We start from the raw sequence: 529,713 nt of genomic DNA, 5'->3' as shown, positions 1-529,713 counted from the left end.
GAAGATGCTCAGATTCTCATTAGGAGTAACCAGGATGGACAGGGTTAGAAATGGGTTTATCAGACGGACAGCTCAGGTTGAGCAGTTTGGAGAAAAGGGTTGACAGGCCAGGCTGAGATGGCTTGGACATGTGCAGAGGAGGTTATGGTGCATATATTGGACAATGGATGATGAAGATTGAGCTGATAAGCAAGTGGAAAAGAGAAAGAGGACAGAGAAAATTCATGAATGTAGTGAAGAAGAACATGAAGAGGATTGGTGTGGCAAAGGAGGATGCAGAGAATAGGTTGCGTTGATCTGGTGTGGTGAGCCGTAAAAGGAGCAGCTGGAGGAAGAAAAAGAAGAAGCTGCAAACAGCTGATCTGACTGGTGTTAAGGTTTACTTTGACCTGCTTGAACTAATGCTTGATTTATGGACAATTTTGAATAAATCCAACGTTCAAACTGAAAGTTATTAAATTAGACAATTAATTAGGTTAAGCTTTGGATCTGTAGGCTGAGAGATGAGCGTCCTGATTGCCATCTGATTCCAGTTTGTTGCATGCATGTAAACAGCCTGTGTGGCAAAAGAAAAAGGAATTGCATTTGCTGAGATACAGTCACAAAAACATCAGCTATTGTATCACAGTGAATAAGCTTTTTTTGTACATTTTCTTTTTAAATCAATATGCATTTGGAAAAAAAAAAAGACAGATTTTGGTACAGATAGCTGCATGAGAAGGTCTGAAAATTGCCTGTTATCAACAGGAGTCATTATACTAGCTCATTCATTCCCAGATTGACCTGGTGGTGGTAGCGATTTGCTACCATGCTTTGTGGCTGTTAGTCAATTTAACCAAATTTTAAAGAGACATTTTCCGTTATGTGGGACTCGCTGTACTGTTTTGGCATATGTCCTGCAACTCTCTTTTACTGGTGCAAGCAGCAGATGAAGCAAAGAAAGATGCAACAATACAGTATTTTTTATGTGTGTATTATTAAACTAAATTAAGTGAGAGAAGTTCCGCTGGCCATTGTCATATTTTTGTAATCAAAGACAGCCGAACCAAATTCTGATAGAGTCACAAATTTAGGGTGGCTATGATTCCCTGACATACCATGGGAACAAATCAGGGACTCAGCAGGTACTCAGTCGAGTAGTCTACATGCAAACTAGATGCCCAAGTTTATAAAATCTGTGTCACTTGGCTTGCAATGTCAAAATGATCTTGGTCCTCTGAGCCTCACGATTTCCTTTAGATGCCGTGCTTCTCCTCCTGCTTGCAGTTACGTATGTAAAGTAGATATACAACAGTCACCGGAAGACACGGAATGACTATTGATTTTTCGAGATCATAAGGATGGAAGTTTATCAGCAATAGACACTGCTGCAAAGAGTGAGCTGTCTCGTTGTCTGGTTCAGGGGGTTAGAAAAATGTGACCCTCACTGATTAAATTACCAGTCACTGATGAAACAACATTTGGAAGTCAGGATGATATAAGTCTGAGCTGTTAGACACAACAGCGTTCCCATCTACAGCCAGATAACATGTTGCACAGCTAAAGAAATCTGGCATCTTGACAGAGTACGCATGTCCATGTCTATGGTGTGTCTTAACGGAATTAAAGAAAACTTTCACCTACATGTTAAAAGGACCAACACACAAGCTGATGGAAGTCTTCTACTTCTACTCTCTGTATTAGGTCACTCTTGTTTTTCTTACCTTACCTTTAAGTTAAGGTATTTTAACTTAATTGTAGTGTAGGCCGAGATCATCAAGCTTTCCTTAACGTTACCACTGTATTTACAAATTTACCATTTGTAAATACAGTGCAGTGAAAAAGTATTTGCCCTCTTCTTGATTTCGTGGTTGTTGTTTTTTTTCCCTTTCTTTCTTTGTGGGGGGTGTTTTTATATTATATTAGACAAAGATAATCAGAATGAATAAAAATGTGGTTTTTGAAAAAACATTTTATTTATAGAGGAAATAGCAACTTGAAAAAGTAACCTGCCCCATTTTTAAAATCATAAATTAACCGTGATTAACCTTTTTTTTTTTTTCTTTTTTTTTATCTGAGTTCAGTTTCACCAGTCACGCCCAGGCCTGATTTAAACCTGTTGAATCAAGAAATCACTTCAGTCGGACCTGCCTGACAAAATGAAGTCGGTTAATGTCATGCGCCGTGGTGCGCGGGCACGAAAGGATCCAGGCGCAGACTCCGAGCTAACAAAAAGACACTTTAATAAAACAACGAAAGGCGACCCGGGGAAAGTAGAGAGCAAAACAGAAACTAAAAATCCGGGGAAACAATGACACGAGGAAGCCGGGATCGGGACGGCGGGGGGCTGCAATAGAAAGGGGAGATGATTACTAGGGAGCCAGGAAGCGGGGAGAACATATCAGGACTGAGTTAGAGTAGGGGCTTACGATAGAACGGAACCGTGGGAGCTCGGGAGGGAAGTGTGGCAGTCCGTGGGGGCAGGAAGTCCGTGGAATGGCGAGTGGGCCAGGTGAGCACCGCGAGATCCAGTTGAGCCGGAGGACAGGCAGGTAGCAGACGCCGAGTAGAAACCTGGACAGAAGTAGGCAGGTTAAACAAAGTTCCAAGCAGAAGAGAATGCACACTTTTCGTGGAAGTCTGGTTACCACTGTGGGGATGACTACGGACTGGCGTGGAGCATCCGTCAGCGCCGGATTAAGTGGATCTCCGTGTAATCACCGGGATGGAGAGCAGGTGTGCTGGTGATGCCCCAGCCCGGGGGTGTGGCTACCCGAGCATCACGCATTCCACAGACACAGGACCACGGACCATGACAGGTTAAAAGATCTCAAAAAGCAACACATCATGTCACAATCGGAAGAATAGCTGAGAAGTCATTGAAATCTGCCAGTCTTGAAAGGGTTACAAAGGTATCTCTGAGGTTTCAGGACTTCTAAGGCTTTGGGACCGTGTGGTTCTCCCAGCAAACCACAGAGAGAGCCATTATACACAAATCCTCCACAGAAAGGTTGGAACAATGACTCATCCAAGAGGCTGCAGAAGAACCAAGAAGAACAACATCTAAAGAACTGCAGGCCTCACATGTCACAGTTAAGGTGAGTGTTCATGCAATAAGAAAAAGACTGAGCAAAAATGTCTTCCATGGGAGAGTTCAGAGGAAAACCATTTGTGACTAAAGAGAACACACAAGGCACATCTCACATTTGCCAAAAACATTTTGATCATTCCCAAGACCTTTGGAAAAATAGTTTGTAAACAGACAAGAGATAGTGATCAAACCCCGACAGCAATCCATCTCTGAATGGCTCAAAAAGAAAAAAGAACAAAAACCCAAAATGAAGGTTTTGGAGTGACCTAGTCAACGTCTGATTGAGATGCTTTGGCATGACCTTAAACAGGCTGTTCATGTCTGAAAACCCTCCAGTACTGCTATATTAAAACAATTCTGCAGAGCGCTTTCGGCCAAAATTCCTCCACTGTGATATAAAAGACTCATTGCGGTTATCTCAAACACTTTATCACAGTTCTTGCTTTCAAGGGTGGCACAGGGAACAATTACTTTTACACACAGGATAGGTTTGGATAGCTTTATGTCTTAAAACCTGAAATCATTATTTAAAAACTAGATTTTGTATTTACACAGGTTATCTCTGGACAGTATTAACATTTGTTTGATGACCTAAATCATGTTAGTGTGACAAGTCAGGAAGGGAGGAAATCATTTTTATAGCACTGTAGATGTAGTGTAAATAAAGAAATTCCACACATATACATGTAGGTATTGATTGTATATGAGAAAATACGATATAAACTGGCTATAGTTAGATAATAATCATGTATCTTTCACTGCCTGTTGTGCCCAAGAAAAAAGAAATAACTGTGTATATCAAATATGTCGATCTAAGAACAGCATCTGGGGGGGACTACGGATGGGTGAGTTGGGTGACTTTAGCACACATCGTTATCCCTCCAGAATTCATACCTCCCCCTTCATCACTCGGCGTTATCACTGCGATGATCACGAGAGCAGGAAGAAGAAGAGAGGCAAGAGGGAGCATCGGGGATGCAGGGTGGGAGGAAGAGGAAGGTTCTCAGAAGTCAGATAAGAGAGCCCAGACGAACCCTCTGCTCATCCCACTTGTTTTTAATATCAGGAGGGAATATATCATATGCTGTGTTGTCTTGGCTACGGCAGCGATGGTCTTTGAGTTAGCAGCATCTCATACGAGGCAACTGTGTTCATTTGCAAGCTGGGAGGAGTTGAAGGGGAAAAGAGGAGGAGTGAGTGCTCATCTGACGCCATTGTTTCAACACTGACTAGTGTTTGTTTTTTATGGGAGTGCAGGGTCCATGTGCAGAATCTGCAGACATATGTTGTGTCAGTGAGCGGCCGGGTAGCAAAGGAGAGGTAGAAAGAGAATTGTATGGATGTTATGAAACAAAACCAAGAGAATGTGCTTTGATATTCATGTCTCTGTGGGTCTGGTGGTGATATAACGCATGTTCTGAATTTTTTATACCAGATGAAACGCAGTATGTAGGCTACATACCACAGTATTGAAGCAGCATTACTTTGAAAACAGTAATGCTAGGTCTGTACTTGGGGAAAAAAATGAGACTGCTTGACATGAGCTTGTTTCCATGGCAAAATCTCCTCTTTTTTTTTTTTTTGTTCCTTGATGCCGTCCTTTCTCACATTTCGATGTTACATAAACCAACATTCTTTGTTTGGCTTTTATTTAGCTTTTCTGCACGGTCCTTTAGATTGAGAGGCATTTAAAGGCAGTTGAGGTTATTGATTTAGAGCCGTAACTGGCAGCAAATAGTGATGGCGGTGTTGCGTGGGTAGAAATTATGAAAAAAGACTAAAACAGTAACTTTAAAAGCAAGGACAGAGTCATTGTTACTCCACACTGGAAAGTTTGACCTACAGAATTGTTGAAATGAAACATCATTTGAATGGCAAATAAATAAACTATAGATTTTATATTATAGTTGATAGAAATATATTCTAACAGTGATGCTTGCAGGTCTGTGATTGGATGCAAACCTCCAGCTCATGCCAAAGTTATGTTTAGATGTCAGAAGTTCTACACACCCATCCTTACTTTCTACCTTAGAAAACAGGGGCACATTGCTTATTCCTAACAATGAATGCTGGCATTCAAGCTAAACTATAATGAGTCTCAAAGTTTCTGGAGAAATGCTGTTATTAAACTAACTTTTTAGCTGTTTGGGAAAAGCCTTTTTGAATGTTTTCATAAAACTACTGAGTGATATAAGGTATTTGCCATAATAGCAAAGACCCTAACCCCTAATGACCAGTTGTTTTTATAATATAAAATAAGTTTTTCAGGAGCTGGAGCTTAGGAGCAGGCGACTGCGAAACAGTTAAGTCTCTTTTCAGGAACGCTGCCAGACTGGAGAAAACGAGTAATGAATTCTTTCCATCAGTTTGCAGGTAACGGTGACGACGAGCAACAGGTGAGTTTTATCCACAAACAGGAACGTCTGGAGGTTAGAAGATCCTTTAGTTGTTTCCCAGGTGAGAAAAGCAATGTCAAAAGCTGACAGGAAGGTACAAGGAGCAAACTTTAACGAGCCCGATTACCACCACGACTGGTCACAGCGATCTTGTGGAGAATGGAGTGTCAAGCCGTTCCTTGTATACAGCGAGGTGCCTCCTGTGACTGAAGCCTGCCCTTCTCACCACCTGACGAGAGAAAGAAGAAGGACGAGTGGGAGAGAGTGAAAAGGAAAGAAAAGGAGAAGAACCAGGCCTTCTTTTTATGAGTTTGGTATGTTAAACTCACTGCCCTCCACAGAGCCAAGATCCAAAAGGTGATTTTTAGGCATCGTTTAATCACGCCAGAATTTTATCTTACCACCCTAAAAATAATTATTATTTTTAACCATAATTATTGTTATTGGAGCCATAATGAGACTTCGGTTCAGACACTCTGGATACTCTTAAGCTTAATGTTTTCAGGGTTAATGTTGTGACCTGGCATATTTTAATCCAAACCTTGATTTTCTACAAAACTACACAACAAGTGAAAACAAATTGAAAATAACTGCAACATAAAGAATAAACCAGCTGTTGTCTCTGTGTTTAGAGAGTTATGATTGTTTGTTAACTTTTTATTCTAAGACCTCCCTTCGTAACCCCATGATTAATGTTACAACACTATGAACTAGGGGTAATTCCCAATGGCAAAGTCTCCAGAAATATGTGAATAAAGAGAAAAGATGCCCGTGAAAGATCGCAACGCACTTGATGATTGTGAAACAGCTTTAAGTCCTCATGGACTCACTAAGTGGACCCATGAGCAGAGAGACCGGAGCTGGGCGAGTGTGTTACCGTAGACTAATAGGTGTTTTTCCCAATGGCTGCATAATTCCAGTCTGAAAGTCTGGAGCAATAAGTCAGAACTGTTACCTTCCCTCCACATCTCTTCAGGTTTAAGTGTGTTGACTTTCTGTCCAGAAAAAGTTACAGTATGACTTACTTAAAAGGTAATACAAGCGTGTAACACTAAAGATTAAATTGTATTAATAATTCAGGTGGACTATTTTAAACAAGCAACCAACATTTAGCTTCAAAGAATATTATGAGATTAGAATTTGAATATAAAACATCATAAATAATTTTTAAAAGGCTTACCCAGCCTAAAAACTGCACTTGTAGGCTGTAATATATTATATATGCATGTACATGTAGTCTCAGTGGTTGTGATATTTCTTGATATTCAAAATAACTATACAGAGAAACGTATGGTACATTGTTTTTTAAAAGTTGCATGCTCATAACAAAAGTGTCCATTCAATAGATAGATAGATAGATAGATAGATAGATAGATAGATAGATAGATAGATAGATAGATAGATAGATATCACTAACTGAACATTTTCTCTAAGATAAAAAAATGTCCATTAGCATCTATAGACTGTAAATAAAAGATAGACATGGCCACTGTGTTGTCACCCTTTTGGTACCTGAGGTCCAGGCTTCCAGTCTGTCCCTGCCATCTCGCTGCTACACAAATCACGCAAATCTATGTATCTGCATATCATTTCACATCATATCAAGTTCAAGTTCAAATTTTATTCGCCACATGCAGTGGCAGGTTGCCCTGCAGTGGAATGAACCCGCCCCCCGATCTTACACACACAACACAGACATCACATGGGGATACAAGTCAGAGAACGGTTGCATTACAGAAAAAAACACTGAAATGTACACTACAATGGGAAAGTACAAGAGGAAAAAAAGAGACCTCTACTCATGCTGGGCTATAGGAGGACAGCATGAGAACAGGAAACAAAAAAACTCCTCTGCACAGAAAGCACATAAATGTCCACAGCACAACATTATAGAGCACGTGACCAGCAACAGGGTTGGGTAGGGGGTGAGGAGTAATCCCAGGCAACACAGCAGCCATCCTGCCACTGTGCCGTCTCTCCAGCGCGGGCCCAGACCCGCCTCGTGTTCCCAGGAGGCAACAAGCATCGAAGGCATTGGAAGGGGAGGGGGGGATGTGTGAGTGCTTATCAGTGTAAGTGTATGTGTGTGCGTGTCCATAGTTCAGCTGAGACAGTGTCCTTCGCCCTATCAGGCTAAGTTATCAGGGAGTTTTTGTTCGGCTCCAGCCTTGAGCCCACAGCTGGCACCGAGGGGATATCCGCATTATGATGTTGATGTTGTTGATGTTGATTTTTCTTTTATGCGAGCAGCTCATGAGAATTTCAAAACTGTTCTTTAACACTCCAACACTGGTCTCTCAATCTCCCGTTGGAGAGCCGCGAGCTTCTTTTTGATGGTATCAAACTTGCGCTCCGTGGTCTTGTCATTCTTGTGTTCAGAGAGCCGATTCTGAGAACTCACGACTGCAGTGAGCTGTTCCGCGATGTAATCCAACTTTCGCTCAGAGGTCTTATTCTGAGTTTTCACGGCAGCCGTAGGCTTCTCCAAGGTCTTAACCATGCTGCACTCAGTGAGCCCATTCTAAGAAGTCGCGCCTCGTCCCATCGTTTCAATCTCAGCGGGCAGCCTCGGGGGGGTTTGAACAGCCGGTTCCACTTTCTTAATTCTCCGATAAGCCAGGGCCAAGCCAGCTCCGATCAGCAAGAACCCTGTTATCATGGTTCCGAATAGGTAGATAAAAAAAACCTCTCATAGTCTATGCAACCACATTTCTGTTTTCAACGCTTCAAGCAATTACCCAGCTGGTTTCACTTGTCAGTGCGGAAAGCTAAGTTCATCTTTTGTAAACAGGCAACACACACAACAATAGACCCCCTGAAGAACGAATTAGGTTGTTTCTGAAGGTAACATTGTGTTTCTACTTGATAGCAAGGTTTGCCAAAAGAAAAGGAAAAATCAGCCTATTTAATTTTTTATTTTGTTAAGGTACATTTTTCTATTATTGCTGTAAATACTATAGAGAAAAATACTATTATCATCGTCCCCATTAATGAAAAAATGGTCTTGTATAGAGGGCAAATCTCTATACAGCCAAGTTCTGACTGCCTGTATTAAAGCCCTCACAGAAAAGTGGAGGCTTTTAAAGCAGCGGGCACGCGGCCACGGTGAGTCAATAGTATGATATGAATGTAATATCTTATGTGTTTACATACATTTGGCCATAGAGTGTATTTATAAAGGTAGTGGACCTTGTATTGTAACTTTTGTCAGCGTTGCTGGGTTCAAAACAAACTGCTGTAGTCAACAAGTATTGAGAGTTTGCAGCGTGTGCCCTACAAGACACCCTATCTGCGCGATATAGCGCCTTTAGCCCTCTGTCATGACACAATCTTCTCTTGCTTGTAAATTCAGAAATTGGATTTATCACTTTGTGAGTGTGGAGCAGATGTAGTGAAAAGCCTAAAGGCGGCATTGGCATCCAAAGCTTTGTGTCTATCACAGCTCTAAGTGTTTTTATACCAGTGGTATTTTGCATGAGGAGAAGAGAGAGGTTTTTTGTTGTTGTTAAGGTTTATTGAATTTTTTAAGGCTGAATGCAGATTTATTAATATTACTCTGCCTCATTATTTGCATAAGTTACTGGGTGTACTGCAAGAAAAAAACATTTATATATATATATATATATATATATATATATATATTATTGGTCTGATGACTGTGGCTGTTTTTCCCAGCTTCTCTCGATTTTGCCGTCCTGCTGTTCTGTTGTTTCAGTTCTGTTGTGTCACCTCACTTCATGCTTTCTATTATTTATTGCCTAATCCATTTTCATTGTTCCTCCTTCTTTCATTTTATTTTGACAACGTGTTGGGCTGCAACTCTGCACTTTTTTGGGGGGAATATTTCTGCTTGTATTTATCGCTGTCTTATATGGTCCCTCAGAGTGGTGTTGTTTTTTTCCCATTACTGCGTGAACGTTATTCTTTATCCCCTCCCATTCCCACTCAAGAGAAAAATCTCTCTCCTCCAAGGTTATGCTTGTAAATAAGAGTTTCTTTTTCATCGACCTACATGCATAAACAAATTGAGTTTTTGTGAGTCTCCATGCTGCCAAAGGAATCTTTCAGTTGTCCTTGGGATTCAAAGCTGGCAAAGACAAGAACCATATCATCCTTGGTTAAAAAATTAATTAATAAACAATAATAATATGACTGAAAAATAAAAATGTGCAGGAATAAATTATCATACATATTTTTTATGAATAAAGCTCAAATGGTGGTGCTAAACACTGAAGTCAAGGGGTCCTTTGTGTTACTGTACCGGTTAAAACCCCGGAGAGGTGTTCCAGTAGAAGAGAGCCATATGTTTCCAGTGGCACTTTGAATTCACAGATGACGATGAAAATCCCAGGAGACTAAGAGCTTGTTTGCTTGTGTGTATTTTTTTGAGGGAAAGAGAGTCGGATATTGAGGGAAACTGCTCGGGAGTGTGTGGCAGAGGTTCACCACAGCTGCAGCGGTTACCCAAGTCGGCACAGAGCAGGGTCACCAAAAGCAGAACAGAGCGTAAGCCAATGTGCCACAGCTGAGGCCATCTGCACGGTGAACTGGCCTTCTCTCTGGGAACAAGAGAGTGTGCTCTCGAACCACATATGGGATGTCACATATCTGTGTCAATCATTCATGACTGCATTTTGTGTCTTGGATTAGGAACACAAGTGGGCGCTAAGGGTCTCTTGACTTGGGTCTATAGTTTTCTAATTTTAGACAAACCCTTAAAAAGGTAAAATCCAATCCTTTGGTAATTCATCTCTGTCTCAAGTCCATTTTGAATGCACTTAACCTCTAAATATAGGTCACCTTGGAGAGCTGGATGCCAAATGGCTGCAGCGCATGCCGTAATACCCTCTGATTCCATGTCAGTGAAGGACCTGTGGTGCCTTTCACACCCCCTCTGCCTCTGACCTTACATTTCAGTATCTGAAACAATAAATCAAAACATATTTCAGTATCAGTATTTTTTTTGTAAAAAGATATGTACTAAAGTAGCTGGAAACCCAAGTCTGCTGCAAAACATGCTTAAGCAAGAGTAAATCTAAAAACTAAAGGGGTCTATTTTCAGTTACTGTTTGGTAAACTAGTCTGTAGTTGTGGCAGTGTAGCCTTTATGAATTGATAGACTGTGTAGTGTCAACAATGCAGTCGTGGGACTGCTTGCAAAAACTGGCTTTATTTTCTGTAAGATGTAGCAGCAAAATCAGTGAACACACACAGCAGTGGGCCACTCTTCCATCCTAGTGCGGAGTCCATGCAACTCTCGTTCACAATTTATAACAACATAAAAGTATAAAAACAATGATGAGGTTTCCCTCGACTGCCACTTCAAAATCAAATGTAACAGCGGGATAAAACTGAGATGAGTATGAAGCCAGGTATGCTTAAAAATAAACCGAACTGATAACCACTTATAATATTTAAATCCCCACTACGAGAGATAAATTATCAATTACAAAACACGTATTCTTACAAAAGTGCATTTTCCATCCCTGTTTACCAAGTGAAAACACATTCATGTGTGGTATAACTGATAAAAAGGCAGCTTAAATTACTCTTTTGCTTGTTCAAAGTAATCAAAACCATGATTTGGACCTTTAACCTTATGAATGAATACGTAGCAAAGCAAAATATAATATATTAAAACATATAATTCAGCACAGGGAAAAGAGCTATAGAGGAATGGGCCTTACTAGTGTGGAGTCCATGCAACATGCTCGCTAGTGGTGTCCCACTGATTATTGCTCCACTAAAACAGTGACATATAGGACCTTAGTATTACAGAAATTCAATTTAACCTCCTAGGACCTGGCGTCCACATATGTCGACATCACATTTAGGGTTGTCTAGACGAAAATACTAAATTTTGCTCTACAGGGGCCTGATATACTGCCACTGTGGATGTGTGGATCTCATTTCTGTCAGAAACAAAAAACAGGTAAAAAAAAAAAGAAATCTGGCAATTCTTTGTTTTTACATTCATCAGGTCCCAATATGCCCAAATATCAAAGAGAAGTTAAAAATGCATGCCATTGGAAGAGTTCAGGTCTTAGGAGGTTAATGAAAAAATAAATAAATAAATGCAATGCAGTTTTGAGAAAGTTTACTGCAACTCACTCAATGCGTTACATCTCAGCTACAGCAGTAAGGTGGTTAAATAAAGAAAAAAGATACCCGTGTCCATTGGTAATAAAAGAATATGTCTGCAAGCGTAACAGTGGTGCATATGATGTATATTTTTTCAATAGCTGGAGCTGTATTGTGCTTCACTACATATTATTTTCATTCTATCCTTGTGCTTAAAATATACTCATCTTTGAGAACAAAGCTGAATAGGGGGTGGGGGTTATGTAATATATGTTCTTAATGTGAACTGATTCACCTATTCACATGGGTCACGTGGCTTTATGCTTAATTTCATGCTTAGGAAAAAGCCAGGCTCTAGTTTAGACTTTCAGGTGAAGATCAGGCCTGAATTTCTATGCATTGCACACTTCTTCCCTGGGTACTTTATATGTTAGCCAGTCTTCGCACTCCATGATTGCAAATGAGTGAAGTCTAACATAACCCAGCTATGATCTAGCGTGAGACATGTTGTGCTGGAGGATTCGAGTGTGAGAAGAAGAGAAATCGCCTCCGGAGAGTAAGCATCCCACTAAATTTCCTGTGCAAGCAAGAAAGAGAGCACGGGAAAGAAAGAGGGCATGAAATATAGGGAGACAAAAAGAGGATAATTTGCTCTGACATTTTAGAGTTAATACAACGTGTGTCAGAACAGTTCTGCATCGTTGTGACTTTACAGGAGGTGACCTCCACTACTATTCATGGACTAAATCTACTTCCACAAGTACAGTTTGCAGAGTCAGGGACATCTGCAGCAATACTGTACTTTACAGTATGTTGAGGTTTGTGTGTTTTTTATCATATAAAAGCTGGTCTGACCCTGCCTGTCGCTGTGAATGTGAAAAAACGACTCATTACACAGTTAGACATCAGCAGATCTCCACTTTCTTCCTGCTGCCTACATGCATTTCCTGCTTTGCATACTTGACGCAGCTTGTGTTTGAAAGCTCAAGTATGTGTGACGTATATATCAAAGTATAACTCCATGCATCCAGGCATAACCTTGCCCTACCTATATGTACTCCTTTAATTGAAGCCTGTTACATTACATCATAAAACACTTCCTGCATTAGCTTCTCATCCTGACGAGGCAAATGATCTCTTTATCCCATCTGCTGGCTGACATGCATGCAGAAGCTTCCCAAGTCCATCAGTCTAACTGCCTAAAGTCATTATCTGCATGATCAAGGGCTAGACGGAATAAAGGCCACATGCAATTCTCACTTGAAAGTGTAAAATGGCAGAAGGGCCCACTGTGGTGGGTGCAATGAAGGAATGTCAAGGTTAGGTCAAGGTTAGGGCTGCGGGCTAGCATGTTTAAGTGCCGGTTGGAACTTCCATTTAGCCTCATTTGGCCTTTGCCCATATGAGAAAAATACATTAATTCAGCAGCAAATTCACTATAACCTTGGTGAATTTCATATCTTCCTGCTAATTTCCCACTAAAATACTGACATTTTATATCTCTAAGTGCACAGACTGGAAAAATCAGGAGAACTAAGCCTTTAAGTCTTGGTTCATTTCAAGTCCAACTAACAGAGGTTTGAAATGTTCTAAAAATATGCTATTTATCAAAAAGAACATTAGAGCGACCTTAGTTTTCCTGTGTGCTCCACATGTGTATCATATTCATGTGTTGCAATTAGGAACATTCTTCTTGGTGGTGCATTGAAGGACACTCCTTTAATCCAAGGTTGGGAAGCTTTTAAAACCACCGTCATTAGAAAAGGAAATTAGAAAAGCAAAGGCAGATATTCTTTATTTAAGCAGGAAAATATTTTTCTTTAGACTAAAAATCTCATCTGCAAATGTTCCCTGTCCAAAACAAGCATTTCAATCAGCAGTGGTTACATAGATAAGCAAAAAGGCTAAGTCTAAATACAAATAGACGTAGCAACATAGGATTTGGCAATTAAATCTGTTACTGTTCAAATCATTTAATTTTGGTACCTGGAGAGTTTGCCTATTGCCTATTATTGCCTATTATTGCTTTTATTCTGTCTTTTTGTAAATCTGTTTAGGACAATTTATCTTAAATTCATAGTGACAAGGCCGACTGTGTGGCAGAGGAGGACTCAAAAGCAGCTTTATTGCTGAGAACATACAAAATAACGTAATATAAGCCAGGAGAAAATACTCCAATTAACAGTATTTTATGGGAGAAAGAGGAGCTGGGACACACAGTTTGACGGAGAACACAGCAAAGGGGAAGGAAAGACAATGGGTGCATTTCAAAAGTACCTCCTATGTCCTAGTCCTATTCCTTGACCTTGATGAAAACATCATCGGTGTGTGAAAAGTGGGTAGGAGGATTGCTAAAAACTTAGGAAAAGAAAAGAGCTGCACACTGAGAATTGGAACCGCAATTATTATGGCCGCCACACAGATATTTCTGGGTCATGTCTTTCAGATGGGAACCTTCCTATCCTTCCTAAACAAAATAGACTATTGGAACACACCCTATGTATACACACTCAGGATGATGGCGGAACAAGTGGGAACAAGGCTGACACTAATGACAAGACAGATGAAACTGAGCTAGACATGACACACAAGAGACCAAAGACCACCAAACTAAAACAGGAAGTATTGAATGACCCTCTCAGGACATGCAAACTTGATGGAGAGAGAGCATATAAACATAGAGATGAGAGGAACACAATGGGAAATAGAAAAGGGGATTAACAAGTTTTCAACTAAAACAGAGAACCAAAGGCATGAAATACAACAAAAGGAACTCATTTAAAATATTGAAATAAACCGATAACCACTAAGAAGTAACAGAGAGATAAATACCAAACCAAGCCAAGTAATCAACCCCCAAAGTCAAAACCTGACAGATACTGAGGCGCCTATATACGTCTTGATCTATGCAATGTTTTTGAACTTTCACCAACACATGAATGGGAAAGAAAATGCAGAACCTCTGTTCAGTGCATAGTTTCAGCTGAGGCTCACATTCATCTCTGGTAGTTTCCCTGCTGAGCTGTGACAGAAGGATGCTCTGTAGAAGTCATGTTCAGGTTTGGAAAACATGATTAGGATAAGATTATGATGTTTTGATTGATGCACAGACTTTCAGCTTCAATTATTCAATGGGTTTAACAGCTGTTACAATTACAATCATTCTTTAAATCTGTTTTCATTATGAAACACTGTCCAATTAGTTTTGCAGAATTTGGATGAATCTGAGCAGATAGTGTGGCCCTGTACACGTCACAATTCATCCTGCTCATGAGCAACGAGCCATTTCTCTCTCTCTCTCTCTCTCTCTCTCTCTCCATACTTTCCTCCTCCAATCATTCTAGTCAGGGTTGATCCAAAGATTTGTTTTTCAGATCTGTGGTGGCTCTTTTAGATGTTTTCTGACTAAATCTGATCTGGCATTCTTGTTCTTTGAGTGTAACCAGTGGCTTGCACCTTGTTGTAAAGGCTTGGTAGCTGTATTTACAGTCATGAACAAGTCTCACAGTGGTACACCGATCTTCTCAAGAGTGCTCTTGACTTTGAACAGATGTTGTGAAATTGTTTTTCTTAACAGCTGAAATAATTCAGAATTTCAGATCATCCAATTTAGATGTTTTCTTTGGTTTTTAAGAACATAATATATATAAGTTTTTGCCGTCTCTCTGATAGGATTTCTTTTAGGTTTTTCAACCTTAGTCACTTGCATCCACATCTCTTTGAACATCATATTGAGATTTCCAGTGAAAAGCTGCCAAATGCATCTTCAGCGCTTGCTTAAATTGTCACTGAGTGATGAAGGAGCAAGTCTCACGTGCGGATAATGTAAATGTTTGTTAAACCCCTTGAATTGAGGCTGAAAGTCTGCACTTCAATCACGTTGATTGATTTAAATGCACAGCAGTGCCGTACAGAAGCCAAACTACAAAAACCGGGTCATTGTCCAAATACTTATGGACCCGATCGTATATGCACTGACACTGTAGTCACACAAGCATGTCACGCAGGGTAATTGATTTCTCACACCTGCCATTGTTTCAGCCACAATTAGCTATGCTTTGTTTGTGCTAAACACGTTTTCCTGACATTTTCAATTAGGAAGAAAAACAGCACAAAAAATAAGTCATTAGGGGATGAAGATGAAGAGAACGTGGCTTTATCACAGCAACCTAATGGGTGTCATTTAGTCTAGTTTGTGTCATATTGCTTACAGTTTAAAAAAAATAGATTAATTGTGTTATTACCCCATCAGGTTTCAATACTGTGTGTTGGCAGAATTACTTTATTATACGTTTAATAACCCAGTGCTTAATGTATACAATGGCTTCAGGCTGCCACTGCTTTTATTCTCTTACTTTTGTAGCATTTTATTTAAGGAGTCTGTTTTCCTCATACTGAAAATGCTCTAACTCAGGCCTCCCTGAGTTATGCCTCTGAGGCATCTGTGTACTCTGATACTGCAATTACTCCACTAGCTTCGTAGACGGATGACATAAATATTCACGTGAGACATATGTACAGATAAATATTCACGATTTGTTTGATTGTACCAACCCCGCCTCCGCCGCCCTGTGAGCAGCAAAGTCGCCCCACAAACTCAATGAGCAATTGGAATTGCGCAATGTTGGGGCTTCACCTCTTTCTACTTGTTACCACAGGCCATCCTCTGAAGCATGTGGAGTTCAGGGCTGGCCAATTTAGATCCAAGCAGCAGAGACATCTTCTGACCACGGTTTCACCCAGCATAGATGCACTGTGTGCCAGAGGAGGAGCGCGTGGGAGGGGAGCGTGTATGTGCTGCTCTCTGGGTATTTCACAGACATGTGGAGGAAGAGAGAGAGTGACGCGCGTGAAGCCCCTGAGAGACATGAGCAGAATGCCAGGAGTAAGAATAGTGACAGCAAAAATTAAAATATGTCAGCCTGAAAAGTGCGCTTACGCCTGCGTGTGCATGCAAACTGCAGAGCGTAACTGAGCGTATGCAGAAGAGTGGAAAAATCCAGATTCACGCTGTGCAAGATAGTAGGATTACTAATGGATTTTCCTCATTGAGAACCAGCCGCTAATGAGGAAGCAGGGAGAGAGAGGGCAAGCAGCGGGTCGGCGGAGTAGGTCACAGGCAGAGATGATTGCTATGCAGGTTGCAGGTACGAGGGCCAGGATTACCACACTGGATTTGACGATTCGGAGGCAATCTAATTAGCTATGCTCTGTACATAATTTCACTTAAATTCATGATGGCAGAGAACTCTAGTAGAAGGGATCACTTTACATGCATAAAGACAAAGATGGAACAAGAGGGGGAAACAGGAGGAAAGCTGGATGGGCGCAAGGATTTTAGTGGTAATCACTATGCCTACAAGGTGGGTTTTTAATACGGTTCACCCTCAGATTTCATCTTTTTCATAGAAGCAATGTAGCCCCTGAAAAATATGTTCTGCATTGATTATACACCTCAGAGTTATTGTTGTCTTGACATCCAGATAGTGCACACTGTAGCGGAAAGACACTGCAGAAGAGTGAGCTTCTGAGCAAAAGGATTTTATTACAGAGGAGCAAGGCATGAGCTATCAGGAAGACAAAACTGAAGACTGGAGGCATACTGGAGGCATAAATACCCAAACCGATCTGACTGTTTTGACCAAATGAACCACGTCCAGTAGAATTTCCCTCAGATCATGTTATCCTGAGTATGCATTCTCAGTAGTCAGTGCAACATGTTGATACTGCTTTATCATTTTAGCTGAGGTCAAGATGACCAGGCTGAGCAGCAGTTCTCTTCCTAACCATATAAGGAAGGAATATAATTGATAAATGACATTTTTATGTCATTATTAAGTAAAGAGGCCTTAAAAATAATTTTTTCCTTAAAAATACAGCCATTTTTTAGGATATTTATAGAAAAAAGAAATATCGATTAGTGTGTAATTACATCTTCCAACAAACTGATGCATTCGCATTAATTTAGAAGGAATCCATTAAAAGTACACAGCAGTGGGCACTTTTAGTTTAAATTTAAAGATCACAAAAAAGAACTTTCCAACTATATATGAACATTTAAAATTTGTCCATGTATATTTTCATCATCTCCTTCTCATGATATTTTTCTCGTCCTCCACCACTGCTCTCTTTCCTCCCTGATTTCCACTTTATCCTCTTCCTCCTCACCTCAAGCCTCATTTCCTGAACTAAAGTCAGGGTTCTAACATACGAAAACCTCAACAAACATGGCTAAAAACAGTTTAATTACATTCTCACTTCAGAGAAAGTTTCACCAATGCCAGCTAACAGGAGCCCAGAAATGTTCAACACCACACCTCAGTGTCGCTGTCATCAGACATGTGGTTCACTAACGCATCAACTTGTACTGGACTCCTTTTGCAAAGTTTTAAAGCCTCCTCTGAAGTAAAGAGATATGGACACCTGGCATATTGACAGCTGAGGTAAACAACATCTTTTTTAATGCTAAGTGTTGATATTATTCAAATATCTTAAAATATAGTGTGTACAAAAAATATTTTATACACAGACAGTAGTAGCACTGCTGCCAGCTACAGTCATTATGGTAATAGTCTAAAATTCAATTTCCTCTCTCTTGACTGAATAAAAAGTATTTATCCTACAAAAGCTAACAAGGCTAGGTGGCTATGCACTTGAATCAAAAGAGGTAAGAAAACAGAATTTAGTTGACTAAAATCTGTAATCTACTAACATCTAGCAGTGAGATTTTACACACAGTTCCTTTTAACTCCAACTCAGTACCTCCAGTACCTCCATTCATGTTTTATACAACACCCTTTACAAAGAAAGTCAGACTATTTAGCATTTGCAAATTAGTTCAACGTGATATTTAATTGACAACTTCATAAAGGCAAGATATCAAAACCTAAAATAATATTGTTTCTGCTTGTGTAATTGTTTTTGCTATTTAAATATGTAATCATCTTGAATTTTAAGCCAGCAACAAATTTTGTAAAAGCTGGGACAGGGTCATGTTTCCTAATGAGGTGCATTGCGTGATTCTTACCATCCCTTTGGAGTGTTTGGGAACTTTGCTGTAGTTTCAAAGCAAAATGTTTTCTCTTCTCTTCTGCTGCGCCACACTTTGGGGTTCTTCTTCATGTTTTTTGGGGTTTTTCAGAAACAGTGGGAAGCTAATGCACATGGAAGGTTGACAGCTGCTTCAATATTGAAGCAATGTACACACAGGCAGTTATTCACTCGTTGTGCATCACTATGGAGCTGCCAGCTGGTTGCTTGCGGACATTTTGGACTCCAGTTTTCTCGGTGCTAATGTCATTATCTTGCTGAAATGAGAAAAACCCTATATGAAAAAGATAACCATGTATTAATGGGGGCCTATGTTGTTCTCAAACCTTTTGCATTAATCAGCATTACTGGTGGCTTCAACAAGCTAAAAACAGCGTCAGTTATTTCCAAAAGGAATTTCAAATTTTAAATCATCTGACTACAGGACCGAAAGGTGGTTATATTTCTTTGTAAGGTAGAGTTTTACTTGTATTTGTAGATGCAGCCACTAAACACCTTCACTAGTCATGGTTTTCAGAAGCCCATGCCATGCTTACCACTTTTTGGGGGGGTTGTTTATTCTTCTAATACAATCCTGCCTAAGAACTTAAAGAACACGCCCATTACATATTGATTGTCAGCCTTGTCCTTTGAGATTTATCTGTAATTTTGCAAATTTTTACTACCCCTAGTTGCTGTTTTTGCTGCTCTTTTTACACATAATTATTTACTGAACTGTTGCCAACTTACCTAACCTGAGGTGCCAGATGGTTTGATACACAGGGCCATCTGGAAGGCTGTCTCTGTAAAGTGTTTGGAAAAGGCCAGCACATTAAAAAAAATAAAGAAATACTTACCAGGTGATTGGATAAACCATCTGTCTATCACTGCCTATAGCGGGCTAACTTTAGCCAATCAGTAACTGTCAGACATAAAGCTTGCCGATGATTTTAAAAAGAAAGGTACACAGCCTGACGACCTTTGCAACCTGGCAAGCAGTCAGTATAATTAGCTTTGTAGTTAACATTTGGTTAACATTTGATTTTTCTTTCATCTCTGCAGGAATCATTTGTGCAATTGCGCGTTGTCAAAAAAACAGCAACCAACATTTTTTTTAGATAGCTGGCAGGTGATACAGTGTACCAATCCATTAATCAAAGTCAGTGCTTTGAGCTTTTAATCTATTGGTCAGTATTTTCTCATGGGACAACCTGACATTCAGACAAGCTGAGATTCAGATTTTCTGACTTACCTAACTTAGAGTCACCAGAACCTACCCCAACTAACATAGGACACAAGGCAGGATACAACCTGTACAGGTCGCCAAACACACAATCACACACACATGGACACCTAGGAGCAATCGCCAATTAGCCTAACAGGCATGACTCCACACAGCCACAGGGAGAACATGTGAACTGCACACACAAAGGCCCCAATCAACCAGGAGCTTTGAACGCAGAGTCTTTTTGCTGTGAAGTGACAGCAACTAACTACTGCACCAGCACGTCACCCACAACTCGGGATGTCTTGGGGAATAATAAGATAGTCGACTGTCATAACTCAAAAATATGCGTCAGCACGGCTCTTTGGCTTAATCGTCTTATTTCTGTGTGGTATGGCAGAGCATATGGGTAATGTCTTTGTAAGGAAGACGGCTGTAAAACTGATGAGGATTCAGACTTCTGGCTCCCTATGACAACTCTTGTGATCTGATCCATTCTTAACAGCTTGCGGTAATGCTTCCTGGGGCGAGGCACAATGAAAAGTCAAACATTATGTTCTCCTCTTTACTTTCTCAACTTTTTGCAAAGTTTTTCAGTGGGGCCATTTGGTCACTTTCCAGGTCAAGGGTCATAGGTTTGAAAGTTGAGGCAGAAATTCACATTTCTAGACACGCCTCACTTAACTGTGGGAAGAGGGCCAAAGTTTCCATAAGCTGTTATTTTGTTATTTTTAAGTCTTGAACAAGATGGTCTATTTAGCATGTTTGAAGTAAGACTGCACAGGACCCCAGCCGAGATTGAGCAATAGAAGCAGGTTTCTAACAGCAGGCAAAAAGCAGCATGTAGCCTGGAGACCTTGTTAGCCTCTCCCCTCTGATCAATGAAGAATGACAATGCCAGGGGCTAGGCACAGTCCCATGGGTGCCGCAGTCAGCCGACACATGCCAAAAGCACTACCCACCCAAAACGGATACGGCGTCAAAGACCAGCAGAAAACATGAGAGCTGCTCAGACCTTCATGTTAAATCTTTAAGATGTCATGTTTTATGTCTTACTGATCCTCAGTGGGTTTCTGAGAATGTAAGCCAGACAATGAGACATCAGCATGAGGGCTCGGATAAACTGAAGGCTGCACATGCTCATTATAAGAAAATAGAGGAGAAAAATGTCATCCTGTACCTTTATTGCACTACAGTAATGTGCAGGGCATCTTCATGCTGACCATCAGCCATTTTAATAACGTATGATGTTCATACATTAACATGCCAGCCCTCAGTACCACCAATGAAAGCCGAGTTTTTTAACCTTCATCCCAGGGAGGCATTCAGTGAGATCGTTTTCTATGCTAGCTTGCCCCCTAGCTGCAATCTTAGGAAAATGTGAGCAGTTTAAGTAATTAATATAATGTCTTGTTTGTTTGTTTCTTGCCTTAGAAATTACAAAAACACATCTAGGATAGTTGGGTGTTAAATTATTTTTGACTGGGTAGAACAAGGACTCAGAAGGTGCTGTTATTTCTGCAATCAAGCTCAACTTTGATTTTGAGCTGATATTTATTTTTATACTTTCCTGTTTATGAATGTGCACTGCTATGAGAAAGGCTAAGGTCAAGAACTAAAAGCAGATTTGGAAGAAGAGCGGGTGCTTGATCCGCAAGTAGTGTGAAAGCGGCATAGAAAACAAGAATGTATCCCTATGTTCAGGAACAAACGCCAACAAACTGCTTGATGTTTTGTTTGTTTGTGTTTTATATATAGATTTTGTTCATAAAGCACATGACAAGATTGTGCATTATGCAGAAAAATGTTGTAACAGTCATCATTTGAAGCAAGGTTAAATATAACTTTAAAGCCACTTTACATTTAAACCTAAACAGATTTTGAAGAGTTCAGCTCTGATCAGCTATCTAAGCCTGTGTTGTAGATACGCCGTCACATTTACAACCCTTTACAATAACCATTAAGTGGGGAAAAAACAAAAGCATTGCACACTTTTCGTGTTTATAATAATGAACTCTGCCAATTTTACCACTAGATGAGATTTAACTGCTTTGGACAAGGTCAGGATACTGGGGTCAGTGGAGAATCAAGTCGTCATTATGACAAGCTGGGCTGTAACAGTCTAAGAGACACAGGTTAATTAGTGGGATTCCTTGCTACTGTTGCCCTGCACCAGTGACTAATTTAATGGCTTTATTACTGTGGCTTTCTGCCTAATTAAATTGCTCTAATCTTATTTGCAAGGTATTGAAAGGTGCAAGTTCAAGGTGCTCCCATGAGCTTCGGGCTTGTCACAGTGGTAAGACATGCACACTCACAATCTACACATATGCAAGCTTGTATTCAATGTCAAACATAATCATTCTGCCAGGTGGGACGTCTTTATAAAACGGGAGAGCTAAACTCTACATAAAGTCCAGATGACACTTGCGTGAGAGACAACAACCAAGAGATCACTTCAGACGCTCTAACAGTTCAATAACAGCAAGTGAGTGCTTGTGAAATAGTGGACTATAATCAAGTGGTTCAGCTGACAAATGCTACAATAGACAGAGTAAAATTAAAAAAAAAACACTAGTGACAGTATTTATCCCTCTGGCAACAGACAGAACTCCTCAGTTGCTGAGAGACTGTTCAGTTCGCTGACTCCTCCTGCATGTGGTGACAGACGCCCCTGTCAGACAGACCATCACTCACTGTAATGGTGTCACCAGCTGAACAGTGCTGCTGTTTGGAGCTCAGGAAGCATAGCTGCATTACATGCCCAAGAGATCTGAATGCACAGAAGAAACAAACATCACAGACACAGGCTGTCATACTGACTTGCTTTTCCTCAGTGCAGTTGATTAGCATAACTGCTATAGGATGCTCTGTTTTCTCCACCATTTGAATTTGCCTGGGAAGGCAGAGTGAGCATTTAGAGCAACATGTGACTTTTTTTTAGGTTTTATGCACTCGGGGTGCTTGCAGTTTCATAACAGTCCTGCGTTTGTCTCCACAGAGCCAATGTCTGACATCTTTGATAGGGGTCGCCAGGCTGAGACTAGTACTTACACTATGATAAAACTAATATACTGTATATTAATTTGGTCACTCATTAGAATCATTTTCTTATGTGGGCGTGGTTGCCACAGGCCGTTAACTGAATGGCTGTGCTGTTAAATATATATCCATGAGAGAATATGCACAATCTGGCCACTAAAAGCAAAGTCATATTCATATAGCTCTGTATTCTATACACTTTACCTCACTCCATGGCCAGTACTGAATCACTAATTAACCTAACATGTGTATCCTTGGATTGTGACTGGAAACTAGAGTACCTGGCGGAGACATATACACAACTGCAGGGGGAACATGAAAACATCTCTATATTATCAGTGTTGGTACATTATATTTGAAGAGTATTCACTTGCCTATTCAAATGATTGAATTCAGGTGTTCTAATAACTTCCATGGCTATAGGTGTATAAAATCAAGCATTTGTGAATGAATAAGTCACTCTCAGCAGCTCAGTGAATTCCTGTGTGGTACCATGACAGGATGTCACCTGTGGATCAAGTCCTGTTGTGAAATTTTTATTAGGTCACACAAAATCATAGAGTGGGGTCAGAGGATGCTGAGGCTCATAGTGTGCAGAGGTCACTAATTTTCTGCAGAGTTTATCCCTACAGACCAATTTAATGTAGTCTTAGCTCAAGAACAATGTGTAGACAGCTTCATGGAATGAATTTACGTAACCAAGCAGCTGCATCCAATCCAAGTACAGTCCTGATCAAAAGTTTAAGACCATTTGAAAAACATTTTTTGCACGGTTGGCTCTTAACAAGGTTCCAAGTAGAGCTTTAACATGCAACAAGAAGAAATGGGAGTAAGGCAAAACAGGAGCATGCAATTTATTGAAATGGTAAATGGCCTGTATTTGTATAGCGCTTTTCTAGTCCCTAAGGACCCCAAAGCGCTTTACACAACCTGTCATCCACCCATTCACACACACATTCACACACTGGTGATGGCAAGCTACAATGTAGCCACAGCCACCCTGGGGCGCACTGACAGAGGCGAGGCTGCCGGACACTGGCGCCACCGGGCCCTCTGACCACCAGTAGGCAACGGGTGAAGTGTCTTGCCCAAGGACACAACGACCAAGACTGTCCAAGCCGGGGCTCGAACCGGCAACCTTCCGATTACAAGGCGAACTCCCAACTCTTGAGCCACGATCGCCCCATTGAAAACAAACCTTAAACTGAAACAGGCTGTTTTACAGCTGATCAAAGTTTAGGACCCCGTGCCTTTAAAAGGCCAAATCTGTGCAAAAATGTGGATTCATTTTCATCTTCTGTCCTGTCACTGTCATGATGTTCTGGTGGCAAAGGCCAAACAACGTTCCATTTTTGTTGGTCGGGTCGTTGAACTGCATAAGCGGGATCTCTTGCAGTGCGCCATTGTTGTTGAAATGGTCCTGACGGTTATGGAACAAAAAAGGCAAGTGGAAGACCCAAAAAAAATGTAATCAGCACTGAGCTGGAGGATCCAGTTGGCTGTCTGTTAAGACACTGGACAATCCTCGACCCAAATTAAGGCCCTTCCTGGTGCCCACTGCAGCCCCATAACCATCAGACGGCATCTGATACTGAAGGGCTTCAAAAACAAAATACGTCTTCAAAGGCCTCGTTTCCATGAACACCACAGAAGTGACCGTTTGGCAGGAGAGCACCAAACATGGGACACTAAAAGGTAGAAGAAAGTTTTATTCTCTGATGAGAAAAAATTTTGCTTTGATGGTGCTGATGGTTTCCAACATTACTGTCATGACAAGCACATCCCACTTGAGATGTTTTCTACACACCACAGTGGAAGAGGCGCCATGATGGTCTGAGGTACTTTTTCCTTCAGTGGAACAATGGAGCTTCAGGAGGTGCAGCCGCTGGCAGTGTCCAGATTTTGCTAAGAGAATCTATCATGACTGAGGGACCTTGTCTGTGTGGTAACGACTGGGTTTTTCAACAGGACAACACTACAGTACAGGACAGGGGACTTGTCCCATGATCTAAATCCACATGAGAACCTTTGGGGGTGGATGGCAAAGAAAGTTTATAAAAATCGACAACAGTTTCTGACAGTAGATGCACTTCGTGCATCCGTCTTCACTTGGAGAAATGTTCCCACTCACTTGCATCAACTATGCCGCAACATATTTTTTAAAGTGATCAACAATAATCACTTTAAAAAATCTCCCATTTCTTCTTGTTGTATCTTAAAGCTATACTTGGAACCTTGTTAAGAGACAACCATGCAAAATAGGATTTTTTGCCCTTTTTTAAGTGGTCTTAACCTTTTGATCAGGACTGTATATCATCACATCACCAAGTACAATGAAAAGCACTGGATGCAGTGGTGGAAAGCATGCCGCCACTGGAATTTAAAGCAGTGGTGATGTATTCTCTGGAGTAACGAGTCATTATTGTCAATCTGGTAATCTGATGGATGAGTTTGGGTTTGGCAGTTACCAGGAGAACAGTACTTTTCTGACTGCATTGTGTCAAGTAAACTTTGGTGGCAGAAGGAATGTGTTGTGGGGTTGTTTTTCAGGGGTTGGGCTCAACCTTTTCATTCCAGTGAAACGAACTCTTAATGCTTCAGAACAGTTTTGGCAATGCAGCTACAGTATGTGCATTAGGGCATGCACATCCAATCACTCTACTTCTAACAGTATTTTTTGCACCCACACCGCTACTCCACCGCTGGTTTTCCACCATGTGCTTGTACTTTAGTTTTAGATTATATGTCTTAATGTGTAGAGTTTATTTAATCTATGTATATATTTATTTTTTGATATATTGCAATAATTTCTTCCAAGCAACATGAAACATATGCAGCCATACAGTTTTGATACATCAGTAGCAAAACAATAAAAAATAGATATGAACTAAATTTTGTTTAGTTTTTTTTGCTAATGCATATGTGTGTTAAAGGAATGGGACAAAGTCCATGTAGAGGTGCCTATAGACTTATAGGAGTTAGATGAGCCAAGTAATTCTATTCTAGTGCATAACAAGTAAGCTGCTACGCTCATGACGCCAGGTAGTTAGCTTAATTTAGCTTAGCATTAAGATAGCAAGTAAGTATTTCTGCTATGGTCTAAGTTCACAAACTAACCTACTAACCTTTATAGTTCAACTGAATCTGTGTATTACGACTATTTCTGGTTATTTTAAATTTCTAAAAGGATCTATCTATTTTTCAACAGAGCAGTGTAAGTCTAAGTAAACTTTTGGCTCACAAACATATTTAGCATGAGCAGTATGTCTTTGTCACAGTCAGCAGTACCGTTTTCATGATGATTAGTGTGATTAGCATGTTTCAGCTCAAACTATATTCTGATTATCTTTATATCTTTGTCTCTGTAGTGCTTTCAGTGGGTTTAAGTTGTCTCCAGGGCAGACATATATACAGAGTATTTACAGAGATAACTAATAGGGGTCATCAGAGTTATATATCTTTAAATGCACAGTCATTTTTGAAATATCTGCTAGTCACTTTGTTTATCACTTTGTTTACCAATTAGCAGTTACTGGTCTCTTTTTTCTATTCGTTCTCTCAGAGTAATCTGTCATTAGCTTCCACTCGCCTTTGTATTACAAGCATTTATGCAACCTGTTTGTTGCTATTGTTCCACAACCTTCAGTCACATTTTCTTTGTCCTCCAATGCAGACGGCTTTACTACAAAAGAAGACTGATTTGGTTTGAGTATTTGCCAATGTCAACTTGGCACCAGAGTCGGTCGGCTGGACAGTTACAAAATAGAAAGCAACTTGTCAGAAACAGCGCTCACTGTTGTTACCGCCGTAATTTATTGTTCGGCTGTACCGAAGCTTTGCCTTGCCCTTCTGGGGACATTGCCATTCACACTGATAGGATTGGCAACAAACTGCGACAGGTCTCATTGCTGACAGATTGAAACACTTGAGACACCCGTAACGGCGTCAAGTCACCTAGATCCTATTTACTTTGAGGCGTTCTCCTTTTCACATGAACAAATAGCATGTGCGTAGCTAGTTGAGCAGACACACAAAAAGGTTTGCACTGACAACTTAAGATACATAGGTTTGCAAGTTTATGTAACGCTTCATTTAAATGATCTCGCTCTGTGTACCTGATGCTAATGGATAGAAAACACAAACAAGCACGTATATGAGCTGGTATGACCAGGAATCAGTGGTTGTAAATCCACTATAATTCTTATTGTGAAAGTTTAGACATCACCATTTCCGTTTGCTGACTTCACGAATCCTGGCAGCCGTTTTAAGCTTGTATCTTTACTCTCTGTTTTGCACATTACATAGCCAAACTTTAATTTTAAATACCATGCAAAGTGTGAAAATACTGTGAATACTTTGGTTCACAAAATGAAGGAGACAACTGCACATCACCACTCTGAGAACTACAGAACTCTGTGAATTTGAGAACTGATTTAAGCCAAGAAGAGATCTATTTTGGAACGATGGCCCATATCCTCATGTTTGGCTTATTGCATTTTCATCCATAGCCTATTCTTTGTGCCTATAATAACCAGTTCTCCCTGTCAGGAATCAATAAAGTTAATCTTACTTTAGCACTCCACCCCCTGCTTCCCCTCCCTACTGGCACCACAACCCTACACCTCTTCCACTCACACACTCAGCAGACTTTTTATTGATGTCCACATCAATACTATTGAGACAGACGGACGTGAGCACACGTACTCACACACACACACAGAAAAAAAGACGCCAACACATCCCGTAGACGAGCACATGTCTTATCCTGCTAAACAAAAACGCACACAGACACACAACCCACTCTTTTAAAGACAGAAGAGAAGCCTCTTAAGTTCCAGCACATTGCATTTGCGACGAGACCAGCGGGCAATCATCGCCCATATCCACCAGTGAAATGAGCCCAAAATTGTGAAGAAAAGAAGGCCGTTTTGACAGGCAGGGTACAAATACGAGGCGATAGAATCTCAATGAGGCCTGAAAGAGGGAATGCATAAATAGATTAGATTGAAGGGACTGGTGCCACACAGAAAGCAAATCTAATTATGAGGCGGCTCTGTCTCCTGATTTTAGAATAGGGGGGGAAGCTCATCTCTACCAAGCAGAACCTGCTGGATCCCACTCGGACAACAGACGCCGCTCAATGGAGCAGGAGAGACGGAGCAGAGTGAGAGATGCAGACAGAGTGATGCATTTTTCATCATCTAACAGGAAAGAATGTCATGCGGAGCAACAAGACCCAGGTGCCAGTGTCATTTTAAAACAGAAACAGGCAGCCAGCTGTAAAAAGGAAAAGAAGAGTGTGGCACATGTTCAGGTTGCTGTGACACCCACAATATTCTCAGCAAGGTCTACATGGTGAGAAACAACCTGTCCAATTAGAGCTGCCCTAAAACTGCTAGCTGATGTTGCCGTAACAAAAGATTAAGAACCTCATATTAACATTCACATCCACACGCTGTACAGTGTGACTTCACCCCTCTGATGAGATTTCCACTGGGCTTGATTCTGCCTCTGTAAAGTGGGTTAATAGAGCACTTACTGTCTTCCTGATTTCCCTTAACAAAATCATCTAGATGGACTCCCGTTTTCTTCATTTAGCCAGATATAGTCTGACTGCAATGCTTCGATTCCAAATGAAAAGTCACCTCAGTGCGGGGAGCAGAAAATGTATGCCAATTTATTTTAAGATTGGATATAACAATTGGAATTCATTTTACAGTAATTATACAGAATCAAATTAAACACGGGGCTGTTCCTCCAAGGAAAGTATAATGCATGTAATTGAAATATTCCAGCATCGCAATGGCTTACACAATTAAGAATGCATTAGCAGAGCAGAATCCCTATCAGTCAAGAGAAGTGTATTTCACTGTCAGTAGCCACAGCTGCATCACAGGAGCTTGTTTTGGGGGCTGAAATGAAAATGAGTTTTACCTACTGCTTTTAGGTACTGTCCAGCGTAGTGCTTTTCCTAATTACAGATGCAAATGCTCGTGAGCTGATACAAAAACATTCAAATGCCACGGTAAGTGCAGCGAGTAACTCTATTAGCTGTCCTAATTGTTATTCATGTTGGGTCCATCAGTGATTCTATTGCAACGGGGAGCAAAACGAGGCAAAAATTAGGCATTTCCAGCTCTACCTCTTTCGCAGATAAGCATAAGCAGCCGAGTAAAAAGCCGCCACTAACAGCTCAATCAAAGGCCAAATTGAATTAAAGACAAAAAATGCAGGTTAACTCAATTTGTTTAGAAGAACATCGTTCAAGCTGCTCATTAACTTGTACCTGTCCTCACAAACTGAAAGATCAGTCTCCTGGTGTGGTGTGGTGCCACGTGACTCACCTCACCCCTGCAGTGACAAACTTCCTTTTCAGCAATTTGAATAATGAGAAAAGAAACAAACATGCAACAAAAAAACTTATCACAGTGCATCCAGTGTACTTATATCAACTCCTGCTTAGTGTTCCAAGGATATTATATGTAATACACTCAGAACAGAAGTGGGGAAAATGAAAAATTGATTTGCAGAGTGTACTGTAGTAGAAGGTTTTTCTTTTTTCATCATCTCCTCTCAAAAACACATCTGCCCTTTTCTTTGTTTCAGTGACGGGCCGGGTGAAGAAGGGAAACTGGAATGGGATTTTAATTAGACAGCTTGCAGCTCCAACTGTTGTCTGCTCAGTTTAATAGTATGAGATAAATATAAACATATGTGTTTGTACATGTGTGTGTTCTGCATGGACATCCATGGCAGAAGTGCTTTGAGTGCTCTGGGAGAATAGAAAAGTGCTATGTAAGAATGATTTCCTCCACCATGCTACGTCTTTGGTAGCACCAAAGGATCCCGTCTCACATGCAGTCAGTCATTCACAATGTCTACATGACCTTTGACTTCAATGCTTCCCCCGGCTTCAGCCCCCAGATGGAACATTTGGGTCGTGCACTCTAGTACGACCTCCAACGTGCCCTCTCCATACGCTCCTGTGAGCACTGTCTTTGGTGATAGAGTGGCTTGTTGGGCGGTGTAGTCCAGTCAACCTGGGTGTGACCATCCGCCACTTGGGTGAGTGATAGGTAGCCCACAGGTCTGTCAGGCAGCAGGTGGAGTCGGTGGCTCTGTTGCTCGGTCAGCACGGCAGCGCTGACCTTCAAACCTGCGCCATCCTTCAATCTTGTTTCCAACCACTGGGCTCATAAACACCTTCTAATGTTGTCAGTGCTGTTTCAGGATTAGTTAGATGCTAAAAATATAAACTTTCGAGCCTTAGCAGCTCCCAAAACTTTATCAGAGTCATTAAAGATTAGGAAAAAACGTCTTTGCTGCTCAGCGTTTTTCGACATATTTCTCTTTTGTTGCCCTTTGGGCCGCTGAGCACCATTATAACATGGCATGAGATACGTCACATTAGGTCCCAGAGCTTTACTGAACCCAATATACTTTGCTTCTAACTCCATCAGCTACCCCACTGAAAATGACAAGTATTTCTGACAGTTGAAATGTATATTTATCAAAGTATCCATCAATACAAGCTCCACGGTGTTGTTTTTGTTTACCGGAATAGCTTGCATGTTCCTATCTCATGTAATTACTTTGATAACTAAGAGCCCACACATAAATACTTTTGGACTTATTATGCCTCACTGGAGCAATGTTTCACCTTAAAAATGGTAGATATTTTTCCCCACACACATTCTGTTTCTCAGGGTGAGACCATACTATTCAAACAAACTTCTTAGTGATGATTTTGCAGTAGATGCGAATGAAATGGATGAGAAATTCAGGGTTGGGAAATGATAAAGCAGCACTTTCCTAATAAGCGCTCAAAGATGTGTCTGACTCTGTTAATGCTTATGACTTTGACCATTCTGTTTTCCTGTTCTGTGTTGATATGTATGCTGTTTGGAGCCTGGCACTGCTGGAAAAAAGAGCATGCATGGTCAGCAAACCATCCCCAGATACATTTTTTTTAAAAAGAGTGAGAGAGAGAAAGACCGTTACCCTGGATCAAGGCTAAGTCAAAGCCGCCTGTTCCCCTCCTACACAGCCTGATGCTTAAATCCAACACCAGCTCGCCAAGTAAGCCTTGAGCCTGAGTGCTATTTCCCTGAGCTGTAGACCTTGACCCTGCATGCTACAGGCCCAAACACACTCGCTCTGCCCTCGTATCATGACTGCTGCTGTGGAGGCCTGGGCAGATAAGACATGATGAATGCAGATTGTTTGCAGTGTGACAGACTCATTCGTTTACAGTGGGATGGTGCCTTCAGGAGGGGCAAAGCTGCTCAACCCTTAGTCTGAGAGGGACTGGAAGAGAAAGGGGAAGAAAAAGAAAGGGAAGAAAGTGTGGACAGAGTGCCGATGAAACGGAGAGGAGATGAGAAACGGAGTTAAAGACAAGCGTGTGGAAATAATGTTCACACTCGAGGATGCAGTGTCACAGGAGAGAAAAATGATGAAGAGTCCGTTTACCCCTTTAGGCAGGAATGAGAGGAGCGAGAACGGACAAAAAAGAAAAACCAACAACACCGTAAGCAAAGAACAAAGAAGAGATAGAGACAGAAAGATGCATCCAGCACATTCCCGTGTAACTAATCTAGCAGCTTTTATCGGTGGGCTGTGAGATTTATGCTTCTCCCTGACACACAGACAAAGCCCCGTCTGATACTCTCCATGGCAACTGCATGTGGTGACTAATTTTAGGGTTGCGGTTTGGATAACACTTCAGTTATTAAATACCCGTCCGACAGCTTCCGTGCTGTGCCTTTCCTGAACAGGAAAGAGGTTGTTTGACATACTGTGACATAATTCTTTCACCACGAGCGCATCATTTGTTCTGGGATTTTTTTTATGTAAATGCATTAGACAACAACAACAACAACAACAAACCTGGACAAATCAAAATTCCTTATATCTTTCATATGGAAGATGTTGTGTAATGGGAAAGATGAAAGCCCATGCATCTCTTTTCCTTAGGTCTGTGGAGCTGTTCTAAGGGGGGACTTTTTTTCATAATTCACAGCTATCTTTGGTAGAGATGGCACGATACCACTTTTTTATGTCCGATACCGATACCGATATCATAAATTTGGATATCTGCCGATACCGATATGAATCCGATATAATGTTTTTTAATCAACAAAACTGTTTTTTAAAATATCTTGCTGCATTTTGCAAGTCTGCAAGTTCATACTCAAGTTTAAAACAACAACTACACTAAAGCTATTCTGTTATACCTGTATTTTTTTTTTTTTTTTTTTTTTTCTAAATGACATCAGAAACAGCAGTATGCGACATTACGTGATGGCAGAGCTTCAGTTCATCCTTTGTCTTTTTTTTTTTATTTTTATTTTTTTAATAAATAGGACAGGGGGAATGAATGAGAGAGAGAGGGGGAGAGAAAGAAAGAAAACCAAAGGGGAGAAGAGACGGTGAGAAGGGGGGGGAAGAGAGAGAAAAAAAAAAGAACTCCTGGGTCACCTGTATGGAGAAAAAAAAACAAAAAAAAAACAGGGGAGACAGCAAACAACAAAGAGCAACATAATAATAGAGAAAACAAAGCACCATCACAATAAACTAGCTAGTCATAGATATCAGTATTTACTAAGTAATAAACGATATTGTGCAGCACGCAAGATAGACAGCGCACAGTGTGCTTTGAGGCAGCAGCCAAGAAAGCTTTAGTCCGCGTCTGTGAATACCCATGTGTGCATACCTGTGTGGATCAGCATGCTTGCATTCCAAAGGTTTCTCCATGTAATGATCTGCTAGGGAGTGTGGGGGGGCCACAGCCCCGTCCTCCAGGGTGTGAAGCGGGTATGGAGGAGATCAAAACTCCAGACATCCAGAGGCCCCCAGAACACAAGAGACCATGGAAGACCAACAGAGGGGCAGCCGCGCCACTGTCCCAGTAAGAGCTGAGGAGAGTCCCAGATGAGGGCTCGCCCAGCAGCCGCGGAGCAGAAGTCAGGGGGAGTTGCAGTGACGCGCCCGTGAGCTCCGCCGGCCCCCAGCTGTGCCTGAGTGACCGAGCCCTAGGCCGAGAGGCCGGGGGCACCCCACCTCCAAAGGGGCCCGAGCGAGCCCCAGGCCCCAGGCCCCGACAAGCGGCCGCCAAGGAGTGAGCCGGTGTGTACCCGGACGCCCACCCCCAGACACAAAGAACCACCAACACACCGACACCTGAGGGAGTCCGCCACCGGCAGGGGAAGTGGTGGTGGGTGGAGATAGGCCTCCAAACCTTGGAGGGCCTGAGGTGTCCCCAGAGAGGTGGCGTCTGATACCCAACCTGACATATAGACACAGACATACAGGCACACACAGACACAAACATCCATTCCCACCCTCATGCTCTCATATGCACTCACTCCACACTCAACCAACGTGGAGACAGACATAAAGAGACGCTGTACACACAATCACACTCCCCAAGCGTACTCTACAAACCGGGTCTAGGTACCCTTGCCCCTGGAGGGGGGAATTGCACCCAGACCCAGGTGGGGAATAATATTCAAATGTCTCACCACTCGGTGTATACATCTTGACCTCCTAAACAGTATGGATACAGACTCCTTCCTCATGGCCCTCCAACGATTCATTTCTCGACGAGGAACACCCCTGGAAATTATATGTGATCAAGGAACTAACTTCAAAGGAGGAGATAAGGAACTACGGGCAGCTTTTAACAACCTTGCTCCGACTCTACAGCCGGTCCTGATGACTAAAAGAATCCATTTCAAATTCAATCCCCCGCATGCACCCCATTTCGGTGGAGCCTGGGAGAGGGAGATACGTTCTGTGAAGAATGCTCTGAAGAGAACCATTGGTGCACAGATGGTCACTGAAGAGGTCTTAAGAACAGTCCTAATTGAGATTGAAGGCATTCTTAACTCAAAACCCCTAGGCTATGTATCCTCAGACATTGCGGATATTGATCCCATAACCCCAAACCTTCTCCTTATGGGCCGACATGATTCATCACTCCCCCTGGTATCCTATTCTGATTCTGACCTCCTAGGCCGACGACGATGGAGACATGCACAAATATTGGCAGATCACTTCTGGCGACACTTCATAAGAGACTATCTACCATCCCTCCAAAGAAGACCCAAATGGCAGAAGGAAAAACCAGATCTCACATTGAACTCTGTCGTCATGATTATGGATTCACACCTTCCACGAGCCCTTTGGCCTGTAGGAAGAGTGACGCACTTGCTGAAAAGCCCAGATGACCACATCAGAACTGTGGAGGTCTTAGTACAGGATAAAACCTATATCCGCCCTGTCTCCTGTCTGATCCCCCTGCCCTCGCTTCCTGACGAAGACTGATCCTGATCATATCAACATATTTCTCACTAGAAATATGGGGGCGGCTGTTGTAGAGACCCACCTTTTAGCACATCCCAGCACACCCACTCACTTCACCAGATGCACCTTGTTTAGTTCTCTCACCTTTGATTGGGTGTGGTGCTTGTCCTTGATTGCACTCACCTGTCACACATTATATGTCACACAGTATATAAGGACTGCATTCACTTTTGGCTCACTCTTTCCGCACTTCCACACGGGGCGGCAGCTGAGGTGAGGTTCTGTTTGGGTTTTTATTTTATGTATTGTTTAAGGTACTGAGTAACTTAAATCTCTGTTTTCTTTCAGCATTGGCAGTCCATGTGTGTCTTTGTTTCCTTCCTTTTTTGCCTTATTTATTTGAGAATAAAAGGAGAACACTGAGAATAATATTTACGCTAAGTACTCTTTAAAATACCAGAATAGTGAGGATGGTGTAGGTTTAAGTTTATTAGATTGATCAGTATTGCTGAACTATGAAATATTTTTTTTGTATACAGGTATAACAGAATAGCTTTAGTGTAGTTGTTGTTTTAAACTTGAGTATGAACTTGCAGACTTGCAAAATGCAGCAAGATATTTTAAAAAACAGTTTTGTTGATTAAAAAACATTATATCGGATTCATATCGGTATCGGCAGATATCCAAATTTATGATATCGGTATCGGTATCGGACATAAAAAAGTGGTATCGTGCCATCTCTACTTTAAACCTTGATTCTTGGTCCAGTTCCCTCGATTGCAAACAAAAGTCAGATTGTAGTATTAGTCAGATTGGAGCCCTATAAACATTCTTGATGAGTTTGAATCAGCTTGATTTTTATTAGTATAAGATGCACATGAGTGTGAGTCATTCATTTTTTAAATCATGGCCTCAGTTACATTAAAATGAAGGATTAATGAGTTTTCACCAGGCTTCAGGCTCACGTTGTGATTTACAAATCACTATCCTTTAAGTATTTAGTGTCCTAAGTTTCACCAACAACTCCACCCTGTGCCATTCATGTCTGCCCTTCAGTAAATATTGATTGACTTGTTTCAAACAATGTTTGAATACTGTTGGAGAGTCTGTACTATAATTTCTATATATATGATGCCGTGTGCACATTTAAACATCCAGAAGGCCCCAAAGTTTTTAACAATGACAGTTACTGATGATTTTGCAGACTTAATGGGGGGATGGATGGATTGATGGATGATTTTCTTTCTATACATCCATATATAAGAACTAAACAAAAAGATTAATCAAAGTAAATCACAGTACTGTTGTGGTACTGAAAGGATTCAATGAATTGGAATAATCCTTATTGTAGGATCACGAATGCGTCCACAATTTTATTACTTCTATTTTCTTTAAAGACAATAATACAAGGATCAAGTGTAGCACAAAATATACACTTAAATGAGGAAGTATTCCTTTACATTGTATCCTAATCAGTCAATTAAAGTTTAAACAGTCTTTTTAACATGCAAGGTGGTACTCCTGGGTGTGTCCAACAGATTGGCAGGTGACAGGATATGATGTATGCTGATGTAGTGAAGTTGGAAAGGGTTTAAAAGTTGTGATTGTACTGTTAGCCCTTCCTCAGTTAGCAAAACAAATGGAACTGTGCCGTCCTACTTCTGTGTGTGTCATCATTGCACTTTATAACTCACTTGTATGCTTGTACTGTGTAATGGGACAATTAAGTTAAGCACATTCAAAGTCCTCATAGTCCTTATGAGGCCCTTGCAAACAATCTCAGCATGCAAAACACAATGTGGTAGAAATACAGTGTAAATGCAGATATACAAAAATGGTATAAATATGTTTTAAATTTAAAAACGGGATGCCTAATAACATTATACACAAGGACCATCTAAATAAACAGCCAATCAGCTGTTATACTTGAATGTAAAGAAATATGCATTTGCTTTTTTTATTATGAGGATCATTATGGAAACTGGACTACTGTTGAATGTGGAAAAGGCATCACCTCTGGGCATTTACCTCATAGCCATGATGAAGTTTTGTGGCTATTTTTAGCAATGTCTCTGTCACAAGAAAATATGGGGACTTCTTTTAGTTTTGCGAGATATATTTGGTGTATTATCTAAGGCCTGTTTGTCATGATCTGAATAACACTCACAGCTCTATTCACCCTATAAGAAGCTATCTATCTGATGGCTGCTCATTTTGATGAGAGTATTTATGTCTGTGCTTGGGTAAATGCACAGCAGCCCACTGGTCCACTCAGACATCGTTGACTGCATAGTTGATGTGTGAGGCTTGTGCTTGTGTGCAGTTTCTGGTAATGGACATCCAATTGCTTTGCATCCAGTGGGGAAAAAAGCAACAACACAACAAACCCAGCTGTCACACAGATCCTATAATACATGTTGCTGCTCTACTGGTTTTGAGACTTGAGCGAAAACATGACCAATCTCCAAACAAACTGGTGAACCACACACACACACATGCGCATACATCTATGTGACCGTCCTTACGCACATCCAAATCTGAGTGGGTAGAAACTGCTGCTCAGAGTTGTTTGAGTTTGCCAAGTGACTCTAGAGATACAAATTCCTTCCCAACAGCAAAGTAATTGTGCATATCAGACAATCCGGTATGAAAGAGTAAACATAAATTGTACATTTTGTCTCTATTGTTTCAAAGAAATTAAAGTGATTCCTCACAGTCTGGGAGACTTTTTGCATTAGCTTTAAGAGAAATGCTCAGCAAACAGCTGTTGGATGAGTTTTGTTAGCTCACACTGCTCCATTTTTATTTTTCTGCAATATTTTTGTCTTGAATATGGTCATTTAACATATAAAGGCGACTCCCACTGCCATCCAGTTGTAATTTACATCTTAAATCCCCAACTTTTCTTGGAGGTTTCTGTGCCGCGAGGCTGCTGTCTGGCTGCTAGCCGCATAATTAGTTTAAGAAATCTTGTCATTTGCTTCTACCTTTAAATTATTTTTCCTCCCCTTGAGTTTCTTCAAGGCCTTATGAATAATGAGATAAATCTCAGTTCAGTGGAGATTGGACATTTTTCCATATAGCACTTTGTTCAAAGCCCAACTTAAGGCAAAACCCCCTTTGACAAATGTAGAATCATTGCACAGCCTAAGTGAGAAATGATTGACTGCTTAATTGATACTCCCCTTTGCCTATATGTGGTCTGTTATCCCAGCAACCCACAATTATTGATGAATTACCATATCATCTATATTTAAGTAACCTCATGCTGGGTAACCAAAAAAAGGAAGAATATAATGGGCTGTAATTGGTAAAATATTCACAGACGGGATCTCTTGGACCAGCTCCATCTATGATGAGGGCGTGATCGTTCCTTAGCAGTGGGGTCTTTTTCTCCCATTACCAGGAGGGTAGCCATCCCTGCTGGCTCAGGATCAACAGGGGAGTCAGACGTTGTGAAGGACAATTGGCAACTTGTGAAACTTTAATCAGGGCCATGAATTAATCAATAAAAGGAGGAGGATAAATGAAGCAACCGTTTGCACCTAAATGATGGCGAGGGGAGGCCCCCGATGGCCTGCTGCTATACACTTACTTCCTGAATAAATCATTTTCTGTGAAGGGCTGGAGTGTCCTGCAGAGGAACCACTCCCAATCTTTTCCCTCCTGAATCTTTCCATCTCAAGGCCATGACAGAGGAGCAGGGACACCTCGCCAAAAGATTCACTCGAATATTTATCACACATAGCTCCAGTTATTTTCTGCTGGGAGCCAATTTGAAGGAAGCGTTGCATGTCAATGTCGTGCAATTAAGCCTTGTAGTGTATCTGATTGCTATGTACTGTAGCGTGTTGGGATTTAATTGTTAAGGCCTAAGCACACAATGGAAGTGTTTTTATATTTTCCTCTGTCCATAGGCACCTCTTTTTTTAGTCTATGTGCCTTCACTATAATTATACCTCTATTTAATACATTGGCATGGATCCACAGGAGGCTGATGGGTTTTAACAGTCGGCTGTTGGTGTAATTATGCAGTTTGAGGGACTTGATTACTACCTTGCACCACGGAGACTGTTACAGTTTTGAGCACTGCTAGTAAAAGCAAATATCATTTCGCACCCTGTCACGAATGTTGATGGCAAAACCTTGTGTAATACAAACAAGCTGCACATCTGGCCATTCAAAAACCATGTCAGCTTTGCCAAGTGGACCTGTGAACTTTGTTCCTGTGTTTTGAGGTCACGCTGCTCCCCGATGGCCGCACAAAGGCTCTACATGGCGGCACGTGGTAGACGCATCATCCCGCCATTAGTTTGCAGGGTGTATTCGCACATATTTGGGGTCAATTGTCTTTCTAAGTGATTGTAAAACCGAAAACATGAAAGCAGCTGGCGCAGTAATCAGTAACTCGAAACGTGTAAGAACAAAAACAGTGAGAATGGTGTATTTGTATATTATATAGGCATATACAAACAGATTTAGCCATTTGGTTAGTCAGTAGTCAAATAGAAAGCAAGAGACAATGAGAGAGATGTGACAAGAGATAAGAAAAAGAAGCTACCGTGGGGTGAAAATCAAGTGTGGAAGAGACGGAGCAAGAGAGAGAAGCAAAGACGGAGACAGTTAAACTGCTAACGCCAACCTCAGCTTCCCGTTGGCACCGTTGTGCACTTGGAGCTAGGTACGACTCTAGGTAACCATCTATAACAGTATGGTGTCTCTTGGGCACTGTTCTCTTCTATCTCATCCTCAGTACTCAGTGGAGCGCGGCAATCGCTCCTCTCCACACCCTTCCACAGATCTGCACCCGTGATTACACCCCAAATCAAATGAGTCTGGGACTGAGAGATCGGGTGGGGGCGAGCTGGGTTAGAACGGGGATGGGGAGAGAGGTGGAGGGGAGACACTGATGGTTTGGCAAATGTGCATACAGATTTATCATGCCAGAGAGAAAGTGAAAAATAGAGCACATACAGTGATTTAGAATTCATATAAAGCCTGTTGGTTTAGAAAGGGCAGTCATGCAGAGAAATGGCTCGAGCGTTTTTTTTTATCGCAGAGATTCGAAATGAACAATAGCGCATGTATGACAGATGTGTCCTTTGAAGCTGAAGCAACAATTTTTGTGCTGTTTTTTTCATGCAAATGCCATGCTGAGCTCCACATTTCAACTGTTTTATGATGGCACACCAGTCTGGCAGTGAAAATGGTGACCGCAACAGCAGAACAGACGGAGTTGGAGGGAAAAGAGTTTAGCCATTTACTACCACCTCCACTGCAGATTTCCAAACTGCATTGCTAATTTAGAACTGAACTCCAATAATACTGCTGAACTCATGACTGACTAAAGCTGCTAGCCTCACACAGAGCTAAGAAGAAAGATATAGAATTCTAGTAATCTCAGTTATTTCTACACTCTGCAGATCCTTTTTTCATTTTCATTGTCAGACCCTCAGTCTCAGCTAGAACTGACCCGAGTGCCCTCACATGAAGCAGCTTCACACAGATGATTCTGGAGCCAAAAAAGGCTATTAAATAGACTGTGGTGTGTAAAATCTGTGCAATCCCCCTTTAAATTGATTGTCCTTCTCCCACCCTTCTCTACTCTGTAAAGCTGCACTGATTTATTTTTATAATGATATTAGATCAAATGACTTTGTGTAATGTGAAGGGGTCATTCTTAGTGACAAACCAGCTGAGAGCTATCACCAGCTCTGCAGTTCCCTTCAGGCTGACAAAGTGTCTTAACGTCGCTTAGCTTACATTGAGAAAAGACAGCTGTTCTCATTGTAAAAGTTCTGATAATCCTGCTTATATGCTGCTGAACATGGATTAGCTTTTAGTTGCTAAAGAGAAATGTTTACTTTAGGATTTACTGAATATGGAACTTCATTGTGCTTCTCAGTATCTGCAAAATGAGTATGTAGGAAACTTTGAAGCAGGTTCAGTGCAGCATTACTTTGCCTGAGTGACTAAAGTAACATGCTTCATCTAAGATATCAACTGCTAGCTGGACAGATAGATGATATAAGAAGTTAAATGTCTTGAGTATCAGTTAATGCACCATTAATCAGTGTTTCTATTCTCAAAATATCAGTTATTGCTGATTTTGGTTGCACCAATTGAACAACTTTCTGGGTAAGGCTTTATAATATGCTAGAGTTACTCCACCATCTAGCGAGTGCTAAAAGCTGAAGGAACATTTCTGAAGTGGCAGATAATTTCAGATGCAATGTTTCAAACAGCTCCGCATACACAATCTGTCTCCTAGATAAAAACAGCACTGCAGTACTTCCCAGTGAACAAAAAAAAAATGTTAATGTGACAAGTTCACTCAGAGATGGAGAAAGATGTTTGAGAGGACAGAAGAGGAAGATTTCATGATTATTTTTCAAAGGTAAGGACTGCTGAGTGAGATTTAAGCTTAACTATAATGTCTTAATTCGTGTTAGTTTTCTTTTCTTTTTTTAAATAAGTCTGTCCATGATGTGCTGACTTCAGATTGCGAATAATGATCGTGATTTTGTGTTATTAAAGTTTCAAACAGCTCCACAATCAGCTTTGCACTAAAGGACCGTGTTGCATCGATGCAGCACAGACTGTGGTATCCACGGTTACTGCTAGTTTATGTCCTGGATGGCAGCAGAGACATTATGAGAGTGAGACAAGTCACTCAAAGAATTCTGAGTTGGAATTTATCTGAGAAATAGAGTTCTAGTGGAATAACATCCAGGAGGAAAAAGAAAAAGCAACAAAATAAAATCAAAAGCTTTTTGAAACTTTATTTGTGAGCAAAAAAAGTTTTGAAACTTTATTTATTTGTGAGCAGGCACGGTGGTTAGCACTGTTGCCGCACAGCAAGAAGGTCCTGAGTTCAATTCCACCATCAGGCCGGGGTCTTTCTGTGTGGAGTTTGCATGTTCTCCCCGTGTTTGCGTGGGTTCTCTCCGGGTACTCCGGCTTCCTCCCACCGTCCAAAGACATGCAGCTTGTGGGGATAGGTTAATTGGATAATCCAAATTGCCACTAGGTGTGAATGTGCGAGTGAATGTGAGTGTGAATGGTTGTCTGTCCCTGTGTGTTGGCCCTGCGACAGACTGGCGACCTGTCCAGGGTGTACCCCGCCTTTCGCCCTATGACAGCTGGGATAGGCTCCAGCGCCCCCCGCGACCCTGAAAAGGATAAGCGGAAGCGAATGGATGGATGGATGGATATTTGTGAGCAATAATTTTGGTGATTTGCAGCAGATTTGATCATGTTATACACGTATACTATTTAGATAATTTATTAATATAAGTCTTCCAAATATGTTTCAGCATGTAACTGCTGAGTTACAGGATTTGCTTCAAGAAGGAAATGTCACTTAGAGTGATGGAGAGTGACGCTTTTTTTCACCCAGTTTTCACCATCATACCAGCTTTATACTGGTCAGACACCAGAGAACAGTCATAGTGGTCATGTAATATCTGCTTTTATACTGTAGGTCAGGGGTGTCAAACACAAGACCTGGGGGCCAGAATTGGCCCAGCAAAGACCCTAATCGAGCCCACTGGAGAGTTTTGGAAAATGTGAAAGATGGCATAGATTTGGATTTTTCATAGGTCTTTTTTTTTTTTTTGGAAGTGACATCAGAAACAGCAGCATGTGACATCGTGTGATGGCGGAGCTTCAGTTCATCCTTTGTCGTCCTTTTTTTTTTTTTTTTTTTTAATAGGACAGGGGGAAAGAATGAAAGAAAGAGGGGGAGAGGAAGAAAGAAAACCAAAGGGGAGAAGAGACGGTGAGAAGGGGGGGGAAGAGAGAAAAAAAAAAAAAAAACTCCTGGGTCACCTGTATTGAGAGAAAGAAAAACAAAAAAAACAGGGGAGACAGCAAACAACAAAGAGCAACATAATAATAAAAAAAAAAAAAAGCACCATCACAATAAACTAGCTAGTCATAGATATCAATAGTTACTAAATAATAAACGATATTGTGCAGCACGCAAGATAGACAGCGCACAGTGTGCTTTGAGGCAGCAGCCAAGAAAGCTGTAGTCCGCATCTGTGAATACCCATGTGTACACCTGTGTGCATACCTGTGTGGATCAGCATGCTTGCATTCCAAAGGTTTCTCCATGTAATGATCTGCTAGAGAGTGTGGGGAGCCACAGCCCTGTCCTCTATGGTATCAAGCAGGTATGGAGGAGATCAAAACTCCAGACATCCAGAGGCACCCAGAACACAAGAGACCATGGAAGACCCACAGAGGGGCAGCCGCGCCACTGTCCCAGTAAGAGCTAAGGAGAGTCCCAGATGAGAGCTCATTCAGCAGCCGCGGAGCAGAAGCCAGGGGGAGTTGCAGTGACGCGCCCGTGAGCTCCGCCGGCAGCCAGCTGTGCCTGAGTGACCCCACCTCCAAAGTGGCCCGAGCGAGCCCCAATAAGCGGCCGCCAAGGAGTGAGCCGGTGTGTACCTGGACACCCACCCCCAGATACAAAGAACCACCAACGCACCGATACCTGAGGGAGTCCGCCACCGGCAGGGGAAGTGGTGGTGGGTGGAGATAGGCCTCCAAACCTTGGAGGGCCCGAGATGTCCCCAGAGAGGTGGCGTCTGATACCCAACCTGACATATAGACACAGACATACAGGCACACACAGACACAAACATCCATTCCCACCCTCATGCTCTCATATGTACTTCACACTCAACCGACGTGGAGACAGACATAAAGGGACGCTGTATACACGATCACACTCCCCAAGCGTACTCTACTAACCGGGTCTAGGTACCCTTGCCCCTGGAGGGGGGAACTGCACCCAGACCCAGGTGGTGTTACCCTTTTCCCTGCGGTGGGGAGAGGCAGCAGGGAGGCCCCAGACCGCAGTCGGATGGCCCACTCCTCCTAGCCCCCCCACTCCAGTAGGCCGCAGAGAATGGGGGTGAGAGAAGACTCCAAACCTCCCTCCACCCGCTCATTGTAGTGTTGATGCATGTGTGTTCTAAGGTGCAATTAAAACCCAGGAGGGCATAGAGCTACCTGCCAGAGAGCAGCAGGTAAGCGCATAGTCCCTCCTGCTAGCCCTCAATGTCTACATGTATTTAAAATTGAGAGGTGGGCAACGACGCCAGGGGTGAGGCGTACACCCTGATGGTAACTTGGACTCCGTGTATCGTGCCCACCCCCAAGATCCTATATGTATGTGTAATGAGGGTGTGAGTAATGTGAATGTCTAAGTTGTGGGATAAAATTGAGGCAGAGGCAGCCAGAAGGGGACAGAGGGGGGGGTAGCCTCCTCTGCATCCTGGTGACATACCCCTACTCCAAGGCCCTGCATGTGTGGGTGGTTGTGGTGGAGCAGGAGGAGGGAGGCAGCTGGAGATGGGGAGGGAAGGAAGGGAGGGGCAGGTGACCCCTCCCTGGGGCCAGCTCCCCCGCTGACCCCAGTAGGCACTCCCACACTCCGCGACCCGCCAGGGAAAGGGGGGCCCAGGCCCATCCAGACCGGGGCCCAGCGCAGCAGCGCCCCCCGGCCCCACAGAGCCCGGGACAGTCCACCCAACCCCACCACAGAGAAAACTGCACCCACCCCACCATCCACTCGTCTTCCAGACTACATGAGACAATAGACGCCCAGGCTGAGATCTTCCTCCACCTCTCCTGTATCTCCCCCTCCTGCAGAGAGTTCCTGAGGGGAAGAAAGCTCCTGCAAGGTGTAACAATCTCCCCCACCGGTTGAAGAGCCCCACAGGCGACTCGACACGCCGGCGGCACCCTGCGCCAGGGATGGGCCCCCCCACACCAATCACAACATTGAAGGCGGGACCAAACTATGACCCCCCACCCCCACTAGGTGATGGAGCCGATCAAAGGAGCCCAGAGCAATTGATCTGATGTGGTGGCCGAGGCTGTATCAAAACTAATGTAATCTAATAGATAATTTCTATATTGGTTAGAATTAAGATTGTTTTTATTTTTCCAGTTCATGAGGACAGTTTTCTTGGCTATGCATAGGGCAGTGAAAACCATATGGGCTAAATTGTTTTCTGAGGTGACATTATCTAAGCTGCCCAACAAACACACTAAGGGGGAAGTTGGAATGTTACATTTCAGACACTTTGATAAGTCTTCACATATCTCGTGCCAAAACTTCTGCACTGGTGGACAGAACCAAAGAGCGTGAATGTAATTGTCTGGTGTATTGTTTTGACAGTGTGAGCAGTTGTTGGAAGATGTAAAGCCCATCTTGAACATCCGATGACCTGTATAGTGCACTCTATGTAGTATTTTGTATTGTATTAATTGCAGACTGGGATTTTTAATCAATTTAAAAGTTTTTAAGCATACCTGAGACCAGAAGTTTTGGTCTAAACTGACTGATAAATCTGCTTCCCACTTTGCAATAGGAAGGGATATTGATTCATCTAATTTAGAGAATGTTCTATATATTTTAGATAATAATTTGGGGGATTTAAGAGTAAGGAAATGTGCCGCACTTGGTGGTATTTGTAATTCAACTTGACTGAGGTTAAATTTCTTTTTTATTATGGATTTAATTTGTTGATATTCTAAAAAAATTTTCTTGTTGATCCCATATTGTGCAACTAGTCTGTCGAATGGGATCAATTCTGTTCCCTCCAATATATGTTCTAAGTATTTAATTCCTTTACAACTCCATTCTGGGAAGTTAATCATATTATTGTTTTGTAATATGTCAGGGTTATTCCAGATAGGAGTACGTTTGCATGGGATTAGTGAAGACTCCGTTATTTTTAGATACTCCCACCATGCTGTCAGAGAGAAGCTGATGTTGATACTTTTAAAGCATTCATGTTTTTTGATGTTTGAGCTAATAAATGGTAGGTCTGAAATCTCTAGATCCTTGCATAGTGCCTGTTCAACATCTAGCCAAGGTTCATCTAGGAAGGTATGTTTTAACCATTCTGAGATGAACTGAAGCCTGTTGGCTAAGAAGTATTGGTGAAAATTAGGCAGATCTAATCCTCCTCTATCCTTGGTTCTTTGTAGCGTTTTTAAGCTGATACGCGGGGGTTTATCTTTCCAAAGGAATTTGGAAATATATGAATCCAGAGATCTGAACCAATCTTGTGATGGTTTGTTAGGGATCATCAAAAATAAGTCATTTATTTTTGGCAAGATCATCATTTTTATAGTGGCGACCCTTCCCATGAGTGATATGGGTAAAGATTTCCATCTAGTCAGATCGCCTTCTACTTTCTTTAGAAGTGGGATGTGATTTAATTTAGTTAAGTCTGAAAGCTTAGGAGAAACATTAATACCTAAATATTTAATATTTCCGGATTGCAGTGGGGCAGAGGAAGAATTATGGAAGGAGCAGTTAATGGGGAGAACTGTAGATTTTGGCCAGTTAATTGAATAATCTGAAACTCTTGAAAACCAGTTTATTAGAGTAATTACCTCAGAGAGGTTGGTTTGTGTGTTTTGCAGAAAAAGCAACACATCATCCGCATAGAGACTGATTTTATGTTCTATGTTCTTACATTTTATGCCCTTAATTGTTGTAGCCTGTCTAAATGCTGCTGCTAGAGGTTCGATAAAAATTGCAAAAAGTGAAGGGGAGAGTGGGCATCCCTGTCTGGTGCCCCTCAGGAGACAGAAGCTGGGGGATGTCTGGTCATTTGTTCTGATACGAGCCGTTGGGGAATTGTATAATATTCTTATCCAGTTTATAAAAGAGTTTCCGAAACCAAATTTGTGTAAAGTTGCGAATAAAAATTTCCAGTTAACTCTGTCAAATGCTTTTTCTGCATCTAGGGATAATATTATGGCTTCGATGTTTTTATCGTATGAGTAGTCTATTAAATTAAGTAATCTACGAGTGTTTGTTGAGGAGTGCCGACCTTTTATGAAACCAGTTTGGTCAGGGTGAATTAAGAGGGGGGTTATTTTCTCTAATCTCTTTGAGAGAGCTTTGCAGATTATTTTAAGGTCTACATTTAAAAGAGAAATTGGACGATAGCTTGAGGGAAATAAAGGGTCTTTGCCTGGTTTTAGCAGGAGACTAATGTTGGCAGAGTTCATATTTGGTGGTAATCTGCCCTTTTCCTCGATTTCCTGCAACATGTCGTGGAATACTGGTGCCAGAATTGTCCAGAATTCTTTGTAGAATTCTGCAGGGAAGCCGTCTGGACCTGGAGCCTTATTATTGGGCATACTTATCAGGGCTTCCTGGAACTCACTTGGCGTCAGTGGCGAATCCAATTCCATTGCTTGACTGTCTAGTAATTTTGGGAGATTTACGTTGTCAAGAAACCGATCAATTTCATTTTTAGATGGGTTTATTTGTGGTGAGTATAAAGTTTCATAGAAATCCCTAAAAATGTTGTTTATTCTTCCAGGGTCATATATTGTGTTCCCTGATAAATCTTTAGCAGCACATATAGTTGTTTTTTCTTTATTTATTTTTAACTGGCTAGCTAGAAATCGACCTGATTTGTTACTGTGTTCAAAATTCTGCAAGCGAAGTCTTTGTATAAGGAATTGTGTTTTTTTTATTAATAGTTTCATTTAATTCTAGTTTTGTTTTGCATATTTTGTTCAATGTTTCCTGATCTTGGTCGCACGCGTAGGCTTCTTCTAGTGATTTGATGGTTTTTTCTAATTCCTGAATGTTTTTGTTTTCTTCTTTCTTTTTGTGTGATGAGAAAGAAATTATTTTACCTCTCATCACAGCTTTTCCTGCTTCCCATAGAACAGACGCAGATATTCCGGGAGTGTCATTAAAGTCTAAATATGAAGTCCATTCCTTTTTAAAGTATTTAATAAAGTCTTCATCTTTAAGTAGTGATATATTAAATCTCCAGTTTTTACTTGGCGTAGTATTATTCTTGTGCATTAGTGTTAAAGATACAGGAGCATGATCACTGACAGCTATAGGATGAATCTCAGTGTCTGAAATGTCACTCAGCAGTGAGCTGCTGACCAAAAAATAATCCAGACGAGAATAGGAGTGATGAACATGCGAGAAAAAAGTATATTCCTTACTGTTGGGGTGAAGGGAGCGCCATGCATCGCGAAGGCCAAAGTCGCTCATATACTGTTTGATTATATTTGTGGACTGCCAATTGCACTGAGTTCCTGCTGTGTTGAGCCTATCCATTTCTTCATTTAGTCCAAGGTTGAGGTCACCGCCAAGAATGAGTGTGCAATCAAGGTGTTCAGAGAGTGCACTAAAAAAACCGTGGAAGAATGAGGGTTCATCAACATTTGGACCATATATACTTACAATACATAGTTTTTTGTTCAATATTGATAGTTTAATAATTAGAAATCTACCCTCTGGATCTATAACTGTATCGAGTACTGTAAAATTAACATTTTTATGTATTAAAATTGCTACTCCCCGTTGTCTAGAATTATAACAGGCTGCAAACACGTTAGGAAACTCAGGTGTTTTAAGTTCGTTTAAACCTGTGACAGGTTTGTGAGTTTCTTGTAATAAAACAACATCTGCCTGTAGTTTTTTAAGCTGGTTAAATATCTTTAACCTCTTTCCTCTGGTGCCAGCTCCATTTATATTCCATGTGACAAGCCTCAGAATGCCCATAATTGTGTGTGTATGTCTAATGATGTACGCTGGGTGTTTCGTTTAGACAGGTGGAGAGAGTGTGGAAACATCCCTTGTTTGTAAATAGAAAGAGAGAGAGAGGAAAAAGAAAGTGTGGTGAGAGGCTCCATAAGTCTGACTATGTGTGAATATTCACTAATATGAACAAGCGTGGCTGGTTTATGTGTCCTGCAAGTCTGTGCGTGCTGTGAGGCTGTTGTGAATGTGCTGCCGTTGAGCGGATGTGTTTGCGTGATCGTGGTGTGAAAATATGGAGAAATAGAGGGTGTTTGTTTGTAGGTGAGTGGGGAAGTGGGTGATTACAGCAGTGAAAGACAAGAAAAAGAAAGAAACCACATGAACTGTGAGCAACAACAACAAAAAAGAAACGAAACGGAAACATTCCAATTAAAGCAATGACGGAGGGTGACGGTGTTATATCTGCTATGACATCATATTGATATTACTAGGTTAAACACATTTTAAAGGAGAAAGTGTGAATGAATAAGAAAAGAGTGTAGCGGGTTCTTATCTGGAGTGCAGTCAGTATAACCACGGTGTGGTGCCGGGGTCGCGGTACAGCTGTCCGTCCACGTAGAGCCGGTCCACAGCGATGACAGCACGGGAGCCTTTCTGGATAAAGCTACGTCGAACTGGGAACAGGACCTTGCGTCGTTCCAGGATCTCTTTGGGGAACTGGTCGTTCACGCTGAAGTCCGTTCCTTTCAGCTCTCTGCCGCGACTCTTCACCTGTTCCTTTTGTTTGAATTGGCTGAATTTGGCCACGATAGGCCGTGGTCTCCCAGTCCGCGACCGAACGCCCCCCAAGCGATGTACTCTATCGAAGTCGATGTTCTTTACGGTGTCCTCCGGCAGCTTCAGGTGGATTTTGATGAAGCTTTTCACCGTTGCCTCCGCATCCTCTCCGGTAGATTCTGGAATACCAGAGAACACAAGATTATCTCTCATGCTACGGGCTTGTAGATCGATAACGGACTCTTTTATTTTTTTATTTTCAATGTTTAGCTGGGTCACGTTATCGGTGAGAGATTTGACCGACTCCCGTAGCGTGGTATTTTCAGCGGCAAGCGTTTCCACCTGCTGCTGGCTGAATTCCAGGGATTCTCTCAGAGATTTAAATTCCCGGTGTAAAATCTCCACCAGGGCCAGCCTCGCATCGAAACTGGACAATCGCTTGTCGATTGACTCCAGGATGTCTGCGATGTCTTTGCCGGCAGGCGATGTTGTACCGGGGGATTCTGCCGGGCGAGATCTCTTCGATGACGGCGTCTCAATTTTGGTCGGGGAGAATGTACTCTGGGCCTTCTTCATGACTAAATCTTGAAAACAGCGGTCGATGTAATCTTGGAGAGCGTCTAAACTCTCCCCGTTGTCCTCCAGGGTGTTAGAGATGATAGAACAGATGTTGTTAGTTATATGACAATCGATTAGTATATTTGGTAATATTGAAGCTTGAAAAACCTTTGTTAAACTCTAAGCTACCATTTGCTTTTTTTTTTTCCGCCAATTCTCCGGCGTCTGACGTCACCTACAACATGGGTCGCTTACCTTACTCGTCACTTCCGTCACTTACCGTCCTCCCGTCCAGCCCCATGTACGGGCTGTTGTTGCGATTTTTCATAGGTCTAATGTGTTTCTGTCAGGTTTTCTGGATCATTGAGAGAATGCCCCAAGAAAACATACAGTGTTTTCAGTCTCTACTGTGTCACTGTTTATTTTCCCTGTGTTTCCTGTTTTATTTTGTTAGACTTTTGGTTCTGTGCATTATGTTCAGTTCTATTTCCCATGTCTCATTATTTAGATTTAGTTCAGCTGTGTTCTCACTTGTTTCTAACATCTTCATTATCTAGTGTATTTAAACCCTCAGTTTCCCTCAGTTCCTTGTCTTCTCATCATAAATCAGTCCAGTGTTTTCAGTCCAGTTCAATTCAGCCATTCATTAAGTCAGTTTTTCATATTCTGTTCATTCAGTCTTAATAATAAACACCATCCACATCCTCAATAAACCCATGAGACCTGCGCTTGGGTCCTCTCTTCTCTGTGTGTTTGTAGGAACAGCCACTGTGACAGGTTCCTACAAATGTTACACCAAAGTAATTAACACAGAGAAAGTGTCCCTGATTTAAAGCTCATCAGAAGAATTGGTCCTGCAGAGACATTTCAATAAACATAATACAAAAGGCTAGTAATAAAGAAAAGAGTACTCCCATCTTTCCTTTGCTCTTCTTGTTAACATCACATGTACAGACACTACAGTTATTCCCTAAAATTAGACTCTCAGGTACCCAGTAACGACATTTATGCACTTTAGGGCCTAGTGAAGAAAATTCCTCCTCAAATGAGGAGAAACAGCGAATGCATGGGGATGGAGCTCTTGTACCAGAAATCACTGCCTCTTAAAAGCAGACAGGTAAAAGCTGAAATTGTCCCAGCCTGCCAAATCAGCCATTAAGTGTCAGCACCGGCACTCTCATTGTGAGGAAAAAAAGAAAAAGGTGAGGTTTGTCTTGTAGAGCCCAATGACAGAAATTAGGGAAATTGCAACATTTGTCTAATATTGGGCTGCAGGTTGTTTCTTCTCACTTTGTCAGTTTAAAGCCTGCCTCATCAAGATAGGTAGTTTGTGTGGGGAGATACGCACACAAGGTAATCAAATAATTACAATAAGTGCACCTGTCACTCAAATGACTTGCGCATTCTGAAAGAGGGCACTTACATGGCAAAGAATTCAGAGGAGGAACCTGTTAACACAGATGGGATTTTGTCTGTATATTCGGTGGCGCCTCGGCTTGTCACTGTTCCTCTCAAAGGGAACCCTGAAAAACAGCTTCAGAGTGATCATCAGACTGTGAATGGTAGAGAGGATCAGAGGTGATGTGCTGAATGTTGCCAATTTTATGTGCAAACAGCGCTGTGAAGCTCTTCTAGTTGAATGACATGATGTGCCTTCACCATTTTTCTACCTCTTGCTGTTTTGTAGAAGCTGCCGCTGTCTCTCCAGCACGTGGTTCAACAGGGAACACTTTTAATAGCCACTGTGATTTAAAATTTCTTTTGAACAATGTTGTCAAAGGCAGTGATATTTAAGATGATGAAAAAGAGAGATCATTGTATCCAGCAAACCCAGGAAATTAACTTTGGATATTCCAGTTCGGGCAATTTAATATTACTTAATGTTGTTCCTACAACATCACAATGAGTGTTGCTCCAATTCTTTGACTGTAACTGACTAGCAATGGTTTTGTGAGGTCATAGCTTCTAGTAATATTTATAAGCTTGTGTTCTGGTGTATGGTTTTATTGTTATCTGAGTATGCTACATTTTATTTTTCTTGTGTTGTCTGAGTTCTGTTTTTTATGGAGTTTTGCATTCCTGTTAAGATGGCTAGTGTTTTGAATTCCTGATTCATATTGAGCTTCAGTGTCTTTACGTTGCTTCCCTAATTTGACTTCATGTAAGGTATTTATAGTCATATTCTAATTATAACATAGTAATAATAATATATTATAATATCTCTTGTTTATTTCTTGTTTTATTGTAAAGGTAAATGTAAAGGTAATGTTCTGTTATGTTTCCCCATGTGTGATCCTCCATGGTCTCCTGTGGGTTCTTTTTTAGATTCTTGTTTATTTTACATTTTTGTCATTGCCAAACAAAATATCTCCACATTCAATCTTGACATGTTTACATTATGATATTCCCCTTATTCAGGATCTCGTCATGCCTGGGCCCTATACTAGCAAGTTCAGCATCTTTCCATTATCTCGATTCACTTACCTTAATGTCTTCAATCAGGAAAAGCGATCGCACAAAGCTCCCCATCAACTCGAAAAGCTAACCCAGGGTTTCCCCTGCTCATTCAGCAAGAAGTGGCTTTGGCAGCATCTGAACAATCACAAATATTTGCAAGTGTACTGGCAGCAGAGGAGAAATAAAATATAAAGGAATTGAAAACTATACTAGTAAAAAAAAATGAAGCGGTTAAACAAATATTACAGGCTGAAAGCAAAACAGCTACGGCAGATAAAGCAGCGCTGTGTGTGTGAGAGAGAGGAAAAGCACTGTACAGCAGTTCAGTATTAAAAGCTCTGTATGGACGTGTGTGCACTTTAAACGCTTTAGTCAGTAAGACTAGAAAAGTATATTAATAATGTTTAGCTTATTTCACGTTCAAAGAACAGTTTCAGTTTTTATTCTTTCAGCTGCAACCCTGGTGTTGTTTAAGGGTAAGAGAGGGAGCAAGGAACAAATAGAAAAGTAGATTTCAAACGAAGGCTTAGCGTATGTACACATTTCAAATTGGGCGTCTCCTTTTTTACGATTAATTCTAGTAATGCTTATGAAATAAAATTGCTGTCAAATTGTTTGGATATTCCAAGAGTCTTGATATATACATGCTGATTTCATACCTGTTGATCTCTAATCCATACCCTATCCTGCTCCAGGATAGGTATGTTACCATGGTGATTTACCCCAATAAGAAGGCCCGTACGACAAAGCAGGATTTTGTCTTATCCAGGTAACTTCAGAGTTAATCTTTGGTTTTCTGTACTATGCAGAGGACCGCTTCTTAGTGAGTGAAATCACCAGAGTAACTTATGCTGCCGACCTAACCTGCTCTGGAACAAGTTATTTTCCAGATTATAGATTATCCACCTAATGACCAAACAATTCTCAAAAAAACTGAATCTGCACTCAATTTCCCTCAGACTTCTGTGCATAGATACAGCATAGATATAGCATCTAATGCCTTTGTGATTACCTGATGAACATCAGTGATAAATATAGGCTCTTAAATGCAACTTTATTCATTGATTTATTTTTTTTTCCTCTTGGCTGCAAGGAATTAATAGCAAAGCATTAATATATCGTACTGAAAAATACACCCATTTCTACCAGCTGACCTTATATCATGTCAAAGCCTTGTTTAAATTGTGAGTTCACATTTGGTTCGTCTTTACGGACTCTCAGACCCTTCAACACCAAGTCTGCAGCTGAACCAATAAAAGCTAAAACTGTCTTTTAATTACTAATTTAATAAAATACTCGATCATAATCTTTTAGAGTCTCCTCTGTCTTAATGATAAAGTTATGATATTGATAACCCTCTTAACTTACACAGTCAGCCTTTTTCCGGTTTCAAGTAGACTTAATTAACATAGTAGCTTTTTCTTCTTTTGTAAAATCAGTCGCTCCGTTGCCATTACACACTATTTGGTCTGATGCTTCCTGTGCGTCACCTTTCGTGTCAACACACAAGGGTTAGCTTTTCAAGTTTGTGTGACCGCTTATCTAGATTGTCAGTGTATGTGAATCCAGATAACTGAAAGATACCATGGGTATGTTGACCTCACTTCATAGTACAGGCCTAAGATGATGCTAATCATCAGACTCAGCTTCCATTTCTATCTCGGTTACACTTCTGTAAAGTTCCATGACCGAATGGTTAAACGGCCATGATGCTAAGTTGAATAAAAACATGTTAAAGACAACAACAAAAACAGCAGTTCAAATGGGATTTGTCAGGGGAGCGAATCCAAAGAAACAGACCACCGAGGAGACTCACTTTGAAATACATCCAAGGATTGATTCAGACAGTGAGGTCCGGGACCGTTTTCTTTGTGCGTACGCCATGTGATCAGCTGACCTGTGCTACTTCTGAGTGGAGTTTTCCAGCTGTGTTCTACAACACATGACACACACTCTATCATATACAGCTTTCCAACTATCGAGCCACAGTATGCTATGAAAGTGAAATTTGGTATACTGAAAATCATGATCTTAAACTCAGACTGATGACTGCTGTCCCTAACCTTGAGGCAGACCAATACCACAAGCTTTCCTGCTCCATAGCCTGCAATTGTTTCAACCTTCTATAAATGTTTCCAGCTGTTTAGCACAAAAAATAAGGTTATTTTATCACAGTTAAAGACAGTTTAAATGATGAATTATTCATATAACTTCAAAGACACGTCATGTCTTCTTCTTTTTTTTTTTAAATACATAATATGATGCCTGCAAGCTTTAAACATCTTCTGGTTTATCAAATGTCATTTACACTTAAAAATAATCTGTCTTCTTCCTCGTCTGCCGTCTGCTAACTGGGAAATGTAGCTACAAAGGAAAAACAGTAGAGGTGCACACCAAAAACAGACCTCAAACCTCACAAGCATCTGAAGTTCACATAAGTTTTCATGCATCTTTCAGCTCAGCTGCCGCTAATAAAATAATATATGTACATTTTAATGTGTAAAACGTGCACACTCAATATTTGTCAAAACCACATCAGCTCAGAGGAATATCAGATTTCTTCTTTTAGACCTGAGTTTAATACATCCTCACCTTCAAGCGTTCCTGTGTGATTTTTCATATCATGCGGTATGACTGCTACATTGCATAAGTATGTTGGGTTTAAAAAAAAACTTTTTTAAAAAACTTTTTTTTATTGCTGTGCACATGCACATTTCATTGCATTTTTCCCCATTGAGTACTTAAACAGAATTCAGACTTATTTCCGTGGACATGCAGTCAGGGAGGATAAACACCACCTCGTGAATGACTCAGTGCAGAAATGAAGTAGACAACAGGGTGACTGGCCCATTGCACTTGAGAAGAGACAGAAAACAGAGAGCGTCTTTTTCTTCTTTTTTTTTTCTCCCACCAATTTCCTCCAGAGAGGAGAAAAGAGGGCAGAAGGTGTGTTATTCTGTGTGAGTGAGACAGAATGAAGAGATGGGTAGTGAAGGGAGATAAGGTTCATTAGAGGAGGTGCGCGGGAACAAAGCGTAATCTCCATTTTAACCTTACCTTTAGAGGAAGGCCGCAGTTACCGCTGTGATAAAGGACTAGTGCAGCCCTAAGCTATGCACAGAATACTGATTAATCCCTTACTATTGTTATCAGGAGGTGTCAGCTAATGCTGTGATGGTGAATCGCGCCGCCGCTGCTGCTGCTGCTGTGGCTGAGGAAATGTTTCTCTCTATCTCTCCCCTCTCGGTTTCTTGCTCTCTTGCCCCATTCTCTCTGCCTATCCATCTCCCTCTCTTCATGAGTGCAGAATAGGTGCCTGGGGCCTTTGATGGCGTCAGGGGGTGGGGGGGAAGGGGGGGTTAGTGTTTTGATAAGTATTGATATCAATCTTATAAATCTGAATTTAATGACCTGATGTGCCTGGACTGCAGACATTTGTCATGCATTCCTCATATGAGGAATCAAGCTAAATAGGTTCCCTGAATTCGCATTGACTCATTCTGACAGGAGATTGTTTGCTTGTGCATTATAAACTATGACTATGACAGCCCCGTGTACTTGTGTTATTGACTTACCCTGCACCCAAGTCTGCCAAATAAAGGAAGGGCGCTTTTTGCTTGTGCCAAAGCAGGAAAGAGCAAGGAGTGATATGAGAGATGTGAAAGGTTTAAAACGGAAGAACGAGAGGGAAAAACACACAATTATGCATGCACGCACACACACACACACACACACACAAAGGAGACATCCTACATGGGAATAGTACTCAGCATAAGTACTTACCGTCCTTCCCTTTTTCCCTCCACCTCCTCCTCCACTCTTTCAGGCTGTCTCTCTTGATGGATTAGCCCATCAGTTAGAAATAATTAGGATGAGCTGTAGTCTTGTCTTGCTGAATGCAGTATTACAAGCGAGCAGGGTCAAGCCTTAAAAGCAGAACTCCAACCAGCTTTTACTTTATATTCCTAAGTGTGGTGGTGGTGGTGGGGGGTACGTGCATTCAATTGTGTCACTCTACTTTATTTCTCTGATACCTCTGCGCAGGCGAAGACAAGCAGTTCAAGTCAAAAACCTGCTTTTAACCTGCTTCTGCTTCACGGAAACTGTATTAAGCAGTCATTTCCAGCTAAATTGGCGTTCAGCCATTATCTTGATCAAACACAACACCACAGAAAATCCACACAATATATAACACCTGTCACCGTGTTCAGTTTTAAGCCCGAAGGCGTCATAACATACACATTTTCACCTTCCCTCCGCTTCCCTCTTTCATTCATTTTGCGGAGAATCGCTCACTCATCGGCAGATGCTCTTGTCCACTGGAGGCCAGCACTCAATTCTGCAGATTGCTGATTAAATCCATTTCCATACTTATATCCCTCAAGCGTTCGCTGTTTATTAAAGTCCAACATACCTGTGTGGCTCACGAACAAGAGGCACAGAGCGCCGAAAGAAAACTTAAAGGGGCGAAGCTGGTTTAAAGGAGCTCTGCTGAGTCACTATTATATTTATTTATTTTGTAACTACCCAGTAGTGTTTTCTGGAAAGAAAGAAAACACCAAAGAAGAAAAAATGGCTGAATTTTTCCTAAGCACAAGTATAATTCAGTACTTTTAAAGTTACTTAAAGTTTGCAAATGGGTTATATACCATTAAACACACTTCGCTGTTGCTTCAGTCAAAGATTTTAAGGGCCAACGTCTGACAGGACTTATTTAATAGTATGGTCCCACTCAGTGTCGGAAAACAGGATGCCAGATAGCACTCCCGGCTCCTAATGACATTTATTTCCACCTGTGTGGGTTATTATTACCATCCTTGGCTGCCTTGCTGTGCCTACTGTATCTGCTGTCTGCAGCCTCCCTCTGTCCTTTACAATTATGAGCCCAAAACCCCAGTGGACCACCTCACCCTTCCCGATAATGGCTTTTTTTTTGTCAGAACAGAATCTGACCTTCTGCTCATGCAGGAGAACAATGCTGTAATATCACAGTCATCATCGTCATCATCATTATCATTACTCCCATCTCTTTATTTAGCATCACATCAGCATCGGGAGGACATAAATAGTGTGTTTTTTAGGTTTGTGCTGTGTTTCGTTTTTTGATTCGGACTCTACCTCGTCCTTGTTTCAGCGAAGTATTTTCTAAGATGGACATTTTAAGCTATCCCTGACAGGCGCTGATCCCATGGTCACTGCCTGCAAAAAGAATAATCTTACTTTAAAAAAAAAAAAAAAAAGATCGAGAGAGACACCAAGACTGAAGTTCATTCCCAGCACAGATTCATTATTCAAACATGACCTTTCTTCTTCCTCTTCCTCTTCAAAAGTGGTACCTGCATGAATTTTGTCAGACAGGCAGTCTGGTTGGCACCTTCAGCAAAAAAAAAAAAAAAAAAGAAGGGGGGAGTTGGTAGAGGTACCACAGACAATCCTAGTGCTGGCACTTTTCCTCTTCTCCATTATTGAGATGAATTGAATTCTTAGAGCAGAGAAGGAGTGCGGAGTGGGAGGGAGCTGCGGCGTGCGGATTTTGTTAGTTTTTGTGTTTCGAGCCCTTTTTTTGGACAAAATGGAGCGTACATGACAGACAGACATAAAAGAACAAGTGCATTGTGAATGAGTGCGTGTGTGAGAGAGAGACAGAGAGAGTGCCTGGGTGTTTGCATAGCCTTTCATGTTCACTGCGTGGTGCCTTGTCCATGTCAGGCTCCACATACTGATCAAACTCTGAGCCTGAGTGGCTCAGCTGGCTGCAGGGACAGAGCAGGAAAGCTGCACATAAAAAAAAGACTGGTCACCGCTTTTATTGCTTTTGTGCTTTAATGTCCTTTTTTTTCTGCTGCAGGTGCAAACCCTGACCATGCGGTGGATTTGGCATACAGCACTTCATATGTCACATGCCCTTTCTGCCCCACATCGTCTTATCTTCCTCCAAGTGTGCTGGAGCCCGTGGATGGAAGCGTGAGGTTAAAAAAAAAAACAGAAAGAAGAGGTGATGTTCGAAGGACCGAGCCGCCCGTGGAGGGTAGTGATTTTATTTGCAAACACTGTAATAGCTTTTGTCTCATGTTCACCCATCTTTCCTATTTATGCTCGGTCCTAAAAGAGAAAAGATCAGCCTCGGAAAATAACCCATAGGAGGTGTTTCATACATACTAAGCGCTGGAAACGTGTTCTCTATCAGTAAGTCGTCTCGTCTCCACAGGCATGATGCATTTTACATGGCAGGCGCAGTGAGACCTGCTTCGTCCTGGTGATGGAGCTGAAAGGAGGAAGATGGAATTCCATCTACTGAACGCAAACCCATTTTCAATTACACACAAAAAAACCTCAGTGTGTGTCTGTGTGTGTCTGTAAGTGTGTTCGCATTAAAAGAAAGGGATTGTTCTAAAATGCAATCCAATCTTTGAACAAATGAGAAAAAGAAGTTGCTGCATCCCAAGTTTGGGAGCACAATCCACTTAGTAAGTCGAGTAAAATCGCTGTGTGTTTTACTCGACGTCGTGATAAGGAAAGGTATACCATCTGTTTTTAAAACAGAGAGTGGGAAAATATATATTTTGTTCGAACGTTATCTCAAGGTTTGAATGTTTTATGAGTGCAACAGGAGGTTAGCGCCAGGCCAAGCTGAGTACCCGCGCATGGATTTAATAGAGGCTGATACAGGCAGTGAATCACTTTTGGACAAACACCTCTAGAACAAACCGGGTGTTGCCAATGAGTCGGTCTCTATCTTTAAAAATATAGTTAGCCACATAACTGTTATTGAAAATCAGGCAATGATTTCAGTGTTGTGACTCACTGTGATGAATGGTGCTCCTCATTTCATGTTTCCTGAAATTAAAAGCCAGAAAAAACAAAACAAAACAAAAACCAGCCGCTTTCATGATGCGCACACGTCACACTGAAATTGAATTAAGCTGTGGAAAATAAAGCTTATCATGCAAACCCCACGGTCTTGACATATGCCTTTCACTGTCACTTAGTTCTGCTTCTGACTCAAAATCCTTCTGCAATCAGCATTCCCTTCACCATCACGATCCATCGAACGTCTCCACTGTGTGGATTTGTATTGAGAATTTCAGCATGAAACGCACACACAGGCTACGTACCTCATCTCAAGGTTGGTAAATAGATATTAAAGCTCTGTTTATTGATGGGTGTTTAGGGCAAAGGCGGAGAGACTGGATGATGTGTGTCTGGATAAGACAGGTCCTTGATGTCAGGCTTTTTCACCCAGCTGAGTGAAAAAGCAAAACCCCGTGATAAACATGATGGTGTGTTTAATGTACACTGCTCAAAAAAACTTAAAAGGATACTTTTTAATCAGAGTATATATGGAGTATTACTTCTGAGATATTGATCTGGTCAGTTAAGTATCAGAGGGGGTTGTTAATCCGTTTTAGCTGCTTTGGTGTTAATGAAATTAACAACAGGTGCAGTATGAGGCAAGCCCCAAAACAGGAAGGGTTAGGATAGGGTCAAAATCACTACCGGTAGCACTTCAGGACGGCACAGCAGTACATGCCATTGCCAGAAGGTTGGCTGTTTCTTCCAGCACAGTCTCAAAAGCATGGAGGAGATCCAGGAAACAGTTATGCTAGGAGAGCTGGACAGGGTCATAGAAGGTCCTTAGCGCATCAGCAGGACCGGTATCTCCTCCTTTGTGCAAGGATGAGCAGAATGAATGCTACTAGATGATAAATAGACTGATTCTTATATAGTGCTTTTCTCCTTCCCCAGAGCACTCAAAGCGCTTTATACAACATCCCACATTCACCCTTTCACACAAGTGCTTTCTTCTATGCTTAAGTGCTTTCTGTCTACTGATCACACACATTCATACTCCAATAGCTGCACCCGACCACAACTTGGGGTTAGTATCTTACCCAAGGGTATTTGGCATGCAGACTGGAGCAGCCAGGGATCAAACCACAGGACACAGAGGCCTCTGCAGCTTAGGCAACTGCACTCTGTCTGCCATTAGGAATCTGGATGAAATCCTTGGATTCTCAGACCCTGCACTGGTGCAGTGAGTTCTGGGCTCCTGCGAGTGTACAACAAAGCTCGGCTGCATGTGATGAATGTCTGCAGGCAGGATAGAAGATGAAGATTGAAGACACTCACCTGGCCTAAAATCATTTTCAGTTGCTGCCATGAAATGTTGGCAAAGATTCAGCCCCTAAACGTTGTGGCATCATTTCCTTCCTAACACATTACCCAGTCCACATCAGTATAAATATCCAGCCTAATTTTTCCCCATTAAGATCTGATGCATTTCCAAAGTGTTCCTTTAATTTTTCGAGCAGTGTATTTGTTATCATGAGAGCAGGGGGCTTGTTTGAATTGGATGGAAACATAGTTTCAAATGTAAGTTTGTGCGCTTATATTATGTTGGGATGTGCAGGTACAGGTATTCCCTGTATTTTTCTTTTCCTTTTGTCAAGCGAGTGTTTATCTACACTGGCAAAATGACTGGAAATACACAAAGAGCACAACACAGACCTGTTTCACAGCAGGCATTTTTACTGCAGGCATTTTGAAAGCAGGAACGGTGGACCCACAGAGCAACGAATGTTTGGTGCACATCTGCAGTTCTCCTCGACTACATCTCCAAGTGAGTCCTGCCGCTCCAGCTCGGCCACAGGTCCACCTAATCAGTCAGTCGTGGGCCACATCTGGCCCACACAACATTTATCAGTGCTGTAGGTACCAACAACGCAAGATGGGATTCTGGAAATAACAACAAAACTGATTAGAATTGTCAATAACCCCACCTGCATGTCTTTGGGCTGTTGGAATATCAGCCAGAGTACCCAGAGGAAACCAACTCAGGAAATCCACACAGAAAGGCCACAAATAACCAGAACCTCCTGGTTGTGAGACCACACTGCCAACCACAGAACCCCTGTGCTGCCTTTTTGCAAACTAAAACTATAAAAGTGTGATTTTGTAGAGGGTAGAGTTTAATAGCTCCATCGTGCAAGTGTTCGTCTAAAGCTGGACAAAAAGAGGGGGGAAAAAATGTCACGGCCAACCTTCCACTTACACAGCAGTTATAATAAACCCCATTTCTTGAGATGCAAAAAGGGAAAGTATGAGCCTCGTGTTGTCCCAGAAACGCAGTGTTTTTAATGGCAGAATTTGCACCGAGCATGCAGGCATGAATCTCTTTGTTTCGATGCAAACGCACAGCGTGAGAGTAATGTGAGGAGACAAGAGTTGTCGGGAGACCATGTGGCTCAGAAGTCTGTCCCTTTAAGCCCGGTGTGATATCATACCGGGATGGGTTCCAACTAAAACTTCAAATCCATCTTTTCTCTTTGGTTTCTAATTAGCGGAAGAACAGATGATGCATCCCGGAGACAGAAGGGAGAGCACGCGCTGTGGCGTGCACCAAAGCTTCTGGTGACTGCTATCAACCTCTTATGCCACCCGGTTCTTGTGATTTGGGGGGATTGTTTTTAGGTGAGTGATCCTCCCCCTCACCCCCCACCCCCTCCCTTTCTTTTTGCATGGCTCAGATCAGGGTTGGGCTAATCTCAGTTAAACTCTTAATAAGACCCATTTCACGGCATGCGGCCAAGAGATTAGATCTGACAGGGCAGGCGTGGGTTAGTCCTGAGACTACAGATATGCAGCCTAAGCTCTGGATTGGAAATGTTCCAAAGCATGGAGCAGCCAGTTGAATGGAGAGCTCTCTGTTGCATGATGATACCAGGAGCATGACTAGGAGAAAGCCCTTATACTTTTTTACTCATCTCCCAAGAGATGCAGTTATTGTTTTTAGAGGGGTTTTTTCTGTTTGTTTGTTTTACTGGTTCAACTTTCTCGCCACCAGATGTTGGTGGAAGTTTTGACTGCTAACCTAGAGCACCCCAGAGGAGCACCGCCGACCTCACAAGCACTGCGAGCTGCAGCAGCAGGAGCAGCATATGAATCATGTTCTATATGAAGCTTAAAGACATGCTCTCGCAGTCCTGAGTGAGGCAGGTGAACTCAGCTCGCCATATGGCTTAGAGGGAGCTTATTAGGCTCTGAGGCAAAAAACACATTATCCACAGTGGACCAAGGCCACCTAGGGATGATTTCCATTACGAAAGCCTTTAATTCTGTTGGTATAAGTAGGAGAAAAGGGGGGGAGAGAAAAGTAATACTTTAGCAGAGGAGCTGCACTCTGGCCGCTTGGCTCGTGCAGGGATGGATGACTGGCAGCGAAGGTGAAGTGTGATTAATTATCTGAGCGCACTTATGTAAGTTATTACACTGTAGATACAAACAAATGACTCCCTGCTCGACCTAACTCCTCTCGTCTCTCTCTCATCGCATTATTACTGAAAGAAATTCCACATATTAAACTGACCCCGTGATAAAACAAAAACAAGCAAAACATCAACATCAGGCATTTAGAACACAAACAGAGAATGAACACCATCCAGCCAGACAGTGATTTGTTGACCCTGTTGCACTGTTTTCCCCTCACTATGTTACTTATTTACACTTTTTTATGGCACTTATTATTGTTGTGCTTTTCAACTGGCTGAATCGTTTTCCCTCCTGCCAAGACTCATTATAAACCTTATATCCAGAAACTACCTTTTTATTTATTTATTTTTTGTAAATGTGGAGATAAATCTGCCTCGCCATATCAACACTATGCCCATAGTGACCCCTTGAGGTTCAATGCTGGAACTACAGTCAGACTGAACCGTTAGACAGATTTGGTGTTTTGCATCTTGTCCTAGCAGATAAGATACATGTGTCACCCATCCATTTAAGTGTCTCTGTGGCCAAAGAGTTAACGTAACTCTGCTATAATTGTATTTAAAATTTGAACCTACAATATGTCTGAATCTCTTTACTTTTTAAAATGCCTTCAAACTCCTGGGCTCTCTGTCATATGTAATAATTTTGGTAAATGGGCTGGTTCTTATATAGCTTTACTACTCTGCTTGAGCAATTCAATCAATTTAGTTCAGTTTTATTCATATAGTCCCAAATTACATCAATAGTACCCTCAAGCAAGCACTTGGCAACAGTGGGAAGGAAAAACTCCCTTTTTTAATAGGAAGAAACCTGCAGCAGAACCAGGCTCAAGGAATGGTGGCCATCTGCCACAAGCAGTTGGGGGTGAGGGAAGGACAGAGGATACACTGTGAAAGAGAGCCAGGGATTAGTAATAACTAACAAGCACTCTAAGCACTTTATACAAGCTTTCTATCTAACATTCACACTCCAGTGAATGCTTAGGGAGCGACTCAGGGTTCACCACCATGACCAAAGATGTTTTGGGAGTGCATACTAGAGCAGCCAGTGATCAAACCACCAAACTTTTAATTAGCAGATGACCCGCTGTACCTCTCTCTTCCCCTATAGTAGCTAGGACAGGCTCCAGCCCTCAAGTGACCCTGAATTATATGAGTGGAAGATAATGGACGGACAGGCTGCTCCACCTCCTGACCCACAGCTGCCCCCAAAACAATCCAAAACTGTACCTTTATTTGCAAAATAAAGGTACAGTTTTGGATTGTTTGACTAATAACTCAACACTCTGGCTCTCATTCCACTTTTGGAAACTCTTGCAACTCCAAGTAAGCCTGCAGTCTTAGAGTGAAGTGCTCTGTTGGCATAATAGATTTTTTGTGTTAACTAATGTGAAAGAAAGCATCCCATGTGACATCCTTTTAAAAAAAATTACGAGAGCTGAAAACTGGTCTGATGAAAGAAGCAAAAATTCTGCTGCAGTCTTTATGGTTTGGGTTGTACTCTCAATAAAACCAACAAAAAAGGAACTTCCTTCTAAAACTCGTCAGAATGTACTTGTTCCCAGAAACAAAGGCTTTTCTCTGTAGGAAACTGTCAAAAAAGGGAAAGAAATTCACGCAATAGTGTGTTCTACTCCCTCTAGGAGAACAAGTGTAAACTTGCTCCAGTTCAGACTCAAACGGAAAATGTTAGACCCTGGAACGAAACCTGAGCAGGAGGACAAGCATATATTAATCTCTAGCTTAGGAAACAGACATCTCACAGGTCCCCAGCTGTCACCTTTATTAAATAACACCTGTACGAGCCGGTTCGCGCTGTTCTGTAAGGGAATATAACGCACAGTTGAATGACATCTTCCATTTTTCAGCAATTTCCAGCATCGAAAAGCTTTTATTTCTTAAAACAAGAACACTTGACAAGTTCAGAAAAAAAAGCATGTTTTTTTAGGATATAACTGGGCTCACAAAGGCTTCACTGAGTAGTGCACCTTGTAACGTGACTAACTGGCATTGCACACCATGCCACTGCTGTGTAGCCATTACAGGATGGTAGTGGATCCTGAAAATGGGCCTTTAAGCTTATGTAGCTCTTACATTCAAAATCATGAAAATAATTAATTAATCAATCATTGTTGGCAGCATTTCTAATCAATTTCATGTCATAATAGACAAAAGAAAATAGAAAAGAAAAGAGGCGACATTCAAAGATAAAGCTGTTCCAAATCTGACAGAACAAGTGTTAGAGGGAGTTTAACTAAGGACACACTTCTGCAAATATTACTGCAGGATTATATTGTTTGTAATCTCCGTGCTGAGGGGCACATCTAAGAGAATGTGTATCGCTTGTCTCTATAACCTGTAGATGTGAAGAGCTCTCAGGAGCTGCATCAAATTAAATTCCTCCCTCACTTGATATGTGAGCTCATTTAAGCTTCTCGGCTTTGCTTGTGCAAAAAAAATGAAATAAATAAATAATTTAAAAAACTTTATCGCAAAGCAACGCGCCAGACGTGAACCTCAGGTGTTTTTTCTTTCTTTTTTTTCTCCCCAAACTTCCTGCAATAAAAGTTTCATCCACACACTTCTGAACTCTTAGAGAAAAGATTACTGAATAAAAAATAAACCGTATCTGAAGATGAAAAACCGAGAGTGGCCAAGTGAGACGTGCACATGACAGATTCAGGATGTCACCTGTAAAATGAAATAAAAATGTATTTATTTTTTAAACACACAGTATCAGGAGGCAAGTAAGCTCAATTTATTCTGGATTTTCCCCCTTTTTTACAGATTTCCTTTCTTTTTCTTTATGCCAACTTATCTCTGCAGTTTGCACTATTGTAACAATCCTTCCCTCCCGGGCAATAAAGGAGAAGGAATGAGACCTGAGAGATTTCCTCTAAAGAGATAATTATCCCTCTCCTCTTCCTTGTGAGCTTTTCATCCAGTGTCCCTCTTGTTGCCAGGAAACCAACCAGGGTAAAGACTCTTCGCAACCCTGCTCTCCAGCTGAATGTAGCGGTGGAAAATCGTTATCATCTCGCTGCTTTTCGAGGCTGTTGATAAATAGGAGATAGCGAGGACAGTCACGGGACACGTGTGAGGCCTTTTGAAGCTGCGCTCTCACTGTCGGTGAAGGTGATTTCGAGGCGTACGGACAGGGTGTAATAGATGAGGTCGGCGTGTTCGCTCTGAGAGAGACATCACAAACGCGAGAGGGGGGTCTTTGCTGTAAGTCATCCACATCTAAGTCCTTATGTGGGATAACCCTGTGACTGATTGGGAAGTGTGTAGTTAGACCGAGAGCACCTACAAGATAAAGACCATAACCAGAACATATCAAATGTTCTTTACTTGTGGCTACTTGTCTATATTGCTGCACTCGTCTTAATTACATTGGTTTAACCTGTGAAACGTGAACACATAAGATAAGGAGCACCAGTCTTCCAAAAAACAGAACACTCCTCTTTTGATGTTTTCATGGCGAAGCAGAGTGCTGTCCAACCATGGATGACCACAGTATGAAATATACATCATTTTCATACTTATCAAACTGGTCATCCTGAAATGAAAGAACACTTCCATCATTAGAGGATAACAGGGACCATTCAGAACAACTTTACATTGACTTGTAGTGGCCATTCTCTCTACAGGGACAGGTGACCTGAACCATGCCGGTAAAATGCTCCCAGGAGCATAACACTGTAATGAGACAGCAGGAAGAGCAGTTGTTGTCTTTAAAGTAGCCAATATGGAGACAGATAAACAGATAAAGGAAACCTGTTTCCCACAAGCCTACATTTAGTGGCTCCGGCTATTCGGGGGGAGCTACTTTGAAAATGGAAGCAAATGACATCAATCCCCCTGAAAAATACGGAGGAAGAAGAGTCCCAATGCACAGGAAGTTTAAGTGGGGTATTCAATAGATGTGTTGCTCTGTAGACTGTGTTGCATCTCTTCCACTGCAGACGGTCAAAAGATTTAAAAAAGAAATGCTTAACACGCCCAAATGAACTATGCATGCAGGAAGTGATCTGTGTGCATTCTCTTGTTAATGTTATTGTGTGGAGGAGACACAGTTTGTTCTCGGTGTAACTGGATATATTAGATAAGTGCTTTAGTTATCTTGATAGAAGTCACGTGTGTAACTGCTGTCATATCTATTGGACAGTTAGTTGTCCACTAGACGGCGGTATACACATCAGGCAGTTATTTCAATATTGCGCTATATAATATATCCATCCATCCATCCATTCGCTTCCGCTTCTCCTTTTCAGGGTCGCGGGGGGCGCTGGAGCCTATCCCAGCTGTCACAGGGCGAGAGGCTATATAATATATATATTAATATATATGATGATAATATAAGCAATACAAATGTATCTTATATTTCTTCATTAAACTTTTATTCCGCGTTTCACGGCAAAATGTGCAGAAACGCATTTCTTATCGTGCACTCGCAATAAAGGTCATCCGGGAAAAAATAAAAATACATTTAAAAATAGAATTAAAATTTTTTCATTGTAATTTGGTGTGAAAACGTTAAAACGCGGTTTTATATTGCGCACGGAGGTCAAAGTTCACTAGTTCGCCTCTCAAAATGGCGGCTGAGCCCACACGGGAATGGAGCGATGAGCAGCTCAAAAGTGATGATTTGTCCAAAAAAGACATAATAAAGTTCCTGCAGGACAATGCGGCCCACTCGGTATGTTTCTCCCTTTAGTCTCCTCGGGATTCCGGTTGGGATATCTGCAGGTTACCGGTTTGAATTCTCACTGTGAAGTGCAGCATGCAGCACGGCTAGCTCCGATGGGATGCTTTGCTTCAGCACAGCAGAGCACAATGTTCAGCACTATCTGCACATTAATACGAATGCAAACAGCTTCTCTTAGGCTTTGACCTGCGCAGCTCCTCGTGGCTTGAGCGCAAACGAGTTAAACTTTCTCCTTCTGTTCGTTTGTTGTTATTTCAGTTCCTCAACGAGCACAAGCTGCTCGGAAACATCAAAAATGTTGCCAAAACTGCAAAGAAAGAGCAACTGATTATCGCCTACGATCAGCTCTTCGAGAGCAAAGTAAGTCACGATTGTCATCCGCCTCGATGATGAACCTTGATAACGAACATAAAATGTGTAAACGTGTGATTTGCAGAGGTTTAAAGGCACAGAAGCAGTGGAAGAAGTGACGGAGAAGGTTAAAGCTGTGAAAGTCGAAGAAAAACCCAAAGATGTCAAGACAGAAGTTGTGGATGAGGTACTGATCCACACCATCAAATATCAACTTTTTAATATCATCATTTATATAAAGAAGGAGACCTATAATATGTTGTAATTTCTTTTGTCCATTCGCATATCCCACATGGGGATAAGTGTATTATAACCACGTGCATGATACTGATGCTCAATGTTGGTTAATGGGGGGGCGTGCAGATTTTGGTTGTGTAGATTATGGTTACTGGAGTGAAAAATTCAGGTGTACTCATGAAGACTCAAAAATGCTGTAATAATAATGTGAATTGGGAAATATTTTTTCATTGTATGCTAAAGTACAAAAGGCCGATTCTGGTGAGCACTCAGCGATTATTCACATTTATTGACTACTGCTTCATTACTTCTCTCAGGGTCCTCCAAAGTACACCAAATCAGTGCTGAAAAAAGGCGACAAGACAAACTTCCCAAAGAAGGGCGACACTGTGAGCTGCTGGTACACCGGAACCTTAGAGGATGGGACTGTCTTTGACACCAATGTTCCCACAGGTATGACCGCATCGCACTCGTAAGGTGATGCTCTGTCGCTAGTCGTGCTTTTGCATTATTGAAAATGTTAAACTAAGTAATTTGTACTTTTTAGTTATGTAGATCAAATCTCTATGTAGCGATGAAGAATCTGTCCTTGTTGTCTTTGATCTGCAGGGGCGAAAAAGAAGAAACAGGCCAAACCACTCAGCTTCAAAGTCGGCTTGGGCAAAGTCATCAGAGGAGTAAGTTGCTCTGCTGTTGTCATTTAGTTTTCTGAACTTTTATTTCTATGTCTAATGTCTGTAATCATCACAGTGGGATGAGGCCCTACTGACAATGAGCAAGGGTGAAACTGCTCGATTGGAGATTGACCCTGAATGGGCTTATGGAAAGAAGGGCGTCCCTGAGTCCAAGTATCCTTTTTTCCCTCCCCTCTTTGGTATTTTGTACCCTGCGTGCATGTTTCATAAATATCGAAATATTTCTAAAGGGATGTGATGAAACTACACGAGCTGTCTGCACGTAAGGTCAGAGCTCAGCTTGTAATGTGGCTTGATTCTTGCTTATAACTGTCCTCCTTTATTGTTTTACACTAACATAATTAAATGAAAGCCAATTTTCCTTAACTCTACCTCTCCCAGAATTCCACCCAACGCAAAGCTGATTTTCGAGGTCGAGCTGGTGTCTGTGGATTAGCCCAAAGCATGCACTACATTTCAAGAATTCCCACCTAATTAAAGGCCTTGAGGTAGAGGGGGATATCAGCATGCGTCTTGGATTGCAATATTCCTGGGATGCCTGTGCTTTAGCATAGCATTACACATATACCAATTGGATTTAAAAAAAAAAAGTTTGATTTGGACAACATGGAATGGCTTGTTAATAATGTACATATAAGAGACTGTGAAATGTTATCTTTTTGTTCTTTTGCATGTACAATGTCAGAAATAAATCATTTTCCCCAAATTTGTTCATTTCAGTTAACCGGTCACTGTACAGATTGCACCTGTCTACATCGTGTTCTTTAGCCTGAAGTCAACTGTATTAAGAGAACTAGTTTGTGTGGTGTACGAAGTACTAAAACCTCCCAGTAGTTTTATGCCAACTACTAATTGTTGTTCCTGGAAGATTTTAATAAGTTGTAAATACAAGACTTTGTGTCGCACCCATAAGGTGCGAGACCATTCTAAATATGTAAACTAAGGCATTCCATGTACAGTGATGCACGTCTTTAGGGTCTAAGCATCCAGTGTCTGAAGTTTAGCTTCAAAGCTAAATTTGCCAATTTTAGCTAGCATTAATTCCTAGAGACAGATGAACTTTGGCTCAAATACAGGACAATTGTCTTTATTAAGAAACCGCAAAGATTATTTGCTAAAGATCTAGATTTACATTGCAGGACAAATCACTCATCTAGACCAAGTCAAAATTGTTTTTATTTTGTACAGGATGACATTTAACTTGGTAAAAACTGACAGGTGATGATGCGGTTTCTCCTTTGGGGCAGTGAACCACTTAAGAGTTGGCATTGGGTCCCTTCTTTTTTCCGAAGGTGGGAACGACATTCACAAAGCGCCTGTTGTACTGGATGCGGCGCTTAGCACGGCCAGTCTTCTTCTTCTTCTTCTCCTGCTTATCAACCTGAAGAAAAATAAGTGGATTGGCATCATTGTAAAAGTGAAGTAAAAGCAGATGTAGTCTGTAGTATAGCTGAAGGCAGAGTCCCCCCAGAATTTTTTTTTTGAAGAAGAAGAGGTGAGGTTACACTTACTTTGGGAGTCTGTCCCCGCACTTTTCCGGCACGGGCCAGAGAGCCGTGAACCTTACCTGGTAAAGTGAAAGAGAGAAACAAAGATCATGCTATCAAGGTGGTTTTGTTAAGACAAACTATATTGGTGCCATCCTCGGTGTGCCAAGTTTTGAAGTCCCGAAGAAAACAAACATTCAAATATGTGAATAGCTACATGTCATGCACACATACCTCCCAGAAGTCTGCCAGCTACCTCCAGGGTGCAGTGCTCGGAGACACCGCAAGACACCAGAGAGGCATCATTCTCCAGAGGGCACCCAGCAAGCAGCAGCACCTGATCCTCAACCAGGAGACCTTCCAGAGCCTGGACATGAGCCTGGGACACAAACAGGTTTTCTCATAATAATCCTTTATTCAATATTGCCATTAATAAGGTACAATTTTTACACTGGTACAAGTTTTACCTTGATCTGGCCGACAGTCTCCTCTCCAGTCACCTCAAGGGTGTGAGTGTTCTGGCCACGTAAGAAAAGCTGCATCTTGATGCTGGGGGAAAAAAAGAAAAAAAAGGTAGAGCCAAGCATCTTTAGTCATGGATAAAACTTTTATTAGTTTTCATATAAAAGCATAACTGTAACGTCCAACTACCAACATAGCTATTTTATGTTTACTGGACTTGACTATATAACAAGGACTTTGACATCAATTACAATAACTGCTAATTAGGACATCTGATAAAACGCTGGCATCCCTTGAAAATGCTGTGTGCTTTACTTGGTGTGACAAGTAAAAATGTCTACCGTGACGATCATCGCGGAAACATACTTGCGGCATTAAAATTTATTATAACAAATCCCGACTACCAAACCTTCACTTTGCCTTCATACTTCATACTCATAGAATATGAAACCCACATATGATCCTCAAAGTAAATATCTCCGGTGGTAACCTGAAACTTATTAAAACTGTGGAGAAATAATGCACTACCAGCCGCCGGGAGCTGAACTGAAGCTTCTCCCGGGTCCTAGCCAAAGCTATGCTAACTTAGCTAGCCACATGGGGCACGCGTATGGTAAAAGTCCAGTAAAAACATATGAAATACACCTTCACTCGTCAATAAAAAGCCAAACTTATGGTTACGGATGACATATGTGCATCAATCGCAAGATAAAACATGTGACGACAAAGCCAAACTGGGAAATTTTTATTAAAAGTGCACAGCTCTCACCTCGTTTGATGCTAGTCGTGCAACGCTAGGCATAAAAAGGACTGTTTAAGGGTCTACACAGCGCATGTGCGGATTTTACGTAACGCTCGTCGGACGCGGTGGCCACGCCTCTTGTACTTTGGTAGTGTCGCAGATTTATCTGTTCTAGTATAGCAGTTATATTTACGGGTTCATGTGATCTTCATAGGTTGTATTTATCTATTTTCTTTGATGTTTTGCAGAAATGCCTGCTCTACTGATATTTGTATTTTATTTTATTAAATTTTGTTTGTTTATTCTCACGGTGTCCTGTTTGTTAAGGTTTTGTTAAGTTTTGTTCTTGAAATTAACATTAACAAATATGGGGGAGAGGGGGGGGTAAGTTTTTAAAACTGTTTGACTCATTAATATAATTAATATACACTAAATTATTCACGAAATCCTGGTCCTTGTGGTTTATACCAATGTCCCACAACCAACATCAAATTATGTCTTATGTATTATGTTTCATTTAATTATTTTTTTTCTCCTACACTTCAGTATTACTGACTGCACATGGAGAGGGTTATATACTCGTCATATTCTTGTGTTTATTTCTTTACAAAAAATACTAAAAAGTTTGTTTGAATATGAGTGGATAATAGTCCTGGGGTGGCATGTCAGCATGTGACTCCCATGGCAATAACAATATTCTGTTACCTTCAGCAATGATTTCAGTGGTTTAAGTGTGGCTCATTTTCACATAAGGATCAAAACGATAGTTCATTTGTATAATTTCAGCCAACTGCTAAACAGTGATATACTTTTTGAGAAGGTTTTGGGGTTTTTTGTTTTTTGCTGTGAAGCAGCACCAGTACAGAGCTCATGTGATGCTGAGATTAGAGCTTCATTTTTACAGAAACACAAAAGTGGCATGAGAACATCTCATTTATCTTTGAGCTCATATTTACCACAAAAGATTCTTCATCCTACTACATTGTAACTGTTCTACATGTTAACTTTGTCATATATCTAGATGTAATGTGTATTTATCTTTGAGAAAATCTATTATGCTTACTTTGTATGTTCATATCAAACCTCAAAACCCCTGAACTTTATTTTTGTCTTCTATGACAGTTTTTGCCTGAAACACAGCTGGAAAAAAAGTTTAATTTCAATCCTTCAAAAACCACTCGAGCTTCAGCTTGACTAGCAATGCTTTTTGCACATTATTGGGGTATGTTGTGGGTGAAAATGTTTTCATATAAAATGTACTCATAATTATTGTCGTAAAGTGTAATTATTGAATGAGTTGCCAATGAACAACAAAATGTAAATTAAGGTTTTTTTGTTGTTTTTAAAGGCAGTTACCGTGTATACTGTTATATTCAGTTACCGTGGCTCAGTGCAGCATCTAGAAATGCTTGTCAGGGATTTCAGCTTTTGTGGAAACCCATTATTCAAATATATTTCATATTTTAATTACATTCCTGCCTATTGAATATTGGAAAGGAAAAGTTGTTTTACTTTGAATGACAGTAAAAGTGTAAACTAAACAGCTAATGACAATATTCATTCTAGCCCTTTGTGAATTATTTAAAACAAAACAAAAAACATTTAAGGATATCAATCTCTTTATTATGAAATCAAGTCAAAATAAAAAACAAGGAACTCTTTGTTGCTCTTTAGGGAAACATAACCATGAGTTATTACAAATCTTTGTGATTGGGGGGGGGAAGAATGATGACAGATACATTAATGAAAGCTTCCCCTTACAAGTTCTTTAACACAAAGACAGAGAGCAAACTAAGTCATCTGGCCTAGAAATTTCAAAAAGAAAAAGCCTTTGTCACACAGGGAAAAAATAAATCTGCCTTAACAAATAACATGCATTCAAGAACCCCAAAAAGAAGCCAGTGCTGGAGAGAATGACTGTAGCAATTAAAGAACTGATAACTGCTAAAGAGGGCCAAATATACTTCTATCAAGAGCTACAATATGTGGTAAAGTTGATTAGCACACTGTGAACCAGAGAAAAGGGGAAGAAATAAAACAAAAGAACAAAGCTTTTTGAAATCTCCATGACGTCTTGGTAAGAAGCCCCGTCCCAAGATGTAAGAAGGTCAAATGGATGGTCAGGCCACTATGTTGTCCATCATGTAGAAGGAGGGGGGTAGTACTGGTTATACTGGGCATACTGGTTGTATTGCCCCCAGGAGTTTTGTCCCCAACCACCGTACTGTTGCTAAAGAGAAAAGTGGGGGGGAGGGGGTTAGAAGGGCTGTAACTGACCACACATACTTCTTGTGACAAACTAATTTCTAAGTGCTGTAAATGTAACTGATCTGTAACCCACCTGGTACCAGTTATAGTTGTAGGCAGAGGCATTTGCCTGCATGTCAGTCATGTTTGCTACAGCACCAGAGCCGTCATCCACACGCTGCCTCTTAGCATCAGGTTCCTGAGAGCTGGAGAGGTAAAGTTTAAATTAGTAAGATCCAGCTTATAGCTGACAAATGAAACAGCAGTTACAGCCAAGTTTGTTGTTTTTACTGTTGTTCTAACCAATTTGTAGATTTTCAATATGTAGAATATGCATCTGCCCTTCACTGAGATATCAAGAAATACAAGACACTCTAGAAAATAGACTAGTAGTAGTCGTCACATGTGTCTTTCTAACACCTTGTTAGAAGGGGGTGTGAAAATTTTCTGAAAGTGTTTGTGGGGATGTGATGGACGCTGCGTTTCATTAACCACCTGTCATACCCGTTCTCGGCCTTCCTCTTTGTCGATTCATTTTCTTTTTGTAGTTTCTGTTGTTCTTCATAGGCAGCAACAAGGCTGAAAGATGTAAAAGAATAAACATGACTCTTTACAAAAAAAAACAAACAAAACAAAGAATGAATGTATTCATTTCTCCCTTTACCACTAAAAACAACTTACGCATTAATATCGCTGCCAAAGTCTTCAAGAAACTCGACTTTGCGCTGGGCAAAGAGGAGTCGTGATTCAAGAGGCATTGGGCTATTCAGGGCTCGGTCAAAACAAGCCAAGATCTCTGCCTCATTCTGGGTCACATCTCGATTGTATTCCAGCTCAAGCAGGTTTAGATACAGTTTTGGACTCGTCTACAAAAACCACAAAACACACAATTTAGTTGACAACTAGTGCAACACAGTTATATTTATCATGTGAACAGAATTCATTGCAAGAGAAACACAACCAATGCTATAATGTGTTGACCATCTGATATAGTCAACCCTCTCTCACCTGGTCTTTTTCAATAGCATCCAGAAGCACCTTCCTCGCCTTGCCCAGACTCCTCTGCACCTTCATCAGCTGCCTGGCCAGCTTCACAGCATAGAACGATGTCTCAGTAGCATTCTTCGCAGACTCCATCGCCTCCCTCAACAGCGCCTCAGCTTCCTCCAAGTTTCCGTGGCGACGCTCCAGGCTGACCCTCCGAAGGCGCACCATGGCGAGACCTGGGATCGATGCCTCCAGGGACTTCAGGATGCTCTGAGCCTCCTCTATGCTGCCTGGGTTAAAAAAGAAGAAAAAAGAAAGAGGAATGTCAGCTGAGCAGTTTTCCACATTTGTTTCTTATTCATGATCTCCATGCTTTATGTTGCTTTTGCATTTAATTTGCATGCTGCTTTGACTGACTAAGGTACTCACCCTGCTGCTCCTCAAAGGCTGCCCACAGCAGGTGGATGGCTGGTTTCTTGGGCAGATGGACGGTACACGCCTTCTTGTAGACATGTCTCACACCCTCAGTGCTGTATCCCTCTAGATATTTTGCATACTTCAGAGTGAAAAAGAGAAAGCAAGTTGGAAGAAAGCCAGGAGAGGACAGAGGGAAAAAAAAAAAAAAAAGAAAGAAAGAAAGAAAGGCAAAAGAGACAAGACATTTTTAAACTACATTTTGAGTTCACAGACAGGCAATTTCTTCATTGACAAGATCGTTTTTAGAAATTTTCTGTGTAAACCCATCAGCACCTTCATGGAACCAATTAGATAAGTTTCTGTAAGGTAGTGGGAGACGAAGAAGATGCAACGTAGTAGTTGGCATATGCTGCAGTCAAATCTTGTGTGGCAAGCTGGCCATCCCCTAATACAACAGATACAGTCACATATCAACGTTACACGCAAAGAGTGCAGGACTGTGTCGATGTGATATCATCGTTGATGGGGGAAGTGCAGGGAGGTAGCAGGAGTGTCGGAAAGGCTCAAGGTCACTTTACCTTGATCCAAAACTCCTCATAGAGAGCGCAGGCGATGAGGCATCTTTCGAAGAGAACCACCACACGCTCCGGAGTCCCATTCTCAATTTCGAACTCCAAGTACTCCTTCCAGTTGTTCAGTTGAGTCTTCTCCAAGGCTTTGACGTGGAAGTACGGTCTCTTAATCTAAAGAAACACAAATTGATTAGTTTGATAGTAATGAGGGGGGGACTGAAAGAATAAAACATCAGTAAGGGAAAAAAAAACAAGACCCACCCCTTCTTCAAAGGCCCAGCGCTTGCTGACTTCGTGTTCATTGTGGTTGAAAACTTCCTGCCGCACCTCAATCACCTTGTGGCGCATGTTCTCAATCTCCGTCACTCTCTACATACAAACACACAGACAAAAACAAGGTTAGCACCCTTATTTGTGCTTCTCCGTATCACATTCTCCACTTGATGTAAAAACTTCTATTCCTGCAGCCAACGATTTACATCACCAGAGATAAGAAGCCTGCAGAGGGGAGAAGTATTTATGCACCCTGCATATCAGCCACTGGGTATAGGTGCTGGGATCAACGGGCCCCGGGTGATCCTGTAAGTTTTAGGGCGAGTCCCTGACTGGATACCAACGTGAATCCCACCTGGCATTGATTGGCCTGGCTGCTGACATAAAGACACCTCTTCAAACCTAGGCAAATTATCTTTTCCCTTTCATCATGGATAACATCCAAGCTCCTGCTAACCCTGCAAGCAGCAATTTTATAAATTTTTTTCCCCTACGGGATTGGCAGAGAAGGTTTTACCTTAGCAGGATCCGCAAGATCCTCTGTACCAGGTGGAAGCTCCTCCTGAGCAACTTGTGACTCTCCACTGTCACCAACCATTCCCGACAGGCTGGCTTTAGAGAGCTCGAGCCTTAGCTGGACAAACTCCTCTTCTGACAAGAAGTGCCTGGGGTGATTAGTCTGCACATGGTCTTTGAACCTGCAGAGAGAAAAGAAAATGTCAGTGCACAGCTCTTTCATACAATGACGTTATAATTTTCAAAATGATTTGCACCATGACTATTTATTCCTTTACCAAAGCATGAAATCAACTTTCAGTTAAGCTGTTCAAGATGGAAGATTAAGCAAAACCAACCAAGCAGACCATGGGCAGAGGTAGAAACTATTATTTGTGCAGTTCCAAAACAAACATTTCAAGACTGCAGAACAGGATATGTCCATCACTGGGTTTGGGGCTTTGTAATTTTAAAAACTTTATAATTTTAAAAACTTTATATTTGCCTTTTATGATGATTTTAATAACACACTCCTCAAGTGAATGCAAACTTTCAAACAAATCTGGAAACTGTTCTTTTACTGTACCTCTGGAAGTGCTGGGAATACAGCTGGGTTGGAATGCCCAAGATGCGGTCATAGATGGCGGTGACGTTACCCAACTTCTGCTGCTCTGTCTCCCAGTTTATGAAGGATTCCCACAAACGGTCTGAGCGAAAGTCAGTGCCTGCTGCAAGCACTGCATGCTCATAGGAGCTAATAGGAAAACAAAAAAGGAAAAAAGATTCATGAAATGTCTCATTAACTCATTAACATTTGAGAAGAAAGTAAAACAGTAGAGTGTGTGTGTGTGTGTCTATATATATATATATAAATAAAGACTTTACTCACGCTCGAATGCGCCCCTCAGTCTCTGGGTCATTAGGATCAGAATTCTCTTTGATGAAGGTCAAATAGTGGATCCACAGGTCGACACTGAGAGGGATGACCTGCAAACCTCTTCTGTACACCTTGGAAAAAAATAAATAAAATGAGTTTGTTCATAAAAGTCTGAGTTTTTATGCCCCAAATTTTGGTTCTTAACAGATTATTCTAGCTGGTCAGTTATTGATGACACAGAAAAGCAGGTACACCAAGTTAAAAAAAAAAAAAAAAAAAAAAAAAAAGCAACACGTGTACAAAAGTACAAGAGGCATACTTACTTCTTCTGCAACTTGTACATTGCCATGCTTTTTCTCAATATCTGCATACTTCTTCCAGTAGCCATAGCAGTAGGGGTAACGTAGGAAAAACACATCAAATGCCTTCCTCACTGCTGTAAGGACATTCTGTAAAGAAGCAGAAAGACCAAATTGCAACAATTTAACCACCTCTTTTTAGCATTACAAGTAATTTCTGTTCAAATTTATTGGACAAGAATATATTTTCACTCAGTTTTGTAAATGTGTGTGCCTTCTGTTTACCTCTTGTTCTACATACTGCAGCAGATAGACCCACGCATTGAAATCTTCTGGGTTTTCCTCAACTCCCTTAAAAAGCTTTTCAAACTCTGAGGGCAGTTCAGGATCTGTAGGAACAGCTGCTTCTTCTGTTGTTTCTTTGGATGGGTCTTCTAGCTCCATGCCATCCTCTGCCACCTGTGTAGCCTCTGTCCCATCTAGAGAAGTTGACAAGGAATCATCAAGTGAGTTTAACTACAAAATTACAGTTTATGATTTGTGCATAATGTGTCATTTGTTGACAGTTTTCTTTTCAATAAATTAGTTACTGTAAGCACCGACAGAAAAAAATAGAGAGAGACACTATGCTGATTCTACACAGTACCTTTCTTGGTTGCTTGTTGAAAACTAGCTAAATCTTACGACGTTACACTAACAATTGGACCAGAGTCAACTTCATGACTAAGCATTTATTATTAAATCAATTGAGCCAACTGAAAAACAAGTTTTAAGTTACCTTGACTGTCAGTCTGGCCAATGGATTCAGACTCAATATTCATGTCCTGGCTGCAAGGCTCAGACCCTACAGGTTCTGTTGCTTGCTGTGCATCTTCTGTGGGCTGTGGAGGGGGAGGAGGTGGCGGTGGTGGAGGTGGGTGTTCTTGGAAGAGCTGAGCATTGGCAAGTTGAAATTGTTCCACAGCCTTCTCCACAGATCCCAGATCTGTGGAATTCATTTGCTGACCCGGTTGTTGCTCTTGTCCCATGGCATCCTGAGACACATCTGAATCCTCAGGCAAGACATTGGAGAGAGGCTCTGGAGCAACCTGGTCTACTGACCAGTCAGTCGCTTGGCCTACGACAGGAAGGTCTGGAAGAAAGGCATCCCCATTGCTCTCCATGGCAGGGGACTCAGTATCCAGCATTCCAGGAAATGTACCCTCTGAGATTTTCAGGTCTGTTGGGACAGAAAAAAAGTAAAGACAAACTCAGGAAAAAGAAAATAGATTTTTCCACACACCGAATACTATTACAGTTTACTGAAATATTAATGGTTTGTACAACTTAACAAAAAAAAAAAACTAAGAAAACTAGCTCTGAAATAAGCTAAAGTATTCCCACCATTTAAATAAATCAATAAATAAAAACATCCACTGAGTTTCCAATCATTTCTTTAAAAATACGCACTTAATGATACTAGTCAGGACAGCACAAAAACAATGTCAAGTACAATTATAATAAGGAACTTGGTGCCTAAAATAAACAAGTAAGAAATATCCAAGTGTGAACTGCAGTTATAGGTAAAATATCTACAAACAAGAAATTACTTTCAACTCACAATTTAAGCCAGTTTAGTTCTGACAAAGAATTTTCCACAACTATTGACAACGTGCTGCATTTTAAACTTGCCAAGAACCTTCACTACTTAAAATTATACTTATAAATCTGACGCAACACGACGCATGTTTTTCGTTTCAAACTATTTTTTTTTATTTTACTTCCTTTACGCCTAAAGGGGTCAACCCTAGTAAAAACAGCCGCTAAAGCAACAGGATACTTCCTTGTTCTAACATTAAACCAGTGCCAGTTTAAGCTTCAGCCCTAATTTAACTACTAAAAATAATTCCGCGTACTCGGTTGCTTACTCTTAGCTTCTCGCTTAGCTACCTTAATACTAAAGTTGTTTTCTTTTTTAATTTTACTTTGGGGATTTTTTTTTTGTTTTTTAAATGCAATATTTCCTTTAAAAAACGAGTAGCTTTAGCTTTGTTTGCTCCTCGAGGCCTTGTTGTTGCCGGGAGGTCTTTTCCATGATCAAAGTTCAATCAGAAGTTAGGCCTGGCGCCCGTCTATCTCAAATAAGTATAATAGTAGAGGTCGAGGCATGTTTCGTGTACGCGCTTGCTTAGTACGGTCCAACACAAACTATTCGTCTTTAATTAAGTATCTACATTTTTCATCGATTCTTTACGTTGATAGCAACGTTTACAGAATAGCGAATAGGAAACTGTTACATACATCGTAACTAGGACATTTACATGTACAGCCTTTGCTTAGGCCTCCAGGAAATAGTCGGTAGCAGTTAGCTAACAGCAGCACGTTAGCTAACAGGCTAATGTTACCCATTTCGCCACTAGCGATTGTTAAATTCGTTACTAACCAGATAAAACCAAATCAACAAATAAAAATACGTTTAAGAATCTTATCCGTATCTGTTGCGTCAATTTACTTACCCCCGTGGACTTGAGTGCAGCTTTTGAATTCACTTTATCTACACTATTGCGACCGGCCGCGTTTCGCATACCATTCTTAAGTTGGAGGAAGATGAGAGGGACAGTGTACGCATGCCCAGTCGAACTACCACCCACCAGCGACGGCGCGCTATTCGTTGTTCTTGATGTCTTGCCAATTTACATTTTATGATGAAATTAAAATGCAGAAACAATATTTTGAAGTTAGCCCATAGCTTTTGTGAATTCCTCCAGAAGTAATGAAATAAATAAATACATTTCCTGCAGTTGCAGTGTTTGTTAAAAGTGCTGCATATAAACCCTACATATTTTAGTGTACACACACTGACACAAGAATTCAACCGCTTTTAAACCGCATGACGCAATATTAAACGTGAGCTCTAAATCTTCTGTGGCTTTTGTACAATACGTTACACTGCATTGAATTTTTTTGAAAGTAACACTCTTTACTTTTATTAATAAAAAAACAAACATTTACAATCAACCAAGCTTTATACCACTTTATACTTCCATACAATAAATCCCCCAAACAACTTCTCTAGGTATAGAATTACATTTTGTATTTCACTTTTATTATATTTATTAAAGCATTTCGTTTTATTAAACAAACCACTATTGATCTAATTAATCACTTGGGACTCAGCAAGCTGCAGCAAGCAGGTAAAGTCAGGTAGGTCTGGTACTGTTGTGTGGGAGCTTTCTAGTTAACCTAACCCAGCTATGTGCCAGTAAAGGTGTTATTAGTTTTATTACTATATTTTCATTTAGACTTTGTCCCTAGTCAGCATCACTTCGTCACAATCCTGACATTTCTCCACCATATCGACTTCAAGAACTTGTTTACTTGCTTCCTAATATATTCCACACTTTGTTGAGTGCTACTGTTACAATACAATATTACCAATTTAATATCTCAGTGGTTATATTACTGTGGCAGATCAACATGTGTTGCAAGTTTATGCACCACACTGGCATGTTTGTTATTCAGCTGCCTCGCCTCAGTTGCAAGTAGACAACAATTTCAGAGATCCTTATCATGAATGTTTGTGCCTGAAAATGTGGAGCGGTATTTGAGATCCTAGATTTGACTAAATCTATGAAAATTATGTCTTTTTGCTTTTATAAAGTCATTGACAACTTTTTTTACTTTAAGAAACTTCTAAGAACAGTAATAATAGTTAGATGTTAAACTGGCAGGCACAACAGAATGAAAAACAGGGTGAGGCCCCTTTGTAAAATCTCACATTTAAACCCATTTCAAAAGTAAAGTTGGGACGGTTATTCTCATAGCCTTATTTTTGAACAAGGCTTATGAGTGCATGACTGTTTTATGATATTAGAATCACCTCTCATAATTTATTATGGCAATAAACACGAGTTCACTTATATTTATACTGACCGTGTCTTTCTTTAGGCAGCCTAAATTAATAAGCTGGTGTCAGGTAATGCTTTCACCAATGAAATACTGTAGTTCCTCCCGCCCTATTCACTCACATTCTCCACGTCACAGACTAATAATACAGGAACTGTTTGAATGGATGATAAGACATGCCAGAAAGACCCGAAAGTAAACCGTCTCCTGAGACCACCGGGCCAACTAAATCATGGCATGTGTTTCATGTGTGCGGTCTTGTGTGTTTTCATTGCGGTACGTTAAACCAGAGGCGATTACATCCATAATGAACGCCCAAATGGCGTCAGCAATAGTGCCTAATGGACCGGTCTGCAGTTCTTTTTTTCTGGGCGCGCATGCGAAATGGCGTGCAGTGCGTTTAGGGGCAGTCGCGTTTTTTAAAATCTAAATGAAGGGTGTGTTTTCCCAACGTCCACGGTGGTTTCTACGGAGCGTGGATTTTGAAACAATTACAACGTCAGTGCATAACTTTATTAAATCAATAATCTGGTGCAGATTTAAACGATTGTTTATTTCGTTGAACGATTTGATTTTGGGCTGTCTAATAAATCGAATTAAAGATTATTTGAGTGTTAATTACCTAATTTACTAATTCTCTAGCTGTTATGTTTAAGGAGGAATACGGACATGAAGATTGATTTGTAGAGAGTTCCTGTGCACCATCCTTCTAGTCTTTTGTTTTCAATGTAGCCAAATTTCTGAGCTCCGAGGTAGCCCCTGAATGTATCAGTAGTGTGTGTGAGCGGTATAGAGGAAGTGGCGGCTGATCTGGGTCCGCACCTTTTCCGGTAACACAGCACCGCCACCGCTGTGACTGAACGGCTGGAGAGAGAGAGAGAGGGAGGAAGAGAGACAGAGAGCGGCAAGAGCGGGGAGAAACGGTCCGGGGACAGGGGGATGATTGCCGCAGACGTAAGTATTTACCGCGGTCTTCGTTTTATCTGTACCGTGTTGCTTTTCTGTGTGTGAAAAGAGTATTTTTTTCGGATCCAAAGTTGTCCTCTGTACTAACACCCCTCCCTTCTCTGGACCGCTCCTGTGTCACAGGGGGAAGAGAAGAAAGTCGGATGAATCAATGACCTTTTGAGCGCTCTTCCTCTGGATGTCCCGGCGCAGAAACGGACCGGAGAGGTTTAATTTAGGCTTTTTAACAAGAAAATTACCGAGCTTTGAAAATTCACCGACTGGAATTAGCTAAGGCCAATTGTGGATACCCGGCAGCCAAGGAGGAAGTGGGAACCCCCGGGCTTGAACTGGGCCTGATTTTTGTATAGTCCGCTTCTGGTGAGAAGGCACTACTTTGTGTCAGTTTCCAGCTCCGCTGAGAGCAACAGGATTTCGAACGGAAAAAAAACTTGAAATGTGGCTTTTGACGGAAGTCAGTGCTCATAGGCGACTTTGAAACATATCGGGCTTTTTTCTTCTTCTTACTTCGGAATCCATTGGATCATGAAAACAGACCCCCACTCAAGTCTGTGAGGGCTCCATACACACTGCTTCTACTGAATGCTCAGGTCAGATCACCACAGACCAGCTAACTGTACTGTACAAACTTGCAAGCCACCACCTTTTGAACATTGACACTTGTGTCAGCCCACCGCTGCCATCACGTGGAGGACTTTCAGTAGCAACACAGTGAAACTGTAACTTCTCAGTGATATATCTCCCCCTATTTTCTTCTCATTGGAGAAGCTTCATTATATCTTCTAAAGAAGTATTTATGAACAGAAAACAAGATGGGGAAAATGCTTTCAAAGATCTTTGGCAACAAGGAGATGAGAATATTGATGCTTGGACTTGATGCTGCTGGGAAAACTACCATCCTGTACAAGCTGAAGCTGGGACAGTCAGTCACCACCATCCCCACTGTTGGTTTCAATGTGGAGACTGTCACCTATAAGAATGTGAAGTTCAATGTGTGGGACGTGGGGGGACAAGATAAGATCAGGCCGCTCTGGAGACATTACTACACGGGCACCCAGGGGCTCATTTTTGTGGTGGACTGTGCCGACAGGGATAGGATCGACGAGGCGAGGCAGGAGCTCCACCGCATCATCAACGACCGGGAGATGCGGGACGCCATCATCCTCATCTTCGCCAACAAGCAGGACCTCCCAGATGCCATGAAACCACACGAGATCCAGGAGAAGCTGGGCCTGACGCGGATCAGAGATAGGAATTGGTACGTTCAGCCTTCGTGTGCGACGACAGGGGACGGACTCTACGAGGGCCTGACCTGGCTTACCTCAAATTATAAGTCTTAATGTTTCCCTCCCTCCCTCCTCCTTTCTCACCAGCCTGGACACTTGGAGGCAAAAGAAGTAGCTGAGAATGAAAAATAATAAGTAAAAAGAAAAAAAGATGCAATCTGAAGCAATTAATACCACGACCCCTCTGCTGAGTGTGTATCAAAGAGGGTAGCATTTACTTCTAGTTTTCTTTCTTTCTCTTTTTTTGGATAATGTTGACATCACTATAATCACAGATTTCATTTAAGCAAAAAACCAACATATTTCTTGGCTTTTTTTTTTCTTTGTAGCTTGCTTTGGTTCACACTCTGTATAACCAGCACTGTTTAAATATACAGTACGCTTTCTTTTACAGCAAATTCTTTATTTTTTTAACTCCCCGTTTTTTGTTTTTTTGTGTAATTTTTTTTTTCAGGGGACTATGGGGGACACGTTTATATTTCCACCCCATGCTTAACCCTCATTCAGTATTCTCAGTCATCACCCAGCTACATATCCAAAGGATGGGGAAAGTCCAAAAAGACAAAAAACAAATGAAAAAAAAAAAAGCCCATTGCCTAGCACAACCGCATATCACCTTCACTGGTCGAAGTTGCCGCTGTAATTTGTTAGAATGCGTGTTTATGAATATGTTAGGACCTTCCTTTTGTATTCGATTGTACTGGGATGAATGAGGACGTGTTAGTTATTTCATGTGCAGTGATTCCATCCATAATGTCTACTGTGGCGGTTTGTTCGAAAGACACTATGTGGACGCTTGATATTCTGACACACACACGTACACACTGTGATATGGATATATCTATACATTTTGTTGTTTCAGGGTTTGAATCTGTTACAACCAGTCTTATCGTTTCCTCTCGAGCTTCCGTTACTGTTGAGTGTTTGTAGTTTCGGCTGCCTTAAGAGGGACCTGAGTTACAGGTGTCCCCACACCCCCCTCCCCAAAATCAAGACAGCAGAAGGTATTCTTAGTCGCTGAGTTTGCACTGCAGGACAGAGCGAGGGAGGGAGGGAGAGGGGTTGGTTAGCAACAAGGTGGCTGTGCACATTTTTACTCTCTGTGACTGACTTTTGGACCCCAGCAAATGTTAACCAAATACCCAACCCTCCCCATTCACCACCACCACCTCCTCCACCTCCAATGCAGGTGCTCCAGTGACTTCAACCCCCTTCTCTTTTCTTTAATTATTATTATTTTTAAAATCATCAGCCTGTATGGTCCTGCAAACACCAAACCGGCTATTCTGTTAACGCTTTATAGATGCCGCTGTTTTATTTCTTCTCTTTTTCTTTTTTTTTCTTTTGCTATTGCTGATAAAATAATAAAAAAAATTATATATCCAGATCAGTACGGAAGTGATGCCTTTTCAATGAGCAGCTGCTACCGTAGCAAAAGTCATATTTCACAAAAAGTTCCCAAAAGAGGAAACGAGAGCTTCAGGGCGTTATAATGACTGAAAGAAACTCGAACGAACACGAAGTGAAGTGAGCCTCAGCCTGTTTCCTTTCTGCTGTTGAGTGTGTGTGTGTGTGTCTGAGTCATTTGCTGTGAATAAATGATGAGATCTCTAGTTTCAGAGAAGTGATTGTCAGGTAAACTACTTTGCCTCAAGTCTTAAAGTTTCACTCTGGTGATCAGAGTGCCGGATTCTTAAAGAAAGCAAGTTTTGCTAATCTGTAAGCCATGGTAGGTTAAAAGCCAGAGGGAACAGGACCGTAATTCACTGTCTTGGTAATGGTGAGTAATACTGAGCCTGAATCATAACTTTAATGAGGAAATTACACATTTTTCTGCTGAAGATTCTGCCTAAAATACAAGTACAATGAATTTATTCTCTTTTGAGTAATTGGGCAGTGCCTTTCTTTGCCTTTGCGCAACATCTGAGGTTAGTCAGCATCACAAAAGATCTTTACCGCCCTGGCATTTTGCCCTGAGTAAGCGAGCTGCCCCGAAGCACACATTTGAGATCAGGCCACCGTTTCAAAGCCATGCTTTCACCTCCGCGCCGCGCAGAGCAGCACAGACCTTCGTGTGTGTTTCCACTGCATAACAAAAGTAGGGACATGGCTGCGTTTGGAAGGTCAGGTTCCTCTCTCTGTACCAAAAAGAGGAGGGTGTGAATTGCGGGGAGTGACATCACTGTGTAGTCAGGAAATGCTTTGAAGGAAGAAGATAGTTGTCATGGAAATTGGTGGTTGAGGAGTGAATGCCTGAATGAAAACAGGTTGAACTACATCAACAGACAGGTGAAGTCCTGGCGCTTTTGACACTTTCTAAACTTAAGGAGGAAAGAGCTTCCTTAAAAGCTGACATAGCTGAAGGTATGACAGTGTCCCCAGCTATGTTAATGTAAAAATATTCAGAGGAGTCAGTCCAGGAATTCCTGCGCAGGAATTCTTGCTGTTTATCTCTGCATTTGCTCCGTTTGCTCGCGAGCTGTTTGCTCTGTGAGTGTGTGTCGGTTTGAAGTTTGACCTGTTGCTGTGTGGAAAGCACACATGTGACGAAGGACACTGAGATAGACACACAAATGAGACGGGCTATCTCTCCTGAAACCGCCGCTGTGCTCTGGATTTTTCTCTCGTACTGAAACCACTTTAACAGAACGTCCGAGGGGCCGTGCCCCGGCGCTCTCAGGCGTGATCTTGTTTGCTTATGACTTTCCATTCATGACTCTCATTGTGGATGCAATCAAAGTGAAACCCACAGAATGCCTTTCTCAAGAGGGTTCAATGAGAGGAAATGTGGCAAGGGAGAGCATTTTGAAACCGTTCCTGATGTTACATCAGCGCCGAGCCAGTTCATTGTGCTGCACATGTCGTTGGCCTTTTGTACAGCTGTCACTGCGTTCGGCAGCAGATGCACTGCACATATTGGCTGGTGTCAAATGCTGTCAGGCTCACCTGTGGCCCTCACTTAAAGGGCAGGATTTAAGACTGTTATTTTAATAGATTATATAATTTCATGTTTTTATTAGGAAATACCTGTGTCAGTGAGAACAGCTGCACTCACACAGCCTTCCTACACTCAACCCTGTTTCATTTTTATATGCATTCAGTATTTTTTTTTTTTTTTTTCATCTGAAGCACTGCCATTGTATGTCTCAGGGTGGGGGTTGACTTAGACCATTGTACGCCTGAGAAGGGGGTGGTTTCAAACAATACTTTAAAACCGAGCTCATTGGCAGTTCCTCCGTCCTCGTTTTGTTTATTCAGGCGTTCCTCTTTGATTTCAGTCTGTCTTCAGTTCTTCATTCAGCAGGGCAGGAAACCATTCTCGTGCACGTGTCATCAATAACAGGTCTGTAGCTCGTGAACTTGCACAATCAACGAAGCGTCTCGCGCTTTCTAAGAAGCATTCACCTGCTTGTTCAGCGCTGATTCGGCATTCTGTGTTTTACGTGCCGCTGTAATCCTTGCTCTGCTTCCTAACTGCAGCACCGGCTGGGGTTATGTTTAAGTTAACTTCATGTGACACACACACACTCAGCGGCTACGCAAGCCGACACGTTGCCTCTCACACCTCAGGCACTTGCTGTCTGAATCCTCCCACAGCCGTTTCCACAGAGTGTGCTCACTTTGCTGAAAGAGTCAGAGGCCAAGTAAAGAACTCCACCGTTTTCTCCTCATGTTCATACAAATATGTTTAGGTGGTGCTTTGCTGGTGTGGGAATAGATTTGAAAGTAGGGTGTAAAGGAGGTAATTATACTTTAATGTATGTAAACAAAACAAATAAAAATCAGGTTTTACATTAAAAAACAATATGATGCATCTTTTCAATTCACTGCTGCAACAGTCCTACCCTTTGAGGCTTGAGCTTTCAGCCTTAAGCTTCCCTCTTAAACAAGGACATTATATTCAGTCATGTCCCCATGTCTCTTCGACTTTACCACCCAGTGATTGTTAGCGTGTCAGGGATAAGTATCAAGCTCGGATACTTGTCTTCTTTGTCTTCTGATTGAATCCTTACCTGCACTTCTATTTAGCAGAACACTCCTGACACACCAAGCTGCATCAGCCAGAGATCCAGCTCAGAAGGTTACAGTGTCTTGGTTGTCATGGGGCCTGTTTCAATAGCCCCGTTAAAGCAGCATGCAGAGTGACATTCAGCTTCCAGGCAGTTGTAAGCTCTTCAGAGTCTGTTGCACATTGCATTTCCCTCCTCCTTGGACAATGTGCTAATAATTATAGGGAGCCCAGGGCCTGTGTTTGCATTTGGCAAAGAAGCTTTGCAGTGGGAGGGATGTGAGCTGCTACAAACCCCACGCTGCAGCAAAGATTCAGGCTCAAATATGTAATTAATGGAGGCTTTTTTTTTTCTAACTGAAGCCTGTAAACGAGAGAAAAATTATTGTTTTTTACAAATTTTACTTTTAATTACTTAATGAAATTATTTTAATTACTTTAATTTAATTTTACTACTATTTTTTACTAAAACTATGAAATGCCAAAGCCTAACTAACCAACTCTGAGGTCTTTTTTTAAAATAAATTTAAGAAAAAAACTGTCACTGTTGGAATTGTGCTCAAAGTCTTTTCTACGTCAGTGAAAATCTGATAACTAAACGATTAGCACAAAGAGAATTATGACCTCTTGTCTTTTGTCAGCAGAAGAAACTTTATCAAATACATAACAGGAAGCGAGACGATTTTCTAATTACAGAGAGAGAGAGAGAACAAACGTTTCCTTTATAGATTAAGACAGACAAACTGATGGGTAAAAGCAATGTTGCACTTTCGTTTGTGACAGGAACTGACATATGCTGCAACCTTCCTGTGTGACACATGGCACACCACAGCAGCATATGGACAAATTCAGATAACCAAAAGAAGATTAGCAGAATAGTGTGGAGACAATAACAATAGCAGAGTCAAATTATTGTTATTATGGACTAAATGATGTGTCTGCTAAACAGCACTGTAATTACCTTGACTGTCTTGCTGCTGTGTTTTCTATTGTGAAACCCTGATTGTTCTGAATATGGGTTTGGACACTGAAACGTAACCAACATATGTTAGTTTCCCTCTGACTCAAATCTCCCCTGCTTTTTTTCTGCTAAAACAGTCAACAAGTGTTACTATGCCTTCACACGTCCTCTAAAAACTGTGCTAATAAAACATAATAATCATAGGTTACAGGCTGCCATTTACACTGTCGCACTCTGAAGGGGGAGACAATTAAGCTAAATGTCCCCCTCTCTCTCTCTGGGGACTGTTGTCAACCTCCCACTTACACAAACACAGAAGCAGAGTCACCAATACAATGTTCATCCCTAAATAACACACAGCACTAAATCCCAAAATAAACTCACCACACACAGCCTCCCCACTGGCTCTTACTAATGTCCAATTTGGCGAGCCACCTTCTTTTATGTAGGACACAGAGCATATAGCTTCACACACCAGCAGCTGTGTGTTTAGTCTGTGTACTCGGGTCATGTACATTAGGGCTGCCACAAACGATTATTTTGATAGTCGACTAGTCACCGATTATTTTTGCGATTAGTCGACTAATCAGATCATCATCCATTAGACGTAAAACTACAGCTTATTGCACCAGCAGCATCTGCTCTTATATAACTATCATTAGCTTACAGCTTTAAGTGTTTAAGGTCTGTGCTAACTAAAAATAAAGACAAGATGATAGTTTATTAAATTTTAATGAAATTTGCAGATTGTTTCGGTGAAGTTTAATAAACTCCTTGCTATCTAAAATATAACAGGACACTGGAGTATATTCTGGAGCATCTCACACTTCTGATAATCAGCTGTCTGCTTGAAGTTTATTCAGCTGTGTAAAAACTATAACTTTAATCTCAGACAAACTGATTTACTCAGGAACAAATAAAATACTAAAAAAAAAAAAAGCCAAACAATAACATTTTAAGTTATCTAAGTGACTCATATATATTTAACCTGAGTAGCGAAAGACGGCGGTGGGTTTGAAAACGATTTGCGGGGAGTCCGGTGTTCTCAGGGCGCTAGTGAGCCTAGCCCCCGGCTCGCTAACGAGCTAGTGGGTAAAAGATGTCTCCGAAAACGTCGGAGCGCTTTTGAAAATATGTGGTGTCCTGATAAACTGAGCAGATATTTGAGGTTTACACAGCTACATTCTCGCCTGAAAATATGTTAAACGTTTATTTTGTGACCCAGAAAGAATAATAAGAGTAACATTAAAACTAACTAGCTGCCGCCATTGTTGGAAACTGCGCTGGGCCGCGCTATGAATTCTGGGACACAGCTGCTTCTTCTTCGGGGTTTAACGGTAGCTGACATCCTTGTACATGCAATGCTGCCATCTTCTGTTTCAGTCCGTTATTACACTCTTAAATCCTGCCACTTATTCCTGCGTCTTTTGTGATCGTACAAAGTTTCAAACGACGCCTCGACTATTAAATCAGTCGTCGACGAGTTTGATAGTCGACGTAATCGTGACTAGTCGACAAATCGTGGCAGCCCTAATGTACATGTATGGCAGGTTGCTGAGAGGTGTTGGTGAGACGCTGTGCGAAAGGCTGCTGTCTCAGCTCACCTGTCAGTGTTTAAGCTGGAGCACAAGTGCATTGTCATAGATCCTTGACACACTGAGTGTGCACACTGATCAGCCACGACATTAAAACCGCTTACAGGTAAGTGAGCGCCATTGATCACTGTCAGATGGGTATGACCATGCATCTAAACAAGGTGGTGGCCAAAGCGCACCCCACATAGCAATATCACTGCAAATGGTAAATGGACTGATTCTTATATAGCACTTTTTTTTACTCTAACTGAGCACTGAAAGCGCTTTACACAGGTTTAGATATACCTTCTTGCATCTAAACCTTCTAGATCAACCATGCATGCAATGTGCACACTAGGCCATGACGTACAACCTGCAAAGAACTGTTGCAAATGTCCTACAGACAGGCAACACAAGGTAACTCCAAAGGTTTAGGTCCGACACTGGCAGGTGAGCTTCCATTTGTGTCAAAATTCCTGTTCACATGCCCGCTGTGTCTGTTGGCACAACACGTGACCAGATGTTATCTCTGCTTTTTTAGTCAAATGAAACATCTGGACCACATACTCAAATGAGAGGAAGTGCAACAAGACAATCGCGGTGAAGTTGGAAGGACACATCAGGTGTCGGATTAGCACCTGATACAGTTGGTTTCCCAAAATAGTTTTGTTGCAACTGAAGTACAATTCAGAGTTAAAAAGAGCTATGCAAATATTTTACTGTCGACGGTTTAGACACAAATTGAACCAGAAACAACAGATCGGTGAGGGACACGGGGTCTCACGCAATATTAGGCAGTGGTTTGATTGTTGTGGCTGACTGTGCAATTTGCATGTGTACAACTGCTCTGTTCACTTAGGTTAACCTTATGGTTTTTCTCGAAAATGTTGCATTTATTTAATCCCTTTTGCACGTTGGGATTTAATACAGTTCTCAGACTAAAATGCTGAAGTGCAGATTGCCTAACCCACTGATTTCAAAGGTTAATCCTGTCACATGCACAGCAGGTTTATTTGGTCCATCTATGATTTGTTTCTGTGAGATCTTCAGTGACTTCCTTATCTCTTGTTAATCACATGATCCTATATAATCTTTCTTTGTCTTGCTTTGAACCAGCTGGCCTAAAAAAAAAAGCATTTGTAAACAAACTGTACGACTATATAACAGCTTGTTAAAGCTATTTCATACACAGTATATCACACTTTATAATTACGTTAGTTTTTAGTATTTTGCAACAAACCTGCTTGTGTGTGCAATTAGTCCAGCTCCGGGGGGGGGGGGAACAAAATCACCAGCCCTGCCTGGTGTGTATTTGTCCTGTCATACAGAATAAGAATATGCTGAGCCATCTGCAATATCGTGTCAGCCCTGTGCTGAAGATGGCCTCCTCATCAAGTAAAGGGAGTGCAGTCTCTCTCTCTCACACACACAGATACACGCTGGGTATCAGCAGGTATGTGTGCACTTGTGCATCACAGGTAGGTGACTGTTCCAAAGGACACACAGCACACATGAATGCATTTAACAGCTTACGAACTAAATCATGTACTGTAATTGTATTAAACATTAGGATCATTGTGTTTAGTGTGCATTATTCCCAAATGCTTAGGGCTCTGCTTCACCAATTCACAAGTTCTTACGACACACAGCGAAGACAGGGTCGCTTAATGACAGAAATACCTTTTCTTTGTTTGCTCACATCACTATGGCAACATTGACAAAGACTTGGCAGCAGATGGCTGGAACACATCTAAGTGGTCCAAATTGATTGTCTTGAATCCCATCTCTTACTTACCATTCTTCTACTTACATGTTTACTTTTTAGATCAGCACAAACTGAATGCAGATTGTTGAAATCAGAACACGACTCTGGCTATAAATCATGGAAACATAAGTCACATTCTGAGCTATGAGAGTTAGGCTCCTAATTCGAAACACCGACAGCGGTGTCAGTATCAGGTGTTCTATTGGATTGAGCTCTGTTGACTTTAGAGGTATATGCGTATAACAGGAGAGTCACTGATATTTGGAACACAGTAACGTAGAGCTATTCCAAAATGGTTCATGCTGGTGTGTCTTCTATTCAAACATCCACTTCTAAAATATTCAGCTACCACCCCATTTCTATTTTTTGCTTTACTTGAAAATACAGCCTGCCAAAAGCTGAAGAATGATAGCAGAAGTAATGCACTTCACATGTTCACAATTAGGCTGACCTGAAATTTGCTTACCAAATATGGTGTCTGGATAACTTGCCCACTAACCCTGTTACGCACGTGATACAGATAAATAGCCCCAATGTAGGTGACACAAACGATTTTGTAATATTGACTTCTAATGTACATTTTCTATGCTGTGAATATAAAAAAGACTGCATACTGTGATAAGCCCATGGCAATGTGTTTGACTGACAATGCAAAGTGGCTGCCAATCAAAGTGCCACGTCCAATCTGTCAAACGAGTTCAGTTTGTCTTCGGCGAATATGACGGGGCTATGAGGTCATGGAAACATGGCCTCTGCTGTTTCCTCTTCTATTTGTGGCAGCAGGATGATGCTGTGAATGAGACACTTTACTAATAGAGTGCCTTTTCAGCTCTCTACGTGACAACAAACATCTATTCTGCGGTATCCTTTAAAACGCAGATGAATCCCTCCTACTGTTCTGTTGCTGCAATCGTTCAGCGACGTCAGTAAAAATGATAAAACACTCAGATGGGGATTACTACATGATCATTAAACATAGTCAGCCAATTACCAGACATGGAGTGGGGTTGTATTCATTCAGAACATTCCTTAAATTCCTGGTTAGACATGACAGGTAAATAATCCCGACAGCGAAAACTGGATCCTTGTCCTGCTGATGGATTATTATGGCCACAAACTATGTAAATTAAAAGGAACAGTGAGGATTAGTACAAAAATATTTTCTAGTTTAATACTGAAACTGAAGCCGAACAAGGACAGGCAGACAAAAATAAAGAAGCAGAAGGAAAAAAGCAGGGAATATGGGAGAGATGGCAGGAGAGACTGAGGAGGGTGTGACCTTAATCTCACAGTGGAAAAGGAAGAAACTCACACTGAAACATGCACAAACACAAACACACAGAGAAGCATGCACATCTGGTCCATCCAGTTTCTACTTTGTATCTCAGAAGAAAAGTATGTTGGAGGTTAACCTTCTGATATCCAGTATACAAAAGATTACTTAGTGCTCACGCTGGTTGATCAGTTACTCTGTGACTGCTGTGGGCTGTCAATTATGAAATAAGGGTGTGGCTGTTTGCTTTGGTTAATTCTGAAGCTGATTCATGAGTCATTACCCACATACAGTGTCATCACTGCTCTGTAGCACTGCAAATGTGTTACTGAGGGCACAGTCATTACCTTTTGAAACTATTATCATAGCAATTAGGTTAACATCTGTAAATTTGCACATGCAAATGTTTTACTGCTGTCCCATATATCCAGTAAAAAGAGGCCCGACACTGCCACACACTGCAGAGTCATGCAGAGTGCTATACCGTTTCGCCTTGCAACTCTATCTGCAAGCTACTACATGTTACACCAGTAAGCCAAACATGAAAAAGGGGACTGCTCCACATGAAGACAACGATGCTGATCAGTGTGTCTCTGGCTTCTGTTCAAAACCCCTGCAGCAAAGGTTTTGCTTTCATGTGTTGGTGTGGGGTGGAGGTGTCATATCTAAGCTTAGCTGTTCATTCGTTTATATTACTGGACAGTGCGTGTAAATAGAAGTGATATTTAAACTGGAAAATTAGTCACAAAAAAAACCATTCAGACTTTACTGGCTGGAAAGTTGTACTTAGCAAGTGCACTGCCCTCATGCGGTCACAACATGATGCCTTACTACAGTGTGAGAGAAAAGAGCGAGAGAGGGATGCACGCGTGGGTTCCAGCCGTCCTATATCCGTCTCCCGACTCCCACATGAAATCCAGGGAGCGGGGGGGAAGGTGTAGTCTGGGGCGCAGTGGTGACCCACATCTTAGCTCCACCACCACACCCCCCGGAGCTCCTCCTTACGTCAGACTGAATAATGGCCCGTTAGATCAGCATCACTTATGACCATACCAATAAATAAATAAAAAAATCCAGTGAGGTAGTATTTTACTTTAAATATAGTAGAATCCCTCGGTATGGCAGGGGGATGCGGGTACTTCCTGTGGATTTCGAAATGGCTCATTTTATTCTATCGGGGGGAGCCAGCTTCACATCACGGATGCATCCATTCGTATTCCGCGGGTGGATACGTTCATGGCGCTTTTACGTTCTAAATGCTGAACTGCATTTATTTATCTAATAATCGCACGTGAAGTTTTTATCAGCATTTTCAATCGAGAAGTTGCACGTTTTTCCCAACGGGCGTAAATTTTATCAAATTTTTCGACATATGCTGTGAATGGCATCCTCTTCCCCCAATTTATGGTACAGCCCACTCCCTACCGTTAGCCGTTGTTGTATCCCCTGCTACTGAACAGATTTGTCGCGATACAAACTAGCTACACACTGGCATTAAAGCCACGAAAAGATGCTCCTTCACCGGATTAAAACAATGAAAAAAACACCTAGAAGTCTGGAAAAACTTTGCCCAACAGTGCCCAAACTTTGGTAGACTACAACCAAAACCACTTCCCTACAGTTTCGAGTGTGTTAGCATTGTTTTATCTCACCACTATTGCAATTGGACGCGTTTTTTGCCCCATCTGGACCAGTCCAGTCTGATGAATTCACCGAAAAAAGACGGAGATGATGATGTGCCCGTTAAAGACCCGGTAAAATACGGCGAATTGGTCATTTTGGGGTAAGTCTTTTAAAACCTTAAGCTAGAGTGAAATTATATCGTTTGGTGAACAGCTCCAGTGGCAAATTAACCTTTAAATATGTAGCGGTTTCACCAGCACAAATAACCCAGCAAATGACGTTCGAGTTCAGCTTTAATCCACTGCTCTTACAAAATATATCGCGCTTACGGTTGTTTTAGGGTTATTAAATCAATCGTAGTAAGGGATTCTAGCTTATTTCTCATTTATGTTACATTGTCGTCGTTTTCCCTCACCGGTGTAGCTGTGTAGTAATGTTAAAAAGTAAGTTTTTAAGGCATTTTATCTCAAACTACAGCCCAGCATAGTTTCTCCATCATGTTTAAGTGTAAAGGTGCAACATCTGCCTTGGCCATAGTACATAAGGCTACTACGGATGTAGCCGGTTTTTCATCAATGGTTGTAGTGGCAGCGCTGGATTGCTCAGACCTGAAAATCCCAATGATGTCATACTTTGCTGGATCGGTGCTCGCTAAAAGTAGCAGGGAGGAGAACAGCGTCGTCTGAAAAATGCGTTTTGCTTATATTCATAGTCATAGTCGCGCTCTCGTTTGGTATTACTAATTAATAAAACGTCTCAGCCAGATGACCGTCCATGCCAGGGCGGGAGGGAGGGAGGGAGTGAGGGAGGAAGGAGGAGGAGGCGGAGGAGGAGAAAAGCCCTTCTACATCACCAGCGCACGCAAGTACAGGAGTGGGCAGGATGTGCTGATGACAGCCACCAGCTTCCACAGCACTTCCAGCCCTGCAGCTCCACTCTATGCACAGTTTGCAAGGACCAGGAAATTACAACACACATATACACATACACAATCATATACACAGCCTTACACAGGCCTCCCTTTTGCCCTGCAGAGCTTCCTGTGTATGCCAAAGATAACTGACCTAATGGCCTATCTCTTCCCCTCCAGCTGAACACAGAGTGAGGAGGCTGTAGCCCGCCTGCATTAGAATACTGATTAACGTCCGTTTGAACACAGCAGCCCTTTACACGCTCACATCAGAGTAAGGATGTGAGAACTGAATGCCTATTTTGAGAATTTTTTTCCTTTTTTTGGCTGTGGAACTTGAACACCAGTGTGCTCTGCAGTGTGTGCCGAAATGCGCCTCCTCGATGGCTAAAAAAATGCATTTTGTACAACCTCACTTTCAAAGCTGTGGTGATTGAGAGTCGGTTTTGATTGTGCCCTGCCAGACTGGTAACCTGTCTGTGGTTTTGAAAAAGAGCTGACAGACAAGGATAAAGAGATAAAGCTGATTAACTATCTTCCAGTGCCACAGCCTGGTTGTAGTAGTACACGGTACAGTAATATTGTGAATAATTGTTTTATTATATGGGTGATCACAGGTATATTACATTTGGATTTGTGGAATTTATTGCTCTCAAACATACAGCAGGTAATTTTGCCTGGAGGCAGGCAGTGTAAGAACAGATTGTATCTTTTACTGCTTCCTGTCAGATTTCATAATTTTCTGGCCATGTTTTATGCAACTGTGGTTTGGCTTTGCATCTGTCAGCTTTGATGATCCCATGCCCCTTGTGGTCAATGTCTACTTCACTGCTGGCCATGTGATCTTTGCAGAGGCTGCTTGCCTGCTATCTCTCGTCACCTTAGTTATTCTGGACACCATGTACCACCACCATGCCCCGTCCAGCAACCCCCTCTATTCGCTATGCGAACACCCTCTTGTCTTCTCACACCTTTCTATTCTCCTCCATAACTTATCTCAATATGGTCTCTGTCTCATTCCTCTGTCTATCACCCAGCCCTTTCTCTAGCCGACCATTCAGTGTTTTGCTGAGTGCTGACTTTCACAGAGGCAGGCCTCCTTGGTGACTTGCCCTCAACGAAAATAAACCTTGTGTTGAGGGGCAGAAGGAGTGAATATTTCATATAGTGCCTTATGATGTGTGCACATTTGTGATGCAGGCTGAACTGCCCACAAACGCATCTTAAAGAGCTGCTGTCCTTCTGGCCTTTCCCCCTCAATCCTCTGCTTTGCGTGATCTTTCAGTCCCTGTTCTCCATCTCCCGTCCTTCATTTTATTCACTTATTTCTCTAAAACTTGTGATAGCTTCTGACTGTTTTTCTGCCTCCATTTCGACCAACCTGCTACCCTTTTCTCTATCTCCTGCAGCCTCTTATCCTTTGCCCTATTTTATGTGCTCTGACTTTTGGCCAAAGCCCTGAAAGCTCTGTGCTTGCGTGTCCGTGATTCCTGCACCAGTCTTTTCCTTGTTAGTCACAGTTTAGTTTGAACTGTCAGAGCAGGCCAGGAAGGGTACAGGTTTGCATTGAGTCATGCTCTTTAATTGGATTTCACATAAAAAAAAATCAAAGTTGAATGTGCCCTGTTTGTAGTATTTCCAGGTGACATACTTGATCTGTTCAGCATCATCATCCCACCTTCCTTTCCCGCTCTATCCTGAGGATTGTCAACCACAGAAAATCTATGTTCTGAGATTCATGGAATTGAAATGCACAATATCAACTTGCTCTTAGACAAGCTCACAGATTGAACCATCAAAGACAGTTTACATTTTTTCATGAATACAAATTTATTGAAGTGTTAGTATTAAATAGTAAAAGAATAAATAAAAACAGGCCTGGGGTAAATGCAGTGAAAAACTATGAAAAATATGCTAAAGTTGTTCATCTAATTTATTTTCAGAGAGCTCATGTCAAAGTGATATTAGAGTGATTCAAGTGAGCGACATTAGGTTGCTGGAAACTGCTGTTATTAACAGTTTTCCCTTTTCATCCTCTCACACAGCTGTGAGCTGTCAGGAGAGGTCACGTTACCATAAGTATAATAGAAGATTACCAACAGGTGTAACACTAAACCAGTGTCCTTCTAGCTTCTTAGATATGGTCGGTGACAGAATATAATGAGAGTGAAAGTAAACTAGTGAAGGAAGAGACAGAAAGCATCTTCATTGTCAGGTGTTGTCAGTCATGTCACCTTGAGCCCAGTTTGCAGCAAAAAAAACAACAACAACTTTGCAAATTTAGAGACCGAAGCTGTTGCAATGCCTCCAAACTGCTGACATTCTGGTGTTTGCTCGCTCCATGCTACATTAGCTCTGCTGCTAGCTGCTGCTGTCTATTGAGGAAGTAAACACAGAACCATAGTGAACTGAAATGAATGTATCAGACCACAGATCAGTTCAGTATAACCAATATCCAGACCAGTAACCAGACCAGTTTTTTTGTTTGTTTGCTTTGTTTTTTTTTGGGGGGGGGGGGGGGGGGGGGGCTGTCAGACTAATATCTGATCTTAATATTGGATCGGTGCATTCCGATTTCAAGGAAGCAGTTTGAGATGATTTTACCTTTCTAGCATAGTTTATGTTATCCTGCTGGAAGCAGCCATCAGAAAATAGGTACACTGTATTATAAAGGGATGGACATGGTCAGCTGCAATATTCTGGTATATTGTGGCATTTTAACAGGGATACTGATCGGTCAAGAACGTATCCCTCACATCATTATACCACCACCAACCTGAACCATCGATACAAGGCAGGATGGATCCATTACCAACATGTTAATGGCAGATTCTGACCCTATCATCTAATTGTCGCTGTAAAATTGAGACTCCAGTCTTCTGTTTTCCACTTTCAGTGAGCTTGTGGACATTATAGACTCAGTTTTCCATTCTTACGTGTTAATTATACTTATACGTCAGATTTATGTTGTAACTTACGCCATAACTGGAACCTTGTTATAACCCTACGCACCGACCTGATGTGTACCTCTGAGAAATGTGCCTACACATTGGGTTGATGGATACAAAAGACTTAAATGGCGTGAAAGGTTGTGGTGTAGGGGTGAAATGAGTTTCCAATTATTACGTAAGTTAGGACATACATTTCTAGCAGAGGTCTAAATAAAGCTTTAGCTCACATGAGTGGCACCCAATGTGGTCTTCCAACTGCTTCAAGTTTAATATGTTGTGCATTCAGAGATGCTCTTCTGCATACCTTGGTTGTATTGAGTGCTTATTTGAATTACTGTTACCGACTCAGTCTGAATGCATCTATGCCATACTCCTGTGAGTGGTATCAATAAGGCATTGTTCATCCCAGAGAACTGCCCCTCATCAGATATTTCCCTTTTTTGGACCACTCTCAGTTAAACTTAGAGATGGCTGTGTGGGAACATCCAAGCAGATCAACAGTTTCTGAAATACTCAGACCACCCGTCTAGAACATGCCACTTGCAAAGTCACTTAAATCATCTTTCTTCATTCCTTTTGTAAATTCATCGCAGTGTCAGAGCTACACTTTACTGACACTCAAAAAGTAGGCAGTGCTTCCTTTTGTACTCAAATCAAGACCAAAAGTCAGAAGAAAACCAGACCAGATGGCTTTTCATCCCATCAACTGTGGGGAGCAGTGAAGATGGTTATTGTCAAAATTGTGAGTCTTGCCTGCAGGACTTCCTCTGAATGCTTTTAATAAGAAACATGTCCTGCTCATTAGTCACAAGCCTTACATACTGCCTTTTTTGTGAACTCAAGCTGTGAAAGAAATTACATTGACCCAGCTACAGAAAACATTGAGGACAAATTCAATATCTTAGTTAAGGTGTCAGAAGGATTTTCATTTAAAAGCCTTATATTGAGTTATAAAACAGTAATGGGCTGGACTATGTTATTTACCACCCTCTGAAAGAACCTATCATATCTGCTTGCTATTAATGAACACAAAGCTTCAAAGTATTATTCAGTATCCTCTCCAGACCACTTACTCAACTCTTTATGGTTAATGTAATTGGGCAATGGTGTGATGAAAATAAATCTGTCTTGCTGAAGATGCTTTATATTGTAAGAGGTTAGATGAAGAGCGAGCTCTTCTTTAGTGAACGTGGGCCTTAAGGACAAGCCGAGTGAGTCAGATCAAGTGCAGGTTGTCTTTCTCATTGAGGTTCAGCAGTTTAACATGAATCACGAGTGGCCTGAATGTGCTGCTCTAATTCATTTCAAACGAGCGAGCAGCGGTATTGCTGTAAAGATGCACATAATTAATTGAGCTTGCACTTTAATTGCCGTTATTTTCCTGACATCTTGGCAGCTTCAGTGTCATTTAAGTGATGACTTATGATAAGTATGCAAACAAGATAACTGTGTTTTTAACACAATTAGGCTTTCTCAATAAAGCTAGATGTCGCCTGTATTCCAGCCCAAATTAGATTACTTAAACATCATTTGTTGGTTTCAGTAGATATTTTTCGTCATGTTCTTGTGTTTGTTTATCTTCCTCCAGCTACAATGGCTCCCTTCCAAACGGAGACCGTGGGCGCAGAAAGAGCCGCTTTGCTCTGTACCGAAGGGCCAAGGCCAACGGTGTCAAGCCCAGTGCTGTGCACATCCTCAATACACCACAGGACAGCAAGGTACGTGTCCATGCGCATGTGTGTGTGTGTGCTATAGTTTTCATCATTGTGTAACATGAGTTTCCTTCCTGTAACCCCTGTTGTGTGCCAGAGGAAGGATGACTAATCATGAAGACAGGTTTATGTGGTCTGTCTGTGTGTGTGTGTGTCATCCTACATAAGGCTGTTTGATGTACTGAAAGATGCTGCATGTAAAAAACTTGAGCTGAATTAAGATTTTAATCTGGAGATGACTGATACTGATTACTGCTTGGATACTGTTTTTAGCTAGTACAAAATTCAGGTATCAATAAATCGGCCAACATTTATATTATTTTGGATGGATATTTTTTTTCCCACACAGAGACTTTGCTTGGCTGGTCTTTCAAGTATATGAACAATAACCAACAGTATTGTTTATTTATTTATTTAATTTAAGATAACAGTACCACCTATGATCAGAATACCAGTTGAAAAGCCACTTACTTTTATTTTGAAAGTTCAGTCACTGTTAAGGTCCCATTATAACGTCTGTGCAGTACCTGACAAAAAGCACTGTATGACAAATTATTAACATTAAACTTCAGATTCGTAGCTGCAGTTGCTGCAGCTTAATTGAAGAGACAAGTGTAAGATTGTGTTGGTTGTACCGCCATTTTTATCATACATTAGCACAGAAGCTCAGAGATTCACAGAGTTTACAGAGGAAGAAGTTGCAACAATCTGAAATGGTAAATGGCCTGTATTTGTATAGTGCTTTACTAGTCCCTAAGGACCCCAAAGCGCTTTACACAACCAGTCATCCATCCATTCACACACTGGTGATGGCAGCTACATTGTAGCCACAGCCACCCTGGGGCGCACTGACAGAGGCGAGGCTGTCGGACACTGGCGCCACCGGGCCCTCTGACCACCACCAGTAGGCAACGGGTAAAGTGTCTTGCCCAAAGACACAACGACCAAGACTGTCCAAGCCGGGGCTCGAGCAAGGCGAACTCCCAACTCTTGAGCCACGAAAAGATGAGACCTCGTGGAGAAAAACTTGGCTGTTCTTTGGTTCTTGGTTCTTGTTTTGACTTCTTCTCCTCCTATATGAGGTTTTGTCTGAATGGTGACACCTGTTGTTCAGGAGAATATTGCAGCAGGTATCTGCACTGTAACAGGGACCATAAATGGAAGAGGCTGTGTGATAATGTTACCAACAGTGCACCAATGTGGCGAGTATACTGGGGCCAAAACCATGTGGCAGGGCCAACCTGGCTCACTGGCAGAGTTGGTTTTTTGGCTCTCCTTGACACCATTCAGCTGTCCACCAGAAAGTTCCTGGCCCAGCAGTCTTAGACTGCCACTGAAAGCAGTATTCCTTGCTGTTTTTTGGAAGTCTGCTATAAGCCGCAGAGCCACACTAAATAATATCCCCATGGAGCGAGGCAAACATTCAGGACCACCTAAAAGTAATGCTGTCATGTTCATCACCACCACCTAATGTGATCTGAAAAAACATAGAACTATCTCAAAACCTGGGAATTTTTGACAGTGTCAAATTTGTGTCAGAGCTGTCGTATTATATTTGATTTCAGTGGTGTACTTAATGAAGCTGAACATGAGAGTGATCAGATTTGTGGGATTGTATTACACAAACTGGTTAACAACTTACCATGAAACCCACACCACACCACCATCTGTTCTGCTGTGTTGTTACATGTGCTTTGCTGAGAGCTGACTCTGTAAGAGAATCTGTGTGATGACACCATGTCTAGACTCTTCCAAGCATCTTATTCAGCAATTTCCAACACAACAAAGAAAGGCTTTTATATCAGCAGACACGTCATCCAGTATCTATATTAGATCAACATCCACCGGCTGATCTGTTTGTCTGGCGCTTAGTAGAAGACCAGCACGTCATTGCTAAATGCTGCTCTTAATGTTGGATGATGGTACCGTGGTTAGCACTTTGGCTTCACAACAAGGTTCCCGAATCATGGTGAGGTGGAGTTTGCGTGTTCTTCCTGGGTCTGCGAGAGTTCTCTGACTTTTACCCACAATCCAAAGACATAAGTTAGGTTGTATGATTATATGGGTAAATGTGGCTTGTAGTCTAAAATGCAGTCCCCAACCTTTTTTGTGCCACGACCGGTTTATGTCCAACAATATTTTCACTGACCGGCCTTTAAGGTGCCGCAACAAAATAAAACCAGTACCGGTAGCAAAAAAAGAAGATTTATTCATAACACATGGGGAAAAGACCCAGGAAAACCGAGTTGACGATAAAAACCCTAAAACCGATCAATTTCACAACTCTCACGGCCCGGTTCCAATGACTCACGGCCAGTACCGGTCCGTGGCCCGGGGGTTGGGGACTGTTGGTTTAAAATGCTTGGAGTGGTAAGACTGGAAAAGTGTTGTATAAATGCCAGTCCCTTTGCACAAACTGTTTGAATTTAAAGGCGCCTTTAAAAACAAAAATGTAGATATACTTTATTTGCTTATAACTGTGTGTTTTACTTAAGAATATGGGTGGTTAAATGAAAAGAAAGAAGCTTCCAGAAAATGACAAGTTGTTGCTGTTGTTGTTGTTGCAGGCGGTGCACAGCAGGGGGCAGCACAGCATCTCTTTCACCCTGTCCCGAAACCAGACCGTGGTGGTGGAGTACTGCCATGACAACAACACAGACATGTTCCAGGTAACACAGCAAGCAAACAAAGTCAACTTTTATTTTCTTTTGAGTGATGAGAGGATTCACAGCAAAATGTACTCCAAGAAGTGCGATCATGTGCAAGTTTCCAACTGTTATGTAATCCCATCAAAGTCATTTCTACAGGAGGGTAGATTATTTTGGTTCAGAACTGGGACCATTAAGTGTTAAAAATAAAGAGATTTACGTCATAGCTCCAAGAAAGTCTATTTTTATGCACACGCTTGTGCTTTTCTATTGCTCTTACAGATCTTTTTAAACATAAAAATGAACCATCTTGCCCAGATAGCTCAAAGCCATAAAATTATGAGCACTGATGCTTTAAAAGAAATAGCTCTGCTTACCAATAACATTTTAATGAGACATTTGTTTCAGTTAATAAATAGTATTTTTCTGTGCTGTCCCCTGCAGATTGGACGCTCCACAGAGAGTCCTATTGACTTTGTGGTAACAGACACCTCTGGAGGAAAGGAAGGCGAAGATCCTTCCATTGCTCCCAGCACCATTTCCCGTTTTGCCTGCAGAATAGTGTGCGAGCGCAACCCGCCTTACACTGCACGCATCTATGCTGCAGGCTTTGACTCCTCCAAAAATATTTTCTTAGGGGTGAGTAGACTCATACTCCAGCAACAGGTTTCTAATAACAGAATATTTTAGATTTTAAGTTATTGAAAAATCTAACTGAGTCCCAGTTTCTTGTCTACTGTACACATCCTGATGATTTAAGAGAGCTTAACTTTCCATGAAACGATCTGATAAAAATTGCAGTGTTTGACTAGCTTTCACTCATTTTCAGTCCATTCCTTGTACCTGACCATTTTGAGAGTGTTGCTTTGTATGTTACGCCACTTAACACTGACCTATGAATCATTCAAGCATAGAAAAGCACCTGCCTGCAAGGGATGGGTGCGTTGTCCATGTGTTTCCATGTGTATTTGCACATCTCAATAAATTGCTGTACCCATTTTCCTTGCAAAATGGTGCGGTGGCCAAAGACTTTTGCACAGTGCTGTGGGACTTCTGTTGTAGAAAGTGATGCACTGAAGATCTAACTGCAAAGTCTTTTTTCCCTGTGTTTTTGGACTGCCTGTATTTGAAAGTAAGACGAGAGCAGCACTCTTCATGCTGGGAATAACAGTATGATTGACACAATAAAAATACTTTCTGAAACATATCAATATTATGTTTTAATGTCTTTGCTGCCACAGGAGAAAGCAACCAAATGGAAAAATCCTGATGGGCATATGGATGGCCTCACCACTAATGGGGTGCTAGTGATGCACCCACAGGGCTTCCCAGAGGATCCCAAGCAAGGCCTGTGGAGGGAGATCTCCGTCTGTGGAGATGTTTATGCGCTGCGGGAGACACGGTCTGGACCCAGCAGGGGGACGCTGGTGAGTTGCCGCAGGTTTGGTTACCATATCTACATTTCTTCAGTGAACTTTCGGGGTCTGTGTTTGCCTTTTATTGTACACAAATATCTGTTTGTGCGTCACTTCAGGCGGAGGGGGAGAGCAGCGCACTACGTGACGGGTCGCTCGTCGATCTCTGTGGTGCTACTCTGCTGTGGCGCACCGGTGAGGGGCTCATGCGCTCTCCCACTCTGCGTCACCTGGAGGCGCTTCGTCAGGAGCTTAACGCATCCCGGCCCCAGTGTCCCGTCGGCCTCAGCACACTGGCGTTCCCCAGCCTTCCACGCAGTCATAGGTCAGGGCCACACTGATGGTTAAATTAAGGTCTTGTTATTTATTTAAAAATGGATTATTTCCAATTACTAATTTTAGGAGAAAATTCTTCACAGGTTTTTCTATTTTGTTACACACGCATGCATTAAAAAATTTTCTTTAAAATATCGGTACACTTTATTTAACTTCAGCCTTGAAGAGCGTCAACCCTGGGTCTACCTCGCCTGTGGCCACGTCCACGGACGCCACGATTGGGGCCAGAGATCGGAGAGAGAGGAAGATCCAGGAGAGGGTGAAGGCTCCACCACCCGGCGAGAATGTCCCCTGTGCAGGAGCGTGGGTCCCTACGTGCCGCTGTGGCTGGGCTGTGAGCCTGCGGTGTATGTGGATGCCGGAGCCCCCACTCACGGTTTTGTGCCATGTGGCCACGTCTGCTCAGAGAGGACAGCCAAGTACTGGGCTGAGACTCCTCTGCCCCATGGGACGCATGCCTTCAGACCTGTCTGCCCCTTCTGCTCCACTGCCCTGAGCTCCCCCGGCTGGACACGGCTCATCTTCCAGGGCCCCATCGACTAATCACCACTTCTCAGCAACAACCACAATAGCAGGAAGCTACCTGAGCTGCGTTCATGCGTTCAAATGTTGATCAGTATGATAAGCGTGTGTGTTCTGTACAATAACACTCTCTGTTACTGAATGTAGCTCAGTGCTGACAAATCCTTCCCTTTGTTTATCCTTTAGGGCTTGCTGATTAGTGTAAGATCAAGAAAATAGGACAGAATTATCATTGCTGTCAATTCAAAGTGTTTTCTAAATTTTAAACCATTTCCCGCCCCCCTCGTGCAGGAGTCAGAGGGTTTTAATTCCAGCTGAACACAGTGGCAGTTGATTTCAGTCATTACTCGTCTTTCAGCGAGACACAGCTCTCAGAAGTGATGCTGCACGTTCACAGCTTAAACTATGATGCTGCATTTTAACTATATTATCAAATGATAGCCACATGACTTTCGTGAGTCTTCAACACCATGCATTGTATAAAATGCAAGTAACTTTTGCACTTATTCATCTTCTACCCTTTCACATGAAGCGTAACCACTTCTGCTGCTGTGGAATATATATATATATATATATATATATATATATATATATATATATATATATATACTTTTTTTTTTTTATTAGTTCATTGGCTGCGGCAGGACTTTCATCACAAAGAAACTTAATGCTTCTGGCATCAACTTCCATAAAAAAATATCTTATCTGACATCAGCATTATAATTAATGGTTTTCCTTTCTGAACTAGCAACCGTTTTATATTTCTAGCTGTGTTCTCAGTGGGCTTTGTTAACTGCGGATGGTTGATGATTATAATGTGGGATCAGTGGCTCGTGCTTCCATACAGCATTTAACACTCTTCCTGATCCATGAAGGAAAACTTCACAACTATTTCTGAAGTTAAGGAATTAGAAGCATATGTTGTTGGAGTCCTTTACATATCACTGTAGAGTAAGATCTATGCACAGACTGCCCATTAATGACAGACCCCTATGTGTTGTAATTCTTTGGACAGTAACCTGCAGATTGTTTGATTAGCTCTGAAGGGCCAGAGGGAACACTGCAGTACTTTTACAGCAGATCTTTTCCTAATTATGAAGCAGGGTAAGGATAAACAAAGGCTTGGAATGAAAACCGGGTATGAACTCCACTTCCCAACTCTGAAGCAATAATAGCACTCCCATAGATAAGCTAGATGTTATGCTATGTTTAGCCAAGTGTTAGGTCAGCAGTCCAATTCAAATGTGGCTGAAATGGTTTCCAGGTAAAGGGCTCAACCAGAGGCGTGTTCAATCCCGTGACTTATTTCCAAATTGGGGGTCATAGACCAGAGAATATGAGTGATACCACAAGCTGCAGATTTGAAAGACTTAATGCCTGATCCATATTTAATTACTAATTCTATCATTTCTTTACTGTGCTGGTAATGCTGCAAAACTATCCAGCTTGTTCTTTGTTAATTTGAACACACTTCTGGTTTCTGAATTATGTTAAACAGGGTGTATGGTAGTGTGATGGAGTGTCAGTAGGCTTGACCTTGTGTAACCTCAAAACATTTTTTTTGGGTTATTGTTTCAAAGAAAACTATTTTGTTAGGAAACGGGGAGGGTTTTATTTGGGGAAGTGGGAGGAATTCTTTTAGATGTTCAGTGTTTAAAAAAATTATACAGCAACTATTTTTCTATCTGACAATTGGTTTTAGTTAACTGTTGTTACTCAGTGTACGTACGCAAGTTGTGTATGTTACGAGATATAATCGTGCGGTAGATGTAGGGGAGCTTGTGAGTGAGAAAACATTGCCAACACTGTGTCTAACGAACACACACACTTTCACACACACTCTGCTACCGTAAAACATTGCCCAGACAATGAATGTAGCCAAAATACTTTGGGCTATATTTAGCCTTCCCTGGTGCTCATATTGAATGGTCTATATTGTGATACTATTTTTGTAACTGAATATTAGGTGTAGCTTGGTGAACTAGCTCAACAAGTAAATTCAATAATAGCCTCAAGTATGAAAGACATAACTGATTTAAAAAACAGAAAAAAAAGAAAGAAATACACTCACGTGAAAAAATTGTGTCTAGCTTGCATGTGCTGAACGTACACATACAGTATGTACACTACACGTACACGTACTCGAAAACTTTGCACGGTGGAGCGCCAACTTGCAATTCATGCTGAGAACGTTTGAGCTGTCTTCCGAGTCCTTCGTTGGTTAAAAACTGCAGCATTTCTGTTTTGTTTTTGTTGTTTTTTGGGGGAGGTGGGCTTTAAAGCAAGAGGAAAAAAGAACGAGCGCCTAAATAGATCCTCATACGTGATAGATCCACGATCTTTGTGAATGAGACCTCTTGAATCCCACTTTGTACTACTATGCTAATATTTTCCACCAAACCAATTCATCACAGAAAGACATTCACATCGATACTTGTTTACATTTTGTATTTGGACCCGTCATGGAGCATTTAAAGCTAATGAAAGACAGCATGTTTTCCATTTGAAGGGGACCTCTTATGCTTCTTCAGTAGCTTTGCATGGTTCACAGTTCAGAATAATCCTTATTTACCTTGACAGCCCACTCAGTTCATTTATTGTGTGAATAAAAGCCATTTTGGCTCCCCGCCCACGCTTTTAACTTTATTCTGATTGGCTGCCCCTCACTCAAAGACTGTTTAAACAGAGGGTGGGTGGGGCTCCTGGTCTCATTGTTAGAGCTGAATTCCTGAGATGACCGTAATCATATGGGCGCAGATGTAGAAGAAAACAGAGCCTTTTGGGTCGTTTGAAGCTTTACCTCGTTATTTGAAAGGTCGACCATTATTAATATCAACATCCACTTTTGTATAAGCATGTGTATGACAGAACAAGAGGAAAGGCATAATAGGTCTCCTTTAAAGTCTAAATATAAGATTTGTAGTGTGGTGGATGAGGGTTGTGTTACTGTTGCTCAGGATTAAGGATTTTAGAGTCACAGCTGAAAGATGCCTGATAAAAGGCACTTTGAGTGAAAAAAAGTTCCAGATTAAGGCGTTCGATGTGAGAGCAGCCACATCTTATGTCCAAATTCTAGAGGGCAAACAGTCGGGTAGATCACCACAGGTCAACCACTTACGGGTCTCATGAAACAGGCAATGAAATCATGTGTATTAGCTGGCCTTCGCAAATCACACCAAATCCAGTGAATCTTGCTTTTGACAAAATATATATAGAGAGAGAGATATGCATATATACAGTACAACATGTAACACCATTGGCATGTGGATGGAGAACAGTTGCAGCACCCCCACTGGGTTCTAGTTTATGAGCTAACGTACAATATTTGTTTGAGTTTTCTTTTTGTTTTATTCTATGACTCACTTTGGGTTATGGACATCCATATGTAACTTTTTTTGAGTTTTAGATTTTAGTATTAGTTAAAAAATTAGAGACTAAGTATTTTAGCTCAGCATCAGGTTGTTTGATACCACCAGTAACATCATCAGCTCTTCCCTAACTTCGTTTGTTATCATATCTATTAATTGACCTTCATAACCAGATGGCCAAACCTCAACTTCCTCAACTTATGAGCTCGTCTCATCGTAGGCGAGTGAGTAGCTGATATGTATAATACAGCATAAAACCTCACAGTTAACAATGCATTCCTTTAACTATAATCTGTGTTGTGTACAGCTATTTTGTATTATTTTATAACATATTCTTCTGTAATCGTCCGGTGCACAGACAATCGCTATACACATGTCAATAAACCAGTTCAAAGTTTGCCGTGCTGTCCTTTCTGTTTAACAAGGGAAACAAGAAGGCGCCAGCAGAGGGCGCCCTCTACCAGCTCCGAGGTTTCCACACCATGAGCAGGGTTGCTTTGAGTTGCATCACCTGTTTTAAATAATCATCTGTTTTATGAGCACTTTTGGCAGTCGAGTACGGTACATCACCGCGCAAATGTGATAACGAGCTGCAAATGCCGGCAAAATTACAGGCGGCTTGATTTCAAGCAGAAATATAAAAGACTTTGCAAAGAATTCAGGGTGCCTGGTGAAAGGCTCCCGAAGCCCTGCGTGGAGTGGTGTTATTCAGGAGTTTGTACAGAAATTATGTCACTTCAACCATGAGGAGGAGGCTTTCTGCTTTTGAATAAGCGTTTTTCACGGGTGTCGTGCCGACACGCTACATTTAAAGTCTTTCAAAGCAGGAAAAGAGAAAACCCAAAGACTGCTAAAACTCGAGAGACGGTATGCACAGTTTTAATTTGGGTGCATGCACTACAATTTTCATCTCATGAGCGGCAATATGTTCTTAATTTTAATCATAGGCACATTTTTTAGAAGAAAATTTCCGTACACTCAAAAACGCCAACTTTGCAGAAAGAGAAAATTCACTACCAGTTCTCTTTGTCCATTGGTTTGAGTGCAGTTCACTTTAGAACATCAATGTGATGCATTTAATGTTCGATGCTTGCACCAGATGCACTGTAATGACATAAAAAATAGTCAAAGTAAGAGATGTGCTTGAGGGATCTGGCATCTAGATGATATCCCAGCCTAAGACACATCAGATGACCCATTCAGCAGGCTGGTTGCTGCTATTACTGTATAACCAGTAAGTAATCCACTCTACAGCCTCATTTGGAAGTTTTTATCCAAACAGTAACCACCGATGAAAAGAAAACAAGCCAAACTATGTGTAAGACCTCTGGTGGTCATGTGACAAAAAGCATATAAAATCATTAAACGATGGACGTTACCTTTGGGTCTGAAAAGTGATCTGTGCATAAGAACCTGTAACCTGGATTCTTTTTTGCAACCACCAGGGGGCGATACACGTGGTTGCAAAAAGACTGTAACGCATATAGAAACTGCCCTCTGACCCGCCACTATCGTATATGGCTTCAAAAACATCAAGATGGTGATGGTGAAAATGCTCAACTCTCGTCTGAGACCAGAACTTCACAAACCAATGGGTGACATCACAGGAGCTGCATCTATCTTTTGCACTATGACTGGTAAATGTGGTAAGCTGTAAAAAGGAGCTACATAACATGTGCTTCAAGTTGTCAAACGGCGCCTTTTAAACCAAACATGATCCTATGAATGTAGCCAAGATTTATTTATCCTTTCATTTTTTTTAATTTTTTTTGATTAACCATAACTTAGTGCTTAACAAATAGTAAGCAAAATATTTCATATTGGAAAGTTGGGACCTGAATTTGTGACCTGATCACTGTGAAGGTCCCAGCATACTACTGCATGGTAGTATGTATGTTCTGCATGTAGGTGCTAATATGTTATCTAGCTGTCTAGTACCACTTTGGGGGCACTATCAAAAATATGTGAAACAGCTACAGATTTTATATAAAAGATACACAAACATACAGTCTGTCAGTATGCATACATATAGCTTGCAGATCCTTTCATGTAGCTAACTTTTCAACCAGCAAGTATCCTAAACATAGCATCGTTATCACTGGGCAGTGCACTGATGGCTTCCTAGAATGCACTCACATGCATCCTCCTAAGCCTCTGCAGAATTCCCATAATGCTTTTCTCTCCATAGTTAAGTCTACTGTCCCTTATTTTTGCTCAACTACAACCTTTGAATACATTAAATGCGTACTGAGCTGGCTATTAGGTGGAGAAAGCTGTTTGCTGGTAATGTGTATGGTACAGGTTAAACTTGTAATGGATTTGAATAAGTTTAAAACAGCTGAACAAGGAAGGATAGGGACAGCGAAAGGGTGCCCAACAGCTTGTTTTTACCCCTGGCCCACTAACAGGGATATCTGGCTGTATTCTGTATGTGGTTGTGTGTCAGGGGATGTGGCATAAATGATGGAGGTATAGTTTAGGCGAACAGAGGAATTCTCAGTGGGGGGATTTGTAGGTTTTGATCCCAGCTAATTAATGTGAATCCCTCAATGGGAGTAATGATATCTGTGACTAGGAAGTTTGAAGGGGACTCTCCGGTCTCTGTGTATTTATATATATATATATGTGTGTGTGTGTGTGTGTGTGTGTGTGTGTGTGTTTTCATGCATGTGTACATATGTGTGTGTGGAGGATGTGTGATAATCAAAGGCTCTGAAGTACGTCTCTGTGGACTCAGCTCTCTGCTCTCGAGGAGGCAGGGGGCGTTCAAGCCATTGTTCCATCAATCTCCCCATTAACTACAAACACTGGGAAACTTTAATTAATCTGGAGCCACAGATGATTAATTAACTTTAAGACTTTCCCCTTTTTTTTCCTTTCCTGCTACACATTTCACTAAATCCCCAAGCAGCAAAAAGTGCTAATTTAGCCACATAATTTACAAATCCAATTAAAGCCAATATTAAGGCATCACAATATGCTGTCCTGTGTTCTCTGGTCTTATAAGACTATTCTCTTTTGTGGCTCGACTAGTGGTGAATACCAACACACGTAAGCTGAGCTGACTGTATTAAACAGGGGTTAAGAGTTGTAATAAGTTTGATTATTTTATGGAGTTTATTATGCGGTGTTATCCTGTTAGGGAGGTGACGCTGTGGCAGTGGATTGGTAATCCACACAGTTTTAGTCTCACCAAGCGGTCTCCCGCTCTACCACCACGGACGCAATCCTCACACATCCCAGTTTGAGAGAGGGAGGCCCAGACTGGATGTGGGTGGATGAACGTGTTGACATATGACAGAGAAAGGAACCTAAACGAAATGTGTCGTGACACTAGCTTTTTTCATCTTTTAGTTTCTGTTCTGCTCAGTTTGCTGTTGAATCTTTTTTGTATTTTATGTTATGTTGTTTTTTTAAATGTGTAACGCCTTCCCTCTGATGCTAAATGAATATAGGCCAAACATTTCTGTTTTCAAATATTCCCAAAGTTCCTTCTCTTCCTCCCTGATACAGGCTGCGTGACCAATAACAGCCCTGAGGAGGCATCTCCGTAATTCCCTGTAAATGACAACTAATGAAGATGGTACGTACTCTCATTGCTTTGTGTCTTTGAGGGGGAAGGGTTGTTCGGTTCAGTTAATGCAAACATATGCATCAGTTTTGTTTTATTCAGTCGCCTCATGGCTGGGGAAACTGGGGAAAACTAAATGCTCCTTTTCTCATTTTCTTCTCCTCAGCGACGTCAGCGGTCAGAGACGAGCGCTCTCCTTTTTGGCTGTATCAAGCACATGCTCAATTAGCGTCGCATGGTAGGTGAGAGCCATTTCGAAAACATTTCTCATTACACCTTATCGCAGGGGCACAGAGGGGGGCAACATGAAGCAAATTAGAGGGGTGAATGAGAGTTGGAGAACGAAGGAAGAAGGGAGGGCTGGAGACATCAAAGTGTTCCCACTCTATTTAAATTGAGTGATCTTGTGTGAAAGATCCCCACTACATAAAGATTAACCCCATCCTCCCTCCCACACACACACACACGGGGCTAATATCTCACACCCACATACCCTTGGATTTATGTGTCAAGGGTTAATAACTACGGGGATGAGGACACTGGGGGGTATGTGTGGGGCGTTCCTGCAGATGCACGTGTGTGTTCACTTATATGTGGAATCTGCATTTGTATGAATTATTGGAGCAGGGGAGACGGGACAAGAAGCGGGCAGCAGAGGTGGGGATCGCACAGTGAGTGCGAGAGAGGCTCAGTTTCATCTTAGACCAAGAGACTGACGTGCTACAAATCCCACCAGTAGCACCACCAAACAGACCTGCCAGCACTCCTCAGGAAACCACTGACACACACACACACACACACACACACACACACACACACACACACAAACACACGCAGAGGCGGAGAACTGATGTGTTGCTTGTTTTCTTCCAGTTTCATCATGTACGTCAGCTTTTCATTACCCCGTTAAATATAAGTTCCAGGGACGTGTAAAGTGAGTGCAGAGACTCACTGAAGCTCCTCTGGTGTTGCATTTGCAGCACAAATGTTTTAATGTCTGTTTTTCCTTTTGTTTGCCACACGCCTGCACGTGTGTGGGTTTTTTAGTGTTTGTGCATGCATGTGTGTGGATTTGTTCCTCTACCTGTTTGTGCCTGGTGTCTTTTAGTATATAAAAAAATGTGTGTGTGAGAATCCTGTCTTCCCCACGCTGTGTATGTGCGTGTGTGTGTGTCTGCTCAATCCCACCCAGTGGATTAGTGACGTCAGAGGAGCTCACCCTCTCCCTCTGATAAGGGGCGTGCGCCGCTGCCGCCCGCTCCCTGCTCCCCGTGCTCAATTTCAGATAGTGCTAATGGAATCTGTCCCGCGCGATTGTAATGCGAGTGAGACTCATTTTCCACGGAGCTTGGAGCTGTCAGCTTGGCAGGACAGTGAAGAGGAGGGGATGTTGGGAAGGAGGAAGGGAGAACCAAGGAAGTGAGAGGGCTGATGGGAGGATGAGGAAGGAGAGGATGATGAGGAGAGTGTGTGTGTGTGTGTGTGTGTGTGTGTGTGTGTGGCTGACATGTGTTTTGGTAGGCCTCTTCCTTCTTGTCAAAAAGCTGTTGTCTAGCTTCCCCCACGCTACTCATTATGGTGCATGCCTATACACACAAAGACACACATTTCCAGATTAACGTCTTGTGATTTAGGTGTTTTTTGGTTAAATTGCAAGTTGCTAAAATGGGTGTTCACTTAATGCTTTTCTAGCATTATGGAACACCAAAAATGGGATCCCGGGAAAGTGGAGAAATTTTAGAGACATTACTTTGCTGTAAGTATTTCCCATGAAAAGTATTCACAGAGACGTCTTTGGAGAGTATTACACTAGATTATGTACTGCAAACTAACCTGTTTATCCTGGACAAAACTACCCAGTACTTTCATGCAACACTTGAATAACACAAAGTTGATATACTTAGTTTGTTTTGCAGGATGTTTCACAAAATGGAAATACATAATTTATCAAAACACATCGTGTACAAATCCAATATGTCATATGATGACATTTCATGTAACCTTTAAATCTGCAGTTTATCAGGTGTCGCTGAGCAGTCCTTAAATTTAATTATAACCTGTCTTCTTTCTCTCCTGTCTCGTCTGCCTTCCTACAGCTTAAAGAAGCAAGTCTGAAAATGTAAGGAATAGAAAGTACAGATATTTGTTTAAGTAAAAAGTTATCAGAAGAAAAAACTGAAAATTCTACCTAAGTACAGTAACAAAGTATTTATACTTAATTACTTTCCACTTCTGTTGCTTTCCATGTGAACCAGTTACTTGCACGCTAATCTTACTTAGCACTCAAAGTGCTTTTAGACTACAAACAACCCCCATATTCAGCAATTCATACACATGTTAAATAAATTCAGTCACATGTCCATGCAGTGGTTTGTTCTATGCCTTTTAAAGTTATAGCGTATAACATCTCACTACTAGCTGCCAGTCCACTGTTATTACGTGTCCCCATCTATTGACTCTGGAGGAGATTTGTGAAAAGAGTCTGACTTGATAGTGAGGTGGGTTGTTGAGGATATCCTGAATTTTTCTCTCAGTAAGCTTTGCCGTTTTTGCTGCTGTTAGCTTCCGTTAGCCACTCCTAGCCTCGATTAGCTGATGTTAACCAGTATTAGTAAGAGTGTCTTTGAAATGGATCTGACAGTGTTGGACACACACTTAGTGAATAAGCTCTCATATGATGTGAGAATGTAATCTAACTATGTATCAGAGACACTCAAGCCAACATTAGCTAGCATAATGTTGGCTTATAACCCGCTGTTGTAGTTGGTTCTTGCCAGCTGTCTGGAGACAGGACGGTTGCATGTCTAATCTGCAGACAATAAGTAATAAGTAAACTGTACCTCCAAAAGTTGATTCTGTTCATCTGGACGTAGCGTTTTGTGGGAGAAACGTTTTGTCACTCATCCAAGCGACGTCTTCAGTCTCAGCTGACTGCAGGTTTCCCCAAATCTTATAAACACTACATTTGCATAATGACTGAAACGAGCCCACTGAAGGAACAATGGGCTGGGAGGTCAGTTCCTTAATCGTAATTATGCAAATTCTCATGACCACTGATCAACAACCGCTGACCAAAACCCACTGATCAAAGACCACTGATCAATGGCCATGAGTCCCATTCACAGAGAGTTGGGGAATGGCTGCAATCACAGCATTGTAAGATGGCGAAAGATATACCCTTAGGCCCCCTCCTCGATTCAGAGATGGTCTTTCCCTTTTCACGTAAATGGCCTCCTTGACTCTCCCCTCAAACCAGCGTTCCTCCCTGTCCAGGATGTATACATCCTCATCCTTGAAAGAGTGTCCACTGGCCTGTAGGTGTAAATAGACTGCCGAGTCCTGGCCTGACGAGGTAGCTCTTCTGTGTTGTGCCATCCGCTTCGCCAGAGGTTGTTTGGTTTCCCCGATGTATAAATCCTGGCAATCCTCCTGGCACAGCGTACACTATGTTGCTCTGTTTGTGTCGGGGGACCCGATCCTTGGGGTGGACCAATTTTTGGCGCAGCGTGTTTTGGGGTTTAAAAGCCACAGAGACCCGGTGTTTAGAAAAAATGCATCTCAACTGCTCCGATACTCCTGACACATATGGGATCACTAGAGGTTTTCGCTTGGGCAGCGGTTGTCCTTCTCTCCCGGATTGGCTGGAGCTTTCTTTAGGTGCCTTTCCAGCTTTGACAAACGTCCAGCTGGGATAACCACATTTACTCAGGGCCTTCTTGATGTGCTGTTCTTCTGCCTCCCTGGCCGCTGTGTCAGTGGGGATGGTGTTCGCTCTGTGTTGTAGCGTCCTGATGACACCCAGTTTGTGCTCCAGTGGATGATGAGAGTCAAACCTTAAATACTGATCCGTATGTGTAGGTTTATGGCACACGTCAGCTTTTAGATGTCCCCCATACTGATGGAAATCTCACAGTCTAAGAAGGCTAACCTGCCACTTTTCATATCCTCCCTGGTGACGTCCAGATGAACAGAATCAACTTTTGGAGATTTACTTTCCTGGATGATTGAGAATACATCAAGAAGTAAACTGTACCTTCAAACACTATAATGTTCAATGACACACACACTCAAACTCTGCCCTTGTACTCCATATGTTGCCCAAGGACACTTTGACTAGGATAAATGGAATCAAACCTGTGACCTCTCCATTAGTATACAACCCACTCTACCTCTCTTAGGAATGAAAAAGCTTCTGTAGCCAAAGCTCTTGCCCCTTTCATACAGATCAAAATTCACTTCAAAAGAAATTCCACTCATTGCACTGCAGGAAGCAGAAATTTCAGATAAATGCAGCCCAAACTGAAACCTGATCTCTCTGAATGGTTAAACACTGTGAGAGATGAGCGAGAAAATACGTTTGAACTGGCTACTGAGTGTGGGTTGGCTTCATTATACACACTTTGAAAATAAGAAAAAAAATGGCAATGTTTACGAGCAGCATGGTTTTAAAAAATAGTACCTGGGGAAAAAATCTATAGTAAGATTTTTTTTTAAATTATTTGTTCATTTATTTATTTATAAAAAAGAAAAAAAATGACACAGAATTATTCATTATTAGTTTTATTCTTGACCACAAATTTCCCAGCTGTCATGGTCCCTGTGCCTCTCTGGCTTGCTCATGTTGGCCACAAGTTTGTTCTGTTTTTTCTCCTGCTTGCCTGGGTGGAGCTCATTGTGGGCTCTCACCCTTGGCCCACGCGCCAGCAGTGATTACAACACCTGTTGCTGATCAGGCAGCGTCCCTCTGGCCTATTTAACGCTGCGGCACAGAGTAGTCGGCGCTGGAACGTTGAACCTCCCGTGTTCGTGCTCTCAGCTCTCTTTCTGAAAGAAACTCTCTCGGTGCTGTGTGGTGTTTTGATCTAATCGGTCTCTCTGGAACTTGTGGCGGACCCAGACCTGTGATCCCCGTGTGTGTGTGTGTTAACATAAGTGGAAATTTGAGCGAGAGTGGCCTTGGAGAAGCGAGCGAGCGTGAGGAGTTTGGGCTGAGTGGAGAGCGAGTGTGGATTCCCTCCCCTGGAGCCCTGAACCCCTGCCTCATTCACTGAATATACACATCACTGTGGTTTTCCTTCTGTGTTAAAAAATTGTCAACCTTTTGCTTACCAGCACGCAGTCTGCACTTGGATCCATCTGTTAGCCGTGACACCAGCAGTGGATATTTTGATTGATACCACAGATGTCCAAGAATTATCGAAATCTCGATGTGCTTCAAACAACAGCCTGCAGATGGCAGCGTTTGCCTGATGAACTGTCCAGTGCACACTGACCAGTTCTCATCTCTGGCTGCAATTCGGGTGATGCTTCTCACTTTTCTGCCTCACCATATCATTTACTAAAACATCTCTCTCATGTTCATTTTGGCTTCCAGTTTCAAAATATTTGTTTTCTGATGTTCGGATGTGCTGCTCTCTTCCCTCGTCTCTGCTCTGTCGGAGTTACATTACTCACTTTTCTGATGAAGTGCGCCAACTGAAGCGAGGCCTGAAATTAAGGCAAAGAAATTAATTAGATTAAGTTAGAGTTCATTCGGTCCAGGCCATGCACGTCATGCTGTGATGCTCACTCTCAGTGTTGGTATGTTCAGTGAAGGGGAGGGAAGGAAAGGAAATACCAATTTGACAGCATTTCAGGGATTACAGCGGTGGAGGGCATCTTTAATCTGGGACAGACTGTAGCATTTGTCTGCACTTAAAACTGCCATCAGTCCAGTCTTCATCTATTGGCCTGTCACCCAGTCCCATGCAGTTTAAAAACACACTCTCACACACACACTGCTGGAGCTGATTAGACTCTGTAAAATAAATAAGCAGCAACCTAAATCTCACAGCCAGAGCTTTACACAGCGAGGGCCCCCATTACTGAAACTCTGGCCTAAGAGTTTAGTGCCAGCAGACTCTCCTTCTCCAGTGATGGAAGACCGTTTCAGTTCTATGAAATGTCCAGTGCATATTTAGATTATTTTGAGCCAAACACTTTTCAGACCTTTGCAGTTTTTCCTCATGCGACTGCAAAGCTAAAAATGTCTAATGGACTCCAGTAGAGAGTCGCACAAAGAGCACAACAGGACATATATGCTTCTGCACATACACAAGCATTGTTGCACGCATGCAAAAGAGCATATGCTTAATCACCACTAGCGTTTCCCAGGAAATAAAAAAAAAAAGAAGAAGCCTTGGCGGATTAAATCCTTTTCGAGCCGAACATTAGAGAAGTGCAAAGTTCAGCTCTCAGAGAAAAAAGGCAAATCATTATCTGCCAGAGCGAGAGAGGGAGAATCAGAGGTTGAAGGCGGCAAACTGTGATACTGAGGAAGAAAGGCGTCACGTTGAGAGGAAGACAGACTGATAAAAGAACGGAGCCATCGGCAGAGGAAGAGAGAAAGGGCCCCACAAATTGGCAAAGGGAAGTCAGGGTCTCTCTCTGCTTTGCATTTCATTTACATGGCTGGCCGTATCGACCAATCGGATTGGGAGAAGAGCCCGAGGCTTAGGAAGGCGAATAAAGACTCCAAATGCCTTCACTGCTCTCATCCCTCTCTCTCATAATACCCTGTCTGCCCTTCTTTTCTCTCGCTCCCTCTCTTTTCTCTCCTCACTGTCATAATACCCTTTCTCTCCCTATTCTCTTCTCTCTGGCTGGTACTATAAGTAGACCCTGCCTGATGTGATAGTGGGGTGAGGATGGAGAGGAGAGGTGAGGAGGAGAAAGGGAGGGCTGGAGAAATTACTTTTTCTGCCACCCACTGAAAGTAAAAAGCAATACTGTGTAAGTGTGTTCTTGCCTTTACGGATGTATTTGCAGGGACACGTGCACACGTGGAGCGTTTTTGTTCTTCCAAATACAAACCACACTCAAGCCGGAGATTACGTTTTGGTTTTTTTTTGTTGTTGTTCTTTTTGATTGTTGGGGTTTTGTGTGTGTGTGTGTGTGTGTGTGTGTGTGTGTGTGTGTGTGTGTGTGTGTGTGTGTGTGTGTGTGTGTGTGTGTGTGTGTGTGTGGTTGTCCTGTGGAACTCGCAAGCACAATGTAATGCCAGCAGAGCATGCAAGGGCACGCTCTCAGTACATGTTAATTGATTAATACGTGCTCTATAATTATTGGGAATAATATGGTGTAATTGCACGCTAAACATCAATGATAATTAGTGTAATACTGATAAGCAGACATGCGACTTTTTTGATGTGCATTTGATGTTTCATACATGCACAGACACACACACACATACACAAGCACATTATAATGATATACGTCTCATTTAACTCATTTCAATAATGGCATGTAGACAGCCACATTAGAGAAATGCACAAATGGCCCAGGACTCATGCAACCATGTAACACACACACACACACACACGCACACACATAATCCTTGAGGGTACAATTTTATGATGGATTATGACTTGAATAGTATACCACCCATCTGTGCACGACCGAGCCTCCATCCCTTAGTCAAATGAAGAATTTGGGGAAAGAGTTGGAGGATGAGACGGGAACTTTTTCACCTCTTATGCAGATAACAACTATATCCACCACTTTATTGCAGCAAATTCAGATGCTCACTTTATGAAGTGGTGAAACAGCATTGTGATGTATTTGGGCAGAAGCTGCGATTCCTCACTGTAAATATCCACAAGTAACCAGTCAGAATCATTGTAGCAGAAGTAAAGGAATATTCACAATTGTCTGCTTATTGTATACAATTTAACCAAATAGTCAGCACATGAAGACATGATTGTAATAGAACTGATCAAATTAAAAATGTAGCTCAATGTAGAAAAAAGTCTTCTTGTAATTTCCAGATCAATTGCATGAACGATGTTATGAAAGAAACACGTGAACATCCTCACCTTTTCACTACGCCCTCTTTCATGTTTCCAAAACGACCCTGTGAGCTGGATTGGAGTCTTTGCTTGGCTTATTATGGTCCCCGCACTTTATGTTTGATACCCCTGATTAATTGAGTTTGTATCCGGGAATGGTAAATGAGGAAAGATATTACCTGGCTCAATAAGGCTAGAAAAAAACAAAAGAAAACTAGGAGCGGCCTTATGTCTCCTGTCTTTAATCTGCTGGAACACCTTACCAGTTTTCTAAAGAGGAAGTCAGAGAAACAAAAATCTGTAATGCAAACGATCATCTGAGAAGAATGGGACAACCTGTTTGCAAATACTGGTATGCTTGCAAGCACGGTCAAGCAAAATTATAAGTAGAAAAATACATTATTATAATGGAATCTAACCAGTGAAGGGGAACCAACTTTTATTGCAGTTGGTTCTTAAAAATGGAGCTTTTATGATAGTTTTAATTAGTCAGACATCGTTAATTTTCACATTAATTGGCTCCATTCTTTGTGGGCTTTGGCTGAAATAAATGAAATTCCAGAGAATGACAGCATTTTATAACATTTAGGTAAAAATAGATCAGGTTACACCCCTAGTGAATATTGCTGTTCATAGTGTCGGTCCTCGGGAAATCACCAGAATAGGTCTCGTGAGTTTGGGGGATTTTTTTCTCGGAAAAATATGAACTTGAATTGAATTTCAGCATAGCTATGGCCTTTTTTTTTAACCATTTTTTTTTTTTAATTTTATAGAACAATCTGCAGTGTCATCAAAGTGCATTTTCCCATTCTTGAAAATAACGTAGACGCATACTAGAGCTACTAGTCACTGTCAAACATCAGCAGGACCCCACATTAACACATGTGTTTTGCCTATCTTCTTACCATTTCCAAAGAAAAACAGTAGTGAATCAGTTATGCCAACAAGACCCCTTCAAAAAAATATTGCATATCTTGAAAATATTAATTGTTTCATAATGTGGTTGAAAATTAGTTAAATTTCATTGGTTGTATGTTCGTTACACATAAAATGAAATTTTGCTTTATTTTTGATGATAATAGGTGAAAATCATAAATCCAGTATCTCTTATTATTAGGATATTTCTTTAGAACAATTTTTAAAAGGATTTACATTACAGAAACATTTCACTTCTCAAAGTATGGCCATTTATGTGCTCAGTATTTGGCTGGTGATCCTTTAGAATGAATTACTGCATCAGTGCAGTGTGGCATGAAGCCAGTCAGGTTGTGGCTCTGCTGAGGTGTTACTGAAGCCCTGGATGCTGCGATAAAGGCGTTAGGGTTGCTGTATTTTGGGGTTGGGTGTTTCTCATCCTCCTCTTAACAATAACATAAAAGAATGGTGGGCCAACCACTATCAACGCAAGCAGATAACATAGCATCACAAATCATCACAGACTGCAGAAATGTCACACTTCACACCCTCCAGACTCCAGGATGTTGATTTCTGAAAGAAATAAACAAATTTACTTAAATCTAAAAAACCTCGGACCACTGAGCAACAGCTCACTTCTTTTTCTCATTAGCCTAAGTAAGACACTTCGGTTCAGGAGTGGCTTCACATTAGGACTGTGATAGTTAGTAACCCCTTTCCTGTGCATGGTGGCACAATGCACTCGGTTGTCAGTGCATTAAATGCACTCGGTCCACTCCTTGAATCTAGTTTTCTACTTAAGGCTGCGGCCCTTCCTGCTGTTTGCGCATGATGTTCTGTGCCTTAGCCTCCTTGTGAAGGTTGACGATGATCGTCATTTGGACAACAGTCAAGCCAGCAGTCTTCTCCCAGGAGTGTGGTTTCTTGTGCTGAAGTAGACTAAACCATATTTATGCTGTATGAACAGCAGTCTGCTTTCAAACCGCTGTTTGAAGTTTGAAGTAAAATGCTTCATCACTGCCACCTCCCTAATCTGTAGTAAAACCTCGAGTCATAATCATTCATCATCTACATCATCTTCTTTCTTCTTCTCTTTCTCTCTGTCACGGACACACACACACACTTCCCCTTCATTGCCGTTAATCATTAATAACAATACCTTATTTGTCGGGGAGAAATGTTTACAATGAGATCCCCTCCTCCGGCACCCCAGTATGTCAGTGTGCCACCAATTACTGAGCACAAACTGAATGAGGTCATAACAGGATGGGGTCATTAGCAAAACAAACCAGCCACCCCCATGGGGGAAACAAGAGGCAAGGCAGAGAGGGAAGACAGTGGAAGAGCACCCCCCCCTTCAATCCCACCGTGATTGAATTTGCACACAAGCACGAGCCCAGTGGCGCTTTAATAGCCCGCCTCTTCTTTTTTACCGCCATAAAAAAAAGAGCGACAAGGTCAATTTTGTTAAATGTCCTTGAGCGCTCGGGGTACCGATAATTTTTGCGCAGTTCATCTTTTTGGCTGCATGTCAGGATCTTGGCATCCATTTACATCACCTTCCAGTAATTTGTGTGATAGGTTTAGTCCACACATGTCATTAAAATATACTTAAATGCCACTAAAGCAGTGAATTACATCATGCATACAAAAGCAAGTGATGGCAGTTGAATTTACATGCAAGCAACTGATGGCCACTTCTGGGCTTCTGGCTGATTTTTGCAGTTTGGTTTCTCTTTATTACGTCACTAGTGACAGTTTTTCATTCATGTGCATGTTTTTCTAAATCATAACGCTGAAAGTACCTTAACACCAACCACCTTTAATAAGCCATCATAATATGTCTGTCATGATGCAATAAAGCTCAAACTTTTTTGAGATTCTGTCTTCGTTACTGGGCAAGTTGTTGGTTATTTTATGTTGCACTTGCATGGTATTGCAGGACTCAGATTTGACAGAACGTTTAAATTTGATACAGCAGAGGTTTAGCTATTCTAAGGTTGCTGACAAAACTTTAGAGAGACCCGAGACACACTGCCAACAGATTCCTTTGGTCTCGTTAAGCACTGAAGATGTGAAAGAGCTGGTAGTGAACGCATCAGGCTACAACTAAAAAGGCATTGTTCATATGGGAAAAGGCCTTCTGAGTAAACTTTCAGTGGCTTTTTTGATGTATGCGGTCCTCAGACAACACGGATAAACTGCTTATGGTGCTTATGTGTTGTTATTCACAGTGATGTTGTGTTTGGGCACTTTTCTTGGCTGGGATTGTCTGATGGTTTCTCCTTGTTGACCCTGCAAAGAAAAGCAGGACAGTCGATATACTGTGGGTCATAACAGATGTGGTAAAACATTGTTAAAAGCCACCAAAGTTCAGCAGTTGGCGCCATAAGCCTCCAACAGACACATAGAATAAATGAATCAGTAGGCATCAGTCAACGTATTCATGCTGTAAATGTTATCTTCCATATCACGTTCAGCATTACCATACCACAAACGATGAAAATATTGAAGTTGCTGAAAGCAATTAGCAGTGATACTGTCTGGTGTGTGTGTGTGTGTGTGTCCTTTGTTAGCTGGAGGCATATTTGTGTTTGCGTATCTCCATTGTGACGCATGTAATCCGAATGCTCTCAAATCCAGAGCAGGTGGCCAGGCGTTTGGCGGCCGTGGGGGCACGCAGGGGGCACGCTCCTCCTGCTCTCTCTCACACACACAAACACACACACGAACGATCCACAAACGTAACACATATACAGTCGCTCTGTACTGTGTGCTTTTTATATCACCTCAGGGTAGAGGAAACCTATAGAAACACACCTGCATCGGTCACCTTATACCTAGTGGCCACAAATACATCCACACACACACACACACCCCATTGGATGTTTTTTAAGGGGTGAGAGACCTCTGTGGGAAAGCACGTGCCAGCATTTCCTGTCGAGCCCTCCCTGGCCACCTCCTGCTTGTGTAGGGAGAACAGACACGCTCATCTCCAGGAGCTCTCTTGACGCCCTGAACAGGTGAGCCGAGTCAGGGCGGGGCAGGGAGTGAGGCATCTGTCAGCAAACTGTGCATCCTTCCTCCTTTACTGTCATAGTGTGCCACTTTGTTGAGATGACTTTTACTGATATCAGCAGGACCTTTTTTTTATTTATTTGTCAAATGAAGTTTGTCTTAAACGGTTTGTTTAAATAAGTTGGTTCATTCATCACCTCATGTTTAACTGTTGTATTTTTAACTGGTAACATGAAATCTCTTTGAGGTGTATTTCAGTCACAAGTTTACTTTAAACTAATTTATTCGAGTTAACTGATATAATCAAAATGATGTGCATTCATAAATGGAATACTGCAAAGGACTGGTAAACATATCATGGTATACCAGTATATGACAGCCTCCCCACAACCCCAAATTGGGAATGCAGTTAGGAAGATGGATGGATGGATGGATGGATGGATGGATGGATGCCAGTTTCCATCGAACTTTTTGCGTATGCACTCACCTGGCCTCCTCTTCACTGGCATTTCCGTGTGCTCTACAGTAACTTCCTTGACGGAGCTTCATTCATTCATCTGTTTGCATCAAACGCTTTTAGCTGCAGCTCATGGATGTAAATTTGTCCATTAAATGCATATAATCTGTCATTAAAACATCTCTTTTTTCCTCTTATAAGGAGATTTATGTTTTTTTCCAGCTAATGGTCTGTGTCCATGAGCGCAGAAGTGCTTTGTTGGCTGGATGTCCACGGTGGACATAATCCATGGTGGTGTGTGCTAAAGCCACATGGATGCTTTGAAAACAAACAAACAAAAAAAAGAAAGAAAGAACGAAATATTAGCTCGGCATTACTTTAATGTATAGCACTAAATCTCTAATGGCAATTCATTCCTTTACATATGCTGGATTTTCTTTAAACCTGTAATCAGCTTTGTGTTTTATGTGTGTTTTTATGGTGCTGTGTTTCATGGAATGACATGTCGCAGCGTTATGAATGTTTCTGGCTCACATGTGTAACACTGGCCATATGGTGGAGACTCCCAGCTCAGGCCAAATGCCAACACTACATATTTTGCTAACATTTTTTTGCATTTTGTATCAGACTCAGGTCTCGAAAATCAGTTAATTCTGCATAAATTGAGTTATCATAGGGTCAGATTGATGTACAGATGTATCTGATAGATTTCTGTTTTTTATTTATTTATTTTACAGGATTCCTTTAAAATGAGTTTCTTACTCTGGATGGTTTGAAAAGATGAAAAAAATCATCAAAAAAAAAAGCCTGTTTGCATGCAGAAATACATAGATTTCAGTATGACAGTGGACAACACCGCTGCTCACAAAGCAGTGAAAATAAATGCTTGTTTGTAAAAGTAATTCAAGGAGACGGCGTCAAATTAGAAACCTGCACAGAGAGGGCCCCGATTAAAATACCAAAACAGCATCAACAGAAGGTGAAAGCAGCTATTAATATTAGAACGACACTCAGGAGGTCCGGTAGGCGTGCATTTTATCCAGCAAATTTTGTCATAAACTGGAAAAAAGCCAAATAAGCATACTGATTATGAGGGAGGGCACTTATGCGTAGGTGGGCAGCAGTGTGTTATTGGCAGCATCTGCTCGTGTCCCTGTTAACTGTGAGGAACATGAATGGCATCTTCAGAAAACGTATAGAAAAATGTGTTAAGTAAACTAAAATAGGGCAAAAACAAGGATGTTACACCAATGTGAAATCCACTGAATGTATTTAAATAAAGTTGCTTGATGTGAAGTTGCTGACGAATTCCATTTAAGGCTGCTTTGTGCTTCTACTTCAGCCTTTTTTAAGGGGGAGCTGTCAAACCGTATTATATTTATTTAACAGCTATGGTTACAAGTTACTTTTAAGATTAAGATTTTAAACTAAAAAAAATACAGTGAGTGCATTAAACACCTTTTTGGCTTTCAGCTGACAACCATTGTCAAACTTATGATACCTTTAAGAGCAGCCTTTCTCCTTTTTCTTCTTCTGTGGTTTTATAGGCAGCTTAAAGAGTTAAAAACTGTCCAGTTTTATTTTTCTCTGACCCTTAAATCGCTTCTTGGATTTATTCTAGATTAAATCTAAACTGTATATATATAGTGTGCTGTAACCTATCTCTACTTTAGCCCTCTATAGTGTTAAACAGCAGTATTAACTGTCTAATCATGGTAAATTAACAATCATAGAGGTCACATTCTGCAGAACAAGCTCACATTTTGCTCAAAACACTTATAATGTTCTTTAACGCTCTTCTGGTAAAGTCTTTTTATTGTTGTGGCAGTATGATGGCTGAAGTGCAGAGTCAAAGCACCACTGCTGAGCTTTTTTCTAGCAGGAACAACAGCGGCATTTACAGTTAAAGCAGCTCATGAGACAGTAGCAGCGAGCATTTACACCAGAATGACACGAGGTGCAAATGAAAGCAAATTTAAAACGAGGTCTGCTTTAAAGTGAGCTCCTAGTTGAGTGTTCTGCCACGCTTTAAGTCCCATTAAAGCAACACATGGCGACATTTAGCGTGTGTGCATCCGATAGAATTTAGTCTAATCTTATCAAATTGTGTAATCCATGAGATGAAATCACTCTAAACGTTACATGGATTAACGTGGATAGAAAAGGTCATGAAGTGTTAACACTCTTTTAGTACTTTTTGAACCATTTAGCATATTTCTCAACCGCCAGTCTGACGACAGCACAGAGACACTATTGTTTCATTCATTTAAATGAGATTCCATGAGTGCTGTTGTTGCGGATGAATTATGTATGTGTTGCTGTGCTGATATGTGATAGACATTGCCTCCCTGGGAATGTAGGACACATACTTATGCATAACAATAGTTTTCGGTTATGTTCTCACCGACTGGCCATTCATCTCGAAAAATATTCTTTTCTTTTTACGAGAAAGTCTGTTCAGTTCATCGTGTGCTTACATTATTTGTCGTAGAAGGAAGCAGGTCCATATCTCAAAACAGACGGTTACTGTATTCAAATGTAGAGGAGGGTCGCCCCAATATCTTTACTGGCTACTTTATTGTTGTATGTCATACGTCTGCCAGGAACACCCTGCAGCTGCACTGGAGGTTTAAAATCAATCAGACAGGCCACTTTTGATAAACTGAACATCGTTTTTTAATATTTAGTGTTATAATATTTCTCTTTACAGTCTGCAAGGGGCATTTAGGTCTGTTACCAAGAGGGGTCAATCAAAATAGCACATCTTTTTTATGCATGTGCTAATGAACTGATACAGACTCTGTCATGACCAGATGGATACATAGATAGACCACCTTTATATCATCATCATCATCATCATCATCATCATCATCGGTGTCTTCTTTCTTTTTTTTACAGTGTGTGTAATTACACTGTTATAATAAAATAATATCCACTCTGCTCTTTACTTAACCTAAAGTAAACTGATATAGTACCAAATAGGCTACGTTATTGGTCAATTAAAAAAATAAATAAAAGTCTGTAATGACGTCAGTGTCTCAGAAAGCTAATGAAATTGGAACTTTTTTCCTCTCATGTGAAATTTATGTGATATCCTGTTAAATAAGCCCGTATTCCTAAAAGTGTGTTGTGGCACTTCAGGCTACTTTTGTGTCCTTCTCTCGTTACGTTTTGTCACCATCAACAGGAGTTAATTGTTGTTTGTGTGCCCGCTCCGTCGCCGCTGTGAAGTAGGATCGAGACGCACGTCCACTCGGATCTTCTCTTCGCCGGCGGGGAAACCCGGAAATCCCTGGCCGAGAGGAAGTGGTGCCGCTTGGGGAAAGCCCTGCCTCGGGGCGAGGGTCGACAAAATGTGCGGGCTTCTCAGCCAAGAAGAGGCTCTTTTTATTATTATTATTCTTGAACATCCTCAAATGCGATGAGAGGATTAATGAAGCGCGTCTGCCTGGCCCATACGTCCTCTTTAGTGCCGTTTGTGCGTAATTAAAACCGAATGGATACTCTGCCCCCCCTCCCGGTTGCCCCCCTCGCTGCAGGAAGACCGACTTACTGCTTTTTTGCTAACATTTATTATAAAACCTGTTGGAGTTTTGACACTGTTGTGACCGATAAAAATAAAAATCCAGACTGCAATTTATTAGGAACAGGTTTTTGCACTGATTTGTATTGTTTGTTTGTTTTTATCCGAGAACTGATCAGGAGCTCAACTCTTTATAGATACGTGGATTGAATTATATTGAGACCTCAGTTTCGGGTTTTTTCTCCATCAATTATAGTCAACATTTCTCATATTATGATTTGTCCCTATTCATATAAATAATTTTATTCTTCCTCAACTCATCATTTCCCAGCTGTTCTACATTTTTAATAATATCTATTATTTATCTTACGAATGTCGTCTGCATTTAGGTTTTAGAGCCTGTGCTAATTTCAAGCCTTTTCTCTTTACAAACGATCTGATTAAAACACAGAAGCTTTAAAGTGTTACAGGTATTTAAAATAAATAGATAAGAGCGCTCAAAAGGCTGCAGTCACATTTGTTCCTCTGCGGAAGCATAATTGCGCATCAATTAGTGCTAATTGGGGGTCAACTGAATAATACAAAACCCTTCAGTGGCAGCAAAAAGCCACAGATTTCAATGAACGTTCTGACATCTCATGTCACATCCTAATTAGAGGAGTGACATCAGCCTTCCTATGATTTAATCCACGCACGGGCTCTCTCTTCCTTAAACCCCAAAGCGGCTGGCCATAGGTTTAAGACCACTATACACAAACCCATATGTCAGCAACTGCACATGATGCTGGCTGTGATAACACCGTACTGAGAGTGAATACTTCATCAGGGACCAAGGAAAGCATAAAAGCGTTTGTGGGTAAATATGATTTTCGAAATGAGTCATGTGTGCTCTCTAAATAGTCTTTAAAGAAAAGCCTCCAGAGTTTGGGCCTACAACATATTCAATTAGAGAAAACTACTTTTCCCCTTTTTCTTCATTTCTAAGGAAGGGGAGCGTTTTATTGTGTTATTTGTTTTTGCACTGGCGTTTCAGCGGATGATCACACACACACCCTCCGAACCAAACTGATGTTTAACGGAACATTTTGCGCACAACCTGTCTTTAAGCTCGTGTTTGCCCCTGGACTCTTGAGCAAGCACAGCCGTGTCACATTTCTCCGTGTGAACGGGCCAGTGGCGCGCGTGAATGAAAATGTTGGGATTACCCGCTTTCACGAGACGGGATTAACATAGCTCTGTCATAATTCAAATTCCTCCTTGCCCGGGTAGTTGTGACAGACACGGTGAACTGTGTAGGCAGCTGTGATCAGCAGTAAGAAACCACAATTCAGATAATTAACCGCAAACGATGGCATTCATGTCTGAACTGAATAAACGGAGGCGATAGAATACTGTGTTTTTCCCCCGATGAAACACGTGATAAAAGAAGAAAGAAACACAAGAAATGGATCAGATGGATGCACAAGTGCAGCCGAGGTGGATCAGTTGAAGTTGTTTTTATTGGGATTTTAGTGTGTTCGTTTGTTGCCCCCCACCCCACCCCCCGCCCTTTACAGCTCGAGTGAAATTCCTCACTGCTTGCTTCATTCATCGTGCACTCCCTATTTTAACTAATATCTCCTTATAATAATTTATCAACAACACCCGAGACATTAAAAAAACTATCAAATTCACAGCTGGCTCGTGGCACACGGGTTTTGCGCAAAGCGCAATTGCATACAGGTTGTACAAAAAAAATAGACACAAGGGCAAAATAAACACATCAGGGATTTTATGCTCACACGCACATGGACTGATTGTCTCGTAACTTCCACATATTTTCTCATAAATTAAATAGTGCATCCAGGTTTATGTTCAGAGCTGCTCTCACTCACTCACAGCGCAAGCACACGTTCTCCTGCGCAGCGTTTTCATCAAAGGGGCTCTTCAGCGATCCAGCAAAATTAATAATAAAAACAAAACAAAAAAAAGACAAGAAGGGAGTCTTTAAGTAGCTAAGGAGAAAACATGACCATGTCCCTCAAACTCAACCAAGTTAGGATTCGGATCTTTCGATCTCTTGATCCTTTTCCTCACTTTTGGTTAACAAATTTGTTCCGTTCCCTTGATCAAAGTTAAGAAGTCAGTGTATTTTTAATAAGTTAGCCCAACACGCGAGACAGCCGCCCGCCAGTCCTCGTCTATGCTTTGCCCCGAGGTAGAAGTTAGGGCCTGTGGTCGTGGTGGTGTGTGAGGGGGGGAAACGCCACACTTGCCTCTCCAAACCTTGGGCTTTAATTTGCCTGTACAGTCTGCAGTTAACGACAGCTGTCCATTTATTTCGTACCCCTCACAACACTTGGAATTTCCACGCTGATTGGTCTTTGTAATCCAGACAGTCCGCGTTGAAATTGAGCTTCCACGAGGAGGCTGTTTGGTCCTTGTAGTCCAGGCAGTCTGCAGAGCCACTGAACCCGAGCCCCGCTGGTCCATACGCCGAGGAGGAGAGGGACGACGCCGGGCTCAGGTGGCTAGACACCCCGTTGCTGCTCATGGGGCTCATGGCAGAGCCTGCGGCGGAGAGCTGGTGGTGCATGGGCGAAAGGTAGGAGCTGCAGTCCATCCCCGTGAAGTAGGACGAGGAGCCCGTGTAACCCTGGTTGTAGCCCGTCGCCTGGGTGTAAGTCATGGGGTACGAGCGCTGCATGCAGGAGGAGGAGGAGGTAGACAGTGGGTCTGAGAGCGGGGAGATGGAAGCAGGGCTCCAGATGGACACGGGAGCAGCACTGCTGCTCACAGCCGGGACTGATGTGCTCGAAGGCGGCGTGAACTGGCCGCTGGCTCCGCTCTCTGAGCTGGCCTCTCGGACTGGCGAGCCTTTCTTTTTCACCGGCCTGCTGACAGCCTTGTTCTGCACGCCAGTCTGGGTTTGCTGGGCCTGCTGGCGATGTTTGGCCCGTCGGTTTTTAAACCACACCTGAGAGAGAATTACTGGGATTATTATAGGTATCATTTTCTTTTAAATGCAATAATGAAAAATAATGTTAAAATAAATAAAGAATTCACACATTAAAATATTGAACACGTAACCGCAGTGGGGTAAATACAAAAATTAGCTGTTTTTCTCATCATCTCACTTCCCTGTAGGAGTAGTATGGGCCATAATTAAATAGAAATGCGAGGAAAAAAATATAGCCTATTTTAGAATTACAAGTGAGCACATTCCCAATGGGAATAAATGAGGAAGTAACAATACAGTCTCAGAGGTGTTGTTGTCAACCTCTCCTGTGAATGGGGAGCCTCTCTCACCTCTCACTGACACAATTACCAAATATCGACCTCCTTCGGCAGGCTCGCGCTATCAGTTATGCTCACGACTTACTTGCACTCTGGATTCAGGCAGGTTGATCTTTAAGGCCACCTCCTCTCTCATGAAGATGTCCGGGTACCGAGTCTTGGCGAACAGATTCTCCAGCACGTCGAGCTGGGCCCGAGTGAAGGTCGTCCTCTCCCTTCTCTGTTTGCGGGGGGTTGCTGATAAGAAATGGGGAGAAAAACAGCGATTATTGGCACATCCTGACTTTTAGCACGATTTGAATCCAGCAACTTCTCACCTAGAAATGTTGCCTGTTCCGTATCCTCACCTGAGCATTAAATACAACTATCAGCGTTTTCAGCTGAGATAACTCAGCATTCCGTTAAATGTTTTAAACCTGCTGGACACCTTAAGAGACAGTTTTTTTTTTCTATCGTGAAGTGGTTGCGGGCTTACAGGGTATATTACCTTGGTATCCCACGGAAGGATGCAGCAGGTCCACTCCTGAGGTAGATAAGCTCAGTCCGTTCATCGTGTAGGGCGGTTGCTTCAAATAGGACATCATGCTGAGTGTCGGTCAAAGGAGCACCAATGGAAAGAAATAAGAAAAATATCTCAGAAGAGAGGGTTGTTTTTATTTTTTAAAAATCCGGTCGCGTCTCTGTTTACTGAGTCAAGTCGTCCAGGCGAATCTGAAGTGAGACATAACCATTTTTCGCCCTCTTTCTTTCTTTTTAAAGTGAGTTCTTGAAATCAGTCCGCTAATTTTTACGCGCTCCGTGCGCAGAGCTCCGGGTTTAAAGAAGTGGGCGTCCTCTTAAACTGGCAGTGCTCTTAAAGCCAAGTGGAGACCCCCAGCTGTCCGTACCAGACTGAAGATGCTCTGTCTGGCTGACAGGCGTTTACGCCATCAACCCCCCCCCATACACAGTGCCTCCCCTCTCCTCACACACACACACACTGCTACTATAGCCCCGCCCCACACACCTCCCTCCAACTCCCCACCCCTGAAACACACTCCGCTCCTCCTCTACTAGTACCCACCGAAAACAAAACATTGTCGTTAAAATGCGCGCACACACTGGGCCCCAACCGGGCTCACAATTAGCATAGACCCACAGGTTGGGCGAAGCTAAATAGACAGCTGATTGGGGGACATTTGCAGAGACAAAGCCCAGTGTTGACCGATAAGTAATGCTGATAACAAAAGCCTTCAGGGAACAAACAAAAGAAGCCAGCGCTGCAAACTGAGCAGCTCATTCAAACACAACCGAGCACCTTTACTTCTTTATACCGGCCCTTTGTTTGTTTCCATTAAAAACCTCCCTGAGCATTCAAATGTAACGACATTAAAATACGAAGAACAGATAATTTGAAACACGGAGACATTTACCCCAAAGTGAAGGTTGAAACTCCTCCTTGAAGTATGGACACGCACACACACACACCCTCTTTCCTTAATGAATTAGATTTGGAAAGGTGAGACTATCGAAACGTGTTGATTAGAGAGGAGGACTTAATCTAAACAAACAAAGAGATAGCCTTCTCTGTTGATGGTCAATCATTTTAGAGGAGGTCAATTTTACGAGCAAAACAACAACAACAACAACAACCCCCCCCCCCCCCCCAAAAAAAAAATAGCATTTTAATTTCAACCTCACGTGGAAGCTATTTTTTAAAAAAAATTTAGGCATTCAAAAACAAACTCTTAAATTGCACAAATAAATACAAACATAAAAATACATTAAATTAAAAATCGAATAAAGAAAAAAAAGAAAAAACATTTTGCATTATGTGACAGTTTTACTTCGAGGGTCCTGTTAAAGACATACTTACTCTTTGATCAGATGATAAGCACACCTTAATATTTTATTAATTGCTAATATATTGGGCTAACTTCCGCAGACATCTGCAGCCGGTCCGAGGCCTCTCGTTTCCACTTACACCTACCTGTAGAATAAGTTTTACAAGTTTTACAAGGACTCGGGGCGCTCCGAGCCGGACCCCTCGTTTTTATACAGCCAACATAACGGCCACTCCTGTGCTCAATCTGTCGCTTTATTTCAACCCCGTTCAATAATAAATACCCTGCCTGGATATTTAATTATTATTGGCTGGTATATTTTTTTCCTCCCCTTTTTCTTCCTTCTGTAAGAAATTAACGAGATAATCCGGACGGCACGCGCTGGCCTGATTACAGGACGCCAGCCACGACTCCGCATTCAGGCTTCCTTAATTTTCTGCGTCACGAAAATAAAACAAAGACTGGCATTGTATTTATCAGACCAGCTGACTGCCAGACACCCCCCCCCCCCCCCCCATTACCCCCAAGCCCCATCACAACCAGCCGCACAACTCACTTTCCCAAACTGACAAACGCTCATGTGGGCCTCTGTTATTATTATTATTATTATTATTATTATTATTGTTATTAAACAAAGTTTTTTAATGCACTGCTATCACATTTAAAAAAACAAATCAGGCAGGTTGTAATTAAAGCTGTATTATATTATTATTATTATTGTTGTTGTTGTTGTTGTTGTTGTTATTATTATAAATAATCTGAGGGGCTTTCCCCCTGAATAAGATACAAAAAACGAACTGATTTCGATGTGTTTAAGCTTAATTCTATCCAAGGCTTCTACTGAAACGTCCACAAGTTGCGGACTGCTCCACAGTCCCGCTATTCCTCGGCTCACTGCGTCTTTGCTTCAGGCGTGCAGCCCGGCAGAGGCAAGACAGGGAAAAAAGTTTCCCCCTGAGCACGCCTCCTCAATTATCTCCCTGTAGGCTAGCTTCATGGCAAGCAGCTCCCAGTGGCTTTCATTGTCAATTAAAAAATAATAATAATAATAATAATTTAAAAAAAATAGAGTCAATCTAAATTAACGGCGGAAGTTAAATGGGCCACTTACTTCAGTTGTTAGGCGCTCGGTTTTTGGTCATGGGCCTGTGAAGGATTTATGTGCCTGCGGTAAACCTTTGGATGTGGATAATACCGAGAGATGCTCGGTATTTATGCTGAAAGAACGTGTGTGAGAGGAGAGAGAGAGGAAGGAAGGAAGGAAGGAAGGAAGAGATGGAGGGGGCGAAGAATTTTAGCAGCCAATGGAAATGAGACAAAATATGATGGGCAGGGGGGTATCAAAAGATGCAGTTGGAGAAAAGTGGCCTATTGCTGGCTCCGAAGCATCGCTGATGCCCAGCAAAGGGAATTAAAAAATAATGTAATTACATATACGTTGATATATTTTGACACAGGTAAAATATGGCATGGTATTTATGGGCTAAGGTGTGTTGCCATCAGTGCTGTGACCATCAAATATTACAATAAACCAGCTGTGCTATTATGACATAATTATAGTAGATGGATTGACATGGAGGCTGAAGACAAAATATTAAAAAATAAGAAAAATAATAATAATAATAATAATAATAATAATAATAATAATAATAATAATAATAATTTCGGAGAGATCTGTTGTGGTTTGATTCTGTGTAACTCCATGAAGAACATATGAAGAAAAAATAAATGTAAATGTTGGTTGAAACTTTGCGCCCCCACTCCCTACAGTCAAATCCTGAGCAATGTGTGTGCTTAAAAAAATTCTGTGGTTGTAGGAAGGAGGTGCAGGTTGCATTTCGGGATTAGATTACCACTAAAGCTAATCCCTCTATGCTCTTTTCTTTTCGCTCATCTGTTGTGCTCGGGCTTAATCCTGGATCCCAGGTCGGTTTGGATTTTAAAAAAAATCATCAGTTTCCGACAAAACTTTGGCCTCCTCATCCCTAAATGAAGGCTTTGATTGATGCTCCCAAACAAACAGCAGGTTAGACAACTAATTAGGAGTCTATGTGCCAGATGAACAGACTGCGAGGCTGCTGGGTTGTTAGACAAGCCTGAAATCAATAAGGCCTGCACTCTGTGTGCTGCTACAGCAAATCTCAGCACCATTCGTGTCAATTCCTTGCATAAAGGCTTTAAAATCAATCAATAAATAAATAAATAAAACTGTGATTTTACCCTTATTTTTTCTTCTTCTTTTTTTTAAAAAGTGCCTACTTTGGTCATTTCTGGATCTTTCCAAATCTCTATAGGCCTATAGCCTTTACAGTTTCACTGCAGGCCGTGGAGTTTTCCCATTTTCTGCCTTCATGGATGCACGCTAAAACAAACAGCCTCACCGGGCTTAAATATCTGGTCTCCTTGTTGTCCCACAGCGATGTTCTTGGCTCACGCAGAGTCCTTTCATCTTCAGCTCTGATATATAATTCATCGGAAAATATCTAACAGCCCTGGGGAGCGTTTCAGCTAAACGGAGCCGTGGTTGTTAAAAGGTGAAGTCGCTTGTTAATGTCTGTGGCAATATGCCCTCCCCCTGTCTCCCGGCGAATCGACGCAGTCACGGTTTCTCCTGCTGTTAGGGAGACGAATTGAAGGCTAAGAATCGTGGGACTGCAACGCTGCTCTCTCTCAGAGTGTACTGGATAATGCTGGCATGAGGGAAGTATGTTGAGCTGCTGCCACTTCTCTTTTCCAGCACCCATTTGTTTGTTCCTTGTACATCAGGGTGACAGACTTTAAATATTAAACATTTGTTTAAAGATATCATAATCACAATCTAATGAAAGAGTTTGTTCTCTTAATTCATGGGGTATAAATGGGGGTAAATGTAACATTTACATGATGTAAACACAATATACCAAATTGTATCGCTTCATGGATTAATATTCTTAATCTTTATTTCCTCTGACTACCTCTCACTTCAGTGGTCTAGGCCTAAATCAAGGTCAAATCAATGACTTGGCCCACTCTGTCAATCCCATCTGTTACACGCTGATGGGGGGGAAACTATATTGGACATTATCGTGATTTTTTTTTTCTTTTGCCATCTGCACCTGACAATGATAACTTTATTGATAGACATTGTGGAAGAAGCCATACATGTATTGATGATTACAAGAAGACAAACCGAGCGTCCCTCGATATTTAACTATTGTACTAACAGAAGGCTCTGGGCAGCAGCTGAACAACGGAGACAAAAACCTTCTTATCCTGTGAGGGGGAGCTGTTTTCCAGCAACTCAAATGTGAAGTCACACTGGCAAAAAAAAGTGTATAGAGCTTTTTGTGTCTTATTGGTTGGGAGAGAAAAATGTTTGCTCCCCAACTGGTTGGTAAATAGTTGCTAGAGGTTGCTGGCTGTTGCCAGGTAAAATTGGCACCAAAGATGGTGCTACATCAAAAACCTCCTTATGATTGCTTTGCTGAGGTCACTCGTAGTTTGCATGGAAGATGCTGGGTTGTCTGCAAACATTGGCCAACTGCTAGCCGAGTGGTTGTACGACTTACAGGATGCAAACCAGAGACAAACTTTACTACTGCTCAGCTAGTAGTTAGCAAAAAATTTGCAGAGTGACTACAGCTAGGTACTAGTGACCAAAGGAATTGCAATTAGACATTTGCCCCCCCAGTAAGAGAATACACATAGCCACTGATCAGACCATAGGCCTTTGGGACTGTGTTTTAGGCAGCTGATTTCCCAGAAACTACCATCAACCTCTAACAAGCACTTGCCAGCTTGTCAGGGAGCACACATTTTTCCCTAGCAAACAGTGGTTGATAGATGGTAGAGAACCAGTCTCCAGGCCTGTGTGGCTGGGGACTTATTGCCATGCTCAGATTTACATGACAAAATCCAATTATTGCAACAACACATTAAATAAAATAGCAAATTTTAACACCTTTAAATGCTAGCGTGGTTCGGCTACATGTACTTTTCCGGTGAAATGACATTTTGGAGATTCTTCTTTGATAGTTTGGTGTCAGTGCTGTACTTCATATTGCACCTGCAGCACAGTATTACAATTTTCCCATTATAGTCCACTGCCTCATGGCTGTCATAGCTAATAGCACATCATATTCATGCCCTTCATTGAGATACATCCACCACTTGTGGTTTCCCCATGGGAGAGTTGAATGCCTAGTGCCTGCTGGTACCTCGTTAACCTCCCACGGCCTGTGGCTATAGTGTTAGCCAAACTGAGAGGCCTCATACCTGGGTATTGGTCAGCAGGGACTGGCCCCAGGAGCCCAGGACCCCCCACCAGTTGAGGGGAGGGAGGCAGGCGGGACAGAGGAGGGCCAAACAAAAACACAACCTGGCATCCCCACGGCAAACAGCCCACCTACTGACAGCCAGCATCTGGGGCACAGCACACAGCCTTCTCTATTCACATTCTGATGATGGCAAATAGTGAGCAGCAAACACACAATGCAGCCTAACACACAAATTCAAGCCTTTAGCAGAATGAAACTGGTGCTGGTAATTGGGTTTAGCTCCTGGCTATGGTTTTGGTTTGTTTTGCTTCTATAATTGGTAAACTGTTACATCATCTTTAGCTATGACACGTGAAGTTTTCCTGTAAGATTGTCCCAGAAATATACAGGTGAAGCTCTTTATGAGGTCAACTAAATGCTTTGAAAGCATGCATTCAAAAGATTAAAGTGCATGTGGAGAGCAAAGTTCGGAAACTGCTCGATAGAAAGAGACTGGGGAGAGAGAGTGGCAGAGAGAAATGAGGAGGAGGAGTGTAAAGTTAATCCAGTCTGAATTGATGGGCCCGGCTGCGGGAGTGACACTGAAAACAGTTTTTCTTTTCTTTCTTTTCTCTGCAAATTTGCTCTCCCCTCTCCCTCTTTCTTTGCTTCCTCCCGTGCCTCTCGCTATTTTTCTGCCTTCTTATCCTTTTTAATTAGAGGGGCTATTCTGCTGCACAGAGGACCTTAATCCCCAACTGACCAACAATGTAAAAAGCCAGCCTTTGAACAGCCGACCTGCACCCCTCTCTGTCCCCAAATTCCCCACCACCACCACCACTGCCGCCGTCACCACCAATCATTGCACTACCGCTGCCACTCCACTGCTGCCACTGTTGGGAAAAAAAGCAGCCTTCCCCCCTCACCACCATCTCCAGCTTTTCCAACATCTTGGACAAAGCTCTTGAGGAGCCACTGCAAAGAGAACTTGTCTGAAAGAGCATTTCAATATCCGCCAAGGTTTTCAAAGAGCGCTGGTTGGGACAAAAACCAAGGTCAAATGGCAGGTGACTTTCTTTGAATGAGTTATCAAAATAACCAAGCACAATTTGAAGTGCGCAGAAAAGAGCTCGAGGTTCCCAAGGAAGCTGTGTTTAGCTAGTTTACGGATACAATATGACAAAGCACATACACGCACGCTTACAAAACGCATTTTCCTCGCCATGTTGAGGTTTAATTGGAGAAAATATTTTGAAAATAAGCCGTTAGATGGCACAGAAGCTGGAAGTGGGTCCTGCAAATTCCCCCACTGGGTCTCATTTCCATATGTATATGGGTCTCTAGATGGAGTCCATTAACAAACCCCTGTTGTCTTGTTAGATGATTATGTGTGGCCATTATCAGCAAACTACTTAGTGAATGAGATAATAAATCAGAGGGTCACAAGGGGGAGAACTTAATAAAGGCCTCGGGTGAATTAATCATTGGCGATAACAACACTTTACCTGAACACGATTAATCATGTGTATCAACCTGGTGCCCTCCCACTCCCAAACCCCACCTCTTTATTAACTGAATGTAGTCCAAATATTTAAACCTTATAATGTCATTGTCACAGCAAAACACCAACTTAGCCTAAAAGTAATTGAAATAACTTCTCTGTAATTTTGCTCAAGCTGATTTTCTGTCAACTTATTGCCAACATAGCAGTCTGACAAATTGCCACTGGAGCACAATAACAGTCCTCCTGCTTTCAACCCTGCTCCGCATGCGAGTGATGGGAAAAATGAATTTCCTTTCACCGCTGACTACCGCACTTTTCTATTTTTTAAATTTTTTTTGCATCGGGCATGCTGGCTCGACACTGTTTCACACAGAGACAGGCCAGCCAAACCTTCTGCCTGGCTAATCACAGGCCCAATATTTCCATAGCAGGCAATTAGCATCTTGCTTTTATGTGTGAAATGGCTGAGGCGACGAAGGAGTGAGTCGGGGAGAGAGGCACAGTAAAAAACAGAGAAAGAATAAAAGAGCAATTAAGATGTTGGGTGAGCGGAGGACAGAGACAGGCAGTCTGCTGCCGTGTGATTTGAGGCTTGCAGGCCTGGTAATTAGCCCTTCATTGTGAGATAATGGACTTGGCCAATCTTCCCGGTTCCTCGAGCTGCCCGGCTCGACTCGACCCACGGAAGGTCAAAGGGCACAATGTGCAGCTTGGCTCCTATATCTTTGTGTCTAGCCTGTACTTGTGTGTATGTTGTGCGCGTGTGCTACTGGTGCTCGCATCGTCTAAGATGATAAAGTTCAAGCAAGACGAACGAAGCACAAAAGAAAAGTGTTTGCATTCACATAAATTAATAATCTCTCCAAATCTGCAAAGCATTCTGGATAAGCAGCCTTCTGGGGAAAAGTGTGCCAGTGAAAGGCAGGGGCCAGCTTGGAGGCACTGGAGTCATCACTCTCCCAGCCTATCGCGCCTTTCTCCAGCCATCTTTAGAAAAGCGGTAATCTGTGAACCCTGAATCATAAGCTTTGGGTAAATCTATGTAATACGGGTAATTCGATGAAGCAGTATTTTTCCTGGTGAGAGGCAAAATCCTGTTGACTATTCAAGGATTGAATCATCCAACAGTAATGCCATTAGACCAGAGCAGCGGATTCCTCAGAAAATGCTGTTTAATTGCCAGTAACCAGCCATTGTTTGATGATGGGTAAACACTAGCCGGGGGTGTTGGGAGGAAAGGGGGGGCTTTGGGGTTGGTGTGGTGGCGAGGGATGAAGCGTGTGAAAAAGATGGCCCCTTCGCCTTCAGCCAATCGCCACCGAGAGACAGGTTTACTTGGGCCCGATGAAGCCCGGGCTGCAAAAGTGGCAGCGGCACTGGCTTAACTAAAGTCTTCAAGAGTCTAAACGCAGAGTAACCCTTTCCTTTTAATACCGGATTTGCTCAACAATACCATTTAAGGGGGTGTCTATTCAAGACAGACATTTTTTTTTGAGTGGCGAGGTTTTTAAGGATCAGACCTTGCTGCTCACGTTTATTAGCACAGGACTCCGCAGCTCAGGGATTGTTGGTGGTTGTAATCGTCGTTGCGGTTTATCCATGTTTGTGTTTGGCTTTTACGTATATACACCGTGACACTAAGACCCCGTTCTTGCTCGGAAAATCTTTAAGAACAATACCCCTACCTACACCCAGACATTTATCCTAAGCCCCACTTATTCTAGCTTTTTAACAATAAAAACTGATATTAACTGTCCAAGTCAGCATGAACTGATCTAAAGCTACCAGAGTGCTTTTTTTTCCTTCTTTCTTTTACTAGCTAATCCAATTCTCACCACATAGGCACTTTTTTTATGAGAATTTGAACATTTGAGGTGCATTGTTGTCCCTCCCCGCTTTCAGGCCTGTCCTGGAGGAGGCAGATTGGAAGTGAGAGGTGTGGCGGCCCAGGCTCTCCTCCATTGTGAGCTGGTGCCTGGGAGACAAGCAGCACTGCCAGACCAGACACTGATTGGGTTTGACACTGCATCCAGGAGGCAAGAAGAGGCTTTTCTTTTGCTCTTTTTCCCTATAAGTAAAAAAAAAAAGAAACCCCTTTTTGTAAGAAATGCCCCTCCTCTCCTCTTACTCCCCCTGGTTCTGTTGTGCTGCTTGCCCTCCTCCTCAGCCTTTTTCTCTTTTCATTTCTATGACTCCCTCATTTCTTTCTTTTTCTTTTCGTTTTTTTTATTCTCAGATTAAAACCCATGGACTTCTGTTTCTTTTGTCTTTCTCTTTTATGTTCCTCTCACTTGGTCGTTGACCAGTAAATTGGATACTCTGCATCACAACATCACAGAATTACTTTTGTCCTTCATCCCCAAAGCAGACGAAACAGTAATTGTAAGTGCAAACAAGGAGGGCACCGTGCCACAAACTGAGCCCAGTAGTACGTCCTTGGGTGGACTCTTTGACATCTAAGCTTTCCTAATCGCCATGCCTCAGGCTATGATCGCACTGTGCTCAACACTGGGCCTTTACACAGGATTTATCCTTTGACTTATTTAGCTCGGGATACTTTTTTTATTCGCAGAGGACCCAAATGATATATTGCACCTGGGATTTATGTCCAGCGATTTAATTTGGAATCAATAGCTTTGACATTTTGGAAGCCAGCTTAGCTCAGAAAAAAGACTGGAAATGTGTATTAATCTGACAGCATGTGTAGACATTTTGGGATTTGTTACCATTAAGTTGCTGAACATTGTACTGTTAATTTAAAGTTAAGGCATTGTTATAAGACACAGCTGATCATCACTTTATGCTGTATTTGTTCCATCTGTAGAAAAACTGAAGCATAGAAATGACCTGTTGAGGTACTAACAGCGCAGAAAATTTTTTAGACTGAAGTTTTTGTGCAGATTTAAGAAATAAGATGTAAGTACCAGTAAAAGACATTCATGACGCACTTCAATCGCTACTCTGACGTCATATGAACGACAGCATGATGTTCATTTTGTATATTACGATCTCCGTGAGTCTCCAGAAGGGCAACAATAATAAACTTTCACTGTGATCAAGAAGCGGCTAATATATGAGCATGCTGTCAGATTAGATCCATCCCATGCTGGAGATCTGGTTTCAAAAAGCGGCAATCAGGATGGGGCAAACCACGTGACCTGGCTATGCCCACTGTTTATATACACTCTGTGGATTTAATACATTACTGACTGAGCTTTATAAGTGTGTTAATATGAATGTTATGTTCATCTGGAGCCTGGCTGGCTGTTTACCTATGATTCCAGTCTGTGTCCCAAGCTAAGCATGAAAGTGAGCAAAAAAGTAATAAAAACAACAGATAGAGAATAGTCCCAGCTCTGAGGATTATGGGTAACGTAACTAAAATATTGCCACATAAATGCCAAGAGCATTAAAATAGGAAACTGTGAAAAGGTGGGCTTTTCTTAGAATTGATTAATCTTCCACGCAGATCACCAAAAGAGAGCGCACTATCTCGATCCGCTTAATAGAGCCACTAATGACGGGCTCCATTAGTTTAATATATGCTTTTATCACTGTGTCCTTAGATGACTGTAGCATTTCATTAGACATGTCTGCCTCATATCTCACTTTGCACCCAGAGGAAATTGTGAAGGGATTAATTTTATGACGGACCCCCTGCCTCTTCCTCCCTCCCTTCCTCCTTCCCTTCACTCCATCACTTCTTCCCTCCCACCCTCCTCTCCTTTCCTTAGCTCCCAGCCACAGCCAGGGGACCCAGGAGGAATAGTGTCTTTGTCGCCCTGCCGTTTTCCAGAGTTGAGGAACAAGAGGAGTTTAATCCTTATTGTCCAGGAGACTGCAGAGGGTGAAGGGGGGGTCCTCCGGCTGTAAAATGATCCAACCGGCCTCAGCTAATCCCCTCCTAACCCCCACTCCCGGGCCTGACCCCCCTCCTGGCCTTAATTCACCCCCCTATATCTACCAGGGTATCACACTATAAATGCACAGATCCATGCATATAAAACTGGGATTGATTCACTTGAAGGAAATCAAACAAACATCAGGTAAATGAGGACAGAATTAATTTTTTAAACCAGTGTTGGGATCTTCCCGACCAATGGAGGTGATGTTCACGGGGACACAGCTCCCCCCACGCATTTTTGCACATTAATATAAGCGAATTGCAGATTTGTTTGAAATGGCAAGAAGCCCTGCTTCGTGATTAGAACTTTACAACGTGACAAATGTGAATATGCACATGCTGCCAGTGACAGAAAACAAACAAACATCCTGTCATCATTAGCGTGATGAGGAGTGATGTGAGTCGATGCGTCTCACAGTGTGATATATGTGTGCGTGTGGGACGTGTAGGCTGGCGAGAAAGAAAACACTTTTATTGTTCCTCTTATTAACTGAAGGATTATTCGAGATCAGACGGGACGGGGCTGGACATCTAGTTGACGTTAAGTCTTTCTCTAACAAGACGGGTGCTCTCCACTCCGCACAAATCTTCTCCTTTCATTTTTCCTACCTTGCGCAGACACCTCCCTCCCTCCCTCCTTCTTCTCCATCTCTCTCCTGTCCCGTCTTTATTTCTCTTCTGTTTCTCTCTCTCCCCTCCTTTCTTTCCTTTTCTGCACTCCTCCCTGAGTGACAGCTCAATACCCAGCTCTCCCAGGCTTATCTAGCCTCAGCAGATGGTTGACTTGGATCACTGTTCATACGCCACGATCTGGGCTGGTGATAAAGACTGTTACAGAGGGAATATATGCTATCTCTGTCAGGCTCGCTCTTTCTTCCTTTTACTTCTCCTCTTGATCTGCGCTGTCATTCTCCCCCTCTCCATCCAATTCTTTTTAGCTTGTTTGCTCTGCGCTCCTTCGATTTCTACCTGGACTCTTCCCACTCATCTCCTTGTCGTGTCCTCCACCTTTCTCAGCTGTCCTCTTTGTCCCGCTCCCCCTTCAATCTACCCCTCTGTGACTCCTCATCTCTCTCCCATCCCTCAATCTCTGTGCATTGAATCTGGTGCTGCGTGATTGTCTCTGCTTCCCTGCTGGGCTGGCGCCTGTCTAAAGGGCCCCAGGACCCTCACACACTGAGGGGCTCCAGCCATGCCAGAGATCCCTCTCCTCTCGTTTCTCCTCTCCTTCCCTTTCAAAAAAGTCGAATGGTGTCTTTCTTTTACTTTTGCAATGTATGAGTTGCATACAGCATGTGTGAGTTTCAAACAGTGTGCCAAAAAGAACAGTTAGTAAACAGGTGAGATGAAAGCGCAGCAGTCTATACTCACATCCACACTGCTGTCTTTATGCGTTTAATTTATGTGATCACTTCACTCGGGCCACTGATGTACACTTCAAAGGCTGCTGCTGCCCATTTTATGTATGCTTCACTTGCTTGGTTTGGTCATTTGATGTCCTCCTCACATATTTTTCTTCTAATTCCACGCAAGCCAAAGGAGCAGGGTATAGCTGGCACTGCTGGGGGGAAAAAAGGGTTGGGGGTGGGGGGCACATGGTGGCGGGCAGTGATATGAATGAGAACATACAACAGACTGGCGAGGACATCATTTGCACGCGCCATACATTGGACCAACTCTGTGATGAATGCCGGCGTGGCACACGCGTAGAAATGATGCTGAAATTCATATAAACAAGAACGGTGATGCTGCCGTGGGTACATATGGAGCCCACCGTCCCGTGTGAGGTGGAAAACCTCCCCTCCTTGCGATTTACTAGTGGCTCGCCTGCTCTCCAATACTCCAGACAATTCAAGGCCATCTTAATCTGAACGGTGGAATCTGGCAACCACTCCTGAGCACCTGCATCCGTCCAGCCTGACCCGCTTTTGTTCTGGTCCGACCCCCTAACTTTAGCCCCTAATTAACCCAACAGAAACTAATTAAATACAGCTCTAGTGGACCAGACGCCAGACAAAAAGAGAAGGGAAAAAAAATCGAAGGAGGAGGAGAAGAAGAAGAAGGAGGACACAGGGAAGTGAGCAGAGTGAGGGGAGCAAGCCAATGTGACAGGCAGGAGCATGAGAGAGGAAGAGAGGAGGGGGTCCAAAGTTTGGCCTCAAGCCCCTGAGAGCGGTTCAGACAGACAGGAAGACAGGCGGAGAGATTTGAAAGAGGAGGGAATTCGGGTTTCAGTGTCAACCCTGAGTTGTCTTTACCGTGTTCTCGCTCTACGCTGATCTCCATACTGACCTTATGCTTCTTTTACATGCTGTCATTTTTTTCTCCAGATATTTTGGGTTCTTCCTCATAGATTAGCACGTCTGCCAACTGCTGTAATCACAAGCGCACCAGTCACATGACGCAACTGACACCCTGGAGATATTTGGAATAGGGGAGAGCCACGGAAAGACAAGAGCAGCGTGCAATGAAAGCAAGGCAAGGAGGGAAGAAAGGTGGCGGTGGCTGCGGCGGTTGTGGTGGTGGTGCGGGGAGAAGGTGTGGGACAGGCTTGTGAGAAAGAAGATAGGCCTATAAAAATATGGGTTCAAACCAGCCAAATGTCTCTGGCAGAGACGCTGCTGCTCCTCGTCCCAGCCACGGCTCGCCTAAGTGATAGAGAAAGTAATTAAGAGAAGCCTGTTCAAGTAGATAGGCCTGCAAAGGAGATTTGAAGAGGGGAACTGATTGTGCATGTCTGATTCCAGCTCTTCAGAGAGTTCTCAGCCCCAAGGCTTAGCTTTAAAAGAGACGTCTCTCTCTCTCCCTCCTATCTCGGCCTCTTTCTCTGTAATGTATATTTATACGTAAAATATGACTCCCTTTCAAAACTCGCGTATGTTCATGGCAGCTGTGTAGGACGGACAACGACTGAAAGATCAATCCGTGTTAGCATGAAAGAGCAAAGTCAGGCTCTCTAGCATCTAGCGCTCCCACTTAGACCTTTTGTGTCATGGTCTGGTTGTGGCAGGCCGACTGGACTCAACTGTGTCTTTGTGAGAAAGCGATCCACTTCAGAGTACCTGGAGCTACAGCTGGAGGGCGCTACAGAGCGATACTGCTAGACGATTTTCAAATCCTTGCCTCGTTTTGGTAAAACTGTCCACAGTTTGAGCAAATATTAGTCGGGCACGTCTTTGTGAACAAAATGTGCAGTATAGTTTAAATTGTGTTCTGTGGCCACAGGTGCAAGCCAATAATTTTAATTTTGGAAAACATATTTATGGAAGTTGAGAGGAACAAGAGTAAGGATATATGGATGCAGAGGAAAGACACCTATATGTGTCTTGTGGAAACTATTTAGTCATCAACACAGAAGCTGAATTTTGATGCGTGATTTAAAGGGTTTTTGGAAAGGTACGGCAGGTCACAGTGTTTTTGCTGCAGATTTGAATTCATTTGAAATTCCCTCCACTTAAGATGAGTATAAATGTTGCAAGAAATCTGCCAGAAAAACGGAGAAAAAGCTGGAGTATCTGTCAAGGTCTACCCTGAGGTAAGGAAGAGACGTAGAGCAAGAAGAAACATCCAAAATGTTGACCATCGATTACAGAAAAAGCAGGACTTTAACCCTGGAGAAACCATGGGGTCAAATTTGACCCCATGGTTTCCCTAGAAAACCATTGGGGTCGGCTCTGACCCCATGGGTTCTCCAGGGTTAAGGAAAAGAAAGCAAACTTTCGTGCTGGCAGGCAAGACAAATATGATGCTGAAGATGGAGCTGCCAGGCAGAAGGAAAAGAGGAAGACCACAGAGGAGGCTCATGGATGTAGTGAAGGAAGACATGCAGAGGGTTGGTGTTACAGAGGAGTGTGGTAGGGATATGGTGAGTTGGAGGAAGATGATCTGCTGTGGCGACCCCTAAAAAGTAGCAGCCAAAGGATGAAGATGTAACACATACACTGATGGTTGATTTCACCCATTTTGTCTGTTTTGAGATTAAAAGACACATCTCATTTATCTTGTTAAAGAACACCTTGTGAAAAGGATAAGCTTTATGTCTTTGACAAGAGCTAAGCATTACAGTTTTTACAGCTCTTAGAATGAACTCACCCAAAACCTTTGATTCAAATAAATAAGTCATCACCACCAAAAACAACCTTACAGATAAGGGGAGTCAACATATATAAATATTTGGTCAGAATCTGTGTGGATACTAGAAATGCATAATTTATCTTCTCGTTTCCTGAAGTTCTTGTCCTATGAATTCCTGCTGACACTGAATAATTAGAGCACTGTACTGCTATTTTAAAAATATCAAAGTTAATACTCTGTAATGTCATGCTGATTTCAGGCTTACCTAAATGTGTGTGTTTTGTGAGGGGAAAAGCACGTGGTGACACAAAGATGTGTAACACAGTTACCAGGGCATGAGGAGCATCGATACTCAGAAACAGGTACTGTGGTAATAAAACATGGCCCATTGTGTGCAACAGAATAGTACAGTAACAACATTTTTCAGAATCACTTGACTTCCTGTCGCTACATTTGAGTTTCAGTGACCTCACACTTTGTGTTCACCCTCACAGTGTAACAGGGGAAGGACCCCTGTGCAGTCTTCTGCGTTGTTGTCTTCTCCTTCCTATGCTGGCACACAATCTCTCTCCTCTCGCTCTCCACAGGCAGGCTGCTGCCTCCTGTAAAATTTTTGTTTTTGGTTGTTATTTTCTGGGGGGGGTTCTTGGCACATGATATCACAAACTCTGTTCCAATACTCAAACTCATGACTTGTGCACCTGGCAAATTTTATCTGGAGATTATTCCTCTAATGTGAGCCTAGACTATTTTGATTACAAAGACAAATGTATATAGGTTTTGTGGTTGAGCAGGTGATCCGTATGCCAAAGGCTGCTACTGAGGCTTGCCCCAGACCATTTCCTGCATGTCATTCCCTCCACTCTTTCCATGCTTCTCTGTCAGCTCTCTGTACTTTTGTGTCTAATAAAGGTTAAGGAAAAATGAAACCTTAAAAGGAAATAAACGTAATAAAAGTGAAAGAAGAATATGAATATGTTCCTTAGTAGACTAAGGGAAATGGTTAAATGTAAATATAAACAGAAAACAAATTATTTTGTATTATTATCATGTTGAGTGTAATATGAACCGCTGCAGAGTTGTGGTTTTCCTGCTTCACAGCATCCTGGGAATGATGAATTAACAGCAACCTACAGTATGCTTCTGGAAAGGACAGTAGGCCATGATTGGATACTACTGGACATACACGCACAAACTTGCACCATCTTTGCAGGATGAAGCGACAAACTGGTCGAATGGCGACATCTTGTGGAGAAAATGCAGTGTTGCTGTTGTTGCGCTTACAAAACTATTCCATATGCTAAAGCTTCGGTTTGGCGCCCTCTGCTGGTAAGGAATGATATGTTCTTGGGTTTAACGGGGCAGCAAAAGGACTTCTTCAGTCACCTTTGACTTATCCAGTGTTGAAGAGGTCTGCATTACCACAATGTTGTGAGTACAGTGTGGCAATGCAGGGTACGACACAAACATATGTATTATTTAAAGCAGACAGAACATAAAGGCGAACAGAAGGAGGTAAATATCAATATTGACTGGTTAGATAAATTTGACAAACAATATAAAAAGTTTCACAAGGATGACCAAAAAGAGGCTCGGGGGGCAGGGGGCAATGGAAGTGGGGAAAAACCGTACAACAGCCATGCTTTACACTACTGTCGTAAAACGTGTATGAATGCCGTTGCAATGGCGTTTGCTGCGACGGCACTTTGCGGCAGCAGGGAAATCGAGGAGAAAGCAGCGACAACCATCGCCAGCGGAAACGTTATCGCCCCAGAAAACCCTGGATTTATGCAATATTCGATGAACTAGCTCGTACATTGGTTGTATATGCCTTCGCCTTGTGGATGAAATTGTGTTCAACGTTTTCCAAGTGTCAATCACCACCTTAATGCAGTGGGATGGCCACAGTGCCGCCTGGGCCTAGTAGCGCACTGCCTGCATCCCCGGCTGAAATTCCTCTTTTCCCCGCGGCTGGGAGCGCGGAACCGGCGGTGGAAGACGGCGTGCCGGCGTGCCACGGGGAGCAGTGTGTGCCTGCCGGTACAGGGACGAAGTCTCAGTCGGTAAACGAAGTCAAAAGGTCGGTCAAGAAGAAGCAGAAAAACATGCTAGCGCGAGCTAGCCCGGCGGCGCTTCACCTCAAAATGCAAGCCCGAGAGCAGCAGCAGTTGAACGGCTTGGCAAGCCCCTCAGAGGACCCTGACAGTCACCAGCACGTAGGAAACCGGCCTGACAATCCCAGATCGTCCGTAGACAACTGTGACAACAGCATTGGCAGCAACGAGGAGGCTCCTGCCGCTAGGAACAATAGTGAGCACTGCCAACACGAAGGCCACAGCCCCTGTTCCAAAAACGGCAGTCACTCTCCTCATGGTAACAATAGCGTGAACGGGATGCCGGGTTTCACTACAGCTGAGGCGGCCTGCGAAGCGGGAAAAGAGTTGGACCACACGCCGCCCTCTAGACCTTCGAGTGACGAGCAGCCGGACGCTGCTGGGCCCGGCGGTGAGGAGAGCCAGGCTGACCTGCAGCAGCCGCCGGCCGAGGAGCTCGCCCGGCTCGACTTGAGCGATTCCCCCGGGGATAACCACGGCATCCGCTATGTCCGCTACGAGTCTGAACTTCAGATGCCGTGGATCATGAGACTGATCACCAAGGACTTATCTGAGCCTTATTCAATTTACACGTACAGGTACTTCATCCACAACTGGCCGCAGCTCTGCTTTCTGGTAAGTAGTAGATTGAACGCACCGCTCACAGTTATGAAGTCTGACTGGTTACTCTGAGTTGCAGGAGCATTATAGGAGTTGGGTGTGACAGCTTTGTTTTTCACATCCAAGCCTGTCACAGCTGACCTCCACTGAAGCTAAAGCACACACATGTCAATAACATTTCAGATCATAAGCTTTGTTTCTATTTTACTGCTGGCAGGCAGTAAACAACCTGTCTTCTGCTGTTACAGATCCAACATTGATTCAGTTTTTTAGGTTATTAATGAATCAAGAAATGTGCCAGCCCACTCATATGTACAGATTTGTAACATAAAGCAATTATAAAATCCTAATCGTCAGTATTAGCAGAGAGTAATGTGCCTTAGGTTTCCTTCTGCATGTGCTGTGTCATGGTAGAATTTTCTGCTTTGAAAACACTGGCCTGCCTTCTTTTCATTCTGTGGCCATCAAGGTCCAAAACATCCCATTTCCAGTTTTGGCTGGATCACCACATGTGACAGAAGAGGAAGTGCTATTTAAAAAAAAAAAAAGAAAAAAAAAGGTCAGAGGTCAGCACGTGGAGCCAGCTGAACTGGCAGGATGACAGGAACTTCAGAGGAACGGTTGCTAGGCTGTCAGTGGCCACCCCAGTGGACACTCGTAACCACTGAGCGTGTATTTTTTGCTCTGTGTGTGCATTTCTCGCAGGCCATGGTGGAGCAGGAGTGTGTCGGAGCCATTGTATGTAAGCTTGACATGCATAAGAAGATGTTTCGTCGAGGCTACATTGCCATGCTGGCCGTGGATTCGAAACACAGAAGGAAAAGCATCGGTGAGATCTCGGCGCTCCTCTTCAGAATATTCAGTCTCTCCCTTCACCGTCTTCTCTGCTGTCCCGGGCAACCAAATCTCTTTATGCAAATGCACCGTTTAGATAGACTCTGCACTCAGAGTGATGAGTAACATTATACTTTAATATATTGGAGATGGAGGCCATACATGGGTTTAGCTTCTTACTTAGAGTCCACTGTTTTGTTTCAGGTACTAATCTGGTGAAAAAGGCCATCTATGCCATGGTGGAGGGCGACTGCGACGAGGTAAGCGAGCTAGACCCAGTGGCGCTGTTTATGAACCAAACTTTAACACATTTGCACACATTACATAAGAGCCGTTATTCAAGCCAGAGTGCCAGCATATTCAGTCATACTGTGAAAATATGCATCCTACATAAAATCAATAGTATAAGCACATGTTACACTGTTGGCATTCCATTCTAAGTTGTAGGTTTTCTGAAAGGAACACAAACCGAAAGAGAGAACATTTATAGCTGTTTAAAGCCGTTTTTATTTCAAGGTCCAGTTCTCCTGGGCTGTCCTTCACTTATCTAAACTAGCTGGTAACCTTGATCCTCTACCATAAACTATTTCATATGCTCTGCCTCTCCCTGAAAAGCCAAACATGCACGCTGCTTCCTTTGCAGACTTTGAATTCCTCTAGAAGATGAAACGTGATACAGCGTTACGATTTCTTCAGTCTCTTTGCTGGTTGAGACCAAAGAGCTGACACTCTGATACAACCCAGCAATATCCAGTGCTTTGAATGTGTACACACAAACGGTACATGTTTTTATAGGATATGTTTTTACTTATTTAAAAAAAGAAAAAGAACAAGCAAATGTGTGGGTGGGTCTTTAGTGTCCTGTGCTCGTGCTTTCTATCCAAATATCTTCTCTTATAAAAGCAGTGATTTGCAATAGCAACTTAAATATTGCACCTACAGCTTGTTAGCTACCAAGATATAACACACAAGTAAGGTAGGTTTAGAGTTTGAGTATTTATTGGTCACAGTTGCAGTTGAAGGTTTCTAAGGTGAGGAAACGCTGTCACTATATACTGTACAAGTGCATATTGATGTCTAAAGTGTTTGCTGTCCCCTGAAAATATTTCAGCTGTTAATTTCATTTCATTTGTATAACGTTAAATCACAGCAAGAGTCACCTCAGAGACCCCGCGATAATGCAGAAAATACTCCAACAGCCTCTTATGAGCAAGCACTTGGTGACAGTGGGAAAGAAAAACTCCCCTTTAACAGGAAGAAACCCTAACTATATATGCTTTATCAAGAAGGAAATGTTAAACTTAAAAGTAGAGACTGTCTCCTGAATCCAAATTGGGAGCTGGTTTCACAGAAGAGGGGCTGAGAGCTGAAGGCTCTGCCTCCCATTCTACTTTTAAATATTTTAAATATCCTAGGAACCACAAGTAAGCCTGAGAGCGAAGTGAAGTGCTCTGTTGAGAGTCTTTAAGATAAGATGGGGCCTGATTTTTCAAGACCTTGTATGTGAGGAGATGGATTTGAAATTTAATTCTGGATTTGACAGGGGCCCAATAAAGAGAAGCCAATATGGGAGAAAAATGCTCTTTGCAATGTTTATAGGAGTCTTATCCTGTGGATTTGCTGGACCTCCACTGTCTTGGACTGGGCTGTTTCTCAAATTAGTAGCAGATGTACCAGCTTTTCATCTGTTCTGGTTAGAGTGGCTAATATTGAGGACCACCACAGTGGTGACTGAACAGCCCTCCTGTCTAGAAAAGGCCTGGAGCTAGCAGGTTAGGAGCAAGGGAGTGAGGTTTGTTTAACAGAAAATCAGTCTCGAATGGCTGAAAAATGGGGACAAGTAAAGGCAGTGTATGGTGAAAAAGAGAGGAAATTTATGTTGATCCCATGATGGCAAACGAGTTCATTTTCAGTATTGTTAACTTTTTTTTTTTTTATTCTTCAGGTAAAGAGTTCAAGTCCAAACAATCACGAACGACCAAATAACGAGTACAGGCTCCAAAATTCAGTCAGCTCACTCACGCACTCATTTGTGTGTTCCCAGGTTGTTTTGGAGACTGAGATCACCAACAAATCAGCCCTGAAGCTCTACGAAAACTTGGGTTTTGTCAGAGACAAGCGGCTCTTCAGATACTACCTGAACGGAGTGGACGCGCTGCGGCTCAAACTGTGGCTCCGCTAGCAGAAAACAGAAGGGATGGGAGGAGGACGGGACAGCAGGTGCTGTTCACCTCGAACACTTATCAGCTTGACGGCCTCAGCTCTGCCCTGGTCATTTCACTCTTATAGTCACACATACAGACACCCACACACACTTACACATATACCTGTGTCCAAGGAGTATGCACATAAGTATGCATAAAACAAGCAGACACACCCTCCTTTTATCCTTGACCTCTGAACAAGCGTTTAGGCAGAAATGGACTGAAATCCCACCAGGTGTTACACGACGGGGGGGTCTCCCGCTGCCTTCTGTGACAAGGGCGGGGCGAGTGAGGGTGACCTCATTGAATGGGGGACATTGCAACCTTGGAAGCTCGGGGGCGCCTGTTCGACCAGGTGTGAGGCAGCTCAAGTGAGGATGTGCATCCAGACTCCACCCCCTACAAAAAAATAACAAAACAAAAAGGACAAGGCACCACACCAAAATCCTGCAGAACCTGGGACAAAGCAGACTTTTAAAAAACACAAGGAAAAAACTTTAAAAAAAAAAAAAAATCATCACCACATGAAACAAGGAAGTGGAGCGGTAAACACAGACTGGGAAGATATTTGTGGAGTTCATTTTTGTTTTGTTTTCTCTTTTTTAACCTTATATGTTGGGCAGGGGGACAGAAAAAGCTATAGTTTGTGTGTTTGTACCGCCTGGTGTTTTTCAGAAAGCAAGTGGCTTTTGTTTTTTGTTTTTGTCATTTGCCGTTGGTTTCACTGTGAGCGAGTGAAGAACACGTTTGTATGACTGCGCGTGCTTGGTATGTTTTTGTCTCCCCATCCTGTCCAGCAGGTGCAGCACCCCCTCCCCCGTTGCTGCTGCTGCTGCCGCTGCTTCCATCACCTGCCTCAGCCCCCAGGACTGAAGCCTGTAAAGATATGCATGCTTTTTGTTTCAATGTGAGTGCGGGAATAAGAGCTTGTCGACTAACTCAGACTGAGGCCAATCCCCAACTCCCTCTCCAAGAAGCCCATCCTGTGTTTGTGTACGCATGTTGGCGCAGAGCAGCTGATTGGAACAAATCACTCCATTAGCACCTCAAGCTTTGCCCGACTCGTGGACCGTTTTAAGCTTCGGTGTCTTCATCGTCAAACCTAGACAGGACGTGGGTGAGGAGTTTTTTTCCTGTTTGCTTGTTTTTTTGCAGATCATAACTTATTTTTTCTCCCCAAATGCACTGACAGCTACTGGAAAATCCCCCCCCTCTCAAAACAAAAAGGAGAATACAGCATGTTTAAAAGAGACTCCTCACCAATGATGGTGTGGTCCGACCTCTCCTCTCCTACTAATTTGCAATATTAGCCTGAATCTCCTCGTCGTGAGTGCCACTCAAACCTATCAGCGCCGACAGCCGCGGCCACAGCGATCTGCCCGCTGAGTGGGCAAACCTCTGCAGCCGCTTCCGGTCCACCAAAGCGCGAGATCCGAGACAAAGTGTTACGTATGCTGGATTCCTGGATGAGTGTGCTGTGTGCGTGCAATTTAAATTAAAAAAAAAAAAAAAAAAAAAAGCGAAAAATTGAGAAGTATTCTTACCAGATTATATTTTATTCTTTTGTTCACTTTAACTTTGTTTCCATTTGTCTACTTGACACCTGTATAACCTCATGCCGCTCTCAAGCGGCCGAGTCCACAATGCACTTCCCGGGCGCGTTAACCCGACGCACCGCCAACCTCGCTATAACATTCTAAGATCTCCTTTCCTGCGAACGGATGCGCCCGGGCAGTCCGACGACACACTAAAGCGGCAAAGAAAGCTCGCTTGAACAAAGGTCAGATGCACTTCTTTGGAAATTTGCTGCAGTGTGTATGCGTGAGTATGAATGTGTGTCTCCTGCTGTTTTTGACAATGGTATGGATCATGTTCTGTTAGACCTTTACATCTCTACTTTCAGAGTCCCCCACCCCACCCTGTCCCTGCCCCGTACAGGAAAATCGAGCCTCTAAAAGGTGCTGCCATTTTGTTCTGGCCTTATAAGGACAACAAGAACTCCTTGTTAGATACAGGAAGGAACAAAAAAAAGTGGACCTTTATTTTTCAGGAGTAGGGTTAGTGCTTGGTGTTGTAGCGAAGGCAGAAAGACGGATTGCAGTGGTTGTTGATGGGCGAAAAAACCTCTTTTTTTCACAGGTTGCAAATGCAAGAACAAATTATGCAATTGGGCATCTGTGTGCTTTTTCTCCACAATATTGAAAGTAGAAAGCACCACAGCGGGCTGCCATGTGGCACTATTTCAATTCTTTCTTTCTTTTAAAATCTGCTGCACCAGAACAGACACATGCTTTCAGCAAACATTCACAGGGAGTTTTAATGTATTAGGGTTTATTCCCCCTTTTTCAACCACTGAGCTGAGCTGGTACACCCCCAGGAGCCGAGGACTGGAAGGGAGAGTAGATGTTTACAGAGTCGCCACCCACATAATGGTCTGTCTATGTAAGTTTGTGTCTGTATGCATTTGGAACAATGGACAACTTTTGTTTTTTCAGATTTGTATACGAGTGTTCTTTACGTTGAATATATTGAAAGCATGTTTTTTTTTTGTTTTTTGGTCATCTGTTGGGTTTGGGGCGAATTGTGTTGATTTATCAGATTTGATTTTTATCTTTAATTTCTGTGCTACTTTAACCCCATCCAGAGATGATGTGAAAGTACAAAAACAATCTATAGATCCCCGAACGCCAACTATTACCTTTGCTGCTCATCAGACACTGTTTAGATTTTTATCAAACTACTTGTGGTTTACTCTGGAGGTCCCACCCATCTTCCTCATTCAAACAGAGGTGTTTTCAGTTTTGAAGGAACTGGGTCTCTTTGCCTCAGTCATGCCAAACTGTCGCGGTTCCATTAGGGTATATATGGGCATTACAGCCTGCCACAGTGGCTGTGTTCAGATCACGCTCACAGACCGAAGGGCTTCGTCATCAATAATCAGTTTGGAGCTGTGCCTTGTGGCGTTGCATCCATTACCCAGTTTTCTCTCAGAGACTCAGTTTTGCCCTGAAATGACATCAGAAACAGTTGTTTTTTTTCCCCCTCCCCTCATCCTGATCATCCACTGTGCTGTCATGACCTCGGGTGACTGAAATCCTAAATTTATAACCCTTAATTTCTCAGTTGATGTAAGTTCATTGATCAGATAATTATTATTAGCATTTGTTTTGGCAGTCGATGTGTGACACAAAACCACACAAGCGAGCAGCTGGTCCACAGGGGCTTTCTGCAGCCTTTCTACCATCTACGAAGTGTGAAAAGAGGAGAGCAAAAGTTTTGTTTTCCTTTTCTTTGCATGTCTGTTTTTCTCTGTTCCTCTTCCTGTCCCCTCTTGATTTATTTTTGATCCGGAAATGTCCAATAGCTTTTATTTAATGTGGGAAAAGAACACAGAAATAAATTATTAGATTTTTTTTCTTTTCTTTTTTTAATGCTGTAAAACTGGGTTGTCTTGTCTGCTGTCTGAAGCGGCTGTATCTGTGTGTCAAAAAAAAGAAGTCACAATCAGACATCAAAAAGAGCTGTTTATTTGATCACATCCACATCAAGAGGGGGGAAAAGAGTCTACCATTTTACATCACACATACCCTAAAACAGTATTATATTGTATAAACAGGCATTTGTTCATTAAGCATGTCAGATGGTTCATGAAGTTACAGAAAATGTTTTTTTTTTCCCAAACAAAAGACACTTTATTAACATTGGGATAACAAATGTGCATCAAATACCTAGAACTGCTTTGTGCCTCTTTTCTGTCTGGACTGCAGCAGAGAAGTTTCTTGAATTTATCTTTCAAAAACGAGATTTTAAACTTAACCTGACTTCTGCTCATTTTATCCAAGCAAGGTACAATTCTGGTTCGAGAGCGTCCGACAAAACCCTTCACGTCAGCAGCAGATCAGCACACACGGAAATATGAATCTGCTTTCTTGTCTCGTGTTTGTGCTCTTCCAGCCAATAGGAACACTTAATTTATGGGAAATCTCTGCAGCAAGTCGGCGTATGTATCGACTGAAGCTCAGTCATGCACTTAGGGACAAAAATGGAGTTGTAAGTGGCAGTGAGTTCATATCGCATTATGCTACATACTTTTATAGGATGGTGGTATTTTGCACGTGTTTCTCACAGTAACTAATATGAACAGATGCCTTTCAATAAAACGTTTGCATTTGCACAAATTTCACACTTTAAACCAAGCAAATGTGACAGGTTCTATCGGGAATAGTTTGACATTTTGGGAGAAAATGCTTATTTACTTCCTTAACCTTCTAAGACCCAAACTCTTCCACAGCATGCATCTTTAATTCCTCTTTGATATTTGGGCATATCGGGGCCCGATGAATGTAAAAACAAAGAAATACCAGATTTTTTTTTTGTGGGGGGGGGGGGGGGGTTACCTGATTTTTGTTTCTAAGAAAAATGAGGGCCACAAATGAGGATATTCATTTAAAATTTCGACAGAACAGTAGCAGTATAATGTCCTCGTAAGTGGATATCAGGCCCTTGTAGAGCAAAATTGAGTATTTGGGTCTAAATAACCAAAAATGTGATGTCCACATATGTGGATGCCAGGTCCTAGGAGGTTAAGAAGAGTTGGAAAAGAGTTTAATACTACTATGATGTCTGTCAAGTGTGTGTGAAGATAATATAGATGGTAGAGACTTCTAGTACTTTGCAAAGCTCTTGAGCTGCGCTTCATTTCTTTGTCTGGCTGCTTGGAAATAAATACAGACAGACTTTATTTTTTTAGAGGTGTAACTTCAAAAGTTCTCCAGGCTTTTCTTTGGCATGAAATTGGCTGCTTTTTCACTTAATTTCAGTCCAGTCCTTCTACCTGACCATTTTCAGAGGAATGTTCATTTTGTAATACTGACCTATGAATCATTCAAGAATAAAAAAGGCACCTAACTCAAGAGATTAACCAGTGTAATAGACAACTTGGTGAAGAACCAATTTAAATTGTACCTTTAGGCAGTTTGTTAATAGCAGCCTGTCACTTGATTTGTTTCCATTTCCAGTTTGACAGATATGAAACCGTATTTTTAGACCAACAAGGTGACTCCTAAAGAGCTATTAGCAAAAAATACTGGCATGTCTTGGCATGGTGTTCAGTGTGGCCTTAAAATATTTGAGGAAAAAAGAAGTGGCAGACGTAAAACTACAGCAGATGAACAGTATTTGAAAGTCCTGTCCTTAAGAAATTGGAAAAATCCAGCAAAGACCTGGCCCTTCAGTTGATCCGTCTTCACTGAAGCCTCATCAGAAATGATCTTAGTGCTCTCTGTAGCTATCGAGAAGCTATTTTTAAGGAAGGGGGGAAATGGAGAAAAGACCGAGGTATGCAAGAGCTGGACTGAAAATCATTGGCAAGAGGTCTTACGGAGTGATGAATGAAAATCTTCAGATTTTGGTTAATTATCAATAAATACCATGGAGGTCAGAAGAAAGATGCAAAAATAAGTGTCCAACAATCACTTAACTGCGTTCTGTCATGGTTTGAGGCAGCGTTTCAGCCAGTAGTTTTGGGGATCTTGTCAAAATTGATGGAATGCCAAAGTACTGTCAGAGCCACAGCTTAATTATTATTTTTTTTTAGCAATGCAGTAAAAGCATACCTGACAGAGTAATACTATCAGTTGTGGATTGGGCTTCTCACAGCCTGGACGTCAACATTATTGAAGCAGCATTATTGAACAGAACAAAAGGCAGCCAACATCCAAAGAAGAGTGTTGAATGTCCTTCAAGAAGCCTGGAGAACTGTTCCTGAAAACTTAAATAACAAGAAAGCTGCTTAAGAGAGTTCAAGCTGTTTGCAGCTTTAAATAAAACACTACCTGTTTACCAAATTAATTGCAAAATAGTAAGAAATGCAGGGCGTATCAAGACTTTTGCACAGTCCTGTAGCTTTTTTTTAGCTCAGTAGCTTTTAGCTTACCTTTGCCTGAAGCTTGCCTAACTCTGTCTGATGGTTAGAAAATAATTAAGAGGACACTAATACTTTAAATTTCTTCTATTGTTTTTTTTAAAGATTGATTTCGTAGTGAGTTCTGGAAATGTTAGCCAACATGTTTGTTATCGTTGGACCAAGCTAGGCTAGCTGTTAGTTTCAGTTTACAGACAGATATGCTTCCAGTGATCTAATCCAGCTTCCTGTAAATTAGCAGTTTTCCCAAAATTATTGAAGTCTAGGAATACATAAGACTTTATTTACACTAACACAACTGACCCCCAGTCAGCTACATGTACTACATGTAATGTATTTACATTATTTGTGTCACGTCACTTTTCATTCAATGTATAACTTGACGGAAAACATGCTGGCTTTCACATCCCCCCCTTTTAATTTGCCAGCAACACTTCCATCCTACGAATACCGCTCCCTCAATGCATTATTATTTTTATTTATTTAGTTATTTTTGTTGTCAAAAAAGGTGGAAAACACCAATCCTACCACACTCTTAGACTCAGCAGCATCTGACAACATTTAGACAAGTGCTCAGATAATTTCAGAAAGGGAGGTGGGTGCCTGGTTGACCTGTGCGCCACCTATGCAAATACTGCCCTATGCTCAGTCCCTTTCAGTGGATCAGAGGAGTCATACCCAAACAGCCCCAGGGTAAGTGGAGATGCAGTAGCGATGGGGGTGTTTGCTAAACATCCAGTTTAGGAGCAATAGCGGCTGGTCACCAACAAAAGAGGCCCAAAAGGTTCTCATCAGAATTCGTCCTCAGAGCTGTCGGCCAGCAGCATGGCTTGGTCCTGACGGCTGGTGCCGGGTTCTCGGGGTTGCTGGAGAGGGAAAAATCATTTTAAGGTTGAGCTTATGCATTTAAGATCCACAGAGACCTGCTCCATGTGACTGGTCAACAATAACGAGTGAAAACAAGAAAGTAAGTTATTGACCTCCTGCTGTCTGACCTTCCTCCTCTGGTGTTTAAAGCTGTTCCTCCTCTTGCGGTGAATCATCCTGATGCTGTAGAGGGCGCCAACAATTAGCAGGGCCCCTGTGATACCGATACCCACAGGGGCCAACATCCCGGACACGTAACCCGCCTGTAGAGGGTGATGGCATAGAGGTCAAACCCAAACCTATCCATCCATCATCTTTCACCATCTTCCACTTATCCGGGGCTGGTTCATGGGGGCAGCATTCTCAGCAGAGAAGGCCAGACCTCCCTCTCCCCAGCCGCCACCTCCCGCTTATCCACCCCCAACCCTATACAGATTAGCTAACATACTGTAGTTGATTATGAAAAATGACCTAAGCATTCTTTATTAAGTATACCTGGCACGAATCTATATTTTGATCGTCATCAAACTATTTTAACTGTGCAACCCACTGAAAACTATGAACATGTAACAAATATTTACACTATGCACCTTAAAGAAAACCCTGGCAGCTCAAAAGAAAAAGATATATCAGTGAGTCATCCGTCGCCTCAAGGCAAGGTAAAAGAAAAATTGACCTTTTTTACAGACAGCAGAGGGTAGGCTTACCTTTTCTCTGATTAGCTCCACCCAGCTACGCACTGGGAGAAAAGAGACATTCGTTTATCAGAGCAACAGATCTGAAAATTGATAAGCTGAAAATTTCTTTATTTTTGTAGGTCTTTTATAAGAGGGCAACACATGTTTGCAGAAGTGCTAATACTAAAAGTTATGTCCCACTGCTGATTAAAAATATGGGTTAGAAATTGTGTTCTCATACTCAGCCCCTGGTTGCGTTGAACCCAGACGGGAGGTGGTGGGATGAGACTGTATGGAGGCTGCGTCGAGGATGTTTTAGATGTTTCTGTTTGGTCTTCTTCACTGTCTTCTTCCACCGATTCCTCAGAGTTCTCAAAGTCATCTTCCAGGTCCTCTGTGGAGAATAATGAAAAATCATCCAGGAGCGTTGGAGGATGTACAGAGGGACACGTGTTATGACTGAACATGAACATTTTCGCAAATGGAGTGGCTTGTAGGTGGCATTTAAAAAACTGTCCTACCCTCAGAGTCCATCTCCTCTGATGTGGATTTGTGTGCTGGCTGATGGGTTGTCATGGTTACCATTGTCATTGCTTGCTGGAAAGATGAGAGGGAGGGGCCGGCCGAGGACACGTTGTCTTCCAGGTTTAGTGTCCTCGCAGAGACTACGTTTGCTAAATGAAAAACAGAATAAGAGGACAGCAGGAGCAGTGTGAGCACAGCTGTACGTGTTTGCAAGAGCGCAACTTCAAAAGCCATGCACAGTATACAATACTGCTGTCTCTGCAGCTGTTGGGTCAATTCATGCCACAATGAAGTGGTAGTGATGAAAGATTCAACCACTTTGTCAGTGTCAGACGGAGTCTGGCAAGAAGCAAACTTAGAAAAGGTAAATGTAAACGTGAAACCTACCAATAAAGGCCAAAAAACTTCACCTCCACCCACCGAGGCGACTTCACACAGAGAAAATGTTCAGTGTTGTTGAACAGTTAAAATTTCTGATCCCTATTATAGTTCTACTTTGGCACCACCGTGAAATACTTTTAATTTGTAGGAAATTGACTAAATCTTGAAAAAAAACTGAATGGCAATGTTGATTTTATTTATATGACACATTTACACATTACACACAGACTATATGTATGATTTTATATCATGATTCCATATGATCTAATATCCACATTCGGGTCGTGCCACATCATCTGTCTCACCTTTCACCGAATGGTCGTCCGGCTCAGTTCTGACTTGCTGCTGAGAAGCAGATGGACCCGAGGAACTGAATGGCTCTAGGAGCTCGCTGCCAGATGTCTGCCAAGGTGACGTCCAGTCTGGAATAAGGACGGGTGAGGCATGTGATGGACCGTCTCTGTCACTCTCTACGGTGACCAGCTGGTCCAGACCTGCCTCTGACCGAGGAAGCCCTCTGGGCCGGCTGCTGCCTGACACGTGGGTGACCGCTGCTGCTGCCGCCGTCGCACTCTCAGATGTGATGTCTTCAAAAGGCTCAAAGATGAGAGGGAGAGCCTCCGATGACATTGTGGCCTCTGTGGATTCATCCTGGGGCATTGGGAGGGCAGTTTCCGCTGCAGGTGGTGCCAAGACAAGCTCAGAGTCACATGGAAAATCACTGTGTGTAGCATCACAATCTAATTGAAACGTTTCCGATCAGCTGGCTTTTATTTATTGACTGAACGAAGACAAATGACGATGAGACAGGCGTCTCGCTGTCTCTCTACACACATTTCAGCTGACTGCTAAAATTAAAAATGTATGTTTTCTACAGAGAAGCAGCAGCTGTATTCAGCACATACTGTAGCTTATGTAGTATTTATGACAGAAAGCGGCCCTTTGAAACAGCTTCTTTGCTCACACAGCTTTCTCATTATAAACTGCTTCAAAACAATGCAGCAAAGGCACAATGAAAAGAAGATGGTTTGGAAAAAAATGTTCTTTTGAGATAAGAGGCTAGCACACAGGAAGGGGGGCTGTCACAAGAGAAACTGTTACTACCTTTAGTCCAAAGCATTCTGAAGGAGGTGGAAAAATGCTTCTGAACGCTGCAATCCTTTTACATAAGACTATTTTGGGAGTTGAGTTTCCTTTGCCATTGGGAGAAAGTCTCATCAAACAGACAATCCTCACATGGACGCACACTGGCTCAGACAGACGTCTTTAATCCAATTCCCTGTCCTGACTCACTGAATAATAACCAGCTTGGCCCTTTCACAATAGCCTGAATGGAGAGTATGAAGGGTGAGAAGGAGTGAGAGGACATTCGGGGCTAAACATATATATACATATATATTTATATATATGTATATATATATATATAGAGAGAGAGAGAGAGAGAGAGAGGAGGGGGCTGACTCCTCCACGGAGCTGTATAACGTACCTTGCCACCAGCCTTTTCCAGGCTTGTGTGTGTGTGTGTTCTTTTTTTTCAGACTCGAGTCAAGAATAGAAAGTAATTAGACTGCCATGGGTCCCAGCTGGGGTTCAAAGTGGAGTCTGCAAAAGGAGGCGCCTTCTTTGCCAATCATCAAAGGCAAAATCCGCTGCTGGATATGCCATTCCTATTTCTGCCATACTTTTTAATGAAGCCCTATGAAACCCTGCGAAATCTAGCAAGCTGGAATGTTGTTGGAACGAATTCTTACTGGGGTGACGATTACTGTGGAGCAATACCTCGCACACTTTGAAGGCATACTGTGACTTTTTAGTGTGCACATGTGCAACTGATGAACAATCAGGGAGTAGAGGGAGTGCCACCCCAATAAAATGAAACTGTGCATGCCTATTTTATGCTAACATTAATTGCATAACTGTCCTGCCTTACCTCCGCCGAGTCTTGCTGCTTCAGTCCACAGACTTTCCGGGCCATCCTCTCTGGGTATCAGGCTTGGTCCGATTTCAGGTAAAAATGGGTCTGGTAGTGAGGACATAGTTGTGCTGTCATGGCCCCAAATTCCCAAAGGTGAAGAGGTCTGATGGGTAAAAACATGAGGGGTGGGACTGTGGGAGGTCTGGGTCCAGAGGGAAACAGAAGGATTTGGAGGTTCTGGCAAACTTCTTTCTGTGTCTTTATCCCAGTGAGAATCAAAGCTTTTTGTCCCATATGCTCCAGCGGGGTTACTCTTTTGGCTGTACGAAGTCTGCAGGTGTGATGGTGCTGAAGTGGAGGTCAGTAATCTACTTGGAGTCCGTTTTCGGGTACTGGTGTCCATTTCCGACTGCTCTGTCCCACCTGTTGGAATTAAATGCTCACCGTGAACTGGTGCATCCTCCTTTTTGCTCTCTGAATCCACAGACTCTGACTGCTTTTCAGAGTCTCTCATCTCAGATGTGCTCCCGATCTTCTCTATCTCGGCGCTTTGGCTCCATGCCTCTCCACCAGCCTCACTCAGCCTAGATCTTCCATCAAGACTGTCCCCATTTTCTGTCTGCGTCACTGCATCAGTCCCCCTGGGTCGTTCATGTGGGCCAGTCCCTCCTCCTCCACCTACATTCACTGTCAGGTCACTCTCATGTCTGGAATCTGATGGTGTAGGTTTTAAATCTGTAGCATGTGTTGACCCGGTGGTTGTTATCGAGCTGGCACACAGTCCTTCACAGGAGCCGGCGTGCGTAGGGCTGAAGTGTGGGAGATTTAACGGGGCTCCGTAGACACAGAGACACGTCCCAGTCAGTAGGAGGTGATGGAGCATCCCAAGCATCAGCATCTCTGGCTCTTCTCAGTGCCTGCTGACAGTGAACAGAAATGACACATGCTAACAGGCTTAACAGAGGTGTAACCAATCCCTACCTACAACTTCTACGCCTTGTCTCCCAGCTGACATATACAGACATGGACAAAGCAACGGTGGCGGTGCTTGAGAATGGAGACGGACACCCAGCAGGGCCAAGTTAGAAAGTTTTTCAACTATAGATTAAAGGGTCAGAATGCAAACTGTGTTTAATTTGAGATCGCCATTGATAACCACAGAGAAGAGGATTAACAGAGCATTTCTGCCTCCCTCTGCTTTGATGTTGCGGCTTGCATTTTTTTTCTTTTCTTAATGCGGATGAAATTCCCTTTCATCTCTGACTCTTTTGTTCGTTTTTGTATAAACAGAAGGAGCTGCTCAGTGGGAGAGAGAAGCAGAGAGAGAAAGAGAGGGAACCTGACACAGCAATCCTCAGCACCCCTCCACACTTCACCTATAAATAGCACCAGGTTTTCTATCCTCTAGGATCCTCTTCAGATGGCTCCATGAAGAATTTGTACATTTCCACTCAACTGCATCCAGCTCAAAACAGAGCGTTCCTCAGAAAGGATGTGTGTGTGCTCACGGTCCAATTGCACACTGGATTTAAAGACATTTAAAGAAAATCACGTACCATGTTTGCTGCTTCATTTGATGTGATAACAAAGGCCAACTAATGATCAATCACTGCTGTCAAAATGAGAGAGATGGCTAGTGCATGCAGGGTTGACACCCTTCTTATTGCCTGAGTCAGACGAGCGTCTGAGTGAAATTCTTTCAGCAGTGATGATGCACAGAACTGCATGTTACAGGATAAACCACTATCCTGCCTTCCACGGAATCAATACAGTTGATACACTCAGCCGGTACGCTCATGCAGTCCCCCACATGACAACACGATCACCCGAGAATTTGGGTTGTAAACAAAATTCACACTGCGGTGTTGAATCATACTTCTCGAGTCTGCACAGAAAGGAGCGATGCACAGGCTCACGGGCACCGATGCATTCCCCCAAGGCGCATCACCCATCACATTCGGGTGTCGAAAGCGAGATTTTGCATTAGGCAAGAATTAAAGTCGCGCAGAGCTAAAAATAGAGTGTTACCTTGTGGAGTTCATGACGGGTTTCTTTGCTCGGAGGACGCGGAGCTTCTCTCGCAGTGCGCGAAGAAAAACGAGAGTCGGACACGCACACAAATTCAGCGCTGTGGAAGGCAAGATGTTGGAGAGGCTTGTTGTTGTGCAGCTCAGCGTCACTGACTCAAAGTCAGCCTACGTACCTCCGCCTGCTTCTGAAGTGCTGCCACCAAATGCTCCAAAGCTGCAAGATTTATCATGAACTGACAGCCAGTGCTCTGATTCAAATGTTCAGATGCTTCTGTCACTTCTTTCTTTTTTTTCTGTTTCGTCTCTAATGCAGACTTGTGCAGTTGTTCCCAAAGGGTCACTTCATGCTGGTGGTGGTGCTGAATAGACAGCTCCCCCCACTTAAAACTGCTCGGCTGCTCCTCTGTGTGAAAAGAGGAGAGTGGACAAGTTCTCGAGTTCTTAATAAAAATATTTATGAATTCACTTTAATTGTCACAGAAGCCAGATGCATTGGGCTACATTAGATTAAAAGCAGCACTTATGGGCCTGTACTTATGGGGTGGTCCATTTTTTTGGCGCAGCGTGTTTAGAAAAAATGCGTCTCAGCTGTTCCGATACTCCTGACATATAAGTTGATCACTAAAGGTTTTTCTCTTAGTAGAAGAAGATATCCTTATTGTGATCATTTGAGATGTTCGATCCAAATATCTATAGTATCACCAATACCAATTCCAACACTGGAATTGGATCGATACTAGCCTCATACGATCGGTACTTCGGTGTGTTTTGTTGGGTTAACTAATTATTGTAAAGAATAAAAAATGACAGTGATTGGGTGATCATTAAGATGTGTTCAGAATTTTCAAATTGATTATGTCTCATTTCATAAATCATGACAGACTGCTCTTCCCTACAATGTGCCTTTATAGGGTAAAAGTCTCAGGTTCAGCAGTCGTGGCCCTGTATTTACTTGCTATTGGATCTATGGCACGGATCTAGTGATCATTTCAGTCACATACCTCTGGCTGTGAGTACAGAGGTATGTGCGATCGTGGGCGATCGTGGCTCAAGAGTTGGGAGTTCGTCTTGTAATCGGAAGGTTGCCGGTTCGAGCCCCGGCTTGGACAGTCTCGGTCGTTGTGTCCTTGGGCAAGACACTTCACCCGTTGCCTACTGGTGGTGGTCAGAGGGCCCGGTGGCGCCAGTGTCCGGCAGCCTCGCCTCTGTCAGTGCGCCCCAGGGTGGCTGTGGCTACAATGTAGCTTGCCATCACCAGTGTGTGTGTGTGAATGGGTGGATGACTGGATATGTAAAGCGCTTTGGGGTCCTTAGGGACTAGTAAGGCGCTATATAAATACAGGCCATTTACCATTTACCATTTACAGAAGCACATCTCACCTGTTGCTCAAAACTTGTGTTTGCAAGGAGCAGCCAATCAGAATAATGTGGTTTAAAGGTGAAGATATAGAGAACTAAAACGGCTTATTTCAGACATGAATGAACTGAGATGTCGTACCAATTATGCCTAGTATGTGGTAAATTTTATTCAAAACAAAACAAAAAACACCCAGCATGCCCCTGCGGGCGGTTTATCCTTCAAGCTCGGGTCCTCTACCAGAGGCCTGGGAGCTTGAGGGTCCTGCGCAGTATCTTAGCTGTTCCCAGGACTGCGCTCTTCTGGACAGAGATCTCCGATGTTATTCCCGGGATCTGCTGGAGCCACTCGCCTAGCTTGGGAGTCACCGCACCTAGTGCTCCGATTACCACGGGGACCACCGTTACCTTCACCCTCCACATCCTCTCGAGCTCTTCTCTGAGCCCTTGGTATTTCTCCAGCTTCTCGTGTTCCTTCTTCCTGATATTGCTGTCATTGGGAACCGCTACATCGATCACTACGGCCGTCTTCTTCTGTTTGTCTACCACCACTATGTCCGGTTGGTTAGCCACCACCATTTTGTCCGTCTGTATCTGGAAGTCCCACAGGATCTTAGCTCGGTCATTCTCCACCACCCTTGGGGGCATCTCCCATTTTGACCTCGGGACTTCCAGGTTATACTCGGCACAGATGTTCCTGTACACTATGCCGGCCACTTGGTTATGGCGTTCCATGTATGCCTTGCCTGCTAGCATCTTGCACCCTGCTGTTAAGATTATAAATTATAGGAAGTGTGCATAAAGAAAAAGAAAAACCAGAGTGCGTGTGGTGATGTGATGTGTGTGAGAGTCCAGTCTTATAGTGATGTGTGTGGGAGAGTCCAGTCCTACACCTGGTTCAGGGCCCGAATAGCCTGGGGGAAGAAGCTCCTCCTCATTCTCTCTGTTTTGGCCTTAAGGGAGCGGAAGCGCTTCCCAGACCTCAACAGTGAGAAGAGTCCATAGTTGGGATGGGAGAGGTCCATCATAATCTTCCTAGCTTTGATCTTGCACCGCTTGGTGTAGATGGACAGCAGGTCAGGGAGCTCTGATTGAATGACGCGTTCGGCCGAGCGCACCACTCTTTGCAGATCTCGTCTGTCCTGCTTGGTGCTGTTCCCAAACCAGGTGCAGATGTTTGCCGTCAGGACGCTCTCGATGGTGCAGGAGTAAAAAGGAGTTACAACTGATTTTGACAGTTTCGGGAGTAGATTTAGTTGCAAGAAGTCTGCTTTCTCTCTGCATGTTCCTCTTACAGGCTACCTCCACCTAAACAGAGTTTATTTCAAATTATTTTTATCAAATAGTTTTTTTTATTGTATTTTATTTCATTTTATCGCTACACTTGAGTCTCACAGAATTTAAAAAAATCGTGTTTAATTTTCTTAAAATCGAATGTACATCAATTTTAACACTGGTTTCAATAAGTGCTCTGCAAGCAAAACATTATTTTGGCGTTATTCTTAAATTTTACTGAGTTAAGCGCATTTTAATCAGGCACCCTCCTCGCGTGATGTCACTACTTTCTGAAGGCCCCGCCCAGTCCAACAGGAAGACAACAGACCTGTAGTGGGATGCTAATTTGAGGCTGCTGGCGCTAATTATACGTACAGTTTTCGTCCAAAGCCGACGCAGCTTTTAAAATGCCATTATTTGATGGGCTCGGAAGCGGAGGAGAGAAGACTGCGATTGTTATTGACTTAGGAGCAGCATACACAAAGTGAGTATTAACCGTTAGCCCGCCCTGCTAATAGAGCCACTCAGCTAGCAAAATATGCTAAAATGCATCTTTGTTTTCTGAAATAACTCGCCCGCCTCTCAACTATAGGTTTATTTTAGGGAACTGAAGACTTAAAGTCTAACACATCGTTAAATTTGACCCCAAAAAACCTACTACAGTTTTGGTAGTGAATGCTGATGTGGGCTAGCTTGTTAGCCACGTAGCCAATGCTAGGCTAGGTTAAGTAACTGTCAGCATTCAGCTAGCATTTTTTTAAGTTAATGCCAAGTGCTATCAATGCTAATTTAATAATTTTAAAAGCTCTCTCATTAGACCTTAAACATTCTTCTTTCGGCTGCTTCTTTTAGAGCTCACCAAAGCAGATCACCTGCCGTCTCTCATACCCTATTTCTAGGACTGCCTATCGCTGTCACACCAACTCTCTGCGTGTCCTCCTTCACTACATCTTCCCTGGCAGCTCCATTATCAACATCCTTTGTCCACCATCCCTCCTCTGCATATGTCTAAACAATCTAAACGTTGCCTCTGTAACTTCACAGTCACAGTCCTCACATGTGTTGTATATTAACGGGTATTTATAGTGAGCAAATGGATCTTTATTTACTGAAAGCATTTCAGTGTCATTTTTGTTATATTTTGCTGGAAGGCAAACAGACATTAAGTCATGTGAAGATCAAGAGGACTGTTATTATCTTCTCAAATACTGTCGTCTTTGTTTGCAGTTACTGCCACAGAACATCCAACACAAATATGCACTGTTGTTTTATTTACAACTAAACTGTGGTGCTTTTGCCCTTTTTATTAAATGACTGTGTCTTTTAGAAATACGTTTTTGGTTTTCATAAAGTTCGAGGGAACTAAAATTATAGTATTTAAAACAGTTACTGGTAATGATTATTATATAAATATTTATATTTTCAGCATCTCCTATTATGCTAGCTGACAGCTTCCTTTTCTCACAGATGTGGCTTTGCAGGGGAAACGGGGCCCAGGTTCATAATTCCGAGCGAGATCCGCAAACCGGGACAGCAGCAGGTGAGTCTGCCGTGTTCTGCAGTGGAATTATGTAGAATTATTTGTGGAAATGGAATAAACAAAAATATTTGGTATTTGATTTCTCATATTCAGGCAGTCAAAGTGGTTCAGTACAACATCAATACAGAAGAGCTTTATGTCATTCTCAAAGAGTTTATCCACATACTGTACTTCAGGTGAGATTCTTCTCCAATAAATGACTAGGTTATTGAAGTTCTTTTTTTCTTGCGGCTACATCACATCAGAGTTTGTTTTCCCATTTGCCTCATTAGGCACCTTCTGGTGAACCCTCGCGACAGAAGAGTGGTCATCATCGAGTCCATCCTCTGCCCATCCCACTTCAGGGAGACACTCACAAAGGTTTTCTTCAAACAGTTTGAGGTACGAAAGCAGAGACACGTGCTGGGATCAGACCAGTTAATATAAAGTATCTGTTTGCAACTCTGTGCACAAAAAACAAAAACCCAACACGACAGAGCACCATCAACTCTAAACAACAAGTCAGGAAAGATTTCTTTTCTCAGTTTGGTGCACAGCTGTCATGGAAGCATAAGCTTTGAGGTTGTGATGTGTGTCATCAAGTTCTTGGCACACGAGTGCACAAAAGTTGATTAGCAGAGAACAGCAGGTGTCCCCGTCATTCTACCTGCCCTAGTTCCCTGAACTGCTGCGCTTCTTCTCTCCTCCTGCAGCTGAGCTAAAACCACACTTGATGATCACAGTGTAATCCACTTAAAATTAGCTCTTGTGTAAATCCCTCCTTATATTTAATTAATTTGACCTGATTTAGAAGAGGTAACTAATGCATTTATTATGATAACTACTGTTACTTGATGCAGACAAATTATTTTGCCTATGGGTGCCTCATATTTAAGTTTTGTTTGTTTGTTTGTTTGTTTTTTGTAGTTCATGCTCAAGGTTGTGTATGAAAGTCATGGCATCATTGAGTATGCTCTATGTAATGGATAATAGGAAATAATAGTCAGTGTAATTAGATGCCTGACTCATAAATGACTGTTATCAGTGGCAATTGCATTGTCAGATGGGTAATAGATAGTAGCCTAATCTACATATCATGTTCAACACTTTAACAACCTGTTATTCAAATTTTACATGATTTCCACCTAAACTTTATAATAAACTAGAACAATCTAATAACTGATAAACAAAATGATTATGTTAACAAGGAAATTTTAGTTAGTAGAGGAATTTCTAAAGTTTTACTCCATGAATGATTTCATTTTCTAGGTGCCATCTGTGCTATTTGCTCCCAGTCACCTCATGGCCATCATGACTTTAGGCATCAACTCTGCACTTGTGATGGACTGTGGTTACACAGAGACGCTGGTGCTGCCCGTATCCTTTTCCCATCATGAGCGTGGTCTCTAGAACAGTGAACAATATGGTCTGCTATATACATGCTATATGTTTTAATTGATGCATCTTACACAAATTTAATATTTGGCAGGCATTATTGTACTGTTAGCTTCAGGTCTAGGACATTTATGATGCTGATCTTAACTCTGGAAATCAGGTTTGTGAGTGTACTCCTATTTTGCCAGCCTGGGAAGCTTTGCCTCTGGGAGGAAAAGGCATCCATAAGTAAGTACTAAAGGTTCTAACAGCATCAGTGTAGTGATTTGTACACATTTAACTGAGAAAATAATCCATCTGAGTCTCTCTTTCCTGCATCATGATTGAAAATCTCTGACTGTTGAATTGAATCATTTCAATCTCTTGTTTCGTTGCATAAAATGCATGTGTTTGTTTATTGTAGGGAGTTAGACAGCTTTCTCGTGGAACAGTGCACCGTGGACACAGACACAACCACAGGGCAGAGCGTACAAGCCGCCATTGGTAAATACAGAAAGTCAGCACATACCGTCTGTCCTCTTCTTTTAAATGGGGACACTTGTGAAGGCATAACTCTGTTATGGACTGCTGATTGGTTTTTACAGTGCCAAGAATAGAAGAATTTAATGGCTGTGACCCATTATGTAGCATTTACTATTCATAGGAAGAACTTGTTTCTGTGTGACATTTGAGTGAATCGCTTTTTCAGTTTGTGAATTATGCATTATGCATACAGTCTATTTTAGAGATTCTCTCCACACTTTTTGTTGATGGAGGGAACCAGACTGAGTATATTGAGTTGAGCTGTGAGATCTGCAGCAGAATGAGAAAAGAAAAAAAAAAAAAAAAAAAAAAAAAAAAATATATATATATATATATATATATATATATATATATATATATATATATATATATATATATATATATATAAAAATTTAAAAAGACAACGGGGTGTCTGTCTAGATGGGTCATAAAACATCTCTGCAGTGAGCACAAAGCCACTAAGATCTCTGTAATTAACTCTCTACCACTGACTTTGAAACTGTATTTCCCCAAAACTGTGTAATGATAGTAGTGCCAAACACCAAAAAAGTCTCTGTTTCAGCAGTGGTGGCTTTTCCTGAAGTTTTTCATAGCTGGATTCGTTTCAGACCCAGCAGTCACACTTGTCCTCTGCTGCAGTATCGGCTTCTCTAAGTGCTGATTCAGCATCATAAATCAAACGGGAAAGAGAAATAGGAAAATTGGCTGATTGATGCATAAGTAAATTCAAGGAACTGAATGTTCATTTCTTATATTCCATTTTTAATCTCTTAACCAGGGACTATCCCAGAAGAAACAGTGGAAGACATCAAGGGTAGGTTTGACTGACATTCCTTATTTATGCCATCCTTGAGCACCATGGACAGTCTATACACAAACAAATCTGTCTGTCCATCCTTCATCCCCTGGAATATTCTTGCAGCGAGGTTGACCTACATTTTCTAATCAACAGAATTCCTTGTTTTTACTCTGAGAACAGTTTGAGACCTGTCTGTGTTTCTAGGATGTGGAGGCTACAGCCTTTTTGTTGATAGACAAAAGTGTGTCTTTAAATTTTTTTACAAGTAAAAAATTCCTTTGCCTTTTGTGTGGCTTTTTTCTGGAACAATGAACGATTAAGAATAGGCGAAACACCCATCCACTTATTTTTATAATGATGCAAAAGTATAATTTACTGAGACTGTGCTGCAAAATGGGGTTGTCAGCTATGTAATAAATGTTTCATTTAGGCTTATTTGGGTCTTTATGTCTTTTTAATTCATTGTAAGTCATGAACAAAAACCACAGTTATGGAAGGAGTGAAAGGAAAATACTTCAACTCCTTATGCTTGGTCGCAAACATTCTTGTCTACAAGTTTGGTTATGTGACCGCCAGTGCTGTTTTGTTTCCTGCAGTGAGAACTTGCTTTGTCAGTGACCTGCAAAGAGGCCTCAAAATCCAAGAAGCCAAATTTAACTTGGATGGCACAGCAGAGGTAAGTCAGCTCTTTGTATGCTGCTTACCACAACTGCCCAAACATTTGTGCTGAGTAAATGACAAATGCTGCACTTTTTAATGAAACACTTTTAAATGTGTTCATAGCGGCCCGCCCCTCCTCCAGATGTCGATTACCCGCTTGATGGAGAGAAAATCCTGCATATCAAAGGATCCATCAGGTATGCTGTCATAGTCTGCTTAAAGAAAGAGTTGGACAGAGAGAGCCTTCTATTTTCCTGTAACGTTATACAGCTTCAGGTATTTCCACGTGTTCTTATAATTAAAATGACTGTGTAATCACCCTCAGCTTGCTGTTATAATTATCATAAAGCCATTTTCTCCTTTTTTCCAGGGACTCAGTGATGGAGATTCTGTTTGAACAGGACAACGAGGAGAAGAGTGTGGCCACTCTGATACTCGATACTCTGGTTAAGGTAAAGACAAGTTTCTCATTTAGTCATAGTAATGTGTATCGTTAATATGTTATCTGTGCTGATACTTACTGAAAGTACTATTTATACCTTGGTATAAATATATGTTATATGGTTTTTGGCTACTTTTGAGACATTGGCAAGCTATTGTGGTCATGAGGACCACTAACAGCAGAGATCATACTAGCTTGGGCTAGTCGTTTTAAGAAAAGCTTTCACTCCACATGTTTTGATGCATGATCAATCATCCAGGTAAGGCAATCTTTGAAAGTTGTTTCTGGACGTAGCCTCTACTGAAAAACATCCATCCTGGACAGGGAGGAACGCTGGTTTGAGCGTGGAGTCAAGGAGGCCATTTACATGAAAAGGGAAAGACCATCTGTGAATCGAGGAGGAGGCCTAAGGGTCCATCTTTCACCATCTTAGAATGCTGTGATTGCAACCGTTGCCCATCTGTCTGGAAATGGTACTCATGAACATTGATCAATGGTCTTTGATCAGTGGTTGTTGATCAATGGTCATGACAATTTGCATATTAATGATCAAGGAACTGACCTCCCAGCCCATTGTTAGTGGTGCTGGTTTCAGTCATTTTGCAAATGTAGTGTTTATAAGTTTGGGGAAACTTGCAGTCAGGTGAGACTGAAGAAGTCATTTGGATGAGTGACGAAACGTTTCTCCCATTGAAAACGCTTCATCCAGATGAACAGAATCAACCTTTTGGGATTTTGGACATAGTGTTCTCAGTTGGATAAACTCGGGGTTGGGGGAAAATCAATACAGCACAGTGTCGTGATATTTTGTGTGGTGATATTGTATCGATACAGAGGGTCAGAATGTAGACATTTTATTTAATAAATTAAAATACTCTGGGAATACTACAAACAAGACAGCTAACTCGCATTAAATTCCCTCTACTGAACAAAACATCCAACACTGGACACATTTACCACCTAAAATTCAGAACAAGCTAATGGCTCAGTCACACACTAAAACCCCTTGCATTTAAAAATAAATAAATGAATTGGTGGTTGCTTCCAGATTTTACTACATTTTTTTTTTCCCCCCCCACAACTTGTGGTGACTACACGGTTTTGTAAACTTGACAGTGTCGCACACTCACAACCACTTTACATCACAAATCTATTTTACAGTTCTCACTAAGTCTTTATCAGTGACCACATCTCGAGGGAACTCAACTCAACTCAGCTGGCTTTCAGCTGGTTGCATTCTTGTTATTCCTGAAGAGCACAAAGGTTACTAAGGAAAAATTTATATTTTAAAAGTGAACTGCTGTTAAATGTGATTTCTGCGTATGTAGGCAGCAACAGATGTAATTGGTGTATTATCAGAAACAGATTGCATGTAATTGCCAACTTGACCCCTTTCAATTGTAGACGAATAGCAAACCTACTCTGTCTTATGGCAACATTTATGGCAGGTTTTACTCTGTGTTGGTGTGCTTTACAGTCGCATTATGCAGCAAGACATAACCTAAGTGAGCTAACATTATCTTATTGGATAAAACGGATACTGGGAAGTTAAACGTGGAGGAAATAATTTGCAGTTGAAAAAGATGATGGTGTCACTGAATTACTCAGCTTATTGCGAAATGTTAAAAATTGCGGCAATATATTATCACGGGTGAAGTATTGTGTTAATGTTGTATCGTCAGCTGTCTGGTGATTTCCATCTCTAGGGGAAGCAGTTTTTCACTCATCCAAGTGACTCCTTCAGTCTCAGCTGTCTGCAGGTTTCTCCAACTTTATAAACAGTATATTTGCATAATGAGTGAAACCAGCACCACTATCAATGAGCTCAGTTTCATGATCGTCAATATGCAAATTATCATAACCACTGATCAGTCTCCAAGAGTGCCATTCACTCTTGGAGAGTTGGGGAGTGACTGTAATCACAGCATTGTAAGATATTGAATAATGTACCCTAGGCGCCCTCCTCGGTTCAGAGATGGTCTTTCCCTTTTCACCTAAAAGGCTTCCTTGATTCCCTGTTTAGTAACAAGAACCACTGGCCTGTAGGTGTAAACACAGCTCCAAATACTCTTTGCACACAAGTACTCACATTGTCCAGCACTGAAATCTTTTCCCCAGTGAACTTGGTGAAAGTCATGTCATGCTTGTTTTGTCCTGTATCACTTTCCCTTGTCTACCATTCGTGAACAGGTTTTCTTTAAGTGTGTTTAGTGCAGTCCTCTAACAACCCGTGGCAGCCGTTTGTCACTTACTGGAGAACAGAAACTAATGCTGTTCCAACTTGATGACTACAGACGTGTTTTAAAAATGATAATTGTGTGGATGCTTTAAGCAAGACTTAAGGCTTGTCCCGATATATCTTCAGACACTCCTGATGCTCACAATTCAAGAATTTTTTTCTCACCTATTACCGTTCTGAGATGAGTTAGACTTGTTTGAGGGTAGGAAATTTGTCCCCCGCTCAGATTTCTTCAGATTTCAAACTCTGGAAATGAGGCACTTTTTTTCTCTTGTCATATCTTTTTGATGGATTTCCACAGATCCCTGAAAATTTCCATGACTATTCACCAAAGCCTGCTGTTTCTTACGGTGAAAGAATGATTTTGATGCTCCATATAGATTTAGAGTTACCAAAGGTTGTTTGAGAGCAAGTCAAGGCAGTTTTTGGTTCGCCTCTACTCAGTTACAGTGTATTACAAGTCATATATCTTTAATAATTTATATTTTATCTCTGAATTATGAAGACCTGAAGATTCCCCCATCTCTTCTGAACAAAACAATACCTGAATGACCGTTCTAGCCTCTACGGTTAGGAAATTATGGCCATTTGTTCAAGGGGAATCCTGAATGTCAGTTACTGTAATCTGATTACTTTTTCAAGTAACTAGTAAAGTAAGGGATTACTATTGCAAAAACGGTAATTAGATTACCGTTACTTTCCCGTAGGAACGCTGCGTTACTAAAACCGTGATTTTTTTTTTTTGCGAGAATGTCTCACGACAGTGACGTAAGCGAGTGCGCCGTTAGTGACAACAGCTGTGTGCAGATCAACAATGGATCACATATCGATTGTGGGAGAGAGTATGAGCGTGCAGCGTTTAAAGCGTGGAAGTACTGACCTTACTTTGATTTTGATTCCATAAAAAGTGACAAAAACATTAGCGTCCATCGTGCGTGGGAAGAAAACTTCTTTTTACAGTGAAAAAACCCCTAAACTTCCGAGCAAGCACCGAGTGCGCTACGACGTAATGGGAAATTCACAGAGAAACTCGCGGATTCTTCCACTGACCGCGGCACACCTGCACCAGGGTAAACCTCCGCCTACCGCAGTCCTGCTTTACAGGTGAAAATAGAGCAACAGGACCGCTGAGTCTTTGACTTTATTTATTTTCTGCTGTGTTTTACTTGCATTTATTTGAAAGACTGAGTGTAAACACAAAAAATATTTTATTTTATGTGCTGGAATGTGCAGAAAATAGGTTTAAATGTTAAACTAATTTATTCAAGTCAGAGAATGTTGCATATAATTAAATTTTTGCTTGATGCATAAAGTTAAAATATTAAAACTGATAAAGCAAGTTAAAAAAAGAGACTTTTCCATTTGATTACATTTTGTATGATGGATTATGTAGAAAAAGTAGAATTGGGCTGAAAGATCTATCGCTTTATCACCTCTTCAGGTTGTAAATCGTGTTTTTAAAAAGTAACTATGTAATTAATTACTTTGAAAATAAGTAATCAGTAAAGTAACGGGATTACTTTTTGGGGGAAGTAATCAGTAATTAGTTACAGATTACTTTTTTCAAGTAACTTGACCAACACTGCTCCTCAATCATAGTATTTCTGCTAAAGCACAGTACTTCTGCTACATCATAGTATTTCTGCTAAATCATAGTATTTTTGCTAAAATAATGGTATTTGTGCAAAATCATGGTTTTGGGGCCAAATCATAATATTTCCGTTATGTTATAGTATTACTACTAAGTGGAGGAATTTCTGTTATGTTATAGTATATGTGCTGAATATATTATATGTGCCAAATCATAGTATTTATCCCAAATTATAGTATTTATGCCAAATTACAGTATTTCTGCTAAAAAGCAGAAATAGTACCTTTTAGCAGGAATTTCTGCCAAAAGATAGTATTTCTGCTAAATCAGAGTATTCCTGCCAAATCATAGTATTTGTACTGAAACATAGAACTTCTGCCCAATCATAGTATTTGTACTAAATGATAGTACTTGTGCCAAATCATAGTATTTGTGCCAAAGCATCGTATTTGTATGGAGTCATAGTATTTCTTCTAAATCATAGTATTTCAATCAAATCTCAGTAGTTGTTGTTAAAACGCAGTATTATTGCCAAATCATAGTATCTGTACCCAATCATAGTATTTCTGCTAAATCATAGCATTTGTGCCAAATCATGGTATTTGTGCAAAAATATTGCATTTCTGCTAAATCATAGTATTTCTGTAATCTTATAGTACTTGTACTCAATTATAGTATTTGTGACAAAGTTTAGTATTTGTACCAAAACATAGTATTACTGGTAAATCATAGTATTTGTGCTAAAACATAGTATTTCTTCCAAATCACAGTATAATTGCACAATAAAGGTTCTTGAGCCACTACTCGCCTCTGTCAGTGCGCCCCAGGGCAGCTGTGGCTACAATGTAGCTTGCCATCGCCAGTGTGTGAATGTGTGTGTGAATGGGTGAATGACTGAATGTAGTGTAAAGCGCTTTGGGGTCCTATGGATTAGAAAAGCGCTATACAAATGCAGGCCATTTACCATTTACCATTTACATCAGTGTTTGTGCTAAAACAGTATTTGTGCCAAATCTTAGTATTTCTTCTAAATCCTAGTAATTCTGCTCAATGATAGAATTTCTGCTGTGCTGTAGTACTTTTTTGCTAGATTGTAGTACTTCTGCTAAGTCAAAGTATTTCATGTAAATCATAGTATTTCTACCAACTCCCAGTGTTTCTGCTAAATCATAAATAATGTTTTAGCACAAATTGTATGATTTGGCTCAAATACTATGATTTGGCAGAATTTTCTGTGTTTCAGCACAAATGCTATGATTTGGCAGGAAAAAAATATTATTTAGTATAAATACTAAGTTTTAGCAGAAATACTATGTTTAAACTTTAAAAAATTCTGCTATTTCTGCTAATGTGTGTTATTGAAATGAATGGAACACATTATCAATGTGGTCACTGATTTTGCATGCCGGGTTGAGCTGTGTTTTAGCTCAGTGAGATGAGCTTCCGTTCTCAGACTGGGAGGCCCGGGTTCAAATCCCGCTTATGGCAACATTTCTTTCGGTTAACAGTTAAACTTTTTTAACTCTTTTCAGCAGAAATTCTGCTTTTTCAACTCTTTTCAGCAAAATTTTCAGCCTTTTCACCTCTTTTTAGCACAAATCTCAGCTGTTTTCAGAAAAAAAACCTCTTTTCAGCAGAAATTCTGCTTTTTCAACTCTTTTCTGCAAAGTTTTAGCCTTTTCACCTCTTATCACCACAATTCTCTGCAGCTTCTGCTCATTTCAGCAGAATTATCAGTCTCTCCACCTCTTCTTTGTGTGAGAGAGTTTGGCGCAGTGAGATGAGTAGCTGCCTTGAGACCAGAAGGGCCAGGTTCGAATCCTGCTCAGGGCAACGTTTTTTGTTTTTTTTTTCCAACTTTTTCAGCTTTTTTCAGCAGACATCTTCAGCGTTAAGGCATCCACACAGCATTTTCGCAGGAAATGTATATTTTTCTAGTGATAATTGACTTGAAGTGGAAACGGTGGCATTTTTTGTTTTGTAAAACCCATCCGCACTGGAAACTCCCACCAAAGCAAAATACTCATACTTGCTGCACTGCTCCTGTAAAACAAAAGGGGAAAAAAGGCGTTGATAAGCTTTCCAGAGGTTGCCGGTGTCACTACTTACACAACGCTGCCTTATTACATCTAATGTTTTGGATTTGGATGCATTTGCATTAAACACATTAAAGTGAGCCAACACTTTTAAAGATCCTGCTCTATGAGCCATGACTGGAGTGCACTGACTGTAAACACGGGGCAACTTAAAATGTGTTTGCTTGCCCCTGCTAGCCTTGTTTTTATAAGAGGAAGGTTCTGTCAGCTCTCTCAGATTGAATTTTTCCTAAATACGAGGAGCATCGCAGTTTGTCCAGGCATTTACTGATTCTGAGCCTGTTAGCAAATCCCATTTAATTCCAGACCCCTGTACCATCACTGTCAGCTCTGTATCATAGCATGATGCCATTCTCACTCTCCTTCTTACTTGGGGAACATGAGTACCTAGTTTGGCTGAGCGTTTGACCTTGACCTTCAGTGTTAGGGCAAGGTCAAACAGCATGGAGCATTTTGAAATCTCAAGTGTTTACAGCTTTTTGAATCATTTGGGTAAAAATCATAAAAAATACCATTTTAGGTTGTTACTCGAGGTTGTCAGGCAGAGGTCATACATCAGCATGTGGTTACAAAAAGCAAGCTTTTATAAAAGTTTTAAAAGTATGTTGTGATAGAGGCATTATCAGACATCAAAGTTTGGGGGAGTTGCACTCTGCGTGCTCTTGTTATTACTAGTAACTCATTTGATATAGTTTAAAATTGAGTTAAACTGAGTATTAGCACCACCCGTGACCAACATGACCAGATTTTGATAGAACTTCTGTTAGATTGGGAATAGTGAAGGTGGGAGTGATCTCTGTCAGCCTAATCTAATGCATACAGTCCCGCCCGTCGATTCTACAACGTTTGTTCACACTATTTGGTGTGCTTCAGCTCAGTGTGTTATGTACTATAATGCAGGCTTCATAATTCCTTTGATTTTTGCTTCATTGATCTTTCCTAGTGGTGGATTTCAGTTTGTTCCTTGCTCTCCTTTACTGAACCTTTAGCATCTCTGGCTGGAGGAAGTTAGCAACCCCCGCAGCGTCGTTCTGCACATTATCCAGCAGTTAAACGGGCTGTGCAGTTTGACTTTGTTTGGCTGCTGTGATGCAACCATTCAATGCAACTAAAAGCATTGTTGCTCTTCACTACGGGGATCCAGTCAGTCCAGAACAGCCTATTTAAACTCATAAACCCAAACAGCCGACTTCACACAACTTCACACTTTTACTGTAATGATGTAAACGTTTAAGTCGGATGTTACACAATAGTGAACTGCTCATAATGTTCTGATGTATTGCAGCTCCCCTGAGACCACTCACAATAACGTCACAGTCCCTGTTATGTATCATGTTGTTTTAGCCCATTTTACCAGAATCCTTCTGTAATGCTGGGATGACTCCCACCTCCTGCCTCTTTTTCCCCATAGCAGCAGTCGGATAGTGAAGAACAGATGTTTTCCACCGTTGTTGTTTTTTTTTTGTTTGTTTTTTTTTGTTTGTTTTTTTTTGTTTTTTTTCCCAAAATATCTGTTTGTGTTTGTTTTAGTGCCCCATCGACACCCGTAAAGTGCTCTCTGAGAACCTGGTGGTGATCGGAGGCACCGCCATGCTGCCCGGCTTCCTGCACCGCCTGCTGGCAGAGATTCGCCTCCTGGTGGAGAAACCCAAATACAGTAACGTGCTGGCCAGCAAGAGCTTCCGTATTCATTCTCCCCCTGCAAAGCCCAACTGCACTGCGTGGCTTGGAGGTCAGATATGAAATTAAATTGAATATTCATGCTGAAGTGAAGGCTTGTGGATTAAAAAATCCATCACAATCATCACTTCTGATAAAACACACTGCCAGCATTTTTCTACTTTTAAGTAAGAAGAAAAAAAAGTTTGTGGCTCCTCTTGTAACATTTGTAAACTCCTCACCAGGTGCCATCTTTGGAGCCCTTCAGGACATCCTAGGCAGCAGGTCTGTGTCACGGGACTACTACAACCAGATGGGGCGAATCCCAGACTGGTGCTGCTTGAGCTCCCCTCCTCCCGAGTCTTTGTATGAAGCAGGAAAGACCCCTCCTCCACTGATGAAGAGAGCCTTCTCTACAGAGAAGTAGAATATATTAATTCCAACATTTCAGTAATCTGTAACATAACATCACAACACTTGAAGTTCACTCTTAACGACACAAACAGCTCAACGTGTTTTTAATGTCAGGTCATCAACCTTACAGTTATTGTATGTGTTTTTATTTTGACTGTTTGATCAGGCAAGCAGAGTTTTGGAAAGAATATCAAAAGAAAAGAGCAGATGTTTGGATTTTTCAGCATTTGGAATATTTTTGCACATGAATTCTCGCTCTATTAAATCTGGAATATTGTCTGAGCTCCACGAAGCTGCGTCTTCTGTTAAAGCCTCATTTAGCGAGATGCTAAATCTGTATGTACTTCTCTCACTCTGATCCACACCTCCTGTTTTATTTTTTTTTTGGTTGGTTTTTTTGTTTTGTTTTTTATTTTCCTGTACTGTTTTTGCACTTAAAGTGAGTCGCACAATCCACTGAAAAGTTTCTAGTCACTACCAAGGTAAACTTAGTCATTGATTTGTCAGCAGACTTACAGAAAATGCTGCTGTGTAAGTCATTTATTTTGGTCACAAGCTACGCTTCCTGCTTCTATTTAGTGGGTCAGCGTGATGCAAAGTGTTTGCCCACACGTACGCAATATTGATGAAGTGTAATCAGGCTGAGTAACTGAGAAGATTTGTGTGTGTGTGTGTGGTGTTTTATCGTGTTGTTCTGTAGTCCTCAAACCCTGTGGAAATACACAGTCAAACATGCTTTCAGTGATTTTTCTCCCATGAAAAGTGGTAACTGTAATGTTTTATAAATAAATATCCAGACTGACAGGAGGATGTTTGTGTAGTTCTGGGATTAAAAAAGAAAAATGAAGAAATTGAGTTCTATCCACTGCCTCTGCACTCGTGCTGCACTGTGTTTAGATGACGGTGTAGGTTATGTTCTTATTCAGCCCTGCCCCGACACACTGTTAATGCCTGCATGTCCTGGAACCGAGTCACATCTGTTTGGCCTTTTGGGTCACATTAATCACTCAGTGCTGCTCTGTCTGACGGCTTGGGAACCAGTAGCATTTACCCACAATGCACCTGTATATCAAGACTGGCAAACAAAATTGTGGGAAATCAAATGTTTGGATTTCAGTGACAGGAATAAACACTGAGTGATGCAGATGAAACGAAGGTGTGCATTTGTTTCTTTTTCATTTTCTTTAGTGACGGCAGTAAGCCGTCATTTCAATTTGGAGTGTAAAGTGAAAGCTTTGGTGAATGCTCAGGCACAGGCAGAAGTTTGATCGTACATGAATGATCCTTTACTGAACATCAACTAAAAACAGACTTGCCCACATCTGCACATACAGAGCAGCGCTGTCCCACCTGCTCCCTCTGCTGCAGCTGAGGGAAACCCCACGTTCCCCTGAATAGAAGTGGGACTGGAGTATCAGCGTGGTTCCCAGAGACAGGAAACAGCAGCTGTCCGTCTCTCTGTCTGACCTCTTGTCTATCTGATTTGGAAGCCTAGGTGGGAACTTGGAAAAGGGACTCCCCAGATATTGGTTCAGCCCTTCCTTTTAGATTGCAATAAGCGGTCATTACACAAAATCTTTATTTGATCAAAAAGGATCAGTTATGACTTTTTATAATTTTAACCATATGAATTCACCATATGTGCAAGTAATGTGAGCCAAAAGCTCAGGCTTCACTTTTTTCTATACTCAAAATCTTTGACGTTAATGAGATCAGACAGCCCTTATGCAGTCATTTTAGCCATAGAGCTGTGGCTGTCAGCATGGAAGCCATTCAAACCTTCTGTTTGTAAGAGGCAGCCAGTCAAAAGAAAGTTGGTTTAAAAGGTAAGGAAGGGAAACTACACTAAAACAGCCTATTTCATACAGTGGATGAATTGAAGGGCTTCAAAAGGACTTGGTATAAGAGACAAATAAGAAGTCGTGCAAAGCTGCCTTGAAGAATCCACAAATATATGAAGTTGGAACTTGCATTGTAGGCCTGTGCTAGGCTTGGTGAGTACACTATATTTGCTTTCTTTTTAAAATAAGATTATCATTGTTCATTTAAGATTTAAGATTTGAATGTAATTTTTCTCTGAAGAGCACCAAACAAGACCAACATCAGTTTTGTGGTGAGAGGGAACACATCCTCCGTCTTTGGTATCGCCTCCACAGAGGCTATTTTTCAGAACGCACCAGACTAAGTATCCCATAAATCACAGTGGCTGTGAAAGCACATCTGAGCCCGCCTTATAAATGTAAGGCCATGCCCTGCAGAATCCGAGAACAAGAAGTGTGATTTGGCTAGCTCGCAGCACTTGCGGACATGCATGTAATCAGGAAATCAACGTCAACTGTAAGTAGGAGGATCAGCAAACTGCAAGAGAGCAGGTGTTGTGTAAAGTAAAACGAGACATTTATATATCAGCTAAAGTAGACGTCCTGATAACAGCCACACATGAGTGCACATACACGTGGCGAAAGGGTAGCTCTGAGACATTCTGCTCATTCCTGTCACATCAGTTCTGATAACCTGAGGTCTGCTGCATGTGTGCCGAGACTAAACACGCAACACTCGAAGGCCCCGAGTGCAAAAACAATGTTTGGGAGCCATAAACTTCTCAAACTAACAACCAGATCCAGAAGTGGAGCCACATCAGTAGAGATGCACCTTGTGCTCCCTGTGCTGTGCCAGTTAGTATTTCAGTATTGTAATCGAGCCTGAATAAAGCATTAGATCTCTTTATTTTAGCTCTTTAACATCAAATCACAGGAATGTCATGCTTGGAAATCCATCCAGTTTGTATTTCAATGTTCCAGAAATCTGGAACATTGAAATAAAAACTATTGTAAAACTAATATAACTGTTGTACTTTGGCGCTATATAAATGAAACTGACATGAATTTATTTTCATTGAGCATTTAATCCACTACACAAGGCAGCATCAAGTCTGAGTTCTTGGTTTAAAATATATGTAATGTGAAAAATCTATTAACAGATTTGTTCTCTGCAGACGTCATTGTAGTTGTCACTCAAAGTAAATTGCATAACTGCATTATTCGGTTGTTGCCATCAAAATGTTGCAGCAGAAACGGATCACGCAATCAATGCCCAGGCTTTTTTGGCCTAATTTTGTTGAGCCTTTCCTGTTCTTAGCTTGTATTGGTCTTCTGCTGCTGTAGCTCGTCTGCTTCAAAGCTCAACGTGCTGTGCATTCAGATATGCTCTTCTCCTTGTATGCAGATGGCAAGAAGTGGTTATTTGAGTTACTGTTAGCTTTCTAACAGCTCAAACACTGTTAATTCCCCTCAGACCTCGACAAGACCTTTCACTCAGAAAACAAATGCTGTATTTTTTTTTATTTTCGCCTCATTCTCTGTAAACCCTAGATTTGGTTGTGTGGGAAAATCAAAAAAATATCATCAGTTTTTCAAATACTCACCAGAACCAGTCTGGCATCAGCAACTGACTCATTCACTTTCCTTCCTCATTCTGAAGCAAGGTTTGAACTTCTGTAGATTTTCATTGAAATCTGTAAATTTCATTGAACCGCTGACATGACTGAGTGTATTCCTCTGTTGTTATTGATGGCTGCCTACTAACATAAAAAAAATCTGTTGACACAGCACATGCTGTGATCGGGGACCATTCTTAATTTCGTTGTTCTCGTGACAATGACAATAAAGTTTCTGATTCTGACATGTATTTTTATTTTATTTTATTAAACACAGCATATAAAGCGCTGCTTATATGATGCTATGAACTCTGGGTGATTAACTTCAATATTTGTTGTGGTCAGCAGCTGAAACAGCTTTGGGATATCTGAAGAATTTATCATAATTTACAGATGACACTTCACTGACTTTTATTTGCTTTCATAATTAAATAAAATATGCTTGTGTGTTCTGATGTAGGCTGATAAATTGCATAAGATGATTATTATTTTTGTATGTACAATACTATGCAAAAGTTGAGTCACCCCTCATTTGTTTAGATGTTGCTCCTCAAAAAGGTAATGGATGCAGTGATTTTATTAAAACATGTGCAAACATACAATGAAAAATATAAAACAGAAACGGAGTTTATGCAATTTAGGTGCACCCCGCCTCTAGCCCTGCGACAGCCTACATCAAAATACACAAGCATATTTTATTTAATTATGAAAGCAAAGGATAAGCGAAAGAGAATTAATGGATTTCTAAAAGAAACTAGAAATATTTATACAATAAATACGAAAGAGCCTAAGGATACAATTTAAAGCTGGTTCTTTATCAAGTTGTTTATTTTTTTTATTTTTTATGGTTTAATGATTCACAGGTCAGCGTTAAGTGGTTTAACAAACAACCAAAACTTTCCACTGAAAATGGTCAGGTGCAAGAACTGGACTGAAAACGAGTGAAAAAGCAGCCAGAATGGAGAAAAAAGTTTGGAACAAAATATAAAGAAATGAGAGAAGGTTGGAAACTTGTATAAATGTATTCGACTGACTTCTGAAACGTTAAGCTCAGGTTTAGACAGTCACGAGGCTTCATTAGGATCATTTCCCCAGGGACTGGTGTTGGTGTACGTGAGCGACAGGACGGACTGATTTTACATCACCACTTCCCTTGAATTCTTTTCTGCAACAGTCACCGGTTAATGGTAAGCGTATATAGTATACATTCAGCCATGCTGGCGCGCGCTTTTCATCGCAGCCTTCCTCGCCCAGCGGGACTGTGCTCGTTATAAAAGCTCCAGCCGCTTCTCCGCTCTCCCTTCAACATTTTCATTTCTTTCTGGCCGACTAGGGGATAGCAGGAACTCATTCCCGGCAGCAGCAGCATGCAAACTTTCCTCGGAATCCTGCTGCTTCTGCTGGTCCTTCAGCGGGTACCTGCGCAGGTAACTCCACCACCAATTGGATTTTCTCTTTTTTTTTCTTTTCATTTTCCTTTTAAGGTAAGGGTTTAAGACCCATCACTGCATTACTTATCAAAGTTAAAGCGGGCTAAACTTAAGACTGAATCTCTCTGGCTGGAGTTTAGTGAAGTTAAAGAGAATTAACCTTGTCCTTTTCCCCGACTTTTCACTTGATTCCACGCGTGACAGCATAAAACAGCTGTACCTCCACAGTGAATGCGCTATCTGCATTCATAGTGGGTTACCAATAATCTGTGTAGACGTAACTATAGCGTCAGATGTGTGTTGCTCATGCACACAGAGATTTAACGGGCCCCAGAGCTCAGCTAGAGGCTGTAATGTGGCTGAAACCGCGCTCACAAGCTGTAATTTTGCATGCGATTTGCATGTTTCCTGGCTGTTATGAGGGAGATCGTGACATTTTCTGCGTGATTTTCCCTTGGGTGCTTCTTCTTGGTGTGCAGCTTCATACCCGAGGCCACACAGGCACATTTAGTATCACCCAGCAGGGCGCTAAGCGTACAACGAGTATCGGTTACAGTGATAAGGTGTAGGGTTTGTTGGTTTTTTTAACACACTGCAGAATAGTTTTAGTATCCATTCCCAAAAGCTTCTGGGATATGTGAGTTGAAGAAGACTTTAGAGTCACCTTCAAAAATATTGCATTAGACTAACGAAGATCTCCTTTGTGCTATGCAGACTGCGTGAGACAGAACCACTGGTTAGTACCATTATTATGAATTTCCACTATGGGTCACAGATTTAGTCTGACCGGAGGCCATTTATGAATCTGCCCCCCTTCCTTTCCTCATAAATTACAAACCTAATCAATGCACTGTGTTGTTCACAGCACGTCATGGCTGAATACAGCTGTTGTATGCAGCTGGTCCAACTGGTGGATGCTGCGGCACATTTAACAACTCTTGGCAGAAGCCAACTCGTTAAATTATGCTCTTTTATACTGCCTGAGCTATAGAAGCAGTGTCTGTGTGTGAGATTAGGAAGCCTCCGTTCCCATCCGTGTTCGCAGGGTTATGAGGCCAAGAGAGAATTTTAAAAAAGAGAAAGAGATCTCTTACATTCAAAAGGCAGAAGAGAGCCAAGATCAACTGTGCACGCCCCAATTTGTGGTTCAAAAAAATCGGGAACTTTGCCAGTCCTGAGTCTGCAGGCCGGGCTGTGAGAACTTCAGAAAATTCATGCTGTGTCACATTTTACTTTTCACTTTTTCAGCATCGCTTTTACTTTGGCTGTGGTTAGTGTGTAACAGTCCCATGAGAGAATGCTCAGCTATTCGCAGCAGCTATTCTTCACTGTTATTCTTTGCATGTTTTCAAGGCTTTTTGACCGCGTGATAATAAACCAATTGAGAAATCAGAAGCACTGCTGTTGTTTGCTGGCTCATTTTACAGCTTTTTTTCCCCTGCCGCTTTTCAGCCGCACAGCAGTGCGCTCCTCACACCATATTGCGTCATCCTTTTTTATTATCTCATCAATGTGCCTGCACTAGTTTTATTTTTACACCAGAGGGTGCTCCGTAGCTGCAATGAAAACCATTTCCACCATGCCTGGTTCCCCCCCCCCCCCCCCCCCCAAGATGTTTTAATTTAACACAATTCAGTGGGCTACATACTGACATTCATAGATAGATAGATAGATGGTATAGGTATTATTATAGGTGTTATCAGTGTCTGTATTGATCTACCAACTTCTAGGCTCCTGGCTATTTGCTGGTCCTGTATTATCTCCAACAATGTTTGGCTCTTTTTAAAAAAACAAAACAAACAAATTGAATTATTTTTATTATTTGCAGATATCAGATGAAGGGGGTCCCAATACAGGTAAGAGTGATGCCCTTTATCATGGCCCACTGAAAAGGCTCTCCTACCTGCTGCAAATGACTTAAAGATTAAGATCCAACCTCTTATGTAGTAATTCAGTTGTCTGAGGTGATGGCAAAGTGCTCGTGTCAGGTCATGGACCAGCTGGTGTATGTGTACGATGAGTACCCCCAGTCGGTGGAGAACAACTACATACCTCATTGTGTGGTGGTTCGCCGATGCTCTGGTTACTGTTCGGGTGAGGAATTCAAGTGCCTTCCTACCCTCGAACGCAACGCCACTCTGCAGGTGAATCAAGTTCTGTTCACATCAATTGTATTTATGTAACACTACAACAACAGTCGCCTCAAAGCACTTTATTGTTAGAAAAAGACCCGACAATATTAGCAAGAAAACCCCAACATTCAGACGACCCCCTGTGAGCAAACAATTGGTGACAGTGGGAGGGAAAAAATCCCTTTTAACAGAAAGAAACCTCTGCCAAACCAGGCTCAGGGAGGGTTAGCCATCTGCTGTGATCGGTTGTGTGACCATGTAGCAGAGAGTCAGAGATTAAAAACAAGTAATGATGATATGCAGAGCAGTGTATAATAGTCAAAAAAGGTGAGTGACAAAGAAAAACTGAATCATGGGAAGCCCCAGCTGATTAGACCTATTGCAACATAACTAAGGGAGGGTTAAGGATCACCTGATCCAGCCCAAACTATAAGGTTTATCAAAAAGGAAAGTTTTAAGCTTAATATTAAAAATAGAGAGGGTGTTTGTCTCCTGCCTCCAAACTGGTTCTACAGAGTGGCCTGAAAGCTGAAGGCTCTGCGTCCCATTCTACTTTAAACCCTAGAAACCTTAAGTAAGCCAGCAGTGTGAGAGTGAAGTGTTCTGTTGGGGTTGATATGGTATGATGAGGTCTTCAAGATATGATAGCGATATTATTCAAGACCTTGAGAAAGAGTTTAAATTTGATTCCAGATTTAATGGGAATCCAATGAAGTGAAGCCAGTATTGGAGAAATATTTTCTGTTTAGATTCAGTGTTTACCTTCATGTAGAGTTTCAGCTTCTTCTTTTTTATTTTCTCAGCTGAAGATTTCTTCCCAAGAACAGCCCGTGGAGCTCACATTTCTAGAACATCAGCAGTGTCAATGCAGGTCCTTTACTGAAAACCTCATCTTTCTATTAAACACTAGATCCAAGATTATTAGTTATGCCACAGCTGACATCTAAATGTGTCTGTGGTTTGTTTCTTCTCTTAGAGACCCTGAGAATCTTCCGTACTATGAAAGATCAGTAATTAAGTCAGTAAGTAACACAGTGAGTAATGAGTGTTTTGTCTATCAGAGTTGAAAACATCAATATTTCTGATGTCTTTCTCCTGCAGCAGCAGCAGCAGCAAGTCCACTGAGAGCAGACCTCGGAGGAGGAAACATACCAAGAAATGGCTGTAGAAAGTAAGAGACTGATTGCTCCCCTGTGGCACTCACACACACTTTTCTTTTTAAATGATGTTTGGGCATTTACAGCTACATTCATCAGTGTTTCCTCCCCTTTGCCAGACCACCAAGGGCAGCAAAGCTAAGCAATATCATAATAGTCTGGGTGCTGCTGTGTTGCTCTTCCCTTTGATGACCCTGGATAAATTCAACAAGTACTTCTGATGAGTCTGTGCTTCTGTAAGGTCGCGAAGTATTTGCAATAGTCCAGGGTTACTGATAGTCTGAAGGTTAAGTTTAAAAATCTTTTATCGGAGAGAAAAAAACATCATGCATGAGGAAGCGCCGAGGCTTCTATATCTACATTCTTAGTTACAGCAGGCAGCCGAGCCTCTGAGCGCACAACTCTTCACTATGTTTGCACTAACTCATAGGTTTATTTTTTTTTCTGGCATTTGGGGATAACGGTTCCACTCTGACTTTGAAATCGCATCTGACAACATGTTCAAATCTAACCTCTACGCAGGGGAAGATACATTTTATTTATCAGGATTTCAATAAATCCAAGCAGTTCAGTCCCAGAGCAACAGCAGAGCCATCATTTTACAGACAGATCAGAGACACTACCAGCTCTCTCTCTCTCTAATGTGCTTTTTTTCTTTTATTATTGATTTTTTTTACAAGGGGAATTATTATGTAATGAGCAGTAAATTAATGCACAATTACAACTTTGCCTCAAAGAGTGAAATGGGTACATTGTAACCAACAGCATCAGGTGGCACCTTATGAAGTTGCTCTGCATAATGGCCTCCTCATACATTCAGATTTTTCAAAAATGTGCCTCCGAACATGAGCTTGATGCTTCAAATTTATAACAGAAAACCTTGGTTGCTAATGGCCGGTGTGAGATTTGGAAAGAAGTCTGTGTCTGTACTGCAGGTAAACAAAAGAAACGATGCCACTAAGTAGCTCTCTGCAACTGTTGCACGCAGAAATCGCTCCCATAATAGGCTCGTCTTTTCATCACCTCCTGAAAGGAACTCTTATTATCAAATAAATTCATGCAGTGAAAGATGAAATCCACAGTCTTTTTTTTTTCTTTTTAGGGCAAAATTGCATTGGGTGAAACTAACATAAGAGGTGAGGTGTGCAAATGTAGTCTGAGCAGTCTCCGCTGGGTGAATCACTTGGATGTCTTCCAAAGTCACAGCCTCCTTAGTAAAGGAGAAATTCATTTCGTCACTGTCTGAACTGTGGTAACACAAGAAGGGAATTTCAATTTAGAAGCCTCAAGAGGATATGAGTTTTTAAACTTGATACTAGCTTCAGCTGAGCACGGTGATCATATCATCAGAGCCAGTAGGATCTGCAGTGACTGAGTTGGGTCTTTTAAGTACTGGCTTGAAAATAACTTAGGTTGTTTCGGGGTTTTTTAAGTTTGAAGTTGTGGTTTCCTGGTCTTACCATTACCAAAATTCCCCTACTAAACCACCCTTTGGACTTCAGTTTGTCTGCTTGGTGGTGGTCTGCAGGTTTTTCAAACAAAAGCAGCCGAGGAACACGTGTGGTCTCGGTGTTCTGCCTGTTCTGGTCATGATTTGTACGCCGTAACTCAGGCCTGGAGAGCTGCTGTCTCGCAACCCACTGTTTAGTGGTCCGGGGACCACACAGTTGCAGCACAGCTTTAATTTTTTCCATCAGATTCAGAAGGCTGAACTATATTTGCAACTTGAGGGACATAAATATTCTCTTTGATGTCGTCATGTGAACGTTTAGCGAACGTTTGAGTGTTGACTTTGTTTGTCCAGGAGGATGATTTACCTTTAATTTCTAAGAAACTTCACTTTAGACCGTGGCGCTGTCTGACCTCGCAGGCGCTGTCGGCTTGTTTTGTAATCAATCGTAAAATATCAGAACTGCCAACTTAGTGGTGATGTGCAGGGCTGAGATTGAATTTAGCACATCAGTGGGTATCATAGCATTCAAATCCCATTTGAAATTTGAGGATTAGTTTGGGATGTGACATTAAAAAAACACTCAACCTCATAGACATCTAACTATATAGGAGGGAATGGCTCTACATATGCTCAAGTTATCTTGAAAGGGGCAAGCATTGGATGCAGTGTTTGGGTGGTTTCTGCTTTTTAATGTTAACTAAACACCTGTAAAACTTCAGGACTATTTTTCTTCACAAGTGGACACAAAACAAGGTGCAAACCTTCCATTTTGTCATCTGAGGAAGCTTTTTATACTCTCCAGTCTCATATTGACTTTAACGTCCAGAGTTTTATAGATAGAGCGGGATTGGACACAAGCAATTCGGAACATCTTTATTTAAAATAATAATTTAACCCCTTCATTCGTATGTTTCTGTCTTTTTAGGTGCCAGTTCCAGACAAGAAGATCACTCTTCGCTGATTTGCACCTGGTGAATATGGAGTGGTGAACATCACATATCTCCATCCATTCCCATATATTTTATAACTTATATACTGTTTTGTTTTGGGGTTTTTTGCTGAGTAATCACCAAAGCAACCCTAACCCTGGATGTGTACAGTTCCTTTGGCCATGGCCTCCATTTTTCCGTTTTCATCTATTTATCTTTTCACTTTAAGCTTGCTGCTGTGTTACGTTTTCAAAACAGACACAGTATACAGAACACATACAGAATAGGATCAGAGATAATGGCTGGAATGCTTTGAGCTTTTCAACCAGGTTTAAAGCCTAAATCCATCCCTTAAGTGTTTATTAACTTGTCAGATTAATGGCATGTGGTGTCTTTGTGATTTTTATTCTGCTGTCTGCATTTTTGTGCCATTTGTATATAAAAGAATATTTATATATGTATCTATTTTGTTCACAATGACTAAAAATAAAAATAAATATATAAAAAGTGAGAACCCCCCCCAGCCAAGTCATTATTATTATTATTATTTTAATCCTATATCATGTTTTTATCATGGAAAATGATCTTTTTCTGATCGGAGTCTATCCCAGCGGTGATAGGAGGAAAGGTGGGGAACACTCTGGATAGGTCGCATGTTTATCCCTCTGTGGCGTGGTGTTAACCTCAAACAACAAACCAGAATTTTTTGGGTTATTGCAGTGTCCATTTAATTTAATGACTGAAGGCAACCTATTGTTCAGTAAAATGAGGAGGAGATGAGGGACTGACCTTTGACCTGGTGGCGAAGCACTCTTGTCAGGAACAAAATCCACATTGGATGTGGTGCCAGCTACTGCCAAGACTAATATTATTTTTACAAGTTTAAATTAAAACCTATGAGCATGTACACAAATATATAAAGAAGTATATTTGGTTGTTTGTAAATAGATTTTGATATAATTAGTTTCCTAAAACAGCATTTTTTTAGGGGTTTCTTACCTCAGGGAAACATTATGCAGTTAGATCACTTTTCTTGGGGCAAAAACTAAAGCAGAGGTTCTGTTGTTATGGAAACTGATTGCTTTAGGCGCCACCCTGCTACCATTGATCCGATGATTGTCTTGCTAACAAGCTGTTACAGCATATAATACCCAGGTGATCTTTTGAATCAGGCGTGTTGGAACAGGAACTGGAGTCCTCATGAGAACCTCTGTGTTAATGTTTCGAGAGCACTGGGTGGTGGTGTGTATACATAGTCAAACCAACCACTAATATGAACTTATACTAACTTCGGATCAATTCAGTTTTACTTATATAACACCAAATCACAACAGCAGCCACTTCAACATGCTTTATATTGTGAGGTAAAGACCCTACAAAAAATAGAGAAAATCCCAAACATCAGACGAATCTTTATGAGCAAGCGCTTGGAGACAGTGGGAAGGAAAAACTCCATTTTAAAAGGAGAACCAGACTCAGGTAGGGGTGACCTGCTGGAGGGGAGGGGAGGGGACGAAAGACACATTCTGGAAGACAGACAGATTTGAATAAATAAGGATTAAATGCAGAGTGGTGTATAAACTGCTCTGCACAGAGAGTGAAAAGAGGGGAGTTCCTGTCAGTGCTGTCACTGGGCACAAGAACTGTGATTGGACAGTTAGGGTTATTCTCTCAGTGAGGACAGTGAACTTACCCAGAGTGAGAGCGAGTAAAAGTCCCCAGCATCAGGTTTTAGGAACAGTTTTGAGGAACAGATTCAGAAAGTTCCACATAGTATATATAATGTCAGACACAAACAAACACACTGGCCAACAGACTAACCCATGCTGAATGAACGCACACAAACACACAGTTTGGCTGTTGGATGAAGTGTTTGTATGAAAATTAACTTGTTGTTTGCTCAGAATAAAAAATTGAATAAATCGCTTGTTTAAAAACCATTCTGTATCGTGAATTGTTTTGTAAATTTAACAATAACTGACAGTAACATCATCAGGCTAAGATTTCAGGGAATATAAAATAAAACATATTTGCTGGGATGAAAAAGACATAATTCATGTGTTGGAGAAGCTAGGCAAACCAAAAAATCAAAAATGATGCTTGTTTTCTTTTCGTATAGTGTATTGCATGTTTAAAAAAGAAATATTGCACACGTCTGTGTGTGCATGCTGCACCTCTAGGCAATTTAGGAAGTTGTATTAGGCTGTCAAAGACGAAATTACTGCTGTGCCTGACTGACTGGTAAATGCTCACTGCAACATGCCGGTGAGTTTCATCACTTAAAGAATAGGATAGAAGTCTTTTCCAGTCCCCAGTTTTCAGGCACGAAATTGTAATGTGTAGGTCCGACTGATGGTTCCCAGGGATCCACGAATCTCTGGGTTGCACGGTGGGACTTCAGTGACACAGGCTTGATCAGTCCATCTGGTAGGTATTCCACAAGATTGGATCTAAAGAGTTTAAACATGGGGGAAATTCTTCGTATCTTTTATAATATTTTTTGTGTGCATTTCTTGAACCAATCCCATGAAAATTATGTTTTTGGAGTGAAACTGCGAGGCATGTGATTGCCATGTACCTAAGTGGTTCCTGGAAAAGTCCAATACTCAAAGTTTCCACTAAAATAAGACAATCAGTATTAGCTACTTTTCATGTCTTCTTCACCTGGTGGTTTTAATGTTGTTTCCGGTTAGTGTAGAATGTATTAGTACATTAGCACGTAGTCATTTTTTTAAAGTACTGATTTTCTAGTTATTCTCTGACCAAAATCAACCATGCAGGGACAGAAAATGCACAAAATGGCTAAGAATCACAAGAAAACTATTGCATAATTTAACAAAGAGTCAGCAAACTTAGGATAATTCTTTACATGCAGTATTTTTGGTTTTTTGTCATGAACACCGAATACACGAATGGTGGTTTACTGTGAAACATAGTAAGGTCATGAAATAAAACCCACTCCAATTCTTAAAAAAAAACAACCTGAACCCCCTCTCTGTTATCTAGATTTGCAGACGATTAGGGTCTGTAATGTGAGGACACTATAAGATCTTTATCTGCAGCAAACAGTGTGCAAAGAACAGGCGAGTACTGTCCATCCATTCGCTTATCCTTCTCAGGGGGCGCTGGAGCCTATCCCAGCTGTCCTAGGGCAAGAGGCAGGGTACACCCTGCACAGGTTGCCAGTCTGTCGCAGAGCTAACACACACAGAAAGACAACCATTCACACCTATGGGCAATTTGCATTAATCAATTAACCTATCCCTACTAAGTGCATGTCTTTGGACGGTGGGAGGAAGCTAGAGTACCCAGAGGGAACCCACGCAAACACGGGGAGAACATGCAAACTCCACACAGAAAGACCCCGGCCTGATGGCGGAATTGAACTCAGGACCTCCTTGCTGTGCGGCAACAGTGCTAACCACCATGCCACCGTACTGTTATTCACTTATTTGTATTGCATACAGGGCCTTTCAGGTTCATGTGAGATAAGAGTGTGGTTGAAAGCAACGCTTCCTTATATAGTATTTCACAAATGTGGATTATCAAGCTCACTAGACAAGGAGCAAGCATTTAATGAATTGAATCAGTCATCACTGAATTCTGAATTCATAGATGAGACATAAGTACCATGTATTACTCTCTTTATGCCCCCCCCCCAAAAAACAAACAAACAACAACAACAACAAAAAACAAACAAACAAAAATTTAGAAGTTTCAAAAATGTTTCTGAATTATGTTTAAATGCATTTTAAGCAAATATTGAAACAGAATGTGTAGTGTCACATTCAGTGTCACAAGTCCCCAAACGAAAAGTTATTAAAACATGTTAACATAGGACTAACAGGACATCACCTGGAGTGAGCACTCAACCCTTTTCTGGATCTAATTCTCCTCCCAGCTGCTTCACATTTGGCTGCAACCTGCCTCCGTGTGAGCTGAAGGTTTCTGCACATTTAAGCCAACAGAATCACATCATCTGCAAAAAGCAGAGATGACATTCTGACAACACCTTCCATGCCTTGGCCGTACATTGAAATTCTGTCCATAAACAGAAATGGTGTCAAATGGCAGCCAGTGTTGTGCAGTCCCACATCCACAGAGAAAAACTCTGACTCATGACTGGTAATGTGACCCAAGCTCTCACCAGAGTTATACATGGAACAGATAACCAGAATATATAAAATCATTCCTGGTACCCCATACTTTTTACAGAACATGCAGGGGGATGCAGCTGAATCCCTTCCCCAAGTCTACCCCATGTAGACTGAGCAAACTCCCACGCACCTTTGAATATCCTTCAGAGGACAAAGAGCTGGTCCAGTATTCCACGACAAGAACAAAAACCACATCTTTCCTCCTTCCTCCTTCCAAGCAAAGCTAAGAAGGGTGATCCCCAAAGGTTGGAACACATGTACCAGCCCCCTTTCGTAATGAGAAGAACGTCTGCAAGAACCACCACCCCAATCTGCTAGTTCAGTGTGACGGCTCCTGACGTCCACCTAATGTCAACAACTCCACAATATTTACAGCCTTGAGAAACTCAGGGTGAATCTCATCCACCCTGTAAACCCTGCCATTAAGGAGTTGTTTAACTATGTCAGTGACCTCAGCCACAGGGATGTGGGAAGTTGTCCTCTTTGTCCTCAGTCTCAGCTTCCACTGCAGGTGTGTCAGTTGAATTGAGGAGATCTTCGAAGTACTCCACGACCTGGCTATTGAGGTATTGAAGACATGTGACCGTGGCAATATCTTATCCGCCACTTTGTGACAACCATGGTGACGATATGGGACCAAGTGAATAAGTCCCCAGCTACACAGGCCTAAAGACTGGTGGTTGTCAAATATGATGGACAACACTTGAGCAATGTCTGGATGATGCCATGTGTAGTCAGCAGCACAGTATACAATGTACATGGGAAGCCTCTTTGTCCTCTGAATGAAAATCCAGCTCCATGGTCTCACTGAACTCCTTCCACACCCAGGTTTTTCTTCAGCCACTCCCATGAATGTACTCTGCTTGGCTTGCTGGTACTTGTCAGCTCCCTCCCAAGTCTCCGCTGCCTCCTAAGCTATACCAAGTTTCATAGGATTCATTCTTCAGCTTGACTGCCCCCTTTTCTTTCTGGGGTCACGTGCAATGCAAACAAGCACCTTATAGCCATTACTCTACACAAATTGTATTCAAATTAAGATTATAAAAGTAGTTTTAACTTTTCATGTTATCCTTTTGGTCACAATTGTACGCAAGAATAAACCACGTTTTGTTTTTGGCTGTTGTTTTACATGTTTTTCTATTAAATTATTTTAAACGAAATAGGTACTGATTATTTTAAATGTTTACACATGAGCATTTTCCTTCTCTTATGAGATTGTGTGGCTTTGTCTACTCATATACGGCACACTTGAGGCCTCTAGTTCGTTCCGAGGTTCTCGTCTTTTGTTTATTTCTTCAGACATGCTGCAGAGGAGACTTGAGCTCCTTGGGTTAGCTGCAGGCCAGCCACGATATTATGTAATATAGCCTAACAGATCACTCTCACGTCACTGGATTCCCCAACGGTGCATTTGAGATGCCTACGCTGTACAGTACACCTCTAACTGCACAGCGAACACAATGTCCTCTAACTTGCCACACATTTGGCAGCGGTCACGTTTTTCAGCTGCTGGCGCCACTGTCCAATCAGAGGCAGGAGAAGTCTAGGTGGGCGGGCACTGTAGCTAAGAGAACGTGACGTAGCTGACACTCCAGACAAGGGCACGCCTTTAACTACCAAATATGGCACAGTGGCTCTAACGAATATACCGTCCTTTGCATTTCGACGTATTTGAACAATGGCTGCTATATGAGGTGACCAGAAACTCATCCACCATCGGTTACCAGCTTTTGACTTTGAACCTCAAAGGGGATAATTAAACCTATCTGCTATAGGCGGCTGCCACCGTGCTCCACATGTGACCGAGCAGACAGGGCAGGGAGGGGCGGTCTGTCTCGTGTACGGTACCGTGGACCAGCGAGTTCTAGTCAACGTATCTGGGCAGCAGCACCAGCGACCCCACCGAAGAGAAGTTGTTGAGTTGCAGCTATAGCCTCTACCCGGATATACGGTCGTATACGTCGGCTTTAAGGACTACGACGTTTAAGCAGCACCAAGGACGAAGTAGGTGTATTCGAAGTTTTAAACGTTTTGCGTTTTTTTGTGTGTGTATACTGTCACTACTAATAGTGACAGTATAGTACTAGTGCGAGTTGACGCTCTGACGTTAGCTTGGCTATCAACCTTTGGTTAGCGTAAACAATGGTTAGCTAGTTGGTTAGCTTAACGTAGCTAATCCTGACTGTAATAATGAGGTCGTCTATTTTGCGTTTCACAAGTGTTCTTTGTCTTATTGTAAGTTACTTTAAACGGTAGTTATTTATCCCAAAGAACTACCCTTCATCGCATGCACTGTAATAGCTTTATTTAGTGACTGTATTTATCTATGTAGATTGGGTACAGCTGAATAATTTGACATTTATATTTTATGCAGGCGAAGTTTTCTTGTATTTCCATTTAGTTACGTTAATCACACACGTTTTGGGTGAAATATAAATAAAAGATGACCCAATGGCTAATATTGTGGGTTTGTGTTCTTATAAATTCAGCTGGAATTGTTTAATGAGGTCAAATGAATCTAAAGCACCCACACCAAGAAGAGGGAGTTGTTTATTACAGTCTTAAAAAACTTTATGTCTATGTAACTGGTCACGTCAGCTAAAAAGATGACCAACAGTGTCTATTTCTGACTTTACAACTTTATGTCCTGCCATTGCTATGTAAAGAGGGCCTACTTAGTGTTGTCTCAGCTTTCGCCTTTGATGTGCTGATGTAGTTTTGTGAAAGCTTCCGGAGAGCTGGACCTTGTCAGTGCTGCGGGAAGAGCGATGACCACAAAGAGGAAGGCAGAGAATCACACCAGGGCAGGAAACCTTCCTGTCATCATGAAGCCTGGACGCTCCCAAGCTGATTCAGAGAGAGACTCTGGCTTTTCAGGTTTAGTTACACTCCTTCATATCAAAATATTGAAGTGTTTCTGAAGATGACATTTAATTTGAATTGAACCCCAATTAACCCCTTTCATCTGATCTATAGATGCGAGCTCAGAGCACATGAGCACGATGGACACCACAGATTCTGAGGATTCACCACACCCTGTTGTACAGCAGGGACCACGGACCACTGGCTCAGGGACCCACCCTTCTGGACTTGCAGTGGTGGGTGGGCTCTCTCCCATGATCATCATGAACAATGTCCTGCTCAAGCAGGTAATTTGGGGAAAGACTTCATTATAAAACCACAATATTCCAACGAGAAAAAAAAACCCAAACAAAAAACCCCCAAAATAAATAATCTCTTGAATTCCATTCACAGTATCAAACCAAGAACTACGTTGTCTTAATTATGCCTTTTTTTTCTTATGGCATCTGAAGAATTTCATTAGGAATAGTGGTGTTGCTCTTAATTGTGTTTCGGTGATACCAACATGGTGTTTTGATAAAGTACAGCTTTCAAGGATTTGTCTTCATAAAATGTAACTGTGTGCATCTCAAGCTTATTTTTTTTGCCTTGTTTTTCCAGTTTATTTTAGCAGAAATAATAAATTCGGGTGCACTGATTGGGTCACACTTGTTTTTCTCCTAAGGAATGAGCCACATGTCAGGGCCTGACATTAAAGTCAGAAATTGGTGGGCCAGGCCATCTATATTGACAAGGAAGTTGATTTAGCGATATTTGTGTGCAAAAGATTTATTTCAGTGCCCCCAGAGATGGCAAGTAACTGGATGTGTGAAAATGTGTGACAGAGAATATGGGGGAGCTACTGAGAAAAGCGAAACGAAAACCTTATTTGCTAACTGTAATTCTGTGGTTTCTAAAACCATTTTCACACATGTTCTGTAGCTTTGAGCTTTTCTAGACATTAGCAGACGGGGACACATGTGAGAACACAAAGTCAGAAGTGGTCAGGTCAAACATTAAATGATTGGTAACCTAGTAGAGCACTGTGTGATGCTTGATTGTGCACAGGTATTTGCATGGTGTAACCTCAGCGAGTGGGTGTCATGTGTATTAGCTCCGGCGCCTACACCTATAACACTGTATCATTGTATTTCCTGTAATGAGAGCACATCTGAAATGGACTTGGGTCTGTATGTGTTGTATGAGAAAGGGTAACTTAGGATGATGTTTTGACCTGATTCTTCCAACATTGTCCCAAGGTTGTGTGTGAAAACTGCTTAAACCCACTGAAGACTGGAGATTCTGCTAGTGATGGCAAGTGGAGAATGACAGCTGTCTCATAAATATGTCCTTTTTGGGTTAAAGTGTGGTATGTAGACTTGTACTGTGTGGGTACTCTTCAGAAAGAAATGAGATGATCACACAACAACTGGTTGCTATGTGAGCACCCAGGAGCTCCTTAAGGAACTGTATGAGCTGTGATGCTGACCTGATTTTCAGAGCTTTCAATATCCCTCTTGTTGTTTGCAGCCTGGAGAGAATCCTCCTGCTCTGAAGCCCTGGGGGTTTAGTCCAACTGTGGAGGTGGTTCAGCAGCCTCAGGTGGTCTTTATCCAGCCTGTGGTTTCTCGTCAAGCTTCCTCAGGCACCAAAGAGGCCAACTCTAAACACAGACGCCCTAAGAAGTATTTTCCAATCCTAAAATCCTACCCAAAGATTGCCCCACATCCCGGGGACAGCTCTAGCTCCTCAGGAAGAGGAACTGCCCCCTCAACTTACTCCTCCTCTTCTTCTTCAGGGTCAGAGAAATGTAGTACTTTGACCTCCATCACTCGGGAACACTGTCAGCGAGAGAAGCCACAGAGAAGTTTATGTAATAGTGCTGGTAACTCTGGCCCAACCACTCCTGGTCTTCCTGCAACCCCCACCACAATGTCTCCTTTGCTCCAGAGCAGATCATGTCTCTTAACAGGAGAAACCAACACCACTCCTGTGAGGGAGACGCCTTCATCGGCTGTCAGCCAGGCAGACTGTACGACTTTGCTGTCTTTCAGTCATGCTACTGGATCCAAAAACTTTACACTCCCTGTTTCCCCAGCGGTCGTCTCACTGAGTGAAGGTAACGACAGTGACGGTGATGCTGACACAAGAAGGAAGCGCTTCTGCAACACTTACAACATCCTGAGCAATTCTGGCCTGCTAGACATCACACTCCGTACCAAGGAGCTCCTCAAGCAGAACCAGCGCACGCAGAACGACATAGACCGGCTGAAAAAACAAACAGACCTCTTTCTTCAGGCTCTGCGGAGCGGAGACACCAGCATCTGTGTTAAACTGCAGGCCACTCTTTTGGAAGAAGACAGAGAATGAGAAAGAGCGATCTGTTCAGTCCAGTTTAAAAGCAGATTAGACCTGAACTAGGCCTTCATAGTAATCCTATAGACTTGAGATGGGAAGGAAGACAAGGATTGGTGGTTGGTTGCATACAGAGACAGATGGACCGAAAGTAATGCGTGCCCCACAATACACACCCACCCCCCGGACTCTCAGATAGGCAGCATGCTGTGGCCTACATTTAGGCTGCCGGCTGCCTTAGGGCCCTGACACACCAAGCTAACCTAAAAAAAAAAGTTGGTGTTGACTTTTTATTGTCTCTCATTTAAGAGTCGCACTCATTGTAACATTATAGGAGGCGGCCAGCTGGCCACCAACGTGCACATGTGTTGTGCACCTGTATGAGGGGAAATATTTATTGAAAGAAGCAGTCGGTGTGCTAAGATTATAAATTGAAAATACAAAAACACCCTTATAAATTTTTCGGTGGACATTGTACACTTTGCTGTCAGCCTGTAGTTTCTGGGGTTTTTTTTTTAGAAATCTTTAAAAAAAAAGGTGAACAACGCAATGTATGGGTCAACAGCCTGTCTGCAAAGGACACGCTGCAAAAATGACAGCTTTGGACAGCCACATACTTCAAGTGCTGACTGCTGGACTACTATTGGCTTGTTGTGTTGGGGACCAAATGAGGCAGACGCAGCTCAATGTTCTTCCTCACTGAGCCGGACTAGATCTCTTCCACTGAAGCTGTGTCCGTGCTGGTGACAATTTTAGCAATCAAAACTCAGAAGCTCTAAGAATTTCTTCTCTCAGTGTAGTTGTAGTACAACAAAGCTTAATTTAAATCCTGACACTGGTCATTTAAATCTGGATACAACATGAGAAGGTGTTTGAAAAGAGAATCTATGTATAAATCAGTCTGATCATATGTCTTGTTGCAAAAATTACTTGCATCATTCATGGTAGTTGTCTTTTGCGTTGCTTGACAGACACGAAGTTGACAGTGAAATTCAAGTCCAATTGAGTTCATGCAGCAGTTACAGTTGCAACAAAAACTCTGACGGTTTCTTGTGTCACACTGAATGTGTTCAGGGCTTCTTCGCCTGTCAGCGTAGTCAGACTTACATGTGCCTACACAGTGTCTTTTGTTGAAGCTCAATTTGGAAAATGTGAGTTGAAAGTTATGGTGTGGCCAGTTGACAGTTAAACTTTGTCTTTCCCATCATGTTGATGGCAGATGTTCCTGTGTGAACTGTCTTCATGGCCATTTAAATGCTTCCCTGACATCCCTTTGTAAATGTTTTTGTTTTTGGCTTTTTCCACTTGTAGTTAAGGCCTGTTTGAGTGTAAACAACACATGGCCGTAATATTAATATTTCAATATTGACTGCCTTCAAGAGCAGAGTTTTTCCTGTATGTTTACATGTGTTTATAGAGCTACTTTTTTCCAACTTTTTATTGTAATTTTTTTTTAGTCCACTAATAAAAACCCCATCTTTTAGAACTCTTGATGAAGACCAGTCGTTGTGCATAAATGGCCTTTCAAAATCCAGATATTTTTAATGTACAGTTAAGTTTAAGTTTCTCTTTTGTAATCATGGCCTTAAAATCCAAACCCAGTGTATGTCAGATAACTTTGCATTTGCACTAAGAAATGTAAAAGTAGCTCTGAAGCAATTTCTGGACAGAAATTAATGGCAGCTATGATACTGTAGCTTTTTTTTGTTTTGTTTTGTTTTTTACATGAAGTGTATTACAACACATAAGCACACTACTAATCTATACATATGACTTATGTAGTATAACAATAAATAACATTTTCATCTTTTCTATTACTGATAGTTTCTGCAGTGTTAAGTGTTTTTGTACATTGTGCATGTGATTGTGTAATATTTGATGTGACGGTTCTGTTCCTACAGTGCTTACGTTGACTTAAAATGGTCTCTTAGTGCAGAGGGATACTTTTATATACCTTCTGTTTAAACTTGCCATCTAAGCATGAATACGGTTTATTTAAAATGTTACCATAAAACGTGGAGGTGTCTGTCACACAAACAAAAACTCAGAGGTTTGGTTTCTTTCTTGAATGAATTGTTGGTACTCTGCAAAACAAAAAAACATGACGTCTGTATTGTTGCGCATTTGTCATGTATTTGCTTATTTGGAGTGCTCTCAGCCTACATCTTGTGTTTTATCAGTAGGCAAACATGTAAACACTTCTGTCCTCAACTCTCAACATCGCAAATATTTTGACTCTGGGGGAAGTGCCAGCTGCAGATTACAAGTTTCTAAAGTGAACACAGTAAATTCTTTGATTTGCTTCCTTCTTAAGCTACTCCCAAACCAAATTTATAATGTGAGTTTAGGGAGGTTGCGCTATCTGACATCCAGCCTTTTAGGTTGCACTCAAGACTTTGAGGTCATCCAACTTACTCCACCCACTTTCTTACTGCAGTGCACCAATTTCACTGTCAGCAACACAGATACAGATGCATCTGCATCAACAATCTTGGAAGGATTTAGTGGCTTAGCGTCTCTCCTACTGAGAGTGCTGTGGTTATTGTGGCTGGATAAATGACTGCTTGACCCTCAGAAATCATATTTTCCATATAATCTGCAACAAAGTTCAGATGAGTTTTGAAACTCTTCAGCTCATGGCCTTGTAAAACAATTTGTAAAAGTCGACTTTGTAATACATAACACAGCTTCCCACCCCACTCCCTCTGATCCTTCTGCGATTGTTTGTGACCTTATCGTCCAGCATGCAACAGTTTGGAGTATTTTCCTGACCTTTGAGTCTGCTCTTTCAGATCCTTTGTACTCGAGACAGCTGTATTGAGAATAAGTTGTTTCGAAGTCGCTTTGGCTCTAAATGAAATTCCTGACTTGTAATCAGTTATTTACTCCCACTTTATCTCAAATAAGCTCCATGTGTCGCCTTGTTTGATGCATTTGGCTCATATAAGTTTCCACTGACTTTCTGCAATAACCACAGACGAGATGTCGAGGCAGTGTCACAGTGACATTCTAAACTTTTCTACAATAACAAGCTAAATATGATGACTGGATTATATGGTCTAAAATCAGTAGATGTTAACAGACCCACCATTCAGTTATGAATTCATTTTTTTAATAAATGGAAGAAAACTAAATTCTTCCACGCCGTAGCCTATATATCTAACTTTTCATATGGCTTTGTAATGCTAGATGAGTAATTTGTCTACCCTATGTTCTTGGTGAAAGCCTTATTGAGATACTCGAGCAGCAGGATGGCCGCTACGATTTTGCTCTTTGTTTTTTTAACTCCCCTCAGCCAACAGCAAATACTATCATTTTACAACTGTCTCACTTTCTTCTGTACTTTCAGGTGCTGTCTTTGCAGAATTCCCTTTATTTTTCCTTGGACCAGGTTTCCACCTCGCACTTTTACCCGAGTTTATGAAATTGTTTAAAACACTCTTGACCGATTTGTCCTCGGCTGTAAATGATTCTAGGATAAATTTTGAGTTTGTTTTCTTAACGGTTCACTGCACAGTTCAAAAACAAGAAAGAAAAAAATCTTAAAAATGTCGGGACGGCCTTCTTCTGAAGTTCTAGCTGTTTTGAGGCTGGTTCACTGCCAGTGGAATAAATCACGTATGAAAAGGTCACTGAACTTTCGACTGAAAATAGCACAAAAACGCTCTGTGCTTTCTTTACATGTACTTGTTGCTACCTGCTCGTGCGTAATCGTTGCCATTATCATGTCGCTGTCCAGGTTTCTTTGTGTGGATGAAGTTCCTTTTTGTGCAGATGTGCTTATGTAATGGACTATTTATGTTTCTGATGATACTAGTGTGTATGCCACATGCTGTGTTCCTGATCATGTTGTGTGACTGCAGTTTTTTTTCTTTGTTAAACGGTCAGCTTGTAGAGCAGTACAGTTTGGTAACACTGGATTTTGAGTTGAGTACTGGCAGCTTTGGTTCCTCAGTGCATTTCAGTCTGCCTTGTCACTTTAAAGATGCTGGTTTCAGTTTCAGTAGTACACCAGCAACAACGATGGACAAAAATATATTTAAATATCAGCTCAAATATATATTTTTAGGATCATGCAGACTGAATGTAATGTGCCTAGCTCGCTGTCTTTTTTTTCCTTTATAAAATGTAAATAGAGGAAGTTGTTGAAGTCCTCATGATACTTTCCAAAGTGGGAAATTTTTGAGTTTTACGTCTTAAAACCTCTGAGGACATGAGACTTGTTATAAGTAACTTGTTATAAAACACTTCAGCTATATCATTCAAAGATCTTATAAACTAAGACTGAAAAGGTTTGATGTTACATGCTTTAGGGCTCTTTTTTTGTACATTTTAAGTTAGAGACTCATTGTTTGTGTAATAAATGTCTTTCCAAAGAAGCTGCTGTGGTTTCTTTCTTTTTTTCCTTTCTACAATTAAACATGTCCATTTGAATGGTAGTGCTGCTTGGTTGACATTTAAAACAGCACTCAGAGGTCACATAGTGAGGAAAACATTGAATTGTATAATCTCAGCTGGAAACAAGATTAGAAACAATGAAACGTGTTGCGTTTCTTTCAGCACACCTCTCTCATCACAAGAGCTGAGTGTGGAAAAAGGAAGTGGTTAAAAATAAATCTCTGCTTTCATGACATAAAAATAAGACACGAACAGAGGGTAGCTGTAGTTTCTTTAATTTTAGTTGGAACTCAGGCTTTACACCTACTTCTTTTAAAGGTGGCCTTTTTACTTGATATGTAATGAACATGAACACTGTTTTTAAATGTTAATAATCCAGTGCCAAACAAATGTGATCAGTATATCCCAGTAAAACAGTCACTTTTTTTCAAGCTTTAGATCCTGTAGACCCTGTTGCCATTAATACTTGCTCCACGGTAGTCTAAAACTAACTGTATGCTAATATCTTATTTATTTTTATGTAAAATGTACTGCATGTCACCACCAGGGAATCTTCGTCATTCAGCTGCAGTCTTCACGGGTCAACATTCTCCATCTCACCCTATCCCTATAGCATCCTGCTCTATCACACCATACCTCTCCATGTCTTCCTTCACTACTTGATCTTCCTCTTTTCCTCTTGCCTGGCAGCTCTATCTTCAACATCCTTTGTCCAGCATACCCAGTATTCTTCCTCTGCACATATCCACGGCCCTCTAACTTTTACTCCAAACCGTTCAACTTAAGCTTTTTACCTCTGATATATTTATTTGTAAAAGGGAACAAGGAAGCCAATAAGCTATTGAACTGACTGAGAGGTCAGTTTTTACATTCAATTACACATCTCTACCGCTAGATGGCGTCGATGACACAGAATGGTTCTTACTGAAAACGCGGAAGTGTCTTAAAATTGATGTATCTGAGCCTCCGTAGCCCAAACCTGCTCTTTGGAGATAAATATACATTAAGTTACTCTTACGCTGTGTCCTGCATACACATCTATTGCAAGGTAAACTGTTTAATATCACCGGAGAATTAACGGAATTGTATAGCTGTCTAGTGTGTCGTCAGCGGGGATCCATCATTTGGGAAAATAGCTCCGGTGGCTAGGTGCTAGCTATGCTAGCTAGGTAAACAGGCAGTGTGCCATATGCCTGTTTTTATCCAGAACAGTTTAGATGGATTTTATTGAGGTTTGGCTACACTTAGCTGCAGTTGCCGAGCATACAGTGGCTCTTTGTGTTTACCAAAAACCTCCGGAGGTTTACCTGACAGCTTTGTCTTGTTGTTGACCGCAGAGCTCGTACCATGGATTTGACTGGAAGATGACCTGCAGCCCGAGCTTATGACTGACAGATTCTGCCGTTCACCAGGTCACATTTGAGGTGTGTATTATTGTCATTGTGCTCGAGCCACTTATACTGACGAGTATTTTTCGTTTATTAGCTCAGTGGTGTTATTTCGCCCTGCAGGTTCCACACAGGGTGACCCATGCTTTCTGATGAGCTTGACTCCAAACCAGAGGTAAGCTTGCCATCATTTTCGCCCTCCGAAGGGAGACCACTTTGTGGTGCAGGGATCTGTTAAGTAACACACGAGGTTCATCTTTTTTTCCATGCTGTGCCTCTTCTCCTTCCCCATCACTCAGCTGCTGGTGCAGTTTGTGCAGAACGCGTCCATCCCATTGGTGCAGGGTCTGGAGGACTCGGAGTCCAAACACTGCTGCCTGCCTCTGCTGGCCCCTGCTGAGAGCTCCCTGTGCACCCCGCTGGAGCTCACAGGTGAGCACATGCTCACTTCTGTTGTCTTGTCCACTATTGGGCAGAGTAGTGATATTCGTGCCACATCTTTCATTACTACATCCAATCGTTTTGGGTTTTTTTTCATTGTCTAGTAATATTACTACCAGAGCCGTACCTTGTTATGGAGACAGGCGTTTACTCTAGGAAAGCTGGACAGGCGTAGAAGGTCCCTAACCCATCAGCAGGATTGGTATCTGCTCCTTTGTGGAAGGAACAGGATGAGTACTGCCAGAGCTACAAATTGACCTCCAGCAGGCCACTGGTGTGAATGTCTCTGACCAGACAATCAGAAACAGACTTCATGAGGGTGGCCTGAGGGCCTGATGTGCTCTAGTAGGCCCTGTGCTCACTGCCTGGCACCATTGATATATCATTAACATGTCTCTGGAAGGACACACAGACCTCTAGAGCTTAGCCAATGACACCCTGACTGCCATTAGGTATTGGGATGAAATCATTGGATTTTCAGACCCTATGCTAGTGCAGTGGGTCCTGAGATCCTCCTGGTGCACAACAATGCCTGGCTTTATGTGGTGAAGATATGCAGGCAGTCTCATTCCTTTAACTGGACCAAAATCCAATAGAATACCTCTGGTTTCACCTCAGACTGTCCTAAAGCTCAGTGATGCCCTGGTCCTAAACTGGGAGGAGGTCTCCCCCAAGACACATCCTGTCATCTCATTGGGAGCATACCCCAACGTTGTCAGGCATACATACAAGCACATAATAATAACAATAATGATAATGATAATAATAATAATAATGTATACTTTATTGATCCCTGTGGGGAAATTACTCTCTCTGCATTTAACCATTCACTCAGTGAAGCAGTGGTGAGCCACTGATCAGGCGCCCGGGGAGCAGTGTGTGGGGACGGTACCTCAGGGTAGCTGTTCAGTGGATTCAAATTCCCGACCTTCCGATCATGGGGTGACCCTGCTACCTACTGAGCTATCCCTGCACTAAAAAAAAATAGCTGACCATTGTCGACAGGATTCGAACCTGTGCAGGGAGATCCCAATGGATTTTTAGTCCATCGCCTTGACCGCTTGACACATTACCCAGTCAACACCAGTATAGATATCCAGCATTTTTTTTCCCTCCACTGATGTGTTTTCCAAGTGTTATTTTGTTTTTATATTATGTTTTTTTAGCAGTGTATATTCACACCAACATTGATACATGTACCTGCACAATTTCTGTTAAACTGATACACCAATCACAGCTTTAATCATAGATTCTTGTTCTTTAATAGAAGATGATGATGATGATAATGATGAAGAAGAATAGAAGACAAAAGATACCTAACCAACAATCTCTGCCATTTCCTGTCTGTGTCATTTAGAAAGAAAATGTAGGTGTAATTATCTGTAGTGAGTGATGGTTGCGGCGCTGAGCACTGACTGAATCATATACGAGTGTATATGAGTGGCACTAGCTACAGCCGGCCTTTGTGTGTGGAATAGTCACATAAATACGTGTGCCACATTGTTAAATTCAAATGCACTAGTTTGTGAGAAAACATGAAATTTGTTGTCTGTGAAGGTTCTCAGTCATCCAGGTCATCGTAGTCAAAGGAGCTTGCAAAGAAAAGCGTCTGGACTTCTTTAAGTTGCTTGAAGACGTTTCACCTCTCATCCGAGAAGCTTCTTCAGTTCTAAGGTCAAATGGTGGAGAGTCCCAGATATAAACCTAGTGGGAGTGACCCCCCACAGAGGGACAAAAGGACCCCCTGATGATCCTCTAATTGCCTGAGCCAAGGTGTGAAACTGGGCGTGGGTCCCAATCAGCCAGAGTTTCGGGTGTGTTCATTGTGAAACCTGGCCCCACCTTATCATGCGAATTCCTGAGGTCAGATGGCCCAGGATGTGAGTGGGCGTTAAGGCGTCTGGGAAGGGATCTCAAAACTGGATTATAGATGGCAGAGAGTTGGTGTCGTAAACCCCCGCCTCTGTTCAAAGATGGTCGCTCACAGTGGACATAGATGGCTTCTTTCACTCCTCTTTCAAACCATCTGTCCTCTCTGTCCAAAATGTGAACATTGGCATCCTCGAAAGAGTGTCCTTTATCCTTAAGATGCAGATGGACTGCTGAGTCTTGTCCTGTGGAGGTGGCTCTTCTGTGTTGTGCCATGCGCTTGTGAAGTGGCTGTTTGTGTCTCTCCAATGTAGAGGTCTGAGCATTCCTCGCTGCACTGTACAGCATACACCACATTGTTAAGTTTGTGTTTTGGCGTTTTGTCTTTCGGGTGAACCAGTTTCTGTCTGAGCGTGTTGCTGGGTCTGAAATACATGAAATACATGAAATTTGTTGCTAATTAAAATTTTTGTCACATGAAAATAAGCATTTAGAAGACCCTTGGCAATAAGAACAGTTCTTCACAGCATTCTGATTGTTTTCATAATATCTCTATCCCTTCAGATTTGCACTGGTGCATTTAACCGTCTATATTTGAAACCTGGAAAGCCTTCCACGGCTGTTGAAAAAGACGGTAAATCATCTCTACGAAAAGAAAGAAAAGCGCTTGCTAGAGATGCTTCAATTTGGAAGGACAGATATTCTTTGTGACACAATGTGTCTACGATTTATTTCTATTTTTTATTAATCTACTTTGAATAAGAGGGGCAGATCTAAAAGAGCAGACAGCACTGATTGTAAATGAAGGCTATATTTGCATTCAGTGTTGCTTATCAAGTTCTATTTTGTGCCTTCTTGAAGTCTCATACACACACTGAATACATTTAGTTATTTTAAATCAGTATTTGAGTTGTGCCTTTTTTATAGTATGTTCATGTCTGCTAGTTTATATTCGTGCTATTAAATCAGTACAGTGCACTTGTCATATCTGCGTAAACAGCTCACTGATTATTTACTGTTTGATATTACTTTACAGTAAATGTGTTTTCAATTTGACACAATAACTGATTTCCTCCCCCAGATGGAGGCCTAAGCCACGAGCCTGAGAGTTCCCCCTCCCTGACAGAGTTTGGAGGCGTGTCAGAGCAAAGCTCATTAGTAGTCCAGACGCACTCTCACCCACGGGCTTCAAGCCCCCCGCCCATCCTCCATGACTTACAGCAGTCAGACAACACTTCCTATGTCCTGCTGAACCTTGCAAAAGGTAAACGAACATTAAAGGGACGTCGTTTGTCTCTGCCAAAGTCTGAATTATGTTTTTGCCACACTTGGCATCCATGTTCTTTAGTTCAAATGCTTGAATTTATTTTTGTGACTCACGATTTCTTCCTTTGCAGGCCAGCAAAGTAACGTTAATCCTTTGGTTCTACACTTACTGGCCACTTTGTTAGGAACACCTGTTCTACTGCTTGTTAACACAAATATTTAATCATCCAATCACATGGCAGTACCTCAGTGCATTTGGGCATGTGGACATGATCAAGACGACCTGCTGATGTTCAAACAGAGCAACAGAATGGAGAAGAAAGGATAAGCGACTTTGAATGTGGCATGGTTGTTAGTGCCAGCCAGGCTGATCTCAGTATTTCAGAACCTGCTGATTTGCTGGGATTTTTCCCACAAAACCTTCTCTAGTGTGTATTGAGATCGACAGACTACGTGACTTTCGCGCGTTGCATTGTAGGTACGAGTGGCAGCAAAATCAAAACACTGCATCAAACACTAGCATTTCCAGCACCGGTAACCATTAATTCTGCATTAATCCATACTTGCATTTTATTTGCCCCAAAAACAGTTATGTACAAAACGAGAACACGGCAGGTCCGTACAAAGACAGACTTGACGAAAAGGCAAAAAAAAAAAGCACAAGCAAAAAATCAAAGGAGTGAAAGCGTCAGACCCATACGAGCATACAGAGTAGAGATGGCACGATACCACTTTTTTATGTCCGATACCGATACCGATATCATAAATTTGGATATCTGCCGATACCGATATGAATCCGATAGTGTTTTTTAATCAACAAAACTGTTTTTTAAATATCTTGCTGCATTTTGTATAAGTTCATACTCAAGTTTAAAACAACAACTACACTAAAGCTATTCTGTTATACCTGTATGCAAAAAAAAATATTTCATAGTTCAGCAATACTGATCAATCTAATAAACTTAAACCTACACCATCCTCCCTATTCTGGTATTTTAAAGAGTACTTAGCATAAATATTAAGCAACCTAACTAATAGGGTTCAAACTCCCAGCAACAACAAAAATAAATAAATAAAAAATAGGGAACCACCCCTCACGCTCCACCTCATGATGCTTAATCGACGTAATCAACCTTAATTTGATGCAGTGTGAAAAAAAAATGCACAGAAATCAATTATTTTTCAAGAAATATTAAATAGATTCAACATCTTTCTTCAACAAAATTGCAGACTGCACAGATGGTACCTTCCCAAAGGAAAAAGTACTATAGCTTACTAGGGTATATATATTAGACTTAATAGTTACTATATACAGTAATGGACTTCTATTCATTTTACATCAAATTAAAACTTTGGGTGTCAGATAATTATTTATTAAAAGCTCGACATTTTAAATGAGAATAAGAAAGAAAAGTATGTCTTTCTGCCCCCTTTTCCCTGTTAATGCCCTATCAGCCCCCCTGGCTAAACTTTGCTAGATCCACCCCTGCACAGTTACCAGCGTCAGCTACGTAGAAAAAGATCCTCGAGTAGAAAGTAATATTAAATACATTCTAACAACAGCTGATCAAGCTTAAACGTGCTGCTGTTGTTCAGCCGCTGGTTTCCTCTTTCTGGTGCAAAGTGGGCCAAAAGCAAACTAGAGACACGGACTCGTGACAGAAAAGCCGATCAGCTGATCGTTAAGCAGTTTCATGATTGAAGTAGCAGCAAGAAGAGGCAGTCGCTCCATATATCGTTTGTTAAGCTTAACGCAGGAATGCTTTACAAACATTCAGAGATGGACTTACACACTTGCTTTACTTCTCTCGGGATAACTTTGTCGGAGATGAAATGCCGGGTTGCTAGCGAAGCTCCAAATGCTATCCAGACCACCACAGGTCCCGCATGCCACAGCCGCTCTATCACGTGATGCATACTGCTCCGACGTGCTAACGTTCTGAGGTGAGTTACAGCGTGTTGCAAGTTTTGTGAGGTGCTTTCGTGATATTTAATGGATCGGATTACATTTTTTATTTTTCTCCGATATCCGATCCAGTAATTTAGGTCAGTATCGGACCGATACCGATACGTAATATCGGATCAGTCCATCTCTAATACAGAGTGGACTAAAGACGTTAGCGTGCTGCCCAACTTTCATCATGCACATATTTATAATTATATGGTCCTAAGTGTGAGTGCAACACTCACAAAATGTTTAGTAACTTCAGATCCCTGCAACAAGCCCAGGTCCAGTTTACTTTTACTGTTGTAATTTTGTTTTTTCTTTATCTCCTGTACAGGCCAACGCAATCTATTTGTCATTTCACAACATTTTCAGATCCAATAGATACAAAACAAGTGTTTCTTAATTCATTCAATTGATTGTCTTTATTTATAACTGGCATTATTGTTTCATTCTATTATAGAGTCTTATAAGAAAGAGGCAAAATTGTATTCCATCGTGCTTTATTAGCTGCTTCAGTGAAAAACAAATCAACAATGCAAAAAAAATAATAAAAAATAACCAGATCAAAACAACATACTGGAAAACAGTTATTCATCACTTGATTCCTTCAATACAACACTTGGACACATATATGCAGACTTTTCGTGGCTGTTTTGATCTCGCTCTCTCTCTCTTAACCGATCAAATCTCGCTGTGGTAGCAGCTTTACACTCGGTCTGACCCAGGTTGATAGAGGGGGCCCAGTCTGGATCACATTCCAGCATTTTGTAGGCTGGTTTTCCTACAAAGCACAACAAACATTAGCCCGCAAAGCCACAGTGAACAAAGCAGCATAGCACAACAAATTAAATTCAAATCAATATAGACTTATTTGTAACCTACATCAACAATTATGTTACGATAAATTACGTAATAACTGCAACAGAAGACTTGCCTTTGTGTAAATGCTTGGAGCAGACTAACATGTGAGCTGCAGTGTTCTGAAACGTCATATTTGGTCTTCGAATGGCTGCAATCCAGGCCATCCGTTGGCTCTTTGTTACTTCGGAAACATGGCTTGAACAATTTTTCTTCCACTACAGAATCCGATAAAAAACGATCTCTTTACCCGTCGGCTTCCCGTGGCTGTCATGTGACCGGCTATTGCAGTTAATAATACAACAGCTTCTTGCCATTCTTTGTTTCTTTTTATTGCTGTGTGACTGTTTTCTTGTGAAAGCCTGCGTGCGCTAGTACCGCTTGCCACTCGTACCTACAATCCTTTGCGGTTTTGACGTAACATTTTCGATCTCTATAGAGAATGGTCTGAAAATATCCAGCAAGCAGGAATTCTCTGGGTGAAAATGCCTTGTTGATGCCAAAGGTCAGAGAAGAATGTCCAGACTGCTTCAAGCAGATAGGAAGGTATCAATAGCTTAAATAACCACTCGCTGCAGCCAAGAGCAGAAGAGCATCTCTGAAAGCAAAACCTGTTGAACCTTGAATCAGATGGGCTACAGCAGCAGAAGACCGCACTAGGTATCACGCTTGTCAGCTAAGAACAGGAAAACAAGTTTGCAGTTCACACAGCCTTACCAAAATTAGACAATAGAAGATTAGAAAAGTGTTGCTTGGTCATATGAGTCTTGATTTCTGCAGCGACATTCAAATGGTAGGGTGAGAATTTGGAGAAAATAACATGAAAGCATGTGTCCATCCTGCCTTGTAACAGTGGTTCAGGCTAGTAGCGCTGGTGTAATGGAGTGGGGGATATTTTCTTGGCGCACTTTTAGCCCCTTAGTACTATTTAAGTATCATTTAAGCTCCACAGCCCGCCTGAGTATTGTTGCTAATCATGTCCATCCCTTTATGACCACAGTGTAGCCATCATCTGATTCCAGGAGGATAACGCACCGTGTCACAAAGCTCAGATCATCTCAAACAGCTTTCTTGAACCTGACGATGAGTTCACTGTACTCGAATGACCTCCACAGTCACCATCTCTCAAACCAGCAGAGCATCGCTGGGATGTGGTCGAACAGGAGAATTGTAATCTGCAGAAGCTGTGCGATGCTGTCATGTCAATATGGACCAAAATCTCTGAGGAACGTTTCCAACGATTTAATGAATCTGTGCCATGAAGAATTAAGACAGATCTGAATCAAAAAGTTGGTCCAACAAGGTGTACCTAATAAAGTGTCCAATCAGTGTGTATCTTCTAACATTTGCTTTCTATATAAAAAAAAAAGTAATATTACTGACAAGCAAAGTTTCATATAAAAAGTCTAAATCCCGTCTTGTGTCTGCACTTTCTGTCTTCCAAATTCCACACACAGCGCCAAAAAGAAATGGGGTGACACATTTCCATTCAAAAAAGAAAAAATATTTTGGCTTGAAGAAATGAGCCTTGGCAAGCACATTCTCTTGGTTCATCAGGCCTTGGCAAGAGAGTCAAAAAATTAATTTTGGTCTCCTCACATACACCTTTTGTGCAGCGCGCTGTGTTCTGTCTGTGATTCAGTGAGACGTGATGGAGAGACGTTTCACTGGACAGAATTACTTGTTTATTAAATGTACTCAGTCCCTGAAGAAAGGATTGTCATGTTTTCTTATATTTCTATTTGGGTGTCTGTTGAAAACTTCCTCCCGCTTGCTTAGAATAGAGCAGCATTGGAAGAACAATAATAAATAAATAGAAGTGACCTAGAGCGCCTCAGAGATATACTGCAGCTGTCTTCTATTTCAGTTACTCTCATCCTGACCTTTTTCTTTTTCCCCCCCCGTCAGGCATTACAGCCTCCTCAGAGTCCCTGATCTTCGCCGCAGATGGCGCCGGGGATGATGAAGATGAGGGGGTCCCATCGGGGGACTACGGAATAGATGGCAGCGCTCCCTGGTATCTGCGGGTACAAGAGCTGGCACATGACAGCTTGATCGCCGCCACACGGGCTCAGCTAGCGAAGGATGCCAAGGCCAGCCAGGACGCCAGAGCTGCAAGTGTCACGAACGGTAAAGAATTCTTCCAGGGATCTTATACACCTTAAAGTTATGTCAAATATGCTCTTTTTGAAACAATATTAAAACAACACTCATTGGATGTGAGCGCTGCTAGTGGTGTGTGCTCTGTAGGCAGCTATTTGGGATTTAATATCAAGTTTGAGAATAAAACTGGGGGGAAAAAACCAAGAAGTAACGGCTGTGTAGAGGAAGCGGCGTATATTTTGGTAGCAGGCATCAAAGACAGAAGAGAAATGAGGTCAGTGAAGAGATGAAAACGTGGTGTAATCAGCTCTGACTAAAACTGGGTCCCAAAATTCTCGTCTCGAGTCTCCCAATCAAAAGGAATTTGTAGCTTTGTCTTTGACTGATGTACAAGTGCGACGGCAGATATTTAGTAGAGCTGTAAATGTCACAATATAACGAAGCAGTGATCAGAATCCAGCTCCCGTGGTTATGTTATGTCGCTGATGATTTAGTAAAAATGTGGGGTGGCAGGAGGTCAGGCCTGGGGACACACATGCGATCAAGCCATTAGGAAGATGTTATATTGCAGAAAATAAAATTAGCTGATGGTTCTGAAATATTGTGTTTGCTTTATTGCCAAGAGTTATATAAGTAAATCAATATCACTCATGTCTGCACAGTAAATATAAGCGAAGAACAGGAGCCACTTAGATGTGCACAAAGAGAAGAAGTGGGAGGGACAGAGGCTCGATGCTTCACAGATTATATCTTATTTGTTGAACCTTGTTCAGAAACCAAAGTGTAAATCTGCCAGCAAGTGCGGTTATAGCCAGGAAATTGTTTAATAGCTGTTAACCAAAACCTGTTACTGTATATTCATCAACTCCTTTTCAATACAGCATTCATTAAGCTGTAATAAAAAAAGGCTGTGGTGGCCTTTGAGTCTCAGCGGTCACAGAATCCAGTGTGACAACAGCTGCTGGCTGTAGCCTCATGTTTCCCCTCTTCTTTTCAACTTTCTACCATCTATTTGAAAGTAATGCCGACGCTACACTTAGAAAAATCTCTAAATGGCTATTAAACGCTCGCCCGGGTCTCGCAAACTCAAACTCCTTTGATCGTCGACTTGTTTACCGTCCTCTCCCGCATTGCGTCTCGACCTGTTGCTTATTTAGCGGCGTCTGTCCACACGTTTATCTTATCTTACTGTAAAGCCTCTGCTCTGATCTGAAACAGACGCTCCACAGTGCTGCTGACCCGCACCAGGAGTCAGGACTACATCGCAAACCATTTTAAGTTGCCTCCACAGGCTGCCTGTTAGATAAAGCATTTACCCATGACATTTAAGGCTCCATGACTCCTAGCTACATCTCTGATCTTTGAACCCCCCACTTCTGAGTCGAATTGCAGCTGGAGGTCCATGTTGAAAAGTGATATGGGAGTGTAAGAAGTTTACTTCATATCTCTGCCCAGCCCTGGGTTTGTTTCCTCCCATCTTGACCTGACTGGGATTTATTTGACATGTTTGTGATGATGTGCACAAACAAATCAAGTGGTAACTAGAAGGCATTATTGTTTGTGCTGTTTTTTTTGTGTGTGTTGAAAATAGATTTTCAGGTAAAATGGAAAAGCTGTCAAGTGTCTTAAAATCTGCAATTTGTCTCTTAAAAGTGGTTATGTTACTCTGTGCATTCTTCTTTACTTACAGGTTTTCACATAGTCCAGTTTAGGTTCAGATACACTCTTTTAATACAGCTGATATTTTTCAGCACAGTTATCTTTGACTTTGTTGTATTTGTATCAAGAGCAGCTAGAGCAGCTAGTAATTCAGCCGTGTGAAACAAGCCCTTCAAGGCCACCCTCCCCTTCTTTGGATTGACAGATCCTCAGCAAGATTAATTGCTTTGGCACCTTCATCACCTAATGCCAGGGTCTTTAAGCTGCTAATTGATCAGTACAGGAAGCAGGCAGCGTGTTGCACAGCACTGGTTTCTTCTTCTGCTTCAGATTCTGGCTGTAAATGTGACTCAGGATCAGGGACAGCTGGCTAGCGCATGTCCTCGGATCTTTGAGGCTGATAGCAACAGGAGTTTCTCCAGCTGTCTCCTGGGCAGAAGTCAAAGTCAAGCGGGGGGTTTATCAGACATATGGGGGTAGTTTGATCCACAGTACTCACTTGGGAGGGGAGAAGTGCAAAATCACTGAGTGTAGTGGAGGTTTGTGATGCAGGAAGGCAGCACAGGGGCTCTGAACCTACTGCATCTAAATCTAACTTCCATCAGATTAGATTAGTTTCTTTCAGCAGCAGGATATCAGTTACAGGTGCTTTACAGCAGACACCAGCACAAACTAAACTGTAGCAGATAAGCGTGGAGTGTGGTCGGGTTAAATGGGACTGATTTCATTCATCTCTGAGTTTTGTTTTGGTTGCAAGTCTCAGTCAGTAACCAGTGATTAGCTTTTATAGAGGTATGCTCCAGAGGCCGGGGACACTCTCGCTGCTGGATTGTTTACTGCATCACCTCGCTCACTTTCCTCTTCCGGTTGCCTAGGTGACCACACACACAGTCTGATAGCAGACGGAGACAAACGAGACCTTTCTGCCAGAACGAGCCGCCCCCTCTCCAAGCAGATGCGCTGCTCGTTTGAGGGCTGCTGCAAGACGTTCACCTGGCCCGCTCATTTCAAATATCACCTCAAAACACACAGGTAACGCATCGCACAGACAGCACGGGGGGATTGTGCCTTGTCCAGCAGTGGTTCAAGCATAGGGGATGTTGCTCAAGTGTGCAAATTCTGATAATGTGGACGCATTTTTCAAATTAGAAAATAATACAGCGTTGTTGATGTACACATTTCATTACACACAGGAACGCGTGCACCAACTGTGAAATGTGTTAATAGAAAATTACATGCCTGTAATGTCTGTAAAGTATAGATACAAGTCAGACAAAAAGATTCAAGCAGCTAATGTAGACACCACAAAGTCATACTCTGTAAGCTAGAGCCCAATATGCAACAAAAGTGCAGAAAAGAACAAATTTGTGTGTATCATGGTATCTTGGTTATTTGTTGAGCTGTGTAATGCCAGAAATTAGTGTCATTTTTAAGTTGTAATGGTGAGCAATCAAGTCCTCCTGAATGTCTTTGGTTCCTGCAACTTTAATCTTCATGTTCTAGTATAAGATTTGGTGTAAGATGTGTAACAGGCTGCTCTCCAGACACGTTCTGCCCTCCTGAAGTACCCTCAAGGGCAGGGTGAGCTCGATCTTCAAGCTATTCTGTGTGATGTTTTTCAAGTACAAAAGGCACTAGGTTTGTTCAGCAGTTGTAAAATGTAAGCTGGAGGTGTTGGCTTTAAACTGCACAGGTGTTTTACAGCCACAATGAAAGGAGTAATGGCAGCTCAGGAAAAGGTTCCTGCTTTATTTGTTGGGGAGGCAGAAAGACTGTGCAGGGAGCAGAAAGCACTGCTGTGCAACAGGAGTTTCTCCAGCTGTATGGCAGGAGCTCTGTTAATACCAGCGTAGCAGATCTGTTTGAGGCTACCCCGTCTGACCTCGTGGCGGGCTTTAACCAACGAAGCATGTGCACGAGAGACGTCGAGGTTTGTTTGTCATCTTATCTCGGCTCGCAGGAATGACCGGATGTTCAGGTGCAGCGCAGAAGGCTGCGGGAAGAGTTTCTATGTGCTGCAGAGGCTGCAGGTTCACATGAGGACTCACAACGGCGAGAAGCCCTTCATTTGCAAGGAGACGAACTGTGGCAAGAGGTTCACCACTGCTGGAAACTTGAAGAACCACAGACGCACACACACAGGTGGGGAAAGCAGGACGGACCCCTGCATTTAAAAGCCCAAATGTCCTGGAAGCAATAACTAACTAAGGCCATTTGACTCTGCTCATTTAATGCTTCCTTGGCAGAGTTAATGCTGGAGATTTGAAGAGTCAGCAGCACTGGCCCCTCCATTTTACTGCTGCAATCAGTAACACTACTCTGTCATATTTTATTTAGGGTGGCATTAAGGTTTCTGATGGCGTGCTCCACAGTCAGTTAGGTGACCTGTGCTTAGTTTCCGCCTGTATATCTGGAAGAATGAGCCGTAGCTGACTTATCTGGGTTATTTTGGTCATCGCGGCTTTCAGAAACGACAACAACAAAGCTGCAGTTTATTGTAATTTCCAGTGCGTCGGGGCCATTCAACGCATCCCTTTGAACGCATCCGCATCTGATACTTTCTGCAAAAATAAGAGTTTAATTGGGGCTTTGTAACGCGGAGGTAAACAATATGTATATTTGTGGTGGGTGGCTGCTTTCAGGAGAGAAGCCTTTTCTGTGTGAAGCAGATGGCTGTGGGCGATCCTTTGCAGAGTATTCCAGTCTACGAAAACACATGCTCGTGCATTCTGGTGAGTGGGACAAGTTCACAGCTGCGCAGCAGTGCGCTCCTTTGTAATTAGTAAGCTACAGATAAAGTGTAAAGTAGTGCGCCTTGTAGACGGCGTCCTGTAGCAGTTCAGAAGAAGAATAAAGTTTTGCTTGGTGTCTGTGTGCGTACTTCCCAGGTGAGAAGCCTCATGTGTGTGGGATCTGTGGGAAGACTTTTTCTCAGTCGGGCAGCAGAAACGTCCACATGAGGAAGAGACACGGAGAGGAGGGACTCAGTAGTGAAAGCAGAGAAACAGGTCTTTCTCCCTTTGTCTGTCTTACTCACTCACACACACACACACACCCACCCACCCACCCAGTGTGGTGGGTGGATATGCTAATCCTTGGATTATGTAGCTTCAAGCTGCCCATACATTTTAAAGTCTGCATAGAGATGGTGTTGCTTTAATTTACATTTAGGAACATTTCTTGAATTGTTAATGACTTCTAGCACTTAAAAATGTATCATTCACATTTTTATTCTTCAGGCTGAATTGTTTTAGAATGCACATAGCTTCAAAAAAGAAAAAGCAGAGACAGCAAAACGCTGCTGCAGGGGAAAAAAAAAACGAAGCCTGTTGGGCTTTTTGTGATGGGGTCAGATCCTCTAAGAAGTCTTTAATCACCAAGTTAAAATAACATCATCTTGCTTTATTGAAATGCATTCACCTGCTGAGATAATTGAGTGAATATATACGGTTAATCTTCCAATACAGCTGAGGCAAATTTACACAGTCACTCCTGTCTCTATTCTCGGTATCATTTTCAGTACCTTTCAGATTAAAAGGATCGTTCATTGAGCTTTTCACATTCCAGCATCTGGAACAATTGAACAAAATAAGCTTAAATTCATTTTTAGCATGAAACAATGACAGCAGACAGCACATTTGCCTCCTTGTCACATCTCTGTAGCAGCAGGGAAGCACAGCAGCTGAATCACCGCAGAGGAAACGCTGCCAAAGCTCTAATTATAAACAGCAGATTTATTCGGGTCAGCCTCCCCAAAGAGGCCAGTCTTTTGTAAAAGCAGTGCAAAGGAAGATGCAGTTGCACAACAGCCTGGTAGTTTCTGTTATTTATACATGACAAGAGGTACTGGATTAATTATTAAATTGATTGTGAATAACTAGAATAAGCAAACAAAAATCAACATTTATACAGAACGCATTCTAGAAATCTAGATTCCAGTTTTTATCAATTATTTTTTAACTTCAGAGCATCATTTTCTAACCAGCACTGGCCTGTGGTGATCACACCGAGGCTGCAGGTTGAGTCCTGGTTTCTATAAAGATGACGGATTACTCTAAATGTGCTCTCTCTTGTGTTGAGGTTTGGGAAAAACAAAAAGTTTGATGTCTGTGTGCAACTGACAGGAGAGGCTCTGACACAAAGCAGCCTGCTGGAGGCAGACGGTGAGAATGGAGACAATATGGTCACCATGACAACAACTGTGGAACCCATGAATCTCCACCATGCCATGCTGAGATCACCAGGTAGGCGTTTGAACAAGTATGACAGGAAAAAAAGGCAGTTCATAAAGAGTGGATTTAAAAAACACCTAACACATCTGACAATGCTGTAGCCCTGCAGTAAACTCTCATTTGGTGAAGCTCATAATGTTCTGTTAATGTCAGGGATGCTGAGTCAACTTGTGGTGTCACTAATGTCCCATTAAGTGTTTTTCAGGGAATGAGTCTTTTGATAACGGCGGCTACACTCAGGCTGTGTAGACTTGTGTTTGCTCGAGTTTTCATGTCTCTGAAATTTCACATTTAGGCTGTTTCCAGCAGTTCAGCTGGCACTCTTTGCATTGTACCTGTTAAATAAATAAGATTAAAAACAAATTTGTAAATAACATTGATAACCTCATGCTGGTAATAATAAATTCACTAGTGTAGCACTGCTGCTTGCATATTATTTTTGTTTTGAGTGTTCGCCCACCTCTCAAGGTTTTGTTTTTTTAACCAATCAGCCATAAAATGCTGATGCGGTATTGTCATCACCCCGCAGCACAGGTGGGCGATGTGGACACGATTACTCAAGAACAAGGCGACATGGGATTCTAAAATTCATACCATGGGTGCATCTACCACAACTCTTGGACGAGTATGAAGTTTAATGACCTTGACCTCAAGATCAAGGTCAGAGGTTAAGCTTTCAGAAAATCATCTGAGCGCGATAACTCAAGCAGTTATTGCACTGGTGGCTGCCAGTATTTTTTTTTTACTTGGTAAACAAGAAAAGACTGCGATTCAAGCGCCTGTGTAAATGGTTATGGGACTGTGTTGATGACATAGTTCACATAAGCAATGACCAAAGTGTCAGTGCCAACCATAACTTTCAACTGTTTATCCAAAATATAAGAGCTTGTTCCATCCTTCTGTGGAAGGAGCTTGAATTTATGAGACAGACAGACTCTCTGCTTTAAAGATCAAACTTAACACTATTTTTGATAAACCTTATAGTTACGTCTGGATCAGGTGACCTTTGCAATAGGTCGAGGCTCCTGGGGGCTTCACATAATGCACTGTTTCTTTTTCACTCTATGTTTATACACATCCTACATTTAATCATTAGTTCTTATTCATCTCTGGATCTCTTTATTTGTCCGGTCTCTCTCCCCTGATCCCCAGCCAGTCACAACAGATGACTCCCCCCTCCCTGAGTCTGGTTCTACTTGTGGGGTTGTTTGTTTGTTTTTTACTCTCTTTACTAAAAGGGAGTTTTCCATTCTCACGGTCTGATTTTTGGGTTTTTCTATTACTGAAGGCTCTTTATCTTACTATATAACGTGCCTTGAGGTGACTGTTGTTGTGATTTGGTGCGATATAAATAAAATTAAAATTATTTGAACACTGAAGAGCCAGGTGATGTAGTTCAGACGTGTGGCTGGGAAGCCTGGAAACATCCCAGCTGCATACAACTTGTATGTATTGCAGAAATTCAAGAACGGCTTCATCAGCACAAAGGCTGAAAGTGCTTGGTTTGATTTTACAATGTCTGCACCTTCATGTTATTTTAAATACATACAGGGTGAATAACATCCTCTTTGAACTTTCCTTTGTGTTTGTGTAGGCTCTGCAGACTCTGTGGTAGTTCTCTCTCAACCGCATGAACTGGTGACCATGACAACGGAGGGCCATGCATATGGAGAAGATGTAGTTGCTCTGCTGTAGTCCACCTTCACAACAAACATCGCACACTGCGTGTTGCAGCAGCACTGGGCTGACTGCCACAGTGGACTACATATAGATATGTATCTGTAAAAAGATGACTTTCAGACCTGTAGACCCTTGTAGATATTTGTAATTAGCAACCAGTGATGATTTTATTTTAATAAGCGTGAAATGGCAAAGTTTGTACAAACATTTTTTTTTTCCTCGTGTTTTTGAGAACAAAGACTCCCAAAGAAATACTGAGACGGGTTTTGCTAGTTTATGAAACTATAATGACCAGGAATGCTTATGTGCTTCATCATTGTAGACACTGAAATGCAGTGATGGTTGTTAATGAAAAACAAGTACCCCAAAACCTCAACGGCTGATAAGTTAAATTTAAATGTACCAGACACCCATTATAGCCATTATTCTTTTGACTAATAACGAAACACTTAACATTAAAAACCACTCAAGCAGTTAATCAAATGCTGCATGTAAATGCTGGTATTACATGACTTAACAAGCCAGGCCTCTCTGTTTATCAGACTTAGTAAAATAGAAAACATCTATCTCGAATAAATTCTATATCCACTAATCCCCAGAGGTGCATTAACAGAGTGTGTTATTGGTAAAATGTTTCATTCAGCCTCTTGTGCTTCACTTGTTCTCCGAGTGGGGCAATGCATTGCTCATATATAGCTCAATATATTAACACTTGAGAATAATTGCTTTTTAAAAGAAATTAAGAATTACTCATGAGGTTAGTTCTGCCCTTATAAAACCAACACCAGCTGTCTGCTGCTCTTAGATAAGGTAGTGCACATTACTTGAGTGTGGTTAGTGAGCGCCACCTAAAATCAGCTTCTCGTTGTCAGTGTACGCTCCTCACTTCTCAGTGAATCTTCAGGTAGTGGAAGTGATCCAATGTAGCACCCAGTGCCCAGCTAGCCTCCACGTTATTCACTTTCTTGGTTAGCTAAGGATGGAAAAAAAAACAACAAACCACCAAATCACTCAAAGGATTTTTGTATTTACTGAAATAAAAAAGGTAATGGAATTTTTTGTGTAAAAGTGCCTCTTTTCCTTTGTTTTATTAAAAGAGAATTGACACAGACAAGTTTCTACTCAAAGTACTCCCAACTTTTTACAATTTTTTCTTTCCAAGGAGTCCACAGATCCCTTCAAATCATCGGTTGCTTGTGTTTCCTCTGCAGTCTAAAGGCCCTCAGAGACTGGGAAGGTTATCCCGCTGACAGATATAAAAGCAACCACTGTTTTTACAACCTGCAGGTTACACTGGCTTCCTCTGTGCGTCAGAGCTGAAGGTCTTTTATCTCATTTCCACTGATGCAATACTAGTGCAGAGACACTTTTCTTTTGGTGTTACATCTGATAGCATTATATAGTGAAAGTTGGGTAAATAAGAAAATGATCAAAGCAGACAGAATCTTATTGGTCAGTTTCTTACAGCAGCCCAATCATTTTTGATGCCATTTCTGGACCCAGTAGTTTTCTTGAAAAGGTCTGGCCTATAGCTGGTGCCCCAAGCAAGATTAAGCCTGCAGTTTTTACCTCTCAGCCGAAAAAGGCAGATTGAATATTGTTATCACTCTGCTGACGGGTACCACTGGCTGCAACCAGTGTTTCTTATATCCGCACTAAATCTGTCTGTGCTTCATTTTTCCTGCATGGCTGTGTGGAGGTGTTGGGTGTTAATATATGCTTTAGAATGTAAGTGCCATGAAACTATCAGAAAATAACATTTTTGGCCCAGTTCCCTACTGTGGAAATGCACAGAGCCCCTCCAAAGGTTCCCAGTCCCTGGGGAGGGTTTCTGAAATGCAACTCACCCTGCAATTTCTGGTAGCACACTTATCTGCTGTTTTCAGTGTACATAGTGAATTTTCAAACATAAAAAGGTAGGATGAGATATTACCATCTCTTCTTTGACTAATGTGTCAGGGCCTCTTTGAAGAAGGCCTGTGAAAATGCTATGAAGTGTGAGGAGCTATTTTAAACCTTTTCATTTGAAACATTGCTTGTGTCTTTTGATAGGTTTCCATCTTATGATTCATCTGCAAGTTTGAACTAAACAGCTCGAAACATAAATAGCTGAATTCATAAAGCCGCGCAGCCTTGTGAAAAATTGTTGCGTTGGGTGTACTGCTTCGTTTGCATTCTTATAACCAAGGCCAGAACCCTGTTAATTTTATTACACAATGCTGCCTCACCTGCAAAACTGTGTTCTCTTTAAAGCCAAACCCATCCTTCAGTAGACAAGTGATGTAAGTCATGTCCATACACAGGAAAGGGTGGATGGGAGGGTACTTGGTCATCTTATTGCACACTAAGCAGAGAAAAGGATAAATAAGGGCTGTTAGGTGTTAGGAATAATCAGTCATCTGTATTCTGCTGTGGATGAGGGCAAGATTTCAGATAGAAATGAGCTCCATTGAGATGCACACTGTGTCTCAAGTACAGGGAGCTGCAGATCTGTCATAGTAATGATGCATTCCTTCGCCCATCTCACCCTCCTTGGCTCTCTTCTTGAAGTCTCTGACCTCCAGCATCCCTCCGTGGACCTCATCTGCAACGGAGGTGACTGAGGTCATCTTACTCACATTTAAAAATGCTACACCATTCATTACAAGAACAGGTCTACATGTACATTTCCATAATACTAGTAATAGAGCTTGTGGCCTTTCAGCTTGGACTGGCAAAGAATAGCAATTTTTTTAATACCTACACACCTATAGCTCATCAAATCCCCTGAGACAGGTGCAAGTGACTCACATTTCCCTGCCTATGTCTAGTGCTGGAATGGGTAATGACACCCTACTGGGTCTGTATAATTATATAAGGTGTGTACAAGGGGGTGTGTGTGTGTGTTCACTAACCGATAAGGCCCGCATCCACAGCTCTGTCAAAGTAATAGGAGAATGCATAAAAAACAATGGAGTCTTCAAGCTCGTACGGCTGATGAATAATCCCCTTCACCACCTTAAGTACTTCCTGATAACAAAGCTTGTATCCTGTGTAACCTGGAGGGGAAAGAAAAACAGAGACGGCAGAATAAAGTCAGCATCTTATGTTCATTCAAGTAATCCAAGTATGCCCTCATATTTTTGCTCATATTGCTGCTAATATTTAAATTTCGTATCATGCATTTTGCTCGCATCTGGTAACAGATAAGATTTTTTGTAAAACCCAAGAAAAAAAAAAAATCAATGGACATTTTTTGAGTTCTTCCTTGCAAACCTTAGCTTTGGGTTTCATCTGCTTACAGCTTGTTATAAGTAAATGGGATCATACCATCTGGGTCCCCGCTCACTTGATAGGTTAGACCTCCAAAGCTCCATTCATCCCTGAACTTCTTTGGCAGACAGGAACTTTTAAAAACCTGCCACTCCAACCCTGTGACAGCGCAGACACCACTTGTTTAAACTCGTGACTGGTTCAACAGCTTCACACAAGGTCATAGAATGACTCAAAAAAAAAAAAAAAAAAAAAAAACTCAGGCAGTCACTAACACAATTTTCTCTGAAGCACTTCAGTGATTCATCTCAGTGTATCTCAGGGCTAGAATCATTTATAACAGAAAACTACATCTCACAAAAATATCTTTCTTTACTTTTCCTTCTCGAGATTTGGAAAATCTAAAAAAGAAACCATTTGAACTGACCCACCTTCTTCTCAGTATCCATCAGTGACGTGCAATGATGACACTGACATGAATAATGGCAAAGAAACACATTTAGTTCATGTACAGCACAGTACCTTCTGCACCCAGAGCTCCCAGTGTGGCCAACCGTGCCGCCATCAGTCCATTTCCAAGATAGCTGCATGAAGTTGAAGAATTGTTACACACTTAGAAAACCAAGCAGAAACAGACTGTGCATGTGACAAATAAGTAATCCTCAAAAGAAGGCAAACAAGTGGTGTTTGCCTATAATACACATCCTCAGTGCAGCATTTGATACAGTTGACCACAACATATTACTCAAACGACTGGAGAACTGGACAGGTCTTTCAGGAACTGTACTAAACTGGTTCAAAACATACGTAGAAAACAGGAAATACTTTGTATCAATAGGTAACTTCACATCTGAGCAGACAAGTATCACATGTGGAGTTCCCCAAGGTTCCATCTTGGGACCCCTTCTGTTTAACATCTACATGCTCCCACTGGCACAGATTATAAACAACAACAAAATAAACTATCACAGCTATGCAGATGACACACAAATATATATCACAATGTCACCAGGAGACCGAGGCCCTGTACAGGCTCTTGGTAAATGCATTGAGGAAATTAATGACTGGTTGTGCCACAATTTTCTCCAGCTAAACAAAAACAAAACTGAGGTAATAGTTTTTGGCGCCAAAGAAAAACGATTACAGGTCACCAGAGAACTTCAATCTATACATCTAAAAACCACAAACCAGGCGAGAAATTTGGGTGTAGTGATGGATGCAGACCTAAACTTAGAAAAACACATTAAGACTATAACAAAGTCAGCTTACTATCACCTCAAGAATATATCAAGGATAAAAGATCTGATGTCTCAACAGGACCTGGAAAAACTAGTCCATGCATTCATCTTTAGTAGGCTTGATTACTGTAACAGCATCTTTACAGGTCTACCTAAAAAAATCAGTCAGACAACTACAGCTCATTCAGAACTCTGCTGCTCGAGTCCTCACTAAGACCAAAAAAGTGGACCACATCAGTCCAGCTCTGAGGTCCTTACACTGGCTGCCTGTCCGTCAGAGGATAGACTTTAAAGTTCTGATGCTGGCCTATAAAGCTCTGAATGGTTTAGGACCAAAATACATCAATGACGACCTGACCCAGTATGAACCATCCAGATCCCTCAGGTCATCTGGATCCGGTCTTTTATCAGTTCCCAGAGTCAGAACCAGACACGGAGAAGCTGCATTCAGCTTTTATGCTCCTTATATCTGGAACAAACTCCCAGAAAGCCTCAGATCAGCTGAAACACTCAGTTTATTTAAATCCAGGTTGAAGACTCACCTGTTCTCAGCTGCATTTGAATAAAGCACCAAATCCACACTTTAAGCTTAAATTTCAAAACTTACATTTAACTACTGATTTTATCTACTGTTCTGATTTTATCTGTTTTGATTTTATATACTGTTGTTTGTTTGTTTGTTTGTTTGTTTGTTAATTAGTTTATTTGCTTGTTTTATTCAATTTTAAATCATGCTTTTTATTTGTTCCTGTTTCTAATGTCTCTGTAAAGCACTTTGAATCACCTTGTTGTTGAATTGTGCTATACAAATAAACTTGCCTTGCCTAAACAGATACTAGACGTTTTCCTAATTAAACACAGATCCGAGTGAAGTCACAGAGTCAGTGTCAGAACTTGAGGCTAATTTTAAATGTGAAAAAGGAAAATATGGAAATGATCTTGATGTGAAATCAAGAAGCAATTTCTTATTCATTCACACTGAATTAAAATGGACTGTATTATGTCTCATGAAGCATACAGTCGTTTCTGAAACAGTTACCTATGAGTGTACAATTCAAATGTTGAGTTTAAGACATCAAACTTAGCAGTGTAGTCAGCAGCAGGAGCACTTTCAGTGGTTTTCTACAGTGGAATACAGAGAGCACAGAGGGTTACTATCACCAAAGGTTAGAGATCAGACAGATTTCTCTCAAGTGTTCAAACAACTGACCCTCAGTTTGGGCAGGAAAGTGATTTGCGTTGATCCTCCTCCCAGATCCAATATTCCCACTGTCTTCTTGCTTCGCACTTTCAGGTGACCTAAAAAAAAAGTCACACTTTAATCCAGAAACCACAACACAAAGGACCGAATCAGTTACACCTGCGATGTTATCTTCAAAAGGCCTATTTGGCAAACATGTACAAGCCAAAGTATAAAATCGCTGGATCCTATCTGATAAAGATCAGAGCACTCCTGTAGGCAGGAAATTCATAGTCGGACACATTTAGCCTCTATTTGTGAACATGAGGTGTGATAACGCGACGGCACCTTTAGATACAAAGTTAAACCTGGATATAAAGTACGAAAAAGAGGTACAAATATTTTACTGTTTAATGCAGTGTACTTGCCTGTTAGAAAGTTCAGCGATATCCAAGCCAGGAGTCCTACATTTACAAAATTAGCACAAAAGAAAAGCAAGAAAACAGAAACCTGTCATTTCAGGTGAAAACAAAGACCATTTAAGAAACTAATTTTGCATATATAAAAGGCATGTAGTCCTATAAACGAGGCTGAAACGCTGACTAATCAATTACACAACGGCACAACAGACAATAGTATTTTTGCACCGCATAATTACTGACTCATCTTTGTGGTAATATGCCATTTCGTTTTCTTAAGTGTCATCACAAAACACTGCTGTAATCTTCAGCAATTTAGGTTCATGCCTGCAGTAAACAACGATTCTTTACAGAAACTGCACAGCACGCTAAAAGCGGGCAGACAGATCACTGATGCCACCTGCAAAACACCTCAGAGAGGACAACAGCTGCCGTGATATCTGACGGATGTGTTGCTTGTCGGGGCAGAGGGTGGGCAGACGTTACCTTCGTTTCTGCCGTTCATTATGCTGACGCCGTCGTCTGACACCAAAAAAGGAGATTCGTCAAACACGTGTTGAACCTGAGGAAAAGAGGGAGAGACGGGCGAGAGAAAGGGAGATTTAAGTGCAACTAGGAGCAAAGGAAAGCAACAGTGAGATGGCCTTAATGTTATCTAGTGTAATGGTAGCTCATCCAGAGGTGCCCTCCGCTTGAAGGGATTAATTATTTCCCTTGGGGGGGATTAATAAAGTATCATTTATCATTCAAGGTGCCCCAGGGCTATCCATTACTATCTTATCCCCTCCACAAGAGCCTTCCACACTAATCTCCTGCTCTCTGATAACAATACTTCCCCTCCTGTCTCTGTAATACCTGCCACAGCACTTTCCTTTTCTCCCTGCTGCTTTGTTGGATAATAGGTTGTGGGGTTGTTTTTTTTTTTCACGATGGTGTCAGACATTGTAGCGCCAAACAACTCCCATATGATAAAGAACTGCACTCTACACAATGCTTGTATTGTGTAATTGCCGTCTCAGGCCTCTCAATAAGGTCTCAGTACGAGACAGTGCACTCTTACCTGGTCCAGAAGAGCCTGAGCTTTCTGTGTGGGCAGCAGCCGAAGTCCAGCCGTGGCTCTGAGGACCAAAGGAGTTCTCTTCCACTCCACACGAGGCACCGTCCTCTTGGCTACCTTTAACAGCATCCTCACTGTTTGTCCAGCCTTTTAAACAGAAACAACAATCACCGCAGAGCAGCCGAAAAGTCTACTGAGTGACTGCTGAGAGCTGAGATGACACTTAGTGTTATGTCAGCTGGGCCTGACTTGTTTGTCATTTTGCATTTCTCACTTTCATTTCTGGCAGCAGGAATGTCTGAATGAGTGCACCCTCCAACTCAATGCAACTGATCAGAGGAAACGCTGAACTCACCGTTTCAGGGACGTCGACATATGCCGACAAGCCAGGCTTTATGGAATGAAACATCTCATTGTCCAACATGGGGAGCTGCTCTGAAAGACACAAGAGCCACCCACGTCACATATAGAACCTCTTAAATTAATTTAGGGAGGTATAAATCTGCTTAGTGTACATATAGCCATGTTTAAGATGAGACACTCCGACTTAAATCTGACCAAAAAGGATTATTAATGGAATTACCTACGCACCTTGAAGTGAGCATTTATGGATTTAAAAGAACTGCAAGTATAGATATTCACTTCAGTTCACCTGAAGCGTGCTACTTAAGCTGCACAGCACTTCAGTTTTTTTTGTACAGCACCAGAGGTCTCCCTGCTACTCTTTACATTGTGAGAAAAACCCTTAGAATATTTATGCTAGGCTTTCTGCAGGCAGCCTGCATTCATTACATGTCACTGTTTCTGTATTGAGCACATAACGCCGCTAACCTAAGGAAATAAGTAAATATAGGGAAGAGAACAGGCTTAAAGAGACACCTCTGGCCTGTATTACCTGAGTCGCTCTGGATGAAGGTGTAGACATGAATGCGTGTCCCCGTGCTCCCTGCATCAAACATCACCGCGTAGAAGATGCGGCTGTGGTTCGCCGGCCGACTGAGACTGGGAAGGATCCAGGAGAAATCCAGGAAAGAGTTCCCGAGTTGGGCTTGGCTCAGCCCTGTGACAGCGAGCAGGGCCAGGAGGAGAAGTGGCACGGCAGGCTTCATCTTCATTCTGGAGGATGAAAAACAAACAGAGCTTAAATTGTTTTGAAGTGCTCCAGAACTGCTCCTGGCTAGTACTGGGAGATGTTAAATTACAGCGTGACAAGCTACAGAGTGGTAGGAAGCAATTAAGTGATTTACACCTACTGTGTTTGACCACACCCCATCATACCTTTCAACCAACCCCAGAGATAATATATCTCAACTTCCTTACCTGCTTAGTCAACTCCAGCAGAACATTTAAGAAACATAAAAATTTCACCCTGTTGAACTTAAATTGGTTGACTTTGATCTTGATGTTCAATCGATACATGCCTGGCAACTGGAGCAAGTCTCAACATCTTTTTACAGAAGTGCACAATTATGAAACCTTAAAAACTCAAGTCAAGTGCTCCTATTAGAAACACTGCTGAGACAATGTCGCAATGATTGCAAAGAAATTTAACAGATATTTAACATCAGAAATGTTCTTCTAAATGCAAATTTCACTTTTTAATTTCAGCGATTGTACATGTGCTATGATTTGGAGCAAGTTACCAAAATGAACACAGTAAAAAGAAATGCTCGTCTGTGAGTCTTTCAAAAAAAACAGGGTGAGGCAATTTTTATTTGTAGTCTCAATATCTGCTCTGAACATGGGGGAAAAAAAAATCAGACCAATCTGCATAGATTAAACATCACAACCAGTGTGCTTGCAAATTTGGTGTAATCATTTGCAATCACAACTTGGTTTTTGATGTTACACTTCAATGGGAATAAAGGCTAAAAAATAATCCAAAACTCATTTTTGTTTTAAAGTTGCCCTGAAATTGTGATAAAAAATAAAACAGGAAAGACAAATGTATAGAATGTTATATGCAATTTCAGATTGTAAGAGGAGCATACAAATGAATGTGTGTGTGTCTGTCTGTCTGTCTACTGGTATTTTCCCATATGATCATATTTAAGAGTTACAGAGAATGATCCGAATAAGAGGAAATATCCAATGAATGGCAGTTCTCCGGACAAAAATGTCAGAGAATTGCCAAACTGCTTGGAGCTGATAGGAAGGCAACAGTCAACTCAAATGCCCACTCGTTACAACTCATCAAACCTTCAAGCAGACGGGCAACAGCAGGAGAAGACCACACCAGATGCCACTCCTGTCAGTCAAGAGTGGAAAACTGAAGCAACATCTCACACAGACTCACCAAGAATCAGACATGAAACAACCAAAGAATGGTGTGGGGGCACCTTTGCACCAAACCAGCATCATTTAAACACCACAGCCTACCTTAGTATTGTCACTGACCAAACCCACCCCTTTGTGACCACAGTGTACTCATCTGGTTTCTTGAACATGCCAAGACAGTGAGTTCCCTGTACTCAAACGGCTTTCACACTCACCAGACTTCAATTTAATAAAGCACATTTAGGATGTGGTGGAACAGGAACCGCAACAGTGGGATGATGTCATGTCAATATGGACAAACATCTATTAGCAATGTTTCCAGCACCTTGATGAATCCACGCCATGAAGAATTAAGGCAGATTTAAAGACAAAAGGGAGTCCAATCCGGTACTAGTAAGTGAAGTGGCCGGTAAGTGTATATAGTCCATATTAATATTTACTGGCTTGCTACACACAGCACATCAGTGTTTCAAGAAATCAAATTCAATTTGGAAGGGTATCAATTAGGCTGGTTAAGCTAGCAAACAAAAGTAATAACGTGCATGTGTGATGGCCGCTAATGTTTTAAATAGCCTGCATTAACATTTACTGTCTTTCGTTTGAACATGTAGCGATAACGTTATCCCAACTTTCCAGTTTTCTTATCTTACTTGTTAACACTACCCTGCGTACGACTGATAACTGAAGTTAGGCTGAAAGTTAACCGCGCTGACTCTTATTTAACATCCCTGTTGTATTAGTTTTCGCCAGCTATCGGATAACTCGCATGACTGAAGTGTTGCAGAAAGCTAGCCAGTGAAGTTTGAGAACAAGCTAATGCCAAGCAGACGGCACTGCGGAATCATAAAATAATATTAAAACTTGAACAGGGAATTCTTAAAAAAACACATGACAGCTAATTACACCACAGAGAATTAGCAGCTGCCCTAATTATGCCTTACTAAACGCGAAAACACCACAGAGGCTCACCATGATGTCCGGCTAGCAGCACGCTGCTCACAGCTGACTCCCAGTGACGTCAGCGGCAGTGTTTTTGGTCTCGTGCTGAGCTCGCATAACACACTGGTGTCAAGAACAATAAACAGCTTGTTTGCTCAGTCCTGTGAATGGGAGGACGCCCGGTGCTTAATTTTGTGCTTGTGGAAGCATCCTCTCTAATGCTAACCTTTGACAGGGATTCAAAACAACAGGATCGCATTGAGTGGCAAAATTACCGCAAGTTCAAAGTTGCAACCTGCTTTTCATCTTCGGAGCTCATTATTAGTATTATTATTATCATTATATGAATACATGAACAAAAACGGAATTATTTCAACAGAAATCACACCACAACTGAGTCCTGTTATAGTGGCTTTATTCAGTCAAGTAGCCACACTAACTGCAGCACAGTTTCATACTATAAATGCCATCATAATGGTTAATAAAGAATATATTTGACATGAAATATATTTAACCCATGACCAATACTATGACAGTACAGTATAAAACTGTGAACTTTAATTTGACACACACACTAATCTCCACATTGGACAGTATACAGCAGGGTACACTGATCATGTAAAAAAGCAAGTGCTGCAACCATTATGTCAGTTTCACTGAAGTGAGGAAATGTCTGTGTCCATGTTCTCATGTAGGCTTTTGCCTATTCACATATTGAACCGATGAAGCTAATGAAACACACAGGGGATAACAGTGGAAGACATTTGCTGTAACTACTCGGCGTCAGAATCGCTGATCTTTGTGCTTTCACGGCACTCAACGGATCATGAAAAAGGACTAGCCACTATGAAGTCATGATCCCACTGCTCTGTACAGGAAGTGAGGAGAAAAATGGGTTCAAAAAAATACGCAATAAACCAATGTACAGATTCACAGCATCACTGATTAAGTCCATTTTTTATCTTCACTTCTAAAGATGTAAATTGTGACCGGTATTTGTTTTAACTTTGTAAATCCTGACATTCGTTTTCTTTGCTGCCCAGTCACTAAGTAATCATCCTCAGTATGAACATTTGACCAATCAAAAGATATCGTAACCACTTCCAATCCCTCGTTGGGCTTCTTAAGGCATGTAAGAAGTCTCTGAAGGTTAGATGCACTGTCAGTTTAGCTTAGCGTCCCATGGTTGGCATTGTGACAGCCGGGCTTGTCAGAGTGGCATCCTCAGCCTTCCACTGCGACGTAATAGTCTTGATCTGAGTGTAGAATTGGATGCCCTAGTGGTAAAGTGATAACAGATATGTCAGTGAGCTATCTAGCACATGACAAAGTGTCTGCATTGTGCTCTTTCAATACTTCAGTGGAGGGAACAGCAATGATCTGAGGGGATAATAAACTACTTCTGCTATTTACCTGCTTGCCATAGAAGTTGGTATCTCCCCTGAATGAACCTCTGGAACCAGTGAAGGAGAACATGGGGAGTGGGACGGGGATGGGCACATTCACACCAATCTATAAAAACGCATGTGTGGATTATGAAAACACAAATCTATTGCAGGCTAGAAATACAACAATGATCAAAGCATAATTTGTTTAATTTGGCCAGCTTACAAAGGGAGTAAGGCCTGGTGTTTAAAATCCAAGATCAACATACAGTTTCAATAAAAACAGACCCGTGAATATACATTTAAGGAGCCTATCAGCACCACTGGACCAGCATTCAATTATCAGCCAGTCCAAAAATGAACTACAACTTGGCTCCTGCTGCACTAATCCACACATTTGGGATTCGTCCATGTTTTAATGCATTGGCAGGTAATATATGACATAGTTTCAGCTGGCAGTGTAAAACCAGCTTCACTCCAATAAAAACATTCCCACTTCACATGTCTGCTTTACTTTTTCAGAAATAAAGCGCCTCCCACGCAAACCCGCTTACTCATCCAAGGCTCAAACAGGTGACTCACCGTGGCCTGAAATACCACAAAGGTGGCCGGTTAACACGCTTGTTTGAAACTATATCTTCAGCAAACAAAGAGCTTCATGTTTTAAAGTCTCTCACCTGGCCGACGTCCACCTCGTGTGTGTATTTGCGAGCTGTGGCTCCATTGGTGGTAAAGATGGCCGTGCCGTTACCGTAAGGGTTTCGGTTGATTAAAGAAATGGCTTCGTCCAGGCTGTCGGCCTCCAGGACAACAAGGACCGGTCCAAAGATCTCTTCTTTGTAACATTTCATGTTGGGCTGAAAAGAACAGCAGAGGGAAAACGATCAGGACTTCAAACTCTACAAAGGAATTCTTAACAGAACAAAGCACGAGCAGGTTTGTGTCGGGGAAGAAAGGTGAAAAACTGCTTTAAATGCATTTCACAGCACTTACAGCTACTTTCTATTTTAAGGTCAGCTTTGTGTGACACTCAACACTTATAACCAGAAACCAGAACGGATCGGGGGGGGACTCTCATGCTGAGAGGGCTGCTTGTTGAAGATTCAAACGTTCAGGCTTACGAATAAAAGCATTTTTAAATCTACTTTTAAAGCCAAAAATCTGAATTTTCACAGAGGTCTGTTCTAAAGATGTGCTCAGCAGGAGGGGAAAATCAAAATCTGTGGTCACATTCAAGGAGATGAGGACTGATTTTGTTTCATTTCCAACAACCCTAATCAAAGACACTGAACTGATTGAAGCGATCATTTATTTTTGCCTCAGATAATTACAGCACCTACCAAAAACAAAAAAATGTTATTACATTAAAACATTCTAGACAGTTTAGTTTAACATTACTTTAATAGCATCTGACCCAAATTAAAAGTTCTCAGCTCACCATAACACCAGCTAAGATGGTAGGTCCTACAAAGTTTCCATTTTCATATCCTTTGACTTTAACATTTCTCCCGTCCAGCAGCAGCTTGGCACCTTCATCAACCCCACTCTGGATCAGAGACTCTACCCTGGCTTTGGCTTCTGGGGTGATCAAGGGACCCACATCTGCCCCAGGCTGATCACCTAAAACACACATTTTGACGTGTAAGAAAAACGGCAGTATGCATGCCAACTGACGTAATTTATTTATTTATTTTTCATGGCGATACGGTTACACAACAAGTTACCTGAGTTTACGCGGAGCGATTTAGAGCGCTGCACCAGCTCTGGGAGCCATTCACGAGACTCCCCAACAAAAATAGCAGTGGAGAGAGCCATGCAGCGCTGGCCAGCTGCTCCAAAAGCAGCGCCCACTAGCTGGTTGATGGTGTTCTCTTTGTTGGCATCAGGCATCACCACACCATGGTTCTTGGCACCCTAAATGCAATATGTAGGATACAAAATCTGTATGATTTCACTCCAAAAGAGTGCAGAACATCAAACAGAGACATAAGAGCGCTAATCACATATGCTACAAATCCCAGTGACTGACAGCAGAGGATTTAATCACTGTCTTGGTAACAGCAACAGGAAATAGACCACTACCCATTTTCATTCATATTAGTAATAACAATTTTTAAAAATAGTCTAAAAAATAAATGAATAAATAAAACTAAGTTCCATCAGGATTTCCCAGACACGGACTTACTATAGATGAGATCTGGCAGGTATGTTTCCCAGCTCAAGACCAACATACCTGCAATCCACCCGACTATTTCTTTATTTTTGCAAATAATTGTTAATTTTTCTTCCCAGATAGCACAACAGACTTACTATTAGGTGCGCTTTTTGCTCTTATTTTGCTGCTCTTGTGTCAGTCAAGGACTTGATTCACAGGCGTCGCTCTACATACTCAAGCGCCACTCTAACCAGCACAAGAAGCTGGTTTGTATCTTGTTACACCAAAGTCACCCAGCTTCAGAGCAGGACAAGGACTACAGCTGCCAGCTGCTGTCCAAAGCAATTAAGAGTTGGACTTCAACCAAGGACAAAGACCTGACTGGAGAGGCAGCTGATTCTTGCCCCATTATTTACTGTCACCATGTGCCATCTAAACACTGCCAGTGTAAGAAGAGCATATTCGGTCTGTGAATACCATGTTGGACTGCACTCTCTTGCCATTCTTTGAGCCCCGCTCGTAGATGTACTCTCCAGCCTGGTTGGAGCCCACAAAACTGATGGCTTTGATGGCCGGGTGGTCACAGATGAAGTTTACCGCTGCACAAACAAGGAAAAAAGTCAATATTTTCTGTTCTTCTGTGTCACACCCTCAGGGCACAATATACGAGCACTGATACGGAGATTCAAATTCTCCTGCTTCAACAATGCCTGTAGATTACTTACAGATATAGGCTGCACAGTTTATGGAAATATCTTATCTACATATTGCCAGAAGGGTATATGATTAATGTTTGACTCATCCTTGGACCTTTCTCTATTGTTTATGACACACACAGACTGTGAGCTCCTCAATGAGCAGGGAATTACGCACTCACCTGCATGCTGTCCGTGGATTATGTTGAGTGTACCATCTGGTGCTCCGGCATCCTGGAGCATTTTGGCCAAAAGCATGGTGCAGCCTGGGACTCGCTCAGAGGGCTTCATCAGGTAGGTGTTGCCGCACACCATCCCGACAGGGAACATCCACAGAGGAATCATGGCGGGGAAGTTGAAAGGGGCGATGCCGGCACACACTCCGATGGGCAGGCGGTAGGTGTAGGTGTCCATGTCCTTGGTGATGGAGGGTAAGGTTTCCCCCAGCATGAGGGATGTAATGCTGCAGGCGTGTTCAACCACCTCTGAGGAATGAGCAAGAAAAGGATTTAGGAAGTCAGCCAATAACAAAGTGCCTAGATAAGCAATCTGAAATAACACATACACAGTTAACTGATGAGTCCATTATTGAAATTTACACATTTGCCTCTTAAGATTAAAAAAAGAAAAGCCTTGCCAGCTCCATTTCCCATGAAAAAACTGTAATAAAACTTGTAAGTATTTCAAGCACCATTAGCCCCGGTACTTGCAGCGCACCTGCACATGTAGCCTGTCTTTCAGCTGATAATAGAAAAGTTAGCCTGCCAGAATAATTTAGGCATCCTGAAACTGGGATCAACACCAAGAACAAAAAAAGGAAACAAAAAAAAATTACTTGGCAGCTGCGTGTTGTAATAAACAAAAATTAATTCCTTCGTCTGCAACCGCACACAGCCCTTAATTTCCAAACATGATTCCCGTTGATGCAAGGCTGCCAGAATGAACGAGTGCACCTCAGCAAAGGAAGCTGCGTAATTATCTTTAAATAGAGTGCAGCTAAAAGCATAGTGTGAAAAGTGTTTTACAGAAGACAGGAACACACTTTAACATCAGGAGTTATTATTGTACTGCTGCAAAAGCATTGCAGCCTTTTTCTTCTTGGAACTAAAGCCTTATTAAAAGCGGTTAAAGCCTCTAATATGGCCCAACTATTACTACTGTCCACTTTTAAATTAAAGCTCAATGTCCCTTTTTGCATAGAGTGTTGACTGTTGTATAAACTGCTTCACTTGAGGAATTTGATCTTATCTATATCTACAGCAGGACTAATCTAATCAGGACGCCAAAGACTAAAAGGAAGACTAAAAGTCGAGTCAATGCGTTACTTACGCAGTCCTCTAAATACGTCTCCCTCTGCATCAGCCAGAGTTTTGCCCTGTTCCAAAGTGATGATCTTAGCCAGCTCTTTCTGAAATGTTAGAAGAAGAATTTAGAGAGAATTATTTCAACAAAATCAATAAATTATTTTGACATATATGTGACCCATCTCCCTACAATGTTGTCCTTGATGAGCTGTTGGTAGCGCAGGAAGATCTGCTGCCGGCTGAGGATGGAGGTCTCGGACCAGGAGCGAAAGGCTCTGGAGCAGGAGTCCACAGCTGCCAGCATCTCCTCCTGTGTAGCTTTAGGAACACGTCCCACCACTTCATTAGTGGCCTGCAGAACAGGACACGGTCCATAAAGACAATCAGACAAGCAAACTGAGAGCAGGGGAAGTCATTATTTGCATGTGCATCATTTCATTAATATTAATAACAAAAAACATTTATTTTTATCCTTATGCGGTGGAAGTAGATGAATATCTTTTCATGCTACAATCGCTCATCACTGTTTTGCAAGAGGCTAGTATCTGACAAGCTATGCACTAGTCTCGTCTCTTGGAGGATATAAAGCATGACGGGTTGTGTAGACTGGGCTCAGATTTCTGTCGTTTTACATATTAGGCAATTAAAATTTGACAAATCAGGACTTATTTATTCCATCCAATATTCACAAGTTACTACAACAAATTTTATACTGTATACTTGCAGCCAGATCGCATTACTCCAGCCTCTGTGCAGGTTGGGCACAGTTCATCTATGAATACTTACAGGGTTGTGGATGTCAAGCCACTCAGACGTGTTGGACTCGACAAACTTGCCATCGATGAACAGCTTGGTGGTGGGCTAGAAGATCAAAGAAGCATATGATTCAATCTGGATGCATCAGTCGCCATCGCATCCATTCATCACCACAACATATGCAGTTATTTTCCAAGGCATTTTGCTCTACTTCACTTTGCATGCACTCAGCTGTGTTACAGGTTCATTTTGAATTGTTTAATTTAAGTTTGCCTCAGACATTTCCAAGCAAAGCTGTACATCTTCCATGCTACATTACCCGTGTTCCAATCCCATTCCTCCTCCTAACTCAAGATAGATTTTTAGTATACAGTGCGTATGCACTGGAAAAGTCAAGGTCTATATCCATTAGCACTGCAGCAGTCGACTGACAGAAAAATAGACAGCTTCAGTTTGAGAAAAAAAAAGAAAAAATAACACCGGGAATCTATTAAACTTTAACATATATAAAATGTGCAAGAGTCCTGAGCCACTTTTCTTTATATTTTGCTACCGAAGAGACATATTTATTTATTTATTCATTTTATTGGATTTTTTTAGAATAGTCTTGAGAAATAGTTCTCCAGGCTTTTTGAAACTCTTACAAAGTTTTTCTTTATACACTGGCTACAGTCCAGTCCTTCCAGAAGAATGTTACTCGTAGCAAAAACACATCATTTGTTCCTACTTCTGTAGTTGAGTGTCACAGTCTGGCGAGGGCAGACTGTATGAATTGAGAAAAGGACCCAAAACGCAGACTCCAAGGAACAGGGAACAGAACTTGAAATGTTAACAAAGGCGAGCCGTTTAATATGGCTGGTAGAAAAGGTACAAACAAAGGGCAAGGCAAACTGAAGCAAAATTAACACAAACCTAAACTGGGGAATCTAAACAAACAATAAGAAAAACCTAGACAAGGAAATTGGAAGCATGGCATGGCATCGGAAACATGGCGTGGACAACAGACGACCTGACAATCACACACTGAAAACAGAGGACTTAAATACACAGAAGGTGATTAGGGGAAGTGGAGACACATGAGGAAACAGCTGGCACACATGAACATAATGACGTCACAGTGGGAGAGTAAAACTGAACATGATGAACACAGAACACCAGACCTCTTCACAATAAAACAGGAAACATAATGAGACATAGACATGACAACCCGAACTTGACAACGTAAGACACAGACATGAAACGCATGAAGAGCAGGGGAGATTTAACATGGTTGGAAACACGAGGGGAAAATAATAACTAGAAACACTTAGGCATAATAATACAAACTTGATAACATAAGACACGCAGCATGAAACACGAAGGGTGAGGGGAAGCTTAAATACAGGGGAAGAAAACACAAGGAGTCTAATAACCAAATGAACTTAGATAACCTAATGAACAAAATAAACTCAAACTTAAAACGCTGGGTCAAAAGACCCAGGACCATGACAGTTGAGTCAATGAAAAAATGCTAAAAACTGGCATCAAATAGTAGTTTTGCACCTACAAGGTGATTCTTAAAGAGCCATTAGCCCAAAACGTCTCATATCTTGGCATGTTGTGCACTGTTCCCTTGAAAAAATTAGAGGAAACTCAACAACTGAAAGACAAAAGAATAAGTGGCAGGCCTAAACATTATCTACAGCAGTAGATGAACAGTATCTGAAAGTCATGTCCTTAAGAAACAGGAAAAGTACCATCAGGGTTTGTTCCACTATTCAACACTGGAAAGCTTTGGATTGGCAAAAGCCTGTTGGACAACGTCTCCCACCCCATGCAGCAGACTGTGACAGCACTGAGCAGCTCCTTCAGTGGGAGACTGCGGCACCCACGGTGTGGGACGGAGAGATTTCGCAGGTCTTTCCTCCCCACTGCTGTCAGACTCCACAACAAAGACTTTAACTGAACAAACACACACATCCACACATGTGCAATAACACTAAGTGCAATAATCTTTTCTGGCATCGTTGTATTTTTACTCAGTTGTATATAGCATTCGTATTCTATTTTTATCTTATTGTATATTTTTATTCTATTTTATTCTACTGTATATAGTATATTATTTTATTCTATTCTGTACAGCTGTGTACTGTATTTATTCTTATTGTATTCTAATTTTTGCGTCATAACTTTTGCACTGTCCACTTCCTGCTGTGACAAAACAAATTTCCCACGTGTGGGACTAATAAAGGTTATCTTATCTTATCTTATCTTAATATTCAAAGCTGCAGTGCAAACAACTGTAAAAATTGATGTCTCTGACTGGATGTGATGGATATACTTTTGACTGAGATTTCAAACACTAGCCAAAAAAATATTGAAAACATGCACAATAAACATAATCAAAGAAATTAATGTTGTAATGAGCAAAGAAATTGCCTCTTTTGAGGTTTTGGTGGAAGGCTTCGGAATTTAGTCTGACATCCTGTGCTTTCTTAGCCAAGACTCACTTCGAAGTGATAAATAAAATCATTTAGAAATTATGCTAATTCAAAAACTTAACCAAAATACACACACACATATATGTTTTTCCAATAACGCAAATATTACTCTGTTATAAACAAATGTCATGCTGTAACACAATCTGACAAAAGTAAACAAGCATACTCTTCTGACAATCAGAAGAGACGGCCCTTAGCGCATAACACGGCACCACTACTAAGCTATAAAAGGTCCTGAGTGATGGCTCTTACCACTGAGGAGGATGAGTAGCACATACGACCCAGCTGGAGGGGGGCCTGTGAGAAATGACATATCAGACCATTATTTAGAGCTTTTAAATCACTGTCTGTGCAAGGTCTCAAGAGGCACGTCTGAATGATCCACTGACGTATCATATCTGTCCACGTGATGTAAATAAAGCCTGTTGTTAGCTGACCAATCACTTAATATATTGTCATGTACTTGCAAAAAGGAGGATTGGACTGTGTACAACGTGTGACTTTGCTAGCTAACAGCGCAGGTTGTTAGCCGAGTTTGGTGCATAAACACTGAACCAAACAAACAGTTGTATATTGCACGTTCATTATCTTACTCTACCTTCTTATTTAAAAGGGATCGGAGAATTGCCGCCATTGTGGAGAGTGCAGTGCTTTTTTTCCTGCTCCGAAGCCCTTCAACCGACCCAGGAGACGTTGGAGTGCAAAGAGAACTTGAGCTTGAGAAAGGTTCCAGAGGGCAGAGCGGTGAATACGAAGCTGCGCTTTTCGCCGATCTACAACCTGTCCCTGGTGTGGATGTGAACGAGGAGAACCAATGCGGATAATGTGTGGATCAACGAAAACTGCGCACGCAACCATTCGTTGATTCCTTTCAGTGTGGGCGGGATATACTTAACTTAAAAGCCAATCGTTCTGCGCGGTATACCAGCCACCCTAAATGACGAGACACTGATTGGCTGTGGCGAGGAAAACAAAGCCATAGCAGTTGAGTCGTCGGTGACACTTGATTGATCCTGGAAAAAAAAGGATAAGGAAAAAACTGTTTTCAAACTTCTGTGTTAAAGATGTCCCTTGCCGTAAATACAAGGCCCGGTACTTTCTTAGGACAAAATAAAAATAAAAGTGATTTTATAAAAACGTTTCGAAGTAAACGCTTATTAACGCCTAAAGCCAGGTAACAGTTTCCATGGTAACATGCTTAAAGGCAACATGGAGTTCCTACAGTGGGATTGTCATGATGTTGCGAGATGGATTGAGTCTTTAGGATTTCCACAATATAAAGTAAGTTAAACCTGACCTGACCTTAGGTGACAACATTGACAAAGTGAAAAAAGAAGCTAGTTAGCCTCCATTGAATCAGTTCACTCCTTAAACTTCTCACTTTATTACGTCTTTCTGTCGCAGGCATGTTTCACGGACAACCTCATAAGTGGAAGAAAGCTTATTTACGTGAATTGCATCTACTTGCCAAGACTGGGAGTCACAGATTTTAAACACATGCAGGTATTAAAAAGAGGCATTAGTTCTAGTTGTTGGCTAGAACTTGCCAAGTAAGTAATATGAGATGCTAAATAAGCAACACCATTTTTATCACCTTGCCCTATTTATATATAAAAATTTTGATGTATGGCTTAATAGAGTCAGGTTATGCATTTAAAAACACAAAGGGTTGGTGACACATCACTTAAAGGGGATCTGTCATGCTAAGTTAACGCTCCATAATTTTATTGTTAGATACTTCGAAAGCATTCGCGGATTACGCAAATTCGTATTTATCTTATACTGCGTATTAGTACAGTCTTTAAGGTCACCCTCTCTCTGAAACAGCCATCTTTCTTCTGAATGGCTGGCACTTGTAAACAAATGGTATGAGCAGCAGGTGGTTAGGGCTGCCTAGCTCGGAAGCCAGATCTGTTTGCCTAAGACTTAAATTTCAGTTTTCTGTTGTCCTATTCTGGTAATCCCATGGGAATTGTAGCCTCAGTTTACTGGTCCTAGCTGACAGGAGTGGCACCTGGTGCGGTCTTCTGCTGCTGTAACCAGTCTACTTCAAGGTTCAACATGGTGTGCATTTAGAGATGCTCTTCTGCAGCCTATTGTAATGAGTTTGGTATTACTGTTACCTTCATAGCTTCATAGTAGCCTGGCCCTTCTCCTCTGACCTCTTATATCAGCAAAACATTTTCGTCCATATTTTCTCTTTTTTGAACCATTCTCTGGTTGTCCAGGAAAAAACCCATTAGATCAGCAGTTTCTGAAAAAGTTAGACCAACCTCTTCTGGCACCAACAACTTCTGCAGGTCATCTTTACCATGTCTATATGCCTAAAATGCATTAAATTGCTGCCACTTAATTGGCTGATTGATTGAGTGTAGATAGTATCAAAGATTGAGACAGCTTCTGAGTCTAAAAAGTGAACTATTTAATGCAATTAATCTTATATATTTTAATGACCAGCTAATGACCAGTAAAAGGGGGCAGCTTCAAAAAAGGTTTTAGTTGTATAGAAGTCTATGGGAAAATAGAATGTAGCAGTTCTTTCCTGATGAGTTTTAGGACGCAGTCCCTTGTTTCAGATCATTTTGAATAAACCATGACATCCAGTTTGTAAAAAAGATTCTGTGTAAAAGTAAGAAAGGAGGATTTTCGAGGAAGTTGCCTGACAAATTGTCAGTGATAAATTGGTTTCTCAGTCAAACAAATCCCTCTCCAGTCACAGCTGGCTTCAAAACACCAACATGATGAGGCTGAAAATGTTCTAGTTGACATCACAGTGACTGCATCCATCTTTCCTATCATCTAAGGCCTCGGATGGCCATACTGAGAACATCCTGTCCCACTGTCATTGTACAGAGCCAAGAGCAGAAAAAGTCTAGAGCACTCTAAAGGTTCATAGGGATTACTCATACATATATTATCCCCTTTATAAAGGTCAAAACATGGGTAAAGGTGTAATTGATCCCCCTTAAGATGTGGTGGGAGGTTATAAAGGCGTTATATCTTTCTTTGACGATATAACACATAAAAAGCCAGAAAACAGTGTTAAAAATAACTGTTATAACCACCTTCAGTTGTGTTAGAAGTCTCTGCAGTATGCACTACTACAAGTTGACTGGAAGCACCACAAAATAACAGCACATGTTTGGCTTTCTTTCTTTTTTTTTCTCAGAGCAGCGCGACATCCAATTAAAGCGTGTGTTGTAAACATCACTGCCAGAAAACACACTCAGATCAGCTCTATCCAATATAGGCTGTTTACAGTTACAGTGACTGTTTTTTCTAATCTGTATTTCTGGGGTCATAACTAAATTGGCTAAATGTGCCATTCAACTCTGCTAAACTCCCAGGAAGCATAAACTGTGGTATGAGTGGTATGGAGAAAAACAGTCTCAGCAAAGAAGCGTGTACACGCTGTTAAGTCATAATTATTTTTTGGTTTAACCTGTAAGTCATTTGATACATCAGTTTTTATGAGTGTAACCCTGTAACCTTTCTCCCTGTTATCTTTTGAGACAATAAAGTCATAGTGTGACATGTTTTCATACATGTACAGTTCGTGCACAAAAAGCTCATGCCCTTCCAGTTCTGGATAACAGTGAATGCTTAAACCACTTAGGCTATTCATATTGATCTCAAGTGGGTGTGTTGTAACTGGATGGAGTTATTGATCTAGAGTAGAGATCCTCAGGGTAATTCTTTTGGATGACAACAAACACCTATTTCAAAGTGCTGTAAGGCCCTGGGGTGGTATAGGTCATTGTTGTTACAGGAGCAAAAAAAACAACAAAAAAACCCAGCAAGTCCAAGAAAACTACAGTGCTGCTGCACTTGAATACACTTGTGCACATATAGGCTACTTTGCCAACTTGCACAAAAGGCCATAGGATCATTGCATCAGATAGGGATGGGTCCAGCGCCAAGCAGACCCACGGGGGAGCCGGGCCTTTCTCTTTCAGCCAACTCAACACTTTCTTGCCAATAATCTATGTAATACATGCAGCATTGTTCAGCTATAGCCTATTTTTGGCGTTCACCCACTAGAAGCACCTGCAGCAGCAGAGGTTTGATCCAAGAGAATGGATGGATTTTTCAATACCAGTCTTGCTTAAGCCTACGGGCTGCTTGTTGTTGCCTGGCTTTCTTAGCCTTCATGTCCTGCATGTCTGAATCTGCATCAGCATCTCAGCCCCATATTTTTTTTCTTCTTCATTTAATCAAATTGAATTCTTAGAGAATATCATAAGCTCAATCTACTCAACGTTCGTGCAGCAGAGTTCAGTCTCCATGAATAAATGATGATGCCTGCCTGTGAGATAGGCTGGGAGGCACTGCATCTGTCTGTGCACACAAATGGTCTCTGTGCAGCTCAGAGCGCACCGATTACCATTCCGAGCACAACACCTCTGGTCAGAAATGGAGCCGGGTCGGTGGTTGACAGTAGTCCGGGGGCAGTAAGGAGGGGAAGGGGAAGGGGAGGGGATATATTACGGCAGCAACCCTTCAGTCAATCTGGATTAACTCACACTGAACCCTGCGTCGCCAGCGAAAGCCCGTGAAAGCGATACGAACATCTGGCCGGATTGAGCACAGTAGCGGCAGCAGCAGCGGAAGCAGCAGTCGCTCACAGCGCTGCTGTAGATGTTAAAGCTGCCCGTCGCTACAAAGCTACAGAGGCGTTTTCTCTTCTGGAGCTGCATCCAGGCGGATGCGCAGTAGAGACGATCCCTATACAGCTGCAGCTTCAGAGCCACGCCGGGACCCTTCAGTTTGTGTGTGGTTTTTTTTCCTGTTTGTTTGGGGGGTTGCCTGTTGTCTAGTCCTTTTTTTCGATAGGGGGAATTAGAGTAACATTTTACCGCTCACACAGGATCGCAAAGGAGCCGTCCTTTATCTGCTGGTTATGGATTTCTTGAAGGGCATCGCTGGTTTCGCAGGCCGTCACATGCTGTAGGAACCAAGACGCGTGTTTCGGGACACCTGAATTATCTCCAGGCAGCACATTTCTTTTTTAGGCAAGCCACTCTCGGTATGCCGCCAGCCCCCTTGGGAGGAAATAAGCTCAAACCCACCCTCCTGTGACTTGGCTCCATGTTTCAGCTACAAGGTAAAATAATAAAAAAAATCAGTATTTTACAGGCTGCCTTTGGTATGAATTGGAGCGTGTGAACTCTTTTGCGGAGTCTGTCTTTCAAGAAGCGAAATATTGACTTGAAGTAGTTCTCTTAGGACCCGTCTGAATGCGCTCAGATTTTCCCTTGTGACATGGGTTGTGGCTGTAACCCCACCAGCCCAGGACCTGTACCGCAAGGTCAAAAAAAATCTCACACGCCAAGGAACATTTTTTTTTAAATTTATTTTTAGTATCCATTTGTATGTGTTTGGTGCTGCTTTTTTCCTCCCCCCTGATATAGGTGAAACTGAGAATAATGGCCGTGGTGGCTGTGATTCATGTGCAGGAAAAGGCTGATTTATTGCATGTGTTTTGTGTTTTCTTGTGTGTTTTAGAGAGATTTGTCTCTGGTGTGTTCTGGTCAAACCCATAACTGATATGCAAATTCCTCATCAGTAATTAAGCTGTGATGAAGTCTAAATGAGCCTAAACTGATAACAGGATTGTAAGTCTGTGGGATGAGGAGGAGGTGGTATGGGGGAAATGGTCCTAGTGATTTTTTTTAATTTTTATAAAGGATGAGGTATAATGGTCCTGTCTGAGGAGTGTTAGTTATCACGTATCTTATTATTCATGAGTGCCCGAGGCATGATTGTAACTGCTACACCAGTGAAACAAGGCCCACGCCTCATTTTGCTGCTTCTATTTGCTCTCTGTGCTCTGTGAATGCACTCAAATGTTGGTGCTTATGTGCTGCTTCCTTTCACTGACGGAGGAGGAGTGATGTGTGGCTCCTCAGCACCCGGGCTTTTCTGCAGACCAGCTCCACACTCGCTGACCCAAATTTGTCTCCCCACAAATTAGGTTTTGTGTAGCTTTTTTCCCCCACTGGAGAAGTGCTTGCATCCAGATCTGAAACTGAGATATGGCTCACACAAACTTGCACACCTGCTTCACACGTGTAGTATGTGAGAGATGCCTTATGGTTACACAACTTAATAAGGTAAAGGAGATTTATGCATTATTAAGCTTTTTTTTTAAAAAAAAGACAATTTGGCTAGTGCTGCTACATGAGGTAGAAATCCAGTATCCTGGGGGTCTTTGAAAGAAGGAAAATGAGTCAGAAGGTGCGGAGATCTCATTATGGCTGATGGCTGCCCCCCTTCCCCTCACACACATGTAAATGATAACATGAGGGAGTCGTGCTGTCACCAATAGAAGTGTTTTTGCACTTCCTTTACCCGAAATTCACTTTGGAACTGACAGATGTGAGTATCTGCACACCTGCTGGTATGTATCATGCAGAATATTCAACTTGAGGAGGCCACATTGATATTCAGACTTAGTGTTTGAGGATTCTGTGTTCCCTTTCTACCAGAAGACAATCCCAGGTCATAAGCCCATCACTTCAGGGCACGTCGCAACGGTGCAAGAATTAAGATCACAAATCGGTGATCAGAATTTAAAATCTGTCACCTGCTTCAGTGAAATGCTCAAAGAAGAATATGCAAAGTGCTTATACGCCCCCGGTCACGAGGTGTCTAGTGTATCAAGGTGAATTTCTTGTGATGAAGGGGGAAAAATTACAAGAAGGCGATGTAAATGCTGATGAACTGCACTTCTGTTGATGCAGCTGGGTCTGCTTAGTATGCCGTCCGTCTGGCACGCATGTGGATGGGTAGACATGCACTCACGGGCTGAGAAATCATTTAATCTGCATCAGATTTCCCCATCAAGTCATTTTTGGTTTTAATACGTGCAAGACTGGGAAAAAAAATCCAATTCAATCCAGAATTAGCTGAGTGCACAATCTCCTCATCAGAAATGCTACAGTGGGTCTGCTCTGGCCTTCGAGCAAAAGAGTTGTCAAGGTCCTTTTCCTTCAGAGAGGACTCTTTGTTCTAAATAATATTAGGTTATCTGAAGAAGAAAAAAAATCAGCCACTGATTACATCTCACCCTAAAACTGACGTTTGCGGTGTTGCCATGGCATCAAGGCTGTCACCCAAAGAGCTATCACGTTCTAACATTTACAGACTTTGTAAGAAGAAAAAAGAAAAACGAAAGGAAGCCAGGGTGTCACAGCATATGGCCACATTCACATGTGTTAGTGAGTTGGATGGTGCTTCACAGCATCGATGTTTGGTCTGCTGCTCTTACCTACACAAGCGTTTACCCGACAACATAGAATTTCTACCAGCTCAGTCAAAATATGATCCACTTCAGCAGATGCTGCGGCTCCATTTGCTCTCATAAAAGCAGGCAGGATGAGGAGCTGTTTCACTGTTTTGTCGATACCGTTTTACCGTCACGTTGCAGCATCAGTTTACCTCCTTGACACAACACAGCTTATATATATATATATATGTATATATATATATATATATATATATATATATATATATATATATATATATATATATATATGGCAGTGTAGCAAATGTCCGGCCTCTCCACCCTCCACCACCTCCCACCGGCCAACTCAGGTGAGACGCAAACCGAGATGCCACCGCTGCCGTTGTGCCGACCTGCGTGGAGACGCTGGCAGGCTTCATCTCATTATCTTCCCCTCCTCGCAGGGATGCTTTCCCTGATTTCCTGCCCAGACGCGGATTGCAGAGGCTTTCTCACATGAGCTCCAGCATAAGTTAGACCATCTGAAAACATATCCCCCATGACCTCACCGGCCGGATTGGCATGCAGCATGCTGCATAAGGTTTTTCTTGGCCAATGCCACCCCAGGGAGGCTATAGATACCCTCTCCTACTGTTAACTGCTACTGCTGCTGCTGCTGCTGCACATGAATGTGTCTCTGTAGCTGGGGATGAGGAAGGGGGGTTGTTGTGTAGTGATCTGGCTCTATTAGGCACAAATCCCCACCCACTGGTGTGTGTGCTTATGTGTGGGAGTGTGCTGTCAGTCTGTTCTTTTCTCCGAGGGTGAAAAGACCTGCTCGGAGGTAGTAAACGAACACTTGATTGACTAAGAAGGAGAGTATGGTTAATGCATCATTATCTGTTTTCTTGTTTATTTGTGGCCCTCCCAAGTCGCTCCACTATAATGAACAGGCCGACCTAGTGGATAATGATTTTCTGTGAGGTTTTGGGGGGGAGGTTGACATTTGAAGATGAAGTGTGTGATTGATGAATACATTGATTGATCATCTACTTATTTGTTCATGTACCTGATGAGTGCAACCTGTTATGCAAATCTCTGTGGAAGACCAGTAATTAAATGCAAATTGAGGGACAGTAAGAGATATTTCCTGGCCCATCTAAGCAGCGAGCGGCTGTCCTTTTGTCCTCACAGAACAAATTTTGTAGAGATTACTGTTGCAACCATTCTCTTCACGTTTGGCTGAGTTTTCAGCCATGAAAAAAAAAATAGAAAGAAGAAGCCTCATCTCCACAGAGTGAATCAATATCGTGTCTTCAGCGCCATTCGAGTCTGGAAGTAGCAGGTCCTCTCTGCCTCATTGCACAACCAGAGGCCGTACCATTCAGAGTCAGAGCAGAAGGTGGTTGGCACACCAACGTGAACACACTTAGGCAGGCTGTCCTCTCACGCTTTGTGCGCGCACATAAAAAGTCGATAGTTTGCACGCATACTTGGAAAGCACTACACACGGCTTTGCAGCACTGCTTCACGGTGAAGTCATCTGCTCTCTTTAAAGAGAGTCATGACAACATTAAATAATGATCCCACGGTCCATTTCTCGCCAGCTCAGATCGGTGCACCACGGCTCCCCGCACACATCTTGTGGGATTTGGTAACGTTGTCCCGTGTAAAAATGGGTCAGAAAAAGACATTTATTCTCCGCTGCTTCATCAGCAGCGTTCATGAAAATGTCATACCCAGCGTGCTCTCTCTCTCTCTCTGTCTCCAACAATATCATTCCTCCCCTTCCTATTATGGCCCATTTTAAAAGGAATGGTTCCTGCCTCCTCGTTAGGGCTGTAATACGTTTTACCCAGCTGTCAGCGAATGGCACCGCATGCCCTCGCATGGCAGGGTATCACACCTGTCCTGTCTGCTGTTTTCTTTACTCTATGATATTTTCTTCATTCTCACTCTATCAAGGTTATTACACCGGGAGTTGTGTGTCACCGCTCCAGTGCAACAGAATCTTTTGAAACATGAAGGCACTCAGTTGACAGGCCTCTCTGCTAAGGCTGGATTTTTTTTAACTGTTTTTTTTTCTTCTGCACACTCTTAGAGTCCCAACACGGACAATAGAGGCATTACCGGCAAACCACAGGAAGCTGTAATCATAAATCAGCCGTTCTCGTCTGTATTTAAAGGTCAGCCTTTGGATTTTCACCCAGGTTGTGGGATTGGATCTCCTGTTCTCTGTGTTTGATTTGATTGGTGTCCTTTTCTGTGTGCTGTAATTGGACACCCAGAGGGCTGAATATTGCATGTTCAACCAAAAAAAGGAGAAAGAAAAAGAGTAAATATAATCTCGACTTCTGTCACTCTTGCTCTGGTACATCTGATCTCCAAAGTCTTACTTTTATGAGATGCTATATCCCTGACAATGTCTCAGGATGCATCAAATGGATCCCTCCTTATTCCCCCCACATCTCAGCTGTGTCATAAGTAAGAGCAGCATCAGGGAGAGAAGAGAGAAAATCAATAACAAGGCATAGCACATCTTCGCTGAGGCACAGGGCCCAATCATCCCTTCCTATTGGCGATATGATCCTGGGAGATATCAGGATAATTCTGATGAGACCCTGGACTGCCAGTCTAGACTTTCATCCTTCTGTACACAAACATAAAAGGACTGGCATGATCATATATTTAAAAAAGTATGATCAGAGGAGTAGGGGCTTAGAAGGAGAGCTGTCACAAAAACCTTACAAGACTACCAGGGATGTTTCACTCTCAAGTCGGCAGGTGACTAATTAGTTTCATGTCTAATGGTGCAGCATTTATTGTTTGTTCAGGCATCGATTTGCTTAGCTTCTTGCTCAGACTTTGCGCTATAAAAACGAGAGCTGTGAGCTGACAGTAATAGTGTTTGCAGCCTAGTGGAAAATCTTTAACTTTGCAGAGCAGAATTGCCCATTTTTCTTTCCTTTTTTAAATGTGACTTTGCCCAGCTTGAATTATAGATCTCAGGGTTTGCACTTGTTGCCATTTTCACAAACAGCTTGATCATCTCTGTCTCTCATTCGTTTATTTTTTAGGCGCATCAACCTGATGACAAGCCAAATGGAGTCTCTCCTGGTGTATCTGATCATCCTCGGTGTGGCTGTGAAGGCCCACAAAGTTCAAATCTGTCCCAAACGCTGCGTCTGCCAGGTGCTTAACCCTAATTTGGCCACACTGTGTGACAAAAAGGGGCTTCTGTTTGTGCCCCCTAACATTGACAGGCACACGGTGGAGATGCGTCTTGGGGATAACTTTGTAACCAGCATCAAACGCAAAGACTTTGCAAACATGACCAAGCTGGTGGATCTGACTCTGTCTCGGAACACTATTGGCTCCATCGCGCCTCACGCGTTCAGAGATCTGGAGAACCTACGAGCTCTTCACCTCGACAGCAACCGGCTTACCCGCATCAACAACGACACCTTCAGCGGCATGTCCAAGCTGCACCACCTCATCCTCAACAACAACCAGCTCACCCACATCCAAAGCGGGGCCTTTAATGACCTGACAGCACTGGAGGAGCTGGACCTGTCTTACAACAACTTGGAAAGCGCCCCCTGGGTGGCCATTCAGAGGATGTCCAATCTCCATACGCTCAATTTGGATCACAACATGCTCAGCTACATCCCAGAGGGCACCTTCTCTGGGTTGCAGAAGCTTAAGCGATTGGATGTGACCTCCAACAAGCTCCAGAAGCTTCCTCCTGATCCTATTTTCCAGAGAGCTGGGGTCCTGGCAACATCTGGGAAAATGGGGCCTACATCGTTCGCACTGAGCTTTGGGGGCAACCCACTGAGGTGTAACTGTGAGCTTCTTTGGCTGCGGAGGTTGCAGAGGGAGGATGATCTGGAGACCTGTGCTTCACCGCAACACCTCGCCGGACGCTATTTCTGGACTGTTTCGGAAGAGGAGTTCCTGTGCGAGCCTCCTCTCATCACCAGGTACTCTCAGGTACGTCTTCGAGTTAAGCTGTGGACCGTTAAGACGCAATATTCTGTACTGCTTCACTCTGAGCCACACATCGGATTTTGCCTTAGTTAATCCAAGGTTGCACTATTTGCTGCCTTTGACTGTCACACCAAATATTAGCTTTGTGATTCAGAGAACTCTTACAAGAGTTGTGGGACTCATCTGGGCCACTCAGCTCGCAAATCATAAAAAATAAAGTGCTTGAAAAATGAAATCAAACTGCAGCACCTGATGGTGTTTTTAGAGGAGTTCTTTGGTCAAATTTTCAGTTTTAATAAAGCTATTTGCAGTTTAGCGATGGAACCGCAGTGCAGCTCTCAATACACAGTGGAAGCTCGGACTGATTCTATCCTTGCATCCAAACAAAATTATCTGATCAAATCCTTGCCAAAGAACTACAGATATATCATCTCATTTACATTCAGCAGACCTATTTTGCATAATTGCAGAGAAAATGAACTTATATTTGGACTCAAGCGTATGAACTGCGATGTACTGTCTCATTGATGATCTTCCCGTTATAATAATGCTAATTCAGTAACGTGACAATGATCAATTGCTGATTACATTCACAGGGAATGAGATTGTGAAACGCAACATCATCAGTAACGGCATTAATAATAATATCTAAGCCACACCGTGCAGCACAAAAGTACTTCTGTGTGTAATTTGTGTTTTTCAGTTTTGATCAGGGTCTTTATCTAATTGGTGTTAAAAGAAGCTCTCGCTCTGATTGCCTGTTCCTCCCTTTGCCTCAGGAGCTGCGAGCTTTGGAGGGTCAGAGTGTGACTCTGCGCTGCAAGGCTAGGGGCGACCCTGACCCCATTATCCACTGGATTGCACCTGATGGACGCCTTATGTCCAACTCCTCCAGGGCTGTAGTCCACACCGACGGCACGCTGGACATCCTAATCAGCACTGTCAAGGACTCCGGTCTGTTTACACTGCACTGACTGGGCTTTTATGTTGTTGATGGAGCGGAATTAGTTGTTTGCTTGCACATAAGCATGGAAGGCTGTAGTATTTACCTACACCGGGTGATAAAGTTTTGAGTGTGGAGACGTGCCTGTGTGCTTATTCGTGGCAAAGTTCCTGTCATATGCATCTGTTTGCAAAGAAATGTGTTTTGACACTTTTACTTGTTAACAATTAACATTTTAGATACCTGAAATTTTCCAGAAACAGTGTCTAACATCTTGAAACACATTCGTATTCACTATCGCCAGCAGCCGAAGCTAAAGGTCCTTTTTAAGCTCCTTGTGCCGGTGTAAGTACTGTTTCTGCTTTAGCTTTGAAGGAAGTTGGAGTGACGGGACGTGCTGTGTGAATAGTCTAGATGTAAGTGTTGACTGATCAAACACACAAGCAAAACTATCAAAAGCTACTGCCATTATAAGCTCCAGCTGGTGAAACATTTGGCAGGAAACACAGACCTCCCCATGCTAGCCTTTAAAATGGCACGAAAGCTCAGAGAGGTGAACTGATAGTGGACTCCAGGCTGTATTGAGCTTATGTGCAACACAAGCTACATGATGTGATTTGGACTCATCAAAGCGAAATGTTAAAAAAATCTTCACTAGCAATGTTCATCAGTTTGATACGAGGTGTCGACCACAGTGAAGCTATGTGGACAGAACGTGCAGAGACCGAAACAGGATTAGAAAGAAAAATAAAAGACCACAGCAAGAGGTGATGCTGTATTACCAGCCGCTGGCTGACTATTACATCATTTTAGAGTTTCTGTTAGTGCTGCTTAGGTAAAAAACTTGGAATTTGATATCTAGTTGCTCAGGACTTCCACAGTGGGTACTTATCCCGAGGTAGTCCTTAGAACTGTCCTGATTCAAAGCAGAAGCTTTTCAAGTACAACACTAGAAAGATTAGATATTTTGTATTAATTAGTCCATAAGTGCTGGAAGGCTGAGCTTGTTTTCCTTTGGAGAGAGCTAGGTGATGTTTTTCCAATGTTTCCAGTCTGAAGCCAGAAGTGACCATAAATAAGAGGGGAGGGGGGTGCTAAGTAAAAGCTACTGTTGAAAGAACAGACTGGATGGGTGTTTTGCACAGATCGCATATCTGGTAATTAGTGCTAAGTAACATAAAAATGAAATACCAGAATTTGACTCGCAGAGCACAGACTTCTTGGACGATCTGTTAGTCCAATTAGGCACACAGAAAGCACTTTTATTTGTCAGATATTTGCATTAAGAGTGCAGTGAAAAGCACCAACACCATAAACATCAAGTCTGGTCCAGTTCACTCATTTAAATTGTTTACGGTGAAGCCTCGTAGAGAGCTACTGGCTATATCCGCCTGTCTTGGCAACCATCTGTCTGCACAGAATGACCCCTAAAAATGCACAATTTGAAAACTGCACAGTTGTCATGAATGGGGAAATCAGCTAGAAGGACTGAAACTGTTTTTGTAACCTTTGGGGGTTTTTTTAAATTCAATTTATTTGATGTGTTTTTGCTGGAAATAGTCGCATTTCAGCATGGGAGTTTATCACTGACTAGCCTTTTGGAGTCAGCCTCAGGGGACCATTTGAAAAACTGCAGTTTTTGCCTTGTATCCAAAGAAATTTTCACACAAAGTCAGTAAAAACAAATGTAGTCAAGCATAAATTTGTACAGGATGGAAAGAACGGACAAAAAAGCAGGTGAAAAATATCCCACTACCTCCATTTCAGTTCATTTCAGTTTATTCTGGTGTTATAATTCACATCAGCAGAGCCGGAGGATCCTCTAAGGTCAGAGTAATGTATAATTCAGAAACACAGAGAGTATGCATGGCTCTGTGCTTTGTTTGTAACCACTCTGATTTGTCTGCACAACCGTTACACCAAGCAGACGAGGAAGTTGTACAATGATCACAGTGCACAAGAGAATATACAGTACTGTGCAAATGTCTTGAGCCACTCCTCATTTCTTTATATTTGGTTAGGAAAATTGGAAACAGGTGCAGTGACTTAGTGAAGCAAGTGTAATTATATATGGAAATACAGACTATGAGGAACAAATAGAGTTTTTACAATTGTAACAAAGTTGAAAGCCAATGTTTGATATGGTCACCTTTATTCTTCAACACAGCCTGAACTCTCTTAGGCGACTTCTTGTCATTTCTTCAAGTAGTCTTCATGAATAGTTCTCTGGGCTTCTTGAAGGACATTCAAAGCTCTTCTTTGGATGTTTTTCCCTTTTATTCTGTTCTCTGTCAAGATTATCTCACACTGCTTCAGTAATGTTGAGGTCCTTGCTCCAGAGAGGTCAATCCATGACTGATAGTGTTCTATTGTGTGTATTTCTCTGTTTAGCTATGCTTTTACTGCACCGGCTCATGTATTGCATGATGGATCAAAATGTTAGGGTACCTTTCTGCATTTATATATCCACACATGTTTAGAAGATCCACAAAAGTGGCTAAATGCAGAGCCTCCACCATGTTTTAGAGATGTTTTATAGATGGCTGTAGACGGTTACTGTTGTACTTCTCTCCTGACCTCCTCTATATTGTCAAAAATTTGAGCCAAATTTTTCAAATTTGGATTTGGCACTCCATAAGACCTGTTGCCACTGACTTTCAGTCCGGTTCTTGTGTAATTTGGCATACCTCAGACTTTTCTCCCTGTTTCCCTTCCTTAAGAAGGGCTTATTGACAGTCACATTTCCACTGAAGTGTATCAGAAATGGCTTGGACAGTAAATGGATTAGCTGAACATCCAGATGCATCTAACAGGTCTTTGCTGATTTTTTTTCCTGTTATTTCTTAAGGTTATGACTTTCAGAAACTGTTCATCTTCTGTAGATGTTGTTGTTGCACAAATAAGTATCATCTTTGGCATTTTCTGATAGATTCAGCGGAAGAAATTGGAACTAATAATATATATAATTGGTTCTTTGCCAAGCTCTCTATTACACATTTCTGACCCACAGGGCTTATTTGTACATTGTGATGAATTTAAGGCAGGAGAAAGTTAATCTGTTTGGTTTTTGTTTCAGGTTCCTTTACCTGTGTGGCTTCCAACCCAGCCGGAGAGGCCCACAGTGCAGTAAAGCTGGTCATTACCAAACTCCCTCACATCACCAATAACACAGTCGAGGAGCAGGAGCGTGACCCCGGCTCATCAGATATCGCCACAGTGACCAAGACGGGGGCAGAGGCAGGAGGGGTGCCTCTGGGGAATGCAAAGACGAGCCAGGAGAAGAAAGTAGTAATTGCTGAGGCCACCTCGACCTCAGCTCTGGTCAAGTTCAACTTCCACAGGAGTATTCCTGGAATCCGCATGTTTCAGATCCAATATAATGGGACGTACGATGATTCATTGGTATACAGGTGAGCAGATGTGAAGAAGAAAAAGCTCCTTTTCTTACTGCCCAACAAACTTTAAAGCTGAATCTAAGCATATGTATGCGTTCCACGGCCCTTGTTTTACCTTCACGGTGTTCTTTGAATCTCTAAATCACTTTGGATGTTTAGTCATTAAGAAATGGACCTGGCTGTCAACGCGATTATTTGTGGCGTTTATTAATCCTATCAGGAAGACAGACTAATGCACTGTATCTGACTTCTCATTCTTCGACTCGTAATCTCCCCTTGCTGGAGTGTGTCATTTACGACGTGCAGAAGCTTGATAATGCTTAATCAACAAAATCAAAACAGAATGTCAGCACTAAGCTGAGGACTCATAGGAAGATGAAAGACTAGTCTTCCACAGTTTTTACAAAAAAAGCATCAGAGGCTTCACACATGCCCATCTGAGGAACTGGCGTACACAGGATACTTTCATCTCTGCACCCTTTCACCGCATATTTTGTGCTAATCACTGTGATATGATAGGATCATTTCGCAAGATACCCCACTGCCCCCCACCACCACCCTTTTTTTTCTCCCTAAATGAACTTCAAAGTCAGTAACACATATGGTGTTTCAGCCGCGGCCACAGAATTAAAGAGACATTAAAGAGTTGTGTCCCGTCCTGTAATCTTGATGTTGTGAACAAACGGGGGATCCGCGTGTCCCCAGCTACCGAAGCAACCTTTTATCTGTAATGATGTTTGAGAGAATAAATCAAATGTCACAAAAGATTACGCCTAGACAGATCGTAAATAGCCCCCTGAGAGATAAATGATTGTCATGTCATTTTTATCCCTACAAAACAATAAGGCTGATAATCTGATTTGCTCTGTCTCCTTTCATTCAGCCTTCTCTAATCTAAAGTATGTCGGAACAGTCACAAAGCCTTTTCTTCTTTTTCTTCTTCTTCTTCTTCTTCTTGTTTTTTTTACAGGATGATACCCCCGACCAGTAAGAGCATCTTAGTAAACAACCTGGCGGCTGGTACGCACTACGACTTGTGCGTGTTGGCCATCTATGACGACCAGGTGACCTCGCTGACCGCCACCAGGGTGATTGGTTGCATCCACTTTACCACTGAGCCGCAGTACCTGAGATGCCATTTCATGCAGTCCCAGTTTCTCGGTGGTACCATTGTGGTTATCATCGGAGGGATTATCGTGGCGTCTGTGCTCGCTTTTATCATCTTCCTCATTGTGCGTTATCGGGTGTGTAACCAAGGGGATACAGATAAGGTCAGTGGGCGACGATTCCTTGCATTTTGTTCTTTTAATCCTTATTAGTTCTTTCTGTATTGAAATGTGTGTCTCATAGATTTTCTTTCATTCCTCTCGCTCTTGCCTTCTCCCTGTCTCCTGTCAGGCGCTAGAGATGGGGGATATTAGGTCACTGAGCAGTGATGGACAGCTACAGGGCTGTGGGATTCCCAAGTCCCTCTCTAAGCAGGTTCTGCGGCCAGAGAAGAATGACAAGGACTGCCTCCGTGTCGCCCTGCCTGCCCCGGAGCCAGCCAAGCAGCGACCGCCTGTCGTGGTGGCATCCACGAAACCGTCTGTCCCTGACTGCACGGTCTCTACCTCAGCTGGAAGTCACAGCTGGCACCCAGCCTCCCCGGGCACTCCGAGACCCAAGCATTCGACCGCTCCGACAAAACCCTCTGAGGCTCGCCGAGCCGAAGCAGATGTCGAGCTCGACAACATGAACCGGAATAACTCGTCGGATGTGAAAACGGCCCAAGCCATCACTCTCGCTGTACCGGGCCAGCCCACCAAGTTGACTGCCATCCCCAGGGCTCCGCGGCCCCATCAAGTTGCTCGACAATACATGACTGTTCCCGCAGGAGGGGCGAGGGTGAACCGCAGGCACTCGTTCAACGCAGAGTCGTACGCGGAGCGCTGCTACGTGGCCTACCCAAAAACCGGGGCCAGCCTGCGCTCCAAACGCAGCCTGTCAATGAGCGGAGAGCTGCCGCAGCTCGAGAGCACAACAAACATTCGCCGGGCCAGGGACAAGCTCTCGAGGTCTGAGTGGCTTCTGGAGAGCACTTTATGATTTTGAAGTTTTGCTACCTGCGCTCTCTTGGATTGCTGGATTGGATTTGTGGCCCGTGGTGAGCAGACAGGATTTTATGCCATGGGGTTTTTTTTGTTTTGTTTTTTGTGTTGTTGTTTTGGAGCTTTTGTGCTCTTTGTTGAAGGACCTGTAGGCTTCTCTCGTATATCTGGGAGAAGGCAGGCGACACAGGGTTTACGGGAAAAGTTTCACATTTGTTTTCTACCTTATAACCTATCAAAGTCTTCTTTATAACAGAGTTTGATCAAACTTTGATGAAAGGCACAACAATGTATAAATCAAACTTCATGTACAAAACAAAACATGTTTTAGTTGTGTGAGATACTATATATCTCAGTACAACCGTAAGTGTTCATGTGGTATCGAATGCAGTAACCTGGACAATACTGTATTATAACAGAAGCATCGCACAGGGGATGGGGTTATTATACTTAACAATCTCATTGCCTGTTACTTAAAGTGATACAATCTCTGTAGACTACACGATTCTTGTCTCCAGCTCTGCAGACAGTGACATGTCTTAATTACTTTGGATGTGGTTTTGGAGAGATTACGAATGTGCTTTACATCCCAGAGGTGTAGGAAAAGAATGTAGTAGACTGACAGCCCTCTATCTTTTCATCCCCACCCAGCCCACCCCCAGACACAGCACAATGCAGCATTTCTTTGTGTGTGTGTGTGTGTGTGTGTGTGTGTGTGTGTGTGTGTGTGTGTGTGTGTGTGTGTGTGTGTGTGTGTGTGTGGCACAAGTCGACTCAGCCTAATACTGCCCTCCGGTTTGAATCGATACATTTTTATCACATAATTACACGAAGACTCAACTCTGATAGGATTCCTGTCATGACTGATTTGAGCGACGATTGAGCCAACACCCACAGCGTGACAAGGTGCGGGAAGTAATCTGATGTTACGCGTGGATCCAGGGGAATGATTCATTTTCATGTTTTTGCTTTGTTTGTGTTTTTCCCCCCCTAACTTACTGAAGTGATCGTGTCATGCCGATGACAACCATTGTAAATCAAATGAAATGTAAGAGAAACGGTGACTGGGAGGACGTCTGCTCTTGGTTTTTTGCTGTTGTTTCTGTTTGATGTTTACCAGTATAAATAAACCAGTGATTTAAAAACCAAAAACACCACAAAAATAAAAGGAGGGGCTAGATTCATCTCATTTTCAGCTTCTCTGGTTCATCTTCCCCTGCAATTAGAGCCCTGTTTCCGGACAAAATAGTAGCTGAATCCCTTAGTTCTCTTCGAGCTCTGCAACTCAAAGTAGTAGTTGCCTCTGAGCCTTTGTATTTGTTCAAAGAGAGGAGGGAAGCGGATGATGAAAAGAGGCCACGTTTGTCACCCGGGACGCCCCTCGCCTGCGTATCTCCTCAGTCATCTGACAGCAGCGCCGTGCCTGTGCCCTCCGACAGCAGCCTCTGCAAAAAAAAAAGAAAAAAATCCTGCGGCAGGAGAGGTTAAACACAACCTCCGCAGTGGGAACTTGCGCATGACTAATTTCTACAGTTACAGTAACGACTCCGTGATATCAGGACTGACATGAAGTGCATTATCCCCCTTGCAATACGAGCTCTGATTCACGGTGTATTTTGGTGGTTTCATGCTGCCTGATTGATTTTTTTCCTTCATACTTGCTATACATGAATGTGCTGGTGTGCCTCTAATAATAAAGCCTTGCGTAGGGAAAACCTGTTAAGAAAGAGCCGCACGGAGACTGTGTAAGACATAAGTGAACCGCTATCACCCAAACACACTGCATTCAGGCACTGATTTATATATTTTTAAATTATTTCTCGCTCATTACGGGTGATTAAAAATGCTGAGAAGCTTGGCCTGAACCTCGGTTCAGTCTTTGGCGAGAGCCAGAGGTGTGTGTTAATAATAGATGCTTTTCTGGAAAGAGAAAGAGACGGAGAGAAAGGAGGGGAGGCGGTGCAGTGAGGAGAAGATGGAAGGTTTTGTGAAACAAATACGGCGAGGAGGGTTTGGAGGCTGAGAGTCACGGGGGTGACGGTGAAGAAACGGAGAGGAGAGCGAGAGGTGCAGAGAAGAAAGCGAAGCAGCTCGTAGACTGAGAGGGAGACGAGAAAAGAGGAGGAGGAGGAGGGCACGGGGAGCCTGGCGTAAAGGGAGAATGTAGAGCAGAACAGGACGCGGAGTGCGGGAGACAGGGAAGAGAGCATCCTTTGTAAGCCAGCCATGCAGCTTCTGGCTCTTCGATATTCAGCGCACCTCCACAAAGATGGCAAGGGAGGGGACTGTGTGAGGGGGTGGGTGGCGGGGGCTGGATGAAGAAGGGGCAGCAAGGAGGTGAGCCTGGGTGATAGACCTTTGGGTGGTGGAGGTCTGGCGGATATAGGAGCAGTTCGAGCCCTGCGGCCAGAGCACAAACACTTCCTCATTCACAAGACTGCACGCTGCACAGCTCTGACCCGCTTTGCAAACGCTTATTATGAGTTTCCATGCTCGCGTCTAGTCTGCCTCCTACCCTCAACATCCTCTGACCCCCCCAGTCTTAGGTCATGCTGACTCACTCCTCTCGAATCTCAAATGCGGGAGTCCTGTCATACTCCCGAACAGCCATCCAAACCCCCTACCATCACCACCAGCCACCAGCATCCTTCACAACTGGAACTGCCAGCCTGCCAAAAATGATTTCCGCTGTTTCCCCAATAATAAATAAAAAGAAGTGTCTGTATTTGTAACGGTTGTAAATGACTTGTTGGCAAATAATCTGTGAAACATACGTCAGAAACTTCTTTCGTGAATGATATAAAGCTAGAAAGAAAGATTCCTGTCATGAGGTAGAAGCTGCAATCAGATTCTGTCAAAGAGGCTTTTATATATTGTTTAATTATGAATGTAAAACTCTCACTGGCGTTAAAAAAAAATCTCTTTTTCAAGAGCGAGCCAAGAGTGCAGCAGAAATGACAAAAATATAACACAACACTTCTGTAAAAATATTATAAGTGGCCAAAAGGGACTGGATTGATTAGAATGTGAAACACAGAACATGTACAATAACGCAGAAAGATACTTACAAAATTTCTTAACCTTTTGTATCTATTGTGGACTGCAAACTATTTGCCAATATAAGCAAATATATTAGACATAACAACACACAGAAACATCTGAAATTACTGCTGTTAACTGCTAAATGGGCTTTTCATTCCTCTGCATGAGCACTTAAACCTATACGTAAAACCTCTGATGCCACAGTTGCGCGCGTTTAATGAAGATCATGTGGTGGGCAAGAAGGGGAAAAAATGACACTGGGACACTGATGTGTGCAGCTCGAGGTCAAATGTCTCATTTAAAGAGATTGTCGTGTGTGTTTTAACAAAATGAAGAGCCTGTTGGCGTCGCAGTTAGAGTAATAAGGAAAACTGAGGTCTTTGAACAGGTGTGTTGGCGTCCTTCGCTCTCCGGGCTGCAGCCCGGCGTTTCATTATCTCCGCTCTGCAGGCAGTGTTTTAGTCAAAATCGCACATCAGACAATTTCTCCCGATGAGCGAGCATCATTCATGGTTGAGCATGTAAAGAGGAGCCCCGGGGGTCAGACAGCGAGCGCAACCAGGACACCGCAGGTATCCATCTGGTGTGGCAAGGTGTAAAATATGCACACGCAGTTCCGAAAAGCATGCATTACTGAGAGGAGTGGATGGGTCCAGAATGAACATCATGGCTCATTAATAGTGAATGTGATTACTGTTTCCGGGAAAACAGCAGTCTGGGTGGCTGGTAGTGGTGGTGTTGGGTGGTGGGGGGTAATTGAAGTGGTCGAATCTAAAGACTTATTTGTTTACTCAGCACCAACTGCTACTGTCAAGTCATGACTCGTGACTGAAGTTTAGAACTAATCCTGCCGAGCTTGTCGCCCTGGAAAGCCTCTCCTCTCCTTCTCTCGCTCTCTGTCGGAATTGGGGGAGGGGGGAGGGGGGTGTAGAGAAGGGTCGGAGTCATTCATTTTTAATTATCTCAGCTTTGAGTCAACTATACCTCAATTACCAACAGGATTTTAACAAAGCCAGGAGAGAGAATGAGAGGGTTTTTCTTCTTCTTTTTTTTTTTTTTGAAAGCCCGAGTGAAGGTCGCACACCGCGGGAGGGGGGGGGGGTACGGTGCACATTTAGTGACTTTCAGCTGCTTGACACACAGACTTAGCCACTGACACAGCATCATCCGCACAGGCGCCAGATTCGGTTTGACGTGAACCCAGATTACCGTGTCACCCCCTGAGGGGTTCCCACGCTGAACGAGCAGATGCTTCCCTCTTCTCCTCTTCCTGCCTCCTCCCTACTTTCGGTTACATATGCTCCGGGGTGATGGACGACAAAGAGTCTGGGTGCAGTTTACACCAGACATACCAGGCACCATTAGGAACCATTTTCTGCCCATTTGCCTGATAGCTGCTATCACTTATAGAAGTGATTTGCTCTCCTTCCCTGCACCCTGCGTCCCTTCAAGTGATGGATCTCCCATTGATTTGCCAGCGCTGAAGATCTCTAAGAGAACAGAGCGGCGACCAAGCTGTGCCAGTCAGCTCTCAACTATCTGTCAACCGCTGGTGAAAGGGGACAGTTTAAGCCTTCTTAAGGATCCTATTCACAGTGACTTACTAAAAGTGCTTATGCTAATCTCGTTATCGCTCCTGGCCTCGTGGTAACAGAGGATGGGAAGCTGCTGGGAGGTCAGGGGCAACATTATTTTTTACCAAACAGGTCCCAAATATTTACACGTTCCTCCATCTGCTTCTTTCTTTTCACTTTGGGTATTGTTGAGTCATTTCTCCATCCTACACGGAGATCTGCGTGGCTCTAGGTCTCTCCTAACCAGCTCACACCAGGATTATGAATTGACTGTGTTTCTGCGCGCTAATCTTATTTATTGCTCAGAGTGCGCTTGTTAAGTTGAGATATCAAAAGCGGGGTGTAGCATTAGGCAGGATTTTCACGCTAACTGGCCTCGTAAAATATAAATGCAGGCATAGGTGGCGATGGACATTTTTTTTTTTAATGGCCTCCACAGCTGTTGTTTGATCAGCCATCATCCAGTGCAGCTGACAGGCCAGAGCCACAGCTGGTGAAATTGAATATGTCAGGTAGCGCTTCATAAACAAGTCTTTAAAGGGCTTTTGATCTGCTCTGCAAGGACTTTGCAGGCTGATCAAATCTGCAGGGCAGATACAGTCAGTGATCTGAAATGTAGATGCGACGGCTACGCTCTTTTTGAAGGAGTCACCCTCAGTGACCCGGCGACGGGAGGACGTGATGAGGGTGCTGAAATAAATGACGTAGATACATAAAGGTCGATTTGTAATTGACGTGATGGGAGAGACTGGGGGGATGGGGGCAAAAACCACAGTGTGTAATGATTTTCTTTTTCTGCAGGTCTGCAACACAACATTTCAAGTGAAAGCTGATCGTACCAAGAACCCCCCACCACCCCCCAAAGAGTGTGTGCGTGCATCTCGTTATGATGCTGCAAACAACACAGAGAAACAAGAGGCAGAGAGACAGCAACACTTCTTTTTTGATCCTGCTAGCTGAGCTTAGCTGGATCAAGCCCATCACTGGTGGGGAAACCCACAAAGGTTTAGACAGTTTTAAAAATGTCAAGTTGTACATAATTACACCTGTATTACTGATGCACCACTGCACTGCCAGCATTTTACTATTAACAGATTGCAGTGGACTTGTTTTAAAAAAGACTTAAAGACTTTAGTCCAGTGTTTCTAGCCATAAGGGGTTGCAGAGATGATTAATGAGGTTCTGCTACACAGATTTATCGTGGTTTTGTGTCTCTTTTTTAATTTGCTGTGAAATATTGATGCATTTACATCTTTGGGCTTCAATCGGTTATTTAAATTAAACCACTGGAGACTTTCAGTGAGGAAATGTTTGGTTTGTGGCTCTGACAACAACTCAGAAACATCAGAAATTTCACCTCAATTAGACAGTCTTTCTGCTGTAATACTGGTTTTTAAATAATAATATTGTGTCTTTTAAAGCCTCAGTCTGAAAACTAAGCAGTAACTTAATTACTTGTTTAATTTAATTACTTATTTAATAAAGACTCTACAATAATAGAGAAAAAAAAACAATCCGACCATTCCCTATGAGCAACCGCTTGGTGACAGGAGAAGAACTCCCTTCAGTAGGAAGAAAGACTTCAATTAGAGACCTGCAGCTGCTTGCTGGCTCAAGAAGGAACAGCCAGTTGGTTGGGGGGGGGACCAATGCACCCCGCCACACTGCTAAAACTGCTCTGGAATTGTTTAAATGAGACAAAAGGTCAAAGGCATCACACTGACCTCAAAACTCCCCAGAGCCTGACGCAATCAAGCATGGATTGCACACCTCACAACAAACCAGATCCACCCAGGATTTGCTGCCAGTCCAGGTCCCTGACAGTACAGCACACAAACAGGTGTTGGGTCCATACATTAAATGTTTTGAATGTGACTCTAATATAGTTGTGTTTGATTTTAGGCTATTTGTTTTATCTGTTAGGTGTGAGGGAATAGCCACCATCTGTTTTAATTAGATCGTTTCATTCATTCAGATGAAACCCCACAGATGCTAACATTATTAATACAGAACTGTGCAAAAGTCTTGTGCTGCACCTCATTCCTTTATATGTTGCAAGGAAAATGTTATTCAAGCATACATGGCAGCTAATGCAGCTTTTTGTCATTTCTTTAAGTAGTCTTTAGGAATAGTTCTGAAGGGTGCGTGGAGGACATTCAAAGCTCTTCTCTTGGCTGTTGGATGCCTTTTGTTCTGTTTTGTCAAAATGATCCCACACTGCTTCAATAATGTTGAAATGTCAACTTTGATTCATCACTCCATCAAACCTGCTGTTCATTTGGCATACGTCAGCTTCTTTTCCCCGTTTCCCTTCCTTAACTCTGTGGAGCCTGAACCATGAAATAATTGTCAGAAAATTCTATTTTTTTTAAACTGGAGTGTTTATTAAATATTCTGACAATTAAAAAAAGAGAAGGAAAAATTTAATATCAATTTGCATATATGAGTTTTAGTTTGTATCATTTTTGCTACACCTGGCATTTTTGTATAATTTATCCCTCACAGCAGCACTACACGTTTCTGATAATATGCATCAGTAAGAATAAAAATTCTTACTAATAATGTAGCGTAGGTCTCAAAAACTCAAAGTTCAAAAAATCTGGTTTTACTGGTATAAGAAAAGCTTCTTGACAGACATCCTTCTAGTTAGACCTTCTCTGTGGAGGCTTCAGTGACCAGTACATGGATCAGCTGGTTTAAGGTCTCTCACGTCCTGTGTCAGGTCGCTGCTGTGTTTTTCCTCTTTCTCCAGGGAATAACTTTCAGATACTGTTCATCAGCTGTATGTACTACATATCCTAACTTTATTTGTCTTCCACTTGTCCATCTCTTCAGTTAGGTGCCTTTTTACAGTGGCTTGCAAAAGTATTCAGCCCCCTTGAACTTTTCCACATTTTGTCACATTACAGCCACAAACATGAATAAATTGAATTCCACGTGAAAGACCAACACAAAGTGGTGTACACGTGAGAAGTGGAACGAAAATCATAAATGATTCCAAACATTTTTTTTTACAAATAAATAACTACAAAGTGGGGTGTTCATAATTATTCAGCCCCCTGCGTCAATACTTTGTAGAACCACCTTTTGCTGCAATTACAGCTGCCAGTCTTTTAGGGTCTGTCTCTACCAGCTTTGCACATCTAGAGACTGAAATCTTTGCCCATTCTTCTTTGCAAAACAGCTCCAGCTCAGTCAGATTAGATGGACAGCGTTTGTGAACAGCAGTTTTCAGAGCTTGCCACAGATTCTCGATTGGATTTAGATCTGGACTTTGACTGGGTCATTCAAACACATGGACATGTTTTGTTTTAAACCATTCCATTGTTGCCCTGGCTTCATGTTTAGGGTCGTTGTCCTGCTGGAAGGTGAACCTCCGCCCCAGTCTCAAGTCTTTTGCAGACTCCAAGAGTTTTTCTTCCAAGATTGCCCTGTATTTGGCTCCATCTTCCCATCAACTCTGACCAGCTTCCCTGTCCCTGCTGAAGAGAAGCACCCCCAGAGCATGATGCTGCCACCACCATATCTGACAGTGGGGATGGTGTGTTCAGAGTGATGTGCAGTGTTAGTTTTCCGCCACACATAGTGCTTTGTGGCCAAAAAGTTCCATTTTGGTCTCATCTGACCAGAGCACCTTCTTCCACATGTTTGCTGTGTCCCCCACATGGCTTGTGGCAAACTGCAAACGGGACTTCTCATGGTTTTCTGTTAACAATGGCTTTTTTCTTGCCACTCTTCCATAAAGGCCAACTTTGTGCAGTGCACGACTAATAGATTCCCCCACCTGAGCTGTAGATCTCTGCAGCTCGTCCAGAGTCACCATGGGCCTCTTGGCTGCATTTCTGATCAGCGCTCTCCTTGTTCGGCCTGTGAGTTTAGGTGGACGGCCTTGTCTTGGTAGGTTTACAGTTGTGCCACACTCCTTCCATTTCTGAATGATCGCTTGATCAGTGCTCCGTGGGATGTTCAAGGCTTGGGAACTCTTTTTGTAGCCTAAGCCTGCTTTAAATTTCTCAATAACTTTATCCCTGACCTGTCTGGTGTGTTCTTTGGACTTCATGGTGTTGTTGCTCCCAATATTCTCTTAGACAACCTCTGAGGTCGTCACAGAGCAGCTGTATTTGTACTGACATTAGATTACACACAGGTGCACTCTATTTAGTCATTAGCACTCATCAGGCAGTCTATGGGCAACTGACTGCACTCAGACCAAAGGGGGCTGAGTAATTACGCACACCCCACTTTTCAGTTATTTATTTGTAAAAAATGTTTGGAATCATGTATGATTTTCATTCCACTTCTCACGTGTACACCACTTTGTGTTGGTTCAATAAAATTGATTCATGTTTGTGGCTGTAATGTGACAAAATGGGGGAAAGTTCAAGGGGGCGAATACTTTTGCAAGCCACTGTATGTGTGAATGATTCATAGGTCACTGTTAACAAAGAAAGCATTTCTTTGAAAATGTTCAGGTACAAGGACTGGACTGAAAGTAAGTGAAAAAGCAGCCAATGTCCAAAGAAAAGCCTGGAATTATGGACCACTTAAAAAAAACCCCAAAAACCATGAAAAGTCTGGCTCTTTGGAAGCTAAATATAAAAAATGCAGGGTGGCTCAAGATTTTTGCACAACACAATATATAAAGAATAAAAAAAAGAAATAAATATTCTTGCTCGAGAACTAGAAACCAACATATTTTAGTAAAACCTGCTTTTTATTAGTATTTTATCATTTTACTGTAGATGTTTTATATAGAGAGAGAGTGCAGTGAAGTGCTGGGTTGCTGTCTCTCTCTTAAATTGGGACAGATTGCACTCCACATTATAAATTATAAACCTTGTACAGCCTGCTTTGGCAACAGTGTAGTGCAGTTAATTATGGTATCTGTGAAGTAAATTTGAGCTTGAAGGACACAGCGAGACGAGGGAGAGGAGACAGGTGTAAACAGACTGAGAGAGAGAGGTGGTGTGGTGGGGAGGGAGGGAGGGAGCAGAGAAAAGATAGAAAGGCTGTCTATATATAGAGACAGACTTGGAAAGGAAGAGAAGTGACGAGAGATGAAGTGCCGACGAAAACTGAAGGGTGAAATACAGCCAATGTGATTCTGTTACTTTGTGAGACTTCGGCAAATGAAGTGGGAAGTGAAAACCGAGCTGTCTCGACATTTGAAAGCATTCAAAACCAGCCTTCATGTGCGTGCTGTATGCTGGGTTGTAAAGCTGCTGCACTGATGCTGGCAGGGGTGGGATGCTGTGCTCTACGTCTGCAGCAGCAGCAGCAGCAGTCCTGGTATTCAGGGGCTACATCTCAGCCTTTTTCTCACTCTCCCTCTCTCTCTCTCTCACGCACGCACACATACATGCTCCCTCTCCCTCTCCTCTGTTACCTTGGTAACATATTTTCTGCATGGAAATAGCATCTCTTGCTGTGCTCACCGCGAAAAAGAAAGAAGAAAAAAAAAACGCCACTTGAAGTGATTGAAACGTGTGTGTGTGTGTGTAACTGTGGATTTAAGTTGGGAGATTTGACCTACAGTTCAGATGAGATTGAGTTATTACTGTTCTGCATGTCTTACCACCAAATTGACTGTGTGATCGAGCAGTGGACCAGTTAAGCATAATAGTCGCTGACAGGCTTTCATTATAAGGATGTAGTGGAGGTGAAAGTGGAGCCCACATGAGAGCCAATTTGGATAGATTTGCAGTCACCTTTAATAGGTGGAAACACGCAAATGATGCATAAATATATCAAACAAATCGCTAAATCGATGTTTGCTTATCTGAGTGTCTCTGCATGTTTGCATCCAGCACAGGACTGTATGCAAGAGCAAGTGTTATTAAGAAATTTAAAATAAATAATAAACCACACGGGGCTGAGAGTTGATCTGCTCGGATTTCCCGATTTAGTCTCTGTTCACAGATGAAAGAGGGGGGCTTCAGTGGTGCAGCAATTGGGGTGTGAGGGGTGTGTGTACCGTACAGCTGAGGCTGCCTGGTGTGCTTCAGTGTTGTAAGCCGTTTGCTTGCTTGCCTGTCAGAGGAGCACACGCACAGAGGGAGAGAGAGAGGAGAGGAACGGGCAAACTAATGGAAGAAAGATCGAGATACTAGGTGAGACCACGCTCAGCTGCAAATAAGCCGAGACTAGTCCGAGGCAGTGAGGGAGAGGGAGAGAGAAAGAGGATAAGATCCAGGTAAACATCGAGCACAGGATTAACAAAAAACAGAGAGCGAAAGAAATAAAAAGAAAAAAGAACACACAAACACACAAGTGTCTTGACTCCTGGGAGAGAGGAGCCATAATGAAATAAGCATCTGAAAGAGAGCAGGTGTTGGAGGCTTGACAGACTTCGGCTGCATAACAAGTAGTGCATTTACTCTCCCCTGCCTTTGTCAATCAAAACAACTAATCCAGTAAATAAATGCTCCACACAAAGATGGGCTTGCACATCAGTCAAAGCTGGTCTCAGGTAGAGATGGGGGAAAAATTGAGCCTGGTACTGAATTTAAAGCAGGTGTGTACGGAGGAATGAAACACCAGGAATGCACTGAAGTTAAATCAATGTATTTCCTCAACAGAGATGCAGACCAGCTCGGGTTCCTTTTTGTTTTCCTTTCCTTCTTTTGAATGATTTTACGTGACAGAGAGAGGACGGGAGTTTTTCACTGTAGGAAACTCAGAGAATTTCTTCCTCCTCGGAGGCTGCTGGGTGATGGAGCCTCTGCCTGGGGATCAGCACCACGGATAGCACTGCTGCCTGGGTGAGATCACTGAAGTGTGTTGCCTGCAGAGGGCGGTGGGAGCCGGTTTGGAATCTGCAGCAGGATGACTAGGATCAGGGCAAAGAGCAGGATCTTAGCAGGATGCTGAGGTAGACAGTTGTGCTAATCCTGCTGGCTGAGCGGAAAGCGGAATTGGACTTATGTGTAAACTTGAAAATTGCAAGTGGATAGCCGACAAGGGAGGAAGGAAATCCCACTGAGCTTATGCAGCTTTTAGAATGCCTGTTATCCTTGAATTTAATATGAATGGAGGTGGACACATGTTGCCTTTGTGGAGGATTAAATATTGTTTTCTTTGTATCTTTTAGGGGGGAAATGCACATATGCTTTGGAAATCCTGCAGTGTGTTTGCTAGCTGCAAGAAATGAGACTCAAGGGGTGATTTTTGAAAGGCTGAACGGGCCTACAGGCATAAACCCTGCAGTCTTGGGTGGTGTGAGTCATATGACTACTAGCACTTGTTGATAACAAGAAATCAAAAGGACCTCTGCATAAAGTGTAAAGTAAAACTAGTCATGTTTAATGTAGTGGTCTCCAATACTGTAAATGGTGGTATTTTTTAACTACCAAATAAATACAGGGGCAGTATTGCTGCTACCAGTACTGATACTTTTAACCCATAAAGGCAGCTCGTGTAGGGCAATGTGTCACAACTTAATCATTAATAATCATTCATTTGCAACCACTAAATCACTGTAGTGATTTTGACCTTCCACAATAATAAGTTAACACAATAAAACACAACTTTCAGCTTTTCATGTATTTTGAAACTTGAAGCTTACTCTGTTTAAATCTGTTGTTGGCTATAAATCAAATACATGTGACAGCCAACAAGAAAAGGTTAAATACAGAGTATTGATCAATACTATCGTTATTTGAATCGATCTGCCCACCTCTAGTTTAATAACCACATAATTATTATTAATAGACAGGTATCTGGTAGATTAGGTGGACCTGTATGCAAAAGTCTGCAGTTATTTAAAAAACACAGCCACACTTTTTTTATTTGAACAGAATTATTCTTCAAATGTTGGTGCTCCGTTTCACACAATATGAAAGATATTTTTAGGCTGAGCAGGCTGCTTGACAGCTCCTTTGGATCATTGTCTTATTGTAGAAGTCAGACTCGTTTCACGTTCCATTGTCATGACTGACTGCGTGACATTTTCCTCACCATTTGTGTTGAATCCATTCATCCCTCTATTTGTGCAATCTTTCCCATGCCACTGACTCCACTGCAGGAGATTTCCACCTCCATGCTTAACTCAAAAAAATTATTATTTTTCCCATCAAATGCTGCTCCATTTTTTTTCCTTCCAACAAATCTTTGATGATTGAGGCCACAAAAACCAGTATAAACTTTATGTGTCCATGGCGTGTTGCTTTAAGAATGACTCTGAAATATTCAGCCGTTGACTCGAACACTTCTACATGAAGCCTGCTTGTGCAAGTAAAACCACTTTCTGCATCAGCTAATCCTACCTGCAGCTCCTTAATGACATTTTGTGTTGATATCTTTTTATAGGTTTACCTACTTTGGAACTATCTGTTACACACCTTTCAGATTTTGAGTCATCTGCATAGTGGATCATGTGGTTGCTAAATATTAAGAGTCACAAATCACTTAAAGCCCAGTAAGTCAAAGAGGTGCTTCAAGATTTTATTGATTTTTTTCCCCACATACTAATATTTTCCATCATTTTTCTTTCACGTATCCATTTCAGGGTCGTGGGAGGCTGGAACCTAACCCAGCTGTCATAGAGCGAGAGGTGGGGTGCACCACCAGGAGAGGATTCACACAAACATGGGAAGGACCTTCTTGCTGTTATATCCACCCCACTAATGTTTTATCCTATGTTTATATTAGTATTTATTCATTTTTTATGGTAGAATAAAAACGACATGTAGAGGCATGAAGCCAAACCACTGGTTTAACGGAGAGAAGTGGGGAAAGGTGGGTCATAAGACACTTTATTTTGTGCATTTTGGCAAGTGTATACATATGTGTCTGTTATGTTATCCTGAGTCAACACATGTTCTCTTTTTTCTAAGATAAAGAGAGCTTCGGTCCAGTTCAAGTTAAACAGATTTATTGCCTCAACCAGTTCAAAGAATAATTAATGTACACAGATCTCCTTCCGGTTAGAAAACCACAGTCTGCAACAGTTTTCTGTAGCCAACTCCCGGAAGAGAGAACTTAGCCATCCACATATTTATAAAAGAGAATGTGCATCTATCTGATTGGTCAAAAACCGTTGAGAAGGGCCGTGGTTTAGACCTTTAGCCCCCCTTATTGGCGGACAGGTTGTGCTCTTCTTCTCCTTCCTCAGTTGCAGCTTCACCTAGTGATGGACACACACACACACACACACACACACACACACACACACACACACACACACACACACACACACACACACACACACACACACATATGCATGCATCCTGACCTCTTACCTAGTTTCATGCATCTGAGGCATCATCTATCTGTGAGGGCTATTGTTTCTTGACCTTGCTCTGGTTCAATCCTGCATTTCTGCACACAGCCTTCCACCAAGTCTGCACAAAGAACCCTGCATCTTGTGAATCTAAAACTTTTCTACTTAATTTATTTTGAATGCTCAGTAGTGCAATTAACTTTTTTGTTTTTTTGACTAGGGGATAGGACAGGGAGAAAGAATGAAAGAAAGAGAGGGAGAGAAAGAAAAACAGAAAACAAACAAAAAAGAGCAACATAATAAATACAACACCATCGCAATAAACTAGCTAACAGTAGATAACAGTAGATACTAAATATTAAATGTTATTGTGCAGCACGCAAGATCGACAGCGCATAATGTGCTTTGAGGTAGCAGCTAAGAAAGGTGTAGTTCGTGTCTGTGAACACTCGTGTGTACACCTGTGTGCACACCTGTGTGGATCAGCACGCTTGTATTCAAAAGGTTTCTCCATGTAACAATCTGCCTGGGAGTGTGGGGAGCCGTAGCCCCATCCCCCAGGGCATGAAGCAGGTATGGAGGAGATCCAGGCCCCAGACATCCAGAGGCCCCAGACTACGAGGACCCGAGGAGGACCACCAAAGGGGCAACCGTGCCACCCTCCTGGGAAGAGCTGAGGAGAGCCCCAAAAGAGAGGTCACCCAGGCAATTAACTATTAAAGAGATCTAAAATTATATTACAGTGCCCATACCATTTGCCAGCACAGGTCTTGTAAACCAATAAGACTCTGAATGTGAACCTCCCGTCCTGGTCGACTGGAACCTTTCTTTGTGCTTGATGCCTACACCTGTCCATCACCTGTCCCGGGCGTAACACACCTTCCACCTTTGAGAAAACTGATGATGGACAGTTTAAGACATAAGAATCAGAGCTGACAACTGGGAACAGGCTAACATCAGGCTACTTTGTTGTCTTTTGTTTGGGGGAGTAAACTACATAAATTTCACTTAGAGCACTTTATACTACGCGTCTCATTCACCCATTAACTTTTTTCTATGCTTAAGTGCTTTCTGTCAAACATTTACGCACATTCATACTACTAGTACTGGGTTGGGCTCCCTTTTGCCTTCAGCACTGCCTTAACTTTCATTGCACAGACTCAACAAGGCCACCATGTCTATATACCTAAATGCAATGAGTGATGTGATTGGCTGATTAGGTAGTCACACAAAGGAGCAGTTGGAACAGTGTCAGATAAGCGTATCAGTATTTTAGGACTTAATCACAACTTGTTTTCCACACTTTTGGAGAAAAATCATTTATAACATTGCACCGTCTCCTCCTTTTTCCTTCTGGCTCCCTCTCGGTTATTAACATGGTGCACGGTGCCAGAGGAGATGCTGCGCAGCAGCAGACTGACAGTCACACAAAGTTTGTCACTCTCAAAGAAGACCCACTTTAGTAAAAACTAACTGTGAAGTTCAGAGTTGGAATGACCCATTTTATTGGTGGGCAGGTGAGATACATGTGTGTAAATATGAACAAAGGAAGTTCATGGTTGACGTCTGTACATTACATTCTAACAAAGAAAGTGATGGTCTCGCAGTCAATTCAAAGCACGCTTCAGGTAATTTGACTGTGACAGGCTCTGAGTGAGATCATATTACTTGTTCATCTGTGTAAAGACGGTTCTTAGAAAATATAAAGCAACTCATGACTAAAGTTTAATCGGTTAACACTTTAAATCACACCTCTATCTATGTCTACTGAATTTTAATACAGCCATACAATACAAGTATACAAGGTTATTCTGTGGTTAGAGAAAAATACAACCGAAGAAGGTGTGAAAATGCAAAGATACAGCCGTTTTGTTTTTTAAACTTTGTATACATGTGAAACAGGTCAAACAAGTCTTGAGGCCTCTTCTTTTGTATCATAGGTACGATCTCTTAATGCAGGAGAAAAAAACCCAAAACAAAACACAATTATACTAAACACAGCCTGAGTCAAGTGTACAATATGCACACTTGAGGGAAATAAAAGCAATGCGACCAAATAAAAATACTAATAGCCCGCTGCTTCTCTGATCACTCCGGTAAAAATAAGTCTCTGATGTTTGTCCATGGGTTCCATCTTCTGGCAGCTGAGTGCCACTGGAGAAACGAAGGGACTGTGCTGGCTGGGGCTTTAGGGAATAGTCACTGCGTTCCTCATCCAATATGACAGCAGAAGAAGAAGAAAGGGGGCTCAGGAAAAACCAGCTGAATTTCAGTGTTCTAAGTCTTTTAATCTGTCAGATTTTTAATATAAATCAATAAGTCTCAAGCTTCTCATTCCATCTTCAAACGAGGTCTCACGTGTGTCGCTAGAATGCTCTTTTTTTTCTCCTTTCTTCTTTTTTCGTCTTCGTGACTCGACGCTGACGGATACGTTCTCATTGGTTATTTTTGGCTTTGGCGTGTGTGAGAATGTGAGACTTTAGGTTGGTTGACTGGGCAAATTTCTTATTGCAGCCGTCGAAAGGGCAGACGTAGGGCCGGTCTCCAGTGTGGATCCGCACGTGCGTGCGCAGGTTGAAGTCCAGAGAAAACCTTTTCCCGCAGCCTTCGAAGGTGCACTGAGGGGAGAGGAGCAGAGGAATGATTAAACAGTGCGTCTTTAAAACCTTCCACAGCAATGGTCTCATTTCAATGAAAATATGCCAGTGTTTATCCAGAATCACTTGTTAAAATCGCTCGAGCAGAAATTGTCTGAAAAGACTTTAAACAATTCCAGCCGGTGTCATTTACCCACCAAAGATAAACTTTTACTGACATTTGGTGGGTGAATCTCATCAGGGAGAAATTACTTAGCCCATTTTCCTTCACTTGAATTAAGCACCCTGCAGTGCTGAGTTTATAAGCTTTATATGGAAAGTCTGTGCGTGTGTGTGTGTGTGGACAACCTGGAAGGGTTTCTCCCCTGTGTGAACGAGTTGATGGCGCTTGAGCTTGGAGCTCTCAACAAAGGCCTTGCCGCACTCGGCGCAAACGTGCACACGGGGTCCGTGGGTGTGGAGATGCTTCCTCATGGCCGAGTTATCCCTGAACATCTTTGTGCAGCCCTGAAGGAGCGAAGAAGCAGTTAGTAAGGTGCTTTGCAGCAAGGTTCAGGTTTTCTCTGCTAATGCATGCTTAAAGGGAGCTCAGCATTTTCTGCAGTTTCTCTGACACATCTTTAAATTGTGAAAAACAGTGGGATAGAGTAAGAGTGCCCCTATTCTCTCCTGAAGTGATAATGTACTCTTAAAAGCCTCACACTGAAGTAGCAAGCAGCTCACGGAGCGAACAAAACCCATTTACATTAGCTAATTCAGATAAGGCCTGATTGTTCTAGTGCACGCATAAAAATCAATACACTCAAGTGCTTTTAAATAACCTTCAGTGAAATTTCCAATTACACGGAAAGCAACAAAGTGCAAGACTTTTAAACCCATCAGGAGTGATGGCCAGAACAGTGACAAGGAGGGACACATCAATGAACTCACTTTATGAGGGCAAGCTATCGTGCGGGGGGCATCGTCCTCTTTGACTTTCCTGGGTTTCATTCTGCAAATAAAAAAAAATAAAGAAATAAGCTCCTGTGTTATCTACAGGTCCAGGTTACACCAGATTATTGATTAACTTGACTCCTAAAGGACATTTAAACGCATTTAAAAGACACACATAACGAAAACAGCAAGACCAATTACAGGTATACATCTATTTACAAATAAACACTGGTACGCTTAAAGTAAAATCCAACTAATGTAATATTTACAGGCCTTTTAAACACCTTATCATGGTTTTTGAGACACAGAGTCAAAAAAACAACAACAAAAAACTCAACTAAAAGGGACAACTGAAACATCAACAGAGATTAAAACAGACTGATATCAACAGTTAAGTAAACGTCAGCGCACTGATTTCACAGCAATTAGTCTCACCATTATAAACTTCTTAGACCTGGTAAATAATATACCACAGCATTATCATTGTTCTTTGCAAATAAGTAACTAAACTAAACACAAAAAAGAAACAACTCCTTCAGTGTTAACTGTTGCACTGTTTTGATAGAATAAGAAAATCAACTAGACATTGTTAGGCAATAACAAACAATTAATTTAAAAAAAGAAAAACCTCACAAAATGACCCACTGGACACTGAATAGTGCACCACGGGCTTTTGTGATCAATTAATCGTCAATTCATAATAAAACACAATATAATAAGGGTAAACAGAAAGCCTCTCTTTGGTCTGATTTAGTAACAACATCCTAGCTTCTCCAGTAAACACTCTACACATGGCCTAATCCACTTGTGCACAAACATTAAACAGAGAAAATAATCACAAGGCATGTTTGTGTAATACCTGACACAGTTATTAAATCCTAATTACATTTTGTAACCAAACCTTGACATTTTAATTCTTGGGAGGAAAACTAAGGAAAAAAACTCCAGAGTTTAGCAGAGTGCAGCTAAAATTTACCCTGTGTGTTTTTGACCTTTCAGACTCATGGCATTCGTGAGCAGCAGCGGTATTGTTGTGCATATTCATCAGAACTGTGTGGACAGTGTAAACAGGTCTGTTTACAGCTGGGGATGACTGACGCAGGGGTGCTGGCACACACACACTCACCTGGCAAACTCAGCCAGCTGTTTTGGGTCTGAAAGGTCGATCCCCGGGATACCACCAGGGGGCAGCTTCTTCCCCGTCATGTACTCGGAGTAATCCGGAGGAGAGTTCTCCCCAACAATCTGCTCCTCCACCACCGATTCATGGTCAATGTCTTTATTATCATCTAGAAACACATTACAGAGACTGAACCGATAACATATTGGTGTTACCCTGGCTACAAGCCTCAGGAGGCTGGAAACATGTGCCCCCTGGGTTTTTTTTTAAATATAATTACCCAGGAGAAATGAATATAAAAGCACATATTCACATTAGGGTGTTTACCTGTTATTCACCATATGGCTACCTTTACTTTGCAAACTTTAACTTGTTATTTTTTTCTTAATTCAAATAAGTATCTTGTTTACAATAGTTTTGTTTTCAAGAGATTATGCAAACTGGGAATTAATTCCATGTTTGAAATATGTTAAACAAAAATAATTCAAATGACATAAAACACACAAACACAAAGAGACACTAACACACAAACACATAACAAGATAAGCGTGCAAATAAGATGTGCATGTGTGTAAATGACTCCTACTCACTACCAACCAGCAGAGAGCACTAAAAATAGATGACTGCGGTGTCCACTCAGAAAACATGTAGACAAGTATATTGCTAAAAGTTATTCTGATAAACAGTTCTTTATATAGTTTGTGTAATATAAATCACAGGCACAGATAATATGAGCTCTCGTTTAGCCCATAAAAGCCTTTTATGCGATTATAAATTCCCACCTGCTCAGTATCACTCTGCACCTAGCCTAATGGAGCTAGCCTTATGCACCTAGCCTAATGGAGCTAGCCTTATGCAGAAGCAGAGCTGTCTGGTTAACTAGCAGCAACAGCAGCCAGAGCTAACTGCTAAACAGCTCCCGACTCATAATATAAGCGAATATCACACAGTAGACACCTAGGTACTGTATCAGTTGCTTTTGTGCATTTAAAGTGCCACAATTTCGCGGCCTAAAGAGAAGAAAACCCCCCGAAACCCAGCTGCTTCTCTCTCACTCCCCCGAGCACCGCCGCCATCTCTGCCTGGCCACGACTATCGCCATTTTTTCGGGGCCGCCGCCATACTTACTCGTCTCGGGGAATATGGCGGCGCCCAGCAACACCTAAAACATGGCCTCCCTTCAAAACAAAAACATTTCGATATACTACAGCGGGGGTTTGGATCGAAAAATTGTGTTACACGTCGCTTCTCATGGAGGTGCGGCGGAGCACTCCAGGAACTAGTCTGGTGCAGCAGGACAACGCCCTGGTAATGAGGCCTCATGCAACGGCTAACAACGGAGCTGTTAAAACACAGCTAGGCTAAGGTTACTTACCCGATGCCCACATTGTAACAGAAAATTCCCCCTCCAGTGTCTTTATTTGCACCTGCTTCTGTTCCCATTTTCTTCCGCCGGCCTCAGCGCCGCTTAAATAGCTCTTTTTGCCCGCTTTCTTCCCACCAGTGCCGCCTCCTCGTTTCACCCGACCCACTGAGCTCTTCCCAGCCACAGTCACTAAAGTCTGCTCAATATACTCGTCCTCCACCCCAGGAGCCGGCACCGGGATGAGGATCTGGTCCTCAAACCCTCCACCGCCGTCCGTATGCAGATCCGAGTCATCCCCACCGACCACCTCCTCCCGGGTCTGGACTAGGATAACCTCCTGGTGGTGGTGGATCGAGCTGGGGTCGTCCGTGACCAGTGGCTGGAGCGCGATCATGGGTTGCCCGTCGTCGTCGTCGTCGTCGTCATCCCCGCCGACCACCGTGGTCTCGATAGTTTCCACCGGTATCGTCTCTACCTCTATCTCGTGGAGCTCCACAATCTCGGCCGGCATCTCCGAGCCGTCTGTCTCAATGTACAGCGTATCTCCGGATGCCATGTTGAAATTCGCCAGCTTGTCTCTCTCATTCACGCCGTGTTGTGCTCCTTTTAGGACCTCACAAACACACTCACACACCCCCTGCTCTGCTCCTGCCGCTGTCTCTTCTCCCTCTTCGATAACAACTCTCTTCACTCCGTCCCACGCCAGTTCTCGTCGCCACTATCCTCTGTCACAAGGAAACATCGCGAGACTTCACTGAACCCAGCGATAACAGTGCTACTAGCGATAGTGGGGGTTCCCAAAGTTCGTAAACATGAGGTTATACACAGTTTCTGGTTTAGTTGCACAAACAGGGTGACAATTTATTATCATTATTAATAATAATAATAATTTGTGTTGTTATTAATACTATGACAAATGCATAGTTTCACTTGTGCTAATATTACTGCAAATATCTCTGAACCTCACCTGATTTATGCAACATTAATCAAATGATAATTGCTTCTAAAATACAGCAAATCACTGGGTAGAGCGAGGAGATCCCAAATGTACTTTAAAAAGGGCAACAAACAAAATAGGCAACTTAAAAAAAATGTGTTTTTGATGGGCATAGGTGATATTTATATTTTTTCCTGGTTTAACTTTATCAACTATACATCACAAATGAATTTTGTTTGTTTGTTTTTTTTAAGTATAAAAAATAACCCAACAAAATAAAATATAAAAATATAAGATATATTGAGATTTCTAGCTCTGTAACCTGTGACCTCAAGCATACATCCAGTCTTGAGCCTTTGCAAACCGTAGTCTAAGTTTCCTGTTTGTATCTGACTAGTGACATCAGGTGTCTTTATATGCTGCTCTGGCCCATCTTCTTCAAGGCTTGATGCGTTGTGTGTTCAGAGATGCTCTTTTGTGCACCGTGGCTGTAACAAGCGGGTGAGTGTATATGTTTGAGCGATGAGAACAAAGTGGTCCTTCACACCTGCTGGCCTCACTAATCAGAACGTGTCGAGTACAGCGGCTTGGACAGCCGTGGTGTAGCAGCTGGTGCGGTGTTTGCACTCAGAAGTTATATGAAGTTTTATCAGTGAACAACAACCCTGCAGTTCATGTTGTGTCTTGATGGGCTTTTTATGTGGGTTGATTCATTCTTTTGAAAACACAGCAATATAAACAAAGATGTGAAAATAACTACACAGCTCACTATGAAAGGTTTTAAAAAGCAATCTTCATATAATGATAGTAATAATATTTAGTGAATACTGTATTTTGTAAATGTGGTCTTTAAGGAACACGTCACACTCCAGTGGTTGAATTGTGAATGGTCTCATCACCAAATCATATGTAAAAACTGTATCACATAACTGATCGTTGACTGAATATCTCTGCAGGGGCATTCATTACACAAACAGGCTACACAAATGTGCACTTTAAAAACACACTGAGACTGCACAAAAGTGCTCACATGTGTTTCAGCAGCAGTAATTTATGGCACCTGTTTCAATAACAGCAGATTTCTGTGTTGCGGAGACAAAAACTGCAAAGAAGCAAAACAAACACACAAAAGGAAAGAGACCACCTCATTTATCCAAGACGTGTTTTACAGTTTATTTCAATTCATTTTAAACTTCCGTTATATTTTTTTTGTTTTTTGTCGTTGTTCTCAAACCAGGAAGCACTTTGTCGTAAAAGGAGAAAATAAAATGAACAATACTTCACCATATCCTTGCAGCCAATAAACATTTCATTAACAACATGATCACAAATACTCGGGTGTATTTAATTATTTTTATTATTTTCTCTTTTTTTAGTGTTTATTTTTTTGGATTTCATAAGATTGCAATATCCAAAATTTGTGTTTACTCCAACATTGGTTTCAGTTCAAGGTCTGTTTTTTATGTTTTGTCTTGTTTTTTTTCTGCCATGGTTCCACACATAACTGTGAAAAGGATAAAAAATCTTTAAAAAATATTTTATATCAGGTGAAGAGAAAAAAGAGGATGATCTCGCAAATGCATCTAAAAAAAAACAAAGAAAACAACAAAATGAAAACAACCGATATAAAATTTAAAACACTGACATAAAGTGATGTGCAATATTATATCCACATTATCATTACTATCATATTCTCATTATTATTTCCTCATTATTACCATTGCCCCTACTACCCTACTACTATTACTCATTACTGACATCACGCTTACAATCATAAGAATGATAGGAATAATAATGAAAGTGACAGTAATGACGATTTAAAAAATCTGTGAAAAAGTAAAGCAATTAAAATCATAGCATCAAATATCCTTTGGACCAAAGACAGAGGAGAGAACTGGGCAAACAAACAGACAAAGAAATGAGAGCAACTGGTGCGAGAGTGCGCCCCATTCACGTATTCCTCTCAGAAACAAACAAATCAAATGTTACACAGACACGTCTGAGGTGTTACAGCAACGTTTGCACCAGTGCTTCAACACCGCAGCTGAACGTGATGAGTAGATGTCACAGTTTGGGCCTCCCGTCCTGACTCCGCCTCCTCCTCCTCTTCTTCTTTAGGGCCCCAGCAGCTGCTGCAGGAGCAATGGTTTGAAAAAAAGGTGGCTCACGTCTGGGAGGGGGGGGGGTCGCGCTGAAAGATTATGTTGTGCTAACTCGACTGAGTTCATGTCTAATGGCTGTAAGGAGAGAGAAAAAAGTGTGTCATATTTGAGAGCTCTACATCATCAGTGTGGTTTATTTTTGCTTCCTGACAAAACTGATGTATACTGTCAGACACATGCAGCGCTACTGTGAGCAATAACCTGCACAAAAATAGCAAAACTGATACAATTCAAAACTCATATGTGCATTAATTTCATTTCTACCTTTTTAAATTAGTTTTTTAATTTGTTAAGCTTAAAATATTAGTACAGGTTACATTTCCCAACACATCTTCACCACTGGACACCTTTACACATCTTTGAGTAAATCTGATCATTTTCTACTCATCCTGTGTTGTTGCTCTTGCACAGCTACACTACAGACTTTAACACTTTAACATTGCCAAACAAAGTAAAACATAAAAAGTTACTTAGTGATTTTACTTACATCAATATATTTTTTGAATGTAATTATTCTGTGGGATATTTCACCATTGTTATTATTGTGAATACTTTGGCCTATTTGTGTACTGAATGCCATATGTAGTGGATTTTTAGATAGTTAAACTAACAGAAGAAGCTGCTCTCAGCTGCTCTTTTATTCCTAAAAACACAGAAGCCAGTGTTTATTCAATTACCATTATTATGTTGTATTTTTGCTAGGTTTTTATTACAATGCTTTATATGATATACAATGATATGGTACTTGTATAGAATTGTTTTTGGTATGTTAATGTATTGATAATCTGCTTATTAGTTTTAGTCTTAATTTTGTTTGTAATTCATGAGAAAAATGAAGAAGTTAATTAAGAAGTTGCAGAATAGATTCTGCTATACAGACACAAGAAGTTTTTTTTCTTTTTTGTTTACCACGGACACATCAAAGCTGTGAAAAAAAATTGCCGCAAAGTCTCCTGATACTAAAACTATTTTATTTTTCCTCTGTATCTTATTTTATTTTGTAAGTACAGTAGTAGTTCATAAGTAGTTTTGTAAGTACAGAATACGATTTCAGCTAATTTTTCCCCACTTAACTAAAATTAATTTTCTTTGCCTCCAGTTTAAATTTTCACTTAATCTTAGTATACTATAATAATCTTATAGCCAACATACCTTCAATCTGTCATGCATGTGTTCTTACATTGTACTTAGAAAACCTTTTAGTTAATCAACACTGAGACTTTTATTATAACATTCTCTAGATATTATTTAATAAACGTGCTGATGTCACTAAATGTCAAATGTTAAATATTATGCATGTAGGCTATTTAAGAGTTGATGTGCAATTTAGCAATGTATATCCTCTTGGTGAGCAATGGTAAACTTATTGGGATAATATTAAACAGATTAGCACATAACGACAACAAAAATAGTACTAATAGTTATTATTATTATTATTATAATGTCTTAAAGGGATTCATCTTTTTCTTGTGAAAGTAACAAATTCAAATATTCATGATACTGCTTTTGTAGAGTTTGATGTTTTAAATCCATTTGTACTTTTCTGTGAATCTAGTGCAACCTAGTGGTTACACATGTGTATAACTATCAAACTCCCACAATTCCGCTGGATAGGCTTCCTTTTAAATATTCATTAATATGAATTAGGAGAGAGTAAATGATCCTCCTCAGGTTTTCAAGAGAAGATTAAACCAACCTACCATCGATGATTTCGTCCTTCACTTTGTGCAATTCACGAAACACCTCTTCCAATATTTCCTGTTGAAGCACAAACGGGTAACTCGTAAAACATCACCAATTGATTGCTTTACCGTGGAAACGAGCTTATACTTTTAACAAAATAGCAAAACATTTTGCTGGGTAATGCTTTCTTTACCTGTTTCATTCTATCGAGGTCTAACGAGTCTGTGTCGCCACCACTCCCCGCAGGTCGTGCTCTGCGTAACACAAAATAATTCTCTGTCACACTAGCTGTTACTGTATTGCTTCACAGTGACAAGCAGCGGGGATTCCCTTTCTCACCTCGACGCCATTGCCCTGTCTGCAGAGTTTGCTCGGTCCCAGGGCTTCTTTGCTCCGTCTAGACGACAAAGGAAAAAGATCAGATAAAAAAACGAGAGAGAAAAAAAGTCATACATGCATTTCTGGATTTATCATTGCTCTGAAATCCCATTTGCTATCAGGATTTTTAAAAACTTGTAATAGTTCTACTATCATGAGAAACGATGATACCACACCTAAATAAAACCAAAATAGCTCCGTGACAATAAAGTGATGTTAAACATGCTGTAATGATTTGTTAGTATCATGTCGATATCAGCACCGTGTTCAGCACCTTCAGTTCTGAAGGCAAAAGGAGATCAAACCCAGTACTGGTGTAACTAATGAAGTGGTGAGTGTCTATTTAAAAACAAAAAAAACTTAATTCCAAACTTCTGTACATGTTAAAAGTTATTTTTTTCTTTCTCTTAGAAATGTTTGTGGATCTGCTTCTAATATTTTTACTTTTCCATCCCACACCTTTTTCATGTGTTTCAAACGTGGTTTGTAACTGCGTTTAGTCAAAGGAGCTTGCAAAGAAAAGCGTCTGGACTTCTTTAAGTTGCTTGAAGACGTTTCACCTCTCATCCGAGAAGCTTCTTCACCTAGGCTCAGGCGATTAGAGGATCATCAGGGGGTCCTTTCGTCCCTCTGTGGGGGGACACTCCCACTAGGTTTAAATCTGGGACTCCCCACCATATGACCTTAGAACTGAAGAAGCTTCTCGGATGAGAGGTGAAACGTCTTCAAGCAACTTAACCCTGGAGAACCCATGGGGTCAGATCCGACCCCATTGGTTTACTAGGGAAACCATGGGGTCAAATTTGACCCCATGGTTTCTCCAGGGTCAAAGAAGTCCAGACGCTTTTCTTTGCAAGCTCCTTTGACTACAATGACCTGGATGACTGAGAACCTTCACAGACGTAACTGCGTTTAGTTTTCTCACCCGTTGCGTTCTGTCCACTCCGAGTGCTGGGCGACGGAGAATTTGGGTCATCCTAGAGAAGCACAATGAAATCGGTAAGCATCACTCACAATACCACAAATGCTATTATCCTCGTTAGCGAGCCAGCAGTTTGATGCAGAATATTCTGCAAATATCAGTCTCACCTGTGTGAAACCAGGCTTCTTTAATCTGATTTCCTTGTGATTAATGATTATTACTGAGCTTTTATCATCATTTCTCGATGTTTCCATCACAACACAAATGATAACAATGATCATTATCACCCTTATATAATCAGCATCAACATTATCCTGATCCCTGCCTAAACCGTTACCCTAATTATCACCGTAAATCACAGAGCGAGCAGTGCTCAGCTTCATGAATTGCAAACCATCTCCGTTTCGCACGCACTTACATTTTGGCTGTCCTCGGGCTTCTCTGAAGCTGCTTTCCTTCTGGAGGAAAGAAGAAGCCTCAAGTGAGAAAAAGGAATTTCATTGAAATTCCAGAATGAACTAAACAAAAAATTAAAGATTTCAGTGACCAGCTGTATCTAATATAGCAACAGTATGTGAGAGAAAAAGACCTTCGGCCTGTATTGATCTGACCTTCGTGCCAACAGAGCATTCATCTCCTCCATCAGTCCTCCACTCCCCCCACTTGTTCGGTTAGCTTCATTTTTGGCACCTGAAGAGCTGTCATCAGGCTGAAGAAAGCAGAGGAAAAAAAACGACAACTGTGGGTTACTCCCTGCTATGTGCAAATCATGAACATTTTAAAGTATGTCAGTCAAATCTGAAGGAGATAATCCAGCTATATCCCGCATGGTTTACAGAAATTTCACCCAAACATCATAAAGTGTTGCCTCACTCTTTGAACACGGCGTAGTTTGGCTCCAGCAATCATAGCCGCAAGACCTGTCGGCGCAGAGGTCTCATCCCCGTGGCTTCCTCCGCCTAAGGGCAGTGGAGGAGGGAGAGGAGGTTGCGGCGCCCCTGCTGACGGTGGCGGCGGGCCTGGCGGTGGTGGAGGAGGAGGTGGGCCGCCCATGATCACCGGTGGAGGTACTACTGGTGGGGCAACGGAGAGCACAGCAGGATGGCCTTGGAAAGGAGAACCTAGAGGAAAAGTGCAGCGAGTGATTGAAACTCAGTCGCTTTGTGCAATATTTATCCGCACTTATACCTGTGTGGGTTCAGATGCACTTAGGCGAAGACGCGGACCATTTTTAAATTGAATGAAAGAACTATTTTTACCAGCTGAACCTTAGCTGACCTGTGCACTTCGTGTGAGTACCTGAGTTGGAGGACCGTCGCTCCCGCTCCATGTGCGCCTGCATCTGCTGCTGCTGTTGCTCCATCATTTGCCTGCAGAGACAAGAAGGATCACAGCTGCTCACTTAATATCAAACATGTCAAATCTTGTCCTAAAATCTGACAATTTACCCACCTACAGGAAAAGTTCAGAAAACCATCGCACAGTAATAGACAGAGAAATGTCCACTTGCCTCAAAGATGCGCTAGGATCGGCATTAGGTTTTGATTTCAAATGTTCCAACTGCTTGATCCAATATTTATCAGATATTAAAGCTCCACACGTTCTTTTGGGATATTTCTTCTTAAGTCATAATCATCGTTTGTGTCAGGTAGTTTCTGTCACAGCCCCTGGGTTTGGAGTTTGGTATTCTTCTATAACATTTAGATTATGGGATGGGTTCTACTATAGTTTCTTTTTTTTAAATTTATTTATAGTTTAGTTTCATGTTTGTTTCATTATCATTCCAGGATTTTGAGTTCCTATTAAGTTTTGTATTCTCATCTACATAATATGCATTTTCTTGTTGGTTTCTATATGATGATGTTTAGTTTTTAAGGATACTTGGTGTTTAGCTATTGTTAAACTGGAAAGGTAGTTTCTGTTAGCGTTTAGAGTTTGTTGCTTATATCTGATTCCCTGTATTTTGGTTTATTTCTCCCACCACCCCCAGTATTGCTGTGTGTGTGTGTGTATGAGTTAGTTAGTGGCTCAGTATTTAGTTAGTTTCTTCCTGGTTTACTTTGTTAGTTTGTGTCTCTTTTACTTCTCATGTGTAATTACCTTGATTGGTTCCAGCCGTGTCTCATTAACCTGATGTGTCCGCTTCCTATGATTACATAATGTGTGTATAAATAGTCCTTCCCTGCCATTGAGTCTTTGTTAGTGTCTGTCTGTTTTCATTTGGTAACTCTGGGCATAGGAAACAGTGCGTGGCCCAGGTGAGCTCTTTGGAATCACATCGGAAATGAGGCAAAACAACACAAAAAATAGTGTAATTATTTGAAACATGTTTTTCTTTGGAGTTTTAACTAAAAGTCACTACCTTAATTGCTGTTGTTTAGTATAAAGTCTAATGAGACCACTGTACGAACTGCACTCAAGCTCTAGCAGATGGTGAGTTTTTCTCGCATGCTGTCACCGTGAGTCAGAGGTTTGAATTCACATCCCAACATGGTAACACTTAACAAAGATGGACACAAAAACCTGCTTGCTTACTAAAAAAATCGACTCAGAAATACCTGATTTCACAAATAATCCCCCAATAACTTAATTGCTCTGCACTTTCCAGAGGAACAAATGAATTACTACTAAGCATTCACCTTATTTGAGGTAATAGCGAGGTAATGAGGATCCACTGAGATCTGCTTAATAAGACACATGAATGGCTTTGTATTAGTTATTAATTAATGACTCATAAAGAAAGTGAAGAGCTATATTATATTGACAGATAATTATTAAATAATTATTACCCAATGAGCCAGAATTATCTTCCAGCTGGGTCTACTGTACAGCCCTTGATTAGGGCTAATTATGAAGGTGCTGATGAATGCCTCCTGAACTATCAGATCATTCCTGATTTGTTCTTCACCTGCGTTTTAGTAAGTAAACAAGTTTTTGTGTCTTATATCATGCAGTGTGCCCATCTCCTGCTCCTCATTCATCCAAGCCAACATCACTTTTCTCCTCGATCTTTATCCCACCTATCTCATTACATCTCTGTCTTTGATTTGAGGAGATATGCGATGTGACATCTGAGGCAGCAACCTGTCTGATGTGACAGCAGCGTGCGCACAGCAGGAGCAGAGGTGCTTAGTAAACAACGGTTCTCTGAAATTAATTTGCTTCCGCTGACCAGGACGCAAACGCACGCAATCTCCCCTCACAATCGCAGACATAATCCTTTGTGGCAGAGGAACAGTTCATCCGACATGGGGATCAGACAGAGCCATAATTCCCTTCATATTTGTTCTCTTAAGTACTGGCATTCGGCATTTAGATGAACCAGCAGGCGGAGCTGAAATAAGTTTAAAAACAGCAACAAAGACCTCGTTGTGTCCGAGTCCGTCTCTGAAGTGGAGAGAGGAACAGCAGGCGCAGTGGAAGAAAGGCAAGCCACAGTGTAAACCGTGGAAATGGCCTTAAGGGTCATTTTGAATACTGCTTATCCACTACTTTGTATATTTTAATCTGCCACTATGATTTAGAAAACGGGGACTACTTGTGTTTTAGCCATTACTGTAAAACTTTCAGTCTTTATCATTGTGACCCACTGGAAGGTAGGAGGGATACAGAGGACAGTAAGAGGAGGGGAGGGATGAGTTTTGCTTCAGTTCACAAGAGCCTGTGATCCTTCACTAAAAATATTCTTCTCATGGATGACAAGATACTAATTTTCTCCCACTTTTTTGGCACCACAGTTCATTCAGATCATTTTTCTGATTGCAAAAGCTGCCAGACAAGGTGGGCTTAAAAATAAACAAATAAATAATCTGCTAACAGGGGTTCATGTTACATAGACTGCCTTGCAAAGAAGGAGAAAACGTCTTTTTTAAATGATACCTTGCTCTCTGAGCTTCTATCTCATCTGAAGTCGGTCCATTCTGGACTTGGCGCTGGAGAGCTGGACCTAAAGATGCAAATGAAAACAGAAAGAAAGAAAAAGACACAAATAGAGTGAAGTTGACCTTAATGTTTCATTATCAGCACTATTATGTCAGTTAAAATTAGTGCCAGTCAAGATAATTAACTATAAAATCACAAGGAACGTAACAGTGACTGATCATTATGTTGTCTCATTTCCATAATAAGTAATGTGCAGTGAAAAGCATGATAATCCCCGACTTCATGTAAATGAGCTTAAACTCATTCATGCACTTTTACTGTTGAAGGGGAGCAGAAGATGTCCTGCTGCAACGCTGTCCTTCTGTTTACTCCTGCACTCTTTTAGAGACAAGTCATTTGATTCGTAATGCTGCAGTGAGGCGACATCTGAGAGCGGCCTTCTCTTAAATTTTTAAATTCACACAAATGTCAATATGAGCACAAACACATGCAAGCGCACAAACAAATGTCAGCCAGAGCCCCACGAGTACTTCTGGGGTGAAATACAACTTGCCGACGGGTTTATGAATCACCAAAACTAGAAACAGAGCGGCTGAGCGAGGTCTGGAGAGTGTCTGAGCTGCTCTTTCTAAACAGATGAACCTAACTGAGAACAGAGGAAATTCTGTCAGCTGTGGTTACAAACTCAGTAAAAACAAACCATTGTGGCATCTCCTTTGGTGGATGAGGCTCAAAATCAAATATACTGTATGCGAGAGTCATTATTGTCTGAGCTACAAGGCTTTTGGTATCTAATCCTTTTACTACCATAAGTGAGATCTGCAGATAGAGCCAGAAAGGAAATGCAATTAATTGAACACATGATAAGACTTCAACTTGGGGTTTACAATTAAATCAGATGTCAATGTCAAGGATGTTCTCATGACTGAATTCCTCTGGATTAAGGAAGTAAGTAAGGAGGAATCTTGTGGTGTTTTTTTGGTTACTTTTTGGTTGATTTATGATCACTTCCCTTTAAATCTAATCAAGAGTTGTAAAAGTGTTTGAAATAGGCATAAAACTCTATAGACCATGTTCCCTTTTGTCTACGTAAAGATGTCCCTTACATAACAGTTTTATGGCTCTACATAGTCAGCCTGTTTTCAGGGTCACTGCTCACTGACGATTCTCTCCACTGCTCACACCTCTAATGGAATAGACTCTGGCTGATGGTGCTAATGGCTGCTATTGATCAAGTAACAGAAACCCAAAAATACAACGATGGCAAAAGCTTTGAGTCATGGCTGCTATCAGACACCTGTCCTACACACATGCATGGTGTTTCATCTTAGATCCTAATGTTATATTTTTAGAATCCAGGTTTTGTCCAGAACAGGTTTAGACCCAACAAAATTTAATTTACTAATAAATGCCCGTGCATGCTTGGCCTGTTTGTGGTGTTGCATGTGAAATTAAAATGCATTTTTATCACGTGTCATATAAGCAAACAATGTAAACAATTTTAGCCCAATGCTAAGTGGCTGATGGGCAACCTGACAGCATCATAATATATACCTGAAGTTTTAAAGCTATAAGTGAGATGTTACTGTAATGATATAAAAATCATATGGTGCTTCTATAAGGTGTTACAGGTTCATAAATGCTAAAAACAGGTTACTTTAGCTGACTGCTATGTAGTTGCTAGGCAACATGAAGACATCACAATATCTGATGTAGATAAGAACCTTCAGGGAAGGAGCTGGCAGACAACCAAACCAGCACACAGACAGAGCTTTATGTGTATTATAGTGACCTGCTGAACTCCTTTCGATGTCCTCTAAAAGAGAGGCCAGCTGCCCTTCAGATGCAGTTCATTTCTGCGATCTCGTTCTTTTGGTCACTACCCAGAGTTAATGACCATAGGTAAGGGTAGGGACGTAGATCAATATGTAAATCGAGAGCTTTGGACCTTTACAGCATTGAATTGAACTGAACCTCAAACCAGCAGTTTTTGGTTGACAAATTGGCAAATGGCCTGTATTTATATAGCGCTTTACTAGTCCCTAAGGACCCCAAAGCGCTTTACATATCCAGTCATCCACCCATTCACACACACATTCACACACTGGTGATGATGACACTGAGAACATACAATAATCCAAGAATAAAACTAAAATACATAAAAAACTGGGTCGTGGGCCAAGTGCCATGACACTATCACTGCAAAAGTAAAATGTTGATTTCAGAATGTATTGAAGAGAAAAACGACCCTATCGACTGATAGAGGATAGAGGACTCAAAAGAGATGTTTAGTTGGATTTATTTCTACTAGATGAGTGAGTAACAGAGCCTGCCAAGTTCAATTCAATTCATTTTTATTTATACAGCAGCAAATCACAACAACAGTTGCCTTAATGTGCTTTATATTGTAACGCAAAGACCCTACATACAGAAAAAACCCAACAATCAGAAAACACCCTGTGAGCAAGCACTTGGTGACAGTGGGAAGGAAAACCCCCTTTTAACAGGAAGAAACCTCCAGCAGAACCAGGTTTAGGGAGGGGTTACTAACACAAAAGCTATTCTACATGTTTGAAAAAGGCCACGCTCTACAACAGAGTATTGCACTGCTTTAACTGGTTTAAATATTCCAATATATGTTCCATTTGAGTTTGTTTACCCTATTCAGCTAATGATTCCTGACTGACTCTGCCATTTACTGGATTATAATAACACAATAATAGCCATTAACACACAAAAACTACACACACAAACTCAAAATCAGAATTGTCATGCAGATGTTTGCACACACAGTTTTTTTTACCTACACGACATGCTGAAGAAGAGAAACCGGCTGCAGCAAACACAGAGGCACTGACAGACCCACTCCCTCCTAACCATCTCTTGCCTTCAGCTCCTCTTCCTCTCCCTCCTTCTTTTCTTCTCCATTCATCATCTCCCTCACTATCTCTCTCTCTCTCACACACCTCACCTGCCTGCCTTTCCCTCCTCCTCCCATCCTACCTCACCAACAGTATCATCTGTCATCTTCTTGAAACTAACACCAGGAGCGGCAGCAGCACAGCGAGAATATCTGCTTAATGTTTCAAAAGGTCGACTTTGTCTCTAGGCTACACAGCCTAGTGCTGCTTAGCCACACAAATATTACAGCGAGATGATCCACGTGCACTCCAGGTTTACATCAAGGCTCAAACATGTGGGGGGCGGGGATAAAGAGTTACTAAGTAACAAAAGTGTTTTTTTGTCACATAAGTAACAAAAGTTTATTCTTTAGTTGGTGTTTGGGTGTCATGTGACAAGATAGCAAATGGCCGGTGCTCTAATAAGCTCCAGAACAACAACAGTGCCAGTGCCCTCTGTAAGCAGTTGCGTCCCCACCTGCCACCAGAACATCGTCAGCACTTCCCAGCATTGATTTGCTAAGTCTCTGAAGGTCTAGTGGATGAGTGCAAAACCATCCTCCAGTGATTCCCTTTAATCAATAGTTGATCAATCAATAGTTTCATATCATACAAGGATTTCTCTGGTGGGCCTGAGAGGTCAGTGACCCCCAAAGTTTACAGTGTTAATGCAGGTGTTCAGTTGGGTGGCTGGATGCTGACCACAGCATATGACTCGCATCCTTTTCTGTATGTCTTCCTGGAATAGACGACTCCTATTTATAGAGAGTCGAGAGTTTAAATATTCCCTTTATTTTGTCACCTGTCAGGTCTTACATGTAGGTCTTAAAAATGGCTTATTTTGGCTAATACCATTTTATGAAATGTTAAACAATCATATTTTTGTTTTATTCCATTAATGACCTATCTTACTTCCAAAATATGAGTTCATTTGGCACTTTTGGTTATCACTTTTACACAGTGATCACTTTTTACAAGTGACAGGTTACATCTTTCTGTAAAACCCAGAGAAAATAGGCCTTCAAAGCAATAAGAATAAACAGTGCTCGGCTGTTTCATATGTTCCTTTTTGATCCTCTCCTCAGTTTTATATCCTACATCATGTAATATTTCCTCTCTAAAGGTGAAAGCAATTTTAAGGACAAAAGGTCAGGTTTTGACTTCCTTACCACTAGAGGGTGTTAGGCACAAGCAAGGAACACCCATGTTCTGGTTTCAGCTTTACAAAGTGTGAACGTGTCTTATGTAATCAGCTGGAGAGCATGGATATGCAAAAATCAGGTCCTGTGCCATGCTGAGAAATAAAAATAGGAAACAACATACCGGAATAAACTAATTTCCTAATTCTCCCCCTTGATCACGCACTTGTGCGTAAATATAAAAGTTGATCTGTGTGTGTTATGATACAACCTTTGTGAGCGCTGTATCATGGCAAGCTGGTAGCACTGAGATGCTATCAGTCTCTCTATCTGTCAGATGTGCACATGCTTCCCCAACGTGTTTGTGCACTTGCGTTTGGCTGCTGTCACTCGAGCCTCTTTGTTCCCCATCCCATGTTATTAGGCAGATGAAAAGATCTGCTCTCTAGAACGGGGCCCAAGGGAGATCTTCTCAATGACTCACTCTAATTAAGAGGCTGGAGGGGACTGGAGGGGGAAGCACGCCGCTGCTGCTGCTGCTGCTGGAGTAATAACTGGCAAGCTGTGACAGTCACTCTGCCTCTCAGTCGCTCCTCAGTTTACATTTGTCTGTCTCTCTTCTCACACACATATACACAGAACTCTGGAGGATTGAGGTTGCCTGTCTTGTATGTATACTCGCTGCTGAAGTCTTTAAATAGAACCTTTTGCAGACGTTTTGGCTTACAGCAGGAAAAACACCGATGGAACCAATAACACTGACGACAGCTCTGTTTCCACTGATGTGTCCCAGCAAGCCCTGGTGGGGATCACAATGAAATGCAGCTTATATTAATTAAATAATTACATTTGTGTCTGTCTGCATGTCAGATAGCTCTATCTTTGATCTATAATAGATTAAAGAATTAATCTTATTGCTAAGCCCCCAGTGAAGTGATGTCATGACAGATTGATGTGGTGATGTTAGAGTCTCTATTGCCCCTTGAAAGACACTGAGAAAGTTTTCAGTGTGACAAATATTTTATCAATGCTCCAAGTGACTAATTTAGGCTCAGCCCCAAACTTATAAACAGTGCAGCTGCATTCCAACCAAAACTATCAATGAGCCACGGGGTCAGCTTCATGATCGCTAATATGCAAACTGTCGTTTCTCCTGCTGAAGACTCTGCATCCAGATGAACAGAGTCAACCTTCTGTGATATCCAGACAACTTCAAGTATGGCTACTATTTTTAGATCACTTCCCGCAGGAAACCTTTCCTGCCTCTTCTGTAATTTCACCATGAGTCTCAGACCTGCACATCTTTTATTTCAGCTTGACTGAACTGTCCGTTGCTGAGTCTACGGTTGTTAGGTCTGTGCTATATCGCATTCTCTGCAATGATACAGGTGGAAATTTCTATGTGAAATAAAAATATACTGCAATATCCGAAGTGCCGAAGTGTATCTGAGAGCTCGGATGACAATTTATTACATAAAAGGGAGCTACTTCAACAACTTCCAGTGAATCGCAGTGCTCTGCAAAATATTTCAGGGAAATCTGTTAAAGATGGAAATGGAAAGAGTGTTTCAGCACACGAGGCAAAAACACCCTGAATGCAAGGAGGGTACAAAGGAGGAGATAATAGGAACAGCTGATGATATGTGACCAAGTGAATACAGGGTCAGTATTGCCAATACCGATACTACTTTCAACCTATAAAGGCAGCTTATATAAGAGGAAAGCAGCTTCTCATTTAATGACCACTATATCAGTGTGACTTTTAATTTCAAAAATAATTAGCTAACACAACAAAACACACCTTTGAACTTTTAATGTATTTTGAAACTGGGTTTGTAGGAGACCTGGAATCACTTCAGGCCAGTTTCTGTTGTTTAAATGTGCTTTAGGCAATAAATAAAAGTGAATACAAAAAGGGGCATGTTTGAGGTATATTTTTTAATTTCATGAAAAAACAATTTATTTAACACAGTTGAGTGGGCTACATACTGAACTTAGAGGATAGATACAAAGTATCAATACTTGCTTTTCTATCAATGTGATAGAAAAGCAAGGCGTGGCAGTAAAGACCACACTTCAATGCTTTTCAGCATACTTCTTTCTTTATTCTCAGTTGCTTGTTTCTTACGGTTCCCGGCTGCAGCTTTTCAGTTCGCAGCCACATGTAATGGAAAAACATTCATTCAGGACCCATTTCACTCTTATATGCAGGGGAGGCGTGACGAGCTGATGCACCTCAGGTGTGTCAGCCTCCACCTCAGCCGCGCCACAAACCACGCCCGCCAAACAAGGCTTTAAGCAGCTGATTAAAAAGCCCAACCCAATCATACAGGCTCCTGGAGAGTTACAAGGTTAACTTTAGTTATTATTATTGTTAAAGTGTTAAGCAGTCATTTTACACTTTTACTTTGAAATTTCAAGGGTAAACACAACCTAGGCTACTTTTGTGTTCACATTTCAATAGATTCACACTTAAAATAAGGAAATATGCAGCAACTTAGTGAAAAAGTTGCTCTTTTTAAAATTACTACAAACATCAATAAAGCATTCAGTATTTCTTTCCTATATCTTCTGAAATGTCACACATTTTCTTGAAATATTGTGATATGACTTTGCCACTATATCGCCCACTCTTATGGGCTATGATCCAGCAGCTTTCAGCAGTTAAGCAGCCCACTGTTCAGAGCTACACTCTGAATTTTGCTTGACACTAATTTGCATCACACTATCACTCTACACGTGTACATAAAGAATGTAAGGGAGTGGTTATCATCTCTGCTGGTTCATGGAAAGTTCAGAGAGAGCTAATCTCACATACCCATGATGACATGACATTTGAACCCATTTTAACCATTTTGCCCGCCGTGTTAAGTCACACATGTTCAGCCCAGTTTTGTGAATTAAAAGTGCCGAGTGCTTATCTGAGAGAAATAAAGTGGAGCTAACTATCGAGTAATAAAATGAAATAAGAAGACATCCTCCATTTCTCAAGTGTGTGTGCATGTGTGCGTCTTGTACTGTGGGAAAACGCACCTCCATCCTGAGCACTGAGGACATTGAGGGCAAAGAGCATAGCATTGGAGAAGGTGGTGGCCTCCTCCTTGCTGGCGAAGTTGAGGCCATAGACCTGCCTGGCGTCCCTCCACTGGTGGAAGGTTGGTGTGGCCTGGTTGTACTTGAGACCCTTCACTATTGAGTAGTTGATGACCACCTTTGAAGGACAAGAGGAGAATGCAGGAAAGGCAGTCATCAGTTAGGAAAAAACTGGAAAGTATTTCGCTTTTATCGGAGAGTTTTTATTTTTCAAGGTTATTTCTCTCTTCTTTTTTTTTTTATCTGAAAAATGATTTAAATCCACAGATGGCAGCGCGCCCATAGACATACAACACGGTCATAACTTGCATTGTTTGGAAGGATTTGTGGATTCTGAATGCGCTGTGTTTTGCGCCACTGTAAAGATAAAACATTTTTGTGTCTGAGAGCAGCACAGCTTGTAATAGTCATTGTGTTTCTCATTTTTATGTTGCTTACATCATGAGCTGTAACTTAGAAGAAACACAGCTGTGAAAAAATGCTGTCGTTTATATCTTGTTTTTCCACAGCTACCCACTGACATCTACTTAACTCTTCGAGCTCTGGGCAATTCTTTTGAGTTTAATTCCAAAATTCACAGTAACAGTAACATCTGAAGAGAAGACATCTGTATCGTGTTCTCTTTAATACTTAGTCCCTGCTGTGTGATTTTATATCCAACTGAGTGAGTTTATTCGATTAAGTTTTATTTCTATAGCGCAAAATCACAGCGACAACTGCCTTAAGGCACTTTATATTGTAAAGTCTCAACCCTAAAAAAATACAAAGAAAATAAAGAAAACCCCAACTATCATATGACCCCCAAAGAGCACGTGCTTTGGCAACAGTGGAAAAGAAAAACTCCCTTTTAACAGGAAGAAACCTCCAGCAGAACCAGGCTCAGGGAGGGGCAGCCAGTTGGGAGCGTGGGGAAGAATACGGCACAAAGACGTGCTGTGGAAGAGAGCCAGAGATTAATAATAACTAATAATTAAATGCAGAGAGGTGTATAAACACACAGCGAGGGAAAAAGGTGTATTGTTTGTCGTGTTATTTCCTGTTTTATTTTGTAGGTTATTTCCTCAGGTGTTTTTATTTCCTTCACTAGTTTGTCATCCTAGTTTGCTTCATTCAGCTCAAAACAGTGACCACTCTGGTCTGACCTGCGGCATCAACAACACATTTCACCCAGAGAACCGCCATTTTTTTTCCTCTTTCCTCTTCCTGATCATTCACTGTGAACTAGAGATAATTGTCAGAGTAAATCAGCCGTTTCTGAAATACACAGACCAGCCCATCTGGCACCAATAGCCATGTCATATTCAGAATCACTTAAATTACCTTTCGTCACCATTATGTTGCACACTGATTCAGTTTGAACTTCAGCAGTCAAAGTCTTAGTGTCTTAATGCAATCAGCTGGCTGGCGTAGGTTCTGTTAGTTAACCTTTTTTTAAATGAGTTGTTTAATATTTAACTTTTGAAATGATACTTGATAGCCCTGCAAAAGCCTGACAACCTGTCCAGGGTATACCCCAGCCTCTCGTCCTATGGCAGCTGGTTTAGGCTCCGATCCTCCAGATTCCACCACCCCCCAAAAAAGAAAAAGTTATCCCTTTGGCTATTTAATCTCCATTTTCATTTTCTGAATCTTTGTAGGTTTTCTGCCACTTTCAGACATCTTTGTAGTTGTCAGTTTTTGATTACTGCTGTGCTTGATAACCCCGCTGTTTACATGTGTTCCGCGTCTTATCGCCAAACACGTCTGCGGCGGTGCAAAAGAGCCGAGTGCTAATGAGCTGTTGCCGTTGGAGAGGCTGACAGACGGTGAAGAAGATTTCACTCAAGTCACAGCGGAGGCGGGTGAGCTTTAAGATTTCACGAGGTTTGAAGCACGCACACACACAGACTTTGACTGAAGAAATTTTTAAGACTTCATTGGTTCACTCACTCTCCTTCAGTATAGTCAAGTCACAATCCAGACTATTTGCAATCCTCCCACAGCAACAAGTTTACCTCCAGCATCTGCACTTCTTACCTGCTGGTCCTGCAGTTTGACTCCCACCACTCTGAAGGTATTGTTGGCAGTGTTGTGGTAGATGTTGATGCGGCTGAATCCCTGCTGGCCAGGCTTGATGGGCACCCACTTCTTGCTGGTGTCATCGTAGACCATGACAGAGGCCCGCGCCTGGCAGATACTCTGCTCACTGGAGGAGACATTAAAACAAAGAAGAGAGAAACAGGGTGAGTTGGTCATATGTGGGGAGCAGAGAGTTTATCAGCTCCAGAGTTAATCCCAAAGCAGCTTCGCCCCTCTTTCTCTTCTTTCTAGTTTGTGGTGTCATTACTTTAGCTTGTGACTGGACGTAGACATTTCCCTTCTTAACCCCTCTAATCTAGATATCAGAAACCACTAAAAATCAGAGCAAAAACATCTATCATAAACTGCCACCATCAGACAGAGACGTTATAAAACAATAACTAGAAGTATTTGATGTGTGCAACATCCTCAATCACATCCAAAAACCGGCAATATATATACACCCATAAAATAATTAATTCTGTAATAAACATGTAATAAAAACACTCTTGCCTTTTTTCTGAACATATTTTTCACATTATGTGATTACTTGTTTAGATGTGCAACATAATAAGTTTCTCCAGTAAGAAACTCGATGATGACACTGTAACAAATAATGTGTCCACATCACATGTTTAGGCGTCAGCTCTATAGTCGACAAAGGACAGCATTGCACACGAGCACATTGAAAAATATTTCTGCGTTAATGATATGAATGAAATCCATTATATGAATGGATTTGTCCTGAGGAAATAAATTCAAGAGGCTTTATGTTTCATTAGTCACAAGCAAAAAAAATTGAACCACTGATGACAGCGGCTGAGTCTTTATCATGTAAAACACTCAGTGGGTCAGGAGGGTGAAAATATTGTCAGCGCAGGAAGAAGAAAGTCATTTTCAAGCAATTTGGACGTCTAATGTCAAACTTTCCTTTAACTGTAAAATCGGAGGATTTAAGTGAGATAATTATGGTGAACAAGACAACAACTCTGTCTTCTAATCCTGCATTTCACTAATGGTCTAATCCAAATGTAATCAAGCACTAGTCCAGCATCTGCCCATGTTCTTAATGAGGCAGGACTGTAATACGTGTGTGTGTGTGTGTGTGTGTGTGTGTGTGTGTGTGTGGCCTCCAGTGTTAGGTTGGGTTTGCCTGCTCTCCTATCTGATCGTGTTATCACAGCCCCCTAGGTCGTCCTTCTTTCCCTCTTTTCCTCAAACACACACACACACACACACACACACACACACACACGCACACACACACACGCACACACATGCACACACATGCACAGAAACACATGCACACTGTAAATAGCACTGAGCGTGATGATGCACTGTTTACGATCATTTCCAGGTCACGTGCTCCGTATCTGCACAATATCAATCAAGGTGCCGGTAAAAGGCGATAAATGGAAAAACACAGGAGAGAAACAGAAACAATTTAGACTTGCAAATGAGATTAACAAGAAGAGTCCCATCTGTGTCTTCGCCTCCTCGCCAAGCTAAAATTAGTGGATCAGGCCTTAAGGCCCTTGTGAAAGAGCTGCGTCAGAAAAGAGGAGCAGTGGAGAAAAGAGGGAAAAGTCTTGGCTTTTAGAGTGTGTGAGTGGAGGCAGCATATGGTGCAGATAAGCGTGTATCATACATGATGGTGGGGGAAATGCTGATGGGATATTATATGAAGGAATAGGCTGACATTTGGCTTATTTGCCCTGTTGATAATAGATGAGACGATAGATTATCTCAAGTCTAAGTGCAGCATTGCAGCCTGGAGGTTATTATAACAGCTTAGCATAAAGACAGATATTAAACAGTTTAGAAAAAAATTACAGTTACATTATGGCTATAGCAAAAATTCAGTGGGATTTTTCAGTGGGAGAAATGTTTTGTCACTCATTCAAATGGCTTTTTCAGACAATGACCAGATCTCATACCACAGGGGAAGCTACACCAAGTCTGTATGGTTTACCGAAGATACATAAACAGGGTGCACCTTTAAGACCATTTGTCTCTACGATCAACTCAGTTACCTATAACACCTCAAAGTTTCTGGCTTCGATCCTCAACCTGTTGGTAGGCAGCTCTGAACACCACATCCACAACACTTTGGATTTTGTTGAGAAGATGAGAGATGCAATTATGGAGGAAACAATGGTCTCATATTATGTTACATCTATCTTTACTTGTGTTCCAGTCGCTGAAGCAGTGAAGGTAGTTCATAAGAGATTACAGGACGAACCCAACCTCAACAATAGACCAATCTCACTGACAACACTGACCAAGTGTGTTTGATCTTGAAGCTGTGTGTGTCTTTATTTGACTTATTTCACATAAAAGTGTGAGTACTACAGGTAGAAACATATGTTTGCCATGTGTTTATAAGATTGGGGAAACCTACAGTCAGCTGAGACTGAAGTAGTCACTTAGATGAGCGACAAAACATTTCTCCCACTAAAAACGCTACATCCAGATGATCAGAATCAACTTTTGGGAATGTGCTGCATTACTTTTAAGAAAAGTGTTCTGTGTAATATGTGCAATAATTACTTTTTTGTGTAATGACCCCGTCACTAATCACAACAAAGAGAGGAAACCAACAAAATTCACAAACATTTGAACACTCAGCATGAAATTAATTTGCATGAATGTAACGTCTTTGATACGCTGCTTAGAGATGGTGGTGACTCTGAAAGTGGAGCCAATGAGAATCGATAATGGAATCAGAATCGTTAAATCCTTATCAATTCCACCCTAGTGGCCACGCTTTCCTTGATGAGGATGTGCATATCCTGGAAGGGAGGAACGCTGGTTTGGAGTCAGGGAGGCCATTTAAAAGGGAAAGACCATCTCTGAATCAAGGCTACATCTTTCACCATAAAGAAACTGAACTCACAGCCCATTGTTAGTAGTGCTGGTTTCAGTCATTATGCAGATGTACTGTTTATAAGATTGGGGAAACCTGCAGTCAGCTATGACTGAAGGAGTCTCTTTGATGAGGGACAAACTGTTCCACTGAAAATACTGTGTCCAGAAGAAAGGAATCAGTTTTGGGGGATTTCCTTAACTGGATGATTGCGCGTGCATCAAGATATTATGGCTATAGCTTTAAATAATGAACACAATATGTGCAAATAATTCCTGTTAGCCAAAAGTTTAGTCATAAGAGTGCTCCTGAACACTGTTTCAGACAGTTCTTTATCCCCAATATGGTCATCTCTGTCAGGAAACCTCTGGCTGGGTGTACAGCAACCTCCTACCACTTCCTTAAGCCTTCCTTTCAAGGGGGGCAGCCAATCAGAGAAGAAGATGGCTTAAAGTGGCTTGTTTCAAATATGAGTGTCGTAGGTGGTTTTTGAAGAATTTGTTACCTGTGTTTCCTATATAAAGGTTACCTGGGCAGGGACTAACCTGACCACAGTCTGATGGGCTAAACAGACAATTTTCCAAATAATCAGTAATAACAGTAGCAGCATGTATGAATTGTAAATTGGCAATTCTTGATTTGTGTTGATATTTTACTGTCCAGGCTTTTTCTTAACAAATCCAATGAACACAGCCTGCTACTCCCCCTTCCTTACTGAAGCTAACTGAAGACGATATCCCCACATGTAAATTACCAGATGCCGCATCACCTGTCACTGGACGGACAGCCTGCCAGCAGCACACTCTGCAAACACGGGGTTCCCCGCCATCCACAGTCTTTAATTCTTTTTTGAGCAGAACAAAATATTGATAAGTCATCAAATAGTGTCAAACAGCAAGTTTTTTTGTTGTTTTGGGGTTTTTGTGAGTCACCAGTCACCGCCGTGGTATCCCTCACTTAAACCCTCGGGATAAGGGATGCTCGTTGCGAGACAATGTGCCTGACTCGAACAAAAAAACAGCATCAAAGAGCAAACACTTTGATCCAGTAAAGAGAAAAGTATCTGTGAAAATAAAAGCACCAGGATAACACTGGAATAATGGAAACAATACCAACTCTTCTCCTTACTTCAAAGTGACAGAGCGAGGCAGTGGGAAGAAACTAAAAACCTGCAGGACTAGAATCTATTCAAACATGATGAAGACCAAGACTTCAAAGACCATTCACACCCTGCTCTGCTGCCCATGTTTTAATGACGTTCTCTCAGGTTATAGCTTGTTATCCACACCAATGCTGTCTTGCATTTTGGTGCACGCTTGAATTCCGCACCGGACCCAGCAGGACAATGACGTGTTGAATTTATTTCGGTTAACTCGACTGACTTCTGTTAATTTTTAAAAAGGAGTGCTCGGCTGCCAGCTGAAAATGGCATCAAGGGCCCAGAAGCATGAATAAATGAGGCTCTTGAGCTAAAGGAGGCTTGAGCAGAAAAGCGGAAGAGACAGGGAGAAGAAGATGGAGTGGGTGACATAAAAACAAGTTTTTCCTGACTGACACACACACACTTGCACACATTACACCTGCGCATGCGCACAACTGCAGGAATGTCATGAATAAATAAGATGCTTCTGAATTTACCTTGACAGCACACACTCATGCACACGCGTGCACTCGAAATGCCATCGTCCTGGGTCTGAATGCACCCAGCCAGAGCTACGGCAAATTCAAGCTGACAGGGACAGACAGAGAAATCTCGGAGAGCTGCTCGGGAATCCTGTCCTTCTGTCGCTTCCACAGAAATGGTGCAATTTGCAGAGCACAGTGATTGGTGTATGGGGATTATATACAAGTGCAAAGGGCGCTCACTCATTTCAGCCTTGCCTCTGCGTACAAAGATGATTTTCTTTAGCGTTATAACAGCTCTGGCCGGGCTCTGAAGCTGAAGCTGTAAACAGGCCAAGGTCAGAAATGCTTTCACCCCTCAGTGACTTTGAGTAATGTAACCTTGACAATGATGACTGCACCCATAGGCGACAGGATGCAACATAAACACTGACAGCGACCGGCTCTGGTGCATTATTGCTGCATCTTTTCTCCCAGAATCCTCTGATGCTGAACTCAAAACGAGGCATGCAGCAGAAAGAGTCCCGATCTTTACGCACAGCAGAAAGCTGAATGATGTAACCCTGATAGTCTAAATGACTTTAACATAAAATTGCATCACAGAAACTATAAAGTTAGCTTTTGCGCATGCTTTTTTGGGATTGAGTTAATAAGTCATCTTGAGTGTCTAAGGTCAGATTAATGAGTGTGTAATGATAAACACATGAATTATTCATTCATGCTGCTAAATGTTTGCAGGAGTGAAGACTAATTATGCCCCAGAAACACCCGTGTATGCCTCCTATTTATTTTCTTCTCTTAAAAGCACAGAGAATGTGCCCATTAGGCGCTTTTCCTCTGGGTCTCAGGTCAGCTAAGGGTTAATAAGATGCTTGTCCAACTCAAAGTCTTTCACTTTGGTCTTTGGCTTTTCTTACCTCGCCTCTCTCCCACACAGATTTATCTGTTTCTTGAAGATCTGCTCAGCGTGTGAGCCAGTGATTGCTGTTCATAAGCGTTTTGCAGTGATCCTTCAATTAACTGGCACCTGGCTCCGTCACATTTGTGCACCCTAACCTGCAAAGTCAAAGCGTTACGTTCCAAGTGCCAAGCTTCCTGTGTGCTCGCGCAAGATTTACTCTTCTGGCGTGACTCGTCTGATCTGTCATGAACAGCAGAACAGCAAAGCTGTCAGACGAGAGGAAACACAGGTATTTAAAAAAAAACACATATGCAGAGGAGAGGGAAGTATTTTAGATGCGATACACATTAAAAATAAATAAATAAAGATGAGGCATGAAACATAATTAGCACTTTGATCCTCTCTTTTGCTGATAAATTGGCAAACCAGAGGGAGGTGGAATTTAAATTTAGCACAATAACTGCTCGGTAATGGCATTTTGCATAAGAGCAGAGATTGAATCACTGCTGTGCGAGCTGGTTTTTCTTTCTGAGATGAATAAAATATGCATTCAGGATTTCATCAGACCTTTTTTACCACTGGAATGAATTTTCCATGCTATGAGTCAGCAACCCAAGAAGGGAAACAACATCTCTTATAGCTGGTGCTAACAATATAGTATATCTGCAGTATTACTGTCAGTCCACTCTGTCTTTAACTTTTGTGCCACTCTCCCTGTGTGAACTGCCGTCGACACGTTTAGCTCTGAGCATTTGCAGTGTGTCAGTTCAGGTTTTGTCTTCAGCAGTAATCTGTGCTGTTGGAAAGTCTTATACACATACACACACATATATATATACATATATATACACACACATACATATATGTGTCCCTGTCTCTCTCAGTATACTGGCTGCAGCTCTTACAGTACAACACCCTGCAGACATCACAACATCAAAGCTATTGTGCTGCTCCACTTTCTGGGGCCTTGCTGCTCAAGGCAGCGGTGCGCTAACAACAAAGAAGAATCTGCCTAAAATAGCTGTAGCTGTATGCAAATTTGTGTGTGCGCACAGTACAGATTCCTATCTAAACCCCTCTATGGCTGTATGAAGACTGCAGTGAAGTTACATTTTCAAAGTGGCTCAAACACTGGCCGCAAACTTTTTTTTCTTTTTACAAGTGACAGTTAATTTGAAATTCAGCCTTTCAAATGGCTGGACAAATGTGACACAACTGTTTTTGTGCTAGCTTTCCCAGGGAAGAATAAATGATAATATGTGATCAGGAAGATGTAAGAAAGAGAGGACAGGAGAGGAAGATGAGAGTTTCTTTTCCAAGTTTAGGACTGCCAGTGGAATCTGATGAACTTGAAATGTAAACTCTTGGATGCAACGATGAGAGATGAGATGAGAGAATTCTGCAACAGAGAGTTTAATGATGGAAGTATAACTTCCAGAGTAACAGGACCTGCTTGGAGAAGATGGCTCATGTTGGGGTACGTGTTGTAGAATGTAGTTTGGTGAATTCACAAAGAGAGGAAACCTCAGAAACAGCAGCAGCAGCAGAAGCACAAGTCAGCTGACTGTACACAACAGAAAAATCTACAACAAAAAGTGTAGTTTGACTTTTTTCCAAGTCATTTCCCCACACTGCTCTGCTAGACAAGAACTTAGAGCTCCCCAAACCCACAATATCCCTCTTCAAACCTCGCTTTTAACGACTCCGAGTCATTGCAGACCTGGTCGCTGTCTTCCAAGCCAGCATTCAAAGATCACAAGTTTATTGCATTTTGGTTGTGCCACAATCTCCAAGTACTGCATGCCCTAGTATGATTAAAGTTGTGCTCACTCGTCTAGCAAAATCGAAATTTTAACTTTGCATTGTATGTGAGAAATGAGAAATCGCACACTAACTGAACAAAACAGAACAGCTGTTTTGTAAACTGCATTAGAGATCTCAATGTTGGAAAAATTATTGACTGACTTTTAATTATTGGCATATTCACCCATAAACTTCTAATTTAAACGTAGCTTCATATACAGATTATAAGGAGATAAATTAGATTAGATTAAACTTTATTAATCCCTCGGGTGAGTTCCTCTGAGAAATCCAGTTTCCAGTAGCACAGCACCGACAGAAGTTGCATGTTACAGATACAATAAAGGGGAATGAGAGTAAGGATAAAAGCATAAATATACCATATATACACACATATATAAATACAGAATATATAATATGGATAAATAGGAATACCAGGATGATATAAGGAGATAAATGGAGGCAAACAAGGGAAAATGCTACTTAATTATGATATATTGTAATAAAATAAAGTATTTCTTCAGCTTCAAACAAACTATATATAAGTAAAATATCTGACATTACGTGGAAGATATTTTAAGTTTTTTGAGTGTCTATGTATGATACAAAAAAAAATGTAATAACAAATTTGTCTAATTTTCTTCTGTGCATTCAAACTTTTGATGAATGCGCTCTCTCTATGTCTCCTGCACGTAACAGCAGTTAATCCCATCAAAACTGTAAATTCTTTTCACTCCTCTTGCTCGCTGAGGATTTTCTGCACTCTTTTCCTTGCAATTCACCGAGTTTTGAAAACGATAGCTACAGAACACAATCAAACAAACTGGATGACACTATAGTCCATGAATGGAAATGTGCTGTCCGGCAGCAGTGACTGTCATTCGGGGATCAAGATGTTCTAAACTGATTTGTTGGATTAGCTTGTCCAGTGATGCTGCTGAAGCAGACCAAGAGGTTAATACACGCATAATAAACATCCTGATAACACGCCACCACTGACACAGACTCAGTGCTGTTTTCCAGTAAACAGGCCACTCAAAACACTGCACACCATACACTATTGATGCAATCTTTTTTAAGTGCAGTAAAAAGGTACATACACATACTGTAATTGACTGTGCTTAGTCATCACAGAGGATGACTTTAGTATCAAATATCAGTGTGTATCTGTGTGTTCAGGTGAGGTGAGGGTTACAGTACATCATGGTGTAGAAATTGGCTCAAACACACAATCTTAGGCGTTTAAAAGCAAATATTGCTTCTCCAATTTGCTGTGCTGCTCCTTATATCCAAAAACAGCAGTTGTGTTCACGTAGCCCCAGAACATGCTGCAGAAGCAACCTTGAGGAAAACACAGCCAGGAAAGCAGCTCCATTATTTCCAGACTAAGGTTTAAATCCCTCCAACATTCCTGGCTAATATTACTGTCTGCTGCTCTGGTGACTCTTCCCCATTTCTCCCACTGCCTTACTGGTTTTTAAGATTTATTATACTCGATTACTGGATAAATTATGGTACTAAAGTTTTTGTTTTCTTTCTATTTCTGGTTAAGTAGAAGAGGAGAAAGGCAGCTTTCAGAAAGTGTCTTTTTGTCCCGCAGGCAGCTGCTTAGGGGGAACAGCCAAATCCCGAGAGTTAGCTGGCAGAACAATCGGCACCACAAATTGTTTGTCTTTTTTTTTTTGTCTAACTCCTTTACAAAATGCTCTCTGTTCTCCTAGACAGGAGAATGATGCAGAATCCTCTGCCTGCGAAGTGGCCAAAAATGGTGCACAATGGAAGTTCTTGTAGAGTGCAAACAAGTATGCGCGTGTATTTCTGCACATGTGAGCGTCCGCTGCATGAAACATCAAAGCTGCATAAGGCAGAGAGAAGAACAGCTGACAGCTTAAAGATTTATAAGCGTGTCAGAGCAAAGCGAGCCTGAACTAAAGCTCAGCTTTCATAGAAAATAGGATAAACTGTGTTCTACTGCAATCCAACCACTGGGGCCAGTTGGCACAATGAGGAGCCACTTTGGTTAAGTGTTCTGCATCTATCCCAGCGTCTCGGCAAGCACCCATTTACACGACGAATATGCACAATCAGTGGCTCGAGGAGTTTCTCCCAGTTGCTTCTGCAGTTTTAGTGAAGCTAGAGTCTGCTGTACTGGATGCCAGAACATGTCTGCGCTTCTCCTAAAACTTTTTTCTTTTAATCAAAAAGCTTTGACATGCATTATTCTCTGTGTTTGAAAACAAATCTGCTAAAGGACCTCAACACTCATGGGCAACATTTTAATGGAAGTAAGCCATATTCTAAAATGCTGAACTAGAAAAAAAATGAAATGTCATTTAGATTATATTAAAGTTACAATAACAAAATGATTCCATTTTCTTTGGCTGTTTTTCTGATAGCAATCAGCTAATAAGCCAACTAATATAGAGTACAGTGCAAAACTCTCGCTGCCTTTTGTTCAGTTCTCTGTCAAGGTGATCTCGCACCGCTTCAATACAATTCAGTTTTGAATTACCTTTTCTACCCATTTCACTTCCATCTATTGATATCATTTCTGATAAAGCTTCAGTGAATCACAAATGGATCTCTCAGGTCCTGTTTTAGATTATTTTTTTCCCCCTATTTCTAAAGGAACAGGACAGATAGTGTTCATGAAATGTAGATAGTTTTTTAGGTCTGACATGCCTTCTTTACTCTATTAAGACCAATTCTCAAAAATGACAAAAGTAAGCAAAATTTCAAGAAATGAGAGGCGGCTCAAGACTTTTGCATAGTACTGTGAAAGAAATCAGTAAGACAGAGTTAGCTTGCCATAGTTTTTTTTTTTTAAATAAAAACCCATTATATGATTAGTAAAGTTACGTTTATGTGATCGTGTGTTGAAGGATTAGTCGTATCATGTTTGGCAGGTTTGAAAACAGATCTGAAATAAAAATGAATTGTTATTTATGCCTGTGCACACTTGATATGACGTCAGGAAATGAAATGGTGAAGATGTCTGTGATACACGTCCTTCAGCTTCAAGGTATCAGCGAATTAAATTTTATTCTGGCTCTTTTTAAATTCTAAAAGAACACCTCTCTTGTTTTCTGTGAGCATGTGTGTGTGCATGTGAGTGTGTCTACCGCCCCATGGTATAAATCACTTCATGTTTATCCATTGAAGCGTGCTTTTGTATATATCTGTGAAAAATGGGCTAGAGAAAAGTAAACTCTCAGCCCGGTATGCAGGCCGCTTACATAAGCAGCTCGCTTGCCTGCGTATTTGAGGTTTTGGTGGTGCTGTGGTGGTGGGGGCTGGCCGAAAAGTGAAGACTCAGAAGAGAGAAACATGGGCCTGAGCAGACAGCAGACTGTCAAACAGCCTGCCGCTCTAATACAAACAGCAATAAAACAAACCAAAGTGCTCAACTTGCAAAGGAAAAGCCTAAAAATAACCCCTGACTGACATGGGTTACAAATTTCATGTGTGAAATTCAGGCTTTGTAAATGTCATGGTTAACATCTTATGACTCTTTACAAACAGACTGGCTATTAAGCTGGGTTTCAAGAAAAAACTGCTGTATGTGACTCAGTAATAGCTGTTATTGTTGGATATGACACGGCATATTAGAACCAAAATAGAGCAGCGGATTTTAAAGTTCATCTCTGAGGAGACAGAGTTTAAAATTATCTCTCTTTCTGGCCCGATTTCTGCAGGTAACTGTGACATGTGGCCACTTGCGACTGGTTCCAAAAATTATATCCATGTTTAAAATGCCCAAAATCACATCAGATTTTAAAAAGTTTGTAGTTTGGTACCCAGAAAGTCTTGATCTGGATATTGTTTTGATTGTAATAAACTTTAAACCTTTTCCTTATGTTTTGGGTGAGGTGCGTATCGATGCACTGTGGTATAAAGGTGGATTATATAGCCTCATGATATTTTAAGCAAACTTGCAATAATATTTCTGACTATATAGAGAAAATATTTTACTGTAGTTTGCAGACAGCAGTCACCGATAGTACAAACAAAACAAAGGGTATTTTCCATCCTTCTTTTCTAATGAGCTGTTGTCACTGATGACAGGCTACCTAATTCAAAGTGTGAATCTACTGCCACAAAGTGCCAGCAGCATCATATTGCAACAGTAGTAACAAAGCACAAGATAAACCTAAGGACAAAAAAGTTCAAGTATAACATAACTGCTTAACAAATAAGGTCTCCCTGGGATGTTGTATCTTGGCAAGAGCTTTTTAACCACTTGCTTAAAGACCTCCTTTTCCACTTGTGTGTTTTCATCATATTTCTGGCCATAAAACATAACTGCATAACTAATTTCCATCCACTGTTTTCTCCAGTGATGCTATAATCATTGTTTGTTTCTTTTTTAACTTTTGGGTCACATATAACCAGCTGCTCCTCCTCATGTGCCTGCATATCCAGGTTGTCTCAATAGTGTGTTTTTGTCTCAAATGGTGAAACCAGTTTGTTGTTTCCACGTTTAGTGGGAACAGTTTTCTTGCAAGTACTTTTAAAGGTCTGACTACTTGTAGCCAGACCACTTCCATACTATTGAAGTAGCATGTTAGTAAATCCCTTTTTTAAAGAAGGTGACATGTTGCTCTTGCCCTCAGACATGTCTGGGCTACTATCATTGTTGTCTGTGATAGGGAATGTAAATATGTGGCATTGTTATATCATTGATCATTAGTATTATCATGAATGGTAGAATAATTCAATTAAATATTATTTATATACCACCAAATTACAACGCCAGTCACCTCAAGGCGCTTTATATTGTAAGGCAGAGACCCTACAATAACACCAAGAAAAACCCCAACAATCAAACAACTCCCTATGAGTAAGCGTTTGGCAAAAGTGGGAAGAAAAAATTCCCTTATAACAGGAAGAAACCTCCAGCAGAACCAGGCCTAAGGAGCTTGGAAAGAAAAGCGTCTGGACTTCTTTAAGTTGCTTGAAGACATTTCACCTCTCATGAGAGAAGCTTCTTCAGTTCTAAGGTCAAATGGTGGGGAGTCCCAGATTTAAGCCCTACGGGAGTGTGACCTATACCCATTTTCACACCTTGGCTCATCTGGGACTCCCCACCATTTAACCTTAGAAGTGAAGAAGCTATTCGGATGAGAGGTGAAACGTCTTCAAGCAACTTAAAGAAGTCCAGACGCTTTTCTTTCCAAGCTTCTTAGACTACAATGACCTGGATGACTGAGAACCTTCAAAGACATAACTAAGGGAGGTTTCAGGGTCACCTGAGCCAACCACAACTATGCTTCTTCAAAAAGGAAAGTTTTAAGACTAGTCTTAAAAGTAAGAGGGTGTCTGTGTCCCAAATCCAAACTGGGAGCTGATTCCACAGAAAAGCCTGAAAGCTAACATGGCATAGCCTAGCAAGCTAGGACTTCAGCTCAGCTAATTCAAATTAGTGATCCGTTTTATAGAGTTAGTCCAGGCTTACAAATGTGCGTTGCTGTGTGCTTAACTGTACTAACAGAACATATTTGCTCCTCATTTTATTTGTATTTTACTTTGCATTAATTAACAGATATTTGTTATGAATTTACAATGCTCGAGTAGTACTTTTAAAAACTGTGCCGTGCAAAAAAACATAAAAAAAATTTAAGATGGCAACAGGCACAATATTTAATAGAGGTCCACAAACCACAAGGTAACATTGTGGTGTTTTGTGTCTATATAGTCTGTGCTTTTAGCCCAAATATTAACCGTTCCATTTTTCCAAGACAAGAGGCGATGCTGGTATGCTCAGGAAAATGAGTTTAAATAACTACATGATGTGTGATAGACTAGATAATGAAAAGCTTTTTATTCAAACACTGTGTGTACGACTGTGTGAACACACAGTTGATTATATTCAGCTCGTGTGTATCTGAATGCATGTCAGAGCCGGCAACCCCACAGAGAAGATGCATACAAACACACACACACACTCAGAAGATCACGTGCACACGCATGCACTCCTAGAGTCTACTGCTGAGACCACGCAAGAGCACGCTAATCTGTTGGCATGACAACTGGAGTGGAATCTTCGCTTGGCCTAGAAAATATGGCTGGGAAGAAAAGATGAATGAGCAGTGAGAGATGAATTAAAAAAACAGCAACATAAGCCCACAGACAGCGTACTCTGTAATTACAGCGCGCACAATGCCCCGTCTCATCAAATGACTGTCTCTCAGTGCTGCAACTGTGCATCTGAGGGTGCATCCATTTGAGTAAGTGGAAGTTTGTGTATGTGCCGCTGTGAAATATTGTATGAGTTCTAATCTCTGTCTCTAAAAGACGGTAAATGCAGACCTATAAACTATAACTACATCCAACTACGTGATGTGCCTAGTGTTCATGATTCATTGCTGTGAAGGTTTTGTTGTTCGCTTTCCCAACACCAAATAATGCCTTGAACGCCTCCGGCAGTCCGCAGAGGTCAGCTGGGACAGCCGAAAGGAATAACACGACGATGTGGTGCCAAGAAAGAGGTCTGAATTTATGGTTTAATACCAGCTGAAAGCCTGCGAAGAGAGCACAAGGTTTCTTTTACGGCTGTGCCGCATGATTGCATAAAGCATTTAAGAGTTTCCTTACCCCTGAGAGCTAATGCTGAGTCTCTGAAAAGGCAGTGGGAAATCATGCTGGGCAGGGCAGGGCAGGAGGTTTAATTTAAGATTAGGTGCTCTCAACTTTCATGTTTGGCCAACACCTGCATGCATTTTTCAGCATAGCGGATGAGAAACTCTTGCCTTGATATTAACAGTGGTTTTCATTCCCGTCTGTAGCTGTAAGGACTTCCAGTCAGCAAAACCGCTGCCTTTACACCATCCTGCACACTTCTGACTTATCTTCCCATCAGAGAGACGAGACACCAGGTGGAACAACGGAATTAAACTGAGGATTGTCTCCGTCTGACCCTGCTTGGATTACATTATAGTGACAGAAGAAAGTTGAAAAATAATCTCAGCGACAGAGGATTTAAGACTTCGGATGGTCCTTTATGTCTCTGCAAGGCACAATGGTAAATGGCCTGTATTTGTATAGCGCTTTACTAAGGCCCCCAAAGCACTTTACACATTCAATCATCCACCCATTCACGCACACATTCACACACTGGTGATGGCAGCTACATTGTAGCCACAGCCACCCTGGGGCGCACTGACAGAGGCGAGGCTGCCGGACACTGGCGCCACCGGGCCCTCTGACCACCACCAGTAGGCAACAGGTGAAGTGTCTCGCCCAAGGACACAACGACTGAGACTGTCCAAGCCGGGGATTGAACAACCTTTCGATAATCCTCTGACATAACAGCACTGACAGAGACAGCACACAGTCAACAGATCCCCAATGAGTGGATGGCAGCCCGAAACAAACTATGGGATTTGAGATTAGATACATTAAGATGAAATGTGAGACCTGCAGGGACACTTTAGGGAAACATATTTGCTTGTATGGAGAACTTTATAGCTATGACATGTCAGTACCTGTAAAGCTAAAGATATGACATTTCTCATGCTATGCAGAGTGCTGGCTGTGGATCTATTTATTCTTTATTCGTGCAAGAGTGCTATCAATTTTCAATTAAGCAAATAAGCATATTTCCCAAATGCTAAAGCCCAGATTTAAAAAGCATTTCATCTTTATTGCAGGTGTGGATTTAAAGGCTGCAGCAAGAAGCCAGACTTTCCTGTCTAGCTAGTTGTTCGTGGGAACCTTGATTTTACTCTAATGAGCATTTGCTGGAATCTTTAATACTCAGCAAAGAGCCCGAGGCTGCCCTTGTCTCTATCCAAGTGAAGCTGTGCACTGCTGTAAACATATTGGAGGAGCAAAACTTGGTTGTCTGCCATTGGTAAGCGCGTGCATGCATTTAGGGAGGTCAGTCAAGCTGCAGATCAACCCAGGGGCTCAAATGGATGGACCTCATGCTGAGAGGAGGAAGAAGAGGACAAAGGCAAGAATATGAAGAATAAATGAAGGGAAGAGAAAAGAGGAGGATCACAGAAGAGAATCAGAAATTAAGATGGAAACAAAAAAGATAAATCGAGGAGGCAGAGAGATACGGAAGACAGGAAATAGAGCGAGAAGTGGGAGCAGCTTTAAAAAATGCATGCGTCTCCATTTGACGTAGGGAAAAAAAATTCCCAACAGGGAGGAGGTTGAAGGTGAGAGCATAGCTGGAGCATAAAGACTGGCAACGTCTAAAATATGTACCTTCCCATCCCTCAAAGGAAAAAAAGAAAGCTGTAGCTGTGCCCAGAGGGTGTGCTCCTTCTCACCCATGATGCCATTTAACTGCCTACTGTGCACCCACCCACCCCCCGACACACAAGGACTACAGTCAGCACAGACATGTTTACATATGATCCCTTTTATAGTTGAGCATTAGCTAAAGGCCATTAGGTTAAGTGCTCTCCATGGAAAATCCTAACAGTCTGCATAAAACATACTCGCAAGTGTCTGTAATTGGGCGACTCAATCCTGTGAACAAGCCGTAGCATCCTACATGTTTGTGTCAAAGATCATCAGTCACCAGAGTCACTGACCTAGAATATTTCACAGATTTCCATTGGAGCTTTCTTATGTTTGACATGCATGTGTGGTAGACTCCATCACTAATCTGTCAGGCCACGGTGCGGAACAACGCAGACATTTAGTCTCCTCGGAGAATCCTGAAAAACAGAAAGCCTCTTCCCTCATCCCATGACTTAATCCTCAAGCAATAACTTACATTACAGCAGCTCTTGGATTTAAGTCTGAGGCTTTCAAGGTGAACGAAGAGAGAGAGCTGAAGGGGAGAGTTGGCCATCAAGGCCCATTTCTATCAAGAGCGAGGCCAAAACAGGAAAAATCACAGTTTTATCAGAAGTTTTAAACTGGGGGAAAAGTCATCCAAGTTTATCCTTTAATGTGTATTTAATATATATTTTACTCAAACCTTGATTTTCCTTCTAAACCTAGCCAAATAGCTTTTAATGATTTTAATGACTTTTGTTGGTTTTTGTCTTCCTCACATTGAAAATGATTGCTAAAGTGCATCAACACTAACATTAGAAACATTACATTATAAAAAGACAAGAAGGAGCTTCTGGCCAGGCCTGGGGTCAGCTGAGAGTCAGAACTGGTTGCAGTGGAAGACAGACAAACAATTTATATGTGGACGTTGCTTAAAATATACAGACTTGGCATATTGACTATACTAAGTGGGCGATCCAAAACTGAAACTATGATTTATTATTCTTTAATAAATATCAGTGCACTGGGTCTGCACAATAAATAAGAAGGGTTTTTTGTAGTTGCAGGAGGCACTGAAACAGAAGCGCTCTTGCTCTTCGTATGCATAGCCTGTGTGCATTGCTATGTATACATGCACTGTATACGTATCTATGCTCTCATGCGTTGGCCAGCATTGGTTGTCATGGTTATCTGGCTATACTCTAGTTACCCAGCTTGGCCACTATGAAGCTGGTGCTAATATCCCAGCATCCATTGCACATGTTTTTCTTTCAGGGTGTATGCCACATCAAAGTCTATGTTCAAACAGCCACATATTTACTCCTTCACACTGGTTTCTCCTTTCTCCTCTAATTTCACCTCCATCCATCTGCCTCACGCTTCCACTCTCTCTTCCTTCTGCTTACCAGTGCTCCCCCTTCCACCCCCCACTGGTCTAATATTTTCTCTCCCTCTCTTTTCTCTCTGCTCCTCTTGGTTTCATTATCGCTTAAGCCCACCCTTTTAGGAATATAGTTAGAGATGCTGCTTTGTAAAGCTGCCCATTACTGATTTTATTGTTTGCGGGGTTCAACATGGAGACTACCAGAAAATGAGTGAAAGTGATTAGTGTACACAGGAACAGATACGGCAGTGTCTTAGTATGAATGTGCATCAAATCCACGCTCAGCTTTTCTAAGCGAGTATTCATTGCATAAAATCTGATTTGTGAAACATTAATATTGCTTATGGGCTTGAATTGGTTTTGTGAAAACACATTACACTTTTAAACCTCGTTAATCTCTGCAAATGCACACAGGGTTTGTGTGTGTGTGTGTGTGTGTGCGCGCGTCCCTCGTGTAATAGAGATGTGAGGCACAGCCAGAAATGAGTGAGACTACTTTTTTTTTCATTAAGGCTACAGTTTGCATAAAAACGCTGATATTTACTGACATTTCCTGGGGTTTGCTGATGTGGACATTTCACAGGGGTGGGAACGCTGTCGATGAAATCTCTTTAACTGTCTACTGGGCTTAAACCACTGTGAAAATAACATTAATAATAACAATAAAACTACAAACACTAACCTGGCTAAATGCAGCAGATATGAAATGTGAGCCAATATGTTAGAGTCGAAAATCTAATAATGACATCATGCCCAACGACAGCTCGAGTAAAGTGGATGAAGCAGAGCTATTCCTTTTCTGTCTTTCAGAAACAGATGCTCTCACTTTGCACTTTTCTGTCCTCTCCCTCCTCGCGCTGATGCTACCGAGCTGCGAATGACCTCAGACTCCCGTGGCGCCATCAGGGAGCACGGCCAGGCTGTGACAGTGACACGCTCCAGCCCAATAAAGCTGCTGGTCCACCAGCCTGGACCAGGCCAAGGTCAAAGCTGCTTAGTGGGGCAAAACTCTGGCTCTGAGTCCCATAAAGCTGCACTGATCAGAGCTGTTAGCAGAGGAATTGTCAAATGTATCACACACGAGATTATAACGACATCTCAAGCTGTGCATGCAAAGATTGATGATGGATGAGAGAGGCAAAGATCATAAGGAGAGCTTGAAGATTATTTTCTATTTCTTTTCATGTATGTCACAAAGCATCAGGTCTCAGATCTTGCACGCCCGAGTGCAATAGCTCCGTCCGAGCACAATTACATCTCAACAAGACAAAGAGGAGGAAAGCTGTTGCACGTCTGAGCATGCGTCTGTGAGCGCGACGGCAGGCGTCGACTGTGGATGTGCAACAAGCCACCCTGAGCACTTTCAGCTGCGATTGGAGAGGAGAGAGTAGCAAAAAAGAAAAAGAGAGCAGCGCAAAGGAAGAGAACAAAAGAAGCCACAGAGGCGCCCGATAAGAAGGCGATAGATTCCTGGATGGCAAATGCAGCACAACTGTGGCACTGTCCAAACTTGGCAATCTCCTTCATAGGCTGTCAATGCCCTCTGCTTCTCCAAGGAGCCTGACACTTTTCTGCACAGCTAGCAAACACATTAGCATGCAGCCCCATCCCCCTGCAAGGGCAATGAGCCACTCACAGCAGCACTCATCATACACAGAAAGCGTTTCATATGCAGCAGCAGCAGCAGCAGCAGCAGCTGGGGGTCTGGTGAAAGATGCAATCATGATGCTGTAAGTAAAATTTGCATGGAAAAAGCAATTAGAGGTATCAGCCTCGGATGACTCCATCGTTTACCAGTGAGTGATGGATCTGATCTACTGATGGATGCCACCCTAAACACCGCCCCCACCACCATGCATTGGATGCCTACCTGACTTTGAACTCAGTGAGCTGTGGCTGTGCCCCCGGTTCAGCACAGTATATCTGAGGGAAGTAAAATCGGTGAGACTGAAGGTTGATATCCATGGTGTCCGCGGACAGCAGGTGCACACAGGTCAACCCTGTTCAGTGACTCCAGAAACTGAAAACAAATGTCTGTCTGTTGCCTCAGTTGCTTTTTTTCCCTTCCTTTGTCTCCCCTGAAATCCCGTCGCTGATACTTCCGCTAGAGGTTGGAGTTCAGCGGGAGCATTCTAGTCACCTTCTCCCCGAATAGTCGCAGAGCTACAGAAGGCTACCACCAGGAAGGCATCTCCCTCCTCTTTACCTCCTCTGGCAGACTGAACGTTCAATCAGCTCTCCTGCCCAGCACCAGATAGGCACACTAACCTATTTCCCCACTGCCAGTGTACAGTCAGCAACTGTGAGCTCTAGAACAAAGATGACTCGTGTAAAAGATACAGGCTCCCGGCAGGTCAACAGAAAAAAATGTCACTTTTGGTCATCAAATCATCCTTTGGCAGCAGGTAAAGAAGTAAAAATCGGTAAAAATAAAGGTGAAATTGAAGCATTTGGTGGGAAAAAAGGTGTTTTCAATATGAGGGCACTCCTCAGCGTACAGAGAAGACTGAATGGGAGATGAGAGTCCTTTGGTTTTTTACGCTTCAGACACAGAGGAAAGGCGGGGTGGGGGGTGAGCAAGATGGAGATAGAGAGAGATTCCCGGTGCTGTGAGGCGTTGCCCTCACGCTGCCTCTCCTCTCTGTGTCTCATTGGATTACCTCCTCCCTCTCCATACTCCCTCCCCACACCCCACCTTCCCTCCTCCTCTTCTCTCCATCACTCCCCTTCTCCCCTCCCAGCTGTGAGAAGAGCAGCGGGCTGCCAGCCCCGGAGGCTGCTGGTCCTGCCCCTCCTCCTCCTCCTCACCATGCAGCTCTCCTCCGCCAGCCGCCGGATTGGCCGAGACGAGGATGCGTAAGTCCGCATGGAGGGAGAGAACGAGAACGAGGGGGGAAAAAAGAGGAGGAGCAACAGATTTTAATTCATCTGATGGCTCCCATCTTTTCTCGCAGATGATCTGAGGTGGAGTGCCAGGCTTGGGTGGGGCTTCGGATACAACAACATACGAAATGTGGACACACAAATTCGAGCATGCGAGGCCCCATGTTTGCCTCTTTAATGTCCCGTGCTCCATTTATCTCAGCACATATAGATTACAAGCAAAGTACAGTAAGCGGCGTGCAGCCACAAACTAATCTCCTGGCTGGGTGGGTGAGTTCAACATCAATAAATCCCTGCCACATTTACTGTGCATCCTCTGACATGCCACAAAAATAGACACACCCGTGGTCTCTTTCTAGTACAGTTCAACCTGCACACACCACCCACATCTGTCCTGCTGTGTTTTGCCAGCAGGCAATTTCATTGATTGAACTGGCTGTAGAACTGCTGGATGCAGACGGCACCGGAAAATCACAGTTTAGGGCCTGCTGAAAGTGCCATTTGGCTAGAAATCGTCATGCCAATGAAATTTCAGCCATGTCCTTTTATTACTTGTTTGATAATAATTTCATATTTGTTAGTTTATGAGAAAAAAATATTACCTTAAGTTAGAAGCAAATGTCTGCTTGCAGTGAGTTGCATCAAACAGCCTTCTTCAAACTTCTGTTGCCTCTATGAAATCATGAGTTTTGGTGTTTGTGATACATTATCATTTGGTAAAAATGTACAGGAATTTGTTTCTTTTACTGTTGCACCGATGTGAAAGGTGGGGGTAAGGTGAATTTTGAGTGGAGTGGTCGTCAAAGGAAGCAAGCAGGCAACAAGAGGGCAAAAAAACCTGAAAGGGGTGATTTTTTTCTATTATAACTCAATAAATTAAATGACATTGACCCTTTAAGTTATGCACTACTTTAGCGTGGATTTAGAGGTGATGTTCACTCTTGTTCAACGCTGGCATTTATTTAAAGATTTCTTTTTTAGCTGCTCAGTTTCTCTGTTAGTAACACTTTTCTTTAAGCTGCATTTTTGCTAATAAACATCAGCATACCATTTAATCTTGCAACAAGTAATAAATGCAACTTGTTAACCAAGCTAGCTGTCTGAGTCTTGGGTTAGCTGACAGCTCCCTAAACCTAGTTCAGATATGGCCACTAAATTTGAGGCTTTAAAATTATGTTCCAATACGTTGCCTGTGTCTTTTATATTTAGTCTGTATTTGGCTTTGAAGCCTTTGTAAGGAGGAGGCTGGGGTGTATTAATGGGTCATGAAATTAACTGACTTTTACGTGTTAGTTTCTCCTTTCAAACCAAAAGTCAATCTTTTTAATCATGACTATTACACAAACCCATAAAACTGTTTTTACTGTTTTTAATTTTAGCCCTTTATTTCTAACCCAAGCTTACCCCTAAGTCTTTCTCATGCAGAAACTGAATGGAGGAGTTGAATATGTACACGAACCTCTTAACTTTCAATAGATCCCTATATGGAATAATGCACCACAGTACTGGGCCCAGAAATTGTAAGTAAAGTAAGTAAGTAAAATTTATTTATATAGCACATTTCACAGATAAAAATCACAAAGTGCTTTACAGTAAGATCAGACATACAAGTTAAAATTAATTAAATTAGTTAAAAGCCCGTTTGTATAAAAATGTCTTCAGCTGCTTTTTAAAGGAGTCAGTAGAGTCTAGACAGCGTAAAGACAACGGCAGAGAGTTCCACAGCCTAGGTGCCAGTGCCTGAAAAGCCCGATCCCCACGTGTTTTAAATCTAGTACGTGGGACCACCAGTAGCCTCTGACCTGAAGACCTAAGTGCTCGGGATGAAGCATGAGGTTTCAGCAGGTCAGAGATATACTGGGGAGCTTCACCATGCAGAGCTCTAAAAGTTACAACTAAAATTTTAAAATGAACCCTAAAATTTACAGGCAACCAATGAAGAGAAGCCAAAACTGGAGTAATGTGTGACCTCTTGTTTATACCAGTTAAAAGTCTTGCCGCTGCATTCTGTACAGACTGAAGGCGATCCAGAGCTGATTTGTTAAGACACGTAAAAAGAAAATTGTGTTTCTGTTTAAAGCTGTTAGAAGCTAAAATAAAAGTGGATTTGTGTTTTTTCATTTAAATTCACTTTTTACACAATTTCCTCAAGTGCATCTGCTTTTCATTGTCGTGTGCATTATACCAGCAATAATTCCCAAAAACTCATTAAAACAAGAGAAAAGCCCATCGTGGGTTTTTTCTTTTCAACACAATGGCAGCATTATTTTCTGAAAGCAACTCCCAGTAGCTGAATATGAGACTAACTCACTACAGTGGCTAGTGTCAAATCAATAAAGGACATTATATTGCAATTGAGTCGCAGCACACCATCTGCACCATCATTTTTATCTTACAATCTTACTGTGACTCACTGAGAGCACAGGCAGAGGAAGAGACTGAAGCAAACAGACACTCTCTTGTTTGCAATAAAGCATTCGTGTGAATCTTTTTCTTTTCTTTGAAATGGCAGCAGTAGATGGCTGAATAGTGACTCCAGTTGAAGTCATTCATTGTTTTCTTTTCTTTATAAAGCAATCATATTCTGCTTATCAAAAATACAGGAGGAGGTTGGGTTAAAAAAAAACAATTTGGTGGAGAGCAAAGAGGAGGAGACAGACGGAGAGAGGGAGCGAGAGAGTCAAATGCCTGGGTGAAAGGGAGGGAGGGAGAGCCAGGATAGCAAGGGTGAAAGGACAACCAGTCAGCACTTACACTGTACAGTCTTGTCATACACCCCCCACCAAACCCCACCGTCATCCTGTTAGGTGGGTGAATGAGTGAGTGAGTGTGTGAGCAAGTGAGTGAGACAGCGAACAATAGAGTGCGATAAAGCGAGGTTTAAGTCCTGGCAACCTGATTTTTAGCATCCAGCAGGAGGTTTGGCCTTCAGTGTAACACATAGCATGACTGTGTGTGTGTGTGTGTGAGCATGCATGTGTGTGGCACAGCGAGAGAGGGGGAGGGAGGGAGGGAGAGAGTGTAATTGAGCTTTGTGGTAAAACCGATGACCTAAAGTAAAGCAATGCTGGAGAAAGAACAAAAGGATAAAGAACATACTTTGTTCCACTGTAGATGATCAGTAACCCAAGTGGAATGATAATGATGAAGTATAAACATGTTTCAAATCAAACTCTGCAATATGTTTGTTATTAAACTATTCAAGCTTAATAATATCTTTGCTGTGGCACTCCAACTTGTGGTCAGTTGAAATTATGCTATATCCTGTTTCCTGTTTTACTTTGTTGGTGCTTGAAACACGTCTGCAACATTATCGTGTCCACCTGGCAAAATGACTCACTGGGCATAATTCAAAAAAGTGGAAACCTTTGTATTCAGCTCACAGGTTACACTTTAGATCAGGACATCAACAGAAATAAAATAAAGAGAGAGAAACCATGAAATCTCATTAGACCTTTACAAATGGGTTTTTAAAGCATAGATCAATAAAAAAGATTAGAGTACTCACAGACTGTATGTAAGAGATATCCAACTATTAGGGCGGTTCGATATAATACTCCTTGTAGCATAAGATGGCGCATTGTCTTGCATGAAGATGGTTGTGTTGCAGAAGGCACAGTTCTGTTCATTCTACCATGGAAGAAAGTGGTCAGTCAGAAACTCCACATACTTTGCAGAGGTCACTGTCACACCTTCAGGGACCCTAAAGGGGCCGACCAGCTCTCTCCCCGTGATTCCAGCTCAAAACATGACTCCACCACCTCCTTGCTGACGTTGCAGCCCTGTTGAGACATGGTGGCTGTCCACCAACCATCCACCACTGCATTTATCTGGACCATCCAGGGTTGCAATGCACTCATCAGCGAACAGGACTGTTTGAAAATTAGTCTTCTTGTAGTTCTGGGCTTGTGAGCATTGGTTAGGGGTGGCCAAATATAAGGTTTATGCACAACTGCAAGTCTCTGGAGAATCCTACACCTTGAGGTTCGCAGGGCTCCAGAGGCACCAGCAGCTTCCAATATCTGTTTGCTGCTTTGTAATGGCCTTTTAGCAGCTGCTCTCTTAATCTGATGTATTTGTCTGGCAGAAACCTTCCTCATTGTGCCTTTACCTGCACGAACCCATGTGTGCTCTGACTCAGCCACAAATCTCCTACATTATGGTGATCACGCTTAAGTTTTCGTGAAATGTCTAAGGTTTTCATTACGTGTCCAATGCACTCAACTATTTCACGCTTTTCAGGAACGGAGAGATCATTTTTCCTTCCTATATTGCTTGAAAATGGTGGTCTGCTTAATAATGTGGAACATCCTTCTTTAGTAGTTTTTCCTTTAATTGGGCTCACCTGGCAAACTAATGATCACAGGTGTCCGAGATAGATTCCAATCATCCAAAGAGCCCTGAGACACAATTCCATCCATGGGTTTAATTGAAAAACAACTTATTTAATCTTTATGACACTTAAACACAATTTGCATAATAATTTGGAGCGCGGTGTAAATGTAAATAAAATTTAAATGAATGATGCAATGTGACTTTGAATGCAAATTTAAAGTATTTTTATATTTTATTCTCATATCATTTACAGTGTGCATGTTTTTTCCCCATACAGTCACATTATATTCTAATTTCTTGCTTCCGTCATCCCATCAGCACCCACCTGTGTGCAGTCACGCTATTCGACCCGCAGCAAGGTGGAGAAAGAAAAGGGATTAAACGAGTGTGAGCGGTGTGACAGAGACGACGTTAAACGGCTCTTTGACGTTTCCTGTGCTCTCAGTCGATTTCATCCTCTCAGGCCCGGGGATTGAATCTTTTTTTTTAGCTGCAAACAAATACTCACACGTGCACCAGCAGCGTGAGCACGACGTCTGACTCATATGAGCTGCACATTTTAATTCTAATTACACCGCACACCAATGGGAGATGGCAGAGGAGACACGGAGGGCGGGCGGGGAGTGATTTCCCTCTCATTCACAAAGATCCCACTCTTAAACACACACGCCCGTCTGTGCAGATCAGCCTTCCCACTCTGCCTCTTGACGCCTCCGTGTGCATCATTGTGACTCATAAACAGCACTACTGTCACCTAAAATGAAAATGTTATCATTCACACTCAGACACATGACCACACACCTGACTCTGGAGGCATCGTAATGTGCAACATCATTCTCCATTTTGAGCTGTGCGTGTCATACTGCATTTAGACAAATGGGGTTATTACAGCAGCATTCAGCACAGACATCATTACACAACCTGTTAGCACCAGCATCTCCAACATATGAAGATATACAAGCCACTAAGAGTTCATCCATTTACCCTAACCAAGGAGACAAACAAAGCACAACAGCAGCTGAGCTGTGACTAAAAGGTTGCACTGATAGCAAGCAATAAAAGCATCATTGCTTGCAGCTTTTAGTAGGAAGTTAACTCTTAATTTACATGCTACAAAATTACATTGCCTTTGTTAGTTTAAAATAACTGATGCCTGAATTGTGGTCTGTGGCCTTTTTCCAGTCCTTAAAGTAAAACATTCTTGTATTGCAGAGAGGTGGGTGACACAAAGAACAGAACAAAACTAAATGTGTGTCCCATAGTTTGCATACCAAGACTTACACCAACATTAAACCAAAGCTACAATCTTTTCCTGTGCCATGCACTATGAATCATTAAAAAGTGGATCATGTTGCATACAAACATTTCACAGTGAAAAGAAAGTACAAGACACATCCCCCTCAGCCTCCTAGTACAGGGACCTATGGTGTAAATTTGAAAATCCGAGGTGATTTTCAGAAACATTGACCTTTAACTTTGACCTTGAGCTCAAGGTCACTGAGATTCGAAATTGTCAAAGATTTTCAGTCGATGCTCCCATGCTGTGAATTCCAAAATCCTACGTCGCTTCGTTCTCGAGTTATCACATTCACAAACTTGAGTGTCCACACCGCCTGCCCACCCTGCTGCGTAACAGCAATACCCCATCAGCCTTTTACAGCTCTGCAGATTTGCATCCAAGGATTGCGTAATCCTTAAAATGCTATAATATTAAGTATTAAACTTTATATTTGTATTGGAAAAAAATCAATCCACTGACACAATCCAAAAGCAGTTGGTTATATGATTTTTCCCAACAAGCTTTAGGTTTTGCAATGACTTGTGCAAAAACAATGCAGGATTGAATTCAATTCCGTTTTATTTTTATAGCAACAATTCACAATAAAAGTTACATCAAGACTAAAAGTATGTATGTATGTAGGCTCCAAATAAGACCAACGCACAACCATGCACAATGCAGTGTGGAGCTGGAAAACCTTGAGTCCTCACATGGATCTCCTCCACCACAGATCAAAAACTGCTCAGCAGTGCCTCAAGGAACACAGTAAAGAACTGAACATATTGAGTTGGTCTCCAAACTCCAATCTGCTTAATTCCATTCAATTCAACTCAATTTTATTTGCACAGCGCCAAATCACAACAACAGTCACCTCAGGGGGCTTTATATTGCAAGGTAGACCCTACAATTGTAATGCATCCAATAGCACACAGAGTCCAAAAGATCCATTGCTAATGTCTCAGTGCCACTATATTTAAATTTATATATATGATCATGGTTTTTAGACATTATTTTTAGCCATTTTCAGCCATGAACTGCAGCCTTGAACTTTTGTCGACATTACCCGACAGAGGTGCGCATGAGAAGGCCAGTACAGACTTGGACAGTCATCAAAGCTGACAAGACCCTAGTACAAAGCCCACGTGATGCTCCAGTGTGAGAACAGCACAGGTAACAAGGGAATTCACAACCAGCAGTTTGCACATCACGTGTTCTGCCTCCAGCATGCAGCTAAACCAAACTGAGCATTTCAGGCAGTGAGGGTGCAAATGATGGGAACTGTCTGCTGCTGTATGCTACCTCTGGACAAACTGATTCTTCTGATGTTCTGCTGAGCTCATGCATGAAGAAGACTTAACTTTCTGCTGCTGAGTTCAGCACAGCAGCAGCAGTCCTTTCTGCTCATGAGTTTGATGTGAGCTGTGCAACTGAACCAAATGACATCATTTCCAAATATGAGGGAAACTGGTTGATAATTATCTATGACTGCTCCAAAGAGTGACCCCTCACATACGCACTGCTTCCTGACCCATGGCTCATATGAAAATATTATTTAAGCAGCTTTAACTAATCAGCGCTTTGTCTTTAATGATTCACACAAGATTATTTTTAAGGGAGCACATGTGTGTTCCTACCGAAGTGTGGGAACATAAGATGACTAAACTTGCAACATGTCTGGAACAAAAGGTGAAAATGCCACAGTTTTAACACTGGACCAACAACAAATGTGTCATCAAGAACGCACACCTGTAACAGCTTCAAAGCACACAGCTGTGAGATCTGGGAGCAATGGACCGAGGGGGAAATTTGACCTCCACTGGTGTGTATCACTCCCTGGAACAGCGGGGCATAAACCATGACATTTCCATGATTTATTTTAGCTCAGACACTCGCAGCACCGACTGTGGGTGTAGAATGGAAATGTGCTTTGTTTTCTCCCAAAAGTAGCCTCTCATACGGTACATTTGCATTACCTTGACATAGAGAGATAAACTCAGTATAACCCTGTTTGTCCTTGTCATGCATCAATTCAGCTCACTATTAATGCTAGTATTCATATGGGTCACACGCATACCACCAACTGATCCTGTCAATACACATCAGGCCACGAATCAGATTAATAGGGTCTACACTTCACTTTCAGACCATAATGAAAAACCATCCACTCAAATGGAGGCAGTGGTGATGACGACAGGCTGCAATGGGCAGGCTCAGGTCACAGGCTAGACCGCACATCAACTGTATGTGCTCTTTAACATGTAGTTAACGGGCACACAAAGCTTACTGGAGACCTTTTTAAAAGGTAATAATAGCTCTGAGTAATGTGTAGTAACATGAAGTGAAGCAAAACAAAAACAGGTCCTTAAAGCTTCTCAGTTACTGAGGCTCGAATGATTAAGACTAGAAAAATAACGGTGATCAGTATAGTCAAATGACCTATTATTGGACTTTTCTTGCTATTCATTACAGTATCTCTAAGGCGCCAGCAGAGGGCTTCACATACCTTATCTTTGAAGGAATAACACTGAAAATCCTAAACTATTCATAGCATTCAGCTGCAGAAAACAAAGCGAAGCAGCAAATCATGCTAAAAAAAAAACTGAGCAACTCAGTCAAGCGTAGTCCCGTTTTAAAGGTTCACAATACGAGTGTTCAGAAAGGAAAGGAAGTGATTTAATACAAGAAAAAACAGGTTGCTGCATTTGTGAAGGACAGCAAATTAATCAAAAAGATGGATGGGAGGGTGAAGAAGAAAAAAGAAGAGAAATAACCGACTTCCAGAAGGGGAAACAAGCCAGGAATCAACCCTTTAGCCCACAATTCCAGAAAACAAGTGCCAAGCAAGGCTTTACTGTCTCCTCCAGAGATCAGCACCTTCCCCCTTTCTGCAGTTGGAGATAACTAAAACTAGTGTGGCTAATCATAACAAATGAAGAGCAAATACAGTGGTACAAGCATTGGATTCCTTCATTAATCTCTTGTGTTTATAGCCAGGGTTCTCGATGTGCAGGCCGAATTGTGCCAATAGAGCACAGAGGGAGACCAGGGGACCTTTGCCATTTGGTTGTATCTCTTGTGTTCTCACCATCATGCCTTACAGCCAGTGTCGAGAAATCTCACCATTAAAAATGACAGTTACCAACAAAAATGTTCTAAACATAACTACTACAACCACTATTAAAATATGCCTGATGTGTGCATGTGCCAGTTCCTTAAAACCTGGCTTAAAAAATAGGCGGATGCAGGGACTATAATACGAATTCTCCAAAATACTGCAGTTTGCCTCATTATAGAAAAATACTGGATGAAAAACTGCAGCCCACAGGAGCTCACTGAGATCAATGCTCATTAGATCACAGCACAAAACAACTGTGGGTGTCCTACTGACATTCGCAGCACAGCAGCACAGAGAAGACACAAACGCGAGCGACTCGGACGCTCGGACCAAAGGACCTCTCGGTCATGATGAGCAGAAACAACATGCCCGCTCCATCGCGCTTGCAGATTTAAAGCCACGCAGTCATTTAAGGAGAAAGATAAATGAAGTCCACACAGTGATCAGGCGAGACGCAGGAACCACAGCAAACTCTGCTGAAGCAGAGGCTTGTGAACCATAGTCTGTGTTGCCACCTACAGAGCACCTCCACAAAGCACACAATCTGTCCTCCTAAATCACAGCTGTATGTTTAACTGGCTGTTTAAGTGACAGCAGAGTGTTACACATAGTTTGGACTCGTGCTGGTAAAGTTTGGATAATGTGATCACAGTGTGCACAGCTTTTTTTTGTGTGAAAAACGACAAAAAAGTAAGTTTGCCTAGTGTACAATGCAAACTTTCACAGGAAGCGGTTGATACGTATGTGTTAACAAAATAAAAGCTGTTTTATTATCACGACAGAACAGGAATAATTTATTTACAGCCTCACATTGACCTTGGATCACATGCACACACAGACACACACAGTAATACCTTTATCAGGACACTACACTGAGTTACATTTTCTGAGTTACTGACAGCTACTACTGCTTAACACTAATCCTACCCCCTAAACCTGGGTTTAAGTGTGCCAGGTTTGCTATTCCTTATTTCTGCCATATATACACTGGTGCCCAGACTCTGGAACTCTCTCCCTTTGAGCTTGAGATCTGTGGACTCGGTGGTCTCTTTTAAAAATTGTTGACTTTTTTGTCGACTTATGTTGACTCTCCATATTACTGTGAAGCACTTTGGTGTCCCTTTGGATTTTTAAATGTGCTATATAAATAAAATTGTATTGTATTGTATTGTATTGTATTGTAAAAAAACAGCTAAAAACTTATCTTTTTAAACTTGCTTTTGGTTCATTTTTGTTTTTATGTTTTAGCTTCTGTGAAGCACTTTGTGATTTTTATCTTGAAAGGTTCTATACAAATAAATTTTACTTACTTTCAACGGTGGATGTTCACATGACACAAGCACGCAGTTTCAAAAAGGAAGGTCAGAGTATGTGCAAGTGTTTCCTGAGCCAAAATCTCAGGTTTCAGAGCACCCCAAAAGCCTAAAAGCAGACATTGAGTCCCCATCCACACGTTCCACCTTCTGTTTGTGATGGGGAGCTAATCAGAGGAAAGCTGGTTCAAAGCAGGGATGTTATACTCATTTTACATCATAGGACACATGATGTTGGAGTCCTTCTGTTCCCCATTCCTTATATTTGACATTCCTGGCTTAAAGGGAGGTTGCCCTAAATGCTCCCTGTATCTCTCATGAAATGGACTGAGGGGCCTCACTATAGTGAAATAAGTATGAATTATTTTAAACCGGAATCAAGAAAAGACAGACTAGTAGAGCCCAAGAATATGAATGTTGAGCTGTCGAGCAACAACAGGACCCCTTTATTGATTTATACTATGGGGAGGTTTGCAGGGAATAGGTAGTGCTGGCATCCCTCTACATATCAGTTATTTTTCATCCTCTGATTGTCTCACAAGACATTCCCTGAAAAAGGCGCTTGCTGTGCTGGAATTAGAGCCTGGGACTAACTACGAGGAACACATGAGTGTATAATTTGGGAGTAGGTCTGGAAGTTGAGGCATCCCAGAGCTCGTATTTCGCTTCACAACGAAATACCCCATATATATTCATGCAGTGTAACCTCTGGACGCCTTGCATTTATCAAAGCACACAGGATCAAAAACCAACAACGAGCCACATTTTTTGTGTCCCTAGCAGGGAGGCAGATTGTCACACACCATGAGTAACACCACACTAGCACGCACACTCCGTCACCCACTCTACTTTCTAAGCCAACAGCAATTAGACTCAGCTGATTTTTCCTCCTGTTCCTGGTGAACCTGTGCCAAACGCTGCTGCTTCTGCTGCCTCACCCACTACTGTGAAGCGGCAGCCTCGCAGCTGATTGGAGGGAGGCTGTGACGACAAACCCGGGCTTGCCAGTAACGTTTTACCTGATAGGCACTCACACTGGTCTAGTCAACCCAGCGCCCTCATCTCCGAGCCGCGTCTGGATCGCTGTATCGAATGCTCACAGCTGATTGGTTCCCGTGCGGAGAGGTGTGTGCGAGCGTGCACGCTGCGCAGGTTTCACCTTTTTTTCAGGTGATGTTTAAAAACTGCAATCGCAGCAAGTGTTGTTAATTAAGTGCACCGTAACGCCACACTACTGCACGTGTAGTCTGGTTCCCGTGACAAGACCTTTTTTTCCGCCTGTGCAGAGTACCTCCACGTGAAACATCACCGAGCGAACTGGAGTCGGCTATTTTTTTTAAAATTCTTATTATTTTAAATCAAAGGCTGACCTCAGTGTGCTTCTCTTAAAGGTTCATATTCTGTCGGCCAACAGGTGACCTACCGGTCAATAAAAGCGCGTGCTGCCGTGAATCCCGGGCTGTGATACACCTACTGTGGCCTCTAAATTCAGCTGCATCCCATAAATTGTCCAGATTCCCTGTGAATCAGCCCCACATCCCCTTAATGTCCCTAAAAAAAGGAAACCCACCACCACAACCAGTGCAGAAGTCTGCGCTTTTATGTGCAGGGAAAGACCAACGCATGCTTCTCCTTACCTCATCGTCCTTCTGAATGAAATCAGTGAGTCCTTCGTCCTCAAGTTCGGCTCTAATAGAAACGATCCAGGTCCAGCAATAGCAGCAGATCTGTATGGTTTTGATAGGAAGAAGAAGAAAACAACTGCGAAGCCTGCAGCGGGCTGGACGTGCAGATGCTGAGGGTGGAAAAGGCGAGCGGGTGTGGAAAAATGCTACACGGATGCCCACAGTTTTCGGGTCTGTCTTTAAAAAAAAAAAAATTAATAGAAAATAATAATAATTTAAAAAAGATCCTCCTCCGTTGTGTTTCAGGCGGCGGCTGGTTCGGTCGGGGCCACTTCAGAGGGCAGCACGCCGCTTTCCTAAAGACGAGAAGCCGGGCGGAGTGGCTGACAGCGGCTTTTGAGGTGCCATCTTTTCCTGCCTCCAACCACTGGGAGGCTGGATGGATGGAGAGGCAAAGAGGAGGGGGTACAGGGAGAGAGTGAGAGAGAGCAGGCTGCTGGAATATTCAAGTGTGGCTGGTTTTGCTGCACGGCAGCGCCCTCATCCCGGCGAGGTTGCAACTGTGCAGCTGATGAGGGCAGGTAGGTAAACTAAACTCCCTGTGTTTTTCTGAGCACATAAAGTTGGACCACATGAATTATGCGCAATCCTTTTAGAGAAAAATATATTATCAGAGTCGTTTTATTACGCAGTAGACCTGGAAATAGTTTTTACAGTGATTGGAGAGAAACCCACGATTACCACAAATACTTTAAGCCTTTAAGACCCTGGAGAAATAGGCTAGTATTATATTACTGTATGATGTCGATGACTGTGTGTGTGTGTGTGTGTGTGTGTGTGTGTGTGTGTGTGTGTGTGTGTGTGTGTGTGTGTGTGTGTGTGTGCGCATCTTATTTCAAATTTGTATTTTCTTTCATTGGCTGATGGGACCAACTCATATCATCACTGCATGTAGAAAAATGGCACTGTAACATCTGTAACATCTGTCTCCTCACGTGGAGGACAGACAGACTCGATCAAAGCTCCAGAACTGTGGCTCTGCTTTTCAGGAAAATGGGATCGTTGGGTTGTATGGTGCGATTTATGTTCACACTGGTATGCTGTTGATTGTACATGAAAGTCAGGTCTGATCTGGGGTTTTTTGTTTTTTCATAAATCTAATGGGTCTGATGAAAGCTAGTATGAGACAAAACCACTGCCAATTTCTATAATGAATAAAATTCACGTTTTATCATATATGTAAAATCTAGGTGTCCAGAAATAACAGTTAAATGTACTTTATCAAACTGTAACTAAAACTATCACCACTTGGGGGCGCTGTTTCACTGAAGGTGTGCTAAAACCAGTGACTGTGCGGGTTTTTTCTGGGGGGGTTGTTTGTTTGTTTGTTTTTTTGTTTTTTTACTTTATTTTAAGTCCTACCAACTTCCTGCAGAGGCTTTGGATACTTGCCGTTTTTGTTATTTAGTTTTTTAAATGACTGAATAAAGGTCACATTGACTCCTTACACCATCTTGTGGTACAAATTGGTATTACATGAAAAATACAGACGTTTTAGCTTCAACTGAATCTTGGATCTCTTCAACACAACGCGTGCAATATTTTGGACAACTGCTTGACATAAAGTCACTGCAGCCTTTTTCTTCACATTCTCTTGGTAACCTTAATTAATATTGGAAGGCTCTATAGGAGGGAGCAAATAGCTTTGATTGGTCCGACCGTCCACAACAGTCCCAGTTTCTTATGTGGCCCTCTGAGAAATTTTTCACCTCTGCTCTAAACCATTTTTAAGCACGTGAATTTTTGTGCCCCGAAATGAATTAAAAATAAAAACTACATCCTAGAAAAATTAAACAATCTGAAACTTTTTGGGGGAACTTAAAAGTTAATATAAAAGAGGAAAAAGCTGAAAAAATATTTTATTATAAAACTTTTCAGCACAGAAAAAACGAGGAGCCTTTGGGGTCATGTGTGTATGTTATGACTGGAACGCCCTGGAACAGCCATTCTATATTTTAAAATCTTGTCAATAACAAATACCCCCACACTGAATTTAAAAAAAGGTGTGTGTGTGTGTGTGGGGGGGGGGGGGGTTGCTGTAAGCAGCATAAATTGAACTAAAACATTTTAAAGAATCAAAATAAAACTTGACAAATGTTTCCATCATAAAATCCCAATCAAGCCTTTAGTAGTTCTCCTTTTCAACAGCAGAGGTCCTATTAACTCCCAAAGAGCACGTGGAGGATGCACTTTGAGGTCACAAATTTCCTGCACAGCTTTTTCTGTGTTAAATCTTTTTTGGGTGCAGATTTTTCTGTTGAAACACTGAAACTATGTGTGTCAGATGCTGCACACATTCTAAATGTGTTGTAACTTATACGATGTTAGAATATGTGATATTTTAAACATTTGAGGCAGTGTCCCAGGCCCCAGAACATGAAGGAGGTCCAGCTAGCATGCTGGGAAATATATTACTTATACATCCTTTCCTTGCTCTCTGTCATTTGTGGATAATGTGTGCAAACCTGTTGATGTCAGCTAATGCAAGAGCTAGGCTTTTTTTGGCAAGTGTTTTATGATCAAAAGAGAAAAGACTTCCATGTCTTTGGATTCAGGCAGTGACTTTGAAAAGCGCAAGCCCCAAATGAAGTTCTGATGGGTGAGTACCAAGGTTATTATAGTCAGCTAAAATATTAATATAAGATATTAAAAATACTTTTGTTGACTAAAATTAAAAATATATATATTGTTAAAAGATACTCGCAGCCCCTCATTATCCTGTAGATAGATCACTTTTTATATCCCAGGTGATTATTAAAGAAGTTGACCTCTGACCTTAAGCTCAAGGTCACCAGCATTCGACCTCCTCAGTTTTTGTCTTTGCTTGTTTTCGTCTTGTTTTTTGTTGTTGTTGTTGTTTTTAATTAACTTGCTCGACGAGGTTTCGATGCATGAGACTTTTCTTCTCTACATCACTGTGAGTTAGCTGATTTCAAAAAGTTCAGTGTTTTAACACCTATAACACCTGTACTGATTTTCCTAAATTGTGCCTCTAACATATGCCCTCCATTCAATATAAATATATATAAAAAAAGACTAAAACTGACACAGAAATGAGTAAAAACTAAACTAAAACTAAACATTTTCAAACCAAAAAACTAACCTACAAAAAGCAACTGACTTTTGAAACTCTGGAATTAATTGAAACTAAACTGAATTACAAAAAATAAATGGTGAGTAGCCACAGGATAGCACCTGCCACAGCTGCAATCTAATGCTTCCAGTACAGACATGTACATTTTGCTTTTGATTTAACCATCACTCTAGTTATCATTTGGAAGTGAGTGCCATCGAGGGAGGGTATCCTATCACAGTCATTTATAAATCTTCAGTTCATCCATAAACATAGTCTGACAAAATGCAAAATATTTATGGCCAAAAATCACCTTTTGCTTCCATTTCAAGTCTAACACATTTGATTTCTAAATACTAAAAGAAAAATGTGCTCACTCTCTGTATCGAAGGCCACAAATGCCAAATGAATTAATTAAATACATCATTAAATAATTAATTAAATGTGTCATTAATACATTAAAACTGGAAGTAACTGATTGAATATATAAGTTACTTCAAATTAAAATTCAGTTTATTTATTTAAATACACAAGAAATGTATTGACTTATTTATTTCCAATTTTAACTGATTAATGACACTTTTTTTTTTTTTTTTTTTAATGGTACATGTATTTAAAGTTCATGACCTCTGATCTTGCTAACACCACGGGGGGGTGGGGGGGGGGGCAGCATTTCAGCAGAAAGCTTTAGTTTGACTGATCTTGAGGTTAGACTGAAACATTTTGGTTTGTCACTTACTCTAAAAGTTCAATGTGATAAAGTCATGGGAACATTGCAGACGAATCACAGGACACCTGAACAATTGTGACGCACCTGCTCATAGACACATTCACTACACACCTAGACTTTTCAAGGCTTTGCCAAAGGAAAGTGCGTGTGAGTTAAAGAGCCTGTAACCTTCCGGCTCTCTATTACAAAGTCTATTTGCTGTCCAGTTACACAGCTTTGGGCCAGTGTGAGTAATAGCTGAAGTTAACAGGCCAGCTAATGTTTGGCTGTGTGTGCTTACTCCATGAGGCTCCTCATCCTCAGCTTTCTTCTGAGAAAGGAAAATTCCAAGATCTTTCACAGTTCATATGCTTGGAACAATCAAATCTGCGAAAGCTAATACTGGAGCGTTCAGAGTTCCAGTATTGCAGGCTGTGGAAACTGTAGAACCAGAAACTGTTGCTCTTGTAATTCTCTTAAATCTCCACTTGAATGCTAAAAAAAAGGTCACAGTACGTGATTTTCAACAATTTACTGCTCATCAAAGTGTTCAGCAGCCATTAGTTCTTTTTAGCTACCTCATAAAAGCCTGTTGCTGTCATCATATTAAAGTGGCCCCATGTTTGTTGCTATGAGCAGCTGATAGCTGGAGCACAGCTGTAAACCACCTCTTTCTTTTATTATGGTACCAGCCACCACCACATGCACACACTCACACACATTAAACTGAACCACAACAAGTGTTTTCACAGTGTTTGTTTTTATTGTTTCTCCTGATTTAAAATGAGACTTTCTGGGTACACACTGTAAATAATCTAAGGTGGGATCTAAGGTGGGACATCAGCTACGAAACCGAAAACATCACATCAAACAGACTCGCTGGCACACATTGAGTTACAACAACAACAAAAAAAAAAAAAACCCCAGCCTCTCTCTTACATCGCACACTCGGTGCCCACGCACTCGGCAACTTCTCACGCAGCGTGATGGAGACAAACATTAGCGGTGAACACAGGCCTTCGGTGAAGTGCTGTGCAGGTACCAGCGTGTGACAAATTGAGCTATTGCTATGCTGTGCGGTGTGGCTACGAATGCATCAAAGCTTTCACTCTATCCTCAGAAATAAGTCCCAATTGCTGAATTGCAACAAAACCTGTATTTGTAGGTTTCAAGTGGTTCGTTGAGGCTTTCACATATTTGTTTTGGGGTTTTAGTACGCTCAGTAGCAGGGATGGAAAAAATAAATTGTCCACACTTTTCCCTATTTGTGCATTAAAAGTGAAGCAGAAGAGTGCAGCTCTTGTCCTCTGTGGTCCACCTGCGTGTCAGTAACAAATCTGAAAGTACTGGCTGGGTGATTTGATGGGGCTCTTGTAGCTCGACGTGTCATGCGGTGCGCTCTGGCCGCTTGAGGTCTTCTGGAAGTTTAAGGTGAAGGATGGGGTTGCTTTCCTCGCCTCTGGCTTGCCGCCCCTCTTCGCCTGAGGGCGATTAGGAGTGGGCGCGGGCCCGCTGTGGGCGGGCACCGCAGAAGCGGACTTGGCAGCTTCAGAAGACCCAGTCTTTCTTGTGAGGGGGCTCAGATAGATCTGCATAGTCACTAAGTGAAGCGGTGAAGTGAGGTGAGGACGGAGAGAGAAGGAGGTAAGAGTGGAGGAGTGACAGGAAAGGAGAGCGATGAAGAGAGCGTGAAGGGCGGATTGTGGGTGTGGATGGGATGAAAGAAAGACAAAAAATAAGGGTGGAAGGGGCGAGGGAAGGCACACAAGTCATGGTGAGATGTGGAAATATGAAAAGATGACGATAAAACAGGAGCTCAAGCACGATTCGCTTCATTATAAATGTAAACAGTGGCCGTTTTGCGTTACTGGAGGTGTCAGACAGGGAAGAAGCCTACCTTTGCAGTGTGTCACACGCCTGGTTCCTGCAGCAAAGCAACACACATGCAATTCAGAGTTAAACAACGCCGGGTTTCTTTAACAGTCTTGTTCTGAATGCTGCCGGCGGGAACCAGTCAACTTACCTACATTCACTGCATCCTCTCTGGGTTTGCCGCTGTTATGTTGACGGAGAGAGAAAATGATACAGAGATGCCAGAGGACACGAGTGGGAGAGAGAAACAAAGAGATGCAGGGACAGAAAGAGAGAGTTAGCAGATCCGAAGGGAGATTTCATCCGACTATAAAAGGCTGAAATCTTGACACATCAGTTTCCGGTTGAGTAGGCCTAATTAAAGGTTTCCTGTGCTCGTGCCCCGCGTTTGCTCTTGAAACAGGATGTCTGGGGCGGAAATAAGTTTGATTTAAATTTAGAAACAAAATCGGCCGTAAGTCACCTCGAAATCAGCAGAGATCCACACATGATCTGGTTTGTGAGAAGTGTGTACGTGGGCAAAGAAATCTGAAACACTGTTACACAACTGTGCTGTAAATTTGACAGACGCCTAAGTTTGTTGTTTGTGTGTAAATTTAGAAATTCAATAACAGCTTCTCACCTGTCCTGAACTTTCTTGCTGCTCGAGGCTGCAGAGGCGGGTCGTGTTCTAGCGGTCTTACACGGGCTGTCTTTCACGCTACCAGGTGGGCTCTTCACACCGCTGGAAAGACGAAAAGAGCGAGTGGGGTCAGAAAAAAAGAAGAAGAAATGGACAGCACAGAAGAGAAAGAGGAAAGAGCCAGAATGTAAGGAGAGATTAATTAGAAAGGTGAAATAAGAGTGGAAAGAAATGAACCCGCTTTAATAAAGATGAGCGCGATGATGAGGGTGATTCTCCGTCTTGCTTTTTCCTCATACTGAGCGGCCGGTTTTAAGTGAATGGAGATTTACCACTCTCAGTGCAATTATATCAGAGTAGCCCAGATGTAGCACCAGCACATTAAGGTGCCACAGACATAACTTATCATGCTCTCTAACTAATGCTATCTAATAGCAGTATCATTTGAAATGTAATTGAGAGGAAGAGATGTGCAGAAAATGGAGCGGCGCTTTATTGCTTTGAAAAAGAAGAGGTTGGTGTTGGGGATCGTTACGGAGCATCCGTGTGCAGTTTCTTAGATACCGGAGGCTGTCTTTCTGATTGCCTTTGCATGTTAAATAATGAGAAGCGAAGCTCGCTAATGAAGACTGAAGCTGCTTGATTAGCACACGCTCGTATACGTTAGACTTCTCTTCTGGGTGAGGTGGGGTGAGAAGGTCTGCTGTGTGAGATCATTCCACAGTGAGCAGTAAAGAAATTTAATGCCTCGTTTAACGGCAGACATTTAAGTCGGCTTGGAAAATACACAACGTGATCTCCTGCACATATTCAAAAAGTGAAAATAATCTCCAGCTCCCTCCCAGAGGACAGGGTACCTTCGGGGTGGTGTTGGGCTGTAGTTCCTGGTTGTGGTGCTGGAGGGCAGCGTGGTGCTCTTCTTCAGAGAAGCTGTGCTGGGGGTCACCATGGGGGCTCTGGAGGGCAGAGCCAGAGACACTGGCCTGGCTGTGGGAGCAAACACACACACGCATATTCTGTGAACTGTGTTTGTTGTGAATGCTCTTTTTGTTGCCTGCACAAAGTCCCTTTTGAGAAAAAGCCATGACTGGATTTTTATTAGCATTTCTGTCGTTAAACACTGAGCACATAACTGGGTTTGCACGACTCTGGGATTAAGCAAACCAAAAATGATTTGATTCAGCTTCTCAAACACGATACTTTACTCTGCTTTGTGAGATTTATCTCTAAAATTTGAGCACACATGCTTGGATTTGATAAACTGTGATATTCAATTTACTCTGTGACTACATATAGACCTAATCAACAAAACAAAACCCGTCTCTTTAAAACATCTTTTATTTTCTCCATTATGCACATTTTTAATAATATAGTCCCATTCTAGCAAATGCACCTGAGGAAGAATGACTGAATCAAGCACATCATGTACAATCTATAAAAAAGTCGATGTCTTCTCGTGTACAGCAGGCTGAGGGATTAAAGCACTTTATGTATCGACACACCTGAAATCCTTCCACTGGCTTGTAGATATGACAGTAGATCTTTGCTCACCTTTGGCCCCCGGTGCTCTCCTGCCAGCAGCAGCAGAAGCAGCTGCTTGGTGCTCCTCAGAAATGTTGAGTCTCTTCAGGACGTCAGCCAGAGCCATCTTCAGAAGCTGGATTTCATCTTCTTGCATCTGCATTCTCTGCTCGAGATATGTCAGCCGATCGGCCACATCCAGGCCGCTGGCCGAGCTGCGGTCGTCTGCGGATATGAGGACAGATAGCATGACATGTTTTGCATTATCATTAGAAAAAAATGCTTCCTTTAAACAACTGCCTGCCTGAAATAGATGCAAGCAGCTGACTTGACATCAAGATCTATAGAAGGTGTAATCAGAGAGAGGGGCAAGCTCTTTAGCGTTCCCTTTTTCATGGCTGCACTGTAGAAATCTAATGAGGTCATCACACAGCTGGACATAGATCATCCCCGCAGACACCATGCAGCAGCGTGTAAACAATGGCGTCAAAGCACACATCCAAAACACCTCTGCCACCATCATTTCTCTTCAAGTGATTTCTGCTTCATCTTTAACTGCAGGCAATCTGTAATCCAACACGGTCACAATGGGTCAAAGGTGGCTACCATGGGAGATGCTGGAAGCTGAGGAGCAGTCAGGGTGCTTCTGCAGGCCAGCAGGGCCTTCCTCCACCCCTCCAGACTTCTTCCTCCTCTTCCTCTCCTCTCGCGAGCATACTTTTTCAGTGCTTGTTCCTCCTCTTGCTCCTATCAGACGGGCCTGCTCTCCCTCCATCTAATTTTGATCCGCTGGCGTTGACGTCCACTAAGATTTCATCTCTTTTGCTCCACTTATGTCGCACACAGACACACACACACAAGATCAGCCTTTCTGGTATTTTAGCCGCCTTTTGTTTTTTTTAGAGCATCCAAAAGGTATTACAGCATCTGCAGCAGGAGATGAGGGTCTTGGTGTTTAGATCCTCTCACGTTTCCTTGGTGGTCGCCGGGTACAATCTGTGATGTGCAGTTGTGTATGACAGAGCTTAAAGCCCTTTACTCAGGATGAGAGTGTATGAAGGTGGGGGCGGGGCTGATAATGCTTAAAAACTCTGCAGTCGTCCAATCCAGCCTAAATTGTGTGTACGTGTAAGTGTACTTGCATGTGTGTCTCTGTGTGTATATGTGTGTGTGCGTGTGTGCAGACTACAATGTTAATCCCACAGCCTGAGCCTCTTTGACCCCGCCCCCACACGTAAGCCCCCTGTCACTAACAGCGCTGGAGACACAGAGAGGAAGCAGCAGAGATAAACCTGAGACACTGCTTGTTCTTGTGCCGTGAAGCTGTAAACATCTTGCACATCCACAGAGTTACAGTTTACAGTGGATGTCACTCTGAGTAACGGGGAGGATGAGGCAGAGACAAATAAAAACTAATGCATCTTTGTGGTTGCACAGGATTTAAGAAGAAAAAAACCCAGTGAAACAGGAGTCGGCTGAGCGGCATCATTTCCCAGTCGTGCTCAGCCAGAATATACAAGAAGGATCAGGGATCAGTTGCATAATCTGCTTCCTTAAGTCAACAAAAACTCTGATTCCCAACCAGGGGTGCTTTTACCCGAGGGGGTACTTATCCAGTTTGCCAGGGGCTGTGAGGATAAATCGTGAAGAAGCTCAACTAATTTGATTAAGTAAGCATTTTGGTTTGATTAAAAAGTACATCAGCATAATGAGTTAGCTGTCCAAACCATAATACCACTGTTGCATGAAAACGTGTTAGCCTCAGTAGATTTATTTTGTAACAATTGTTGCACCTTGTACTTTATTGTGATAAAAGAGTGGAGACAAGAAAGCTGAGCGATAGCTCAGCTAAGGGGAAAAGACACACAGTAAAGCACAGCCGCGGCTTTAAACTTACAGCATATGGGTTGCTTGCTAGATCCGTTTAGCTGAACAGGCTCTCGGGTTTAATTAATTAAACTGAATATACTAATAATGGTAATAGGTAAGAGTAATAGATACAGATATAAATATAAATAGTAATAGAAAAGTAACAAAAAATGGTTAAGTGACTAAAAGTGCAAAAAATGCATAAATATCTGGAATTTTAACCGAACTACAGTATAAAATAGCTAAAGGTGAGTCAAGAAAAGCTTAAAAAGGCTAAAAGTATAAAATAGCTAAAGAGTAGCTAAGAATAGCTAAAAAAAAAAAAGGGGGGGGGGGTTAAAAGTATAAAATTACTAAAGAATATCTTAAAAGTGGGCAAGAGTATAACAAACAGTAGTTAAGAATACCTCAAACAGACAAAAGGCAGAAAAACTAAAGTAATGCTACAACGTTTTAAAAAGTTAGCGTTAAGAACTGGTGGATAAAAAGGTAACAAGTAACACATAAACAAATAGCTTAGGGCTAATGTAAAAGCTGCCATTTGTATATAAAATATGGATAATAACCACTGTGATCTCTCCTACTTTTTTCTTGATGACTCAAGTTAGAATTTTTGACCATAATCTTAATCTTTTAAAACCACGTGTGAAGAACCAAAAGGGAATGTGAACAGTAACCCAAGAACACTGATATCATTGTGACTTGTCAGTCACGAGCAGCGGAGTTCAAGACAAGCAAGGCAACATTGCTCAGCTTATGAAATATAAAAATAAACTTAAATTAAAGTATAATGATCTCTCTCCTTTAGTCTCAGACTGAGTTGTCATGAGGCTTCATATAGAAACACAGCTAGGATTAGCAAGTAAATGAGCTTCAGTGATTTAGCATCGTACCAGATGAGTTCCCTCTTGCCAACCACCCACGGTCAACATGTGTGATGTAGAAAAGATTGAGTTTGAAAAAGCTGTTAATAACTCATTCAGTGCACTCAAGAAAAGTGCTGACAATGATGGAGAGAGGACAGCAGCTGTGACCATGTCCAATCGAATAAAACAGCCAAGTTAAGCAGGTGCACCTCACAGCACTTTCAGATTAGCATTTATGAGAATATCTCAGTCTACCATGTTTAATCAGCTGTTTTGCCAACACTTCACACTGATTTTTCATTTGAATCCCTCCCTGTTGACAGTTAACAATTAACCAGCACACTGCTCAAGCCTTTTAATTCAGCTGATTTTTCTTCATTATTTTATTTTTAAATTCTTTCTGAAAACTGTTTTTCTGAGCTCATGAACAATTGATTTTCTTTCATAGATATGTGGCACTCACAGGACAGCAATTTATAGAATATATGATGCTGAGCATAAAGTTTTAAAATGAGCCCAGTCTTAAATACAGCAGTAATATTACACTATTTCATACTGATGGGGGATTTTACTTTGAATATTTTACAATTTTCCAGATTCAGTAAGAGGACTAAATGTAACAATCCCTGATAATGCATTTAAATGAATACACTCATACCAAACGATGAATCAGATGGAAATAATAATAATAACAATAATAATAATAATAATCTCAACTGCATTGACCACTATTATATAATATGCAGTTTAAACTCCAATCACGTGGACAGGTTTGGAACTTACACTGTTGTTTGAATGCTTTCAATGTTTTCAGAATGTAGCGTCTGTGAAGTGCATAAAGTGCACGTTCAAACTATTTTTAACTCTCACTTGTTGCCGTAGTTCCTTTGAGAATCGAGTCTAAGCGCTGACCTGTCCAGGATGACGATTTTCAGTGTAATTATTCAGGCAGTAATCCGCCTCTCATGGAGAGTTGTGATTTTTGTGTAGGCATGTGATCTTCTGTTTCTCCTCCTGTCCTGACCATGACATCATCCTCGTGCTACCTCCACGCAACCCATATGGGACTGAGATTAGAATAGCACATAATCCCAGTGCTGTAAAATGGAATTAGCAGCCCAGAGCTCAGTCTCTGCACTAACTCGGCCCTACAAAGAACAGGCAGGCACCCTCAGCGCTGCTCAGGCAAATGTAAACACACATGCAGCCCCGTGCATTAAGTATATCTGCTGTTTCTCAAACACAGTCACACGCACGCACTGCCAAGTTATCGCAGTGAAGGCTTCCAAACTTCACAAACTTATATACATTTAAGCAAAATGCAAATACGTTGAGCTATAACTGCAGCACGGAGAGCCAATGGAGCGTTTTAATCTCGGTTTGCAGCTGGCGCCTCTTGAATGGAGGAACGGCAACCGTCTGCTCGTATCAGCAGTCAGCAGCCTGACACACACACAGGCCACGTGTGCGCACGCAGTCCTTCACATGTTAGTCCACTGATGCTAATATCCCAGCAGGGACAGGGCATTTCCCCAAATCTTCTCAGATAAGACACATCCCACAACACCCACAGCTTGACTATGACTATGTCACATGTGAGAAGTAAGAGAGATGTTTAGGATTAGTGTTTGGCTTTTTCTTGTTTGACAACCAATAGGGTCCAGCAACAGCAATCTAGCAGCCTGGGAAGATCTTTTTTTTATTGGTTTTGTTGTTGTTTTTTAGCCAGTGTATTTATGAGAATGTGAAAGAAACAGAACAAAAACAAAATGTGTCATTAAAAGCAATCGTAACAACAATAATTTATGCCTGAAAAGAGAGCGATCAGGTTCTTAAAAGGTTCTGTCAGACACACCTGTTGAGTCACATTCTTCTTCAAACAAAGTTTCCAGCTCAGATTTGTTTTCATTTTGTTTTCTGGACACAAATAACAAACTGATTTGAATAAATCTGTCATATTGGAAATCATGCATGCACGAGTTCTCTTTCTCTTCATTGTAAGATTTATTCATACGCCACACAGACCCTTTACCTTAGAACCACCTGCAAAATTCTGTGCAATGCAAAACAACAGTTGTGCATCAGCTCTGCTTTTTTGGTCAGTTTTTTTTTTACGTCAAAAAGCTAACTGTTCTTTTATCTTTAATGTTGGTTTAGCTTTGAGGTTTTAAGGAGTAAAATGTTAAAATGCCAAACTTGTCTCAGAGGAGATTTCACAGCTGTAACTAATAAAGTGGCCTGTGTAGTGAGAACTGTGTGTATTGCATTACGTGTTGCATCCAACACACACTCTGCCACTGTATATGAGGAATGCACAGCAATAATAGTGAAAATAGCTGTGTAATTGTTCTTTCACATACCAGCTCATTTACTTTGGGCTTAGCGTCCTCCTCCATGCATCTGTGTGCAAGCAGATGTCAGACCAAAACTACATGGAAGTGATGTACGTGAGAGAACGAGCTGCTGTGGCCGTATACCTGTCATGAAGTCAGTGTCTGGTGCCAGCAGGGAGTCGCTGTGGTAGCTCTCCTTCAATGAGGGCCTCCTCAGGAGGCCGTGGGCTGTCTCCTCCATGCCTAGACCGTGATCCAGCAGCTCCTCCATGTGACTGTCTCCCTCCGCTGTGCCTTCTGCCATAGCCCAGACAAAGTGTGCAAGCAGGATCCCACCTTACTCTTACTTACTCTCCAAAGCTTTGCTGCTGAGCTAATTCACCTTTCCTAACAAACCAGTGGACACCACCTAATGCTTTCCCTCCCTCCCTCTCGCCTGCTGTCCTGTAAGAAATAAGTGGAGCGTGCTGGCAGAGGGTGATGTCACTCATAGGACAGATTAAGGAGCCGGTAAGCCATCTGAAGCTCAAGAGAGGACAAGGCTGTGACAGTAGGAGTCTCTCTCTCTCTCTCTCTGTAGACAGGAGCCAAGGAGGCCTCAGTTAGGGAGAACACTTTGATGCTAAATAAACCTTCTTGGAAGATAAATAGCTCAACTCCTGTCTGCAAACATCCACCTACTGCTCTAAGGAGGAGGAGAAGATGAGTAACAATTACTGACCTGTATGCAGAGGATAAACACTGCCAACAAAAAAAGAAAGAAAAGAAAACAAACAGCAGGGTGGAACCATGCAATTTGCTGTTGCATGCAAAGTTGCAGAGACGCACACAATTGCACTCCCCAAAACAGCTTACATCAGGATACCATCCGGAGTGGCCGGCTCTGGTGTACTGTAAGGATGATGAGATTCAGAGATTAGGCAGCAGAACTTGATTAATTACAGTCATCAGGAGGACAATAAGCCGGACGTGGTAATTAGACCAACAGAGAAAGAAAGAAGAGCAGATGAAAAGCTAGTTAGGCAATTGTGTCAGGGTCTCCCCCGGTGTAAGCTGGCTTTTTGTCTATTTTGCATTTGCTGGATTGATTCTTTCTCTAGCAGATGCTTCCATTTGCTGATCTGTCAAAGCAGCTTTCTGGCTTCATACATAAAGGACAACCTTGAGTCTGCAGAATGTTTTATTTTTAATATTTGGTTATCTAATGTCTTAAGTTAATTCTTAATGCCATTTTTTGTGCCCTATGCTTACTGCTGTTGAAATAATTGAAATGAAAATCATGAAACAGTTTGACTGTGATCAAGCATAAATGGGGAATGCAGTATGTGAATGTTAATACATGGAAAACTATTTTGCTTCTTGCCCATCAGACTTGCTGCCATGGCGAGGTGCATCTCTGGTGGATCGATGCTGTTGTAGCCGAACTATATACTTACATAGGAAATCAAAAAATATTTGTTTTTCTCTACATATTCTATCACATCACATTATTGTCTTATTTTTACCCATGTATTATGTGATTCACCAGTATTTTAATATTGTACCTGCTTGATTAATCATTAAGCACATAATGTTTTGTACTTCAGTACAGTATTCGAGAGGCTAGTTTTAGTATAAATGTATTAAACAAAGAAATATAGAGGACAACAGGCTGTGACTTCATGTTTCTGTGTATGAATTAACTTGTGCTTCAATTATCAGAACTCTGAGACTGTTATGAAGGATGGGAGCTTTCTAATGATGACAAAACCATTACAGAAAACAAAGGGGAAAAGTAAATAAAACATAAGAGACAAAGAAACTCACATTTGAAGTATTATTCAAAAGTTTAAATAAGGTTTGGTGTTACTTTTGGTTATAATTACTATTATCAATTAAATGGATTTCTATAGTTTATCTGTATATATAACCTATAAATATATTTCGGTATGTGACATACCCATGCATGTTTTTTATCTGAATATTGTAAATTCATTTCAATATTCATTTCAATTGACCAGTGATCACCTGCTACATTATCAGTAGGGTTCTGGTGAAGATTTACATGCCTGACTTCTTTGTAATAATGTTACAATTTCCCATTGGGATCAAAACAATATTTAGTACGGACCAGTGATGCAAAACTGTATATATTCTAATTAACTAATATATACTAACCTCTGTCTCTCTTCCACAGCATGTCTTTATCCTGTCTTCCTTCTCTCACCCCAACCGGTGGCAGCAGATGGCCCCGCCCCTCCCTGAGCCTGGTTCTGTTGGAGGTTTCTTCCTGTTAAAAGGGGGTTTTTCCTTCCCACTGTCACCAAAGTGCTTGCTCATAGGGGGTCATATGATTGTTGGGTTTTTCTCTGTATGTATTATTGTAGGGTCTACCTTACAATATAAAGCGCCTTGAGGCGACTGTTGTTGTCATTTGGTGCTGTATAAATAAAATGAATTGAAATTAATTATATAATAGTATGGAAAAATGCAAAAGGTGGCCTTTAAAAGATGGATACGTTTGATAAATAGTGCATCCTGTAAAAAAAATGTTTCATTACTTAAAATGTTGTAAGCTAATTTTTGATTTGGAAAAGACAGACGGCAACATTTCCTTTTAACCCTTGTGTGGTGTTCGTATTTTTGTTACTCAGCCAGTGTTCATGGGTCTGGTGGACCCGCTAGAGTTTTGGCTTTCCAAATTAACACTATCAAACAATTTTATGTTAAATTACTCAACAGATGTTTACTTCATCCCAATTACAAGACATATGAACAGCAAACATGGTTAATTTTTTCCCTTTACCTTTGTTAGATCACATTTATGAATTAATGTGCTTCTCGTTTTTCTTTTATATAAAATGTTATAAATAAATCAGTTATAATCAAGTGGAGTGAGTGGAAAGACACAACACATTTACACGTGAAAAAATAATTAATTGTTTAATTTTTCTTTTGAAAAAAACTGAACACGGGTCTCACAGACCCGAACACCATACAAGGGTTAAACTTGGAACTGACCTATCTGACTGCGGATGTGTTTTAGAAATAAAAATAATAAGATTAGCCTACAAGAATTTTTTTTGTTTTACATTTTGTTTTGTTATTTTTGCATGAAGAAATAAAAACAATGAATTGACCCTGATCCCTCACATTTTTCTTTGTTTAAGATGAAGGCATCACAATTTCAATACACTGACATCAGTGCCATTTATTCCACCCTAAACTGCTTTCCGCTGCTATCTTATTCACAAGAGGTCACCATTTATTCCACCCACAGTGAGTTTTTAATATACTCTCTCGGCTCCATTACCACGCAGCCACTAGTCTTTAAGCAGGCTGGTGCACTTGAGAGGCCTCTCAGGTCAAAGTGTGCTGCTAGTTATGTTATTATGACACACTAATCGTCCTGTGGTCTGGCTGCTGTTATCCCCGCGTAACAGACACTAAGGCCCTGCAGTGTGGTGTGTGTGTGTGTGTGCTGAACGCTCCTAATGCCCTGAGGCCTGAACAGGGATGAAGGGCAAAGGCAGATAATGACTTTGCTGACAGAGGACATGAAGGGAGGGAAATCGGAGACGTGGAAAACGGGCAGGGGAAGGTTGAAACCTTTCGCCTGTTGTTTTCAAACTAACAGATGACCACGTACTGTCTAATCAGTGCCCTTATTAATACTTAAATGTAGAGGTCAGAGTAGGATTCGACCCTGTCTGACCTGAACACTGGTGTCACACCACTGACCTCCTGTGGACACTGTTCATCACTACGGCTCATTGGTGGAGGAATTTTGATCAACTCGGTATTGATCGCATACAGTGAACTAATCTCTAACGTCCTCTAAGGTTTGCACACAGGCAAAATTAGATAACCTTGAAGAGAAACACATAATCCTGTAATGGTAGGAATCTAACCCAAATAAACTTTCAAGATGACCTCTACACCTGTCAGGTGACCGCAATTAACCTGCAATTAGTTTACAAACTAAAAGCTCTGAAATAAAAACACAAACACAGAATTTTCACAAAGGACTTAAAATTTATAAATATTCTCTGAATCGAACATTAAATCAGTCGGGATGTTATAGAATTCTTCAGAAAAACAAACTAACAAAAAAATTCCAAGAGATTTTTCAGAGAGCAAGACAAAGTGACAATAATCTGATACACACATTGCTTCTCTACTCCAAAAATATCTAGACCTTTCACTATAATTTGTAACCCCCCCACCCAAAATATACGCCAACAATAAGCATCAATACAGACCACACAGAAAGCAGAATCTCAGGGGTTGCTCTGGGTACTTTTCTTTCTGTGGACACGCTTCCTGTGAGGCATCAGCACAGGTTACTCAGTGTGTGACCCCGCCACTGTGGACGCCACGTACAAACTTCCTGCCCTGCCTTGTTGCCATGTTAAAGAAGGATGCGACTGTGCCTGTGGGGTGCTTGGAGGAAATTCACTTGAGTGGATAGCTACACACAATCTGGCTGGAAAACGTGGGGCAGCCTCCTTGCTGAGCTTTCTTGATCTAATTTTCCAGGAAGTCTCTGCATCTCTCCTAGTACTCAAAAAAAATGGGGGCAGGAAAAGAAGGAAAAGCTGCTGAAAGGGTTTAGGATGTGGCCTTGTGACTCCTCTACATGCTTCTCCAACACCTGATTCATGCCCTCTAGGGGCCAAATATGTAACAGCACATCTGGGAGAAGGGCAAGAGTGGTCATCTGATGCAGGAGGGAGAAACTTCATTTAATCTAATAATTTTCACACAGTGCCTAATTCCTGACCCTCAGTGACTTTTGTTTCAGAGGATGAAAACTGGTCCCACTTCAGCATCCGAGGGGGATCTTCTCCTTGAAACCCAGGGGGCATTCTGTCCTGTCTCAGGTGTCCCATCAGTCTCTCCCCTAATAGGACCAATCAATAAAAGCTCAGGTGACCACGTTGCCACATTCTTCCACACGGCATGTGACCTGGAAGAGTTGCCCCCCCCCCATTCTTGAGGTCAGGTTGGACTTTTTTTCTTTCCAGCATGTAAAGACGGGAATTCTGATAAAACACGAGCCCGTGTTTTCATGCGAGCGCTTTCTCCCCTGCCTGCTCGCGTGAGCTTCACTGTGGTCTCCACCCAATTAGAAATGATATAATTTAAAGAAAAAAAATTTCTAAATAATATTTCTATTGTTACAAATGAACAGAAATCTTTTCTATCCTGGAGCACAAAGAAAACAGGATATAGTTCATCAATTAGACACAGTATTTCCAAATAAGTTAAAATTAAATCTTAATATGTTTTACTAGATTTAAATATTTTTTTCTTACTTTAAATATAATCATTACAGATCTTGCAAAAATACTACACTGTGCATTGGCTGTCTGTTTAAAGAGTGCCCGGTGCTTCCTGGATTCAAATATCTACACTTCATTAGAAGTTGGCTGGATGGGAGATTTCCATTGGCCTATTATCTCCAACCTCAGGTCATACATCAGTCCCCATTAATTGTTTTTTTTTCCCCCATTTGGTCAAATTTCAATTAACATTTCATTGTTTTTGAAACTCACCTGAAATAAACAGAAAAATAATGCATATCCTCTCGATTAGTTACGTTCATTTTCCAAAAATAGCAAGTCTAAAAATATACTGCATACACCATCTTAGGAAACTGACATAATAAAATATCCCTAATAAGGAGAAATCGTAAAGTAGGAGAATATATCTATTTATATTACCTCTTTGAAGAATCTGGGGATTAATAGAAATAATAACAACTTAAAAGCAAAAACCTCCCAATAATCAGGATTTGATTTTTGTCTTGGGTCACGATTCGTGCGGCTCAAATAGAGAAAAAAAGTTCAGGATGGCTTTAGTGTGTCAAAACTTTTGCAGGCTTTACCCAACGTTGAAGGACGGGGCGTTTGCTGCGTGGGAAAGCAGCTGGTTACTCTTGATGCCGTTAAAGGTACACGATCACGCACTCCGACACCACTCACAAGTAAAAAAAAAACGCTTGCGAGGTTAAGGCGATAGAAGAGTGTGGTGAGAAACCTGCCACAACTTACAAGTATCAAAATAGCCCACCTGCCCCTCCAAACCTCCACCCAAACGCCCTCCAGCTTGGTGCTACGTCTGCCCGCACAGTGGGTCAGGCCTCCATCCAGATGCCTATTTGAACTCTAATCACATTGACAGTGTGGATACATACATGTATATATATATATACTGTATAATTATATAGGTACGTTAGAGCTGACTGACAAATCGGATGGAATGACTCGAGCGATATCCCATGATTCAACATGTCGAGCATCGGGTTATATGACAAACACGCTGGCTGGCTGACTTGACTCCTCTACTGGTTAAGTAATAGAAATACACAGTTTGCACTGACAAAAGCAGCCACGACATCCTCACGGTTTCCTTCTACAAAGGTACAAAAAAGACACACACACACACACACACACACACAAAGAAATGATATACAGTGAGCCCCACCCCACCCGGCGTCAATATTAAGTAGCTGGAAGTTGAACGCATGTGTAGTAATTAAGGAATGGATTAGTGCAATAGAACAAGGAAGTGAGGACTAGAAGCGCTGACGGAGAGGAGTGAGGGTGGAGACGGGAATTCTGGCTTGCGTGAGACATCCTTTGGTTTATCTTAGCAGAGAGGGGGTATTGAGCTGTATCGGCGATCAGAAAAAACAATCGGGAGCTAATGTCATCCGCCTTTCTTTTGGAGAGAGGGTGCACAAATGCCAAGCGCATCACATCTAAGCTGACAAATTCATGCTTTTCTCTTTGCCGAGCGAACAGCCAACGAAACTTTTTGCTGTAAAAATGTACAAAAGATGTTCTCCACTATTTTCAGACCTTTTACTGTTTGTAAGAGAGCCACGTAGACTGAACCAAACCCTACTTCCAAGGACTGCAGGTGCACCCTGTTCTACCGCTTCAGTGTTTGATGTGGCGAGACGTAGCTGCCTGAAGCTCTCCCTGCAAGTCATAAGGCAAGTCACAGGAGTAAATGTGAAAAAGTATACACGACACCACCAAAAACCCATAAGGGAGCCTCTTCTTCAAGTAGCTGAGATTACAGTTTGCTTCGACATCTTTCACCACGTGTGTTTATTTTTTTACTGGTTCGAATCTATCGCGAGACATTTTAGTGTCACTGGTCCGTACTAAACAAAGTTAAAAGAGCCCTGCTCTAGTTTGCTCGAGTCTAGTAGGGAAAGGACTGTCTCACGAACCCCGTTCAGGTGCAATCATTTTAGTTTTGCGCAGCTCATCACTTGAGATGAAAAGGTTTCGGTCAGTGTCAGGAGAAGAGAAGCTGCTTGTTTTGGTTTTGATTGCCTGAAAGCTTCCTTAAAAAAAAAAAAAAAAAAAAAAAACATCACACATGGCGACAGTTATCCATTCACCCCGGAGTCACACTTGCTCTCCATTCTCTCTGACACGCACGCGCAGACTCATGCGGGTTCGAAATCGGGAGAAATGAGACGACACTCTCTATTAGCTGCTCCTTCACTCTCGCTGCTTGAGCACCGTTAACGCCGAGCGGACAGCGCAGGCCTGTGTTCCCCAGCAGCGCCTCTGTGCCGGACCATCCCTGAGCCACTGGCTTACAAATGGAACAAACATGATTGTTGTGCTAAGACGCTTGAGGGGAAACACAGTCCTGACAGCAGCCCAGCTCGGCCTGGCGTTCAGCAATTCTGGCAGGGAAGCGATTGGAGGCTGAAACCTCAGAGTGTGGTGGAAGCTTTTAAAAATTAAAAACAAAATCTGATCTGAAGAATGAATTATCACTCCTTTCTCTTCCAAAACCAAAACCAGAAAACATTGGTGCTCTGTCTACCACATTCCAGCTAAAGGGATCTGTGCTTCGTATTGGCCCAATAGACGACCTCACCCCATCACCACCCCCTTCCCTCTGATTGTGAGGTGCTCACTGGATAAAAACAAAACAAAAAAAGTCCCTCAGCCCCTTCACTCCCTCTTCTTTGTGCGGGATGGGGCGGTGCTTCATTGACGATTAATTCAAAAGGTGCAACAGCCCTCCACCCTCTACTGCAGATTCTTCAAGATGCGACCGTAACGAAAATCGTAGACGTGCCGGCAGAGATACACCAACTCGGGGTCGACGTCTGTGGGCACACAGCGGTGGGAAGGAGGGGCAAAGTCGGGGCGGCAGGGCACCATACTGGCACTGCCAGGCGGGGCACCTTCAGCACGCCGCTTCACCAAGGCACAAAATCTAGGAAGGGAGAGGAAAATTAATTAAAAGGCAACTTTCCTGCTTCTCTGCCTTCATTTTCTTCTTTTCACAAAGGTTATCACGGTAAGTGTTCATGTTCCTGCAAATTCATTAACAGTTGTAGTGTCACCAGTGTGTGATTTTAAAAAAAAGCTTCCACGTGTCGTCAAAGCTGAGCTGTTCATTTCAAACTTCAAACCTTGTGAAAAGACTTTTTCTTCTAGCAACAATTACCGTGTTCGTTACTTACCTACAGTACTGGGCTAGTGGGAGAACATAGCATCTGTCTTCTATGCAGGCCACGCTATTTTCATCCTGATGCCGAGAGGCGAAAATCTCATTCTGAAATCAACAGCAGGTGTGAAGAGTCACATCTCTGTTAAGCGTTTCCTATTGTGCTCGGCGAATAATGACGAAATTACACTTTTGTACTAAGAGCACAGTGGGAACTATAATTGTTCATTAGCAACAGGATTTTGCCTTTTTGTTTCTACCTTATGTACTGCCAAAGACACACACACAAAATCCTGCTCTGTTCAACACGTGCCATTGTAAAAAGAACATTTCTAGAAGTAAAATCGTTTATCTTTCCTGTTCTTGGCTTGTGCACGTCTGAGGTCAGAGAGATATCATTTTTGGGCTTTATGGTCAGACTGAAGAGCAAACTAACTATCCACAGTTTCAGGGCAGAGCAGCGACAGTAGCCTCCTCATTGCACATAATTTTCTTACACATGTTGCACGAGCACAAACTGTTCCATCGATAAAAACTGCATTATCTTTAAACAAAGCGATAAAAATTAAATAAAGAATAAATTTCATGGCTGCGGTGGTGTGCAAAAGTCTTGGGTCACCCTTCAAGAAGAGACAGACTTTCTTATCATCTTTTAAAGTGGTCTTGAGCAACAGTTCGAGGCGTTCTAAGGATCTTTCAAAGTTTTCTTTGCTTTTTCACTCACTTTCAGTCCAGTCCTTGTACCTGACCATTTTCAGTAAATGATTAAGGTTTTTTTGTTTGTTCACACTGACCTGTGAATGATTCAAGCATAAAAAAGACACCTAACTCAAGGGATGAGCCTGTCTCGAGTCTGCACATAGCAGACAACTTAGAGAAGCACCAATTTTAACATTAGGCACTCTTTTACTATCAGCCTGCTGCAAAAAAACATCATTTGCTTCAATTTCTTTAGCTGAATCAAAAGACGCCAAAGATAAGACAGCTGTAAAACTGTATTTTTGCACCAACAAGATTATTCCCAAAGAGCTATTAGCTGAACATGTGACACATGTCAGCATGGTGTGTAGTATGCCTTTAAAAGATTTGAGGAAACTGGACATGTATCTGAAAGCCATGTCCTTAAAAACTGGAAAAAGACCAGACTCAGGACCCGAGAGATACATCTGGCCCTTCGGTTTTGGGGATCTTGTCATAAATGATGGAATTATGAACAGAAATCTACCATACAATACTATCTGGATTGGTAACTGTTTCTTTTTTCCATGAAATGATCCCAAACACGCTGCTAATGCAGTAAAACCATACACAGTGGAACACTGTCAGTCATGGATTGGCCTCCCCAGAGCCCAGAGCTAAACATTACTGAAGCAGTGTGGGATCACTGTAACAGAGTACAGAGAATAAAATCAGCCAACATCCAAAGAAGAACTCTGAATGTCCTTCAAGAAACCTGAACTATTATCCTTGCAAATATTTCAATAAACTGCTGCACCAATGTCCCATTTTCTTAGCTTAATATATAGAAACGAATAGTGGCTCAAGACTTTTGCACAGTGCTATACTTTATATATTTTGACTTCATCTATTCTTACACACAACACATAAGCGCACACACACACACTTCATGGTGTCATTTTTTTCCTTAGAGGATACTGATTACGTAATCCTTCGCTAATGGAGTAAATCAAATAAAGTGTTTTTATTTGATGAATGTTGATTGTACCTTCTCTTGTCTAACATACACACAGATCTGTGCTGTTACTGTTTGTCTGCACAAACATCTTGGCTCCAAATCTCTGCCTCACCTCACAGTGTGTGCTGGGATCTCTGCCTCCCTGTGTGTGCTCAGGTCGGTAGTACCAGAAAAGACTCATCATCAGCTCTCCTGAGGGATCACATTAAGACACACACACACACACACAGAGGTAAACAAGCTTGGCCATATGTTCCTCCGGTCATCCATCAATACACATGCACCACTGTATCGCATCATAATCTCCCCCCTTCTCCTGATCTTTTTTTACCTGTTTTGGGGTCCTCCCACAGCGCTGATATCTTGGCAACATATGGGAGGGATTTCTTCCTGGGGCCTGATCGTAGCAGCACAGAGTCTCTCACACGTATCACTTCACCGTCCCTCTCGACTCCTTCGTAACATTGCCGCAGGGCCGTCTCATCCTCTCCCTGAGACACACACGAGCGCGCAAACACAATAAGGAAAGATATAATTCTCATTATAAAGACAAAAAGGAATCTGTCACACAAAGCTGTATGGTCAAAACACAATTAACTTTTCCCTCAAGAGACAATTTCTTTGTCCTTGTGGAAGGCAGTTGTGTTGATGCTAAGGTTTCCACTGGTCAGGTATTTGGAATAGAGAAGGTTTTCCTTCGTTCAAGAAGCTCTCTAATATGCTGATCATCTTCATCGTACAGAGATGGACTCTCAAAAAACCTACCGCGATGAAGACCTCCCTCTCTGTGGGCATTCCAACAGGTAGCCAGCCATTAGTGGCACGTCTGCGGCTGACCCTCTTTTGTTTGGTGCTGCTGAGGCTTGGCACAGATGGCGACTCCTTTGTCGATAGCTGTGCGCGGCCCACGGACAGAGAGTCACCGGAGGGCTTGGTGCTCTTTGGGCACTCCTTGGCTAGCTTTAGCCTAGCCTGGGGCTGGTCTCGTCCAGACAGGTGGTTCAGTAGGTGGGGTTTAGTCTGCGTGGAAGTGGGCACGCTGGACAGAGGGCAGCTGGACATGGGCATGGTGGGGGGAACCAGAAGGGAAGGGTTGTGATCACCCTGAGGGGAGGGGTAACCCTCTGAAACAAAAAGGTGACAGTAACAATAAGCAAAGGAACTTCTGAACCCCATCAAATGGTAGATGACACAGCTGGCTACTTATCTTTAGCATAAGCCACGTGAACCTTAAATTATATATACACACACATAATTTAAGGTTCATGTGGCTCATGCTAGATAGATAGATATATACAGTGGAACCCCGACTTACGAATACCCCGTTTCACGAAAAATTCAAATTACAAAGGGACTGAACGGCAATATTTCTGTAGTAACGAAATCCGCTGGCTCTGATTGGCTGAGCCTACAATGCCCACAAAGCCTTCCAAATCATGTGACAACCCCTCGGCTTCCGTACTAGCGCTTCGCTGTTTCACTTGAACGACGTATTGTTGTTCTAGTTAGCAATTAGCCTATCGTTCAGCATCGCCTCACTCAAAACGCGCAATGGGTGCTTCGATTTACGAAAGATCTTCAGGAACAAATTAATTTCGTAAGTCGCGCGGTTCCACTGTGTGTGTGTGTATATATATATGTGTGTATATATATATATATATATATATATATATATATATATATATATATATATATATATATATATATATATATATATATTTATTAGGGGTGCAACGATATTCGTATCGATATTGAACCGTTCGATACAGTGCTTTCGGTTCGGTACGCATATGTATCGAACAATACAACATTTGTAATTTATTTTATCAATTTTCCTTCTGACGATGCTGTCTGTGTTGAGCGCTCAGTGAATCTGTGTTCGACTACTCCGCCTAGGCTGCACTGTCGAGCGCAGATCCACTGAGCGCTCCACACAGACAGCATAGTCAGGAGGAAGAGCGCAGGGCAAGCTAGCGAGACAGAAGTTAAGCTCTCAGCAACATGGACCTCCCCCACTCTCATTCAGATCTGGCGTTTGGAATTATTTTGGTTTTCATGTGACGTATGACCCTGAAGGTAAGCGAGTCATGGACTAAAGTAAAACAGTATGTTGGATGTGCCATGCAATGCTCAATTACATTGGTGTGAACTAGTGTGTTAGCGCAGTTAGCTCGTTAACGTGTTGGCCGTCTAGCCCCATGCACGGAGCGATCGGCAGTAGCTCGTTAACGGAGATTTGCCGTGTTGTGGCGTTAAGGTCATTTCAACGAGATTAACCTGAAAGCACTAGTGGGAACACAACGAATATGACTGCACATTTACGCCGACATCATCCTAGTGCAAAGACAAAAACAACAAGCATGCTACTAACTTTAGCCGAGTCATTTAGACAGCTGTTAGCACATGATTCTCCTTATGCTGCTGAGAATATAGCCCAGAAGAAGCGGATAGTATAGCTTTTATTTTGGAAAGAGACATTTCTCTGTAATAAACTCTCTTTTCCAAAGATGAGTGATTCCTCAATCAGATACAGGGCTTGCAATATCGCTAGCCCGACGTCCCGGAGCTAGCGATTTTTTCAGTCGGGCTACCAAAATCTATCTCTTCCCTGCCCGTCGGGCTATTGTAGGAAAAATATATGTCAATGCTTTTGCATTCTTTCAGAAATGTAGCTGGGTAATTATGTCATTGGCATCGGTGAGCCACTGTCAATATGTGACATATTGAAGTCGCGTTTGAATTTGCGCTTGTTTTTTTGCTTTCACTTTGCAATCGTGCGAACTGTGTATAGAGAGCGACAGTACTGATCTGTGAGTGATGATAATTTGTGCACCAATTCCTCTGACATCGTCTTATTAATCGTTAGCTTACTATGCAAACATGACAAGTGAAATCTCCTGCAGCAAGCTTAAACATGTGAGAGATTGATCGCGCAGAGAATCGCTGAGCTTATGTGAGTGCATGTGTAAAAGCAGCAGGAGAAGTTACGACAAATCAGACTATAAGGCAAAAAGAAAGTGCAGCTTTATGGTTTCATGGACAAAATAATTTCTGTGGCTGCAATATGACGAGCTAAATAACCAGGGCTGCACATAAGTGGTCCGCAGGTGCGCATTCGCTGTCAAAATAAAAAACACGCACAAGGGTTAGGGTTAAATTTAAAAACTGTACTTTTGAGTTAAAATATATATTTATAATTTTAATAAATGACAAATGAAAAAGGCATGAACATTTTTTTTGTATCGAAAAAATATCGAACCGTGACACCAAAGTATCGAACCGAACCGAACCGTGAATTTTGTGTATCGTTGCACCCCTAATATATATATATATATATATATTTTTTTTTTTTTTTCTGCTTAAAAGTAACCTGCTTCTTTTATCAGTCTAGCTACGTACATGACACATGACACATTGTAACCGAAAACTTTACAATAAGCCTAAAGCTCCTTAGCCACACACATCTAAAGCAGTTACCTCATTCTGCAGGCAATTTAAAAGCTCATGGCAAAAGACAAAAAAGGACTACATAAAACAGAAAGGCTCCACTTGCTTGATTTCACAATTGGCTTGAGGCATATCATTTATCAACAAAGGACTCTTCAGAGTCTTTAAGTAATAGCTTTATGTCTAACTATTGGAATAAAGGTTTATTTTATAATACTGGCAAAGAAGGCTAAAAAACAGCTAAATCAAAGAAGTGTTATCACAAAAGAACTTGCCATCATTGTGAGCAAATCCTCAAGTGGCCTCAGAAAACCACTTAAGACGGTGATAATTAATAATCAGCAATTAATACTGAACATTTATGAAACCAAATCTTGGGGCATGGGGGTCAATCCACTCACCTGTTTTGATATTGTGCGTGCATCCACTGCATCCTGTGCTAAAAGAGCAACCCCTGCTGGTGACAGGAGCCATCGCTCTGTAGGTATACCCACTAATCCCGCAGGCGTCACCGTAACAGGGTGAAGCCACAGAATTGCAGTAGGCGGGGTGGGCTAGTCCCGATGTATGTGACACCTGCTGCCCCAGCAGCTTGGAGCCGCTCATTCGGCTAGGGCACAAACTAGATGGGGGCAAGTTAAGAGGTCGCGGGGCCATGGTGGCTGAAGTTGTTCCAGTGTGTGTGGGGTGGGCGATGTGTACGTAATAGCTGGAGAAGCAATGGTCGGCGGTGCAGAGGCAGGGGTGAGGGCTCAGGGTGAGCGCTGTGTGTGGTAGGGAATGTGTCAGCGATGGTGAGGTTACTAGGCACTCGCGCTTCACAGGGCTCATGGCTGAGTTAAGTGGCTGATCGTCTGATTCTCCATAGGGTTGCTGGCCTAAAAAGAAGGCCAAGCCGTGACAGTAGTCCATTGAGCGCTCTGCAGGAAAGCAGTAGTACGGGCTCAGCTCAGTCTCCAGCTGTTCCTCTTTCACTTTCTTCAGTGGGTATGCTAGCATACTGCGTGACTGGTAGCCCGGTTTTGTCAGTCGATGGGTGCAGCCACCCGTTTCCCACTCCACCTTTGGCTCAAAGCCTGCCTTCTTGCAAGCTGTGCAGCCACTGTGCAGGGGAGGGATCTTTTTCCCCTTCTGCTTTTGTGTGCGTCCCTTGTGCTGAAGTTTGGCCCTCGAGTGCGACTTTTGGGTCGGGCCCACGACGGGAGCCTTGCAGTCTGAAGTAACAGTAGCTGTGGGTGCAGCCTTTGCTCTTTGTTTACTGGTAGCAGAGGAACTGGTTAGCTTCAGCAGGGCTGCGGCATTAAGTCCAGCCAACCGTCTGGGTGCAGGAGCGTCAAGGCACTCCTGACTCATCCCCAAACTTTCATCCCCTCGGCTAACTTTGGCCCTCTTGGCAGGCTTAGAGCTTTGGTACGCTTCAAGTTCATGAGATGTGGAGCCTTTAGTGTTGGTCCCTCGCAAAGCCTTAAGACCTCCGCAGACACCACCTCTCACTGGATCTGCATCCAGGAAAGCCCCTGCATTTATGGGTTCCTCCTGTCTCTTGGCCTGTTTGGCTGCTGGTTGGGGATCAGTGGCTCTTTCTAGTAGCAGGCTGTTTACCGCCTCAGCATTGAGAGAAGCCAGTCTCCGCTTGCGTGGCTGAAAGACTCCCAACCGAATACTCTTGCTATAACTTCCACTGCATGATTTTAATTTGTTTTTTGGTGACGACTTCTCCTCTTTTCCGTCACTGCTTTTCCTTTTTTTGGACTTGGATTTGTGAGATAATCGTCCGCGGCCATCCTTTCCTTTACTTTCCTTAGACCTCTGCTTTTCACGAATGTTTTCCTCCAGTCGGGTCAGGAGGACATGGCAACTGAGTCCTTCACTTTCTGAATTCCCAGCCCTCCCTCGCAAAGGGTACATTTTCCTGTCCCGTTTCTTGACGTGCCTCCGGTCCACCTTTCTTTTCTGCTCTGATCTTTCTGTTCTTTCCCTCTTGTCATTCATCCTCTTGGCCATGTTTCTGTCTTTTTTAGTGACCTCGCTTATCTTCTTTGTCCTGCCAAATCGCAGTGTGCGCTCAGGCCAGGCGCCGTCCATGGCACCACCATGTGGCCAAAGGCAGCTGTTGTCCCACCACTCTGGACTTTGGTTGTGCCCAAGGGAACCCTTCTGCCTTGCGTGAGTCATCACATGCTTGTCTATGTGGCCTAGAGAGAAGAGATGAACAAGTGGTCAAAACTCCACTTTTGTGCTGATTTTCTACTCTTACACAACAGATCTCAACCAATCCCTGGCCTTAACTCAGTAAGGGTTAGTCGTAGGGTGTCGTAGTATTTTAACCACTTTCTAAACAAGAATATATTTTAAACAAAGTCTTATAAAGTATTGTGCAAGTCTTAAGCCTTTCCTCTGTTATATTATGCAGGAGAATTGGAAATAGGTGAAACAATTTATACGAACATGAACAAATCTGGTACAAACACCTTTATTCTTCAACATAAGCTAAACTCTCTTAGGCAAGCTTTCTTATGGTTTCTTCAGACTTCTTCTTGAAGGACGTTCAAAACTCTTGTTTGGCTGCGTTCCATGTGCTTTTCAATCCAGGTATGCTTTAACTTCACTGGCAGTGTGTTTGGGATCATTGTCATGCTGAAAAAAAAGCCATTTCCAATCAGATGGTATTGCATGGTGGATTCAAATCTGATGATACTTCTTCTACATTCATAATTCCTTTTGAAATTTTTGACAAAATTCCCCAAACCACTGGCTGAAATTCAGCCCCAAACCATGACAGAGACTCCACTGTGTACTGATGCCTGTAGACACCAGAGTTATTATAGTTTGTATTTTCTAATTAGGTTTGATTTTTATTTAGTTTTGATTTTTGCTTTTAATTCGGTTTAGTTTCAGCTAGTTCCAAAAGTGAGTTTCCTCATTTGAGTTTAATTTTCGTTGTGTTACAATGTTTCGTTTTAGCTTAGTTTCTATTAGTTTCAGTGTTAATTTTAGTGTTATTATTATTGTATTGAGGGTATATGGTAAAGGCAAGATTTAGGAAACTCAGAAACACTATTATATTAAAAACACTGAATAAAAACAAGCCTCACAGTCTTCGCAGAAATCCAAAGTTCCAATAAATACATCCATCAAAGCCTCATAAGGCAAGTTTTGATTAAAGCTTGACCAACCTAACAAATACCAAAACTAGGGATATTTCTATTTTATTTTCCTTTTTTTTTTAGTTACTTTTCACTAAATAAATTCAGTTCGTTTTAATTATTTTCAAATGTCTATTTTTTTTTAAAATTTTAGTTAGCAAATGTTTTTCACATCTGGTTTTAGTTAACTCACTGCTGTACCTCTCTCCTGAACTCCTCTGTACATATTGATTTGGGCCAAAAGTTTTACATTTGGATTCCTCACTCTGTAAGACCTGTTACCACTTGGATAACATGACACAAGAACTTTAGTCTTCTCTCTGTTTCCCTCCTTTAAGAACAGCATCTTGACAGCTACCCTTGCACTGACATCATTTCTGATGAGGCTTCAGTGAACAGTAGATGGGATAAACTGAAGGGCCACTGAAGCACCTCTCAGGTCCTGTGTCAGCTCTTTCTTTCCTGCTTCTTAAGGGCACGACCTCCATCTACTGTAGACACATTTGCCACTTTTTATTTTGCCCACCACTTGTCCAGTTTCCTCAAACACACTGCACTTTTTAGCCAATAGTTCTTTGGGAATCACCTTGTTGATTTGAAAATACAATTTTATGCCTGTCAAACTGTGATATCTTTGGCACTTCAGCTACTGGGAACAAATTATGCATTTCTGCAATAGGCAGCTAGTAACAAAGTGCCTAAAAGTACAATTTAAAACTGGTTCTTTGCCAAGTTGTTATGTGTAGACACAACACGGGTTAGGGTGTCTTTTTTAAGCTTGAATGATTCATAGGTCAGTGTTAAGAGGCTAACAAAACTTTCTCTGAAAATGGTCAGGACTGGACTGAAAATGAGTGGTGAAACAGTCAATGTCCAAAAAAAAAAAAAAACTTGCGAAAGGCCAGGTTTAAAAAAAAATGACAAGGAAGTCTGGCTCTCCTTTAAGGGCAGCCCAAGACTTTTCTACAGTACTTTACATGAACCTTTACCTTGTAGTTCTTAGTTAGGCTTTTCCATTTCGGCAAAAAATCCATACAAAAGGGCGAGTGCTACCACGAGGCTATCTTTGCCCAACAATATAGAGGTTACTAGTGACATGGTGGATATTGGGAGGTAGCTCACAATATAAAAAAGACTTCCCTGTCAACAGTAATTCAAATCATTTACCAAAAAAACTTTAACTGGATCCATAGAGATCTATTTCAGCCCTTGAGTTCTGCCACATTGCGCGGTCAGACCAGGCAGTGTTATGCTGTGTAGTAGGGATGACACTGAGACCAAAGATTACTTCAAATGTTTTCAACAGTCATAACTTAAGACGAGACAAAGCTAGACAGGATATAAAAAAAAAAGAACCAAAAAACCCAGCAGAAGTCAACAAGCCACACACAAAACAAAGATACCGACTATCTTGCATAAGCCCTCAGCTTAGATTTAAATCCAACATCTGATTCAATACATAAAGAAACTTAATGATGAATAGATTCAGCTGAACGGTTTTGTAATCAGATCATATGGCAAGCTGCAGCTTTTGTGCGTGTGCCTGGGATCTTCTCATTATGACGGGTTTGTGTCGCACTGGAGAAACTGATGCACTGTGCCATTCATTCACTGTGCTCATTGCCTTATCACCACATGTACACACAGCAGGCAAGCAGCAGCTTGTTAAGGCCAATTGTTTAGTCTGCAGTGTTTAGTCTGGCAGGAAAATGTCAAAAAAATCATCTTTGACCACAATAAGTGCAAGTGAGAGAAAAATAAGGCAAATAAACTGAAGCCCATTTAAATGTGACACTTTTAGCCGTTTTAAATTGGATGGTGTCCAGCTTCCCATTACTTTTCTAAGCGCCCGTGTTATGTAAAGAAAGAGAATCTTTCCATCTGCAATACAACACAATATGTGATGATTCCCAAAGCCCACCGTGAAATCATTTAACAATTAAACCTAATTAGCATCAGCCAGAAAGTGTTTGCGGAAAACTCTCCCTGCGCTCAGCGTAAAACTGCAACACAAACAAGCAGAGAGTGACTCACACACTGTATGTTTGCGTTTTAAAATAATGCCCGTACAGAGATCATTACTTTTCCTTTTTAGTGTTCGGGGAAAAGGTAAAGATGCACGATCGTGTACCAGCTAATGAGCCGGGTTAAACTTTTAAAGACCAATATCTCCATTTAATAACCCTGCAGACACATTCTGCACCGCGAGGAAAAGAAACCAAGACACAATTAGAAGTTTTCCATCATTGGGCGTTCTTTTTTGTTAATCAAATAAAGGTTTTCTTTTTCCCGACCCACAGGAGCTTCTTGTCCTACACCATATTTTCCATAATTAGCTATAATCGGATAATGAAATCCTCCTTAATGACGATTGATACGCATATTTACAGCTCCTGCTCGTCTCTCCATTCTCCTCGCTTTAAAAGGTGCAAGGATACTGGCTTTAAAGTTTAAACATTTCCCCAAATGAGCTTTAGATCAGAATGATTCTATTGGTTACCCGCAGTATTATCAGAGTTAAGCTTTTTAATGTTTTCCCCAGTTTATTCTACATGGAGCCAAACAGGCATCTGTTCAGATGAGTGTGCCTGCGCTCGGCGGCGAGAGGCCTGATGGTTGATGCAGATTTCTCTGCGGTGCGAAAACGTTCGAGGCCAGAAACTTCTATCCCAATAGATGACTCGCTAACAGTAGAAACCCGACAAGATTCTTCTAACATGTTGGATTTTGTCGGCCACAATCTGACTGGGCTTGCGCAGCCTCAAGGCGGTCCAACACTCCAGCGTGCAAGAGATCCTGGCAGTATCAAATCCGATTTTAGCTCAAGGGCTAATGAAAACTGAAGACAACTTTCTGACTCAGTGATTAATGTGACATTAGAGGAGTTTAAAACATTCCCATGTTACACTCCTCACAAAGAGCTTTTGTCTTGATAAAAGTTAAAAACCATGGGCGCGATAAGCTCAGATATGGCTTGTGTTTGCGTGTCTTCCCAGTCTTTGCTGTGGCAAAGGTTGCTTTACTTCAGGCTGAGCTTATCAGACAAGATGTAATCGGTTTAATGGTGTTACCTTGCTGGCTGAACCAGAAATTCAATACCTGAAAGACAAACTTCAAATCTAAAATTTGGTGGTGCTGTTACTTCATATTTGATTTGCTTTCAAGATTTTAAAAAATTGTTAAGTGTCACTAAACCTGTTAGAATGAACGATCTGTCGGAGTCCAGATTAAAAGCAAAGCATTTATCCTGATTCTGCAATTTTTCCATCAGATGTGGGGTCACTGCTGAGAGTTGTAGGTGTGGAGACGCTGCAAGGAATAACCTGCTTCATATTATCTTGTGCAGCAGCCTTCTGGCAGAACGGCAATTTGGTTCTTTAAACACAGTTAGGTCCGGTGATCCGCAGGAAGTAATTTCACATCTGCTGGGAGATCAATGACCCGGCACTCCATCTCTAATTGGTTATAAACAGATCATAAGATCCTCTCAGCAATTATACAGAGAACACACCAGGATCTTTTTTTTTTTTTCGTTTAATGATGAGACATGCATGATTTCTCAGGACTCTTGTGGCTCTGGGTGTAAAAGAGCAAACCAGATGGCTTTTTTTGTAATGATGATTAAACAGCATCAAGCTACACAACTGATATCGAGTCAATAAGTGTGAGATATGCGTCGGCCTCCAACGTCAACCGTTATTAATAAACACAAAGCAGACAAAAGGCTAAACGACAAACAGCAAAGCGTGTTAACGCTGAGCATTAAAGTTCACTTCTCAATTTCCTGGAGCACAAATGCGAAGCAGTGCAACTGCCTCGCCGTATGACTTTGTTAATCCTAACACAAACCCAATCACAGGTGAAAAGCTGAGACCAGCTTTCAGAATACGACGTGAAATCTGATAACTCGCCACAAGATCACACCAACCTGACTCAAGGTTAAAATCAAAGTGGATCTCAGTGTGATGAAAGACCAGAAAAAAGGAGCTCATCTGTGGGAGTAACACCATTCTTTACCCTCGATGTAAACATAAACTATCAATGACTAAATAGTTAAATACTACTAAAACAATATGATGCAATTGTAAACAGATACAAGTGTCTGTTAGTATAAGCTCCTGTGATACATACAGCTGGGCATAAACAGTTAATAAATGTTTCAAGAGCAATAACAGTATAAGATCATTAATAAATAACTATTATAGGATATTTATATGTTGGGTTATTGCTGCTTCACAGCTTGCTATAAAGTATTCATGAGCATGTTGAGCAGATTTCTGAGGAGTCTGATTGGCTGGGAACATTAACTTTTAGCAACCAGTTTAACTAAACACCTTCTTTTCTCTGTGTATATTATTTGACAAGTCAAATGCCTTAATAATGACTTAAATAATAATTACAGCTGTGAGGCCGGTAGCTCGAGTCTAAGGATCTGAGCTGTGAAGGGGTAAAAAAAAAGAGAGAGAGAGAGAGAGAAGACCGCAGGCAGAGGAACTACAACCAAAGTTGAGAGTGTAAAAGTGAGGAAGTGAGAGAAGAAGAGAGAGACATCTCTTCTGTGAGGGGGGGGGGCAGTCTGTACAAGTGTAAAAAGGACAGCAGAAAGCCTCGCTGTTCTGTTCTACAGACTGACAGCAATCTAAGAAAATCTCTTCATGAAAATCTTTAAACTTGTCAGGATTATAACAACTAGTCCAGCCTTACAAACCCCAGCCTGTGCGGCTTGATGTTGCCAAGCAACTCAGACAGAAATTCAGCAGCGCTGGGAGTAATTACGGCATTTAAAATAGAAAATCCAAATTAGCTATACGTGTAAATAAATGAATAATATTTATAGTTGGATTACATGGCATTTTATGTGTTAGTGGCAATGCTAAAAGCCTCTGAAGTGTGCCCTTCAAGTGTACACTTGAGAATAACTGTCATGCGCTATGAAAGCTAGCCAAAGCATCACTTTTTTATCCCTAAGGGCCTGAGACAGGGGTGGGCAATTAATTTTCCCCAAGGGGCCACATAACAAACTGGGACTGTTGTGGAGGTCCACACCAAAAAGCTTGCAAAGGCATAAAAATAATATTCAGCTGAGCTCAGTTTGGCTTATTATTGGTGTGTGTGGAGGAAATTGTATCCGTTACCTTGGCAAAAGCAAAAACAAAAAAACTAATGAAACCTTGAGTGACCATCTATTTAACTATCCTGCAATATCTTGAAAAATCTTTGTTTTTTCTGGCCCAGAAAAAGTGTGACTGACCCTTTTGCACTAAAGGCAGTTCACGCTGTGTTACACAAATCTATTTCCAGCCACTTGAAAATCTGCCCATTGTTAAAACTGTTAAAAAAGTCATTTTATTTCAGTTCTAGAATTTTTTTCCCACCCTTAGCTGTAGCAAAACCTTCTTTGGGGGATGCCCTGAAATTTCTGCTGGAAAAAACACACCACAAACATAACAGAGGAAATACAGCACTAAATAAAAAAGAAAGAAAGCTAAATAATCAAGCTTTTAAGACCAGTTAGTGATTAACTTTAGCACAATAATATTTTTGCAGCACAATAAATGAAAGAACCGGATTCTGGAAAGGAGAAAAGTTCAAGCACTCTTCCCTTCTTCCCCTGAAACTAACTCTTGGATAAATTTAATTTTAAAAAAATTACACTCCTCTTAAAATTCACGCTCCAAACATTTCCGACAGTCCCCCTTTTTTCCACCTTTGCAATGAAATACTTCAAAATTCTCGCCTCTTCAAATTCAGGGGAAAGAAATCACCTCGTTTTGGATGAGCAACTCAAAGCTCAAGTCAAAACAAGGACACTAAAACGGTCAAAGAAACATTGCATTACAGCCGCCCAATAAGGCAACACCAGATAGGACACACCTTGCAGATCACTTGGTTACCACAGTTGTGCTGGGCACGTTCATAAAGGGCTCATCAGCCTGCATCAAAACCTGTAATTACACCTCTCTCTTTTATTTAAAAAAAATGCTCTTGCCTTGAACTTTTAGGCAGAGCCACAAAACCCCACAGAGCATCCATCAAAAATAAATAACCAGCTGGGTAAGGTGGCTGCTGGGATCAGACTGAGAGCTTCTTATTTTACATTTTCCGTGTCGGGGCCGGTGGTGACGGGCAGGTTCAACACGAGGCGCTGACATGATGGGGGTTTTTTTAGGGGGGAGGTTGGGGGTTGTTGTTTCAAGAAGAGATAAAAGCCTGAGAGAATCTGAAACATTGCGTTACTGTTTTGGCTTTCTTCCGAGACAGTCGGAGCTTTAACACCATTGGCAGGGATGTCGAGGGCGGATTGCTAGATATGCATGCCTGGATAGATTTGTAATAAGTGCGTTAATATATATATATATATATATAAATTTATATACAGTGGCCGTGGAATACAGTATGATGGGATACAGTACAGCCTGACGTAGCTGCCCATCTGAAGTAGCCAGCCAGGCTCTAAATACGGGTTGAGGAAGGGAGGGGAGTGGAGGGGGGGTTGCTACCAGAACACACAAACACACACACCAAGCAAAAATAAAGGGCAGTCACCCCTCCTGATCACATTTTCTGACCGGATTCCCGATCAGCGACGCGGTGGCTGTTCCCGATCCCAGTCCTAGCTGAGAGCTGTGAGGTTATGGCACGTAGCAGCAGCCCCGTGTGTCGCTTCTGGTGCACGAAGCGAAAAAATAATAATAAAAAAAAGGCTTCTGCGCTCCTTCTCTGGACGGCTGGGCAGTCGGAACACAACTTCAAACATTCACAGCCAGATAGCACCCCCTCCCCAAAAAATACATGTGTGTTTAAAAAAAAGATCGAGGTGGTAACTTACGGCTCGCCGCCACGCTTCCTCCAGCAGAGCCGGGAACCGTCGAACAAATCTGCGGGGAAGGACGGACAAACGGACGGATAGTCGGGGAAGAGCGAGCGGGTGGGGGTGTGGGAGGGCTGGGGAGGGGAGGAGAGACGGAGCCGGACTGGTGCGATGGCAGAGCTCCGTAACTGGGAGAGCTGGGTAGGAGTGAAGCGAAGAGAAGAGAGAGGGGACGTTCAGTGGCGCTGCCTGTGAGATGTGTGCGTGCTCTTCCTGGTTGGGTTTCCACCGATTGGCAGAAAGTTAATCTGAACCAGTTCCCATACGGACCAGCCTCGCTCGCCACCCCCCCCCTTCTTCTCCCATGTCGGACAAACATGCAGAAAACTAAATAACTGCAGTACGCGAGGTAACTTGGGTCCATTACATAAAACACACAATGAAAAGCGATGGACGTTAGGCTACTGCCGCCCCCCTCCTTCCTCCCCACTATACCACCGCGCGGAGCCTCACCCCTGTCATCTTATCGTGACCAAAACACGCCAGACTGTTAAAATACGTCCAGAGACATTTCTCATTAAGATTGAACAAGGACGTGGCCATGAGTCAACAGTGTTCCGTGTGGTGGATGTGAGATATGAGGTTTAACTGAGGTTCTTTAAGTTATGGAGATGTAAAGGGGATTAAACCCAAGCTCACTTTAATTCCCGACTTTTTTGTATTAAAGCAGTTTTTATTAACATGCAGGCTTATAAGGTTCAAAGTTAAACTCCACTTTGTCTACACAAAAATACATCTTTAAATCAAGCTCATGCAGGACCTTCATTTTTCATTTAATTGTCCATAAAGAGCTGAGACCAGAGAAGCCAATTAGACTGCAGTGGGTAACACCCATCTACCTTCTCCATAAGTTTGAAAACTTCAAAAAGTAAGGGGTACCCTCTCTGCTTTTTTGCCCCATCTCTGTCCCTGCTGTCATGGGGGAAAGGGCAAAAACAGAGAAACAAACAACCAAGGCACCAAACACACACCTGAATCCTAACAACACAAATCTGGGTGATTGAGGATGTTTGTTTTTTTTTATCTGTTTTTCCACCTTTTTCAGCTACTTTTCTCCCTGGTTATCAAATTTGTTTTTTTAGTAAGCATCCATAGAGCAAACACATCTCTTCTGCAGTCCTTTGTGAAACTCAGCAGTTGAAATGGTGGCACAAGGGTTAAATAATATAAAAGTACAACACCTGATCAGTCTGCATCTGGTGCACCGATATAGCCTCTTTACACTCACCCTGATGTGTATGTCTTTAAAACTGCAGGGGGAAAATCAGGCATGCTCCAAACGGGAGGTCCGAAGCTCAAACGGTGCTAAATGTTCCACCCACATGTTTCTTCACTTCTAGGAAAATTTAAGCAAACTCCACCATGCACAGTTACGGATCCAACTATAAGCACATATACTGTCATTTGCAGACAAATTACTGGAATACTCTAAAATCTATCTCACTAGACTCCTGCATTCAAAACTGAGACATTTATATTTGAACTGACTGATATGTATATGTGTTACCAGTGTAAGCTAAACTGTTAGATCAAACCAAGGTCATCACATGAACACGTGAGCTAGTGCATTTTTAAAAAGTGCAGCAGCAGGTTTTCACATAAAGCTAATCTCTAGTAGTGTAAATACTTATTTAAAAAAATTAATAATAATAATAATAAATTAATTAATTAGTTGCTACATTTAAAGTAAGCTTGTCTGCTGATGAGCTTATACTTTATGTGTAAATTTAAATAATTAAACTATAGCTGGGAATTAAACTACACAATTAAAATGTTTTTAAATTATTTTTCCTTTCATCACAGCCTCAAAAATTATATCTGCTGCTCCCTAGCCCCTTTCAGATATTTCAATTATCACGACACACTTTTATTAAAAAAGCAGACTCTTCATTTTTCTATTAATTTAACGAGTTTTTGACTGCTTAAAAACATAGTTCATCTATTGTTATTTTATCTGTCTGTACAGAGTGTCTGCTGGTGTGTTTTTCTCCTTCCACTGAGGCTCCAGAAAGCTTAAAAAACTGTTGAATTATTTTTTTTATTTTTGGTTATGCAATCAGAATCAGAACCTGAAATAAGAGCACCTGCTTTGCTACTTATTACAAACAACATACTTATTTAATGGCAAGAAATGGTAATGAAAGGCTGAAAGAGGCTGACTCTCTCACACACACACACACACACACACACACAGCAAGAGCTGAATACAAAGTTATTACATCAATTGAAACCCTCTACAGGAAGCCTGTCACAGGCCAGTCTTTCCATTGCTGTAGAAAAGTCGAGTCAAGTGGCCGTCACATTGCGCAACATCAGATAATCAATACCTCAACTTTTCAAGAGAGGCTTATCCAATCAGATGCATTGTTCTTTAAAAAAACTAATCAGGTATCATTTGTCAGGAAGACAGTTTGCATTTTCTAAAAGCCACTTGTGGAGAGTGAAGATTTGATTTGGAAATACCGCTCGGACACAGAAGTAAAACCTAAGAAGGTTGGTATTGATTGGTTCACCGGAGGGAAAAAACAGCACGATCATCCACTGGAGACTATATTCAAACACTTTCTGTTTAAAAGTGAGTAAAGTAACTTTGAGTTATTTTTAAAGCACTTTTAGAGACAAGAAACAGTCACTAAGTGCTTTACAGGGGTAAATCGATTAAAGAAAGTAAACACAAAGAAGCAGAAAAGGTTAGTTATTGGTCTCCTTTTGGAAAATGGAAGCTGTGGTCACCTTAGGTTTACTAAAAATCAACTAAATTCTAACTGGGTGGTTTTTTCAGCAAACAATAAAGCAGGAAAATGCCAAGAGAAACCTGCAGCTCCTTTACTGCATAATCATATCCACAGGAATTGGAAGCAGCGGAAGGATTCAATACCCAAGGCCGGCATTCTGCAAGAACAGCGTGCAGGTATGTGTTCTAGTTGGGTGCCATTTAATTTCACCATTTTTATAGCAATGAATCAAATGCATCCTCCAGAGCAGCAAATGAGAACGCACCATGAAGGATTTAACCACTAGCTAGAGCAATTGATAATATTAGCTGGACATGTCTTTAAGGGACTGTGGGAGAGCAGAGCAGAGCTAAAAAGAAAAGTCAGTACTGGACATCCAACAGGTGGCCAGATACGTCTTACATTATGAATTAACCAAGTTGAAAAACTTTTTAAATCAGGCACCCAATTGAATCACGGATCTCATAGAGGCAGACAGCTGCACACACTGATCCTTGCACCCATTATTACTTCAAAAAGAAAAGCTCACTCCAAATATGTGACCCCAATTTGAGTATGCAGTTAAGAAAATTAATAGATGGACACAATATAGCCAAAAAAGCCATTTAGGACTATTTATTAACAATGATGAACAAATGGACCAAATAACGATCGGATGCTGCTTTTACCATGGCGACAGCACTTCTCCAGATCAAATGTTAAAATTGTCTTAGATTTTAAGGCTCAAATCAAGTAGAGTTCAAAGATGAAGAAGCTGAAAAGGCAGAATTTGTGAAGAGTGTCACTTCAAAGTTACAGTTTTGGTTTGCTCGCTCTCTCGTTCCTTTGAACATATAATATCTACCAGTCAGAGTGGCTTATGAAGACATAGCAAGCTGCATTACCGGCAGCTATTACAAATGTACCTGAAACTGTAAACAGACACATCCTTTTGTCAAAACACTTGGCGAAAAAAATAAAAATTTTAGTTTAAAACCATCAGACTTAATGTTTTATTATGCACACTGGTTCAACGTCAGTTACCCTTACAGCCGAGTGCAGAAAGCAGATTTAGTCGGTCCTCGGTGGTTCAGTAAACAGAATCAAAAGAGCTCGTTTGAGTCCGTTTCACTGCGGTTCTTTTCATTGTATTGGTGAGCCTCAAGTACAGAGATGGAGGCCAATTATTGAGCCAACCCAGCAAACTACTTCATCTTTTTACTCTGACTGTAAGAACAGTGGGTGGTGATTTTTGTTCTGTTGGTTTTTTTGTTTTGTTTTTTTCTCATGAAGAAAAGCAAAGCTGGTCAGACGCAGGAGGAAACAAACCCCAGTCCTTACGGTCCAACGTGGATCTAAGTGTTAGCTACTCCAAAGGCCTGCACACAATTCAATTCAATTTGTTTTATGTAGCGCCAAATCACAACAGCAGTCCCCTCAAGGTGTTTTATATCGTAAGAACACACAATGATACAGCGAAAACCCCAACAATCAGACAACCCTCTATGAGCAAGCACTTGGTGACAGTGGGAAGGAAAAACTCCCTTTAAACAGAAAGAAACTTCTAGGAAAACCAGGCACAGTGAGGGGCAGTGTTGCCAGTTTGGGGGTGAGGGATGGGAGACAGGACAAAAGACACAGATATTAGTAATACCTAACGATTAAATGCAGGCTGGTGTATAAACACCAAACATAAAAAAAATAAAATAAAAAAAAAACACTGGGAAGGCCCCAGCAGCCTAGGACTACTCCCTATAACCGAGGGAGGGTTCAGGGTCACCTGATCCCGTCCTAAAAAAAAAAGAAACATTTTAAGCCTAATGATAAACACACACATACACAATTCAACTTGTTGGGTCATTAAAATTTCATACAGATGGCAGGCATAAAAGTGTCAGAATGACTGGACACAGAGAGTGGCGGGGCACTGAAAATGAATTCAACGATTAGGGCAGGGCTTCTGTCGTAAAAACGCCAACATGGGTTAATTATTAAATTAAGCACTAACCGTAAAAGGGTGGCGCCACGCATATTAACACTTGCAATAATGGGCATTAATGGGGTAGAAAAGAGTCCAGCAGATGCGATTAATCTAACACAGCATATAGGTAAAAGGGTTCCTTCAGGACAACGACAGCAAATGAGCATAAACAAGCCTCTCCCAATGAAACCGAGCAACCGTGACAGTAATCTGGCTTGTCATTGGAAGGCGCTCCTGTGTATAACTACTCAGACGGCAGCCAGTGTAAACACATATGGGCACACAAAGTATTTGACTGTCACACTCAAATGAAATTCAATTTACAGCCATTAACAAAGGTCAGGACCAAAAAAACAAAACAAAAGAAAAAAGATACACAGAGGGATTTTTCAGAGACTGTTTGAGCCCTCTGTTTTTGCAGTATCACAGTTTACACTTCCCTAGTCGAGTCCAATCACACATCAGTGCAAGTAAGAACTGGATATTGTAAACAAATGACATAAAAAGCTGAGGTCCTCTATATAAAAAGTAAAAGGCACATAAGTAGTACATGCAAAGTAAAAGTACTCGGTCCCTGTGGCTATTATCACAGTTCTAGTTTTTCCTGTTATAGCCGGTCAAGGTGGAGCTACTGTTTTGCAGTTGTATACACAGGCAGGTATTTTTATTATTATTAGTATTATTTATTTATTTTTACAGAATATCCTCCTTTGAAAGGGTTATAAGTGAAAAGAGTGATGAGTCATCACATGATTCATGGGAGAAGGTGTGTGTTCTGTGACGCAAATTTGATTTTGTTTCCCCCCCATAACCTTTGTTTACGTCTAAAACGTTCGATCGTTTTTCTTCTCTGGCCTCAAACAGTCATTTAAATAAAACCACCCGAGAGGCTTTTGTTACTCACAGTCATCAGTCGTCAGACACTTTAACGGGATGCGAGCTTTTGTGTTAAAAATGTTAAGATTACAAAATTGTTTTTCTTTTTACATAAACCTTTTTTAATTGTTTAAAACTGTATTTAGTTACTTTCTACCACAGTGTAATGTAACTAACTGGAACTATGTAAAGATTTGTGGATTCATGCTTTTTGATGTTGAACCAGTGCCACGTCTATGCGCACACATACACACACCACATTATGTGGGTATCATAAATGCCCGAGGGTCACCATAAAAGGCACATGATCATCAGTAACCATACTCACAATGGTCACTTGTTTTATTGCAGATAATGTCCAAATCACACTATTATAAGCCATGGAGGATACATGCTTTGGCTCAAAATATAGACATAAATCAGCAGAAATGAATGTAGTGATTAACACGCTTGCCTAACATCCAAAAGATCCCAGATTTGAGACTAGGTGGACACGCAAATCCATGGGAGGGTTGTGTCAGACCTGCTTTTCGACCTCTTGTGAACAAGGGAGCAGCTGAAACAAGTTTTAAACTTCCTTATGTTTTGTGGCTGCTCTGCTGCTACGATGCACACACAGACCTGTCTATAGGAGGTTATTACTGAGGAACACCGTTAATCCAATCCAGATTTGACTTCAGCTCCTTTAACTGGACCTGAAGTTGTTGCTTACAGGTGTTTGTAGGGTTCTGAGTTCATTAAATACCTGCAGCTCCACAGCAACAGGGTCGGTACGTGCATCCACAGAGTGCGAGTTTCAACAGAGGAGACTTCACTGCAGTTATTAATTATCACAGAGATGGGATCGCTCAGGAACTAACAGTAAGTCACAGCCTGTTCTTTTCACCACCTCACACAGCTGAGCCTTCACACCGGGGTCACAGTTTCACAGTTCAATCAGCTGTTACACACCGGCTGGCCTTTGAGCCTGAGCTCCATCACAGCTGTCTGAACATTTCTTATTCTACGTGTAAAGTCTGGTCGTTTCAGTAAAAACAGAAAGAAAAAAATATTATTCTTGTCAAGCTTGATTTAATTTCTTTAATATTTTTATGCCTTTTTATCTGATAAAATGTATCAACAGGTAGCCTAGAAACAATGAAGCTTTTAGAGTATCACGAGTTGCAGTAATTAGATAAATTATCATTACACATGGACAGAATCTTTAGTCTTTCTGAAATCAATTAATAAATAAACAACGGCTTGAGACAACTCTGTTGAACAGCGCAGGAAAATAAAAATAATGCCCAAAGTATTTGAAACGATTAGAACGACTGATTGATGACACACAGCGCAGGAATAAAAATCAATAGAAACAAGCACAGATGGTTTAATTATCCAAAAAATAATATATAGTGCTACTCCAAAACGATTCCAACAGTGAGTATTTTATTGATAATTAAAGCAATACATTTGTATGCTGGCAGAAATCCATTGCTAATTCACAGCGGATTGCCTTTATGGCTCAGTTATTAGTCCTGCATGGCTATTTAATGACAGGTCTAGGTGCGAGTCATTAAAAAGACTTCCTTATTAAATTTCATGACATTTATGATTGCTAAGTGAAGCGTGGGGCACTGTCTGCTGGATCAAAGGGAAAGAGTGGTAAAGTGATCCGGCAGGCTGAAGAATGAGTGCTGAGGAAACTCCAATAGATTAATGATCAACTACAATAAACCAGTGTGGCCTGGCAGCACAGCACACTGCAGGACAGGCTCACAGACGAACCTGAAAAAAATTAGACCCGGCAGAAAACAGGATGCATTTATGATGGTGTGAACAAGGGAAAGAAACACAGAGGCTAAAGGTCACTCGTGGTGTACACCAAGCCTAAACGCGCAAGCAGTGGAGAAACTTCTCCACCGACTGATTCAATAAAACCTGCACTTCCTCTGACAAGCCGACGTGGTATTATTTAGATTAGTAAGTGACCAACAGAGATAAAAAGTGATTACCTCAGCTAAACTTAGCTACACTCTTACTCCATAACGAGCTTGTAAAATATACTCATTTACTTGGTTTTGTGACTTATTTTGCTTATTTGTCTCAGCAGCTCCAGCAAAAGGCAATTCACCTTTAAACTTCTCAGATGATTTCATTTACACAGCTTTATTTTTTATTTCTTTTAAATAAGTTTAACTGCATTCATCTCAGTGGAGCCCTTGGTTGGTGAATGCACAAGCTGAATTTTTAAAGTAGCTCCACCTCACACAGCCACAGTATTAACTTGCAAACAGTAAACACTTCTGTATGTTTTTAATAGAAGTGGAAGCTTGAAAGCAATAAAGTTGTCTTTTTACATGTAGTTCTGGTGCTCAGGTGACTGAATAAGGACGTGTTAGGCACCACTCAAATATGCTTGTGAGCTGTATAATCAATACTGAGGAGGATTTGGAGTTCTAGTACATCATCATTACACAAAGCAGTTTCTAGATTGTTTGGTTAAATACTAGAATTTGCTTAAACCCAGTCAATCGGTGTTCTTTCTTATTCTTCTTATCCCAAACGGTCCCCAACACTGCTGGAGATCAATCACCGACAGCATGAGCCTCCGGAGGGGGGTTTCGTCTGTGACATAATTTATTATGAGCCCATTGCCCTAACTGGCAAACTGTGATGTGGGTTAATTGTCGGAGCAATTACGACCCCTCGTCATTAAAAACGAAATTATTACTATTATTTTATTTTTATTTTTCTCTTGATTTTGATTGCAGCTGATGAACTGTTTACTTCGAGAAGCTCGTTAAAAACAGGTCCAGCGTGAATCACGCGCACGCGAGAGCACGTCGCAATAAGAGAGAGCGAGATGAAAAAAAAAAGCCTCGAGACTTAAAGTTTGCAAGCAGTCGTGCGCGCGCAGCCACACCGAGTGACGGCCAGGTGTGTCCATCTGCGCATCCTTCCACATGATCACAATATTAGCGAGCTCGCGGGCCGCCGTGTCCCTCTCTCTGACCTTGTTTCAACGTGTTCACAACAGCACTATTACCAGTCGGTGTTAACCTTTTGATGGGGGAGAAAATTGGGAGTTGGGGGGGGGCTACGCTAACACACATTATACACGGCCAGTACCGACCGAGTACCCCTCCCTGTGAATATCTCCTCCATCATCATGGCCATTATCTACCTCTGCAACGTCCTCCAGACATGACTTTAAAAAACGGGGGACTCACAAAAAGAGCAAAGCTGTCCATGTAACCTCTACTCTGCCTGAATAAAAAAACACACACACACACACACACAGAGAGAAAGAGAAACGATAGTACGGAGCAGCCGTCACTTACCGTAACCTAGGTCCTCTGTAGCAGGGACTACCTCGTCTAAAAAACAAAATTTTAAAAAGATTCGCTGGTGTGAGGACCACTTCTTCTTCCTCTTTTTCTTTCCCCCCCCCAAATCGCTAGGTAAGACAAGTCAGCCTCATCCGAGTGGCGAACCGATGCAGATCAAGTGGAGGAAATGAGCACGAATATCGCCGATGTTTCTCCACTCGAAGGAACTCCTTAAAAAAAATACGGCGAGAAGAGAGAAAATAAGAGGGGAGAACGAGGCAAACAACTCTCTTCTCGCAAGAAGAGACTGCACTCTTTTCCGAGAGACTAGCTGGCTTTGCTCTGGCTGTTTTTCTTATCCCATTCACTCTCCCGACGGCAGCACGGCAGCAAACCTCGAGAATTGGCGTTTCAACAGCCCGCACACACGTCGTCTGTGTCCGTCCCTTTGGCGTTAACAACGCGCACAGCCCGAACAACAACTAGCAGCACAAAACACAACACCACACCATAGATTGACTGCAGCGCTGACAGACTGGGTGGGCTGCACCCCCCTTTCTCCGTCCTCTCCCCTCCCTCCGCGCAAATTGAAGAAATCCTCAGCAACAAAAAAAAGTCTCCCCGCGTTCGTTTAAATCGTAAGTGACAAATATGGTTTACATAACGACCACAAGAACATCCTCATCCTACTTTCCGTGCCGAAGCATGTGATAGCAACATGCCTTTTAAAGAGGTATCCACGCGGCTGTCTCGCTGGATCCGCCCCTTAACTTTCTTGGAAGGATGCGCTGTGGGGTTAATTGGACGCGATGATGGGCGTCACAGTGTGCATGAAAGCACCTGCACACAAGCCACTGTGCTACAGAGTGGGGTTCAGGGCAGAAAACAAGTAAAAACGAAAAAAACAAAAGAAAAAACTTCCTGTTGCTTGCATTGGCTCCACGTGAACGGTTGCAAACATTCGGTCTAAGTGAAACTCCTGATGAACCTCGGCATGTTTAATGTGAGCCACGGCGTTCAAACCGCGGACAGGTGAAGTGTTGATGCACTGTTCTTCTTGTTATGTGGTCTTGCACTAACATGCTCCTCCCACATAAACATTATTGGAGGGCAGACCCAAGCACACAGCCCTCATGGCAATGGGGACTCCCCACTTGCAGCCAGCAGTCTTCCCCACTCAGCAGGACAGTGTGCCACACACAACAGAAAACAAGAACTGTTTAGGAGTAGTTTATAGAACAGCGCGCAAGGCAGTGACCTTGTCTCTGAACTCCCAGGATCCCAGTCTAATTGTGAACATGCACTTAAACAAGCCTTATCCAGGCCCACACGCACCCCACAGAACCCAGATGATCTGCTGCCAATTCCCTGGTGGCACGGGCACCGCAGGACAACTCCAGAGGGTGCCCATGAGGAGATGGTTAAACGAGTGAAGGCAGGTGGAGTACTTGCTGTACATTTGACAAGAAGAGCATTGATTCCTTAACAAGTAAAAAAAGGCAAATAACTTCAAATTATTGTTGCATACTGACTGAACTACATGATAATAATCCAGTAGTAACCATTTATTTAAAAAATATGTTTTGCAACAATTACCCAATCTCCCATTCTACTCCAGGACCCTGAAGAAAGCCTGCAATCTGAGAGAAAATAGCTCTGTTAGTATAAAATGATACTGTAGAGGTCTTTGAGTTATGATGGGGCCTGGTCATTCAAGACTTTTTATGGAAATTACATTTTGGATTTAACAGGGATCCAATGAAAAGAAGCTAATTTAATTCCATTAACAGAAAAGGGGCATATGCAGCATAAAAAATAAATTTATTAATAAATAACAGAAGAGGCTGTTTGATTATTCCCCTGTAATTTTGCCTTTGGCCTGCCGAGGCACTGTGTACAAATCTTGCTTTGTTAAAACCTATATATATATCACCTATGTAAGCAAGTGAAAACGCAAAATGGAAGACTCCATGCTTTACCTCTTCGTTTTAATGTTTGTCTCTTCTATAAAGCTATTCCAAAACCTTAATTAACTTCACAGATAAGTGGGGCGGGAGGGGGGTGTTTTTTGGCAGCTAAGAGTTCACCACAAGTGTCAAACACATCTTTTATTTTCACTAACTGGTAAACAGATGCGATTCCTCCAATGAGCAATTGCGTTTTGTACAGCACCTTAAAAAATGATTGGCAAGTAATGCATTTTGACTGCCACAGCCACTGCATATTAAGATTTGAATAAAATTTTATGGTGCAAATCAAACAGAGTCCAATATAGTATGTTTTGTTTTTTTGATTCATTTCTAATTTGTTTTAAATGTACTTACCTAAGCAAATGTACTGTTAGTGGAAATTATGAAAAATGGTACGATGTCAACATGTTAACTGCTCCCACTGTATGCTCTCATTATATGTCAGTGTGTGTGTGTGTGTGCCGGTATTGGTATTATGCAAAAATAATTGTTCTGCCTATGGGTACAGTTGTACAAGGACAAACTTTGTTCATGTGCTTAAGAGATTTTTGTTATATTAATGTCAAGTTTTCAAGAAAAAGTTTTTTTAGTAACATTGGGATCAATGCAAAAAATGCTCAAGGCTTTACCTGCTTTCTGCTGTCATTGTATGTCAGTATATGTGTACTGGCACTGGTATTGCATTGCACTTACATTTTAAACAAAATACACAATTCAGTAAAGTGCATTTTAATTTACATTCAACAAGTTCAAAGGCAGTCAAACTTCTGGTTTATTAGGATGAAATGATTCATGTAATTCCGTTTGATCAGGTCTCTAGTTGATAATTGCTCGATTGTGATAAAAGACTGCAGCTTCCTAAGCTGTCCAAGCTCATTACGGTACACTTAAGTTTACCAATTTACTTCCAGCGTAGGGCTTATCCTTAATTACACACACATAGACACACTGTGGGATTCACAATTAAGCTGAATCAGGATGCAGGGCATGGTTAAATAGAACGACTAACTAGAGAGAGAGTGAGAGCACTAAAGACAAAAGGAGACAAGCTGGAACATGAACCGATCCTGTGAAAACAGCAGGGTCCAGTAGCCCCTGCTCCATTATAGCTTAAAGTCAAGTGTCTAACTTATGAGAAACAAATTAGTTGGTAAAACATGTATTTATCCAAAATTCATCATATTGTTGTGTCTGACTGACCACATTTGCAAGAATCTGCAGTTCTTCTCTCAAACCGTGTTCATGCACCGATTCTTTAACTCTGAAACAGGAAGTGTGCAGAAGTACGTGTGTTTAGAGACTCAAATGTGAGATGACTGTTACACCCAGACATATAATCAGTAAGGTGCATATTATTAGCTATGAGGCAGTTGCTGTGTCGATCAGAGTAAAACTATTTATACTTCAACCTGTGGTCTGATATTATATCTACTGGTTTTCTTTAAGTGAAGAGCCCACTGAGATTATTCCTATAAAATGGTTATATCCTTCAGCATTTTCTAAATAATCCTCTTATTAAGTTGTGATTAAGTTGGTGTACAGTGCGCCAGTTAAACCACAGAATAAAACAACAAATGCAAAGTGGGAAAACGTGTTGTCAAAAGCTGTAAATGAACTCTTGCATCCGCAGTGGATGATGTCAGCCAGTGGAAACAAATAAAACGTCACATGCACACAGTATGCGGTCTCAAGATGAAGCTTTGAAAGGCTCAGAGGTAAAACTTTAATGACTCCCAGCCTTCATTGTTATCCAGGACCCCACCTTATTTTTTCCCCCTTACTGTGTAATGAGCGCAGCCAATCACCTTTCTGGATTCATACCATCTCTGAGAATGTAATGACACCTGGGTTTGGTCAGTGATGCAGCAAAGCAGAGACACTTTTACAACCATTCTGGAAAGTCTGATTTTTACCCACAATGGCTGAGCTTTCTGTCAACCTCCTGGGCTTGAGACTGGTGTTTTCTTCCATTGGTCTTATGGGTAACACAATTCTCATCGCTTCCATCATTAAGATTAATTTCTTCCACATTAAATCTTTTGAGATATTTCTCTTCGGACTTGCTGCAGCCAACTTGTGGGAGATTGTCATCATAAATATCTATGACATAATCATCCTTCAGACTCCCTCCACCGCCACGGGCACTTGGTCGTGTTATTTACTGGAGTTCGTAACTGTTATTGGTGAAATTAACAGCATCTTCTTCACTGTCCTCATCTGTATCTTTCGCTACCAGAAGCTGAGAGATGTAAACACGAGGGTCAACTTCCCACTCTTCCTGGATAATATCAGATCAGCCTGGATGGTGAGCGGCATTTCTGTGATGCTCTCCGTGCTGCTCAGTGTTCCGATGTTTGTCATCGACCAGGAGAGCAAAGCGGAAAACGTCACAAGAAACAGCAGCATGTGCCCTCCAGACTTCTTTCACTGCACTCAAAATCATTGTCCAGTGTTCAACCGCATATACAAATACCTGTTCATCGTCTCGTGTCACCTGCTGCCTCTGATTATCGTCACAGTCACCAGCTGCCTCATCCTCACAGTGCTGCTGAGCCAAAGGAAGACAGTGACACCAGCGGTTAACGAGACTGGATCAAGTCAGTTCAGCAGGGAGAGTAAAGATACAAAGATCCAGTGGAGTATGATAGCTGTACTGGGAGCCATGGGATTGTTCCAGGTGGACTGGACTACCTACCTGATTTTTCAGTTGGCTTTTAACCCATATGAATTCCCTTTCTGGTCTGAAGCTCAGTTCTTTATCACAATATCTTATACATCCATCTCTCCATACATGTACATGATAGGGCATAACATGATCCCTCCCCACAGCTGTAAAAAAGGATAATTTAAAGATACAGTAAGTGATTTTGTTGAAGTTATTTAAGAGAAGAAAAAATGTTGTACTCTTGAATATAGTACATTGATCCTGTGTAATTACTTCTTGTAAAAGTTTAAAGCCTTCTCATAAACTTAGAATTATGATGGATATCAGTCCTCCACCGCAGTGCGTTTTATATATGTGGCTAGAGACTGGCCAAATATATAGTATGCCATAGATACTTTTAGTTTATAGATTCAACTATATATGGACATTTAACATTTGTGTACATATATTTTTCATCATCTCTTTGTCGTTATGTCTTTCTCCTCTTCCGCCACTGCTCTCTCTCTCCTCCTCCTTCCTCCTCACCTGAAGCCTTGTCTCCTAAACTGAAGTCAGGGCTCTAACAAAATGAAAATCCTTATTTATTCCTGATATTGTCACTTATTACTTATTGTCAGCAAATCAGACATGTGACCCTCCCATATCCACACGAGCCAGCTAAACAACAACAAAAGCTAACACTGTGCCAGCTAATGTTAGGCTCGAGTGTGCTAAAAATCACACTTTCCCTCTGATAAACAGTTTGAATCTAACAATATATGTATATTTGAGTATTTGTCCTACTTTGGCCACCATAGTTAGGATTATGCACTTGAATTGGAAGGGGCAAGAAAACAGTACCCAATTGACCGCAATCTGCAGTCTACTGACATCTAGTGGTGGGATTTTACACGATTTACCTTTAAAGCTTTTCTTTACACCACACTTGTTTCTGACTTGTTGAAATTGAGGTCTTCTTTTTCTGTAAGAATGTTATAAGTGTAAGAATGTTATAAATGGGACAATGTGACAATATTAGGCTAACAAACTTTGCAAGTTCACAGGAAGAAGAGGGTGATAATTTAGAAACTTGTATCACTAAATCCATAGAGCATTGTCTTAGAGTCTGCATTTACATCTAATATAAAAATGAAAGCATTCCTTTGTTATGTTTTGTCATTTCAGTGTGATGTAGATCAAAAGAGTACTTATCTTTCTCAGTGATGCATACTTTGAATTGTCTTCACAGCAAATGTTTTTTTATGGTAAAAGTACAAAAGGACCATCATTCCTTGGAAAAATGCTAGCTGATAAACTGTCTTATTTTTCAGTGCAATTGAGCACATGGCAGCTGTGTTTTATATATAGCCATTAGTCTTGTACTCAAAGCAGCATGGCCTGTATTTACAGTACAATAGGTTGAGTGAAAAAGCAATTCTGTGCAATTCACCATCTTGCACAAAAACAGCTGCAGTCAGCCCAACCTGTCATTTCATGTTTATAAACCGTAAATACTACACTATGACCATAGCTTGATTTGTGATATCAGTTTAAAAAAAATAAAAATCAGTCTCCCAGTGAAAGTGAAAGTTGTTATACATAGTACATAGGTCACATATTACTCATAGTGACCAATTTAACCTAGTTGTGAAATGACACTAATACTGTACTCTAATTTTATTATTATAGAATAGGACTATACAACATATGTGACCATTTTCCAACCCCCCACTTCAACCCCTTGACTTCATTTGGACCTTTAACGTAATCCGGACAAACTATGGATCACCAGGTCTGCAATCTTGATTTAGACGTAAATATTTTGCCCTTTCAAAGTGATTTTAATATGGCTTTGATAGTCGTGACAGAACTGACAAAAGCCGTACGAATCTGTGCTCTGGTAATTGTCTGTGCTGCCACTGCTGATTACACATCAGTGACTTGCACTGAAATTTGGAGGCAAACGGTGCGTGCTGATTTACTATTTTTTTAAAAAAGACCCACTTGATGCTTGTTTTTCAGGTGTTACGAGATTAGAGCAACGTGGGCATTTTTTATGCACAATGTGGAAAATACTTAACCGATAATTAAAATAAAAATATGAATGTCGCCCCCTTTAAACGTGCCCGATACACGGAGGCATCTCTACATGTGCACTTATTATGAACCTTTGATTCGATTTCCCCCCACTGATCAACCCCCTGCCTTACGTTTAATGTGTAATAAACTGTATAATTGCAGGGCACTTGTGGTTGGTGGCGAAGCACTTTGCAATGTTAAAGTCATTTCACGAGTCCGTGCACGACCTCGCGTGGGAGATTTCGCTCTAAGTTGTGTCTCTGTGTGGACTATTAGTGAATACAGTCTCATTTTTGCAAGTACCTTTAGTATCCATTTGTCGCACACAAAATAAGTGCACCTGATTTCGATTTGACTGGACACGCGGAACATCACCACGAGAGTTCCACGTGGAACACAAAAGATGGGTCGTCGCCTGTGAGCCGTTTTTCACCCACTTCCTTGTTTGACCGCCCCGTTCGCTCAATACTTCTCATACCATAAATCGTTGATTCTTCTCTTCTTCTTCTTTTAACCCACACGGGGTTTTAAATCACAAGATTGCGTGGCCGATGATCTGAATGAGAGTCGTTCTTTTGTTTTGTGTTGTTGTGCTATTAGGTTGTTGTGAAAAGCAGAGATCCTGCAGAGCCCGACTGAAAATGTGATTTAGTACTAATTTTATACTTAGCTATCCGCAGTGTTAACATCTGTAGAGCAGAGGTAAGTTTTGTATGGTTCATGTTTAATGAAACTTATGTAATATCAATTTAGAAAAATATCAGAATGAGGAAAAATGAACGGCTTTTTCCTTCATTGTTATGTGCTATTATCTATTATATGTTTATACAAGTGTTATTACCGCAACGATAAGGCATAACAACGCAGAAATATACTGAACACTTTTATTTATTTATTCAGTCACATACATCACTAGATTTACTGGCTCTCACACCTCCTGCTGATCAAAAACTGTGGCAGGTATCAAAACACCTTTGCATATGTTTTTGTTTTTCCCTTTTGGTACTAAACAGAAGTACACAACTCACATAAGCATTGTGTGCCAATTCAGTTGTCTTCATGTTGCTTTTGTTGGGCTAAAGGGTTGCCTTTGGTTTCCCATGTCTATGTCTTTCTAAGGTAAAATGGCTTAACAGCACTTAATTTAGGGCGTGCAATTTACACAAAATGCGCATATAGACAACATATGCAGAGCACAGTAGGCTAGAGTGTAGCCTATATAGCCCAGCTGCCCAAAGATAAAGTGGAGGAACTGTGGAGGTTTTTGAGATTTTCACGTGGCTAAAATTCAAACATTGAATGCCATCTCGCTATTATTATGGAGCTTTTTATTACATTTTTATTACTGGGGTTTCCGGATAAGCTATGACTACACTTCCGGTATGGTAGCGTAGGCCTAGCCTGTAAATTAGATTACTTTATGCTTAGATCAAGAGCGTTTTGCTAAAAATATTAGCGACCCAATAGGGTCTAACGGTATTCTTCCAGCTTTTTTTAATTATTTTTTACAATTCAATATGTGCAAATTCAATATGCTATTTTTTGTCCAAATATTTATTCTTAACTTCAACTCCTGGCCACCATCTTGTCCCGTAAACAAAGCCAATCAGCCTTGCTCTTTTTTGTAGACAAGGTCAATCAGTTAATAGTTTATGAGCCACTGATTTCAGTTGCACATATTAATGTTGATACATAATACTACAAAGATACAAAATTACTTTCAGTGTTCATTTGTTTTTTTCGTACGTTTGCCACCGTGATGAAACAACTGGCCGGTCGTCCATTGGGAGCTTGCGCATTGGCTACTGGATCTCTACCACCATGGTGAACGTGTTACGTCACAGCTCGAGAGCACGGATGTGTGTGTGTGAGAGTGAGAGAGAGAGAGAGAGAGAGAGAGAGGGGGGGGGGGGGGGGGGAGCAGAGAGGACAGTGTGTGTATGTGTGGGCTAAGAGAGGGTGAGAATGGAAGTGTGATCGAAAAAGGTAGAAGAAGTCAAGGAAACAGACAGGAAGAGAGAGAAAGTGTCACGCCTTTGCTCTCAGTGCGCGAATCACACATCCTAAACATTTTCGCGCAAACTTGCAGAGAGTTGTCCTTACCGGCGCGCGGACCGCGCTCGAGGTGAGAGCGAGCGAGAGAGAAAAGAAATATTTATGTATATCTCCTGGATGGCGGACTCCCGCTTCCCTCGAGCTGGCGGGCCGGGAATCACGCGCCATTGAAGAGGGGGGTGGTGGGTGGAGGTGGGGGGTGATAGTGTGCATGCGCTTTGGCTCCACTGCGTGCACACTCGGGTCGGTCGATGTGAGCACAGTGGCGTGGCTCTCGGCCTCCATTTGCCAGTTTGTGTTTATGTTCGAGGGATTCTCCGAGGCCCTTTTAACGGCGACGGCGACGTGCAACAGTTGGAGCTTCGCCGCTGAACGATACTGTTGCCTCGCTGCGGTCGGCCACGAGGTACCGAAGCGACGCTGAAAGGTGAGGCTTTAGTGAAACCTGCAACTTTTCCAACTTGGTGAGTGGTGGAGCGGGCGGCCTTCCTTCTCCGCGGTGTGTGAGGAAGAAAGAGCTGCTGGTTTAACAACTTAAATTCTTAACGCCGCTTCTTATTGCAGGGAGTGAAATAGTTATACGGGAGTGACGCTGGGAGTTTATATTGTAAACATGGAGGTGATAAGCCGTTTTAGGCTCTCGTTGTGGTGTTTAACACCTTTAGACTTGAAGCATCCGTGTGCCGGCGTGACAATGTGATTAGGAAATTAGAGGAGGGGGGTTAGGACAACAACAAAAAGGGGTTACCTTTATAGTTTCTGGTGTGCCGTTGACCAAGATCATTTCTCTTGGCTTTCAAGGTACAAACGGTGTTAGTGGTTCATCCTTGTTTAAAATGTAGGGCTGTTTTTCCGTCCGTGTCCTGAGCTGGAAGCCCATTGGTCAGTCATACTGAAGTGGTCTCCTGCAATGCAAAGTCCACTTTTCCCCACAGGGCCACGAGAAATTGTTCAAATGATCTGAGCGCTTTTTGATTGTTTATATTTGTAGTATTCGTCTTGAATGGTGTGATGGTGGCTTCAGGAGTTCTTGCGTAGGAGCATTTAACATGTAGTTTAAAATAATCTTATTAGTCTGTTAAAAATTTAGAAATATACGAGTTTTACTTCAGTTTTAGAGACAGAGCAGGTCTTTTAAATGTAGTTTTACATTTTTAACCAAAATAAATAAATAAATAAAAAAGCTAGAGATCATCAGAGGAGCACACATAACCCAAGGTTGTAAATAAATTATGTTCCGTCCCCAATTAAGTTTCTAATTAATTTTTCAGGGTATTTGGGGACAGGATGTGCCTTTCTGAAAAACAAAACAAAAAAACACCCCTTGATTAGTGATTTTGTTATTTTTACAGTATGGTCCTGATGAACACAAAGGGACGTTTTTATGATTCGTGCAGATCAGATGTCTTGAAATTTGGTCTGGTTTGCTTACAAAACATTCAAACAGCCGGCAGTCACAGAAACTAGTGGCCGGAGATCATTTAATTTTGACACGATATCAAGTCTTTACACTTAAGATGAGCTACATTCATCTCGAGTCTTCATTTGATTTCACAGTACTTGTGTCAGCGCCTTGAATAATGCCTGTGTCTTTAAGCAGCCCAGTATATGCTGGACTTGTCATTTGTAACACTTACTGTTGCAACACCCTATAGCGGTTAGCCAATTCTCAGTAGTGCTGAACAGAGATCTGCTGAGGTGAACATCAGTATATTTTGTTGTTGTTATTATTGTTTACTTCACCATTTCGTGTATGGTAAACAAACACATCTTCACAATAATAAAGTAGCTGAACAGTTTACGAGTCTTTTATCTCTCCATCAGGCCATCTTTGAACATTTTTAGGGACAAACTGATGAGGTACAGCAGATAAACATCGGCAACCGCCATTGGTTAATGTCTTCTTTTTTCAAGTATCAGTCAGATATCAGTCAGCAAGAGCAAAAACCACTGCTCTTTAGATGCATCGGTGCATCCCTGTTTGGCTTCTTTAAGTAAACACACATTTTCAGCGGTCTCTGAGTTGATTGGCACATTTTGGTTGTAATCATTTCTGAATGCAAAGTCTTTACATTTCTGGGTGCAGCTTTCCAGGCTCCTCTTTCCTTCCTGCCACAGTTTGTTCTGCTTGGATGAGTTCTAATTGCATCCTCTCTGATCATTGTTTATATTATATTTGTTCTTCATTTTGTTTTTCTGTCTTTAAAATGAAATTCTGCTGGTTAGATTGTATCAATGTAATACATGTTGTACCTGTGAATGCTGTTATAGCGTACAAATAACGCTGTCTTTTTTTGTTTGTGTGTCAGGTGTCTCATGCAGTGTGATGATCAGAGCCACCGGTGATGTCCGCCTTAGACTCTGAGCTCCCACTCATGGAGGAAAACCAGGCAGTGGAAGGTGAGAAGGGCACCATGCTCAATGCGCCCTTCTCCGCTCCTCCTGCTTCCATTGCTTCTTCAGCTCCTCCGTTCCCAACCTTGACAAGACCTAATTTCACTAGTGATACAGTGAATGAGAGCAAAGCTGTCTCCATGGCGAGTAATGATTCCAGTGCTGCTGTTTCTTCACCTGCTGAAGCTAGCCCAGCTAAATCTGCAGTAACATCAGCTTCTACCTTAGAAGGAACTGTTGAAAAAAGCCCAGAAGCCTTGCATATAACATCCGCATCAGACTCCCTAACGTGCACGGAAACGAGCATCGTCAATATGCCTGAATCAACATCATGGTCATCTGCGTTGCCCGCGACCACATTTGGCAACACGGACATGGAAAAAGACTTTCCTGCGGTGCTGACCTTCAAAGGTGTCAGTGTTGTTTTGGAAAACAACAACGTGTGGAAGCAGTTCTACAAGTGTGGGACCGAGATGATTCTCACTAAGCAGGGCCGACGCATGTTCCCGTACTGCCGATACCGCTTGACTGGCCTGGATCCCAATCAGCAGTACAGTCTGGTCCTGTCCATAGTCCCATCGGGTCAGTACAGGTACCGCTGGAGTGCATCCAGATGGGAAGTCACCGGGCGAGCAGAACATCAAAACCAAGGTCTGATCCGGGCATTTTCACACCATTACTCACCCTGTCGCGGCTCAGATTGGATGAACAGCTTGGTGTCCTTCTACAAGCTCAAACTGACCAATAACTCCCAAGACCAGGATGGTCATATAATCTTACACTCCATGCATCGCTACATTCCTAGGCTTCACATAATACCTGTTCCAGATGGAGGCATGCCCACAGCTGACAAGCCTGTAGTTATGGGACATGAAAGCATGACTTTTACTTTTCCACAAACTGAATTTATGGCTGTGACGACGTATCAGAACTTTCAGATTACCCAGCTGAAAATTAATCACAACCCGTTTGCAAAGGGATTTAGGGAGGACGGGAACAACCCCCGTCTGAACAGAATCGCTAGAGAGGCTCAAGCTATTGTGAAGACGGAATACCAGCCCACAGTGATCGAACCTGCCGAACCCAGTGAAAACCAGGAGGAGGTACTGGATCTGAGGTGGGTTTTGTGTTGTTTCTTCCTTTGTTTTAACATTGGCAAATTGCTGTGTTGTCACAGCAAAAAAAATCGAGAAATGCGTTTTTTGTATTGACACACTGTTACTAACTATTATACTTTTATGTGAGTGCTATACTTTTGTGTTGTTGTGATGGAGTCTAGGTAATTATAAGTGCACGAGTAACTGAACATTTATATTCTATGCATTTAATTGACCTAAAAATCCTACATGATCAAACGGATCACTTAAAGACAACTAAACTGACCAACCACTTTGTTAGTTACACTTCGTTAGTACTGGGTTGGACTCCCCTTATCCTTCAGAACTGCCTTAATTCTTCATGGCAGCAAGGTGCTGGAAACATTCCTCAGAAATTTTGGTCTATATTGGCATGATGGTATCACGTATAGCCCCTTTCTACTGTACCTACTCTGGTTGGTTTGGCTTGGCACACCTCAACTTGTTTTTTGGGGTTTTTCATTAGGTGCTAGCATCTAGTACCAGGTATATTTTTTTAGTACCTACTCTGCCGGGGATCCGAGCAGTCTTGGGTGATTAAAAATATGACGTCAACAAACTGCATGCAACCAACTGGCCCTTCAGTGACATCGTTCAGTGAGTCATGAGGGTGTCTCCTTACGAAAATCCAAACCACTATTTTTTTTAAACTTGACAATGAGGGAAATGGCTACACAAAAAACACCTTGTTTCCTAAGTCTGCCAAAAAGACATACAAACAGCGAGTATACCATTGCTTCAACGTCCTCCTTTGTAGTGGCATTCGTGTAGCATACAAATGACATCGTGGGACTTTTGGCCGCATTGCTGTAACGACCACATGCACATTAGATTGTACTCAAATGTAATGGAAAACAACCAAAACAGAGTCGAGTCGAGCCTTGCGAAGCCTAGTAGGTGCTAGTGGAAAAGGGGTAATAGTTGCTGCAGATGTGTCTGCTGCACGTCCACCCAAATTTGCTCTGCTGGATTGTGATCTGGTCATTGCCATGTTCAAGAAACTAGTCTGAGATGGTTTGTGAAATACGGCGGCCCTGGTCTGCTCAGAAAAAAAATCCCCAGACCGTTACACCACCATCAGGAGCAGTGACAATTATCAGACCAGGTAGTGTTTTTCCAGGCTTCTAGTGTCCAATTGGCACTTGGCAGTCAGTGTGTTGTGCTTCAAGGTTTGACATGTCGTGCATTCAGAGATGCTCTTCTGCATGTGTTTGGCTTCCTGTCAGCTTAAAGCAGTCTTTCCATTCTCCTCTGACCTTTGACATCATTGAGGCATTTTCCACCCAGAGAGCTTGCACTCACTGGATTATTTTCAATTTTTTTGGGCCATTCTCTGTAAATCCTAGAGATAGGTGTGTGGGAAAATTCTCTATAGGTCAGTATTTTCTGGAATACTCAGACCAGCCATTCTGGCACCAACAACCATGCATCATTCAAAGTCAAAGTCACTTTTCTTCCCCATTCTGACGCTTGGTTTGAACTTCCAGTGGGTAGACTTGACCATTTCCACATGCCTAAATGCATTGAGTAGCTATCATGCGATTGGCTGTTTAGATGTTTGTTTTACTGAGCAAGTGAACAGGTTTCCCCAATGAAGTGGCCGATGAGTCTATAAACTCATAGTGTGTGTGTGTGTTACATAGAATACACCACAGTGGAACAGCACGCGGTGAATCGCTGCAAAAAACGTCTGCAACGTATAAACTCAGAATATTTGCACAAGTTCTGATTCATTTATTTTGCAACTCTTCAAATTTAATTGAGGAAATACTTTATATAATAATACAAATATTGCAGTTGTCTTGAATGCAATATAAAAGTATAATAATCAGAACATTTTTGCAAGCTGTTTGTATTGGATTGCATGCATTATTAATTTCTTACTTGACTGCCTCATTAGGTGTAGGAATTTGTGAAATTGCCAGATAAACAGCTGGAAACAGCTTATTAAAATGCCACTGCCACATGCTGCTCCACCTCAAATGAAAGGATTTTGCACTGAGATCATGATTAAATCCACTTGTTTGGTATCAATAACCAATATTAACTTTTATGTGTCTTACAGTGCAAACAGTCAAAATGACTCTGCTTCTCTATCAAATGTGCAAGAGACCCGATTGGTACTGAAGCCCATAATGTCTAAACCTGCTAGAAAAGATGAACCATATGTCCCCTGCATAAGAGGCAAACATGCTCTTGGTGATCTTGTGCTTGTTGCACCCAAGCAAGAAAGCGCTGCCACCAGTGTAGCCCCTGAGGTGCAGCAGGACTTAAAAGTATGGATGTCGCCTAAAGCAAGATCTGTGACTGCTAATTCCTTAACGTCTACCCCTGGATCATCACCTCGATTCTGTAAGAGGAGGAAGAAGATGAACAGACGTTGGTCAAATTCCCGGGGAAGAGAGTGTAAAACTGCAGCAGCCTCCTCCACAGTCGTCCACAGCCCATCACTGACAGGCGCTATGCAACCGGAGATGGATGATATAGAAGGCCTGCTGTTTGTGTCGTTCACCTCAAAGGTAAAACACTGAAAGTGATCGCATTGGATGCTCAGAGCACATCGGCATGTTTCCAGAAGGTGTAGTTTCATTTAATAAAGGGAGGAGTGGTTCCTTCAACATTCCACCTGATATCAAATAAATCTTTAAGCTTTAATGCTCTTTTATGTCACAGCAAGCTCTTGAGGTTCATGTCAGGAACAAGATGGTCAGTACCTCATCGTCAGCATCTCCGGCTTCCCTAACAACCCCAGCACCACCGACACAAACAAGCGACCAACGTGAGGATTTTCTTTCTTTCTTTCTTTCTTTCTTTCTTTCTTTCTTTCTTTCTTTCTTTCTTTCTTTCTTTCTTTCTTTCTTTCTTTCTTTCTTTCTTTCTTTCTCTTCAGTTAATTAAACTATGGAATAAATATTTTTGTGCCTTTTTTTTATTAAAACCCTGTTTTTCTTTAAATATTATTGTGGAATCTTTAATATACATTTTTAATGTTGTTTGCCCGAATCTGAAATTGTATCTGTGGTGTTGACAGTGAACGTGAATCCAGAGACCGATGAGGCGAAGATGGCTCGTTTCGAGACTGCGCTGCTGAATGAGCTCAGAGTCCACAAACACAGACAAGTTATCCATCCCGTCTTGCAGGAGGGTGAGTATACAACGGGCATAGTCTTTCAAGTTGTTACCTAAGTTTTATAAAATAAACTAAAGCACAAGAAAACAACCCAAAACACTCTCACTGTTTTTACCGTTTCTCTCAGTGGGCTTGAAGTTGAGTTCCTTAGACCTCACTATGTCCATTGACCTGCAGTATTTGGGTGTTTCCCTCCCACTACCACCTCCAGAACACAGCAAGACCACCACTGTGTCTCCTGGTGGTAAGTTGGGCTGAATCTTTGACAGTTTGTGCATGTTTGATCGAGGTCCTTCGATTGCTTCTTTTGCACAATATCTTATGAGTAATTTGTCGTATGCTGTTGTCATAGTAAGAAAATAGGCGGACAAGTATTGCAGAAAACTAATCAACGCGAGACTTGTCGGAAAAGTCCTTTAAATGGTACAGTGACCTATGCAGTAGGTGGAGATGTCAGTGGCAAATTAGAGCGAGTCACATTAGACTTCTTGAATATGGTAAATGGCCTGTATTTGTATAGCGCTTTACACATTCAGTCATCCACACACACATTCACACACTGGTGATGGCAGCTACATTGTAGCCACAGCCACCCTGGGGTGCACTGACAGAGGCGAGGCTGCCGGACACTGGCGCCACCGGGCCCTCTGACCACCACCAGTAGGCAACGGGTGAAGTGTCTTGCCCAAGGACACAACGACCGAGACTGTCCAAGCCGGGGCTCAAACCGGCAACCTTCCGATTACAAAGCGAACTCCCAACCCTTGAGCCACGATCGATATGATCAATACTATATAAAACAAGTTTTTCTGCGTTTTTTAACAACTGCTTGGTGCAGTCACAAAGCTACACAGCAAGTGGTTATATCTACATTTGGCGCAGTTATAAGCCCACTAATAATATTTCATCTAAACTTCATGCTCAGCAGGTTTGTGCATGTTTGGTAAGGTGTCTCTGATAGTAATGTGACAAGTGCAGTTTCCTCCAGACACATTTTTTTTAAAATCTTCTGATATTGTAACAGTTATACATTCCTTTGTTGCATCTTAACTGAACTCCTGTAATGCAATGTATGCCGGACTTAGTCAATCATCTCTTGCTCATTTACAATTAGTCCAAAATGCTGCAGCCAGATTCTTGACTGGAAAAAGAGAGATGTTATTACTCCAGCTGTTTTTAAGTCTTCTGTCAAACTTTTGGAAACTGCTGATTTCTGGAACTGTGATTGGACGATTAGTTGCTTTTGGGTTATTTCATGTAAAAACTCTGAATACAGCAGGATGTTTTCAGGAACCCATTTATTTTAGTGTAAAGCAGGCTTTTAAAGGGATTTTAAATTTATAAATGTGCCGTGCCCCTCTCCTCACCCCTGAACTGGTTACGGCAGACAGCTATCCCTCTCTGAGCCTAGTTCTGGGGGAGTTTCTTCCTGTTTAAAGGGAGTTTTTCCTTCCCACTCTCACCAAGTGCTTGCTCATAAGACGACACCTAATTGTTCCAGGTTTCTCTCTTTTATTATAGAATCTTTAGCTTCTAATATAAAGTATCTCGAGGTGACTGTTGTTGTGATTTGGCACGATAACTGCTGTGAGCAGTGAATTAGTTATCACAACTTTTTAATTCTTTATGCCTTTTAGGAAAGCTTGCACTAGCTTCAAAGCAGACTAACTCAGTTCATATTGACTAACTTGGGGAATTGGTGTGCCATGGATGGTTTATTCTTCGATTTAAAGCAAGTTTGATTCATGTGTCTGATTGCAATATACTGGTGAAGCGCTTAGTGCTGCTGGTCACTTATTAGGAGAATTTAGCAAATTATTGAAAACCGAAGCATGGAAAGTCTCCCAGTCTTAACTAGAGATCTATTTTTAAAGTACTGAGTGTGGCCCTAAGATTCGGTGTGTTGAATTTAGCTGCTTTTCTGTTTCTTTCCAGTAAAGTAAAGAACTTCATACATGATCACATGCAGCGGCATTGTAAGAAGATGTTTTAACAGCTTTATTGGAATGAATTAAACTCACAAAAGTACAAAAAGCACCATTTCCCCGGGTGCTTATCGGTACTCCTGTAATAAGGAGTCGGGTACTGACTGGAATTTTAAACATCCTCTGTACCCTTCACTAGCTTCAAACATTCAAGCCAAAGTGATGACAGCCATCACTGCTGACATCGGCTGCTATGACGCAGAGACCGAAAAGCTAGTTGGAAATCTCAGATTCTTTTTTAGAAGTTGAGATTTGTTGTGTGGGTTTTCAAAGGGTGTGTGTCATATGAGGTTGCAGATCTTTCTTGATGAGTTTGTCAGTCATGCCACATTAAACCTTCGCATAATGTCAAGACAGAAGTGATTAGGTGATGGCTCTTGGGCGATCAGATAAGAAAAGAACAGCTGAACTTGAAGGAGTACAATTTTCTCTTCAGCAAAGAGAATAAAATTGGCATCAAATTCTGATTAAAATTTGTGTTTCTGCTGCAGAACTCAGGCTGGCATTGTTAAAACATAATAGTGTGCTGTGACCTGTAACTAAAGGCATTATGTTTGCTGCACAGATGAGGCACTACCCTTCATCTCCAGAACGGGAAAGACAAGTGACATGACGAAAATAAAGGGGTGGAAAAACAAGTTCGTAAAAGCCAAGGAAACATCGTCTTCCAACGGTGAAGGTAAGGGCTGCTCGTCATATTGTTGCTGCAATGTTCCTTTTATCATGCCGTGGGATTAGTGTAGTCATTCTAATTACCAAAAGATTAACTGAGCTGAAACCAGCTGAAAGTACTTGTGTCTGATTCATTATTCTTCCTCAATAAATTAAAGTCCCTTTCTTCTTTCTCTCTAAAAGGATTACAAAAGAACCTCTCTGCCTTCTGCAGCAACATGTTGGATGAGTACTTGGAAAGCGAAGCTCAGCAAATCAGCGAGCGCGCCGCTGCTTTCTCTACAAACCCAGAAGGCTCGGTGTCCTATCAGCTGCCCGCTAAAAGCTCCAGCTATGTAAAGACCCTGGACAGCGTTCTCAAGCATCGAAAGGCTCCTTCGAAATTCCCGGTGGGGGCCAACAGGCCTTGTCCCCTATCCCACAAACCACTGCTCTATTCTGCTCTGACGTCACCTGCTCCTCCGCTGGCCACGCCAGCAGCCCCCCATCAAGCAGGAGCTAAATTCACATTCCAGGCTGCGTCCTCGCTGAGGCAGCCGAGTGATGCTTGTGGTTCTAGTAATACCCAGAATCAGGGAGTTTCACAGAGGTAAGGATATATTTTAAATTTAGTCACATTTGATCACATGTTTTGTGTTCTGAATTTGATTGGCTACTGATGTGGCTAAAGGTTATTTGAGTTGAGAATCGATACTTTGTTGCAATAGTAAGAATTTATAATTCCTCTAAGGTGACATTTCTCATAAAATAGATGCAACAAAACCAAAGATTTTTCATTTCAAAATGGGAAAAATGCCACGATGATCACTGATACTGACTTTTTGTATTTGTATTTATGAAAGCCCTCTAAATATACTGATTTACTGTAGTTACCTACATTGTTTTGTAGGTAACTACAGTACAGGTTTAGTATTAGTTGATGCTTTTCAAAACCCAGCTGCAAGTTTTATGCAAGTTTTATCATTTGTCATTTACCAGCTTAAAGTGAGTTTCAACTCTCCACCTGCACTCTCAGGACTTTCTTTCTTTTGTGACTTTAATGCACTTTAAATTATTCTTCAATTTATCCACCAAAAGCTTTTTACCCCTCAGCCATAAAAGGCCGATGGGATATTGTCGTCACCCTGACGGTTGGGTGGGTGGTGTGGACACCCAGGTTTGTGAAAGGGATAACTCAAGAACTTGTCTACGTAGGATTTTAAAACCATACCATAGGTGAATCTGCTAAAAGTCCCAGAGGAGTTTGAATCTCAGTTTGACCTTGGTCTGAAGGTCACAGTTAGAGGTCAATTTTTTATTTAAAAAAAAAGAAAGAAAAAAAAGCAGGAAGTCACCTAGGATTGGGACTTTTCCATTAGTACCTACTAAGATCGACTCGCCACAACTTGACTTGACAATCAAATAGCACCTAATTTGTATGGTCGACACTCTCATGACTCATCGAATGATGCCACTGACCAGGCAATCGGTGGCATGCAGTCTGACGATGTCACATTTTAGTACCTGCTTGGATCACTTGGAACTCCGGCCGAGCAGGTACTATTTTAGTACTTGGTACCAGGTGCTATGACCTAATGGAAAACCATGGCGAACTCGTGAGTCGATCTGAGTAGGAACTAATGGAAAGGGGCTTATTAGGAGTGGTAGCAACAACAACAGAGAGGTAACACTGACAGCCATCAGTATTTTTTCCACTAGTTGTTTATGAGTTTCACAAAACTACGGCGTTATAGTAGACTGTTTTCGAACAATGTAGAATCCATAGTATCTATTAAATTGATATTAGAATTGTATTTATAGAAATATAATTAATAAAATTATTAGAAAGAGGGGAAAAAAAACAAAATGTTACATTTTCAGTCATGAACTATTTTGCACTTTTTAAGTCCATTCACTTTTTTTTTATCAGTTTGTTTGGGTGGTTATACATCTTTATTTATTTTTTTAATCAAAGGTTATAATATCCATCCATTTTCTTCTCACCCATACTGTAGTTTTTGGGTTATCCAAATCCAGCCACATCCAGTGAAAATGACTGCAGTTATTGATCGTGCAACCCCCCTTTTCACCACTACATTGGCGGGCATATACATAGGCTTCCTTGCTTTGTAATTAGTCCTGTAGCTGTAGTTTTGCTTCACATCAGTACATCTTTTCAATGAACAATTCTTCTCATTTCATGTTTCTTCCCCAGGTTGTCAGAGATGAGCTTTGGTCAGAACCAGGGGCCGATGTCCAAACCTTCGGGGCTCACCAAGTTCCAGCACAAGCTGCTGGAAATGGAGACGGCAGCTTTGAACCAGGGCTTCAGCAGAACACAGCTGACTACAGAGAGGCTGTCAGCTGCTCTGACTGTGTTACTGACAAAACAGGTATGTAGCATGTTTGTCCTCTGCAGGAAGTGTAGGAATGTCAGTGACGACTTCATTGTTTCATTCTGTAGTGATGTTTTTCAAAGTCTCCCTGGCTTTTATAATATCAAATGTAAAGGAGGTACATTAAAGAAAAGCACACAAAGTGATTTTTCAAACTCTTTTGATGACTCTCACTTCTCATTTTAACCAGACGCAGCCCAGCCAGATCTTGAAAGTGCCCCCTTCTCCAAATAAAGTTGCTGGACCTGAATGTGGTCAAGAGTTCTGCAGACTCGGCTGTGTGTGTTCCAGTCTGCAGCACCTGAACAGAGGCCATCTCCACTGCAGGCGGCCTGAATGCATGTTTGGCTGTGCCTGCTTCAAACGCAAGATCACTAAGCAGACGTCCACAGGGGAGAGCCAAGAACATCCTGTTTACTGTAAGATCGAGTTCAAGTTATTTCAGTATCATTTGTGTGTTGTTGACGATTTTTTCCCTGATTCTGACCGCAGTCTTTCAGAGTCTTTCTTTGCTCAGTTTGGTCACAAGTGTTAATGAGATACTTTTTGCCCTCCCCAGCGATGACTAATATGGAACATGTGGTCCAGCCCCGCCAAGGCTCACATGCTAATAAACTGTGGAAGCGTAATGGCAGTGATGAGGATCCAGAAGCAGTTTTTGTTCCAAAAATTGCACCCCTCCATGTGGTTACACCAAAGGTCCAAAGACGCAACAGTGTATTTCCACAACCGGTAAAATAAAATTGCTTTTTTTTTTTTTTAATTAAATGCTGATGCTGAAGATTGTTATTTTGCCATATTGATAATTGCTAAGTTTGTCAATTGCAAAAAACAAAGCAAATAAGTTTTTCTTTGTATTTGTTTACAATTTGTCCTGTAATCTCATTAAAAAGAGACTAAAATCTTCATTGCAGATACGTGAAGAAGACAAGGATCCAGTGTATAAATATTTGGAGAGCATGATGACATGTGCTCGTGTAAGAGAGTTCAATAGCAAGCCGCCTCCTCAAGTCACCATAGAGCCTAAGATCTTTGCACCAAACGCCCCAACAAAACCACAAAAAACCACTGACAAGTACTACAGCACTTTACCAACTGTCAACAAAGCAGGTAAGAAAAATAGCTGCACTGTAGTGAAGTGGGATATTAAAGGTGTTTGTAGTTGTTTAAAAACATATTTCCCTGTAACCTCCAGGTGAAAACGCATCTCAGGAAACTGCATGTAGTGAAGTAGGAGCAAGGAAGCAAATACAGATCCAGTCAGTGTGTCGGTGGCAGAACGACCAGAGGATGATCCTGGAGGCTTTATGTCAGCGGATGAATCGTGATCAGCTTTCCCAGCGTTTCTACATTGGTCCTTACCGCATCTGGCCAATCAGCAAGATCATTATGCGGAAGCCCAGCGGCTCCATCGTCACCTACCAGGTACTGAAGATTTGGGTATAGACTATATTAGAAAGAGTTACCCACTGGATTGTGAAATCATGTTTTGATGCCTAAACTCAGGAGCAGTTGTATTTAGTTGTATTAGGCAGTACAAACAATATGTGCAGGCTATGTGTGCTCACACCTTACCATGCCTATAATAACCCTTAATGCTGTTTAAATGGATGGGTTTTTGAAAAAAAATCACTCTTTACAGTTTGGGTGTAGTTAGCTACAGAACCAAAAATGTATTTATTTTTTGGGCCTTTTTACGGTTTTATTTGAAAGGGTACAGTGAAGAGTGACAGGAAAGCAGAAGGCGAGAGAGACGGGAAAACATGCAAAGGGCTGCATGTCGGATTCGAACCCGGGCCGGTCGCTCTCAGCCATGCGGCATATGGTTGCCTGCTAATTCCGCTGAGCTAAGTGGGCGACTGTTGTTGTGATTTGGTGCAATATAAAGAAAATTAAACTGATTCTGCTTTAAAGTCTGACATTTTAACATCGGCATCTATTGAGTTTGACCAGCTTTGGAAGATGGCCTCAGATGGTCCTTGTGGTTACTACTGTTTGGGCACTTCCCATGTTGCAGTGGCTTCCTCAGTGGCTGCTATCTGTTGGGTGCCTAATAATCCTGCTTTTGACTGTTGGAACATTTGTCCTCACTTTCTTTGCTTTGTTGCTTTTTCGTGTGATGACGTGATGTACGGCGTTCTCTACAGTTCTGTACTTTTTTTTTTTCTATAGGTGCAAATTAGCAAACCATCAAAAGCCAGTGATTGTGATGATGATGATGATGAATGTGACAGTGATGAGGAAATGCATACCAGTAAAGGCCTTGATGAGAACACTGATGCAGAGGAGGAAGATGGCCAAATCGAAGAGCCGCAGATGTGGTTTGGAGTGACACCCTTTCTGAGTGGAGTGATGCCTGCAGGAACGCTGAGAGCCGAGAGAAAACCTGCTGGTTACCAAGCACCTGGACTTATACAGGTAAGGGCTTTGTAAAGTTGGATCAAATACATCCATGTGCCTGGGAATTTTTAAATTCTCCGTTACAGATTGTCACTGGAAAAAATTTGCACTGAGGTTTGGATGTTGAAGGGGGAAAAAATGTGATTTGCATTCAGTAATTGGATTTATCCTTTGGAAAAGATAACAGTGTGTGGCTATTTAAGGACTAACAAACACACAGCTACACCAGCTGAAATATACAGGTACTTTCTAAAATATACATATGCATTCCTTCCACTGCAGGTAAATGGCAAATCCTACAATCAGGCCAGACTGCAGCTTGGAAAGATGGGATCTTTGCATCCAGCTAACCGCCTTGCTGCCTACGTCACAGGACGACTAAATGCTTCAGTTGATGTTCCTCAGAAAAATTCTCAGAAATCAGACTCTACACATAAAACCAGCACTCCAAAAACTGGCACCGTAAAAGTTGCAAGCTCATTAGTCAGTCCAAGTATCGCTGCAAGGAAAACTACTGATCTGAAGACACTAACGCCGTCACCAGGTAAGCTTGTCTCTCTGTTGCTAGACCACAGCAGAGGCACTTTGTTTTACATACCTGATCTGCTTTATTCAAAACTACCACCTCCTAAATGTGCTGCCTGTTCTTCCCTTTCTCTGGCTTTCTAGTGAAAATCAGAATTCATTTAAAAATCACATACAAAGCCTTAAATGGTTCAGGTCCTTTTTCTGCAGCAGTGCTAGAGCTGACTGTGCTTTTGAGGTTGTAGCGGCTAAATTTTGAAACTCACTTCCTCAGCCCATCACGTCGGTTAAATCAGCGGTTTGCCTTTTGACTGCTGAAAACTCATTTTAGCTTTTCCTTGGTTCATCACCCATTCCTGTAATTCACACCGAATACTTGCATGTAAGTGTGTGTGCATATAAACCAATAGAGATACTATGCACGAGGTTTGTTTTTATTCAAACTGTGAAGCAATTTGTAACTGCGTGCTTAAGATATTCGCTGTCTTTATCATCGTCTTAAAGGACGTGATGCTGAAAAACAGGACAGTGTGTTTGGAAAGGCTCTTAGTAAATGTGGTTTTTCACGTGTTCTAGCTGAGCAGAAGCTAAAACAGTTTTTAGTATAGTCATGTGAAAAAAGTCCACCACTTTTATGTCCGAGATTTAGTGCATAATAAAACATTTGATTCTTACCAGGCTATAAAATTCTGAAATACCGCCTCACATGAATAGCAGAAATATGTGTGAAAAGCTAAGTACACCCAATCATACAGTAACTTGAAGTAATTGATCTCTGTGTGTCTTTACCAGTATCCCACGTTGCTGTGGAGGAATTTTGCCCCACTCGTTTTTACAGTGTTGCTTCAGTTCATTGAGCATTCATTTATGCACAGCTCTCTTAAGTTCCCATCACAGCGATCCAATCATGTTGAGGTCTAGACTTTGACTGGGTTAGTGCAACACCCTGATTTTTTTGTTTTCAGTCATTCTGCTGTAAATGACAGTGCTGGGGATCATTGTCCTGTTGCATGACTCAGTTTTGGCCGAGTTTTAGCTGTTAGACAGATGGCCTCACGTTTGACTCTGGAATACTTTGGTATACAGAGAAGTTCAGGGTTGACTTAGTGACTCCAAAGCACTCAGGTCCTGTGTAGAGATGGGAATTGATAAGAATTTAGCGATTCCGATTCCTTATTGATTCTCATTGGCTCCACTTTGAGTCACCACCACCTCTAAGCAGCGTATCAAAGACATTACATTTATGCAAATTAATTACATGCTGAGTGTTCAAATCTTTGTGAATTTTGGAGATTTTTGTTGTGATCAGTGTTGGGGTCATTCTTTTTTTTTTTTTAAAGTAATTATTGCATATATGCAGAACACTTTTCTTAAAACTAATGCAGTACCGTAGTTAATTACACCCACGATAAAAACAGTCGTTATACTACTCGTTACGTTGCTTTCATGTTACTCTCTAAAATGATCTGAAACACACTGTCTCATAACTGCCATTTAAAAATATAAACATACAGGCTACAACCCCACACACCAACACAAATACCTATCCCGATGAGGACAAGTGTGATCTTTCTCTTAGTATTTAGGTACGTACACAAAGCCGACAGCACAAGTCAAAGATGAAAACCAGTACAGATTTTAAAGCGGTTGTCATGGTGATTCTACTGTAGAAACATGAGCCGGTAGAAACTGAGGTCATCAGTTTGTTACCTGTTGAAGTTCAGCAGTGGCTTGTTTCTGTCCTAGAGCAGTCTCCACTTTACAATCGCACTCTCAGCCTTTTGTGCAATGAAAATAAAATAATGTCCATATCCACTATTTTCCAGTCCTCTACAAGAACCGATTCTCAATTCCAATTCCTGCAAAACAATACCAAATTACCACCCCTACACCACCATGCTTGTCAGTTGGTATTTGGTTTAGGCTAAACATGGTGCTGTGGTTTATGACAATCAGCATCTCCACTTTGATCTTTCCATTCCCATTGTTCCTTGTGGTTTGTTCAGATGCAACTTCACAAACTTGAGCTGTGCTGCCATGTTCTTTTTAGAGAGAAAATCCTTTTTCACCACAACCCTCCCAAACAAGCCATGACAGTATTTGTTGTACTGTCATGAACTACTTGCAGTTTCTCCGATCATTGCACAGTCTGACCTTAGGGTGAATTTTCTGAGATATCTACTCCTGGGGCCTGTTCTTCGTACCTCGCTAAGTGAGTTAGCTGGATGAGATTGTTGACGATTTCGCGTGATCCTGGATCGTTCGGTTCCCCGAAGCTCATCCGGGACTTGCTGTCATAGCAACAGAGCCGTAAGCGTAAACCTGCTCGGGAGCAGGTTTACTTTATGTAAACAGGATTAGATCGCGGCCACGCAGGTATGTCCGCGTCATTCATACGAAAGCAACAGCGATATTCCACCACTGTTTCACCATAAATAAATAACATCAATGTAACTAAAGATAATGCAGCACTTGATCCTTTTATTGATGTCACACAGATACATACAGGTCATTTCCTAAAAAAGGGAAATGTACTATTAACATTCTATTACATGTATGTGATTATTACAGATGTAATTCATATTTCAGAGTAGTAATTGTAAATTACTTCGTGTAATCAAGATGGGAGACCACGGCTATAAAAGCGAAGGTGGATTTGGGAAGCCTGTCGCAGCCATGTCCTGTCCGTATACGCGACCAACCCATTGCGGAAGGTGCAAGATTGATAAGGAGAGTCCTCAGAATTCAGCGTATATTGCGGGATAGACAGGATCCTTTAGCTCAGCGCGACAGTGTGCTCATAGAGAGATATCGATATTCCCGTGAGGGTATTATTTACTTAACCAACTTGTTGACGAGGGGGTGCAGGACCACCACCTGTCTTTTTTTTTGCTCTGCCCTTTTCTTGGTTGCTGTTATGAACAAACTAACAGAGTATTACAGGGTCCCTTGCCAAGAGACGAAAAGCAATATAAGAGCAATATATTACCATTCTGTAGAATACTCCTGTATTTCACTTTTACTTGTTCCCATGTTCTTGTGGGTCCTGTTGTGGCTCTAATGTGAAAGGGGATATAATATAACATATTATAATATAATATAATGCCATATGATATTGGACAATATAGTGTCATATGATAGATCTACCCTACCGCCTACTGGTGTTGGCCAGAGGGGCCGATGGCGCGATATGGCAGCCTGGCTACAACCGTAGCTGCCTCCACCAGTGTGTGAATGTGGGAGTGAATGAATAGTGGTATCGTACAGCGCTTTGGGTGCCTCGGAAAGTGCTATATAAACCCAATCCATTATTATTATTATTATTAAATTACCTACGAGTTTGATTTGTCAGCAACTTTCTGCCAGCCCTCTCTCCTTGCTTTTGCAGCCTTTGCAGTGTTCTCTTGCGTTTTAATTAAACTCTGAAACTCCTGAAATCCCTCACTCATGAGTTCTTGCTCTGCTGCCGGAAAATACCGTGCGCGCCCCTTCGACATTTTCGCCGACCAATCAGCGGGTTGCCGATCAATGTTTCTACTATCGATGCGTAGCCCCTTTTACGACACCCAGTGATGTCACATTACTGCGTCCAGCTGTACTAATCGTCAACAGCAGGTGTGTTCGGGGAACCGGATTAGCGAGCTCACGGTTAGCGCGATAGTTTGGTCTTGGATGTGTCATTTGATCTTGGATGTAGTAAGCGACGTACGAAGAACAGGCCCCTGGAAAGATTGACAGCTGTCTTTGATGTTTTCTACTTGTAAATAATCATTCTTACTGTAGAATCATGGTCTTTTAAGCCATCAGAGACTGATGGGGAACAGTTGGTTCTCTAAGGTGATTGCTGATGTCTCTCCTCCTTGGAATTGTGAATGCGCTAGACCTGCAAACTACCAAACCTTCTGCTTTTATAGAGGTGCTCAACCTTACTGATGATCTGTTAATAAAGTGCCTTTGGTTATCAGCAAATGGCTTCTTCTCTTAGTTTTGATCGAAGCAGTAAAAGAGTACTTACGCTTTTTTAGTTTGCTTTTCCTTCTTAGCTTAATTTTTGTTGAATAAATAATAGGACAGTGTAAGATGTCAGCTGGGGTTGTATTTATATAACATTAAGTTGTGGTAAGGACCAGATGATTTGTTAAAGCATTAGAATTGATAGAGGGTAGATGAACCTCAAGAAGTGACATCAGCTTAATCAAATAGAATAGAAGTAAACATGTATCGCTAAAAACACAGTTTTGTTAAAATAATGCAAATATTATCATCTCATCATGCTGAACTAGTTTTTTCTTTTTTTCAGTTTTCTTATTCCCTCCATGCCTCCAGAGCAAGGGACGCATCTCATTGGGGCAACAGTCACAGAAATCATCCAACATCAGCTCTGTCCAATCACTTTCCTCAGGCCAACACAACTCAGACTCTTCCTTCCAGACCAGCTCCTCCTCCTCGCCTGTCTCGCTCACCGTCTCACAATCACTGAAAAGCCCCAGCTTTTTAGGACAGAGTGGAACCTATTCTTTCAGGATCTGCCCTCCGTCCAACCAGGGCACCGGAGGACAGAAGCTACCTGGTGTCTCCCTGCCCGGGGGCTTTACCCTCATTCAGCTCCCAGCGCCCGGAGCTGATGATGCAGCACAACAGTCAGGACATCTAAAAGCATCAAACATGGCGAACAATGATGTCCTGTTAAAAAAAGACGGTGCAGCTGAGTGTCCTGCTGCGGACACAGTGAACGCAGTCAAGAGCTCTTTAAGCAGCAAATTAGCAGAGCCCGGCTCCTCCCCTGAGCTGGTTTGTGATGGGAAGATCCCGTCAGACGAGGGCGATGAGGCCAACGGCAAGCAGGCAGAATCAAACCTAGACATCGCTTCAGACACAAGTTCCTACTCATCAGACAGTGAAGGAGAGGGAGACGAAGATGTAAGTTTGAGAATTACACTTGTTTTTTATTTTCTTTGAGTGCTTAGTGATTTATTTTAATGGAAGGCCCTCTAAACTGTAAGTGGACAATGGTTTATTATAAATGTAAAGATAAAAAAATCAGCTGTCAGCTCATAGAAACAAATCAGTCCAACTTTAAATACATGTAAAATTTAAACTGGGTGCAAAAATTCAAATTGGTTCATCTTTAACTCTAATTATAAAAACACTAAATTGCTTTAGAAAATATGAAAAAGTAGTCGGCCTAATCCTGACGTTGTTTGAAAAAGCTCATCATGAATGATGTTGTCTTCAGGATGAGACGGTGGATGTTGAGACTGTAGAAGAAGTGAAACAACAGATGGCCATCGCTAAACTGAAGAAAGCTCTTTCCAAGGGAGTACTGCAATCACGGTAATAAAAAATGAACATCTGGATGTTGAAATTAAAGCATAAAATTGTTATTTACCGTCACAGCTGAAATTTGTTTATCATCATTTAGAGATTCCAGAGAAGATTTGGGATCATTTTTGGAACTCGACTCCCAGGTAAGACAAGCGCCAGCTTAGACCACCATATTTAATTGCCCTCACTTTATATAGCTATAGTAGGAACACAGTTCTTTGTATTATAAGGCAGTATGTATAGTGTGTTTTGAGTTTTCACTGCATCTCCTCCAGGATCTCATTGATTGTGGTGAGACAAAAACCAAAAAGAGGCGCGAGAACCACACAGTGCTAGAACGGCTGAGAAGATCGGAACAGCGAAACCTCTTCGATAAACTCCAGGCTGTCCTACGGAGTGACCCAAGAGCTCCCAGGCTCCGCCTCCTGTCATTGGTTAGTTCTGCATGCTGCATTTTTCCTTCTAAAGTGGAAACTGCAAGACAACTAATGGGAAAATGTAATTCCACTGAAGGTTGTGTGCACTTTCTACTACTTTTTAATACTTTTTATCACAATAACAAGGTCATGTTCTCATTAAGTTGTCCAGAAAGATAAACGTAGATTTGAGTTCCTGTCAATGGAAAAACATGTGGGAGTTTCCTCTGGTCCGAATCAGTTTGAGTTTGTAAACTTGTAAATTGTTGCTAGCACGTACAGACCTTTGCATATATATGTAGCACCGTTTCCCCCCCCCCCCCCCCCCCCCCCCCCCCACATGTGGTCACAGAGCACAAATAAAAATAAGAGTAAAGGAAGCTTGCAGAGGAAAAATTATATGGTGATAGTTAATTAATTTTACTGGGTCAAATTCTCCTTAAATATGACACACTTGTGGTTTAGTTTTTACATTTTTTAAACGTTTTAAAAAATCAGTTTTACAGTGAAGTCTTTTTAGTTTAGGGTTTTTTGTTTGTTTGTTTGGTTGGTTGGTTGGTTGGTTGGTTGGTTTTATGGGCCCATATTCAGCAAAAGAAAGTTCTCTTTTTTAATCTTTACTCAGACTTGTTTAAACATTTGTTTGGTTGCCCCCTTCCGGATTTTCTATGTTTTTGTATGTTTTTCAAACTTAAATGTTTTAGATCACAAAATAAATTTAAATATTAGACAAAGATAACACAAATAAACACAGGATGCCATTTCTAAATAAAGGTGTTTATTATTAAGGGGGGAAAAATGTAAACTTACATGGCCCAAGAAATAACTGTGGTAATCACATCTTTGGAAGGCTGCGTTCAATTTCTCTCGCCACACCCAGGCCTGATAACTGTTCTTAACTCATTCACTGCCAGCCATTGGCAGTGAATGAGTTAAACCCATTGACTCATTCACTGCAATTGACGGCTATAGACGTCAATGGCAGTGAATGAGTTAATCAAGAAATCACTTAAATAGAGCCTGTGTGACAAAGCGGAGAAGACCAAAAGATCCTCAAAAGCCAGACATCATGCCATGATCCGAGGAAATTCAGGAACAAATGAGAAACATGGTAATTGAGATCTCGCAGTCTGGAAAAGGTTAGAAAGACATTTCTAAAGCTGTGGGACTCCAGCGAAGCACACAAATGGTAAACCTACCCTGGAATTACCAATCAACCAAGATTACACAAGAGCCCAGGGACGCCTCATCCAAGCTCTTGCTGAGCAAAAAGAACATAAAGGATCATCTTAGTTTTGCCTCTTTTGGAAAAAAACAAACAAACTCTGGACTGATGAGACAACAGGTGAACTTTTTGGAAGGTGTGTATCCAATTATATCTGGTGTCAAACTAACATGAAGGTGTTTTAAGAAAAGGAACATACAAACAGTAAAATATGGTGGTGGTTGTGTAATGGTCTGGGGGTGTTTAGCTGCCTCAGCAAAATGCCATCTACCAAAACATCCTGAAAGAGAATGTCCGAGCAGCTGTTCGTGACCTCAAGCTGAAGCACACACGGGTTCTGCAGTAGGACAGTGACCCAAAACACAGCAGCAATACCACCTCTGATTGGCTTAAGAAAAACAAAATGAAGACTGTGGAGTGGCCGGGCCAAAGTCCTGACCTGAATCCGACTGAGATCCTGTGGCATGACCCTAAAAAGGCGACTTATGCTCAAAACCCCTCCGATGTGCTTGAATTGCAACAATTCTGCAAAGATGAGTGGGCCAAAATTTCTCCACAGCGCTGTAAAAGACTCATTGCCAATTACTGCAAACGCTTGATTGTAGTTGTTGTGCTAAGGCTGGGCCAACCAGTTATTAGGTCTAGAGGGCAATCACTTTTTCACACCAGGTCATGTAGGTTTTGATTTTTTTCCCCCTTAATAATAAACACCTTCATTTAGAAACTGCATTTTGTGTTTACTTGTGTTGTCTTTGTCAACTATTTAAGTTTGTTTGATGAAAACATAGGAAATCAGGAAGGGGGCAAACACTTTTTCGCAGATCTGTAGGTGTGAGTTTTTGGCCTCACCGTCAACACTCGTTTTTGCCATTTTGTGTTTTTTAGGCCCAGAAAGAAATTCAGAGCCTGGTTAGGACCTCCAAACATCTAGAACAGGCAAAGAAGATGCTGACGCAGATACAGTCGGGCTATGTAGAGACACTCTCTCAGTTGTCTGGTATGTACACTCTGTGTTAATGCACCTTTTCTTGCCCTGTATTGGTTTTTGTACTGTTTGAATGCACTGAGTTTGCATGGAGAATAACTCGAAGCTTGCTATCCAGCACTTGTGTACGACATCCTGCTCTTGTGTCAACATAGAGACTTGATCGCCAGCAGATCTGCTTGTCACTAACTTTCTGTTTTTTCAAATATAACATTTTTAGGAAAGTCTCAAAATGTGATCAGGCACAAACTAAAGGAGGTGTGCGAAAAACAGAAAAGGAAAGAGAAGACGGTGAAGTGGACGCCTTTCTTTTCCCACCTGCTACAGTCCAGAGCCGCTTTACTACAAGCCAGTGCTCCCAAGTCTAACCCCACGCCCTCATCTTCAGTACAGCCTGACGTCGGGGCTCCTTCTCAGGCTAACACAGCCACAACTCCACACAATTTAAAAACGATGATAACCCTGCTCCAGCCTCTCATGCGAAAAGCTCCAACTGAATCCTGTCCAAAGACACCTGTATCTAAACTTGTGCCTCTGCTGGTATCCTCTCCAGCTCAGGTTGCGAACGCTGCACCCCGGTCCCAGGTGAAAATTGAGCAAGGTGACCATGTGGCCTCAGTCCAAGAGAAAAAGTCTCCATCAAACTTAGAAGTCAAACAGAAAGTTTCTGGAGAGCCAGACCAGGCTACTGGTTCCCACATTTCCAGTTCCCAAACAGATCAGCAGTCTCAAGACCCGCCCGGTAAAGCTTCACCTCAGGCCCCCACAGCCAAAGAAGGAGCCTCACCTGTATCCCCAACAGCTAACTGCACCAGCACCAAGGTTCACACTCCAAAGCCTCTGGCTCTTCCTCTTATTCGCTCCAAGACTGGCAGGCTCATACTTCCCTCATGTCTGAAACCAAGTAAGCACTTTGATCAGTTAATACACCAAATTTAAATTATCTTCCATTTAAATGTGTTACTATAATATTATTGCATATGTTTGTGTTTTTATCTTACAGTTGGCCAAGGCTTCTATACACTCATGGTCATGAAACCCAGGAAGAATGAAGAGGAAGGTGATGCTAGCTCTTCAGCTAAGATGAAGCTATTTGAGCCATCAGACGCTACCATATCTGCATCAGACCTGCCTTTGGATTCGGAAACTGGGCATAACCTCAAGAGCAAAACGGCATCTTCAGATTCCGATTCGAAAGTTTCGGGTGTAATTTCCCCCCAGGCTGAGCTTGCCACCCTTAACAAATCAATGTTTGTGCCTTCAGTGGATCTTAAAGCTACAGAAAACAACAGTGAGGGCAGCACAGGTGCAGGCATGAGCACAACTCTTCCAGCTGCCCACTTGAGGTTTAATCGTGTGTGTTCTGTCAAGTCCGAGGCCGATCCAAGCCTTCCAGAAGCCCGTCGAGGAAGGGGCAGGCCTCGAAGGAACCCTGCAAGTACTGCTGTGGGTGAAAAGGAAAAGTGTAGTGTGATAGAAGAGACCAATAAATGTGTCAGCAAAGGTGAAATATCTGTGCTGCTTGAAGAGAAACAAAGTAAAAAAATTACTTTGGAAGAGACCAAGAAGGAAGCTGAGGGCCTCGCAGGCAATGTCGGTAAAGTAGCAGATATTCCTGTGCCAGTCAAACGACCCAGAGGAAGGCCTCCGAAAAGAAAGTCGGCACCAGTTAAGCGTCCTGCAAGTAGTCCCCTCAGATCCAGCTCTAAGAAACTTAAATGCAATCCCTCCGCTAAGGCAACTGAAAGCCCTACCACCAAGACGTCGAGGCCTTTAACACGCGGTGCTTTAGGAAAAGACTTCCCCAGCGCAAAGAAACGGTCCTGGATAGACGTAGAAAAAGAACTGGAACCTGACCTAGAATTTGCATAGTTGTAACAAACGTCCTTTCACTACAAAAACGAATCTACGCTCTGAGAGTCTCACACTGAAATCTCACTCATGACTAAAGATGTCTTCACATGTGAACTCTGGACTCCGAATCACATCGGAGCCTTTGTGAAAGTCGTCTCTTCTCACATGTACAACACGGCAGGAGGCGGTTTGCTTCAGACACCTTCTCATTGTTAGGTTTAAGTGAAGGCGCTGCCTGGGACCAAGCAGGTAAGGGTGCATCCACCTGCCCTCTGTGCTATTCTCACATGGGCACAGTTGATTGAAGCAGGAGTTTTTGTTCTGGGAAGCTGGTTGGAAAAGACTAATTTGTGTGTAAATGAACTAAGGATGCAGCATCTTTTTCTAACATCATCTTCACAGTCTTACTTGAAGTTTCTCTGCTTTCTGCTGATATTGGCAGCTCGAGTCACGTGTGTCAATGAAAGTGTCACCAAATGTGCCTGTCTGAAAAAGCCAAAGGATCAGGGCCACGGATAATAACTGCTGCTCTTTTCTGAACTCAGTGGACTTCTTTCATAATGTAGAGAAAGGCTGATTTATTTTTTTTTTGTATAAATGATAAAACGGCATTAAGAGACCTGCTGAATGTATTCATGAAATGAATCAGTTTTGATATCAATATTTTCCAGCAATGAATGATCTTTAAATATGACCAACTTTTAGGTGGAGTATCGAGATGTATTTGAATTATGTTTAACTTTGAGCGATTCTTCACTGAACTCTCTTATGCAAAATAAAACTATACAGATATGTTCTGCGATCCAGCATTTTAAGCCTTACAATGTAAGCTGAGTGTCTGTTCCCAGCTGGATGATGCACAGCTTTAACTCTATCACGTCTTAAAAGGTGTAATTTTTCAATGGGTGCTAGATAATGTGTTACTAATCTGTTACTAATGCAGTAAAGCTCATCAGTAGTTGCACTTTAAATGTTTTTTTTGGTAGAAATCACCCGTGTTGTCTCCTGTTTGCATTAACCTGTAACGTAACACATTAAATCAGCATTATAAAGTCATCTTTGAATAAGTCAGTACACATAAACCTGATGTTTTGGAAGCGATGCAAGACGTGTAGCTGTGGTAGACGTGTACCTAATGTAAATAGATTCTGTGAATATTGTGGGGTTTTTTTTTAATTGCATAACAGTTTGTCTTTGGATGATATCGAAACACTGGTTATCTTATCTCAGTCTGAGTGAATTCAATGCATTTATTGTCCCATCCTTCACTTAAAATACCACCATTTTTGCTTTGTTTGATGTCTTCAAGCCAAAATGTGGCTGATTTCATGTGAATGGTGATGTAACGGCATCTCTTCTTGGAAATAAAACCGTTTGTGTTCCTTGTTTTCAGACATCTGTCACAAATAACTTTTTTTGGGGGGTATTTCATCTTGTCTTTACATATTATGAACTAATCCTGTCTGTACACCAACACCTTGGATTTAAATCAAATCAGATGTGATTGAAGTGCAGACTTTAAGCTTAAATTCAAGAGGATTAAAAAGTATTTTTTGAGATCTTTATGAATAAACGTTCAAACTGTCAACAACCACCTGAGGTACAATCTCTGGAGATCACCAAGTACTGTTGTGGTTCCTCTCTCGAGATGCCCTGTCAGCCCTTTACCGTAGCCACCTTCACTTATTGCTCATTTGTGGGTCTCTGCATTCAGTTTTTGTAAGAACTGCAAACCTGCTCTGTTAGGTTGAGATCAGGTGACTGACTTGGCCATTGAAGAATATCTAATTTGTTTGCCTTGTGAAAGTCTGTCTGATCAGTTTTGCAGCATTTGTCTAAATCCGAGGAGAAATTGTTGCCCTGTACATGTCACAATCCATCCTGCTGCTTCTATCAGCAGTCACATCATCAATGAACACTGACTGAACTGTTCCACAGGCACCCAAACAGGCCCTTAACATCACCTCCACTGTGTTAGTGTGGTTTGTTTTTGCTCATGAGCTGTCCCTCTCCTCCGCGCTTTAATGAATTATTCCTGGTTCTGTCCAGGATCTTTCATGTTTTCTGGCAAACTAATCGGGTATTCTTTTTATGGAGTGTGACCAGTATACATCTCAGTCATCCAGGTTATGGTAATCTAATTATCGCCTTCGTGCAAGACAACGTGAGTCAATGTGTTCAAAAAAAGACACAATCAAAACCTAAATTGCTTTAACTTAAGCAAACAGTCCCATTCACTACGAGTGAACTTCCAGATAAGTGAACCTCTGTCTGCTAATCAGCAGCCTAATAAATTCTTTGGTGGCTCCCCAAAACGTCCCCTGCACCGGTCTCTCTAATCCCATTAAATCAGGCGCAAAAGCTGATGTAATCACTGAATGGGACCAGTTCAGGTTCGGATTAAACCAGTGATGTCACACTGGCACACGGGAACAAGCGAAGAGCTGAGCGGCGACTCCGTCTCCTCCTGTCATTGCAAACGCAGCGCTCAGACGAGAACCTGCAACGACAGAAGAAGAGAACAGCGAACTTACTCGAGAGATTAGCCTCCACATGTCCCACCGGCTGCTGCAGGAGTTCTGTCACACTTTGTAAAGCTCTGCAGCCGGAAGGTTTTAGTCCTGGGAGCAGGATCATTACGCGCTCCCCTTCGCTTCTTCTTCTCCAGCCCGTGTGCGCGCCACACTCCGTCAGTCCGTGGATTGCCACAGTGGATGGTCAGCAGCCCTCAGAGCCGTGCCTCCGGGCTGCCAAGCTAAGAAAAATGCCGGGCGATGGATTCACCATTAAAAGTCGCATCAGGAAGTTTCTGCGTTCTCCATCCACCGGAAAGAACTGCAAAGAAAATCTCACCAGCAAGGTACGAAAACTTCTGATGTGTGAGTAGAACAGCCGGACAGAAGAAGCGTCCCGCTGCAGACCTGTTAGTGCTGCAGGCTTACCTGGAGCTAAAATCTGATCTGAGATACTTTACTGTAATTATTGGAAATCTAAGGTACAAACGTTTCACCTGCTTAACCCTGTAAAACCTGAACCATGAAACAACTGCCATAAAATTCATGTTTATTGTATTCACCAAAAAAGAAATTAAACATCAGCCTCCATATATGAGCTGTCGGTTTTATTGTTTTTACCGCATCCTGTATTTTTGTGCAATTTATTGATGCACAGGTTGTAACAAGTCACGCGTTACAGGGTGGAAAACTGAGAGATAGGCGCTCATTTATTATTATTAAAACAGCTATTGCGACCTGTTGGCAGAGTAGTGATAAATCATTATGAGAACAGCTGGCGTTGTTTATTAAAATGAAGATATTGCAGTGTCTGGACTGGGAACACCTATATTAAGCAAGCATTCACGATTTAATAGCTGATTTACTGCCAAATGTGATGTTTAAACAGTGGCAAAATTGACATTTTGATAACCTGGCAACCCAAAAGGTTGGCTTATTAATTGCTTATAAATGATCTATTAACACTGGTCAGTTAAAAAAAACAAAAAAATTTAATTTAGAGTTCTTAGAAAGCATTTGTTATGATTCTTTTTATTGTTTGCTGATGTTATTATTGCACTTTTGTTAGTAGGACACTGAGGCTCGGCTACATTCATATGTTCACTCAGACTAATCAATGATGCCAGCAGTTGGTTTCTAATTCCCAAGGCAGACACAGACAGGCAGCCAAGCCAGCTGTCACATCCTCACTTTGTCTTTGAGATCTTTTTCTTTTTTCTTTTTTTTTTACGCCTCAAACACCCAAAAGATAAAACGACGACAGTTTTCTGTCTCGAGCCTGTTGTTGGACACGTATCAATCAAAGACACGCTTGGTGCTGCACATCAGCAGCTCAGAGTCTGCTCGTTTATCACAGAGTTTGTGCAGGTGTGCAATAAAGACAATAACGGTGATCAATACTTTTCAGATTTGACAGCCTGAATCTTGAAACTGCCAGGAAAGGCTGCTTTTTAATACATAAGATGCCAGAATGTTGTACACAAACAGCACATTTACTTGTGTCTTTACTGACTTCTCTCTCTATTCTTCTGTCAGCCTCCACTATTTTATTTTTCTTTTCTAATTATGATGAATTCCTGAAAACCAAACCCGCCCTGTGTTGTCTCTCTACAGGTGACTCTGGAAAAAGTGTTGGGCATCACCTCTTCAGGAAACAGCGCTCTGGCCTGCGACCCTCGATCTGGACTTGTGGCCTATCCTGCAGGGTGAGATGAGAGAGACTGTTTATGCGTTGTTATCTTCCTAATCTGACCTTTGACTTATCAGCGCTTCGCTCGCTCCCAGCTGCCTTATCATATCTACCTCATGCGGATGTTTAGTGTGCAAATTTCTGCGTGTGTGTTATCTCTGCATCATCTCAGAGGACTGGAGCTCTGTGTTGGGTTTTTTTCTTTATCCCATCCTTGGGGAGGCTGTCTCTGGCACAGTGATAGCTTGTTGTGCAGTATTATTAATTCTTGCTGCTATAGCTTTAATCAGCATAGAATATAAAAATGAGGATGGTTATGCTGGATGGTTTAGATCTGCAGTGGTGATACTGGGGGGGTTGGCCTCGGAGTGGGTGAAAGCAGTGTTTAAAAACAAGCAGAGAGGGTCCTGCCAGGTCGCAACAAAATCTGTGCACTTGAGCTGATTTTGTTCTGGAACCTTCCAACAAAGCTGTATTAATATTAAGAAGGCCAGCGGTCAAAGGGGAAAAACGAGGAGAATTAGAGCAGTATTGCAACAACGTGTAAAGGAGTGTAAGGGTGTGTGTGTGTGTCTGTGTGAGGCATGCATGGGCACGTCTTTGCACAAATGGTTCTGCTCATCGTTGTACTAAATGGTGCACAATCTGGCAACCCACCTGCTGTCTCAGTTTAAATCTGTGCAAGCTGCTCTGTACCAGGTTTCCTGGCACGGTGCAGTTCACTAGCAGGTCCAATGCTGATCTAAGTTCTGCTCACGAGCTAGGATGCAAAAAGGATTTTGAATTAATAGGTAACAATATTATGCGTCCGTTATTTCAATATGGAAAAGTATATGATGAAATATATAGTATAGACTAAAAATGACTCACGTTATGTCTAGTCGTGCTTTCATTTTTCATGTAATGTAGTGTAATCTTCTTTCTGAATGTTCCCTCTAAGGAAGTTATTCTGTATTTTGAAAACTAGACTAAGGACGGAAAATCTTGTGCACTTTCCCAACCCAAGTTTTAAAATGTGTGTGCGCGCTTGTGTTCCTATTCATTTCGTTTTTGTAGGAACACCCAGTCATCTCCAAGTTTCAGTCGTCTAGCTTTTGATTTATGGTGAAGCTGAAAATTTTGGAGGTAGTTCTCCTTCTTCATTAATATATCCAACTGGTGCAATGTACAACTACAAAACAACCACAGAGCATGATGCTACCACCACCCTGCTTCACAGGAGGTGCATTGTGCTTAGGTTTGACCTTTACTCCGGAAAGGCATACCCCCTGTCATTGTTGCCAAATGGCTCAATTTTTGTCTCTTCTGACTGTAAAATATTACTCCAAGGCTTTTTGGTCATGCATGTTGGCAGCTGCAAACTTCAGCCGAGCTTGAAGGTGTCGATTTTGGAGTAATGTAAAACTCACTTCACTCTGCAAAGTGGTGACACATCGAAACAACTTGTATTTACAGTTCAAAGGAATCATTAAAAGCCTAAAATCATCATTCGTCCATGCCCACGATGAGTGTGCGCAAGCTCCTGACTTCATCTGTATGTTTCACACAAAAAGAAAATGATAAATCATGAATGCAGAGTTTTGACCACAACACACACAGCTGATTTAAACCAGAAAATATTGATGATTTATTGGGGTTATTTTTGTGTTGTGGGGTAAAATTAAATAAAAATAAAGAGGAATTAGAAGTTATCCAGCTGATCTTTTGGTCATTTGTAAGTTTCATAAATTCATTTCTGCACATGATTAGTTGTTTTTTCGCAATCACTACACATGTCAATTATTTAATGCTTTCCTAGAACATTAACAGCACCAATGTTTACAGTGTGTTTCTACTTCTCGCTGTTACCACCAAGGAAAAACTTCCAGATAAAATTCAGCCATTAGCATCAGGCTTTCTTTGGAGTTGCACAGTTTGAATGTTTAAACATTTGCACCTATAAACTCTGTCATTAATTTATTAACATAAAATGGCCATTTTCCTTAAGTATGTGCATCGTTTCTCGACCTGTTTCCATATCAGACATTAATATGCATTACTGCATTTCTTGGTTTCCTTTTGTAGGTGTGTGGTAGTCTTACTGAACCCCAAAAAGAACAGGCAGCACCACATTATCAACACTTCAAGGTGAGTCACCCACGAGTACAGTCTTCACTGAAGCAGAGCAGCACTGAACTAATCATGCTGTGATGTTATCCTCTGTCCCTCTCACAGGAAAACCATCACAGCTCTGTCTTTTTCCCCTGACGGCAAACACTTGGTGACAGGAGAGGTGAGTTTCATCACCCTCACTTTTCTCACTTTGTCTCTGCGGGTAAACTCAAACTTGCGTCTGTCCTCTCGTCTTCTGTTTAGCTTTCTTCGGTTTTTGCTGTGTCAAGTGAACATCACAGTAGGACTGGTGTTTGTAGTAATTCAGATTTACTGCAGAATCCAGAGAATTAGCTTGTTCGCGTCTTCAGTTATCCACAGTATAAGAAGGAGTTAGCGCGCTGTGCTGCGGACACCCCAGCAGGATGGAGGCTTGCTGCAGAGCTCTGTGTTTGCAGCCTCTCCTCTTTAGAGGGCCTTGTTCTGTCGTGTCACAGCGTAATGTGTCTTTTCAGTCAAGCATCTTGAATCGGTTTTGTTGTAGTTACAACGCGGGCCTCGACACAACACGCTATCTTAATCCTCCCCGGCCAATCAAAGCCGATTAAAGACTTCTCTGCATAAGTGGATGGGCAGGCAGCAGTTGCCATGACGACAAAGACCAAAGTTCAAAAGCCCAAATAGACTTGAGGATAGGCTGTTCTCCTGGATTCTCCTGGAATTCAAAGGGAACCATGTGCTAAATTCCCAACGTTAGAATACTTTGAGTAATTAAAACTGGTTAGAGATCGTAGTGGATGTGGTGGAGAAATATTAGAGCCCTCTTTTTAACCCGCTGTGCTCGGTGATCAAAGCTGAGCGCATCACAGCTGTATTAGATGTTTTCCCACAGGCCCTTTAAAAGGAGGAGTAAAAGATATGCCCGAGTGAGTGATCTGATAAGAAATGTCCCTCACACACACACACTCATTCATCAAACAGTAGCTCATTTACATACAGGGGCAGGCTGACAGCGGATGTGCAGGCTGTTTTGTCCTCCTCTTCTTGTGTGTCTTTTGTATGCAGCTCTGTCTTCAGTTGAATGTCACACTATTTCTTTTGGACCTAATAACTCTGACCTTTGAAAGGTCCTTTTACCATATTATAATAGGAGACTACACAAATAGTCTGCTGAACTTTCGATCCCCAGGAGGGAATAATGTGAGCAGGTCAAGGGACAAGTAGACAATCAGAGGACAGAGAGAGGATGATCTTCTAGAGAGATGGACAGACAGGAATGACAGGTGACTCCTGAGCGGAGCCTGTTTCAGTCGACGAAAACATTAAGACCCTTTAGTGTATGAATGGAGGAGTGTTCGCCATCTTACTAACAACCTAACATTGTTTTTAAACGTCGACTCCTCCCCCCCTTACCATTTTTTTTTCTCATCAGAGCGGTCACCTACCGGCGGTGAGGGTATGGGACGTGGCAGAACGGAAGCAAGTGGCCGAGCTCCAGAAGCACAAGTACGGCGTCTCCTGTGTGGCTTTCTCCCCCAATGGCAAATACATAGTCAGTGTAGGAAATCAACATGACATGATGGTCAACGTCTGGGCGTGGAAGGTTTGTCTCCCTTGAAAGTTTCTAAAGCTCAAATCCTACTTGTGCTTTTACACCTTCTTCCGTTCTCCTGACTGCTTTAATCAGGACAATGATGGTTTAATGTCTGATGACTGGCAATTTTTAAGCTCAATTTTTTCAAACTCTAAATGAAAAAATAACTTTAAAGTAGTAAAAATGTCTAAAACCACGTAGTGAATGTGATGTTACACTGTTGAGCAGCGAGTCCTATTGTGTTTTAGTTGTGTGATCTCTTTCGAATGTGTTGTTCTTTGCAGAAAGATGTAATAGTGGCTGCTAACAAGGTGTCCAGTAAGGTGAAAGGTGTGTCTTTCTCCGAGGACAGCTCCTACTTTGTCACAGTGGGGAACAGGCATGTCAAGTTCTGGTATCTGGATCACTGCAAGGCCAACAAGGTATGAGAGGCTTTCCTATCTTTTATTACTGCCTGGAGTTATTTCCCTACCTTTTACTTCTGCTTTATTTTTGCATAACTGAATAACTTTAGTGCACTCTTACATTATGCAAATACATTTGTGAGACCCAGGGATTATTAATTTTCAGCAGCACACATGCAACATTTCAGGGAAGCGCTTTAACTCCTTCAGTTGGAGCTTTATCGGCTAACCATCACCTCTCTGTGCTATGTAGGCCAGCGCTCCTGTGCCTCTGCTGGGCCGCTCCGGGCTGCTGGGAGAGCTGAGGAACAATTTCTTCTGTGATGTAGCTTGTGGACGTGGCTCTAAATCAGACTCCACTTTCTGCATTACTTCCTCTGGCCTGCTGTGCGAGTTTAACAGCAAGAGGATGCTGGACAAGTGGGTGGACCTTCGGGTGAGTGAGAGGGGAGGGGCTGTCTGCAGGTGAAAGGTAGAGGTGGGACTAACCAGACACCCCCACTATATGATCAATGTGATTTTTAACATTTTGTGACATATAAGAAAACAAAACAAAATGAATGAGATATTCATAAATCTCAAATTAAAATTTTGTCAGTATTTGTTTTATCTAATAAGATAAAGTAATCATACTTAAATTATTTGGATTTATGTAATTTTTTGCTGCAAAATTATATTGTCAAGTACCAACACTTTGACTAAAACCTGCCACAAGATGAATTGAACGGGGTCAAGCTGTGATAAATCACCGAATTCAAATCTGTTGAGTCGACTTCCCTCATGTTGTGTTTATTAACAAAGACTCGTTCAGACTGATGCCAGTATGTTGGCAATCTGCAACCTGCATTTATAGATTAGACAGCAGTTACTTGCAGACCTCCGACAGCCTCTCTGAGAGTTGTTGCAGTCAGTCAGTGGTGTAGGACATGAGCCCTCTTGTTCGAGTATTTTAACTTACTTAATAAAAATGATGATATTTGCTCTCCTGAATCTTTACAGTATCGCCAAGCAAAATATTGTGAAACAATGCTCTACTCTTAACTGCCACTACTGTTCATTTTTATTAAATGGTAGCTGAATGTAACATATTTGTTCTTTATGTGGTATTGGCCTCAGTCAGCACTAACATGCATGTTCATTTAGTTATTATTTGAGTACAGTACAGGCACAAATGCCTTAGGTCAGTAACCATACGTGTTTATTGAACGGGTGAAGAGGATCTTAGAAGATTTAGAAGCAAGGACAGGTACAGGATGTGTTTGGAAAAGCTCCAACGGGGCTGCTTTTCTACTCCTCCGTAACCTTTGCAGAGGACTCAGCCAAAGCAATGATGTAATATTATCTGCAGGAGCATAATTAGCTTAATTTTTCAGACTTGAATGAATACGAATGTTTACCATTTTCTCAGAAAGACTATGAAGCTATGACTTGTGAGCTGATTATCTGGCATGTGTCTTTCCGTGCAGACCGGGCTGGCTCAGTCGCTCTCTCTGTCTGAACACATGATCTTCTGCGGCTGTGCCGATGGAACGGTGCGAGCCTTCAGACCCGCTGACTTGCACTTTGTGTGCACGCTGCCGTGGCCGCACCCCCTCGGCTCTGACGTCTCCTCCATGACTGAGGCCAGGTGAGGAAGAGCTCAGGAGTAACTCGGCCTTTCTTTAGCACTGATCCACTGCAGGATCAAGTGAGCTCTATTAATAGAGCTTTCTGTCTCAAGCAGTGCAAGCCCGAGTCTCGTCTAAATGTTTTTTATTCTCGAGGATGTCGGATTTTTACAAAGAAAACATCTATTCCTGTTGTCCCAACCTTTCATTCCCACAGTCATCTGTTCAACGCCACAGCGGATGCCCGTTACCCAGACACCGTTGCCGTTACCTATGACCCCGTCAGCTGCCGGCTCAGCTGTGTATATAATGACCACAGCCTGTATGTGTGGGACGTGAGAGATGTGCAGCGGGTGGGGAAGGTGCACTCTGCCCTCTTTCATCCCGCCTGTGTCTGGGACCTGGAGGTAAATGCATGCAGGAGGAAGTGAATTTATATAACCTCTTTAAAAGCTGTGAGATGTTCAGTGTGTTTCCTCAAGCCTCCTGGCTCAATAGGATTACAGCAGTACAACAGATTGGATTCTACCTATTGATTCGGTTAGTAATTTGCGGCACATTGGGGATCATTACACGAACAAAACTGGGAAACTTGGAGCTGTTGTGCTGTTGTACTGAACATTGTGCATCAGAATTTGGCAGCTTGAAACTGGTGATAACAGTCGATGTAAGACAATTCACAGCATAGTGAAACTGCATTTCTAGAAATCTAACTTACAGCATTAATTGTTTCTTAAAATCGTGCTTTTTTTTACCCTCATCTAGTTTATTATTGACTGAACCTCCTCCTTTTGTCACTACTCCCCAGGTGTTTCCAGATGTTCCAGAAGAAGTGGCTTCTGGTTTGTCATCAGGCGCATTCCTCACTAGTTCAGCTGATAACACCGTGAGAGTGTGGCGCATGGACGACTGGACACAAACTCATTCTCCAAACATCCTGAGCCAAGTGAGGTTGACTTCCAAGATCCGTATTCTCTTCAGCTGTGTTTCAAGTACAGCTGTGAAGAGTTACTTTCTGTCTCCCTCATTTCTATAAAGGATCTTTTGAATATAATCTACATCGACGGGAACACCAGCACCTTGCTGGATTCAGAGTGTGTAACAAGTGCGAATTCAGAGGTCAAGTCGGGGGATGGACAGACAGCGGAAACCAGGACGGGCATCAGGACCATCTGTGTCAGCCCAGACGGCAGACACCTGGCATCTGGAGATCGCAATGGCATGCTGAGGTAGGACTAGAAGACTAAGGCTGAGGCTGATGACAGACTGACGTGACCTCTGTCCTAAAACTGTGATATTCTGCAGGGTTCATGACCTCAGCAGCATGAAGGAGATTCTTAAGGTGGAAGCCCATGATGCTGAGATCCTCAGCCTCGAATACAGTAAACCAGAAACAGGTCAGTGTGTGTGTGAGACTGTATTAGTTACTATAATGATGACACGCTTGGAGAATATTTGCACATTGGCTGTGAATACAGTAGGTGATTATGTGGTCTGATTTCTCTCAGGGCTGAAGCTGCTGGCCACAGCCAGCAGGGATCGTCTGATCCACGTCTTGGATGCAGAAGACGACTACAGTCTGGTGCAAACACTCGACGAACACTCTTCATCCATAACAGCCGTCCGCTTTGCTGGTGAGACACTTGAGAAGCTGTCAACATCTGACGGCTAATCTTTCCTTAATCCGACGCTTTCATCTCCGCTCTTTTATTTCACACGCCGCACGACTTGTTTCAATAATAAATGACGGTTACGTGTGTATTCAGGTGGAGTTTTGGTTGCTTGAGCAAAGCCTTTCAGTTGCACTTTGCTTTCTCTTCTTCAGCCGATATGAAATGTTTGCACCACTTACTGTCACGGTTTCAAATGTAGATTTTTGAAGAGGCACTAATCTACTGTCTCTGGACTTTTTCATGAACTGTAAAATTCTTTTACTGATAATAGTGGGTTAATATAAAATAGGCAGTTTGGGGCAAACTACTTTGAAAGCTTAGCTTTTAAGCTACCAATTACTTCATGCTGGAAGAAGCTGAACTGCAGAAATGCTGCCCTAGGGATGAGTCTAGCTGGGTTTGAGTTCCTCTGGTGTATTTCTGCATGGTGGTCATGTCTGCAAATGATGAGTCAGTGGGCAGAAAAAGGATAAGTATTTGGCCTACAGCTGTTTTCCATGTAGAGAAAGAAATGACGAGTTATGCACCGTATGGACAAAAAGTACTGGGCCACACCTCTTCATCTTTGAAATTCAAAGATTTTTTTCAGTCCCATTAACCTGCTTTCAAAAACATTTATGAAAGAGCGGGTCATTTTAAACTGGTACTTTAATGGGATGCCACCACTGCAGCAAGTCAAAAAAAATGTGTGTATTAGTGGTATTACTGCAAAGTGGTTTAGAAACCACAGCGGCTCTCACCCCTAAACACCACTTAAAGATACAGAGCGGGGTTGCCCAGTGTAGCAGCACGTATTGCATAGAAGATGCCAGAACACTAAGCTAACTCAATAACTGCAGAGCTCCAAACCTCTTCTGGCATTAACATCAGCACAAGAACTGTGTGCTCCGAGCTTTATGACATGGGTCTCCATGGTGGAGCAGCTCCTGTGGGTGTAATGTTTAGGTGATTTTGTCCATATCGCTTAAATTTCCGTCTCTAGTTCTGCATTATTTACGTGGAAGTGCAGGGATATCAGCTTTAGCTTTGTATCCATTTTGCAACAGACAAGATTGCTCAGCTAACCAGCTAACTTCTTAAACAACATGCAAAACCTTATCTTGGTAACATAAAAGTAAGTTTCATACTAAAAAGGTCAAAGTGTAATTGTATAATAAGCTGCTGTATAATATTGGGGTGTCTCTGTGGTCAGGTTTCAATTTTTTGAATGAAAAGATGACTTAATCCTGGAACGTTCATCTGGATGTCGCATTTTCAGTGGCAGAAACGTTGCATCGCTCATGTGGCTTCTCAGTCTCAGCTGTCTGCAGGCTTCTCCAACCTCATAAACACTACATTTGCATAATGACTGACACCAGCACCACTGACTAACAATGGGCTGTGAGGTCAGTTTCATGATCATTAACATGCAAATTGTCACGACCATTGATCAATCTCCATGAGTGCTATTCACAGAGAGTTGGGGTATAGCTGTAATCACAGCACTGTAAAATAGTGAACAATGTACCCTTAGGCCCCCTCAGTTCACAGATGGCCGTTCCTTTTTCACGTAAATAGCCTCCTTGACTCCCCACTACTGTTCCTCCCTGTCCACTGACAGAGCGGCCACTGGCCTGTAGATGTAAATAGACTGTGGAGTCCTGGCCTGTGTTCTGCCATCCGCCTGGCTAGAGGTTGTTTCCATTGACTTTCAAATGTTGTCCATTACTGATAGGAATTTCACAGTCTAGGAAAGCTAACCTGTCATTTTTTACACCCTCCCTGGTGAACTGGATGTGTTTGTTCACTGAGTTAATGTGATCACTGAATTGTGGGACATCCTGAGATTTGATTTTCACCCAGGTGTTATCCACATATGTGAACCGATTACTCGGTGGTGTCCCAGGGTAGGATGGTAGAGTCCTCTTTTCTGCTTCCTCCATATACAAATCGGCCACAGTGGGTGAAACTGGGGAACCCACGGCGCCACCATGTTTCTGCCCTCAACAATGACACACTTGGTCGGTGTTGAGGGCAGGGTAATCCTCTCACACAAATCATTTCTCCTACTGAAAACGTTCCGTCTAGATGAACAGAATCCACTTTCTGGGATTTCCTTGCCTGGATGATTGAACGTGCATGAAGACACGATGACTAAATGCTTTTGTTTTTTGTTCTTTAGCCAATGACAACAAGGTGAGAATGATCAGCTGTGGGGCAGACAAGAGCATCTATTTCCGCACAGCCCACAAGGTAACATCAGATGTTGGATATTACCCAACAAACACACGCAAAAGCATGAGTGACACAAAAAACTCCTGCCAAACGCCAATGTTAAAGCTAATGTATATGCAGGCTGCTAAATGCTAACAAGGTAGGAAACAGCCACCTCATTGTAGACTGGAAACAGTGAACCAGCTATTCTGACTTCATCAAAGTACTGCCTGCGATATTCTTCTGAATAACTAATTCTGGCCACAAAGAGCTTCATTGCATTTGACTTATTTTTTTTCATTAATTCCTCTCATTTAGGTCACACTTATTGGCACAATGGTAACACAATCTGTTTAGCAATTCTAGAGCACAGACCACAAAAGGAGCGTTTGTGCTACAAGTTGTATAACTATGAAATACAAAAAAAGAGAGGAAAAAAAAAGGAGGCGACATTCTTTTGCTCTGGAATTGCTTCTGGGTTAGCAGGCCACTTACAGCATTTTTCATAAACTTGAGACGGGATTTAGGCCACTGCAGTGACTCAGAACATTAAGTTGTTTTTTTGTTTTGTTTTTTCCGGAGCGCAGTAAACAAGGGCTTGTTAGACTAAAGTGAACCTTCTCTTTGGCGTACAGACATTTATGGAGTGCTCATTTTAGAAAGTTGTTGTGACAGGTTTGTGCTCCGGCAGAGCAGAAATGAGCTTCTTCTGTGCCGTTTTCAAGGATGAGCTGCAAAGAGTACCCTTTTCTGACTATGTCTATATGATGATGATGATGATGATGGTAGTGATGCACAAAAGCTGATTCTCTGTGGTCTAAACCTTGACCTATTCTAACTGCCAAACATGTTCAGTCTATTTTCCCAACTCCATTATTGTACGCAACAACTAGCTGTATACCCACCTTTTAATATGCAGATATTGATCCTGAGTCAAGCTGATCTCTGCAGCCTTTGGAGACTTGGCTCAATGACTGTAAAGCTGCGCATATTTCTCTTTGCAGGTTATATTGAGTTCAGCACGCTCAGAATAAAAGTCACATCATGCATTCTGCTAAAATACCCCTGATATTTTCCCTACCCTCCTCCAGCGCAGGCCTGACACTGTCTTGTTCTGTTTCACAGACCGACAAAGGAACAGAGTTCAGGCGTTCTCACCACATGGTGAGGAAGACCACGCTTTACGACATGGACGTAGACGCCACCTGCAAGTACGCCGCTGTTGGCTGTCAGGACCGCTGCATCAGGTAAGCGAGGGCACGCGGCTTCAAAGATACACGAGCTTCGCTAGGAACGTGTTCTTTAAAGGCGCCGGGGCTTATCTCTTCCTTCTCTCTGCAGGATTTTCAACATCAGCAGCGGCAAACAGAAAAAACTCTATAAAGGATCTTTGAGTGAAGATGGAAGTCTGCTCAGGGTAACATTTTTCTCCACAGTTGAAACACCTTTTTTCTTTCTGTCTGTATATATATATATACACACACATATATAGAGAGAGATACTAAAAGGCTCTTTTGTGTTGGGTGTGGCAGGTTCAGATCGATCCCTCTGGTCAATACGTGGCCACCAGCTGCTCCGATAAAACCATCAGCATCTTTGACTTCTACACCGGGGAGTGTGTGGCCACTATGTTTGGACATTCTGGTAACGCAGCTATCACAGAATAAATCTAACCACAATGACAGAGAACATAATGAGCGCTAACAAGCCTTTTTTTTTCTTGTTTTTGTTTGGCAGAAATCGTCACTGGGATTAAGTTTACCAGCGATTGCCGGCATTTGATTTCTGTATCGGGAGATAGGTGAGAAACCGCCTCTCAGAGATGTCCTTGCACCCAGGCCGAGGCAATCTTCTGCCGCTGCAGCTGTAGGAAATGGCTGTGGAAATGTGTTTGCAGATGCTTCCGAGCTGAAATGAAATCTTGAATATTTAATGCTTTTATCTCCCCCAGCTGCATCTTTGTGTGGAGGCTGTCCCCAGAGCTGACAATCACCATGAGAGAGAGGCTGCACCAGCTCAGAGAAAACCCAAACACACCACCCAGCAAAACCTCCAGTCTCAGGTGACGACACCAGCACACCTCCACCTGTTAATTGAGTACATTCTTTCCGCGAACCCAGCGCCGATGATAAAGAGCCCACCTCAAGCGAATGTATTCCCTTCGCGTATAATGACATGGCAACACAGATAGAATAGTCATCTTGTTGACTCTTTCGCTGTGTTACCCAGGCGTGAGGTGTACAGCGCTCCCGCTCTGGGGGGTCTGTCCTCTGACAGCGACCGTGAACACGAGGACGACGACAGAGCGGCGAACGACGATGCCAATGACCCCGAAGACAACGCGACCCATTCTTCTTCCGCCAGCAGCCACGAAGAGGAGGACACAGGTACTGTGTGATAATTGATGACATGAATAAACATAGCGGTAACTGCTTTTGGTTTTTTTTTTACATCAATGAGGTCAAAAGGGTTTAGTAATAGGTAGACAATCCTCCACTGGTGCACTGCCCTGACATTCGGCTTCTTTGCAGAGTGCAGCAGAATCTGGAAAACAACCAAAATTGTTTTAAACTGACTTCCTCTATTAACTTTGTAATCATTGTGCTCCTTCCTGCAACAGGAGGCTCAGATGAAGGACAGGACTGGGAGCTGACAAAGGTAGATGTTTGTTATGACTTTAAATAAAATAAATCATTTTGGACTATTCTAAGAAAGCACAACTTAAAGCATCCTAACATGCAGTATTTGCTTTTTGTTCCATTAAAGAAAACAAAAATGGAAAAAAAAACCCCGCATCCCTGTGTGTTAATGATGCCATACAGTTTCTTCCATAGCAACAAATGTGATGGAAAGGGTGAATAATTGTACTGTGCTGTGTATAATGTATATTCCCAGCATGGAGTCGTCAGCCAAGTCATCCCTGAGTCCTCAAAGCGTCCCCGGAGGCGTTGGTCTCATCGTATGGGCTCATTGGAAGTGATGGTTAAATCCATGCTGGACCTGACGCAACTGGAAACCTTTGCTCCGAAGAAAAACCCCAGCTGCCCCCCACATGACAGAGAGAGGCAGAGCTCGCTCGGCCTCCAGGAGCCTGTGGTACGTTCTGTTTGTCTATAAGGGAGATATAGGAAGCTGCTTGTGTGGATCCGTGAGTGTATAATTGCACTGCCCGTTTTCTGCAGATGGGAGAGAGACCCAGGAGACATCAACCCTGGCCGGACGCCGACTGGCTGTCCTCGCACACTTCCAGGGACACCAAGGGGACAGATGTGCTCTATCCTGAGGAAAAGGAGGACGACACAAGTCCTCTGGACAGGTAAACCTCTGCCTGCTACGCACTGTTTTGCCCGATTGATTGCAATGCCACTGCAAGACAACAAAAGTCCTTTTCTATTCTCAGTTTGCTGTTTCTCTCTTTCTGCACCCCCCCTCCCCATTCCTCGTTGCTCCCACGTCGGTGATTCCATTACATCAGCGATTACTGCAGGATGCAAGGACGAGGGATCCGTATCGAGAGCCAGGACAGCCGCAGCCCAGACAGCGCTTGCTCTTTGGATTATGACAGCAGCGAGTCCAGCCCAGATCATATTTTGGATGGTAAGGTCTTACTCTGAATGCATGCAGCATTAAAAAAAAAGAGTCTTTTGTGCAAAAGCTCTGAACTCCAAAAAATGGTGTAAAGCACAGTTGCACTTTTTCAGCAAGTAGCACATGACAGGAGACTGTCTGCTTTAGATGCATTCATGCTTATGCCCTGGTGAGAACATACATACATTATTTACATACTTTCATCAAGATTTTGCAGTTTTTCAACACAAAAACTAACACAAGAAGTCTAAACACCTTAAAAATATGTTACAACCCCCAGTATGTCTATCTCCACGCTGTAAGAGATTCTACATAACTGAAATAAGCCACACAGTTCCCACAAATTTTAATAACTAATTAGGAACAAGAAGCAAAAGAAAACTAGGAAAAGTCTAACCATAAACCATCAGCAACACTAAACTGCTGCCACTCTGACCAGCCTGGTGTACATCCCTGTTACAGCCCTCAAAAACAGTCCCAGTTTCTCATATCGCCCCCTTGGGGAGATTAATTCCCCACATCTGATCTAAGCTAATCCAACATCAAAACTAAATGTAACAAAACTAAAAAAGAAAAATGCATAACATGAGCATAAACCACTCAAACTGCTGCTGCAGTCACAGGAATGTGAAGGGAGTGAGAGAACGGGCTTCCTGACCGCCCTCATAATCGCCTTTCGTCCTTTTCAGTCCATAAGGCCAGACCAGATACTGCAGCATAACTGAGAGGTCTTTGTATATTTATAATGCTAAAAAAAATGTGAGCTTTCTTCACGTTGTGAGGTTTTTTCATGTTGCAGTACTCTCTGCCTGCCTGTGCTCAGTCTCAGGTTTTCTTTCTGAAGTGTGCCAAACGCAGGATTTAAAATCACGATTTAAAATGTCCAGGGGAGCTTTAAAATATCTCTTCAATGTACAGTGAAGCTCATACCTGCAGAGAGGGATTTGGGCGTGCAGAGAGACATGGATTTTATTTATTTTTTTATTTTTATTTTATTTCGAGGCTCGATAAGAGAAATGTCAGATAAAACTACCAGGCTGGTTATTTCTTAAGGATTACAGAGTACCTGCTGCCCCCCTCCCTGTGTGTAAAAGCTGTATCAAGGCCACTGAAGACTTTGGTTTCTCTGTCATACTTGTGTCTCTGCTGCGTCTAATTTTGCTTTCGCTTTCAGATCCTGCAGAGGCAGAGTATCTGAGTGAGAACAACTCGGATGAGGAGAACGACGAGAAGGAGGTGGACGAGGAGCGAAGGGAAGGGGTGACGAGCATGGACGAGGCTCTCAGGACAATAACGGACAGTGGCGGATGCGATCGAGCGGATTTCCTCAAGCAGAACTTTGAGACGCTGTCGGAGGGCTGCACTACAGGTAACACAGAACACACAGGCAGGCGTGCTTTGAGCTTTAGGGAAATAACCTTATTCTCTTTGTTGTTGGGAGCCAGGGGCAGAAGATTGATACCCTTTTGATGTCTAGTTATGACTAATGTATAGCCTGTTTGTGGCTAACACCTCCAGACATGGAGAAAAGAATTATTGCTTTATTTCCCAGACGTCTTTAAATGACCTCACGTGCAAATTCAGACACAGTCAACACTTATTATCCTCTCAGTCTCACTTCTACTTCCTGCCTCTGTCTCAATTGTCTTCCTTTTTGTTTTTTCTTGATGTCCATCCACAGCTGAGCAGAGCAGAGTCCCGAGGCTCAGTATGTCTTCACGCTTCCTGGCCGGAGGACATAATAACCGGTACTGCCTGACCACTTCAGACCAATGTGGATTCAACAGCTATAATTACAAACCCATGCGGACTCTCACACGCCGCTGTGTACTTTCCCTGTCTAGTCAAGCTGTCAGTTTAAAGTCACATTGTTAACCCTCTACGGGTGATTTTGTGCAGGAAATTGTTTTCTTTTTTTATTCTTGGAGGTGGAGATGTATAAGTGTAAACAGCTTCATATTTTGGGGGCTAAATGATGTCTAAGCTACTGTTAAAGAGGCGGCTCTCTGCAGAAGTCTCCAAATCCACCTACCAGCACATCTAAAGCTCGCTAATTCACATGGTATATCTTGTTTAAGCAGTGCAACCCCCTCCTGTTTAAAGTTTACGCTAACTGACTGCTGGATGAGGCTTCATATTGACTTTACAAACCTGAGAGTAATATCAATCTGCACATACGTTAGGGGAATAATGTGTGTCTCACTTATCTGCTTCTCTTACCCGGTATTACCTTTCTGCGCAGAGACGTGCTTCTGTTTGCCAAAGCGAACGGGAAGGAACAAGGCGGCCGCTCCATTAAGCCCCCGGTGTCAAAAGTGCGGCCCTTGATGGAAGATGGCGTAAGCGGGAACGCAGAAAATAAGAGTCCCGTGTCCCCTGGGAAAGCTCAAGGGCCAAAGTAAGAAGAAAGCACATACATTAAGAGGCGTCATGGGGGTTTCATTTTTGAGGCAAAACCGGATCTGCGAAACGTAAAGTCACTAAATGATTCTAAAAGATCAGTATGAACAACATGGGGGGATAGATGCTGTGTCACAAGGCTATGTCAGCACAACAGCAGACATTTCACTGTGCTTTATTCCTGCCAGTCATGTGACTAAAATACTCACGCGTGCCGTGAACAGATGGTAAAGTTGCTGTATCGCGTCTCAGCAGGGCTCAGGAGAGAAGCAGTCCACCCCAGAAGACGACGACCACAGGGTCCCACCTCTGGAGGTTTTCTAATCCTCCCCCCAAAGCTTCGCTGCTGCTGGACAGGACGACGTGCATCCAAAAATCGCGCTCTGCCCAGGACTTGGCCACGCGCTGTACGTTTGATCCGGTTTCAATTCACTCATTTATTTGTCTGTGGTTCCTGTAATGTTTGTGTCTGATTTTTCAGTGAACTACAGTAATTCCATCCGCTGGCAACTGTGAGAAAGTTAATCTGCCTCAAGAGTGTATTTAAACATAATTTGCATTGCCGACTTACAGTTTCTTTGAAATTTGCCAAATTAATCAGTGTATTTTCCCACATGAGTTGAAAGTAACTGCTTTGTAGTCTTCTGAATCAGTTCATAACACTTTAGCACGTGTAATTTAATTCTACTTTCTTAGAATTAGTCATATTAATCTTCTCACTGTCTTTTTCTGCAGCTCTTTCCTCCCCTCTGCCCTCTAGTGACCAGAGGGAGTTGCACAAGAGACCTCAGCAGCTTTTCCTCAATGAACCCTCTCCCAGACCTTCCTCGTGCTTTTCTTCACACTCCTCTGGGTCCCCACAGTCATCCCAGTCCCCACTTCCATGGGAGAGCCCTAAACTCAAGCCCCAGCACTCTTACATGAACGCCACTGCTAGCTCTGTGGCAAAAAACTGGTCCTCCTCTTTTGGAGATGCCATCCATATAATGACCCCGCCAGGATCCCCCTTTTTCTCCAAGAGGAGGAGGTCGTCTGTGGAGGTAGAAACTGAGCCTCCCGTGCTCGCCTCATGTCCTGTCCTGATTTTCCCATCGTCTGCGTTGTCAAAAGATTCCCTTCCACTATCAAACATTCCCTCCTTGACTCCACCTCATCCTACAGCCAGCCAGAACGTCCCTCCTTCTCGCATCCCACTTCCTAAGCAGCCGCTCAGCCCTCGACGCAGCCTGTGCCTGGAGGTGAAGCCAAGCTCAAGTTGGTCTGGAAATATCAGCAGGGCTTCTACTCCTACAACAGACCCCGGATGTCACCATAGAGCTACTCCCCTAAACAAACAAGGTCAGAACGCCGGCCAGTCGTGTACTTTTTGATGTCTCCACAGAGCTAAGGAGCCGATCGGCTAACTGTGTGCTTGAACGTGATTTTATCTTGTTATTTTCAGCATTAGGCAGGCACCTGTCTCTAAGTTTGGATTCCTCTTTGTCATGTTCCATGCCTGTGAAGCAGAAAAGGGACTCAGTTTCTGAGAGGTGAAGTTTTATATCACTTGTGAAGACTTTGCTAGATGTTTTTTAACAGTCGCACATCAAATTGCTAGTTATTTGCTTCATACACAATATGAGTTGGCTGCAGTGGTATTTGTTCATTGTATCTGTTCAGTTCTGGGTATCTTATATACAAGAATTAGTACTGCCACTGCAACTGACTTACATTTCTGGCTTTTATTCCCAGTGCCAAGGAGCCAGGTCAGGTGGCTGTAGCTAAAGAGTGCCCTCTGGTGCCTGAACAGGCCCACACATCAAGCCCACAGCCAGGTTTGTCCTCCCACGACTTCTTTAACCAACCCTCCTCTTATTTGTTGCTACGTCCCCTGATGTTTTTCAGTACTGCCTGTCAGTCTTATCTGTCTCATATTATCTGCCTGCTTCCAGTTAGACCTTTACAAGGACGACACATGACAGAACAACAAGTTTTAAATATCTGCTTTTTTTGTTACATTTGTTACATTTATATTTGTTACATTTTGTTACTTTCATTCCTTTAGCTTCTTTGTCTTCAGCCCTCTTCTCGCCTCCCTCTAATATCAAAATATGGATGATTTTCATAAAATTTGCACATTTGTACTTCCTGAAAAGGATGAACATTTTCCGTTATGGCCTCATGTTTGCACACCAGGTACTGTTTTCCATTATCTGGGGAAATTTGCAGGTGAATTTGAATATTACTTAGACTCTGCTGTGACGTCAAATACAAAGCCTCAGTTAATGGGCAGTGCAGAGTTTTCCTCACATTGCTCACTCGCTCAGTAAATAAAAGGTATCTAATAGTTTTAAAGTGCTCTGGTGAATCTTACAATAACGCCATCCCCTTCGTCATACTTCCCTCCCGGCTGTTCCCTGAATGATAAGCGCCTTTCAAAGGCCAGGAATTTCTTTTCGCTTCATTTCAATTTGAAAAACACAGAAACCTTAAATGGCATTAAGTGATAGCAGCTCTGTACCTGAAACTGTGTTTTGCTGGATGATATAAACTGTGAAATCAGTTTTCTTAGTTTACACTGTTACAGCTCTGCAGCTTTTTGCAGCAACCTCCTCAACTGTTTGTTTCTTTTCTGATACCAACTTTTCCCTCTTTCTTTCTTATATGCTCTTCAACCTTTTGCACAACGTTTACCGCTCTCCTACTTCGCTCGATAACAGCGCACGCTTGTGTTTGTGCTATTTGTGCTTCTGGGTTTGGTGCTGATTTTCTGCATGCTGTGCCGTACTTGAAATTCATTCTCTCTATCTCTCTCTGCAGATCGCTCAGTCACCTTGGAAACTTGTAGGCAGGTTGTTACCGACCTTCACAGCAGTCTGCGGAAAACTGTCATGTTATACACTACGGTCAGTGTGTGCGTCTGTGTATATGAATGCGTGAAAATGGTGGGTGGATGGAGAACTTGATAGAAAGCAGGAAATAGAGAGAGAATAAGACAAAGGGGAAAAGCAAACATCTATAATCTGATGAAGCGAAAGAAGAGATAAAGGCACTGCCCATCTGTGTGTGCCCCTGGCTGCCTGTTGACTGCATGAACTGCATAAAAGACATGTGTGTCTGGGCATTTTAAAGCCACCCATTTTAAAATTCTCAACATGGCTTTCACCTTGTTGTTTTTGCTTTGTTTTTGTTTTTTAAATATAGTCAGAAGTGACTACATTTAAACAAGAGGGTTAACTGTTATCAGCTAATGCTAGCTAGCTTGGTTAGCATGCTAGCTTGGTTAGCCTGCTACCCAATCTATTATCCAACCAAGGGTTAGGGTATCAATAAAGTATCAATAAAGTGTATGTGTGCACGCATGGATCCAGATACCTGCTGATTAGGGTTGAGTAATGAACACAGGAAATTGTAGAATTTAACTCACCAAAATCTTAGCAGGGACTTTTTGGATGGGACGCTAGTACAGTAAACTACACAGCAAGCCACACTGGAAGGTACACTATATAGATAACATTGGTCACAACCCTTAATTTTTGAATTCACGTGTTTTCAATCCCACTGCCACATGTGTATATAATCAAACACCTAGCCATGCAGTCTGCTTTTACAAACATTTGTGAGAAAAAAATTAGTTTTCAAGAGTTTACTAAATTTAAACGAGATGCTGTAGTGTAATAGGATGCCACTATGCAAAAAGTTAGCTTGTGAAATTTCTTCCCTCCCAGATACTACATGATGTGATATTACTGTAAAGTGGAAGCGTTATAGAGCGGGGTTGCTGAGTACTGAGGCACATATTTTGTTAAAGTCACCACAAGCACTTTGCTGACTCAGTAACTCCTGTGTCATTATCATCAAAAACTGTGTGCCGGGAGCTTCATAGCTCATGGGTTTCCAGGGTGGAGCAGCTCCTGTTGGTGTAATGTGTAGGTGGCCTAGTGAAAAAAAAAAAAGATTTAAAAAATATATACTTACCAAATAAAGTGTATGTTTTAGTACATTAAATGGTGAACAGGATGGGTGTAGCTACTTTTGCCATTCAAAGTAGCTACAAAGTAGCCCATATTAAATGCTTAACAGATTTTAAATGGGTGAATTATAAAAACATTCACACTTTGTTATGAAAGGGAAAGTGCTCTATAAGAACTACAATCATTTTCTATCTGGTGGAAAACATGTTTATTTCTTCTGTAAAGTTGAGTATTTTAACATGAAACGGCATGGAGACTTGACTCTGCTTTTGGGCAAGCCTCAAGTGGTCGTTCAGGGTACTACAACTTTCACTCCATCATTGGCTTTCCTTTTAATTTCTGGAAGTTTGGATGGCTGACTTACTTTATATATGCATGTGTTCATTAACAACAGGTACTACAACATAGCCAACAGACCAGTGAAGATCAACATGAGATGAGGAGCATCCTGTCCAAGGCGCTGCTTACAGTTAAGGATGAGCTGGACTCTCTGCCTCATCCTTCCTCACCCCAATCTGAAGGGCCCCCAGGGGTAAACTGTGACGGAGAGAAGGCCCTGGCTCTGCTGGAGCAGTACGCTGAGCTGCTGGTGAAGTCTGTAGAAAAGAGACTAGACACCAAGACCTGAAGAGATAGACTAATGTTTGCAGGGCCCATAAACCAGGAGGAGAAAGAGAGACGAAGACTCTATAGCACTCTTAAATGCACAATTGTTTTTTTTGCACAGAGACCATTTGGAAAATGGATGTTGAGTATTATTGTCTAGAATATATATATATATATATATATATATATATATATATATATATATATATATATATATATATATATATACATATTTTAATTGCCTTACTTTCACATTGCTGTTGCTCTTCTTTCTCTGTGGAGCATTTTTTAAACTATCTAATTGAATTTTTCTAAGTGAATGTTACAAAGGGAAACACTGGAGGGACAAAGGTGATGAAGTCACGTGAAGAGCAGAGGTAGTCCAAAACTAGAAGACCACATGGGTTTAAAAAATATGCCACAGTTTTTGTTAATTATACACACAACTTTTGTTTATTTTTTTTTCTGCTATTAAACTGTTAGTAATTGGATGAGAGTAATATTTTTTAAGCAAAGTAAATATATGTGGATAGAAACGTACTGAGATGTTTTTAGTTTTTACTGAATTTAAAAACAAATTATGTCCATAAGATGAAGCTAATCATTATTTGTTCCCAGTATACATATCCAGGCTCAAAATTCCGCCTCGTCGTCTGTGTAGCTGTTCTGTTTTGTGGAAGTTGAAGCCTTGACCCAAATGTGATGTTAGCTTAAGGGTCTGGTACAATATCTATAATTTAACAATATGCTGCTCTTGAGGTAAAAATGCTAACGTTTGGGCTTAAAGGAGTGAGGACAGAAATGGTTTCACTGAGTTTTTACTGTAGGAAAGAGCTTTTCAGGCTACCTCTGTCAGTCGTTGACAGAGGTAGCTGATGGTGTTTTCCTTGTAAAACTCACTGTAACTTTGGTGAAACGATTGCTTGTCGACATGTATCACACAGTCGATCATCCAGTTAGTTCCTTTTATACGTTTGTGCTGATTTTTTATTTCTCTGAAAGAGAATTTCTCTTATTTTACTGTTATACAGTTTCATAGTGTTGATCTGTTAAAACAAAACACAATAAAAACATGGACTTGATTACACTAGGACCCTTGTACATTTATTATTAAAGGATTTCTACAGTTAATACTAATCGAGAGGTAATAATCATGAACCAGTGTTGCCGTTTTTTTCCAACATCGGTGCATACATAGTTCTCAGTTATCTATTAGTTAGTAGGACTTTCATATTATAGATTATGTTATTGTCTACAATAAAAATAGTAGCAGTAGCATCTATACAGAAAATCAAATGCCTCTGTGCATGAAGTGATTAGTGCTGTGGCACAGGACGTATTCCTTATTGTTAAACAATGAGCTCAGCTCATTACCTTACACATCACAGGACCAACTAACATGCTTATTTATCCCATTTTAGAGCATAATGCTAAACATTAACTGAAACGTTACCCCCAAGATGTAGCCTGTAAATACCGTAAGAGTATGTGTCACACCATTAATCTACGTATATGTATCTCTGCTGCATAAACACACAGTCGTATATATGCGTTCATCTGTGTGGCTAAAGCTGAATTTCTTAAGGAAGTGTCTCCACATTGACGTATGTGAGGACGACATCATGCAAGATGTTGATTCTGTCGATCTGGTTGAGCTCTCTGATGCGGTGACGGAACTCAAACAGGGGGATGTTGTTCACTGCCACCCTGAACGTCTCAGGCGTGCACAGGATCTTCATCTGCAAGAGAACACACCACCAGTGACATCCTTACATTGAGACTATGACATCTTATGTGTACAGGTAAGAAAGTTCTTCACCAGGTATTACTAAATAAAAAAAAATAATAAAATAAAAAAAAAAATATATATATATATATATATATATATATATATATATATATATATATATATATTAGGGGTGCAACGATACTCGTATCGATATTGAACCGTTCGATTCAGTGCTTTCGGTTCGGTACGCATATGTATGAACAATACAAAATTTGTAATTTATTTTATCAACTTTCCTTCTGACGATGCTGTCTGTGTTGAGCGCTCAGTGGATCTGCGTTCGACTACTCCGCCTAGGCTGCACTGTCGAGCGCAGATCCACTGAGCGTTCAACACAGACAGCATCGTCAGAAGGAAGAGCGCAGGGCAAGCTAGCGAGACAGAAGTTAAGCTCTCCTTGCAACATGGCAAATTGAACCTCCCCCACCCTCATTCAGATCTGGCGTTTGGAATTATTTTGGTTTTCATGTGAGGTATGACCCTGAAGGTAAGCGCGTCATGGACTAAAGTAAAACAGTATGTTGGATGTGCCACGCAATGCTCAATTACATGGGTGGGAACTAGTGTGTTAGCGCTCGTTAACGTGTTGGCCGTCTAGCCCCATGCAGGGGTAGCTCGTTAACGGAGATTTGCCGTGTTGTGGCGTTAACGTCATTTCAACGAGATTAACGCTGACAGCACTAGTGGGAACACAACGAATATGACTGCACATTTACTCCTACATCATCCTAGTGCAAAGACAAGTGGAAGCAGACAAAAACAACAAGCATGCATGCTACAAACTTTACCCGAGTCATTTAGACAGCCGTTAGCACATGATTCTCCTTATGGGGACCTGATATGTTTAATATTGTGGCGAGCTCAGACAAGGAGGAGACGGAGGTGTCGTTTGGTCTTGCTTCCCGTGAGCTAGCCAGGGAGCACAGCCGTTTATTGACATCTGCAGAAGAACACTGCCGCTAGCTAACTGCTCAGCGCGGCAACCGCACAGCAACAACAACACACAGAGCGCCCTCTGACCCCGGAAGGACACACCGTCGCAGCGAGAAGGCGTCACCCGTCACTATGGCAACATAAACAAAACATAACTGTACAAACAGAACCCCGAACAGCCCTGACCCGCTACATAGCCCCCACCTAAGGGGTCAGTCGTCCCCAACTACCCCACACAAAGTCCTGCAAATGTCCAGGTGCCTTCTTTTGGCGCACCGGCCGGTCACGACCGGCGGGGGGAAAGTCACTCGGGTCAGAACATGGGGTGCCACCATCATCCCACTTCTGACACCAATGTGGCGAGCTCAGACAAGGAGGAGACGGAGGTGTCGTTTGGTCTTGCTTCCCGTGAGCTAGCCAGGGAGCACAGCCGTTTATTGACACCTGCAGAAGAACACTGCCGCTAGCTAACTGCTCAGCGCGGCAACCGCACAGCAACAACAACAACACACAGGGCGCCCTCTGACCCCGGAAGGACACACCGTCGCAGCGAGAGGGCGTCACCCGTCACTATGGCAACATAAACAAAACATAACTGTACAAACAGAACCCCGAACAGCCCTGACCCGCTACAATATGCTGCTGAGAATATAGCCCAGAAGAAGTGTATAGTATAGCTTTTATTTTGGAAAGAGCCATTTCTCTGTAATAAACTCTCTTTTCCAAAGATGCCAGCCAAAGAAAAGCTCACCACAAAACGGAAAAGTAATGACAAATCAGACTATAAGGCAAAAAGAAAGTGCAGCTTTATGGTTTCATGGACAAAAGAATTTCTGTGGCTGCAATATGACGAGCTATATAACCGGGGCTGCACATAAGTGGTCCGCAGGTGCGCATTCGCTGTCAAAACAAAAAACAAAAAAACGCGCACAAGATATGAAGTTGCAACGCGTGTTTGCATACATACGATTTTCTGGAGGAGGACAGAAATTTGTTTAAAACTCTTAAAGATGTCGAAGAAGCTCCTTTAAGCAATTACTTTGGTGTTCCTCTACCTCCAAAGAAATGTCAGAAGGAGTCCGAACCACAAAAGAAGCGCGTATTCTCGGAAAAGTGGTTGCAGGAGGTGAGCTGGCTTCAAACAAATGATGAACGCACAGAGGTGTGGTGCGGAATGTGCCGTGAAAATCCCACTCTAGCGGACAAAAACAGTGCTTTTTATATGGACGCAAACGCGCGTTGCAACTTCTTATCTGGTGCGCGTCTTTTATTTTGACAGCGAATGCGCACATGCGACCACTTATGTGCACCCGTGTAAATAACATAATGTTCTGCCGGGTGTGTTGTTGGTTTTCTCTCGATTTCTGAGTCGACAAGCGCCTTTGTTACTGGGACCAGTCATTTTAAGAAAGGCCCCCATTAGAATCCATGAGAAATGCAAGAAATGCATTATTGCTCAGTCTGCAATATCTTTCCCAGAACAAACACCAATTGCAAATAACATACTAAAAATAAACCTGAAAAATCTGTTTAGAACAGCGTACTATGTTGCAAAGAGTGAACTACCACTGGCAAAATTTAGCAGTCTTTGCAAGGTTCAAAAAGCAAATGGCCTCGATCTTGGTTCCACTTGTCTCTTACCCGTGACTTCAGCGGAAATTTCAAATTCAGGATCTGACACAGACTGATTCATGTCCTACACAGTTCTTACAAGTTCATAGAAATTTCTGTTCAATTAGAACCAAGTATTTGAGTTGATGATTGTAATTTTTATACAATGTTCTAATTTGTTTTTCAACAATTTTTTGATTAATGTTTTGTTTCCTTTACAATATTATACTTTAATGTATAATATTGTAAAGGAAACAAAACAGGAAACAAAACATCAATCAAAAAATTGCTCTCTTTTTTATTCGGGCTGCTTACATTTATTTTGGGCTACCAAAAACTGAAGAGTCCCTGCCCGAAGGGCTACCAGGGATTTTGAAATTTTGAGAGCCCTGAGATATATTTATTTTTTTAATTACTTTTGTTTCAACAACATTACATTTAAAAACTGTACTTTTGAGTTAAAATATATATTTATAATTTTAATAAATGACAAATTAAAAAGACATGAACATTTTTTTTTGTATCGGAAAAATATCGAACCGTGACACCAAAGTATCGAACCGAACCGAACCGTGAATTTTGTGTATCGTTGCACCCCTAGCATTTAGGCGTGTAGACATAGTCAAGACGACCTGCTTAAGTTAATCCAAGCATCAGAGTGAGAAAGAAAGGCGGTTTAAGTGACTTTGAATGCATATGGTTGTTGGTGCCAGAAAAGCTAGTCTGAGTATTTACAAACTGCTGATCTATTAGGATTTTCCCCACACAAGCTTGAGCTCCATTTTTCTCGGTGAAAATGTCTTGCTGATGCCAGACGTCAGAGGAGAATGGCCAGACTGCTTCGAGCTGATAGGAAGGCAATAAGCACTTATTACAACTAAAATACGAAGAAGAGCTTCTCTGACTGCACAACACATTGAAGCTCGATGCAGATGGGCTACAGCAGCAGAAGACCACACTGGATAACCCTCCGGTCAGCTAAGACCAGGATAATGAGGCTACAATTTGCACAAGGTCATCAATATTACACAATAAAGGGTTGGGCTGATGAGTCTCAATTACTGCTGTGGCATTCAGATGTGAGCATCGTACCAGAATCTGGTGTAAACAACATGAAAACATGGATCCATCCTGCCTTGCATCAACTGTTCAGGCTGAGGGTAGTGTAATGGTGATGGGGATATTTTATTTACACCACCGGAGCATCATTTAAACACCACAGTCTACCTGAGTTTTGTTACTGTTATCTTCTACTCATCTTCTAATGGCTGGTTTCAGCTGGATAACCCATCATGTCACAAAACTCAGATCATGTCACAAATATGCTTTCCTGAACCTGTCAGCAAGTTCACTGTACTCAGATAGCCTCTACACCAAATCTGAGTCCAATAGAGCATGTTTGTGATGTTGTGTTCATAGTTGCATCATAGATGTTCAGCCAACAAATCTTCAGCAGCAGTTTGATGCTGTTGTGTCAACATGGACCAGCATCTCTGAGGAATGTTTCCAGCACCTTCTTGTATTAGTTGCCACAAAGACCCTAACCCTAGCCAAAAGGGGTCCAACAAGATACTAGCAAGGTGTAACTAATGAATTGTTCAGTTAGAATATGTCACCTCTCATTAATTAAATTAATGTCAAGTTGAAAAGTGCAGTGTTATTTCCACTTATGCTCATTGTAAAACAAATACTTTAGAGAAAACTCATTGAAAGTGCAGGCCCAGGAGGAGGAGCAGCAAAAGTGAATTCTCATGCGATCACTGGTTTCAAGTTAAAAAAAAAAATCTGCGATCACTGAAAATTAATTGAGCACACAATTATTAATTAGCCTAATTGCAAAAACATGGTTATAGAATGACCCGTGAGTGCCACAGATTTCCCAGCTTTTGACCTCCTGGCTCCTTTTATCTGCATCTGCCTCATGGCTGTGATACCCGTGATAACTGTTTTTAATTTTACAAGAACAAAAAATGAGACTTACTGTTTAACAGAAGTAAAGTAAAATTGGTCTTTTCAACACAAAGTATTACAATTTGACATGTAAGTGATGCTGCACCGATCAAAGCTCACTTCTGCTGTATGTACTGTATAGTACACATTATAATGTCACCAAATCAGTTATTAGAAGAAGTAGCAGTAACGAGTGCCTGTTAACACATTGTGTTATTGATGTGAGTGAACACAAACCCAGGACCGTTGGACACAAAGACAGAATCAGCTCCACAGATTAGTCTCCTCTTTACGATGCCTGTTAAACATAAGTGTTATTGATGTTACTGAGCAACATGAGACCCCCACTGACCTCCAGGAGCCTCCCTGCAGCATAGCAGCTCCCTTATCTAGGACCCGCCTGCACAAACGACTTTCCAACCCTTTCCATTTTTTCGAGGCCTAACGTTTCCCATGAGAAAGTGACCTAGAGTCAGTTAAACGCACAAGGATCAGCAGTAAAACTCATTTTATTGCACGTTAGTAGTTTTAGTTTAGTTTCATCTAATTAGTTATTAGTTTTTAAAAGTATTAATAATGTAAGAATTGTTTTAAACTTCTGAAAATTGAGATTAATGATTTAAAAAGTGATCTTCAGTTTGTTTTGTGCTCTGAAGCGATCCAACGATTAATACAACACAATATAGCCTCTCATGGGTGCTTCAGCCCACTGCCCTGATCTAATTTCGGTCACTGCCACTCACCTCAAAAGGGCTCCCAAGCGCAAAAGGGAAGGGACCCTTCAGGTCTCTCTCTTCGGCACCCCAGCGTTCACCCAGTTTGTGGTTGCGGACAAGCACCTGCTTGCCCGCCTCGTTGAAGCGGGGGTTGATGTGAAAGGCGATGTCGTTGCCTCTCAGGAAGTTCACTGTGAACCTGCGGGAGACCAGACTGATTCAGACTAAAGAAAACATGCTCTCAAGAACCTAATGCAACATGAAATCCACCTCGTTTTTCAAAGACACTGAGGGCACACAGACGCAGGCTTACATTTTAGCGTTAGGTTTCACATAGCCCAAGATCGTCATCATCATTTTGTCATACACCCCTCGGGCCAGGTTCAAGTTGTATGGCACGCTCTAAACAGCAAAGAGAGAGGAGCACAGTAAAACAGCCTGGCAGCAAACTAACACACCCGGTTCCTTGCATTTGACTCACTAGAGGTCCAGATGTGGGTGGGAGCCAGTGGGGAGGCATGATGGATGGATTCTGCCCAGGCCATCCTGATTGTCCCGGGTTATAGGGCCAGCCGGGATTTGCAGGCCAGCCTGGTACATTTGGATGGATGCTGGGAGCAGGTGCAGGCACTGGAACTGGAGTTGGAGTTGGATTTGGGACTTGAACTTGAATTGGAGCTGGTGGCTGAGGAGGCTGGTACTGGATGCCTGGCCAGCAAGGCTGACAGGGCTGCACTGCAGTTGGAGCTGGAACTACAGTTGTGGTTGGCGCAGGAGGTGGTGTTATGACTTGAGTGGGAGATTGGAGTGGAATTGAAGTGGGGACAGAGACTGGAGCTGGTTGCATCCCAGGCCAGCAGGGTGTGTTTGGCTGGCCTGTCCAGCACGGTGCGGGTTGAGTGGCCTGTCCTGGCCAAGTGGGGAATCCAGCTCCAGAAGGTGACAGGCTGGGCCAAAGGCTGTTAGCCTGTGGGGCAGAACCAGAGGACGGGCAGCTGCCACACAGAGGATCAGAATGCTGAGACAGAGGAGGAGGCGGAGGAGGAGGAGAGGAGGAGGAGGATGGAGAAAGAGAAGGGTCAGGAGCCAAGATGGAAATACGTGGGAGGGAGAAGGTGGACACGATGGAGGACACCAACTTGCAGTTGCAAACATAAGCAAAAAGTTATACATTTACATTAAGGTTGGATAACAGAGGAGAATGCAATGCACTCATTCTTACCAGAGTAGAGATCTGAGAATTTGATGAAGTACTTACATCCATGCTGCCTGTCAGAAAAAAATTAATGGAGCTTTTATTGATTTTAGCCTTTTAAACCACAATTTAAAAAAAAAACCCCAAAAAAACAACCTAACAGGACTTTATAGAGATAGAAAGAAGCTAAATCTTAGTGTGCAGTTGCAAACACTGATATCAAATGAGAGAGACATGAAAAGAAAGCTTTTTTAAATATTATCATTATTATTTTACAAGCTGGGAACATGCTCTGTAGTCACACTGTGCTTTGACAGCAGAGTTCACAAGGTGACCACCAGAGGACTCTACAGCTTTTCAAGATGTCAGCACACGGTAGAACAGGAAGATTGTCCAACTTCCTATACGCAGATAATTAAGGCTTACCCATTACCACGAGACATAGTAATTGGCTGATGACCACAGTAAACATCTTGAGTCATGGAGAAACATAGTGGCACATTGATTTGGGTCAACACGGTGACTTATATGCACTTAAGAAGGAATGCACAGTAACAATAACTCTCCGTTGTTAACCTTACAGCTTTTTTCAATGCAGATTGAAACTAACTATACTTTCTGTTTGCTTCTTAATGTTTCCTGTTGCTATGAAATAATAACAACATTTCATTTAATCTACAGTCAATAAGTCAGATATGGATAATAGTGCACAAGTTGTCATAAAATGTAAAATTTCAGACAGGAAGTTAAAAATGTCCTTGATTTGGACTTCCTGTCCACTCCTGCCACCTTTATCATAACCAATCAACATTAATCAGTCTGATGAGTTACAGTTAAATGATATCTTTATTATTAAAATTTGTTGTGTTCTTAAATTTAGAGCACATTTTATGGCCTATTTGTCTTAGAGAAGAAGATTTTGAGCAGCATTTGCAAAGCTCTCCCAGGACCCAGACCAGGAAATAATTTTTCACTTCACCTTTTACCTGTTAGAGTGTGCCGTTTCTGATCCATTACATAAAAAGACACTGCAGCAGATAAAAAAAATAAGAATGGAAGTTACCTCAACTTTGCTCTAGTCCTCAGGTGCACACAGGAGCAGGATGTGCTGTGGTTTAAGGCAAAACGTTGACTTGGAGCACACAGAAACAGTCTTTTATAGCCTTAAATCCTCTCTTCGTTTGGCCCCTCCTCGTTCTATCACTCCACTTTCAGAATAAAGCCCCTCCCTGCGTGTCAAAACTATGTGCGGAAAAAATATATTGCAGCTCAATTACCATTTTACGAGTTTTAATCAATGCCATTTCATTAAACTAAGTGTCAACTAAACTTAAGGGTTAAAAAGTCGCAAGCTGTTAAAAGGAAAGGTGTGGTGATCTTAAGATGATGTTAAAACTGCAATTTAACATAAAGCAAAGGGGAATCAGACAAAACTGAATCGTGTCTTAAAGTTTCAGGCATTACAAAACAGTGAAATGTACAGCCTATGACAAATGTTGTGTCCACTTTATTTACTCAAACTAGGTCCAATGGCAGCACAATGGCCTGTTTTTTGCAGTCATGGGACTGTGTAACACACTCATGCCATACCACTGTAGGCAACACAGAACACAATTACAGGGCAAAGAGAAATGAGTCAAAACTTAGTGCTGTTTTTTTGTACGTCTAGTTGATTCGGGCATTTACGACTAAAGTCACAAAGTGCTGCTTTGGTTTGGCCCTCGCATAGTTTGCTGGTTTCAGTTCGGCTTTGACTGAGTGATCCCTTCTTCCAGTCTCACATTTTTTTTACATTTACAGTGGACAAACCAACTGTTTGACATCTTTCAGCATTTATAAATATTAAGAGATTTCAGGTTCACACCCAGCTAAATAAATCTCCACTTAATCATCAGCAGCATGACAAATAACACTTGAACATGTGGCTTCACACAATCGCTATAGCTGTCCCCGCAACCTTATTAGATTACCAATCATCTGAGCTGAAAAATGTCAGAAATTGCAGAAACTCTTAGAATGCAGACACTTAAACCTCTGAGATTCTGTGGTTGGGTGTGCGATTTCAAACTCTATCTAGCGATACGCAGTGAAAATGTTTAACTTTCTTTAACTTTGACTGTCAAAAGGTTACGTTTTTGTTTCAGGTAAGCAGCCGAGGTACTTGTGAAATATTAGCAAGTAAAAGTTATTGTTGAAACACGGGCAGTCGGTAACATTAAGTATTATCACAAAGTGTTTCCTTTATGCAGGGAAAGGTTGACCCTCATGCAAATGAGTGCACTCACCACTGCAACGAACTAAGTTCAGCTACAGTCCATGTCTTTCACACAGTGCATTATTTGTCTACTGCATTTCTCAGGGCTTGCAGCAGTATTTAAGTGTTTCCTGTGTGCAGGTTATTGCATATTCAACCTGTGTGTGGACTCCAAGGGTAAAAGTTATAATCATAGTTCTTATACTTACTCATTAAACACCAACACCAGGGGTGTCAAACATAAACTGACCCACCTAAGATTCAATCTGGCCAACTGGATGGCTTACTATGTATAAAAATGCTCAACAATTGCTCTGATTTTTCCATGCGGTGCTCCTTCTGCTGTGAGGGTTACAAAGTGAGACAGTCATGGAATTTGAAAGTATTTTAAATTGTGCTTATGCAAATCCAATCAGTCTAATTAATATTTGCATGTGCATGAATGCAAACTCAACTTAGAAAAAAAGACTTAATGGTACAAAGACGTCGCTGTTGATCATCTGTTTGCAAACTAATGGTTCATTAAAAGGGAACATGTGCATACTTGTAATAAAGTAAATTAAAGGAATACATTTGAAGGCGTCATTTATACCTCCACCAAGGAGGTTATGTTTTTGGTAGTGTTTGCATGTCAATTTGCCCAACATCCACCAAAAGCCTTATAACTTAATAATCGATGATACTTACGCTAATACACTAATGGTGTGTGTTGTTGACATAAGGATTTTAAATGTCTTGTCACATTTGACCTTTGATCTCTCCTTCAAGATCAACAGAATGACGTGAAGGTCAAAGTGATAATAAAACTATGTAGAGCTATTTAACACTATGCCTCTTGCTTGACCATGTATAAGCATATAGGGAATCATATATGGGGATTTTCAATATAATGTTACTTAATTATATTATAATTTTTTTTCCAGAAAACAAAATAAACTTGCAATCAAACACATTTTTCACTTGATATTTCCTACCCAACATTTACACCAGTTTACTAAACAATGAAACAAATAATACACATGTATAAAAATAATAATTGTGCTCCAAACTACGTCAAGAATATTAATAACAAATAACAAAAGCCTGCACTTTGTGCTGGTTTTAACCGGACTCCAAACTTCAAAGAGTTTAACACTTTTGAACTACACACTTTAACGCTTTATCTCATGCTTATGCTATATGCTGTTAAAGTGACATGCTAATCTCTGAAATGTTTATTATGTTGTTTGACGAGTTCACATCATAAATTGCATAGAAACAACACTAACTGGCTGATTCTGCATCATTTTGTGTTCTGCCTTCATGCACTCGGGCACACGTGTTAACTTGCATTTACAATCATTAATTCTTCATGAGTGTTTGAGAGCAGCCAACCCCAGGAGCCCAGCGGCTCTACAGTGTCACGTTGGACAGTCTGGGGAAGTTGCAGCCTCTGGCAGTGTATGTGTGTGTGGCAGCACTAGAATTTGTTAAATTGAGCATCTGGGCTGATTAAATCCTAATGTCTCGTCATCTCATTTAAGCTGTTACAAGGCAAATTGTGTAGCTTTTTTTAAAAATTGATTTTTAATAGTTTCCACAATTAGATAACAAATAGATGAATGTTTGCCATTTGCCCAACAGGATTGTTGCTCAGCTCATTACAACAAACAGTGAACAAGGCAAAACATACTGAATAGTAATTTTATAGTTATCAGCATCTTGATTAAATTATATATTTATCACACTTAAATCAAATGGTGACATTTAAAGCAGAATATGATTTTTGTTAGTAAAATTTAAAGTTCTAGTTTTTACTGGCTGATTTTCTTTTCGATGATTCACTTTTCCTCTGTCAAGCATGACTACCAAACAATGAAAAAAAAGCTCTATAGAATTCACACTGCCTGTCTTATGAGTTGGTGGAGACCAAAACAGAAACAAAAGTGAACACAAAAGTAGATTTTCATTCATCAGATGGCCAGACCTTGTTTGTCTGCTGTAACAAGATTTTTTATATTTTTAAGATTTAGGCCTAGTTTTGTTGCTCCCAGGTGGGAAAACTGGTTTAAAAATGACACCTTACAGTTTGAGATGCCTTCTGAAGGTCAGATGTTAACTAATGCTAAGCTAAAGCAATGTTCTAAATGTGCTAACTGGCTAAAGCGAAGCGCCGTTGTGCTTGAATAAGCCACGATAACCTTTGAGGGGTGAACACTTGCTGTTAAAAGTGAAGCTCAAACTCGAAGCAGCTGGGCAAAAGGAGAAGTTTCATATACTTACTACCACCTTATAGCTATATAAAAAGGGTATTCCTGTAAGGATCAGAAGACTTCTTCTTTTTTGTTGTTGCTTGGGATGCATAGTGAGAGGATAGGATACTTCCAAAGAAACAATCAATAACATTTAGTTTATGTCTCCTCTCCTGGTTGGCCTCTCCAGGGCATGAACTGACGTTTGCTTCCTCAATCAAGTCTGAAAACAAAAGCTGCAGCTCACATATAATGCAACTGTAACAGATATAGCTATATTTGAATAAGAAAGCAAACTACATCTCTTCATTTAAGTTTACCATGTGGTCATGACATATGCTGCTCAGCGGGAGAGGGAGTAATGATGTCACTTGCAGGAGATCTCTTGTTGTAGTTTCAGCCAATGGGGTAGCTGAGAGAAAAAGGAGGAAACCGTGAGGCGTGCTGCTGTTAGGCAGAAGAGAGCATACTGGCAGGAGCAGGGTTTTCCAAAGCAACAACGGTGGCATTAGTCTCTGATAAGCTCTGGGCTTTGTTCCAAGTGTGGGTTCAACGCTTGTCAGATGAGTACTGCCCTCAACTTTATACTTTTGTCTCTTTGCCCCTTCTTTCCAACTACATGTGCAAGAAAAAAAAACTGAATGTGTGGAATGAGACACCTCTTCGTGGTAATCCTACAACGGGTAATGGTTTGGAGTGTTTAGTCAGAGGAGTAGTTTTCCATCCGGTAGCAATAACCTGTGGCTCTCACCAAGAGCTAAAGATGGTGTTGTGCCTTCAAACACTGAGTGAAGAAGAGAGAGTAAATCAAAGAGTGTGTAAGAGTGGAGTAAGCGTGAGGGAGATGGTTTCAAATACACGGTTATTGCTTCAGTTGCCATGGGGACAGTAGCATGTTTGTGTGTGTGTGTGTGTGTGTAAACCTGAGTATGTTTATGTATGTGCATTGAAATTCCAAACATCATATCTGGGCCACTGTGAAATGAGTTTAGTATCAGAAAAAATCACATTATTCAAACAGAGATGCCTGGGCTGATGTTCCAAGAATAACAAAAACCCACATTAGAACTCCTGCAGCTGCACTGTCGTGACCTGCGTACTCCCTCAATCCACCACTAGATGGAGGTGTCAAATATTCACTGGGGAGGTTGCAGTCATGTGGTGGGCAAACCCCTGATCTCAAAAAGGCCATTGGATTGGCTCATTTTTTCAGGTCAGCTGATTCCTTTGTGGAAATCACAGTAAACATAGTAGTTCTGGAGTTTTCTTCCAGAACTACTATAGTCCACTTCTGGACAACTTAGTCCAGTCGTGTCAAAATATCAGTACAATTTATTAAACTCCCCAGCAGTGTAATCCAGTTCATCAGCCTCACCATCCAAGTATGGCATAGTTCCCAAATCTTGCTATCACCCTCAAATTTTAACCACACTTCAAAGCTGTAGTGTGTCTGTGTGTGTGTGTGTGTGTGTGTTTTTTTTTTCCAGAGATGGTAAATCAGCTGTTCCATCCTGGATGCAGCTCTGTCCACAATTCAATTTTATTATGATTGAAAGCTCAATTACCATCCAAAAACACCACCGCCCCTCCTTTGACAGATGTGGCTATCTGTAAACCCCATAATAAGTGTCGCATATCCTGGAATAGTCTTCTGAAAGGGTGTTTCCCCGGCTGAGAACCTGAGCTCGCATGTCCCCAATGAGATTTATGGGTGGTGGCAATCTCCGTGGGAGACAGAGCAGGCAAGCGCAGTATGATCTGATCACAAAAGGCCAAATCAGTGGGACAGGAAATCAGTTAATACTGAGGAACTGTTTTTGAAGGGTTTGCTTACGTTTGTAAGCATGGTTTTGACATATGTTGCACACGTGTGTAGTGAGGACAGGAATGCACCTCCAACACCATATATTTGAAAGATGGACAGTTTTAAAGTCTTCATCTGTACAGAAGAAGGAGAAGAAGAAGAAAGATGGTGATAAAACACATGTGCTGGCAACTGTTTCATTGATCCAAGTGTTTAACAGCAATACAAAGAGGCAGATCTTGCATTATGGATGCTTTCTCCCTCCACTATCCTTCTAGTACTCAGTTTAAAAGAGCAGAGCAGACATAAGGAATGTGCTGTGAGTGGCAGAAAGTGGCTGTTGCCCTTCCATATTCGCTTACCATAGTCTAGGGAAGAGCCCCGTGCTACAAACAACATGTCAGAAAAAGAGATGGAAGATCAATGAGGGCTGTGACACAGTGGGAGCTGGCAGAGGCTGTCACACTGTGTGTGTCCTTAAAGCTTTCACTGGAAGAACATCTGTACTGATATATTTGCTTCTATCATCCTGCCTAAATCAGCTTCCTAAAATTACAACTTAAAAGAGAATTTTCTTAAAGTGTATGAAACTTCATTGCTTCATTTTTCATTACATTTTGTTTTTACAGTGCTTGCTATTAGTAAAGGACCTCTGACATAGCTTCACTGTTTTCCTTTTCCTGTATTTGTTTGTCTGTTTTCAAAGGATTAATTGTGTTGATATTGTCATTCTTTTTTTTTTTTAAATTTCTTGTAATCCACAACCCTGTGGACTAAAAGCTGATATTATGTAGGCCAAGAGGACATTTGCAATCAAATGAATTGTTGAAATGTAATGTAACCAAGTTAGCTTCCATGCATTACCTGGTGGCAGAAACTTATCAGTCATTACTTTATTTAACTATTTCAGCTATTTGTTTATTACTAGCATTTTATCAATCACTGCAAATTTCAGTTGTTTACCATCACTTTTATATATTTCAACCATTACACTCTGCTATATTTATTTTTTTAGCTTCTGTATAATATTTAAAATTATGATTTTAACCGTTACTTTTAACTGACTTTCAACATTATTTGTCTAATGTTATTTAGCCAGTACTTTAGCTTATCTTCTTATCAGGTATATAGTCCAGAGGTGAGGGGATCAATTCAAATATTGATAGTACTGATACCAACCACTGGTACTGGTATTGAATCAATACTAGTGTGATAGCATCGATGCTTTTTTCTATCCTCCAAGTTCAGTATGTAACCCAATGAACTGTGTTAAAGAAATAATAATTATTATTATTGGAAATTTAAAAAATATACTTCAAAAATGCACTAAAATGTTTGAACCTTCTTGTGTTGACTACTAGGTCTATTTTTAATAGCCTACAGCACATTCAAACAACAGAGTGTGACCCAAAATGCTTTGGAGACAGACACATTTACATTCCAGGTCTCCAACAAACCCAGTTTCAAAACACATGAAAATCTAAAAGGTGTGTTTTGTTGTGTGCTGCCTTTATAGGGTAAAAGGATCAATATCGGTACTGATACTGGCCCTTTATTTACTTGGTATTGCATCAATAGCAATTTCTGCAGTATCACAACACTAATATACTCTACTAGCAATTTATCCATCATTTTTCTCATTACTTTCGGTCAGCTTGCAGGTGGCGTATCCCTGCTTTATCTAGTTTTTCCTATTCACACCATTAGTACTACCGGTCAGTGATTCCAACGATTTAGCCGTTACTTCAAGCTAGCTGCCAGAACCATTAAGCCAACTTTAAGCTGTTTCAGTCTTTTAACTTTTATTTAACGTTATTACTGAAAATATAATTAAACTTTAGAATACGTCAACAACTTATAAACAATTTAAAAGCAAATGTATGATATACCATACCATTTTAAGCTAATTATTGTAACAGTTTATTCGTGTGTATTTGTAAGCTATTTCAGCTTCTTGTGTATTACATTAAGCTAGTCCAAACAGCTATACTGCTCTGGTACTCTCCATAGCAACAATAGACGACAGGGAGGGGGAAAAAAGAAAGAGGTTTTTCACACCGACGTTTATTGAATATGCTCGATGTGTAGCTCTCCCAGCACACCTACGTGACTGAAAGTTGTCCCTGCTCTGTTGCACAGGTGCTCCACATATATCCAGAGCGCTCTCCGCCCTCTCCGCCACCACAAACTGCGCTCATTCGCTCTCTCCAACAGCCCGGATGTAGCGCACAGGACCGCACAGTCCTCCACTTTAGTGATAATAACATGGCGCTGGCAGACACATAACGGTGCCCACCACATTGATAATACCCACACTAACAGGCTAAAATAAGCTACGGGACATGTGAGCTCTTCCACCCCGGGAAAAGCAGGTAAGTGCGGGGCGTTTTATTCGATAGAGCCATTTTGACGGTGTGATTTGGTAAGGGGGAGAAATGTGGCTGTTGATGCTTCTTGCAGGGGGGGCAAAAAGCCTCTCTATAAATGCATCTCCGAGGGTTTTGTGTGTCTAGCCCTCTGTCCGTGGGTTTAATGCTTCATAAACAAAGCAGTGTCATTCGGGGCTTGTTCACGTAGCTGCTTACGATGCATCGTGCAGAAATAAATCTGTCATTTTGTAGTGCATGTGTTGTCATGGCTGTCAGGCTCTCTCGAGCGTCGACCGCTGTCCTTGGTATTGAACTGGGTGGGCATCACATCTCTGTATGTTGCAAATAGATTTTGAGGGCCTGTGTAATGCTAATTTCTTAAATTATGTCACTGTTGCTTACCAGAACCACTGCTATCACTGGCTGGAGGTCGAAGAAAGAGAAGGGGGGGAATCGTTGTAATGGATCTGGGGGCTCACAGTGTGCGTGTATGGTGCTCATTGGCGAGTTTAGCCTAGTAGGCTCTCGTGCTGCTATATTTCTTTATTAGTATTATTATCAGTATTATTATTACCACGACAGCGTCGCTTTTATTGTAGCACTACGGCACATCTACTCCGGAGTGTGACAGTGATGATGACAGTGCAAGACAGTTTTATTGCACTGCCCGTGTTTTCCTTCTTGCAGCTAGAGTTTGAGTGTGCTCTGGCCAATGTAGGCCAGGTAACGGCAGGAACAGATGGCATGTTTTCAAGTTCAGTGTGGCTCTCGGATTAGATGGTGTAGACGAAAATTAAAAGTGGTGGCTAGGCCCTCTGAGCAAGGGTTCCCCTCCTAAGCTCATAATCACCCTAATAGCGACACTCTATTAATAGAGGCAATAATAACATGTTTTCTAATGCAGTCAGGAGGACTGTATTTTATCCCAAAACACGGGATATACGCTGAAGAATGCAGTCTGCAGAATATTTTACTCTGGCAGGGGATATACAAGGACTAATAGCCCAATAGACATAGCTAACAATAAATAACATGATAGGATAGAACAGGATAGGACCAGCCAATCATTTGTAGATTGATTATTCTTATAAAAGCAAGCCGGACACAAACAATTAGTCAATTAATGGAATAATTCAACCAAAAATGTAATCCACAGCTATTTTATTAATCATTTGAGATCTTTATGCCAGCATAATACCAGATATTTACTGCAATACACATTTCCTGCTTTCCCTGCCTCTGTATGATAACAGAATATGTTTTGGACTTTAAGATTGCAGGTGAGGCAGTACAAGGCATTAGAGGTGAGGTGTGAGAAAATTGTTAAATACTGCAATGAAAACATGACTTGCAAAGCCGATATCAAAGTCTGCTTAGTAGACGTACAGCTCCCGACTTCCTGCTTTAATAGGTACAGTGCTAGCATAGATACAGCATATAGCAACTCAGCAATGAGAATAAATACATTATTTTAAACATGCTTTTTGCAATACGGGTCACACTTTTGCACGCTGCTCGTGTGAATCAAAGATAACCTTTTGCAATGCATATGTTGCTTTGATAGTTACATCTGTTGACGTCTTAAACATCTGGTATTCACTTACAGTGGCAGGAGAGTACCTTTTAGGGCTAGCCCTACAATGTGTAATAGACACCCCGCCCCACCCCCCACCCACCCATCAAAAGGAAAAAACATTCACGTCTGTATAACAGATTGTGTTAACATAAAATATAACTTGAAGTTATTCTGTAGTAAACTGTGCTGATTAAACTGAGCACTAAACCATGCCACAATATTCTTGTAATAATCGTATTGTTACAAGTGAGTACAGAGGGATTAGTTTACAGTAAAACCATTGGTTATCAATCGCAAGATCTGTGTCCACAGCAAGCAGCAACCTTCAGGGCTGAAGAATGAAGCAGATGCTGAAGTGCCAAAAACTGCAATTCCGCTAGCGACCACTTGAGGCTGACTCCAGAAGAGAGTCAATTTCCACTCACTCGCATGTTAAAATTGTCAACTTTACACCATCAAGACGCACGTTACAGCTTGATACAGATAGTTTGGCCTATATGGATACTACAACTGTGTCCTCAGAGAATTATTTTATAAGTGAACAATTGGAAACTGGATTGGCACGTATCAAAATCAAAGACATGAACATGGGCATAGCTCCTAGGTTGCAAAAATTAAGCCAATGTGAAAGTGCACCAGAGTGTGATAGCTGTGTTTGCAAATCAACTTCTGGTCCTGTGAAAGTCTACAGGAAAATGACTTTGCCTTGACTTCTGTAAACACTTTCCTGGTCATACTATGGTAAAAAAAATAGGATTAAGATAAGATAAGATAAGATAAGATAAGATAAGATAAGATAGAACTTTATTAATCCCTCGGGTGGGTTCCTCTGGGAAATTCGATTTCCAAAAAAGCACAGCACCGACAGAAGTTACAGAGTTATACACACACACATATATATAAATACAGAGACAATATAAATAAAATATACGAAGGGGATAAATAGAATAAATAGGAATAAAAATAAAAATACAAGTGAATTGCACATTTCAAGTATTGAGTCTATTGCACCGTTGACTATTTACAAAAGTATTGCACAAAAGGTATTGCACAATGAGGTGAAGAGGCACTACAGCTTAGTTGTTCCCCCCTCCTTTGTCCTCCTGTTTCCCCTCCCTCTCCCCTCCAGAGAGGAGTTAAACAGTTTGATGGCATGTGGGACAAAGGAGTTTTTAAGTCTGTTAGTTCTTGTCTTTGGGAGAAGCAACCTGTCACTGAACAGACTCTTCTGATTGTTTATGGCCGTGTGCAGAGGATGCCTGGCATTGTCCATAATGTCCATCAGTTTCTTTAATGTCCTTTTCTCTGCCACTGTCACCAGAGTGTCCAGCTTCATGCCGACCACAGAGCTAGCCCTCCTGATCAGTTTCTCCAGCCTGGATGAGTCCTTCTTTGCTGTGCTGCTCCCCCAGCACACCACAGCATAGAAAAGTACTCCAGCAACCACCGACTGGTAAAACATCCTCAGGAGCTTCCTGCAGATGTTAAAAGACCTCAGCCTCCTGAGGAAGTACAGTCGGCTTTGGGCTTTTTTATACAGGTGCTCTGTGTTGCATGACCAGTCCAGTTTATTGTCCACCCACAGCCCGAGGTACTTGTACTTGTTGATTATGAAACCAAACGCTCTCTGGCTAATGAGTTATCACTCACAAGGCTTTAGCCATTGTGCATGAGGTTTCAGAGTCAGACTCAAACTTCCTTATTACACCAGATTTCTTAAAACTGAGATGATGATGATGATGATGATGATGGTGGAAACTCTAATCTCGAGGCTTCAAAATGGGACTTTACAAACCATTGGGTGATGTCATTGTAGCTATGTCCAGGCATCACTTAGATTAAAGGGAGTTTGTGGGTGGTGCTTTAGGTACCTTTCAGATGACTGTTTAGTAGAATCATAATATAGTTTGCCATGTTTAACAGCCTGTCCAATAAGTTTGCCCTTCAGTTTAGTTAAATATGATTCTAGCATTCTATTAGTCAGTTACTTTGCACTCATTAACACATATTTGTTTCTATGCATTACACCTGTACTTATTGCAGCTTGTTAACTAAGTTTGGAAGTGTTAGCCGATAACTTCACCGACAACTGCACCGTCTCGTCCATATATGCCAACTTCTAGCTCCAACAAACTAACATGGCAACTGTAAAAGTACTGACGATTCAAAATGTAAAGTCCAGAAACCCAGTGGGTGATGTCATGGTTGCTCCATCCATCTTTTATGCAGCCTGTGATCCACAGAAAACTTTTTTTTTTGTGCTCTAAGCACCACTGACCTCATTTTCGGTATGCTTCTCTGAAGCACTTGCTGTTGCTAGGTAAAGTGTTGACATCTTAAGTCCCACCATATCTAGGTTTTCACTGGAAATGATGTTGACGAGCACAGTGAGATTCCAAGCCTGAGCTTCTTCTTTTTTATAAAATTATGAACACAGTTTATGCGCTAACTTCGCTGTCTGATCTTTGAGAACTGTCACTTCTCAGAGTCACAGGATTTACATAGAAAACACTACCACTCTAGTAGTGCAGAATTTCAGCAGGGTACAAGTGAGGTCTAACAAATGAATAGTAGAAGTTGATGCAACAAGATGCCAAGATATTTTGACATACGTGGATCTAAATCCAAAAGGATTCCATCTTCTTAATCCTTCTTTCCCTCTGTTTTTTATTTTACTGCAGGATTTCTTTGTCTCCAAAGTAGAGCTGAAGTAATGCTGATGATATCATTATGTTCTTGAACTTGATAAAAACTCCAAAGCCAAAAACAGATCTGTCCTCTGTGTGAGCATCCTGACCTCCATGTGTGAAATAGTTGTAGTGCACCTTTAAATATCTAATTTTCCACCCCCCTTGTCCCAATCACGCGTCGATGTGAGATTAAGGGTGCTCGTCTTTTAGAGATAATAGGGTGTGTTGCTTTGGATCGGAAGACACTGCGAAGCTGAGTCAATGTGTTGGTTCATGTATGCTTGCTTGCACACTCCCTGGTTATCCACTCTGTAATGTATTCAGTGCCAGCGCTGAGCACAACAGCTTTACATAATGATCAAAGCTTAAGGGATGCCAGAGCATGGCTTCAGCCTTCAGTAATAATAATAATAACCTTTTGAAGTTATCACAATCCCACAACCTCCTTCCCCTCATACTCTGCCTCTGTCTCTCTCACACACACACCCACACACACTTGCACGGACCCACTCGAAGGTCCTCTTCTGTTTAATGTTTCTGGATACAGGGTGAGCATTTAAAAGAGGATGGCGATAATGAACACATGACTAACTATTTTAGTCCCTATGGCTGTGCACTAGACTGCTCTTGCTGTCTATGAGGAGGCAGCTTTCGTTCTTCACACAAACTCACAATTATGTAAGAGTGCAGTGGCGTGGTGGATTGAATAGTGTTGCCAGAAAAAGACAATCTCACACTCCCTTTGCTATGCACACTCAAGTGTGCGTTGGTTGTTGGTGCTGCTTCCTCATTCCTTAAAGCTTGACCTCACGTTTCACCGGTCACAATCTCCATTTCTCTGTCGGTGGCTAAATAGCATTTGAAATTCAAGGGTGGGAATGTGTTATCTGTAATTGAACTGTCTGATTCAGCCTTCTATTTATACGGAAACCTCTTGAAGACTCATTGGCTGTTTTAACAAAGTGTCTGGCAGACTTCTGCTGGTCGATCTTGCTAATCAAGAAGCCGAGTCAGGAAGCAGGCAAACAAGGTCTGCATAGAGACGAGATATGAAGAGAGAGAAGAGAGGACTACAGAGCGGGAGATAGAAGCTGGAATAGATGAAACAATGGAGGAACAAAGATGGGAAGAGGACGAAAGAAGACAGGCCTTGTAACCATAAGTAAGGTGAGACTAGTGTAGAGAGACCCAGAGGTGGTTGTGAAGCAGGAAGTGAGGATAAAAAGACAACACACATGGGTAAATTATTGGAATTAAAAGGGGATTTGATGAAAAAAGAGTCAAGAATGAAAATCAGGAAAAGGAAAATGAGGCTGAAGGCCCAGTGACTATGCAGTGGGTGAAAATAGCTATTGAAGGAGTATCTGTCTTTCTTTTATTGTCAGGGGTCGCGGGATCCCTTCGGTCTGTCGCTTCTGTTTATTTCAGCTGCGACCGAGCAGTCTGTCTGAATGCCAAACTCATCTTCAGATGTCAGCACTTTTGTCCCAGGTTATTGCATTTTGCTGTTTTGGTCCCAGGATTAAAAAAAAGGCTTCCCTTGTGTTTTCTGCATGGCCTGGTATGTCAGTAACAGAATGAGGTGTGTGTGTGTCTGTCTGCAAGAGTGGGAAGACAGAAGGCGAGATTGAGTGTATTTAAGAGACATCCTGACAGAGGAGAGATAACCATGAACAATTGAGAGCGATAGAAAGAAAATGTGTAGGTGATGGTGTGTGTGTGTGTGTGTGTGTGTGTGTGTGTGTGTGTGTGTGTGTGTGTGTGTGTGTATATGTGTGTGTGTGTGTGTGTGTGTGTGGGCTTCATGTTTGTTGCCTTTTAAGGATTAAAGAATTAAGTGATTCCACTGTGTCGTCTCTTTACATGTCACAAATGAAAATAAATGGTACAGATGTTTTTGTCATGACTTTATAATGTAATGAAGCCATCCACTTTGCACACAGGGCTGAAATGATGGGTGTCAGTGATATGTTACATTTTCCAATGAGCAACCGAATGTCCTTGCATCCATTCTCTTCCTCTTACCCAAGTCAAGGTCGCAGTGGGTGGAGCCAATCTCAGCTGCCATAGGGCAGTTGGCGGGGTACACCCTGCACAGTCGCCAGTCTGTCACAGGGCTAACACAGAAAAACAGACAACCAATCGCTACAGAGAATTTAGGATCATCAGTTAACCTAACCCCACTGACTGCATGTCTTTGGATTGGTAGTAGTTGGAGTAGCCGGAGACAACGCACACAGACACGGAGAGAACAGGCAAGCTCCACACAGAAATGACCCGGCAAGAAAGGCATGGTGGATTTGAACACCATTTTAACCACCAGGCAACTGCACATGTAAATTCTCACTTGTTGTGGTAATGAATGCAAAATCCACTATTTGGGATTATTTCGGTTTTAAACTAGACAATATGAGCATGCAATCAGGTGAAGGTCTGCAGCCTTTAAATGAAGATGAGATTTTATTTTTATTTTTTTAATGCTCTACTAGCAACATGCTGCTAGTTTAGCTAGCATGGGGCCTGAGGTGGCTTGATAGCTGACAAACGTCTTGTATTAGGAGTAGAGACTTTGTTCTTTGTTTTCCAGGACTTAACATCAACCGTACTGTTACAGGTCTTGACAGCACTACACTGAGTATTCATGCATGATAAGAAGGTGTGTCTAGGCTTATTAGCCTGCTTATTAACCGGACTTGCACTGCCCGAGAAATGTAACTACACATCGGGTCTAAATCAAGCTTTAGGGTTAACCCTGACGCCCACACCCCAACCATAACCTTAACTCTACTGTTCTCCTCTCTAGCTCAAGGAATGCCACCACCTTCTAGTGCTGATTGTGTCTTACAAGTTGATCAACTTGTCCAGAAGCAAGCAACTATGGACGCCATATATTCACTCAGTTGCCCAACCCTATGGACATGCATATAATCTGCTGGTATCTATCATTTAGAAACAAACCTTGAAAAGGATGCACGCCATGAATCTAAACTACTGTGCTGACGCTCATAAAGCTGTGTAATTTCTTTGTCCTGAACCCACACACACACATACATGCGTACACACATAGACACACAAAGAAAGAGTTAACCTAGATACTCACATAGCATTACAAGTAGAAGGAAGACAGTCAAACATAACCTACATCCTCTACAGTTTTCTCAGTCTAACTTGTCTGCGCTCATTGAGCCTGTTCTACTTCTTTCCCAATTTGTCTCTTGTCCAAAGCTGGAAAGGCCTGACTGGCATTGTGCTGATAGTGTGTGTGTGTGTGTGTTGGTGATGGGGTTAAGGCATCAGAGGGCACTGTAGCTTGAATACCCAGCGATGCCCTCAGGCTGCATGAATGCTGCATCTGCCTCTACTGCTGCCCAGCACAGAGCTCTGTCGCCCACCCTCCAGGCTTAGGGACTTGCACTATTTCTGTGGATGTGTGCGGGCGTGTATCTGTGTTAACATGCTTCAGCTTTCCTGTCGGCCGAATTGGTTGATACTGCATTGTTCAAGTGTGCTGCTGAGGCCTAACTCTTTTACAGAACTGCGTATTTAAAAGTATTGTCTCCGTCTGAGTGTGTGTGGGGGTATGTACCAGTGAAGCGCTGTAAGCCTGAGGTCAGTTTAATCACTGTTAAAGTGATACCTGTTTAGAATGACTGGACTTGAGGAGCCAATTGCTGTCTGCTGCCTTCACCCAAAGTACTTTTTAAAAACTGTGCTTTATGACTGTGAATAGGCAAGATTTTCCTCATCTGTTGTCACTTGATTTTATATATATTGAATAAGGAAAAGCCCATTGTTGCCCTTTTCCCTTCTGGGATAGTTCACATGCAACATTTTAAAGTGATTTTTTCATCATTGGTGTTGTATGGTAGCATATATTCGTCGTACTTTTAGGTCACCAGCAACAGTCTCGATGTATTTGTGATCTTGCTCTGATCAACAGAGCAAATAAGCACCTCATGATGCTAAAACACTTCTTCTAAGGACTTTGTTCCAGAAATCATCAAAATCAAATTAATCTGAAATTGCATTTTCAGCCTTTACAGGCAAATCGAAGCGACAAACGGCTTCGTACTGGGAGTTACGCTGCAGTTTCAAATCCAGTTTCACTACATTGTTACAAGCCCAATTAAAAACTGAAGGTAGCAAAGCAAACCATCACAAAAACAACCTGCAGCAGCAGCAGCAGTGGTGGCAGCAGCAGTTGGTCTTATCCACTCTTAAATGCCGTTGGCAATCATTTGCATGCTTTGTCTTTGAGATCTCGCTATAATTACTTACTTCTTTTGTTACTCCTGGCAGTCTTTTCAAGCTATCTGGAATACTGGGGGCTTGCAGATGCGTCCCAGACTTCTACAAAGCATGTTGACTGTGCCGTAGCACCTCGTTTCATTTGAAGTGTAAAACAGGCCTTTTGCTCAGTTCCTTGGCCAAACGCAGCACAGCGACAAAGACTATGAGAACCATCACTTGGCTGAAATTTATGATGTTGTTGTTTGATGGTTGTCATAGTTTATGATGTTTCAATATAGACAGATAGGCAGCTAAGTTATTACATGGAGCTCCCAAGTTTTTTCTGCATATTTGTAGCACCGGTTTAGGAACGAAACAGCGAGTTATGTCTCTCCTCTGGGTGTATTGTGACGGATCTTTGACTTTGAAATGGTAGTGCAACTGTAGACACACTCATCTGATTTCATCCTACTCAGTGATCACAGAGGAATAAGGAAGGAAGGGAAAAGGAAGACGTGAAGGGAAGAAACAGAAAAAGTATCCTGAAGGGATCCTTGGAGTCGCTCAGTGCTCTCCATCAAGTTGCCAGTCAGTATAGCTTTCATAACAGTTGCGAGCAAGCTCTCGCTGTTTTGTTCTGTGATTTGAGATCAGTCAGGTGGAATTTCATCAAAGCAGACTTGAATAAGGACATTCATTATGGCTCAGCTTGATTCATTACCATCGCCCAGCTCCCACACCCCCATGGGGGGACTTCAAAAGAAACGGAGAGGTTGAAGATGCAGGCTTCTATCGCAGCGAGGCTTACATCATAGCATACTGTATCCACCATCTGGGACATAATTATTAGACGATGTGTAAAAGTGGCTCGATTTGACCGTTGTGCGCTTGAACCAATTCAATCAAACCAGTTTGTATTACAGTTAATGAATGTAATGGCAACAGATACATGTTGTGTTCAAAGGCTGAAGCTAAAGCCAGATGATGTCACGTACAGGGTGATGGAAAGAAACGGCACTGTCCTTGTGTTGCAGTAGAAAAGAGTTAGTAGGAAGGGCTGAAACGAAAGGTTGAAATGCATTGCAGCTTAAGAAACACTAGTTAATAGAGAAATGCTACAAAAGCACAGAAAACACAATGGAAGCTGAATATACAATGTAATTGAAACAGGGAAAACAAACCCACAAAGCTCACCAAAAATCCAACTCTAATACCGTCAAGGTAACAAGCTAACAGTAAAAGGCTAATAGCAAGCATGTATCTACAGTGTTACATGGATCACACGATTAAAACGCACCTTACCATACATCTTTTTCTCCGTCGTGTCTTTTGCCTGAATGATGAAATAATTGCTTGAAAATTAAATGTGTCTCTGTTCTGTCCTATTATGTCTCCCTTAAAAACAGTTTCTCTGTGTTTTGTGTGCTTTTCCTGCGATTTTCTGTTTACTGGTGTTTTCTTAAGTTGCGGTGCATTTGAACTCTCAGGGCCCCCGTAGACACTGGATTAAACAATAAAAAGATAAATGAGTAAATATATTTATATTCTCTTAGGTGGTTTTGTATTCCTTCATTAATTTACTTGGTTATTGATTTATTGTGGATGCTTTTAATTCTAGCATCCAAGGAAAGAGACTTTTATTAAGAGGAGCACCAGATGGGTTTGGCAAACCCAACGATATCTCAGATACCGAGTTTGGTGGACTGCTGTGCAAAGAGCAGCAAGGCCAGTGTTAGCCTAAACTCTGATAGCAGTTGGGAAACTCACACTACACAGTGGATGTGCTTGACCAGGTGTTTGCTTGACCGGGTGTTTGCTTGACTGGGTGTTTCAACGATTGGATTTAGGAATGGGTCAGAAGGATTAACGATTGTTAATGTTCAACTTCAAACCATAGTTGGTCAAAGCCATTGCTAGATCTGGATGGTGACATAACATACATCTCCTATTGACAAACAGCTGCTCAGAATCCCATTTGTTCTGACCAAACAAGTAAAATCCATTCAGTCAGCGTTACAGAAGACGAATAGCATCCTGTTGTTAAGATAATTATACAGAGTAGATTACGCTCTGATTGGGCATGCTCAATTGACAATGATTTATATTAGGTAAGACAGTCCAATCTATCCTAACATTTGGTTTGTGGCTCTATAAAAATTGACTCCATTCCATTCCCAGAGTCAGTTTGGTCAGATTGTGCAATTGAAAACACAAACAGACATGTTTAATGTACTGTGTTAAAGAAGTATCAGTACTGGTATTGTGGTTAGACGATACAGTGGCTTGTGGGGATCTTTTGCTTTTTGTTGTTTAAATTCTGAACTCCTTTGACTGTAAAGAATGTTGTTTCCAACCCTTCACCAGTCAAAAGCAGCAATCTGGACCTAAATTTAGCACTGCTTGGAAACTTGACCATCACACAGATTAGCATCAGAGATGGGATGTCTTAACACGGCCTTCAGCTGGGAAACAACGCAACTTCGGGCATAAAAAAGGCGGTAGTTAAAGAGAAATCTATTTTGTATATGTGTGTGTATCTGTGGGTTTGTCAGTAGGTATACTGCTAGTGAATACTGCATGAAAGTATACATAGACATTTGAGATCACATATTGTTTGCATGTATATGTACTTGCATGCTTATTCACTTTACTGGGCAGATACACACACAGACACACAAGCACGTCCTTTAAGGCGGGCGGCTAATGACGTAGTGTAAGACAGAGAACACAGATGCAGTAGCTGAATAGATTAAAGCATTCATCCAGTGACGCAGCTGTGCTCTCTTTGATGCCTGGGCATGAAACTGCAGGAAATGGCAACAAAAGAGGGATGCAGTCTTAGCTGATATTAAAAAAAAAAAGAGATCCACTCTGAAGCGTACAGCAATAGCATGCTAACACACTCTGTCCCTCTCTCTCTGTCTGTCTTACAGTCAGCATCAGCCATATTGGCATATTGGCAAATAACATGACATTTACCTTTGGCAGTAGCTAAATGTTTAAAGACGTGAGTGTGATGAAGCGTTCAAAGGCTTTAATCAGTGGTTTCTTTTAATCATCATCTATTTGTTTTCCTGACACAGAATAATCAAAGAGAACTAAAATATCAGTACCAGCTTCGGCGATCAGTCAGATTGTTATTTTAAATATTGGTGTTGGTCAAAATTTCACAATGTGCACAAGGAAGCAGCTAGCCTCCAACCACGTGCATTTGGGTTGAGGTTTTTTTTTTCAGTTTGTAGCTGGGTGAAATGTTGCTGTGTGTTAATCTACGGAGAGACAAATTGCACATTGGTTTGTTGTGCGCCTGCTTGCAGGACTTTTATTTTGGAGGAGCTCCAACATCCTCGCATGGTTGTGGTTATAACACATTCACAACCCTGCCAGAGCGGCACTACGTGAGCAAGCCGCAGGCTTCATTTAAACTCCCGGTGTGTTTAGAAAGACCACTCCTTAAGTCGACCGTGAGACGCAGGAAGAAGCGGAGGAGAAAGTCGTACGCCGCTGAAATATAAATGGGTTGCACATCTTTGTTTCACTGCAACAGAGCAAACAAAATGGTCCACCCCTCTGAGGGCAACAGTTAAGGCCAGATTTCTAACTAGATAACAAAGAGATCACGTAGTGATAAAGTGATTATGCCCGAGTTCGTTTGGGAGGATTAGCCAGTTGTTTTTGTTGCCCGTGTGGTCGCATGCCACATGTAGCAGCATATACAGTGAAACCACGGAAAGTAGGTCCTTCACGTAGGTCTGCTGTCTCTGCTCTTTTGTAATGTTCCAGGAGAAAAGGCAGTATTACTGATTGTGCAGTTATTCAGCACGCTACAATGCATTATGAATTATTTGGCTTTGTTTCCTCCCTGTTGTTCTATTATCCTTCTAGCTAAGCCTCTTCATTTCATCTGCCCTGGACGACTGTGCCACTGTGCATTTCTCTCTCTGTAATTTATCCATCTGCAGAAACAGATCATGTGTATTTGTGTGTGTGTGTGTGTGTGTGTGTGTGTGTGTGTGTGTGTGTGTGTGTGTGTGTGTGTGGGGGTGTGTGTGTTCAGTCAGTAATAGGAAACGTTGTGTTTAAGGGTGATGATTACTCTGGCCCTTGTGGTTTACAAGTAGACAAGGTAATGATGGCTGTTACTTTCTCAGCTATCTCCAGTCAATCCTCCTGAAGTGAGTTAGTGTGTGTGTGAGAGAGAGAGCATTTGTGTGCTGAATAGTAGGAAATGACTCTGAAAGCTTGGAGGTATTGCTTCTCATTTTCATGAGCAACATCATTTCTGAATGACAATGAATCACGAGGTCCACCGATCAGCTGTTGCGGTCTACTCATTTCTAACTCAGAGATGACAAAAGTCACTTGCTGATGTTTATCACGGGCTGTGGGCAGGTTTAGTCTGTAAGTGCTGGCCTTGAACTTGTTTTAAACACTGTCTCTGGCTGCCCTTTAAATGCCTCTGTGGCATCCAGCCTGTAGCATCACAAACTACTGGAAAAAGCGATGCTTTGTTAATTGAAGTGGCACTTCATTTCTTACATTTTGGCAGCTATGGAAAGAAATAATAAATTCACTACCCTCCACATCCTTTAAACACTGTTTCAAAATAATCTCTGTCCAGTGAGCATTTTAGTGGACTGAATATAAAAATGGACATTGCTGCTGTGGCATGATCCCCCAAATAGCCAGGTTTTCTTTGCAATTGCTGGCTTGACAAAACTCCAAACCCCACTCACACAGATATCACAAAGGTGGTTTCTTTGTTAACCCAGGCTTTCTGCATCACGCTGTATGCACTCTCAGATAGAAAGGGGCATTTGACACATCTTTTTCCGCACAAACATGGATCAAATGAGCACTTCAGTTTGAGATATTGTCAGAGGAAAAGGTTGCACAGATGTATAAAGAACATGAAAACCTCAGCGTAGCAATAAAATGCCACACTGTTTGCTGTAAATAAAACAAGAGCTTAATGCTGCATGATCAACAGAAGCATGCTGAGGAAAAAAAAGGTTATGTTGATTTAGGCTTATCAGTAGCATTTACATATTTTCTGAATCACTAACTGAATGCATGCAAATTCCAGGGACAATAGCATGCATACAGTTTTTAGTGGTGTAACTTTACAACTGCGCTTTGGAGCCCAGTGTTTGTAAGCCACAGTTCAATGGGTAAAATATATCCCTGCAATTTATTTGACCATTATTGGAGAAGATGTGTGTCAATATGTGTGTTTGAAGCATGTATGTGGAGTTTTATAGTCCTTATGTTGAACTATGTAACAAGAAATTTGTATTTTTTTTTGTCATTTACTATCCTGCTTATGCAAAACATCTCTGTGCATGTTGTTAGTCTGATGTAAAGAGAGGCTGCAGAGCAGAACCGTTTATTTAAATGATACCTTAAACATTTAAACTAATTATTAAGATGGAAATGAGTGAGACATTTGTAGAAAAAAGAAAGAAGGAAACCAAAACAGAGATGGAGGGAAGATAAGCTTGGTTTAGCTATGTGAGCTCTGAGATTCAGACCACACCCAGTCTCACTTGACTTGCACATCTGATTGTCACAGGCTGTGACAGTATTATCTGCTCTGACTTCTGCCTCCTAGGATACAATGATTAAAGCTGTGGAAAATAGATCAAGAGCAACCAAGGAACTATAGAAGGTTTTGCCTTTCACCCCGAGTACCATTAGGAGAGGTTTAGAGCAGCTAAGGGATGCCATCAACCCAAAATAAGAGCTTTATAGCATCATTTTGAATTTCTTGCGTGTTAAGACAAAGCCATGTACTAAATGTAATCTGCATTTAGCCTTTTATTTTTTGCTTCTGATCCTTTAAAACTTGCAAACTATAACAAAGCGAGATGCAAAGTCATTTCAAACATCTCATTCCTGCTTTTGGTTAGTATCTTGTGACCCATTTGATTCATCTCGGTATCTCTTAGGTGGACCTCGGCCACCTAAGGGAACCGTCAGTACTCAGCTGTGAAGCTGCATGGCGACACTACTGGATATAACACTGGTTATATGGTGCGTGCATATCTGTACCTTTTCCATGGGTCTTAGGCCTGAGAACAGACACAGGCACATATTTCTGTGCGCTCTCACATATCGACACACAGCGGCACTAATCCCGGCCCGTTATCAGTAAGCATCAGCGTGTGAAGTCATGTGGACTGGTATGAGTCTGTGGCTGAGCCTCAAACACTGCGCTGCTGAGATCCGCTGATGAGAACATCTCCGCTGGACTCATGTCACACCCCGACCCACCACTGCCTGGGGGCCCACATTAGCTCAGAGGCTGTTTGGTGGAGCGGAAAGGCAAGCTATATTTAGCATTACATGTAGTCAAGAACTGCTGTATTCAGGACACCAGGCAAAAGTCAGATGTAGTCAAAATGGTCAACTTTTGCAGAGTCGTTTTGCTGCTGCATTGTTGTTTTTATTACAGTTTTACCCTCCAGAATACAAAGAGTTACTCTGTTTGCTCTCGAGACTCTAGCTCGAGAACAGATTTAGTTAATCCTCAAACGTTTGTTTTAGCTGTTGAACTACTGAACCCGAGTTCACTGAATATCTCTGTATCGATTTTTATTATTTTTATAATCACGTAGCGGTCAAGGATTTGCCCCGCGCTGCATTAGTTTAGTCTTTCAGAGTGGGTTTAGTGTTTAATTATTCATCATGGGACATAATAGATCAAACTGAAATGATTGTCTCTGTCATGTCGGTCAGCATTTGTTTGGTTTTCTGGAACATGATTTACTTTGTCTGCTCCACTACACAAACCGGCAGCATGGCCCTGTCACCATTTGCATGCAGGTCCTTTCAGGGTTTGAACTCTGGCCTCTTTGTTGTGAGGGCATCCTGTACTAGTGCATGTGGAAGTGAAAGTGCATTAGCAGAAAATTCAGGAGACAAAGAATTTGAGTTGCACACAGCAAATCCAGCATGTCCAAATTAACACTGTCGGATTTGATTTCAACACTATTAAAGTGTCTATATGGGTCCACACCAGAGAGTGTTAATTTAACTCTTTTTGGAGAGTTGGTACATTAACTCTGATTTAGTGTTAAACACCAAATCTGTCTGGAGTTGATAATTTAACACTTGGTGTTAAGAGTTTATATATTAACTCTCAAAGAGTATTTTAGTTTAACTACGTAAGAGTTATCTTCTAATTCATTCTAAAAAGCAGGAATTTTACTGTTCTGAACTTCTAGAAATTTCTTTTGGAAATAAACATTTACTAAAAAGATGCAATGGTTTTTGAAAAACATTTATTCTGAACTGTGCACCTCAATTTCAAAACATTTTATGAAAGATGTAACAGTATACATGTTCTCACTTTCATTAGAATTTTGTTTATCAAAAGGTCTGACATGGTAAATGCAAATAACAGCATTCTCATCACTTATTTCTTCAATACAATATGCATGTCCTTCATTCATCCCTTTGTGGAACTTCAACGCACTTCTGCTCTCCCCCATATTCCATCTTCACAAGCATATCCTGTGTGGAGATTGAATAAAAATTAGTTGACACTAATTAATGGCACAAATAATCCAGTAAACAATTGCAGCACAGTAAAAAAAAAAAAAAAAAAAAAAAAGGAATCCTCTTTGAGCCATTACTTGTGTAAAGTATTTTCCCAAAAGACAAGGACACAGGCAACAGGTAATACTGAACTAAATGTAAAACCTCAACCTTTTTCATTTTTACCTAAACCGTGTGCACAAAACTCTGGAGGTATCTAAATGCTAACGTAGAATCCAGTCAGGACGTCTGCTACTGCTGTTTGCTCGTTTATTTTTTATGGGCGATCGTTTTCAGGCTTCAAGTAGCACCATTATACCAACATTTCACATTCTACACATTGTTTTAGGTGTATTTGACCAAAAGTTTGACTGAAAATTCACATGCAAGCTTTTTTTCATGGCTGTGGTATTTGCCCGCAAACAATACCTTTCAGCTAGCTAAAACAGAATGTTATGCTATCAGCGAGCAACATGGCTAATGCCTTTCACACAGCTTTGTCTCAACTCCAAAGAGCCACAGAAGTAAAAGCTCATAATAATAATTGAAACAATCTTTGAAAAAATGACTTACCAAGCATGGCAAACAACTCAAATATGTAGAGCAAAATGTTCTGAAACGGCTTCACTTCAGCTTCGATTGGAGCCGTGCTGGGGGCGGAGTCTGTGAATTTACTCTATTGGTGTCATAGCCCCTCTAGGAGTTCAGAGTTAAGAGGTCAAGAGTTAATGTTTCCATTGTAACACCTCCAGATTTGACAGAGAAACACTCATTTTTAACACTCGATTTTAACTACTATCATTTTACACCTCAGAGTTACATTAAAAGAATGTGACTCTGCTTAGAGTAAAATTAACTCTACTTTTGCAAGAAGACTATTAACACCAAAACATTTAACACTTTTGAATTTGCTGTGCAGGTGTTTCTCAGTGTTAGTGCTTTTCTTGGCTCATGCTCAGGAATTAAAATGGGAAGGAATCCATAACTGTTCCAGGACTGAATTCAGTCTGACAGGCAGTTTAATGTAAAAATAATAAGTTCATTTCTCACGTGCTACAGCCTGGCATTGCCTTCACCTGACGCCACGGAGATACTCACTTAACATATCAGAGAGTAATGTCACCTGACAGTCCACCTTCACACTCAACGGACATCCTTTGTTTCCTTCCTTCTCACTGTCAAGGGTGCAAATGTCAATGAAGCTGTGGGCGGGGGAACTTTAGCATTTGGCTAGTGCTACAAAGGGGCACAAGCCTACAAACTTTGTTTGTAGAGTCAGGTGTCTTCAAATGTTTCAAGCAGCTTAATAGATACCACCAAAAATGCAAATTGTTTCTGCACAGTTTTACAAAACACGTGTCCTGCTTGGAAAAAGTAGAAAAAGCCTTCCAACGTGTGATACCTTCACTCTCAGAGGTGAAGCCGCTGACTCCATGTAGGATTGTAAGTTTTTTCTTTTCATCTTTTTATAGAAATATCACTCTCCAGAGAAATTTAGGAGATGCAGAATATCTTCCTTGTTTTCTTTCCCACACATCATGCATGGACTTCGTTTGAAACAACTGAGAAAGAATTTCAGAACTTTAAGACCACGCACTCGGGGGATGTGAAACAAGCACCATTTTGGCTGCTTCCAAGCACAGTAAAAGTTACATTTCTTTCATAAATATTGGAAAAATCTTCAGTTATACCAGAGTAAATATAATTTTAAAGCGCTCTTTAAGGACTTAAGCTTAAGGACCTAAGCTTATCCCAGTGTTTCTTTTTCTGTTTAGCCCTACTGCCATTGGCATATTTCTCCTTTGATTTAAAAAAAATAAATTATATATATATATGTATATGTATATATGTATATATGTATATATGTGTATATATATATATATATATATATATATATATATATATATATATATATATATATATATATATATATATATATATATATGACTATGCTCTAAACAGGCTAGAATTGCTGTGGTAATATAGACATTGCTAATGTAGGTCAACAGATTCACCCGTTCCATTTACCATCTGCAGCTAAAGACAAGTGGTGTGGAAGAGAAGATAGTTATACGCAGCGACTGGTTGTAGAAGTGGAGAGAGAAGAAATGATCTGTCCAGTCTGAAGTGGTGGCCTGATCAATGTTTTATAAGTATGGCCACTCTTCTTTGTAGGTTAGACTTATCTTTCCTCCCCCACGTGTGTGCCAGTGGTGAAGCTGTGAGTCATAGCAGGCTGTGTTTTTGAGATAATGGCCCACATTGTGTGTGTGTCTGTGTGTGTTTTATGTTTTTTCCAGTACAATTGACAAGCAACACAATTAACTAACATTAGTTTTAATTTAGAGACCATGAAACCATTTAATTTATAACATTTGAGGCTGAAAAGCAACACTGACAGATTAGTTTATGTTGCTATAGTAGCAGATCTGCTGTGATGTAGAGCAGACACAAATGTTTTCATGCATGGCTTCCTCCACATTTTTAATGTTTCAACATAAGGCTGCAAAGACCGGAGCTTTTATGTATTTTTTGTGTGTGTGTGTCAAATGGCCTGCATCTCATGTACGCTACAAACCAATCAGCTAGAGGTTGTACGTGGATGTGGAGGCCATGGACATTGCAGACTTCTTCTGTCAGCTGCTCCCTTTAGAGGTCGCCACAGCGAATCATCTTCCGCCATCTCACACCGTCTCTTGCATCCTTTTCTGTCACACCAACCCTCTGCATGTCGTCCATCACTACATCCATGGGCCTTATCTTTGGTCTTCCGCTTTTCCTCCTGCTTGGCAGCTTCATCTTCAATGTCCAATATGAGTTATATTTGCTATCCTTGCTCTTCACATGTTCAAGTGTTACAAGATGGTAGTGAGATCTGCTTTGATGTATGGTTTGTAGATAGTAGCGCTGACAAAAAGACAGGAGGTGGAGCTGACAAATTTGAAGACGGTAGTGACTAGAATGGACAGGATTAGATATTTTTCCTTAGCACTGTTGGCTGACATGAGGGACTGCTGTGCTCTCAGAGTCATGTTTTGCTGCTCATCAACAATGGATATAATAATAATAATAATAATAATGGATACTTTATTGATCCCCATGGGGAAATTACTTGTTTTTCTCTGCATTTGACCCATTCACTCAGTGAAGCAGTGGGCAGCCCACTAAGCAGGCGCCCGGGGAGCAGTGTGTAGGGACGGTACCTTGCTCAGGGGTACCTCAGGGTAGCCGTTAAGTGGATTCGAACCGCCGACCTTCCGATCATGGGGTGACCACTTTACCTACTGAGCTATCCCTGCCCAATATATATAGGTATATATAAGGCTTCTTTCTCCTGCTTAACTGTTCTTGATTAGCAAAATGCTGACTTAAGGCTATCTAATGGCTGTTTTTCTTATAATTTCCTAAAACCCTTCCGTGAGCGAAATTGTCTGATCATAACATACTAACTGTGAGGCTGCAGAGTTCAAAAGTGACAATAAATCTAATGACCTTTTGGAGGCACCCTTCTGTCGCCCTCTGTAATGTCTGTAGTGACAGAACAAAGGCATCTCACTTCAGCTTTCTGCGTGGTCATTTTACCAGTAAACATAACAAAAATTACTGCACAGATATTATCTTTAATCTGCACAATATGCACAAACGTAACAGGCTGCCTATGTGCGACCCCTGCAGGTGCTGCTCAGCCATGGAAACCCATGCCAAGAAGCTCCCGGTGCACAGTTTCTGTGCTGATGTTCATGCCACAGGCCTCTTTTGGTGCTGCACTCCATATTAGTCCCAGTTTCTCATGTGGGAAAATTCATTGCCTGCAACTGCTTTGGTGGTCTGTCAGTTTATTCTGCTACAATATTCTCTGAGCCCAAAAGTGATATTTGGGAAAGCTTGGCCAGGTATCGATGAGGACAGTTGACATTGCCGTGATAACTTTATCCATCTCCTCCTGTAATGATCAATAATTCTTTGTCTGAAGTCTAAATGCATTTTTTGACATGATGCTTTCTAAAGTGACAGCTCAAACCCTGACGTTTTTACAGTGTTTTTTAAAATGGAAAATAGCCTCAGATTTAACACTTAAACCCCCACGGACTGCCATTTGGCTTTTCTACCTTTAAAACCCGGAGAGCAGCCAAATGGCTTTTAGCTAAGCTTTAACTGCAACGAAGTGGAAGCTAAATTGGCTAGTCATTCATATGTAAATTAGGTTGTTACCTGGGAATTCTGGAGGGAGGGGAGTGGGGGTGTGTGATTGAGGGGGTGGGGGAGCTGCTAAAAGCTGTGAACTTCCTTTTGTGTTCGTCTTGATGCATTCTCAATCATCCAGGGAAATAAATCTCCAAAAGTCACCAACTTGGAGTGTTTCAGTTTGCCATCTTAGGGAGAAATCAACACACATGGGTGTATGTCCTTTGTTGCTGAGATTTATTGATAAAAACAGTACAAAAAAATCAACCATTTGTACACATATTTACAAATAATAATAAAAAGTGAGTGAGTACATTTCAACATTTTCAACATTATACCAGTGGTCTGATTGATGCCACAATGGAGCAAATCGAGCAAAGACTGATAAGTTCGCTGCAATTTCCAGTGTGTGGGGATCATTTGTCACCAACTGCATCACGTGCTACAACCCTGGTCTACATATCACCGTTGATGAACAGCTTTTCCCATCAAAGACTCGGTGCTGTTTCCTGCAGTATATTGCAAGTAAACCTGACAAGTTTGGGATCAAGTTTTGGGTGGCTTGCGACCTAAAATCCAAGTACATTTGCAATGTCTTCCCATATCTTGGCAAGGACCCCAATCGTCCCACTGGGGAGAGACTTTCTGAAAATGTAGTAATGAGGCTGATGGAACCATTCCTAGACAAGGGCAGAAATGTTACCACGGACAATTTTTTCACATCGCTTTCACTTGCGCAAAAACTTCTTAGACTGAAAACCACCATCCTCGGCACAGTCAACAAGATTCGCAGGAAAATTCCTCAATCCACTAGACAGACAGATCGCAATGAATTCACCACTCAGGTATGTTGCAGGTCTTTTGTGGTTCTATGTTTATGTGTTTCATTGTGTGTAAAAGGGCTATGGAAATAACAATTTATCTTATTTCTTAGGTGTTTTCAGGAACACGGCAACTGGCCAGCGCCGTGTTCCTCTGCGGACAGTGTACTCCCGAACCATCTGGTCCATCACATCCACGCCACACTTTGTTTTGTTGTAAAGGGTGACAGTGTTTGGCTTCCTTTTGGTAGTGTTATCAGTCTGAACTAGGGCTGCCACGATTTGTCGACTAGTCACGATTACGTCGACTATCAAAATCGTCGACGACTGATTTAATAGTCGACGCGTCGTTTGAAGCTTTGTAAGATCACAAAAGACGCAGGAATAAGTGGCAGGATTTAAGAGTGTAATAACGGACTGAAACAGAAGATGGCAGCATTGCATGTACAAGGATGTCAGCTACCGTTAAACCCCGAAGAAGAAGAAGAAGAAGCAGCTGTGTCCCAGAATTCATAGCGCGGCCCAGCGCAGTTTCCAACAATGGCGGCAGCTGGTTAGTTTTAATGTTACTCTTATTATTCTTTCTGGGTCACAAAATAAACATTTAACATATTTTCAGGCGAGAATGTAGCTGTGTAAACCTCAAATATCTGCTCAGTTTATCAGGACACCACATATTTTCAAAAGCGCTCCGACGTTTTCGGAGACATCTGTTACCCACTAGCTCGTTAGCGAGCCGGGGGCTAGGCTCACTAGCGCCGTGAGAACACCGGACTCCCCGCAAATCGTTTTCAAACCCACCGCCGTCTTTCGCTACTCAGGTTAAATATATATGAGTCACTTAGATAACTTAAAATGTTATTGTTTGGCTTTTTTTTTTAGTGTTTTATTTGTTCCTGAGTAAATCAGTTTGTCTGAGATTAAAGTTATAGTTTTTACACAGCTGAATAAACGTCAAGCAGACAGCTGATTATCAGAAGTGTGAGATGCTCCAGAATATACTCCAGTGTCCTGTTATATTTTAGATAGCAAGGAGTTTATTAAACTTCACCGAAACAATCCGCAAATTTCATTAAAATTTAATAAACTATCATCTTGTCTTTATTTTTAGTTAGCACAGACCTTAAACACTTAAAGCTGTAAGCTAATGATAGTTATATAAGAGCAGATGCTGCTGGTGCAATAAGCTGTAGTTTTGCGTCCAATGGATGATGATCTGATTAGTCGACTAATCGCAAAAATAATCGGTGACTAGTCGACTATCAAAATAATCGTTTGTGGCAGCCCTAGTCTGAACCACGCTGTGCATGCTGCTAAGAATATAGACTGTCTTCTTCCGTTTGGCCGCATACGCTGTCAGCGTGGCAGCAGAGGTTGAAAACACCTAAGAAATAAGATAAATGGATAGTACTGGATGGTACTTGGATTTTAGGTCGCAAGCCACCCAAAACTTGATCCCAAACTTGTCAGGTTTACTTGCAATATTCTTCAGGAAACAGCACCGAGTCTTTGATGGGAAAAGCTGTTCATCAACGGTGATATGTAGACCAGGGTTGTAGCACGTGATGCAGTTGGTGACAAATGATCCCCACACACTGGAAATTGCAGCGAACTTATCAGTCTTTGCTCGATTTGCTCCATTGTGGCATCAATCAGACCACTGGTATAATGTTGAAAATGTTGAAATGTACTCACTCACTTTTTATTATTATTTGTAAATATGTGTACAAATGGTTGATTTTTTGTACTGTTTTTATCAATAAGATAAGATAAGATAACCTTTATTAGTCCCACACGTGGGAAATTTGTTTTGTCACAGCAGGAAGTGGACAGTGCAAAAGTTATGAGGCAAAAATTAGAATACAATAAGAATAAATACAGTACACAACTGTACAGAATAGAATAAAATAAAATACTATATACAGTAGAATAAAATAAAATAAATATACAATAAGAAAAATAGAATACAAATACTATATACAACTGAGTAAAAATACAACGATGACAGAAAGGATTATTGCACTTAGTATTATTGCATATGTATGGATGTGTGTGCTTGATCAGTTAAAGTCTTTATTATGGAGTCTGACAGCAGTGGGGAGGAAAGACCTGCAAAATCTCTCCGTCCCACACCGTGGGTGCCGCAGTCTCCCACTGAAGGAGCTGCTCAGTGCTGTCACAGTCTGCTGCATGGGGTGGGAGATGTTGTCCATCAGGGATGACAGCTTAGCCGCCGTTCTCCTGTCACTCACCACCTCCACTGGGTCCAGAGGGCATCCTAGAACAGAGCTCAGCAACAAAGGACATACACCCATGTGTGTTGATTTCTCCCTAAGATGGCAAACTGAAACACTCCAAGTTGGTGACTTTTGGAGATTTATTTCCCTGGATGATTGAGAATGCATCAGCAGCTCCCCCACCCCCTCAATCACACACCCCCCCACTCCCCTCCCTCCAGAATTCCCAGGTAACAACCTAATTTACATATGAATGACTAGCCAATTTAGCTTCTGCTTAGCTAAAAGCCTACCAGCCATTTGGCTGCTCTCGGGTTTTATAGGTAGAAAGGTAGAAGCCTGGGGATGTTAAAGACTAGAAATGAAAACATGTGAGTCCTGTCTTTAAATAAAAATATATAATTCCCTATATTCCTATCTATTCTTGACATTGAAGCTTTACTCTTCTTGATATTGTGACAAAATACTCTTGGGTTAACCACGAGCTTTCTAAAAACTTGCATATAACAATTGTGCACCACTCATTCCTCATCTTTGCTGCCCATCATTACAACTTTGCTAATGATGGGCAGCAGGTTAGTGTCATGATGTCACCTCAGACATAGTTAAAAGCCCTGTTAACGTAGCTGCTTCTCGCCGGGTGCGGTGGCGCGTGCCTGTAATCCAAGCTACCGGGAGGCTGAGGTTGGAGGATCGTTTGAGCTCACGAGCTCTGAGCTGCAGCAGGCTATGTCGATTAACACAAAATAATTATCCTCATTCAAAAGTCATGTAAGAACCTCATTGGCTTACGGAATGTTGATGTTATTTAAAAAATTCATACAAAAACATGACCTCATTCTAGAATGTCATGTGACAACCTCATTGGCTTATGGTATTGTGATGTCACAGGCTTCTGAATCCATAAATAGGGGTGAGGAGGTACAACTTTCAGTCCGTTATTTGCAGCACTTATGTTAGCAGCATTCAGACGTTCACCAGTAAAGCATTTTCAAACATTTGGACCCTTTTCGTACTCACGGTATACAGACTCCAACATGTCTCAGAAAGAGCAAGAAAGACAAGAAGCTGACCCCAGCTCTATTCCATGGTATGAGTCCCTAGACCCTTACATCAGCTCTCTTCCTTGGGATGAACAGGTGGAATTAGAGGAAAAGCGATTGGAAGAAATGGAGAAGGAAAATCTCATGAACAGAGAAAAGATTAAGATCCTGACAGAAGAAAATGAGAGAAAGAGCGCTGAATTAGAAAAATTATCCTACCAGCTTCAGGAAAGGGAAGGTATTATTGAGGAGAAACAATGGGCTCTCCAAGATAAGAAGAATCACGAGCTCCAAGAAAAGCTTGATGAAGCTCTAGAAAAAATTAAAGATCTGCTCCAAAATGAGAAAAAAGAGAGCATTAAAGGGGATAAAATGCTCAAGAAGAATGAGGAGCTCCAAGAAAAGCTTGATGGAGCTCTGGAAAAACTGAAGGAACTCCACCAAGAAGAGAAGCAACAGTCCACACAGCAGAGAGACATGCAGAGCAAACTCCAAGCCATGGAGGAAAAATACAAAGCGCTGCAGGTGAAACATGACAAAACTCTGGAAGAAATGGATTGCAAGCTGAGGAACATCGAGAAACAAAATGAAGGCTTGCAAGTGATGCTTGATGAAGCTCTGGAGAGAAATAAAGAGTTTCTGCACAAGATAGACCAACAGAAAATAAAAAAGGAAGAAATGGATTGCAAGCTGAGGCACATCAAGAAACAGAATGAAGGCTTGCAAGTGATGCTTGATGAAGCTCTGGAGAGAAATAAAGAGTTTCTGCACAAGATAGACCAACAGAAAATAAAAAAGGAAGAAATGGATTGCAAGCTGAGGAACATTGAGAAACAGAATGAAGGCTTGCAAGTAATGCTTGATGAAGCTCTGGAGAGAAATAAGGAGATCCTCCAAGAAAAGAAACAAGAGCCCATAGAGCAGAGACACCTGCAGAGCAAACTCCAAGCCATGGAGGAAAAATACAAAGCGCTGCAGGTGAAACATGACAAAACTCTGCACAAAAGTCAACAGTTGCTTCAAGACAAGAAGAAACTGGAAATGAAACAGAAAGAAATGGACTCCAAGCTTGACGAGATGGAGGAAAAACACAGATTGCTTCAAGTCAGGCTTGAGAAAAAAGCGCACGGAAATAAAGAGTTCATTCAAGAGAGAGAGCAACAAGGAATGCTCGAGAAAGAAACGGACCACAAGCTTGAAGTCTTGGAGGAAAAATGCAAAATGCTCCAAATAACTCTCGAGGAAACACTGCTCAAAAATAAAGAGTTGCTTCACGAGAAAGACCAACAGAAAATACAACAGGAAGAAATGGCTTGCAAGCTGAGGAACATCGAGAAACAAAATGAAGGCTTGCAAGTAATACTCGATGAAGCTCTGGAGAGAAATAAGGAGATCCACCAAGGCAAGAAACAAGAGCCCGTAGAGCAGAGAGACCTGCAGAGCAAACTCCAAGCCATGGAGGAAAAATACAAAGCGCTGCAGGTGAAACATGATAAAACTCTGCGCAAAAGTCAACAGTTGCTTCAAGACAAGAAGCAAATGGAAATGAAACAGAAGGAAATGGACTCCAAGCTTGACGAGATGGAGGAAAAACACAGATCGCTCCAAATCAGGCTTGATAAAAAAGCGCATGGAAATAAAGAGCTTCTTCAAGAAAAAGACCAACAGAAAATACAACAGGAAGAAGAAAAACTTAATCTCCAGAGGAATAATCAAGCACTCCAAGAATTGTATAACGAAACAAAGTACAAATCAACTGTACTGGAAGAAGAAAAGAAAAACCTGGAAAAACAATGCTCAGCGATGCAGAGTAGCATCAATGAGATGCTGAGAAAAAATACCGAACTTGAGGAACTTTCTAAGACCTTGAAGTACAAAAACACTGAAATCCAGGCGCAAAAGCAAGAACAACAGAAAACACATAAAGACCTGCAGTGTAGACTTCAAGAAATCCAGAAGAGAAACCAGCAGCTGGAAGACATGCACACAGATGTGCACAAGGCAAAGCGAATAGAGGAGGCAACAGTTAAAGAACTGAAAGACAAGCTTAAAGAAAAACAAGAACAATTAGAAGACATGGTGAAAAGATGCAACAAACTTGAGAAAGAAAACGCAGAAACAATCGATGAGCTGAAAACCCTCATCATTGAGAAAAAAGTGCTGGTGGAAGAGTATCTGAAAAAGAAGAAAAAACGCTTCCACTGGTTCTGGCGGAGGGGCACTGCTGCTTCTCACCTGATGTAACCTCGTCTTCCTCCACCTCTATTCCATCTTCATTTCCCCCCTTCCCCTCCCTCCTTTTTCTTTTTTCACCCTCACCCCCCGACCAGTCCCGGCAGTTGACTGCCCCCTCCTGAGCCTGGTTCTGCCATAGGTTTCTCCTTTAGGTTTCTTTCACTTTAAAAGGAGTTTTTCCTATCCACTGTCGCCTGGTGCTTGCTCAGAGGGGATTGTTGGGGTTTTCTCTCATCTCTCTCTTTCATTCTTTCTATCCTTCCCCCCCCCCCCCCCCCTTCTGCCTTTTCCTTTACCCAATAAACACAATTGCCCACATTTTACATTTGTTTGAAAAATGTCTTCATTCAACAATAATTCATCTTAGGTATAAAAACAAGAAATAGGTAATAGCTGCATGTGTGTTTGTGTGTGTGCATAATATACATACTTGTTTCCCAGAAAGATTTAATACTAGATGGATAGAGACAGGTTTTTAACTTGAATTGTGAGCTTTGAGCATCACATAGTTAAAGCACATGATTGCACAGCAGCGGTTTGTGTCGTGGTTCAAGAAAAAATTGAGTGTTTTGCTGGGGTAATAATATTGACCCTGGTAATTTTTGTTTTTTTCTGAAATAATTCCTTTATTTGTGCAAATAGAAATAATTTTTACTCTCTAAAGAAAACTAGTATGTTTGTAAATGCTATTTTATAAAAGCTGCTTTTCTTGTCTAAGGTGAAAACAGTGCTTAACCTCTGATTTGCTTGTCCCAGCAGGCTATATCCAAGCACTCTAAACCAGGATCCTTTTCTAAGTAGCTGACAGCTGGTAACTGTGCAGGGGCGGGTCTAGCAAAGTGTTGCCAGGGGGGCAGGTAGGGCATTAACAGGGAAAGGGGGGCACAAAGAAATACTTTTCTTTCTTATTCTCATTTAAAATGTCTAGCTTTTAAAAAATAATTATCTGAATCTTACAACAAACGATTGATAGATTGATGCATATATACCATCAAAACAGTGTACATCACTGTCACAACAGTGTTTATTTTCATTCAAAGGCTTTATGATTTTTCCTATAATGGTGGGCCAGTTTCTAGTCAAAATGCCCGGGATGATTTTTTTGTCCCAGTCCAGCTCTGTATGCAGCTCATCTGCAGTCTGGTGTTGCCTACATCTTCCTATTCGGAAGGCAGAATTTCCGAGTTCTGAGTACAATCGAAAGCACCACGACTGCAGTTTTTGTGTTGGATGTAAAAGGCGCAGATGACACTCTGACGTAGGCTAGAATCATGGCAGCGGTCAATGACGGTCCAGGCGTGGGATTTCTCTCGTGGAAATATGCACATTATCTTTTTCTTTCTATTGGTAGGTGGCACAGTGCACTTGTGGCAAGTAAGCAAGCTAGAAGATTGGCAAAGTTATGGAAGCAACACATTAACAAGAGAATTCTGAGTAAAACCAAAGTTACTTTCCCTAGTAACTAGTTACTTTGAAAGTAATGAGTAACTTGAAGTAACTGAGTTACTTTTGAGAGAAGTAACTAGTAATGTAACTAAGTTACTATTTTAAAGTAACTTACCCAACACTGGTCTCCACAGTTGCAAAGCAATGACCAAGAGATTGAGATTTCAGATTATTCCACTTGAGTGCTTCAGTAGGTCTGTGATTTTTCTTGAGCTTTTGGATGCTGATAATTCTGATTTCTCGCTGAGCCTGACTCTTGATTTACAGAGTAGGGCTAGTTGGGGTGGGGCTCATAGCTCCAGTCAGTATTTCAATGCTTAAAATCAGTGTTCACTGGAGCAAATAGTAGTGACACCTAACAGAGGGCGCTGGATACATTTGCACTGTGAGTAAATACTCCATACAATGCAGGCTGGTAATAGAAACGCTCTGTTCTGTTAACAGATCTTGACACCAGGGGGGATGTGCAGTGCTTATTCAAAGAATTGCACAACTACATTGCTTCACCAGAAGGCATTCATTGTAATCGCACCCTCTGTAATTACATCTGTCATAACTGCTCTTTATTTATCCACTATATCTGTGGCTTCTTGGACACAACCATAGCTGACCATCTCTGAAATCTGCACACACACACGTGCACACACATGACATGACACAGACAACCAGATGCTAACATAAACAAATAACCAGAGAGTCACAGAGTGCCCTGCAGTGTTGCCAGTCATTCTCTTTATGTCTGACTGCTTCTCAGTGAAATGGCAGGCCTACAAAAAGGCTGCTTCAGTCTCGGAAAAAAAGAAACATTTGTCTCTTCAGTCTAGATGTGGATGCTGTCTGCATACAGATGTTAGCCCTGGGGCACTGAAACTAATACCATATGGCATAGCCTTCCTTTCACGTGCTTGATAGTGTCGATGGCAGGGCTGAATAATGGTTATTCCTTCATTCTTTATCAGTGTACAGGTTCAGATAAGAAGCAGCACTTTATCTATCTTTGCTTATTGGCTAAGGAATCCAATATTATGAGTGTGGGGGTTTTTTTTCACAGTGGAGCTTGTTTTTTTTTCTCGTGTCAGTGTGTTATTGCTCCACATCTCAATCCCTGCAAATTCATTCTGAATAGATGTGTTAGAGAGCTGCATGTTTTTGAAGCCTGGACTCAGACAAAGGAGTTGGATGCAAGGAAACGATGCAGCTTTGTCCGATAGTTGACTGTACCTGTGTTGTGTTTACCTAAAGTGGAGGCTGTCAAAATGTAAAATCAGTCAATGTAAAACATTGAAAAATGAATGCCCAGGATTCACTGAAATGATGGTCGGATGCTTTTAGTTTGGCTTCATGTGCTATAATAAATAATAAGAACCGGATTCTTGGTGAGGAAAAAAATAATAATGTAAAGATCAAAACTCAACAGCTTTACAGACCTCTTTATTTATTGTAAAAAATAATTAAATATATTTTTCAATACAGTATTAAAGTAATTTATTATATTGCTTTGAATATATGTTTGGTTAAAGGTTGTAATACCTCAGTTGACCCCTGGGATGGGATAAAATTGGCATGAAAGGCTGAGTAGGGGTGACATAATCCAGCTCTCGTAATACATTCATGTTTGGCCTGAAGATTTGTCTTGTTTATTAAAACAGTCAACAGCTGAAGCAGCAGCAGCAGATGTGATGCGTAATCATGCTTCCCACTTTTCGAAGACACCACTATGTCTGATGCCCATCACAAATCAGCAGTGGGCTGCAATAAAATCATGTTTAGTGCAACGCTGCTGTGCAGTAAAATAAGATTAATTGTTTGTATGATGACCGATATCAGCGGAGGGATAAAAAATGTAATTATATACTTGCTCTGGAGTAAGATGAATTGTTAGATCAACAGATAGAGTTATATTGTGCATATTGAGAAGAGCTAACATCCGAATGAGTTTTATGACTTAATAATCAACCTGTGGTCATAAACTAAATATATGTATTATCAAAAGGATGAGTTGTAGTGGTGCCTGGGTTTAGTTTAAAAGTTAGGAGCATTGATATTTGAAGGTGGAAGTATGGCTCCTTCACATTGTCTGATGGTATTCTGGGCTAACTGAAAGCAGCTCTGGTGCACACTGGAGGGATACTGTATCCGACCTTCCCTGGAAATGCCTAAGGAGGAGTTGGAGGTTGGGGCTGGGGAAGAGGATCTAATAATCTACTGAGCTTGCAGCAGAAGACCTAGAACTGAAAAAGTGGTCCTAAATGCACAGATCAGTCAGTCAGTCCCCAGTTAACAGCATCCTTTTCTCTCAAATGGCATGCAAAAGCTCTGGGTAGTCATGTTCAGCTGGTTTATACAAGAACATTTGTATTGATTGGTTCTTCATAAAGCAGTAATATTAAAAGGTTGTAATTTTTTTGTGAGATTTCATCTTCGATTCACATCATGTCTCTTCTTTTCAATGACTATTATAAGAGATTTAGTTTGGGGTCAGCCTTCTACTTTAATGTGCTTTTAAAGGGAGAAAACACAGCTATACACATATATACATATAGACATGGTTACACATCTGCACACGCGCTTTCTCAGGCAGTGATATGCAGTCTTCTGTCCTCAGGACTGCAAAGATCTCATTTAGATAACTCTCCTGATCTCTCGGTACCTCCCAGAGTCACCCTTCTTTGCTGTATCCATCTATTATGTTACACCACGATGAGATAACAACTTTAGCTGATCCTTTCCCTTGATAGTGAGAGATCGGTGAGAGACCTGAAGAAAGCAGCTGACCTGGATAGCTCCCTTTCGCAAATGTTTCTGTCATTTGCAGTGATTGTGATTGCGTCAAGCATCACGCTGCATCTGTATTGTGACAGCTACGATGTACCCGCTCATTAGACATGTGGAGGGTATTGATGCTCTTAAAGAGTGTGGTACTTAGCCGTGAAATGCCATCATTTTAACCGTCTCTGCTTATGTTGCCATCTCCATGTGCGACTGCGTATATAAGATGTAGATTTAGGATATGGAATTAAATTCACAGTCTTTCCTTAATCTAACCAGTGTTTTAATAGTGACAAACCACATGATAAACACAATTATTCATAATTTATATAATTATTTTTGTATAACAACAAATTTTCCCTTTTGAACAAAGGAAAAAAACTGATATCGTTTTTTATTGCATGAACTCCAAAAATTAGACCATTGCTTAAAATTGACCGTTTAAGGTTTGAGTGTTTTGTTCTTCGAATGTTAAGAGCCAGTGACTGCAAATAATTTCAAACTGTTGCCCTAACAGTACTTGACATTTAGCATTTGATTTTATTGGTCTGTGGTTGTCAAGGGAAGTAGGACAATACTTCACTTTGAGAATGCCACAGAAAACTGCAAGATGAACGGCCTGACATACTGACATCTATAAGACTGATAAATCAGTTAGAAAAATTACATACATCATTACATCCGGATTTAATGATTCACAATCAGTCAATCAGATGAAAAGCTGATGTTTTGCAAAATAAGCCAAATTTATTTAATGACAAGTATTTATAGCTAAGCCCCATTTACATGATTGGAGACCATCTTGCAACCATCTGGTGGATTCCACAAAAAGTTGGTGAGTGGTTGATGGAGGTTTCTGGCACTCACATGTGTGAAATTGGATGTAGAGAGGTTTGTGGCGCTGCACCAAAAAGACCTCCTCGTGCTTTGTGCTTTTGGTTGCTAGCAGGTTGCAAGCTAGCAACCTGGAAGACCCCAACTTGTCTGCAAACACTGGCAAATTTATTGGCAGGCAGAGGTGAACTATGAAATGTGCAACGCAAACTGGAACATGACAAGGCTTGCCTTCAAACTTTGAGCTCTTTTAACACGGGTTGGGTTGCAGCAGTAACTGGTAAAGTAAAAACAGTCCTCATTTATCATGAGAACACAGATAAATGTCATACATAATTTGTTTCCTTTCTTCCCAAGTGATTAACCAAAAAGAACTCCAAACTGTCAGAGTTCACTACTTTGAAGGAAAAAATGTATCCTGTAATATTTGTTTCAGGTCTTCAGGAAGAAGCGGACCTTGAATTCTTGATGTAACATGACACAAAATGCTTACAGTTAAATTTGTCTGCAGAAACACATTTCTTGTGTCTCATTTCCTGACTATTAAAACACATACCAATGAGTACCTGCTAAAAATGAATGTTCTTTCAGATGGAAGTTCATTGCTTTCCTTGTGCCTCCAATTCAGTTTTTCAGTAATGCATTCAGATATACTCCACATCCATGTGCAGCACAACCAGCAGCAATCTCTGCTCAAGCCTGAAATGTACCGTATCATCAGCCTTGCACTCCACGAGTATACATTAGATATACTAAACTTGCAGATTTCTTTCAGCCCTTGGCTTTTGCTCAGGCTACCTTTTTTCATATTGGCATTATTTGAAAACAACAGTGCATTCAATATTTTATTTGTATTTGGCTTGCTGCCTTGCATAGGTGTCATTTCCCATCCCCTCTTTCTCTCTCTCTGTAAGGGAAAAATGCTGTACAGTGTTATCCTGACAGCCTGGCACTGCTTCTGTGAGACTGTTTGCCCTCAGCACAAGGCCTGTCCGCGGCTGCCACCGCTCAATGTCCCCTTTGCGTCGGCAAACGGCCAGACTGTCACAGTCTCTGACTGGACCAGCTGTTTTTTTTTCTCTCTTTCTTCCATCTTATCTCCTCCGTCACACTCTCTGTCTTCCTCCCTGTGACTTGTCGTGTGAAAGAGGCAGTGATAGGCCGCCTGGCGATGCAGCTCTTGACACAAACGTTGATATCCGCACACGCTGGCATCGGTGGGAGACAGTTTTGTATGTGTGTGTGTGTTGGCCAAAGCGACCAGCACACAAACACCATCCTGTGGATTGTGGGAACGCAGAGGACACTCACGCTCTGTTGTTTTTGTGCTTCTGTTGATGGACACGTAAGTAGGAGGAGGACAGTGAAGGTCAGGGGCAGCTCAGTTTGGGACGTGGCCGGTCAAACCCAGTTAGACAAACAATAAACGTAAAATGGGATGGATCCAGGCTTAAGCTGTCTGGCCGTGCCTCGGCCCGGTCTGCTGGCGTAGGCACTTTTCGTGTCCTGTGCATCTCACATTGGGAGTTATCAGAGCATACAGGCAGGGTAGCATTACTAGTAACAGTTCGCCAGAGAACGCAGAGGGTCCCGAATGTGACCTGATTTGTCAATTCGATGACTTCTCAGAAGCATCGCTCCACCGGGGGGGAATCATCAGCTTACAACTGGAGAGGTGGACTCGCTGTTTAGTGGTTTTTGTGCAAAGAAAATTGAGGCGCATAATGGATTTGTCAGGAGTGTAATTTGACATCAAAGCGAAACATCTGAGGAGCACTTAATTGTCTGCCTCATTATGGCCTACCCAGAGAGCTTTGATTGGCTGAAAGAGACCGTCAGTTTGTTGCCAGGTAAGACCTCTGATTCACGCAGTCTGTGTGTAATTTGACAAAAGGTATATTTATAATCAGAGCTGGAGCTTCCCATTGCTCCCCAAATCTTTAAACCTCATTTGAGAGAGGAATCTTACAAACTGTTGTGAACAGTTTGCAAATGATAACATTTTTTTAAAAAGCCTCTCCATCAGACCGAGTTGTTTACCACTCAACGAAACACATCTTTCGGGAACGGAAGGTGAAATGCATGTCTGTGTAAACAGTTTTTGGAGCCAATTAAATCATCTGAAGGAACAGGGCGAAGAGAGAACAAGTGAATGCAAATGAGAGAGAAGTGAACAGCAGACAACAGAGCAGGGCAGGACAAAAGAGGAAGGAGGAAGAGGGGGAACAAAGACTACCTGTGAGGATGCAGGGACACATTTGCTTCTCACTTTGCTCATTTGCCACCACTTCAAGTAAATCTAAACAGAAACACTGGTAATTTCTTGAACACAAATGGCAAACCGGGCTTAGGCTTTCACTCTGAACCTGTTGACCTTTTAATTAAATTAGGAGTTCCTCCTATTCTCTGTAGGAACAAAGTAGAGAGCATTGCCCCTCCCTCAGCTTGTTTATCAGAAGGCATTTGTGTCCTTTTTCATGTTGCGTTTTAAATTATGTATGAAATGTATTTGCATATTTAGTGCATGAGTGAATGCTCTGCGTCTCGATACCGAATTATGCTTCTAAATTACAATCTAAAGGACAGAAAATTAATGCGCTCTTTGGAAAACATGATGAATACACTCTGTTGCCACAGAACATTAAAGCATGCGCTTAGGAACCAAAAATAGATACAGCGTGTATACAAGACACAGACAACACGAATACTGACACACACACACACACACACACACACACACACACACACACACACACACACACACACACACACACACACACACACACACGTGCAGACTCTCCGGTTCACTGCAGTGTGTGTGTCTGTTGAGGTGTTGTTGTACAGAAGGGGAAATGCCTGTGGAGGCTCAGATGGTGACAGATGGTTTGGAGACAAATCAGCCTGGGAGTCAGGATCTCTGCCCTGGGACCAGTAGCCCATTTAAGTGTGTTGGTGTATATAGCGTGTGTGTGTGGTTACTGTGAATCCCATTAAATGACATTGAAGGCTAATTGTTAATACATTTGAATACATTTGCATGAGCATTTGGATGGCTGAGCATCTCCCTTTTTTGTGTGTAGAGGATGTTAAATGTTATGTAATGCTTCTCGTAACATCAAATGACATTGCTTTGACAGATTAAACGGTATGCAAGCATGAATACAAATGAATACAACACACTCAGATATAAAGGTAAACAGTTTGCATCAGCATCCTAAACTATCTCTTTGTATGCAGTAGTGTTTGTGTGCTTAGCTTTTAGTAGTTGTGTAGCTTCTAAAAGAAATCAGTGTTTGCATTGCAAACAGTACTCTGCTTATTACCAGTTGTTTTCAGCCATACTCTTGCGTTGAGTTACAGTGGACATAAAGAGGCAGGATGCTTTATTATAGCTTCATTAGCTGTTTGAGTAAACTGCTTTACCCTTCTGTGCAGTGCAGTGAAAAATCCGATCGAGGCCGCTCACCACACATGCAGTCACAGCTCACTGCAGTTCAGCACAGCTGGAATGACGGTGCTGCAAATCTCTAATCTCTGCCATATATTACCAGGTGCAGTTTTTCATCAGAGTGACATTGTTACTCTTTGGCGGGCTAACCTTGCAGGCATTAGTGTGGAACTTCTCAAAGTGCTTTACAATCCGCCCATAAATTACAGCTCAAGAGGTGCTCGCACGGCAGCCTGGAGAAGTTGTGCAGTAAGTAGTTCCTCTGGCTTCTGCGTGGCAGCAATTCCCAGTGGGCTCTACGCTTCAAGTACATCTCAGTCTGAACTTGTTTTGTGACTGTTGTGAGAAAGAAGCTGCTAAAAGCTCTGCAGGAGTACGTTTGGGCTGGGCGAGTACATGAACATGTGTCTCCATCTGCTGTCTAACACACGTTCAGTGCTGTGTTTATGTGTGTCTGTCTGCATGTGTTGTTGTGTCTCCTTACTGCTGAGCTTGGCCTAGACGACTTAAGTCCTACTAGCCTTTAGTAATCTTATTCCCGAGAAGCACCATCTAGGTCATGGGTTTCCACCTTCACTATGGGTTGCTTACCCAGTACAAGAAGGAAAGAAGAAGACATTTTGTGAAATGAAAGCTTGATTAAAATATCCCTCTTGTTTAGCTAAAGCCGTTTACTGTAATAGATTTTGTTCATATTGATAACACTGCTGGATTTACCACTACACACCTATTTAAAAATAAAAATTGGTTTCAGTTACCCTCAGACAGATAAAACAAACTAGCTAGCTTGCTAGCTGATTTAAAAGCGCTAGCTGTTTAGCTTGTTGTTTGGTTCAGTGTCTATAAATTAGCTTGGTTCTCATTAAACACTATTTTCTTGTCAAACAAGGACTAAGAGCTGCATACAATCATTTGAAAAATAAACTTTTCACAGGATTAGTCTTGTGAAAAAAAGGAAGTGTATGTAACAGCCACGTGATGCTAATCAAATGATCATCATCATCAGTTTGCTTGTCTGTAGCAAGCAATGTCACCCCAATGTCAGATCGTGCAATGCTCTGAGAAACTGCAAAGATCCCAAGAGCTCAATCTCAGACTCTGTGGGCGTCAGTTAGCATGTTAAATGTTGAAGTTAATGGCATTAAAGTTAGAAAAACTAGACAAGAAGCCTTTGTTTGGGAGGGTTACCAGGAGAAAGCCTCTTTTTTTTCCTTTAAAAAAAAAACATGGCAGCACAGCTTAGGTTTGCTTAGTTGCTCAATCACCTCATACTAACTGCCGAGCATGGTGGTGGAGAGGTGATGATTTGGGCTTTGCAGCAACAGGACCTGGGCCCTTTGAGTCAATCATGAATTTGTATACCAAAGTATTCTAGAGTCAAAGGTGAGGCGATCTGTCTAACAGCTAAAGCTCGGCTTAAATTGGATAATGCAACCAGGACAATAAAGACAAACACAGCAGCAAATCTTCAATGGAATCACTGAAAAATAACACGATCAAGGTGTTGCATTGGTCCAGACTTCAACCTGACTAAAATGCTGTGGTGAAACCTTAAAGAGATCTGCATAAATGCAGTCTCTCACAGCAATGTGACAGTCTGGTAAGAGAGAGTTGGACACCTGGAGATGCATGGAGAGTGGCTGGGGCACCCAAATAACTGGACGAGCACACCCACACACACTGACCAGTCTGATTAGTACTTCCGCTGTGGTTCTTAGTTGGATGTGGCGTTATAGGATGTGTTTTTGTTTGCATGTTGCTCTAAGGTAACAAGAGCTTCGCTTACTGCATTTGTCAGCTGATGATTCAGTGCAAGTCTGCGATCATCCTCGGTTTAGTCACTGTGTGCTGTCCTGCAGTGATGGCAGAAGACTTCCTCTGACAGGAGCCGTGTTTCAGCTTCATCCTTGACGTTGTCTTCATTAAATGTATTTTGTGAATGTCATTTCCAGTGGACATAACGTCTGCATGTCGGTACTGCATCACTTCTTAATGTAGCCACTTAGTGTACCTGCCCCAAAAATAGCAACAAGGTTAGAACCTTGGCTTGATTTGTGGAGGTTTAAGTGGACATCGGCCAAAATTGGAAAGGGTTGCTGACACATCCTCCTTACATAAGAGATTTGTAGCTCAGCACAAAATGGAAAAGATAAAGATTGAGCATCGTTAGTTCTTTATCGGGGGATACCTGCGTTTAAATTGTTTGGTTTTGTGAATCAAGCTAGCTGAAAGACAACGAGCAATCTTTCCAGATGTACCTCTGTGATAGACGCTTTCTTAATATGCAGGTGTTTACTGCAAGGAGTCATTTGTTAGTTGTGGTATGCACATGTACTTGTATTGCTCTCACACTCGGGTCACAGTTGTGGTTAAATGTTTAGTCCTGATCAGATCATGACGAATATGACAAGTTATGTTTTGATTACACGGGTATATTCTTTTCATTAAAAGTACTTTTGCTCACAAATGAAAGCATCGTTGAAGCAAGCTTACAGTGACTGCACTGTAGAAGGCAGAGTTGTGTAAACATGCCTGTGGGATGAAGCTTCTATCTATGACTTAGCACCCTTTGATCCAGTATAGACTTTTCTAAAGGCAGCCGTGTGCTGCATAATAATCTGTTGTGCTGTGATTGTGATGCATGCAGTGCAGCGCATTCCTAGCACAAAGGACTTTAGGCTTCCGTCCTCTTTCCATGTTTGTCTTTTTCTTCTTCTTCTTCTTTCTTCTGTTAGCATTTGTTGAGATCCCTTCCTAAACTCCTTCCCATGCTCCTCCTCCGCTCTCGTGTTCTACCCTTATCAACCCTCCTACCCCATTTTTATCAATCTATCTCCCCATCTTTCCTGTTTGAGGCCGCTAATTTGATCTGTCTGTCTCTCCTGCTGGGAAGAAAGGAAATGATTGAGAAAGACTTCCATGATTACTTTGCCTTGCCTGTTTAAAGTTGCATTTAGAGAAAGACTCTTTGGTGACTTCTGTCATTGCATCTGTTGAAGTGGCTCTACCAGGTCAGAAGAGTTAGTCATTTGATATACCGCTCTGCAGATTTACTTAGAATGTTTGAGGTAGCAGCATGTTTGTAATATTTTATTCAAAAACGTGCTTTAAATGTTTGCTCTTCGCTTATGATATAGCGACGTGTCTTTCTTTAGCGCCTCCAAAAACTGAAAAGGAAAGCAAAAGTGTAAGGAACAAATCGCACATTGTTTATCTGCCGTTACATAAGCTCCTCACATTCTGACTGTTTTGCTGCCTCTTATCTAAATTACAAACTTAAGTATACAATTTGTGTGCAACACAGCTAGGTGAATGACCCGCAGTCATTTACTGCTCAGACAGTTTGCAGGCTACTTTAGCTGCTCGGCTACATATACAGGAAATGACATGTAAATATACCCGCAAATGCAACTGTGCTCTATTGTGATTTCGGTGTCACCCTCACTCTTCAGCACTGCTGACAATATGCTGCCAGAGTATGACACAGAGGGTACAGCACAAGTTTGTTTACTTTGTCTCTTGCTCCTGACAGTGTAACAGTGCCATTCTGGCAGCCTGCCACTTCCAGCCAATCAAAAACTGGCACTGACACACCTCTACAGGAGGCTGAGAGATAAGGGAGCATTTCTGATATTTCTCCTCTTTTAAGTATTAATAAGTATTATCACGTTAAACACACATGAACACACACACACAGTGGCAGCCTTAAAAATTAATGACTTCTGGCACATTTCTGGTAAGCAACTACATTTGAGCTAATAACATGTTAATTGAATTTTTATTTATAATAGAGTTTTAGAAAACTGGGACAAACTGAAATACACAAACGTATTACCTTGCTTTCTAAGCGGATACGCCGTTAAGCATTCAGATTTTCTCACTGGAAAATCTAAGCGTTATTCCATATTTGTGCAGGTTTGAAATGTTAAAATAATGGTAACTGGGTGAAGTTTAAAGATTATGGTTGTTACTTGCTAGTAACAATTGTAATGCATGTACTGTGTGTGTGTGTGTGTGGTGTATAAAGGTGTGTGTGTATGGTCAGTGGTTAGTGTGTGGTGATGAGTGTAAATGATGTTTTCTTCTGATAGGGGCAAAACATTTTTTCTTGGGACAATCTAAACATTAAACTCCTCGAGCGGTTTTGTTGAACTGTTTTCAGCGTGTTTGCATAAGTGAGGATCTTTTGTTTATTTTGCCCATTTGCAGTACATGCATGCAAATGCATGATCGAGTGGAATGGCACAGCAAACATTGTCTCTGCAAAAGCCATGACAGAGGCAAAGAGAAAAAAAGTAAGGAGTATGGTGGCGGGGGTGGCAGTGGTGGCTCCCTCAGAGGACAATGCCTCTCAGAGAGGAGTGACACAATAGACTCCATTCACAGCCACAACAACAGCATTATGACATTTTGTTCCTATGACTGGACATTATGCATACACCCAAACCACGAGAGTCACAGTGGGTTTTCCAAACAGCTCCAAAAAGCACAGACGGGAGCTTTCATGCAGCATACGCGCCTGACTATACAGCCGCATAGAACCGCTGTCCAACATGTGTTTAAAAAAATCCCCACTGCCATCGTTTTTCCCCTGATGTTTACATTACATAATCAAAGTGGACACTTGGCTTTTTTTCTTTTATTTTGTGTGTTTGGATAGTTTTGCTCGTTCTTTCCTCGTCTATAACCTGCAGCGTTATAAGACAAGAGATTCATCATGCTACAGAGCGGTGGTATAAAACATCCTAGTACTATGTAAAAAAGAAGATTAAACTTTAGGCAAGAAGGAGAATATACTGCCATGATGACTTCATAACGACATCTTAAAGATACAGTCTTTAACTCACGGGCGTCAAACATAAGCGTAGCCAGTGCTGCAGCCAGAATATTAATACAAGTATGCTTTTTTTTTCTTTTGGGGTTGCCAGGTTTGCCAGGGTTTTCCAGCATGTTTGGGAAGAAGAAGAAACGGCTGGAGATCTCAGCTCCGTCTAACTTCGAGCACCGGGTCCACACGGGCTTCGACCCACGGGAGCAGAAGTTCACCGGCCTGCCACAGCAATGGCAGAGCCTCCTGGCAGACACTGCCAATCGGCCCAAGCCCATGGTGGACCCCTCCTACATTACCCCCATACAGCTGGCACCAATGAAGGTACATTACAACCACACAGACTCTAGCAATAGAGACAAATCTTTATCACTTCCAGCCTGTTGCTTACCTTTCTCACATCTTTCTCTTGCTGTTCATCCCTCTGTTTCTCCTCCACTTTTACCCACACACGCCGTGTCTATGTGAACTTAATTATGAACTTTTTTTCTTCTCGCCTCTCCTTTTTATTGCTGTCTGTGCTTTCTCACCCTCTGTAAATGTCTGTCACCTCAGTGTTTTTGTCTCTTACTGCTTCCCTCTCCACCTGTTGCACACTTTCCTCAGAGGCAAAATAGAGAATTCTCCATACCATCTGGCCACTTCACACTGTTTAAATGTCTCTATCAAATCGGAAATGGTAATCATATTGTTGCTTATTATGATGCTTTAAGCCTACATTAAACATTTTTGTGAACACTGATTGACTCCCTCTTGCCACTAAAGCTATAGAACTAATTGTAGTAGACTGTGTTGCATTACAGTTTAGCCTCTTATATTTCAGTGGGTTAAAAAAGTAGTGGCACCCACCCAGGAGACATGTTGTGGATAAACAGTGGCTACGCTGGCCACCTACTAACCTATCCACTAACTAGATAGCACACTTGTGTTTGTGTCATCACACCATTTATGATCCCTGGTCATAAGTCAACTGACATTACCGGCCAATTAAAAAGGGCAAAAATCACAAAAGAATCTTAACAAATGAATAACAAAACACTATTTTGATATTTTTCTAAGTGCTTGCGACCAAGCGACCAGATGCCTATGAATCTGATTTGCATGTTCACAGCAGACGTATGTGCTGCTTTCGTAAAAGTCCGGTGGGATTTTCAGGTTGTTTGATATGGACTGCATGTGTGAGAGGAGTTAGACATACACACCACCCATATTTGTCTTTCCAGCCTGTGTCAGTCCAGAATTGTTTAATGTAGTGTCTGTGTGATTTTATAAATGTTTTCCATTACATGATGCCTCTGTGATTTCAAACTGATGTGTCTTTTCATTCGCCTTACCTCCCCTGTGATTGTGATTGTGTGTCTCCTCTTCTCTCCGAGTGTCTCCTCTGATGTGTTGTTGTTCATTGGCGCTCCTTAACATATCACTTTGACACATTTGACCAACTGTTGCCAGTTATAGCCACACTTGACCACTTGATGATTTGCTCGTTGATATTTCTGTGCACCTTTCCACTGTGTGTTGTTTTTGGGTCTAATGGGCCTTTACAGGGTCATTGTTTATAATGTGGCAATTATTCTCTTTTAAAGTGGTCCAAGCATACTGAAGAGGGCCAGTGCTTTGAAATTTAGGACCCTTTTTGCCTGATCGGTGCTGCAGTACAACTTACTGCTGCGTACACCACTTCTGTTGCCCTTGTACTGTAATATGTCAGGAATGAATTATCCCCCAAGAAACATTTGAATTTTAAACAAATTTTCCATTTTTGTAACTGAAAGCTCATAAAGCGTAACACTACAAGTCAAGGTTCCTTTTAAATAAATGACAAAGCTTGAGACTAAATACACTGTTAGTCTCTCAGGAACTGCTTGCAGGTCCTGCTGACAGGAAAATCCAAGCAGACAAAGCTCTGTTACAGAGAACAGCAATATGCCACAGGAGATATCTCTGAAGAGGGGGAAACAAGAAAATAATTCTCTTGCTCTCTTCACAGATATCTCCCAAGAAAGTCCGGTCATCCGAAACGCCGTTGCCCAAAGTATGACTTCCTCTTCCCTTCTGACCCCCACACTCACCTCACCTTTTTTTTTCTTTTCTTTTCTCCAAACGGTCGCTCTCACACAGTCACAATCCCGCTGTTTTGTTTCCACATCTCTCCCCCACGTGCCTGCTGCCATGCATTCAGGTGGAGGTGATGTGTCAGCAGGAACAGGGAGAAACACAGAGAATGGCTCCACACACACACACACTAACACATGACATAACTACATTGCTCTGCCAAGTCCTTTGTTAGACCTCATCTCCACTCTTTTGTTTCATTCGCATGAAAAGAAAACATGAGATCAACTGCAGTGGCATGCTCCCCTCGTTTCTCCCCTTTTGCTATGGAGCATCATTGATGATGATGATGATGATGATGATAATCATAATGATGATGATGGGTGCTGAGATGTGAAGTGCATGTTGCCATGACAGCTGATTCTGCTCTACTGGAAGCTGTCACTCTGTAGAAACTAGCTCAAAAGGGTTTGCATGTGTTAGAAAAACCCTTCGATCCACCCTTTAATCTAACCCAATCACTTCCTCTCCTCTCCTCTCCTCTCCTCTCCTCTCCTCTCCCTCTCCTCTCCTCTCCTCTCCTCTCCTCTCCTCATTATACTTATGGCTCCTAATCAACAAAATGATTAGAACGTGAATGAGCTGAAAAGATATTTCACATCCTGGAGACAGTTGTTAATATCCAAATCTTTCCTCCAGCTGTTTTGTCGGTTTCTGAGCACTTAAGAGTTCTTGCTTTAATTAACAGGCTTCAGTACGGCATGCCTAAATCTGCCATATCTGCTTATAGCTCAGGATTAAATTAACTAATAATCCAGCAGGTGGGTAATAAAATATTTGCCTTAGTTTTGTCTATATTCACGCAACCACATGTACCATGAGCCAGCTCTAGTTTGTGAAAGAAACATAAAAGGCGTGTGCAATATTGAGATCCTCTTTTGGTATAGATCCAAATCCCATCTGAATCAGCCTCTAGTTTAAGTCTTAAGCTGGTAGAACAATGTTAAAAGTAGCTAGAGATTGCTCAGAATTCAGGGGGCACTTCGCTCCCATATCAAATCCAAAGGCTTTCGCTGTCACCTGCAGTGCGCGTAGAAAGAATAAATACTAGCAAATATGTGTGCAAGTCTTGTTTGAGCGTGCTATTTGAAAGAAGCAGATAACATAAGAAGCTCTGCTGTTTGCACGTTTAATGGCTTCAGTGACACAACTCAGGCTTTCTTTTGTGTAAAAGCCTGTTTAGAACTTGTGATTCTTTTAATGGTACATTTTCTGAATACGGCGCTGATTTTCTAAGGTTTTTTGTCCAGTATTTTCTCAGTGCATTATACTGGTGTTGTGATTGGGGTACAAAAAAAGAAAATGTGTAGTGTAAACCTTTGGTAAACTGGATACTTTCAGGGCAAGTCTCTAGGAAATGAATGCAAGTCAGTGTAGTGATGTATGTGTAGTGATGTGTCCTCTGAAGGGATGTAAACATGAGGGTGTGTGTGTGTGTGTGTGTGTGTGTGTGTGTGTGTGTGTGTGTGTGTGTGTGTGTGTGTGTGTGTGTGTGTGTGTGTGTTTGACCCTGACTCCCAAGGTGGGCTAGGTTATTTATAGTGTCTCACCCATGGCCTGATATCCTTCTCCCCAGCTTGCCCTGACACTTGATTGACATAAGGCTTCCTCTGCTTGGCAGACTCCCCCAGCTCTGTCTACTTAGTGTTTATAAGTTTGTGCATATAGACACACACACGCACACACACACACACACACCAGGTGGGCCTGGATGAGTCGGTCTCTGGCAAACGTCCAGTGCTGTCCTCACCAAACAGTATAGAGGAACAGAGTACAGTAAAATGTCAGCACGGTATCTTTGTGTCTTTGTGTGCATGCGTGTGTGTATATGCTTTTTTTCATCTGCGTGCTAAGCAGTTAAGAGAGGCCGGCACGGCCATCATGCTAAAATAACTACTACCTCTGCCCCGTGGCTTTGAGCGCTCATCGTTTATTCACAAGGCCTTGTAGCCTTGTTGTCAGACTGCTCATCTCAGCTGGGCATTAGTATTGCTTGAAGCTTTAGCTCTCATCTCTGTTCTCCCCCTTCTCCACCCTCCGCCTTCACTAGCCCTTAGCACACATGTTAATCCAAAAGTATAAGCTAACACCATGCCCTAAGAGCATTTGCATGTTTTAAACATTGTGCTCTTAAAGCTTCTTTATTTTGAGAATTTAATGTGTCTGGTGGTGCATAAGTAAGTGCACTGTGACAACTCATGCAAAACATCTTCATTGTTAGTTTGTATTTCATTATTGAAGTGTGAGCGTGTATGCGTGGGTGTGTGGGTGAGCATGCGATCCAAAGCTACATGTGTGTTAATGTGTTGCACTCATTAACACTAGCAGGGGCAGTGCTACGGCTATTATTAATGCCAGGCTAATATTACACCTTGACTTTGACACCCTCAAATTGCAGACCCCTATAGAGCTGAGAGAGTAATTTACCATGATGGTGTCTCTGTGTGTGTGTGCGCACGCTTGTATGTGTTTATAAATGTTTGTGTGTGTATTTGTGCGCATTGGCCACTTAATCCTATCTTCTTGTTCCTATTTGCTTATGTTTCCTCAGCCGTCAGCCAATATCAGATGTTTCCGTTCGTGTAAAAAAGAAACTAAATGACCTCCACAGAAAAGCTCACAGTGAAAAAAAATAGGAAAAAATGTTTCCATTTCTTTCAAAAGTAAATGTTTGTTTCATATCCACGTCTTATGAAACTTGTATGTCTCATATTGTGATTTTTCTCATGCAGTTTTCTTCTGAAGTGTAATATTTTTTTATTATTTTCTTTTCCATCTGGAAGGTGACATATATAATAGCAAAGAAGTTTAGTTTGAGCAGATTACCAGCTGTGCCGTGTTCAGCAGTATTACCTGCTTTGTTTGGACTTCATAAGAAGCCAGCATTTTACTTTACATTTAGGTCAAGTCCAGACAACTTGCAATGTGTTGTGTTGTTACTTGTTACCAACAAGTTACCAACAAGTAACAGTTTTGAAAGCTAAAGTGATGTCGAAATACACACACACACACACACACACACACACACACACACACACACACACACACACACACTACAGATACAGGCTCTGTACCCTGACAATATAAAGCTGATTCAGTGACAGTGAAAACCCCTCTGATTTAAACACAGTAAAATGCTGGGCAAGTACAGGTCTTGCAGTTAAAGCTACATGTCGCCAGACAGATTTACACTGGTCTCATTATGCTGCAGAAACAATGAAAACCAACATTTTAGAGGGTGTTTTTGGTGGATTCATCAATCTATATAGTTGTTTTATCACAAACGTTATCAAAATAACCCTCAAGGCACTGATGTTAGCATCAAGCCAGAGTAAAAATAAAAGAGAACATGAGGATTTCATAGAGAGCTAAACCATAATGATTTCTGAGATCAACCGAGAGCTTATTCCTCTTAATTCTGCAGGAGCTGTAGAGGAAAGATATTCACAATCAAAGATAATAAGTGGACCCAGGGGGCTAGCACTTTTGCAACATATCTTTAATACTGCTCTCATCTTTGCATAACACGTTCTTGTTCTGGATCAAGCTTAAAAAATGTATTTTCTCATATCTAGTACTGTCGTCCATCTTTTGACAGCAAACACAGCAAATCTATTTGTCGTCATATAAATTTCACTCTCATGCCATGTGGGTGGGAAGCTAATGCGGTTGTAGTTCAATGGCCTTAGCTGATCTTCAGGTTTCCAAAGATGAATCAGATCAGGGAGTTCATGAATGGAGACATTTGAAAGCTTGTATTGAATCGGTGAAGGACTGTTGCATCAATTGCTGTTAATAGAGGTAAATGAAAAGCGTTTAGATTACACACTCATAGTAACATCTCAGTTTCCTTGGTTTGAATTATCGTGTTGGTACAAATGAATAAGATGGCATTTCAAGAGAGGATGTTGATGTTGGTGTGACTGCTCTTAAAAGCACAAGAGAATCATGGGGTCATTAGTTAGGCTTTCGTTGGTGTTTCCACTTCAGTGAGTCTGTGTGAATGGGCCCTGTGGTGTTTGTTGTCACGTAAAGTAGGGCTTAAACTATAATTCCCCAGCTATGCATGTGGACTCTGAGCACACCTGAAAGAAGCACGTAAACAACTACTTTCAACTAAATCGTGCCCATATTATATTATTTGACCTTAGTGACCAGTAATGCTGTGTATGCTGCTGACTGGGCATGTGGTCTTTTCACTTTCTCAGCTCCAGACTTCATCACAGGAATTCACTGACCAGTAGGCAACGTCATGACGGCCCTTTACGTCTGTGGTTTACACATTAGAACCAAAGTAAGAAGTTCAAAGTGCTGCAAAAGTACATTAACATTACGTGTTTTCAAGCAACCAAGCTTTACATTTGAAAGTAGAAAAATAGTGAAGGTTCAGAGAGCAAATGTAATGTGTACCATCTTCAAGAGAAGTCCTGATTAAAAGAGGAAGTACGGCCACAGGAGTCACACTAAATACAGTTTGGGGAAAAGTACTTCTAATAATAGTTCACCTTTTTAGAAAGCTGTCAAACCTTAGTGGAGGACTGATCACATAAACGTACACATTTTTAAACATGCTAATCATGTATCAGCAGCACTTAAAGAACTTAAGTGACCACACTTCAAAATAAAAGTCTCTTTCAGGACATAAAAGAACTTTTCCAGTTCCCGTTTCCATGTCGAAGCGTATGCAAAAGGAAATTTTCGGTAATGAAGCGTTGCAGATGGAATCCAAAACTTGATAAACTATTTCAGAGTTACTGCTCCACAGTGAGAATGAGTTATGCAATGAAGATTTCATTCTAATGTGCTCTCTTTGCTTCAGCCTGTTTTGTAATACTCTTCTCCTTTTTACAATTTCTATCATTTCCCAAGCCGACTGCTGACAGCCTGCAGTGCTAATTCCCTAAACTTCTTGCATTTCAGCTGTGGGTTACATATACTGCAGGTAGTGTAGGTGGAGAGAACTGCTGATATTTTAGGTAGCTGAACATCTCGCTGTTGTCAAACCCATTATAGCTGCACTGAAAATATCTCAGCCTTACATCACGCTGGAACTGTGGAAAATATTGCCACAATATGCACTCTCGGTGGCAAAGTAAATATCCAGTAGATACTGTTGAATAACAACGCTTGGTTTAATAGCTTAGAAGGTGCTGAGGAGTCATGCTTTTGGGTCAGTTAGAAATTAGGCTTTCACGGAATAGAGACAAAGGAGACAGTAGCACATGACAGCAGCCCTTACATTCAGGATCACATCTAGTACTACTGTAAATGTCAGTGGGTCACTGATAGCAGAGTACAGCCATGCACCTTCCCCCAGCAGCTTACTGGCAGGTGACAGAGGGTGGGGAAATTTGATGATTAAGTCTGTCATATGTTGGTCGCTGTGAGCGCAGAGCCAAACTTACAGTCAATCCATGCAGCTGCAGCCAGGCAGAGTAACTTATTATGGCAGGTGGGCGAGGAGCTGGAGATTTCAGGGCCGGAGCGAGCAGAAGGACTGTGCCACTGAGGCAGCCGGGGAAGCTGAGGCAGGTGGGGGTAGCGATGAAGGCTGAGAAGACGGCAGTCGTTAAACCCCAGGCCCCGACGACTCATAAACAGTTACAGGTGGGGCGTTCGACTCTTTCTGCTGCTGCTGAGCCAAGACTACATGCTGGTATGCTGGCTATGCATGTTTGTTTGTGCAACAGGTCTCAGCACTCACTGCCAGCAGTTTCAGGCACTTTGTGAAAACATACACGAAACTGCGCTAGACTAAACAGTGAAGGGTGCAGGTAAGAGTGAGATCACTTTTAAAGATCACATGTTTGACTGTGTTTAAAACCTGCATTTGTTTTTGCTTCAACACTGCAAGTTGACCTCTCTGAATTACAGCCGTACAGAGCGCAGGTTGTTTTCTCCTGTTTCTAGAACTCCAGGTTTGTGCGGTTATTTTTGTAGCTGTGCTGGGTTTGCTGTATGTGTACATATAGAAACTGAGTGTAGAGAGAGAGAGATAGTGTTTCTGATTCAACAGGGTCACCCAGTCCTTGCTCCAGGGGCAGAAATGCAAACCTGTGTCTTTATTGAATAGGGATGCAGGCTATTATGGTTCTGACATGTGCACACTGAGAGTTGCTAATTTGAGGAGGCATTTTATTGCAAGTGTGTATTAACGATACTGGGTGAGCTCCAAGGCAGTAGACTGCCCAGAATGAAAATGAATGAGGTCTAGACAAGTGCATTGATGTGGAGCAAGTCCAAAATCTCTCAACATGTGGGATCTTACACTCTTTCTGGGGTTTTTAGTTTTTTTACATTGAAGATTTAAAAGAATGTGCAATCAGGTAAGTGTTTCATGATTTGTTTGACTCCGCAAACATTTCCTACATCTTTCTCTTTAGATGCTGATACGCACCTTCAGTGTTTCTTTGCTCCAGATCTGCCAAACTGCGTTTGCGCTTCAGATTGTCATGCACGGTGACGGTGGCATTCATTCAACTTCTTAATCGGACGAAAAGAAAGTTAGATGTTGTGATCAATGTGCATTCAATTTCAATTTAATTGGATTTTGACTCAGCATGTATTACATTCCATCTCAAATTGATCGAGGATTAAATTGGTCAAAGCAGAAATAGACTCGGAGGAAAATAACTCCTGATTGATGTGTGTCTGTGCCGGCATGCACCCTCGCGCAGATAGAGAGAGCATCTGTCTTTCTTGGCACCGAGCTGAAGTGGATGGCATTGATTTAGACCTCTCTCGTTCCTTCCTTCGCTCTGCTCCTCCTCCTCCTCTGCTTTCTCACTTTGTCTTCTCGCGCGGCTGCCATTCACAGTCACACTCTGCAAATCACCTCTCACGGAGGCTTCAGTCGGCGGGGGAATTTTGGCTTTCGGCGATGTGCGCTGTACTTTGCCAGGGCAGCTCAAAATGTCCTGGCTAACAACCATCCCTCAGTGTCTGAATGTGGGTTTTTTTGGAAGGACATTTAGGCTGTGAATTTTAAACAGGGACGGATTGTTGAAGAAACAAAAATCATGTGAGACAGCTGGTCTCTCAAACTCGTAAAGCTAAGATTTAAAAGCTAAGAGTGGATTTAAAGTACTTTGCAATATCCCAATAAGAAACTGTACAGAGCCCTTTTTAATTTTCTAATCTTTTTGGACACATTACATTGTTTGCATTGCATCACCAAGTGCTGCTTTACACACGTGCGAGGGAGTGTAATGGCTGGACCTGCAGTATCCTCGTGTGGCCAGCGAGCAAACTACAACTAACACTTCAAATCCTGCACCTCACATTTCACTGTGGAAAACCGACTGAGAGTGAGCGAGAGCATCAGTTTAATAAGTCTACTCTTATTTTATGGATTTAGATGTACCTGGTCAGCTTACGTAAGGACTGATTGTCATTACATAGGTTACACAGGTTGGTTCTTATTATTCTTGGTCTGGTTCAAGAGGCTGACTCGATATTTTAGTTTCCAGGGGATTCTGTAATAGAGATATTTCACCAGAATATTAGCAAAGTTTACTAAGGTAACACTCTATATCAGGCTACACATATTAACCATTAATTATTGGGCTGTAAGCATGTGATTGACCTATTAGCACTTTATCAGTCATTATAAAGCACATTTTAGTGCATTATTCTGCAGCCAAGTAGCCCTGCTGGAAGGTTTTCCATCAGTAACCGCTTTATTACTGCATATAGATAGTAGATGAAGTAATTATAAATTAACAATGATATTAGGATTTGGTAGTTTCACAGCAAAGGTTATTCAAGGTTTGTGAAAAGTTATTTTTGTATCATCATCTGTGAGAAGTAGCTGCTTGTCTTTGGAATTAGACCAAGTCTAGTTCATGTGTGCAATAAAGAGTTATGGTCAGGGTTTGAGAACTGACCTTATTCCTGCTGGTACAGTTCAGTGTTTATGGTTTCAGAAACATTTATATCATGGTGGTGAGGTGGCTAGCTACCGTCACAACAAGAAGGTCTTGGGTTTGAATCTAGGCTGGGGCCTTTCTGAGTGGGGTTCTCTCCATGACCATGTGGGTTCTTTCCGGTCACTCCGACTTCCTCCCACAGTCAAAAGATTTAAACATGTTAGGTGAACTGATGATTCTAAATTAGCTATAGGTGTGAATGTGAGCATGAATGGTTGTCTGTTTCTCTATGTTAGCCCTGCGCCACACTGGTAGCTCATGAGCAAACCGATTTTTAATGATAATTTCAGTTTCAAAGATATACTTTTTTTTAGCTAAATGAGAATGAATTTTAATAAGTGCTCTTAATAGTGGTTCTACAAACTTTTCCCACACTGTGCAAAGGATATTAGGAACATAATTCATGCTAGCTTACCTGTATTTGACAGTGTGTTAGCATGCTAACATTTTATAATTACATAAACATGTCATGTCTGCTATTTTTTTATATGCAGTAGTCTTGTTAGTTGCAGGTAAAAGTAAATACATGTATGTTTGAGTGTGAGAGGTAAAATGAGGGGGGGAAGGATAACAGGAAAGCAGACTAATGAGGAGAAAGGGGAGTAGCAACTTAGCAGTGATAGGGGTGGCAGCGTGTTGTAGGCGTCTGTAGTGGCTGACGGGGCTCCGATTAATGAGCGCTGGGGTGTAATTAATCTATAGTGGGAAGCTGTCTGTTTATCTGTCTCTGAGTTGACAAGAAGATAACTGGGAGACATCAAATTGATCTCCTCCTCTGCTTCCCGCTCTCTGCTTCCTCTCCTTTTTCCTCCTTTAGATCAGAGAGTTTCTCGGGCAGTGACGTGCTCACTTGGAGAATTTTCAAAAAAGAACAACATTATTCCCACCACATATATGGCCAAACTGGCAAGGAAACGTATTTATTCTGGGGGGGTTTTAATATTATATTTTCTAGAAAATTTCTGCTGCCCGCTTCTGAATCAGCCTTAATCTGCCAGTGCTTAGAGGAATGGATAAAAAAAGAGTGTCCAGGCTTTACTACACTAATATGCTTAAGATCAGGGGATTTGCTCTGACTGTATGTTTGTATTTCATTATGCCTCCACCACTAATCCATTTTTGCTGGAAATCATTCTTGATTCCATGCGCTGGATCATGTCTGACTCATGGATCCTGGAGCTTGTAGCTGAGGTTGAGGTCAGAGGTGATTGGGTCACGCTAGTCTGAGCTACTGGCTGGGAGCTGTGGGGGTTGTAGGCATGTCACTGGTGGTAAACATAGCCACCAGTGCTCAGCAGCTGGTGTAAGGGGCTACACAGAGGGCTTCCAGCAGCATGACCCACATAAACAAGTAACCACTATTCTTCCAGCCATGCTTTCCGAATGATACGTATAGACATGCTGATGGGCCACAGGCTTCTGTTAGGGTTATATGATATAGTGACCAATAAGGTTTCAGCTTTATTATCTAAGTTATGAGCAGTTCAGATGCTTGTTTTTTTCTGTATTTGAATGTATTTTTTTAAAAAGGTAGTTTTAAAAAGACTGAAATCACAAATATTTGCTGTATTTTTGCATTTCCTTAATAATTAATAATTGTGTCTTGTACTTGTCTTGTAACAAGTAGTTGCCAGTGTTTCAGCTCCCAAAAATAATTTCAAAGAACTGTGAAGCGTATTTAAAGCCCCAGTCACACAGGGCTATAGACTGGTCAGCGAATCTTGTCTTAAACAATAGTTGCCAGTGTTAGCCAACGTTAGCCAGTGTGCAAATTAAAATTTCAATCTAGAGGCATTTAGAAGTTTCTGGAGGTCACGTGGACTTTGGGTTGCCGGTGTCTGTCCCTCCTATGAGACCAGGTTTTCTAACCAAATATGGCTAATGTGATTGAATGCAAGAAAAGTTCTGGTTAGATGTATGTGGAAGTTACGCTCTTCAAACAAAAGCACAGGGCATTTTGCATCTTGTATTGATTTCATAAGGGACATTGTTTCTTTTCATGTGTTTCTGTCATTAGAAAGCTAACAACCAGATTGGTGGATGCTCATATAAAACATCTCCAAAGTTTCAAATAATGAGAGCAGTACAAGAAAACCCTACGAGTGAAAGGCTTGGGCTTCAGACTGCTTTAAGTAGTTGTTTTCAGCAGGATAAGAAAGTCGAACTACAAGAAGGTGGACTTAACTCTTTACCAGTGATGGCAATAACGGCGTTACTAACAGCGAGTAATCGAACTAATTACTATTCCTATCGTTACAACGCCATTACTGTTACTAACAAGAAAATGCGGTGCGGTCGTGTTACTGTTTTTCAACAAACAGACGGTTGAAGCTGTGTTCAGCTTACCGTATCTTATATCAGTTGTACGGAAGTAGCTGTAAGTAATCTGGGCGCTACAGCTTTAAGCAGCTGCACGCGCTACCACGGACGGTAATCACTTTCTGCCCAACGATCACTTTTTGGCACAACACCTGGAGCTAGGGGGGCAAAACAATCGCATGAGTGCTGCTGTTTGACTGAGGAAGAATAAAGTAGTCGTGATAAGCCAATCACATGACCACTTCAAGATCCCAAAGCAACAAGGTGATATATACCAGTTTTTAAATTGTGTGAAAAATGCACCATGTCGACCAATCAAAAATGATATGGCAACATGACATTTGGTTGTTTAGGGAGAGGGGGAAGTTTTAGGAGTGACGGCGAGAGAGAGAAAGAAAGAGAGACAGCAGAAAAAGAGAGAGAGCGAGTTTTGAGATGTGAGAGATTTGTGACGTTTAGCGTGTTCGGAGTGTGAAGTTAATGTGTTGTCTTGTGTAGTTAGTGTGTAGTGTTGTGGATAGTTTTGTGTTGTGTGTCAGAACAATGAGGCGACTGCTGTCTCCAGGTAGAAACAGGAGTGATACACCTGCTGCTGTCAGACCTGCAGGTATCAGGCTGTGATGTTCTCCTTTATAGTGGACAGAAATATTTGGAGTAGCACAAATAATTTGTGTGGCATCTTATTGAAGAACAGCTGATTGTTCTGTGAATAGTTTGAAATGGTTATAACAAAAGGTAAAAGGTAAATGGATGCAAATAACTTTGTTTGCAAAACTTGTGCTTTTATGATTTTAAAATCGACAATTTATATTTGCATTTAAAGTTATGAAATATGATTCATTAAACATGTTTGTGGTTGTTACAGTAAAAAATAGAACTTTTTCTACTCGGATTTTATGTTTTTTGTCTGATTTTTAGATCAGTTGTGTTAATACAGTATATCAAAATGAAAACATGACTGTAAATTCAGACACGTGAGGTTGTGCTGAAAAGGATGATACCAAACAAGGCAAAGTAAATAGTTTTTAAAGATAAAATGTGGAGGGAAAATCAAAAGTAGTTAAAAATGGCCAATTATACCCTGGACCCCAGAGGGTTAAACGTTTTTTTAAAGTAACGCAATAGTTACTTTTCAAGTAATCAATTACTTTTAGAATCTTGTAACTCAGTATCTAACTCAGATACTTTTTTGAAGAAGTAACTAGTAACTATAATTAATTACTTTTTTAAAGTAACTTGCCCAACACTGCTCTTTACCCCTTGAAAACCTACTAGGAGCCGTTGATGAAGCTCTTTTCTGAACTGAGTGATTTCTATCATGTGTCAGGGCTGCATATAGAACAAAATGACTGGGTTTCTATCAGAAGTTAGGGAGGGGGATCTCTGCCTAAGCTACTCTTGGAAAAACCTTGAAACTTTTGTAATGGTCATCAAACCACATCTTTATCCATTAATGTTTATTTATTAATTAAAATTCATTTAATGTCATCTTTGTGGAGGAAAGAGTTAAACTGAAGGGAGCTAAGTGGCATCCAAACGGTAAACTCAAGGATTCAAGCAAATACAAATAAGGATTATTTCACTGTGAATCATGCCAAACATGACTCAGTTACAGTCTCAAGAATAAAAATACAGATGAGGAATTGAGCTGAGCAGGTCTCTACTGACATTAATTGTCATTAAAATAGTTTGGGTTTTTTTTTACTAGCCTGCTGTGTTTACTAATAGGACCTAAAATGCTTCAGCCTTCTCAGTCTCACTTGTGATTTTTAGGAATTCTACATCTTATACTTTGCATAGGTGTTGGAAAAGGAGTTAATTTTCTGTAAAATGTAACCTTGGATTATATTAAAGGATTTTACTTAGATATGAAAAGATGGCAGCGCAAATGTCTTCCTCTGAAGGGTGGCTAGCCTCTCCCTTAGAGATAGGGTGAGAAGTTCAGCCATCCGGGAGGGGCTCAGAGTAGAGCAGCTGCTCCTTCATATAAAAAGGAGCCAGTTGAGGTGGTTTGGGCATCTGACAAGGATGCCTCCTGGGCGCCTCCTGGGTGAGGCGTTCAAGCCATGTCCCACCGGGAGGAGACCCCAGGGTAGACCCAGGGCACGCTGGAGACATTATATCTCTCGGCTGGCGTGGGAACGCCTTGGTGTTCCCCCAGACAAGCTGGAGGAATCGGCTGGGGAGAGAGAGGTCTGAGCTTCTCTGCTTGGGCTGCTGCCCATGCGACCTGGCCTGAACTGACAAGCGGAAGAAGATTGATTGATGGATGGATGGATGAAAAGACAGATCTGAATGAAGCTGTGGTGTGATGGAGCTGCGCTATGTTGCCTGATGCATGTATGTATTTACTGTCCTGAAACTCAGGGGGCGTTTCTGGTGGCAAAATTGTAGTCCTTGTTTTACTACACAAGGGGTCACCATCAGCACACCTACACATTGTGAGAAGCCACTTTAAGCTTCTTAACCGCTTTGTTTTTTCACTCCTATATGTAGAAGTTTGGAGGATGTATGAGCCCTCTCGTCGTGAAAGTTGAGAACGAGTCTAAGAGTATTGAAATTTCCTTCTTCTTTCCTTGTTCTTTTTTGGATAAAAGCATTTCTATATGCTGAAATATATTAAAGTCAACTTTAACAGAATACTTTTTTATGTCTAAATTGATTATTAAGTCTGATGCTATTTAATGAAATCCTCAGCATGCAGCTTCTCTGCCGCAGGATGACATGATGTTGATGGTTATTAACTAACAGACAGCAGGATGGCCTGAGGAAACGGGTCAGCTCATAACTTATTAATCATGGAATCATTTCAAAATTTGCTCCTTGAATAATTCTGTTGATGTTTGGTTAAGAACAGCTCATAACATGTAGAAAACTCAGTGAAACTATTTTGTTAAGTCTTCTTCTATATAATCAGTCAATAATCAGCCTGCACACCAGCTGAGGTCATATTGAACTTTGACTTAGAGGTCAGGAGCGGCTGTTCAAGTTAGTAATAGATGCACTAGATGTGTACTTTAGAGAATCTGATTACCAGAAGCTGCACTGTACTTTGAGGCTTTATCAGTGAATATAAAATGCACGTGATTTATATTCAGGTTCATGGAATTCACAATTAATGTGCTGGTTCTGATTTTGGGGGTTCTCCACGACCCCCAAAACACTGCCACTCCTGGGAGCTCATTCTGGAATCGTATCATTCATTTTCGTGTCTAAGGAGACAAATACGTTAATTTAATGCATTTAAAAACAGGTTTTAATATGTTTGGGTTTTGGCTTAAAACATTGCTTCTCTTAATAGTTTTAATAGTTAATTAATAGTTCTGAGTGCTTCTGTAAACTGGTCTTGTTCTCTCTTAGTGCACAGAAGAAAAAGGAAAATTTGTCTTATAGGTTAAGATAAGATAAACCTTTATTAGTCCCACACATGGGAAATTTTTGGTCACGGCAGAAAGTAGAAGAACAGTAAAAAATTAAGAGAAAAACATGGTAAATGGCCTGTATTTGTATAGCGCTTTGTCCCGCCTAGGGACCCCAAGGCGCTTTACACACCCAGTCATCCACCCATATTCATACACTAGTGGAGGCAAGCTACAGTTGTAGCCACAGCTGCCCTGGGGCAGACTGACAGAAGCGAGGCTGCCATATCTGGCCAACACCAGTAGGCAGTAGGTGAAGTGTCTTGCCCAAGGACACAACGACCGAGACTGTCTGAGCCGGGGCTCAAACCGGCAGCCTTCCGATTACAAGGTGAACTCCGGACTCTTGAGCCACGGTCGCCCGTGGATAGAATCAGATAAACAGAATAGCATACTATACAAAATAGAAAGAACACTTTTTATAAAATAGACTAAGTACTACACAAATAGAATAAAATACAGGAGTAAAATAAGGTTCATATGCAATATAATATTACAGGCAGAATAACATTTCTTAAAGGGTCCAGGGTTTGCTTGGGTTAAAGTGATGCTGTTTTATAAATGAACTTCCTTTGGAAAAAAATAATAATAAACTAATGCACAACTCATTTTATTAGTACTTTGTACCAAATGGCATCGTTTTAGTCAATTTATGAAATGTTTTCCTTACTAGATATTCCATTATTATGTTTCAGTGCTAATATTGCAAAGCCTTTAGGAACCACAGCAACTCAGCCCAGCATGACGTGGCAGACCATGTAAAGCTGCTGAGGCTCACTGACTACTGAGCTGCATTGTGGGTAAAAATTGTTGAGGCTCTGCCAACTCATTAACTGCAGACTTCCAAACCTCTGGCATTAACATCAGAATGAAAACTGTGCACCAGGCGCTTTGTGGCATTGGATTCTATGTAGTGTATTGTTTTCCAGTCATTTTCAAAGAAATTATAAGGAAATGTTTACTGTTTTCAGAATTATATGAATTTTATTTGTATATTTAAATATTTTTAACTTTCTAAATTACTTGGTGTGTGCAGCTCATTTGAAGCTGAGTGTGTAAAAACAATCTTGAATCTTAAACTTGAATAAAAAAATAAAGTAAAATCGTGTTCCATATTCTATCCTTATAGTATTTATATAACTTATATAAGCTGCATATTAATAACTGTGTTTAAGAAGTATTATAGATACATTATAACTGGACAAAAAAGTTTATATGAAATATTTTATGCATTAATAAATGGCCAAAAGTTTTGAGGATATCATTTTCACTGAATTTTGCTGAGGGTTAAGAAGCTTTAATACCTTTCAGCTTTTGAGCAGGCAAATTCTAGCAGCTGGTTGTGTTTACCGCATTTATCCAGCAGAGGGGGCTGGAGGATATGAATAGCTATCTCTGTGTTTACCTAAATCATGATAGATTATCTTTTAAAATCCATGTCTTGTTTTCTTGTTTTCTTTTCATGCATTGTCTTGTAAAGAGCTGCTTATATAAGAGAATTCCCAAATACATGATGTAATTTTTTTATTACTCTGTGAATATTGGCTGCTTTTTAAAAAAACAAACAAACAATATCTTTATTCTGTTAATGCATCAGCTATGCTTTATTTTATCCTTTATTAATCAGTGCTGTAGGGAGTTTGCTCAGTCTCGTGACGCTCAGAGGAGAGTCGTGAGTGGTCTGTTTATCTGCTGTCTGAAGGGCTCTGTGATATTATCTTTCTCAGACAGCGGTAAGCTTCTGTTCACAAATTGGTCACTGATGCGAAAGCAGGGAGTACTTCAGAACAGCAGCAGTGCTAGTAGTAGTCTAAGTGTGTGTGTGTGTGTGTGTGTGTGTGTGTGAATACCCACGCATGCAGGGTTTCTGCTGTGTGAGTCGTGACAGAGGTTCACAGAGAGGCTGGGATTTAATACACAAAGAGGGAGAGAGAGGGAAAATGTGGTTGGAGTGTTAGAATGACTTCTGTTGTGTCCACGTTCCCATTTCTACTTGAGTATATCGCTGGATTTATACAAACATTGTTTTGTTTTTGTTTTTGTTTTTAAAAAAGGAGATTTCTATGATGGTGGCATCATTGAGAGTTGGGAGTGGGTGTGCTGAGTAGGCGAAGCTGCTGCAGCGTGTGCATGCTTTTCATGAGGGTGTAATAGGTGATGAGCTTTCATGAGCGTTTTCACACACTGAAATGTAGCTTCTAAACTTTATTGGACTGAAAGATGCAAGATCCAAATGTATGCACATCACCAAGTGGCTATGGTTTTTTTTGAAGTTTTTTGAAAGCATTTGGGTAAAACCTGTTTAAAAAACGCATTTTGACACAGTGGGTTGGAATTTAAGATTTTCTGTATTTATATATTAATCAGTCATAATGTTTTTACTGTCTTAATAAAAAAATCTACATATGGTTAAAACTGTGACAAAGTGGCTGATCTCTAAAAACAGACTGTGCATCAAGGATGGACAAATCTTTCGAGTATTAAAAGTGATGCAGATGCGGAAGTGTATTCTCTATACTGGCCAGTAGAGGGCGAATTGTGTGAAAAACAAGACTCACTTGATTTTATTACCTTAGTCCCTGAATGCACGGCCTCGCTCACTACTTTCAGCCTTAGTTAATATAAACTGATGTTTATTTTATAAATTATGATCCAATTTATAGTAAATGAAACAGGTACAATTTAGGTTTTAATGACAAGATGCTGACATATGCATTCCAAAACACCACCATGGTGATGCGAGGGTTCAGAACAGGCCTTGGACATCCAAATGGGAAGCTATATAACAGTTTTTACAAACTACTTTGGTGAAAACGTCTTGAGCCACCATTCATTTCTTTATAGTTTGCTTTGAAGGAGCCAGATTTTCTTGTAATTTTTTAAGTAAAATGGAGCAATAGTTCTCCAGGTTTTCTAAAGAGCTTTCAAAGTCTTTCTACTCATTTTCAGTTCAGTCCTTGTACCTTATCTTCTTTATTTGACATTTAACACTGACCTAAATAAAGGCCAAATATGGAGAATTTGATTGAATCTGGGGCCCTTTTGAAAATTATTGCAAGTCGTTAAACATTTTACTAGCTGATTAATATTATCACCCCTCCCCTTTTTTTGTTGTCTATTGTTTTGGGTGTTTTTTGTTCGTTTGTTTGTTTGGGAGTTTTTATTGTTGGGTTTTTTTGTTTTTTATTTTGTGTCTGTGTGTGTACTATTGTATCTGTTCGTGTATGAAAAAAACAAAACAAATATGTGAGGGGAACAAATTGTATTGTAATTGTAAACGACCAATGTATATTCCTCTCTCTCAATAAAAATTTTTTTTTTTAAAAACACAAACACTGACCCAAATCGTGGTAGCAAAATAAAGGCACCTAATGACCCACATACACATAACTAACAATTTGGCAAAGAAGCACTTTTACATTGTATTTTTAGGCACTTTGTTACTAGAAGCGTGTTGAAAAATGCATTATTTGTTCCCATTTCTTTTGCTGAATGTGTGGAAAAATGCCAAAAATAACACAGTTTGACAGACACAAAATATTATTTTTGCAAAATTTACAGAATTATGAATGCAGAAAAGCGCCGTCAGACTTTGATTTACTATGATGTAAAGCATCGTATTGGCAGTGTCCTCGTTTTTCAGCATGACAGTGATCCCAAACACACTACCAATACAGTAAAATAGATAGAAAACTACAGAATGGAGCGCTAACAGTCATGGATTGGCCTGCCCAGAGCTCAACATTATTGAAGCAGTGTGGGATCATTTTGGCAGAACAGAACAAAAGTCAGCCAACATCCAAACAAGAGGTTTAAATGCCTGGAGAACTATTCCTGAAGACTACTTAAAGAAATGACAAGAAAGCTGCCTAAGAGAGTTCAGCTGTGTTGAAGAATAAAGGTGGTCACACCAAATATTGACTTTCAAGTTAAAATTGTACAAACTCAGTTTTTCCCTGATGTTTGCACATGTTTGCACCTATTTCCCATTTTCCTTGCTAAATCTAAAGAAAGAGGGGTGGCTTCGTTTTTTTCCTGTATTGGTGTGATTGGTGTGTACACAGCTTTACTTGATAGAACTTTTGTGGTCTTGTTTTTTGTTTTTCAGCATGCCTTGTCACAAATAACAAAATCTCCTTTCCAGTGCCAAAGTAAAATTTAATTGAGCATACCAGTGTGAATAGTCCAAAAAACAGGAGCTTTACCTTAACTGATTAGTTACTTAACAGCTTAACTTATCTGGTTATGCAGCATTTTTAAAAGCCAGAAATAAAACAGCAGTGCAGAGGAAACAGAGGCACAGAGCCGCTGCTCCTTCTTCGGACTCTCGGTTGTCCCGGGACTCGGCTGGCCAGTGAAGCGCAACTTCCAAACCAGGGTTCTAGCTAGGAGTCACGGGAAGGGCAAGCTCATTAATTATCTCTCCCTCTCTTCCTCCCTCCATCCTCCCATCACACCCTCCCTTCATTACCAGCAAGGTTAATCCCCCCCTTATCTCCCAATGAGGCTAATTTTTCATGACTCCCTTTCTCCCTCCCTTCCCTCATCTCTTCTCCATCCTTCCTTCTCCGTAATTCTTCCCCCTGTCTTTCCTTCTGTTGTTCAGTTCTTCCCTGCATCTTTGCATAGTTTGTTATTCAGCCACTCCCGCCCCCCACGTGTTTCCCGTTTCTTCTGCACACTTCCCTGTCTTCTCATTCCCACTGTATCGTTTTAAATTCGATCTCCTTTCCTTTTCATTTCCTTTAATTTTATTTCCCCTCGTCTCCTCGCTTTCCCCTCCGCTCTCTCCTGTGCTTACCTTGAACAGGCCGTGGCGAGTATCTATTACAGCTTATCACTAAAGGACAGGCCAACGCCGCACGCCGGTGAAATATGGCTGCTGTCACAGCCGCCGCGGAACACGACCGGCGCACAAGGCTCACAGAGCTGTGAGGACAGGGGGAGAAGAGGGGAGAGGAGGACTGGAGAAGGGGGTTATGGAAGCCCCTAATTCAAATTAATGGGAAGATTTCCAGGCCTGATGCCGACCGTTTGACAGTGATTTGGCACACAATTAACCTTGTCTCCCTCTCCCTTCTGCAACACCCCCCGGCCCCCGTCACCTCCTCGATTCCACTTGCCTCCTTTTCTCTCCGACTCCGTCCATCCCCTGTAACTGCCGCGCTCTTTGACACAGTCTTAGTGATTACGAAGCAAATTGAAATGCTGATGTTTTGTGATATCAGCTGACATCCCCTTACTGTCGCGTCCCAATTGAATTAGTTCTGAATCGCTGACGTCCACGCTGCATAACATGATGCGACTGCCTCATTTTAGATTGTGGCACGCCCTGTTCCACCACGACTTCTTAACACAGTTTAGAGGAAGTGTGAGAATAACTCTAATGAGCGTGACGGCAATTGCCGGGTAGCGGTTTTGTTGTCCGGTTTTAATGATGCAACCGCTTTATTTAGGAAAATCCAGCTCACCGACACGCAGAGCAGACCCGGCGTCATAGATTCACATTCAGCGACCTGTTTAAAAGGCCGTCCCTGCTGCAGCTCCAACCTTTCAGCTAGATTTTACTGACTGCTTTTATAGGCCGTTTCACCTTGGGTTCCAGTTCAAGGCACCAAACAGCCTATAGCTTTCAAGCAGAGGAGAACAACTGGAGTGTTACAGAGAAAGAGGGAGGTGTAGCAAGTAACAAAATGGAAAGGAGAGATGATGTGTGGAAAACCAGCCACAGTGAGAGGTAAAGGTTTGTGAAGAGAGCTTTCCTGTCTGGCCCTTCAGAGAGAGTACAAACCGTCAGTGTGTTTTGTCATTGTCGTTACCACAAACAGCTAAAATATCTTTAGTTTTTTTGCTCTGTCATACCTTTTTGCTTGCAACCCTGGTTATAAAGCCATCAGCGTTAAGGTGGGATGATATTAACTGTAGCTACCTTGCTACTTTAGATTCCCGCAGATGAATGGGAGGAGAGGAGGAGAGTGCGTTTGCAGTGACACTTTGCAGGTAGCTGAGCAAAGACGTGGAAGATCCCTGCGCCGGCACAATGTTGCTGACAGTCGGTGATTATCCCAGGATTTTTTTCCGAGACTCTGCCTCAGCACATGTGACATGAAGGAATCACAGCAGAGACAAGCATGGCAGTTGGGTGACAGACAGCAGGGCGTGAGCACTGTCTGAGGGTCTGAGAACGATGGCGATGTGACACTGTCGGGTCTCAGAGTGGGGCGCAACAGACATCTGCAGACAGGGGAAACGTCTAATAACGACACGCCAAAATAATGTCGTACACAAATCGCCATCTTATTTTTCTGTTCTCTAATCTTGAGTTATATGTCTGGGATTTCAAAGAGGTTGATATTTTGTATGTGCTCTGTTTTAGGTGTTTAAATGGTGATAATCGCCTTGATAGACATGAGCTTCAACTGGTTAATAGCAACTCGTTTTTATAGCAGAGTTGTTGTAGTTTTATGTTTTCTAATTAGTTTTTATTTTGCTTTTAATTCAGTTTAGTTTCAGTTACTTTCCAGAGTGGTTTTTAGTTTGTGTATTTGAAAATGCTTCGTGTTTTATTAGTTTCAGTGTTTAGTTTTAGCCATTTTTATTATTATTGTATGATGTGTATATGTCAGAGGCAAGATTTAGAAAGATCAGCACAGGTTTTACAATAAAAACACAAAAACCAGGTTGCCAGGTCTTTGGTTTGTTTTACATCAGCCTTCCTGTGTGGAGTTTGCATGTCCTCCCTATGCTTGCATGGGTTCTCTCCAGCTTCCTCTCATAGTCCAAAGGCATGCATGTTAGGTTACCTGGTGGTACAAAGTTGTCCACTGATGTGAATGTGAATGGTTGTGCAAGCTCTGCGATAGATTAGCAACCTGTACCTCTCCCCAATAAGAGCTGGGACAAGCTCCAGCCTGACAATGACGCTGAATTGGATGAAGAATGGATGTTTTGCATTATAATAATACCTATAATAATAGCTTTATTTGCTAGTTGCATACATACACGGGGTCTGGGTACATAGGAAATCTTATGTAGAGCTTAGAAACAAATATAAAACAATGTACTAAAATACAGTAAGAATTATAATATTAGTTCAAGTATAAGGAACGGTAATTTCCATATTGCACTTAAATGACTATAGTATAAAAATACTGCACGTCATTGGAATATATATAGATGGGGGTGGCGTTTGTGTGTATTTAGTTAGTCACTATTTTGTTTTTGCCATCAGACTTTCCTGTGGCAAGAAAGATGCCGTTGTGGAAGCGCGTGTGTGTGTGTGCGTGTGTGTGTTTGAGTTTGAGGCCAAAATGTCCCTCTGCTGCATCTCTGGTTGTAGTTAAAGCTTTTATAAAGCTGTTCCCTCTTGTACTGAAAATGTAAGGAGTCCAACTGCACAGTACTAACAGCAGCTTTACTGGGGACAAATTACATTGAATGTCTTTTTTAATGTGTTTTAATTAATTTAAGTACATTTTAAATTTTAGTAACACTAGAAACAAATGATCCAAATTTCGATGCGTTTAAATCTGCCTCACTTTGAAGCAATCAGCAAAGTTTTCACAGCAAAATATGTCAAATATTTTATTGTTTGTTGAAGTTATCGTTGCGCTTCATGCCACTGCCCCAGTGGGAACCAAACATCTGTCCCTTTGATTCTTATGACTTACTAAACAGCTAAAAGACTAGTTTTACCAGATGGAGGCCGTAATGCCAGGAAACACAGTCGGTAGATTTGTTTGATCATCACAAATGGCTCCAAAATAAATTATGTAAGAGCTGAATATTCACATAATCTCCTCAGCTCAGCCTCCTCTCAGCGCTACTCATGCATCATGTTTCTTTTTGTTCCAGCGCACTGTTTCCTCTATGTTTCAAGTGGTGGAGAGGCTGGTAGATAAAAAAGATGTGTGTGGATTTTCCCATCACTCTCACGACACTGTACAAACATGCACACGCACCGTGCACGCTCACAGATTGTAGTCCCGCTGCAGCACGTGTTGCCCATGACTCACGACACAGCCTTGTAAAGGGTTTAACACAAGGTAGGAGGGGATAAGCGGCCTCCCTGATGTTTAAGCTGCCTCTGCTTTGAAGCAGATGCGAGCCTGCGTGTTCATTCTCTCTTTCCCCCGTCCTCCTTGCTCCTTTTGGTTTGCGTGCGTGTGTAATCGTGTGTTGGTGTGCTAAACCAAACCTCACGACTATTAATGCATCCTGATCATCCCACTGAAATTGAAGCTGATGTGTTGCGAGGGAAACGGGGTAGGAATTAGCTCCCTCGATCCAACGCTGGTTGCCTTTTACCATCTGAGGTATCCCGACTTTTATCTTCATGCATTTTTAGCTCAATCCCAGCTCACAACAACTCGTGATTGTGTAGATCAGTGCCTGCTGTTCTCTAAAATCCAAATACCGACGTTCATTTAATGCAAGTGATGATTAATTTCATACTTGTTGCAAAGCCCTGATACACATGAATTGAAACTCTTGCCTGAAAATGTTTGAAGTTAACTGAAGTTGATGATGCAGGAATTTCAATTCATCTCATTCAGTTTTCAGACATGAATGATGAAGCTGAAAGTGAATGTACTGCAAGCCAAAGTATCAGGGTTATCGCCATCAAACTCTCAGACGCACAAGTCTCCTCTATGCTAAGTTTCATGTGTTTGCTTTGCTTGTAGACCATTGTTCGAGGGAACCGGCCACCCAAAGATGCATCCATTAACGGCCTGCTGGAGGAGTTCGACAACATTTCGGTAACACGTTCCAACTCCCTGCGTAAAGAGAGCCCGCCAGGCCCCCATCAGGCTGGAGGCATCTCCAAACCCTCGGGCAGTGGCCACCTCACTGCTCCAGAGGAGAACGGATTCAACCACTACTACTCCCGCTACTCGTGTGACCTGGACACGTCCAGCAGGGACTTTTCTCTGGACCCCGGCAAGCCAAGCTTCTCCATAGATGGGGATTGGGCACTTGGCAGGCACTATCGATTCACCAAGCAGAATGGCCACTCACACCCCATACGCAGCCCCTTTTACCCTGATGCCATGCCTCAGAAATCAGACTATGGCAAACTTCCACCTGACTATCACACCTATCTGGAGAGCAAAGGGCGGTCGGCGGATGAGGTGGCCTCTACGGTGGGTAGCGGAGTAGGTTCCAGCGGCTACTACCGGGCATCGGTGGGGGGTTCATCCAGCCAGGACTACCGGGACACATCAGTTGGCACACCGTCTCGTGCATCGCTACACAGCGAGCAGATTAACTACCCCGACAGTGAGTGGAGTTACGGCGGCATGAGGGACGAATATGAGAAGCGACCCAAGAGTTCCTACGTGACCCAGACCAGCCCCACGCCTGCCATCAGGCAGCGATCTCGGTCAGGCTCTGGGCTGCAGGAGCCAAATGTCCCCTATGCCGCCAGTGGGACTTTCAGGAGCCCGCCACAGGCCCACCCGTACAGCTCCTACACCTACCCTCGCCTTTCGGAGAGTCTCGCCAACTCACAGACTTTAACCAAGGTAACTAAAGCAAAATGGAAATGCCATGTTTCAACACACTATATCCTCCCAACAAGTCTGTACGAACGTATCAGAGAGAATTTTATACATGTACACTCATGTGACACACACTTTAACCTCCCAGTCACCTTTTCACATTATTTTCTTCTTCAGTGTTTCGAGTTCTCTCTGATCCTCAACCATCAGTTTTCTTTTTCTGCTCTTCCTGCCTGATAGATGGTTTCAGCTTTAATCTACTCTTCTCTGAAGGAGGAAGGTGATGTCACATAAAGAATTGCACCTCTGGCGTGTCCACTAGCTCTATACACAGTTCAATTAATGCTCAGACTGACCACTGACCAAAAAGCTCTGACTTACACAAATTAATAAATAGGAGCAAGTGTTCTTGGGGTTCAAATTTATACTGAAGCTTTGCACCACACAAACTGCAATCACTGCTAAATATAGCGTTTTAACAGAAACATAATTGGCACAAAGGTATAAAAATATACTATCATTGCAATTATTAAAAGGCTAAGAGAATTACAAATGCAAATATGCATAACGGTGGTCAAGACGAACTCAGCAGAAATTAAATATCTAATAGCAAAGCTTTAGAGCACAGGTGTCGAACTCCAGGCCTCGAGGGCCGGTGTCCTGCAGGTTTTAGATGTGTCCTTGATCCAACACAGCTGATTTAAATCGCTAAATGACCTCCTCAACATGTCTTGAAGTTCTCCAGAGGCCTGGTAATGAACTAATCATTTGTTTCAGGTGTGTTGACCCTGGGTGAGATCTAAAACCTGCAGGACAGGCCTGGAGTTTGACACCCCTGCTTTAGAGATTAGAAATGAGTACATCAGAGGGACAGCTCAGGTTGAGCAGTTTGGGGACAAAGTTAAAGCAGCAAGGCTGAGATGGTTTGGACATGAGGAGAGGAGGATATTAGACTTTTCAGAAGGAAAAGAGGAAGATCACGAAGAAGGTTAATGGATGTTGAACGGGGACGTTGCTGTGGCAACACCTTTCCTCAATTATTTCTTCTCTATTGACATCAAATAAGAGTCAATAAGCTGTTTGGAATTTGCACGAGAAGATTTGTCAAGTTTTTTATGGGCACAAGCCACATGCTCAACTCTGCTGCTCAACCCACAAATGAATTTTCCTTACAAATGCGGCACCATTTAAAGGTAACTAAACAGGCTTTTCAACAGTATAAGATTTATTACCATGAAACATTGTTACAACAAAGAAATAATCAATCAAACACTAATTTCCTTACTTTTTTGTGGAACGCATAGATGGGCTTTGATGTTAAGGATGCCCAGAAATATTTTTTTTTTGTTTTTGTGACATGGAAATGCTTTTTATATGACTGTATTACAGATTTTTAACTGAAAACATCTCACAAACAAAACACACAGAAAGCAGGTTTTTGCACGTTTGTAAAAGTTAGAAAAAAAACATGAATTTAAAGGAACCTATGTGATTGTTGGTAAAATCCCCCAGCAGTGTCACTCAGTAGATTGTATATTGTATTTGGGAACAGCTGCACTGTAAGTATGCCGGCTCTTGTGCAGCCCGTGTCGTGCTCCAGTGGAGCAGTGGGAGAGACGCCCAAGAGATTCCTCTGCACAGAAACTCCACTGACAAGAACAAACGAACCGTCCACGCGTTAGTGGCTGTGTAATGTAACCATATGCTTTCGGTTACTCGTAGTTTTTTTACACCAGAATTCTCAGTGCAAAGAACTCCGTGTGCTGCGGTGGAAGATAATAGATCAGGAAATATAGCAGAGGGCAAAAGGTGGGGTCAGACTTTTCACACAACACCTTTTACATCATTCTTCCAAAGCTCTCCGAGCATCATTAAACCCGCGAGTGCCGCTATCACAGTTCTGCACCATGCCTCCCTTCACACACAGCGAGCCGAGAGGGGAAACCGGGTTTGCTGATGTAGATCCCAGGGTGCCTTGATGAAAAACCATTTAACCCGCGTGTCTCGGTAAATAGCCACTCGAAGAAAAAGCAGCCACGGAGAATGCAAGAGCAGCAGGAAGGCGATGCAGGAGAAGGTCATTTTTCTTTCATGTTGTTTGTTTCACATTTCTGCCGCTGTTTGAGTTGTCACGCTTAAAGAGGCGCGCTTGCTTTTCTATTTAAAAAAAAAAAAGTAGAATAAGTAAAGAGTTGAAAGCCAATTTAGCCAAATTATACATGAAAGAATATGTTTGAGCATTTACAAACTTACTCTTTCATATCTCAAAGGCGTGACTATAATTGGACTTAATGTGATGGTGTTTTTAATATTTCTTGTTTGATTTTCACAGCAGTGGTTTAAAAAAAGGAAACAACAAAACAAGGAGTCATCTGGCAGCTGAAGAATCACTATTCTTCTTGGCTCACGGACCTTGGAACAAACCCACCTCCCTCTCTCTTTGCTCACTCTCTGCCTTTTCTTCTCTTTTCCTGGTTCAGCCCACTCACACCGCTGAAGTAAATCCTTTTTCCCTGCCGTTGTTGGAAGACGTTGGGGATGTAATAGTAGACAGCACAGAAACTTGGCCACACACAAAGATGCAAACGCACACACACACACACGCACGCTTCCTTTCTCTCTGCCGCCGTCTCTCTCTCTCTCTTCCTCACTGTTTTGTAGCGAGTGTGAGCTCAGTGCCGCAGCTCTCAGTGACAAATTGATGTTGCGGCACTTTCCCTTTCTGCAGCCTTAGCATAAAACTGGCCGAACGATGTTCCACCGCGGAATTCAATTTCACAGTTGAGTTAGGTTGTTGATTACCCTGCCAAACTCAGATTAATGCGCGTTTAACCAACATGGATCAGGAGACCCCTGGCTGACAGCCAGCGAGCGCTTGCTGGCCAACGATAGAGGGGCACGAGACGGGGGCCTCCCAGCAGCCACCCCCGCACCTGCCTCAGAGTGATTGATTAAAAGAGTTCACACCATGTAATTATACACCATCCCAACACATCAGGGCTCCTCCTCCTACCCTGTCTGTGCTTGTGGGTTTCAGTCTGTGTACGTGTGTGTGTGTCTCTTTGTGAAAGAAAGAGAAATAGCGATTAGGCGCAGAGAGAGTGACAAATAAAAGAAAGGAGGAAAGAGAGTTTTATTTATTATAGTCGGAGTCTCTTGAGGGGGAAAATCAGGCTGGCTGGAGATCATTTTAGAGAGGTGTGGCAAAGGTGATTTAGTTTAGTCTCTGCAGGGTGAAAGCAGATTCATCTTCTAAGTTAATTTTTGTTTTTTCTTTGCTGTAATCCACTTTAGATCACTCTGGGTAGTGTTGATGTTTGCTGTAGCACTTTAATCCCTCTCCTGGGGTTTAAATGACAGACTTTTGTCACGTAGATATGCCACTGACAGCTGTACAGTATCAGCCTGTCTCTACTTACGTCCTATTGTTAATGACCTGTGGCCAGTTTTCCTTAAAATGACAGGATCCATGTGACATAATATGATGACGAAGCTATTAGGTTATGAAACCATTCCAAGTGTGCGTATTTGTAGCCAATTGTGAGTCATGTAATGAAAGCTGAGTCATGTAAGCACTACTGCATTCTCACTAATACCCATGTGTACGCTGCAATACTACTTTGAAGGACAATCTTAAGGAAGAGCTGTGTCCCAGATCTGAGTCCACTGCAGGCTCTTGGTTGATGAATGGAGTAGCTGTGAAGCATTTTAGAGGGGGGTGGGGTGGTAAGGATAAGGTATGGTCCCTGTCCTGTGCACTAAATGTTCTCCGTTAGGTCTGTCCGGGAGTAATGTGCCTGCAGGTGTAGTGTATGACCGTGGATGTACAGGCTGACGTTTAACAGTAAAATTCTTCAGTATTCACTGCAGTAAAATGCTGACATCTGCGTGACACTAGACTTATATGTAATTTTCCTCGCTTTTCCAGGGCGACTATGAGCGTCCATCACGCGATGACAGTCCCCAGGTCGCAGGTGGTGACACGTACCCCCGAGGGCCTCTTAAGCTACCTCAGAGCCACACGAAGCCGCCTGGCTACCCCTCGGTGCACCTGCCGTACCCCCCGATCTTTCACCATTACAAACCCTCTCCTTACCATCATCCTCCCTCCCAGCCCAGTCCACCATATACCCCGCAGGTACAGTATGTTCGCTAACTTCACATATAAAAACTGCATCATAGTGATGATTCAGTTTGCTACAGATTGCAGATTATACTCTGTGACTTTGGTAAGTTAGCTGAGATCAACACTTCCTCCAGGTTTTTAACTGTAACCATCTTAAATCTCTAACTAAAGTAGCTCTTTCCCAAATTGATTCTTTAGAAAATAAAATCATTAGGTATATAAGCCATGTTATTTCTGTCTTTTTTTTATAACTTTTTCATCCAGGGGGCCTACTCACAGCCTTCATCACCTTACGTCCCCCCAGGGGCTTATCCGCCTCCTTCCTGGGGGTCAAGCTCTGACACGCAGCCCTCCAGAGTTTCCCATGAGCAGTTCAGAGCAGCACTTCAGCTGGTGGTCAACCCTGGTAACTTGAAATTAAAGGAACATTGAAATGACACACAAGCATGTGACAACTTGATAAATGGACGGAATGGACACTTTACCCAAATACACATACATTCATGCAACTTGTTGTTTTTCTACATCCAAGTGTTTCCTGTCTAACATTCAGAGTTTCATATAGCAGTATTTAGAGTCTGTAATGGCGTGAATAAACTGCAGCTTGAGTATCTAGCAGAGGCATGCAACTGCAACTTCTAGATGTTTTTTTTTTTTACATTTATATCTTTCTTTGTGTCTGATGTTGCATTAAAATGAGGCACGATGTTTGTGTTCTCCTCCAGGCGACCCTCGGGAATACCTGGACAGCTTTATTAAGATTGGCGAGGGATCCACAGGTATTGTTTGCATCGCCACCGAGAAGCACAGCGGAAAGCAGGTGGCAGTGAAGAAGATGGACCTCAGAAAACAGCAGAGAAGAGAGCTGCTTTTTAACGAGGTATCAAACAACGATTACCTGAGAAACTGTCCTTAGCTCATACTATAATCCAAATAGTTCTGATGTCGTATGTTTGAGTGAATTAATCAGGTGGATTTAGATTGGGGCCATAATGACCACAGAACTAACATTTGTCACAGATTGTTGATAGCCTAAGCAAGCGACAGTCGTGAAACTGTTTTAATTAGCATAATAAAAATGCCACTTTATGCTAATTAATGAAACAAACAGCAAGAGTTCAGTTTGCCCTTATTTCCCTAACATCCATCCACAGCAATTAAACCACTAACACATTTTTTTTTGCATCTGTAATGACATTTATTGACTAAACTGAAGACGTGTTTACGCCGAAAACCTTAAGCAAGAAATGTATTCGTGACTGCTCACATTCATGATGTCCTGACAAGCTAAAAAATGAGCTGCATTTCATTTGCCCAGGAAAAAAAAAAGTCTAATGTATTTAAATGTGAACTGAGCGACGCTCGGATTGCATTTCTGCCCTGATTCTTTTGTATTTTGGTCTCTGTTTAGTGTGCATGAGTGGGAGAGAGAATGCATGTATGTAAGCATGAGTGCGAGTTGTGGAGCAGCGGGTGTTCAGCGGGAAAGTAATTTGTTTCGTGTAATCCTATTAATTTGAATGTAATCCTTTTATGATTAAGCCTCCAGAACATGTTCATATTAGACAAAGGGGAAGTTGAATTAATATTGAAAAAATGAAATTACATGAATAGATTCAATAAACCACTGGAATTGTAGATAATTTTTTGTAGCATATTTTAGCATACATTCTTAAATATGGTATTGAATTGAGGAATTTCAGAGAGAAACCTTTTTGAGGCTCAAAGCATGATTTTTATTTCATATTAACAGTGTAGTAACAAAGTATAGCAGCATAATAACAGTGACAGAGCCAGTGTACTACAGTGTCATTAGTAACGATACATACATATATATTTCTCTGTCTGTGTTTTAGGTGGTGATCATGAGGGACTACCATCATGAAAATGTTGTGGACATGTACAACAGTTACCTGGTGGGAGACGAGCTTTGGGTCGTCATGGAGTTCCTGGAGGGAGGGGCACTCACTGACATTGTGACTCACACCAGGTAACTGCTCAATGCACAAATGCTGAGGTAAACCATCAAGCTGTGTGATGCGGAGCTTGGAGGATGTAAGCTGTTGTTAGGGTTATAAAATTATAAAATATAAATTATAAAAGGACATTTTGAAAAACAGGATAATTATTTTGCTCAAGTAGTTAATAGACGTCAAACTCAACAACCAGGTGAGCAGCATGTAAAGGTCCTGAGGCACGTTTTAACTTTTAAGTGATTAGTAAGATATTCCCTAAAAATGAATCACGGATTCAGCATTGCAAGAACCAGGTAAAAATTAACGTGTTACATCTCGTTTAAAGTTATTGTCCAGTCGAACACAGGCTTTTTAAACCTTTATTTTACCATGAAGGCTCATTGACACCATACTCTACTTAGGAAGAGAGACCTTGGCATTGAAGCAGGAATACAAGCTGCTAATACAGAGTCTATCAAAAGGAATCATCTGATTTCACAGCATCGTTCACTGGTAAAGATCAGAACACGTATTATAAGAAAGAACGGATTCACGAGTTTCACATGGCTGCTGGCGGCTGCAGTGACTCCAGACATGCTCACAATAATGTGTGAGATGAGTTTGACTATCATATGGAGATGCGACCAGAGAAGGACACATTTAACTTTTGAACATTGTGAGTTGTATATGTAAAAGTTTATCTTCAGCCATGTATTTTAAAATGTCCCGTAAGTTTTTATGTCTATTACTTTAAAAAATCTAGCTTTTTGAAATTGGATGATTCGTTTTGATACACCCTGCATACTAAATGAAACATAAAGTGCAGCATATTTATTTACACATTGTTCAGCTGGTCATTAATGCAAATATCTAATCAGCAACTCGATGCATTTAGGCATGTACACGTGGTTTCGCACAGTTGTTGTCAGATGGGCTGACAACAACAACCAGAAACTTGTGATTTACTGGTTCACACACAAACATCTCTACATTTTACAGAAATTGGTTGAAAAAAAAATCTATTGAGTCCTACTTCAAGCAAGCGCCTTGTCAAACAGAGCACCTCTGGGATGTGGTGGAACCATATAATTGCTTAGTAAGAAAATGCATGTTCTGCAGATGTGTAAAATAAATAAAAACACTGCAGAGACAATCAGCTTCCTTCTCTATTGTTACCTAAGTTTCAAAGGACCTTATAGACAGACTTTGCTCCCTTCTAACAGAGCCAAGTTTACCTGTTTTTTATATGATGTCCATCCTCTCATCCAAGAAAACTAGCGTCATTCAAAAATGTGAAATCATCTTTATTTTTAATTATTTTATTTTTCAGTTCAATGGCTGTTTTCAGACTGTCTGAAAGAGTTAAAGTATCAGATTTTGAAGCATTATGTAATACTTTTATATAAAAGAAGAAATCAGGCCACAGCTTTGTGTGTGTCATTTGTGTTCGTTTTGACTGGTGAGATTGACGGAGAGAGAATCCACATGGGAGGGAAAAAGGTTTATGTCACCTTTTAAAGGGCGTGTTGTTCAGATGATGTTGCTGACATCAAATGGATTTTAATATAACTTAGCAAGCACTGGTGCGCAGTCGAAATTCAATTTTTTTTATTTTATTTGTTGCAGCTGACACGAACAGGTGAATAATTTTGCAAGGCGCAGAGGAAGGACCGGCTGAGACGATACGATGCTCCGATAGTTTCAGGATTATCGTTCTCCAACTTTTCCAAATGGTTTCTGTGTTACTGAGTTGCGTTTCTAAGCTGCTGCCTCATTGTTTTAAGCTTACTTTGTGCTTGGTGTTTAATTACAGTCATTTGCGCGGAGTGTCAGCATTAGCGCTGCGCGGTGTCGGATGCTAATAACACGCTTTGGCGAGGCTGAGCACCGCTGCTGCTGTGAAGTATTTTGAACAGTCTCCCACACAGATGTTTGCTCGTTTGTGTGCTCGGTGCATGCATGAGAGAAAGTTTCACCACGAGTGCTTTTAAAGGTACTCACGGAAAGCTCATAAAAGTGGATTTTAAACAGAATTTCTCTTTTTGATAAAGACTCACATACATTCACCCTGTAGGGTCAGTTGCTTTTTTTTTTTTTTTTACCTTTTATTAATATTATCAGAAAAAGTTTGGAATAAAACTTAATAGATGTCCTTATAAAATGTAGATTGATTAGTATGCAGGCATAAAATAAAATCAGTGAGAAAATACCGCAGAAGGGCTTGAGCGGTGTATTTTCTTCATCAGTAATTTCTGCCATATTTGTCCAGGTGAAAGCCTGCTGCTATTTCTGTTAGGCTTTTTGTTGTGGAAATAACTGCTGCCTGCCTCGCGTTGTGCAAGCCTCATCAGCTTGCTGGCAGCAAACACACAAACGCACACACGCTCTGAGATTTATGGACACATGCGCGCTCAATTCTAACTCACACAGGCAAGTCTGCAGCGGGAGGAGAATGGGGGGTCTGCAGAACTATTTCAGTCACGTTCAGATTTCAATTATACTTTTAAAGTTGGGTAATGATCTGCACTTCGAGGGGATTTTTATCTAGTGTAAATGCAAAAGCATATGGGTTTGTGTGTGCAGCTGTGTGTGTGTGAGTATGAATGCCTTAGTGTTTGTGTGTGCACCTTTTGTCTGTGTGTAGGTGCATGTGTAATTCTCCTCCCTTTGACAACCTTTACAGGCTCATTAAAGTTGTTTTTCACTTTGTGAAACAATTTTCTATTTCACTGATCCTGCCTCCATGAGTGTGTGTGTGTGTGTGTGTGTGTGTGTGTGTGTGTGTGTGTGTGTGTGTGTGTGTGAGAGAGAGCTCATTTGTTTGTGTGTGTATGGGAGCGTAAGAGGTGATTCATTTTCACGTACGCGTCTCCATCCCATTCACTCCGAGTTAGCCGGTTGTTTTTCCATTAGCAGAAAGCTCATTTATCTCTTGTGATTGTAAAAGCATACATGTGTAACAATAAAATATGCTGCAATCTGTAGAGTGTGATTATATATGTTTAATATTATGAGCGTATGTGTAGCCCAAAGGGTTGTTTCTCATAATGTAAGTTTGCAAGTAAGTGCCCCAATAGCGGGAACGTTACACTGTATGATAAAGAGAAGTGTGCAGAAGGGTTGCAAGCATGTAACATCATACTGCAATGCATATACAGTATATGTGCATCTGCATCCATCTGTATCCTTAGTTTGGGGTTTAAAACAAGCGCGCTTCTTTGTGCACATGTATTGTATGATTGCAGATTAGAGCGCACACAAATAAGCACACAGCACAGCCCGGCCAGCTGGGTCTAGAGACGTTAATGTTCAGTGGAGCTGTGAGTTTCTACATGAACTCAGTGAGACGCGCAGCATCGCCCCCTCTCTCCATATGGGACCCTCCTGCCTGCTCGTAGCTAGAAACGCTGCAGGCCACAGTGGGATATTTTCAAACTGGATTTCTACTCCATATCCTCTATAGGATGACTCTCAAGTCTTAAAGCCAGTCATTTTTGTAGCTCAAAGAATAAAAGTCAGTTTTATTTATGAATAAATGTTTTCTCGCAATGCACAGCACATGGAGAAAGCACAGGCGACAAAAATGAGCTTACTGGATAAAAACAGATAGCACATTTATTTAAAAGATAAACTACAAATTGTGGAAATAAACAGTTAGCTATGAAAATAAATCTAATCTGATTAAATAAAATATTTCTGACAGGCCGTGTGTGTGTGTGTCTCCTTACAGGATGAACGAGGAGCAGATTGCTACGGTGTGTCTGTCGGTGTTGAAGGCTCTGTCCTACCTGCACACACAGGGCGTCATCCACCGTGACATTAAGAGCGACTCCATTCTCCTGACTAGCGATGGCAGAGTAAGTGCACGTGCATATTTCTATTCATCCATGCTCCTCTTGGGATGCTATCAAATTAGTCACTGCTTAAACAGTAATCCACTAAACCCCAGGTAATAATAACCTAAGCTGCTATTCTTTTTCACTGGTCTCACACACACACACACACACACACACACACACAGTCATTCAACACTCACTGACCTCCATGGGTGCCTGTCCTGCCGCTTGTCAACAGCCAATGCCAGAAACTCATCATCATCCATTACCGCCGTGCCCTAGTAATTAAATCCTGCTTAATGCCTCCTAACGAGTTGATAAGACATGATTAACTGAAGCTTAATTAAGTGCTAATATATGGGATTAGTGTCTTCTGACAAAGCTCTTGATCACAAGAGGTCAGTGCACTTCTGAACTAATATATTCTATTCTGTATGCCCACCAACCTGCTTAGTAGAGACTGGAACCATGTACTGTATATGTGTGTGTTTACAGATCAAGCTATCAGATTTTGGCTTTTGTGCCCAAGTTTCCAAAGAGGTACCCAAGAGGAAGTCCCTCGTGGGCACACCCTACTGGATGGCACCAGAGGTTATCTCAAGATTACCTTACGGGACTGAGGTGAGGACACATGCACAGAAATAACATTATTCTACTGAGGAGTTCAGGAGCATTTCCCTGTATATGTTATGCATGTATGTTTACTGTCCTGGCTGAATAGACTGAATGTTTTTGCGTGTTCAGGTGGACATCTGGTCTTTAGGCATTATGGTGATTGAGATGGTGGATGGAGAGCCCCCTTACTTCAATGAGCCCCCTCTGCAGGCCATGAGAAGGATACGAGACAACCTGCCCCCACGGCTAAAGGAGTCCCATAAGGTAAGAAAAGTCGAAGGCGAGTTCTCAATAAGTAAACGGATCAGACTTTTGCCAACAGCAGAAGAAAATGTTCTTAGAGCTGTCAACTGTTTAGCTGTAAAAACGCATCTCTGTGTGACAGCTCACCAGTCACACCTCAGGTGCAGAGAAGTGCAAGGTAACATTTATGAACTTATATTACAAAAGTACTACAACTCTTTTATTTTTGAGACACATGGATCCTGTAAATATTCATATGAAGCTACGGGTATTTAATTAAATTAATAGGAAAGACTTCTACAAACAGCTGTAAGCAACAGACCAAAATTTCAGTTCATGTTAATGTGTTTTTTCTAACTCAGATTGCATTTATTGTGAGTATCATTACTCATTACATAACCTAAGACTGGTCTGTGTCTATGTATGAGTATGTAATAATGGATACACCAGAAATATGGCAGTTGTCATATCTGAACAAAATGGGAATTTCAGTAGTTTTAATCATAAACCAAAGTACTGAACTGTTAAGATTTTGGGTAGATCGTAGTGCTAATTCAAAGTAAAGTGAACACCAAAGCCATTACAATTCATTCTAATGGGGACAGAATTTGGTGAGCGGTTGCTGGAAATTGTTGGCAATTGCTAGTGTGAAATTAGCCACAAAGATGTAGTGCACCAAAAACCTCCTTGGCATTGCTTTGGTTTCTAGCAGATTGCTGTGGTTGCTTGTGCTTTGCATGGCAAGCGCTCCTCACCAAGTGGTGACGAAACTTTGAGAAGTGCAGTCGAAACTGGAAATGCGTTCGCCTTAAAATAAAAGTTTCCCTTTTTGAAAGGTGTTGATTGCAGTGGTACAACCTGTTCTCATGACAGTGCGTTGCAGGCTTTAATCTAATGACTCGTGTTGCTGTTTGTCCCTCGAAATGTCCTTAAAGACGGTTTTATATCAGTCGACACTCACGTGTACCAATTAAAAAACTCAATAATCTGCATTTGGAAGGTCGTGAACAAGTAAGTTGTGTTGCCTTTCAGGCGAGAGACCCAAGTTTGAGTCATACATGTCAATTCTTTTTACGCTTCATTTGTATAATATTCATGCATGTAATTCATCTAGCAGCTTTTAAAAACAAAAAGAAGCTCAGGAAGCTACCAAAATATCTTGGTTTCCATGGTGATGCCTCGCTGTTTTCTACAAAACGTACATGCTTCTGACACTATGTTTCCTATTGAAGTACATTACTAAAATGTTCATGTTCCCATGAACACAAAAAAAACAGGAGACCACAGGAATACCAACAAATACAAGGTTGTTTTTTTTGTGTCACAGCCTCTTTGTGATGACAGCAACGTCTGGCAAAAACACGACAACCAATCAGGGAAGACACATTTCCCACTAGCAATTGGAGGTTGCCGGTGGTTGCTGACTGGTCTAAAGTCATGTGTGACTGACCTAAATGTTCCCAAAGTTGATGAAGAGATCGACATCTGTGTTGTCACTAAAAGTGTGTGTGTGTGTGTTAATTTTACTGCTGTTTTTTTGGCTATGTTATACTCAAACCTAGCTAAGCAGATGAATTCAAACATTTGCTCACATCTCCAGGTGTCAACCGTGTTACGCTCCTTCCTGGACCTGATGCTGGTGAGGGAACCGTCCCAGAGAGCCACAGCGCAGGAGCTCCTCCAGCACCCCTTCCTAAAGCTCTCGGGACCCCCTTCCTGTATCGTTCCCCTCATGAGACACTACCGCCATCGCTGACCTGCTGACTCAAACCCCAGCCCTCTCCTCCACTAAAAACATTCACATAAACACACTACCAGGGTGGCACTGCCCTCACCCAGCCAAAACACCCCACTGCTTGGTGGTGTGCCACCAACTTTCACACCTGTAACCGTGAAGTAGATTAGCTAGAGGAATATCTAAGACATACATTAATAAAAAAAATTAAAAAACACAAGACAAAGCAAAGAAGAAAAAAACTATTGAAACCATGAACTGGAGTAGAAGAGCGTAATGTGCCAGAGGAAACTCTAGACATCCAGTAAACTAAGCAGACTGCCTCGCCCTGCTGCAGTCTTCTTTCTTCCCAGACTGTAAGTCTTCAGCGCCATGTAGACTTGTTGTAGCCATCCAGAGCTTCTCAGAGGGGGTGTGACAACATGGAAGGACCCAAAGCGACCAGCGTGCTGCTCCAGACCCGAGCAGCAGAGGGCAGAACAATCAGTGTGAAGAGAGAGCGGGTTTTTGACTGGTCACGACTGTTTACCGCGTCGTCGGTTCATCATAAGGAGCGCAGGCTGCTGCTCAGAGACGAGCTCTCTCGCATCTCTTGTCACACACTAACAGTGAAAATGTATTTTAGAGAAACCTGTAAGTTTTTCTGTACAGTTTTGATAACTTGCAGTATTTTATCGTGTCGTAACCATTGTGATATGAGCGGTATTAAATAGAGTTTCTGCAGAGATCTTTCCTACTGTTTATAATCCAATTTTTGCTTAAAGATATAAGAGATATCCCAAATAAACCCACCTAAAACCTGTTACTAAAAAAAATACTAAATATATTTATTATCTTACATTTGTAGACAGAACTTCCATTAAATGTTGGGAAAAAAGGGTAATGTCAGAATTTTGTATGACATTTTCAAATATTTATTTATTTATTGGAACTGAAGGTATATTTTTTTGGTAGTGTGGCCTTCTTTTGTTTGGTTTTTCTTTTTGGGGTTTTTTTGTTAGGTTTTGACTTCAATTTCTAAGAGCGCATTTGGCAGACAGTCGGTTTATCATCCAAGCAATACCCCAGACCTGCTGTATTTATGAATCCATGACGCCCTGTATTTATGATACTGTAACAACATCATGCATTTAAATGTAGCACAGACTGAGTGGATTTGAGAAAGGAAAGAAAAAAAACTAGCTTCACGCAGACTTGTTTTTTTTTTTTATATTAGCAGTCTCACTGTGTTTCTTTCTTAATGCCAAAGAGGCGCCTGTCCAAGACGCCTCCCTACCGCACAGAGTTTAGGATGCTGATAAAAGGTTTTCTGCTCACATCCTCGCTGTCATCATCTCACTCCTTATCCCACCTCAGTCAGTCAGACACACACACTCGCTATCACCGGAGCTTTGCTGCCATTCTCATCTCTAGTTTGGACCAGGAGAACAGTGTTATCCCCTTCCCTGTTTTTACCCATCATTCACTGTGATATGTAAATATGACTGTGTGTACGTGAGCCTGTGCGTCTGCGTATGTCAAAGAGCAAAAGAGGTGGAGAGGTGTTTATCTCTACAGCATCTGAAAGTGTGTGTGTGCGTGTGTGTGTTTGTGCGTGCGCTGCTGGCTAAGCCTTGACAGTGAGTCAAGATTTGAATGAGTAAACACTTATCTGTGGTGTTGGCTTGTATAGTGATATTGCATGTTTGTTATCAGTGAAGCTGGTTTCAATTAAAAAAAAAAAAAAAACACCCATAAAAACATCAAGATGTGTTGCATGGATTTTTCCTTCATCACCTTATTATGCAGTCGTCTCTTCTTCTTTTGTTTTTTTAACAGCACACTGTCAGAATATCCTAAAGAGGTCTTTTCAATCATCAACAGTTTATTTTCTCTTTGTTGTTTTTGGGTTCTCATTTCCAACAATTTCACCTGTATTTCACCTCCGAACACAGAAGCAAAAAAAGACACATTCATGGATCAGTGTTGCCATAATATATTAGGTTATTTCTCTCTCTTCCCTCTAAGCCATTTCCCTCTGAAACACCATAATGGGATATTGATTTAGCTCGGACAGAGAATGGAGCTTCTTTCTCACAGGAAGATCGACAGTGGTCTAGTAAATAAAAACACAGCTACTGGGGCCACTGAGAGTATCAGTGAGGATGACACCAGCTTGTAGAGTCAATGTTTGAGTTAGTGGAAAACACTCATCTGTTCCAAACACAACTTTTGTGTGTGAGTGTGTGTTTGTTTGTTAGTTTTCTAAACAACCTTTGGGAGGTATTTGAAATAGTTTGTGTCTTTAAATGGAATGATTTGTAATGAAGCAATAAAAAACAGATTATCTAAATGTGTTTATATACCATAACAGGCCTGCCAAAGTTGTTAGACCACCTTTGGGCTAGTTCCTGCTGCTGTAGGGTCTCAAGGATTGACACACACACATGCAGCTCTTATTGGGATATTTTTGTTTTATGTTATGTTTTTTTTTAATATTATTAGAAGATTTAAAATCTTTTGATTCATTACTTAGAATTTTTTTAATAATATACTGAAAACAATAATGTACATGTATCTATCTTTGCAGCTCATAAAGGAGAGGCAGAGATTTGCACTGGTTTCTGTAATGTACTGTCCTCCCTGCATTCAGTGTTGTTGTAGGCTAATAAGGTCACGGCCTCGGGTGTAGTGCATGCAGGTTACCTGGTGTTGCTCACTGGACTGGATATGAACTAAACCCTTTTTAACAGCTATGATGCCATCTCCTTATGACGCCCGAACAAGTAAAACTAAAGGGATATGCCCAAATCAAGGAATTTTTTAGGCCTTTTTCACGCGTGAGACTTGTCTGTAGCTAATAAAAGCTGAAGAAAATCGCAGCTTGCCGACCTTCGACAGTAAAAGTCCAACTGGAAAACTTGGAATTTCCTCCAGAATAAAAGAAGACAGGCGGAAGATCGTGGCTGCAGTTTTTGAGAGTTTGTGAAGCTCAGCAACAGGTGAGTTTTCCTCAGTTGTTGTTAGCATGTAGCTTTGTAGCAGAATGAAGGCTGGATGCTAACTTTTTAGAAGCGTCAACAGCTAATTGAAAATATGTATGTCAAAGTAAAGCATTCCTATCTGTGTTAACAAGCACAGATATCCTGCTTTGTGTTACCCGTCATGTAGTGGTTGAATTTAAAAAGCTTATTCGAGGTTAAACAGGGTAAATTCTCTGTCTATGTGATGCTCTTTTGTACAGTATGTTAAGCTCAGGTTGCTAATGCTAACACTTAACGTAGCCGCACAATCATGGTACCTCTTTGTAGGCCTACGGGGGATTTAAGGTTAATGTTTTAATAAATGCATAAATAAATACATCCAAAAATCTATGATTTTTTTAAAAATTAAAAGTATATGCTTCGATTGCTATTTGTTACAATATGTGTCAACTTACT

At 41.7% G+C, this 529,713-nt stretch overlaps 24 protein-coding genes, 1 long non-coding RNA gene and 1 pseudogene across 58 annotated transcripts; 15 read left to right on the top strand and 11 right to left on the bottom strand.

The window, feature by feature from the left end:
• The first annotated feature begins 66,324 nt into the window (after positions 1-66,324).
• fkbp3 (FKBP prolyl isomerase 3) lies at positions 66,325-68,456 on the top strand. Its single transcript, XM_082504687.1, has 7 exons — positions 66,325-66,458; positions 66,726-66,827; positions 66,904-67,005; positions 67,373-67,508; positions 67,665-67,732; positions 67,806-67,903; positions 68,132-68,456. Exons 1-7 carry the CDS (start codon positions 66,354-66,356, stop codon positions 68,184-68,186), a joined length of 666 nt encoding a protein of 221 aa, XP_082360813.1. The 5' UTR covers positions 66,325-66,353; the 3' UTR covers positions 68,187-68,456.
• Positions 68,457-68,908: 452 nt separating this feature from the next.
• faua (FAU ubiquitin like and ribosomal protein S30 fusion a) lies at positions 68,909-70,577 on the bottom strand. The gene is made up of 5 exons (XM_082504688.1): positions 70,469-70,577; positions 69,705-69,786; positions 69,472-69,616; positions 69,262-69,317; positions 68,909-69,131 (listed from the first exon to the last, which is right to left on the bottom strand). Exons 2-5 carry the CDS (start codon positions 69,777-69,779, stop codon positions 69,006-69,008), a joined length of 402 nt encoding a protein of 133 aa, XP_082360814.1. The 5' UTR covers positions 69,780-69,786; positions 70,469-70,577; the 3' UTR covers positions 68,909-69,005.
• A 1,465-nt stretch (positions 70,578-72,042) lies between these two features.
• prpf39 (PRP39 pre-mRNA processing factor 39 homolog (yeast)) lies at positions 72,043-79,227 on the bottom strand. 2 transcript variants are annotated; one of them, XM_082504369.1, is made up of 15 exons: positions 79,104-79,227; positions 77,387-77,827; positions 76,894-77,087; positions 76,633-76,758; positions 76,322-76,440; positions 76,019-76,186; positions 75,455-75,635; positions 74,926-75,033; positions 74,671-74,835; positions 74,105-74,231; positions 73,697-73,965; positions 73,370-73,554; positions 73,193-73,267; positions 72,783-72,894; positions 72,043-72,671 (listed from the first exon to the last, which is right to left on the bottom strand). In XM_082504369.1, exons 2-15 carry the CDS (start codon positions 77,793-77,795, stop codon positions 72,582-72,584), a joined length of 2,328 nt encoding a protein of 775 aa, XP_082360495.1. In that variant the 5' UTR covers positions 77,796-77,827; positions 79,104-79,227; the 3' UTR covers positions 72,043-72,581. The 2 variants fall into 2 exon arrangements, with proteins under 2 accessions (XP_082360495.1, XP_082360494.1); XM_082504368.1 differs by having other exon boundaries at positions 73,184-73,267; positions 79,104-79,226.
• A 2,069-nt stretch (positions 79,228-81,296) lies between these two features.
• Positions 81,297-84,132, top strand: arf6a (ADP-ribosylation factor 6a). Its single transcript, XM_082506561.1, has 2 exons — positions 81,297-81,447; positions 81,583-84,132. The coding sequence occupies exon 2, from the start codon at positions 82,272-82,274 to the stop codon at positions 82,797-82,799; it is 528 nt and encodes a 175-aa protein (XP_082362687.1). The 5' UTR covers positions 81,297-81,447; positions 81,583-82,271; the 3' UTR covers positions 82,800-84,132.
• A 9,595-nt stretch (positions 84,133-93,727) lies between these two features.
• On the top strand, positions 93,728-108,210 carry LOC309688695 (E3 ubiquitin-protein ligase pellino homolog 2). Its single transcript, XM_082504600.1, has 7 exons — positions 93,728-94,110; positions 99,400-99,529; positions 102,091-102,192; positions 102,616-102,810; positions 103,413-103,598; positions 103,706-103,911; positions 104,081-108,210. The coding sequence occupies exons 1-7, from the start codon at positions 94,031-94,033 to the stop codon at positions 104,463-104,465; spliced, it is 1,284 nt and encodes a 427-aa protein (XP_082360726.1). The 5' UTR covers positions 93,728-94,030; the 3' UTR covers positions 104,466-108,210.
• Positions 108,211-109,360: 1,150 nt separating this feature from the next.
• On the top strand, positions 109,361-127,068 carry LOC309688705. Its single transcript, XR_014271149.1, has 4 exons — positions 109,361-109,449; positions 111,326-111,395; positions 111,550-111,621; positions 126,787-127,068. It is a non-coding gene; the product is annotated as an uncharacterized lncRNA (long non-coding RNA).
• A 2,184-nt stretch (positions 127,069-129,252) lies between these two features.
• LOC309688937 (homeobox protein OTX2-like) lies at positions 129,253-132,403 on the bottom strand. Of its 3 annotated transcripts, none has more exons than XM_082505035.1 (4): positions 132,368-132,403; positions 130,886-130,983; positions 130,484-130,635; positions 129,253-130,078 (listed from the first exon to the last, which is right to left on the bottom strand). In XM_082505035.1, exons 2-4 carry the CDS (start codon positions 130,980-130,982, stop codon positions 129,452-129,454), a joined length of 876 nt encoding a protein of 291 aa, XP_082361161.1. In that variant the 5' UTR covers position 130,983; positions 132,368-132,403; the 3' UTR covers positions 129,253-129,451. The 3 variants fall into 3 exon arrangements, with proteins under 3 accessions (XP_082361161.1, XP_082361160.1, XP_082361159.1); XM_082505034.1 differs by lacking the exon at positions 132,368-132,403 and adding an exon at positions 132,254-132,320; XM_082505033.1 differs by lacking the exon at positions 132,368-132,403 and having other exon boundaries at positions 130,886-131,287.
• A 14,977-nt stretch (positions 132,404-147,380) lies between these two features.
• naa30 (N-alpha-acetyltransferase 30, NatC catalytic subunit) lies at positions 147,381-153,209 on the top strand. Its single transcript, XM_082504603.1, has 4 exons — positions 147,381-148,667; positions 149,358-149,481; positions 149,691-149,746; positions 151,531-153,209. The coding sequence occupies exons 1-4, from the start codon at positions 147,837-147,839 to the stop codon at positions 151,666-151,668; spliced, it is 1,149 nt and encodes a 382-aa protein (XP_082360729.1). The 5' UTR covers positions 147,381-147,836; the 3' UTR covers positions 151,669-153,209.
• A 1,985-nt stretch (positions 153,210-155,194) lies between these two features.
• Positions 155,195-164,386, bottom strand: armh4 (armadillo like helical domain containing 4). 4 transcript variants are annotated; one of them, XM_082504588.1, is made up of 8 exons: positions 164,007-164,386; positions 161,994-162,898; positions 160,369-160,740; positions 159,679-159,831; positions 159,399-159,551; positions 159,188-159,219; positions 158,594-158,743; positions 155,195-158,479 (listed from the first exon to the last, which is right to left on the bottom strand). In XM_082504588.1, the coding sequence occupies exons 2-8, from the start codon at positions 162,874-162,876 to the stop codon at positions 158,405-158,407; spliced, it is 1,818 nt and encodes a 605-aa protein (XP_082360714.1). In that variant the 5' UTR covers positions 162,877-162,898; positions 164,007-164,386; the 3' UTR covers positions 155,195-158,404. The 4 variants fall into 4 exon arrangements, with proteins under 4 accessions (XP_082360714.1, XP_082360717.1, XP_082360715.1 ...); XM_082504591.1 differs by having other exon boundaries at positions 158,609-158,743; XM_082504589.1 differs by having other exon boundaries at positions 161,994-162,895.
• Positions 164,387-166,913: 2,527 nt separating this feature from the next.
• Positions 166,914-183,656, top strand: actr10 (actin related protein 10). Its single transcript, XM_082504601.1, has 13 exons — positions 166,914-167,123; positions 168,107-168,179; positions 168,273-168,355; positions 168,452-168,560; positions 169,428-169,535; positions 169,714-169,781; positions 169,957-170,036; positions 170,854-170,889; positions 171,471-171,550; positions 171,658-171,731; positions 171,905-171,986; positions 179,433-179,634; positions 179,807-183,656. The coding sequence occupies exons 1-13, from the start codon at positions 167,047-167,049 to the stop codon at positions 179,986-179,988; spliced, it is 1,254 nt and encodes a 417-aa protein (XP_082360727.1). The 5' UTR covers positions 166,914-167,046; the 3' UTR covers positions 179,989-183,656.
• A 675-nt stretch (positions 183,657-184,331) lies between these two features.
• LOC309688701 (vascular endothelial growth factor A-A-like) lies at positions 184,332-191,288 on the top strand. Of its 6 annotated transcripts, XM_082504605.1 has the most exons (9): positions 184,332-184,413; positions 184,507-184,598; positions 184,745-184,895; positions 186,670-186,697; positions 186,789-186,985; positions 187,777-187,844; positions 187,950-187,991; positions 188,075-188,144; positions 190,509-191,288. In XM_082504605.1, exons 3-8 carry the CDS (start codon positions 184,779-184,781, stop codon positions 188,139-188,141), a joined length of 519 nt encoding a protein of 172 aa, XP_082360731.1. In that variant the 5' UTR covers positions 184,332-184,413; positions 184,507-184,598; positions 184,745-184,778; the 3' UTR covers positions 188,142-188,144; positions 190,509-191,288. The 6 variants fall into 6 exon arrangements, with proteins under 6 accessions (XP_082360731.1, XP_082360735.1, XP_082360734.1 ...); XM_082504609.1 differs by having other exon boundaries at positions 184,349-184,598; positions 184,745-184,838; positions 186,830-186,985; XM_082504608.1 differs by having other exon boundaries at positions 184,349-184,598; positions 184,745-184,838.
• Positions 191,289-196,276: 4,988 nt separating this feature from the next.
• On the top strand, positions 196,277-204,244 carry cipcb (CLOCK-interacting pacemaker b). Its single transcript, XM_082504367.1, has 4 exons — positions 196,277-196,673; positions 197,386-197,546; positions 197,646-197,818; positions 199,041-204,244. The coding sequence occupies exons 2-4, from the start codon at positions 197,438-197,440 to the stop codon at positions 199,878-199,880; spliced, it is 1,122 nt and encodes a 373-aa protein (XP_082360493.1). The 5' UTR covers positions 196,277-196,673; positions 197,386-197,437; the 3' UTR covers positions 199,881-204,244.
• Positions 204,245-205,175: 931 nt separating this feature from the next.
• Positions 205,176-222,706, top strand: znf410 (zinc finger protein 410). The gene is made up of 12 exons (XM_082504598.1): positions 205,176-205,311; positions 205,601-205,687; positions 205,775-205,826; positions 205,951-206,083; positions 209,043-209,225; positions 213,942-214,163; positions 216,671-216,827; positions 217,756-217,937; positions 218,438-218,527; positions 218,684-218,803; positions 219,920-220,039; positions 221,622-222,706. The coding sequence occupies exons 3-12, from the start codon at positions 205,794-205,796 to the stop codon at positions 221,720-221,722; spliced, it is 1,341 nt and encodes a 446-aa protein (XP_082360724.1). The 5' UTR covers positions 205,176-205,311; positions 205,601-205,687; positions 205,775-205,793; the 3' UTR covers positions 221,723-222,706.
• Positions 221,972-231,509, bottom strand: entpd5b (ectonucleoside triphosphate diphosphohydrolase 5b). The gene is made up of 14 exons (XM_082504611.1): positions 231,346-231,509; positions 229,749-229,969; positions 229,209-229,288; positions 228,857-229,000; positions 228,283-228,358; positions 227,785-227,841; positions 227,408-227,484; positions 227,237-227,319; positions 225,482-225,543; positions 225,017-225,118; positions 224,602-224,745; positions 224,235-224,291; positions 223,936-224,051; positions 221,972-222,680 (listed from the first exon to the last, which is right to left on the bottom strand). Exons 2-14 carry the CDS (start codon positions 229,966-229,968, stop codon positions 222,597-222,599), a joined length of 1,302 nt encoding a protein of 433 aa, XP_082360737.1. The 5' UTR covers position 229,969; positions 231,346-231,509; the 3' UTR covers positions 221,972-222,596.
• A 958-nt stretch (positions 231,510-232,467) lies between these two features.
• Positions 232,468-241,574, bottom strand: LOC309688692 (methylmalonate-semialdehyde/malonate-semialdehyde dehydrogenase [acylating], mitochondrial). 2 transcript variants are annotated; one of them, XM_082504596.1, is made up of 12 exons: positions 241,443-241,574; positions 241,097-241,141; positions 238,395-238,469; positions 237,799-237,960; positions 237,634-237,712; positions 236,487-236,789; positions 236,087-236,208; positions 235,179-235,368; positions 234,893-235,074; positions 234,132-234,311; positions 233,483-233,581; positions 232,468-233,346 (listed from the first exon to the last, which is right to left on the bottom strand). In XM_082504596.1, exons 1-12 carry the CDS (start codon positions 241,476-241,478, stop codon positions 233,242-233,244), a joined length of 1,578 nt encoding a protein of 525 aa, XP_082360722.1. In that variant the 5' UTR covers positions 241,479-241,574; the 3' UTR covers positions 232,468-233,241. The 2 variants fall into 2 exon arrangements, with proteins under 2 accessions (XP_082360722.1, XP_082360723.1); XM_082504597.1 differs by lacking the exons at positions 241,097-241,141; positions 241,443-241,574 and adding an exon at positions 240,101-240,214.
• A 3,769-nt stretch (positions 241,575-245,343) lies between these two features.
• Positions 245,344-259,648, top strand: lrfn5b (leucine rich repeat and fibronectin type III domain containing 5b; the record flags this gene model as incomplete). Of its 4 annotated transcripts, none has more annotated exons than XM_082505638.1 (6): positions 245,344-245,948; positions 251,147-252,062; positions 252,839-253,013; positions 256,079-256,412; positions 257,368-257,668; positions 257,796-259,648. In XM_082505638.1, the coding sequence occupies exons 2-6, from the start codon at positions 251,160-251,162 to the stop codon at positions 258,483-258,485; spliced, it is 2,403 nt and encodes an 800-aa protein (XP_082361764.1). In that variant the 5' UTR covers positions 245,344-245,948; positions 251,147-251,159. The 4 variants fall into 4 exon arrangements, with proteins under 4 accessions (XP_082361764.1, XP_082361767.1, XP_082361766.1 ...); XM_082505640.1 differs by lacking the exon at positions 245,344-245,948 and adding an exon at positions 250,230-250,255; XM_082505639.1 differs by lacking the exon at positions 245,344-245,948 and adding an exon at positions 250,244-250,279.
• A 14,163-nt stretch (positions 259,649-273,811) lies between these two features.
• Positions 273,812-279,059, bottom strand: yy1b (YY1 transcription factor b). Of its 2 annotated transcripts, none has more exons than XM_082506554.1 (5): positions 278,349-279,059; positions 276,980-277,142; positions 275,851-275,911; positions 275,269-275,427; positions 273,812-274,941 (listed from the first exon to the last, which is right to left on the bottom strand). In XM_082506554.1, the coding sequence occupies exons 1-5, from the start codon at positions 278,893-278,895 to the stop codon at positions 274,759-274,761; spliced, it is 1,113 nt and encodes a 370-aa protein (XP_082362680.1). In that variant the 5' UTR covers positions 278,896-279,059; the 3' UTR covers positions 273,812-274,758. The 2 variants fall into 2 exon arrangements, with proteins under 2 accessions (XP_082362680.1, XP_082362681.1); XM_082506555.1 differs by having other exon boundaries at positions 276,980-277,130; positions 278,349-279,058.
• Positions 279,060-279,186: 127 nt separating this feature from the next.
• evlb (Enah/Vasp-like b) lies at positions 279,187-328,979 on the bottom strand. 4 transcript variants are annotated; one of them, XM_082506552.1, is made up of 13 exons: positions 328,865-328,979; positions 297,452-297,620; positions 295,376-295,553; positions 288,301-288,367; positions 285,721-285,791; positions 285,295-285,542; positions 285,033-285,130; positions 284,840-284,879; positions 284,425-284,476; positions 283,461-283,518; positions 283,315-283,375; positions 283,139-283,196; positions 279,187-281,513 (listed from the first exon to the last, which is right to left on the bottom strand). In XM_082506552.1, exons 1-13 carry the CDS (start codon positions 328,867-328,869, stop codon positions 281,476-281,478), a joined length of 1,143 nt encoding a protein of 380 aa, XP_082362678.1. In that variant the 5' UTR covers positions 328,870-328,979; the 3' UTR covers positions 279,187-281,475. The 4 variants fall into 4 exon arrangements, with proteins under 4 accessions (XP_082362678.1, XP_082362679.1, XP_082362677.1 ...); XM_082506553.1 differs by lacking the exon at positions 328,865-328,979 and adding an exon at positions 328,247-328,266; XM_082506551.1 differs by lacking the exon at positions 328,865-328,979 and adding an exon at positions 316,173-316,950 and having other exon boundaries at positions 284,840-284,876.
• Positions 328,980-333,437: 4,458 nt separating this feature from the next.
• On the bottom strand, positions 333,438-342,230 carry LOC309688686 (uncharacterized protein). 3 transcript variants are annotated; one of them, XM_082504580.1, is made up of 7 exons: positions 341,922-342,230; positions 336,740-336,934; positions 336,046-336,175; positions 335,189-335,290; positions 334,718-334,749; positions 334,592-334,618; positions 333,438-334,294 (listed from the first exon to the last, which is right to left on the bottom strand). In XM_082504580.1, the coding sequence occupies exons 1-7, from the start codon at positions 342,079-342,081 to the stop codon at positions 334,020-334,022; spliced, it is 921 nt and encodes a 306-aa protein (XP_082360706.1). In that variant the 5' UTR covers positions 342,082-342,230; the 3' UTR covers positions 333,438-334,019. The 3 variants fall into 3 exon arrangements, with proteins under 3 accessions (XP_082360706.1, XP_082360705.1, XP_082360707.1); XM_082504579.1 differs by lacking the exon at positions 341,922-342,230 and adding an exon at positions 337,316-337,744; XM_082504581.1 differs by lacking the exon at positions 341,922-342,230 and adding an exon at positions 337,316-337,744 and having other exon boundaries at positions 334,152-334,283.
• Positions 342,231-345,771: 3,541 nt separating this feature from the next.
• Positions 345,772-375,305, bottom strand: LOC309689568 (bromo adjacent homology domain-containing 1 protein). 2 transcript variants are annotated; one of them, XM_082506099.1, is made up of 8 exons: positions 374,301-375,305; positions 365,365-365,543; positions 355,791-357,584; positions 352,708-353,066; positions 352,274-352,433; positions 352,055-352,134; positions 350,263-350,354; positions 345,772-350,012 (listed from the first exon to the last, which is right to left on the bottom strand). In XM_082506099.1, the coding sequence occupies exons 3-8, from the start codon at positions 357,562-357,564 to the stop codon at positions 349,823-349,825; spliced, it is 2,655 nt and encodes an 884-aa protein (XP_082362225.1). In that variant the 5' UTR covers positions 357,565-357,584; positions 365,365-365,543; positions 374,301-375,305; the 3' UTR covers positions 345,772-349,822. The 2 variants fall into 2 exon arrangements, with proteins under 2 accessions (XP_082362225.1, XP_082362224.1); XM_082506098.1 differs by lacking the exon at positions 365,365-365,543 and having other exon boundaries at positions 374,301-375,304.
• A 2,871-nt stretch (positions 375,306-378,176) lies between these two features.
• Positions 378,177-379,103, top strand: ora6 (olfactory receptor class A related 6; the record flags this gene model as incomplete). The annotated part of the gene is made up of 1 exon (XM_082506446.1): positions 378,177-379,103. The coding sequence occupies one exon, from the start codon at positions 378,177-378,179 to the stop codon at positions 379,101-379,103; it is 927 nt and encodes a 308-aa protein (XP_082362572.1).
• A 2,433-nt stretch (positions 379,104-381,536) lies between these two features.
• mgab (MAX dimerization protein MGA b) lies at positions 381,537-408,852 on the top strand. Of its 4 annotated transcripts, none has more exons than XM_082504825.1 (22): positions 381,537-381,683; positions 385,346-386,547; positions 388,632-389,085; positions 389,240-389,345; positions 389,598-389,711; positions 389,824-389,940; positions 392,247-392,360; positions 392,537-392,942; positions 394,548-394,725; positions 394,919-395,147; positions 395,288-395,460; positions 395,643-395,838; positions 395,924-396,153; positions 396,901-397,146; positions 397,411-397,672; positions 401,954-402,573; positions 402,890-402,987; positions 403,076-403,121; positions 403,254-403,412; positions 405,505-405,616; positions 405,825-406,508; positions 406,608-408,852. In XM_082504825.1, exons 2-22 carry the CDS (start codon positions 385,382-385,384, stop codon positions 407,474-407,476), a joined length of 6,579 nt encoding a protein of 2,192 aa, XP_082360951.1. In that variant the 5' UTR covers positions 381,537-381,683; positions 385,346-385,381; the 3' UTR covers positions 407,477-408,852. The 4 variants fall into 4 exon arrangements, with proteins under 4 accessions (XP_082360951.1, XP_082360952.1, XP_082360950.1 ...); XM_082504826.1 differs by lacking the exon at positions 381,537-381,683 and adding an exon at positions 382,897-383,106; XM_082504824.1 differs by lacking the exon at positions 381,537-381,683 and adding an exon at positions 382,897-383,463.
• A 1,037-nt stretch (positions 408,853-409,889) lies between these two features.
• LOC309688830 (mitogen-activated protein kinase-binding protein 1-like) lies at positions 409,890-431,926 on the top strand. 2 transcript variants are annotated; one of them, XM_082504829.1, is made up of 33 exons: positions 409,890-410,318; positions 411,586-411,677; positions 413,726-413,788; positions 413,876-413,933; positions 415,185-415,355; positions 415,631-415,768; positions 416,004-416,186; positions 417,217-417,377; positions 417,575-417,764; positions 418,166-418,303; positions 418,396-418,586; positions 418,663-418,754; positions 418,866-418,991; positions 421,192-421,262; positions 422,349-422,470; positions 422,565-422,640; positions 422,756-422,867; positions 422,961-423,024; positions 423,175-423,285; positions 423,453-423,610; positions 423,844-423,881; positions 424,119-424,319; positions 424,406-424,539; positions 424,699-424,820; positions 425,986-426,180; positions 426,493-426,559; positions 427,054-427,209; positions 427,464-427,618; positions 427,947-428,549; positions 428,653-428,740; positions 428,943-429,025; positions 430,011-430,096; positions 431,559-431,926. In XM_082504829.1, exons 1-33 carry the CDS (start codon positions 410,223-410,225, stop codon positions 431,790-431,792), a joined length of 4,575 nt encoding a protein of 1,524 aa, XP_082360955.1. In that variant the 5' UTR covers positions 409,890-410,222; the 3' UTR covers positions 431,793-431,926. The 2 variants fall into 2 exon arrangements, with proteins under 2 accessions (XP_082360955.1, XP_082360954.1); XM_082504828.1 differs by having other exon boundaries at positions 410,133-410,318; positions 427,467-427,618.
• A 76-nt stretch (positions 431,927-432,002) lies between these two features.
• On the bottom strand, positions 432,003-441,125 carry LOC309689877 (galectin-9). 3 transcript variants are annotated; one of them, XM_082506558.1, is made up of 7 exons: positions 441,028-441,125; positions 439,992-440,038; positions 439,251-439,787; positions 439,083-439,171; positions 438,797-438,968; positions 438,406-438,519; positions 433,396-433,509 (listed from the first exon to the last, which is right to left on the bottom strand). In XM_082506558.1, exons 2-6 carry the CDS (start codon positions 440,031-440,033, stop codon positions 438,439-438,441), a joined length of 921 nt encoding a protein of 306 aa, XP_082362684.1. In that variant the 5' UTR covers positions 440,034-440,038; positions 441,028-441,125; the 3' UTR covers positions 433,396-433,509; positions 438,406-438,438. The 3 variants fall into 3 exon arrangements, with proteins under 3 accessions (XP_082362682.1, XP_082362684.1, XP_082362683.1); XM_082506557.1 differs by having other exon boundaries at positions 438,406-438,494; XM_082506556.1 differs by lacking the exon at positions 438,406-438,519 and having other exon boundaries at positions 432,003-433,509.
• pak5 (p21 protein (Cdc42/Rac)-activated kinase 5) lies at positions 433,836-528,040 on the top strand. Of its 5 annotated transcripts, none has more exons than XM_082506545.1 (12): positions 433,836-434,046; positions 488,604-488,827; positions 490,494-490,538; positions 512,969-513,808; positions 517,713-517,922; positions 518,175-518,316; positions 518,636-518,790; positions 519,767-519,900; positions 523,596-523,722; positions 524,197-524,322; positions 524,446-524,580; positions 526,160-528,040. In XM_082506545.1, exons 2-12 carry the CDS (start codon positions 488,624-488,626, stop codon positions 526,313-526,315), a joined length of 2,274 nt encoding a protein of 757 aa, XP_082362671.1. In that variant the 5' UTR covers positions 433,836-434,046; positions 488,604-488,623; the 3' UTR covers positions 526,316-528,040. The 5 variants fall into 5 exon arrangements, with proteins under 5 accessions (XP_082362671.1, XP_082362670.1, XP_082362669.1 ...); XM_082506544.1 differs by lacking the exon at positions 433,836-434,046 and adding an exon at positions 448,024-448,625; XM_082506543.1 differs by lacking the exon at positions 433,836-434,046 and adding an exon at positions 468,905-470,216.
• LOC309689880 lies at positions 472,414-475,182 on the top strand (annotated as a pseudogene). Its single transcript has one exon. The product of its transcript is annotated as an uncharacterized misc_RNA (transcript).
• Positions 528,041-529,713: the final 1,673 nt, after the last annotated feature.

Source organism: Aulonocara stuartgranti (assembly GCF_965226115.1).
Source record: "Aulonocara stuartgranti genome assembly, chromosome: 15".
NCBI lineage: Eukaryota > Metazoa > Chordata > Actinopteri > Cichliformes > Cichlidae > Aulonocara > Aulonocara stuartgranti.
The sequence above is the reverse complement of the archived record's forward strand: the minus strand, read 5'-3'. Positions and strand labels throughout refer to the sequence as shown.

Excerpts from the sequence above, each read along its gene's own strand:
- fkbp3 (XM_082504687.1), top strand. The coding sequence starts at position 66,354 with ATGGCGGCTGAGCCCACACGGGAATGGAGCGATGAGCAGCTCAAAAGT. Across the intron at positions 67,006-67,372 it reads AGACAGAAGTTGTGGATGAG|GGTCCTCCAAAGTACACCAA; the intron begins GTACTGATCCAC and ends TACTTCTCTCAG. Across the intron at positions 67,733-67,805 it reads TGGGCAAAGTCATCAGAGGA|TGGGATGAGGCCCTACTGAC; the intron begins GTAAGTTGCTCT and ends TAATCATCACAG.
- faua (XM_082504688.1), bottom strand. The coding sequence starts at position 69,779 with ATGCAGCTTTTCTTACGTGGCCAGAACACTCACACCCTTGAGGTGACT. Across the intron at positions 69,318-69,471 it reads AGCTGGCAGACTTCTGGGAG|GTAAGGTTCACGGCTCTCTG; the intron begins GTATGTGTGCAT and ends TCACTTTACCAG. Across the intron at positions 69,132-69,261 it reads TGCGGGGACAGACTCCCAAA|GTTGATAAGCAGGAGAAGAA; the intron begins GTAAGTGTAACC and ends ATTTTTCTTCAG.
- prpf39 (XM_082504368.1), bottom strand. The coding sequence starts at position 77,795 with ATGCTGGATACTGAGTCCCCTGCCATGGAGAGCAATGGGGATGCCTTT. Across the intron at positions 75,636-76,018 it reads TATTCCCAGCACTTCCAGAG|GTTCAAAGACCATGTGCAGA; the intron begins GTACAGTAAAAG and ends TTCTCTCTGCAG. Across the intron at positions 73,966-74,104 it reads AGCCTTTGAGGAGCAGCAGG|GCAGCATAGAGGAGGCTCAG; the intron begins GTGAGTACCTTA and ends TTTTTAACCCAG.
- arf6a (XM_082506561.1), top strand. The coding sequence starts at position 82,272 with ATGGGGAAAATGCTTTCAAAGATCTTTGGCAACAAGGAGATGAGAATA.
- LOC309688695 (XM_082504600.1), top strand. The coding sequence starts at position 94,031 with ATGAATTCACCGAAAAAAGACGGAGATGATGATGTGCCCGTTAAAGAC. Across the intron at positions 94,111-99,399 it reads GGCGAATTGGTCATTTTGGG|CTACAATGGCTCCCTTCCAA; the intron begins GTAAGTCTTTTA and ends ATCTTCCTCCAG. Across the intron at positions 99,530-102,090 it reads ATACACCACAGGACAGCAAG|GCGGTGCACAGCAGGGGGCA; the intron begins GTACGTGTCCAT and ends TTGTTGTTGCAG.
- LOC309688937 (XM_082505035.1), bottom strand. The coding sequence starts at position 130,982 with ATGATGTCCTATTTGAAGCAACCGCCCTACACGATGAACGGACTGAGC. Across the intron at positions 130,636-130,885 it reads TCCTTCCGTGGGATACCAAG|CAACCCCCCGCAAACAGAGA; the intron begins GTAATATACCCT and ends ATTTCTTATCAG. Across the intron at positions 130,079-130,483 it reads TGCCTGAATCCAGAGTGCAA|GTGTGGTTTAAAAACCGACG; the intron begins GTAAGTCGTGAG and ends ATTCTCTCTCAG.
- naa30 (XM_082504603.1), top strand. The coding sequence starts at position 147,837 with ATGGCCACAGTGCCGCCTGGGCCTAGTAGCGCACTGCCTGCATCCCCG. Across the intron at positions 149,482-149,690 it reads ACACAGAAGGAAAAGCATCG|GTACTAATCTGGTGAAAAAG; the intron begins GTGAGATCTCGG and ends GTTTTGTTTCAG. Across the intron at positions 149,747-151,530 it reads TGGAGGGCGACTGCGACGAG|GTTGTTTTGGAGACTGAGAT; the intron begins GTAAGCGAGCTA and ends GTGTGTTCCCAG.
- armh4 (XM_082504588.1), bottom strand. The coding sequence starts at position 162,876 with ATGCTGATGCTTGGGATGCTCCATCACCTCCTACTGACTGGGACGTGT. Across the intron at positions 159,552-159,678 it reads AGAGGAGATGGACTCTGAGG|AGGACCTGGAAGATGACTTT; the intron begins GTAGGACAGTTT and ends TATTCTCCACAG. Across the intron at positions 159,220-159,398 it reads TCAACGCAACCAGGGGCTGA|TGCGTAGCTGGGTGGAGCTA; the intron begins GTATGAGAACAC and ends CTTTTCTCCCAG.
- actr10 (XM_082504601.1), top strand. The coding sequence starts at position 167,047 with ATGCCATTATTTGATGGGCTCGGAAGCGGAGGAGAGAAGACTGCGATT. Across the intron at positions 168,356-168,451 it reads ATCCACATACTGTACTTCAG|GCACCTTCTGGTGAACCCTC; the intron begins GTGAGATTCTTC and ends TTGCCTCATTAG. Across the intron at positions 179,635-179,806 it reads CTGCACTGCGTGGCTTGGAG|GTGCCATCTTTGGAGCCCTT; the intron begins GTCAGATATGAA and ends ACTCCTCACCAG.
- LOC309688701 (XM_082504605.1), top strand. The coding sequence starts at position 184,779 with ATGCAAACTTTCCTCGGAATCCTGCTGCTTCTGCTGGTCCTTCAGCGG. Across the intron at positions 187,845-187,949 it reads CATCAGCAGTGTCAATGCAG|AGACCCTGAGAATCTTCCGT; the intron begins GTCCTTTACTGA and ends TTCTTCTCTTAG. Across the intron at positions 187,992-188,074 it reads TATGAAAGATCAGTAATTAA|CAGCAGCAGCAGCAAGTCCA; the intron begins GTCAGTAAGTAA and ends TTTCTCCTGCAG.
- cipcb (XM_082504367.1), top strand. The coding sequence starts at position 197,438 with ATGACCACAAAGAGGAAGGCAGAGAATCACACCAGGGCAGGAAACCTT. Across the intron at positions 197,547-197,645 it reads GAGAGACTCTGGCTTTTCAG|ATGCGAGCTCAGAGCACATG; the intron begins GTTTAGTTACAC and ends TCTGATCTATAG. Across the intron at positions 197,819-199,040 it reads ACAATGTCCTGCTCAAGCAG|CCTGGAGAGAATCCTCCTGC; the intron begins GTAATTTGGGGA and ends TGTTGTTTGCAG.
- znf410 (XM_082504598.1), top strand. The coding sequence starts at position 205,794 with ATGCTTTCTGATGAGCTTGACTCCAAACCAGAG. Across the intron at positions 214,164-216,670 it reads AGCTGCAAGTGTCACGAACG|GTGACCACACACACAGTCTG; the intron begins GTAAAGAATTCT and ends CCGGTTGCCTAG. Across the intron at positions 218,528-218,683 it reads ACACATGCTCGTGCATTCTG|GTGAGAAGCCTCATGTGTGT; the intron begins GTGAGTGGGACA and ends CGTACTTCCCAG.
- entpd5b (XM_082504611.1), bottom strand. The coding sequence starts at position 229,968 with ATGAAGATGAAGCCTGCCGTGCCACTTCTCCTCCTGGCCCTGCTCGCT. Across the intron at positions 227,485-227,784 it reads CAAGTACACTGCATTAAACA|TGCGAAGCAAGAAGACAGTG; the intron begins GTAAAATATTTG and ends GTCACCTGAAAG. Across the intron at positions 227,320-227,407 it reads CTTTCCTGCCCAAACTGAGG|AAAACCACTGAAAGTGCTCC; the intron begins GTCAGTTGTTTG and ends ATTCCACTGTAG.
- LOC309688692 (XM_082504596.1), bottom strand. The coding sequence starts at position 241,478 with ATGGCGGCAATTCTCCGATCCCTTTTAAATAAGAAG. Across the intron at positions 241,142-241,442 it reads GATCCCTTTTAAATAAGAAG|GCCCCCCTCCAGCTGGGTCG; the intron begins GTAGAGTAAGAT and ends CATTTCTCACAG. Across the intron at positions 238,470-241,096 it reads GCTACTCATCCTCCTCAGTG|CCCACCACCAAGCTGTTCAT; the intron begins GTAAGAGCCATC and ends TTGATCTTCTAG.
- yy1b (XM_082506554.1), bottom strand. The coding sequence starts at position 278,895 with ATGGCATCCGGAGATACGCTGTACATTGAGACAGACGGCTCGGAGATG. Across the intron at positions 275,912-276,979 it reads CAGCTGGCTGAGTTTGCCAG|AATGAAACCCAGGAAAGTCA; the intron begins GTGAGTGTGTGT and ends TTTTATTTGCAG. Across the intron at positions 274,942-275,268 it reads CAGGGGAGAAACCCTTCCAG|TGCACCTTCGAAGGCTGCGG; the intron begins GTTGTCCACACA and ends CTCTCCCCTCAG.
- evlb (XM_082506550.1), bottom strand. The coding sequence starts at position 316,267 with ATGGATATCAACCTTCAGTCTCACCGATTTTACTTCCCTCAGATATAC. Across the intron at positions 283,519-284,424 it reads GAGTGGACAGAACGCAACGG|ACGGAGCAAAGAAGCCCTGG; the intron begins GTGAGAAAACTA and ends TTTGTCGTCTAG. Across the intron at positions 283,376-283,460 it reads GACAGGGCAATGGCGTCGAG|AGCACGACCTGCGGGGAGTG; the intron begins GTGAGAAAGGGA and ends TGTGTTACGCAG.
- LOC309688686 (XM_082504579.1), bottom strand. The coding sequence starts at position 337,484 with ATGGAGGGAGAGCAGGCCCGTCTGATAGGAGCAAGAGGAGGAACAAGC. Across the intron at positions 336,176-336,739 it reads GAGAGCACCGGGGGCCAAAG|CCAGGCCAGTGTCTCTGGCT; the intron begins GTGAGCAAAGAT and ends TTGCTCCCACAG. Across the intron at positions 335,291-336,045 it reads AGCCCAACACCACCCCGAAG|CGGTGTGAAGAGCCCACCTG; the intron begins GTACCCTGTCCT and ends TCGTCTTTCCAG.
- LOC309689568 (XM_082506099.1), bottom strand. The coding sequence starts at position 357,564 with ATGACTCACGCAAGGCAGAAGGGTTCCCTTGGGCACAACCAAAGTCCA. Across the intron at positions 353,067-355,790 it reads CACGCACAATATCAAAACAG|AGGGTTACCCCTCCCCTCAG; the intron begins GTGAGTGGATTG and ends TTTTTGTTTCAG. Across the intron at positions 352,135-352,273 it reads GTGGGAGGACCCCAAAACAG|GAGAGCTGATGATGAGTCTT; the intron begins GTAAAAAAAGAT and ends GTGATCCCTCAG.
- mgab (XM_082504825.1), top strand. The coding sequence starts at position 385,382 with ATGTCCGCCTTAGACTCTGAGCTCCCACTCATGGAGGAAAACCAGGCA. Across the intron at positions 389,941-392,246 it reads CACCACTGTGTCTCCTGGTG|ATGAGGCACTACCCTTCATC; the intron begins GTAAGTTGGGCT and ends TTTGCTGCACAG. Across the intron at positions 397,147-397,410 it reads AAGCACCTGGACTTATACAG|GTAAATGGCAAATCCTACAA; the intron begins GTAAGGGCTTTG and ends CTTCCACTGCAG.
- LOC309688830 (XM_082504829.1), top strand. The coding sequence starts at position 410,223 with ATGCCGGGCGATGGATTCACCATTAAAAGTCGCATCAGGAAGTTTCTG. Across the intron at positions 413,789-413,875 it reads CACATTATCAACACTTCAAG|GAAAACCATCACAGCTCTGT; the intron begins GTGAGTCACCCA and ends TCCCTCTCACAG. Across the intron at positions 418,755-418,865 it reads ATACAGTAAACCAGAAACAG|GGCTGAAGCTGCTGGCCACA; the intron begins GTCAGTGTGTGT and ends GATTTCTCTCAG.
- LOC309689877 (XM_082506556.1), bottom strand. The coding sequence starts at position 440,033 with ATGGATGTAAGTACTTCATCAAATTCTCAGATCTCTACTCTG. Across the intron at positions 439,788-439,991 it reads ATTCTCAGATCTCTACTCTG|CATTCTGATCCTCTGTGTGG; the intron begins GTAAGAATGAGT and ends CCTCTGTCTCAG. Across the intron at positions 433,510-438,796 it reads CGCTTGGGAGCCCTTTTGAG|ATGAAGATCCTGTGCACGCC; the intron begins GTGAGTGGCAGT and ends GTTCTCTTGCAG.
- pak5 (XM_082506543.1), top strand. Across the intron at positions 518,791-519,766 it reads GAGAGCTGCTTTTTAACGAG|GTGGTGATCATGAGGGACTA; the intron begins GTATCAAACAAC and ends TCTGTGTTTTAG. Across the intron at positions 524,581-526,159 it reads GGCTAAAGGAGTCCCATAAG|GTGTCAACCGTGTTACGCTC; the intron begins GTAAGAAAAGTC and ends TCACATCTCCAG.